Consider the following 576716-nt stretch of genomic DNA (forward strand, 5'->3'; position numbering starts at 1 on the left):
CCTGCCTCGACACAGGCGGCGTCACCAGACAGCTCATAGGTGGCGACGACAACGCCGCCTTGCTACAAGCAAGGCGGCGTTTTACTTGTAGCTTTTGTTGCACCACTTACAAGTTCAAACACATGGGTGGAAGTACATGGTGGCCACTCTGTGTCCTCACAACACTGCCGTCTTCAGAGCCACCAACGGCGTCTGGCACTCTGGTCGATGCAGCGCCTGGAATGTCCGCTGTCAAATCTGCAGATGAAGTAACCTGCGTTGTGTCTGTAGACGCTTCAAGGTCGGTCTGATTTTTGTCTGAGAACCCGACAGGTGGCGCCGGTTACGCTGCAGGACTGTTCCTTGATCCGTCTCCATGATGTAACAGCAAGGTCGTTGGCCCTCACTCAACACAGTTGCTTGAACTCTTTCAGGTCGAACCCAGACTCGTTCTCCCATTTCTAGTGCTGGGAGTGGCCTAACCCGATGACGCTGGTTAAACTTGCACTCACTTTTCTTCCTGTAAGTTGCATTTGTTGTTGCCACGATGTCTCTCGCAGGCCAAGCCGGTTGCAGCAACTGTTTCGTCTTCGGAATGGGAGTCCTGAGTTGTCTGCCCATTAGGAGTTGCAGGGCTGAAGCCATTCGCACTCAGTGTGACCCTATAGCTGAGTAAAGCCAGATGTGGGTCACTCGATTTGCCAAGTAGTTCCTTTACTGTGCAGACCATCCTTTCAGCCTCTCCGTTCGACTGAGGAAAGTGTGGGCTGCTGGTCACGAGGGTAAAACCATAGGTCTTGGCAAAGTTTTGAGTTCGTGAGATGAAAATGGTGGACCATTATCGGACCTCCGACTTCCGGGATACCGTGCCGAGCAAATATGCTCTTTAGTACCTCGATGACCGTAGAAGCTGTTGACAAACGAAGCGTAATAACTTCGGGGAAGCGAGAGTAGTAATCCACAACAAGCAACAATGTTTGTCCTTTGCTGTGGAAGAGGTCTATGCCAGAACTTTCCATGGGCGACCCAGTATAGGTGTGGAAATAAGGGGCTCTGCTGGATTTATGCGAGTATATACACACTACTCGCATCTGGCTACCATGGACTCAATGTCTCTTGAAATTCCCGGCCACCACACCGATTCTCTACCTTCGCTTTACACCGGTTTACACTTTTATTTTATTTATTTATCAATACTGTAGGTCTTCTGCAGACCCATACAGGGAGCGGGCTTACATCATCATAGGCATATAATAAGATACAAGTTCCGAAAAAGACAACACGACAACATGAGGTAATCAGAACATTTTTCAACAGCAAGTGCATGAATATTATATTATCTATGCATGGTTACACATCGCGTACACGAGAAGAAAAAATCTAGCACTATAAATCGTATGCTATACATGAGAAAAGAAATGTACAAACAATACCAATACAATACTACAAGATACTTTTTGCAATTTTTCATCAGGAAAAGCAGTTATACAGGGTCCATTAGCTGCTCCACAAGTGAACAAAACTGATCTAAGTTTGGATTATTTACAGCTTCGCTTGGTAGCGCATTCCAAGCGTTCACAGCGCGAGGGAAATAGGAATACTTAAATGTATTGCAATGCGTATTAAATGGCCGGATGCACTTATCGTGGTTTGTCCTACTAGACCGACGGCCAGGCGGGTGTATATAGTCGTCTTTTCTGATTTTAATGTGTCCGTAAAAGAGGAGATAAAGAAACTTCATAGATGCAACATGACGCCGGCAAGAAAGAGTAGCCAAATGCGCTTGATTGCGCATGTCCGTTGCACTCTCGTGCCAAGAATACTTTGAATAGATAAACCTAAGAGCCCTATTTTGTAATCTTTCAAGTTTATCACGAAGGTACTTTTGATGAGGGTCCCACACTATGCTTCCGTATTCTAGAATAGGTCTGACCAGAGTTTTATAGGCAGTTAGTTTAACGGCTTGAGGTGCTTTGCTCAATCTTCTGCGCAGAAACCCTAGTTGCTTGAATGCCTTGGCGCATGTATCGGTAATGTGCTTATCCCATTTTAAGTCTTGCGAAAATGTGACACCCAAGTATTTTACTTTGTCAACTTGTGTAATATTCAAGCCTTCAAGATTGTACGTAAATGATGAAGGTTGTTTTTTCCTGGTTAGGCTGATGAACGCTGTTTTAGAGACATTTATTTCCATCCCCCACGTATTGCACCATTGGGCAATATTTTCTAAGGAAGAATTAAGCTTTAGGTGGTCATCTGCACTGCGGATTGCAGTATAAATGACACAGTCATCTGCGAAAAGTCGCAATGTTACACCTGGTTCTGCACAAGAAGAGATGTCGTTAACGTATATAAGAAACAATGTTGGCCCTAAAACAGACCCTTGGGGTACGCCGGAGAAAACGCTTAGGCAATTAGAATCTACATTGTTTAAACTTACATACTGGGTACGATTTGTTAGATAAGCCGAAATCCATCCTATTACTTTGCTATTAATGCCAATCGATTCAAGCTTGGCTATTAATTTAGAATGAGGTACGCGATCGAATGCTTTCGCAAAGTCTATGAGGATTGCGTCAGCTTGAAGCTTAGAATCAATTATGCCAGCGAAGTCATGTGTTATTTCCGCAAGCTGTGTTACCGTGGAGAGCCCTCTACGGAAGCCGTGCTGTTTAGGGTAAAGAATATTGTTAGACTCTAGGTAATCTATGATGGCTTTGTTGAGGATATGCTCCATCAATTTGCAAGAACAAGTAGTTAGTGATATGGGTCGATATGTTTCCACAGTATATTTGTTACCACTTTTATGAATAGGGATTATTCTGGCGCATAGCCAGTCTGTCGGTAGTGCACCATTTTTCAGTGAAAGCGTAAATATTTTATACAAAAAAGGGGTAAGTTGTTCTGCATAACGCTTAAGAAACACATTTGGGATTTTATCTGGGCCCGGGGATTTCTTAACATCTAGTTGTAAAAGCAGATTCAAGATACCTCGTTCGGTTATCTCGATTTCCGGCATAGCCGAATCACGTTGAACAAGCGGTACTTGGACTGGGCATGCTTGGGTGAATACAGATTGGAAAAAAGAATTGAATGAGTTAACTATTACGTGCGTATTTTCAGTAACGATGCCGTTGATTTCCATCTTACGGATTGGACTGTCCGGCTTAGCAAGGTAACGCCAAAATTTTTTCGGTTGCGTGGTCATGAAATCTGTTAAGGTGTGTGAAAAAAAGTTATTTCTTGCTTGCCGCAACAGACTTTTAAATTCGTGGTAATATTGATTTATTACTGCTGGATCGGATTTACGCTTCCGAATTCTTTTCAGCCTCCGTTTCATATGAATAAGTTCGCGCGTTATCCAAGGATTTCTTTGTTTTGTCCGCTTACGCTTCGTAGGAATATAAGTTTCTTCACAGTGAAAAATTGCCGCTTTAAATTTTAGCCACAAGTTCTCGACATCATCGGAAGGTTCAGCATAAAAATCGTCTAACTTCATTTCCAGGTAATCAATAATACTTTCATCGTTTGCTCTGCAATAATCTTTAATAAATATATGTGAATTTTCAGTGTTACTTTTTGCCAGGCTAAGATTAGGAAAATTAATTAGAATCAATTTATGGTCAGATATTCCATCTTCCACCTTAACTTCAGTATCTACTGAGCAGGAAATCAAAGCAAGGTCTAAGATATTAGAAACAAGCCCTTGGACGCGTGTCGCTTGCGTTACACGTTGAGATAAAGAAAAACTTAGCATGGTATCAAAAAGTCGTTCGCAGCTGTTTACCTCCCTATGGCCGACGGTTAGGTTATCCCAGTCTATTCCTGCCAAGTTGAAGTCGCCAACTAGTACTAGCTTGGTTCGATCATGCATTTTTTGAGCAGGTAGTTGTGTAATTCCGTAAGGTAACTTTCAGGTGCCCCAGGTCGTCTGTATACTCCACCTATTAGCAGAGGTGTGGCTTGAAATGTGACAGTGCACCAGAGACTCTCGTGGTCAGGTATACCTTGTTCCTCTTGGAACGTTAGACCATTCTTTATAACGATGGCCACTCCGCCTCCACGGCTATCACGATCTTTGCGAATTAAGCTATAATCTTTTGGAATTATTTCTGAATCGTGGATAGAGGGATGAAGCCACGTCTCGGTAATTACTAGAATATCAGGCTCGTAAGCCAATAAAATCTCCTCTAGTTTATCCGTTTTGTTCACTATGCTTCTAGCGTTGAAACATAATAAAGAAAACGACGGCGTGCTTTCTCGGCATCATGCAGTTGAACTATTACCCTCGCGACCAGTCCTCTCAGAACGCGCTTGCTTAAGAAGTATCCTCTTTTCCACTTGCTTATCCCATGCGTAGAGCGTGTCATTTATTTTCAGCTTATCGAAAAGAAGCACAACCCTATCACCGCATGCTCGGTTTGGTTTTGAGGACTCCCATAACTTCCTGCGCGTTTCACGAACTGCGAATGAAAAATCCTCCGACACCGATAGGTCTGTGCCTTTGAGCTTTGAACAGTTGCGCAGAACTGTCATTTTTTCGGCAAAATCAAAAAACCGCAGTATGACGGGTCGATGCCGATTAGCTAATCTTTTTCCAACGCGATGGACGCGCTCCACAGTCTGTACTTTTACTTTCAGCAAATGGTTAAAGATTTCGTTTTCGACGTATTTCTTCAAAGATGCGGGGCCTTCATCGCTACCTTCTGGGATACCATATATCACAATGTTGTTACGGCGGCTTCTGTTCTCTAAGTCGTCCATTTTACTGTATAAATGTGCGACTTGCTTTTGAACCGCATTAACAGTTGTTTCACACTTTTCAACTTTTTCTTTGCAGTCTTTGAGTGTTGCAAGCGTGTTCTCAATGAGAGACAGGCGTGTTTGGACGCCCTGCATTCCGATTTGAAGTTCAGTTTGGGAGGCCTTAATTTCTGTGACGGTATGTAAAATCTGCTGCAGAACATCAGAATCAGGATTAAGATTACCCTTTACATCAGAATCAGGACCTGGGTTTTCCTCTATGTCGCCACACATAATTAACAATAAGTGAACCATACGAGATACATTCATACAACATGACCACAAACAGGCAGGGCTCGGCAACACCACCAGGCATGCACAGCTAGTTCTAAAACACTTCGTAGAACGATATTTTTCACCAACCTGTACACAGTAGAGCACGAAAGTTAGCATCGTGCGCCTTGCGGTGCCACCGAGCCCACTGAAGGGTGGAAGCAGGTGTTGCCCCAATTTATGCTGTTCCTGGGAGGTCGCTGGAGTTGCTAGATTGCCGAAACATTTATCAAGATGGATCACGTTGGGCGTTGCCGAGTCAAACCGCAAGAGCGATATGGTTGCAACAGGGGTCAGGCCAACTTGATACGATGCTGTCGATGTCACAGACGCAGTGTGTCCGAACGGGGCCGGAAACGAGGCATCACCGCGCAAACCGGGTCCCAGGAATACCTGTACACAGTAGAGCACGAAAGTTAGCATCGTGCGCCTTGCGGTGCCACCGAGCCCACTGAAGGGTGGAAGCAGGTGTTGCCCCAATTTATGCTGTTCCTGGGAGGTCGCTGGAGTTGCTAGATTGCCGAAACATTTATCAAGATGGATCACGTTGGGCGTTGCCGAGTCAAACCGCAAGAGCGATATGGTTGCAACAGGGGTCAGGCCAACTTGATACGATGCTGTCGATGTCACAGACGCAGTGTGTCCGAACGGGGCCGGAAACGAGGCATCACCGCGCAAACCGGGTCCCAGGAATACCTGTACACAGTAGAGCACGAAAGTTAGCATCGTGCGCCTTGCGGTGCCACCGAGCCCACTGAAGGGTGGAAGCAGGTGTTGCCCCAATTTATGCTGTTCCTGGGAGGTCGCTGGAGTTGCTAGATTGCCGAAACATTTATCAAGATGGATCACGTTGGGCGTTGCCGAGTCAAACCGCAAGAGCGATATGGTTGCAACAGGGGTCAGGCCAACTTGATACGATGCTGTCGATGTCACAGACGCAGTGTGTCCGAACGGGGCCGGAAACGAGGCATCACCGCGCAAACCGGGTCCCAGGAATACCTGTACACAGTAGAGCACGAAAGTTAGCATCGTGCGCCTTGCGGTGCCACCGAGCCCACTGAAGGCTTTACACACACACACACTTTACAGTGCCAGTACCGATAATCTCCAGTACAATATATATATATATATATATATATATATATATATATACGAAGTGAAGTGGGAAGATATGAAGATTTTGTGCTAACATTTTGACCGGGTCTCCATAAGTTATATTCGCCGATATATTGACAGACCTGAAAACATGGTGGGCTGGGCAAAAAGCTTCGCTTTCACAAGGCATTGTGATTACAATTTCCCGCGCGCTCTGTGACCGCTAATACCCTTGTTACAGGGGCGCCCTACCCGTGGTTAAACTTAACAGCGGTTACTGATTTAACCAAGTTTAACATCAACCGCAGCCTGCCGGAGTCACACGCGTATTCCTATTCGCATTTCATGGTGGCAATGAGACGCAATTTCAAGTTGCATTGGGATTCCAAGACACGGCTGCCCAAATTCTTAAAACTACGTAAAAATGTAAAGCTAGTTTGGCACGAAATGACTACTGCGTGAACAGCAGGTACAATACGCCTGAGGACTCGTCAGATGCTTCGGCGTCTCTTCTATGCGATATCGATGCGGCTGGCGTCTCTGCGCAGAATTGTGACGAAGAAGCAGCGTCAATTAAGCTCTGCATGTTTTTGCACACATAACTGGTCGTTCAATTTTAACAGCGAAGCTGTTTAACCTGGGCGTTTGCCGTCAGGTGTAACGCCGAAATGTGGGCCGATCCTGGTGGTAGTGCCGAAAGGGTGCCAGTACAATGGCAAATACCTCTGCGAACTAGCGAAATCGTTTAAGCTCGAGGATGGTCCATCGAATGTACTCCGCAAAACCTCCGCCTGGAGATGACGTCACCATGCGTCGCTTAGGAACGCTTCGCCCCAGCTAGCGCCGACCGCGCGGAGCCACGCCACAGCTGCGTGAGCCGTGACGTCACTACGCTGAGCCACGGGATATATAGTTCCACGTCGTCGCCGCGGCAACACAAAAGCCCCACCGTCCTCCGCACCGAGCACATCACCGCGAAGATGGGGCGGCCGAAGAAGAGCGTCACTCCCGAAGAAGAGGAAGCGCGGCCCGAAAGCCCCGCGCCGCTACTCGAGAGCGAATGAGACGACTTCGGTCCGATCCCGAAGCGGCGGCGAAACGTCCGTGATTCGCAGAAGATCAGGAGTTACCAGCCCCCAAAACCGAGCAAAAGTGTTTGAGCGTCCAGATACTTTAATGACCGAGTGTTCGTTGTCCTTGGGCTGTCGATGATTCCGGGGTGATCTTGCGCAAAACGTGGCCCAGCCTCGAAGAATAACCTCGCAAAAACTTGGCCGTACCGAGATAAAGCTAGGTGGGGTCGCCAGCATCGCTGTTTGTCCTGTCTTCACACCACTACTTTGAAGCTGCCCCTAATTTTTTCTTAACTGCTCCTCGCACATAATTAATTTAGCGTAGGCAGCCACCGGTGACATCTTCTCACCCCTTAAATATTTCCTCTTCTCCTACCTTACACTGCTCCTGTTACAAGTCTCAGCCCTCCTGGGGGGATCAGAAAGGACGTTGCTCACAGCCGCAACCTCTCATTTTGCACTGTTATATACCTAGCAGTCTTGAGCACGCCTTGCTTCGCACACGTGTTCACGATCTGGAACAGGCCTAAACATTTTTATGTCGGTTCCTCATAGCTCTTTTTGGACAAGCACAGAGTCGTTTCACTTGATATCGGGTATATGTCCATGTTTACGATGTATTTTGTGAAACATATGTTTCATCGCTTCGCGATACCTGCTGCGCTCCTTGACGGTTTTGGGTCGTTCCGTTATCCGAGGTTTGTCTGAAATGCCAAGCTCCTGGTCGGCGGACCGTTTTGGCTCTTCCTCGTGGGCGCCGAATTGCGATATGTGTCATTTTATGGTGTGCAACGGTTGCTTCTAGACAGCACTTACATCCTCCTTGGAACTTTGCATACATTGACATAAACGGCTTTATGTCACGAATAACTCTCTCCTCCATCCATTGGCTTGGAGCTGACATAGAGAGCAGCCCCGCAGCACACTCCCGCGACTCTCTGCCCACTGCTGATGCTTGCTGCTCACGAATGCATGTCCAATGCCATAAACTACGACCTTCAACTTCGAAAATATCGCTTGGTCAAGAAGGGCACTAAGGTGGTATGTGTCTTGTCTTCTAGAACATTTAGCTACCATTCATGTGCATTGGTCGATGGCCACTAGAAATTTACTGTGCTTTAGAGCGCAGCTTTCTTAGGTGCCCGTTCCGGCGGCGATCGTCTGCGTCCTACCTCGTAATCGAGCGAACGACCACAGCGAAAGATGAGAGCGAACGCGGAGCGCGGCGGCGGATGAAAAAAAGGGCGACAGCGAAGAGAGCGCAAGGAGGATGGTGTGGCGGAACCATGAGGCGGAAAGCGGAGAAGGGTATGGCGAAACGCGAGAGGAAAAGCGTGGTGCCGCGCACGACGGTCTTTGCGGCGATGGGTACGAGATGGCGACACAGTCGCGCGCGTCGTCTGTATGGAAACAAAGCGCTGCATGAGCGCAGGTTGTCTGCGGCGGCTGCTGTGAATCGCGCCACGCTTCACCCACGTGCTTCCTCTAGCGATCTCCCGATTAGCGAGGCCGTTGCGCGACATCTCGCTCCGTTTGCAACGTGCCGCACGAGAGGGTGTCTGCGCCAGCGGATATGTCGCGAAACAAAAGCACGTATACAGCTGCGCTCAAATTTCGCATTTGGGACTATTGTAATAGTGGGTGAACTTTTTTTGGCTTACATCATCGCTGGTATTTTTCAACTAGACAAAGTCCACATGCACTACTACGAGAGGTGCGTCCGAGGGAAGCGGTAATACGAGCTCGTCCAGTCATGGGTGGATACTTTGCCGTATTGAACTGGCTCAAGTGGCATGACCAAACATAGTTCTCTACATATATCTTCGTATTCTTCCACGTGAACTTCTCTAGAAGCTTACTCTAGGTTCGCCAGAAACTATCACGACCACCAGAGTCGGGAGTGTCATGGTACATCTGGAGCACTTTTGGAATGAGGATCTCCGGCACAACGAACCTTCCATTCGCAACCTGTAGACCTTCGCATCCTTCGCACAGTTTTGTCAGGTTTAACACTTCCTGTGGAAATTGAACCGCCAGCCTGGATAACGCATGTGCATCCCTCAACCCCGCTGCCTGCACGGTGGATAACTCGAAAATCGTACTGTTGCAGTTCGTTTATCCAGCGTGCCAGCTTTCCTCTTGGCTCCGACAGACTGAGGAGGTAGGTCAGAGCCTGATTGTATATATTTGTAATTTGCTCCCGTCTGCGTACAATCTACATTATCGCACTGCCAGTAGGACGGAAAGGGCCTCTTTCTCCGTCGTAGAGTAGTTGAGCTCAAAAGAGGTAAACGTGTACAAAAAGTACCCTACGATTCGAAGATGTCAATCTAGTGGAGAAGTGAAGTCTCTCTGAAACAACACTGGCCCCATACTATAATGCGATGCATCTATGTTCATCTCGAGCGGCAGGCTAAAGTCGGGTAGAGTTAGTACTGGGTTAGACGAGATGCGGCGCACTATTTCTTGCTAGACCACGATGCCATCGACGGACCAATTGAAAGGAACATCCTTATTTGTCAGCTCGGTCAGGCACCTTGTCGTCTTTGTAAAATCTTTAATAAAAGCCTTGAAGTGGACTGCTAGTCCAAGAAAATCTCGCAGCGAATGAAGGTCATGGTGCTTGGAGATCCGCTGTACAGACTCTTGTTTGGTACTTTTGGTAACACCTTCGAACACTTCATCGAGAAAAATTACCTTCGGCTCAAAGAACTCATTCTTCTTTTTTTGGTTCATCTTCAGATTGGTACTGCAGAACTCTTCTAACACGTTCGCGAGGTGTTCAGTGTGCTCCTGCTCAGACCTAAAATATAGTATTTTGTCATGTATGTGAACATTGGCAATAGTTCCAATAAATAGCTTTAAAACGTTATTCATCGTCATATGAAACCATACGGGTGAGTTCTTCACGCTCAAAGTTAGTCTGTTATATTCGTATATGTCGAACGGTGTGACGATGGCGGTAAACCTTTCGTCTCCTCTGACAGCGGGCACTATCCAGAAGCCTTTGCTCAGGTCCAAGCGAGAAGAGACCTCACAGCGCCTGGTTTCGTTGTTCATTTCGTCGATTAGTGCTATTGAAAATGGGAATAGGTCAGTCTGCTTGTTGACCTGCCTGTAATCAGTGCAGAGGCGAAATGTGCCGCCTCTTTTAGGAGCAATGGTGAACGGAGAAGCGAAGCAGAGGTTGATGGGTGTACTACACCGGCGTCGAGAATATTCTGTATAAAGAGAAGCTTTCTATGTCTCACTGATTCGTCCGTGATCGCCAAAAACGCACTGCAGAAAAGCCAGCTTACACAATAGAACCATCTGCGCATCTACGCACTCAATAGAACAAGGGCTGCGCATCTGCGCGCACAATAGGTACAATGGCGCACGGCATACTGTATCGTAGAACACTACAGCTTACATACGTAGTTGTACCGATAAGAACAATGGGAGCTGCAACGCCCCACTACCTAGACGAACTGTATGTATCTGCATTGCATTATGCCTGTCACGCAACGCATTCCCGGCCGTCACCATGGGTAGGCCGCGGGCGCAGCGCACTGCAGAAAAGGCTGCCTACGCGCGATGCGTGTTTCTGCGTTTATTTAGGAATGGCATCGATCCCTTAGCAGCAGCCACAGTCGTGCCTAGTCACCACCAGCCCAGTGTGTTCTCCGTTCCAACGGCGGCGGCTATAAACATGGTACGCGCGAGCGGCGCATGGTGGCGCCAGCGGTCGAGCACTGGGCTTGGGCGCAAATAGAAATACGCGTACGCGATCGTAGGCGCGAGCGCGATCGTGCCCGTAAGGCCGATTCCGGGAATAGGCAATGGCAGAGCCTCTGACCGTCTACCACAGCGATCACAAGGCAATACTGTGCAAGTGTAGAGTCCTCCATGAAAGTGTGAGTGTGTGCGTGTAATCAACGGCTACATGATCTAAAATAATGGCTATGCAACTTACCGAAATGTGTCTTCATTCAACTTCAATGTTCAAAAAATATAATCCTAAACAACCAATCAAATCACATATGCATAGCATCAAGTCGTTCAGCATTTCTTGGGTTCGTTGTGTGGTCGTTTGCATTGGACTTTCATTTTGATTCAGTTTGCATGGAAGAAATCTTCGCGTTCAACCATCTTTCTTTGAGAAAGGGGCTATGATTGTTTTGTCAACTAATATGTCACTCTCGCGACATATTGTTGGCCTTGCATTTCATTACGTTCTTGTCGCTAAGTTCAAACTGCCATTCAAACTTTGATGCAGCCTTCGCGTAATCCCCGACGCATATTAGATCTCGATACAGCTTGATAGCGTCCACCACTGTAGTTAGCTTTCGTTGAAGTTTAGCAAATGAAACCGAAGACATTTGCTGGTTCTCCCGACTAGTGACTTTTCCATCCCAGCATAATTCAAGCCGTAGTTGTCGTATGACTAAGTCAGACAAGAGCAACTGATATTTTACTCCAACGAGCACGAGATCTTCAGTAAAGGTGTTTTTCGCTTGGCACGTGTTCAACACTACCGCCCACTCATTATACGTTTGTTTCCTGCCGTAGTAACCGTACACCGCCACAGGACAATGGTCCACGAGGGGTAGGTTCGGCATTTCGCTCTTGTTTGCAAAGTTCCAAAGTCTACTAAAGTCTTGACTTCCCGCCCATTTGCTTGCATAGAAATGTACACAAGCTTCACACGATCGGTAAGAAGGATGGTCGTGAAATTATAGAGGGTGATCTCCCGATATCAACTTAATCACGTTTTTGCACTGCCTCTGCTATCTTCTTCACTAGAGGTCCAACTGTCGCAGTTTGAAAGAATCTCGAGATGCTCTGGAGTGCAGATATCTTACATGTTTTTAAGCAAGTCATCAAGACTATGCGGCGTTCTTAGTTGGGCATCTTGCTGCACGCTCTTAGGGCGTCCTAATATATTCAGAGGTACGAGCGACGAGTCCCATAACGTGGAGTCAGCAACATGTAACAGCCTTTTCTTATTAATAAGGTATTCTACCATAGGTCGGGAATTGTATTTGAAGGCTATAGCGCGGTCCTAGCTCTGGAGCGTATTCTTGGAGAGAGGCGTCAAAAAACTGTCGCACCACTCCGCTGATGACCGGCGCGCTTTTGCTGTGATTCTCACGTCCCATTTTCGCTAAGCCTCGCATATTCAGAACAAGCGCACATTCATACCCTGGAGAACTATTTTACTCGTGGAAACTCAGCCCGGCTTGAGCGTTTCCAGATGACAAACCGTCATAGACATCCGGTTGGATCGTGTCTAACAAAAGCCTCCGAGAATGCTGGAGGATGGTTTTCGTCACGAGCTCAAGTACTTCTTATCGGGGCTTGCAGGTTGTTATCTCGAGTCATATGGTTGGCAAGGTCACCATTCTTGTTTACTACACCTTCGATCTCTTCTGCCTTTCCGACATTTCCTCTATTTCTACCGTAAAATATTGGCACAGGAAGATCAGAAACAGAGACCGCATAAATTGCAGAACAGCACGCAACGAACGTCAAAGCACGAAAACACAACCTCGATATAGCGCATTCTAAAAAAAAAAAAAAAAAAACACCGCCCAAGCACTCCGTACAGACGGTTAACCAGCGAAGCTGAAACGTGCGGCCCCGGTGTTTAGCAGTGGGTTAATCTCGACGCTCTATTGAGGTGTTTCTCAATCATTGGTTACATGTTTGTGTGTCTAGTGGAAACCAAGCGCCAATGGCGGGCGGACGCTGCTAACCATAACGCCGATCTAACCCGAGATATCGAACGCATGTGACAACGGCCACCCGAGGAGGCGGCTTTGCGGGCAGAGCAGCGTCAACGTGGCAACGGCGGGAACGCATTCGCTAATGACGTCACTAACGGCGCTGCCAATGGCGCGCGCACTTGGGTGCATGTGAACTCGTATAGAGCTGCGCTCAAATATTGCAGTAGGGAGTATCGTAATCATCGGTGAATTTTTCTCTGTTTGTTGAAAGCCTCTATACATATTCATCTAGAAAGAAATAACAATTCATTCCTCAGCGAGTCGCACGTTTATTATATATATATATATATATATATATATATACATATATATATATATATATATATATATATATATATATATATATATATATATATATAAATATAGCCATGCAGTAAGCATTCACACACTGAAAAACAACTAATAATATTTTACTAACGTTTCGGCCAGTAGCCCGGCCTTCATATATCCAAGCTATCCCAACTAACATGCACCGAGATATAAAAATATGATACGTACCTATACAAAACCAAGATAGTGTTTGCCGTTGCTTCGAGATACTGAAATGTTTTGCATTCCGCCTAATTACATAATTAGTGTTCATAATTTTTTACCTTCTCAAATATTATAAATAGATGAAAAGTGCCAATGTGAAAATTCTACAGCAACATGAAAATACCCGACACAGCTTTCTGTTCCTCCATACGGATAGGATAGGAATAAACTTTATATGTCAAACGGTTATGGCTGTTGGTGCCCGGGGGTAGGCTGTCAGGGGTCCATCGCCGGAGAAAAATCTCTCGAGATCCTCGGCAATAGCCCTGGCCCGCTGGACGGCCCACTCCTGGTCTTCGGGTGCCTCGCTGAGGATGGCGGCTTGCCATATCTCTGTGAGGCGTCCGCCTTCAGAGGGTCCTGATGTTGTCTTCTGCCTTCCTCTTGGTGCTTCTTGCTCATGGCGTTGACATTCCCAAAGCATATTGGCCATATCAGCCCGTTCGTGCTCGCACCAGGGGCAGCCGGGCGATGGGTGCCGCGCGGGCCACAGGCGGTGCAAGTGGTAGGGGTTGATGAAAGTGCCTGTCTGCAACCGCCTCAGGTCGACTGCCTGGGACCTGTCCAGCCGCCCGTGGGGTTGTGGATATTTCTTACCTTCTTTCTTGTAGTGACCAAGAACCTCTCGGTACGAGGCCGGAAACTCCGTGATGTCGCGGTTGGCGTCCCCGTGGCCCCCAGCTACGTCCGCCGCGATTTGGGTTGTGTTGGTAACTCCTCCGTTGGGGCCCCGCACAACAACGGGGGCGGCTGCCCTCTGGGGGATCGCGTCGCGGCGGGTAAGCTGCCTCGCGACGAGATGGGCGCGCTCGTTGTGGTTGGGCGGAATGCCGGTGTGTCTTCGGCCGTTGGTATTGTTGTTGTCGTTGTTGTCGCGGCAGTTGTCTTTGGTGGTGCCAAGCTCCCCGACGTGCGCGGGGAACCATTTGAGGGCCTTGTTCGTAATCGTGCCGGACACGAATACGTCCTACATAAAAAAGCAAGTGTTACACGTTTGTAAAACGTGAAGGCGAGAAAGCCTGACAGCTGTGGAAGAAGACGACGAATGCGCGAGCAGTGGCATGAGCGCGAGGGGCAGTATGGGAAAGCTGGCATGATCAGCGGCATCGGAACCAGTTGTGGAAGAAGACGACGATGAACGCGCGACCGCTCTAGGCACGAGCGCTTCTCTGTGACCACGTGACGTGTGCAATCAGGCACGCTCTAGGCACACCTTTAGTAGGTCACAACCGTCGAGCAGCCGTGGCTTCTGCATGATGCAATAAAAACCATGTAAGAAAAAAAAAAGCAGCCAGTGGCTTCATGGAAGCGTGCTCGTTTCGAACCGAGGAGGCCCGGTTTCGATTCCCACCCAGACCACTTTCTTTTGAAAGCCACTAATTTTGTTTGTTTACAGCAACCTCCCAGAGAAACGTGACGTCAATCCGAGCATTTTGGACGTGTTTTTACTCTCTGCGGCGTCGGCCATTTTTCGTCGAGGCACAGTTTCGCCAAAATCACGGGAAGGGTACGCCAAGGGCACCGCCAACATGGCCACCGAAGGCTTTCGCCTTGAAAGAGTTTTTCCGAGCGTGAAAGAAGCCCGCGATTACGCGCAACATCGCCGCGCGACCGGCCGCTCGAGGCACTTTGCATGAGCGCCTGGGGCATTTTGCACCGGACATGATGAATGCACTGGTCAGGCATAAGATAATAAACTGACGAACGTGCGTACTATGGTATAGATATATACAGATAGTCTGTACATTAAGGATTTTCCCACAGCCAACAGTTCTTTTGCAGCAGCATTAAATGCTGATATGCCATGGTGAAAAAATGTTTGCAGGCACAACATTGAACCATGTGTTGTGGCAGCGTGAACCATTGGCTCCGCCTTCAGCAAGGATAGGTGGGCTGCGCTTTTGGGCAGCCCCGAAATCAACGACGAAACCCTGGCCGTCCAGAGTGCCCGCGATCGGGCTGTCAAGCTCGGCTTGGCGGTCCCTACGTGGGACTAGCCGGGTGACACGGGATCTCCCGTGCGTCTTCTCTGAACCTAAATAAAGGTATTTCACTCACTCACTCACGCACACAAAAAAATTGAAACCGCACTTCGCACACGATACAAACAATTTGCATTTTAAATACAAATAAATTAACATGAAAGCTAACATTACTACGACACGCATTTATTTTTTGTGATAGGGATGTCACTGATTTAAAGCAGCTAAAAGCTCTTCTTGAGTCGCTGAAATGCCGATTTGAAGAAAGAAAAAGAACTGTTTCTGAAAATCAATTCTTTGTCGCTGTGTTCGATATGTGGGAATTTCTAACTCACGAGTCTTAGCATACCGTTCTCGTGCAGGTATAGCGCTTCGCAGCATTTTGGCTCTGGGACGAAACCAAACAATTTTCAGAATAACTAATGCTTTGGTTCAATTAAGTATTACTTTTTCAAATTTATTGTCCTGAATTGCATATCAAGACTGTTTGGAAACGCCTTCTTCATCCATTGTGTTTCTATAAGCTGACTTTAGTAAAAAATATATTAGCACTACATACTAATAAAGTGTACCCCATACAACATATACATTTTTATGTTTCCTTATCTAGTAATATTACGGAAAGCTGGTCAAGTCGGTTATTGGCACTCTGAGAAACGGGAGGGTTTTGTCTTTCTTAACGCCGCAAACATGTCTCACAATTGCATGTGTGACTTTGTGCCTTCCCATCAAGGTAAGACGTTTAAATTCTTGCAGGCTTTCTGGAGCGTTCGCACCAAAGTTATGATGGCACAAACCTACGTTGATTAGTCAGGAACATACCAAACTAAAAACTTCTAAGACGTTCTTGCGTCTTAGCTGCTATTACGTTCAAAGACTTCTGACCAAGCGTGAGCTGCTATTACGTTCAAAGACTTGCTGACCAAGCGTGAATCTGCTGCACAACACCAATCATATTGGGTACAGAATAAAGGCTTTTCACTAAGCCAGGCTAGTTGATGTACCTCTCTCCAGTTGCGTTTCAGTTATAGTGCGCATACGGGATGGTAAACCAAAACTTAGCAAACTCCCGGGCAGTATCGTCCTATAATTTCAACGAAAGCACGCGCGGGTTGCGTTCGCCTCTACATTAGGACATTGAACCAGAAAAGCCGTGCTTACGACGAGAGTTCACCGTAGGCACACTTCCACTCGCTGAGGGTTGCTAATCCCTGTACAAGCTAAGATTGCAAATGATCGGAACCTAAAGCTGAATCGGAAACGAACGAAAAAATTAAGGCATATGGGTGATATAAAATGTTTTCAATGCGTAAAAAACGGCGTTTATGTTTGCGCATTCTACTGCGATAAATTAACATGTTTCCTGCAGTTGTATGCTCTTTATTACTTTTTGTCTTGCGCAGAGAAAGAAAAGTCTGAAAGCAAAAGGTGCGACCAGAATGTGTTTTCTCACTAACAATGATAAATTTAGCGTGGTAGCTTTTTACGACGTATCATACGTCTTAATGCGAACGCCAATAGGAATCCTTTGAGCCCTTTTTACGCGTACTTACAACAACCGCTAATTCTTGCACTTCTCCTGGCGGACTTGTTGAATAAGATAAAAAGAATGCACTAAACGCCGTCTATCAAACTTTTTTTAATCTTGACTGTAACAATGTTCTGCATTATCTCCTGCAGTCACATTTTTTTTCTTTGGGTTGCTACGTGGCATAACACCATAATGGAGTTAAATGTAAGAATGCAGCTAGGCCCGTTTCATGAAGATACTGCAACAGTGAGTTATAAAATGCGTTGTCCATAATCCATCTGTCATAGTGTTCTACTTGATTACTGTTCAATTTCATCCTTAAGAAGTTAGTGTAGGAAAAGGAAAAGCCAGGAAAATGACATAATGCAAGGAGCAACGTTTTTATTACCATCCAAATGTAACCTCATGCTTTGACCACCACCACTCACGCTACTTTATTTTGTACCATTGAAGTAAACTTTTAAGAACATCTCAAGCGGTTGGTCGCTTCACTTCAGTCCTTTTCTCCTTTAAGGTACTCCTATTTTTGGCAGGAGGACAAGAGCTCCACTCCGGTATAAATGCATACTTAGCAATGGTTCTCGAAGCCGCATAAGTGTTATGTTTAGCACACATAACTCCCGGAAGGAAGGGCGCAAGAAGTCTGAAAGGAACGCCCCCCCCCCCCCCTCCGCAAAAAAATTTAGCTTTCGTATTTTGTTTTGTCTCAGCGTATGCAATTTTGCGGTACTTGATAGCCAGCCCCACCCATAGCACTTCAATTTCTTCACATCCTGGTATATTAGAACTCCGTGCAGCGTACACTGCAGCACGCAGAAGACAAAGTATCCTGTGGTAAAAATGCAATAGTCAGATAAATTAACGCAAACCCCTGATGTTTCATAAGGGAGCGCCTGGAATGAATCTGAAACTATGTAGATGCGATAAGATGTACCTTTTAATTAAAGAACGGTTCTGAAAGCGGACGAATACCCGTCACGAACCATTGCTGCAGGCGCCGGAAGCGTCATGTTCTTCGTGCCCCATTCGAACTAGGGATTTGACAATTTCCTCAAGCCTATGCAGGGTTCGTGTCGAAAGCCAAACGTTCTCCTATTTGCTTCATTTATGAAATATGTGCGACGTTTTTGTAGTGTCGCCAATTGAGACCGCCACGACCGAAAGAGTTAACAGCATATATTGCATTCTAACAGCATCTTGCAAATTGGAAGGATAAGAAAGACACTTTACAGCACAAGTGACAGGACGCCGTGGGCTCGTAGGCGGAGTACGCCACTAGCGCTCACTTACAACGTTCAAATATTACGGGCAGTTTAAGGGCAAATTGAGTATAAGCAAGTCTAAGAGCATTGGAAAAAAATTAAGAAAACCTGGACAAACGGCACGATCTGGAATTTCTTGCGACACTCAATTTAAATTCAGGACATTTTGCGATACAATGCTGCCAAAAACCAAGGGCAAGCAGCTTGGTAGGTGCATGCATGTAGCTGACGCGAAATGTTGTGAAAAGTTATGAAAGTGACTCAAGTAGATTAATTCGAATGCTTAAGCTTCTGTTTAACATTGCAAACAACATCATTTAGGACGGTAGCCTATCAGAAAATTTTTGTCATAAAGTCGCATTTAAACCCCCTCAAAATATAATTACATCATGTGATAGTGGTAACAGCCGGCTTTCCCAATGCAAACTATACGGATAATCAAAGGTTTGAATAGAACGACACACTAGGACGGAAAGAAATACATGGACCACACGAGCTCTAGCTTACAAATGAAATCAAACGGAAGCCCTCCACCCCTCGGCGTACCATGGCACACGCGTGAAAAAGGCTAACAATAACTAAAATTTTCACGGTAGATGCTGCACAACGCCGAAGGTAGTAGTTAGCCATCTATGTTGTTAACTGAATCAAGAACTGCTTTGGCTGAGTCGCAGATAGACTTTCTTGGACGTGCGTGAAGTAGAGCACTGCACGGGCTCGGGCTTACCCGAAAGCCCGGGCCCGGCCCGGGCCCGGGCCGGGCCGGGTAGAGCAGTTTCTTCACGGGCTCGGGCCGGGCTCGGGCACGGCGTGTGCTTTTTGACCCGGGCCGGGCTCGGGTTTTTTGACACGGGCCCGGGCCGGGCTCGGCTTTCTGGTGGTGCGCATGTAACGTGCAGCGAGTTATTCTCGGGCCTCTCAAATCTGAAAAACATGTATTTTTCGGTCTCGGGCCGGGTTCGGGCCGGTTTCGAGCCGGGCTCGGGCCTAAGGTAAAGGGGTGGCGGGCCGGGCCGGGCGGGTAACGTAGAATATTTCCGGGCCCGGGCCGGGCCCGGGTCTCGCCATAAAAGTTTTGATCGGGCTCGGGCGGGCCACCCAATGTAAAAACGGGCCCGGGCCGGGCTCGGGCAGCAAAAATCGGCCCGTGCAGTGCTCTAGCGTGAAGCACGGAGTGATCGCAAAACAGTCACCCTTCTGTCATGTTCGCGGTTCTCTCTATTTTGATATTCCCTTTGCTCCTTAATATTTTGATGCCTTTTTAGGCTGATGTTTTATCAGCGCCTAGTGTCAACACATTAGTGTTTGTGGTCGCTTTTCGCGTATACGCGCTACACTACGCCAGAGGAACGCCGGCTTTCCGTAATTTCAGTTGTAAGTTAGCGCTTGTGTTCCCCGTCTCTTTCTTTCCACCTGTTGTCTTTCGCACTTGTTTAACTATTTTAATCATGCACTAACTATCCCAAGCGTCTAATCTTCTGGTATACGTATAGCCGCCATCGTCTGCAGGTCTTGTGTTTACAGGCCCTGCAGCGTCCCCTTGTTGGGCTCCATGGTGGGTGGCTGGCGTTGCTGCCGAAAACCCAGATATTCTTATGGCTAGCCCTTTTCCACCACTCCCTGATCGCCGTCAAAAAGAGGGCGCACCGAAGAAGTGTTCCAGTTCTTTGGACGTCAAAGACCAGATTTCCCACGATTTCATGTCATTCACTCAGAAAAACCAGAAAAACAAGTTCGAACAATCTCCCCTTTTCTTGTTTCTAAATCTCTAACTGAGGCTCTAGGACCAGGTTATAAGGCATCGAGGATGGCAAGCGGTGGTCTCCTCTTGGAGCTCCATGATCGCAAACAGTATGAAAAGCTGCCCAATCTAGTGTCCTTTGGGGACGTTCAAGTAACAGTAACTCAGCACCGTACTATGAACACCACCCGCGGCGTTGTTTCAGACGAAGATTTGATGGAGCTGACTGAGGCTGAACTCTTGGAGGGCTTCAGGTAGCAGAATGTCATTAATGTTAAACGGGTTAAGATGAGACGAGATGGCAAGGAAATTCAGACTAAGCACCTGGTGCTCACTTTCGGATCATGTGATCTGCCCGACTCCATCGAGGCCGGGTACATCAAACTTCGTGTTAGACCATAGGTGCCAAATTCCCTCAGATGTTTCAAATGCCAGCGATTCGGCCACAGTTTGCAGAGCTGCCGAGGCCGCCAAACTTGAGCGAAATGCAGTGCACACGAACACACTTCAGAATCTTGTGAAAACTCTCTCCACTGTGTAAACTGTGATGGGGAGCATGCCGGATACTCGCGGTCCTGCCCATCCTGGAAAAAGAAAAGGCAATTGTTACAATTAAAGTTAAACAAAACATTTCGTTTAAAGAGGCACGAAGGCAGGTGTCCTACCTGCCAAAAAAAGTTGTCGCAGTTTCACCCGAAAGGCGAAGCATCAATTGCGATAGCAAATTTGTAGAGAGCTATACGGAGTAATGATAGTATCTATAGCTTTATCAGCTGTATAAACTTGGACATGCAGCAGCACCGGCAACACGCAGAACTGTTGTCGACGCCGTCGGCGTTATGCCCGCGTTCGCACAAAACGCGTGCGGCGTTGGTGACTGTTGCCGGAGCCTCTGGGGGCGGCTCGGTTTTCGACGACATCAGGACGGGAGACTCGTCAAGCTGCGTCGGAAGTCTTTACCACCTTCTCACCTCACAACGTTTTATTGCGATAGCAATTATATGGACACTCAAAAGCAGATTTCTGCCGTCGGCGTCGCCGTCGCCGTCGGCGTCGCCGTCGCCGTCGCCGTCGCCGTGAGGTTCCGTATGACGTCATTTGGAGATGAAATCGTCGCCGCGCGCCGAACGCTGTATGTGCGAGTGAAAGGGCGCGAGGGGCGCGTCTTTCACGGGGAGTGAACGCACGGCGGAGAACAAACGCGCGTTCTGCGCCGTGCTCGCTTAAGGGCTGCAGAAGTAGGCGTCTCTTTTCTCCTTTACAATCACCATATATGTAGAGCAAACGCGCCTTCTTCGGACGCGCGAGAGGCCGTGGGGGAGGGGGAGGGAAGGGAGGCGACGTTTAGCTGCGGCACCAAGTGCCTATTTATATCAGAGGCTCCAGCAACAGTCACCAACGCCGCACGCATTTTGAGCTAACGCGGGCAAAACGCCGATGGCGTCGACAACAGTTCTGCGTGTTGTTGCTACCAAAGCCGCTCACCTTACTTCGTATGACATTGCTGTGTTGCTATCGCATTCATTGCTTCGCCCTTAGGGCGAAACTGTGACATTTTTTTACATAAATACGCACTTGGTGCCGCAGCTAAACGTCGCCTCCCTTCCCCCCCCCAACCACCTTTCGCGCGTCGGAAGAAGGCGCGTTTGCGCTACATATATGGTGATTGTAGAGGAGGAAAGAGACGCCTACTTCTGCAGCCCTTAAGGGAGCACAGCGCAGAACGCGCGTTTGTTCTCCGCCGTGCGTTCACTCCCCGTGAAAGCGCGCGTCCCTCGCGCCCTTTCACTCGCACATACAGCGTTCGGCGCGCGGCGACTGCCAACCGACCCTCACTACAAGGTGGAGTGCTCCATCTACGCGGATGACATCGCCCTGTGGGTGCGGGGACCGCCGCAGTCAAGCCGCCACGTGTGCCTGGCCCTCCAGAGAGCCCTGGACACCACAGCCGCCTACCTGGGAAGCATCGGACTCTCGGTTTCGACGGGGAAGACGGTGGCCCTCCTCGTCCACCCGAGAGCAGCGGCACGGCGCTCAGCTCCCCGGCTGCAGCTGGAAGGCGTGCGCATCCCATGGAGTACGACTGTGTCGTACCTTGGGCTGCGCATCGACCACCGGCTAACCTGGCGACCGGCAGTCGGGGCCATGCAGACCCAGACCATCAGGGTCCGCAAGGCCGTGTCGCAGCTTCTTGCTCATGGAGAGGGCTGCTCGGTGAAGTGGGCCCTGCGGCTCTACGAGGCGACGGCCACATCACGCCTGCGGTACGCCCTCCCGCTGGTGGCGCTGCCGCCACGCCGCCTCGAAAAGTTGGAGCTGCAGCACCGGGCGGCCATCCGACTCTGCCTGGGCGTCCCCCGGAGCTCCCAGATTGCCGCTACCCTTGCGGAGGCTGGAGCATGGCCCCTGTCGCTCCTCTTCCTGCAGCAGGGGCTGAGGCACGTCGACCGCCTCCACCATGCTCCTGATGGCAGAGGCCTGCTGCGTCGCCTCCAGTCCCGGCCTTCCTCAAGGATGGGTCAGCTGTGCCGCCTCTACGAGGAGGTGGTTAGCAACCCACCGCCGAATGCGGTACAGCTGCCCCCACCGCAGAGGCCTCCTGTCCCCATCGCCACGGAGCTGCCCGGGATTTCGAAGAGGCACTCGCCCGCTTGCGCCCTGCAGCAGACGGCCGCCTGCCTCCTGGACGAGACCCTCGGAGACCACCTCCTGGTGTACGTCGACGGTTCGGTGGTACCGGACACCGGCTCTGCCACGGCGGCCTGCACGGCACCAGCCCTGCAGAAGAGCAGGCAGTGTCGACTGCCCAGACACGCCAGCTCGACTGCAGCGGAGGTGGCAGGCCTCCACCTGGCCGTCGACCTACTCTCCGAGGAGCTTCCTGGGGTACCAGCGGCCATCCTCTGCGACTCCAAGGCAGCCCTGCTCGGCCTGCAGAGGCCAGAAAGCGCCAGCCTAGGAGTCGCACTGCTGTCTACCCGGCTGACAGCGCTGCAGGACGCAGGCCACCCGGTGTCCATGCACTGGATCCCCGCCCACGTAGGGATCCCGGGCAACGAGGCAGCCGACACCCTGGCGAAGGACGCCCACCACACCACTGTGCCCCTCAGTCGGGCCGTGACGGAGGGCGACTTCACTGGACTGAGGCTGCGGCGACACCTGGTGACCCACCACCCAGACAAACGGGTGGCACTGGGATGCCCCCCACGACCACTCCCCCAGCGAGGCCTGGCTCGCAGGGAGACCTCGCTCCTTCTCCGGCTCCGCATCGGCTGCAGCTGGACGGCAGCACGCAGCTACCGACTGGGACGAGCGACGTCCCCGGCCTGCAGCTCCTGCGGGGAGCCGGAGACGATCGAACATCTCCTGCTCGCCTGCCCGGCGTACCTCCAGCAGCGGGGCCCACTCCTGCAGGAGTTCCGCCGCCTGGGCCTCCCCTCTGGCAAGGAGGAAGATCTCCTCTTCCCCGGCCGACACCACCTTTCTGCACTTCGAGGCGTCGTGGAGTTCCTTGACTCGTCAGGGCTCTCCGCACGCCTCTAAGGACATTTCTACAAGCGGGAAGGCCTCACGGCCTCCCACCCCACCCCGGGCCTGACCGGCCTGGCACAACACCCCTGCAGACTCTGCAGCACACCAAGGCCCTCCATCTCGGCCTGATACGTGCCGCCTATGCCTGCCGGTTTTGCTTCGCCCAGCCATGGCGACTCCACTCTATCCCTTCTTTCGCTCCCACTTACCCCTCCCCGTTGGCGCTGAGCCGTGCTCCCTCAAGGGCTGCAGAAGATAGCGCCAACCTTTCCCTTTCCCTCAAGAACCACTTATCGGCGACGATTTCATCTCCATTGACGTCATACGGAACCTCACGGCGACGGTGACGGCGACGCCGACGGCAGAAATCTGCTTTTGAGTGTCCATATAATATATATATATATATTATATAATTGCTACCGCAATAAAAGGGGCCGTCGACCTCTGGGCTGGTGGCCTCAAGGGTCTCGTCCCTCGAGACGAGGCCTTCAACGCGAACAAACCGCTCTCAAGAGCGGTTGTCCAGCGCGCCGCAAGAGCCGATGGGCACATCTCCTAGCCAGACGGCGCAGCCAGCGCCTAAGGAGAGGCGAGAATCTCTTGACCACTCCAAAAAGGAGAAACTCCGCATTACAGAGCCTCTAAAGGGTTCTGTAAGCTAACTTTCTTGTCTTAAACACACAGGACAACACTCTTTTCAATATGGACACTCAAATAGTTCTTTGGAACGTCAAAGGTTTCCTCCAGAATCTTGACGACGTTAAAGAACTCCTCCGCAAGTTTAGTCCCAGGGTGCTGTGTGTTCCAGAAACACACCTCAAACATACACAAGCAAATTTCCTTACACAATATGCTATTTTTCGCAAAGACCGCGATGACACTGTTGTGTCATCCGGTGGTGTGGCTATCATAGTCGACAGAGGTGTTGCCTGTCGAGAAATAAAACTTCGTACGCCCCTGGAGGCAGTTGCTGCCCAAGGGGTGCTGTTTGGCAAGCTAGTCACTATCAGTTCTATATACATCCCTCCGAGTTATCAACTTAATAAAACCGAATTTCAAAACTACATAGATGAACTTCCGGCTCCATGCATAGTTGTCGGAGATTTAAACGCACATAACGCATTGTGGGGAGGCTCTCGTTGCGATGCGAGAGGTCGCCTAATCAAAAATTTTCTCTTTTCCTCAGGAGCATGTATACTTAACAAGAAAGAACCAACGTACTACAGCGTGGTGCATAATACATACTCCTCCATAGATTTAACTATGGTATCGCGCACACTAATGCCGTACCTGGAGTGGTCCGTTCTCAAGAACCCTTTTGGTAGCGACCACTTCCCACTTATATTAAACTTAACAAAACAAGTTATACGCTCACCACACATTCCCCGATGGAAGGTTGACACAGCTAACTGGGAACGTTTCCGAGAACTTACATATTTAAGCACGTATGATATTGCCTCCTTTAATATAGAAGACGCTGTGGCGTATACTACAGGCTTTACAATTGACGCTGCCACGAAATGCATCCGTCAAACTAACGGACTAGCGAATAAATGTCGCATCCCGTGGTAGAATGAAGAATGTAAACAAGCGCGGAAAAACCAAAACAAAGCTTGGGGATGACTTCGCGACTCTCCAACTTCCGAAAGCTTGATTACTCTCAAACAAATAAAGTCCTAGGGTAGAAGAACCCGTCGACGTTCTAAAAGAGACAGTTGGGAGAAGTACATCTCCGGTATAAGTTCATAGACGGATGAGACAAAAGTGTGGAATCGAGTTAATAAATTAAAAGGCCAAAAGGTACACTCATTACCTTTAGTCAGTACCCAAGGTGAAAGCCTGGAAAACCAGGCAGATTGTCTGGGCGAACACTTTGAACAAGTATCCAGTGCGTCCCATTACACACAAACATTTCTCAGGTTCAAAGAACACGCAGAGCAAAAGCCCCTTGATCGAAAATGTTCACGAAGTGAAGATTACAACTGCCAATTCAGCCTAGTTGAACTTAAAGCTTCTCTGACTTGCTGCGACAACTCGACGCCAGGCGGCGATCGTTTCATGTATGAAATGATTAGGCACAGGCATCCTGAAGCGCTGAAAAACACTCCTGTCTCTTTTCAATGCGATGTGGGCGGCTGGGTATATCTCGTCCTCGTGGAAGGAGGCTATAGTCGTCCCCGTGCTTAAACAAGGCAAAGACCCGACCCTAGCCAGGAGCTACAGGCCAATAGCGCTAACAAGCTGTCTGTGCAAACTGTTTGAAAAAATGATCAACAGGCGCTTAATCTGTTTCCTTGAAAATAACAAATTACTAGACCCCTTCCAGTGTGGTTTTCGAGAAGGTATGTCCACAACAGATCACCTTGTCTGCATTGGGGCATATATCAGGGATGCCCTCATACATAAGCAGTTCTGTCTGTCAGTATTTATAGACTTAGAGAAAGCTTATGACACGACATGGCGCTTCGGAATTCTCCGAGATCTTTCGGCGTTGGGTGTCCGTGGCAAAATGCTAAACACAATCGAAAGTTACCTCTCTAATCGCACATTTCGCGTAAGGGTAGGCAAAGTTTTGTCTAGGTCATTCACCCAAGAGACTGGTGTGCCGCAGGGGGGGGGGGGGGGGGCGGGTACTCAGCCGCACACTGTTCATTGTAAAAATGAATTCCCTCCACACAGTCATCCCATGCACTATGTTTTATTCTGTTTATGTCGACGATGTGCAGATAGCCTTCAAGTCATGCAATATTGCCATCTGCGAGCGACAAGTGCAGCTGGGAATAAAGAGATTGTCCAAATGGACAGATGAGAACGGTTTTAAAGTAAACGCCCAGAAGAGCACCTGCAGACTCTTTACAAACAATACAGGCATAACGCCTGTCCCAAGTATACAAATCAAAGTATATGCGCTCTCTGTGAGCAGCGAGCATAAGTTTCTAGGCATTATTTTAGATTGCTAAGCTTACATTTATTCCTCATATTAAGTACCTGAGGGCAAAATGCCTGAAGACAATGAACCTTTTAAAGCTTCTGTCGCGTACGCCTTGGGGTACTGATCGAAAGTGTAGGCTTAACCTGTATAAAAGTCTTGTCCGCTCACCGGTTAACCTCCCTGCCTTTCGTATCTCATTTATCCCTCTCTCTCTTGTCCGCTCACGCCTCGATTAGGGAGCTATAGTTTATAATTCTGCAACGCCAAGTGCATTAAAAATACTAGACCCCGTTCCCCATCTGGGCATCCGCCTCGCGACTGGTGTTTTCCGAACAAGTCCGATCCAGAGCCCCTATGTTGAGTCGAATCAGTGGTCTCTCCATCTGCAGCGTTCATATAGCAGTTTCACATATTTTCTGAGCATACGCGCAAACACTGAACATCCTTCTTATTCAACTATAAATGATATGACCGGCTGCCATACTCTTCCATAATCAACCGGCAGCGAGAAAGCCCTTCTCTTTGCGCGTGAGGAACCTCAGTGAGGAAATGGTGTTCCAGTTCTTGAACATTGTCTTAAGGCTGCAGCGAAACTGTTACCACCGTGGCAGTGGCAACTCATAGATTGCCATACATCGTTTTTAGAGGTCACAAAAACGAAACAGAGGCGCAAATTAAAATGCATTTCCTAGAGCTTCAATCGAAGTACTCGTGCACAGAGTTTTACACAGACGCTTCTAGGTCACATGCCGGCGTGTCGTATGTAGCCGTTGGCCCATCCTTCTCGGAATCCGGTGTACTGCACCCGGAAACGAGTATCTTTACGGCTGAGGCCCATGCACTATTGTTGGCCGTGAATCATATACGGAAATCAAAACTTCAAAAAGCAATTATATTTAGAGACTCCCTAAGCGTCGTGAAAGCCCTGATGTCACTCTGCAAACACAAAAGTCTCGTACTAACTGACCTCTATTCCACCCTATGCAGAGCGTATATACCAAACCAGCATGTCATTATATGCTGGGTGGCGGGTCATAGAGGCATTGAGGGTAATGTGCGAGCAGACGAAATGGCCACATCAGCTATATCGCACGCTACTAATCATACAGTTGATGTTCCTTCAACAGATCTGAAACCTTTTTTGCGAAGGAAACTGCGAGGCCACTGGAAGCGCTTGAGGGATGCTGGAACAGATAATAAGCTTCATTTGATGAAACCACAGTTAGGTTTCTGCCCCTCCCCCCCACCCCGTAAAAAAAACACGATGAACTGATGTCCTGTTCTGTCGTCTCAGAATAGGACATACATATGGCACCCACAATTTGTTGCTTACTTATGATGCACCACCAACCTCTGGTAGATGTGTTGAGAGGCTGACCGTCCTCCATGTCCTCGTGGAGTGTCGGGAAGCTGAAACAGAGAGAAATAAATATTTTCCACAAGCGTACCGATATCATGTTTCATGTACCGATATCATGTTTCATATCATGTAAAAGCGGCTCTTCACGCCATTTTGTTTCTTGGTGAAGAGCCGCTTTTTAATGCCAGAGCAGTCGTCTATTCCTTGAACGATGTGGTTCTGCATGTTATTAGCCCAACTAGTTCGTAGCGCATCTTCTCTCCAGAGGATGCCGCTTTGATAGTAGTTTTTTTTATACACATTGCCTCCAGGCCCTTGTGGTTCAAGGGCTCTGTTTAGGCTGTAGTACTAATTACCAATTACTGCATCTTAAATATTTTAAACATTAGGTCATTCTTTCTCAATCCATTCATTTCATAGTACACCTCATTAGTCATTGCCATGATTTTAGTACATGTATACTTTACGCACTTTACAGAGATTATTTTTAGGCCCCTTTACAGCCACGCCTCATCTACTTCTCAGAATTCAACGCTCCATTGCAAACTCACAAACACTGGCATGGCGCTCTTTGGCCATACTTGGCCCTTTCGCCATTAAACATCATACAACATCATCACATATAGCCGCCAGTGTTCGAGTACTTCATCCACATTTTGTGAAGGCCATCAAACTGTTCCGATTTGCTTCTTTGTTTGCAGTATAGCGGCGATGGTTGTCTTGGTTTCACGCTCTCTGATGTCACGCTCAGTGATGCGTGCACGCTGTTTAATGGAAATGAACGTGGCTAGATAATCAGAGCCTTCTATTCTGAGCGAGGGATAATTGCACCGAAGGTGAGGGAAGACACTCCGTAACATTGGTGTACACTGTGCATGAAACCATAGCCAGAGGGCTCATAAGGTCAATACTTAAGTTGCTTGAAATATTCGGCCGTGGCAACAGCTGCCGGCGCGCCGAAGGCCGAAAAATATTGGAGAATTATGCACCGAATTTCAAAAGCACAAGAAGGAAGACGTTCGTCCACAAGCCACTCCCCCGATCATCTTCGTTCGATCTAGTCAGAACAACGCTGAAATGCATTAGCTCGCGCCGGGCTCGAGTGCGTCTTCGTACTCGATGTCATCACAATTGCAATGTAAAAAAATGACCCTTCAGGTACAAGTTAAACATTTCAATTCGAACATCTCTAGTCAACTCAGGGACATCACCAGGAGAATTAGGTGATCTTCCTGAGCTACAGAGCGACGAACCACAACACAGGGGCAGCGTTATGTGGTTCACCGTAGTTGTGTCGCGTGTGACGTGAAGCCTGATCCCTATATGTAATGCAGTCAAACCCTTGAAACTTATCGCAAGCACACATGTCCAACGGTTATCACCTGTCAGAGCAGGCTGCGGCAGGCAGACGATAACAATCTGAGCAATGCCAACTGCCTGGTCAATTAGGCTCCAGAAATAGCCAGTAGCGCTTTTGAATGCTTATAGGTGTAAGCACATGCCCATAGAAAGCTTTAATAAAGTTTGCAGTGCATGCAATTTCTCGTTACGTCATAGTATTGATGCATCACCGTGGTACGACGTTTACAAAACAATAGAAGCTACTTGAAGAGGCTTAGGAAATATCGATTACGAATCCGTTATTCAAGTGTCGCCATATGCATCTTTCCATTTCTGTTATTCCCGGTTTGGCAGATAAGTTACGTTTGTCGTTCTTATTTAGAATGTCTCGGCAGCCACTGGCGGCCGCAAAACATCCAAATAGTGCCAAATAGACTGTCAATATTGCATCGGAACGATCGTACACAATCCCCTAAAATTAACTACGTACAGTGAAGGTAAAACACAAAAATGAATATTTAGTGTTTCTAGTAGATCTGGACAAACAGAACACTGTACTTACGTTTCTATAGAATATTGTATACGCCGCTCTACTGTACGTTAGGGCAGACAAAGTACCGATAAAAACAAAAGTCTACACGGAAATGAAACTGAGCTGGTCTAGGGCCGAGTTTTTTCGCAGATTGATTACCCGCTCTGCAATAAGCGTACCCATTATCCGGAAACAGTATTCTCTGTCGTAACTGCTCCTCTTACAAGGCCAATAACAAAGGGCATAGTAATAAAGCAGAGATCCTTGGCTGTGATTCTTATAGTGGATAAATTATATATTATTGCTATGTCTGCCTCATACAGTTCTACGCCTGCGTTCGGATAAATTATGCATCCTTCCTATTTCTTTCTCCTCAAGTTCAACGCATGCGTTCGGTTAGACATATCGAAATTTTAAAAGTAATTTTTATTCTACCGTTCTCATAATTTGTACAAGTGTCCCGTCTAGCACATCAAAGCCGAATTGAAGAAAAAGACAGAACACAATAAGGCAAAATTTTCACATCTGCTAGAAGAATAGCAAGCTCGCGACCGTTTCAATTATGTTTTAATCCTGAATCTGCTCAAGTACATTCAATCATACTTGTTTTGGTGGCAAGGACCAAAGAAGTTTTCGACTGAGAATGGACTTCAAAGCAGCCAGGATTGTATTCTCCATTCTGGTTCATTAGGGTTCCTTTGTTCACTCGCCAAAATTACCGTAATCCATGATGCGTCGGACATTTATAAATAATGAGGTTCTAACTCTACCAAACAAAATAATACAGCATAAAGCGTAAAATTCTCATCATCGTTTCCCGTGCATGCGGGGTAATCATTAGTAAGGCAAACGGGAACGTGAAGAATAGTCTTGTTGCAGTTAAAATATTTCTAGTCCCTGAGCTGGATTATTCAGAAAGGCAGTTATTACTTGCACGAGAAATCGAATCGCATCTCTAACGAGTTAAAAATTGCTAATTAACTTCTAAATAATTACTTTACGGCACATATGACAATATACGAATACGGTGAGTTGGCGAAGCGTATACACTTGGAATTATTTGCCATAATCATCCAAGTTTGCAAATATGCGCCATCAAAGTCGCTTTAAAAATACACTGCTATTTCACTTTCTTTTTTATCAGAATGCTCATTTTTGCATTGATGTACACAAAGTAACTGTAACGCCCGTGTATTTCGTCCCACACTTTGGGAAATATCTCCAAACTAGTGTAATCCTGGACATTCAGTTTAAGTAGATACGTCTTGCAACCTCACCGGCCACAATTGATTATTTGCACTATGGGCCGTAAAGTAACTTTAAAGAAACTAATTAGTGATGCGTCATTATTAGTAAAATATGCTTTTATTAATTGCGCCTGAATATCAGAGGGTAGGAGGAACATTGACCTGTGATTTTTTTTCTTTTTTTCATAAGACAATATCATGAAATTTGTTGGTTGCACGCGAACATAAGTCCTTTCGTAAAGCAATGGCGCAAATGGGGTGAATCGAAGACAGCTTCAAGCAGGCACCTAAATTTTCGACTTTTTTGGAATATCGAGCCTTTAATGCATGCGCCAATATTCTATGGTGTAGTGCCTATAACTTTTGTCACGCAAAGCCACCATGCACCTCTCTCCAAAGAGAAGTAACAGCATAGCTGTCGACGTAAGGCTCAGGCCTGAGTTGACATCTCTCGAAACATAAAAAATGAAGTGGCTATCTCTGTCGGCCATCGCAGTTTAGGAAAGGTGGAGTGGGATCTAAAACGCTCGCGACCCGCGTTATCCAGTGAGCCACCAGTATATGAAAACAAAAAGGGAATAAATATTCACTAGACATTTCTCAATATTGCTAGAGCTAATATACGACCATACCTGGTATTTGACTACCCCTATGGCAGAGTACGCAATGGTGATATTGCGCACGTCGCAAATACAGTGCGAATGAGGATGATAGCCGCATTGTAGCATGTGATAACGAGATCGAAACTAAAACCTCATAAAGAAATATAACAGTTATTTTTCACAGGAGCCCTGGAATGTGAACGAATTTGCGACAACGGAGCACTCAATATGTAATCGCTTATACTCGATCTGTGTTTACTGAAAAAACTGCGACGATTATATTCAGTAGCGAAGTATTAAGGACTATAAAAGTGATGGGCTACGCCATTTTTCAGCAGATATATTTAATATCTATGCTACATTATGGTAAGGAAATTGAGGACTCTATTTAGTTGCTGAAAGCAAGGTCTACCTTTATACAAAAGTAAATGTTTTGTGTGCGCTGCCACGCCCCGTGCCCCCTGACCGTTGCGTAATTAGCGAAGAGCCGCTAAAACAATTAATAATCGTTGTCTGAAGAAACGTAGGATGTGATAGCGAAATCATTACCTATACATATGGCTCATATTCTTGCTGCAAGAGCCGAGTAACAGTCAAATTCAAAATGTTCTTCAGACCGCAATGAAAACAAGACAAGTTTTCACAGAGTACTTCGTACGCTGATGTGGTGTTTATTGGCGCATGGCAGATATCGCCAAACTGCTCGAAGACTTTGTAACCGTTTCTAATTTCTATTACGCACGAAGTACGCTACTTGTAGTAGTGTTAACAAACTATAGGCGCTGGTTATTTAGGATTACAATGATACAAAGAGTGAAGGTAGCTGGTCAATTTCGCCAACTTTTTTTTTCAATGAAGGTCTCTACGCATGCGGCCCAAGATCTTGAGGTGCTTGAGAGCGCTAATTAACACGTGTTATCCACTCAAGCTCGTTTTCAGAAGTTGTGAAAACAAAATTATGTTCAGCTACTAAGGCCCCATCATTCTCCATATCCTCAATCTAATTAAGTTCAGAGAATTTAACGGTCTTGTGTGAGAAGCAGGATGAGGTAAGGGTGACCAGGAGGGGAATAACGTTATACACTGCTTTTTGTGATATACCTTCAGAGGCCTTTAGGGATTTCTATTTAGGCTTTTTCACTAAACGACCTTCACCGGTGATTGCCAATGGATTATATTGTAGTGGGAACACTAGAAGTAGATTTAGGAAGAAGGAGAATAACGCCAATGATGATTGCACAGTATGGCAACAATTCATAGAGTTTATGTAGATCACTAAATATAGATGTACCGTCCTAGGCAGCGAGTACGCACTACGGAAAAGTAGACAGGCCGTAACAGCTTCGGGGATGGAGCGAATATAGCTAGGCCAAGAACAAAAAATAATCTCAGCAAATACGAACGAATTGCCGCCTCTTGCTTATCAGAGACAGCTAGTGATTATGAAAAGAAATAAGAACCTGGTTAACTCGTAATATTCCAAGTGCACTTAGAAACGCCACGTACATATCGTTCTACGCTACGAACGTCTCTCTCTCTCTCTCTCTCTATATATATATATATATGTGTGTGTGTGTGTGTGTTTGTGTGTGTGAAGGCCGGATCTCGGCCGAAACGTCAGTACAGTCGTGTTATATATTTCCTGCATGCTTGTATTATTTGACATGTATATATATATATATATATGTATATATATGAGAAGAAAGGGAACCGAGGGGCCCGATTTTTATTAATCATATCATAGAAGCCAACAAACAGTGACGCTAAGGACAACATAGGGGCTGTGCTTTGCTGCGGCACAAATTCCGTATCTTGCAGCTGGGCGCAAGGGGAACTGACCACTCAATCTCCCACGCGAAAGGAGGAAAGCGGGAAGGCAGCGCGGGAGGGAGGGGGAGGCTGCTTCTATTCTGCCAACAACTGCGCTTGTAGTTTGCGCAGGTGCGGGCTGTCGCGCGCACCGTTTCTTGAAAGCGATCTCCACACGGCGCTCACCTTTGTATGCGCTGTGCATTCACTGCTCAGTTTCCGTTGAAGCGATAGACCGCACGAACCTTCGCTCGCTGCGGCGGCTGCGCTTGCTGCCAGCGTTTTGACAGTATTTGTCTGCGGTCATCGAGTGCGTTCTATTCATGTTTGCTTGTGTGAGCTGACACCACGCTTGTTAATTCAGTTAGTAAGCGAATGTGTCCAAGTTTATGCAGGCCGATAAAACTACTATTCCTAGTCCGAATAGCTATCAACTAATTTTCTATCGCAATTGATGCTTCGCCTTTTGGGCGAAACTGCGACATTTTTTTTTGCTCTTGAAATTTTATCTGTAGTAGCATGACGTCATAGAGCAGAGTACACAAGCCTTGTGATATCTAGGTGGCGTCAGCTAGCGCAGTGAAAGTAGACAACCTTCAATTTTTCTTGCTTTGTTCCACAGTCCGCTCGTGTGCCTTCGTTTGTATCGTCTCTTTGTCTTCCTCTTTCTTTCCCTGCGCTTGCCTGTACTGACAATGGCCCCCTATTTTTCGAGTTTTCGCCCCGCGAAAACTTCACTCACTCTTCATCACCTCTTTGGTTCGAACGGGCAATGCACTTCGCTTGACTGCACCACATATCACTTCACTTGACCGTTTCTTCATTCACAACTCACTTCATTTCACCGCACGAACTCGCACATCACGTCAGTTCTCGCCGAGTCTGAACAACACGTCAATTTCAACAGTGGCACCATTCACAATGCATTGTTGTATTCTGCGAGTACTCACGGCGGAAGATTCTTTCTCACAAGAAGTTTCAAGCACTATTTGCATAGGCAGCATGTTATCCAGCAAACATGATAATCTCTCAAGTGTTCTTAGCTAAAACAACCTATTCACTATAGTAAATTGCTCAATGTCCTTCGTGGTATGTTCACTCACGTGGGCTGCAGTCACCTAGCTCTCGCTTCGTGTCTGATGTGGACCAGCGCAAGGCTTCCATTGCTCTGGTCCTGGCTCTCGACGCCGGCGCCTCATCGAGACATGACTTCGGGCGGAACGACTTGGGTGACGCCAGGAGGTCTGGCGGGACTAAGACCTGCACGCCAAGACGTGGTCGAAGACGTGGGACACAGCAATGACACGTTCATTTTTTTTTCAACTTTTGAGCCGACCTAGAAGACGAAGAACGCAAGCGCCAGGGTACCATCTCGGCTCCTGTTCTTTTGAATGATTTCGGCAAGATTGTCGCCTCTAATCTCCAAAATGTTGGTACCAACACACGTCTAAGGGGAAGAGGATCACATCGATGTCGGACTTTCTCTGGTGTGTGGCCTCTTTTTCATTTTATGAACGTTTTGGTGCTCGGACCACGCCACCGCCTTGCTGCCCCTAACGACAAGCCTAGCCCACCGTATCGCCGATCGGCGCCACCAAGTGTTGCTAAAGAAACGATTCCGAGATGTCAGTGACTATGCAGATGATGGTTGAAGGGGAGGACCTTCCTTCTGAAGAATTTTTGGCAGAATTTGGGTTACAGTCGGCAGTTTCCAAGCGTATGTCCGCCAAGGTGGACTCGGCCAACCGCCCTGGCGGCGGCATATGGGAGAATAGGCCCAACGCCGGCGCCTTATTCAGAACACAGGACAATGGCGATAAACTCAAGAGCAAGATCATTAGCACGTCGCGGATGCCTCCCATGCCCAAGGAACATGCCAAAATTATCATACGACTCCGCGGAGGGCTGAATATTGCCAATACAGGACCGACCGTGATTGGTAAGGCGATCGTGGAAGCGGCGGGTCTTACCCCGACGCAGATGAGCTCAGACATCATTTGTCCTAACATACAACAAGGGGACCCTGATCATGAGAAAGAAATTTACAGAAGAATAAAATTAGGTTGGAGTGCATACGGCAGGCATTGCCAAATCCTGACTGGGAGCTTACCACTGTCGTTGAAAAGAAAAGTGTACAATCATTGCATTCTACCGGTGCTAACATACGGGGCAGAAACTTGGAGGTTAACAAAGAAGCTCGAGAGCAAGTTAAGGACCGCACAAAGAGCAATGGAACGAAAAATCTTAGGAGTAACGTTAAGAGACAGGAAGAGAGCGGTGTGGATCAGAGAACAAATGGGGGTAGACGATATTCTAGTTGACATTAAGCGGAAGAAATGGAGCTGGGCAGGCCATGTAATGCGTAGGATGGATAACCGGTGGACCATTAGGGTTACAGAATGGATACCAAGAGAAGGGAAGCGCAGTCGAGGACGGCAGAAAGTCAGGTGGGATGATGAGGTTAGGAAATTCGCAGGCGCAAGTTGGAATACGCTAGCGCAAGACAGGGGTAATTGGAGAACAACATTATGGTGGTCAGCACGCCCAACTGAAACAACGCTTCAAAGTACACGAGAATCAGGGCAGCTCATGTGGATGGAAGAATGTTAGAAGTCAGTGCATACGAGGCCGCCCCCACGCAACGTGTAAAGGGACAGTCAGACACATCGACCTCAACGACTGTCCATCGGACCTGGAACGCAACATCATCAACGAGAGAAACCCGCTGGCCTTGGCGGTCAAGAGAATTAAGAACACAGGCACAATCATCATAGCTTTCGACGGACTCAAGGTTCTGAACTTCGTACGCTATGGCCCAGTCCTTGTGAAGTGCTTTCTTTATCGCAAACAAGTCGATATCTGCTACGCGTGCGGCCGACGTTTGCCGACGTTTGCCCGACTCCCAAAGAGTCCACCTGCAGGGAATGTGGGGCAGTAAACCCGGACGATCAACACCAGTGCACGCCAAAGTGTGGGTTGTGCGGGGGCCCACACCCTACGGCGGACAAAACGTGCAAGGAGAGATTCCAGATCCCGTACATCGTCAGAAGGAGACGATGGAAGAGAGCGACGATGGAAGCTTCGAGAAATGGTGCTTCGCCACCACCGCATAGCAGCGAGATCAAGAATCAGTTGCAGCAACCTCCACCGCAAGAGCATAGGGAGTGCTCCCGATCCAGGGGACGCTCTCGCTCCAGAGGGAGCTCCCGGAGGCGCTCTCGATCCAGAGGAGAGCTTGTTCCAGAACCAGGACCAGATCCCGCATCAGGGATCGCTCCGGATCCCGGCACCGAGGCAGTCAAGTCCGGTTCAAGTCCTGCTCAAGGTCCTGCTCCCGGGATCGCCGACCCAAGTGCCACCCCACCTGGGCTGACCGAGTTCGAGGAACGCCGGAAAAGGTAACACGGGTCCTCACCACCAGAGCATGATAGAGGTAACAACAGACTAGCACAACTTGAGCGCGAAAACGAGATGATGAAGAACACGATAGTTCGACTCATGACAGAAATTGCCGAGATTAAGAGGGGCAGTAATAGGCAACCGGTCATTGCTGACAAGCAGCCGGCCACTCCCCAGCCAATGGAAGTCCCAATGGTTGAGAAGAACGATACGGATAATCAACCGGCAGCTCCCCAGGTAATGTAAATCCCCATGGTTGAGAAGAGCGATACGGAGAGGCCCGCTAAAAAGAGGGCAGTCACTAATGAGCAAGACAGAGCATCAGGTAGGGCCAAATCGGAGATTCGCGAGATGCTCTCCGCTCTCAGTGACAGCATTAAAGAGATAAATGAGAAGTTCTCGCTCTTCGCGCGCACTAATCAGTGCATCAGCAAAATCGAATCCTTCTTGGAAAACGTGGTAGCACCTATGCTGGTACCTAAAGCTAAATGTCGACATTCCCAAAAACCCAAGACAACGCTTCAAAATCCTAATCATCAAGGCCACGCAACTAGTGCGCGACTCCCCTTTGATCGTAGCTGGTGACTTCAACGCCCCCTACCACCCTTGGGGCTACCCATACAACACTAACAAGGAAAAGACCTCTGGCAGCAACCTAAAAACTCTGGCGGCTCTAAACCTAAACTTGATGCTAGTCACGGACCCGGCATTCCCCACCAGATGCGAGACATCGTCGAGCCGTGACACGACACAGGATCTCACCTTTGTTAGCAGCATCGCAGCGGTCAAGTGGACGAACCTCGGGGTAGACTTTGGTAGCGACCATTTATCTTGGTCACGCACCTCCAGGTCGAGCAGAAGCGAAAGCGCATGTTCCAGTACACAGACTGGGACAAATTTCGCAAGATTAGGGAAGGGCGAACGAAGAGTGAGGACAAGCCTAGCCTCGAACAATGGGTGGGGACAGGTTAGAGACGACATCAAAGCTACCACCAAAGAGGTTTGTAACGACCTCCCGGTGGAAAAGATAGACAGTCGTCTGGCTCACCTGTTGGAGGCCAAGCAGTCCATCCTCGCCAGGTGGAAGGGACAAAGGCTCAACCGCAGGCTCAGAAAAAAAAGATCGCAGGAAATCAACAGAACTATAGAGGAACACTGCAGAGCCCTCTTTAAACAGCAATTGGATGAGGTGTGTATCCCGATCGACGGGCAGATGCGCAATGTGGGAACCTGGAACCTCCTAAAGTATCTCCTCGACGAGACGAACACTAAAACCAACCAACACAACACACTGGCGCGCACCCTACACGCAGCCAAGTGCGAATAGTCGAGCGAGGAAATTTTATCCAGACTCGTGAAGTACCTACCTGTCACATTAGGCCCTACACCACCTTCCCCTGACTACGAAGGCTCCGGGAACCCTGAGCTCGACGCAGAATTCGGGATTGAGGAGATCAGGCAGGCGCTCCACGCCCTCAACGGCAGATCGGCTCCGGGTCCGGACAAGGTCACGATCAAAGCTCTACGGAACCTGGACGACAAGTCCATCGAATACCTAAAGGACATCATTAACCAAGCATGGAGCAGTGGTAAAGTCCCGGAAATGTGGAAATCGGCCAACACCATTCTCATCCCCAAGCCAGGCAAGCCGCCCAGCCTCGATAACCTCCGCCCAATTTCGCTCACATCGTGCGTGGCAAAGGTTGCTGAGCACGCAATCCTAAACAGGCTTTCTCGCTACCTGGAGGACCACCACATTTACCCGTACAACATGATCGTCTTCAGGGCCGGACTATCAACGCAGGACGCGATGAAGCTCGTCAAGCATCACATTATTGACTGTGATACGCGGGACACGAGAGCCTACTAGGTCTAGATCGGGAAAAGGCCTTTGACAACATTCTTCACTCGTTCGTTTTAGACACATTCTCGAGCCTTAACCTGGGAAAGCACTTTCATTCCTACACGAGATCTTTCCTGTCACACAGAGAAGCCACCCTTAAGATCGGGGACCTGACTTCAGACATGATCAAGCTGGGGTCTAAGGGGACGCCACAAGGGGCAGTCATATCCCCAACCCTCTTTAACATCGCCATGATTGGTCTATCCTGGAGACTCTCTGCTATCGACGGTATCAGTCATACCATATACACAGACGACGTTACCATCTAGTGTACGGTAGGTAGTGATGGACAGGTAGAGACGGCCCTGCAAGAGGCGATTGATGCTACCGAGAGATACCTCAAGTCCACGGGCCTTCGGCGCTCACCTCATAAGTCGGAACTTCTACTATATCGACCCAAGCGCTGAGGCATTACTATATCGACCCAAGCACAACACAACGTGGGAAGACATCGGGCGCGCGCGAAGGCCCTCCTGGAAAAGGCTCGTGAACGGGCTTCGGAGAATAGTTTCGTAGACGAAGCGTGCTACACCGACGGACAGGCCTTCGCTGCGGTTAGCGTAGACCATGAAAGTCAAGTAACGAACGCAATCTCAATTCGGACGACGTCCTCTGAGATCGCAGAGCTGGCTGCAATAGCGATGGCCTTATTGGATGACAAGAGGACATCAATCTATAGTGACTCGAGACCAGCCGTTCGGGCATTTGCCAAAGGAACCATATCCGAGCTGGCCCTAGGGATACTAGGAAGCAAGCAGATCAAGCCATACACCATGGTATGGTTTCCATCCCACATGGGACAGATCGAGGGTGCCCCGCCCAACCTCAATGAGTTGGCACACAATGCTGCGCGAGGGATTATAAACCGCCTAGCTACGATTACCGGGCAGCGTGACGTTGGGGGTACTGCAATCGGGACTCTCCTTCCTCATACAACGAAATTACTACGCACTTTTACTTGGCTCGGAGGATCTACCCCCTCCCACATTGTAAACTCAATAGACTTCAGGCTTTAACACTAAGGCTTTTACAGACGGGAGCATACCCAAACCCCCTACTTCTTCACAAAATGTACCCCGAAATTCAGACAACAAATGCATGTGCACTATGCAATGACTTAGTGACCTTACCTCACTTGCTATGGCGGTGCCCCGCATTTACGCGGCGATGAAAGCAACACTTCTTCACGTTGGAATGCAGTTCTACGCAGCCCCAACCTCGAAGAGCAGTTATGGGTTGTCCAACGGGCCCGCGACGCGGCGGAGAGGCTCGGCCTCTCCGTCCCGACGTGGGAGTGGCCCGCTGCGCGCTAGCACGCGCCCTAAAGGACCATAATAAAGTTTTTTTTCCATCCATCCATCCATCTCAAGCCCATATGTTCTTACGTGTGCTCCGTTCAGAAGCCGTGCTGGTCATCTTCTGAGGAATCATTTCTGTAGTGGGTAAATCTGCTTCGCAAGGACTTTCAGCATCCGATCCTGCGATGGCCACTGCAACATATTGAAATGGTTGCTCGATGATAGGCATAGCTCCTTGAGGCGTACCTTTGATATGAAATCTTTCGGCTTGGTTCTCTGAAGTGTGTCACAAGATCGCACAAACATTTTAATGTCACTTTGTATGCACGGCCAAAAGAATTCTTCTGATGCTCTGCTGGTCGTCTTCCTTACTCCTTGATGGCCAGCCATAATAGTGTCGTGCGCCAGATCAAGGACTGCCTTTCGTAAACTCAATGGCAACACTATAACTGTCTTGTTTCTCTTCCGTCGTGGGTTGCGATTATTCGATACAATATTCTCCAACCTTCTCAAACGTTTGCTTGCCGGACTCTTCCTACTCTGAACTGATTTTCTAAAACTTCATTACAACGTCGGGAGTATTGTCTGTTTCTTGCCTTTTCCCATTTCCGCCGTGGTTATGTCCATGGTGGTGCCTAAAGTGTTCTTTACAGGGACATCTTTCCTGTCGATGTTCCTCGTGCTTTTCTCAACTGAATGTATGGTAGCTTTCCCGGTATGCGGATCCGAACTTCTTTCATTGTCGTTTCCAACGACTTCAGTGGAATCCTGCTCCATTCTACTTGCGATTTTTGTACTGGGGAACTCCAGAGGGGATCTGGATCATCCATTTTTCTGACCCCTGGCACATTTCCAAGAATGACATCGTAAATTGGTTCTTGGACACACCGGGCTTAAACCCATCCTCAGTAATAAGGCGTCAAAATCAATACACGAGCCACAGGCATTCGCCGTAGCGTCCCATCCGCCAATCGGCCTGGCGTTTCTGTGCCGGTGATGTTAGTTTCCGGCACCATGGATTGCCTGACAAGAACAATGTTGGACCCGCTGTCTCTGACTACAGGAACGTTTCGTCGCTGCAGCATTCCCACTACCACTGGCGTCGAGGTTTCCGTGGCTTCAGACCTCAGAGTCATCAAGACAACGCTTGCTTTGTCGCTGTACTCCTGCTGTTCAATTTGCTTCGTACTATCAAAATCAATAGGACTTTCCCTGGAAACGATGCAAGCCGTCTTATACCCTGACTTAGGTCGGCATGTTTTCATTGTATGTCCATGCCGTCCGCACCCGTCACGCTTTAACGTCGAACTGCGAGTGCGACCAAAGGGACAATTCACAGCCCAATGCCATATCCCGTCACGCAGAAAACATTTGATTGTGCTCCGAGTCTGTTCTCTCTTCTCAGTTATCTTCTTATTTTCCTTCTCCTTTCCCAAGTTCTTTCGACCTTGCGCTTGTAAATAGCGGTAGGCGCGTTCCGACAGCCCAACCACCGTCTTCAAGTTGCTCTCTTTCAGGAAGACTGCCACTCCTTGATTACATGATGCCAGGTACTGCTTGGCAATTATGATGTCCCTCAAATCTTCAAATGTTATATACCTGTGTTAGCCATTTCCAACCAACGATCAAAGTAGTTCGAAATTGGAGCAGGAAATTCATGGCTCATTTCATTTTCTTGTGGCTTGGAACTTCTGAATTTCTCCCTGAGACCTTCGGCAGTTAGTCTGAAGCGTTGTAGGAGAGGCTTCGTCACGTTGTCGTAATCTAGCGCGTCAGTCGCTGACATCTGGCTGAAAACGGCCAACGCTTCCCCCGCAAGCCACATTTTCAACCCAGTCACTCTTCTGTAAGCCTTGTGTAGTTGCGATTCGCTCGAAACGGTGTATGTATGCATCGAGGTAATGTCGCCTTTCATCAAATGGGGCGATTAGCTTCTGAAGACACACTTTCGCTATCCCCTCAAGTACAGCATCTGAGCTATCTCCTGCCTCTTCTGCACTGGTACTGGCGCGCAACCGCAATTTCTTTTCCGTCAACTCCTTTTCTATCATTAGGTTCCTGAACGCATGCTCGTCCGCAGCTTTCGCTCTCTCCTCAGCTGCCTTGGCTCTCTCCTCATCTTCCTTCGCAACCTCTCGCACCTCCGCACGTTCTTCTATTAATCGCTTCTGCTCCTCGCGATGCAGTGCTATTATGGCCTCGGCCGACATGCCCGTGGCACTCCCAGCAGTCATCAAACGTTCAATGTCCATTCCGCTGCTCAAGACACCCCGAATCACGCGACAAAGTTAGAGGAATCCTGGCAGGCTCGCCAATGTTGTCACGCGTACGTCAGAGCATGGTACGTTCGTTTGAGCAGGCAAAATGAACACATGAACACAAGGTGCAGCACAAACACAAAATTAATTCAATATGGAGTTTCAACAGCAGTAACAAACGCTAATATTCAACACTTATTGCACACGCAATGCGTCTTCCCTAGCTATGTTTTACGATCATACTACCGCGTTAACCAACGTCTGTGGGGTGATCGTTTATACGATTGCGTCGGGGTGCTTACGGTACCGGTTATGTACGTAACGTATATCGTCACCACCCGTTCTGTGCACCGTCGTCGCAACCCGATCATCGTCAGTCCGGCGTCAGTCATCGCTGGTGTCCGGCGTCAACGGCGCCCCGGCTGACGTGAAGGCACCGTCGCTGTGAAGCTGTCACGCTCGGGCAGAGCGGTACCCGTGCCGGCTGGCGCTCCTGATGCGCACCGGCCAAGCTTAGTTCCGTAGACGCGATGGTGACTGGCTGCAGCGAGCCTTCACGCGTCCACGTTCAGTGGCGTGAACACTTACTTGTCCTGGCGGGTAGGCCCGCGGCAGCGGTAGTTCCGGAGGCGGTAGGCAGCTGCGCGCCGAGCCTGGTGCTCAGGCGGGCAGTCGCTGGATCGCCAAGGTAGTGACGCAGGAGCCAGAGTGACGTTATTCTCCCAGAACGCTGCTTCCCAGCCAACACGTCCTTGCATGCGCGCGCCCCTTCTCCAAGATGGAGTCTCCAGGCGCTTACTTCACTCCTTATTCCTTTATCCAAAGTCATCTCGTGTGCCTTCGTTTGTATGGGCCTTTTGTCTTCCTCTTTCTTTCCTTGCGCTTGTCACTACTGACATGGCCAGGTCAAGTTTCATAACGTTGATAATGACACCGGGCTGCGTAGAGATGACCAAGTGGCACACTGCTTACTCGCACTCAGACAAATCCCAGAGGAGTTTCAGCGTATTTTTTTTAGATACGGAAGTCCATACTGGGGCATTACTGCTGCTGTAAAAGAGAGAGAAGTCAAAGGATAGAATGGAGGTTAACCAGGAAGGAGGAAAGGAGTTTGAAAGATGAGAAGGAAGAGAGAAGTGCACACCCTGCACAGTTACATTGTCAAGCGTTGAGTCGCAGGCGGTCATAATGGCCAGTGCACCTATCAAAATCGCCGCAGAGCCTTTGTAGCCCTACACATAGCATACGGCAGGCATTGCGAAATCCTGACTGGGAGCTTACCACTGTCGTTGAAAAGTAATATGTACAATCATTGCATTCTACCGGTGCTAATATATGGGGCAGAAATTGGGAGGATAACAAAGAAGCTCAGAAACAAGTTAAGGACCGCATAAGGAGCGATGGAACGGAAAATGTTAGACCTTAACGCTAAGAGACCGGAAGAGAGCGCCGTGGATCCGAGAAGAAACGGGGATAGCCGATATTATCAATGACATTAAGAGAAAGAAATGGAGCTGGGCAGGCCATGCAATGCGTAGAATGGATAACCGGTGGACCATTACAGTTACAGAATGGGTACCAAGAGAATGCAAGAGCAGTCGAGGATGGCAGGAAACTAGCTGCGGCGATGAATTTAGGAAATTTGCAGGCGCAAGTAGGAATCAGCTAGCGCAAGACAGGGGCAATTCGAGATCGCAATAAGAGGCCTTCGTCCTGCAGTGGATATCAAAATAGGCTGATGATGACATAGCAGACGCACGAGGCCCCAAGATTTCCGTAACAGGCCTGTCGTCTTAGTGCCCCGAGCCGTCCGAAGATATGTTTGGTGTTTTCGTCAACACCACATGTACTATATAATTGGCACTCTCCACCATTTCAATTAGGAATAAATACGCGTTTGTAAAAGAAACCCTTATTCGCAGGCGGTACAGTAAAGTTTCTTCCCGTCAGTTTAAACCTGGTAAAAGTTGTAATTCCATCTGTGGGTCCGTGGCATATAGGCGTAGTTTGTAAGCTCCGGTGTATTCCATTTTCATAGAGTTATAGTATGGGAAAGAGCGCTGAAGTGCCGCACTTTCTCCATTCTCGACAATGGTATCGAGATTTTGTCACATTCTTCATGTGCCTCAAGGGCAACTATGTCGGCACATTTATTGCCAGTGATGCTGCAGTGCCCAGGTAGCCACCTAAATACAATGTCATAGCCTCTGTCTACCGCTTGATGGTAGCGTAATCGTATCTCTGCTACCAGTTGTTCATGTGGGCTGCGGCGCAGAGCTGATAAGAATAACTGCAGGGCTACCTTTGAGTCACATAATATAGCCTATTAAACTCAACCTTGCGCGAACCTGCGGGCGCGTTACTCCGGCAGCCCATATGCAGATGTCATCTGCTCAAATTGACAGACTGACAGACTGTGTCAGGGATTCCGCTAGCCAAAGCAGAGCCAGGTTGAACAAAACTGGGATTAAAACGCCACCTTCTGGAACTGCACAGCTGGTGTAGTGGTCGGTAGTTTGACCATCCTACCAGTAGTTAGACCATCATTTGGGTCAAGTAGCTCCGAATCTGCCGAAAAGTGCGGCCTTCTATTTCAACAGCCACGAGTACGTCAAAATGGCTTCATGAGGGACGCTATCATAGGCGCCCCTAACGTCTAAAAATAGCACTACAGAGAGGTTTTTGGGTGATTTCTATTGTTCATTTGAAGACACAATATCACTTAGAGTGTCGACCGATGAACTGCCACGTCGAGAACCTGTCATCGCGTCTGCATAAACCTTGTAATGTTCAAGAAACCACTCGGTGTGCCTGAGGATCATCCTTTCGATCAACTTCCCAACGCAACTGGTAAGAGAAATAGACCGATATGACTTCAGGTGAAGGGGAGACTTTCCTTGCCTTAAGATTAGTACAAGACGGCTACGCTTCAGCTCAGAGGGAACAACACTATCACTCATTGAGACGTTCAGACGGCGTAGCAGGATCTCTCGGGCTTTATGGTCAAGGTGTTGGAGAACCGCATAGGTTATGTTGTCGGGTCCGGGCGAAGAGAAACGCCTTCATATGACTAGAACAGCCTCGAGCTCTTTCACGGAGAAAGTTTCGTCATTTATCGAAACTTGCATGAAGGGAACTTCATAAAATTCAAGCTCCTTTAGTATCACTTTGTCACCTGCAAGTGCCTCACAAAACTCTTCTCCAACATCCACTTCTCGAGAGCCTTGGTGGAGAGCCAGTGCCTTACATGGGGTGGCGTTGGTGAGGAATAGAGCGAAGGCCCTGGACAGTTCGCCATGCGCGAGAGAATACTTTGCGGCGGTCCAATGTTACAAAACCATTGCCATCGTTCGTTGTCTAATTTGCCCATGCGACGACGTATTTTCTTCTGCGTGCGCCTGTCCTCCCTGATCTAGAATCGACTCCCTAAGGTCTAGAATCTTTTCTCGGTGCGTTGACGTACTGCACGAGGCTTTTCTAATTCAATGTCAAAGTCCGTGCGAGTAGCTCACCATGAGAACAGCGCGTTGCAACATGCATCGCCTCCGCAATCAGAAGCTCTACGCAACGTGCAGCGAACACTGAACGCAACGTACCCTTGCGTTCAGTGTTCGCAGAGGCTTGAAATTCGGGCCAATAAATTGTTCGAGAGTCCATAGGGGAAGTCATATTGCTTAGACTTTCGATGGCAACGTAAGTAGGAATATGGTCACTTCCACACGTTTCCAAGTCAGTAAACCAGTAGACGGTCGAAGTAAGGCATCGCGACACCAAAGTCATGTCATATAGGCCGATGCTGTATGACAACTCTTAAAAGAAAGTTGGACTGCCGTCGTTGCTGTAAGGTTTCATAATTACGAAGGGCATGCTATGAGGCCCGCTGGATAGAAAAGTCTTCAACGCTTAAGGCATTCGCTGATGAGCTTTTCATCAAACAACACAGCACTAGATGTAGGAACTGTCGTGTGCTGCGGAATAGCACCTACGTTGACACCTGAAGTTTTATATAAGGATCCCTCTCGCGCTGTTTTGACAGCCACTTATTTCTTCTTTGTACATTTTGTCTCGCGTAATACTTAAGTGCATCAGCAATAAGGCTCCGTAGCTGTTGCGGGGTACTATATTAAAATTTTAATAATAATAATAATAATAATAATAATAATAATAATAATAATAATAATAATAATAATAATAATAATAATAATAATAATATTATTATTATTATTATTATTATTATGTTATTATTATTATTACACGGTTCGGATTGCATAGACTGTGTTTGTGCTCCAGTACAATATGCGGATAGTGTCAAGTACCTTGGAGTATATTTTGAGACTGACTTATCTTGGAATATTCAAATGGCTCGAATTTGTGCGAGATTGCGTAATGTTGCTTGTGTCCTTTACCGTATAAGAAGTTATGCACCTACTAAGATTAAAGAAATGATAGCACATGCTTTAGGTTATTCGCATATAAGGTACGGCATTTGCTGTTTCTTTAATTGCAGCGGATTTTGGAAACATAAAATTGACAGCCTATTAAAAAGTATACTAAAAAGTGTTGCATACAACCTAACCACGGATAACTTATTTCGAGATTTAGAAATGCCTGATTTCGAGTCCTTGTTTCGTTCGACAATTGTGATGCGTTATTTCTGGAGCAATGATTTCCGAGAACCTGTACATAAAAGTGTTGCTTTGCGTAGACATCCCAAATATGTAGTTCCTCAGACACGAACACGTTATGGAAAAGGACAAAGAAGGTACTATATCCCCCACCTGTTCAATAACCTTCCCAGTGCAGTAATGGATCAGACAAATTTGTCGGGACTAAAAAAGGCCCTCAAGGCAATGACAGAATAAGTTTCACATGTATCAGGTCTATTTTGTTGTGTGGTTTTTGCCAACATGAATGTAAGAGTGTTATTCACGCTGCTTTCATGATGTTTTTTTTTCTTTTTCGATAGGTTATAACGTTGTGCACATCGTGTGCCATGTTTACTCTGTTTTAATGGTTGTTATGTGCTACGTGTTTCATTTGAACATTAAGTATTGTTTACTTGGCATGTTTACCTGTGATACGTTTTCTCATTTTTTTTTTAGTTTGACATTTGGTGTGTAATAAGGTTGCATAAAGCTTTGCCCTGACTGCCAGGTTCCTGCCATACAAGCCCACGGAAGGCTTCGGCAGACCTCGCACAATGATATGTACAAATTGATTGATAATAAAGATTATTATTATTATTATTATTATTATTATTATTATTATTATTATTATTATTATTATTATTAGCAGTGCGTTGTAACTTGTGTTACAACGCACTGCTGAACGACGAGATGCTGTTTCCCCACGTGATTTCGCTTCGTCCACTGAAAAAGCACCCGAGACTACACAAAAAAACAAGAATCCTGCTCGGTTGGAGCGCGAAAGACTTCCACATTATCTGTAGCTCAACGGCAGCACCGACCTAAGGCTATTTTTGTGTCTAATTTGAGCTCTGAAACAACCTCTTCCGACCTGACCAACCACTTAAAGGCCTTGAATATTTCTCCCCTCTCCCGCCGGCGACTTAGAACTAAATATCAATCGTATTCTTCTTTTCATGTAGCCGTCGATGAAGAAGCCCTTAAGCGCCTGAACGACCCGTCAATGTGGCCAATGGGTTGCTTGTTCAAGCCGTTCCGTGGTGTGCTACACGATGACATGATTCATGCTACTGAAATAAGAACCCCCAAGGATCAAAGTGGCGTGTAATTTGGACATTTTTTACCAAAACGCTCGTGGACTTCGCACGAAAGCACGCGAATTTTTTTGCAATGTAATCTCATCTTCTTTTCCTATTTTTGTTATTTCTGAAACTTGGCTGTGTGGTGACATTTCGTCTTCAGACTTCTTTCCACCACACTACAACGTTTTCCGCAGTGACCGGGACTTCGGTGGATCTCAACAAAAAGGTGGTGGCGTGCTGATTGCAGTTGACAATTCACTGAGATGTGTACGGCGCATCGATTTAGAAAGTGTACGGGAGTCGATATGGCTAGAAGTCAGCCTAGCCCGATCTGAAAAATTGTTGATTGGATCGTTCTATGTACAGCCGAATATTTCCCCTGTTTTGTATGATGAGGTCATCTCTTCCATTGAAAGTGTAATATCCTCCCATAGTAAGCACAAGTAATTCTTCTTGGTGATTTTAATACACCATGGTATTGATTGGAACACACTTAGATATTCTCATTACAATCATTACACAGAGAAGAAATGCAGCCTGTTGTTGGACTTTCTGTCTTTCTGTTCCCTTCAACAGCATAACTTAATCGCCAATTCCTGTGGCAACGTCTTAGATCTTTGCATCTCGAATGCTCAGGTTTTAGATGTCTCTCGTTCCGAAATTTTCCTTGTGCGTACCGATAAGTTTCATCCGCCACTAAAGATAACTGCCTCTGTGTCAGCACTGAGGCAGAGCTCCTCCAGTGGCCTAAATGAATCCCCACGCTTTGCTTTCAAGCGTGGTGATTATCTTGGTTTATATAATTCCTTGTCCACCACCGACTGGTCACTGATTACCGACAAAAGCAATGTTTATGACCAAGTAGATCAGTTTACAGAGCTTGTTTTGAGCAGTATGCGCAAATACATTCCCCAGTACAGGCCTAGACGCTCTAGATATCCCCACTGGTTTTCGTCTGAACTCATAATTGCCCTAAAGCATAAAAATCGCGCACACCGAAAATCCAGAATTCCGTTGCCTAATGAGTACAGAGAAGAATTCCGCTTTTTTCTGGCTCTCTGCAAACGTCTCTATAAGCGGGATTAAGATTCATATATGGCATTCTTGGAAAAAAGCGCCTCCGACCGGCCGGCGGAATTTTGGAAGTATATCCGTAAGCGCTCCAATAAACATGGAGAGGGTTTTCGCTTACTTGACTCTAGAGGGGCAGAAGTCCAAGCAGTCGCGGATTGTTTTGCAGCCCATTTCTCTTCCTTATATAAAGATGCAGGTTTCAACGCTGGTGTCAGTCAGCAGCACACGACGGTTCCTACATCTAGTGCGGTGTTGTTTGATGAAGAGCTTGTCCACGAATGCCTTAAGCGCTTGAAGCCTTCCCTATCCTGCGGCCCTGACGGCATCCCCTCCGCAATTCTAAAAGCTTACGGCAGTATATTTGCTCCAGTATTGACATCTATATTTAATAACTCTTTGACAACTTCTTTCCCTCACATGTGGAAAACTGCTCGTGTTTTTCCTGTATTTAAGTCAGGATGTAAATCAGATGTGTCGAATTATCGCCCAATTTCTCTTCTCTGTGCTACGTCCAAGATTTTTGAGCTTGCTCTTCACAACATATTGTCTTTTACTGTGAAGAACTTGCTCATTCCAAATCAGCGTGGATTTCTCACCGGCCGCTCCACTATCACAAATCCTGTAAGTTTCATGACACAGATCTCCACGCCGGTACTTCAAAGGGGGCAAGTTGACACCATTTACTGTGATCTCAGCAAGGCTTCTGATGTAGTCAGCCACTCGCTGCTTCTGATCAAGCTTACGCACTTTGATGTTGACTCGTCAGTTGTGAATCTCTTGCGCAGTTATCTTCTTGATAGATCGTGTTATATTAACGTCAATGGCCAAACGTCTTCTTCTTACTTGGCAACTAGCGGCGTCCATCAAGGGTCAGTATTAGGACCACTCCTTTTTTAATTTTTATTAATGACGTTCTTTCTGTTATTCGGAACTCTTCTTTCCTTCTATATGCCGATGACACCAAGATTTTAAAGAAAATTCACACTGTTGATGACTGTCGCGCCCTGCAGTCTGACCTGGTTTCCTTTTCTAAATGGTGCAAGGATAATAACCTTACCTTGAATGCCGCTAAGACCAAAGTCATGACTTTCACACGCAAAACAGCAAGTATTTCTTTTTCTTATTCTATAGATTCTGTGCCGTTGTGTAAGGTCTGCGAGATCAATGATCTTGGTGTACTTTTTGATGCAACCTTACACTTTTCGGCTCACACTAAACGTGTTGCAATGCGGGGTATGCGCCCTCTTGGTTCTGTATGCAGACTATCTAGGGAATTCAAGTCTCCTACACCGCTCCGCAAATTATACACAACCATCTGTCTTCCTCAACTCGAATATGCGTCGGTCGTCTGGAATGGCTCTTCTAGATCCAACAGTGACATTATAGATCGTGTTCAGAAAAAGTTTCTAAGCATATATAATCACCGCTTTGCAAACCTGGACATTGCACCCTGTACTAGCACTGTTGGATTGTTGTCATTACCCTCACTTCGCGACCGACGTAATCGTGCTGACCTTCTGTTTCTCTTTAAACTCCTTCACGGTAACCTCACGTGTCCCGAACTTCTCAGCTGTGTCATGTTCGTATCCCACGCAAGATCACCAGAGAACATAGACCTTTCCATGTTCCTGCCTGTCATCACGAACACTCAACTGTCCACAGAATACAGAATCTTTATAACGCTTACTTTCGTGAACTTTATGTCTTTCATAACTCCTTGTCATCGTTCTTTTCCGAGCTTTGCCTTGTGCTTTAATTTCATGCATTGTTCAAGTGCCCTTCTCCTCCTTTTTCTTTTGTATTTACTTTGCGCTTTGTTGTCGGTACTCTCTTCTTTTCACAATTTTTATTTTTATTCATTTATTTTTAATGATTTTTCCCTGAGTGTCTTGTTTTTGGTTTGTAATGTATGCGTGCGCCAGCACTCAGACCTTGGGGTTGTTCCTGGGCACGTTAAATAAACATGATTGATTGATTGATTGATTGATTCATACCTTTGCAAGGTGGCACCTAGTGTGGACGTTTGTATTCCGTGCTCCCAGCCTTTTTACGGCTAACAGCAGTTTCACTTCTGTATTTCACGCGAAAAGCACGCACACTTGAAGTGTATTGCATGGCCCGAAGAGGAAATCGAGCTTCAGAAATCTGGTGAGAGTTCTTTCACGTGTAGCCTGTGCCAGAACGCCGACATTCCAGCAGCCACGCTTAGCGATACCAACACGCCCGCTGCTTCTCCACCGGCGACTGATTCATAAGGCATTCCTGTCGTCGGGGCCGATTCCGAGGCGGTCGGTGACATGGCTGCCCTCCGAGGCCTTCTTGTTCAGGTGCTCGAGGGAATGTCCTTCTTAAGCGATGAAGTGGTGCGGCTGCGTAGTGTCAACGAGCGTCTGTACAGGGAAAACGCGCTGGCATTCGCACAGCAGGCCGAGGCTAAAGGTGCGCTACGGATCGAGGTGCGTTCGCTGCGTTATGAGCTTGGCACTGAGTGCGAGTCGTCTTCGACCATTTCACATGCTGTGCTGCCGGTCGACCCGCCTAAGAAAACGTATGCTGCGACCATCCGGGCTGCTTCGCGGAGGATTGCCGCCATTGACCATCTTTAATAGGCAACACGGAGTGAACGCGGCCTGCCTTTTCGGGAGCTGGGGAGAGCAAGGAGATATCGGTGGTTAAACGCTCCTCGCGACCGGAAGCCATTTTTGTCGCCAGGATCTCTCATGAAGCCTCATCTGCTGATCTGAATGCGCACCTCTAAAACGTCGGAGCACCACCCATTGCCTGCAAACGCCTCAAGACGAGGCACAATTTTTATTACTCGTCTCACGCCTGCGCTGATGAAGCCATCGATGTTGAAGCCCCTAAGCGCCTGAACAACCCATCAACTTGGCCGACGTGATGCCCGTTCAATTCGTTCCGTGCGGTGCTACACGACGGCATACTTCATGCTTCGTGATGACCCACAAAGATCAGAGGGGTGTGTAACTTGGACATCTACCGAAACGCTCGTGTATATTTCTCCACTCGATGTTATTTTGTCTTCTTTTCCCATTTTTGTTATTTCATAAACCATGCTCTGCAGTGAAATTTCCTCTGCAGGTTTATTTCACGTCTGCCGCAGTGACCGGGACTTCAGTGGACCTAAACAGAAAAGATGGTGGCGTACTGATTACTGTTGACAGTTCACTGAGATGTGTTAGGCGCAACGACACAGAAAGTGTACAAGAGTCAATGTGACTTGAAGTCAGCCTACCGCGCTGTGAAAAATTGTTAATCACAACTCTCTATGTACCAACGAATATTTCCCCTGTCTTGCTTTCATGAGGTCATCTATTCTATTGAAAATGTTTTATCTTCCCATAGAAAGCACAGACTAATCCTTCTTGATAATTTTAATACGCCTGGAATTGACTGGAACACGCTTAGATATTGAAACACGGTTCCATTTAACCTGATTTTTCTGCCCGTTTTATTTTTGGTGAAGGTGCCGGGTATTGCACAAGACGGAACTCCGCAGCGGGCTTGTCCTCGGCCATCCTAGCATACTGACCAAGTCACTCGGTCAAGCACGGCGTCAGCACCCAGCGCACCCGGGCCATCAGCATACACGACGCCACACCGTCAGTCGTCTTGACCCATCCGCGCGACCCTGGCACTTTCTCTGGTAAAGGCACCGACAATGTCGACGTCGAAGAATGGCTTGGCATATACGAACGCGTCGTCTCTTTCGTCTTGTTGGTGATCGTCTTCTTTGTCGCCTTCGTGGCACCGTGACAATATTTTCATTACAATCATTACATAGAGAATAAACGCAGCCTATTCTAGGACTTTCTGTCCTTCTGTCACTCCAGCAACATAACTTGATCGCCAGTTCCTGTGGACGTTAACGTTTTAGACCTTTGCCTCTCGAATGCTCAAGTTATAGATGTCTCTCGTTTTGACATTTCCATTTTGCGTCCTGATAAGTTTCACCCGTCACTTATGACAACTGCCCTGAGGCAGACCTCCAACAGGGGCATTATTGAATCTTCTAGCTTCGCTTTCAAGCGAGATGATTATGCTGGTTTATATGATTTCTTGTCGACTACCGGTTGATCACTGGTCACAGACAAAGCCAATGTTGATGACCAAGCAGATCTGTTTATAGATTTTGTTTGAGCAGCATGCGCAAATACATTTCTCAGTAAAGACCGAAACGTTTTAACTATCCCCACTGGTTCTCGTCTGAACTTATAAATGTCCTGAACATAAAGATCGCGCGCAACGAATACCTAGAATTCGTTTGCCTAATCAGTGGAGAGTAGAATTCCGCTTTTTAGGAACTCTCTCCAAACGTCTCGATAAAAGGGATCACGACTCATATATTGTATTCGCGGAAAAGAGTGCCTCCCACTGGCCGGCGCAATTTCAAAAATATATCCGCAAGCGCTCTAGTAATCGCGCAAAGTGTTTTCGCCTGCTCTACTCTAGAGGAGCAGACGTCCAAGCAGTCGCGGATTGTTTTGCTGCTCATTTCTCAACCATATATAAAGCTTCAGATTTCAACCTGAAGCTTTGAACGCTGGTGTCATTTAGCACCACACAGGCCGGTTCGTACATCTACTGTTGTGTTGTTTGATGAAAAACTCATCAGCAAATGCCTTAAGCGCTTCAAGACTTCCTTATCCTGCGGCCCTGGTGGCATCTCCTCCGCAATTCTAAAAGCTTACGGCAGTAACATTTGACCCAGTATTAAAATCCATATTTAATAACTCTCTGAATACTTCCACTTTCCCTCACACGTGGAAGACTGCTCGTGTTCTTCCTGTAATTAAGTGTAGCTTTGAAAGCGATGTCTCGGAATAATCGCCCGATTTGTCTTCTCTGTGCCCCGTATGGAATTTCTGAGCTTGCTATTCACGCAACATATTCACTTTTAATCTGAAGAACTCAATGATTCCGAATCAGCATGAATTTTCACCAGCCGTTCCACTATCACTAATTTCGCAAGTTTTACGACAAAGATCTCCGCGCCGGCACTTCAAAGGGGGCAAGTTAACACTATTTATTGTGTACTCAGCAATGCTTTTATGTAGTCAACCACTCGCTGCTTCTGATCACGCTTACGCACTTCGGTGCTGAATCGCCAATTGTGAATCTTTTGCGCACTTATCTTCATAGACCATGTTATCTTAATTTCAAAGGCCAAACGTCTTCTTTTTACATGGCAACTAACGCCATCCCTGAAGGATCAGTATTAGTACGCCTCGTTTTTAAAATTTTGTATAATGACGTTTTTTTCCGCGATTCGTAATTCTTCATTCCTTCTATATGCCGATGGCATCAGGATTTTAAAGGGAATTCATACTGTTGATTACTGTCGCATCCTGCAGTCAGACCTGTTGTCTTTTTCTAAATGGTGTAAAGTTAATGACCTCACGTGGAATGCTGCTAAGACCAACGTGATGACTTTCACACGCAGAATAGCAAGCATTTATTTTTTTTCTTACTCTATAGATTCTGTACCACTGCAAGGGCCATGAGATCAAGGATCTCGGTGAACTTTTTGATACACCCTTATTCTTTTCATGACACACTAAACGCGTTGCAATCCGGGCTCTTTTGGCTCTGTTTGCAGACTATCGAGAAAATTAAGTTCTCCTACACAGTTCCAGAAGTTGTACACAACAATCTGTCTTCCTCAACTCGAATACATCTCAGTCGTCTGGAATTTCATTTCTAGAACCAACAGTGACATTACAGATCGGGTACCAGAAAACGTTTCTAAGCATATATCATGACTGCTTTGCTAACACGAACACTGAACCTGGCTCTATCACTGCTGGATTATTGTCATCGCCCTTACTACGCTGCTGATGTAATCGTGATGACCTTCTGTTTCTTTTCAAACTACTTCACGGTATCCTCACCTGCCCCGAACTTACTCAGTTGTATCATGTTTCGTATTCCACCCAAAATCATCAAAGAACATATAACTTTCCATGTTCCTGCTTGTCATCATCAACATTCAACCATTCACTGAATAGACAATCTTTAAAACGCGTATTTTCATGATCTTGACAGTTTTTACAACTGGCTGTCTTTGTCAGCTGTGCGTTGTTGTGTCATAGTTTTACATATTGTTCAACTGCCCTCCTCCTTCTTTTTCTTTTGTATTCATGTTGTACTTTGTTGTATGCACATTCTTTTCAAAATTGTTCTTCTCATAATTTTTTTTACTTATATACCGCATGCAGTTTTTTTCTAGTTTTTTTAGTGCATGCATGCGCCAGCACGTACACCTAATTGCTGTTCGTGGGCACGGTAAATAAAAATAAATTATTATTTCATTGATGTTGGAACATTAATATTACTATTAGTATTATTAAATAATCATGTAAACCAATGTAAACACCAATTTAGGGAAGAGGGCTGTCAATTGCCTCCTAAAGGAGAGAGCACGCCCACCTCCTTGAAGAGGAGATGTTTGGGTGTGCGAAGAATAATGCATTCTGAGTTTTTAAATAAACGAACAGAATTTCGCGATCCCGCGAATCTTTGATTCTGCCTGAAAAATTGCATCAGAAAACATGTAGTGAAATGAAAGCAGAGGATGAATTGGTGCCCTAACGATGATCCAGTAGCGAAATGAATGGAGGGCTAGAAGGACAATCCAAAGACGTTTTAGTGGTTTTTAACTGTTTCTACGAAAAAAAGCTTTCCTTCATGGTAACCCATCGCTTCTTTTTCAAGTTCTACAGATACATTTCAAAAACCTTCGGTCTCTTTAGTCATCTGAGATTCTCTGCACGAGTGTAATTTTTATAATAGGTTTCATTTTTGTCTTCCTCTTTTTGAACTACGATTGTTCTTGACTATGCGGAATTTTTACGGATACAACAAGAGGCTGGAGGGTTACAGCTGCCGCGGGATGAACTAAAAGCACAGCTAAGGCAGAAGCAATATGGCGAAAAGAAAATTGCGACCGTGCTGCAAGGGTCGACAATCGTGGTCACTGTGATAAAAGAGGTCTCGACGCGGCCAGTAATAAATGAAAGGGGTGTACGAGCGTTGACGTGAATGAAGACGAATTGCCGTGATGGTAGAGAAGCCTCCTGCTCCGTGATTTTATTGAGCGTTGCCCTGGGCAGAAGCGGGAATAGATATCAGAGTGAAGAAAAAGAACTACGAGGTTGTTCCCTCCGCATTCAGTTTGGGCTGGCAGATGTTGAAATTAATATGAGCGTAAAGATGATGATGTTTCATTGTGGTAAATAGCGAGCAATCTATAGCAAACAATTACAGTCGACTTGAAGAGCCTTGGAAAATGCTTCTTTTATTGATATTCGCGCCGTATACCAGAGAAAGATATCTGCGGTATGGACCCAGACGGCATATAGAGGACCTGCTCCTCCTCGACGTAACGTCTGTAAATAGGAGCATGGCCTCAGTATACTGCATATAATGCTTCATTCATATAAAGGTTCGGAATAAGGAACCATCGGGCGTACACAACTCAATTTTTTCGGCAACTTAGGATAGCTGATTTTTTGGACGTGTATATTACTATGTAACTCTGTATGTGGGATATTGAGACGGACGACAGTGCATTGCGTGAATAACGGGTATATTGTAATACTGCAACACATATTTTTCAATACGTTTTTGAGATACATTTTTACAATAACAAGCAGCGACGTTTCAATCAGCGGGGCTCGATACTGTCCTTTCATGCAGCTGCTAAAGCACATGCATCCATGGCGGGATAGCTGAAAAATTTTACATTTATTATTTTTAATTGATTTTCTTAGTAATCAGGACTAACGTGATACTCAGGCGGGTAACTTAAACAAATTTGTTGATTTCGGCTACACGTACATCTCGTATTATTCCGTATAATTCGAAATTCAACCCAACGGTGATAACTTGCATGACAACCTGTGAAGGTCAATACTATACAGGGACCTTGAGACAGCAACGTAAATGTACCGCCTCTATTTTGATTTATTCATTCGTTAATGAAAATGTTTGTGGAGTGGAAAATTCAGATAGGTAAAATATCTTCTAACTTTTCTCAGCGCACAGATCTTTTGAGTGAGCGCTTTTAGAGTTTAACCGCTAGGCGAAGGGATTTAACGCGGGGATACGATTCGTTAATCGAACTTCATTGCATAAGGGATCGAGAGAAGCAATAATTAAACTTAGCAATTAACGTTGTATATGACCAGTTTTTTTTTTTTCCTTTCTTTTTCACGTGGGGTTCTCTATAAACGAAAATATAACAGTGACCAGTATAGCAGTCTGGAAAAAGCGCATATTCTTCTTTTCTCTGAACTACAACACTAATGCAACGAGAGTATAATTTCTTATGTCTATTACACCGTGGAAGGTCTAATCCCGCCGAGAGAATCACTTTCCCTTCCCATGTGCAATATTCAATTCATTGGAAAAACCGGACTATTTTAATGGTTGGGCCCATTCTCATTCATTGTCAGTACTGCTGAGATTTTATTGTAGTTGATGGAGTCGCCTCTGGCAGACGAGTCATCTTAGCAGTCCAGCATGATAAAGCAGGTGTCTATAAAAATATAATGCGTTCACATTAATACAACTCCCTTACCGACCTTCAAGCTAAGTGCACATACAATGGGCAGGGTATTAAACACGCATACCACCCTTTTCTACAGTACACATTCAAGAAAATTACACCCTCGCGAGTGGATTGGATTTAAGACGCCCTCTTTGCAGTCTTACTTTCCTGAAAATTTTTAAATGGTTGCATTTGGTAGCAGAACACCCTTACTGCATCCTTTCATTGATTGCGTGGATATAAAAAGGTGGTTCTTCCGAAGTATATAAACTGCAGAACATAAGGGTGCTCGCGCACTTCAACGTTTCAAGCAAGTAAAAAGCCATAAGTGTCTATTTCCGAGCGGTTTGTGCTGACTAATCGTTCAAGCACGTTATATTGCAGTATAAATGTCAACATGCTATTTCAACACGGCTATAAGTGGCAACATGCTATTTCTTGTAAGTGGTGTCCGCAGTGGTGAAGTGGAAATACATACCTTTTTCCTGAAATTCTTACCCTACCTCTCGCTGTTTTTTTTTACCGCTGGCTTCCTTTAGGCTGTTCCAACACGGTGTTGTTTTATAGATCAACTCCCAATCGTCAGCGAATCATAGCTGGCGAGACAACCATTGTTCTTCAGGCGCACGTTCTTTCTCGTGTAGTATCGGGGCCGGCGCCATATTATGTGCAGTAAGTGTTGCGATGCTTTAGGAAATATTGGTGGAATAAATGCTCGCAGGTGCATGTGGCGCAATCTAATACCGATAAGAGCACATCGTTTATTGTGGCCTTGGTGCGCCTCGGTCGTCAAGTGAGACTCAACTGCTTTGTCCTTTTCTTTGCTTCCTGCCTTTCACATCTTACTGCTAGCTTTCATTTTAAAACTGTTTCGCCTTAGTGCTGATTTGAAGATGAACTGAACCACTGGAGAGCGTAACGTGAGCCTATCAATACAGTTAGAAGCGCTACAGCACAACTAAGGTGCTGTGTTATTCTAGGCGTTTGTGTAGGAGGTGCGGTTGAGAGTACGAAGAGAAAATAGAGGAAAGGCAGTCTATTTTCTCTTTGTACTCTCGGCCACTAATTAACAAGTGTATGTCACTGATATTTCTAACGGGTTAAGAGACCAGTTATAAACAATTGAAAACCGGAGTGGTGGAGAGGTAGGAGTTCTGACTGGCAGTTTATGTAAGTGTACGGATCAAATCCAGTCTGCGCGGCTTTCTCTTTTCTGGACTTTAATTTCAATAAATATCTCCTAAAGCACTTGGGTATCACTTCGGAGGACGTCGGAAAGACTAGGGCAGTGATAGAGTAAAGGATGTTGTTGTAAAAATAAAACATAGTGTGAACTTCGGCCAAACATACATTGGAACGAAGGCTGCAATTCCCAGAAATAAATCTAGCGAATGGATGTATTAGTTACATAAACCACGCTCTTCCATCGGTGGAAGCGGGTGAGCTATAGACACGAGAAAACGCCCTTAAAGGTACATTGCATCGTCTTGTGTATCATACATATATCTCTGTCAATATATATATATATATATATATATATATATATATATAATTCTTTGATATTAGCTCACCGCTGACCCCAAAAACTTACAAGTGGTTGGCTCGTTTCATTTCGCTATGAAGTGAATGGCATGGATTTTTACCCAGTTAACTGCTTCACCGCCCACTCATGCAGTGTACACGATGCGATCACCTCTACTGCCCAAGATAAACCTGACTTATCAATGCGAAGATAACACTTACTGAAAGCACAGCAATGAAGCGCCGATGTTCAAGTATACTATTTGCGAATAGTCAGACGAAAGTAGTTACCGTTTATTTTCTTGTATATTTTCATTCATGAGAACCGCAAAAGCGTTTCGCAGCACCTGCGGCTCACTTGCCCAGCCTATCTGAACGGATGAATTGTTCATAAGAACAGGTTCCTCCCATTTCCTGTAATGAAAGGCATGATCGCAGAGGAACCGCAGTCACCATTATCATCACTGCGTTCATGAGAAAGAAGAGTCCTTGCGAAGCAAAAAAAAAAAAAAAGCTGCGTTAGTGCTGCACCCGACCTGAAAAAGACAAGCTATCGTTCATCGTTCGGCACACACCTGCAGCAAATCTAGCCGGACTATAGCGGGCCGTATTGGCGGTGGGCTTGAACATACTCTGGGCGACTGCCATTTAGGGGGAATTCTGGAGCCGGCACCATCAGCGTAGGCACTATCGCAAGAGTGCTGCTTATAGTTCAGACATTATGACCCACCCAGGCCATGATGTGTTGAATAAATCGACACTTGCTGCTAGCTGGCAGTGGAATCACGCTGTGGGCGGCCTGGTTTCACATAGACTGATTGCAGATGAACACGCCTCAAACATTTGCTTTGAAGCAAACAAAAACAAGTGAGAATAATGGCTCTGCCAGTGGGAAACAACTTCTGATTATGCACTCTATTCAACTTGCTTATTACTGGGAAACTGTAAGTGCATCCTGACTATTAGGTGGATCGGATATGGTCTAATTTGCTTCTCTTCAACAAATCGGCTTCCCTCTTTATACCACTACTTACGCCGTCAGTGTCGTAACAGTTTAGGAGTATTCGTAATTCTGGAGAGTCGGGGCAATTATTTGAAAATACTTTTTTTTCTTTCTCGAAATGAGTAGGGTAACATCTGTGGAAGAATGTTGCTCATTGACGTCACAATTTGTGAACGATGTTTTCTCCAAAGCTGCAGAGCCCTTGCATTACCAGGTGATAAGGGGGTGTCTGCCTTGACCGCGTGTTGTTTCCCACAGTCTGGCAGCTACGGTAAACGTGTATGCATGGCGTACGCGTAGGCATCCAACACGCGTTGCGGCTAGTTGTGCTTATTGCGCATTGAAATTGACTGCACAAAACACGATTTATATGCTACTGCCACGGCAATTTGAAGTGAAAATTTCTTGCTGCACTCAGACACCCTAGTCACTGGAACAATTATGTCGGAAGCGTGGATATTGAGGAAACGAACCTTTTTCTAGTTATGTCTAGCGTAAGGTCTAGCTCGTGCGCCCGTTCAAGAATTTACAGCGGCTGTTATAATAGCCACTTTCCAGGGGCGCACAAAACACTACATCAGTCGTGGAAGTGGCAATGTTCCCCAAATACCCTGATGACATTGCATTTATGGAGGAGAAAATGTCAATGATCTAGCTTGCTAGCTACTCTATATTGCAAAAAAGTGGCTAATCAGGGCAAACGGAAAAGGCAAGAAAGCATGATTGTGAAAAAAGACAATGTTATGTCAATTGTTGTCCCTTTTTAAGGTTTTGCTGTCAGCCTTTGTTTTGGCATTTAAATACTCTTGAGAACGTTTGGGCTATCTAGCTTAGTAGGGGAACTACATTTGTTACGCATCCCTACTCATGTGCATCAAGATAAAAGAAAGGAACCCCGGGCACATAAACCCAAGCGCATGTTCTTTCGAGCCATATGCTGGAGCCGGCTGTATTTTCTTCTTGCCTAACTGACCGAGTAATACTTTTCTACAAACTTCTTAATGAATATATTCAAGAGGGTAGTTTAGAATAGACTCCGGGCAACAGTGCAATTCAATCAACACAGGCAACAAGCTGGCTTCAGTAAAGGGTTCTGAATAATAGACCACATAGAGGTCTCAAATTAGGTAATTAACAGGTATCTGCAGATATCAAAGAATTTCTCTGCATGGCTCACATAGATAACGAGAGATGCTCCATTCAGTAGAGATACCAGCAGTCATGCAGGCATTGCGTAGTCAGAGTCTCAGGAAACATATGTGGATACCTTAGCAAGTATTTATTTCTCTTTGGAGATTCTAAAGCTACCCTAACTCTTCACAAGAAAATCATACAAACTACTATTAGGAATAATGTCAGACAAGAAAGCACAATCTCGCCAATGCTATTCACTGCACGCTTAGACGACTCATTCAAGCTATTAGAATGTAAAGGATTAGGTGCGAGGATCTACAAATGAATGGTGAAGTTAGCTGACAAAGTATAAATGTGTAAATCGTAAATGTGTAAAAGTGGGGCGAGGTTATAAATCCGCCTCCAGACGCACGTCATTTTAATAAAGTTGACGAGGAATCCACTCGCTCGCCTAGAACCCGACCGCCCGACCCACCGACAGGCTGACAGACCAGCCGACGCAGGCGAAACGGTACGAAAAAATTGCGCACGAACCACTGATGATATTCAATGCAAGTGAATAGACGCAAGCTTCTATGGCGCTGTTCACTTTAATTAATATATGATGCGCTTGAAGGCGCATATTTGTTGCAGTGATGCTATTTCGGTCGCATTTCTTATTTCATTACGTAACTACGCGGTGAGCAGAGCTGTTAACCAGCACATCTGCACTGGTAGTATAGGTGGCTATACATATAAGCGAATTCGTAATATTGTCAGATGTCTGCAGCGGCGAAAGCGCCGGCGTGGCAGGTGACAGCCATCCTTCTCTTCCCCAACCCCAGCAGGGAAAGATGAAAACTTGTACTCCTGAAACGGCGTTTTAAATAAGGACAGAAACATTGTCCTTCTTGAGTACTGTACCATAGCATCTAAATCCTGAGGTTCATCAAAGCTCCTCGCGACAGCACGCGTGTCTCAGTTGGTCGTAATATATGACGTTTCACAAACGAGCGCGTCCCAGGACATGTCTACGCAAGAGCACGCGCCCTCTGCATCAGCGCCTTTGCATCGGTGACGAAAACGGGCGAGAAAGCCAACCAACGAAAGCTGTTCGCTCTAATATGACAAGTAAACCAATTCACAAACACTGGTCGACTCCCCACAAGACGATCACGTCGTTCCTGGGTGTGTGATTTCAAAATATTGTTACATGCATATTGCGCGTTTCTTTTGGACGAGGCGCGCGGGCGCCCCGACGAAGATGAACTGCTCCTGTCTCTCCAGCTGTCAGTGGAACCGGCCAGCACTGCAGTTGGTTTTATAGACTTGGCTTCTAGATCGCCTTCAGTGTTTAATCCCTCATTAGCGTATAAAAGTACAGGGTAAGGCGGGGCAAAATGCGACAGAATTTTGCAAATAGCGAATATTCCTTTATTTCATTAAATGCCATAGAACAACAAAACAGGAACATTCTATTGAGTACAAGGTAAGTGGTACATAAACATTGCCTTGTTACAGCAGTTCAAAAGTTCAAGAAAAAAATGAGCAATGTCTCAAATGTCTCATTTTGCCTCAACCTGCGGGGCATCATGAGACGCTGGGTGGGGCAAAACGAGATCGTCTAAAAAATTTTAGGTAGTTCTGTTCTTGCAGGAGAAGCACTTGAAATTCACTCTGTGAGCACCCACGCAATATTCTTGAACCCACTCTTTACACGCTCTCAATCCAATGATGCTATGGTGCTCCACAAGTGCTCGCTATTCAAGCACTGCCAGTCTTTCTTTATGCTAGTGCACTTTCTTGGACGCTTGCGCTTTACTGGCTCATTCAACAAATCAAAGCTAGACCTGTATTCACGAGTCTTCTTCACCTGTTGTCCTCTAGATGCAGAGCTGCGCAGCTGATTCACGGTTTTCATCATGCTCAACTTGACTTCGTGAGGCGATGACGTTAGAAGTGTGCTAGCTTCACAGTTCATTGCCTTGGTCCTTCCTATTTCGGCACTGGAGAAGTCTCATGCAATGTAGCGCCTGTCAGAATAATTTTCTCGTTGTTCAGGGCACTACTCAACGAGGCTATCTCAGCGTTCGTGTCTTCATATTTTTCCAAATTCTCTCCTGTCACGCTGGTGGACGGCGGCTCGTAAAAATCGGGGTCATCTAGAATAGCGGCGCGGATTAATAGCGCGGGACTCCGCGCAGTATTATCTTCACTGGTAGCCAGTGAAGATAATGCGCTGCGACAAGGTCTGGTCGACGAAGAATGTAACCCACGTCCTTTCGGGCTGCGCCAAATATTGAGCGTTTCTAGTAAACATAACTAAAGGAAACACAGCATAATGCTGACGGATGGTTTCCGCCATTTCTTTAGATGTAGATGTAGAGCCTTGGTGGTAGTGGCACATACCCACGCTGGGGGCCCTGTTCTGTGTTGCTTCCCGATTATGGCATAGCACTCTCTTCCTTGGCGCTTTTTGTTTTACCGTCAAACACCTTACCAAGGAAAACCACCCTATTGCAGAAAAACTAACTTTTCCTCATGTTACTTTAAAGTCCTGCGGCGCTTAGTGCCTCAAGTGCTTTACACAAATGTTCCTCGTGGTTTTCCCTTGTACTGGAGTAGACGATGATATCGTCCACAAATACATTGCAAAATTTTCAAATGAATTGGCATGGAAGAGTACAAATGTATGAATAACATGACTGATACGTCATGACATCCATAACATCACGTGCTCGTCAGTTACGTCACGATTACCAATAATAAAATCACGTGTGGCCTATGCCCGCATTGGATATGCAGGCATGAGCCAGGGATAAGAAAGAAAAAAAGAAAGAAAGGAAAGAAAGAAAGAAATCATGTGTGACGCATAGCCGCATTGGATATGTGGGTATGAGCCAGGGAGAAGAAAGAAATAAAGAAAAAAAATAAGGAAAGAAAGGAAGAAAGAGAGAAGGACAACAACGAAGTTATGTGTATGTGTCTTTATTCAATCAATACAACAATTAATCATATATAACTCAATATAGTTATCAATAAGTGCAGCTTCACTGGTCTTCGATCTTCACAAGAAGGGCTCTGGATTTTTGAAAAGAAAGAAAGAAACAAAAGTAAAGAAATAATGTGTGGCGCATACCCGCATTGCATATGTGGGTATGAGCCAGGGACAAGAAAGAAAGGACAACAACGAAGTTACGTGCATGTATCTTTATTCAACCAATGTATTGTAATGAAATCAGGGAGATACAGAGACAGCACCCGTTCCTGGGTCGGCTGTTCTATTCTGCTTCGTCGTCCTCTCTCTGTCTGCCCGCATCCGCAGTCCGAGCGAGGGAGCCTCAGTGCGTCATTCTCTTCAATATACTCGGCCACGCTGCCGAAGATAGCTCAGATGATTGTGAGAGCGTGCTGGTGATGGACATCTATTATCGACATGACTTGGCAGTGCGAGTAGTCATCGTTAGGGCCATCCTGTGCGCAAGCAGCATCTCTAAGGGTCGGCACTGAGTGTTGCGGTCGGGGCTTACTTGGCAAAGCACGGCACACTGCACAACGGCTGACCGCACTGATGCGCCATGCATACAGCGAAATCCTGTGCTCAACCATCGTGTGCCTCATCGCAACGTTGCCGGTGACGGATCAAGGCTCACCAATGCACTCGAATTGGCGGAGCTCGACAATATGCCGACTGCTTCCGAGTCGTCTATGTCCGAAGGCAGAGTCAAAAGCGATGCCTGGTCAGAGGCCACAATATTTTCCGCGCTTGAACCAGGGAACAGCTGTTTCGGCGCTTGAGTCTGCGGTATCTTGTCCGTCTGATAGAGAGCTTTGGGCTGCACGATAAGGTCTTCGATAATTATTGTTTCGCCTTGGCTTCCTTTAGCAAGACCTCACTCAGTGCGAAGCGAATTGCCGCACGTTCCGCCAATGGTTGCTGCGAAATCCCGACGTGTGGCTCCGAGGGGTCCAGAATTTTATCGCCTGCGCAATCCATAGACAGATTACGCTTGCGGACCGGTAGCTGCCCATCATCGCAGCTCGACGGACCCGCGATGTTCAGAGGCATAGACGGCCGTCGCTCGTGAACTAGAACTTCACTTCCGCCAACCGTTCTTATCGGATGAACGGCTCTTCTGGAAAGCGTAAGCTCGGAGGCCGCGTGGCGGTGGGTCACAGCAAGAGCAGTGGTTTGCCGGGCTAGTCCCGCCGGCTGCTCGAAGTCGCAGTGCCTCATCTCCGCCAGGCAGCTTGTCCAGCTCCCCGAGTAACCAGGGCTGGTGTCCACGGAGAGTGCGGTCATGGTGGTACACGTGGCAGCCGGTTCTATCACAAAGGAAGCATCGACGGCATACCTTGGTGGCTGAGGACTCCAAGAAGTGCCGGGCATGATATTCTCGCGAAGGGAAGCGTGGACGGCGTTCCCAGGCAGGGCAGGTCCAAGACGGAGGGGCCCAAGCGCTGTCCCACCGTCTTCGGCAGAGCCGATGACGACAGCCGGTGAGCCGGCGCCTATGGCGGGGCAGCCTGCTGCTCTCGCTGTCGGGGCGTTGCTGAGCACACCTGACGCAGGATCGAAGTGGTAGCTCTTCGGAGAGCCGTGCGCCAAACTGTGGGCTGGTTCGGCTGGTCGGACTCAATGCAGGCATAGGGAAGCGGGCCGAAAGCAGCTATTTGTGCGCTCCATGCAGGCCAGGACCGCTGCTTGATGCCTTCGTAGTTTTCCCATGCCTTGACGGCACCGGAGAGTCGTTTTGCTGCAACGAACCATCTTGTGTGGTCAGGCCAGGCATGACAATCACCCAAGGCATTGTTGTTGTGGAGCCAAAGGATGATGTCGTCTTGAAAGCCGCGTTGGTATTTCCACGGATACCGGCGGCAGGGAAGCGTGGACGCGTTCCCAGGCAGGACCTAATCGCCGACGGACGCGAAAGCGGTCGTCATACCCTGGAGCTGTTGTGTCAGCTCCAGGGTATGTCAGCTGTGATGGCATGGACGAGGCATTGGTACATCCCTGTCCGAGAGCCGCCAAGGAGGCTTGGACGCCGTCCCCGTACGGTGCAGTGGGTACCTGCGACGGTAGGGTAGCGGGCTCCATGCCGGAGGAAGCGTGAACGGCGTTCCTGGGAAGGAGGAACCTGGCACGCCGAAGCACCGTGCGAGGTACACTGAAGACTGGAACACCCCAAAGCAGATTCATTGTCGGCTACGCCATTGTAATGAAATCAGGGAGACAAAGAGATAGCACCCGTTCCTGGGCTGGCTGTTCTATTCGGCGTCGTCGTCCTCCCTGTCTGCCCGCGCCCGCAGTCTGAGCGTGGGAGCCTCAGTGTGTCATTATCTTCATTACAGTAACAATAACCTATATATAACTCAATATAATTATCAACAAGTACACCTTCGCTGGTCTTCCATCTTCACATAGAGGAAGGGCTCTGAATTTTTTTTTCTCCAAACGATAAAAAAAGCAACACCCCGTATATGTGACTCGCAAAAACCTGTTTTTGCGATTGTAAACCAGGAACTGTATTTTTGAGCTGACTATTATGCAGCTTTATGGAAATTACATTACAGATTCACCTACCTTTTCGACGAGCGTGAGCGTTTGCTGGTGTCCATTACAATTTGTCGTTTAAGTCTAAATGGCTAACGAGTAATGCGCACTGGGACGATGTCCATCAGATGGTGGTCAACCAATTCGAACGGAACTTCTATCGAGTGATGGCTACCTCAAATCTTGATTCCAAGGAATCACCTATATAGGAGTTTTCAGTATTTCACTGCCGCTATTGGGAGTGCTCTTCGGCAATCTCGTGAGCAAGGTGTTCGTTCGTTACAACACAGCCCTTCTCTTCAGTGCGCATACCGGGCGAGCATTATACACAGTGTCGCTGCAGATGTATTCACAAGAAAACTGGGGAAAGTTATGCAAGAAAATTCGCAAAGCCGTTCTTAGTGAAGGTAAACAACAAGTGAAGGTCTGCAAAGAACGCATTGAAAGAGCCAGGCCACCGCGTCATATTTACTGTACTTGTGCACTTTTAACAAAATAGGAAGGAAAGTAACCCTAAAATGATTGATTACTTTTCAACAGCGGAGCTAATTAAGCCACCAGTAAGTACGTAACGCGTCGGAAAAAACATCGCTGAGCGACGAGTTACCTGGCTTGCCTAGCAACTACCTCGCCGAGCGGCGTGTGCTTCGCCTCCTCCCTGCCGTGCACATGTTGCCTTGACATGGGATGTTAAGGAGTGGGAAGGAAAGCATGCGCGCGGTGCGCGCTATGCTCGGGAGACAGAAAGAGAACATGAGAGCGAGAGAGAGACAGAGACAGAAATTGTACCAGCACCAACGAGGCAACGCGCAGAGCTGGTGCCAGCGCCGTCCGTGTTTCCCCATTTCCGCGCGTTCGCGCCGAACGCGCGCAGTGTCCGTGACTTCAGCAGGCGCCTCTGGCGGCGGCTCGGCAAGGTTCGACCAGCCACGCCTCGGCATGTGTAGAGGCGCAGCTTGGCCGTGACGTCCCTGGAGAGATATAGCTCGGAGCCGCCGCGCCGGGGGCAGAACTCTCGTTGACTCTGTGGCGAGTACATGTACCCTTGATATATGGGACGACCAAAGAAGATCCGGACACCTGAAGTAGAAGCCGCTCATCTTGAAGCGCGTTGCGCCGCCAAGCGAGAAACTGCACGTCGGGCGCGAACCGATTCGGAATACCGGGCCTAGCAGCACTTAGCATTTCCTAGAAAAACTTAGCCAAGCCTAGCAAAACCTGGAAGAAGCTAGGCCGATCACCAGCTCCGCTGTTTACTCCAGCCTTGCACCACTAGTGCAAGCTGCCTATGTTTTTTTTAGTAATTGCTCAGTTATATTCGTGGGGCCGTAACTGGTAACCGTAATCAATAACATTTTGGAAGAAACGATTCTGACAGTTATCGGTTAGTTTTTTTTTTGGAATGTGTACAAATCCGCTTGGGGCGCCTGATAGTGATAATAAGTTTTATTAAAAGCTAAACAATATGCGTAGTACTGAACCACCGGTAATTTGGAGGAAATAGGTAAACCACAGATCTGGCGGGACTATGAAACGGGGATAAAAGGAGCCAACAGGAATAGAAATATTAATCGCATTGAAATAACCACAGACTGAGTCCCCGGCTTTAGCTGCTGTTTCGCACCGGTATTCCTACAAGCATCGGAGTTTACCACGCCAGCGATGGGCTGGCGTGTTAAACTTCTATGTGGTTTTCGAGAATTTTTCACGTTGTGAGTTTTTCAGCCGCCAAGTGTTAAACTTGGTGTCACAAAATGTGTCCTCCATTTGTCAAATGGTGCCGTGGATATGTTCGTTCTGTACAAAGATACGCCTCTCCGTCACTCATGCAGTTCTCGTTATATAAGAAATTATAGAGTAGAAAATTGCTGCGACCGCGTTGTTTGCCACGCAGTCGGCTTCGTTCCCTGTTAAATTCCAGAAGGAATGTCAAGCCAACTGTATACACTCGAATTAACAAATAAATAAGATGTTATAATAAAATAAGGTAGCATAGAAGCATCGCAATATCTTCAAAAGGAATTGAAAAAAGAGCAAATACTGTGGTACAAAGGAGTCGGAAAAGCAGAAAGAAGTTTGAAACTACAAAGCTCTTCCATGAAATCACTTTAAAAGCTAAGTACTTGCAGTATGCAGAAGCTCCGTCATAAAACAGTCCATCTTCGAAGTTAGTACTAATGCAGAATTGTAACCCATGGCAACAAATTTTCTAATCTTTTTTCTGCGAAGTTCACATGTGCAGAAGCACGACTTACCAAGGCATTGAGGGGTCTTGTTTACATATATAGGGTAGACCAGCTTGCCGCAGCAGCCTACTGTCCTATACTCTGTCAAGTACATTGCACGGAGGGAAGAAACTAAATCACCCTGCAAAGCAAACACATTGATTGGGGGCCTTGTTTGCTCGGAGACGGGAGAACATAAATAAATTCTCGTGAAAGTGTTTCCCGGCTTTCACGTGCTGCCGAGCTCGCCTTTCAGCGAGCACGACCTCGACAAGAAGTACAAATGCTTTCATTCAAAAGACGCGAAGGGTACAACATTCTCTCCCCTTGTTTTTCATCGCACCCCCTCGGCTGCCCCATGGCGCCCTTGGACCGCCTTTGCTTGTTTTGACGGGCCTCTCCTTTGCTTTTTGGGGGGCTACGAGCCGTCGTATATAAAAGGCTTTTCTTTCAAAGAAAACAACCTTCGGGTCATTCATGCAATGAACTCCACTCACGGGCACTTCGCGACGAATAGGACGCACCCTTCGCTCCAACGCTCTCCCCCAAGCTGACTGTTGTGGCTGAAGCGCAAGTTATGCCCTCTAGGCAAAAGGAAGGCGAAGTGGCATACTTTGCGGGCCGTTGGCGGTGCTTAACTACGACACGACGTGTTCGTCGGGTTTACTCAGCGGAGGCTGCGTGTTTACTCTGTACTTTGGCGGCGTGGCTGTCGGCTCTATTAGACGTCGTCTCCCGGCATAGTGTATATTATGCGCAAAATACGAGCAGAGTTGACAAGTAGACTTACAGGAGAAGTCTAAATGATGTGGGCTGTGACATATTGCAGTAGTCGGTACATTTTTTAATGTCCACCAAGGTTGTGGGCAAAGATGGCTGTTACTGTCTTTTCGTTGAACTCTTTCTCACTGCTCTTCAATGGCAGTTGCGCGTCTCATGTAAAAGAAACGCGAAGGCAAAATTAATGCTGTGGCACATATACAGTTCGTGAACGCCCCATGACTCTTCCGCTTGGTTGTTTTTTTTTTCGCCATCATCCTTCTGGTTGAGCAATGCTACAGTAATACTGCGCACTCAAATGTACTGGTCAATATGGCAGAATTTTCTAAGCAAACAAATATGTTTTCAAAACAAAATGAGTAGGCCGAAAAAACGCTTTTCAACAGTATTGCTTCAGACAGAAAACTTGAGATGTAAGACATTGAAGGTAACCACCACAGCCATCTCATTCGAGACGCTGCATTGTTAAAAGGGCCGAAAGTAGAAGCAAAGCTATCGACACACTCTCTCTGCACAAACACAATCAATTTTTCTGACAAGAATTACAACAATTTATACATTTTCGGTGCTTCCAAAAAAAGAACATTTCCGTGTTTCGCAGCAATTGCACTGACGATCCAAAGTGCAAGGAATCTGCTATCTTCAAGGCGATATGTAGTTGTGAAGTTTTTCGAGAGGGATGGATTGTGCACTCAAACGAGAACTTTCACACAGAATGCGTATAATAGTCTTGTTTGCACTCACAAACTACCCATTCCGATAAGGAAGGAGTAGGCATTCGTGAGTGCTACTCCAAGCTATAGACGACATGTGAGACTAACACCATGGTGTGGTAACCATTGGAGAAGGCGGAGCTTCTCCAATGGTTACCACACCATGGTGTTTAATTGGTGCTCCATGACACAAAGGCGTGTTTTTTGTAAATTCTGCTCCTTTTTTGCGCTTGTGTTATCGTAACACGCTGAGGGAACAGAACAGACAGCATCGCGGTTTAGCCGAACGCGCTTATTATTACGTGATGCACAAAGAATTCCTACAATCAATTTAGCCCGCCAAACATTATATAAACACTTAGTCGCCTACGCAGGTTTGCTCATAAACCGCGTAAAACAATAGAGAGACACTTTTTTTCTATCGTTCGATGCAGAACACAAACAGTTATCAATTGAGGTACCACTATTAATTACTTGACATCCTGAAACGCCCTTCGCTGCAAAAGCAAGAACGAGTCATTGTGAAACACTATTTCATTAGGCAGATGCAAAGTGCGCTTCGTGAATCTTTTGTATTCAGTTTACCGGTTTTTACATGTATGGTATATTAATAAGCAAAATTATGCACACCCAACGCGCGGTGGAATCGTTTATCGCGACGCTTTATTTGGGCTTTGCCAGGAAGCTTCTATTTGTTTATTGGCATTTTGCGTGTATACTGGATAGAAAATGTTGGAGGCACTATAGCGTAAACGCTGCAAACGCCAAAACGCCTAGCTCAACATAAACTTTTGACGCTCAAACACCGCCTGCAGCACGTCCGACAAAAACCGGAGCGAGCAGCACAAACTACACACCACACCGCACTCATCCTACATGAAGTGATTATAAATGTACACACCGTTTGTGCCCTTAAGCGACATAGTGCCGTTCCACTGTTCACGTATCACTAAGTAACAACGCCACCGGTTCCGCCTTTACGAGCGATTGCATGTGCTCTCGTTTTCCGAGCCATTCCTCGGTTTGTATCACCGCTACATGACTTTGCGTTTTTGGACGACATGTGTACTGCGCTCCTCGGAGCTCGTTTCCAGCTGCTTGACGCCACTCTACTTAACACTTACGAGCCAACGTGTGACTCGTTCTCACAAGCGCACTTCGCTGCGTACCCAAGACGTTCCTCATTTTGACGCTTCTTCCAACCCTCTGTATACCACGCACTCAGTATATGTTTCAGCCTAAATTTTTTAGGGGGGGGGGGGGAGAAGGTAATCTGCAATTGGGGTTTAACATTGAAACCTATCGTCCCCGCTAGTTTTCTAATGCCTCTGATAGCACCTGGGCCGCCTCAGCCTGCAATAATTCAGCAATCAGCAAAATCTACGCGACCGGCTCATCATGTAAGACAGCAGCCTGCAGCCACAAAGTGTGAGGAAGGGGGAAGAACGCTTCACCTAATAGCGGTATTGCGTTGAACCACCATTACCAAACGAGCTATGAGGATAGCTCGGGCCCTCTGTGTTCGTCACCTACTGCGGATAAAAGAAGAAGCTCGCAAACGCAAAGTGGGGAAGAACCAAAGGAAGGTTCCCTTGGAAACAACAATTAACCAACCTTTCCCCTACCGGAAGGTGAGGGCAAGCGAAGCTTGTCCTGGGTGCACATAAACTAACCATGATGCGGTGGCTGCTACGGAGAGAACGACGTTACTCACGGTATGCTCGCAGTTCGCAATTTTCGCTTGCCTTCGATGTTTCGAGCTTGCTAGGCGACGTGGTTAGCAGCATTCGCCCGCCCCATTGCTGCTTGCAATTCTTCAAAATTAAATTGCTTCAATGATAAATGTGTCTGTTACGTAAGACCATTGGATAAGCTCCGCCTTCTCCAATGGTTACCATACCATGGTGCTTAATTGGAGGTCTATGAAACAAAGGCGTGTTTTTTGTAAATTCTGCTCCTCTGTTTGCGCTTGTGTTGGCTCATGCCCATACCCCCTTAAGCAATGGCTCATATCCCTGTAAATTTGGCCTCATCCATTAGGACGACAGAAAAGTGAAATTCTACGCTGGAATGATTAGCGGCAACGGAGCCAGCTGTGTAAGAAGACCACGACGACGAACGCGGGAGCAGTGGCACGAGCGCGTGCCGAGGACGGTTGCGAACCGAGGGGCACCAACAAGCTAGCTGTGGAAGAAGACGACGATGCTCGGAAATGAGAACAGGCATTTTGCGGCCTTCATTACAGCTTATTTGGTGCAAGAGACGACTTAGCAAAAACACTGTAAGCATAAAAGGGTTGTATTGGCGTTTACCTTTATAGGATGGAAGCAGAACGCCTCCGTGAACTGCATTTCAATTCCATGAAAACTAGTTCTGATCAATATGTTTAAAATAGGTAAATAGAATATGATAACTTTTTCTTTCAGGCGTTTTACATGCCAAAACTAGTTATGACTATCAAGCAGGCCGTATTGGAGGGCTCCGGATTAATTTTAACCACCTGGGGTTCTTTAACGTGCACTACACCGGAAGCACACGGGTAAAAACGCCCGGGTGCTTGCGTTGTAGTGCACCTTAAAAAACCCTAGGTGGTCAAAATATGATAATAAAAAGAACACTTTAGAGTGCACAAACCCTCCCACACGTAAATGTGAGAAAAAGAAACAACAGAAAGACGGCGAAAGAAAAACAGCGAAGGCGAGTTACTGCAAGATCATCCATAGTATTTTAGAGCACATCTACATGCGTACAAAAAAGTATTTCACTGATCTGAAAGCCATTTCTTCAAGGCTACAAATTGGCAAGTATTGGCAAGGGACAATATGTGATCGTCCAGAGCCTTAAGCTTGAAGCGCAGTTCTTGCATTTTCTGGCCGTATACACAGGGCCGATCTAGCAACAACGTATGGGCTATGTGTGTGTCCACCATTGTACACGAACGTGGCACGGAAATTCCATGATGCATTTTACAAAGAAAATTCTTTTTGCACGGCACTCAAAGGCGAAAGGAATGAAGCAATATTTCCCCACTTGCGGATATTTTCCCATTTACACTTAATTCAACTTAGAGTCTACGGCATACAAAATTTATCGTTTGGACTATTCATCGAACCATGCCGAAGATGATCTCCTCACTGAGAGTTTTCGTAATGTGTGTCTAACTTAATTGTAAAACAGTGGAATGTGGCGAACTTCTCAATGTTCGTGTGCGCGTCTTGCGAATTCGTCCGGTCATTCATTTCTAATTATCGTCGGTATGAATAGGCTAGCCACTGAAATGCAATTTCGTGACAGCGATTTTCCGCATCGTGAATCAACTCAGCAATTCTCACTATTATTTTGGAACTCGAACTTTTTGCCTGAGCGTTGTAATGCAGCCCAAGTACAGACTGTGAATCTGCACTTACTAGCAATTTATGCGGACGCTGACTTGCCGCAATAAACCTCGTGACTTCCAAAATCTCGTACCGTTCTGTCGTCATTCACGTGGTAACACGACAAAGCTTTAACCTGCGTTGTGCTCTTACTATAGGAAAATCCCACGCGGAACTTGTCTTTGTTGCATGGACCATATGTGCATGCTTGATTTGAACCGGCAGGCTAGTTCCGCATTTGAATTAAATTATGGCGTTTTACGAGCCAAAACCACGATTTTATTATGAGACACGCCGTAGTGGGGGACTCCGGAGCAATTTTGACCACCAGGGGATCTTTACCGCGCCCTCAATGCTTGGAACACGGGCGTTTTGTATGTCGCCCCCATCGAAATGCGGCCGCCACGGCCGGGATTCGATCCCGACACCGCGTGCTTAGCAGCGCAACACCATAGCAAGTTCTACATTTGATACAACAATAATTGTAACTTAACAATTGCTGAAACTTCAGTCATTTTCTTCATTGCCTCGATGTTTACAGAAACTTGCAGCTCTGGATATAGCCATGACTGCAGTGGTTCATCACTGTGATGAAAACCAGGAATAATTTATTCGTATCGGGCCACTCAAATAAACGTAATTAACATGCATTTCTGAGTGGCAACACTTCCGATGGCCTGCGACGCTGGTGCTGAGGATATCTACAAAAAAAAATGCCGTAATGCCTGTCTCTTCTTCAACACAGATATGTGTGGGTGCTCATACAATGGCTTTCATTTACTTTTTCATGTTTATTGAAGAATCCAGAAATGCCAAATATTTTTATAATGACTTACACATCGTTGCAGGTTGTACTGCGCCAACTTTTCTTTAGCGCACAATTTTCTTCGCGCATCGAATGAAAGGCGGCTGGTTAGCCACTTCCCGTGGCGGTGTTATATTTTGGTATATTTTGGCACGTTGTATTGGCTCGCGCTTGCTCTTGTGCATCTCCTCCAGACAAACTTCGACATTTCCATCTTTTGAGGGTCGCAGATGTAAGGCTATCTCGAATTTCGTATTGAGCAAGCCATCGATGGACGTATTTTACAGCCTCTTTCATGCGGCACAACTCCTTTAGATGACGTTTTCCACTTTAGTGTTAGAAAAATGCACGTACTCATCTGCCTTGGCCTCACTGAAAAAAGTGAAACCAGAGGTTAGCTTCTTCTGATTTTCTTGTAAAGCGCATCGCAATCAGGAATTCCTCGTTCTTCTCGATCGAAAAGCTATTCCACGCGCAGCGCACTTTTTATGTACTTCCTGTAGGCGGCAGCAGCGCTTCTCTATTATATATATTTTTTTCCCCGCTTCACGGATTGACACGTGGACAGAAAGAGTTGTGCGGGGCCATTTAGGAAGATAAATAAACGCCCAGCAAGAGGAGCAATGGTTTCCTCGGACCTTCCTTCCACTTCTGTGACCAAAAAGACGGATTGTTTGGGAAAGCATTTACCATTGGTGTAGTTTTTTTCTGTTGTTTTTGGTCAAGGCGACGATGTCACGTCTTTGCAGTAGCCTTTTTTTATTTTTGTCCAACAGACAGGAGAGTGTAGATATTCTTTCATGCTACTGTACTTCAGCGAATATCTCAATTTGGCACTTCCTTTTAAATTAAAACATCATTGAGAAAGCTGAAGGAAAGCATCCCGAAAGCATCATAATGCTCTACAACTGCAAACATAAAAAGATTGAAAAGTGTGTGTCTCCTGTAAAAATTGCTAAAGACAACATATATCGTAAAATTTCGCTTAAGTCAGACCACAAGCCCTCGGACATTTCGCGAAGTCATCTGTAGAAGACGGTGGATGTAGAATTCATTAGAATAATACTAGAAAAGGGCGATGGGTAATATTATTGTCCCTAGCATGCTCGAGCGTCGAGCACGCATATATCTGAAAATTCAGCTCCGTTAGTGACGCCAGGTCAACTCGATGATAATCAATTTGCACTGCTGTATTCACGGGCACGTTATGCCATAGTTTTCTGTGTGGCAGTACTTCTGGCATAGAATTCATGCGGTGGAAAACAAGCTACGCCTTTTTTTTTACCATACTGCTCGTTGTTAACCTACCATGTTGACATTCAAATATTTTGCATTGCTTTTTATCTCTGCTTTGGTTGCCTCAGCAGAGCAGTTTTCTGTTCACTGGGTAGTTAAACGATTTCGTAATTGCTTTTTGAGGACGTCGTAATACTTGAAGCACCAACGCTGTCCCTATGAATGTAGAAGCGCAGACGCCGCCGAAGTGCAGAAGCGCTGATGCATGACAACGCATTGGATGACGTACGATACATTCCATTGGCTCCTACTCCTGTCCAATTCAGTTTGCTGCGCTATGGAGACGTCTGCAGATAAGACACCGAAAGCCTGCCATAGACGAGCGTTCAGCTGCTCCCAGAGCCGTCGTAGAGGACACGTGACCAGAATTCTCTCGAATCATGGTCGCGGTCCAATCTCGAAGGTTAGAGCGCCTCACATCGCACAGAGATGTAGCGCGATGCTCTGAATGTACAACTGGCGATTGTGATAGTCGATCTCCAATAGCTGCATGTAAGGCTCCGCGCCAGAGCGATCGCAAGCGACTAGTCGGGTGCACCATTAAAAAAATGAATTTGAGCGCTCCTACGCATCTGCTGCACGCTTAAGAGCGTCATGGTGCAGCTTGGCGCATTTGATAATGGGTTTACAATATATGTACGAGGGTAATCCAGGTAATAAAGAGCGTTTAGTTAAAGAGATTACGAGACACAACATTTATTGGAAAAAACAATTGTGTTACATAAGTGTAGTTTTCTTCACTTGTCCACATAATCACCTCCTACATTTAAACATTTGTCGTACCTGGTCATGAGCGTCGGAATTCGCATGATTAGAGCATGGCGCTCTTTTGCCGCCAATTCATTAAGCCAGGTCGAGTTTCGGCGTGCACATTTGTTCGTCCACTTTTTAACATTTTACACCATTTTATGACATTTCTGTCGTTTATTACATTATCATGATATACTGCATTCACTTGACGGTAAACTTCTGCCGGTTTTACGTGTTGAGGTGTACACTGCTTACCTCAAAGTTGGTGGAATTTTATATCCCACAGTTCAATTAGACAATTATACCAACTGCACAAGTCCGACTCCTTGCACCCTCCACTGACAGCGCTATGAGCACAGCTGTTGCGGAAGCCAGTTGACCCTCAAAAGAGAAAGTATGTATGTAACACAATTGTTTCCTTTTACAATAACAATGTGTTTTAACAGCGAAGCCGTTCTAGCTAACCGTAAAAAGTTGCGCTTGCTGCCGCAGAGTCTCGCCGAGCTATGACGTCACTGCGTTGCCTAGCAACCACCTAGCGGAGTTGCGTGTGCCTCACCTCCACTCCATGCCGTGCACATGTTGCCTTGAAATCGGACACTAAGGAGAGGGAAGGCGATCATGCGCGCGGCACGTGCAGTGCTCGGGACAGGGAAAGTGAAAATGAGAGCGAGATAGAGAAAGAAATTGTAGCAGCACCAACGAGACAACGTGAAGAGCTGCTGCCGACGCCGCCCGCGTTGCCTAGCCGCGCATGCGCCGAAGCGGTAGTGATGACGTCACCTTTTATTGCCTAGTAACAGCCGGCGCAGGTGCGCACACGCTTCCTCCGACAAAGACACGGCTCCTGTCTGCCTGCCTGCGTTTGTGGCATGCCAGAAACGCTGTCGCTCGTCGCTCGTAGGCGCCGACGCGTCGAGCGCTAGTCACGCGAAATGTCGCGAAAGGGAAGGTACCTCCGAAAATGATCGCTCGGGAATACTTTCCCTACATGCGTAGTTAAGTTAAACCAAGTTAAGACCTAGCAGTAACAAAGGTAATACCTGGCAGTAGCAGCCAGTAAGACTTGAGGATTCACCCTTTCGCTGTGCCTAAGCTTTGCACGACGAAGTGCAAATCTCCTCTCTTTTTTAAAATTTTCTATGAATGAACGGTCTTTATTTTTTGGATGACCCTCGTACACCGCAAACGGAACTTGGAAAAGATTAAATCGCATAGACGGCATGGCGGCGCTTCAAACCCGCAACTTTCCTTCAACTTTGGTGTTTACACTGGCACAGCTTTACAGCCGGATTATAGTTTGATCTGCAATCGAAATTATTTGAAATGCAAATGCAAGTCTCGGACCCTGTTGCACTTTCGTGGATGTGCGCTTCTTACCGGCGAAGAATACCGACTCTGGAACCGCAAATCCAACGAATCCCCGCAGCCGGAGTTAGAGGACGAGAATGAAAGAGCCTGATAAACGGGTTGCAGCGCTATACAGGATATTTCAATGATGGCTGGCTGGGCGGATTGCGCCCGAGCCGTCACAGCTCCTCTGCGAAGCGCGGGAGAGTGTCGAAGCCCGCGGCAGATCGCGGCGCGAGGTGGCGGAGGTAGAGTGCATTTGGTCGGTTTGGCGTGTTACAAGGCAGTAGGCAAAAAAAAGTTGCAGTTTCTCCCGAAAGGCTAAGCATCGATTGCGATAGCAAACTAGTATACAGCTATACGAAGTAAGGATATTAGTTTTATCGACCGTGTAAACTTGCAAATATTGGCTTGCTAACTAGATTATAAAGCACGGTGTCACGCGCGCACACGTAAACATGAACCCATCTGACTCGATGACCACGGAAACTCGCTGTCAAAACGCTAGGGTGAGGAATCGCTGCATGAGCAGCGAGGGAATTTATTTTCGGGCTGCTGCTTCAACGAGAACTAAGTGTCAAAAGCACAGCGCATACGAAGCTACCAGCACTCAGCGCACTTTTTCCACACTACAGATCGCTTTGAAAATGAGGCCCGCGCGATCATACACTTTGTCCACATCGCCGATTGCTTTCAAGATACGGCGCCCGCGTGGCCGCGCCGCACTCAGCAGCCGCCGCATAAGAAAGGGGGTCGTGAGGCTTGAGAGGGTCGGCCGACCCACACAAGCTTCACGACCCCCTTCACGACAGCCGCCAGAGTAGCTTCACGCTTCACGACAGCCGCCACGACAAGCTTCACGACAGCCGCCAGAGTAGAAAGGGGGTCGTGAGGCTTGAGATGGTTGGCCGACCCTCACAAGCTTTCACTCACACATGCACCATTCGGTGCGCGGCGACGATGTTATCGTGCTTGGACATTATACGGAACATCACGGCGATGCGACGGCAGAAATCCGCCTCGAGTGTTCATATAATTGCTATCGTAATAAAAACATTCTTGGGTTTTAAGTGCCCACAAATCAATCTGATTAGGAAGCATGTGGTAGTGATTTTGAGTTAGTTTTGACAACCTGGAATTGTTTAACATGCCAATATATCTAACTACACAAGGTTTTTTTTTATTTCGCACCCTATCAAAGTAAGGCTGGCGCTGCCGAAATTGAACCCGCTACCGCGATCTCAGCAACGAAATGCCATATATTACTGAGCTACCACAGCGCGTAGGTAGGAGGCACATCGCTGTAATATTGAACAGCTTATTTGAACGAGTTGAGTGCCACCACATTTCGGCCTAACTGATGCAAAGTGATAGTAACTCTTCATTCCTAATTAAAATAGGTTCACGTTATTTGTTTAAAGAAAATGTTTGCTTTGTTAAAAGGGATTTCCAAATGCATCGGCTATAACTGGCTTTATGCGTTTTCGTTAAAATGAGGTTGGACTGTATATTACAACGTCGCATTGGATCGGCATGCTTTACCACTCTTCCTGTCTCGCTTATGTTCTGTAATGTAACATTAACTTTACCCCCTTCCCCTGCGCAGGATAGGAAGCCACTATAGAGATTGGCCCACGCCCCTTGTCACCCCTCTCCTTTTCCTTGTCGAGCTCAGTGAATCTGGAACAGAAAGATTCCGGAAAAGTACCACTGTCTGCACAGAGGTCTGATGACTCTGACGCCCTCTGGGCAAAAACCGGCCATTTCCCTCTGTCGCTCGGACGTATTGCCCCGAAAAGCTTGCCAGAGTCACAGTTCGTCCGTAGGACCACGGTCCAGAGCAAGGCCGGTCCAGCCTAATAGTGTTCGAGGTCGTAGTGCACCGATGGAACGCAGCGAATTCTCCTGGAGGGCACCGCATGCCGGGCGTGTGAATCTTTTGGGTCGTTGCTAGCTGGGGCAAGCAGCACGGATATATTTCTCAGTTCTCTTCGCTCTGGCCGTCGGAGGGAGCAGTCGATTTCTCCGTGACCTACGCGCGGAGTCGTGAGAGGCGCAATGGCTAAATAATGTGTCAGCTAAACGCGAAAACGGTGGACAACCGAGGAAGTTGCAGCGCGCGGCATTAGGAAAAAGCTGGACTTCTATGGAGCGGTGCGGAGAACGTCGCCTTAGTACTCAACATGCAATCACATCGCCTAAAAGCTAATGTGTGAAACATACACAATTCAGTTAAGAAAGAAACAGTGCTTTATAATGGAAATACATTAGACGAGGCACTGAAGCTCTTGCGTGAGTCGTATGTTGTGCGGCCTGTTCTGATCGCAGTAATAAAACGTCTCGCGCTGAAGTATTCATCAGCCCACCTAATTTCTCACTCTACTCTCAGATATGGTTGCTTTTCAGCGAAGTTTAATGGACTTCAATGGGCAACCTGAATAGTTGACGTCGTTCTTTAAAGGACACATTCACTACTTACAATTCCAACATATAATTTGTTTTTATTCAGAGGGCACACTCAGTGTTCATGATGTACTTCGTTTTGGCATTACATGGAGCGGCATTTTTCGTACTAACTGTCACGAAGGTGGACGTAAAGTGGTTTAATCGGCCTTTTACATGATAAGAATGTTTCTTTTTTTTGCTTACACATTATGTGAGTGCTTTGACCAGAAAGCTTCTCTGACAGACATTACACATGTCAAGGAGCTTCGTGGTGCTTAGTCTAAGCAGAGCAATAACGGAGCTAGTCCCGGTAGTTGAAGAAGAATGACCGGGAGCCGCAGCGTGATGTAGTTTCGTTTAATGAAAAACGCGGGCGCCCCGTCCCACTGCACGTTGAAAATCACACGTGCGTTTTGGCAGGCCGGGCTAGTACCGCTGCAAAAGCGCCCCATCAAAAGCGTTCCCACGGCCAAGTTTGGCTACAAAGAAAGTCTTCACGTGTTGCTGCCACTGGAAGGTGATGAGTATCGGCGCATTGTTTTTAACAGTGAATCTGTTTAAGCCAGCTCTAGTTTGTGGTACGTAGCAAGACACTACCAAGAAAGAAAATAAAATAAAATTTCTTGCCGAAGCGGGATTCAAACCCACTGTAGTAAGAAACTAGTATATGGCAACCAGGCAGAAGCCAAGGGAAGCCACGAAGAAGAAGTGAATGCGCGAGCTCGTGACGAACGTGCATGGCAGCTCGGGCCCTTCGGAACGAAAACGGCTGAGCTAGCGCTGCCAGGGTAGCCAGGGCGTGTACGGGTTCGACCTGAGGCACAACACGGACCGAGCCGGTGCTACCAGACCAGCCGGAACGAGACTGTCGTGTCCCACGGTGAACCTGTGTTCCGGCCAGAGCTGAGATGCAGACCAGGCTGAACGGGTCGGTGCTGTTCCTGCGGTGAACGAGCGTTCCAGCCAAGCGGTACCAGATGGCCTTGGTCGGGAGTGCGAAGTTCGGGCGAGCCACGTGAAAGGGTCCGGCACAACCGCCTGCTGGGGTCATGGCCACGGTGCCGCGTTGCTGACCGCGTGGGCCTGTCGTGCTGTCGCGCGAGCAGTTCATCTTCTCGTGCGCTGGCCGCCTGTACGAGTTCTTCGTACAGTAGTAGTAAGTGGTTCTTGAGGAAAGGGAAAGGTTGACAGTTCTTCGTACAAACAACGCTGCGTCTGCAAGCGCCGACGCCCCGGCCATCGTCACCAGTATTGTGAGTGACCATTTTACGAAGTGACCGAAGGACACGCACTGTGATAGCTCGCGTGAGTCGTGGACTGCGTGGACCGTTATACAAATAGCCACAGTGTCTTGTTAACTCATCATAAATGTAATTGTTGCCGTCTGTCGTCGATAAATGTTTGTCCTGTCTATGACTTTGCTTGCTGTATCTGAGTCCCTGGGCCCACGAACCACCACAATTGGCGAGCCTGCCACGATGGCTTATTAACATCCAAAGCCATTACTCAGATACGGAGCTGGGTCATGGAAAAGGAAAAACTTTTTGCACTCGGCCGAGAGATAGGGTTAGAGAATGTTGAGCTCAGAGACTGGGTAGAGCGAGAGTGCGTGCAAGCTCGCGACGAGCGCGCTAAGGAACGTGAGGTCGCGAAGGAAAACGCAGAGCGACAACAGAGACTTTTAGAGCAGCAACAGAAAGTTCAAGAACAGGAGCTGAAGATCCTAGAGCTGAAGCTTCGACTTCAGGAAAGTACGAACAGGTCGCAGTCTACTGAGGCTAGATAAACCAGGAGGATCTCGCATTAACACCACAGGTGTATGGGATGGCTGCACTCCTCATAAACTTATACCTCCCTTCTATGAGGCACGGGACGACCTCGACGCGTACCTGCAGCGGTTCGAACGAGTCGTGACGTGTCAAGGCAACGCCTCCTCTAGAAATATGCCTGCGGCGTCGCTCGCTCACCCATTGTAGCCGTCGCGCCTTGAGTTGCGGTCGGTTGTCGAGCGATGGCACCAGCATCTACCCTATCTCCGCAGGGGGTTGGGGTGGTGCGGTGTCACGGCGGTAGCGGCGTCGGCGGCCATGCGGTGGTGTGCGCATGCGCGTATGTGTGTTGCAAGCGATCACCGCTACGATCGCTAGCTTCTACCTCAAGTGGAAAGGAGGAAAAGGGGAAAGGTAAGGGCAGCAGGTTTTTGGCGCACGCGGCAGGCCTCTATCTAGAGGAGGCGTTGGTCAAGGGTGGCCCTGTGAGAAGTGGGCTCTTTCACTGAGCCTATGCATGACCGGAGAGGCACTAACCGTGATAGGCCGGTTAGATCCGACAGCTGCGCTGAATTATGATCAGCTAAGAGCGGCGTTACTGCAGCGGTTCCGGTACACCGCAGAAGGTTATCGGGAGAAATTTCGCCAAGCCAAGCCAGATGACAACGAGTCAGGCCAGCAGTTTGCTGCTGGACTTACCGGCTATTTTGACCATTGGCTAGAAATGGGCAAGACGAAGAAAAGCTATTCTTGCTTGAGAGAATTGATAATAAGCGAGCAGTTTATGAAAAGCTGTTCTCCACCGCTCAGAATATTTATCAAGGAAAGAAACTGCAAGACGCTGAGTTTGCTGTGTGAGACCGCTGACAGCTTTATGGAAGCGCAGGCGCTCTCGAACCTAAGCAAAGAACGTATTCCCAAGCAAACAGGGCCGTCAGCGTCGAAGTCGGAGCCCGCGAGGAAAACAGAGAAGACCACTAGCCGTTGTTTCTTGTGTGACAAGAAAGGTCATAGAGCAGCTGACTGCTGGTCGCGGACCAGAAGAGGTTTTCCAGTGCATGACCGAAATGACACGTGGCCTCAAAGCCGTGATAAGTCTTCCACTGGAAGGGTAGACAAGAAGGAAGCATCATGTATGGTCTCTGTAGACAAAACAGATGCAAGCTCAACGGACAACGAGGGTTACGTAGTTCTACAAGATGAAGAGAAGATTCCCGTTGTGAACACTACGGTGGGGCCGAGGTGTTACAGCTGGTGGAAACGGGAACTTGCCCGTTGCCAAAGGATTTCTGGAAAATAGCCCAGTTAGAGTGCTACGGGACAACGGCTGTAATACGGTTGTCGTGCGACAAGCCTTAGTTCCTAAGGAGAAATTTACTGGGACAACAAGCCCAGTGTATTTACTGGATCATAGTGTGCGGTACCTCCCGGAAGCCAAAGTCTTTTTACGGAGCCCGTTTTTTGTAGGTGAGGCACTTGTGAAATGCATGGAAGACCCAATGTATGACGTGATTTTGGGAAACATCAAAGGCGCGGCATTACCGGATACGTTACCTCTCGATGAGCCACAACTTCACTTCAATGTTCGCATGAAGATCGAGCAAGGACAGAGAATTAACTGCATGAAAGATGATCATGATAACGGGGCGCAGAGAGTATCCGGTGATCATACAGCGACCCAAGCAAAATCCAAGGAGTTGCTACAAGATGACGCGTTAAAAACGATTGCCGAACCAGAGATAAATTACGGAGGGGCAGCGGGCACAAAGGACGTGGAAGACACAACCTTACCTGTGATGTCACTGCCTGCTTTCCTTGTAGGAAGCGAGACGCTTAAAAAGTTGTCGCAGTTTCACCTGAAAGGCGAAGCATCAATCGCGATAGCAAATTTGTAGAGAGCTATACGGAGTAATGATAGTACGTAGCTTTATCAGCTCTATAAACTTGGACATGCAGCAGCACCTGCAACACGCAGAACTGTTGTCGACGCCGTCGGCGTTTTGACCGCGTTCGCACAAAATCCGTGCGGCGTTGGTGACTGTTGCCGCGGAGCCTCTGATATAAATAGGCACTTAGTGCCGCAGCTTAACGTCGCCTCCCTTCCCTCCCCCCAAGGCCTTTAGCGCGTCGGAAGAAGGTGCGTTTGCTCTACATATATGGTGATTGTAAAGGAGGAAAGAGACGCCTACTTCTGCAGCCCTTAAGGGAGCACGGCGCAGAACGCGCGTTTGTTCTCCGCCGTGGGTTCACTCCTAGTGAAAGCGCGCGTCCCTCGCCCCCTTTCACTCGCACATACAGCGTCCGGCGGCGCGCGGCGACGATTTCATCTCCATTGACGTCATACGGAACCTCACGGCAACGGCGACGACGACGGCGACGGCAGAAATTTGCTTTGGAGTGTCCATATAATTGCTATCGCAATAGAAATATCAGGCGGACGATGAAACGCTCCGAAATTGTTTCGAGGCTGTTGGCAAGAAAATCGTGTCGAACCATCGGGAAACGGTGTTCTTCTTTCGTGACGGGATGCTGTTCCGGAAACGCAAATTACCTTGTCAGAAGGAACTGGAGCAACTCGTCGTGCCACAACAACTGCGAGATATAGTGCTGAAATTAGCACATGAAGGCATCCTGGCCGGTCACCAGGGCATCACGAAAACAGTAAGCAGGGTAACCGGAAACTTCTATTGGCCCGGTGTCCAGTCCGACACAAAGCGGTTCGTGAAGTCTTGTGACGTATGCCAACGGACGGTTCCTCGTCACCTGGTGGGACGCGTTCCCTTGGGCACCATGCCTATCATCGACATACCCTTCAAGAGAGTTGGTGTCGACATCATCGGTCCATTATCCCCAACCTCTGACAAAGGGAATAGGTATATACTGACTATGGTAAATTTTGCAACGCGATACCCCGACGCAGTTGCACTACCCACAATTGAATCGAGGCAGGTTTCAGAGGGCCTCCTAGAAATGTTCTCCGCGTTGGCATACCAAGGGAGATCATCAGTGATCGCGGCTCTTCTTTCATATCGACAGTTATGAAAGAATTTAGTCGACTACTGTCGTTGAAGCAACTGCCTACGACGCCCTACCATCCGATGGCTAATGGTCTGGTCGAGTGCTTTAATGGCACATTAAAACGCATGATAGGGCGCATGTGTCAAGAGCGTCCAAAAAGCTGGGATCGCCACCTTGGGCCATTACTGTTCGCCTATAGAGAGCTTCCGCAAAGTAGCACTGGGTTCTCTCCGTTTGAGCTACTATATGGCCGACATGTTCGAGAGCCCATGGCTGTTCACAAGGAGCTATGGACAAACGCTCGCCTGGACGAAGTGACAAAGACGACATATACCCACATGATGGAGCTTCGGCGATGTCTGGAAAGCACATGTGAACTTGCGCACGAAGAACTAGAGAAGGCGGGAAAGCTGCAGAAAGGCTATTATGACAAGAAGGAGAGGAAGCGAGAACTCTTTCCAGGTGACCGGGTGCTAGTATTATTGCCAGCCGATAAGAACAAACTGGTGCTCTCTTGGAAAGGTCCCTTTCTAGTTATAGAGGAATGTAGTAAACTTGATTACCTTGTCAACCTTGGAAATAAGGTCACGCTTTTTCATATAAATATGTTAAAAAAATATGAAGAGCGCAAACCACTAAGCCAACAAATGGTTGCAGGCATTATCACCGCTCGGCCGAGTGATCGTGCGACAAACCAGGATTCTCCCAGTGACGTACCACATGGAACAACAGGAAAGACGCAGCCTGTGCTGAAATCCACAAACTTGCACAAGCCATCTGTTTTACGCACAGATGCGTCTTCACGAAGCTTAGAGGCAGGACTGCTCCAGGAACATGAACATCATCTGGACCGAGTGTCATACAAGCCGGAATGTAAGCCGCTGTGAACAATGTCGGCGCAGACTGTAGTCGCGCGGTATTTACTGAACATATGTGACGTATTGCCGTTGTACACACACTGTTTTATTCTTTTTTAAGTGATCGTGGGTTTTGTGATTCGTTCATTGTAATGTGTTGTTAGTTTATGTTGGTACTTGTGTCTCACGTCCAGGAACTTTTATATATGTGTGTACAACGTACTGAAGTTGGGGGAAGTGTAGTAAGAAACTATTATATGGCAACCTGGGGCACGATCTTGTACGCGTTCCAAAATGGAACGGAGGCGTTCCGTTCCATCGAGCCGCACACGATTGGTCAATTTCAACCGCGACGTTCAAATTGCCCAATCGTGTGCGGCTCGATGGAACGGAACGCCTCCGTTCCATTTTGGAACGCGTACAAGATCGCGCCCCTGGCAGAAGCCAACGGAAGCCACGAAGAAGTGAATGCGCGAGCTCGTGACGAACGTTCATGGGAGCTCGGGCCCTTCGGAACGAAAACGGCTGAGCTAGCGCTGCCAGGGTAGCCAGGGCGTGTACGGGTTCGACCTGAGGCACAACACGGACCGAGCCGGTGCTACCAGACCAGCCGGAACGAGACTGGCGTGTCCCACGGTGAACCTGTGTTCCGGCCAGAGCTCAGATGCAGACCAGGCTGAACGGGTCGGTGCTGTTCCTGCGGTGAACGAGCGTTCGAGCCAAGCGGTACCAGCTGGCCTTGGTCGGGAGTGCGAAGTTCGGGCGAGCCACGTGAGAGGGTCCGGCACAACCGCCTGCTGGGGTCATGGCCACGGTGCCGCGTTGCTGACCGCGTGGGCCTGCCGCGCTGTCGCGCGAGCAGTTCATCTTCTCGTGCGCTGGCCGCCTGTACGAGTTCTTCGTACAAACAACGCTGCGTCTGCAAGCGCCGACGCCCCCGCCATCGTCACCACTATTGTGAGTGACCATTTTACGAAGTGACCGAAGGACACGCACTGTGATAGCTCGCGTGAGTCGTGGACTGCGTGGACCGTTATACAAATAGCCATAGTGTCTTGTTAACTCATCGTAAATGTAATTGTTGCCGTCCGTCGTCGATAAATGTTTGTCGTGTCTATGACTTTGCTTCCTGTATCTGAGTCCCTGGGCCCACGAACCACCACACGCACGTAGCCCCGGTCCCAAAGCGAGCGTCATAACCACTAGGCTAGAGCACTGCACGGGCTCGGGCTTACCCGAAAGCCCGGGCCCGGCCCGGCCCGTGGGCCGGGCCGGGCCGGGTAGAGGAGTTTTTTCACGGGCTCGAGCCGGGCTCGGGCACGGCGTGTGCTTTTGACCCGGGCCCGGGCCGGCTTGGGCTTTCTGCGAGTTATTCTCGGGCTTCTCAACTCTGAAAAGCATGTATTTTTCGGTCTCGGGGCGGGTTCGGGCCGGTTTCGAGTCGGGCTCGGGCCGGGCTCGGGCTTAAGGTAAAGGGGTGGCGGGCCGGGCCGGGCGGGAAACGTAGATTATTTCCGGGCCCGGGCCGGGCCCGGGTGTCGCCATAAAAGTTTTGATCGGGCTCGGGCCGGGCCCGGGCCGCAAAAATCGGCCCGTGCAGTGCTATACACTAGGCTATAGAGCCACTTTTATTTTCTTTATTTCAGGACATTCGGCAAACGCATTATACAAACTACTGCATCAGCTGACAATATTTACTTTCCCACCGCTCATGTTTAACTTGCGGTAGAGATTACATACTTTCATTTTGACAAGAGCATTCATCAAGATGAATAGTTCTATTATTGCGAGAATAGTAAACTCTTACTTTACTGAAAATGTGAGTAAACTTCCTGAAGTGTTTAAGAAATTAGGTTTTGACGATGAACTAGGCTATAGAGCCACGCTTGCAGAACATGCATTTATGCGAACCATATGATTGCGTTCGAGTGTCGTCGTCTTCGCCACACCTGGTGCGTTCGTACGCTCGTGCTCGGCGAGGTAAAGAGGTTTTGCGCGCTATGAGAGCGACACAGAGACGCATTCAGGGAAGGGCTCTCCTGGAACGCGGTGTCGGTGTTGCAAGCTGCGCTGTGCAACGCGCAGTGACGGCCATAAGTCCGAGACGGACGAAAAGAAATTCTCATTATCATGAGTAATAAGATGAAAGTTCGCGCGCACTTCCGGAAAATGCTGGGCTACGATCGCCCAGCTTCGCTGTTTCAAGCGCTGCGCGGCCGAGTGCAAGGTTAAGAAATCAAAATGCCTCATTAAATATTTATCAGATTGACGCTAATAAACTTTTGAGTTATTGGCTTTGCGGCACATGTTTATTTTACGAATTCTCAAGACTGCACCAGTTTCGAGGTAATAATTTTCAAAATGTCCGACAAAATGCATTAGCGTTCCAGTTACTTCATTTAGGAAAACGTTGTTTTATGCATTTAAGCACAAAAGTAACTGGAACAGTGATGCATTCTATCAGGCACTTTGAATATAATATATTGAAACCGGTGCAGTCCAGAGAATTCGTTCTAAGGGGATACGCCTTTTGTCAACCAACCGGATATAATTCGTAGATTTAAATATGTACCATAATAATTAAATAAGAAGTAGGTAAGGTCATTATATAATGACCTATTTAGGCATTTACATTTATCGTAGAAGTATTGGCCGCCTAATTGAGTAATTTATTTCAGGGATTAGAATTGTGCTGTCTGACACAGACCATGTGTAAAGATTTCGGGCCTTATAAAGAAAACAGCTTGTATAGCATTGTCGCGGAAGCAACGCGGACGCTATTGAAAAAGAAAAATAATATAGAAATGGCTGGGGCCCATATAAGGAAGAAAATGTAGGGTCAGCCTTGTACATCTAATGCCAAGTGTCGGAAAAATACGAGACGCCGGGGCAAACTAGCATGCGGCACGTAAACTACTTCAAAGTCCAGTGTCACTGCACGCAGGCTCTCCCACAAACTGTAGTTTCTCTGCCCTGAGCCAACATTCTAGACACGTTCGGGAAATTCGTCGAAAAGCACTGAGCCGAGGATGGAAGCAGTTCTCATCCCAGCGTGCACTTTCAGAACCCCCTGCGCTAATTGTCCCCTCTGCAGAGGCATCAATCCAATCCGTAAGTGTACAATAAACGAGGCACTGCTGGTGCTTCTAATCAAGAGTTTTCGATTCTGGATACTTCAGCAATACAATGACTCATAATTGATTTACTATACGGATGCTTTTTTATTAAGGTAACATTACCTTAATTACCTTACCCTGTACGGTCAGAAATTAAGGTGAACAAGATCTTCTAATTATTCTTGATTTGTTGTCGTGTTTGGGGTATTTACACTCTTGGTCAGGTCCTGCCTAACGTCCTCCGTATTAGCGGTATGTTCTCCATCCAGCATTGACCACCGCATATAAACGTACTTTCAAGCGATTGCATGCGTGACAAATTGTGGGCGACTCGCTGGCCATGACTATATATAGCAGATGAGCCAAACTCTACGTTTATACGAAGGCCTGTCATATTTGCGCCAAAACAGTGCCGCCGAAGCGGTGAGAGAGTGCAACGAAGCAAAAGTTGCAAGGAAGGGAGAGGGAAGTGCTATCTGCGTTGACGTATATGGTCTGAAAGGATAAAGAAAAGCTAAAGACGAAAGGAGCCTGAAAAAGAAGTTGTCACCTCTGGGCACCGCTTTGAGGTATCGTGAGATGGCGGAGAGGACTGAGGAGGGAAAAAAACTGCACCGGCCGTGGGAGGGCGCCAAGAAATGGCGTGAGGCACCGCAACAGTCGACTGTCTTCGGGGGCAATTAACGTCATTTCATGGCACCGGCGACGTTATGCGAATTGTTTCGTGTTGTGAAGGCATCTCTGCGTCTGTGGACGCTCACGTTGATCTCAGTGATGTTCACTTTGACCAAGTTTAACGGGAATTGCAAGAAGCCAGTGGAACTTCCCCCAACTTGGCCGAACCTGACGCGCACACAAGGGCGATAAGCGGAGGTGGACGGCCATTTCCGTGGTATCAGGTGGTGCAAGAGTGCGTGTTGCGCAGGTATGAACCAGCGTCGATTCGGTAACTCGATATTCACTTCCCATACGCTAAGCTTAATTATAATTTTTCGTAAATGCCTAATTTCTGGCATTGCATTATTGTTAGTCAGCAGGTAACGAATATCGGCGATTTAGACATATTTAAGCGCACTAATGCAGATAGGCGCATCGACATTTTAGTGTGTGAACAAGATATAACTGCAGGCGTAGTTCCGTTTCCTCCAAATTTGTAAATGCTAACAATTTTGTTCCAGCGTCGCCAGGTGACGTAATTGCCGAAATTTTCTGTGCGAACTTTCCTTAGTGCATTCATTTTCCAGCGGCGCTCTTAAGCCCGTGTTGCGTTATCACCTTGAAATCTGATATTTATTTTATTGTCTACATGAACTTCTAAAAACGAATTCATTGCATTTGGTTTGTTGGAGTTTGTTGAAGGGTGGTATTGTTTTTGGACAACTTACTGATGTGTTTCACACATTCCTCTCTGTTGTGCGTGGCAGTGTTCTCGGTATTTTGTACAATGCGTCAAGTTTGCTAGAATTCACATCCTGCTCGTCTCAGAGCGCAAATGATCATTTAACGCTGAAAACGGAGTAGCTAGAAGCCGGGCTTAATACATGTACTGGTTTCGACAGTCTGACGCCTCATGTGTAGTGTAGTAGGTGTCAGGTTTTCGCAGCCTGAAAAATTTGCGCTTTTCAGTACTCGTGTCGTGTCTTAGTGTAGTCGAAAAGTACCATGGAATAGCTAAAAAAAGTTAAAAAAGAATTAAAATTGGGAACCAACAGGACGGACGTTTTGCTTTTCTGAAACTATGCAGTGTTGGCTTTTCTGCTATGCGTTATCAACTAGCTCCAACATAGGCGTTAATAAGACATTTTTGAACAGCTTATGTTTCTGAGATTATCAAATTTCTACAAAGTTATTTCATTCTCATTTACCAGACATTTTGTTTCGATACAGGACTTGAGCTGCAGAGGGCAATTCTAATTGAAACGCTGCCAAAGAGAGCAGAACCACGGGCTCTCCAGTGCAATTATGGAGTGAGCCACAACGCCGTTAACCAAACATCATGCCCAGAATGGATGTTCATTGCAGTGTGCAAAGATGGAATGCGTACGAAGAAGGTTGTGAGGAATGTATGCTTGTGATGAAGCCAACGCAATGGTTCACTCTCCCGACGAGGTACAATAAAGCGCAGTGGAGATTGCTTTTCTAGCCAACCCGCCCCCGCGGTGGTTCAGTGGCAAGGCGTTGCGCTGCTGAGCACGAGTTCGCGGGATCGAATCCCGGCCGCGGCAGCCGCATTTCGGTGGAGGCGAAACGCAAAAACGCCCGTGTGCTTGGGTCGCAGTGCACGTTAAAGAGCCCCAGGTGGTCAAAATTATTCCGGAGCCCTCCGCTATGGCGTGCCTCATAATCAGAACTGGTTTTGGCACGTAAAACCCCAGTATTAACGTGCCTTTGTAGCCAAACCACAGTGAGGGCTTTCACATATGAGATCTCTGATCGTTTTTCGCAGCCTCCGAAGTTTCTCATGAACATTGAGGTACGTTTCGTGCAAGATTATTTTTATATTGGCTTGAAACACGCTTGCAGAAAATATAGCTCTAGGGTAGCCGAGATGAAACAGTGTTTGACATTGTCTATGATCAAGGGGAATTACTTTCCCTTACAGGGGTCTAGGGGTCATCAGGACAAAGGATTAGTAAAATCAACAAAGACAATCTGACACTCTAGTCATCAAGAATCCAGTATGCCAGAGTGTAACGAATATTTCAAAAGGATTTCTTTTTTTCCTTTGGGCGATACATGAAAGACTTCATTTACAATGATCTGTCTTGCCCAAAACATTGCAACGTTTATACGAAGTATGTTCCACACAGCCACAATTTTTTGTTGCTTGCCTCACAGGAGAGCTCTAATTTTATACACGTAAATGTCCATGCAGTACTTTCAGTATTTCTTTCTTCATATTAGTTAGGAAGAGCTTTCTTCCCAATAAAGTTACTGACACTTACTGTCTAAATCATCGCCTGATAGCTTTTCTATAGTGCATGTTATGAAAGGCTCCATAAAATACGACCTTATCTTTATTGTTTAGAACGTATGCCTGTTCTGTTCCTGGTGTTGTACACCCTCGCATTTTTTGGTATATCGCGTCAGCGTCCATCACGCGTCATTTTAGCGCCTTTAAGTGGCTATAATGAGCGAGACCGGCATAAGTCCTCTCAAGTGCACTAAGCACCATCGTGTGCAAGAGTCCTCTAATGCGATATTCCCTTCAGGACGAGGTACGGCCAAATTATAGTGTTCTCGCGCGATATAGCTAAAAAAATGCGGGAGGCTGTACTTGTCTGCTACTGTGAAGTAGTTAGCACGGTAAGTAATGAAGGTTAGAAACTAAACCATTTAAAATACTAAGAAGAATAGAAACCTGATTTTTTTGGTCACAACTGCATGAAGTTCAAACAAATTCATGCATTATGCAGGTTTTACATTTTAAAAGCTGAAGCACAAGAACGGTGCAAGCACTAGTATAGTAAGTGCAAGCTTTAGTATTTCCTGTTCCTGTTTGTTAACTACTTTTAGCTTTCAGAACTTGGTATACAAGTTCCCACGATGCGTTGAAAGCGTACAGTGAAATTATGGTGGGCACTTTGGCTTGTATTTCCATTGTAAATAAAATAATTCTCTTTTCAATGTGTCTGTACGATGTGGCGGCGGGTGGTGGCTTGATCTCGTGCGCGCAAGGGAGGAAGGTGGGAAAGGAGCGCGCCATTTTCCATCGCGCGCAAAGCAGCACGGAAGCGTTCTTCTCTGGCTGCTTAAGGCTCGGCCACGGAGAGGGCGAGCTTGGCTAACCAAGACTCAGCCCATGACTCATCTCCCACCAAGACTCAGCTCTCATATTTTTAGCTCTATCGCGCCAGCGTCCATCACGCGTCATATTGAAGCACACTCATCGGGACCTCCGATTGGTCCACAGGTACAGAATCTAGGCGCGCCGATGGCTGGTGGCTTCGTGTGCAATCTGCTCTCGTCGCTTAGTTCACCTTGAAGCGAGAAGCAGCACGAAGGGCGGTTTTCTCGCTGCTACTGCGGCACTTCCTCACGCCAGAGGTTTGACAGCGGGTGTTCGCGGTCATCGAGTGAGATGTGTTCATGTTTGCTCGTGCGCGCGTGACACTATGCTTGCCAATTTAGTTATTAAGCCACCGTATATAAGAACATGCGGACGTTAAAACTACTATCCTTATACTTCGTATAGCTGTCTAATAATTTGCTATCGCAATCGATGCTTCGCTTTTCAGGCTAAGCATGTGGGTGAAACGCAAGAACGTCCGTGTACGGTACAGAAACCAAGGTAGTCAAAATTAACCCGGAGGCCTCCATTACACCGTGTTTTATAATCGTATTTTGGTTTGGGAAGTAAAACCCGCGAATTCGAAGCATGAAATGCTTTTAGCTTGCGTTGTCGGCGACCTTCAAGTGCCCTTGAGCCAAAAGCCTAAGCCGTTATCCGGGCATCGCTGCGATAACAAAATAAGATCATTCGGGCAACCAGTCAGAAGCTATAAAATGCGGTCTCTGGCCTCCAACCATTTCTAAAGGACCGCATTACATACGCTAGTTACTGACCAAACAAGTTACAGAAAATATTACTTCCGAGTTCTTCCTAATCTTTCTTCACAATATCACTCAATCTGTAACTTCTAGTAAGCTGAAGTTTTATTTGTCATTTCTAATAGCGACGTTCAAAAGGGACACACGGGGCACCATACACTTGATTGTCAGCTTTTAGCGCTGAGACAGGGTTGCCTGAGCTCTGTTCAACGCCAGCGCTGCGTGAATTCCCACGGCGCGGGTTTCGGGTCACCACGAGAGATAGCGTAACGCGGCGTGGCGCCTCCTTCAGGCGCCTTTCTTGTTCTAGCTGTGCAGCGCCCCTATCACCAGTGCACAGAATGGCATGCTGCGGTGTGGTGGGGTGGGGCGTGCCGTTGCGAACATGCACTACGCCCATTTAAAGATTGTGGTTAGTATCATCGCCAACCAATATGCTTTGCTGGTAGCCATTTCATGCGATTACGGGAGAGCTAGCAATTTTTTTCTTCAATCTCTGCTTCGAGATAATCAGGAGCGCATGCGTGCTGTCGATTTAAGGTGTGTGCAACTACTTCATAGTCCAAGTTACCTTCCACGTGACTTCTGCAAGGAGAATTCCTTGCATTTCAGATAGCACCAGGTGTTGGTTGCGACGGTTCTGACCACACAAATGTAGCACAAGACACAGTGTACAAATTAGCGCTTTCTTCAGGTGCATTGTATGTCGGAGCTGTTGAATAGCTAGGCGATGAACGGAACTGCATGCTGTACGCTTAGCGCAACAACTGCCACGTGGGTAGACGACATCTTCAAAAAGCCGAAATATTGTTCTTCTGACGACACCTGCCGCAGTAACTCAGTGACTTCGGCGATCTGAGAACGAGGGCGCTGGATGGACTTTCGACCAGGCCTGTCGCACCGACGGGAGCACAATAACGCTCGTGTGTCATTCTTTGGATGCGTGTTCAATAGCCGCATGTGATGAAAATAATTCTGAATCTGCGCATTACAGAGTTCCTCATAATTCACTACGCAATTTAGGGACGCTAACTTCAACAGCATGTTTTTTTTTTAACTTCGCCGCAACTTGCAGCTATGGGCGTGCTAGCTAATTCCCATTTCACACGGGCTTGGCAGGGGAGAAAATTGAAACAAGCTAACGTGTGCAAATTGGTGAAGCTTGCGATATTTGCAATATAGTTCCGGTAAGCCCACGAACGAACATTCCGATGCGCCTTGCTGCTTCAACGGAAACATCGAACTGCATTGAGAAAAAAGCTGGACAGCTTTGCACAGATCATTCGACATATGTCTGGAAAATCGTGGGGTCCATCCCAATCATCTCTTCTGCAGCTCTACCAGGCACTTTTTGTTGGGTACCTCCGCTACAGCGCGCCTGTGCTTTCTCAGATTAGTTCATCTGCCGTCCGCACACTTGAAGGAGCTCAGGCTCGCGCACTAAGAATTTGCCTAGGATTACCACGATGTACTTCCACATGGGGCACTATTGCAGAGGCACGCGCATGCCCAGCTTGAGTTTATCTGCACCATGTGCCAATGCGAGTGCATTTAAGGCTACTAGCTAGGCATAGTAATCATCCACTGACAAATGTCACAAGTATACGGCCTGACGCCGCCTACTCAGAAACCATTTTGTCGCAACGGGATCTACTGCCGTCGGACTTCGCACCGCATGGCATACCGGAAGCTCCACTCTGGATGATGGCAAAGCCGACGGTGAAAATCTCAATCCCCGGAATGACCAAAAAGTCAAAAATCCCGCTTGCGGGTCTCAAACATTTCGCGTTATCCTACATTGCGTCCAAGTACGGATATACCAAACATGTTTTTGCCGATGGTTCTGTTACACAGACCTCTTCCGCGGCAGCTTACACGGTACTTGTAATGAGGTTTACGCAGCGGTTCAAGATAGGAGTTGAGTTGACCGGCGTTCGAGAAGCATTCCGCTGCATACTGCAACAAACCTTCGCTAACTGGACATTGTTCTGCGACTCAAAACCGGCGCTGCAACTCATATTCAATTATATGAATCACAGAAGCGCATATAGTCCTCTAATCTACGGCATCATGGCTCTGCTTACTGAGGCGTCTCAATCCGGACATACCATTGCGCTGTAGTGGATCCCAGCCGCTGTGGAATAGCCGGAAATGAGCAGGTTGACGCGGAAGCAAAAATGCGCACACTGACGGGGAGATTATAAAACTTCCCTTTTGCCGTTATGACATCAAAGCCTTTCTACACAACTCCAAAACGTCTATGGCGCGACAATGGAACAGCCCCGAATATCGGCAAGAGCGCCTCCATAGACTTGACGCCGGTTTGCGATTCCGACTTCCACTTCGGATGCGGAGAGGTCAGGAAACACTGATCCATCGATTACGGCTTGGTGTGGCGTACACTCGCAAATGCCTTTACAAGATTGGACAAGAACGGGACCCTGATTGCAGCGTCTGTCACACTCCCGAGACAAAAGACCACATACTTTGCGTGTGCCCTCAATATACGGCGGAGCGAAGGACACTAAAGCATAGTTTTGACTGTTTGGACTCCCACCCCTTTTCAGAAGCAAAGGTTTTAGGCGCGTGGAGAAGCATTGATCATGCCAGCGCACCATAAGATCACTTTTGAACGTTATGTGTGAGACGGGCCTATACGGTCGTCTCTAGGACCTGTGCAGTGTGCAGTGTGCAATGTGCGAAAAGTGTTTGTGCGATGGCGTTTTGTGTGGACAACACTACTCCTGCGTGTAATGTGTGAAAAGTGCACAACCGCGTATTGGACAACGTGTGCAAATGGTAGCTCATTGTGCGATATCATAATCACCTGCCACCTACAAGTCCAGCAATCTGGGACATCGACTACTGCAGTGAAGCCGACCGTGGGGCGATGAGGTCGGCGTAACTCTATGGGCAGCATTTTTTAAAAATCGATTGCTCAGCAATGGCTCGTTTTTCGTGATTTGCACTTTAGGCACTCAATCCCGACAACCTTCTCAAGCTATATGTCGAGTGTAGTTTAATTCCGCCGGCTGGATTTTTTTCCTGGGGCACTTTTGTAGACCCCTTTAAAATGCATGGGGTGATTTTTTAAACGTCATTTGCAGCACAGTAAAAACAAATCCGCTAATTGCACTCTAGTGGCACATACTGTAGGTCTCTCTATATATGTAGGTCCAGTTTGGTTTTATTCCGCTGGCTGAATTTTTTTCCTGGGGCGCTTTTGTTTGGCTACTATGCAGCAAAGCATCTCTACAGGGGCAAAAGATTCGTCCGCCGTTGAATTGATGGGAAAGAGCTTGTGGACCATGCTAAAAATGGACACGAATGTGCAGCTGTGATGCATATTTGCACCCTGGCGTATAAGGAAAGATGATGGTGTCAGATTTTGCAAGAAGGAGCGGGCCAAATCGCTTTATGGAGTGCCATCGAAGCACTAAGAACGGCTGCGCGTGCCCCTTTTTCTCAAGTTTCGGCGCATGGTAAAGTGTTTCACTTGGTATTTAGAAAGATAAGGTATTTAGAAAGATAAGGTATTTAGAAAAATTTACTATTACGCAAATTTTTGACCCAAAGGACATCGCCAAATAGAGCACTTGTTACTTGTGTTTACTTGACAGTGCAATGTGCCGACAATGCGAAGGCTTGAATATTATCAGTGTAAAAAAAAATTGAAAGGGAAAACTTATGTTCTATAGAACGCGTGACGGAACGAAATAAAGAGGAAGGGACAGTCCCCGAGTTACAGCGAAAATCAGCAGCTTCGCCTCGTTTAATAAACGATGCCATTTTAGTTTTAAATGCACAAGCATTTCTATGCCTACCAAATGAGAAATGTGTCCATCCGTCACGTAACATGAATGCAATGGCTCATAACCTAGTAAGGCAGAGGCTACAAGCGCTCAGCGAAGTGAAGCGAACAGCGCATACATTCATTGAAGTCACCCACACAATACACAGAACAGCACATGTTTCAATAAAGAACAAGTTCAAAACAAGCATCCGAACTATGAATAAAACATTGCATGCCCCCATCAGCAATTGTAGGGGTAGTTTTGCAACAGCTTAGCTGGACATCCAGGTTGATAAGGACCGATAATAGTTGATAAGAGTCGGATCGTGTTCGATAAGGTTGATAACGATCGGTAAGGGTTAATAAGGGTTTATGCTGGTCGAATCAAATTTCACAACATTGATAATGACACCGGGCTGCGTGGCGATTAACAAGCGCCACAATGCTTGTGCATACTTAGGCAACTCCCAGAGGAGTTTCTGCGTGATTTCTTTTTTTCAGTTCGGAAGTATAACTAAAACCATGCGTGCCTGTTAAGTGTACGCAAATCTCGCACGTTATACACGAAGGTAAGGTTGTGACGGTTTGAGAAAGTGGAGCCGCAACCGCTGAACTACACCGGGTCATTTGTCGTAGGGCCTGCTGTGAGCCACACGATTGCTTAGCTGCGCAAATAGGTCATCGCTTCAGAATACTTCTCGGAGCCCCGCTTTGTCGGGAATATTTCCTCTCGTAAGGTCACTCTTACAATGTCCTCGTAGTGCTACAAAACACTGGTCTGACGGTCGATCGGACATGAATAACCTGATTCCGGGCTTTTAAATGCAGTCGCACCAAATCGCTTGGAAATACGAAGAAAACATACAATGCGTTTGTTTCTCCACAAACTCAGTCGTACTGTGGGAAAACAAGCTTCTAGTTTATGGCAGCGGTATTTCCCGTACACATATTTTTTTATTATTGTGAAAGCAGTTATATGTACAGTGCAGGCGCATTTACGCTGACGTCATCCGCGTCGCCTTCGCTGTCGCCGCGATGTTCTGTGTGAAGTCCGAGTGCGATAACATCGCGGCCGGATGCCGTATGTTGCCGGTGCGAGTGGAAGCGTGCCAGATTCATCTGAGATGCCTGGTGGCTCAATCTCGAAGGTTATGAAAAACGGCGCACAACAATGCCTCAAGCAAGCACGTCTCGCTGTGTATTTTGTGTATTACACGGACAAACAGGTGCACGCAGAAGATCAACTCACCACTCTCGCATTGCACTAAATGCATGAAGAAAATAAACGTTCACTGTTAAGATCACCGCGTAGTATCGTCAGTCAAAGCAAACAGCAGAGAAAGCTTGCTTACTCTGCTTCCCACACTGAGTCGGATCCACATAATTTTATTGCGATTGAAAATATATGGACACTCCAGGCACATTTCCGCCGTCGTCGTCGGCGTGATGTTTCGTATATGTCCAAGTGCGATAACATCGTGGCCGCACGCCGTGTGGTGTGGGTAAAGTGAACGTGAGAGGGTGAGCAAAGAATGGTTGCTCAGTCTCGCGTGCGCAAGGGAGGAAGGCGGGGAAAAAGCGCTCCTTCTTCCATCGCGCACAAGGCCGCAGGGAAAGGGGGGGACGTGTTACTCCCGTGGCGGCTACGTATGACGCGGCTGAGCACGGCCGCGCGGCCCCGATCTAGAAAGCGATCTGCGCGGGGTACAAAGTCTAGGCGGGCCGATGACTGGGACCCTATGACGTAAAACTATTCCAATCTGTTTTCCTTCCAATCTCCTCATGTCCAATTTACGTAACCGCCAACGCAAGCATCCGGCGGTGACTCGCAGCGTTGTTTGAGAAGGCTATCGAAACGCTCTCCTATTTTATAGGAGGTCACTGTTGTTTGCTTTCAAAAGGAATAGAATTGCCTAACCTAACATATATTTCTTACCTGATTGGGAACATCCTAACATATATTTCTTACCTGATTGGGAAGACGACGACGAAGTGCCTCTTTGATAGAACGCTTCTATCTCTGTTCCTTGCATTTTGATCAAGTTTTCCACGTTTTTCGGGGACGCTGCTCCCTGCCTCGTGGCAACGGACGCGGAGCCTTCCACAGGCCCGCCCTGCCTGAGGTCTGCTATGGCAAGCTCCCCGGGGAATCAACGCGCCTGGTGCAGCACCAGCGAGGTCATCAGCGAGGCTCGCTGCCTTGTGGCTATGGACGCGGAGTCAACTGCGGTGACACCCGGCCAAAGGTCAACCATGGCGAGCTCGTCGAGGAAACGAGGTTCCTGGTCTACCACCAGAGAGGACACCGAACTGTACTCGGTCACCGGCGACGACTCGTCGGATGACAGCTTTGAGTCTGTGATGAGCAGGAAAGCCAAAAGAAGGTTTCTCAAGGTTTCTTCACCAGCGAGGACATTAAGAATCAAGACAAAAATTGAACGCTGGCCGCACTCAGTCCTCTTCGCACCTGAGGACTCCTCCATCAGCCTCCGAACGCTTAACAGGCAAGCTCTCTCCATGTTCCTCGAGGGGGTGGCGCCGAATGACATAAGGGAAGTTCGAATAAACACGCGAAAGAATATCCTCGCTGTGGACACGACAAATTGTAGCGCGTTGGACAAACTTCGGAATATAACCGATTTGGGAGGCATCAAGGTCCGACCGCGTGTACCATTGGACGAATCCAACATGGCGGGCGTCATTTACGACATTGATTTGGCCATAGCGAACTCGGATCTGCCAATTCTCATCAAACCAGTGACCGAAGGAGTTATCATCACACATGTGCTCCGCCTTGGCAACTCCCACTGCGTGAAATTGATATTCAAGGGCGATTCCATTCCTTCGCATGCCAAGGTTGGCCACTTCCGACATGCTGTTCGCCCATTCGTGCCCAAGCGACTTCAGTGCCATAACTGCATGAAGATCGGCCATGTCAAGGGCGTCTGTACAAAGAGTACGGTTTGTCCACGCTGCGCTGAGTCGCACACTGTGGACGCTTGCCGCGCAACACATTTAAAGTGCAGTTACTCTGACGGATCCCATGATGCCTCATCCAAAGAGTGCCCGCAAATCCGGAGAGAAATTGCCGTGCTTAAACAAATGGTCAGAGACAGCTCATCCCACAGAGAAGCTGCTGAGACTATACGACGCCGGCGTAATCGTCGACGCAAGCGTACAAGACGTGGTGTTGATCATACGCAGAACGCACCCAACCCGCTACCTTCGAGTGCAAGTAAACATACAAGCACGAAGAGGATTGAGACTGAGAAATCTAAAGCCGCGGAAGACTGGCCTGCGCTTCCGCGCACACAGCCTGCCAAGGAGCCTCCCCGCCTGATGTCTACTTCCACGCACACTTCGGTGGATGAAGTACCAAGGGTTGAGCGACAGATCATACCGATGCTGCGGTCCCCAATGAATGTCATTAAAGAGCTACTGACAAGTATTGCAGCCCCAGCCGCTCGAAGTGGCCTGCAAGTGCTGGACGCGCTGAGTCCAGTCCTAGCAGCCCTCGAGTAGAACCATGGATGGCAATCACCAAACGTTCCGCCAAGAGGTCAGAGAGGCATCTATTATCCAGTGGAACGCCAGAGGACTTAGATGTCGGATGCCCGATTTTCGTCAGTTTCCCAATCATCGTAATCTGTGAACCGAAATTATCAAACCCAATCCGTCTATCCGGCTACTAATCAATCATGTCCTCAACTTGCAGCGAAAGCAGCAAGGTCGTTGTGTTTATTCGTCGGGAGCTTACCTACGTCGTTCAGCAAGTGCCACCTCATGATGAGAATCAGTATGTTTGCCTGACTGTTAAGAAGAAAAAGGTAGCCTTTACACTGGTGGGTACCTGCTTATCCCCTTCAACCCGGTTTGATAGCAAGATACTAGAAGACATCTTGACAGCAACCCCTGGTCCATGGATTATCACGGGAGACTTTAACGCCCACCACCCTATCTGGGGAAGCTCTAAAATTAACGCAACCGGCCGACGACTGGCTTCATTCGCATCTGACCATGGACTGTCCCTTCTTAATGATGGGAGCCCTACCTTTTTACGAGGCTCATCATACAGCAGTTGCTTAGACTTGGCTTTTGTGTCACGTCGCTTGGCTACTCGTGTAAAGTGGTTTTTAGACATTGAGACACATGGGAGTGATCATATCCCCAGTTACCTTAAGATCAAGGGTTTGGCCAGCTGCAATTCGCCAAACACAATACGGCGAATGGGCTGGTCTACATTCGAAACCAGCATGGAAGAAGCTTGTCGCAACGGTCTCCCTTCTGGCCTTCAGCAAGCTATCAAGGAGGCAACGCAGAATGCGATGTGCACGCTGACATGCAATCCAAGGTTCTCCAAATCCGACGTGGAGTTAGAGCGACTCCGTGCGATTCGTCGGCGGGCCGAGCGAAGATACCGACGCACAAAGTCCATCCATGATCTCAGAATAGCCAGACGCACGCAAAAGAAAATCCAGCGCCGAATGGCCAAACTGGAATCTCAACGGTGGGCAAAATTTTGTGAATCCCTAGACCCCCGAGAAGCTTTCTCACATATGGAGAACCGTGCGAGGCCTACGTACATTTCCCGAACAACGCGTGCCATTCAAAGCCTTGGCACTCTTCCAACGTCGAGAGGACATCGAGGTAGCGGAAGATTTCTGCAGAAAGATTGCAGGTCAATTAACCTACACAGGCCCCCTTGGTACAGATAGCATTGAGCCGCATACACGGGACTCGCGCATGGACTTGCCTTTCACCACCGAGGAGCTTGATGCGGCTCTTGCTTTGTGTAATCGGTCGTCGTCTCCTGGACCAGATGGCATATCGTACCGCATCTTGTGCCACCTGGGTGAGCGAGCTCGAAATGCCTTGCTGGATATATTCAATGAATCCTCGCAGGATGGAAACGTTCCTCAAGAATGGAAGACAAGCCGCCTGGTGCCACTCCTCAAACCTGGCAAGTCACCACTAGAGCTCGCGTCATACCGCCCAATCGCGCTGGCAAGTTGCGTAGGGAAGGTGATGGAACGCATGATCCTTGCCAGATTGGAATGGTACCTGGAACGCTACCAAGTTTATCCAAATGCTATGGCCGGCTTTCGACGTCTCCGCTGCTCCATCGATAATGTCATCGATCTGGTCACTTACGTCCAGCATCAGAAGAGATGTAAACGATTATCAGTCGCTATGTTTCTGGACGTAAAAGGAGCTTATGACAATGTTGCTCATGATGCCATACTTGATGCTCTGGAATCGGTTGGCCTTGGTGGATGCGTGTACCGGTGGACCCGCAACTACTTACACATGAGGTCATTCTTTGTGCAGACCGAGTACGGTCCGACGTCTCAATACTGCACATACCGTGGTGTTCCCCAAGGTGGCGTCTTGAGTCCCACACTATTCAACCTTGTTCTTGTCGGTCTCGTGGAACGCATACCAAATGCTGTCCATATATCAATGTATGCTGATGACATCTGCGTGTGGACGTCAGGTGTAACACGTCCTCAGGTACGCGCGAGACTTCAAAAATCTGCGACATCAATTTCGGCGTATCTCAGCGAACAAGGCCTCCAGATTTCACCTGAGAAATGTGCGCTGGTCGCGTTTACGCGGAAGTCAATGACGCCTTACGCCATATCCATCAATGGGCAAAACATCTGTTACGCCAGGACGCATAGATTCTTAGGGGTGATCATTGATCGAGACCTCAGCTGGAGTCCCCATGTGACCTACCTGAAGAAACGCCTAATGGCGTTTCACACGTTTTCAAATTTCTTGGAGGGAAAACGTGGGGAGCGTCAGTACACGCAATGTTACAACTATACAGGGCACTGTTTCTCGGATATCTGAGATACAGCTTACCTGTACTCAGCAATACCTGCAGAAGCAACATCCGCACAATCGAAACTGCTCAGGCGCAGGCACTAAGGGTTTGTCTTGGATTGCCACGATGCACATCGACAGCGGAAACAATTGCAATAGCTCAAGATTACCCAGTGACAACTCATATGACATTGGAAGTGCTCAGAGCACACATCATGCACATTGCCCGCTCCCCTTTCCATCACCCCGCCACTCTGCCGAATGACCGACCCAATGCCTCCTTTTGCAAGGCAATATCGGCGTACCGTGACTGCCTCCCTCGAGATTATACGCCTGCCGAGAGACTGCTATCATCTCCTTAGTGTTTGGCTCGTCCACAAGTTCGACTCTCGGTACCAGGGATTCGAACGAAAGCAGGACTCTCGTCCCCAGCTCTCAAGCAGCTATCTCTCCTCATGCTGCACGAGACATACAAGGACCATTTTCACATTTACACTGATGGCTCCATAACTCTTGACGGATCTACAGGGGCTGTGATCTTCCCCGCAAAAGCTGTGACCCTTCAGTTTCAAACTTCTCACCGGACAACGTCGACTGCGGCGGAGCTTGCTGCACTTCGCTGCGCACTTCACATGATTCACGAAGACTTACCACGAAGATGGAGCATATTTACAGATTCGAAGGCCGCCCTGCATTGTCTGCTATCCGCTCTACGTCGTGGACAACAAGACCAACTTGCGCTGGAAATAAGGCACCTTTGTCACCAACTAGCAGAAAAAGGACATGACATCACTTTTCAGTGGCTCCCAGGCCACTGCGGCGTCATGGGCAACGAACAGGCCGATGAAACTGCGAGGAGGGCTCACGAAAATGCTGCGAAGGAACCCATCCCGCTATCAAGATCCGATGCAGTAACAAAGCTTCGCATAATCGCGCGTGATTCCACACGAGCCATGTGGAACACACCTGGTTTCCAACATACTCGACTGCACCGCCTGGACCCATCCCTCCGACTACGCATTCCATCTGGACTTCCTCGAATCGAGACAACTGCTCTCTGCCGACTGTGGCTTGGAGTATCCTTTACGAATGCTTTTGCTTGTCGCATCGAAATGACTGACAGTGCTGCCTGTGATACTTGCGGCAGCGAGGAAACAGTCCAACATATCCTGTGTCATTGTCCCCGCTACAGCTCCCAGAGACAGTCGCTCGTAACGGAGTTGGCACGCCTCGACGACCGGCCGCTTTCTGAGCAGACGATTTTAGAATGCCGACTGATACGGTCTTCACAGCAGAAGGCGACGAGGGCGCTACTGAAGTTCTTCCGGTCAAGCGACCTGTTTGAACGACTGTGACGCTCCCGAGTTCCTTTGTGTGTGTGTGTGAGTGTGTGTGTGTGTGTGTGTTTAATCTCCCTCTCTAAGTGTGTGCATTTTTCTTTCTCTTTCTGTCTCCCCTTACCCCTTCCCCAGTGTAGGGTAGCAAACTGGATAGTTACCTTCCGGTTAACCTCCCTGCCTTTCGCATCTCATTTATCTATCTCTCTCTTTTTACCTGATTGGCTGACCAAGGGCGATGAGCAGGCAGAAATGGAGGCGGTAAGGTGGGGCCGGGCTAGCTCAGTGAAAGTAGATAACCTGTTGAGGAGGGTGTTGCCGGCGTCTGCGTTTGCCCTGCTCCTTCTTACGTAGCTTTCGGTGTCTGCTAGAAAATCACGTCGGCGTGCAACGGAAACGTAACAATGCAGCTAAAACGAATCTTCAGTGAAGAAAATTTGACATAGCGATGTCGTTTACGTGCTGAAAGGACTCGAAAACCATATAATGTCACGCAAAATTTTTAATATAGGCAAATAAATCCATTCTCCACGGCAGCTCCGACTAGCCAGTGCCAGAGCGATCGGCGGGTACCCACCTTCTATTCATGTCGGAACGGGGCAGCGTCCGGCTATTAAAAAGAAAATTGAGTTTTGATCGGCGTAATAATGCATCTTTGACGTACGCGCCATTTTGACGCAGTGACTTTTCACGGTTTTTGGACGTCAGGTGACAGACAGGCGAAGTGGACGCTGCCCGAAAACTTTTGACCAATTGCGGAAGGCTGATGATAAAAAGGCATGGAATCGAAAAATAATATTTTTCTGTTGTTCGGTCTCAAATGCATAATTAGTGTGCACACGTCATATAAGAGTGAGTAGCTCTCGCAGTTTTTTAACAGCGGAGCTGTTTAAGCCGAGCGTTAGTCCATAACCTGCGAACAGAAATTGTGGGCCGATCTTGGCGGTAGTGCAGAAAGGGTCCAAGCGCAATGACACATACCTCTGTGAACTGGCGAAGCTGAGCCTGGTTAAGTCTAGCTAAGCATGGTTGGGACTACTTAAGCTTAGTCTCTCATCGATAGACAATCGATAGTCAACCAGCAGCTAATCGATAATCGATAAATGATCAGTAAATTCCGGAAAATGCTGGGGATAACTTGGTAGTGCTTAGCCTAGCCCAAACGCCATGCCAAGCTAGGTGCCCATCAGCTCCGCTTTCTCTGTAGCATTGCGCCTCCCGTGCAAGCTACGCTAATATTTTTCCTTTACGTTGCGTGAAAGACAAGTGAAGTTGGGCAATCATGGAGGCCTGATTGCAAAAATAGAATAGAAGCAGTTTGGAAAAGGTTTTCGTTAAAGCGCCCCTGATGCCTTCGTGTGCGGTGTATTTTCGGCGCAATTCGCGTTGAAGCTAGAAGTAGCACGATGGACAATTCGCTCGCTGTTGCTGCCACTCTCCCCCACGCCATCGTTTTGACAGCGAGTGTCCGCGCTTATCGAGTGAGATGCGTTCGTGTGTGATTGTGCGTGCGTGACAACGTGCAGGTTAATTTAGTTAGTAAGCGAATGTTTACAGCAGTTTATGCAGCTGATAAAACGACTAACCTTAGTTTGCACAGCTCTCTAATAAATTTCTGTCGCAATCAGTGATTCGCCTGTCGATCGAAATTGACCTTATTGTTAATATTATTGTAGTTAATAATATTATTACCTATTACGCTCAAGCCAGGCGCAATACACATACAAGTTTCGAATACAGGCGCAGTTCTGTATTCTTGCGACTGAGTGCCAATAATTTTGCTCCAAAATGGGGCACGCTGTGCCCCAAAATGGGGCACAGCGTGTCGTTTACAAAAAGCAGCTTGTTGTCTGCCCCTGCCGATACGGTGGCATAGACATGTTGTAAATCCGGTTTTCTATTGGATGGCGCAGATCAGCACACAGAAAGAGAATTTCGGGTGGTGGGTCGATTCCTTGTTGGAAAAATGGATATATTCTCTCGCGCAAGCCGTTGCTTTAAAAGTGAATCCAAAGTACAAGTGCCCAAAACTGGTGGTATTAGGTAGTGTGCGCTCTTTCCCGTGTCTTGTTGTTTTCTTCCTGTTTGTTTTGGGCAGCTTCTCAATACATTAACATAACGTTACTGTCTCGTTCGACGGAAACACCTAAAAGTTTTTGCAGTAGGTAGAGTTATCTGCGTTCGGCGTTCTTGGAAGTAGTCCCCTCCCGAAGTGATCAAAAAGCACAGTGCTACTTCATCTTTCTTTTCCGTTTATTAAACGTGCGACATTTAACGGTAGTGCGCGAAGGCGAGTATTACAAGCTTTTGCGCTGTAGTCATTTTTTGTTGAAAGTTGCACACGTGACTCCACTCTCGAGCGGCCGAGACATGGACTGTCAGGGTATGGTCATTTATCGGACAATGCCAGGGCTACTACTTTTGTGTTCTCGCCAAATAACCGTCCCACCCCCCTAGTCGGTCAAATAACAGTCACAACCTTACCACAAACAAGACAAATTGGCTTTGTGCTTTTGAAAGTGGATATTGACAGTCTATCAGCTCTTTGTCTTTGGATCCTAGCGCTTTCTTTCTTTCTAGCCCATGCTGCGCCAGAAAAAAGTCGGCAGAAAATTTTTTTATGGTTACAATAAGCATTCTCAATATGGAGTTGTTAACATTTTCGACAGTATTCGTCTTCTCCAGCAATGCGACGTGTGTGGCGGCGTTGTGTAGAGATTCGGGAAAAAACGGTCAAATACAATGTTCAGCAGCTGATTGATGCAGTCTCGTTAAATGCTAAACGCTTTTTGAGTGGCATGACACCATTTACACACCCTTACATTGTCATTTTCTTGGCACATGAAAAATTTGTGCTCTTCAAATCAATGTTCAATGGTGTAAGTGCTGCATTGATTTGCTTCTTTTATTTAATGTACTAAGCTTGAAAATGCCGCTAGTCAGATATTATAGAGCACAGAGAAAAGGCCCAACTGCACTCGGCATGGTCTTATCCCTACAATAAATTTGCTAACGAGACAGATCATGAATCAAACTACAAAATGATATCTCGCACCAAAGGAATGAGGGAAAAACCACTAGGACACACTAAGTTCGGCAATGTTATTGTTAACAGGTGATTCAAAGGTGACGCAAGGCGACAATTGTTGCATATGACGGCCTGCATACGACTAGACCATCAATAGAATAACATGACTTTAGTGAACCAAGAACGTTTTTGTGAATCCGGCCCCAGTATGTAGCATACAGTAGTTACAATGAGCCTAAAAGAAACAGATATTGAAATTAAGGGCGTGTAAAATTGTTATGCATTACCAGGAATTTGGATGATGATGATGATGATGATTTATTGGCATACCCTTTGAAACGGGGCGGCGACAAATAGTCACCTAGCCTGCTTGATTTAAACAGGTATACTATACATGTTCTTTATCTAGCATTTCTGTATACGTCTCATTATTTTTCTTTTTCAAAAATTTACCTTGTACCGCTGCCTATGATTTTAAGAGATCAGGTCGTATCCATCTTTTCCCTGTTTTTTTTCCACCAGTACTCTAATCGTCTCTTGCTGATCTCTGCGTCTGTGCAATCGATGCTACAGCTGTACCATGCATTATTTATGGGCTTCCTAAGATACAGCCTGCCCGTGCTGGGAAGCACCAGTAAAACGAACCTTCGAACACTCCAGAGTATGCAAGCCCAAGTTCTACGGACGTGCCTCGGCCTCCCTAAGTGTGCATCCACAGCGGCCACAATCGCCATAGCATGTGACCACCCTGTATCAACATACTTTGCAGTCGACGCTCTAAGAGTGCACATTCGACATGTCGCAAGGACGCCCTTTCACCATCTTGCTTGCCTGCCAACAACTAGGCCGCATACGAGTTTTAGCCGTCTCCTGACTATACACGGAGCATCGCTACCATCGAATTACGTTCCTGCACCATGGCCTCCGTTACCACTGTGGTCTCTGCATTCACCTCGAATATGCTCACCATTCCAGGCGTGAATAAGAAGGCACAAATGCCGTCAGCAGCATTGAAGCAGGCAGCATTATTGCTACTGCATTAAGTCCACAGTGACCGCTTACATGTTTACACAGATGGGTCGGTCATGCACTCCAGTTCAGCAGCTGCAGTATTTGTCCCAGCAAAATCTACAGTAATAAAATTCCGGACATCGCACTTGACATCGACGACGGCTGTCGAACTTACAGCTCTGTGTGCAGCAATGAAATTTATTGAACAGGAACCGCCCCAGAAATGGTCTATCTTCTGCGATTCCAAGGCCGCCCTCCAGAGTTTGCTCTCTGCACTACGCCGTGGACCCCACGAACGACTTGTCGCGGACACACGCGAAATTTACCATCAGGCAGTTGACAAAGGACATGACATTTTCTTTCAATGGCTGCCAAGTCACTGTGGTATCTTTGGAAACGAGCAAGCGGACGCAGCCGCTCGATCTTCACATACCAGTACCGATTGCGTCGCTATCCCTATGTCCAGAACAGACGCAGCAAGAAAGCTCCGTGCGCTTGCTCGCGAGCTTACGTTAGCCCACTGGAATTCAACGGACTTCAAAGACCAGCGCCTCTGTTCCCTGGATCCTGATCTGAAGTTCCGCCTTCCACATGGCTTACCACGACGGGAGGTAACTCTCATTTGCCGCCTAAGACTTGGAGTAGCATTCACCAACGCGTACTCCTACCTGATGGGAATGGCCACAAGTCCAGATTGTGAAACTTGCGGGTGCAAAGAGACGATAGCACATCTTCTGTGTGATTGTCGTCGTTTTAGTGCACAAAGGAAAGTCCTCAGAACCACGCTCGACAAGATAGACAGCCGTCCCCTTACGGAAGCCAGAATTCTTGGTCCATGGTCCCAGCCGACGTCGGAACGAACTGCTTTAAAAGCGCTAGTACGCTTTTTGAAAGAAACAGGACTTCATGAAAAACTATAGAATTGTGCGGACAGATGTGTTGTTTTTTTTGTTCTTTTTTGTTTTTGTTTTCTTCCTTTTTAATCTTCTCTGGTTTTCTAATCTTTTCTGCCCTTACCCCATCCCCCCGTGCAGAGTAGCCAACCGGACACTTAACCTGGTTAACCTCTCTGCCTTTCGCCTCTTATTTTCCTTCCTTCCTTCCTTCTACGGCTGATCTGTTTATGTTTCCTTCCACTTTAAACCCAAGCGCTTCTGGGAGTTGCACGTTACCTACGGTTCTCGCTGGGTGGATCCCGTCGCATTCCATTAGGATGTGCTGAGTGTTCTCTGGATTTTTACTGCAGCATACACATGTCTCATCTAGTTCCGAATATTTGTTCCGATATGTTTTCGTCCTTAGGCAACCGGCTCGAGCCTCAAATAGCAAGGCGTTAACGTTAACGTTACGTAAATGGGACATGGCCGAATAGCGCCTCTAGCGGCCGCCTCTGAAAACATACGCGTTTTCTATGGGAGAGCGTCGTTTTTTTTCCAAATAACTAATCATAGAAGCCATCTTCTAAAATATTCCCGTGGAAATAGGCTCTAGGCGCTTAGCCCGTAATATCATGCAAGTGGTACCATTACTTACGGCAGAAAACCCGTTCCAAATTGCGGGCGAAGTTTCAAGTATGGGAGTCTATTGAAAGCCAAAATTTTGGAGGCTTTTATTGGCCAGTAAAAAGCAATTTGTGATGAACATATTGCATTGACTGACGTATTCCTGCGGATTTATCAACTTCAATGATTTATCAACTTCAATGCAGCAGCTTTCAGCTAGTTGCAGCAGCAGCTCTTGAAATGGCAAAGAAGTCGTTTCAAAATCGCAGTTTTCATAACAAGGTCGCGGAATTTATTGTGGTACATACATAAAGCTAGTTTTCGCTAACAGCAGCGCTTCGAAACGGTAGCCGAGCGTGTTGAGCGACCACAGGTCAAGATCACTGATACCACGATCGTGAGTTCACAGGTTCGAAGCCAGCTGCGCCGCGCTTCTTTTTGTCGCTGCTTAGTTAGGCGGTTTTCTGCCAGATGGCATATTCCGAAATGCAGGTAATTTGGTTACAGTTCTTGTTTGGTTTCTTTCTACTGTACCAACGTCTTCCTAAAAAATAGCTGGCTGGTTTCGAGAACATGCGAACGTGCTTCCAAACATCTTTTGCACTTTAGGTATACTGTATTTTGGAGAATAAACCAGGTAACGTGTTTTGAAAGTTCATTTCTTTCTTAAGGTGATTATTTTTAAAGACATTACTAAGAAATATTTTGCCTTTTCAGCTATGTCTTGGGAAAGGCGTGTTTGTGCGACTCTTGTGCGGCTTGAAATGTACCACAAAAATAAATAGCGTCCAGTGTGTGCAATTAAAAGACACAGAAGTAGAAAAGTTGGCTGGAGCCCCAGACGTAGTATTTTTACAAAGGAATACAGTTGAAGCTATTTGACTGAGTATATTTGCATTATACCAAAGCAGAATTTTTGCGTATACCTGATCGTCGGTGTAAATAAAGGCTGTCCGAATTATTGCACAAGCTTGTTTGCTTAGTACAAATCAGTACCTCGAAACATAAACATTCTACCCTCAATATGCAGCGCACGTGTCTTATCATTTGAACCATTCCCATATACTTTCACAAAATTCCAGAAATACTAAAGGTCTTCATATACTTTTACCCTTTTACCACAACTTACGCAGAGGAGTATTGGAAATTATGCGAAAAGACTATGGGCCGCGTTAATGTAGCCTTTCGTGTAAAAATAGAGAACGACTCCAATCACAGACCACACCCTTTTTGAATTATGCCCACACAGTTGTGCAAGAATACACTGTTTTCGGCTACAATTACTGAAGTTGCCATATAGCATTCTGCTGTTCTGTTCTTGACTAACTCTATTGCTGAATCAGGTCACAGCACCATGATATAATTACTGGTGCAATTCTTTAGTAATTCTGTGAGAATATTCTCCTACCCTAAATTTAACATGCTTGAATAATTGAAGAAGCATGAGAAAGGACCGTGACGGTTTGCAGAAATGTTCCTTTATTAGAATCGTTTATGACCCATATCGGTACGGCCGCTTTGTCATGACCACGCCAGCGTGCACTGAGCATCATTTATCATTTTGTCTACTGCCTATAAATAAAATACAAAAGTGTCGTTACTTGCGTGAGAGTAGCACAATGGCAACTGAACCTTTTATATGGTCCCACTAAGCCAAACCTTCCCTTTTCTGCCATGGTGCCACAGGACATGTCAATTTCACACTTGATTTTCGCCCTTTCAGTTTCCTAGAAAGCATAGGGAGGTACACCAGATGAACAGGCGAAATGTTGAAGTAGTCCTGAGATTTGAGTAAAATTTCATAGGCAATGTTATTATCCTTTATTTGTTTACAAATTTATTACGCCTCATTGGTGATAATAATGACGTACTACATAGTAGTTCAGTTCTTATATTTAATACATGTCTGAGATGGCTGTCCTGAAAATTAACCAGGTGTAAGCATTGCATGACGTTGGCTGGAAGGCCATTCATTAAAAAAATGTGTGCAGAATAAAGAAAATACAAGTGTTCAATGGCACAGTCACCGTCAAAAGTTTACGCGGCCGAGATTCCGCGAATAAGTTCATTTTCAACGCAGCTACGCCCACAGCCAGTAAAAGTATGCAAAACTTTTGTTTACTCTAGACCAGGATACGCTGTAAATCCGAATGCCACGATGCGTGCCTCAGGCGTAGAAATATAATATTTTTTCAGCTTCAGGCATGCGAAAGCTTTGGACGCTGACTATACTTTCTGAAGGGCAGGCTGCTTTTTAGCTTATACGTGATGACAAGCGCCGAGCTCTTGATGATAGAATATTAGAGCGTAGAATAGTAGAACTTGTGCAAGGTCAGGTGACTTCACGACGCAAACCTAGCGATAGAAGCTCAGCATGCTTTTTGTTTATTGACACTGATGATAAATCAATAGTCAGAGTAAATTAATGTTACTGCCCGTTTCTGGACAGACTCGAGTGTAACGCATACGTTCTATATCACTGAAGGTTCCATGCTAATTCCATATAGGGCATTCATATTCGAATTTTGGCCTGTCTTACGCCTATACCGAATCTTTAGCCATGAGAAGAGGTAGGCAATTGCTTCTTGGGATGTAGCCGAGGCCATGGTAAATGTGATTAGTAATGCAGTATATCCTCCTGAGACCCGTACACAAAAACGGGACATAATCGCTCTTCACAGTAGTTTTTATTGCCTACTGTTATGTCATGAACTTGAAAAACAATTTTTAAAATTTCAATAGTGTAGCACCACTGTAGGATGACGTGACAGCGGCCGTACGAGCCGTGCCGTCGTCCCTACTCAAAATGGCGAAGGTGGTGAGCCGAGCGGCGGCTGCGACGACCAGCGTGGCTAGCTTCTAGAACGCCACTGGGTGTGCCGAGCTTGCGCCTCGAGCACGCGCTGTGCTTCTTAATTTTTTCACTTCTTTGACAGCCGGCGCTAAGGCACCGGCTGAGAGCGCCGACCAAAGGGCCCCGCGTTGCGGCGTCGGTGGGCGCTATAATACCACGGATAGATGCCGAAAGCTCCGCCTCCATGTACGTGAAAAAAATGACCATCTCCGTCATCTCCTCTTGTAAGCTGTGGTAAAAACTGCATTTCATTGTTTTAACGCTGAGATGAAGATGGAACTACGTACAGTACATTGCCATATTGCTGCCGCGTCCGGTATTTTCACGAAATCTCGGTGACTTCGACATACGCCTCGAAGTCTTTCGGCCATGTGGGACGACACAGAGGTCTAGACCAATTTATTGTCAAATTTCTCGTAAGCGGATGAAAAGAATATGAGTAAACCACTTTACAGTAGTTACACATGCACCGTTCTTCACACCCAGAGTGAATATTTTGCGTAATCACTTCCGAGTGAATTTCGAAAAAAAAGTGGAAGGCAATGTGCAATGTATTGTACAAGGGGTCTCAGGAGGATATGTGAGTAGGCTGACTGGGATTATTACATGAAGTACGCCAACGTACCTAGGTTAAGTCACGGTGGAAATTACAAAGCTCTTTATTGTATATATGTTGAAGTCATGTGAGAGTGTCTCTGATAAAAAGTTATAACTTTAATAATATCACAACTGAGTAGCCTTCTGTTAAACTGTTGGTAAACATACTGTGTACGAAGTTCTATTGTGGTTTAAACTGCACCGTTATCAGCGCTTCCAAAAGAAAGCCACTACAAGTCCATCTTTCTCGGGCGTTCATTTCACCTAGGTACCACTACCTGACTCGTGACCTTTATATTTTTAAATCTGCCCCGATGACGTAAGTTACGTTGCGGAAAAAATAAATACCCTTTCTAAAGAATGAACTATCACAGCTTCCCGACAAAGCGCGGTACGTTGGCGCAAGTCGTCATGTCTGATCACGATACGAACGACCGCCCGTCGTTAAAAATGACTTGTCACTCCCCGGTTTTTCTTTTTTTTTTGTCAAGGACGCGACTAAACCGTAGAAGGGTCATCCCGACCTTGAAATAAGCTTGCGACTTTTCTGGCTCCGGACGAGCGCGTTCTTTGTGTATATAATTCAGGCGCCTGGCATCGAAAGGCTTATACACCTTTAAACAGCGAAAGGCTTTCACAGTTACTTCGGTAACTCCACGGAAAGCGCGGACAATCAGTCCACTTTCAGCATAAGCGCTCTGACCCAAGACACATATTTGCGAGAAAGGAGCTCCTATATTACCCATGGCGAGAAATGTATCCACAAATTACACCTCATTGTACCGATGTGTTTATGAGCCGCACTTTATTTATTTATTTTATTTATTTATTGTACCTCAAAGGCCCCAGAGATGGGGTATTACATGAGGGATGGGCTTAGTTTAACAAAACAGTGATTGGAGAGCAGCCTTCAAGTGATGTGCGTCGGAGTGGTGCGTGACGTCGGCAGACAGACCGTTCCAGTCCCTTGCGGTTTTCACAAAAAATGATCGTAGATGGGAGGTAGTCTGCGCCGGGGGAGGATACACGGCTTTTCTGTGGTTAATGCGGCTGGACTGACGATGAGCTGGTAGTATGGCTGAAATCTGGAGTGGTGAATGATAGAATTTGTGAAAAAGAGACACAGTCGAGAAATATGACGTCGTGATTGACGGCGTGTATTCCGTATTACGACAAAAAATATAGTTTGTGCAGTGTCAGTAGCCTAAACGTAAAACAGGAAATTGAAGTCATCACAAAGACTGTAATATATCATAAATTGCAAGAAAAAAACTGAAACTGTACTTGATAATACTCGCAATGCAAACTTTGATGCATGTGATTCATTTCAATTTCCTATCTGTTCCGACCCGCCGTGGTTTCTGAGTGGCTATGGTGCTGGGTTGCTGAGCACGAGGTCGCGGGATCGAATCCCGGCCACGGCGGACGCATTTCGATGAGGGCGAAATGTGAAAACACCCGCGTACTGGGAGTTAGGTGCACGGTAACGAACCCCAGGTGGTCCAAATTATTCCGGAGTCCCTAACTACGGCGTGCCTAATAATCAGATTGTGGTTTTGGCATGTAAAAGCCTATGATTGAATTAAATTTTTTAAACCTAGATGTTGCTAATCGTAGTGTTTAAGGGGAAATAAACATGCACTCCTAGCGCGCGCAGAAACTACGCCGGTTTCTAGCGAGGGGAGCTTCGCGCCGTGACGCAGCAGACCCCTTCAAGCATTGACAGTGCAGCATGCTGCCGGCCGAAATATACGGGCGGTGGGATGAAACTCGGATGTGGCGGGGGCTGCCGTTCCAACGCGAGGATAATTGGATCTGACGGACGTTCGCGCCGAAGATTGTAAGGATTGTTGATATTAAAGCGATAGCTGTGCACTATGACGTAGCCAAACATGGCGGGTTTTAATGGTGGATCATGAACGCTATCACAGAGAAGGTTTACTGCAAAGCGTTATATAGCGGGCAGAGGCGCGGTGAGGTTTAAAGCGATAGCCCTGTGGCGGCCCATGCGCAAAAAAAATTGTACCTTAAGTATCCTTACGTGATTTGAATGCGAAAGCATTATGACTTCTCTTAGTCATTACCAATAAAGACTTCTTAAGTATTACAACCTGTTGGCGATCCTTCCTTCGCTTTCTTTTCTCTGCTTTCATTAATCACCAGACCACAACCATTCAGAACTCATCGCCAAGTAGCTACGAGGTAATATGGTGATCCACTTTAATACAATTTAACCAAATTTATTTCATTGTAATTTAGTTTACTTCACCTTAATTCACTTGACTCCACCTTAAGGCACCCTAATCTAACTTGTAACTTTAATTCACTTCACTGTAATTAACCTTAATTCACAATAACTACCCATAATTACTACTAATTGACGTTGTAATACAATTTACTATCTTCTAACTGATTTCATTCAAGACGCTGATGATGTCACATTGACTTTTGATACCACTCATTGTGGACGACGCCGGCTTTTCTGCCTCATGGCTCATGTAATGCTTTGGCATTAATGACTACTGTAGACGACAACGGTCCGTCTGTACGGCACAGAGTAAACAGCTTTCCCACTTTCATTGCGATTTGCGCAGCCCCGGTGCGCGGCGTCCCGTCATGCTCAGAGTTGCTGTAGATAGTTCTTGCGCGGTGACGAGGGCAAGCGTGTATACTGCTCGAGTGCACGCGATAGGAGTCAGACCGCTGCTCCGGCCTAAGCGACCAGATGTTCTTCCTGACGCCGTGGTGGGAACGCGCCTTTGCCCATACGGATGGCACAAGAGCTGAAGCAAGTGGTATACCGGCGTTGTTTCCGCCATGTTCTCTGCTCTGTGCCGGGTAGAACGACTTATATCACTTGCCACGGCGTAACGAAGCTCGGCCAACGGCGGTGCCGGTGGCGCGAGGAAAAGAGCAGCCCCGCGTTTACAGGGGCACTATCCCTCACCAGTACACGGGAGCCCTAGCCCCGAGTCCACTAAAGTTTGTTTAAGTGATTTAATAGTGGAGATGTGGTTTATGGTAAATGAAAAAAAATAATCACGATAATTAAGCCAGAGAATGTTGATTCCACTGTCAATCTGCAGCAAATCGACAAATTTAACACATGAAAACTTTTCTATAATCGCAATGGAACATTCGTATCACTTATACTAAAACACTGCATTGGATCTCATGTGAAGCTTTCATTGTTGTTGTACTTCCTCTATAATAATCATTGAGTAATAATGCAATACTAGTAGCAGTAGGGGTAGTAGTAGCAGTAGTAGCACTGATGGGACTTCAGACCCTCCCGAAATTATTTCGTGCTGGCATGCACCGCCGACCAAAACAACCACCGGCGCCGGGAATCTTTCTGGATTTTGTCTGCAGTGTTTTTTTCACGATCGAAAAGACATTTCGGCACGCACATTGCGAACTCAGGCTGGATTTCGTCGCAGCGCCCTTGGCACCTGGACTCACATAACGCAAGGAGCCCCATCCGAGCACAAACTTTCAAGGGTTTTTCGATAGCGAGCGGGCGCACTGCGGCATCTCGCAGCGGCCGCGGAATCTACGGGGCGCATGGAATTCAATTCCTAAACTTTATGGGTATAAAGTTCTCATAAACTTATGACGCGAAAGGTGAACTGACATTTCCAAAGGCGTGCTTTAGATTTTCAACTCTGGAAATTTATGGGTTTATTGTTCTTATAAACTTGAGCTAACATGCGCGCACTGGAACCCTCGTGTCCAAGCCGTTTCAGAAATAGAAGCCCGCGCTCGCAATCTTCCACACACACGAAAATATTTTATAAATATGACCGTGACTGCCAGCTGGCAGCTGATAATTTTCTCCAAACATTTTCAGGAAGGGCGCCCGATCTGATCAATCAGCTGGACCAGGGCAGGCAAACTAAAATAAGAGAAAACAGAAGAAAGTTAACGGCCTATCTTTGAGGCGGTTCTTTTTTGCGAACGACAAGGTCTGGCTCTCCGTGGCCATAGGGACAGTGGTCCTATGGATTTAAGCAAATCCCCTCTGAAAATATTGGTATTTTCAGAGCACTTCTTAATTTGCGAGCTGATTGTGGAGATACATATCTGAAGAACCATTTGGATATTGCCCCAGTAATACCTCGCATTTGAGTCCAGATGTACAAAACCAAATTATAGGAATTTGTGGTGAAATTATCAAAGACAGCCTAGATGCAAAAGTAAATGGTGCAGGCCGCTTCTCCATATTTGCTGAAGAAACGACGGATATTGCCGGTATTCAACAGTTTACTCTTTGTGTAAGGTACCTAAACAAGGATGCCAACGACATCGAAGGAGTACCTTTAGGTTTTAGCACCGGAATAGATGCCCTCTCTCATTGCGACTGCAGGTTCTATGTAAGGCCGCATTCACAAAGCCGTCAAACGTTCCGTCACGTCACCGTCACGTCAAAAAAACGCACAGCAGGCGCGACGGAGCAGTGTACGAATAGGCGACTTTCGCAATGCCGAGCGGTTTTCTGCTGCTGTTCTTGATTTGCAAGCGGAGACCGCAACAAGGGCGCAACGCTCGGCGACGAACAAGTACGTGGGCGCGAAAAATGTGCAGGAATCGCAAGTTCGGCCATCGGCGTGGTCCATGTCGCACATTTGAGCACCACCGAAACGCACAGCTGAGTTTTTGACGTGCCGCACGTGGAACCAATGCTGGCACGCATGTAAACAAACCAGCCGCCGCTGCTGTTGCCAGCTTCAGCTTTGTAATATGGCTGTATTTAGCGTCGGCTTCTTAATTTCTGATTGGTCGATATTTGAGGGGCGGGGATCCGTCACCATGCTGGCGACGGAAACGTAGAACACCGCTCTGCGTCGCCGGCGAGCCGTTTTTGAGGGGAAAACGACTCGGAAACCCTCTCCCCTGACGAAAACGGATGCCGTGACGGTGACGTGAGGGAGCGTTTGACGGCTGTGTGAATGAGGCCTGAATGTGTAGAAACGGCTTCAGATTCTAGCCACCCTTCCAGTGACCACTTCAAGCGCAGATAGTATATTTTTAACATGAGATTAGAAAAACTACTTGCGCTCTACAATGTCTGAAGAACACCTGGTTAGGCAGGCAAAGTAAAATAACAGAAAACAGAAAAAAGTTAACGACCTATTTTTGAGGCGGTTCTTTTTTGCGGACGACAAGGTCTGGCTCGACAAGAATGCCGACATCCACGGAGACGTCGGCATCAACGTGTCCGAAGTCATTGACCGCTTCACTAAACTTCCCCGCCGAGTGAAGTTTGTCCTTTAGATAGCGAAGCGGCAAAAATCAATGCAAGTAAAAGTTCTGTTCCTTCAGGTCCATAAACTCGTAATTATGAAAACGTATGACTGTTCATTAGCTTCTAAAACCGCAGAAATTTTCGCCGTTTATTCAAACAGTTAGCATCATGATCAAAATTATCGTGTGAAAACGAAAATTACGAGGACATCAATAACCAGTTTTCACCGACCTTGTTTATTGAAAGCGCGGCCCTCGCGGCGTTTCCCAACAAACACACTCGGATATTGGGTACTTTAACTTGCCGCATCATCTGTGGCTTTCGTTTGCTCCTTTCTTTCCTTTTTAGCTACCTGCTTTTACTTCTTTTTTGAGCCGAAGCAATACCCTTCCTTAATTTTGGGTGCAGAAAATTTGTCGCCGCTCTGCAGGCAGTTAAATTACACATTTTCGTACTGATTTTTGCATTATTCCTCTATTATCTACCCATATGGTTCTGTCGCGACCGCCGCATGGCCCAAGTACATATCACGAGTTACTTTCAGACATAGCGCAAAAAAGTACGCACAACACACACGAAGACACGATAGACGCGGACGAGCGCTACTACCAACCGTTTATTTCAGTCAACAAACCTTCCGATTTCTAAGGTGAACCACGTACACCAGTGTCACGCCCCTTTCCCATGCGAGGTGATAAAAAGAAATCTAAAAAAGTTAACAGTACTATCTCCCTCAGGCAACAGAGTTCAAATAGTTCAGTTCGGCACTGTGCAAAAGAATTGACGCTTCGCTTATACAAATATCTGAGTTCTTGTGGATGCAGAATGCTGCTAGAGCCACTCGAGCCGTATAGTTTGTGGATTTGCCTAAGATAGTGGTCTCATAATATCGTGCCTCGCAACCACACGTAATGATGTGGGCAACTAAATGTGCATACTTGTCCTCTTTTTTCTTAACTTTTAGCGCATGCTCCCTGAGCCGGTCGTTTATGCACCGTTCGGTTTGGCCGATGTACACCGTCCCGCACAACAAGGGGACGGAGTATACCACTCCTGTCGCACACCCCACGAAGCGGCTATCGTGGCTGGTTTAGAAACCTCCTTTCCTGTCACCGCAAATTCGAGGGCAGAGCCTGGATAGCTTATTAGGAGCCGTGAAGACCACAGGAATACGATGCCTGTTCGCGACCTTCTTCAGGTTGTGCGAGACCTGATGCATATAAGGCATGGCTACGGGTCTCGCCATCCATCGCTGGGTCTCAGCTCTTTCCGCTCCAGCTCTGTTCTTTACCCTCTGCAGGATCTAGACTCGGCCACCGCAACAACAAGAAACTCAGGGAGTCCCGCTGCCAATAGGCGACCAATCTGATTGTCAAAGCTATGCTGCGTTGAATGCGGGCATGACTTACGGAGCGCAGCATCCAGACATTGTAATGCGATGCCCCTTTTTACTATTTTAGAGTGGGCAGATTCAAAAGGCAGGGGACACTTCTTAACCCGTGGGAGGTACTCTCAGCAAACATGGCCTACACTAAATTTTAGCCTGAGATTCAGGAATTTTAACCCCTCAGTTCCAAGCAATTCATGAATGAAACTCAAACCCTGCCCAGCTTGAATAAAAACACCAAAAATACTCTCAGGGGCAGTGTAACCGTCCTCTTTCTTTAAAAGAATTAAAAAGTCATCGACGTACCGAAACACTTTGAATACCTTCCCCCCCCCCATTAAAAGTCAAATAAAGCGCACTGTCAACACCAGCTAAAAATATGTCGCATAGAATCAGAGCCACGCAAGACCTAATACACACTCCTCTACGTTGCAGAAAAGGCTGCTCGTTAAAAACAGTCAATGTTGTTAAAACAATGTTAAAAACAATCAACGTCAAAAACAATCAATTCTAAAAGCGTTAAATTATGAACCGACAAGCAAGCGGAGTTTTGGAAATCGCATTCGCCGCTCTGTTCAATGCACTTCCTAACGGCAACTAAAAGCTTATCTTGAGGTACTGAATAAAACAAGTCCTCAACGTCGACAGACAAGCCATAATCTATACTCTCGTTGTGTTTCACATATGCAGTGACTTCTTCAGATTCCCTCACGCGGAAAGGATCAACAACCGTGAGTCACTTAAGGCTCTTCAGTAAAAACTGACTAACATTCTTTTGCCAAGCCCCCCCCCCCCCCCCCCCCTTCGCTCACAATGGTTCAGAAAGGGACATCTACCCTATGTGTTTTTGCAGAAAAGAAAACCTTCAGACTGTTCCCCTTACTATTTCTAATAGCACTAGCAAGATCATGCAATTCCAAGTCCTTACAAAATTTGATGAACTTAGTCTTAACCCTCACTGCACTTTTTTAAACAGCCACAAAGTTCTTGTCCACTGCCGCTTGGGCTTTTTCATTGAACATGCCTTTCAGCATCACAACAAATCCACCTTCCTTGTCAGCTTCTAGGAGAACCAAACTGTTCTGCCAAACTGAAAGAAACTAGGTTAGACCCCAAACAGGCGGTCCTTCTGGAACATATCACGATTTCTGCGATCATAGTTTTGTACTTGCCTGGATCGTCTGTCTTTCTATGCGTAAAGCTACTACTATGTGTGACTGCGCAACATGTCTATTTGTCTTGTTTGACGCATTACATACAGTGACGTTTGCTTAAATACTTGGATTTATTGGATACTTATGCATATATTTAAACATCTTGTTGCGAGGCTTTGTGCATACAAACAGTGCATTTTGTTACCAGTGACACTTTTGTACCCTTTATCAACTTGTATCTTCGCACTTGTATATTACATTCTATTTTCGCATTTCTAATGTACATCTTGCAGAACTCCTGCTTCTTATATGTACTCACTGTTGCGACTATATTATCGGTGTAATTACAATACACGACCGGTAACAACTGCTCATTCGCAATCTATTGCAACGAAGGACAGCGCCATTGAGGTTTTTCCCTGGCCGTTGCATATGTACAGTCACGAGCAAAAGTTTGTGGACCAAAGGTATGGTATGATGGTATGATAAAGCTTTATTACAGTCCCTCGGAACGCGCGTCAGCACGTAGCCGGCCGCTCCCACGTCGGTACAGAAAGGCCGAGCCTCTCTGCTGCCCCGATTTTATTTTTTTTTCCTTCGCAGCCTGGGCATTCCGGCTGAAATCAAGAGCGCAAGCCTACGTGCGCGTGATGGACCAATACAACGTATTAAGCTAATTCGGGGCCGTGCAGCTGCGCTTGAATATATTTAAATTTTTTGCTGATGCCATGGTCACCAAACTTCTGCTCGTGACTGTACAAAAAAGTAAACAAGGTTCTTTAGTGACAAAGATTTATCAAAATATGTGTGCTCAACTTGTTCTTTTCATAGCCTTTACGTTTTTCGCACCAGCTGTATGCACTGCTTTGCTGGTTTGGAATTCTATGATATTCGGATGTTCTAAAGTTTGTGTGATATTTTCTTTACTAATTAAATAGACAAAAACGCAGAAGCATTGATATCAGTTATTTCTGCCACAATTTTTGGGACATACGAATAAATTCTTTTATGAAAAAATACATATTTTACTTGACAGTGGGTAGCACTCAGTAGTTCGTTTGCAGCCTCTAATATACAAAGACATTGGCAATGGCAATGCAGTTACTATTGATGTATTTGATCTCTCGACCAATTCTATAAGGAGGAGGCCGCGCTGCAACGTGAGCCCCCGTCTCCGAACAAAATTTCTGGCTATGCCACTGTGCAGTGAAGCAGGTCTTTGAACACTGACCAGTTACAAATAATTTTCTGCATTTACACCCGTCGCTTACCAAGAGCTTAGAAAAGGTGTTCGGTTGAAAAGTAGCAAATTTTCTTTACAAAGCCACTAATTTACTTTGTTCACAGGAACCTCCCTGAGAAAACTGACGTCAATCCGAGCATTTGTTGACGTGATTTTACTCTTTGCGGTGTCGGCCATTTTCGTTATGGCGCGGTTTCGCCAAGGTCACTGCCAATGGCACCGAAAATATAGCCATGCACCTAAGGCTTTCGCCTTCGAAAAACAGAAATTCTGTGGCAGTGAACATAACTCGATCAGGCACCTGCACGCAAATGCGCAAATGGACTCGTAAACTGAGGCCAACCGAGATTAAGGGTGTCAATCATGCGACTGCATATCCTTAAACATGCGCCCATCGCGACCATTTAGCAAGCTTACATTATTACTTTAGAATCAGCTTTCGAGAAATGAAGCGCTAAAAGGGCATTTTTGCTTTTCTGATTCGATCGGACAAAAAGTTGGACGGAAGGGGGGGGGGGGGGGGACGGAGGCCGCTCTTTCAAGATTCTGCACCCGCTTTCTCGAAGCGGGGCTGAGCCTCTAAAAGACTATCAATAGCAGCAAAGCTGCTGATTCACAGTAGACTAGCTGGCTGCTCGTCTTATACGCGCGGCGTTTATCAGATCAGCCATTCCTCATTCGCGCTTGTCCATGCTGGACGGTGAAAGCTGTTGGCGTGGTCCCTTTTTTCTTTCTTTTATTGTTAAAACGTGTATTCTGTTATCCTCCCGTACATTTCGTGCGTCGTCGCGTGAATTTCGAATCTTAAAGGTCCGTACGCCACGTGGTGTAAAAGCTGTGAACTAAAGGCGATGTCCGGAATTGCTGGGGTTGCTTCTCTCTGTATCTCCCACTTCCCCTTACCCCAGTGACGAGTAGCAGGCTAGAGACACACTCTCCAGGCCGACCTCTCCTCCCTTCTCTTCATTAAAATCTACTCCTCCTCCTCGAACCACTTACTACAATTGTGCGAGCACGAAACGCGTATCGGAAGCATTACATTATTAAGTGCTCACGAAAGCTTGATATATCAATTTTACGGAAAGAACTACCCTGAGGCGGCCAGCAGAAGTCCTTCAAAATATTTGTCGGTTGGACACACAAGATCCCGCCTGCTTATGATATCATTGTTATGATATCATTGATATCTACTGTGATATTGAAGAATAGCGGAGCCGTTCCGTCATTACCGTCGAGACAGCGCGACTTCGTAAAATGTGCCGTTACCTATAGTTACAAGCGTGGTTGTTTGTTATGATTCAGTTTTAAATAAACCTTGTGAACACTGTTGAAAATTTTTCAGACAAAACCAACTTCATTGTTAAGCCGTGACTGCGGTGAACAATCCGCAGCATAACAAATTGACGTTGAAGAGTGACATGCACCTGAAGAAGCAACTTTTTGACAGCGAAGTTGTTTAAGCCAGCCGTAATTTGTGGTTCGTATCAAGAGACTATCAAGAAATAAATAGAAATAAACTTTCTTGCCGAGGCGAGATTCGAACCCGCGTACACACGGTCCCTAGGCGAGCGCCGTAACCACTAGGCTAAGCTACATTTTTTTTCTTTATTTCCGGACATTCGGCAAAAACAATAATACAAACTACTGCATCAGCTGACAATATTCACTTTCCCACCGCTGATGTTTCACTTGCGGTTGAGATTACAAAACTTTCATTTTGACAAGAGCATCCATCAAGAACAATAGTTCATCTTCATAACCTAATTTCTTAAACACTTCACGAAGTTTACTCACATTTTTAGTAAAGTAAGAGTTTACTGTTCTCGGATTAATGTCACAATTCCTTACAGCCATGCGGTTTCTCCAGATGCTGTGAAGGCCGAGGAGAAAGAACGTGTCATAAGGTATACTGTCGTGCCCTGTAGTTAAGTATCGTATACCATGGGGTGTTAACGGTAATTCTTTTTTAATAGTTCTTTGCATAATGTCCCAGAAGAAGACTGCACTCCAACAATCTAGAAACACATGTTCTATAGATTCTGGTTTCTTGCAAATTAAACAGTTAGTACCGCATGGTAAATAATGCCCTTTTTCTTCTAGCCATGTTTTTACAGGCAAGGTATTAGTATGTAGTTTAAAAAAGAACGTTTTCACTCCCCCTGGAACCATCATTTGTTTCACACGTTTTAGCACATCTTTTCCTTGGCCTTCACGGTACAATAATCGATACAATGGTTCTGGGAACATATTGTCTATTAAATCAGCGCTTATACGCTTACGTGTTACAGTAGCCAAATATTCAGTAGAAAAGTTGTGGTTTAAAAATCTAAACGCCACGACCACTTCACGTAGAAATTTACTCGTTGCGTAACACCCACCCTCCCTCATCGAGACAACAAAGTTAGGTAAAGCATTGCTCAATCGAACTTGAATAACTGTTCGCAAGAAAGGATTGTGGTGTCTCGCAAGAACAAGAATCTAGAAACCAGTTGCTTTAAGAATAAGTTTGGTAATGACAAGCCTCCCTGACCTAACTTGCGAAACAAGTTATTTCTGCTTGTTCTTTCATATTCTGACTGCCACACAAACACAGCGAATGCTCTATGAAATTTCTTAAAATTGAATCGGGAACAGCTCAGGACTTGCATGAGATACCACAGCTTGCTCACTAAGAAGATTCTGCAAATTGCTGCACGTGCAAATATTGAGAAGTCACGCCCGGCCCATTTGTCAGTTTGAGCTTTCAATTCCTGCACCTTTCCATTCCACAAATCTTTGGTGTCTCGATGAGTGCCTAACGGTACACCCAGGTAAATCCCAGGTGTGAGCGTCCACTGCATACCTTCAAAAACACGTGGCGTTGTCTGCCACTGGCCATGCCACAAACCGACACATTTATTCAGGTTTATATTACTACCTGTCATGTCACAAAACTCACGCATAATTTTCATAGAAGTTCGAACACTCTCCTTATAAGTGCAGAAAACAACGACATCATCAGCGTAAGCTAATAAACGCACTTCACATCCTTCTAGGCTGAAATCACGCACATCCGGACTATCAATAATTTTTTTACATAGAGCCTCTAGGTATAACGCGAACAAAAGAGGTGACAGGGGGCACCCCTGATGCACAGATGAACGCACTTCAATCCTTTCAGTTAGCTCATGGTTGATAATGAGGTTAGTTGTGCAATTGTTATATGCCATTTTAACTCCCTCTGTTATCAATGATCCAACACCTACATAATCAAGAATTAAAAATAGGAGATCGTGACATACTCTGTCAAATGCCTTTTCTAAATCAATTTGTAACATAGCGACTTTCCTAAAATCAGCGTCACACGTTTCCAGTATGCTACGAGCCACATGGATATTAGTAAATATCGACCTCCCTCTTATCCCGCAGGTCTGATTCGGTCCTACTAAATCACCAATAACCCCTTGTAGTCTCCGAGCAAATATCTTCATTAAAATTTTATAATCTACGTTTGTCAGTGTAATTGGTCTGTAGCCAGTGATTTTGTTAAGTTTATTCGCGTCATCGCTTTTTGGTATCAAGAGTGTGTACGCCCTTTTAAAGGACGGTGGCAGACGACCTGCTTGATACGCCTCCTTAAAAACATGCTCTAATACGATGGCTATCTGCGCGCAGAAGGCTTTGTAAAAAACTGCAGTTAAGCCGTCAGGTCCTGGCGATTTTCCAGCGTTAAGGTCTTCTATGGCCATTTCAATTTCTTTTGCTGTGATATCTACTGATAATCTTTCTGTTTCTTCGGCGTCTAATCTAGGAAGGGTAGTTAGAAAATGGCTCTCATACCCAGGCTTGTTCGGTATTCTACAATTGAATAGCTCTATAATGTTCCTGAAATGCATAATTGATTTCTTCTGCATCTCTACATATTTTCCCTTTGTATTCAATCTCAACTATTTCGTTCCTCCTCGCATACTTTTTCTCAGCTCCTAAAGCACGCTTTGTTGGCATTTCATCGGCCAAGATCTTTTCCATTCGTGCGCGAACAAGCGCACCACGGTATTTTTCCGTGTCGATAACCTCAAGTTTACACTTCGTTCTTCTTATTTCTTCCATAAAGGTGCCTGGCGCCGCAGTTTCAGCATCCAGCAATTCCTGTAGAATTTTTTTCAGGTTATTTTCTTCTTGACGCTCTTCAAAACGCATTTCTACTGCTCGCTCTATGGCATTCATTTTTACGGCTTCTTTAAACCTCTCCCATCGCTCACACCATCCTCTTTCATAGCTACTGTTTGCTTTGGCCATTTCTGTTCGTACGCTTTTTAGAAATTGTTCGTCCTTTAAGAGTTTCGCCTTTAATTTCCATGTTTCCCACTTCATTCTAGGTCTTACGGTGATCTTCTTCCCTATCGTGAAGGCTACTAAACAATGGTCGCTAAATGCTATATTCAGCACCTTGTAATCATCACACAGTGTGGCAATTTCTTGCGAAAGGTACGCTCTGTCTAACCTTGCATGGCTATTGCCTTGAAAATGAGTATAATGCCAATTATTACCTCCATTCGCGTAATGTGCAATGTCCTCCAACAGGGCTCTTCCTATGGCCCCCCTTAAGAACTCAACGCTCTTATCAGTCCAGTATCCAGCATGCGAACGATCATCAGAGTTCAAAACGCAATTGAAATCTCCTAACACTATCAAATATCTGTCTGTTTTCATGTACTGCGATATTTCTTGAAAAAAGCTAAGCCGGTCATTTACTTTTGTTGGTGCGTACACACATATTATTCGGAATTCCTTGTTGCAATATACGAAATCACAAAACACGAATCGTCCACTCTGACAACTTATCACTGTTTCTTCCACTATACCCAAACCTTTCTTAATAAACATACAGCATCCGGCCGCTGTGCCAACAGCATGGCTAACGCATACAGTATAGCGGTCACTAAACTGTACAACCATACCGTCAGTCTGACTCTCACTCTCTATTTTAGTCTCCTGAATCGCCAAGATATCTAAATCTTCCTCTAACATTACGCGTCGGAGCTGACGCTGTCTGCGTCTCGCCCTGAGACCTCTAACGTAGAGCGTTCCCACGCGCAATGGAGCTAACGACATAGCCATTTCAAATAGCAGAGTAAAACAACGGCAAGGCGTCCAGCATTTAGCAACTTTCACAAACTGAGCGTCCCTGTCGGCACGACAGCTTGAACGGGCACCCGCGACGCCAGTCGCGTTGGTCACTGCGTCGCCTCCCCTTCTCGGGTGAGCGACGCTGACCTTTGCGCTGGGGCGTACTTTCCTTTCTTGGCCCGGGTCGACCGGACCTCCATCCGCTGCGGCTCCAGGCGTTGAACACCTTCCCCCTGCGTCTCCTCATCTGGAGCATCACGTCGATGCCGTTTGGAAGGTGTAGCAGGCTCCTCAGTGGCCGTCTCATCAGGCGTCTGATATGGTGTGTCTGGCTCCGCGACCATCGCCACGTTCAGCTCGTCACGTCCATGATCCGCGTCTTCGGGTGCAGGAGGTGTCCTCACTTCTTCCTGCATTCTTCTTTGCCTCTGCTTTCTTCCTGCAGTGTCGTCCTCTGTCGACGCGGATGGCGTTGCCGCTATAGCCGCGTCACTAGCCCCCTGTTCAGCCTGCGTTTCTAAGGACGCTGTCAGCTTCTCCGTTACCTCTTCCTCCATCAATTCGAGACCCTCGTCTTCAGGTTGCTTGCTGCCAGTAACTCTTGCATATGTACGCACACAGTCTTGTGCTTCATGGCCGAATTCCCGGCACTGAGCATATCTTGGCACTCTGCAGTCTCGCCTAATGTGTCCTTTGCGTAGACAACGAAGGCAAATTGGAGCTCTGCCGGGAACGACGACGAGCACTGAACCACCAAAGATCTTGAACAAATGGGGCAAAGCAGTCCGGTGTTAAATCCTCTCGGAGCGTCATCCGCACAATACGCGTAGTCGACTCGGCTTGGTCAAAACCTCTCACCTTCCAATCCTCTTGTCGTACTTCTTTCACTTCGCCATAGTGGTCGAAAGTCCTCTTCAGTGCTTCCCCGGTAATGTGAAATGGCACCCAGTGCACTTTGAGTGTGATGTCTTGCTGTACAGGGTCAATGACGGCGCAAAAACGCCCTTTGACCTCCAAGCCACCCGCGTTAACCAGCACTTCCTTTGCCTCTGGCGTTCTTAGCTTGATCAGCCACACATGCGTCATTTGGAAGGGCCCTATACCAGTCACGTCTTTCAGTACACCCAGCTCTTGCAGCGGGTCACGGAAGTCTTCGAGGCGGTATGGTCTCCCGGTCACGTCACAGTGTAAAAACAAACACTCCTTCATAGTTTCTCCTGATGGCAAAGTCGGTAGTACATACCGATAACCCGGTGGGGCGACAGAAGACCTGTTACCACGGCCAGGCGCGGCCGCTGAACCTGCTCTTGCAGAGCTCGACATCTTGCGTCCGAACGTGTCCGTGTCCGTGTCCAGAGGCAGACTCGACTAGGCTAAGCTACATAGCTTATGGAAGACGCGCCTGTAATACCGAAACGCTCAACCTGTTGTTTCGTCAGAATTTCACTACGCACAAATGATTGGTCACTTGAAGGACATGTATCACTTGACAAAGTTTCAACCGGACCGGTACCACCTCTTGTTACGTTGCTCATCGTTGCCACCCTTTTAAGATCAAAGCTACTTGTAGTTTTTGTGTGTGCAGGGTGTGCTTAACGAGATCCTATAGGTCCTGTCTAGGCCATGAATATGAGATGTGTTGGCTGCTGCTTGCACGTTCTTCGCCGGTAGTATTTTTCTCGCATATTCATGATGCAATAAATACTATGTAAGAACAAAAATCAGCCACGCTTGCAGAAGGTGCATTTATGCGAACCATATGATTGCGTTCAAGCGTTGTCTTCGTCCATAGCTGGCGCATTCGCACACTCGTGCTTCGCGAGGTGAACCTACACCACCTAGATTAGGTGGTGTTGGGTGAACAGGTTTTGCGCGCTATGAGAGCGAGAGAGAGAGAGAGACGCATTCACGGAGCGGGTCAACTGGCAGGCGTTGTCAGCATTCCAACGCGGTGTCGGTGTTGCAAGCTGCGCTATGCAACGCGCAGTGACGACCGTAAAGGCCCAACCACAGGCACGCTTCACCACGCGCCGGCACGCGCAAATGCGTCAAATGCGTCAAAAGCGTCAGTCGCGAACGGGGTGGCGCGTGCCGGCGCGCGGAGATTTTGCCAGCTGCCGATGCTAGAAAACCAGCGGCGCGAGCCGACGCGACGCCGGCGTCCACCAATCAGAGCCTGCAAACCGTCGCCGGCGTCCACCAATCAGAGTCCGCGAAGCCTCTGGCTGCTACGCCTGATGATGGCCGCCGATGCGAAGGCGCCGACACCAACGATCGTCCGAGTGCTTCGGACGCTCGACGCGCGCGACAGTGTTTCTGAAAGACAGTGTTGTGATACTAGGCCGACACGACCCACGACCGTGGGTGGTGGAAGTGCGACGAGAATTCGTGCCGCGTTCGAACGACGCCGCCGAACCCAACCTGCCGGCCCGCTGGATTCCGCCGATCTCAGTGCGATCGTCTGCTAAAACATCCAACCTAATCACGATTGCAGACGATTGCGGCAACGCCTGTGCTTGTTGTACGTATATTTTCTTGTGCTCGAAACGAATGGAAACTTGCTTTCGAAGTGCGAAGTCTGGATAATCAGCACTCGTCTACCGCCGATGTTGTTTACATTACGCGTAGGCCTAGCGCGTCCGTCGAGTTCGACCGGCGGTGAACGAGCCCAGCTGAGAAACTCTGCCGAAGGAAATGAACTTTCAGTTACGTTTTGCGCTGCTGTGATTTGAAATATGGCTCTCCTGACTTCGTGCTGTGTGTGGTGTGGTGTAAATGAACCGTGTGGAACTTCAGGTGGTGAACCGCGGCGTGTTTCGTGTGTGAATTATGTGGTCTCGGGACTCGGGTTTAACGGGCGAGCTCTGCGCTGTTTCCAGCGGCAAAGATAACTTGCGAAAGCGAAAGACACTAGTAGCCGAACAATGGCAAATACGCGTACATCTTCAGCCATGCCATCCGTTTAGTTGAAAGTGCACTCTTCGATTCGGCGTGTGAAATCTAGTTCAGTACAAGTTCACACTACTCCTTCACTCACTTCTTTCAAGTGCAGGTGTCTTATGGGCTAGTTGGCGATAAATCGCTCGTGCAGCGCTCAAGAACGCTGACACACTGAAGGAAACGTGATACAACACTGTCATGTGTTCTTGTAGTTGAGCACTTGGAAAAAAAATCTGTTTGCACTATGTGCACCGTGTGCAATGCATAGGAGGACCTTATGCATGCTACTGCGTATAGCAGGATTGCTTCGATGCCTGCTTGACAAGCAGCACGTACTGAGTCAGTGAAACTGCAATTGGCTTTTGATATATTTTTTTGTTTTGTTTATGGAAAGAGCAGGTGGTGTGAGTGCATGCATTGCAGGGAAGGGGTAAAGGTGTCATCAGTGCATTTCGCAGTCTGTATGCTTAAGCAGCCCAAACCTCTTCAGCTTGCACTAATATGCATCTCGCTGTGATACTATAAACTGTAGTCGGGAAAAAGATTAACTCAAAACCAAGTTCCTAATGCATCTTCGCAGAATGTGTTTAATTCACTAGTTAACACTTGCACTGCAACATTATGCCAATATGCAGTGCAGCATATGCGCATGAAATGAATACATTTTGTAAAGGTGGACGACTCGGCCTACAATAACAAACTTTGTGTTAGCACTGAAATAAGTGCTGCCATGCATATCAGCCACACCACAACCTCTGTGCACCCAACCTACTTCCTCAGTGGCACCCCCATGAAGACCGTTCGGAGCCTTCCCACCCTGGGTGTAATATTCAGCCCTTCTCTCGACTTTTCCACACAAGTCACTAGGCTCGTCGCATTCTGGGATTTGTGACCTGTCTCTCCCTTCCCTGGGGACCTGAGGTTTTCAGAGCACTCTACACTTCTCTCGTACCACCACAGCTTGAGTACTGCTCATCATTTTTTAATTTTTCATCAGTTTAGTCGCCTTACCAAACTCATCTCGCTGACAAACTTGAGCTTGTTCAGCGCCGGGCAATGCACAACCTCGCTCATGCCAGCCTACAAGGATCACCTCAAAGCCCTTAAGTGGCGCACCCCGCAATACCAGTGCAAAATTGCACTTGTCCGTCTATTCTGCAGCGCGCTGTGTGGCTCTCTGGAAACACTTATATTTCTTGTTCTGTCCGTCTGAACAAGCCATCAGGACAGCCTGAGCCCCATCACACCTGTACAGTCCAACGCCGCAACTCCATTCTTATACAGAGCTTTCTCTCCATTAGGACTCCCATTCCTTGCGACCGTAGTGAAACGGCACTCCTGTGCATTGTGCACCGTCGACTTCCCAGTTATTGGCTTGTATGTGCGTGTGATGTGTTCTGCAAGTGAGCAAGCGTGTTTGTGTGTGTGTGTGTGTGTGAGCGAGCGAGCGCGTCATCTAGAGCAAATTCCTGCTCTAGATGGCTGACTATCAGACGCTCTAGCATGCAGGCATGAGCCTTACTTTAAAAAAAAGCCTTGTGAGCTGTCTAGAGTGCCATGGTACTGCTAAGGTTATTATTATTATTATTGTTATTATTATAGTTATAATGATCCCTACAACCACATTGATGGTGTTGAAGCCAGCATGACACATAATTCAAAATATTTTTGGAGCTTCGTGCGCTGTCATTCTTCCAAAGAGAGCACCAAAAAGGTGTCTTCTTGATGAAAATGGTGATGATGTCTTGGAACACTGGTGATGCCTTTGCAGAACATTTCTGTTGTGTCTATTGTGTAAAGGATGCTTCAAGTAACCTTCCTTCTCAGCCTTGCACAGTGTTTATGCTATCAGTCAATGAAGACCTTGTTTTCAAGTGTATGAAGTGCCTCAAACCTTCCCTTTCTTGTGGTGTTGATGGTATTCCTCCCACATTGCTTAAGACGTATAGAAGCGTCCCTGTTGTCCCAAGCATCTTCCATAGTTCCCTAAAGTCTAGCATATTTTTTAGCACTTGGGTAGGTAGCATGGATATTGCCCGTGCACAAATCGGGTGCTGCGAGTGCACTTACTAACTACCAGCCTATATCCATCTGCTGCATTAAGTCAAAAGTGTTTGAATCGGTATTGCATTCCCTGCTTTCTGTTAGTGCTAAGAACATTTTAATAGATGGACAGCATGGCTGTGTATGCAGACGACTTAAGGATATTTAAAACTGTCAACAGTGTTCACGACTACATTGACCTCTAAAAAGACATTTTCTCACTCTCAAGCTGGTGCAGAAACAATAATGGTATGTACGCTTAAAAGCTTCCAAAACTATGGCATTAAGTTACACGCGCAAAGCATACCATGTACAATTTTCATACGCCCTTCGGGATGCTCCACTGTCCAGTGTCGATGAAATCAGAGATCTTGGTGTGTACTTCGACAAAACACTAAGCTTCTGTTCACACATTAAATATGCTCAAAGTGCCCTTCACGCTCTTGGAATTGTATGTCGTATATTGCATGATGACCACTCACCTGTTCTGTTTCTGAAATCGTATGCTGCTGTGTGCCTTCCACTACTAGAGTATGTCTCTGTAGATTGAGGTACAACATACAAATCTAATTCTGACATCACTGCATGCATCCAGAATAAATTGATATCTGTCTTCCAACACCACTTTTGCCATTCTGGCGACCATAGTCCAGCACTCTCAAATGTACCTCAACTCACACCTCTAGACTCCCTTACACCTTACCCCTTCGATTAATGAAGTTGTTAGTCACTCATCCAAGACTTATTAAATCATGCCTTTTCGTTCCTAAAACTGCGCAATTTGTTGTGCTGCAACAGTATACCAGGTAACATTCCGCATTCTCTGCCTGGCCTTGTTCCAATAAATACTGTCCTATATATGGCTCGACGCCAAAAAACATAATAAGAATTGTGCCTGCATTGACATATTTCAGAGTTCATTTCCTATGTATTGTATATATGTAGATAATCATGTTGTATGATTAACTGCAGTTTACGCTTCCTTGTTTTCTTTTCCCTTATATGTTTCTCTATCTCGCATTGTTTTGTCTTCCACATTTGTGTTCTCTGTACATTTTGTCTCGCATATTGCTTTTTAAGTGCACCAGTCAGAGGCCCTCTAGCTGTTTCAGGGCCCTATAATAAACATTCGATTGATTGGTTATTGTTACTGTAATATGAAATTGATCTTTAAATATGTACTAGTAATTAGTTTAGTTCAGTAGCTTTTGTGCAATATTATTATAGTGTGACAGTTTTTTAAAGCATCCATTAAGTGTAATAAAACGCTGTTTGCTTGATCATATGCATTGTGCCATTAATTTCTTCTGGGGTTTAATAATGGTTGGCTGCAGTCCAGTGTTGTGCAATATATGGCACAGCAATTGTTACATGCCTCACATAACAAATTGAATGTCTTTCTCATTCGAAACATCATTGTAGGCTGAAAACAATAAACAAACTGGTATTTCTTTCCGTTTTTTTTTGTGGGGACTTGAAGTGTATAAATTTTAAAAATAACCTGTTTACATATTTTTTTTCATATTATGCAAATGAGCTGCCCATACATTTGAATAAGTGCTTCAAGAGTACGAATAAGTGCTTCAAGGCCTCCCGATGCGGTGTTGATGCTTCAAAACATCCTAGAAAAATTAAAGGTTCCATGGGAAAGATTACACAAACAAGAATCAGGAGACAAGCTACGAAACTGGTAAATTTTGGCTGTTCGAAATGTCTCTTTGTGAGCGCCACAAGTGTTTAAATTATTTTTTTGCTGATTTTTTCAGAACCCACTTACGCATATCATTCATGCACCAACAAGCGTAATTATATTTATAATACAGATTTTTCACTGATACTTTGCGTAGTTCCTACGTAGTTCTTAGGTAATTCTTACATAGTTGGCTGTGCAACGAACTACAAAAAAAGAGAGATCGTACGAGAGCTATTGATGTGACATGCCATGCTCGTGCAGGTGTTTGCAAAGTGATCTTGCAGACGACAACGCGAACGCAATCGCTGATGTCGATAGCTTGTGCAGTTATGTTCAAGGAAACTGTTGCGGCAGGCGTACATTCATTAATCAAACGTGTTTTTTTATATCTAAAATAGCATACAGATCACTGACTTATTGTTTCAAGCTCAGTTTACAGAAGGCTGTTTTAGGCCGCACTTGGACAGTTGAAGACAAAATGGTCAAGCAACAGTGCACCGCAGCCGAGGAGCGAGCGCCGGCACGCGTCAGAGCTAGTATCCTGTGGTTGCGCGCCCTTTTCCTCCAGCCGACGCGAAGCGGCGCGTTCGCTTGTCGGCGCGCGCGGAAGCGTGCCGACGCATGCCTGTGGTTGGGGCTTAAGTCCGAGACACGTGAAAAGAAATTGTCATAATCATGAGTAATAATTTTAAAAGTTCGCGCCCGCTTCCGGGAAATGCTGGGCTACGATCGCCCAGCTTCGCTGTGTCAAGCGTTGCGCGGCCGTGTGCAAGGTTAAGCGTTTTTTTTTCGCGCTGCGACTATGCTCCGTAATCTTACCTTCTTTTATCCCTTCCGTCCTACTTGACTGGTGTCGTGAGCATTCGTCTTTCTTCTTCTTTCTGCGATTTTACCTGCCAAAACCAGTTCTGATTATGAGGCACGCCGTAGTGGAGGGCTCCGGATTAATTTTGACCACCTGGGGTTCTTTAACGTGCACTACAACGCAAGCCCACGGGCGTTTCTGCATTTCGCCTCTATCGAAATGCGGCCGCCGCGGCCGGGATTCGATCCCGCGATCTCGTGCTCAGCAGCACAACGCCTTAGCTGACAAAGCCACCCCGGCGGGTGGGTGTCGTGAGCAGCAGTCGCATCCTGCTACTCATATAAATACATATTTACTACCTCCAACAACCTACTCCTCGGCAACAGTTACACGAATGGCGAATTGAGGCACACGATCAGCCAGAGTGAACAATTGATATAAACTGACTCAGCCTCACACGCACAAACACAAGTACAATTAGTTGGCCAATCCCGTGTGCTAATGTGGAGATGTGGTCTAGTCGTTAAAGTGTTGGATTGTCACGCGATGCACAAGGCTTCATTCCCAGTGTTTTCATCTTCGTAGCATCAATTTTACAGCGAAGCTCTTAAGGGTTCACCTTTCCATCGTCGCGTCCGGCAATAGAAAAAAAAATGTGGTTGATCCCTCTTATATAGGAATCGGTATAGAACACGAAAGTGAAACGTGTCTTCATAGAAGTAGTGTAATGTTTATTGCACATTGATATATAATGTCTATTGGTGTTTTGTGGCTAAAGCGCCCTTAGGCGTTGATGCACCCACGCTGACGCCTGGTGGCACGTCTCCTCCATCACGACTACCAACGTCGATGACCATGAGCAACCGTCGTGCATATGGAAGCTGCACTACGCTGCACACGCTAGCACAACGCGAAAGACGAAGCACGTAACTGACACACTAATACAACGCGCAAGACAAAGCACGTAACTGAATCGTCACCGAGTCAAATCAGCGCGTACAGCGCGTCGTAATTGCAGCCTCCGCGATCAACTTCAGAAACATTTTCAGAGCTAATTGCGGAGGCCACGCTCCGCTGTGCTGAGTACGGTGAACGCCACCTAAGTGGCGTTGGTAGTGCTTCTTGATGCCAGCGTCCCTTCGAATGCTGGCATCGAGGCGTCGTAGTGCTGAGACCACCGAAGCGTTCACTGTCGGTGCGCGTTAGTGTCATAATGCAGTACTTCTCTTTTCTGCTCGTAGGCGGCGGCACCACCCCGAGCAAGAGCGCGGGTACACGGAGGAGTGTTAGATATATAAGGCGCGTCTGTGTAGCTCTCTGCAAATGCGTTTGTGGCGCAATGGGTTAAACGCTCGGCGATCTATCGTCGCGAACCGAGAGGTCGTGGGTTCGATTTCCAAATTTTGCATGTTTGTGGAACTTTTTCTTCTGGTTTCTTTCTTTGTATTATGTTCTGTGACGTATTTCCGTGACGGAAATACGTCAGTGAAGTCTTGGTGGACCCCGGCATAAAACACTTTCGTGTTAAAAACTCTCATTGGCCGTATGCTGTATGTGCGAGTGAAAGCGCGCAAGGGCTAGGGACGCGTGCTTTCAAGGGGAGCGCCCGCACGGCGGAGAGGAAACACGACTTCCCTGTGGATGGGGAGTGGTGGGCGAGTAGGGCATCGAGGCACTCTAGACTGTGCGTGTGCGTGCCCGTTCTCTCACTTCGCCGCATGCGCGCAGCCCTGCCGGCCTCTGCCGCCATTTCTCTCTGGGCTCTCGCCCGCCCCTCCCCTACCAGTGTCGACATAGGCGTTTAGCCGTTCGTCATGTAGCCAGCGTTTTGACAGCCCCCGATTGTGTTCGGTCATACAAACAACGGGCACAGCTGTTGTAGACGGCGGTGGCGTTTTGCCCGCGTTCGCACCGAACGCGCGCGGCGTTGGTGACGTGTTTATGAAGAACGTACCAACCTTTGCCATACACCCTATGGCTGTGTAGCGTAGCGACCATAGGGCCATGGTCCCTGTGGTTCCTAAATAAGTGAAAACCACCAGATCATATATAGTTCTCATTCTTTAATAGTTCATATAACCAATTACACCATCAAATCTTAATAGTCATAATTGGAAATGCATAATTCCCACCATAGTACAGCATCGCTGGCCTTCCGTCTCCAACCTAGTGGAAGGGCTGACAGTTTTTTATAATGCGGTTGAAGACTGTGAGAGAAACTGCGCTTAATTGTTTTTCGATGCACATATATATGCATAGCAAATGAATTTTTGTTTTATGCTGAATGTCAAATTTAGCCGCATATTCTCGAGCCGCTCATTAACCAGGACTGCGTCGAGGTGAAATAATGCACAAACATGGGCTGCATCGGGCTTTTTATTTAAGCCGTCCTACTTTTCAGCGCATGAGACCACTTATCATGCGGGCCGAATATGCGAAAGCTTTATATAAATAGGCCGCACATTATTGGGCTGCATACGGAGTAGACCACAGGATCTGTAATTTACTCATAGGCATAAAATGTTTGAACTACTTTCCGTCATGGGCGGAGCCACCAACTTGATTTGGGTGCCTTCGGCTCCTCCAATCTTTTTCCTCAGGACCTTTCCATAAAGTCCTTGTCAAGTGCCAACTTTCCAGATTATATGCGTTTTATTAAGCCGGTATTTATTGAAAGTGTGGGGTTAAATTTTTCCCCGTATTGACCCTTTTCGCGGAGCAGTCTGCTCTAGAGGAACGAGATGGCGCTTTCGGTGGTGCACCATACGTTGCCTCAGCGAATGCGGATGAAAACAAAACCATTACTGCTTCTGCCCTGCTACTGTGCAATCAGCAGTCGGCAATGCAAGCTAGGTGTTCGCGAATGCACTGTGCCCAATTCATGTTTCAAAATGTGTAACGATAAAGGGAAGACGTGTACGGTAGTTCGCTGCAAAAATAGTGATTCACATATTAAGAAATGAAATCAACCTGTGTCGCCGCTGCTGCATAAGGACTGCCTGTGTTGCCGGCCCGTCACGATGCACGTCTTCCATCGCGGATCAAAAAAGTTGATTCATCCGCCAGCGCTAACCTCCAAAGAAACGACTTCAACTCCGGAACGTCGGTACTTAAGATGGAGTACCGCTCGTTACAAATAGAAGTAGCGCCACCTTACTGGCATAGTAAGCTTCTCGCACGTTGTCTACACACATTCACGCCTACTCGCGCGCAAACTTTCGCCCACCCTATCGCCAACGTGTCAATAATAAGTGAATGGATGCACACTCAAGTTCAAGTTCAAGTTCAAGTTTATTCTTCTTCTAGTACAGACTAGAAACGTCCTCCGGGGCTAAAAGCTGCTGTCAGCAGCTTGACTGGACCCAGGAGGCGTTGCACCTGGCAGAGCGATAACAGTAACATTTTTTGGTATAAAACTAAAGCAAAAATTTACTAAACAAAGACATAAACTAAACAATTACAACTCAGATGCATGCTTATGACAGGATATGTAAAATTCAACAACAGACATTTTTTACAAATAAAACAAAACAAAAAAAAGACAAAAACATGGTCATGTTATATACATTGCTATACATGATATATATGTTTACAGGTTAACGAAATACATCTTCAACTGTTTACGAGAGTAATTAGTAGCATGAACATGATTATTTAGAATTTTCGGCAAATTGTGTTTAATAGATTGCAACTTATATTCGGTACGAAAGCGCGGTACGAGCCAAGGTTCAGGGTTTCTGAGATGCACAGGTATGTCATGGTGTTGCAAGGTCGCTAGCGATGAAAGAAAATCTCTACATTCTTTTCCTGCAAAATAGAACATTTGTAAAAGACGATATTCATAGTATCGATCTACCCATACGATTTGATATGTATGTGACAATGCTTTTGTTGTTGATCGGGGTTCGATATTAGCAATGTGTCGAAGAAGCGTCTTTTGTAATGTAACTATTTTATTTATGTTAGTTTGCGTTGTGGTTGCCCATACTAAACTACAATAATTAAATTGCGAGGTGACAATGCATGATAAATTTGTAGCTTGGCTTTTGTCGGCATGTAAGCTCTACAGCGAGATAGTACACCGGCAACTGCAGAAAACTGTTTCGAAGGTTATTAAAATGAGCATCCAACTCAAATGACATGAAAATATTACTCCAAGGATTTTGTGTTCATTAACTAGTTCTATATGTTTGCCTAAATAAGAGATTGAATGTTCCAACTGAAAAGGTTTGTTTCTGGCTCTAAAAAGAATAGCTTTCGTTTTAGTGGGGTTAATTCTAATCACATTTGAAAGTGACCAATCAGATAGTTTCATTAGCAATGCATTACACCTGATAACTAGTTCCTTTGCGTCCTTTCCCCTGAAGAGTATAGTGCTATCATCCGCATATATAAAGAAATCAACTGTAGGATCTATATTTACTAAGTCATTAATATATAAGTTAAATAATAGTGGGCCCAAAACACTCCCTTGCGGTACTCCATTTGTAAGTGTTAAAAAAGAAGATAGGACGTTGTTAATACATACACACTGAGTTCTATTTCTGAGATACGATTCTATTAAAGTGAGTGGATGTCCGCGTACTCCATAGATTGATAGTTTATATTTAAGAATGTCATGACTGAGGCAATCAAATGCCTTGCTAAAATCAATGAAGAGCCCGAGGGGCGAATTCTCCGTTGTCTATGCTTTGCACAATACTTTCTTTCAAGGATAAAAGGGCTGCCTCAGTCGATCTACCTTTTCTAAAGCCAAACTGCGAGTTTGTTAATACGTCATGTCTGTCTAAAAACTTTGTTAGGCGCGTAGCAATAATTTTTTCTAGCACTTTGGAAAAAATGGGTAGGACAGATATTGGCCTATAATTAGAAACATTATTTATATCGCCATGTTTGTATAACACAGATACTTTAGCTCGTTTCATGCCATCTGGGAAAGTCGCCGATTCTATTGCTAGATTGAATATATGGACCAACGAGCGGATGAATGGCAAGTGATGTAAGACGTATTTTATGGGCTTAATTTGTAAATTGTCAATATCTAATGCTTTGCTGTTATTAAGATTTTTTATTATTGTGAACACCTCGCGTTCATCAGTTGGCTCCATAAATATAGTTTCTGAAACACAATTATCTCGTGAATACACGACTTGGGAGTCATGGGTGTGCGTAACGCTTGCATTCACAAAATGAGTATTGAAATGGTCTGCCAGTGCTTTACCGATCAATTCGCAATTTGCATAGCTTATTGACTTGGGTACACTACTTTTAGTTTGACGACCTAAGACGCTATTTATTACTTTCCAAACCGCATCCGGACGTTTCTTGTTGATTTCAGAAAACAGGCGTTGATAGTAATCTATTTTTGCTTGCCTTAGTATTTTATTTAGTTTATTTCTTTCGGTCTTGAATTCCTTAAGTTTAATTTCTGATCTGGAGTGCAAAAACGCATGATAAAGTCGGTTCTTATTTTTATCATTTTGATGTGCTCACTCATAATCCACGGTTTTCGTATCTTTTTTGATTTCCTAACTTGCTTGAATGGAAAGTGCGCAGTGTAGATGCGCACAAAGACTTCGAGAAACTCGTTATATGCTTCGTTAACATTTTTTTTTCTTAACACAGAATCCCAGTTTTGCGTACCTACAGCTACACTGAATAAATCCAGCGCTTCATTAGAAATGTGTTGGTAAGTAATTAATTCAGTATTTGTTTGATACTATTATCTAGTGAGTACACCATAAAGACTGGACAGTGATCACTAATATCATTAGAAATTGTACCCGCGGTACACACTGACGTTTCTATATTTGTAATGAGAAGGTCGAGGGCAGATGAGGTCGATTGAGTAACCCTCGTTGGTGTAGTGATCAGATTGGTAAAGCCAAATGATAGTAGTAGATTGTTTAAATCCTGTACATGCTTGTTGTTATCTAAAATATTTATGTTGAAGTCGCCTCCACAGACAAAATGAACATTATTAAATGAACAGAATTCCAGTAGCTTACCAAAACAACTACTAAAAGTCTCAATACTTCCGCTCGGAGGGCGGTATATTACTGATAAGACCCCTTTCTTGTCCTTGACCGTTAACATCTCGCAGTCAAGGCTTATGAATGTAATTCTGGCATCAGTTCGTAATGGTAAGTATCTTTAGTATAGAGGGCAACGCCACCCCCTCGCCTATTCTGACGGTTAATGTAAAATGAAGTATATCCATCCAGTCCGACGACATCGTAGCTATTTTGAAACCAAGTTTCAGAAATCATGATGACGTCGAACTGGAAAGAAAATCGGTTGAGAAGACAAGAGATACTGTCACTTTTGTGAATAGCGGAACGGGAATTAAAATGCAAAACAGAAATAACCTTGCTATCTCGTAGATGAACATTTTGTGGTAGAGCAAAATCAAAATATTCCATTTTGAACAGAAAGTACACTACTTAGCATATCTTCGAAAGGTCTTCGTGATGCTGTATTCTTACAATGGGTGCGTCGTCAGACTGCTTAGCGAAAATCGTGCCATTATACGACCAGACGGACTTCCATCCATGGTCACGTTTTCTACCGATAGCAGTTCCAAGCAGTTGCTTTAGGGTAGGGCATAGGTGCTCGTTCACGTAAATTTTGTGTGTGTTATCATTTCCAATGTCCTTGTTAGAAAGACGTGCTTTCTTTGCTTTGTTAAGCACAGCATCGCGCTTGGTCCGGGATTTAAACTGCACAATGATGTTCGATTTTTCTGGGTCTCGCGTGGGTACACGGTGACATATTTCAATGTCAGTTTCGACAATCTCTTCTTTGATAACTTTCCCAATCATTTGAACAGTGTCCAGCACATTCTCATTATCTTTCTTTACGACGCCTTGTATTTCGAGATTTTTGTTTCTAGAGTACTGCTCCGAGCGCACGAGGCGTTTTTCAAGTTCTCGCGCCCTGCATTCGAGGGCGTGACATCTTTCAAGCGCTATGTTTTCATTTTCTAGTTTTCGTCTTGCAGTTTCTTCAGCACTCAGTTTTGCCTTCAGTTCTTCAACTGAGGCGTGACCGAACTCAATGCTCTGAATTCGATTTTTGTGCTCTATTTTCATTTCTCGGATCTCATTGCGCATGTCCCTTTCCAATGCTTCACGATACTGCTTTAGTTGCTCTTTAAATTCCTGTTTCAGTTGAGCAAGTTCAGCTTTCATTTCCTCTTTTAGTTTAGCTATTTCTTTGGCCATACCTTATCAACACAAATATTCACTTCACAAAAAAGGGAAAAAAAAAGCAGAAGCGCAGAAACCCGGCAGCAGCGACGGTAATTGTATGCAATACTATTCGTACAATAGTATTTTAAAGCACCAACCTGCGGCAAGAAAATGCAGACAGGCGTTCAGCGTTGAAGTAGATGCGTCGTCGCTGCTGCCAAGTGAATCGAACTCCCGCGAAGTACTCGTTATGAAGCTTTGACGCTGTGACGTCGCTGCCAATGCCGCAGTTGATTGGCTCAGCTGACAGTCGTGCTTGCAGTTACCAGGAAAATCGCTGCCGTGTCCGCCACGTCACGGACGCGCTTGTCACGGACACGCTTGCAGAACTAACTGGTGGGGGGGGGCACAACTTGCAGCTTCTCCGACAGGAAATCTGCGGCAAGAAAATGCAGACAGGCGTTCAGCGTTGAAGTAGATGCGTCGTCGCTGCTGCCAAGTGAATCGAACTCCCGCGAAGTACTCGTTTATGAAGCTTTGACGCTGTGACGTCGCTGCCAATGCCGCAGTTGATTGGCTCAGCTGACAGTCGTGCTTGCAGTTACCAGGAAAATCGCTGCCGTGTCCGCCACGTCACGGACGCGCTTGTCACGGACACGCTTGCAGAACTAACTGGTGGGGGGGGGCACAACTTGCAGCTTCTCCGACAGGAAATCTGCGGCAAGAAAATGCAGACAGGCGTTCAGCGTTGAAGTAGATGCGTCGTCGCTGCTGCCAAGTGAATCGAACTCCCGCGAAGTACTCGTTTATGAAGCTTTGACGCTGTGACGTCGCTGCCAATGCCGCAGTTGATTGGCTCGTGTGCCGAAGCATGAGTGAATTGAACTAGTGTGCCGAAGCATGAGTGACAGCGACTAAACCGAGAAGACACGAATGTTGGAAGCTGAAGGTTTCGTGACGGTCCAGAGAGTAAGCGAGGGACTAGCGATAATACGACTTTGATACAAGCTACCGCAAAGTACAGACCCAGTGAACCATTAATGTACCATAGATGTCCATAGAACATCATGTTTGAGACATTGCACACATCCTATAGATATCTATATTTCTCCAAACAACGTTACAAATACGTACCATGGATAATCTAAGACCCATCCAGATCACGTTGATCTAACGTTGAAAGGATGTCGCAGCTGGACATAAGTAATCTCTAATAGATGTTCTTTTTGGGGACGCAGGAGGTCCATAGAACATCTAGTGGATCTCTCCTGCTGACGTTATAATGAGCTGTATACCTGCGAGTGCCACAGTAGATGTACTATTGAATACAAATGAAATGCGAACAGCAGAGTGTGTGGCCAAAACGTAACTAAAAGCACAGTTTGTGGCGTCGGCCAGCGATGATTGTACACATGCATGTGGTTTCGATGTGGAGTGCAGGGCTGCTTGTCCTAGTGCGTATTACGTCACCTGTATTTTGTTGGAAGCTTGTATTCTCAGCCAGCCATTGCAGTGCCATTCCTATCTGTGATTACTTTAAGGTGGCTAGCACTGTTGTTGCGCATCCAATGCAATACATTTTTCGTGCTATTAAAATTACGATTAGACACTGGCAGCTTTGATGGTGGTAACAAAAGCAAAGCAATGCACGTTAGCAAGCTGGGTGCATGCCAGCTATATCACGCTACAGATGTAACGATGGTGCTAGTCACCGTAACACTGTACTGCCAGGTTGGTATGGCACTGCCCGAGGAGAGATGAAAAAACACCTTTCGGACAAAATGCGGGTGACGTTTATCGCAATAGGTCGAGCAGCGCTGCACTCTTCCTCGAGAACTACATCCCCCACGAACATGCACAACGACTGGCCGACGACATGCACAGTACACCTTTAGTCACGCTTCGGCCACACACCGCTGTTCACATTTAATTTGTCCTCGATAGTACATCTGCTGAGGCACACTAATGGCACGGACCGCACGCTTACCCCCATTGTCGGCATGTAGCTGGTGATTTTGCTTGAAATGTTTTGTTAACGTGTAAACGTGTGAATGTGAAAATATAAACTGCAACACTTAAGGTGAAATCCTTAGATGACTCAATGGTCGAAAAATCCTATGTCCAGCATCCCAGCACCAAAATTCAGTGGCACCAAAATTGGGGATTGAACCTTCGACCTTTGGTGTTAATTAGGTCGAAGCGAATTAAGGCACAGTTCATTAAGATAGAGTTAATTGAGGCACTCTAACCCACGACCTTTGTTGGGAGTCGAAACCACTTGGAGATATGGGCGAACCAGCCACATCTCCAAATTATCTCCAAGTTGGATTCCAATTGACATGGTGAAGGTAGAGTCGAACCCACTACCTTAGGTGTTCATTAGATCGAAGTTACTTAAGGCAAGTTAATTACGGCAGAGTTAATTAAGGCACTCAAGCTCTCGAACTTTGGTGGAAGTTGAACCCACGACTTTTGGTGTTAATTAAGACACAGTTAATTAAGATACAATTAAGGCACTCAAACCCTCGACCTTTGGTGGAAGTAGAGCCCGCAACCATTGGTGTTAATTATGACGAAGTTAATTAAGGCACAGATAATTAAGGCACTCAAGACCACAACTTTGGTAGGAGAAAACAATAGAAGTAACAACGCATGCGAATGACAAATAATTTAATTAATGCTTCGTGAGTGCGCAGGCTTCTGCCTTCATCCTCTTCAGTGTTCGCTAAAGTGACTGTCAACTTTTATATATAGTTCTAGCGCTCATCAAAATGCGAAAACTGTGCTAAGAAAACCGTAAATCCGCATTTTGATCATTATGCATCATTACAAATCCTGCAATGGATAAATGAAAAATAGTGAGTTCAGTAAGCACTAGGTAAAGCACACCAGTGAAACTCAATGTCATACCAATGTTACTTTTTTATTTATACAACTGATAAAGCTTTATTACAAAAATGATTGGCCCCCAGCCACGCACATGTATGAAATTATTCATTACATGTTCTCACTGTATACAAACAGGTTAAACGCGGATCTAAAAAAAACGCGTAATCAAAAACAGATTCTTGAAAATTAAACTTTATTAAAACACAAGTAACGAGTAGGCACAAAATGACTAACGACTAGGCACAAAATGACTAGTAGGCACAGTGCCACAATTATAATTAAAAAGAATAAAACTGATTAGTAAGAGGTAGTATCACATACTAATTAATGACCAAAAGTGCATGGCCTGCTTGCCAGCACCTGCTTCTGGGGCCACCGGATTCAAGATAGAAAGCCAGTACTTTCTAGCTGCATTGAAAAATATATGGTAAAATAAATTCCGCGCAAGCAGAATCCAGAGATGGAATGTTCATCTTGATAGGCAACTTGGTCAGGCAGCTTCTCAGATCACAAAAGTGCCAATAACATAATGCTGCCAGAGACTTAGGGATAGGCATTGCAAATGAGAAATATCCCTGACACTTGAAGAGGAACGCTGAAAACCAAGCGATACAAACGTGTGCGAAAATTAACCATCAAAACATTGCCTCCAGAACATTCCCGTAAGCGCTCCGCAAGGCGAACAAACGTACCACAGATAGCAGTCAGAAGCACAGCTCTAAATTTCAGCACGCAACTGTACAGTTATGCCTAGTATATACGTACTTGGGCCATGGTCAACCGCACAAAAGTCGAAAAGACACAAATAAAGCACACGCTGCTCGCGCCCGGAACATTGCTGCGCACTTGCATCGAGGCGCGTGTTGCTGAATTGATATCAGTGGCGATGCGAAGTCAAAGCTATTGCGAGTTCAAGCTTCTTTTTTTCTTTATAAACTGTCGTAATACATCAGCAAGTTAAAGGTTACGTATTTTCAACAATGTACTAATAGATATAACTGAAAAATAAAGCATCTTTGTATGAGAAAGAAAATGACGTAATCGAGACCGAAAGCATAGCGAAAAAAATGGCGAAAGTATTGGCTTTTGCGCGCGGTGTCCGGCAGCAACGTTACTAGACATCCAGCAGTGCATGGAAAGGTCGTGCAAAATTGCAAAATAATTAATTTAATGCTTTTGCTCTCCTAGCTTCCCATTGTTAGGCATTAGAGACAATTTGCTTGTATTTCTGCGGCATAGTGCGTGCACGACTCATAACGCACAATGTACGATCAATGCACGAGAGCTTTGAATGTGCAAGAGATGTCCAAATCATAAGGACATTCGACGTCCTCTGGATGACCCTTGACTGCCACGTACTAGTCGAACATACTATAGATGTAAACTGGACGTTGTTAAATGTCTTGGATATTTGGTCTTTTGTGGTACATCCAATGGATATTTGTGGTTCACTGGGGAAGATTTACATACCAAGCTTTGTGCGCAGCAAGAACAAATCTATCGCAGCAGAGTACACCCGCGAGCGATTAGGCTGAAAATAAACAATCAGATAGTGGCCGCACCGAGGAACTTTACTGAGTCAGAAACATGACAAGCCTCTGCTTCAAAGAACGAAACGCACACTGATCCCGATTTACTTCATAAGCGGAAAGTTTGGACAGCTTGGAATATATTTCTAGCCCCGCTTTTAGTACAAGCACCGTATAGTACGCTGCTCGCGCCGTTTGGACAAGGCGTAATGAGCTCTGAAAGCACTTACAAGTCCTCTAAAGCTGTGGTCAAAGCTTCATGTCGTCCACACGGTCACGGTCTACGATAAGCGTCGAAATGGACGTTTGTTGCGCCGCACAGGCGTCACGCTGCTCGCATCGCAAACGCGGAGGCAACGGAGGCAGCTGAGGCAAGCAATGGACGCGTCACCACGTGATCAAACATGGCAGCGCCCACAGGAGCGCCGCGAAAAGTGTCAATAAGAAAATTTCGCGACATCATTAGCACACGTGTACACTACAGTACATTTGTAATGTGAGAGCGCCAGCTTTGTAAAATTCACTTACCTGGATGTGCCATAGGCACATGGCCAAGGGTAGAGCATCAGGGGACATCCCATTGGATGCACACTAACTTGTACAGGCATTATCCCTCGCACAATGATGTCGAAATAAGGGTGGATGTCATGCTTGTTTTTGTACACGATTTCTTGAAGCCCTGACTCTTGCACTTCGCTAGCAGTTACACGGAGATAGAGCTGGAGCAACAGTGAATGTCGACAGCTACGTGTATATATAGTAAGAATTTTTATGGCTCAACTCTTCCAAGTTTGCAGTACACTGAAGGATGGAGTTCCTCCTAGTGGTTTCCTCCTCGTTGTTTGCACTTCACAACTGCTTATCTATTTCATTTTGCTCCCTGTACAGCAGGCCATTCCTGCAATCTCATGCCACATTCCTCAGACTGTGGCTAGTACTGTACTTTGGCTGGCTTGCTCTACATGCACAGCTAACTACAGCGCCGGCTGCTGACTCTCAGTGCTTATTGAATGTGGACAGTTTTCTGAACGCCGCTTCGTCTTCGTCTTTACAGCAGTCACCTATCCTCACACAGGCTCCTTACAGGCCTAACAGAGCCAGTGTATACACATATATAGTCTAGGCCTTTTCATGCCCTTGTCAGAGGGACACTGAACAAGTTAGACTGATCACACACAGATTTTTATCCCGATGTATTGTTCCATTATCGCTACTAATCTTCCTCTGTTTTACTTAAGTATAGTCTAGGCCTTGTCGTGCACTTGTCCGAGGGACACTGACCAAGTTAGACTGATCACACAGAAGGTGCTTATCCCATGGTACTGTTCCATCATCACTACTCATCCTCCTCTACATTGCTGTTTTTTCTTTGTCTTTAACGCTAGCATGCAGTGCGGCCAATCTCCTCAATTTTTCGTTCGGTAAACCACCCTCTCACTTTCTGTGTTGACTACCAAGGCTTCCATATGCCTCCGTCTTGTTTGCTATTGTATGCTGTGCTAAGCGCTAAGGTGTGTGTGTGAGCGTTAGTGTGCGACGGTGGTTATTGTTGCATGGCCTCTGAAGTGTGAGAAAGCACTCTGAGATGCGGACAAATAGGGGGCCGGCGAAGCACTTCTGCTTTCTTCCTATGTGTCCTCGTCTTGCGGCGCTATCTCGCACTTCAGAAGCTGGAGATGTTTCCTGGGTGGCAGGCCTACGATGCTACTACTTGTGAATGCTAAGATAAATGAAATTATAGGCAGGCGTCATATCTCGGACTTAGGAAGCACGCAAAACACAAGGCAAGTGTCTCGCACAAAAGAAAAAGCATTTGTGCCTTAGGGCGTCTAGGCGCCACAAGTCTATTGACTAAGCATATGTTATAGCTTGAGATTCCATGTCTGAAATACGGGTGCAAACAAAAGTATTCGGAACAAGGGAGCTGTGGCCGAACTGCAGCCCAGTGCCCTCTAGCAGCCTCGGAGGGAAGCTAAGAAATGGGTAACCCATCCACGCATACCGTAGCTTTGCAAATCAAAGCACTGCAGTATAAAGTACTTGCGGTGAAATGGCAGATACTTAATCGCACAAGCACGCCAACATTCCTTTCAGACCCTTGGATTTGTCAAGGCCTGCCACGTTTTCATTCGCCAGGCAACACAGCATTCCGATCACCCACTTCTTCAAGCAATCTGTTATAGAGACAGTGCTCATGTGCAAGCGACAATGCAACGCTGCAGATGTATTGTCCTAGAGAATAAGCCTTTGGGAGCAGAAGCACAGTTTTCAACCAAAGTGCAGGGCTTCTCTCACAAAAGTGACCTACCAGAAATAGCTGTAAAAACATCAACAGAGCGTCATATCTACTATATCTACAAGGATCACTTTAAGACTGACACAGATGGTTCGTCTTAAAATGAAGCTGCAACGCACGTATGCTACATACCCTCTACGAGAGAACAGAGAATTCAAATTATTAGACGTCACTTCTTCTACTACAGCACACCTACATGCCATGTTATCTGCCTTATGCTTATATGTTCAAAAATATGCTCACATTTACTAAAATTCCACATAATTTATTATTCGTCATAATCTCTCGCTACGAAACCAAACATGGTTTGCATAACGTAGACGTCAACCGGAGTTGAGTCTGCTTTGATATTTCTGAAGCGTTCATATATATACACTAGCGAACGCAATAGCCGATCAGGCTCCCGAGTATCCAGCTAGCCGATGCTAAACCAAACCGAGAACACTCTGGCCAAAAACTCAAAGTAAAACCAAAAAGCGCAAACAACGAGAGCGCACCACTATCTTACCATTCAAGGCTTGACAACTGTTTTAGAGCGCAGCTCTTAATGGCCGTTCCTGCAGCGAACGTCGGCGGCGTAAGCGAGCGAACGAGCACAACAGCGAAAGATGAAAGACGCGAGCCGCGAACGGCGGAGACCAATGAGAGCGGTCCCTTCAGTGACGTGCGCACGGGGAACTGGTTCCGTGCGGACCTGCCCGACTGCTCGATGCGTAGTCGTATGTGGTCTTAGCCGCACCGCTCATTTCGTACTATCGTCTGCTCGCGTCAGCTGTCGCTCGCGCTTGTTTGGTTTGCTTGTTTTGGTCTCGCTCGCGTTTCTTTCGGTTGTCATGGTTAGCGATTGTTTTGTAATATAATTGTACGCGCGACGCGAATTTTGTTGTACTTTCTGGAATCCAAGCGTCACCAGCGATTGCACTTGAACCTTAGACGAGTCATGTATAAAAGTCGACGCGCTTGACCCGCACATGAGATTTCCGACGATTGCCGACTCTCCTACATGTCTGTCTCAATTTCTTTGTATTGTAAGGAAGAAGTGCGTCGTGTAGAGCTCCGCAGCCGAATCGCCAGCGCTACTGTAGTGGGGCTCGTGCTCGACGCTGTTCCTGGTGCGCCTGGCGAAACCTACGCTGTTGTGTCTTCCTGTCGGCATCCTTCGTGCCGTCCACAGCCGTGCTAGACTTCCTTGTCATAATTGGTGGAGGTTTGATGGGTCTCCTGTAATCCTGGAATTGTGCAGCCGGATCCTCCCTGCCATCATGACCTCCGAAAGCGTCACGAGCGTACCACCACCTCCTCCCCAGTCCTCCGTATGCCCCGGCACACTCCGTCAGCGGGACCCTCCCATCTTTAGCGGTGCTGATGACCATGACGTTGATGACTGGCTATCATCATACGAACGTGTCAGTGTTAACAACAAATGGGATGACACCACGAAATTGACCACCGTCCCTTTTTACCTTACGGGAATTGCCCACTTGTGGTTTCGCAACCACGAAAGCGAAGTCCCAAGCTGGACTGTGTTCAAGACAAAGTTCAGCAAGGTCTTCGGCGGCCCTGCTGTTCAAAAGCTTCGTGCCGAACAGCGTCTGCAGTCGCGCTCTCAGCAGTCTGGTGAGACCTTTACGAGCTACATCGAAGATGTCATCGCTCTCTGCAAACGCGTCGATGCATCCATGACTGAGGGCAATAAAGTCAAGCATATTCTGAAGGGCATCGCCGAGGATGCGTTTCAGATACAGATTTCAAAGAACCCCTCGACTGTTGGCCAAGTTGCTGAACTCTGCCAAAGCTATGACGAGCTCCACCGTCAATGCCTCCTCACCCGCCGTCCTGTTCCCCATCAGGCATCGTTGTCCGGCTTGACCTCTCCTCTTCACGATTCCAACCTCCTCTCGCAGATCAAGGCTTTCGTCCGGGAAGAAGTTGCTCGCCAGCTCTCCCTTAGCCGGAGTCCAGTTCGTCCCTTAGTCCGACCCTACGACACGTCATAGAAGAACAAGTGTCCGAGGTCCTTCCTCTGGAGCGGGCGCCTCAACTCACCGCCCCCCTGACTTACGCCGACGCCATCGCACGACCACGTCCACCGACGTTCCGGGCTCCGCCTCCGATGCCTAGCCCTGTTTTTACTTCCCCGTCACCACGACCTCCGGTCCATCGAGCAATTAATCCCTGGCGCACAGCGGACAATCGGCCCATCTGCTATTTGTGTGGTATTCCCGGACACGTTGCACGCCTGTGCCGCCGCCGTCCACTTCATCCAGGTGACGACCCACGCACAGCAGCGTACGACTATCCGTTGTCTTGCGCTCCAGACCGCGATTTACCTCTTCCCCGCCCTAGCCTTCGCCCAGTTTCTGACTTCCGTTCTCTTTCTCCTCGTCGTCACTCGCTCTCCCCGATGCGTCGACGTCCCTCTACCGCTGACACGGAAAACTAAGTGGCGCAGTTCCCGAGGCAACAACTGCGTCATCGTTGCAACGCTCAAGCCCTCTTCTTTCGCCGCCCAACGTTATTGCTGTCGCTGTTGAAGGTGTCTCTGCGCTTGCCCTCATTGACACAGGTGCCGCCATATCTGTGATTGCCGAAAAACAATACCGCTCAATACGAAAATTTACGGCGCCTTTCTTCGGTTCATTACTCCGCACGGCCACAGCACAGCAAGTCCAGCCGGTGGCTGCGTGCACCGCCAGACTTGAAATTCAAGGCGTGCTCTACATCGTCGAGTTCGTCGTTTTTCCCCACTGTTCCCAGGATATTCTTTTGGGTTGGGATTTTCTCTCTCGTCACCACGCTGTTATTGATTGCTCCCGTGCAGAAGTCGCCTTCTCTTCGCTTGGCAATGCCATATCTGACGACGTTTCGCTTTCCTGCACCAAGTTATCCCTCACTGACGACATCCAGATACCTCCACACGCATCCGTTCTGGCACCTGTATCCTGTTTCATTGCCTCCGACTCTGTCGTACTCTTCACACCTTCGACTGCTTTCGTTCGTCGCCACATCTCACCACTCCCAACCGCGCTGCTTGGCCTTCAAGCAGGTGCGACTCACCTTCCTGTCTACAACCACTTCCCATTCCCGATTACGTTGCTTCGCGATGAATCTCTCGGCACTGTGGAGCCTTACGACACCATTACCGCGTTGGAACTTCCTAATGGATCGTCCGAGGTCAACACCCTCTCTGGTTGTCCCGTACCTGCCACATCGCCTGAAGACGTTTTCAGTCACGTCATCGACAACGCCTTAAACCCCAAGCAGCGCCATGACCTCCTCCGTCTCCTCGACAAATTTCGCCCTGCTTTTGACAGCCATAGCACTTCTCTGGGTCGAACGACGACTGTATGCCACCGGATTGACACCGGTGCTCACTCACCGCTACGGCAGCGACCATACCGCGTATCTTCGCCAGAACGACGCGTCATTGATGAGCAAGTAGGTGAAATGCTCAAGCGTGGCGTCATTGAACCATCCGACAGTCCATGGGCATCGCCAGTTGTTTTAGTTAAAAAGAAGGATGGCTCGATCCGCTTTTGCGTGGACTACCGTCGCCTAAACAAAATAACCCGAAAGGATGTTTATCCATTGCCACGGATTGATGACGCCTTAGACTGCTTACAAGGTGCAGAGTTCTTTTCCTCCCTCGATCTGCGCTCTGGTTATTGGCAGGTGCCTATGACTGCAGACGATAAGCCTAAAACAGCTTTCATCACACCAGATGGCTTATACGAATTTCGTGTGATGCCATTCGGCCTTTGCAACGCGCCCGCGACTTTTGAGCGGATGATGGATACTATTCTTCGAGACCTCAAATGGAACACGTGCTTGTGTTATTTAGACGATGTAGTAGTGTTTGCACAAGATTTTCCTACTCACCTTGATCGCTTGGAGCAGGTTTTACGCTGTCTCAGTGACGCTGGCCTCCAACTCAACCTGAAAAAATGTCACTTTGGGGCACGGAAGCTAACAATTCTCGGACATGTCGTGTCGAAGGACGGCGTTCTCCCCGATGCCGCAAAGCTCCGTGCTGTTAAAGAATTTCCAAGGCCAACGTCTCTAAAAGACTTGCGTAGTTTCATTGGCCTCTGCTCGTACTTCCGCCGCTTCATTCGAAATTTCGCTTTGATTATGGCACCGCTGACAGAGCTACTTAAGGGAGATACCAATCTTTCCGCGTGATCCCCGGACGTCGCCTGCTTACAACACCACCGATACTGCGCCATTTTGATCCAACTGCTCCCCCGGAAATCCATACGGATGCTAGCGGCGTTGGTCTTGGCGCTGTGGTGGCCCAGCGAAAGCCCGGCTACCAAGAATATGTTGTTGCTTACGCGAGCCGCACTCTTACGAAAGCCGAAGCAAATTATTGAGTCACGGAGAAAGAATGTCTAGCGATCATCTGGGCCATTACAAAATTTCGTCCATACCTGTACGGCCGGTCCTTCGATGTTGTCACCGATCACCACGCACTTTGCTGGTTGTCGTCCCTCAAGGATCCCTGCGGCCGCCTAGCCCGATGGGCGCTGAGGCTCCAAGAGTACGACATCCGGGTTGTCTACCGCTCAGGCAAGAAGCACGCCGATGCCGATGCTCTTTCGCGCTCGCCTGTCCACACAGACATTGTCAGTGTCTCCGTCCTAGACGACCCACTTCCCCCATTCGCTTCTGTCGACATGGCTTTGGAGCAGCGCAAGGACTCCTGGATTTCATCTTTGATAGATCACATCTCTGATTCACCTGAACGCCCACCATCCCGAGCACTACGCCGGCAAGCTTCGCACTTCGCCATCCGCGACGGCATCGTCTATCGCCGTAACTAGAGTCTCGACGGACGCAAATGGCTGCTTGTAATACCCCGGCAGCTCCGCACCGATGTATGCGCCGCTTTCCACGCCGAGCCTCAGTGTGCACACGCTGGTCTCTTCAAGACCTACACCAGACTACGTCATAGGTTTTATTCGCGCGTTATGTATACACTTGTGCAAAATTACATTCGCTCTTGCACAGAATGTCAACGCCGCAAGCCTGATCCTTGCCGCTCTTCTGGACCAATGCAGCCTTTGCCGTGCCCGTCACGACCCTTTGACCGGGTTGGAATAGACCTATACGGGCCTCTTCCATACACAGCTGCTGGCAATCGCTGGGTCATTGTAGCTATAGACCACCTCACGAGGTATGCCGAAACGGCCGCTCTACCAGCCGCGACGGCTCGTGACGTTGCCTCCTTCTTGCTTCAACGCTTCGTTCTACGTCACGGCGCTCCCCGCGAACTACTGAGCGACCGCAGCCGCATCTTTCTCGCCGATGTCCTTCAAGAACTTCTCACTGAGTGCCGCATTATTCATCGCTGTACCACCGCATATCACCCGCAAACAAATGGATTGACAGAACGCTTTAACCGAACTCTTGGCGACATGCTTTCGATGTATGTCGCCTCCAACCACACCAACTGAGACATCATCCTTCCCTATGTCACGTACTCCTTCAATACGGCACCCCAGGCAACGACGGGCTTTTCTCCCTTCTTTCTTCTGTATGGCCGAGAACCGTCATTTCCCATTGACACTATTTTTACTTACCGTCCCCACTTATCAGAGAGTACACCGGTTTCAGAAGCCGCCCGTTATGCAGAAGAATGTCGGCAACTAGCTTGCTCCCTTACAACGCAAGAACAAGCGCTACAGAAATTTCGTCATGACGACGGGAGCCCCCACACCCAGTTTTCGCCTGACGCTCTCATTTGGTTGTGGGTGCCTCCTACTTCGACATCAGGTGTCTCCTCCAAGTTTGTATCCCGATACCATGGACCCTACCGGGTTCTGCAGCAAACTTCTCCGGTGAACTACGTCATCGAACCTCTGACGCCCCCTACGGACCTGCGTCGCCGAGGCCGCGAAACTGTCCACGTCGATCGGCTCAAGCCGTATCACGAGCCCTTCGTCCTCACGACGCCTTAGGCCTCCTGTGCGGCTGCGTCTTCAGCGAGGGGGGAAGATGTAAGGAAGAAGAAGTGCGTCGTGTAGAGCTCCGCAGACGAATCGCCAGCGCTACTGTAGTGGGGCTCGTGCTCGACGCTGTTCCTGGTGCGCCTGGCGAAACATACGCTGTTGTGTCTTCCTGTCGGCGTCCTTCGTGCCGTCCACAGCCGTGCTAGACTTCCTTGTCATAGTATCAATATATCGCAAAATGAAAACACACATATAGCTGCGCTCAAATTTCGAATTAGGGAGTATCGTAATCATCGGGGAATTTTTTCGCACACAGTGTCTGAAGGCACACTGATACAGTCACCCGCGGCTACAACTGCAGCTTTAACAATCAGTATGATGTGGTATGTGGTAAATTCCGCGTTCAGCAATGAGTATACCGTTGTTTCAAACAGCGGACTATTACCACACCGATTATAATTGAAGCCAAGAAAGCCCGCTCTACTCTTCAGCACTTTATGACGCTCGTCTGCCTGTTTGTCCCCATTATCTCACATCTATCACCCTCCATAGATTCTTCCGCTGGTGTGCTGTTTATCATAGTGAATTTTCAATTACCCCGCTCACGCATCTTACTCCTGTTGAATCAGCTTTTTCCTCCTATCTATCTCGTACGGGGCAAATGGGCTGAGTCTTGGTTAGCCATTCTGGCTTTCTCTTTCTCAGTCGCACATTCGTGCTCTACAACAGGTACAGTTGCGAGGTTTCTAAGAAAAATTATAGCCCAAAGCCTTTGACACAAGAACGTATTCTTTCCAGATCTGGTTCGGTCAAGGAAAACTCTGAGCTGTTTACCGCACCATGTGAGCGTCAGCTTCTCCAAAGTGGAAGGTCACTGTGTTGCACCGAGGCGTCGCAAAGCCTGTAGGCTTCACAGATGCCATCATCATTGTTTTGTTTTTTTACGCTGCAAATGCATTGCACGCCGATAAATGATTTCAAGAACAAGACTGGATGTGCTTCAAAACAGAACAACAAAACTTTATTGGCACGACGCCAAACAGAGTACAGATGATTTCTCGAACGGTGATACACTTCAATAGAGATGTGGTACATGTATTTTCCTCGACACTTCAGAGACAGGCGTAATGTGAGCAAATTTCAGACATAAATATATGCGTAATCTCTCATGTTGCAGCGTGCTATTTACAGGAGTGCCCAGTTGTGAAACAGGGATCATAAATATTTTAGATTTCGGTTTCGCGTAACTAGGTTTAAACTATATATTTGGCTCATTGTGCATTTTAAGGATGCCGTAGAGCCCTAGTCTCGACTTTGTCGACTACACTAACAAAATAAGAAATATAAACAGAAAATTCATGCGTTTTTAGACCGCATGATAGTAATACATTTACAATTTTAGACGCTTCCTTGAAACACCAAAGTGATTTCAGCACTGTACATTTTTAGGCAACAAAGACGAAAGGATGAAAAGATGTGATAGTACAGTAAGATAAGAAATGTGGTTGATAATCCTTCCCGCTGCCGGAATTGCACTTAGATCGTCTACAGAAACGCAAATGCCTGAAATGCCATGCGTTCGGTGAGTGTATCGTTTCTGGCATCAATTTCTTTTTTGACCACAATACACATATAAACACGTGTCCCAATGGGACTTCTTGAAACGTGCTCTGTTTATATACCGGAATAAGGCCTTTTTCTTTTTTCAAAACGCGTGTCTCATCGTCAAGCGAATCAAGGCTTGTATATGACCTGTTTTCATGAGCGACGGCAGATTATTTTCGAACAAGAAAATCACAGGACAGTAATACTGATTTCACTATGTCGGCCTTCAAATGCTGCATCCGAAATAGTAGCTGTAATCGCAATATATTGTGTCGTCGCTTCCTTCGTAAACCATGTTGTGTCACAATATGTCTCACAACATGGTTAGAACGGCAAGGACTATCTTCCGAATCATCTTGATAAAGCAATATATTGAGTCCCGCTTGAACATTTCCTGGGGCTCGGTCGCTTAAAATCCAGAGACATGCAGGGAAGCATAAAATTCTCAGTCCAACATCAATGACGCTTAGGGCTGAATGATCAAGCCTGTACAATAACTTTTATAATGGGGTTCGCTTTGTGATGAAATGCTGAAGTTTCTAAACTGCACGGACAACGCACGCGCGACAATTTTTAGTGCGTTCGCGAACAACCAGTTTATGAAATATGATCATACTATGGGCCCGTGTTTACAAAGTTTTCCCTTCGCAAGTTCTCTGACATTAGCCGGTCACATTCGCTAATTGGTCGGTTGGTTGGTTTCCCTCTACGAGTGACTCCTACAACTATGGAGGGATTGGTAATTATATGTCCACCATCCGGATTGGTTAGAATCTGCTCTTACAAATAATTTTAACGTACAAACTTTTTTGTGAATACGGGCCCAGATTTTCAACGAGTTTTTTAATTCACTCATTCACTAGGCTGAAAAATAGTCTAGTTTACCACAGCACACGAAGGGGTTTTTGTCAGTATGCTCTATCTGCATATGCTCAAGAGGAAGCGTTAGCTCGAGCCCTCCTAATGCTATCTAAGCAAATGGCAACTGAGAAATCAATTTTCTCTGTAACCAATGCAACGATTTTGATAAGGTTTGATGTTTTTAAATAAAAAGGTTAAAGTACAAGGACTGCAAGCAGCATCTTTATTTAGGTGGTCAGTTTTGGTACAAAGATCGTTAAAACCTGCTGAACTAAAGAAAAAAAACACTTAGGCATCATGTTTACAAACACTCTGTAAAACAAGAGTAGCAAAAGATATGACGATTTCGTAAACTTCACCAATTATTAAGACAGTAAGGCGGCCAAAATTTTATGTACAATGCGTGACTCTCAAATATACAATTAATTTGTGAGTGGCGCTTTTGAAAAACTGTTGTAAGCATTAGAAAAAAATTCAAGTAAACTATAAACTTATACATCTAACTTGTCCATTTCACCTGTTCTAACCGATAAAAGTTTACAACACTGCGATACCAGTTTTCGATGCACAGTTGCGGATTTGTAATCTCATGCTTCTATTTTTTTAAAAGCACCAATTTTCGGCAATACTTGTCACAAATATAAAGTTCTAAATCAAAATATTGCTCCATAAAGTCGATAGAATATAAAGTTCTCTCTAAAATACCACAAATTTCATTCGAGTCGGTCAAGAGGTTGTTTTATTAAAGTATCTTTTGCGTGTATTTAATAGAGAATTTGCTGATGGCTCTGAGCTCGAGCTTCCCTTGAAAGCATTACGCATGACCATAGAGCACCAGGATGAGGAGCAACATTCACGCCGTTGTACCTTATATGAGCGCTCTTCATTGCTGCTATGAAACTACTGGCTGCTGTGAAATTTGGCAGCAACACACACTTCAACGTACAATTTACACTACCGACACTTAACAGAGCGTAAGTAGGTCAATGACGACGGAGAACAACGTCACGCCTCGGGCGGCAAAAGGTCAACTCGTGGGCGGCATCCAGACAAATTTCTCCTTGCCGCCGTCAACGTGTCTTCATGCCTTTGTACAGTAAATGCTCTTGAAAATGAGAAAAGCATCGCCACATGACACTGCGTATCTAAATCATCTACAGTACCCTGTTTCTATGTAGCTGTCTGTTTTTTTCTTGGCGATCGAATGAAAATACTGATGTGCTCAGCTATAGATGTATAAATGATGACGAAAATTTGTTTTCCCAATGTATGCCCACGTCCCCCCGAACGACATCTCAAGAAATGTGCCCAGTGTATTTACTTAGTCAGTACACTTTCTTTTCAGTGTCTACTCGTAATAATGAGGAATTTCAGGGCACGGTATAACTTTCATCGTTCCACTCGAGCATAGACGCATTAATACTAACACTGGCTTTTGCAAGAAGTCAGTGCGGTCTCTTGGATGCCAATCTTCAATGAGAAGACTAGTTCAACTCGGCGACTAGGTAAAGAAGACTGCTTAGCCGGTTGACCTAATATAGCGTTCTGAGAGTAACGTCCTGAAGTTGCAGCTGTTGGGTAAATTTGTTTTCAGCACTGATATATGCTGAGATACCAAGCGAATGTTGCTAAGACCGTCATCATCGCATGAAGCAAAGTTTGCACTCTTTTTATTTCTGGTATATGCTTTACACCAAGGCCTGGTCAAACGCAACAGAGCATAATAGCTCGTTTGCGTGATCTGTGATATGTTTTTAAAATGTAGCGCAAGAGTACATTTGCTTTATTCTGCCGGTGAAGGTGTAGCCAAGAGTTTGCGCAAGCGTCCCAATAGAAAAAAGTGATCTTCAGCCTAGGCCGGGGAGATAAATCACTACTCGGCCTTCGTCATGTCTAATATTTTTATTTTAGCAGCGTTTTCCTCTAAGTGCGCATAATAGATTTCATGTTCCAAACATTTACTTCATATGAGTTTCCGTAAAAAAATCTAAAGATGTCTTCTAGGGAAAGCAGGGTTTTTTAGTTCATTCACGTGGAGAAAATAACTTTTTTTAGCTGCCTCCCAATGCGAACCCTATGCAAGGCTAGTTGGTAAATGTCCATGTATAATAAACTATTCTTCACGCAGGACATTGTACGAGCTTGCGAACGTAACTGTTTAGTGACTCTTTTGTTCAATAAATATGGTAAATGTTATTCACTGACTACATCCATGACAGAGTGCTTGCGCGCTGTTTGCAATATGTTCGTTCGTAGGTGGGCCAACATGTTAACCTGCAACGACGCTTCCGTCTGAAGAAAGGAGATTATTTTCAAAAGCGTGTGATTTCGTACCGCTTGTGCCGACACCACCGGCTTTTAACAATAAACCGAATCGCTGAACTTGCAAATCAGCAAAATTCAAAGTTGCACATACAAATTTATATCACAAGAAAAACAATCACTCTCCATTATTGTCGTATCGTACTTTCATCATCCCTGTGTCGGTTCCATATGGCCTAGCGGCCTTATGAGTTGAATCATGAACCACAAACCCGTTGTTTTGCTTCTTACCTGCCAAAATACTGAAAGTATTTGGCGTATTATTCTAATTTAGGCCTCTCAGGCTATGCAGGAACGATACATCAGGTAATACCAATAGCAGCTTCACAGACATGCATTCAAAGATCTGGCGTTACAGCAATGTGTTCGGGTCTCCACTATTGTCTATAACTGTAGTTTCCACATATAGAATAAATTGTGAGGGGGAAATCAACGTTAAGCATCAAAAAAGAGGTTTGCTTATTGTAGAGCCACTTGGATACCGCGTAATGCTGGTTGCCTTAACATTAAAGTGCTCCAGAGGAACGGAACTGCGGAACTTTTCGGCGAAGAAGAAAAAAAAAACGTTACCGGACAGAATAGAAAAGGCGGGTACGCGCACACATTGTACGGCAAGTGTGCGAGAAACTTGTGGCACCTTCCACGTAAATGAGCGAGTAAAATATAGCCTGAGTTGACAATTTAAACGTCAGAACTCTGTCAGAACAGCAAATTCACATTTCGTACCTTCAACGGAGCGCTAAAATGATGGGCAGCTCCTCTTTCTGAAGGACTAATTTTGTTTTAAAATGTACTTTTTGGAGAATTACGTGCGTGCCTAAAGCAAACAGAGGGCTGCAGATTTCCAAGAGCGACGGCTGATGGCTGTCTGTTCTTACCAACGTTTATGCGAAAAAGAGAAAAATAAGCTTAGCCATTTATAGGCAAAGAACTTTTTTTGCCGTGTCATCGAAGGACTCACGTGAACCCTGCAAAAGAAAAGCGCCAGCCCTCGTCCGAGCCTACAGCTGATAACGAATCTGCCAGTCTTTCATCCCGTTTAAACAGGATTGTCGGTGAAGGGGAGCTGCGCGTACGAGCCGTTGCTAGGCCGCTTGCTTTGTTGCGACGTGAAGCGGCTGCCCGTCGACGGCAGGCACGTAGTGGTCGTGGTGGTGGTGAAACTGACGCAGCTTCCGCGCTGCATAGCCAGCGGCTTCTGCGAGCGGCCATAGCCGAATGCCTGGCGGCACCGGTCACTCCCGTGGCGTAGGGCGCGCATTGTCTTCCACCGCTCCAGGTGGTGACGCACAGAGTTTCGGACCTGCGCGCGAGAGAATCGGCGTCGGAGTCACAGACTGAAGCCGGTAATTAATGGGCGTCGACTTCGTTAGCGCCGTGGTTACGAAGTGGGACGCATAAATCGCGGCACGTCCATAGCCATTTTTACGAGCTGCTTCAGATCTGGCAACAGCATGCTCTTCGGTCAATACAAAGCCGCCAGACCTTGATAGTCGACACACTTGCGACGGAACATTTCCTGATCAGTGTCAAATAAGCCCATAGATCTATGAGACAGCCAGAAAATTGTAAACTTTTTTAATAAGTCAGCGGAAGTATTCACAGCGACGAGAACATTTTATAGTAACCTATGAAACACGGTATTACGGCGCAAATTTAAGGCTGACCACAACGAGATACGCAGGACACTCGGCGAAATTCAAATAATCTTTACTGCAGTGAACACGGACTGGGGCTTGTTTTAAATAAAGTTGTTCTCTCGCTATCTACTGCACAACAATACAGAAGCAGCTGTTACTGCGCGGAGGTGATTGAGACACATTGCCACTGCGCACATTCTATAACACGTTCACACATTTCGCCCATGCAAACTAAGCATCATTTTGTGCAGATAAAGCTCTGCTTTTTTGGCATGATAACAGACGCATTGGTGACGCAAAATTTGCCTTCTAACTTTATGAAGTGAGCGTCGTACAATTCCCTTCGATTCTACGTCCCCAAGGTGCCAAGAAAATGTGTTTCAGTGAGCGCTGGAGTACACAGACACCTCTTACAGTGATCAGCTAGGTGCTCTAACCCCCTGAACCCACACCGCTACAAAAGCTTTCACCGATATGCTCCCTCAGACGGTGATTGCGCGGCTTCGCCAATGAAGCACCTGCGACAGGGAAGTGCGGTACACCACTCCTCCTGTGCAGCTATTGTGTACCACGGGAGGAATGCCAAGCAGGTGGCATTCCTCTTTCTGCACGTTTGGGAAGTGTGTGCGCCATTCACAGCTCGCCAGACCCGTGCGCGGAATTGTACTGTATATAACCCGCTGCCTAATCTGCATGTAGTTACATAAAGTACTGCTACAATAATTGCAGCCTTCCCTGTGATCTACTTACCTCGCCATTCAGGAAGCAGTACAGCACGGCCACCGTGAAACCCTGTCGAACGTAAAGGAAGAGTGTGAGCCGTAGTATCCTTTGTAAGCTTATGCATAACGCGAAATTGATGGCGAAATTTGATGAGTTTTATTGGTACATTCAAAAGTCGGTGGTTGTGTGTTACATGTGATGGCATGAGGTGAAACTGTAAATTATAATAAAATATACCAAAACATTTAATTACCTGTCTGAAAACTAGCGTCACATGAGTTGTTGCCAACAAATGATTTCGCAGAATACATCATTCAGTTGACGCCTTATTAAGGTAAAAGGAACATTTCAGTGCTGCAAAGTGCCTTCGCTCAGTGCAGTTCAACGGTAACATTTGTTGGTGACTGAAGAGCAGACGTATTTTTTTCACATTGCTTGCGAAAGAATTCCAAGCAGCTATGAGCTCTCTTTATGTAACATTATTGCCCTATAACGTTCCACATGCCATGAGTGTAGGGCTGCACAGAAATGAAAACGAGCAGATCAATCCGTTAGTGGAGTTTGAATTCTTTGGATTGTTTTACACAAGATTGCCACGCACTGTTACTGCACCAGAGTTTATAGTAACAAATAAAACCAAAGTTCAGCAGCGGAAAATAGATCCTGAACACAACAATAACTGGTGCACCCAAAAGTCTGAAATCAGCCAGTGGCGTTGAAATTTATTAGCATTAGGCCATTTTGTCGATAATACATTCAACATTTTGGGAACCGTATGCATGTGGGTAAGACAGAAATGTTCCGCACGCCGGTTTTTCAACATTAAAAAAACATATCTACATACTGTCCCAACCGCGCTTTTCATGAGAAGTCGCTGACCGCCGATGTCACTGTTGTGCCAATTCGGACATGTTACAAGGGTTCAGTTATGGCCGCTGCTGCACTTGTCTGCGCCAAAGAGCAACAGTTTGATGTAACTTGTGCTTCCTTCTCTCTTTTCTTTTTGTGTCAAGGCGTGTGTAGTTCCGTGCACCATGCTGGGCGTTGTTTCAATAATTGGTAGCTCCAATGAATTAACTGGCCCAAGCTTGTCTGCATTTCAGGAAGTGACCTAGCTAAAACGCGATTAAAGTGGCTGCGAAATGTGGGAGATGATAACAGACAAATTGGTGATCGCTCAGACAATTTTCAGTCCATGTTCTGCCATGTTTCAAGCAATTGTCGCCAATATCAATGAGTCGTCCGGTGCAGCTCCTTACGTCACTGCTGCCGCATAAGGCCAGGTAATCTCTAGATGTGCGGTTGAGTCTACTACATATAGTTGTCAGACTGCACTTTTACCACTCTAGGCTCGCCATCACATTACTGGAAACAAGTCACTAGACGCTGTTCTACTTTGGTGCAAATATTAGGTGGATCAGACATTATTTATTATGCTGCAGTCAAAACTGAAGATAGGTAGCGTTTGTAATCATAGACGATAGTGCCTGGATAGACTTGAAAAACACTTATAATACTAGCATGATCTTGCATAGCACGGTGATCAGAATATATTTACAGATTAGCAGCGTGGTCCATTTTTGTCTAAACCTAGTATATGTACAACTGAAAGCAGCAAATACAGCGAATCTTTATTATGTTACTTTTTCTTCATCATCTTATCAGGCATATTGAGCTTTCCGCTCTAGTTTTCTGGAATATTTTCCATCACTTCAGAAGTAAACATGTCCTAATAGTGTTTCTCGAATTAAATTTTATATTTTTGAAATGCAAGCGGTACCACGGACATCTGAAGGCAATCCCCGGGAGGGCAATCGATCATATCCATTGTTTTCTGTTCAAATGCCTTTACTAAGCGAAAGTCAATGCTCGACGACGATAAAAAATTTACCATTCGACAAACATTTTTTTAGGTCATACAAACGTGTCACCCCGATTTTAAGAATTGTCTGCCATGTCAAACACGGCTACACCATTTTCCCATCACGTACGTGTCGTTACGTTTTCGAGAATAAATGGGATCCTGTCGTATCAATGCGTTCGACGGCATTACCTTTTTTTCGCGTCTTATGAATGTTTCTTTCCGCTGTAATCTAACATGGGATTTCGCGCATCACGATGACTGCAGGCGTGGCAGTCAAAGTGCCATAAGCGGGAGACGGAACGTGTACGTGAATGCCCGTTTAGAAACATTACATTTAAATACCAATAACTGTGGGTAACTATGTCCTTCAACGCATTGTGACAGTAACCAATTCCCTCGTCGTCCTAGATTTCGTGACGTGGTAACTGCTCGTAGGAAAAATAAATATAAAGATGGTGTTTGTGCAATACTTAGCATTGCCGTTATACAGGGTGTCCCAGCTATCACGCAGCACGATTTAAAAAAAGAGGAACGGCGCTACGCGAAGCGACCCTAGTGCGTATTGTTACCAGTAGACTGGAGTAGCCGCCAGGATTTTTTTCGTTACAGAGAATTAATTATTTAAGTGTAATTATTAATTTAACTCGAGAAATACTGCCCTAATTATCAAAGTGTCAATGAGAAAGTTGTAGAGCAACATGAAAAACTCCCGATACAGCTTTCCGTTGCTCAGTACGTGCTACCTAAAAGTGTTTTCCTGAGCATGAAAGAAGCCCGCGATACACGCAAAGTGCCTCGAGTGGCCAGTCGTGCGGCAATTCTGCGTGTATTCGCGGGCTTCTTTCACACTCGGAAAAACACATTTATGTCGCACGTATTGAGGAACTGAAAGCTGGATCGGGAGTTTTTCATGTTGCTCTACAACTTTATCATTGACACTTTGATAATTAGAACAGTACTTCTCGAGTTAGATAATTAATTACAAATAAATAATTGAATCTCAGTAACAAAAAATTACTGGCGGCTACTCCACAGTACTGGAAACAATACGCACTAGGTTGGCTTCACGTAACGCCGTTCCTCTTTTTTAAACTCGTGCAGCGTGATAGCTGGGACACCCTGTATATTACGCAGATGGAAGAAACTTCCATGTGATCTTGTCAGGCGGAAAACACCTGCAAGCGAAATGTAATCGGGGCAGGGGCTTACTTCGTAGCTTCTACGCCAACTGCGTGTCAAAGTTTATGACGCATGCCTCGCCCTGAGGATTCCAGGTCCCTAGGTATGGCCAGGCCAGGCACACCCGTTACACTGAGGTGCAGTTTTTTCGTGTTAAAATAAAGACACGCGAAATTTACAATTTAGGTGTAGCAGACAAAGCTACTTCGCGATTTTTTGCAAGTTGCGGTTTCCGCGTGAAAACAAAAGCAGTAGTTCCTTAGCCCCTCAAAGGAATGTGGTGCAAGCATATAATACAGTAAGCATTAGTTCAACTACCTTTTAGCTTTAGTATTATTATTATTATTATTATTATTATTATTATTATTATTATTATTATTATTATTATTATTATTATTATTATTATTATTACCACTACTACCTTGCGGGCGTTTTGTAGCGCACAAAATAGCCCAGTGGCAATCTACCGCGGCTTTCCGTTAAATGTAAATGTTACCGCCTAATTTCGAATGCTAGTGCTACCAAGTACTGCTGTTATTTGCGAATGGACGAACTTTTTTTATTTGTCCCTTTGATTTTAGAACAACTTTTCTTCCTTCCCCTTATGGCTGATGAAAACAATTCTTACCAAAGCCTAAATAATGCGGTTGTATTGTCACTGTCTTCGCCGTACACAGATGGTCTCTCAGTTCGGCAGAAACTGGCGTGTTATTAGATTGGGAGCAAAATGCCACTTGATAAACTAAGCGTCCTTTTGTGGATTCCAAGCGGCTTTTACTTGATCATCCATTATTCAAGCAATCCTGTCCACACGTAGCTGAACAAACACTTCCCAATCAACATGCTTTACCTCCGTAGTCAACTATGATTTCTTTTAATTGCAACACTATTGCTGTAGCTTCTGAAACTAGAAAATATGAAAACTGCTGCTATTCTTTCTTGCAGCGGGATAGCTAGCACCTACGCATAGAAATGCGCAGTGTGCGTCGCAGAACAACTACGAAAAAAATAAAAAGCTAGGCCACCGTTCTCATCGCGTGACTCGAAGTATACAACCCAAGTAGAAGCTTAAAGATATGCAGAAACAGCGAACAAAACGTATACTTTAACCAGTTCACGCGTACCGCACAGCTCACCTGAGTGGAGAGCAGTGTAATTTGCAGATAGGTAAAGATGACCCTGGCCGTCTTGTGCTGAGGCGTCCAGATAACCAGAATGTAGCTGACGCCCAGTAGAGGGATCAACACGAGCAGTGCCTTAGCCGCTTTCCTGCATACGACAAGGTCAATGAACCTCGCCGGGTGATCTACAACAGTATGCAACAAGGGGCCGTATTCTGAAACGTTCGCCTAGGCGAAATTTCTTTTTTCGCTTTCAGGCGTGCGCCGATTGGCTGTTTTAGCAAAATTGGATGAGCTGATTGGGTGATTGAGCCCGACGTCATTAAATTTTGCTTAACCAGCCAATCAGTGCGCACGCTGATTTCGCCTAGGCGAACGTTTCAGAATATGGCCCAAGGATATGTATACATAACCAGAAGAGAGACGTAGAGAAAAAGCAATGAGATGAAAGGTAGAAAGGTCAGCCAGACGGCTGTTTACTTTGCAGCGGGAGTAAGACAAAGGCATAATGAATGTACAAAGTTCTTGGCAGGCTGGTAGCTAGCACGCACGGATTCGGCACACGTGATGTACTTACCCCAAAAATGTCATAGTAATATGGCATTTATCTTTAATGTTTCTTTAGAATAGCCCAACTGTATTGAACTACCGACTTTCAGGTGGCTGCTAGCCGTATAACGGTAAATTCATCCGCATTGAATGCTTTAATTTTCTTTTAAACCTTAGTGCATGCTACAACTGGGAGAACGTCCATTATTAAAAGGGTGATTTTGCAAAGCTTCAACCCGGCCTCACGTTTTGTGCTCATGCAATCGACGCGGGTACTTTTACACTTTTCTTTTTCTATTTAGGCTTTTATTTAAAAGCGTAAAATGGGATTCTAGCAGCATTGACGTGTTCGTTGTAATATCTGCCTACTGCGTGCATCGACAAGCGTTCTGGTAAACCAACGCTACCGACTAACGCACTGTGAGCACGTGCACGCCTGTTGTGACACTACGCACTCACCGGTACTGCTGTGATTCCACCGATGTTGCTGCACGCAGCTTGGTGATCAGCACCCACATGATGTGGCTGAGGAAGAATATGTTTGTCTGGAATTAGAAAAATAAAAAGAAAAAAATAATTTGGCTTTGTGTCAGCGGCAGGTTTGTGCAGCACAGCTTCTCACACACCATGAGGCCATAAGGGCACCAACGCAAAAAAAAAAAAAAAAAACTAGAAAAGCGGCAACTTCACACGCCACAGTACCAATGTGCATAAAAACTGACTTTATTTAAAGTTTTATTTAACGTATTCTAACGCGTCCCTCTCAATGGGAGTTGCAACTTTAATAAACATAACCTATATTTACTTTTTCACTGTAGTTTCCTGCACAATATAAACGAATGCGCTTTGCGAAAAGCCGGATGCGTGCCGTTGTAGCAACTGAATTATGCTTCTTGAACGTGGTTCACACATTCGACGCGATGAGAGTGGTGGTTCGCGGATAGCATATAACCTGGCAGCTAGCTAACGTAGGCGCGGTAGCTGCTCTATGACCAAACACCCTATCTTACAGATGTATTTCAGTCACAAAACCACCTCAAATACTAGTACATACGCGGTAAATTATTGAAATCAGGCTTACTTCAAAGCAATAAGAAGTACGTTTCCAGAGATTATTTCTTTCTCGACTTCTTTTTTGCATGAGCACAGAATTTTTGTGAATTTTATTTAACAACTTGACTACATGCCTCTCAAAGCGAAAAGAAGAAAAAAGACTGTGAAGAGTAGTTTTTACAATGCCGTGCACAGGATCGCATTTGGCGATCTTGAATATGCTTCCTTGCAGCTATAGTATGTTGTGAATTGTGGCGTTCAACGTGAAAGGTGCCAAAATAGGTACCCTTTATGTAATACGCACTCGAGGGTTTTTATGACAATACGAATGAATGAATAGCATCAGAGTGAAGAACGCGGAGGCCCTGGCAATTTACCCCTTTATACAGCTAAACTACCTCTGAAGTCTTCCAAACAATCGTCATCACATCATCAATTATCTTCCCGCAGATGTTAAAGCGAAACAATAATTTGCATTCCAATTGAATGTCACCGATTTAAACCCCCGGCAAAGGGACTGGTGTGCGCTCTATTGCACAGCGTGCCTCTTACTTGCCCACTTTTCGCATGAGAAGTAACTTATAGTGGCACACGCAATGTCGCAGCTATGCGCGCGCTCGTATTTGCCGTGACGTCGCGTGATGCAGCCGTTCTAGGTTCATAGCATGTGGCTCATGTTATTACGCGGCAAGCACAGGAGCAAATTTAACGACGTATCAAGCGCGCACCACTGGGAGCACTGCTTAAGTAGAAGTCGGGACTTCTATATCTGCAACTAAGGCACAGGTGAACTAAATTGAAATTGTGAAATAGTGAAAAAAATCTTATCTACGAAAAGTGCAGCAGTTTCAGTTGTTCTTTCGAATACACAGACGCAAGCGTTTCTATCACGAGCCAATAAGCGACTCACACTTGAGTGTGTTCTTACACTCTGTCCTATTTCATTATTGCCTACCGCAAACAATATTGTCTGTCCATGCATCAATTCATTATTTCTCCACAGAGAGGTCATGTTTGTTAACGTCATGACGTTGCTTGCTTTCTTTTTCAGTTTTCATCCCGCTTTTCGGACTTACAGAATCTTGAATTTCTATTTAACTAAAAGATAAAATGTGTAAAATGTGGAGGTTACGACGCTTATGCCCACTTTTGCAATGCAACCACGAATTATTTCAGTACCCATCCTAGGCCAACCGTGTTGTCCTCGCAGTTTTACATATGCCCCACGAAGCTGCCCCATTTTAGTCAGGATTGGATGTAAAGGCAGATAGTTGTTGCTAAGTAGTAGCTTTAAACATAAATTTCTGCTCACCAGTAGGACCAGAATCACTGGTCCAATGAATATGCAGTCGTAGATGTCCTTCAGCTGCCATATGCACCTGCACCGATGACATGCGGTTTCGAAAACATTAGAGTGGCACATGTTTCACAAAAGCTGAAGCACAGCACACGTGCTTTATTCTTACAAACACCTTGGTGATTATAATCCTGTTTATAGTGCATATAAAGAAAAAGCAGTATTTCCTAGATCGAGATGTATCTGTTGAGGAAACATTGAGTTCAGAACGTCTACATCCGACCAACGGTCCATGGTAAAAGACTGAGGAATGGTATGGTATGGTATGATACACATTTTATCCAGTTCCTGAAGATAAACCCTTGGGTTGACGCAGACGGCTCCCACGTCGGAAAAGTAAGGTTTAACCTTACCGCCGTGACGTGGGCCTTCTGGACGGCCTGTACTTATCGTATCGTTTAAATTCCATCGAGATGGATCGACAGACCCCATGTGTGCAGGAAACCAGCGGATTTGATTTAGATGAATCAACTTAACAGAAATGCGTCCGAGTGGTTCATCAGTTAGTGAGCTGAGTGCGAGAGAGATGGTAGTGATGATGTAGGGTGACAAAATGAATGAATTGGTCGGCTGTGAAAGTTACGTCAGAGCCACCCAAAAAAGCGTGGCGACAACTTTGCGGGTAAAGACATAGGCATATATTTAAAGCAACATCACTTAAACGCCTCAGGATCGCTGCCCCTGTAGAGATATATGAGCCACTTGAAGGATAGATAATCTTATCTCGTTGTGAGGTCGGTCGTTGTGCGCGTTCCGTCTGCGACCTAGCTTTAGTTATCGACGCTGATTGGACAAGTATGGTAAGGTAGTCTGCATGTGTTTACGTTGCTGACTGTACAGGAAACACAGCGTTCTGTCTGATTCACGTGATGGGAAAAGTTGCGTTGGTCCTAGATATGTCTACATCAACTGTTATTAGGTGCAGTCAGCAATGTGCATTTCTCTTTATTTTAAGAAAATATATTTCTGATCAGCTCAACACGGCCAGTATCAGGATTACCAGCCTTTCTCTTCATAATTGTTGTCACTCCAAGACAATGGAGCTTTCTTCACTGCACCTTGCTCTGAAGTAGAAAGCAGTGCATAAGGTTGCTGGTTAGCTCTGTCTCTTTGATAAACCAGAACGACGTGGCCAAGTGTCGAAAAACACAGTATACGGACTGAAGTCTTCCGTAGAAGAACGCGTTCTGTATGAATTATTGTGCAGGAAATGGGAAAAAAAGCAGGCAATAATATAGCAGATCAAAGCTTACGAGCAGTGGGAAACTCGAGCTCAAATGCTGCGCCCTGACATTTAGGTCCTAGCTGTTTTATGATAATGGGGATCACAGAGATATGTCAAAGCCATGAAATACACAAAAAAACAAATACAATGAATACGGCAATAAAATATGAAGAATAAAGGCTCTCAGTGAGGACGAAACCGTGGAAGGCCACCTAAATATCAGAATTGTAACAGTTATTTAGCCATACTTCAACAAAAATTTTATGCGTTATCGCCATCCTACTTGTACCTTTCCCATACATTTACAGGTATGTTAACTTGACAGCAAACATCCCTGATGATTACCCTGAAAAATGACCTGAACAGTTGTTTCAAAATTTCAGCATAATCAACTAAGAGTGCCGACGCGATAGTGAAGTTTTATGCGGCTAATATATTTTACCTAGGTTTGATTTGCATTTTTCGCTAGCGACGAACGCAGCGGCGTTCATGCCAGGAGAATTAGTAACGATGGCTACATATGCAATAATCACGTGAACTGACACGTTCATTGACATAATCGAAGTCACACATTTTTAGATCGACAGCGATTAAAATACCGCTAAGAACAGTAGGGAAACATATTTTTCATTTGCTGCATGATAAATCAATAACATTGCTGAGTAGTACATTACGATGATTACGATGTGGCATGACTAAAATGATCGTGATTTTTTAGGGTCTTATAAAATATTTAGACGCATGATTTTATTTAGTGAGTAACACCAGGGTGCTCTTGAGTACTAGCCACTGGCCAGTTATGGCAGGATTATGTCAATACTCACATGCCTCCAGACAGGTTCGGATCATTGTGGTTGGGGCTCAGGTATGCCTTCGTGACAGCCCATACTGACACGACGACTAGAGGTATTCCTGCAACAGGGTAGCGGGATAGCGTGAAAGTTGAAGCACTAGTCACATGACGTGCGAAAAAATTTTGTGCATCTACCATATGTTGTTCATACCGGAATCGTTTGCGGGAGATTGCACAGTTACGAAAATTTAACCGGGTTGCTTGATAAATTGGAAGTTATTTCTTTGAGAAATGATACGATATACGTGTCATGGAAAAACAGTTTCTAGTGTTACTTTTAACATACTGAACGTCGAAAAGTCTCACGCAACCATGGTTGATCCAACCACGCAAAATAATTTCCAATAAGTAAACTTTTTTTATTTTATTGTCCGCATGGGGCAATTCTGCAAAAGCGAGGAAATATAAATATGCATTCCTGACAGTTTTTATAGGAACAGAGCTATGATAAAGGCTTTACAGCAGTGGTAAGAAAATTATTTATAACTTAAGGGCAATATTCCCTTGAAACTCAAACCAAGGACTTAATCAGCAGTATATACAAATATTTCAATAGTTTTACCTCTTTTGAGCCCCACGATTTGTAAAACGTGTGTATCTCACTTAATTGAGGCCCGAATTATCTGTTTGGCCATGCAATAGGTAGTAATTGCTATATTCTTCACTCTGCAATAAAATTGGTAAGCAACAGCACTTGCTGTCATTTCAAGACAGTCTTCAAGTTTAGCTAAATCGCTGCGCCTGAGTGCCTTCATATAATTTTGAAGCGCAGAATCGAGTTTGCGGATATCCACTAATGGTGATAATATGGCTAGAGCTAAAGTTCATCTCGCCAGGTCTGCTACAAAAATTTGACCGATGCAAATGTTTTCATTGAATTTTGCTAAACTTAGCAGGTTGTGTAAGGATAAACCACGCCTTTTGTTTGGCGTAGTGTCCCTATCACGCGGTAATAGAAATTTTTCAGAACCGACATTGGGAACATACGATGTAAAGCGCTGTACTAGTACTTAAAAAGAAAAAAAATCAGATGAAGTAGCTTTTAGCGTAGTACGCTTTCTGCAAGTCTGCTATGCTACGGTAATAACGAAAGAGTCATGTGAAATGAACTTATTTTCACAAGCCTTTGAAAGGGCGCAAGCGTTAGTGACTGTCAATTCACTGGTCGTGCGTTCTGATTTGACATTTTTTTACACTGGTGCTCATGATTCCTAGAATTCGCTAAGGCCCTTAAGTAACTGTGAGTGCTTATTTGAACTTGATCTTATGCACCCAACTTTATCCACCCATGCTTGCCAACAGCAATCGGCGCTTCAGCACTTTGGTCGAGCAATTTCAATCTTTTACGTAAAGCTAATAGAAATGCGGCGGTCGCTTTGCAAGAGAGGCGCTGCATGAAGGAACCCTATTTAACGCGAGTGAAAGGGGCTCCTTCATCTCACATACAAACAGCCCATTCATGCGGAAGAGTGTGCATTACAAAACTTTGCACCGCCTACATCTGCGTCAAAAAATTTAGTAGTGGTGTTTGTTTTCTTTTGTGAGAACAAAACAGTATCGGCTGTCGAATTTAGAGGGTTCGAAATAAGAAAAGTCACGTCGCTGGTGTGCATTCTTCCTGCCTCTTTCTAAACCATAAACGCCGTACTGAGACCGTACACTTGTTAATAAAACGTGTCCAATCTGAACGCTTTCTTTTCTTATGTTTATTTAATTGCCGGTTCAAGCAAGTGAGCTGCGCGTAGGAGAAAAAAGAGTGCGCTTCACTTTTTAGAAAGTTTTCCAATTTTCCTCCGTTGAGAAAGTTGATCCATCCAGGCGCACCAGTGCGGGTGAACAACACTATAACAGTCACATCACACGGGAATGTACAGCTTCGTAGCAAGCAGAAAAGAATACTGTCATTTTTTGCTTGCTAGCTCAAACTTTTAAGCTCAAGGCTGAGTAGCGCGGGACGTTACTTCGCCGCATTTGCTTCAGCCTTAAATCATGTCTTTCTTTTTCCAAGTCGCAGCAGCAGGATGCTCTCAGGGAGCCGGAAGCTGTCTGTGCGCCTATTAGGCGTCATGCCAGTAAAAGCGAAGGCCGGGAATTCAGGTATAACAAACACCTCTAAAGAAGATCGTGGAAAATAATGAGGAGGAAACATGGCAAAACAGGAACTCTCAAGACGCTAGAGAGCCACGAAGCCAGCCTCCTTGCGTGTATTTTCTCAAGCAACGCTTACCATTCCTAAGGGCCGGCCGCAAAGCGACCCAACAGGACACATAGCTTATCAGGTCAATCACTTTCTTTGCGAGCCTTTCACGGAAGTTGCAGCTTCCGTTTCCTGTACTGCTTATCGCGACACTATTACTGAGAAAAGCGCCTGTGGGAGCTCCACGGGTGCTTGTACGAACCAAGTATGATGCGAATGAATAATGAAGCGACCGCAAAGCGCTCTTTGGTATACATCAGAGAGTCTATGTAGAACGCATGGCTCTGAACAAAGAATGTTCCTCGAACTGTGCGTAAACCAGTAGATCCGCCCTCATATATATGTTCGGTCATTCAAATGCGACACCATCTTACGAAAGAAAGGAAACGGAAAATCTACATCTCTGCAATCTACCAAGCACCTACAATGACCCGTGCTCCATTGGTTTCGTATCGGGTGTGGTCTTTCGCTGACAATCAACGCCTACATACAAAGGTCATTGAAGTTTTCACAATCGTGACAAAGCTGTACGACAGAAGCGCTTCCGGTTATTCCGTTCACGCGAAAAACTATTCAATGTTGACTCTTCAAACGTGGTTCTCTCCGGAGTAACTGTGGCTGCAAAAGTGTCTTTGCGGTCGGTAGTACCCATGGAATATATCTAGTGAGTTAAACGCTTCACCCACTCTGACCCCCAAATGCGATCATTCGTAAAGAAAATATGCTACGTATAATTAGGTATAAACATTCTACGGTCTTCGTCATATATGAAGAAGAATCATATATGATGATGGGAATGAAAATCAGACGCCCTTTGTTGCAATCCACCACTCAAGACTAACCTCGATCTAATTTGAAAACATTGGCGGGTGCATTTTCGGGGGTTCGTAAATCTTGGTAAATAGCTTAATTACAGAAAACCAACGCGAAACACAGTACAACAAAGAGACACCAGTACTAGGCACTCACTATACTAACAAGTGTGTTTGCTTCGCAACCGCAATATATATGCTCAAGAATTACAAAGAAAGCGCTCAAAAACTAACCGAAAAGTGCACACGATCTTCAAGAGAAAACGAAACAATAGCGTCCAGTCATTTAACCACGCAGACAGCTAATCTCTTTGTCAGCCAAGGAAACCGTGGGCGAACATTGACACGAAGGCCCCATGATTAACTATTTCCGTGACTGAGCATTTGGACGCTCTTTTTTTTTCTTGCCCTTAAGAATACAGTCTCTGTTTTCAGTGAACTGTTGATTGCTTTCTTTTTTTTTTCCTTTTTTTCAGCGTATGTCTTGTGCCTACGAAATCAAAGACACTTGTTGGTAGTCAGCGCCTAGTACTGTCCGTTCTTTCTTCTCCCGTTTTCCGAGCTCTTTTTCCGACATGATGCCATACGAACAAGCTCAACGTCAAACCGCCCCCCCCCTTTTTTTTAAGCACCAATTATTCAACAGCGTGCCTAAGGACACACACAAAAAAAGGAACCACAGGCTGCGCTATGTCCCGCGGTTCCTAATTTTGTGTATCCCGTGCCGTGCAACTGTTAAAAAATATGCGTTCTAAATAATCAAAGCGCCTCTTTTTTAAGACGTACAGTAATGTGATGAATCCTACACTGTGAGCCTCCCCGATGCTTTTTGTGATTGAAAAGTGATGTCTAAAAAAAGAGTTTCTACCTTGCATACAAAATATTTCAGCAGACACAAATAGCAAAACAGACGTTCCACTCACCCCAGCCGATGGCTGCGTAGACATGAACACGAACCATTTCCACGGAGAATGTCTTCACTACCAATATGAACAGGTACAGGCCTTCGACGAACATCCAGAAGAAGTTGGTGCCCATCAGGTAAGTGAGCACGACGTACATGAAGCAGGCACTCTGCATGTTAAAAGAGAGATACTACAATAATATCGCGAACGCCGCGGCACGACATTAAAGCGTGCCACATCAAGGCAACTTACTAGGCGAGTGCGAATATTAGAAAGTTTTGAATATTGAATCGAATTTTGCCCTGTGTTGTCGTATCCTCGAATCTATTGGGTTTTTTTTTATTAGGCCATCGAATCGAATAGTGTCAAGTCCAAAATTCAAACGTCTTTTTACTACTTTCTGAAATCTTTTGACCGTCATGAACTGTGCATGGTCACGCATGAAATTCAAGCAAAAATGCCATAACTTCCATGTCATCTACAGTGGACATACCTTACTAAAGCGGCGTCGCTCTGACAGCCTAACCTTTCAAACATGATCACTCGCAATAAAATGTCGTTTAGACATGGCGTTTGGCAATTGGTATTGCTTGGTGTTATTTATAAATACAACACCGGTGTCCGACTTGTCGGTTGAAATCAGAATATATTTCATTGTAACGAGATTTTAACATAAGCGGCAGCATCTGCTGCGAACCATTTTACCTTAAGAAATATTTTTTTTTATTTGATCGGCCACCGGCCGCAGACTACAGGCATATGTCTGGTTTGGTCGTGTAGGCGCACATAGATATTAATTGACCCACAACATACCTTACTAAATTTTATATACTATTGCATGACCGCATATACTCTGAAGAGCTCCGAGTTTTAGAACTATCAGATTATAGTTGTTCCTAATGTACTATGATGCTTTATAGTGTGCAGTGTAATGACAGAAACTTCGTGCTATTTTTAATACCAGGCTGTGAAAATTGTTTGTGAGAACACTCTACATTATTTGCAAACCATTTAAAAATATCGAATATTCGATACAATTCGATTCACTTGTGTCATTATTCAATTCGTATTCGATTCACTTAGCGCTATTCGACCTGAATTCGACTTGATCTCCAAAATTGCTGATCGCACATCCCTACAACTTACTAATTCAAAGCTGCAAGGAGTGACCACGCCTACTTTCCGTAAATAGAAGCCCCGAGATTACTATTACGTCACCTATATAATGACGCCATTTCCGCATTCTGATTTAGAGTATTGGTGTGTAACTGCCTCACAACGTAGTCTTTTTTTATCGAAATTCATGTTTATATAATTTTCATTTCTGTTAATTCCATCACAAAGATTACTATGCACTTTGAAAACATTTCAGGACCCATTTGGTTGGACCCTATAGCAATCGCGGCTCATGTCGAGTCCGTGGAACGAAATTCACTCTTGTCGCGTGCGCTTTCGCCAATGGAAGCACCTTCTGACGCGTCTCTCGCTTCTCTCGCTGGGGTCGGCGCAAACGGCTCGAAACTGAGCAACCAGCTAAAAAAACATATCGCTTTGAAATAATCACGGATGACGCGCACTGCAGGCGTGATGGATCATATGGATTTCTTAACGCGACAGGATATATACTGTATCGCAGATGAGCTAAACTGGCACTGGGAGATTTCGAGAAAATTCTGACGTGGACTGTGCGGAATGCTTCTCGGGTTTCCAGAAAAACTGAAAATACAAACCTAGTCTGGAAATAAAAGTGGAACAGGGCTTACGTAAACACGACGTTGCAATCTTTCAGTGAAATTCGGGGCGAAACCGCTCTTTCGCCAGAGCGCGTCCAGTGCACGCGTAAGCTTGTACTGTCCAGCAACGTTACAACATAACTTGTCAGACGAGGTCTGAATTTCCGTGAATCGCGAGATAAATAGAATGCGTGCACAAACTGCAGAAACGTCCTGTAAATTTCTTTTTGTTTTCTTTTTTTATGTTCTTTATGTTCTATTTCGCGGTGGGCTTTTATTTTAGGCATTGGCTACAACTGCAAACTTTGCAAACGACAAATATTTTATGTACGCACCCAAATATAACTTGGAGCCGTAGCGCGTCCGTTAGTACATTTCTCTAAGTTAGGGACGGTATGCATATTTCCTATAAGCGCGTTTCCTTACGCAAACTCTTCACTGACCAAGATGCCACGTTCCCGCTAGTAGCGCTGGATGGATGTATTGATGGAAGGATGCTGTGAGCGTCCCCTTTGAAACGGGGCGGTGGGTTGTGCCACCAGGCTCTTGTTATTATTTTACCTAATGCCCTACCTATATTTAAAACAAGTTAAAAAAACAGAATTCCCAGCATTAAACTTTCTTAACGGATAAAATAAACTGTTAAGTCTGTGGGGCGCCCCTCACCGGCTGCAGGCAGAACTATACTGACCATGGCATGGGGCGACCCTAACTCTGGTGCAATTGCTCGAAAGGTCCAGCTTTGGCAGCTGCTTTCCTTGCAGAAAGAATTAACATTGGTCGCTTGTAATCTCGGTGTCTTTCTTGGGGGCCACGGCTGAGTACGAGAACCCACGTCACCACAAATATTAAGAGGATATTAGAGCTCGTGGACTCCTATCTAAACATATGGAAACGCAGAAATCGTTTTTTTACGCAAACACTGCACCAAATTTGATGCGATTTGATGCATTTAAAAGAAAAAGCCGAATTCTAGTGAAGTATGCAAGCAAATGTTGAATGATCTGTCGATATTTTGATAAAAACAATTGAAAACTGTGACATTACAAAGACTATCAAAGACTATATAACTTTTTAACTCACCAATGAAGAACGCTATCATATTGCGGTCAATTGCTTCTAATTTTACATCTAAAAACGACAAAATTGGGGTGTTATACATGTATGTTATATACGCCAATTCTGTGTGGGAAGAACTTTTGCAAAGCTCTCGTAGGCTTTGTAACAATTTCACGTAGGCTGTACATTCAGATATCAACTTAGTCCACTTTATATGCGCTTATGGATGCAGCTTACAAAACTGCGATATCTGTTTTTGGTACAGAGCTAGGTTCTTCTAAGTTTTTCATTCTTGCCAATTTTAGACAATATTTATTAAAAAATTCCGACTTTTAAATGGCATTTCTTTTCCAATTGGCACTAGAATGTAACAGTATTTCTGAAATAAAGCAAAAATTATTATATTCAGTCCAGGGGTTACCTCACGAAAGCATTTCTCTGGGAAAATCGATTTGAATAAGTCGCATCAGATTTGGGGCCGAGAGAAAGCTACATCTTAAACCAGCGATATCAAAGCATGGATGCATATGTCGGCACTCTAGGCTGATACACACTCATGCTCACGCACCGATAGTGGGCTGGTATCTTTTTTTTTACTACCTAACTTGTTCTCACATAAAGTTCAATTTCACTGCGTTGTCTTAATTTATTATTTCTTTTAGCCGTTTTTTCTCTCCCTGAGCATTCAACATAACGTACATACTTTTCTTTCAGTTCTCATTTGCGCTGCTTACTGAATGTGCCTTGTTTCAACTAAATTTCGGTTACTCTTTTATTTCGAGTTTGTCCTTCTTGGTTTTGTAATGTGCATGTGTACCTGTTTTTAGCTCCTGTTTTGCAATGGAAACTCGGCCCACCGTATTTAACACACCTGCTTTTCAAGCAGGTCTTTTTCTGCTTTTGAGTAAATGACCTACACCTGTAGGCCGAATACATCTTGGAAGAACTCGCCCCAGCTACCATACAGTAATTTAAAAGTGTGTGCTAATGAAATAAAGATTTAATTAGTCAAGAGTTTGAATCCCAGGTGTGCTGCTAATTTACCATTGCATCTGCTCATGTGTGAAGGGCGGCGTTTTACAGTTTACTTGTGTGCCTTTCAATAGGGAGAACTAGTTGTAAGTAGTCAATCGCCTTGTAGTCTTTTTTTACTTTCGTTGAAATTTTGCGCTCATAATATTTTGAATTCATGATCATTTATCAATGGACCTAGAAACTTAATTTGCCTAACAGTTCAGTCGCATTCGTTAACCACCAATTTATTCTATGTCGCCAAAAAGGCGCCGCTCCTCAAAACATGCTTCGATGGTTCGCATCTTCACAAATCAAGACGAGTCCAAAACAGAATATTCTATTTAAATTATTCTACAGAGCTATGCCCAAATATGTGCGGAGTTGTGTTGGTTTATCGCTGATATTTAGTTTTTTTTCTAAATGGGACACCTAGAATTAGGCTTTTCCATATTGAAAGAGGTGAACGGCTAGTATACTGAAACGGTTTATGTCTCCAGGTGCGAAACACGTGGCATTATTATAACTGTCCACATTTTCTACGTTACGTTAATTGAAATGCACCACCGCGAATATTCTGGAGCAAAGCGCATTAAGTGAAATCTCAAAAAATCAACAGACGCTCCAGAGAGCTTAATGTTGGCGTCTCCTTGGAACATAAGCTAAAAGCAATGGCTAAGCAATACCAAAGTACCCCGGTTGTAACGAGATGTTGGATGTGTTAGCGCGTCTACCAGCTTAACATGCTCGATTCAGCATAGCAGAGTGCTTCCGGTGGAATATAATAAAGCGTATGGGATACTTAAGAATATGAAGGCCAGGTTTAAGAGCGAGTATTTCTGCTATACCTTACTGTCAAATGGGTGGCCTCAGGCCAAGTGTGCTTTTAGGCAATTACTGCCGCTTTGTGGTTTATTATTATATCTGTCATTTTATAACTGTATTTATGTTCTAAAACGCGTCCTACACAAAGACTCAATGGATTAAGTTAAGCAGTAAGCGAGAATGACATGTAATGCGCAGGAGAACGAGAGGAGTTTTTCATAATGACGGCAACTCAATAAGGACGGCGACATAGAGAACAGAAATTCCACAGAAAAAGAAAGTTTTAACCAACAACTAAGCGTAAGTGAAGTTCAGAAAAAAAGAAATGTCACCAGTAATCTTGCTCGCGCCATGAATATCTTTTATTTCACTTCTGAGTTTTCTGCACTGTCTATTCCGAGACCTCGCGCCTCTGAATCTACTTCTAGCGAGACTGAACAAAAGATGTGAAAGAGCGAAATGTATTATTACGGTCAGCTTAAAGTGCAGTTTTGTAGGTGCCACACCGCCTGCGGCTTAATCCTTTTGTCTCGGTGTCCGAGACAATAAGCTAAGACCAGCCGCAATCCCGCTATCAGCGGCAGTCCAAGACCGCCCGAGGCCCGCCGCCTGCCTGCATGGACAACAAAGACTGTGCAGGCAGGCAGCGGCACGCAAAGGAGAACATCTCGTCGCGGTACAAAATGAAGGTGAGGAGGTGCAAGCTTTTTTAGTGGGCCGGCTAGCTGCTGCCAGCAAATTTTCTCGGGAGCATAGACCGTAAAGCCCGGCATAATAACATCGGGTTCCGCAACCAAGAGCCCGGCGCCCAGCCTGTCGCTCAGGCAAAGCTGCAGAAGCCTTGTGAAGCAAAGGCGAAGAAGGCTTAAGGAACATCACAAATGGAAAAAAGCATGGAGACAGCCGCAAGCAAAGTGTGGTTCGCCGTGAAAGATCCAACATGAACGTATTACTTTCTTCTCTCCCAGTGGAATCGAACGTGCAAGAGTCAGAAAACGCAAACATGGCGTTATGCAATCCGCTGTCTGCCCTTTTCTTTTTGGTCGCAGTATTTTCATCTCAGGAAGCAATGCAGACGTGTTTGCGGCGCCCTTCTTCCGGATTGTCTGGCGACAGAGAAATGAAGGTGAGTCGCAACCGTGCTCGAAACTACGACTTTATTTTCTGCAACTGCAGCGCTTACACTTGAGCGCGCATGACGTCAACGTACTTGACAGATACAAGGGACCTGCAAAATATATTAACAGCAACAAGCTTCCTTTTGCAACTAAGACAATTTTTCATATGATGTTTTATGTGAAACGTATTATCCAGATGTAATATAAAAGACTGCGAGGACATTCCTTTCGCTGCGTGTTATTATTTGCGCCATGAAAGACAGAATAAAAGACTGACGGGACAAATAAATGTGCACACGTCGCTAGTCCTATGTTAAAGGAAATACACTTAGGCACACACACGCACAAATGAACATACACCTCCACGCATGCACGCAAAACGAAGTCGCAAAAGCTAAATACATTTGTGGAAGGCTGCAGACCTACGACAGGCAATGGAAAAATAAAACTTAAGGAACGAAACAAAGTATACGATTCATGTTGGCCAGAATTTTGTACTACCGTGGGCGCAAGCGTCGTTATGGTGTTTTATACGAAACACGTCAGCTGATCCACGAGAACAAGCCGTTTGTAAATAAAGTTGATGTTTGTCTCTTATGACGATATGTTACCACATTTTTTTTAATTGCTGGTATCCATGGCGGCACTAGCTTGTGCGATTGTGACTAATGGAAGTTCATACAGGTGGCTGTTGTCATTTTCTTCTGTTTTCTTTATTTTCTTTTTTAATGAACGTATTCGTCATTTTTAATAATAGGCTCTAAGAAAGCCTACCTTCATAATTTATTCCATTTAATTCGAAAAAAAAAGCACGACAAAACGTTCGAGTTAGGCTTTCTCAATATTGAAGAGACGGTTGCAAGCGATCTCGCTGCTCTAATTGGTTCTTGCTCTTTAATTATCCTCGAAACGAAGCGCGAAGTAGGAATCTGGGCAAATATATCCCTGTAGTTTTAGAAACAGGAATACAAGAAGTAACATTCACTGTTTATGCTTGAAGTCACGTTTGCTCATAGTTTCCTCGCAACACAAACACTTTTGACGCCTTTTACAGAGTTCTATTATCCTGTACTCTCCGCGGACCCATTCTTCTACTGGACAAGAATAGACTACGACTTCAATATTATATTTTATTGCAAAAAATACTGTGAAAATAACTGACGCAAACAAATAAGAGCTGTATGTAATTAAAATCTGTTTTATTGAAGGTTTTTATACTCGAAGTCTTCGTTCTGAGAAACCAAATGTCACATTCTACACCTGCTCTCAGGATCTGAAATATATATTTCGGTCCAACTAGCAACATTTTCATGACAGGTTGCTAACTGCAAATTTTTCTCCATAGCGCTGATCTTGGCTTTCTTGAAAGAAAACACACGCTTTACTAAGCGCTCTGATAGTTCTCAAAGACAGTTCTCTCTTGAAGGCAATCAGACAGAAAAAAAAATTAACACGAGTACTGTCAAGACAGCGTGAGCGAAGTATAAACTTTGAGAATTGGCGGCAGACACATGGCCTCTCCGCATACTCTGCAATGCTCGCAACAAAGGTATTTGCTATATACCCAAGCAGGAGCCAGTCATACGCCTGAAACAAGCCACCATCGATGCATGCATGGAAAACGTGCTCTATCGTGTGGCACACGGTGCTTAGAATAGACGGATGATACCGTTTTGTTAACGCTGTTTAATTATAATTTCTGGACTTTTAGGTGCCAAAACCACGAGGGGAACAGTAATCTACTTTGCCTATGCCTCCGCCAACTTGTCAGACTAAACGCCGCACTCAACAGCCGCGTCATATCAGGGAGGAACTTTGCGCCGATCCTCACTCTCTTGCACGCGTGATCATGCGAATGACAATTACAATTTGGACTCGGATATCTCGGAGCACAGTCATGCTAGAAGAATTGTTCCAAGAGAAACTGTGTATAAACACGACTGCCTCTAACTTTTGAATACAAACATGCAGAGTTACTGTAGTGAATAAATCGTTAAGTATTCAATTTTAGGTAATTCTGCTGCTGACAGCGATAATTGTCATCTCACTTTGTGCAGCCCTGGCCACATAAATGATTGGCACAGGTGATCTCCGCGTGCCTGCAAGTGCCTAATTTTAAGAAAACCGTAAAGCTTAATCGTGACACCCCGGTATATATATATATATATATATATATATATATATATGTAAAGCTGCATTATATTTAGTAAGGATACCAGCAGTCATGAAGGCATTGCGTCATCAAGTAGTACAGGAGGCATACGTGAATATCTTGGGCAATATCTACAATTTCACAGCTACATTTTTCTCCGCAAGCAAAGTAGAAAATTTCCTGTCAAGGAAGTGGTCAGGCAACGACACACAGTCTCTCCAATGCTATTCACTGCATGCTTAGAAGAAGTATTCCAGTTAGATTGGGAAGGCTTTGGAATCAGGGTCAAGAGCGAATATCTCAACAACCTTCAGTTTGCAGATGACATTGTCCTATTCAGGAACAATGGGGGTGAATTACAACAATTGATTGAGCACCTTAACCAAGAAAGTGTAAGAGTGGGGTTGAAGATTAATATCCTGAAGAAAAAGATAACGGTCAATAGCCTGGCAAGGGGCCACGAATTCATAATTGCCAGTCAGCTTCTATAGAGTCTGTGCGGGAATACGTTTATCTAGGTCAATTACTCACAGGAAACCCTGATCATAATAAGGGAACTTACAGAATAATAAAAATTTGTTGGAGTGCATACGGCAGGCATTACCAATTCTTGACTGGGAGCTTACCACTGTAGTTGAAAAGAAACGTGTACAATTATTGCATTCTACCAGTGCTGACATATGGGGCAGAGACTTCGAGGTTAACAAAGTAGCTTGAGAACAAGTCAAAGACCGCACTAAGAGCGATGTAACGAAACATGTTAGGCGTGATGTTAAGCAACAGGGAGAGAATGGTATGGATCAGAGAGGAAACGTAGGCAACCGATACTCTAGTGGACATTAAGAGAAAAAAATAGGGCTGGGCAGGTCATGTAATGTCTAGGGCAGGTAACCGGAGGAACACTCGGTTACCGGAGGTAACCGAGTTCCACACTGGGTGCCAATTGAAGGGAAGCGCAATCGAAGATGGCAGAGAATTAAGTGGGGTGATGAAATCAGGAAATTTGCAGGAGTTAGTGCGTATCACCTAGTAAAGGGCAGGGGTAATTGGAGATTGCTGGGCGAGGCATTCGTCCTGCAGTGGACATAAACATAGGCTGATGATAATGATGATGATGACGATGCGCAAGAGCTAAAGATGCCACTCTTGTGCCTCATCTTAAAAAGTACCAGCCCAAGCCACCTCACTTTGCTTGTCGACTTCAGACGATTAACCATCAGGCATTGTAGCAACAAGCAATATTCGCACGGTCATATACTAGTGGAACACACCATGCACACACACACAGACAGACAAACAGAGAGAGAGAGACAGACAGACAGACAGACAGACAGACAGACAGACAGACAGACAGACAGACAGACAGACAGACAGACAGACAGACAGACAGACAGACAGACAGACAGACAGACAGACAGACAGACAGACAGACAGACAGACAGACAGACAGACAGACAGACAGACAGACAGACAGACAGACAGACAGACAGACAGACAGACAGACTCGTATGTCTGAAGACACTTTTATTGGCAATCTGTGTGGAGGAAGTATAGGCCGTAAGAACCCAAGAATAATAAACAAGCGCCGCCCACTGAAGCGCAGTGCACTTGCTTTTCATTTCTGAAAGAGAGCCTACAGTCAGAACGAATCCGCTCACAGCTTAACGACATTGCTCTCCTAATCAAAATGCTAGGCCAATTGGAAAATACGAGCTCGTTGTTTAAAGCTAAAATGTTACCTTCAGGTAAACACTGATAGCTGCATGATGCACCGAAAAACTTGGCGAGACAGTCAGGTTTTCACCGAAAACCAGTGAAAAAGACATAGCGGTGCGGAGGAGACGGCAGTTTTAGAGGCGTAAAACGTCTTGAAGCCACGGAAATAAGCGCACCTAATTGGCTGTCGCGCATATGCAAGAAACGCGTTTGAGTTTGAGAGCGCGCATGTAACTTTCGTATTGTGTCCCCGACGATAGGCTGAGCAAGCTACTCGTATTAATGTACCCGCTTGCTACAACGCCACCGCATACCTTCAACGTCAGCGCCGTCAAACGCCACACAGAAACCTTCACTAAACGCGGCTGCCCAATAGCAGCCAGTTTTCTCCCGCTTGCACATTCAAGATATTTGACTGGGAATGAACTGCGGCGCGCTTACATAGGCGTGTTTTTCAGGCATAAAAACTAAATTATTAAGTTATAGCTACAAGAGCACGTACTTTACCAGTCGGACATGTACGTGTTTTCTTTTTCTCTCTCTCTTTTGCGAGGGACAGTGACAATCAGGCACTGCTGTACGGAAGGGCGTTCCAAGGAACGGCGTTCTTGGAACTAGTTCCTTTTGGGACGAACGGGAGAACGCCACCGTTCCGTTAAGGATCGGTGGAACTGTAACGGTAACTCGTTATATTTACGAAGGAATGGCGGAGGGAACGCCGTTCCTTCTGTAAATGTTCAACAGCATTGAACATACGCACGCACGTACGCAGCACATCATACAGGGCAGATGGGCGACCGCGTGAGGCGCCAATAACTACCGCTTGCCGGTCACGTGACTATGGTACAATTTGTTTCGTGAGTTCTCCGTTATATTTTGTTCATGACGACACTACAAGATTGTCACGTGACGAGCTCTCTCCCGTAGTTTCTTTCCTCCATGCCGGCCTGTCGGACAACAACATCAAGATGTAGCACTTTCTGAGTTCCAACAAGGGTCTTTATTAAATTGCGAATATATATTCTGGACATTTTTCTTTTTCACTCATACTGCATTATTGAATCAGCATTCATTAAATGCCTATGTATTGTTCCTTTCGATGTGGTTTCTTGCGAAAGAAACTTAATTATATCCTCCTAAGGCAATACACTACACATAGCCTTCAACTTTTTTCGAAAGGCACTCGGAAGTAATTACGCAAAATATTCACTCTGGGTAAGAAATATGGTGCATGTGTAATTGAGAAGAAGCGGTTTACTCATATGCTTGTCATCCGCTTTCGATAAATTTAACAATAAATTGGTGTAGGCCTCTGTGTCGTCCCAAACGGCCGAAAGCAACCTCATGGCGTGTTTCGAAGTCACCGAGATTGCGTAAAAATACCGTACAGGGCAGCAACATGGCAATGTACTACATGTAGTTCCATCTTCATCTCAGTGTTTAAACAATTAAATGCAGTTTTTACCACAGCTAAAATGCAGTTTTTACCACAGCTCCATTTACGTGAAAAATTTTTTCACGTAAATGGAGACGGAGCTTTTGGCTTCTACACGTGGCATTCAAATTTTTTTAATTGTTTTTCAAGTTGATGACATAACCGTATACACAATACAAACCACATTGAAGAGCGTTTATGTCCCGCTGTTGTGTTCAGGTCTTAGGAGGATATTGGTGCATGTGAGTAACTTTCTATTTGCACATCTGAAGCGCAGCATTCTGACTGTATATTTGGAGACCAAAGTGGAAAGTGCCATATGTTTTGCACTTGTAATAAATGAGCACCAAAGTGGCAGTTAGACATGTCTGGAGTATTTCCGGTGCTCCCTGAAAAAAATCGTCTAGGAGGGTTTCTTTGGATTCTTTTTAATCTCCCGACAATCTGCCACCGGCGATGTCCAAATTCGTATAATATACGTAGTTCAATGTGAGCTTTAAATTACTCACTATATTTTTTCCCAGGATTATCCGACAGTACATTTTAATGAAAAAAAATGAAATGTAACTTTAATGCAACGACACGTTCCAATGTTCGAAGTGTAACTGGAACGCGTTCCTTTCGCAATAAAGTAACCAGTAGCGGGAACTCGTTCCAAGACTGGGAAGGACCGACGAACGAGCTTTCGTTCCTGCTTTAGAGGAACGTGTACAACACTGCATTCAGGGGCCAGATAGCAGACGACAGCAGCTCACCGAAGTGGCATAAGTATATCGGCTACGAACGCTAATCACAGTAAACAAGCAAAGCAATATATCATTACATAGTAAAACGGAGCTGAAGGCCTCTACCCACAAGCTCAAATGAATGATCAGTTCAAGTAGTCCTACTCTGCCTCAAGCAGATCGATCGAATTACGAGAAAAATGAAGACAAATTTTAGGGGCATAGAGGGATTTACTTGAGATGTCCGACGTGGTGAGTGCGCCTTCGAGTATACTGCTTAGGAAGGAGCTGGACTACTTAGACAATTCTGTCGTTTGAGCACATGGCTAGTTTGCTTCATGCAGCTTCGTATCGCCATGAAATATTGCCTAGCTTTGTTTGTCTTTAGTGACGCAAGTGCAACATTTATAGCGTTGTAGGATATATATATATATATATATACCCTGTGTGGTTCTTTCCAAACAATCATGTTGGTAGCGTCTGCACTTATGTCTGTCCGCTGTATTCCCATTCCTTACGCAGTGCCCAAGAACTTGGCTTAATCCTCATCATGTGGGGAACAAAAATTCTACGTTGCCAGCCAGATGCGGCCGATGCAACGGTTCACCAGCCTCTCCTATCGCCCTTTCCTACTCTCCCCCGTTGGCTAGCGTTCGCGCCGGCTTTACGGCCGTGGGGGAGAGTACCCTCTGGGTGGCGCCTCACGACGGGAGTCGGATAAGGTAATCCTGACAGACGCGTGAAGCGTCTACCGTATCCCCTCCGGAACGGCAGCGGCGCGCGCTCAGTGGCTCAGACGCACGCGTGACGCGAGCAGTTCTACCTAGAGTTACTCTATATGCCCCTACTACAGTGCCTAGAATATAGTTACATATTATAGGCACTGTACCCCTACTACCTGCGGGAGCCATATACAGTAACTGTAGTCGTACCCTCTGGGTAGCGTCACATCGCGGCAACTCACTGAACTAAGGCACACCATCGGCTCCCAGTGCGGAGCGAGCGATTGCACTGGCACGGCCGCTGGATAAAAAAAAAAGGCTCTTTTATTGCGATAGCAATTATATGGACACTCTAAAGCAGATTTCTCCCGTCGGCGTCGCCGTCGCCGTGAGGTTCCGTATGACGTCAATGGAGATGAAATCGCCGCCGCCGAACGCTGTCTGTGCGAGTGAAAGGGCGCGAGGGGCGCGCGCGCTTTCACGGGGAGTGAACGCACGGCAGAGAACAAACGCGCGTTCTGCGCCGCGCTCCCTTAAGGGCTGCAGAAGTAGGCGTCTCTTTCCTCCTGTACAATCACCATATATGTAGAGCAAACGCGCCTTCTTCCGATGCGCGAGAGGCCGTGGGGGAGGGGGGGGGGGGGAGGGAAGGGAGGCGACGTTTAGCTGCGGCACCAAGTGCCGCCTATTTATATCAGAGGCTCCGGCAACAGTCACCAACGCCGCACGCATTTTGAGCGAACGCGGGCAAAACGCCGACGGCGTCGACAACAATTCTGCGTGTTGCCGGTGCTGCTGCATGTCCAAGTTTATACAGCTGATAAAGCTAATATCATTACTGCGTATAGCTCTCTACCAATTTGCTATCGCAATTGATGCTTCGCCTTTCAGGTGAAACTGCAACAATCTTTTTTTTTTTTATCCAGCGGCCGTGGCACTGGCATTGAATAAGTAGAGGAGGTGCTTGCCAAACACCGCCACATGCGGTCACTTTCTTGCGCTTGCGGAAACATGCGGCTGATAGCTGTACTGACTTATCGCGCAACGTCAGCGTTTTTGATCGGGGAATTCGTGCGCCACCCCAACTCTGGGAGTGATATCAAGGTAAATACACCTAGTAGCGAAGATTCCATAGAAGGTCATACGCTCAAAACATGGCGTATAATCGGCGGTTCATGGGGCTTAGCGCCATCTGTGTGACGAGGGAACACTTCCCGTGGAAGAAAAAAAATTGGTGTGGTCTAGCTTTCGTTAACCCTGGTTGATAGCGAAAGCTTCACTGCCCTGGCTAGGCCCATTGTCGATCTGTGGCCCAGGTGTGGTTTCGCAATGATATACAGACATGTTTGCAATGAATACAGTGTTTATTCATCATTTTTGTTATGCCTATGAAGACACTGTGGTGATCAGTAAAGTAGTGAGACTTGGTTGCAACTCGCAGCCGGGCGCAACTCTACTCGGGCAACGGCAGCAATGTCTCCTTTCAGAGCTCTGTAAAGGCCTAAATATAATCCGACGTAGCCTGAACGCGCGCAGACATTATGTCATGTTGGCGAGAACAACGGCAACTACCGTTCGACCGATGGTTTGACGTACTGCCACCACCAACGTAAACGGGCGCGCAGCCAATGCGCTCCGACGCGCCCCGCGTCTGATGAGGCTCGCCCGCGTGCCGATAACGACGGGCTATAAACGCATAAACGATATAAACGATAACGTCGGGCTAAATCACACCGCTGCACAGCACATATTGTCACGACCTCGCAGGATACGTGGAAGCCGGTGTACAGCACGTATACAAGCACTTTATATGAGCAGCAAACGCAACGTCGTTGTCGTCTCTGTTTTTCTACCCGCGCGCTACTTCAGCGTCGTTTCCATGGCCGGGCACATACCCGCGGCGACGATATAGCATGTGGCATTTGCCCCTCCTTTGAAAGAAGCATCGTCCCGATGCGCCAAGCGCCCAAGAAAGTGCAGCGATGGTGCAAAAGTGAGGTCATGATGCAAAATATGGCTTCATACGAAGCACGTGCACAACCTCGGGCAGATGCTGCCGGCGTTTGGAGCAGTAAGGACTGTCGGGCAAAACTGCATAATTCACGTCACTGATGCGGCGTTGAACTGTGTACGACTCGAAGTATCTTCGCAGGAGCTTCTCAGATAGCCCCGCCGACGAATAGGAGTGAAAACCCACACCTGGTCGCCGACGTTGTACGTGACGGGTCTGTGTCGAAGATTGTAGTGTCTGGCATCGTAGTTCTGTTGCTCTTGGATGCGCAAGCGTGCAAGCTGCCTTGCTTCCTCGGCGCGTTGCGTAAACTCCTCGGCACCAGTCTCGTGATCACCACACTCGTGTGGCAGCATCGCGTCCAACAGTGTTGTTACTTCCCGGCCATAGACGAGGCTGAAAGGTGTCACGCGTGTTGTCTCCTGGCGAGCCGTGTTGTACGCAAATGTAACATATGGTAAAACCTCGTCCCAGTTCTTGTGGTCGACGTTGATGTACATACTCATCATGTCTGCCAGAGTCTTATTCAAACGTTCTGTCAGCCCATTGGTTTGGGGGTGATAAGCGGTTCTCTTACGGTGAGTTGTACCACTTAATCGCAACACGGTATCCAGAAGCGTGGCCGTGAAAGCAGGGCCTCTGTCGGTAATGACCACTGCGGGAGCGCCATGCCTTGGGACGACGGCTTCGATGAAACATCGTGCTGCTTCGGCTGCTGTTCCCCGCTGGAGAGCACCTGTTTCGGCGTATCGGGTAAGATAATCTGTGACGACCATTATCCATCTATTGCCGGCAGAAGACACTGAAAATGGAGCTAAAAGGTCCATGCCAACTTGTGCGAACGGCGCTTGTGGTATCTGAATAGAATGCAGCAGTCCAGCAGGCTTGACGGGTGGGGTTTTGCGGCGCTGGTAATCCAGGCATGTCTGGACATAACGTTTCACGACCGGCGCAAGTCTCGGCCAGTAATACTTTAGCCTAATTCTGGATAATGTGCGGGAGTAGCCCAAGTGACCAGCGGTCGGCTCGTTGTGACAAGCGTGCAAAACTTCGTTCCGTAGAGATGCGGGAACGACAAGTAGGTAGCTGCTGACACTGGGAGAAAAGTTCTTTTTGTTGAGAACGTCGTGACGCAAGCAAAATGAAGGCAGCGCTCTGGCGAATAACCTCGGCAGGCAGCTTGTTTTTCCCTCTAAGTAATCAATAAGAGGAACCAGTTCTGCGTCCTCGCGTTGCAGGCGTGAAACGGCGACAGCGTCTACCATGCCTAGAAAAGTCGCGTCGTCATCGTCGTGCAATGCAGGCTCAACAGGCGACCGAGACAGGCAGTCGGCGTCGGCGTGCCGCTTCCCCGATTTGTAGACAATAGTGAAGTCGAACTACTGGAGGCGAAGGCTCCAGAGTGCTAGCCGACCAGCTGGATCTTTTAAATTAGTCAGCCAGCAAAGTGCATGGTGATCACTGACGACGGTGAAACAGCGACGGTATAGATATGGGCGAAATTTCAGGATGGCCCAGACTACCGCGAGGCACTCTTTTTCTGTAGTGGAGTAGTTAGTCTCCGTCCTGGGTAGGGTCCTGCTGGCGTAAGCAAGCACTCTTTCGGTGCCGTCGTGCCGCTGAAGAAGCACTGCGCCAAGGCCGACATTGCTAGCATCGGTATGAAGAATCGTCGGGGCGTCTTCGTCAAAGTGTGCGAGCACAGGAGGCGTCTGCAGCCGCTGCCGTAGCTCGTCAAATGCCCGTTGCTGCTCTTCGCCCCACACGAAGGGGACATCTTCGCGGGTGAGATGTGTTAATGGACGCGCGATGCGCGAAAAGTCCGCAATAAACCGCCGGTAGTAAGCGCAAAGGCCCAGAAAACGTTGTACGGCCTTTTTATCAGATGGCGTCGGGAAATTAGCGACGGCAGCGATTTTATCAGGGTCAGGTCGAACACCTTCATGACTAACCACGTGACCGAGGAATTGAAGTTCCTCAAAACCAAAATGGCACTTTTCCGGTTTCAAATCTAGGCCTGCTGAGCCTATTGCCTCAAAGACCGTCTTCAGTCTCCGTAAGTGTTCGTCGAACGTGGCGGAGAGAACAATCACGTCGTCGAGGTACACTAGGCAGGTTTGCCATTTGAGGCCTGAGAGTACCGTGTCCATGAGTCGTTGAAACGTTGCTAGCGCAGAACACAAACCGAAGGGAAGCACCTGGAATTCATAAAGTCCATCGGGTGTCACAAAAGCGGTCTTTTCACGGTCTCTCTCATCAACTTCGATTTGCCAGTAGCCGCTTTTCAAGTCCATCGACGAAAAGTAACGTGCGTTTCGTAGCCGGTCCAGTGAATCATCGATACGCGGTAGCGGATAAACGTCTTTCTTTGTGATATGGTTGAGTTTTCGATAGTCGACGCAGAAGCGCAGACTACCATCCTTCTTTTTCACCAATACAACAGGCGATGCCCACGGACTCTTAGAAGGCCGAATAACTCCGTCCTCAAGCATCGTCTTCACTTGTTTTTGGATTGCCTCCCGCTCTTTCGGTGCTACACGATAAGAATTCTGCCGGATCGGTCTTGCGTCATCTTCGGTGATAATACGGTGCTTGGTGAGCGGCCTCTGGCTAACTCTTGACGTAGATGAGAAGCAGCTCTTAAACTCATTGATGAGCTCAAGAAGGCTGTTGCGTTCGATGGGCGGTAAAGTTTGACTGACATCAACCACAGGTGCAGGCATAGGCGTGGTGGACACCGCGTGCTGCACTGAGAGGCAGTCTTGTATTGGGGCAATTTCGTTGAAGTAAGCAACAGCAGTGCCTTTAACAATCTGTCGACGTTCCCTGCTAAAATTCGTCAGCAGGAGTTCAGCATGTCCGTCGAGTACATTAATTACAGCCCTGGCGACGGAAACGCCCTGGCTAAGTATACTAGTGCGTTGATGTGTTCAGCGACGCCAGGCCCGGTGTGCAAGTTATCGCAGATGACAGGCACGAGGGAACAACTTCGCGGCGGAAGCGTGACGTCGTCGTCGGCGATACGTAAACGCGGTCGCTGGTCACCCGTGGGGTCGACGTCTTCGGAGCTCGTAGCAAATGCCACCATGCGGTCGCGGACATTAATAACTGCACCGTACTCCCTCAAGAAAACCATTCCCAAAATAAGTTCTTTACAGCACTCAAAAAGGATGACGAGGGTGGCAACGAAGGCTGAACCGGCGATTATGATTCTGGCTGTGCATTTTCCAATCGGCGTCATCAACTGGCCCCCGGCAGTTCTGATGTTGGGCCCGGTCCAGGGCGTCTTCAATTTTCTTAGTCTGTCGGCTAGCTTTAGACTCATTATCGAAAAATGCGAACCAGTGTCAACGAGAGCGGCCACTTGGTGGCCGTCAATGCTAACGACAAGATCGGCGCTGACGGCGTCTGTTACATGTGGTGTGGTTGGAATCGTCGGAGTCGTAGAATCGTCGATCGTCGGTGATAGCGGTTCTTGGGAAGCTGGACGGTTTGCAACCTCACACCCGGAAGTCGCTGCCTCTAGTTTCCCCGGCGCGGGCTAGGAGACCTTCCCCTAGAGGCGTCAGGAAAATCGCGACGGGTTGGTTGGGTGTAACGAGCCTGTGATGGGGAACGCGATCGAGGCGTCGTTGAACCTTCCGGTCGAAAGTTGGAAGGATTGTCGTCGCATGTACGTGGATAGTCAGACCGAGGGTAACTATAGTTGGTGAGAAATCTGGGAAACCCAGCTGCGCGGTAGTGGCAAGCTCGATAGACATGTCCTGCTTCACCGCAATGAAAGCATAGCGGCCGGCGGTCAGCGGTGCGCCACAAATCGGTTTTTCGTAGCGGATAGCCGGCAGGGAATTCTGCGTAAGACCGCGGCGCAGCGATCGGCTGTCGGCGATACGGCATTGCTGGCGGCGGCTGTGACTGTCGAAGATAGGGCATCGGGGATGGCGGCGGTGGCTGCGTCGGAGTGGTCGACGGTGTCAGCAGCATCGAAGTGGCGGGAGGTGGACGACAAAGAGCTTCCGCGTATGTGCATCGTCGCGGCGCCGCTTGCCAGTCGGGCGAAGAAAAGGCCTGTCGAACTTCCTCCCGGACGACACCAGCAACAGAAGCCACCGCTGGTGCCATGGGAGCAATTCCGAGCTGTTGGATCTCCTCTCGCACAATCTCTCGGATAACTTCCCGCAGAGATGTGCCGCCGCCCTCAGGTAGCAGTGAAGCATTTGTTGGCGAGTTCGCGCGATCGTATTGGCGGTACCGCTGCTGTAGTGCCCGTTCGATAGCGGTAGCCTCCTTGGTAAATTCGGCCACTGTCGTCGGTGGATTCCTCACGAGTCCGGCAAACAGCTGTTCCTTCACTCCCCGCAAGAGATAGCGCAACTTCTTTTCTTCGGCCATCTCATGATCTGCTCTGTGGAAAAGGCGGGCCATATCTTCTGCAAACATGGCAACGCTCTCATTTGGCTTCTGAACACGAGATTCGAGAAGTCGCTGCGCATTGTCTTTTCTGTCGCTGCTAGTGAATGTGTCTAGCAGCTGGGTGCGGAAGGCATCCGATGTGGTCAGGCTCCTCTCCCGGTTCACAAACCATGTCCGCGCACTGTCTCGAAGAGCAAAATAGACATAAGACAGCTTTTGCCGGGAGCTCCATTCATTATGACTGGCGACACGCTCGAACTGGTCCAGCCAATCTTGGACATCTTGAATGGCGTCACCATGGAAACTTTCTGGGACCATAGGATGCTGTAGCGTCACCTGCGATGGAGTTGCAGTGGCCATGGCGGTAGTATACTTAGACGCGGTCCGGCAGGATCCTGCAAGGGGTTGAACTCAGGCGTCAGGCCAAGCAGTAGGCGGCTGTACCGATGAACAGGAGTTTCGACGAGTGAAGGCGATTCCGCGGTCGACGGATGGCTCCACGAAGGGGTGCTAAGCATGAGGCAATCCTATACCCCGCACCTCCACCAGTTTCACGACCTCGCAGGAGACGTGGAAGCCGGCGTACAGCACGTATACAAGCACTTTATATGAGCAGCAAACGCAACGTCGTTGTCGTCTCTGTTTTTCTACCCGCGCGCTACTTCAGCGTCGTTTCCATGGCCGGGCACATAACCGCGGTGACGATATAGCATGTGGCAATATTTTCTCTGAGGGCCGATGAAATCTTTAGTGCTGGTCCATCGTCGGACGCCAAGCCTGTAGGCCAGCACAGCCGCACAAAATCAGCTAAAGTAATTTATTATCTGGCGCTCGTAACTCACTACTTTTGACTGAACAGGTTAAGAAACGATGAAACTACCCGCGCCACAAAATTAAGACAAAGGTCGACAAGCAAAACAATAGAGCGTGGGAGGAGGGCGTATTGTAACAGGTGAGCTTTACGAGCGCGCCTTTGTTCACACTTCAATAGCTGCATAGCATTGCATGAGATAGCGGTGTCAACGGCCCTCTTTTTGTGGGCGCTGCAAAACGGTATTTATTGATAACGAAAAAGTAAAATAGAGGTGTCTTTTCTTTGCTCGCCACGTGTATATAAAATTGAATAGGAATTTTCTTTTCGTTGAATGAATCAATCTGTGTCTCGTTTTATTTAAAAATACGTTTTTCTTTCCCAGTGTGTGTTCCCTCCTACCATAGTCGCGCTTCAATCGCTGCTCCGGTGACAATTGCTGATGTCAGTGACAATTTGTTCTGAACCGCTTTTCGCTCTAAACTTCGCGACCTATTTGGATTCACCTTGGTGACAGCCTCTGTGCATTAATATCGGAGGGCACAGCAAGCAACACTGCAGCAGACGAAGGTGTTGTAATTGCCTCTCGGAGACGTTATTTGTGAGCAGATGGCGCCAGTCTTTAAAAAAAAACAAGTGAGCCAACAGTGCGGCCTAAGAACACCCAGCTGTCGCCGTAAGTGATAATAAAACGAGGAGGCTCTGGAGCCATAGGTTTATCACGGAACGTTCGCTTACGCGTCGCTCTTCATTGAAAAGGTTGCGCATTGATTCCTTATATTTGTGGCTTATCGCACAGATTGAAGGAGGCCTGCGGGCTCGAGAACGTTGTGGCTACCAAGACTATTCCCGTGAAGCTAGCACCGCTATGCAGGAAAACTTGCCTACTCAAAGAATGCTCTGCAACTCGAACCCCCGCTTATCGCAAACGATACGTTCAATGTGCACGCGGCTTGGTTTACAAGATCCACTCTCACATTGACGAAGTTACGTATGCAGGCCAAACGGGCAGATGCCTAAACCACTGCCTAAGAATGCGAGTTAATCTAGGCAGCAAGGGTGGCGATAGCAACCTGTCACTACGCCCTGGAAGATATGGCTACTCGCCGAGTTTTGATAACGGGACAAGGGTAGCGACGGGGGCTTGTTGGTGACTCGTGAGGAAACATTTTGATGGATGATTGTTGTTGCTAGTAGCGCTGTGTGTTGTCTTTTTACTTGTGCCTTCTTGTGTCCATGTTGCGTTTCGCGCTGCATCAAAAGGTTGATAACGGGGACAAGTTCACGCGTGAGATTATAGAAGCAGCGGCAACTGATGCTCAAGAAGATTGCGTCACCGCTCTATCCTTCTTATCGAACAAAGAGCTTTTGAATTTTGCACACGTGGCGTTAATCACGTTGACATTATCTGTTGCGTCTGCATATTATCTTGTTGTTTTTCGCTATATACTATGTTGCACGTTCAAAAATTAGAGGATGCTTAAGCTTCGCCTTTAAGAGTGGAACGCGATAGCGTTATCGGGTCTCGTTCACATCGTACTGCAACACCGAACGTGGGAAAGCCAGCTTGCAAAGACCAAGCTTACATCGATTCCCTTAAAGTCGGCTTCACTTTTGAACAGAAATGCATTACTGGGAGGAAGTTTTTCCAGGGGCAATATAAGTCATGTTATATTAAAATGCGAAGGCCATAGGACCTTTACTATTATTTTATGAATTGTTGGCTATCGCCCCGACGCGCGCACATGTCCAAAACGCATTAGGCAGGCTAAGTCACAATTTGACCTGCCGAGGATGCGAGCTCCGTCTGGACAGGATTTTCGCAAGTAACCTACCCGAGCGCGCCGCTGTTGGTATGGTATAAGTGCTGGAAAACAGGTCCGTGAGTTTCCTCGTAACAGAATTACATGTATGTTGTCTCGTACATTCAAATTACAATCGGATGCCACCATGTCTGTAGGGTGTGGTTAAGTAGTACTTTACCATTTTCTGACGATTTTATTGTGATAAATTTAATTTTTGTTCACTAACACCTTGCGCCACGCGAAAAGCCTGCGCAGTCGGGGTGGTTCGGGATGATTTTCTCCGCCACGGACTAAGGCGCTTACACCGACAGCGACACCAACGCCGGATTTTCTCGACACGGGGCCCTTAACGCTTTCGCGTTAATAAAGGTCACATGAATGAAGCGCCGTGTTTCTTGTATACTGATGCCTTTGCCTTTCGCCTCTTTCTAAAGCGCTTTTACTATAAACTTCAAGTACTTAGCAAGACAACCAAATGGCTTGTATCTGCCATATGTCTGCCACGCTGCGCAACAGTGATGAAATGTTTCTAGAAAGCCTGCTGCAATTTGGCAGCATTGTTGGATTACAAAATAGATGAAAAAGTCTTACCGCTAAAGTACCGTGCCGTTAGCGCAATTGCCTTGCCTAGTTATATAAGGCACCCCACATAACTTGATACAAACATGAAAAATATGGAAATTAATTAGTCCTAAATAATTAACTCACTTCTCAAATATTGTAATTAGATTAAAAGTGTGGATCAGAAAATCGTAGAACAACATAAAAAACTCCCGATACAGCATTCTGGTGCTGAATACGTGCTACATACATGTGTTTATCCAACGTGAAAGAAGCGCGCGAATACACGTTAAGTGGCTCGAGCGGCCAGTCGCGCGGCAATTTTGCGTGTATTCGTGGGCTTCTCTCATAGTTGGAAAAGCACTTTGATGTAGCACGTACTAAGCAACAGAACATTCTATTGGAAGGTTTTCATGCTGCTCTGCAATTTTCTCATTGAGACTTTTCATCTAATTAAAATAGTTGAGAAGTTGAATAATTAACACGAATTTGTAATTCGGCGGAATGCAAAAAAATTATCCGAATACCTCCAAGCGACAGCAAACAGCATTACCTTGGTTCTGTCGAGCTAGGTGTTGTTTGCATATTTTTAAAGTTCGGCTCAACTTACGTGGGACGCCTGGTATATACAAGGGGCGTTCAATAAAGATTGCCCCGAACTCACTTCCTGTGGACTAAGAGCAACAGAACTTGACACAGTTATTAGTCATTTTCTAGATAGGTGCTACCTATGTACAAACACTTCTCCAATCTATACAACTTTCAATATCTCGCATGTTATACTCCAGATATTCCTCCAAAATTCACGTTGTGACTTCGTAAATCAGAGTCGCATCAACCGGATGCTTGCCCTTCAAAAATTAATTGATTGTTGGAATGCGGTGGAAGTCCCATGGGTGCGAGGTCACGTGAGTAAGGGGGATGCGGCAGAACTTGGAGCCTACAGCAGCGTGCTTCCATCTGCGCAAAATGTGAGTTGTGAACTGGGGCACGGTCTTGCAGAAGGCAGACAACTTTGGTGAGTATGCCAGGCCACTTAGTTTTGATGGTCTCCAGCAATTTCTGTAGCATTGAAGGGTAGTAAGCCCCACTTGTTGCGGCATTCTTTTCTAGGCAATTGATCAAGACTACACTGCACTGGTCCCAAAAGACTGAGCATGACCTTGCCTGCCGAGGGTTGGGCACATGCCTTCTTCGGTGTCGGCGAGCCCAGATGCTTTCATTGCTTCGATTGGACTTTAGTCTCCCGATCACAATGACATTTCCACCTTTCTTCCTGTGTGATCAGTCTGTTGATGAAGTCCTCCTGCTTTCCATGGCACAGTGTCGAAAGAGCCTGAGAGAATTCGACTCGTTCCTGCTTCTGGAAAGGTATGAGCAGCCGGGAAACCCAACGAGCGGCTGCCTTACGCATATGAAGATGGTCTTGAATTATTTTTAACCCATTATGACCCATCATAAAACTGCCGGTGTGATTTGCATCAAAATTTGTCAATGCTGAAGGACTAACAAAAATATTAGGTCTACAAGAAAATATCAAGATATATCTATTGATTTCGAAGTTGCAATGATGTACATCTAGTACACTGGGCGCATGTGGTTTCAATTGCCAAGGCTGATGGTCATAGTGTTCCTCCCTACTAGTGTGAACGTTTTGGAAGCACCCTTTTACGAGGCACAAAGTGGCCGAACAAGTCTCACATCTCAATAATGCTTGGGCGTGATAAGGTCGGCATCCCAGCTGCTTTGCAATTTTTTCGGGGTATCGACCGTGACCGTCCTCCATGAGAGTCTTAACACACATATAGTGACAACCAGCAAGCACGGCAACGACCACGCCGAGATTGCGAGTGCTGCCAAGGTGTCCTCATTAATGTCATTACAATGAAACCATTTTGGGGGAATATTGTTGCAGACATTGCTAACCTTGAATAACTGCAGACGTCGTTCATGGCGAAAGCATCAATGTTGTCGTCGTCGTCTTCCTGTTCCACCGTATCTCCAGCAGGTTCTAGTGATACAATTACAATATCAATGTCTTCTATGTTTTTTGAACTCAACTGCATCCAGAGCATCTCGAAAATGACAAAATGGATTTCTTCCGAAGGGAAATTCTGTATTCATGATGAAACACAACTGAAAAAGAAAGCGCCGATTTGTAACTGCTAACGCCCAGTGTACTTTATCTAGTACACCAAACTCTTAACGCGTGCTGCGTTCTTTGAAATAATGCCACGGATTCGACCGTCTGTTTCTTGTACTCTTAGCCTATGTAGCAAACACTGTTAAAAGCTAAACGCAAACATATAACGCAGGCGAGCAAAAATTTATGAAAAGCGAGTACTATCGTCAATTCATCGTGAGTGCGCAGTTTTTCAGGAATTGATGCGAAATTATTACGTACGGATGAAACAGTAGATACTAACCTGTGTTAGGGTATGTGAGCGTATCCTCGGGGTACAAGAAATGGAAATAACCAAAAGCAAATATACAGCTCTTCAAAAGGTATAGATGTGAAACCGAGTGTACTAATCATAGTACATTGGGCGCTAATGTGTTAACAGGGACCCCAGTCTCATTTTGCCATTTTCGGCTAGGTGTAGAATGTTTACGCGGCGAATTTCCAAAATGACAGCTTCCGCTTACTGGACGGTGTGTAGATCGATAGTGGAGTAGGGTCGCCCTGAAATTGTAGCCGTTTTGACCGAAGTCGACCCACGTGTCAATTCACGATGCAAGTACTTGACTGCACCATCTGATAGAAAATCCTCCTTCTTCTTTCTGGGATTTTACGTGCCAAAACCAGTTCTGATTATGAGGCACGCCGTAGTCGAGGGCTCTGGATGAATTTTGAGCACCTGGTGTTCTTTGACATGCACTACAACGCAAGCACACGGGCGTTTTTGCATTTCGCCTCCATCGAATGCGGCCACCACGGCCGGCATTCGATCCCGTGATCTCGTGCTCAGTAGCGCAACGCCTTAGCTGACAGGGCCACCGCGGCGGGTAGAGAGTTCTCCTCATAAACTTGCAACATTCAGTTTAATCAGACATCATTTATCTGGCCGCCACTTGTACCTCTTCTCTTGTCTTGATCTCCCATGTGCGCTTCTTCCTTCTCTTGCACGAGCGTTACACGGGCCTGCCCTCTGTCGTCAACCCTCCTGGGTTGATATGGTACCACGTTGTTCACAGATGATGTTTCAATAACACCTTGTGGTCCACTGTAGCACAGAGTCTTTAAAATGCCTTGCTGATGGGCGGTCTTCACAACCTTGTAGGGTCCTGTAAAAGGAGTCTTTGATCCTTGCAGACCCCTCCGAACAAGCACGTAATCTCCCACTTGTATGTCCGGAGATTGGATTGAATGTCGGCGGTCGTAATTTCTTTTCATTGCGGTCTTGTATAGAGCACGTTGATCGTCAGACTTCTTTCGGTCTTGCAGCACCAAAAGATTCGTGATTCCCAACAGGTGGTCTGCGGGATGCCATTCTGATTTGCCATGGTACGCGAAGTACGGTGTACACCGCAAGCCAGCCGTGTGTGAGTGATTGTGGTGGTTCACAGCAGCTTCAAGAGCACATTTCCAACCACCTGGAAATCCCGGGTAGAGCGCGATGAACTGTTTGACGTCCCGTATCGCTCTCTCGGCGAGTCCATTTGCTTCTGGGTGGTATGGTGCAGCGAAACGAAGCTCTATGTTCTTCTCGTCAGCCCAACGTTTTAAGCGATCACTTCTAAAAGCTGGACCATTGTCAGTGATTATTACTTTGGCGTGTTTGAACATATCTCGATTAAGCAGTGAGATAACGCTCTTGGAATCTTCTGTTCCGGGCTTGCATGTCACCATGCGTGTGCACTCATCAATGGCCAGTAGAAAAGATTGCGTAGTTCGTACTCCCTCCCCCTTTTTTCTGAGCTCCGCGAAGTCAAGGTGTATAGTCTCGAATGGCTTTTCTGAATGTTTTTGGATAATTATTGCGCTTCCACGGGGCCTGAACTTCGCTTTGCAGAGCTGGCATTGATGGCACGTCTTCACATATTCCGAAATATCTTGTTTCGTCGTGTTCCAGTAAAATCTTTGTTTAATTTTCCAGTAGGTCCTCCAAAAACCGTCATGGCCACCGGATTCCGGAGAATCATGATACAGGCTTAAGATTTTTCCTACACTCGTTGCAGGCACGTGTAGCCTACCATTTTGAGAGTCATCTCTTCCGTGCCGTCCCACAACATAAGGGTGACATACTTGTCGCCATCTTCGTTCCTAATTAGCAGTCTTGTCAAGGCGTCTGCATCTGGTAATTTTTCTCCTGGCCTGTGAGCGACATCGAAGGCAAACTGTTGTATTTCGCTCACCCACCTGGCCAACCTTCCTTTAGGTTGCGAGAGATTAAGAATGTATGTCAGTGCTTGATTGTCCGTGAATAGGCTGAAGTGTTTGCCTTCCAGGTACGTCCTGAGAAAACCAAAGGCCATTACGACTGTCAATGCTTCTTTTTCCGTCGTTGGGTAGTTAACTTCTGCCTTGTTGAATGTGTATGAATAATAGCCGATCACTTTGAGCTGTCGCTTCGGATGCTCACTCTCATCCCGCCGGTATAGTACAGCGCCAGTACCATAATGGGAAGCGTCGGTGTTTAGCTCGAACGGCTTCGAGAAATCCGGTATTGTCAGCACGGGGTCAGATGATATAATTTTTACAAGCTGCTGATATTTCTCTTCGCATTCATTAGTCCACACGAATGGAGTATCTTTTTGTGTCAGCAACGTTAGGCATTTGGTCTTTAGGGCGTAGTCTCTTATAAAAGCCCTAAAATGTCCAGCGAGACCCAGGAACATTCGAAGAGAGTGAAAATCGTACGGTTTTGTCAGCTGGGAGATGCGCTTGACGGATTCTTCTTTCATGGTTTTTGTTTGTCCGTCAAATATTCTCCCTAGGAAGACAACGGTGTTCTTAAAGAATTCGCTCTTCTTCAAATTAATCTTTAGCCCAGCTTTGCTAAGTGCTTCTAGTACCCGGGATAGATGCGAGCAGTGGTCATCACGAGTCTTCGAATAAATGATGATGTCATCCACATACACGTTGCAGAAAATTCCGGTGAATTGGCTAAGCACGCTGTTCATGATCTTCTGAAACCATGCACCAGAGTTTTTACAACCGAAAGGCAGTCGGTTGTATTCAAAAATGTTGAAAGGAGTAACAAATGCCGTGTATGGTTTGTAGTCTTCGTGCAGCGGAATCTGCCAATATCCTTTACAAAGATCGATGCGGGAAAACTATGTACATCCGCCTGTCTCGTCAATAATATCGTCGATCCTTGGCATCGATTATGGGAATAAATCAGTCTGACAGTTTACAAGTCTGTAATCAGTGCACATCCTGAATGTGCCATCATCCTTGGGCACAATTGTAATCGGAGATGGAAAGGTAGATGTTGATGGCCGAATAATTTCAGCATCTAGCAAGCCTTGTAACTCTTCTTTTAGCCATTTCTTTTTTTCATAGGACATCCCATAGGGCTTTCTTTTAACAGGTGTGTCGCTGAGCTTGAATGGAACTTCAGTTACTTTTGCTGCCGGAGGGTAAACTCCGATGCAGATCAGCTCCGGGAACTGTGTCGGTACATCCGAACTCTCTCTGACCAATTTGAGACGTGTTTCAGAGTCTGCACACACATTCAACTGGGATGTCTCAACCGGAATGTCAACAACGACTTCACCACGCCATGAGATGTTTATCTTTAATTTCTTCATGTCAGGGCGTGCCAGTATAAAATTAAATGCGGCGTCATGAACAAGCAGTGCTTCTACAGTTGTTTTGCTTGTTTCAAACTCCACACACACGCGTGCCCACTTGTCTAGCACTCGAGAACTTCCATCGTAACTGTGTACTTTGACAACCTTTCCATTGAATATTTGATCTTGCGGAATCAATAGCGAATTAACTATGCTAACTGATGCTCCAGTGCCAATTAATACTTCAATCATGTTTCCATTGATGCTCATCTGTGCGTACAGTAGGCCTGCCACAGACTTCGCCAAGTAGACGCTTTCTTTGGGTGTCTCCAAAAGAGAAGGAAAAATCCGGGCTTACCAGTTCTTTTACTTGTTTCGGGTATGGAGTTCTCACTTTGGCTGAGTCAATTTCAGCAGAATTCACTATAGTGTCTTGGCCATAGGACGCCTGGTCTTCCGGGGATCCGATGGTTGAGCTTCGGCTACTGATGTTGCTCTCTTGGTCATTGGCTAGTAAAAGGTCGTCGGCGACGTCTTTCAGTGACTGTAAGAGTTCATCCAATGTGGCAGGTTGTCTCATCATGGTTAGACACTGGTAATCCTTTGTCATGCCCAGAATAACCAGTGGCAAGATTGATGATTCCCGCAGGTCGGGGTCGGCGCGTTGCAGAAGCAAACGTTTCTCGTAAAAGTAGTCGATAACCGATCCTTTACGCTGCTTGTATGCAATGGCCTTTCCCCAGCATTCTTTTGGATTCAAAGCGAAGTCTCGCAGAAAGCTAGCTCGCCATTCAGCCCATGGTACATCTGTGTTGATGGGTACGCGCAATTCGAACCACTTCTTCGCATTTCCCAAAAAGGAACTGGCGCATATCATAGATGCGGTCACAGTCCATGGTCCAATTGTTCTGCGAACATGCATATTCATAAAAGTGAAGCCATGTTGACGGGCTTAACGATGTACCATCAAAAGGTTCTGGCTTGATAAGTGCTTTCACCGCCTGCTTTGTTGATAGGAGTGTTGATGACAATATGGTCAGAAGCTCTCGCTGTCGCTGCGCTTGCTGTTCCTGATTTTTTAAAAGGTGTTGTATGAGATGGTCGGCAGCTTGAGTTTCGCTTTTAACTACCGTTGGTCTACTCGAACTGTCAACCCAGCGTTGGAAGTCAGCCACACGCATATGCACTCTGACTGAGCCAATGGATTCGAGATTCTCAAGCGATGAATTGGCTCTATCGGCTAAGAAGGCCAAGAAGTCCAGTGTGCTGACACTTTCAGGTAACTCGACGGCATTGTCTCCATCTTCCTGGTAGTTCCTCACCAGTAGACGACCATCTTCATGTCGGGCGATGGTGAATGACACACACATGGTTCAAAACTGCGACTGCGCCAAAATGTAACATTCCGTTTAATCAGACATCATTAATCTGGCCGCCACTTCTACCTCTTCTCTTCTCTTGATCTCCCATGTGCGCTTCTTCCTTGTTTCACGAGCGTTACAAAACTATCAAGTAATAAACTTAATGACTGCTCTGTATTCCACAGGGTCCGTATTCCACCAAGCACCCGTTAAGCGCCCATAAAATAAATACCCTTATCAGTTAATTTAGAGTTGCAAATATGCACCTAACCTACAGACACTTATATATTTACTCCGGCGCGATTTCAGCATCCTGCAATAAATAGAAATTGGTCACGGGAAATCTTCAATGAACACCCCTCGTAGATCCTCTATACGTTGTCGCCATCGAAAAAACGTTATTTGCCAGTTAGCGCGGTTAGCGCCTGTACGGCGTCGACTTTTATTTCCTGTTCGTCTAAAAGTGTGCGCTTTTTAAAACCTGTTCGTACTGAGCATGTACGACGTGCAGACATAACATTATTCACCCTCCGCGCAAGAAGTTACTAGTGATTTCGAGACATTTGTTCAGATTCGCGCAGACGAGCCAGTTTTTGCTCAAGCAACCACTAATCATGTCCAAAGATGCCTCTGACGCGTGCAGCTTGTAGATTACCGAAGCATTCGAAGCAACGGTCCGATGGGATTTCCGGAAGGAGGCATGCCGGCTGCATGTTGTCTCCGTTACTGTTTTTTTGCATAGTGGACGCTGTGCGAAAACTTTCGCTTCAGCTGTCGCCGCTACCCATCTTTTTCGGGCGTGCGCGAAATCCGCAGCCCGTCAGCACTGCTCGCTGTTGCTTCGGATGCACCGAGCCATGGAAAAAAGGCGCGCGCGCCGATATTAGATGCAGGAAACGGGAAAACGGATTCACGGGCACCCGGATTCATAAGCATGCAAAACTCTCAGCTCGTATATACGGGGAAGAGTGGCGCTCTTGCAAGTAGTGGCAAAATTGTCCCCGCAAAAAAAAAAGGTGGGTAAAGGAAATGGCCTTGAATACAAAATAGGCCTGACTCGGAAGTGTTTCAACTAGAAGAAAGATCCGCCAATGGAGTTCTACGTTACTCAAAACGTGTAATCGAAAGTTCGAGTTGGCAGTCGTTCAGCATCTTCGCCGCAAATGCGCTTACCCAATCCTCCTCGGCATTTATGTCTCACGGCCTTCTTAAATTACGGTATAGGCACTGCGCAATTAATATGAAATCAATTCGAAAATGTTGTTAACTTAAGGAACTATTAAATACTGCTTGGCTCGATAACACAGGAAGCCGTCTAAACCAAGTAGAATCCTAAATAAATAATGTTCTAGACTTCACCAGGTAAAGCAAGTTCACCAAATAAGGCTGCTGCAGTAATCGAGTGGTTCATGGGACCGGTGACTGATCCATAAGGCCACTGTTGCGTGGATGTTGCTGAGCTACTGACGTTTCTAGCTGCCAATTTAAATATAAACAAATTCTGGGAACTTAATTTTCCCGGGAAAGGAACGCTGTAATGGCGGACTCTGAATTAATTTTAGCCATCTGGTGCTCTTTAACTGTAGCTAAGTAAAAGTGCATCAACGGCTTTATGTTTCAACTTAATCAAAACTCGGCCGCCATCACCGGGACCGAACCCGTGACCTCGAGCTCAGCAGCGCGACGCCACAGCCGTTGCGCTGCCACGGTGGTTACTCGTTCGCTGCTAATAATTGCTGGTATAGATCCGCATAAAATAGAACTTATTCATCATAAAGACAGGGGTGTTGAGTATGCGTTTGCAGCAACCAACCAAATAACGAGAATCGTTGTGACAGTCGTCCTTCCCAACATATGCAAACTACTTTAGCTCCCATACGGTTCTCAGCGACGAGATCGCCACGATAATCTCCACAAGTGCACCTCCAGCGGGTGTGGCGCCGATAACGATTCCGCGCACGTAGCAATTTATTTTATTATTTGTGGCGCGCTTCTGGCAACGTTTCGAGGTGTGAAGCTGCACAATTGTGACAAAGGAGCGGCGACAAGGATAACTAAAATACGTTAAACAGACAGCAGAGAGAAAATTATTGTGAGCGGTATTACTAATTTATCCTTGATCAATATCAATAATGTCACTATTACCGTTAGAAGAGGCTTTGTAAGCCAGTGAAGGCATAAAAATGAAAGGTTTTAGTACTACCTGGAAATTCCCGCACCGCCTCGGCTGGACGTCATGGGCTTGGACGCCATCTGATCTGTTACAGCTATCTTTTTATGCGCAAAGATTGACTACACTGTACCCAAATATGCTAAAGACTCAACTTGGAATGTTTTTAGAAGAGCTGACGCCGGGGGAGTAGCATTGGCTTAAATACGAGGGTATACTCTTAAATCTGTGACATTGCATTGAAGTTGACCTTCACTTTTTTAGTATTCAACCTCTTTTCGCGAAAGCAAAAAAAAAAAAACTAAACTTTTGAACGCATTCTTTATCAGTATATAATAATTCAGTGGTAATCTTTCAGTTTCCGTTCAACTGCCGCTTCACTACAGGCCGCGAAGTTCTTGCACAATTGTACGATTGCACTTGTACAATTCCAGGGCTTTCCTTCCACAATCTGAAGAAGGCAGCACTACAATGAGCACTTGGCTTAGCTGGCATCCCATATTGCTCTTGGTCAAACAATCTGAACCAATTCGTCGAAAATGCTTGTCGTTCAATTGCGCCAGTGCGATGCGACCGCTTAAGAGCTGCGTACACCTGCCGCCGACGGCGTTCATCGGCCCTGCCGCATCTGGGCCCTTTACCAGCACAGGAAGCCTGCGGGATTGCCCTTGACCCATTACATTATGGAGCTGCCACAGGCCGCCCATTGAAGCGGTGAAACAGCCCATTTGTTTTCCTTGACTCGTTTGGTATTATTACAGCCATTTTGGACATCTTGGGAGAATCCCACGTTCAAGAGCCGAATTGGCTGCCAAAGTAAGGCCGCTATTGTCAGCAGGCTCATGGGAATCCAGCAACCAAGCTGCGGAACTCTAATGCAATTTAGCATTTGGCCGGTCTCACAAAGCTTGCGTTTCTTTAGAACAATGGGGGGTGCTGCGGTATCACAATTCTCGCCTCAGCGAAGGCGACATTCTACGTGCGCCCGGTGACGTGCTGTTTCTTTGTTTCACTAGTCTCGTTCTTGTTGTCCATCATGTAATCCAAAACAGTGTAGTTGACCGTACGTCCCATTGCCAAAGGCATTCGATGCATGTTTGAAATGTCGTAAGCAGAGATTTTCTTTTTTTAATCAAATTAGGCGGTTTTACGTACCAAAATTACGATCTCATTATGAGGCACGCCGTAGTGGGGGACTCCGGAATATCAGTAGGGTTTTTACATGAGCTTGTTGGTTTTCTATTAAGGACGCGTAGCATTGCGGGTAAAAAACCGTGTTCTTTCTTTTGTCCATGTTTGTTTAAGCGCAATGCTACACGTACGCGGGAATGTTTGGACCGCCTGGGGTTCTTTAACGTTCACCTAAATCTAAGTACTCGGATGTTCGTATTTCGCCCGCATCGACATGCTGCCGCCGGGGCCGAGATTTGTCCCTTGACCTCGTGCTTAGCAGCCCAACAGAATAGCCACTGAGAAACCGCAGCGGGTAATTTTTTTTCTTTACTGGGCACACTTCGCGCGAATTTTACATTTTTATTGTGTTTAAAAATAAAGAATACTCGATTTCATAATTGAAGGACGTGTTTTTCTAATGTGTCTAGACGTCCGCCTACCATTCGTGGTAGGCCTCCGCTACCTCCTTAGACGTACATGATACAACTACATGGTAAAACGCGATTAAAAATTTCCCCGTTTGAACACACATTATTTATGAACCGCAGACGAAAATGAGCGGAAATGTAATAAATTTTTCATCACACTTGCATACCTTGAATCTGCTGTCCTCCCCAGCATTTGTTGCAAGGTTATGCACTGTGAGATCGCCGGCTACAATTCGTAAATTGCAATGTGTGCCGCAATTTAATATAGACTCTTAAGTAGTCAAACTGTGAACATGAGTCAATATGGTAGTTCGACTTCTAATGCAAGTCATGCCCGATCTTTAAGCTAGTTCAGCTTCACGGGTAGATCTGTACTAGCCGCCACAGGCAATTTCTTAAAATTTCCTTCACTCAAAGAACACCCACTCTACACATCTTTTACTTGAAAAACACAACTGAAATTTTTTAGAGAAACTTGTATATGCCCTTTTGCGCAACACAACTACATGGTAAGGTAGTCAAACCCTCGAGGAGAAGGTATGGCAAGAGTCATGCATTTCCATCAAAGGGAGAACATTATTGAACTCCGTTGCTGTAAATGGCGACGAAAGACGTGCAAACCTGCAGGCCGCAAAAGCCTCCAGCTCGGTATGCGCGGCACGTTCCTGTACACTTGGTTTTGAGAAAACGAACTTCGATGATCGAGACAAAGGCTCAGAGGCACCGTCCATCATCCGACACTTCCGTAAGGAGAGGTGCGACCAAACGGGAACGGAGAGTCTTTGATCATCTTTTTCAGGTGTCACCGACTGGAGCACTAACCAAAACTTGCACACTAAGAACACCACAGGGCAGCTCACGCTGCAGCAGCAAGCAACGCGCGTGATGCATGCGTATAGTTAGAATTACAAGAAGTGACAGGGCAGGCAGCTCGACGGCCTTTGTACCGGGGGCATTTTTGAATACGAGTCTAGATTATAAAGTAGGCTGCTGGGTCGATAGAATCCCTCTTGCAAGCTGCAATGCTTCTTCCGAAGTGGAGAGATATGGAAAGGAACAAACCCTGATAAATTTTTTGAGGCAGGCCGACGTAGTTGCCGATCTCTTATTACTTGTGCGTTTTCTCTGGAAGTATATTGCTGGCGAAACGCGATCGCTCCATTCGCAGCTGTTTCTAAAGAAAGTGCATTGAGTAAACTTCATTTACCTATAATTTGTGATTTGGACATGTGTTGCTAAAATTTTTCACCGCGCAGTTCTTTATACGGTGCCTGATGTTTAAGTGTCTTTCGTTGTGCGCACTTCATTTTTGTGCCGCTCCACTCAGGGATAGCATTTATTAAATAAATAAATAAGTAAATTATAACGTACTCAGGATGTTAGCTATAAAAATATCAGTCACAAAATAATAAATAGGAATGCCTCAAAAAAGCACTTTTTTCTGGTCAAATTTTCCCGTAAACAATGCAGCAACTATATAGGAATCCGGAAAAGTACTTAAGTTTAAGAATATACGCTTGAAGATTATTGCAGAGAAAAGTTCGTGTTCAATAACCCGGCGAGCATACAAGAGAGAACGATTCGTAGTCTCCATTGGTAGCCAACGATATAAAAGAAGCAATGTAAAAATAGCACGCGCTCACTTTAAAGGAAAAATACAGGCACAACTTTAAGGCACATAGAAAGAGATCCGGAGGCACTATTAATTAAACTCACACAGGTGGCATTCCAGTTGGGACTAGAGGAAGAAGCCGAGCAGGACTGGTCATTCAAAGCGCAGAACAAATAGGTCGCAGGGAAACGCAGTCAATGAGTTCTCATGATTGAGCAAGTGCTGCTTACAACATGGTCCTCAAGAAATATCGTCAACTTGATATCTTTCGGGCTAAGGGGAGTGGAGATGTTTACGTGCTCCAGTGCAGTTGAATGGGCCACTTACTGCTGCTGATGCCGACAGCAAACAATTCCGAAAAGGTCGCAGGCATTTTCACTGGGTCCTTCAGCGTTTTTTATTCGAAGCCGACAGAACTTCTCCAACTAATAGAATAGCAGAGAAGATGGCAAGAGCCAGCGGAGCCCTGGACTAGGGGCCCCGACCATTAGCGATGCCCCATTGGGGCAAGACAAAACTATCTTTGAATTAAAGTTTATCTATCTATCTATCCAACTAATATTCGTCAAAACCTATGAATTCGGTCGCTCGGACATTTTGGGTGGAACGTGACATGACACGTTTTTAATTAAGTAGCAGCATTACCGCGTTGTATAGCATAGATGCAAGCCTCACGTGCTGCTGCATGCTGCCTCAAGTCGTGTGAGCGTACCTCCCATTGGCAAGTTCTGTTCGCCTAGTCTCAAGCGACTGCCGACTTGTCACCCGTTACAGTTGCGGAAATTTCCAGCTTACGCAGTAATCACCCACCTTATGGTACGCAGGTGAAGGTACAGACTGCAGCGTTGCCGTGGTCATCCAGGTGATGGATATAAGGAAGTAGGTGACCATGAGGTTGACGTGGATAGTGTTCCGTAGACAGCGCAGCTCCCTGTGTATTCCAAAGAAAAGTAGCAAGGAGAAAACGGATACTATAACATTTATTGCAGTCACGTTCAATGAGCCCCGTCATTATTTAATGTAAAGCTTTGCCAAGGGCAGGTGTAATGTCAGCCCATGGAAAATAGAAGTACAACCTGCGGATCATATAAAAGTTAGTAAGAGTGCTGCGTTTTAAATGAGCTGAAAAATGACAAATGGCTACAAAACGTGCCGAAGTCTAGACATGTAAAATCTTGTTTCGTTGATAACACACACCGTAGCTACTATACGTATACAGGATAAATGGCGTCACTATCAAACCAGTGTCATGGCATAAATATACGGGATTCATTTGTGTTATTTTGAATTCTAATCTAAACTGGACCCCCCATATAGAGCACATAACTTCTAAGGTTTCTAAAATGCTTAGACTTCTGAAATTTCGGGTACACATTGCTAGTAAGAACACAAGGCTCCACTCATACATTTGGTTGAGTTTGCCTCTTTGGAATTTGCTTCCGTTATATCGGTATCCCCAGAAAGTTCAGCTTATAAGTTTGCTGCAATCAGTGCAGAATAAAGCAGCCGGTTTCATTCTATGATCATAATCACGAAATGAAAGCTTATCCGCTTTGAAGGAATCCCTTAATATCACCCCGCTTACCATGGCGAAGGTAGTTGTCCCGGCGGTCATTTTTTTCATTCACTATTCTATATTAACATTCATTTTGCTCTAGCGTATTTTTACTAGCACTTGGTACATCTCACGCATCGACCATTGCTACGAAGTTAGCCTGAGAGTAAAAAAAATATCAAAACTCACAGCTAGTTTTATCAGTTACACATTGGAACTTATTGCCATCCAGCACTGCCACAATAAAAGAACCTGTTTCTTCAATCAGTCCAAGCCAACTAAAAAACTGTATACGTCCACACATCCTGCTATATGCTCGATAATTACTTTCTGTATAGCCGATTGTTTAGCGTAGTGCGTCATTGTAGGTAAATTATACGGTACATTCTACGTTGCCGCGGCATTCTCTTTACTATTTTTGCACCCAAGTTCAATATTCCTGAGCAAAGGCCCACTGCTTTGTTGTTACTGTGCAATGTGTTTTACAAAAAAATAGCGTAGCTTGCACTGGAGGCGCAATGCTAAAAAGAGAGCGGAGCTGAATGGCACCTAGCTAGTCTTGGCTTTTGGGCTAGGCTAAGCACGACCAGGTCATCCCCAGCATTTCCCGGAATTTATTGATTAGTGATCGATTAGCTATTTATTGGCTCTCGATTCGCTATCGCAAGTTATTTGCCATGTATTTGGGCTAGGCTATAAGCACGACCAAGTCACCGCAACATTTTCCGGAATTTATTGATTATTCATCGATTATCGATTAGCTATTGAATGGCTATCGATTGACTATCGATGACTTACTAAGCTTAAGTAGTCCCAACCATGCTTAGCTAGACTTAGCCAGGCTCAATTTCGCTTGTTCACATGGATATGTTGTGCCACTGCGCTCGAAACCATTCTGCTCTAACACCAGGATCGACCTACATTTTCTGTTCCGGTTGACATATAAGGCCCGGCTTAAACAGCTCCGCTGTTAAATTTTTTTCTATATATTCAAATAATTGTGCCATATGTGTAGAGAATACAATGGCACATTTAGCAGTGCGCAGCTGACGTAGCATGCAGGAACATGCGTCGAGTATAGTCGTGAATGTATAAAAAAGCGTATAAGAATACCTAGTCTATAGCGAACTACTTGCATGAGTTATCGTGAAGGGTTTTCAAACACAAGGGTATATTTAGGACCTTCGTTCCCAAGTTTTCTGCTTCTTTTAATTCGGGATGGTAAATTTAGATTTATTTTACAAGGGGGAAACCGGCAAGAAATCAGTGGAGTTTTCTGTCTGGCAACACAAAATCCGGAATTTTCTGGCAACTTTCACAAACAATTACCACACGCAACATGGCGTCTTTTTCGATACGAACGCATAGAAAAAAAAACAAAAAAAAACAAGCACTATTGCTCAGGGGTAGTTGTACTGACAAAAGACAGCCGCTCGCAAGACAGGTGACGAACTCGTTTACACAAACTGCGACTCTTCTGAGGACGTAACGTAGTTCAGTAAATGCCATCTCAACGTCACAGCTACCGTTGGCTATGCAGAGCAACGTCATCACTGCCTTCGTTTCTTGGCGCATTACCGCCGTTAAGATGTATGCTACGTGCTGAAAATGCAATACGATTGGCCGTTGTCGTATTCACTTAAACGCGTCTGCCAAAAAGGTACGGCGTTTCAAACATAGTCGACGGGAACGGAGACAATGTCGATGTACATGGTGTATGTACTTATTTGCGCTGAAATTGTGGCATTGCACATATACAATGTTGTATAATTGCATGATATTTTTTTTTACTATTTCCATTAGACCTCCATTCTACGCAGTGTGAGACCTTAAATTTCTTTTCGGACCCTCTATTTCTATTGATGTCGTGTTCTTTCATTCGCTTTTTTACGCGTTTGAACGTCGACGATGTCTTATTTCGTGTAACCTTTGTCTCACACTTTATTTTAGCAAGAGGACAGGTGGGCTGATCGTGGGAACAGTGCAGTCCATGGTGCAATGTGGTTCATTTTGGACTGTATTGGCCGTACCGGTAATTTTACATACTCTATGACCACTTCTCATTTGAGACTACGTATAGACTACATCTTACGTACTCTACGACTTGTGTCGTTGAGACCTACAATTTGATACCTTTTGCGACTCGCTACAACGCTCTTGAGGTGCGAATGGCTGTCTTTAAACCAAGAGTAGGCCACATAGATAACCCAGATCCCACGTACCCAAACCTGTGTGAAATCACCAAAGAAGGCCTTGTCTTCAAAAGCAAGAAGCTTTCGTTCAGCAAAAGCCGTCAAGCCCTGGGTATATTATCCTGACGTTTCTTTTTTTTTTCTAGAAGGTGCGAAATCTTCCAAAAATTCTAACCCTTAATCTGAATGACTCGATGAGGCGGCCATTAGTCTACGACAAATCAAAATGCTTCATTAAATAGCATAAGTGCGCGAATAACTTTATTATTATTTACCTCATGGCCCATTTTTAAAACTTGGAGTTATAGCCGGTGAGTTCCCAAGGCGTATCCACTTGCAACGAATTCTCAGGACTGCGCCAGTTTCGAGACAATAATTTTCGGCGTCTGACGAAATGCATTAGCGTTGCAGCTACTTCGTTTAAGAAAACGCTGTTTTATGCATTAAAGCACAAAAGTAACTGGAACACCAATGTATTTTGTCGGACACTTTGAAAGTTAATATCTAGAAACTGGTGCAGTCCAGAGAATGTGCTTCAAGTGGATACGCCTTGCGAACTCATTAGCTACAACTTGTAGATGAAAATATGTGCCGTAAAATTATTAAATAAAACGTTAGTTATGGTAAGTGTGTTATTTATTTAATTAGGAATTTTCATTTCTTGTAGAACTAATGGCCGCTTCATCGAGTAATTTAGATGTAAGATTGGAATTGTGCTATCTGACACAGGCGATTTTTGAAAATTTTGGACCCTTTTCAAAAATAAACACCTGGTATATGCCGGTTTTCAGTTCAGTGTTTAAGGAAAGGAAGTATATATTATATTCATATATAATTACAAAATATTATATCTTGACAACTTGTTCACACAAAGTGGGCAGCGTTCTTTAGTTTTATAACAGCTGCATTTATCATTGCTCTTTGAAGAAGAGCAAGTTTTGCGGACGAATCGGGTTTAACCAATTTTCATAAAGCTTATTCGGGGTGCAACATCGAGAATTATGGGGTTTTACCCACAAGCGAAGGATACAAAGTATATTTCCCGCAGTCCTTTGAAGGGGCGCGAGTATATATATATAATCATATCATCAGAAGCCAACAAACATTGACACCAAGGACAACATAGGGGACATTACTTATACTTACTAATTGAATTAAAGAAATTATGCATTGACGAAACTGAAAATGGATGAAAAAACAACTCGCCGCAGGTGGGAAACGATTCCACGTCTTCGCATTACGCGTGCGATGCTCTCACCATTGAGCTACCGCGGCGCCGTTTTGCCATACACTTTCTGGAGTATTTATGTATTACAACTAGACTTAACCCTGGGAGTGTTATATATATATATATATATATATATATATATATATATATAATGAAAGAAACGCTCACACGTTGCACAACAACAAAAATACTATTATTGTACTGACGTTTCGGCCGGTGGTCCGGGGTTCATCGGAATGCACGAGCCTTCATCGGTGGGTGGGAACCCATATCTAAATATACATATATACATATATGGGTTCCCACCTACCGCCACTGGGTATGAGGGTCTGTAGAAATCTTAGGGCGCAGCGACCGCAATGGCCGTCTATAGAGCGTTCTATACTGGCGCACAACTGTCTGTGTCTATGAAGGGAAAGCTATGGGCGCGTCGCTGCTGCACCTATGTGACCGCGCGAAGTACGACAGCGTGTGACAGTGCTTTTGGTTGCTCGTAACAGACGCCGAATCGACGCAGCTTCCGCGTGCAACAGCTTCGAGTTTGCCCAGACGCGGAAGGAAAAAGCCGCAAAATTCGTGTGCTCATTGGTGTGTCCCCAGCCTAAGCTAATGTAGATTAAAAGGCGGCACACTTTTCAGAATCGCTCTTACTTGTTTCGCGCTTTGGCTCCGTAGCTTTCCCGTCGTAGCCACACAAAGTTGTCCGCGAGTATATTAGTAACCCGAGCAGAGAGGGACCGCACTCGAGCGAATTCTCGCAGTATAACTTAGTTTAGCTGTTGCTTCTGGCATAAGTGATTCATAATGTAGGCTGAAATGAAGACAGGTATTTCAGCTGACCGACTAAGGCGAATCATGCGTATGTGTCCCTAATTAAACTTTTTCCAAAGTTAGCTTTTCAATGCAAATCAACGCGAACGATCTACACGTATGTATTGGCCTAACATTTTTAGACTGCGCTATCTTTGGGATCAGCCTAAGAAAACGCCCAGATAATCATTAGAGAAAGCTAGTTTAAGATGGCGAAGAATGCTTCGCATTAAAATATCTGGTTAAGAAGCAAACGGAAAGAATGCGAGCACAACAAGACAGCAAAAAAAGCCCCTTTCTTAAAGAAATATGGTTGAACGCGAAGCTTTCTCCCATGCAAACTCAATCAAAGACAAAGTCCAAAGCCAACGACCGCGCAACGAACACAACAAATGCTGAGCGACCCGATGCGATGCATATGAGATTTGATTGCTTGTTTAGGACGGTATTTTTTGAACGTTGAAGTTTCATGAAGACACATTTCGTTCAGCTGCATAGCCTTTATATTAGATCATGTTGCCGTTGATTATACGCACACACCCATGCTTTCACGGAAGACTCTACAATTGCACGGTATCGCCTTGTGATCACTGTGGTAGACGGTCAGAGGCTCTGCCGTTGCCGATACACGAGATCGGCCTTACGGGCACGAGCGCTCGCGCTTACGTTCGCGTACGACAGCCTCTTCTGCCATGCGCTGCACCCGCGGCCTACCCATGTTGATGGCCGGGAATGCATTGCGTGACGCGTGTAATACCAATGCAGATATATACAGCTCGTCTGGGTAGCGTGACGTTGCAGTTCCCATTGTTCTTATCTGAAAACTGCGACTGAAAACTGTAGTGTTCTACGATACGTTTGTCGTGCGCCGTTGTTCTATTGTGTTCGCAGTTGCACAGGTAGTTTCATTATGTAAATTGGCTTTCCTACAGTGCGTTTTCGGCACTCACAGCCGAATCAGTGAGACATAGAAGGCTTCGCTTTATTAATTTTCAGGAGGATTGCAGGCCTAAAACTTATGGCTGAGTTATGGTTGACACCAGCTTATGATTCCTTCCAACTGCATGTTTTTTTTATTCAGTACACATATTGGAAATTTCTTGGTTGTTGCAAGTATTTTGGCACGCCATGTTTTAAATGAAGCCCACGCGTTATGCAGCACCATATGTACTTACTTGTAGTAGATGAAGATCCACAAGGCGATGCTCAGGGCGCATAGAGACATTCCATATCCTATGTAGTACAAGGTAGTTCCATCTATCTGGAATAAAGAGGGCAAGGGATCTGTCGGTCGATGTCGTCATTGGGCCAGAACCAGGCGCGGAGCCAGGAGGGGGGGGGGGGGAGGCTGATGGGGCTTCATGCCCCCCCCCCCCCCCGAAATTTTTTCGTGCTGGCATGCACCGCCGACCAAAACTACCACTGACGGCGGCCATCATTCTGGATTTTGTCTACAATGTCTTTTTCACGCTCGAAAAGACATTTCGGCACGAACATTGCGAACTCGGGCTGGATTTTGTGACAACGCCCTTGCACCTGGAGTCACGTAACGCAAGGAGCCCCATCCGAGCACAAACTTTCAACGGCTTTTCGATAGCGAGCGGGCGCTTTGCGGCATCTCGCAGCGGCCGCGGAATCTACGGAGAGCATGGATTTCAATTACGAAACTATGCGTATAAAGTTCTCATAAACTTTTGACGCGAAAGGTGCGCTGACATTTCCAAAGGCATGCTTTAAAATATTTTCTATTCTAGAACTTTATGGAGTTAATGTTCTTATAAACTTGGGCCAACATGCGCGCACTGGAGCCCTCCCGTCCAAGCCGTTCCAGAAATGGAAGCACGCGCTTGCAATCTTCCACACACACGAAAACACTAAATATCACCGGGACTGTCAGCTAGCAGCTGATACTTTTCCCCAAACATTTTCAGGAAGCGTGCCCAATGTGATTGATCAGCTGGACCAGGGCAGGCAAAGTAAAATATGAGAAAACAGAAGAAAGTAAAAGGCTTATTATTGAGAATTTTTTTTTTCCGGGAGACAAGGTCTGCCTCTCCGTGGCCACAGGGGCAGGGGCCCTATGGATTTAAGCAATGCCCCTGCTGAAAATACAGGCATTTTCAGAGTGCTTCTTCGCATGCAAGCTAATTGTGGAGATAGATATCTGAAGAACCATTTGGAAAGTAGCCCCAGTAAGGCCTCGTATTTAAGCCCAGACGCACAAAACCAAATTATAGAAATTTGTGGTGACATTATCAAAGAAAGCCTAGATTCAAAAGCAGGCTGCTTCTCCATGCTTCCTGGCGAAACGACGGACATCGATGGAATCGAACAGCCTACTGTTTCTGCAAGGTACCTAAACAAGTATGCCAACGACATCAAGGGAGTGTTTTAGGTTTTAGCACCGGAATAGATGCCCATCTCTCATTGCAACAGCAGGTTCTATGTAAATGTGTAAGTACTGCTGCAGCTTCTATTCACCCTTCCAGTGATCACTGCCAGCGCAGAGAGAATATTTTTTTTAGCAAGAGTTTACTAAAAACTACTTGCGCTCTACAATGTCTGTGGAACGCATGGTTAGGCTGGCGCTTCTATACACCCTCAGAGACGTCGGCATCAACGTGTCCGAAGTCATTGACCACTTCGCTCAACTTTCCCGCCGAGAGAAGTTTGTTCTTTAGATAGCGAAGCAGCAAAAATCAATGCAAGTAAAAAGCACTGTTCCTTCAAGTTCATAAGTTCTTAAATATGAAAACGTATGACCGTTCATTAGCTTTTAAACCGCAGAAAATTTCGCCGTTTATTCTAGCATTTAGCATCATGATCACAATTATCACGCGAATACAAAAATTACGAGAATACCAATAACCAATTTTGACCGACCTTGCTCATTGAAAGCCCCGCCCACGCGGCGTTCGCCAAAAACACACTCGGATATTGGGTAGTTCAACTTACCGCATCATCTGTGGCCTTCGTTTGTCCTTTTCTTTCATTTTCAGCTACCTGCTTTTATTTCTTTTTTGAAACGGAGGAATACGCTCCTTTAATTTTGGGTGCAGAATAATTGTTGGCGTTGTGCAGGCAGTTAAATTACATATTTTCTTACTGATATATGCATTATTCCTCTATTATTCTACCCACATGGCGCTGTCGCGACCGCTGCATGGCCCAAGTACATAACATGATTTCTGCGATCATAGTTATGTTCTTGCCTAGATCATCTGTATTTCTGTGCGCAAAGTTACTATCTGTGTCTGAGCAACATGTTTATTTGTCTTATTTGACGCATTATATACACTGACGTTTGCTTAAATACGTAGATTTATTGGAGACTCATACGTATTTTTAAATATCTTATTGCGAGGTTTTGTGTATACAAGCAGTGAACTTTGTTTCCAGCGACTCTTTTTTTTTGCCCTTTAGTGAGTTGTATCTTGGCATTTGCATATTCCATTCTATCTTCGCATTTCTAATATATATTTTGCAGAACTCCCACTTTTTATTTGTACTCACTGCTGCGAGTGTTATCTCGGTGTAATTACAATACACGACGAGTTACAGCTGCTCCTGCGCAATCGATTGCAACGAGGGATAGCGTCATTGAGGATTCTTCCTGGCCGTTGCATATGTACAAAAATGTAAACAAGGTTATTGAACGACAAAGATTCATCAAAATATTTGTCCTTAACTTATTCATTTCATGGCCTTTACGTTTTTCATATAAGCTGCATGCACTGCTTTGCTGGTTTCGAACTGATATTGACCTTTTTAGCGGCGATCCCGTGGGCGCTGCCATATTTGATCACGTGGTGACGCGTACATTGCTTGCCTCAACTGCCTCCGTTGCCTCCTTGTTTACAATGGAAGTGTATGACGCTGGCGCGGCTTAGAAAACCTCTGTTTTCGGAGATATCGTAGGCGGTGACTAGGTGGACGACACGAAGCTTTCATCACAGCTTCAGAGAACATGGAAAAGCGCTTTCGGAGCTGATTAAGCTATGTCCAAACGGCTTAAGCAGTGTATATGGTGCTTCTTCTAAAAGCGGGGCTAAATATGCATGCCAAGCTTTCCGATTATGAATTAAGCCAGGATTAGTGTGTTTTGCTCTGTGTTCTTTATTCGGCAAATATTTTGAAGCAGTGGCTTGTCAGTTTCTGACTCAGTGAAGTTCCTCGGTGCGGCCACTATCTGATTATTTTCTGCCTAATCACTCGTGGGTGTGCTCCATTCCGAATCCGATAGAATTGTTCTTGCTGCGCACAAGGTTTGAAACGTAGCTGTTTTGTACATTGTAATACCTTGTAGCAAATATATATTACAGCTAGTAACTTGCTTACTCTTGTGAACCGTCATGAAACATTCAGCTTCGACCATTGGTGCGCCATAGGTGTAGTCCGTCATTTATTGTGTGTATACAGTGCGCATATATTCAACTGTGCGTCCATTCGCTTATTCTTGATACGTCGGCGATAGAGTGGGCGTAAGCTTTCCTGCCATTTGGACAGATGTGTATAGATAACGTGCGTGAAACTCACTATGACAGGAAGCGGCGGTACTGCCTTTGTCATTGTTTAACGAGTGGTACTCACTCTTGCCGACGTTCTGGGGATGAAGCCCTTTCTTTGAAGGTTAGCGATACAAGGCTGGCGGATGAGCAAATTTATGCATCCTCGAGGAAAGCCGTACATCACGAAGTGCCGGTAACACGTTCGTACAGTTGCAGCAGCGGTCCGCGAACTTGGCCGCACAGATTCATTCTATTCCTTAACATGCCAGTCACTATTTTTGCAGCCAACTACTGCACACGTCTTCAATCCACATTATTCAATCTAGCATGATTGGAGCACAGTGTGTTAGCGAAAACTCAGTTGCATTTCCGACAGCTGATAGCACAGAAGCAAGGTAGAAGCGGTAATGGTTTCGTATTCGTGCGCGGTCGCTCAGGAGAGGTATGGCGCGCCGCCGTGAGCGCCGTCTCGTTTCTCTAAAGCAAACTGCTCCGCGAAAAGGGTCAATAGTTCGAAAGTTCATGTGATGTTTTCTTTACATATTAATTAGACAAAAAAAAACGTGGAAGCATTGATATTAGTTACTTCTGCCACAATTTTTGGGGCATACGAATACATTCTTTTATGAAAACATACATATTTTAATGGACAGTGCATAGCGTTGAATAATTCGTTTGCAGCATCTAATATACAATGTAATTGGCAATGCAGTTATTATTCATGCATTTGATCCCTCGACAAATTCTATAAGGAGGAGGCCGCGCTGCAACCTGAGCCCCCCCCCCCCCCCCCCCCCCTCCCGAACAAAATTTCTGGCTACGCCACTGGCCAGGACCTAGATCTGAAGAAACTTATCAGTCTTCGAAAGCTGAAGCCCACAAAAGACGTATTTTGTACAGACATTTAGAAAGCATCAAGGCTTTCTACTTTTTATTTTAGATATTTTCTGATTGTTAGGCATTTTTTTTACACAGGCAAGGCTAATGGCAGATAATATTCTGCCTTGCGTAGGCTCTGTCACCCGTACATTGCTCAGCAGTCAAGTAAGGTACACCCGTGAGAAAAAGTATGGGGACCACAGGGTTGCCGAAAAAAAACTGAGTTTCTTCGTAATTACCAAGCATAAACTGGAATTAATGGGTACACTGAAAAGCAATGCCAAATTTGGACTGCAGTCCTTAATTTCAAGTTGCGTTCACAGGCAGAGGAAAAAATCAGCTTTTTCGCGCAACCGCTGCTTCGTATACTTTCGCTCACGGGTGTACATTGTATTCATACATCATTATACATTTTTAACAGCGGAGTTGTTAAAAATATATTGCAGAAGGCTATTCGAAAGGCAGGTCTCGTTACCGGTGAGCGCGAGCTAGAGCGTCAACAACCGCCACTCATCGTCGTCTTCTTTTCCGAGACATCGAAGCGCGGTCATTCACCTTCAGTAGAATATAATCATTATACGTGCATATTATACATGAACATTACTTGTATATATATATATATATATATATATATATATATTTCGGTCGGTGGACCGACCGAAACTGTTGGGCAAATAATAAACCTAAGATAACCGCGAAGTTGTGCTTCTGATTTTCCTATATATATATATATATATATATATATATATATATATATATATATATATATATATATATACATGTACAGTCAACCACAAAAGTTTGCGGACCACGCGAGCGCGTGGCCAAGAGCCTCTTCGCGACACTTCCGCTACGTCACCAGCGATCGACAGCAGCGCTACGTTGAAGACGCATCCCTCCTTAAATCTATGGCCTGTCTATTTTCGCACTGTGCGCAAATATTTTCTACCTATCTCTTTCAACGTGACGCGCTCTTTGTTAGCGAGGGCTACTTGCTTATATTTTGAGAGCAGAATATCAGTACAAGTAATCAGACAGCGTATTCTTCGGCTGTTATCACTTCTATTTTCGCGTAGCCACGCTGTTTTTTTTTTTCGTGAGTGCGTGAGTGAGCGGTGAGGCAGCCATGGGACACAGATGCTTAGTCAGTAGGCAGAATTTTTCCGTTCCTCTCCCATCGCTAAGTGACAGTAGCGGCCGGGATTTGATCGCCTGCGCCCAGGTTTTGCTGCGCAAAGCCCGAACCACCGCGCTGCTATAGTGGTTACATTTAGAATAATAAGAAATAATCGGGTGCGATGACTCTTTTTATAACCCTTTGCGACACGGCGTCCTCGTTTGGGGACTCGAACTTCGGAGGCGCGTCCCACGCCACGTGTTTCTTCAAATGACCTAAAACTCAGTGTGCACATTCGTGTCCGCTTCCTGATGGGACAACTAGCGGTCAGTTAACTTCATTGTCCTGCGTATTGCTGCAGATGATCACTTTGCTGGAGACACTACCATGTTAGACAATCGTTCGACGTGCCGCGTTCCAAGACCAACGTCAAGAGTATTTTTTTTCTCCGGTCGACACGAATACAACCGAAAAAGCAAGTGTGCATGCGTTTCGGGCCTAATAGTTCATTCTTTTTATGTAAACATTGAAGCTGACGGATTTCAGAATAATTAGATAATGAGTTATACGCTAATTAATTTTTTTACTGAAACTCGCACAAAACAGCACATTGCTTCGTCTTCTTTCTTGGAATGTAATAGTGAGCGTCTTGAAATGATGCCATGCGCATTTGACGCATTTGCAGACAGTGCATCATAATTCGTGTCTGAAGGGGATGAATTTATTCACAAGACATTTACAGAAGTGTCATGAAACATAGGTCTCTCAATGATCTAGTAGGAAGTGAAATGTCCGCCGTTTTCTAGCACCTTATTGATGCGTGTGGGCATCGACTCGTACAAAGATTCAGTAATCTCCGGTCGACCGCGCAGGCTTTCCCATTCTTGTGCGATCGCTTGCCACAGCGTATCGGCCGTGCGGCCGCGGTTGGCTCGTGTGGACAGCCGTTTCTTTAACACGCCCCATACATTTTCTATTGGATTCAAGTCGGCGCCACATGGAGGCCACTCAAGCTGGCAAACAGCATGTTCTTCTAGCAATGACTGGACGATACGTGCTTTATGGATCGGGCTGCGGATGTGTTGAAAAAAATAGCAGCCGTCGCTGAAGGGACCGTCCAGCGCATACGGAACGAGGTGTCTAGTGATGACGTCGCAGTACCGTGACGCATTGAAGGGCCCTTCCAGACGCACAAGGGGACCAAGGCCATCTTTGCTGATTGCTCCCCACACGCTCACGGAACACCGTCTACTGGATAGAACACTCTGTGTGTAATTAGGCAGATATCTGCAAGAAATAGCATACAATTGGGTTCCAGCGGCGCGTCTAAAAATGTTGTGATTCCTCTTGCGTATGAACTTTATAATGCTGTTATAGAGTTGCAATAGAAAACGTGCAAACATCATTAGATAGTACTGAAAGACCCACTGGCAGCTTTTAATTAGCTTCAGAGGAAGTAGTACTATGAAACAATCGTTAATGTTTTCAACATAATACCACTACAGAAAAATCTCGTAATGTCCAAAAGCTCATTTTACGTGAAACATGTTGTGATGCAGAATTAGCTTCGTGAATTAACTGCCAATACACTGTAAACACACCTGCAGTTTAGTGGACGCCAAAGCCGCTTCCGTTGGTCCCAGCGCGTGGAAAAAGTTGACTCGTCGCTAAAGATGACATCGCCCCATTTCTCTGTTGTCCAATCTTTCATTGCTGTAGCGAACATGAGTCGTTCTTGTAGCTGGCTGTCTGAGAGGCAGGGCTTCTGTGCTGCTACGAAAGACTGCAGGCCAAGCTCACTCAGCCTTCTTCTTACAGTCTCAGACGATACCGTGAGCGAGAGCGCTTCTCGGATATCCTCTGCACTTTGAAAAGGATCAGCCACGATGGCGGCCGTAATCAGGCGGTCCTCTTCCTCAGTCGTGGCCCTTGGACGCCCACTGCGCTCCATATCTGTGAATCTGTCATCGTCGCGGAAAGCTTGAATAATCCTATTCACGGCAGTCCGGCTCCTGTTGGTTCGGCGGCAGATTTCGCGCTGAGGTATTCCCTCTATAAATAAACGCACAATGTGCCTTCTTTCGTCAAGTGGAACACGCAGCGGCATCTTTCCAAATAGGCAATCACCACGTGGCCTGAAGCAAGTCTACTACGTTTTCAGCGACTGATGCGAAGATGCGCCTATGTGTGAAAGAAAATTTTCTATGCATCCGCTTTTTCTTTATTTTTGATGACAGTGAAACACCTCCCTACCCTTTCTCTCAAGACGCAGAAGCAGCAACGCTCATTGGACCAAGATGCTGCCAACCAAAGTGCGCCAGTAAACGTCGCGTAAAAAAATCGTCGCAGCGCTTCGTGAAACTTATCTACCCACTGCCACACCAGTCGACAAAGGTTGCAGTGATTGCTCCGATACTGCTATCAAGCCAGATATGTGGCGGTCTTATCGCAGACAGCGCTCTGCGTCAACACAACGAACTAACAATGTCATGCACGGGAATAAAAAATTAACAGGCAGGCGAGTACCAAGAGGGCTCATATCCGGGAGAGCGCCCCTGTCGCCGCTAGGTGGCGTACCGCTAGGTGGCGCGGATAGGCAGTCTGGCACGCGCTCGCGTGGTCCGCAAACTTTTGTGGTTGACTGTACATTATAGATGTAGATCATTGCAGATCTTTCACAGCCGACCTGTTAAACACTTCGTTTCGCCGCGTCGTGCGAAGAAAAACTGCTCCTGGCGATGACGTCACCTCGCGTTGCCTAGCAATCACCTTGCGGAGCGGCGTCTGCTTCGGATCTTCTCCGTGCCATGCACATGTTGCCTTGACATGAGCAACACATCATCTAGGTGGTATTGACATGAGACGTTAAATAGAGGGAAGGAGAGCATGCGCGCGGAGCGCGCTATGCTCGGGAAAGAGAAAATGAGAGAGAGAGAGAGAGAAACTGTAGCAGCAACAACGAGGCAACGCGCATATAGCTGCTGCCGACGCCGTCCGGGTTTTCCCGTTTCCCCGCGTTCGCGCCCAACGCGCGCGGTGTCCGTGACTGCATCAGGCGCCTCTGGCGGCGGCTCGGCAGGTTTCGACGAGCCACGCCCCAGCAAGTGTAGAGGCGCACCTAGGCCGTGACGTCATCGCGAAGAGAAAAAGAAGTTGTCGCAGTTTCACCTGAAAGGCGAAGCATCAATTGCGATAGCAAATTTGTAGAGAGCTATACGTAGTAATGATATTAGCTTTATCAGCTGTATAAACTTGGACATGCAGCAGCACCGGCGACACGGAGAACTGTTGTCGACGCCGTCGGCGTTTTGCCCGCGTTCGCTCAAAATGCGTGCGGCGTTGGTGACTGTTGCCAGAGCCTCTGATATAAATAGGCACTTGGTGCCGCAATTAAACGTCACCTCCCTTCCCTGCCCCTCTCCCCTCCCCCACAGCCTTTCGCGCGTCGGAAGATGATGATGATAAGTGGTTCTTGAGGGAAAGGGAAAGGTTGGCGCTATCTTCTGCAGCCCTTGAGGGAGCACGGCTCAGCGCCATCGAAGGTACGTTTACTCTACATATATGGTGATTGTAGAGGAGGAAAGAGACGCCTACTTCTGCAGCCCTTAAGGGAGCACAGCGCAGAACGCGCGTTTGTTCTCCGCCGTGCGTTCACTCCCCGTGAAAGCGCGCGTCACTCGCACCCTTTCACTCGCACATACAGCGTTCGGCGCTCGGCGACGATTTCATCTCCATTGACGTCATACGGAACCTCACGGCGACGGCGACGCCGACGGCAGAAATCTGCTTTTGAGTGTCCATATAATTGCTATCGCAATAATAGGCACTTGGTGCCGCAGCTAAACGTCGCCTCCCTTCCCTCCCCCTCTCCCACGGCCTCTCGCGCGTCGGAAGAAGGCGCGTTTGCTCTACATATATGGTGATTGTAAAGGAGGAAAGAGACGCCTACTTCTGCAGCCCTTAAGCGAGTAGGCGCAGAACGCGCGTTTGTTCTCCGCCGTGCGTTCAGTCCTCATGAAAGCGCGCGCCCCTCGCGCCCTTTCACTCGCACATACAGCGTTCGGCGCTCGGCGACGATTTCATCTCCATTGACGTCATACGGAACCTCACGGCGACGGCGACGCCGACGGCAGAAATCTGCTTTTGAGTGCCCATTAAATTGCTATCGCAATAAATGTTGTCGCAGTTTCACCTGAAAGGCGAAGCATCAATCGCGATAGCAAATTTGTAGAGAGCTATACGGAGTAATAATAGTAGCTTTATCAGCTGTATAAACTTGGACATGCAGCAGCACCGGCAACACGCACAAATGTTGTCGACGCCGTCGGCGTTTTGTTCGCGTTCACACAAAATTCGTGCGGCGTTGGTGACTGTTGCCGGAGCCTCCTATATCAATAGGCACTTGGTGCCGCAGCTAAACGTCGCCTCCCTCCCCACGGCGTTTAGCGCGTCGGAAGAAGGCGCGTTTGCTCTACATATATGGTGATTGTAAAGGAGGAAAGAGACGCCTACTTCTGCAGCCCTTAAGGAAGCACGGCGCAGAACACGCGTTTGTTCTGCGCCATGGGTTCACTCCCCGTGAAAGCGCGCGTCCCTCGCCCCCTTTCACTCGCACATACAGCGTTCGGTGGCGCGCGGCGACGATTTCATCTCCATTGACGTCATACGGAACCTCACGGCGACGGCGACGGCAGAAATCTGCTTTGGAGTGTCCATATAATTGCTATCGCAATAAAATCGGAGCCGCCGTGACGGTGGCATAACCCTCGTTGACTCTGTGGCGAGTACATGTAGCCTTGACATGGGACGATGAAAGAAGAGCCGGACACCCGAAGAAGAAGCCTTTGATCTTGAAGCACATCGCGCGGCTAAGCGAGAATCTGCGCGTCGGCGGCGAGCCGATTCGGAATACCGTGCCTAGCAGCACTTAGCATTTCCTAGCAAAGCTTAGCCAATCCTAATAAAACCTGGAAGAAGCTAAGTCGATCACCAGCTCCACTGTTTACTCCAGCGTTGCACCACTATAGTGCAAGCTGCCCACATTTTGTTTTTAAACCAGACAGTGTAGGTCCAGCATAGGAAAATATGTAAGAAATATGGAGAAATATATACAAGCACAACATAAATCTGACTAAACAAGAAATAATTATAATAATTATAATAAAGCATACAAATGGCTGCAGAAGTGAGTTTACCGGCATAATGGCACTCTGAGAAAGAAAGCACGTAAGCTCTCATAACATTTTTTAAGCAATTCAATGAACTGCTGTATTACGCAGTAGGGATTGCGTTCTGATGTTAATTTAGGAAACTTGGAAATGAATTATAAGTACATTATATGTTTTGCAGCATAGCTAGTCCTGCAAAAAGGAATTCTGAAAAGAGGGTACTACTACAATCAAGTCAACAAAAAAATTACACCAACTTCCCGAGGGGAACTATGGGCTGATGCGGAGCATCGCGGTCGTTAGAACGGCGTTAGTTACGTTGTTATTACGGTGGTATTAACGTTGTTAACTTGGTGTGTTCCGCCGCTCGCTTCGTACGTTTACGTTGAACTTCACGGTCCCGAACCTCAGGTTCTCCTGCTCGACGTTCACGAACCCACGCGGCTTCCCGTTCTCGAAGGTCGGGTTCCGCCACTCGCTTCGTACGTTTACGTTCAACTTCACGGTCCCAAATCTCAGGTTCTGCTGCTCGACGTTCACGAACCAACGCGGCTTCGCGTTCTCGAAGCTCAGGATCCGCTGCTCGACGTTGACGTTTCGAAGTGGCTTCGCGTTCTCGAAGTGTGGAATCCGCTGCTCGACGCTGACGTTTCGAAGCGGCTTCGCGTTGGCGAACTGAATCTGGATCCGCTGCGCGTCGCCGACGTTTACGTTCTGCGTCGCGAGCTCTTCTCTGCGCAGCCTTGTCTTCAGAGGTGCTCGCGGTTGTGTTAATGAACTGGCTGCTGCTGTTTGAAGATGTGCCACAGTTCGTTCACAGATTCGTTGGCGTCCATTCAGCGCATCGGACGGCGCAGCGTGACTAAACCGAAGCAGCAACTGAGGCAGCGGCGCATGCACCGGGTTTATATAAGCAGCTGGCGCGGAGAGGAGGATGAGAGAGAGAGGCGCGCATGCACGCGCTATCGCACAGGTGGCGGATGAAGACACGGAGGGAGAAGCGCGTTATCGAACAGATGGCGTGGAGGGAATGAGGAGAGGTGTGGACGGACGCCGACGCCAACGACGCCGCGGGACAGGCCGCCGCTATAAGATGCTCCGCATCTAAAAAGCGGTGCAGGAAACAAATCTGCCAGGGTGCTGCATGCGCACTACACCATGGTATATTCCCTCTAAAGCAAGGTCGCAGAAAAAAAAACAAGGGCGTTAAAATATGGTAAGTGCCATCCGACCAATTACCACCATGCCTTGCGAATCATTAAGCCATCTTTGGCTCTCTCAGGGCAGCGAGGAATATCAGTAAGCATTTCGTAACACACCTCTAATCAGCCTTGAACGAGTGTTTAACAACTATTTTTCTCCTTCTAGCATGTCCCCAAGTTTCATTCAAATGTAATCTCGGTGAATGGTCAAGTTCTGGCGGGACCCTCAAAACATCCGAGAGTTTTTGAAGTCACAATAAGTGTCTCGCTGAAAAATTTTGGCAGTTACGCCTTCAGGGCGAAGTTTCGAAATACGTGGGGGCGACATGACGAGACGCAGCACGTGATGAGAGTGCTGTTGCGGTGCATGAACAGCGCCCTAGCAGCTACAGCAACTGCAGTCGGTGACAACCTACGAAGGAAAGGTTTTCTGTACGCTGTCGAAATCAAACAAACTTTGAATAGCTGCGTCAGCCAGGATGTCAAACGATTCCTGACGTTTAAAACATCTGATTTCTCCATAGGCATCTGTCCTTGTGTCACTGGTTTTACGATGGAACTTGAACGTCACGGCCAATTTTGTGGCTGATCGTGATATCAGGGCTCAGACAAAGGTTATATATTCGCTTGAAACAACGAGCTCCTACTTTTCATTTCGCCTAGCCTTTACATTAGCAGAGCAATGTCATTAGGATGTGAACGGAATCCTGTTAGCTCGGCTTGGTTTCAGAATCAAAAGGCAGGTGCACTGCGTTTTTATCGGTTGAGCTTGTACTTATTTCTTGGTTAGTCGGCGACTATAGGGCCGCAATCTTGTAGTGACGCCTCTTCCGTTGCTAATGCCGTTCGGGGCTATTCGCGGTTTTTAGTGGTCAAAGCCACGCTCCGCAATCGCGACCTACGTGTTTCACCATATCGATGGTAAATCAAAAAATGAGACCGAAAAAAAAAAAGCCATCGATGTTTGTAGCTTGATGTACACATCAAGCTACAAACAACCATGTTTTCTTTTCTGGCCGTTCGATTACCCGTTCAGTGAGAACGCTAGTGCTTGTGGAACCGGCACCTCGCACCGCTGCAGAATCAGTCGATTGATGAAAGCATGAAGGTAGGTCAACTTGCCTTGCATGTTTTATATCCAAATGCTCAGTGTGACTTTTGCTGCTCTGGTGGCCTTCTAACCCACCACGTGCAGGCCGCACATACGCCGTGATGCCAGCATGACTGCGGGGCGAAGAATGCTCTTGTTTCCGTTTAATCGTTATCGCACTAAAAGGTTTTCTGCAAGGCGCCAGTAGAGAGCGCCATAAATTATCATAAACATGAGAAGTACATCTAATTAGAGTTTAAATTCAGCGACTCAGAAAACCTGAGTCAATGACTGCGCTAAGCATCTTCATTGCGATGCATCCTTTAACTATATGTTTCCCTTTCCAGTGACCTTTAGCGTAATATTTGACCCGTGACTCCTAAGTCCGTTGTCGTTTGCTTTTTTCACCCGCAACAAATAAAGCAAGGTATAATGCAAGTTACGCAGAGCAGTGTGTTCTGCAATATCATTAATAAAATTTTATTTCAACATAGGGACTGTATATAGCACAGAAAAGACGAATAAAATACAAATTACTACAAGGGGACAGTAGATACAAAATGAAATGGTGTGATACGAACACGCTCAATAACATAAAGGACAAAAATTCTGCAGAAACTATCAAAGCTCACTATCTAAATTAGGCAACAGCGTCCTTGTCCGCATAATTAACCTTGCAACTTTGTATATATGAAATGCCTAGAAAAAACTCACTAAAGTAAGAATAGGACATGCTTAATGTTCTGGTGGTGTTTTGATGAATAAAGGGCAATGTAGTATTTTGCACTGCTTATGCATTTACAGGAAACCTTTCTAGTGGATCCATGAAACATTTAGTTTTACCTGTGTCATTTGTGCTGCGATTGTCATGAGGGATCCATGGCGTGCTGCTGTGAAACATCGCTGTTCATAAACGAGAAGAGCAGCCTGGTGCCCCCCGGGGGCGTACAAATGGGAAATTGAAACTGAAGCTGTAAAATTTCTCTAGCACCCAGGTGAGCGAGGCCAATCTCCAAGTTGGCGTGTAGGAAACGATATATGTGTATAAAATCTTTCTGACACGTCTGTTCGTTTTCGAAAGTGAATGGACGATCTAAATGTTCCCAAAGCCAGCTGACGCAAAACAAAGGAAACCAAAAAGGTCAGAATTGCTCATGCGTTTTATGTCTGCATCTTAAAGCGTGTTGCGACAGTGTTGATGTTTCGGCTAGCTAATGCATGTCTATACAGTAAACAATGGAGCGTAGCGATTTCACACCATTGTGTTTATTAAAACTGCGCATTTTCACGCTTTTCTCCGTGTTTGTAGGTCAGTGGGTGCTTCAATTGTTTCAAGGGACGAGCTACCCCGAATGAAAAGACGAGCGAAATGCTGCCTGAGTCATCTAATTTCAAACCAACGACACGGCAAGCCACCTGTGTGTTAGCATAAGTCATAATCTTCATGCCCACATATTGAAAACCGTTCCCAAAACGTACCTCCGAGACATAATGTCCGACCTTTGCTGCTGAGGTGAGGTGAAAGGTAGCGAAAGTATCAAACACCGTTCACTTGCAATGCACCGGACGAATGCGTCAGATATAACTACACGTTTGGCCCAGGCTCTGGGCCTCCACGCCGGGGCGATGGCGTAGCGGGCGGGGCGAACGGAATTTTGGGAGCAACCTCGAAAAAAGTCGCTTCTCCAATAAAAACAACTATTTAACAATAACAACTACGTAGATACTGTATTAAAACACACGGATTTAACTGAAGAGAAGAACCACAATTCTTATTATATATTGTCAGATTACAGGTCTGAGAATTGATAAATACGCAGAGTAACTGACGAAGCATTAGTTTAACAAGGAAGATGTCTTAAATGAATGTCTGCGTCCGATTAGGTCTAGAATTTCATTTGGCTAGTGAGGTAGAAGAAGTTATTCGCCGTTCTTTTTTCCTCATGATGTATAGCAGTCATGAGCATAGATAAACATAATATTGTAGATACTCTACAGGCTGACAGCCTATCATGAATTTTTGTTCTCTTTCCAGGTTATTGAACATTTCCTTTGTCTTCTGCAAATCAGTCTTCAACCCTACTATTACACTTTCTCGGTTAAGGCACTCAACATTTGTTGCCTAAGTCCGATGTAACTCCATAACTCCATAGTGTTGATGAACAGCACAATGTAATCTGCAAACCAACGGTTGCCGAGATATTCGGCATTGATCCTTACCCCTAAGCCTTCGCAGTCGTCACTTCATTTAAGCATGCAGGGAATACTTTTACAAAAATTGTGCCTGACAGCATTCTGTGCAGGAGAACGAATGTCCAAGTAAATTACTCAAAGGGAATCCTCATCATGAGAAGGAAATTTACGAAGAATAAAAATGGGTAGGAGTGCACACGGTTGGCACTACCAAATCCTGACTGGGAGCTTACCCCTGTGGCCGAAAAAAAAAGTGCACAATTATTGCATTTCTACCGGTCCCACCATATCGGGCATATATTTGGAGTATAACAAAGAAGCTCGAGTTCAAGTTAAAAAACGCGCAAAGAGCACTGGAACGAAAATGTTAGGCCTAGCGTTAGGAGACACAAAGAGAAGGTTGTGGATCAGAGAACAAACGGTGATAGCCGGTATTCTAGTTCACAATAAATGAAAAACAGTGGACCTGGACCGACCATGCAACCTGGTCTGTTCTTTTCGGCGGCACTAAGTAAAGTTGATGGCAGCGCCGTCAGTGGAAAGAAATGCTCACTGCGCTTCCTTGACACTCCCGGCAATTCTTTAAAAAGCACAGTGTCTTCTTCAGTCGAGGGGTGGCGCTGCGCCCAACTCGGTAAAACGGAGGTAAAGCTGCGAGTGGAGGGTCGTTTGAGAATACGAGAGCAAGTGATTCAAATGGAAATTTGAGCTTAAAGATATCGAACCATTTTCGCCGAATGGGCGTAGTAGGGCCGCAGACTTGGCCGCATCATTGGTGACATAAGTACTGGTGAAGCCGCGCTGTTTGATTCGATTTTCATCTGAAAACGGGCTAAGCTAACCAATGTTTAGCAGAGAGCAAACGCGCAGCAAGATTAATGAATGACTCACAGTGCTACGAGTGTGAGCAGCAATAGGTAATTTAGAGTGGCGTTACCTCTGCATAAGCATCACCTCAACCAAACTAGACGTCTGAGGTGGTCCCACGAATGTAAGCTACAGTAAAGAAAGACGGGCGGGTAAGGCTAAACGAAAAAAACAAAAACAAGAGGGGGCACACTATGCCCAAGTATGAGATAGACAGCACTCTGTTTACGCACATCTTCAATACGAAACAAAAATTCTCGCTTTTTCCTACTTTCTTTAATTGGCAGTCACCTGCTGATCATTGATGTTTCGCTGCAACAAACCGTATTCTTTAATTTGCTCGCTCCACGAATATCTGGTATTGCTCACCACATTCCACATTTTTTCTGCTCTTTGATTTTAATGTGATAAAAATTAAAAAAGGTGTGGGCAGCTTTCACTAGTGGTGGAAGGCTGGAGTAGACAGCGGAGCTCGTGATCGACCTAGCTTCTTCAAAGTTTTACAAGGCTTGGCTAAGCTTTGCTGGGTAATGCTAAGTGCTGCTAGGCCGGTTTTGCGAATCGGCTCACCGCCGACGCGCAGATTCTCGCTTGGCCACGCGACGCGCTTCAAGGTGAGCGGCTTCTTCTTCGGGTGCCCGGATCTTCTTCGGTCGTCCCATGTCAAGATTACAAGTGCTCGCCACAAAGTCAATGAGAGTTCTCCCGCCGTTACGGCGGCTCCGAGCTTGGACTCCCCGGTGACGTCACGGCCAAGCTGCGCCTCCACACTTGCCGGGGAGTGGCAGGTGGAAACCTGACGAGCCACCGCCAGGGGCGCCGGCTGCAGTCACGGACAACACCTCGCGCGTTCGGCACGAACGCGGGGAAACGCGGACGGCGTCGGCAGCAGCGCTGCGCGTTGCCTCGTTGGTGCTGCTACAATTTCGTTCTCTCTCTCTCTCGCTCTCATCTTATTTTCTGTCTCCCGAGCATAGTGCGCACCACGCGTATTCTCTACTTCCCTCTCCTTAACGTCCCATGTCAATACAACACGTGCACGGCACACAGAGGAGGCGAAGCGCATGCCGCTCCGCGACGCGGCTGCCAGGCAACGCGCGGTGACATCATCGCCAGGCGCAGTTTATCGTTCGCACTAAGCGGCCTAACCAAGAGCCTACACAGCACTGCTGTTAAAAAGCCTAACCTAATAACTGCACTTTGGTGCGCTTCTATTTAATCACTATCGTATGACTCTCCTTAAATGAAAATATGACCAATGGTTGGATTCGAACCTAGATCCATCAGCACAGCAGCCTGATGATCTACCAATTAGACCATGGACACACACCTGAAAACCCCACACAAGACCCTAAACGGTTTCAATCGTGTAAGAGCGCTTTGAGACGCTTAAGCACATGAGTCGTGTCGCATAGCAGCAATTTACAGGTAAAAGTGAGATAGCGCGCATTTTTGGCTCTCAAGAAAAATTGAAGTTTTACGTGTAAAAAAGAAGCCCGCCTATGCAATCATGCCACAGTTCAAATGAAGTCAGGTATGCTGAATCGCACTGGAGGCATCAGATAGACACCCTCCTCTGTACCGCAATAAAGGCAGCGTTGGGACTAACGTAACATGCGTCCAGGCACGTCCTACTACGACTGGGGGTACACAACACCATCAGAGAACTAGTGGAAGCCCACTTTCCAGTTACAATGCCTCCAACGAACAAGGCAGGGGTGCCTTCTTGTATCCCGGCTGGCATACCAAACACCAAGAAAGCCACAATAGGAAGACTGCACATTTCCTGCGCTTAGCATTCGAAACAAAATTCATGTGGCCCCAGTTCCCCGGAATGTGCAGGCTGACCGTTATAAAGGCTGGAGACAGGCAAGCTAGAGCACAAGCCCTGGCTCGACTTCTTGGCGATGACTCATCGAACACACCGGTCTTTTACACCGACGCGGCTCGGTACCCACAAAGATGTGCCCTGTTTCTAGTCGTACTAGACGACACAGACACTTTGAGCGCTTCGGCGGCTTCTTATTCTTTCTGGGGTTTTTGCCAAAACCAGTTCTGATTATGTGGCACGCCGTAGTGGAGGGCTCCGGGTTAATTTTGACCACCTGGGGTTCGCTAACGTGCACTACAACGCAAACACACGGGCATTTTTGCATTTCGCCTCCATCGAAATGCGGCTGCCCCGGCCGGGATTTGATCCTGCGACCTCATGCTCAGAAGCGCAAAGCCTTAGCTAACTGAGCCACCACGGCTGGTAGAGCTTCGGCCACGCTGAACACTGTGGACAGTGGCACGGCAGAAGAGGCTGCTATCGCCCTAGCCATCGTATACGCTTCAACCATACTGGCACCAGATGGACCCATCACAGTGGTCTCTGATTCACAAACCGAGTGCAGGTATTTGGCACAAGGCATGGTAACACCCTACACACACCGCATGCTTACATCATTACACCCAACAACGTCACACAGGGTGCGTATCGTCTGGACACCTGGACACGCCTCTCTCCAGCATAATGAACGCGCTAATGCGGTAGACCGAGAGCTCGCTAGCCGGGCACCATTGGAAGAGCTTTTAAACCCAGACGACGAACCGACAGAACCACTAAGCAGGAGACACTCCACCCCCCCCCCCCCCCCACCATTCCCTTAACCAAGAAGATGCCGTCGCGTGGTGACAGCTACAAACCAATTCATTCCGCTGTTTCTTTTACCTTCACCTCTTCCACCCCATACAAGATATCTCATACTGAACCTAATGCGGAGCTAAGCCCTCTGTTCTATCACTGCACCTGAGAATGCTCACACCCACCAGGCTAAGGCTAATCCCTATTCCTTCACGTTCACCTTCCCCCGGGTAGACTGCGATGGCCAGCTTCAACCCGCAAGAGCAGCGACGGCTGATCCAGCGGGCACGGTGGATGGCGCGAGACAATGGAACCCGGAACTATGTGCTCCACCTTACGAGGAAGTCTCTCCACCGCATTAAAAATAAATATTTTCTCTCTCTCTCTATCTCTCTCTAGTGGTCGAAGAGAGGAAAAAAGGTAATGCCGAGGCAGCTCGCCATCCATACACCCTTCTACAAGGGCATGCGTGGAAGAGTCGGAAGGTGGAGCGCCAACGCGTCGCTGTAAACTGTGATGCCATTCTTCAGCCCCAAAGGGAAACAGAGCATCAAGACGTCGCACCAAACCGTTAGGCAAGACACGGGCCACCGACAAAAGAAGTTTTCGTTTGTTCTACTTGCAAGACAAACCTCGCATAGGAGAAAGTTCCCCCAATGTTCAAATCTGGCGCTTTCAAGCACCCTACAAAGCGTATCTTTCAACGAGATATGTGAACATCTCGAGTCACTCCGCATGCCCTTCCGGTGGACAAGAGGCCTGATGCACAGTGGGAAATTTGGCATAGTAGGCGAAATCGCAAACATGCCTGTGGAGGTAGACCACATGATAAAAATTTACCACCACCCAAAGTGTCCGAAGACATGGGCATTGACGTACACCAACCTCAACAAGAAGAAGGCACTAAACTCCGTCTTCACATCAGGCACTGTTCGTAAGAGCACCTTCACCATGTGGCTTCATGCCGGGGGCTATAGCAGGAGACATCAATGAGGATTTAGCACATCCTAAAAGCGCGTTGTTCGCAGAGTTCATGATGGAGGCACGTATCATGTAGTTAGCTTTCCAAGAGCGGCAGGTGGCTGAAGTGGACCGGACTAGCAGCGAAAAGTAAATATGCCCAACGCAATGTCATTTTGTCAGAGCTAACTCGGTGAATGTTCCCGGCGTGATAATCACAGATTGGTATGTAAGAAATTTATGCACTGCGACTTCCAAAATTCTTCTCTGTGCCTGCTAGCAATCCCCAAGGAGCCACTAACAGTATCCACTGGCCTTTCCACCACGTGAACTGTAAACAGCTACACAGTCAACTTGACTTACAATGTATATTAGTCTCGTTTCCTGGCACACGCTACTTCTATGTCTTGACGCTGTTTACAGGCTGCTTCTAGCAGTTTATTTTTATTGAAAGGCATCCTCATATAAATCGATAATATTTCGAGGTTTTCTATACCAAAATATTTTTTGTGCTCGCAGCCTATATGCAACACAAGATTAAGGAATGAGTTTTCACGCACCACTGCAACACATGGGCGACCCCACGGGGTTCCTTAGTGTGCCCCAAAAGCTTTATACGTGAGGAATCTTGTGGTTCGTCCCAATCGAAATACGGAAGGAGCCATTGACATAACCCAGCGCATAAAAATCAGATGCAATGTTACAATCACGCTAGTTTGATCTCTGATTCATTTGACTCCAACAGATTTACAAAGTGATAAAGCGGAAGGGTGTGATCTGTTACCGCACAATATGCCAAGAGAGGCATAATTGTTCTGTAGGTGTCTACGATATATACATGACGAAGGGACTAATAACAGCGCGAAGGACAAGGCGAAAGCAGAGACGACGTACACAGCGCTGACTAACAACCACTCTTTATCGGATTTTCATCTGTGTTTAATCAGGAGCCCAGCAAACATCACGAAGTACTTCCATACTCAGTTCCCAGAGTGAGTAAGCGCCTTTTCAAGAGACATTAAGCACCTATTTTAATCTTTGACACATGTGTTTGTTAGCGAAAAGTTAGCGAGTTAACTCAGCGGTTTGGGTTGATACAATTTCAGAACACGTGTGGCATTCATGCACATATGTTTTACAGCGAAGCTGTATATGGCTAAGGTTGAATGCAGTTTTCGTGTGCTTCAACAGATCTGCGTGTGCAAAAACTCAGCTCCCTAATTTAATGCAAGATTGCTTCATTCTACGCAAAAGCGTATACGTCTTATCACTTGGATATGCATTTTCAGTAGTTAAGTTATCAATAAGCAACGTTTTCAAGATCCACATCATTTTCAAGATAATAAGGGTTTCTCAAAGATTTGCCCCTATGCGACCCGTGTCGACCATGTGTACGCTCGCGCCGCCCTCCCTTTGTCGTCGTTCCGAGCGGTTCCGTGACTAGTTACCTTCCGCTCTCCCGGCGTGGCGGTCCCGTCGCGCGTGTCCAGTTTCCTCCGGCTCCCCGAGGAGGCGGTAGTCTTCCACGGGAATGTTTGCCGCCGATCAAGACCAACGATCAAAGTAAAAGTATGTGTGCGTGTGTCATTCTTCGGTATTACCACCGTCCCCGCTCAAGAAAAATAAAATTTGCTCATACCTTTCATCTAAAATATGTCACCTCTATGTCGTGTGCTAAACTGCTCAGCTGGTAATCTACTTAAACACAGTGGAACGGCGCGTGATCTTTTTTTATAATTGCTTAGTTTTTACTTTTAAGTTCCTTTCTTCAGCCGTAGGTATACTTTTTACATTCAACGCGAAGGCGTTTCCATGGGATCATGCATAGCACCGGTACTGAGCGATCCTTCATTAGTGCGACATAACAGGTGCCTTGAGGCTAGCCTCCAAAAGGCAAGTGCAAACTGTTCCGCTTTTTTGATGACTTCCTAGTTTTTCACCGGACTAACTAAGCTGAGCAATAGTTACCTGTAGATGAGATTTTGAGGTATTACGGTCTGAAATGACGCGTTTAGTACTGACATGTGAGCTACGATCTGAAAACAAGTTGCAGTTCGTGGACATGGAATTGAACTCTAGGTTAGACCACGTGTGCTGGCATTATGAACGCCGCCCATGCCAAAGCCTTTTACCTTATCCTGCCATCCATTCAAAACTCGTTTACCGAAGCATCGCTCAATACTCTCTCAAGGCAGCACTAAAGCGGCTTTGTCATCATCAAAAGAGCAGCAGCTTTCTACGCCAAGTGCAGCGGCTATAGCATGCTGGCTATCCGACACGTTTGTTAACCTCCATAGCGGAACGTCTATTAGACACTGAGACGGCAAAAAGATTGTGAGGCTAAGAACGATCCAATCAATGAATATTCTAGTTTGGTTGTATTCCATACATGCAAGACGTTCCCTACAGGCTAAAGAAGATTGCAGAAACAATTGGAATAAAAGCTGCATTCACTGCATGCACTAAACTTTCCGCTCTCTGCCATAGAGTGAACAGAGAGGGATGAAAAATGCGCGAATGTGATAAGAAACATGCACGATATTTTAAAAACTGCACATGTAAAGTCGCGTCATCAGGATAATCGTCAACATCATCATCATCAGCCTGTTCTATGCCCATTGCAGTACGAAGGCCTCTCCCGCTGATCTCCAATTATCCCTGTCTTGCGCTAGATGATTCAAATTTCCACCTGCAAATTTTACCCACCCAGTTTTCGGCCATCCTCGACTACGTTTCGCTTCTCTTTGCATCCATTCTGTGGCTCTAATGGTCCACCAGTTATAGATCCTACGCATTACATGGCCTGCCCAGCTTCATTTTCTCTCTTAATATCCGTTAGAATATCGGCTATCCCCGTTAACCCTCTGATCCACACCGCTCGCTTCCTGTCTCTTAACGTTAGGCCTAACATGTTTCGTTCTATCGCTCTTTGCGCTGTCCTTAAATTGTTATCGAGCTTCTTTGTAAACCTCCAAGTTTCTGCCCAATATGTCAGCACCGCTAGAATGCGATGATTGTACACTTTTCTTTTCAACTACAATGATAAGCTCCCAGTCAGGATTTGGCAATCACTGCCGTGTGCACTCCAACCCAATTTTATTCTTCTGTAATTTTCCTTCTTATGATCAGGGTCCCCTGTGAGTCAGTTACCTAGATAAACGTACTACTGTACAGACTATAGAGGATGCTGGCGATCCTGAATTATTATTCCCTTGACAGACCATAGAACACATCTTTGCCTTCTGCGTATTAATCTTCAAGCCCACTCTTGCACTTTCTTTGTTAAGGTCCTCAGTCATTTGTTGAAGTTCGTCCCCATTGTTGCTGAATTGTTCTTGTATGTGAGCTCACTATTCACGTAGCACGCTTGAGGTAGAGCAGCGATGTTCATTTAGAGCCCCAACGTCCTTAACTGAGACAGAATAATGACGTAATGACGCGCGTCATTGTCTACATCGCAAACTGCGCGAAAAACACACACACACACACCATTCACACGGGAGACCGGCCATGTCAAATCTAACGCTACTGTTTTATACTCACCGGCCTTTCCACCTCGAAGAGTGGAACACAATGGGAGTAGTCCGATTTGTTGGCCCAGACGCCGGCGGCCGAGCAGAGCCGTGACGCGTTTTCTGCGTGAGCAAATCAGAGGGAAGGATGAGAGCACAAAAAAAAGACTTTCACCAGAATTGCTCGTCCGATCAGAAACTAGCCAATCCTGGTGCTAAACAAATTATCAGCGAAGGTGGCTGGCAAATGGCTAAGGGTACTTACGTATGGAAACCTTTGTTAAATCCCCCATCTCCAAATTTCCTGTTTTCAGTCTAGCTGTAGCACAAACCATAAAAATGATGACGTCGCTGCGTGTCAGCGGAATTTTGAAGACTTGCCGCGGACACGTACAAGAACAAGGGCGCGTGTCAAGGTATAAAAAAACTTAGGAAAATTGTGCTGCTGACCTAGTCAAAAGAAAAATAAGCATTTGGTGTATTTCAAATGGTAAGTACAATTACTGCGATGTTCTAGCAGGCTGAACTGCGAGCGCCACTTTGCGCTGCCCATGACACAAAATACCCCTTGTGTTCGCATTCAATATATTCACAACAGCGACAACGACTATTGCCTTGGGCGAAATTAAAATTTATGTTTTCCTCAAGATTATTAAACATGCCGCAGAAGAACAGCGCCCGCTAAGCATACAACAAACGCAGTTTGCAAACCTAAGAAGTGATTTTAGTCTACGTGTGCAAGAGATACCTCTCTATCTTATTCAGAGCTCATTATTTCTGACAACCGAGTTGTTTGAGTGAAAGATAAAGCGCGCGTTTGCTTTTATTGTAGTTGTGGGTGCTCTATAATGTTTCGTTACAAAGAAATGGCAGTTCTTGTATAACACTACACAGAGGTGTAACTATAGTTGTTAACTGAAGTGAAGCTATCTCCCAATTTCCCGCTTATACCAGCCACAGTATGTGAAGGCGGCAGGTGTGCTAGTGGCGTTATGATTGTCGCCATAAATGTTGAAAACAAGGGATGTCAGTTGTCATCGTGTGGAATAATACTCAACTCTATCATGTTTGTATGCCTACAAAGGCTATTTTTCGTGTTTTCGAATGGAAAATGTGGGACTGGTCACCGTATAGGCCGCATGTACTTGCCTCCATCAGGCGTTCAATTCAGTTGTGTGACATTCTGGATCGCGATGGCACCACTTAGACATGAAGGAGGACAAACGCTCTGGGGAACTGTACTATTCTGCAAGTGCCACTACTCTTATCGAAGGTATGTCATATGCCAGAGTCAGGGCACACACACTGACACCGCCGATTGACGAATGTCGTACGACAGACCCCAACCGACTACCAAGTAGTGGCTAGCGCTCGCCGATGTTCACACTGGCTAGTGCGACTTGCCTGTTATCGAGTTAAAATGTACCGCGATCGGTGCGGCGCACGCATTCGCGTCTGCTATCACCGCCACGTTAACTGTAAGCGTCTGCGTATACAGACGTGGTGCTTGGTGGTGGTGGTAAATTCTTTATTTCGCCCAAAAAGAGGGGACCAGTCCAAGGACCGCTTGCGCTGCCGTTCTGCTGCTGTACCGCTAGCCGCATTTCGGCTGCGACTTGAGTCGCAGGGCTACACAATTGCGCAGAAACCATCGATGATGATTGCCAATACAAGCGAATAGCCGGACGCTCCTAGCCGAACTTCCATAAAGGAACAATGCGCTTGAAGGCGTATATTTGTTCAATTGATGTTACTTGCGCAGCGTTTGTTGTTTCACTGCGTAGTTCCCTAGAGAACAGAGCCGCTAGCCGGTACATCTGTAGCGGGAGTGCAGATGGCTTTACCTATAAGCCAATTCCTCCCGTGCGTGCTGGCTTGAGCCGCGTTTGCGACGACGTGGAAGGAGATTGTCATCTTCCTCTCCCGCAACTGCGACAGCAGGAGGCGTGGCGGGAAAGGAGGGGGTTATCCTTCCCGAGCACTCCACCGCAGCGTGCAAACCTTCAGACGAAACGAAGCGCTCGCGCGACAGATAGTGTGTCCCAAAGAATTATAAAAGTTTGCGTTCGGCGACAGACGCGCCCTTGGTATCGTTTCCTATAGTGCAAGGTCGGGTTCTGACCACTATACAGGTGGGCGAAACAAAGAAAGCTACTGACTTTAATGTCGGTGTACGAGCGACTTTACAAAAAAAAAACACCGCATATCCAACAAGTGAATGATGATGAGTGGGCGAAGCACCGGGGGATCATTCGGGAAAAACGCCGGAAGCGTTCTCTGGAAGCTGGAGCTTGGCGGACATATACTATGCCTATATATATATATATATATATATATATATATATATGACGCGAGCAGGAGGTTGCGGACGTAGAACAACATGATCGCCCGACCACTGCCTTTATTCGTTATCTTCTTCTCCTTTCACCACTAATGCACCACACCGTCCTTGTGTGGTTCGTCACACACTTTCCCCTCCCCCCGAGAGAGTCGTAGATACAGGGGCAGATGATACCGTCTCAATCTCACATGAACGATGTCAGTATGGCAGTCCGGTGACACCCAAAAGAGCTCAGGTGGCCGAGGCTGGCTGTTGCACTCCGGACGACATATGCATGCCCCGATGAAGGAAGGTTTTGACACATTGCAGCAGTGGCAACTCGGATATAGTGGGTGTCGGCTAATTCGTCGCGACCTGTAGACACGCCGTTTCTCGTGCTCGAGCGTGTGGTGGACTGGGTCGTTGCGGCGAAGTCTCTGTTGGTGCGGTATGCCGGGAAAGTGCCCGTGTTTTTTCCGTCGTTGTGCACAGCGTTGTCGCAGGAATCCTTGGGGTGGGGGCAGTCCTGATAGGTGGTGCTGAATGTGTACTCGTTGACATTTCTTTCTTGCAAAACGACTTACTAGTTGAGTTTGTTTGGGTTTAGTTGCCTTGCACACTGACATTTTCCTTATTGCAACTGCGCTTTCGGCGACGGTCTCCGTCGTCGTCTGTGTCGAAGTCGTCGTCGAGACAGTCGATGTTGATCTTGGGGTGACTGATTTAGATCTTTCAGAGGTGGCTGCGACAGCTGATGATGTAGCACTGATTCAGGAATAAGCCTGGTATATGTTTGGCAAATTCGTGTCGCCAGCGGCGGGTGACTGACACGCTGCTTGCTTTTGTGTCGCTTGGCTGATGGCGAGTGGTCCATGCGTGAGGTTCTTCAGAAGCCACTTCTAAGGCTGCCATCCATGTGCCGTCGTGCTGAGCGGAACATTCTGTTGGTTGGTAATTTGTGATATCAGGTGCCAACGATACCTCTGCAATGTTATCAGTTTGCTGGGGTTCAGTGTGCATGGAAGGGCCTGAAGTATGCAAAGCAGCTTGAACTTCAGATGTATGTGACTCCAAATTGTCTTCGTCTTGAAAACGATGTGCGTTGGTGCTGGCCCTGGTATTGTGATTTCATCTTGGCAGAAAGCACGTTGGTTTCGTTTCATCAGAAGAACTGATTGTTGCGGTATTTCCCAGATTTTTGCTGCTGTTACCAAAGTTTGTCTTCATGCAGTTTGGAATTCCTGGTGGCTGATTTCTGGGTGGTCTCGCAGCGGGTGTGGCTTTGCCATGTTCTTCCAAAGAAAGGTCGTCTGTCTGAGATGTCGTGACATCATGCTCAATCGTGTAAGGCAGGCGCTGCTGAGAAGAGTCGTGTGACTTGATAGTGCGCAGTGGCTCGCGCATTCGATATGAGTGATAGAATACGTCAGAATCTTCAATGGCGACATGAGCACTGCAGCGTGCTGAAGGCGTACGTATGGTTGAAGGATGTGCCGTTATCAAACCTAGTTCAGAGTTGGGTTTCGAAGCAACGAATTCGCGTGCATTTCGCTTAGTACGCAATGGCTTTTCGTTTACTGGGAATGTCAAGTTGATGCTATGCGTGCGATTGCATGTCCTCTTCGCGGGAGAATCACGACAAGAAAAACTCGCCGACGATCTTCTCATATGAGCCTGTTCATTAGTGCAACGCTGCGACTGTGCGTAACTGCATTCAAATTCCTGTTGCTGGTGAATGATGCAGGGCTCTTCATCATATTCTTTGAAGCGACTGATCATGTCATCTTTGATTTCTTTCCATGATTCTTTATATTCAAATACGTGGGTCAGGCAGAACCGAAATGCCTCACCGGTCAGGTATTCATCGAAGCTGGCGACCATCTCCCGTTCCGACCATGATGCAGTGGTTGCGTGGACCTCGTAGAAGCGGAACAGTCTTCCACGGGCCCATCGTCCGCTGATCCAGCGTACTTGGGGACGTCCAAGGCTTCCAATGGTGTGGTCATGATGCTGGTTGGTGTCGGTGGTAGATCTCTGCGCTTCGGGTTCACGGCGTGGTGTTTAATACTTGCATGATGATGTGAGCGCGATGCGGTGGCTGCAAGGTATTTATCCTGTCGACTAGTGTGACGCGAGCAGGAGGTTGCGGACGTAAAACAACATGGTCGCCCGAACACTGCGTTTATTCGTCATCTTCTTCTCCTTTCACCATATATAATGCACCACACCGTCCTTGTGTGGTTCGTTACACACACACACACACATATACATATATATATATATATATATATATATATATATATATATACATTGTACATGTGTACAGTATATACAGCGCTTATATAACCCTTGTGCACCGCAGCGCCCCTAGCGGTCGCCATGCAAACCAGATCTACGGACAGACAAGGCTCGGCCCTAAGGTGCTTCGCCCCTAACACAATTGGCAGTTTCACCCGAAGGGCGAAGCAGTGACAGCGATAGCAAGGCGTAGCGTTGCGCTTCAACTTCTAGGCGGTGTTCTAACTATAAAGAGTTCCAACTAATGCTGACGTCACATACGCGGGTGGGCCAACATTTCTGTCACCCTTATTAGCTTTAACACGCCGTGTAGAGCCTCTAATGGCATGGCACAGGTGCGACTATATAAGCCGCATGTAAAGCGCTGCGTCAGTAAAATTACATCTCTTTCAGGTTTGATCACTGATTAATGGTTTGCACTGTTAGTAGTTCTTAGCCCGTTAAGATTTATTTGAATTGTATTATGTTGTCTTGCGGGCCAAAACCACGATTTGATTATGAAGCTCGGCGTAGTGGAGGAGCTCCGGTTTAAATTGTGTCCCCCAGGGAATCTTTAACCTGTCCGCGCCCAATGCCGGGGACACAGGGGTTTTCGCATTTTGCGGCCATCGAAATGCGGCCGCCGAAGCCAGGATTTGATCCCGAGATCTCGTGCTTAGCAGCGCCACTCCATAGCTGGTGAGCTACTGCCGACGCATTGATAATACTTAAGATAAAAGTGATGAATGTCATGTTTCATGACATTTGTTTGTCGGCTGCATTCTAAAAATTCTGAGGAATAATTTACCGGGGAATATAAGACCTGGTATAATCAACTTTAGTGATTAACTAGTGTAACTTGTGTAACACAGTAGCTACATATCCAGCATATACGGCATGGATAAGCATATAGTATACATATATTTAAATATATGCGGAGCCTCACGGCAATGCTGACAGCGACGACAACGGCAAAAAATTTGCCTGAATGGTTCATATAATTGCTATCGAAAGAAGATTGGTTGCTTTTCGACTGAACGGACTGCAGTATCATCTTCTTTGCCGAAGCGTAATCTTCATCGCCGACAGTGCGGAAGCTCTCGACGCACCGATGGCACCTGTACCAGGTAGTTTTATGCCGCACCGTGCACTCGTGCTTTTGCGCGTCAACCCATCCCACCGCTTGCTTTTATTGCGATATCAATTATATGGACACTCGAGGCACATTTTCGTCGTTGTCATCGGCGTCGCCATAATGTTACGTATAAAGTCCAAGTGCGATAACATCGTTGCAGTGCGCCGTATACTGAGCATGCGAGTGAAAGCTTGCGAGGGCTGATCACGCGCGCGCAAGGAAGGCGGGGAGGGAGCGTGCGGTCTTCCATCGCGCACAAGGGACCGGGGCAGAGGGGCGGGGGTTTTACTTCGGCTGCGTTTGGCGCCACTGAGCAGGGCAGTGTGGGCCCTATCTGGAAAACTATCTGCTTGGGTACAGAGTCTACGTGAGCATGGCAGTGCGGGCCCTATCTTGAAAATTGTTTGCGATGGGTACAGAGTCTACGTGCGCCGATAGTTTATAGCTTCATGTGCGCTGTGTTCTCGCCACTTAGTTCGCGTTGAAGCGAAATGCCAATCGAGAGTCAACCGCTCACTTCTGCTGCCGCTCTTACTCAATCCAGCGTTTTGACAGTGAGTGTCCGCGGTCACCGAGTGAGATGTGTTTATATTTGCCTGTCAGCGCGTGACACCATGCTTGTTAATTGAGTTAGTAATTGGACGTCCCCAAGTTTATACCTCCGATAAGACTACTATCCTTACTTCGCATACTTGTCTTATAATTGGCTATCGCAATCGTTGTATCGCCTTTCGGGCGAAACTGCGGTACGTGCAGGATGACGCTCCCAAAACCCCGTCACTTTGCCGCACCGGGTTCGTGAAGTGACTGCTACCCTCGCCAGCTGCCCCCGTAACTGTGCGAAACGTCATCCCGAACGCATTTTTACCTGCATTGCCCGTGGCGTCGTCGTGCACGATCGTCGAAGTCTGATCAGCGGCGAAACTCGTCGGCTTTTATACACGAGTCATCGAAGGTTCCAGAGTAATCCCTGGTCCCGCGTGTCTTCCAGAGAGTGCTACACAAATCACGTCGCTCATACAATCAGATTACATAAGGGCCGATGACAACAGACAACAGACAGAAGCATCGATAACGTTCGAGAAACTTCCGATACGTGCAGGTACGTACTGCGCCGAGCAATAACGTTTAACATTTGTGAGCCGGTAAATAATGGCCACCGGTGAAATATAAAGTACTTAAGTGTCAATAACGCCGCGATGACCGGTGTGTGCAGACGTGTCGCACGTATCTGCTGCCGCCAGTGTACAAGCGCCTCGTTGTGCCGGCGTGTTTCTGCTGGCCCATGCCCCTTTGCACAAGTCCCACCCGCGAGGTTTTGTTGTAAGGTGACACCACTACCCACGGCGTCTCGACGTCACATCTTTCCACCGCTACGCGGCACATAGAGCCGCCCGCCTGAGCTCTTCTAGCGGTCCGCTAGGTACTTTGTGTTTCCGACATAGATAACCCAAGGACGCTTTTCTTTCTCCAACTGTGTAAGTACGCCAACCAATCATCATCACTGTAGCAGCATCTCTGGAGTGAAAGCGGGTGGGGAGGGGCCTCTGCAGAGTCATTTTCATTCATTGCGGCGCGGCCTCATGGTGTGTGGGCACCACCGCGGCGCTTCTCGCCTGGCTCGAGCATTAGAACGGTCTTAGTTCTAAGCTGTGCTAGACCGCACAGCCTAGTTCATCTCCGCTCCAGTTCATCTTCCTCAATATATGTAAAGACAACGGCATGGCTTGTCAGCTACCGTCACGTCAGTCCTTACACCGACCACTTGCGATGAAGGTGGCTGCGCGACCTCTGCGACTCTGCGGCGTTATCACAAATATATAGGACTGAGGATTTCGGGAGTAAAATAACCAATCGCCTCGTATGTTCACTTAGTGTCTGGTGGAGGCATTACATGCGTAGGGTGAGAGGCTTTAAAATTTGCATAGGGTAACGACGAGTCTTTCCATCGCGCTATCGCGCACCATCATGGGTCATTGGCGGTGGAAAGAAAGCTATGTAGGTACTCTAAACGCAGTTGTGTTCGTGTGTAGAGGTAGCATACGTAGCATCAGATTTACTTTTGAAAAGGAACCATAAACAAAAAAATTGATATCTAGTTCGACGCAACCACTATTTGATTGATGTACACGCTTTTGTTCTCTTTCTTTTTCTTTATTTCTTTTTTGTCCACAGCTAGCACCAAAAATGTAAAAAGTGCGCCCGAGACAACCCTACGTAACGGGTGCCGCCGCCACAGTTCCAACGACGGCCACGTCTCACTTGTTCGCCATTCATCTCGCAGCCGCAATATATACAAGAAGCTATGTACCGAAGAATATACCTTGGTGCTATCGGTGATATCGGTGAGCCAACTTCAGGTGCTATTTAAAGCCAATCAGTGTAGCCTAGTTGTAACTTAGCAGGGGATTTATAAAGGCGAGAGCTTTATATGTCTCATATTGAGGTCTTTCAATACAGAGCAGTCATTAAGTTTATTACTTGATAGTTTATGAGGAGAATTCTCGACGCGCCGCGGTGGCCCAGTCAGCTAAGGCGTTGCGCTGCTGAGCACAAGGTCGCGGGATCGAATCCCAGCCGCGGTGGCCGCATTTAGATGGAGGCGAAATGCAAAAACGCCCGTGTGCTTGCGTTGTAGTGCACGTTAAAGAACCCCAGGTGGTCAAAATTAATCCGGAGCCCTCCACTACGGCGTGCCTCATAATCAGAACTGGTTTTGGCACCTAAAACCCCAGAAACAAGAAGAAATTGTGGTCGTTGAGTTAGCGGCTCTCATGCTTTCGCCTTCAAATCGTCTTAGTTGTAGCATAAGGGATCCCTAGTAATTTTAAATGTGCAAATCTGCCAGGGAAGACGTCGCTTTGCTCTGCCTTCAGATCATCATCATCATCATGAGCCTATATTTTATGTCCACTGCTGGACGAAGGCCTCTCCCTGCGATCTCCAACTACCCCTGTCTTGCGCTAGCCTGTTCCAACTTGCGCCAGCCAATTTTCTAACTTCATCATCCCATTTGGTTTTCGGCCGACCTCCACTGCGCTTCCCTTCTCTTGGTATCCATTCTGTAACCATAATGGTCCACCGGTTATGCATCCTACGCATTACATGGCCTGCCCAGCTCCATGTCTTCCGCTTAATGTCAACTACAATATCGGCTATCCCCGTTTGTTCTCTGATCCACACCGCTCTCTTCCTGTCTCTTAACGTTAGTCCTAAGATTTTTTTGTTCCATCGCTCTTTGTTCGGTCCTTAACTTGTTCTATAGCTTCTTTGTTAACCTCCAAGTTTCTGCCACATATGTTAGTACCGGTAGAATGCAATGATTGTACACTTTTCTTTTCAACGACAGTGGTAAGCTCCCAGTCAGGACTTGGCAATGCCTGCCGTATGCATTCCAACCCAATTTTATTCTTCTGTAAATTTATTTCTCGTCTGAAGGAGGTCTGAAATTTGCTATCAAGTTTGGTCGATTCTATAATTATTTATTGAAATGAAAAAAAGAAAGCGTTTCGGCGGCTGAATGCACTGTCACCTTAACAATTGATGAACTACTCACATGAAGCTTTCACAGGTGTGATTTCAGTCGCTCGTCAATTTAACCAATTTTTATGCACTATCCTTAGGTGATGCTTTGCACGCATGCGGCGAAATCGACGGATCAAATGCCTCTAAAAAGCGAATCAGTAACTGTGGGCTACCAGGCAGAGTTTTGGGAAATAGGCGTATTTATTTCAGTGGTCCCGAGACGCCAAACGACAGACAGACCAATCCACTCTCCGCTGGCCCAAGTTTGTGCAACCAACATGTGGAGGAGAAAAAAAAAAATGAAAAGGAACGCGGAGCGCCCTCATGCTGTTAACCGTAGTTCTTTTTTATTATATTACACACTGTCCAAATAAAAACAATTTTTTGTCGAGCAATACAGCCGGTTACTTCGCAGCAGGACTTATATTTAAGTTTGATGGAATTCTTAAGACATGCATATATATGTTTTATGCAATTTTACATCCGCGTAAAAGTACAGGAAAAAGAAATTTCAACGGAATTATTTCATATTCCTTCTGTGTGTTCATTTTGACGAAATTGCAATGTTTTATAACGTAAAGATATGCCATGAACATGAATAAATTAGTGAAAGATACTCAGGCAGGTGCGATTCGATACGTGCGCGTCTTCTTGCATGAAGCCGTGCATACCGGAGAGAGTATGAACTTTAACAAAATATATTTTATTGAAAGTTTGGTACCAGCACTGTGAGATGCTTAAACGCTAATTAGTGCTTTGAAATACCTGCCAGTAAGGTCGTCGTCTGTCTTTTCCATTAGAGGCCCTTTAACAGTTTAGACGGAGACATCAGATAGCATTTGAACTGTTTATACTTGCGCATTGAAGTTTTCCTTCATATGGCAGACTACAGGGTTCCCCAGATGACATATTCAGTACATTTGCAAGTGATTTTCGCACCGTTCCAGCTGTCACCACACATCCCCTGCTCTTTGCAAAAAAAAAAAACGGCGCCAGTTTCGCCCGAAAGGCGAAGCGCCGATTGCGACGGCAAATTAGTGGACTTAGTAAGGATTTTAGGTTTATCGGCAGCATAAACTTCTAAAAATAGGCATATAAACTGAATCAACAAGCTTTGTGTCACGCGCGCACTAGCAAGCATGAACACATCTCACTTGATGACCTCGGAAACTGGTTGTCAGAACGCTGGAGTGAGGAATCGCTGCAGGTGCAGCGAGCGAATTCGACCTTCCTGCTGCCGATCGCTTCAACGCTAACTAAGCTGCTAAAACACAGCGCAGCGCAAACTCTGTCCCCGTCGCAGATGGCTTTCAAGATAGAGTGGCCCGGGTGGGCGTGTGCGCCCGCCCGTGCTGCCGGCAGTAGAATAGCGCCCCACATCCCTACCATGCCACCGAATCCTTGCGCGCGATGGAAGACGGTGCGCTTCCTCCGCGCTTCCTTCTCTTGCGTGCGCGAGATTGAGCCGCGATCGCCCGCTCGCCTTCGCAGGCTTTCACTCGCACACACAGCATACGGCGCGCGGCGACGATGTTATCGCCCTTGGACTTCATACGGAACCTGACGGCGACGGCGATTCCGACGGCAGAAATGCTCCTGGCGTGTATATAATTGCGCAATAAAAGAGCTGTGCTTGCATAGCCGCACTCACGGGTTGTGTCGTAGTGGACGCCGTTGAGGTTGGCAAAGCACGGAATCGAAGAAGTGAGCGCCGCTGGTGTGCGAGGCCAGCACGACAGGCCGTCCCAGGTCGGCAGGCAGCTCAGCACAGTATCCAGTCTCGTATCTGGGACAACGAAAAAAAGGAAACAGTTGGGGATAAATGCGGAAAAGGTCATGTAGACTAGCCACTGAACAATTCAATATAAAATAAAGTCTGCAAACAGACCTTTCAATAGGAAACCTCGACCCAACCATATACGAAGGCTTTCTTTACAAGAATTGACATGAAGATGGACACGTTCACATGAAGATAGAGACTTGATGTGGTCAACACTGGCCGAATAAGGAATATGTCTGGAGCCAACGTTTGGAAAAGAAGACTTGCTTTTTTCGTCTTTCTTGGCCAGGCAACGAAGACAAGTTAATGACAAGCAGGCAAGCTTAGAAACGCCCTCTTGCCCAAACTTCGACTGCAGAGATATCTCTTGTTCGACCACTGATGACCGTACATACAGATAGTATATGAATACAAATTTAGATCCATCAGTTTGTATCTATCAAATACGTAAGCACTCGCTGGTACTCACTGTACTCTGAAAGGTATGGCTGCAAACATGCATGAGACTGCTGCTAAATACTTCTTACATATTGCCCTGTGCGTTGTAGTGTGCGATTTGTTGTAATTTATTGTTTGGTGCTGTCTCGGCAGTAAAGTTACCTACAGTTAATTATTTAAAACGCGCAAGCATTTCTAAGCCTACACAACGAGGAAATCCGTCTGTCTGTCTCTCCTGTAAAAATCGTAGGAAAAATAATAACAAATTCGTTATGAAGAAAAATAATGTATAAGCTGTATAAACTTCGACATGCAGCAGCACCGGCAACACGCAGAACTATTGTCGACGCCTTCGGCGTTTTGCCCGCGTTCGCTCAAAATGCGTGCGGCGTTGGTGACTGTTGCCGGAGCCTCTGATATAAATAGGCACTTGGTGCCGCAGCTAAACGTCGTCTCCCTTCCCTCCCCCTCCCCCCCTCCCACACGGCCTCTCGCGCGTCGGAAGAAGGCGCGTTTGCTCTACATATATGGTGATTGTAAAGGAGGAAAGAGACGCTTACTTCTGCAGCCCTTAAGCGAGCACGGCGCAGAACGCGCGTTTGTTCTCCGCCGTGCGTTCACTCCCCGTGAAAGCGCGCGTCCCTCGCGCCCTTTCACTCGCACATACAGCGTTCAGCGGCGCGTGGCGACGATTTCATCTCCATTGACGTCATACGGAACCTCACGGCGACGGCGACGGCGACGCCGACGGCTGAAATCTGCTTTGGAGTGTCCATATAATTGCTATCGCAATAATATATCTTAAACATATGACGTGTTGGACCAGCAGCACAAAACAGATGTCAAAGGAGAACAGTTTCTATGAAGGCTTTGTTGGAAGAGTTGCTGATGTTAGAATAAAAGCCATCTGTAGTACCACATGTAGAGGTGGCTTGGAGCGTTGTAGACATCAGGAAAATTCCGACTTTGCGAAAATTTAATGCCGTACGCACCACATCCCCGATGAGTTTCGGTGGTCGAGGCATGCGCGTTCTGTTGGAGATGTACCTTCACCAAACGAAATACCGCCGATCTCTGAGGGTTCGTGCACTTCGCGTCGCGCAACACTGACAGATAAGCAGCCAATGAGTTGATACGAATTATAAGCAGGGATGAGGGGTTATATGGGTCTCCTCACGGTTGATAATGTGTGGGAAAAGTCCGGCTGCAGCCTTTATTGGCGCCTAATGCGATACCGTCCCAATATGGCGTACCTCCGACAAGCTGTAGAAATAGTTGAAATGGCGTCTGTCACTATACCTAGACTAAATACTCGCCTAATAAAATACAATAAAAGCAAACCGGAAGATTCGCACAAGAAAAGTGCCCCCCCCCCCCCCCACCCCCCAACAAATACTTCTACTGTTGCCGTACTTGCATTTCTCAATGCCATTACTAGGAAACAGCATTTTATATCACAAGAACTTCAATGCAGTGATTGCGCAATCTAGTACTGCAAATAATTCAACTTACTATACAGATTTTGTCATGCGTTTTCCATTTTCAGGGTCACCTTCGTTATTTTAATTTGAGCAGCAGCATTTACACGAGGTGCTGTTTTCATGCGTTTACTCATATTGCACTTCTATGTGGGTGACTGTGTACTGTACGCAGTGCTCAAGAGTGTATCAGCTTGTACGGTTTCCTGTCAACCATGCATTGTTATGGCCACTTGTATGTAGGGTGGCCATGTCCTCCTAAGGCGCGTGTTCGGCATTTTTTTCCTGTCGTGCAACACCGAGGAAAAATTATTTCAATTCAACTGACGAGCCTATATATGAATAATGACAGCTTTCAGTTGTCCAATGCACCATAGCAGTACAATAATGCAACAAGGAAACAACTACTCAGCAGATACAAGTAGAGTGCTCTGTTGGTTGAAGGAGAATGTTATAACATATTCTGCACCCCACATTGTCTAAATGCAAATAAGGTGAGGCTGGAAAATAATTATTTCCTTTATATAAATTTAAAAAAATTAAAATGTACCTAACTCACGCGCTTTCTCTTCGTGGTAGAGCCTTCTCCGAGCCCAAGCTACAATGATGTGCTTAATGGCGGATACAGATATGAGCGTCGCAGCATTGAGTAACCGCAATCTTGTGAGCAATTTGTTCCTGTTTTACAACGCCGTCCTTCTCTTCAGTGGACCCGTCAAGCGAGTTTTCAGTGCCGTGATTTGTGTCTTCTCAAGAAAAGGCGGCGAGATGCGCATGCAACAACAATTTTGAAAATAAGTTGTTAGTGAAGACAGCGCGTGAATGGCGGCACAGGAATCACTGTAAGAGGCAGGCAAACTTGCTCATTCTCTTTACTGCACTTGTGCAATGTTAATAAAGGACGGCACGTACGAAAGTTAATTTCTGAGGTTGTAAATTCCAAAACCACGACCTGATTACCCGGCACACAGTAATGGGGTACTCCGGATTGATTCTGTCCACCTGGGGTTCTTTAACATGCCCCTTAAACTAAATTTATGGGTGATTTTGCATTTCGCCCGCTATAAAGTACGGCCGCAGCTAGCGGGGTGGAACTCGATAAGTCGAGCTCAGCACTGCAATGCCACATTCGCTGGTCTACTTGGGTGGGTTATAAAAGAAATCGGTTACTATTTAGTAATTGCTCAGTTTTCCTTCTGTCTCGGGTTTTACGTGCGAAAACCAGTTATGATTATGGGGCACGCTGTAGCGAAGGGCTCCGGATTAATTTTGACCACCAGGGGTTCTTTAACGCACGCTACAACGCAAAGCACACGGATATTTTTGCATTTCGCCTTCATCGAAATGCGCCCGCCACGACCGGGATTCCTTCCCGTGACCTCGTGCTTAGGAGCGCAACGCATTAGCTGACTGAGCCACCGCGGCGAGTGGTAATTGCTCAGCTATTTTTATTTAATAACGGTGTCCAATTACTGCCCGAGTTATTTTCATGAGGCAGTAAGTGGTCACCGTTATTAATTGAATTTTTGTCTAAAGTAAGTGTAATTCTAACGAGTAACTTTTTTTCTGTAACGTGTATAAGTGTGAATTATTGTCTCCATCTTTTAGTGCGGTTAAGCGGAGTGCCTATTCCCATTGAACCTTAGGAAACCGGGGAAAGGCAGTTAAAAGTATACTCCCCATTTATGATACATACAGGGTGTTTCAGTGAACACTTTCAAAATTTATTAAAGGTTGCCTGCGGCAGATAGCCGGATTCTAGTTAATTACCTGGTGTACTCGAAGATGCGGACATTACTTGCACAAAAATTGAAATGCATAATCGAATAATTAACAAACATTCCCTAATTAGGTTTTTAACTAATTCCTTCAAGGCCCCTATTGTAATTTACAAATTGAAGCCTTAAAGTTCGCAAGACAGATCCACATGGAATTAATCCTCATGATGACACCAGTTTCGAGATATTAATTCCTGAATTTTACGGAGAAATGCATTGGTGTTCCAGTTAATTTTGTATTTCAGTGCACAAAGCGACGTTTTCTTAAGAAAATAACTGGAACGCCTATGCATTTCTCCGCAAAGTTCGCGAATTAATATCTCGAAACTGGTGCCATCCCGAGAATTCGTTCCAAGTGGATCGGCCTTGGGTCCACGGCTACAATTTGTAAATTGCAGTGTGGGCCATCAGGTAAGTAGTTAAAAACTTAATTAGTGCATTTTTGTTAATGCTTCGATTATGCAGTTCAATGTCTTCTGCAAGTAATGTCCACCTGTTCGGGAAGACCAGTTCATGAACTAGAATTGCGCTATCTGCCACAGGCAACCTTTAAGAATTTTGAAAGTGTTCGCTGAAACACCCTGTATAGCGAGCCGAATGAAGCTTTCTAAGGAGCTTACTTGCTGGTGACTGACTGTACGACCCTATGAATTACGGATCAGAGATGTCACCTCCAGGAACTCGCCGACTGCTGTGCGAATGAATCACCGCAAAAAAAAAAAATTATATATATATGTGTGTGTGTGTGTGTGTGTGTAGACGACGTTCATATTCGAGAGGGTGGCCACCACAAAACATTCTGGCTGCAAACTGGCGCTGCCCCGGTGTTGCTTGTGTTCTGCTACGTATAACCTGCGGCATTTTGTGCGCTCACGTGGCTTTGACCCTAAGTATAACGGGTAGGAGTGCGACGGTGGATGGACTGAGCGGGTGGCCACCACTCTTCCTATTCTAAACCCACAGTCACGACAACCAGGCGCCACTCGGTGAGACAGGCGATAACAAACGGTATCCCCTTCAGGGGCGGCGCTCGCCCTACAATGGGAAGGCTGCTTTCGATAAACGTATGCACAGCGCACGAGCGAACAAGGCATTGTGCCAAGTTTTGCGCAGGCCGTCAGTTACGCCGTTCTCCTCCTGGTCTGCCTGGCGCGCTCGAATTTCTAACGCAGTGCAGCAATTCAAAGCGATTGACATGTTTAACTGTTCCTCAAAGCTAAGCTAACGTAAGAGATTACTTCGGCTACTGGCTCATTTACGCTATCAGCAGCTTGCTCGCCCAGTATAGTTCGCCACCTTGCTTGCTTGTTTGTTCCTAAAATTATGGCGTTCGCGCATTACGGAGCATTGACTAAGTACTCATCGGGTATAGAGGTTTTTTTTTTTATTTCTGGAGGGAGGGGGGGGGGGGGGCTGAGAGAGTTCGGTTGATGTGTAATGTAGTTTTTGGAAGGAGGTATGCCTGGCGTGCACGCTAAGCCCATATACTTCAAGGTGTTGCTGCGTTTAACGAAATTCATATTTTCAGCTTCGGTGAGTCGCTGCGAAGGTCGCCAGAGACATATCGACCTCGGAGCACAAATTATAGCAAACGCTGTTACTGCGCGTTAGCGCAGTGATTAGTGATCCCGGCTCGTAATTCCGCACTTGCTACGGCGACGGATTATTGCACCCTGGTGGTATGGAAATGCTCGTCCTAAGCACTAATCTTGCTACGCTGCAGGTGTTCTGCCGTGTTTGCACTCAGCGCCTCATGCGTTGCAACAACTTAGGTGTTCCACCGCCGTTATGAAATTGGTAAGTATAATAGGTCGTATAATAAGCAGTCTGTCTGTCCCAACTCTAACCGCTATCCGGTCAGCCTGAGTCACTGTGAAGCCAATGATCGAATGCCTCGAGGCTGCTGTGCAGAGGCAACCGGGTTCGAGACCAACCGCCGTAACATCTTCGGTCACCGGGTATGCGACACTGGCTAAGTGCCGCTCATCTGTTAAGCCGCTTCACACCAACTTGTGTTGCTGGGTGTGTGCCACTGCTTATGCGCCGCTCTTCAGTGAACCTCTTCGATGCGAAACTGCGTCGCTCGATAGCTGCCACTGGGTATCTGGTGCCTCATGAATGGCATATAAAAAAAATCGCTTAAGGTTTATCTGACGCTTGGCCCCATTGAAGCTCGCGTCATATACAGGGTGTCCTAACTTTCACGCACCAAGATTTTAAAAAAAAATATGCGTGTGACACGTAGCTGGACGTGGCAGATGCATATTTTTTCAGCTTTAGTCTGAATATCTGGATATCTTATGTGACGTTTATCTGAATGAGAACAACTTGAGTTTGGCCTAGTGGGTGTTTACTCCCACTAGGCCATACTAGGCCAAGTAGGGTTTACTCTGTGTCGTCGTTTTGTGTTTCTCTTTCTCTGTCTTTTTCCATGTTTAGCGTTCAATACGTCATGCAGTTTATCTGAATATATGCGACGCGAGTTTTATTGCATCGAAATGTGATAAAAATCATCAGTTATTTTTTTGCCATTGATAAGCGGCACATACCCAGAGACGCAAGTTCGCATCCAAGATTGTCATCGAATTGACATCGATGACAATCTAAGACGATCTGAAACGATGAGATTTACGTCAGCAGTGGCACATACAAAGTCGCACGAGTTGGCGTGAAACGGTTTAGCTGATGAGCGGCACATAGCCGCCGTCACAAACCCAGTGACCCAAGATGTTCCGGCGATTGGTTTCTAACACTGTTCCCACAGTAAAGCAGTTTGGTGCTCTAGCCATTCGACCATTCGCGCTCGTATGGCTACACGAGCGCGTATCATATACAGACAAAATGCTAAGACAGATAGATAGATAGATAGATAGATAGATAGATAGATAGATAGATAGATAGATAGATAGATAGATAGATAGATAGATAGATAGATAGATAGATAGCCCCCGGATTGTCGCGGTAGTACCCGAACAATGCCAACCGCAATAAACGCTCTCACAGGCTGGGTGGTTCAGGTTTTAGTAGAATAAGAAATGGATAATCCACCGCTCCCAAGGCGCACCCACTACGGAAAGTGCAGATGCGCTCATGCGGTGACGTGACGATTATAGGCGAGAGCTGCCGCACAGCAAACACTCGCGCACGATCATATACACAAGAGAAAATTTACTTTTTTGATTAGAGTAGAGGATTTGAAATATATCACGTATATTGGAAAAGACGACGCCAGAGCGTTTCAATCTTTAGTTCAAGATTTCGTCGTCAAAAGTTGAAAACTTACCGTATCAGAGCGGAGAAAAAAGTCGCCGTCGGAGCTTTTGAAACGACTAATTGACTATGAAAAGGCAGAAGCTCGGAAAGTAGCAGCGCAACAACGGGTGCGTTCACTTGGCCAACGCCAGACGGAATATGAGGACACTGCGGAAACGTGCCGACCCGAAATTTGTATAGCAAACTATCAAAAAGCAGTGGCCGCAGACGACACATCGTTAGGTCTAATGGCAGCAAAGTTTAATAACGCGCCAAAAGCGGAAGGAAAGCATGTCACTCGAAAGTTTTCTAAAAACCATGTGGTGTGAAGGCGCGAATTGAACAAGACCTGAAAGAGAGTGAAGAAATTTTCGAAGACTGATAAACAGAGGAGTGGTTGAAGAAAAACTCGTGCTTCTTGCGTGTCCTCGCTTTTGCTGTTTGCGTGTTTTTCTGTGCTTTCTTTTGCGATTGGATGGCGTTACTTACTGAGCTGAATACAAAGATAAAACATGAGCGTGACGACGACGACGACAACGTTACGACGACGGCCGCATGACGACCGCACGATGATAGTCGGATGATAAAACTGAAATGTCGACGATGCAATCACGACCCCACAGACGCACCTTGCGACCTAAGCGATTTGAATCCCTGGGTCGGAGTAGAAGGCGTGCCGAAAACCGCATGACGAGAGTCAGGTCATGAACTTGGAATGACGACGATATAATGACCAACGTGGCATTAGTATGGCTGTGTGGCAACGAATGCATGACGTCTGTATCACGACCATGCCGTGACGACCACGGCATGACCAGTGTCGGATGACAAAGCTGAAATTACAGCTATTGAAACACCAGGACGGTATCACGACAAGAGCCCATGTCTACTGGCCAAAGGTATCAGACAACTTCGGCGACTGGGCCGGCCTAAGAGGCTGGGTATATATATAGAGAGAGAGAGAGAGAGAGAGAAAGAAAGAGAGGGAGAGAGATAGATAGATAGGCAGGCAGGCTCCAAACAGCTTAAGTAAGCAAAGAATGCTGTTCGCATTAAAAAAAGTGACTCATGTAATATGTGACAAGCTACAGAACATCTATTCAATAATGTGACAACAGCCGCAGCGCAGACAGTGAGCCTATACCGGATGAGTTCGTTTCAGATTCGCACAGGGTATACAGGTTTTGAATTCTAGCGGTATATACCAAGCGTTGAAACTGGTTTACCACCGTAGTTAGATTTTTTGTAAAATAGATTGCATTTCAGCATGCCAAAAATGATTTGTGCTTTGAAACGCTGCTGTGAAGCATGGCGTCGTTTGAAATCGAACAAGTGAACGCCAAATTATACTTTCAGAAAGACATTGCATTTATTTTACGTTTGGAAATTAGAATATTACAATGCTTGTCGAGTCGGTTCTCTGTTTACAGATTAACAAAAAAGTAAATATATTTATTCTGTGTGTGGAAGGTGCTAACTAAATATTTTTATTGGTAACTCGAAAGCATTCCGCACATCTTCTTTTGCCATCCGCTGGCCTCCACATGTGTTTAAGGTTCATAATGCTTTACGGGAAGTTTAAACTGCGCAAAGAGCAATTCAATGTTAAACCGACGACGCTATGAGGCTGTAACTGAATTGACACGCATACATCAGAAAACTTTAAACCTATATAACTTGATTCCCTTTACACAACTGATACACCTTTTAGGTTAGCCGTTCGTACTGAGACGATGTTTGGGAAGCAACTGCGGTAGGGTAAATTTAAATTTTAAAACAGACCTCTCTTCGTTTGTTAGCCCCACGTTGATCGGAGAGAGAGAAAAGCCATAAGGGAAAGGCAGTGAGATTAACCAATCTGATCCCGATAGGCTACCCTGCACTGGGGAAGGGGGAGAAGGGATTGAAAGAGGAGAAGGAAGAGAGAAGTTCTTCCGAAGAAAGGCAGTAGCCTATACAGGGTGTCCCAACTATCATGCACCAATATATAAAAATATGCAAATGCCACGTAGCACGACAGAACGAAGGTAATGATGCTTGCCGTCGCTTGGAGAAACTCAGATTATGTTTGCAATCTGCGTAAGTATATAAATATACTTAATTATTATTCAACTTCTGAAATAATATAATTAGATGAAAAGTGTGAATAGAAAATTGTAGAGCAACATGAAAAACTCCCGATACAGCTTTCTGTTGCTTAATACGTGCTACATAGCAGTGTTCTTCCGAGCGTGAAAGAAGCCCAGGAACACACGCAAAATTCCCGTGCCACCGGCCACTTGAGGCACATGATAGTTGGCTACTGTCCCCTTACCCCATCCCCCTGTGCAGAGTAGCCAACCGGACACTTAACCTGGTTAACCTCTCTGCCTTTCACCTCTCATTTTCCTTCCTTCCTCCTTTCCTTCCTCCCTCCCACCCTTCCTTCCTTCATAAACGTACAGCGAAATGAGACTAGTACATACAGTCAGTGGCAATGCTTTATGAACCGCGTTATCTCATAAAATATGCGGTCGAAAAAATGTTGTCATCAACTGTGCATACATCACTGAGCGGAAATAGAGCGCTTTGTGTGAGTCCTCTAACGTTTTCTAAAATAAATAATGCGGTTTTCTTGTCACCCAGCGTAAGGTTGCGCAAAAATATTCTATTTTCTTTCCAGAGTGGGTGGTGCTGGGTTGTAGTAAAAGGCAGGTTTAGCCAGGCGATCAAGGCCACCAATTGCTCCGCCCGAGCGTCTCTTACAACATATATCGCTGCAGTATTTCACCATATGTCCATTAAACCAGTCTCTCTTACGAATGCGATAAGGAGGCGTGAAGTTTCTTTGCGGGCTATAACTGATCCCTCGAGGAATACAAGGTGTTGCAGGAACGCATGCGCAAGGTCCCTTTTTCTTTGTTTTCGTTTTTTTTTTCAGATTCTCCAGGGAGGGGCCCTTTCATCTTGGAATTTAGGACATGACCACAAAAAGTGTTCAATGTCTCCTGTCTCATCACATGTGAGAATTGATTTGACCCGTGATAAATAACCATACTGGTGTACTAGCAGATCCTGTGCTTAGTCGATATAGAAGTGAGGTTTCCTTTCGGTGAAATCTCCTGGTTACGCAGTGCATATGTGGTGGAAAGCAAAGTGACCCGAAGTGATTTAGAATGTCTGATGCTTTAACTTGATTGCTCTTTGGGACTTTGATTTTGGGAGGATGATATAGCGCTGCGTATGCAAGAGGATCAGCCTTTTCGTTGGCGAAAATACCAATGTGGGTGGCAGACGCTACCATCTTTACATCGTGCAACTTCGGAACCTTCTAGTATATCCCTGGTTAGCACGTCCGGATACTCGTGCAACACTTGATATATTCTTGAATGTATAGGCAGGCAATCACGAATTCACGACAGCTGTACTGAAGGTTATTATAAATAGCACTTTTACATATGTCATCGCCCGGATTGTACAAGGTATTTGTTTCAGCAGGACAACAGGAGCAAGTTGAGAATGTATTTCACGCACGGCCGCGAACTGACTTCGGTGCTTCATGCTACATCAGACGATGTTCTTGCGTGTCTGAATTTGACTTTGAGCTGGCACCAAAGCATTTACGTGGTGCATAAAAAAATACAATACATGGGAACGAAGTTTTGGACACATTGTGGCACATTATTTGCAAATAAGACACAGTGGGCGCTTATTCTTTAACGCCTCGTGCGTTTCTGTGGGATTCCACGACAAATTTTTATTCTATAGGCGACGGGCAGCCAGAAATAGGCCAACCTGCTTTCTCGTTATCAGTAAACAACCTTGCATTGGCCGGTTAGAGCCATGGCACTTCTTTCACGCAAGCCCTTTTCTTACTTCTCTACCGCTAATGAAAGACACCTGCCTGTGCAGGATTACTAAACTCATTTTTTTTGTTTGCTTATTCAGAGCGCTTTGTCGCGCACCCGTAAAACAACTTCAGGTAAGTCGATGTTAGCTGAAGTGCAGTGGTACTTCATAGATTATAGCATTATTGTTTCGATCTTGTTAACTACAAGAGCAATGTCTTCTGATCAGATAGCCATGACCTATAGGCAAGCATGTTTATTAATATGACAAGCTGGCGTCATCAAAATTATGTAAACAAGTCACTTGATGAAAATAATTTCAGAGTACACCGGCATCAGTTCAAGTTACCTAGCAAGAACGTGAAAATAAGTAAAACGAAAAGTATTTAGCGTACCTTCCTGGTTGTCAATGAGCAATCGTTTATTTGTTGACATAATATTCCTAGCAAGCGCGCCTTTATTGGTAAGTTATTCCAATATGGGGGACAAGAAAATAACAGCCAGGCACATTGGATGTGCCTCTAAAGCTAAGCGCAGGAAGAGAGTACAAAGAAAAACTAGTGAAAAGTAAGAATTTATACTGCTGTTATGCTCATTTAGGCTTTATAGTTTTGTAAAATTTTGCTAAGCATTTTAGGCTGCTCCTGAACAAGAATAATACAATTACGATTCAGAAGTTCACAACATACTCCTCTCAGAGCGTATGTTGTGCCTTCTGTTAAGAAATAAGGTAACTCATGCGTCTCAGACCCTAATTTAAGACCGTATCAGCTGCTAACAAAATTAACAGAAACACCGAAAAATAGTTGATAATATGCCCAACCACCCTTATAGAGAACGACTCTGCTTCCTGAGCAAGAAATATGTTGCCATGTGCTCGGCCATGCGACGGCTTTGATAAAGCGTGGTTCGCTGTCACGGAAAGTCAACTCGGTATCTTGATGGAAAAGATACAGGGACGCCAGAGTAGGTAGATAATGACTTCATAATGCCGCAACCATATGGGGCTAATAGAAGACTTATTGCAGATGACTCGCGCACGGCAACCGGCGAGTGTTTATGCTCCGGTATGTACCATTTTGTTACCTGTGTTATTTAAGTACATGTAAAGCTTTTATAGCGTTGAAGGGGCTACAAAACGTGACCACTTGGAATGCGGTAGACGCTTTTTTCAGTGTATGCCAGAAATTAAGCACGGTTTTCTTAAATTCGGAACAACTTATTTCAGTTTATTTAATGCAAGCGCTTAGAACTTGGCGCACGTATTCTTATGTTGCGATACCTTGTACTGCACTTGATGTTACCCGTCGTATGTTCTTGCGTTGGCTATTCATCGATGGTGGTTGGTTATCCAGGTCGATGCTTATACAACCTGTGCCGAAAAGTCCCGCGTGAATTTGGAACTAAAAGAAGAAATGCTGGTTCCGTTTATTTTAATTCGCTTTTTTTATTTTCACGTCACCGTCTTCGAGAAAGAAGTGTGGCCCAATTTTACGGATGAATATTCAAGATATATAGAAATAAAATGTACTTCATTTCCAGAATCTGTATGGAGGAGAGAGATATGTTATTATTAACAATGTTTATGTCAAATTAACCCCAGACGACAGAAATATTTCATCCCTGCTTGTCTCGCCCCTGCAACCGCAGTTCGAGCGTTGCACAGGCTAACGAGGATGAGCTGAAGAACTGGGGTTTCCTTAATGTACGCCGCAAGATTAATGGATAAAACCCGGCGCGTGAAAAGGACACTGGGCCCGACGCATCTCAGGGACATTTTTGATTAACCACTTTCGCCGCAGAAATTGTCTCATACCGTATTTATTACCGGAAGCCGCTACGGGTTCGGGCTGAATAAGTAGCGCCTTCCGGGTATGTTTGATTTCCACGAAATATATACAAAATAACATATTGCGCTATGAGTGAAAAATGGTGCTTGGCACGGCGCACTTGATACGCCGCGTGGAATAGCGGGAATGGTAATATTACCATCAATTATAAGAGCTCCGTATACGATGTGCCCTCCTAGCGTGGGTTCCGTTATACTAGACATACATACATACATACATACATACATACATACATACATACATACATACATACATACATACATACATACATACATACATACATACATACATACATACATACATACATACATACATTACCTTTGGGACCTGCGTCTCAAATAACATAGTCCGTGGGTAGCATACATTGTTGGGAACATCTCAGCCGAGTTTTGCTGTCGTACGCGGTGCGTGGAGCTCGTTAGCGGAGCGCGAGCTCGAACGCTGTCTCTTCACATAGAAGCCTGCTCCTCACCCTATTCTGGACGCGTCATGTCGTAACAAAGCGGATTCGCATACGTGGCTGCTATTGTTATAGCTGCGCTGGGCTACACAGCGTTGATAGCGCGGCCGCCGCTGGAGTCCGCCACGAGTTCACCGGCTAAGCGCAGTGCGCCTCGCTGAGGACTACCGCGTTTGGCTAACGTTTAGCGCGTCGTAGGCACCAAAATCGGAAGTTGTGCCGTCTACGTTAACATCCAAAATGAAATTTGAACTGCGCGCCACGGCGACATCAGGAAGGCGGAGTGTTGTGGCCATGCCTCACTCCGCCGTAGCCTTCGCAGTGCAAGGCATTGAAGAAGGAACGGGAGCACAGCGGACGCCGTGTTTGATTGCCAATAACTCCGCTTCTGCCGAACGAATTGAAGTACTTTCTGCGGAAAAGTAATTATAAAATAGCCTATTTTCACCTCCAATGCCTTTATCCACTTCGGTAAAAAGTAGCCCAGGGCTCCTTTAACGTGCATCCAATGCATGGTACACAGGCGTTTTTGCATTTTGATCCATCGAAATGCGGCCGTCGCAGCCGGTATTTCATCCGGAGCCCACAGGCTTAGCAGCCCAACGCCAAAGCCACAACTCCCCCACGATGGGTATCGTTATACTCTGATTAAACAGTCTCCAAAGTAACTGCATCTTAGTGGTTATTAGCAGTGCTTATAATGGGGTATCCGTTTCACGCCTGCCGATTCCGGTAGGTGCCTGTGCCTGAAACTTTGCGAACAAACTGCTTGCCACTCTTTTATATGTGGGCCCAACGGTTACAGTTCTGCAAGCTCGCTAACTCTGGATTAAGTACGCTTACTCTCCTTGGATCCCATTCATGTGAGCATACCTCGAATAAACGTAAATGAACTCTCTAAAATGTTCCTAAGTTTAATTCGATATCTTCTATGCAAACCTGGATACTACATTATTTTTTTACTTAATCTGCGATACCCGACGCACCATGTGCACACCACTCATGCTTTGAACAAGTAACGACTAAAGGTACCAAACACTCTTGCAAAGGAAGTTACATCCACTAACTACGGGACAAATCCAAAATATGCTACGGAGTGAATACATTTTAAGGTTTGTCCTTGGTTAAAATTTTCTTTATTTGAGAAACAAACTTGCAGCGCTGTGCATGGACGCCACCGTAACGCCGCAGGACTAAGGAGGAAGGAGGAATAGACGGAAAGACAGGGAGCTAGATGCTAGCCCCGCACGACTGAGTTGCTGTATTTGGAAAGCGGGGCCATTGCCAATGGACCAGGAACGTGCGATCGTTCATTGAAGTTTAGCGGGCCCTCTCTAACACAAGCTGTCGGAAAAGCCTCAGCATTTGCAACGCTAGATGCAATCGCGAAATCGCTTTCGATAAGACCAGTCACATGACGACCTCGTGTGATAACGTTCATACAATATACTGAGCATTGTTTTCTTTAAGGCAATTATTTTTCACGCTAAAACCCCGATCTTACTAGGAGGCACGTGTAGTGGGGGATTCTAGAATAATGAGACCCCCTGGGGTTATCAACGTGTAATTTCGGAAAGCCAACAAAGGAAAAACAAACGGTGCAATTAATAAATAAAGCGATTTCAGTTTAAATTCTCGAACATATCAATGGATATAACCACTTAGATATCAGTGGATAAGGACCACCAAAACGATTTGAAAGTTTAAAAAAATGTCACAGTTTCGCCCTAAGGGCGAAGCAATGAATGCGATAGCAACAGAGCAATGTCATACGAAGTAAGGTGAGCGGCTTTGGTAGAAATATGAATTGTAGTAAACATGAGCTGATTAAGTAAGCAGGTGTGCTGCGGCGTAAGTATACCGACATGAAGAGAGACTCGATGACCACGAGAAGGTGCGTGTGAAACGGTGGTGTTGACGAGAAGCGCTTCTCGTGGGCAGCGCGTGCGAAGGGACACACCTGTAACGCTGCACTGCCGATCCGGGCAGCATTGCATGTGTAGCGTGCGTTGGAAAATGTGGCCCGACTATTACTAACTGAATGAACCAGCGTGGTGTGAGCGCACACAAACAAACATGAACAGATCACAGTGAATGACTGCAGACAACGACTGTCAAAACGCTGGCAGCAAGCGCGTACGCCGCAGCGGCGAAGGTACGTGCGGTCTATCGCTTCAACGGAAACTGAGCGGCGAATGCACGGCGCATAAAGGTCAGAGCCGTGTGGAGGTAAGAGACGGTGCGGGCGAGCGACGAGCGCGGTTGTTGGCAGAGTAGAAGTGCGCCCCCCCCCCCCCTCAGTTCCGGCACTGGCTTCCCGCTTCCTTGCTTGCGCGTGAAAGATTGAGTGCGTTCGCTCTCCGTGATAGCGCGCGTCCCCGCACGCTTCCGCTCGGGCATACGGCGCGCGGCGAAGATTTTATCTATAGGGAACCTCACGGCGACGACGACGGCGACGGCGACGGCAGAAATCCGGTTGAAGTGTCCATGTAACTGCTATCGCAATAAAACACATTGTTTGCATACAGTATGAAAGTAGCGCTAAAAGTTAGGAAGGATTACTGGAATAAGCACTCGAGATTAATGGCAATGCAAGCGAATAGCTCATGCGCGCAGTACTTCCCATGTATATTGCTGACGTGGGTAACGGTGCTTGATGATAGATGTGTAATATATCATTGACATGTTTCTGTAGATGGCATGACGGCGGGAAGGTGACGGTGCAGGCGTACCGACGTCGGAATAACGACAGCCTTAAAGCAACCAGCCCTGCCCAGGCGGCGCACGTAAGAAAGGGCTATTGGAGCCATGTGTAACAAAGCGCCGTAACCTTTAGTAGCACAAACAAATGCGAGGCAGCAAGCAGCACGTTGTTTTTACGTTTTACGGAGCGGTAATGTTAGCGAGGTTGCCGTGTTCTTATTTTATCTTTATTTTTACTCAATAAAGTGTGAGCACGCGTGAATATTGTAAAATCTGAAGAGGTTACGACATTATTTTGCCTGCAATGGAAGCTGCAGCCGATGCTTGTTTCACCGGCGACGACACCCTGGTGTTGCTTATGCGCTGTTTATGCAGTAACGCGATGTGTTCACTACGAGACTGTACGATTAGCAATGCCATTTGCCTCTGTTACTTTTTGTCTCAAGGCACTGACAACAGAGACCAGACATGACTGGAAAAACCGTGGACATATACTCCGGGTGGCACCAATATTAGCATCCTTAGCAGTCCCGACAAAATGGAGGCTGGATATATTATTCGACTAGAAACAACTTCCTAGGCATGCCCATTTTGACTTTCAATAAAATGAAATGCTCATGCCCAATTCATTTGAGAAGCTGTGCTTTTGAAACAGTTGAAACGTCGAACGAATGCACTCACCATGTCGCCTCCTGCCATCTGTCATTCTCCTAGTACTGGCGCAAAATAATAAAATGGTATACAGTCTATAATAAGGTTTCCTGGATTGACGACGCAGCAATAACGACGGCCTTCAAGTTTTCATTCACAGCTTTCGCGCGTCCGCCACCGCACGGCCGCGGACCAATTTCTTGTTTGTATGAGTTAAGAATGCGCGCGATTTACTCAAGCGGGCGCTTCATGTCTTTTAAAAACTGCAGCACTGGCTCTCCACCACGATGATGGCATGACATCTGCTACACACCTGCACTTCCTCTTGCGCTCGTTTACTCTGTGGCGGCGTAATACCCCCTTCCCCCCACCCGCAACCTTTGAGTTTAGTACCATGTAGTTGCACGACGCCCTGTCGGAGTCAGTCTATGCGAAGCTGTAGTGGTCAATAAAACACGTTGCTGGCATAGTTTGCACATGAATAATTACCAGAAGGGTGAAGCATTAAGAAGCGAGAGAAGATAAAAGCTGTTTATATAGGTGCCTGCCTACGTCGCTTCTATCGTCCCTCGTCTTCTGTGGCGCCACGATTCTGGGGCGCTATAACGTAAAATGATTCCAAACTGTTTTCATTCCAATTTCTGCAATCACCCCCCCCCCCCCCCCCCCACGATTAGTCAAAACATGTTCGGGCCACTCCCAACTTCGCCTATCACGCGACGTCACGAAAGCCACGATAGCTCCCCATCTGATGTAACGTGTACACGATTATTATGCATGATTAAACCGCACAAAAGAAAAATAATCATTCCTGATTCGACGCCTTTTCACCATTAGCCCTCTGCTATTGGTCCAATGTTTTCTGGCTACGCCCACTTCGCCTGTCTGCCGCGCGACCTCACAAAACCGCGAAAACTCACCACGTCAAAGTGACGTGTACGCGAAAAAATGCATTAATATGCCGAACAAAACTGAAAAATTTTCTGAGTAGCCACAGACTACTGCCCCGTTCCGAAAGGAATAGAAGATGGCTGGCTGCCCGCCGATCGCTCAGGCCCTCGCTACTCGCATCTGCCACTGGCCATGTGGCCAGCGGCCATGTGCCACTGCCACCACATCTGCCACTGGCCATGTGCACATGATAAACCTATTTGCGTGGCAGTAAAACGTTATCGAGCCCTTTCGGCATACATATATATATATATTGTCACAGTGCAACAGAAGGCCTTCAGAGCAAGAAGTCCTGCACCGGCAGAGACGAGTACTAGCCAGGAAGATGGCTGACCCCAAAAACGAAAAACCTCTTCTTCTTCTTCTCCCCTTGCCTGAATACTGGCTCGCGCTCGCCGCAGCTCGAGACCTCGTGGCATTTTCCCCCTGTGAAAAAAACGGGCATCGTCCCGATGCTAGCGCTGGTCGACGTAGGTAGAGGGAAAGAAAAAAAGGGAAGGAACATAAAGTAAGCACAAGTGGGGGGTGAGGGAGAGAAAAATAAAGTACATCATAAAGTTGAGACGCTGTCGCACTATCGCGCGAAATAAGGTTTGAGTCGTACAACGTGCACAATCTCCGAGTGCTGCCTTCGACGCTGGGGTGACATGGCACTATCCGGGAGAACCTCGTAGTTCACGTCACTAACGCGACGCAGCACTTTGTAGGGTCCAAAGTAGCGACTGAGCAGTTTCTCTGACAACCCCTGGCGGCGCACCGGCGTCCACACCCAAACTTGATCGCCCGGGTGGTATTCCACTTGGCGATGGCGAAGATTGTAGCGACGTGCATCTACACTCTGCTGTTGCGTGATGTGTAGGCGTGCCAATTGGCGAGCTTCTTCGGCGTACTGCGTAAATTGCTCAGCGTCAGGCGTGAGCAGCGCGTCATAATCGTGTGGAAGCATCGCATCCAGCATGGTCTGAACCTCACGTCCATAGACAAGACGAAACGGCGTGAATCGCGTCGTCTCCTGGATGGCAGAGTTGTACGCAAATGTTACGTACGGTAGAACCTGATCCCACGTCTTGTCTTGTACATCGGCGTACAATATATATATATATATATATATATATATATATATATACGACATCGCTCTGCCAACTCTTCCTTGCTGAAGATCCGTTTTAGTGGCATTCTTATGCTTCCGTTGCACGCCGCCGCGGTTTTCGACCAGCCACCGCAAGCTAAGTAAGGCGAAGCGGACCAATCGGAGAAGCCGGCACTACCCTCTTCATACGGTTATCTATTTTCACTGTGCTTGCTCGGCCCCATCGATACCCTCTCCACTAGACCGTGCTACTCGCCTCTTGTCAGCTAATTAGATAAGAAAAACCGCTGAGTGTAGACAACGTTATTGGTTTTGAAAGCGAACAAAGGTAACTTCCTATAAACGAGGAGAGTGTTTGGTTGGGTTGTTCAGACAACGCTGCGGGTCACCGCCCGATGCTTGCGTCGGTGGTTACGTAAATTTGACGTCAGGAGTTTCGAATCAAAACAGTTTGGAATCATTTTACGTTATAGCGCCCCTGGTAATTGTAGTGATCAATCCTGCTAGACTAAACAGCGCATTTCGACAAGTGACATGCTGTAGACGTCAATGACGAACGGGCCCTGCCACTAATCAATCCTGGCGGCAGAGAAGCGAGACACAGTACTATTACCTACCAAAACATGGAAACTTTCAGAGGCCTCCAAGCTCTCAATGAACCTGTTGGCGTTCGGCGATAAACACGCCTCGCAACTATTCCCGTGCGTAAGCATATTGCCTGTGTGCTCTTCGTACCTTCTGCAATGCTTGAAGTTATTTGTGAGACAAAGTATACGTTTCCCAAAAGCATGTACCGTTTGCATCGGCTAAGAAAGTGCGGCCACCATCGACCTCAAAAAAAAAAAAAAAAAAAACGAAAAGAAAAACGAGCGATATCGACAACAGCAGCTGTTCACTTTAAAAGGGACACTGCTCTGTCGCCAACCGTTTCTTTCAACCTTTCCCGCTATTTCCGTCAGGTCTGTTCCTCATTAGGCAAGCAAGTAATAGGGCCAAAGGTACGTTTCTTTGCCATAGTTTCTGTATGTTGCAATCCAAGATTGCACCTCGTGGGCAACCGAGTGCCGTTAGGAAAGACAAAAAAAAAAATAATTCCACTGTAATGATGGCTAAAGTAACCAGGTAGTAATAAACTTTCAGAAAGAATATAGTAATGCCTTTCATATCTACTTTTGGAAGTCCTAATACTTTTAGCTAAGAAAAATATTTGGCGGGGGGGGGGGGGTATAGCTGAGAGGGCAAGTGAAGAGCCGAACTGCTAAGACTGGGCAAGGCTTGAAGGCTGCAAGAATTTCGCCGGGATGTAGTACAGTAGTTTAGGTTACTCTGTGTGAATGCAAGAACGCAGAACGAAACTGAAAAGCAATCAGTAAGAGATGTTGGTGGTGGAGTACAGTGCAGCTATAGGCGTCGGCTCCGGCAGCACACCAGTGTTCCGCGCAGTTCAAGGCGACAACGTGCACAGCGTGGCTCCATCTGCGTTAGCATCAGTTAGTTTTCCACCGTTAACTTTTTCCTGATGCATAAGCAAGTCAATGCGTTTAGGAAAGTGTATCCGCAGAAGAGTCGCGTGTTTCGGAAATCACGGTCGGCTGGCGTGAGCAGCGTTTACTGAAACATGTTATGCAGTTCGTATTCAAGTCAAGCGTTGCGTGTCTGCTTCCAGCATTCCACTCACTGCTGTGCTGCCTTCTGTGCTTTCCTTCATCTGCACGCTAAGCTTTGTAATCAGAAATGTATACATTGTAAGGATGAGAGACGCGACGGCAGCCAACTGGATGTGCCGTCGTCCCTACTGTTATCAGGGAAAGACGCGGGAGGTCGAAGAGACGAGCGGTGTGGCGCCTGCGGCGACCAGCCCGTTCGAGAGCGAGAGCCCGTGTAACCTCGTGGCCGGAGCCGCATGCGCAGGTACGCGCGGCGCTAATGGTTATGGCGGACGAGGACTGACGGTGATGAAGATGGCGGTGCAACACATTATGTTGGTACCATTTGCTTTGAACAAAGAATATGGCTAATTGTAGAGTGTGACATAAAAATAACGTCCATTTATTCTGACAGCGTGTATTTGGCAACCATTAATGCTTCGGCGTTGCACTGCTAAACGCGAGGTCGCGGGATAAAATCCCCGCCTTGGCAGCCGCATTTCCATGGGGGCGAAATGCAGTATCGCCCGTGTACCGTGCTTTGGGTGCACGTTAAAGAACACAATGTGGTCAGACTTAATCCGGACTCCTCCCATTGCGGCGTGTCGCATAAGCAGATCGTAATTGTGGCACATAAAACACAGAAGTAAATTAATCATTACTGATATGGTTGCTGGAAGAATACCGCTTCCATTCACCGTAAAATATTTTTTCCTTTTTAAGTGGCTTCGACGACCAATACCCCTATCTTACTTCGATAAAGGCTGGTAGAAAAGACTATATATGAGTTGACCTTCACCTAAAATTAAGTAAACTTGGTATACAGACAAAGCAAGCCTTGCGCAAACTATAACTCAGCGTTAATATACGAGTAGCACTCAAGAGAACACAGTGTCAAATCGACATGGAAGTCATGATAGGGGCATTTTCAAAGCTCTGCGACCTTAGCTTTACGCAACATACGTATCCACATTTCAAGCTTGTTCAATAGTTTTGGAGAGAAAAAAAAGCGTATGCCGGAATTTTATATGTACCAGTCGTTTTCATAATGAGCACGTCTAAAAACGCGCGAGCTGGACACAGACAAAGAAGGCACAGACACACACACACAAAAAGGTTACTTGGAACCGGAGGGGTTGTCGTTTTGATTGGCTAACACTGCTATCGAGGATTAAGTGAGAACATGTTAATAGTAACGCGTTAGGCGCATATCATCGTGCATCGACGTATGCGCACTAAAACAACCGCCATACCCATTTATATAAAAGTGTGAAACAGAGTCATATAAGCAGCCGAACAAGAATGTGAACCTTAAGAATTTCGATAAGGGCCGATGATAGGTAATGCCGTGCATCAAGTACTTCTGACTCGACAAATGCTCCGCTACGGAGTTACGCCGCAGGCACTCCTGACAGACGGGCATCGGATGTTGAAAGGGATTGAGGTAATAAGAGCCTCAGTGAGATTTTTTAAATGCGAAGCATTTCTTGGCGAACATTTGCCACTTTGGGAGTATATATCTAGCCGCCTGCGACTTCGCGCACTCATGGTCGTTTCGTTAACTTGGTATGTACCAAAATTGCTATAGTGTGACAGGAGTGTATGACGAACATAGGTGATAGGTCATGACATCAATGTCATGACATGCGTGTCATCGAGGTCATGACAGTGACCGAGCGAAAGAGATCCGCAGAAGCCAGAACGATACACAGGCGGCAGGTCTGTTAATCGAGCGTGAGGAGCCGAGCAGGCGAGCTCTTGCATCGAACGGAACTGGAGAGGTGTAGGAGTGTGCAGGTTGGTCAGCTCGGGGAAGCCATAAGCGTCGTCTGCAGAAGCTGGCCACATGACAAGGGTTGTCGCAATAAAAGCATGTCGGCTGATTGTCGGGCGTGCGCCATGGTCCAGTGTTACTGGTAAACTGGTGGGAAACGCAGGGAGCAAGTGGACGTCATGCTACAGCGGGCAGTGGTGGTGAGAACGACGGTGGTAGGGTCCGCGCTACAACTTCGGCGTATACCCTATAGGTGCAGCCACTAGCCGTGGTGCATGCGGGAACGGAATAGCCTCATGTACTTGCTCCTGCATCATTTGCCGCAGGTTTGGATTCGAAGATGGTGTAGGGCTTGGAACGGTAGTGAGTATAGATAGCTAACGAGCGACTTCGGTACGAATGATTCCTTGATCTCGCAGAGGAGGGGGCCGTGGTCGGGGACTGCAGTTATGCTAGAAACCCAGGTATGCTGTGTGGAAGAACGCTGGGTCAGGAGACGTTCTCTGCGGAGTTCATCATAACTCTGACAAAGGCCAGCGACTTCGATGACGTTTTGTTGGTTTTTCGATAGGAGCATTTGAAAGGAGTCATCTTCGATGCCCTCGAAGATATGACTCATCTCATCGGATTCGGGTATTGATGCGTTGGCGCGCTAGCAAAGGTCGACGGCGTCTGCTATGTTGTTGGTGAGGCTCTCATAGGGTTATTGGGAACGGTTGCGTAAGCGCTCATCGGCACGAAGCGTTTGCACCGCGGAGCGACAGATAGCTTGCGTGAAGCTCAACTTGAAGTCGGACCCGCTGCGAATATCAGATTCATGGTTGCGTAACCACACGTTCGCAACGCCCTTGACGTAGAAGACCGCGTTGTTCAACTTACGAGCATCGTCCCTGTTGTTGTGAGCACTCACGCGTTCGTAGTATGAGATCCAATCTTCACCGTCGTTTTCGTCGGAGCCGCTGAAATTTGCTGGATCTCGTTGACACCGCGAACCTGAACAAAGAAGGGTGGGGGCGATCGATGCCGGCGGTGGTGTTTGGCTTTCGTCGTCAGGCGTGATGGGCGGGAACTTTGGACTACGGAGTTCCAGAATTGCAGAGAGCCTAGCAACTTCCAGCGAATATGTAACGTGGTTTAATTACCAACCCAGAACGATATACAGGAAGGTCTGTTGATCGAGCGTCAGGCACCGAGCGCGTGAACTCAATCCTCGAGCGAGGCGCTAAAGATGCGCCCGTAGCACGCACCTGTCTTCTTCGCTACTCATGAAAATTTATTGGAGACCAGCACCAACCGAGTGGAACGTAACCAGTACTCCAAGTCGGCGTCAGAAGGTTCGTTGAAAAGCGGCACGTATGTACAATATGCCACATACTCAGCGACCCTGGTTGGTGCGATTCTTTCTATCGACCACTTACCGCAGCGCAGCACTCCGATACGTTGCCCAATCGACCACGAATTGCCAAGCAACCCAGATAGGCGAGAAAACGTCTGTACACACACAAACACACACACACACACACACACACACACACACACACACACACACACACACACACACACACACACATACATACATAGCCTCGAGGAAGATCACGAAGTACCCTCAGAATGTCAACACAGTAATAACGTAAATGAATATTTAAGTGAACGAAACGATAATTTTCAGCAGTTGGGGCCCGAACCCATATCCCCCCGTTACGTGTGCGGTGCTCTATCAATTCATCGTCAGCTACAGGCGCGCCATCCATCGGGCCACTTTTGTGGGTGTTTGTGTGCAAGATTAGCCCTGGGAGTAGAAGGCAGTGCCGCTCACGGCCAAAGCGGTGGGCGTGGAACGGCACTTCTTTTTTTTAACTGTAGGTGTCACACAGTCCGTGAGTATAGCTGCAGGCGGCTGGCCAATAAGCCCTCGTAATACTACCAGGTGGCAACAAGACTGACAAATTGGAGGCCCTCGCTTTGGAATGAGCGAAAAGAATGAACGGTAGCTAGCACTCCCAGGGCTAATTCTGCACACACACTCAAGAAAGTTGCCGGAAGGATGGCGCCTGGGGAACCTCACGATCAATTAATGGAGCACCGCACTCGTTATGTGAAGATGTGGGTTCCATCACCAACTGCGACAAGTTATCTTTTCGTTCACTTTCATTTTTCTTTATTTTATTATTTCTGTATTTCAATAAACGTAACAATTAATTTCTCTTATGCTTTTATTGGCTTCATCGTCTGCCATTTCTTATGAATATGGCTACAAAAATTGAGGCCCTCCCTTCCCCTTATTGTTATCGCTCACTGAATATTCAGTGAAAGATATGCGACCGTAAGATGGAAAGAAAGACCGGAGAAATACTTTTATTTGTATCTCTTCTTCCATTATCGAAGCCATTACCTTGAGCGGAAGAAAATTACAGCCCACCTGTCCAAAGCAAAACTCTCCAAAAAGCGTCCGTTTTAGCATATCCATGGAGGCCGCAATGACTATAGGCATCCATTGAAAAAGTATCTCGTGTCCTTTGTCAACTGCGTGTTGGTCGACCTGTCGGATCTCTGGGACAAGCTGCTCATATGATCCGTGCCGGAGTGCAGAGAGTGAACTCTGGCGAGCTACCCTGGAATAAAAAAAATATGGACCATGAAGGGGGTGGTGGCTCCTCATTATTGAAATGAAAAGGCGCCCGGAGGGTGGCACGTTCGGGAGCTGTCGTTCATATTATATGCGATGTTATTGCTTTCATTTGGACAGGTTTCGCTAGAATAACCATCGCGGTAGCTGGACTTGTAGGCGTGACTGAGCCAGCGCTGTAAATATTGAGGAGGTCATTCTCACTCTTATGTTAAAGTAGTATTGTGGCCTGTTTGAGAGCAACCGACGACAGCGTAGCTTTATTCGTGATTCCCGGTATGGTGAGGCATACTTCAGGTCGGCGCAGGAACTATAAAGGCGAGGGACGGTCGTGCTGCAGGCATATATTTCGATCGCATCGAGGTACGATTGGCTACAAATATACAACTCAGCGTTGTGCGTGGAGTTACTGCAGGCGAGGAGACAAGCGTGTTGAGATCCCACTTTTTATAGGTATACTGGACTGTGGCGCGAAAAACTTTTCGTGAAAAAGGGACAGAAGAAATGAGACAGCGAAGCGCCCACAGTGATTGACGCTTCACTGTCTCCTTTCTTCTGTCCCCTTTTCACGAAATGTTTTTCGCGCTACAGTCCAATATACCTAGGAAATCTCAGCACCAACTTGCCGAAGAAGTTCTTTTGGAATGCTGTCCCACTTTCTAGAGCCAAAGCATGCAAAAAAAGATCGCGCGTTTACCACGTCACCTTACACTGGATGAGCGGAATTCATCCAAAATTTAGAAACGAATACCTGTATATCTTAGATCCCAATTTAAAGCTTAGCCTTTCGGCGACCCCTCAGGAAGCGACGGAATCATTCTAGTCCGTCTCAATCTTGCGGTAACACTTTTGAAATGAGTAATTCTTAGTCCTCGGAGTAGTCAGCGGCCAGTTTGTGACTTTTGCGACCGCAGAAAGGTGATTGCGCACTTTCTTTGCATGTGCACTTGTTTCAAGCAGCAATGACCAGCGCTCTAAGCGACACTAGACCACCCGCAGAAGCGTCCGCTCACATGAGGCAAAATTCTTGGCCACCCGTGTACACGGGTATCAACGCGAGCCGGTAGCCAACCCGAGGTATTATCTGGTTTTCCCTTTGCTTTTGTTTTCCCTTTGCTTTTATCTCTTTCTCTCTCTATGTCTGCAAGCACACAGTGTATAGTATATTATAAGCAGTCGCGCGTCTTGGCGCAGGTTTACGCAATCGATAAGTGTATTTCCGTGTTTCTCATGTGAAAGACATTCAGAACGGTGTTCTCTAGCATTTCCATCATTCGTCGCCCAAGTTTTGCCATGTCTCGCTATACTGCACTGCCAAGTCGTCTGGCTATACTGCAAAGTCAACGTACATTGACGTGATGTGGTTGAAGCGATGTCGAAGGGGACGTGCGTATAGGGCATTGTAACTGCTCTACTCCGTGTCTAATTGTAAAAAAAAAATCCACACGGCTAAGGCGATTTAAAAAGGCCAGTCGCGCTTTTTGGCCAAACGGGGAGAAACCATAGAAAGAACGTGATCATGGGCCGAATTCACAAAGCTTTTCGTTCTTAAGCTCTGTTTTCATTGGCTGATCGCCTTCGATAATACCATGTCCCACATCGCTATTGGCTGGAACGAACGTTTTTAGCGTAAGAACGTTTTTGTGAATAAGGGCCCACGAGACTTGGTGTGCTTTAACCTGCAAACCTAGTCGAAGAATCAGTGCTCTGCTTTGTACAATGTTAGACTCCTTACAACGCTGTGTTTGATGAAGTTGTTCATTTTTTTTCACATTTTTATATATGAGTGGTTTGCGTATTCGCTCATATTATCGTGTCCCTGTGGTTCTTCTGTGTGTGTTTGCGCTGTGCTTTCCGCCAACGAGGACTGCCGTGTGTAGGCCAACTAGGACATTCGAACGCTTGTGAACTGCGCAGAAACAATCGTTTTTTGTAGTGTATGTATGAACTTGAGAATTACTGTTACTGTATTCATTTCGCTATACGACGTTTTATTTTGTTCTTGTTTTGAGCTCATCTCTGAATTAAGAGAAGAGGAGTAACAGGCGCCGTCTAACGGGCGCCAACATGCGCTTGCATAGAGTTAATTAAAACATAATTTTTTTTCAGAACCGAACTAAGGCGGCACTCAATTTTCATAACGCTTCCTAAATGAAGCGATAAGACACACCCTTGACTAAACTTCCTTCTCGACATTTCTTTAAATCTGCTCGATGCTTGCTTTATAGATTCACTAGAAAGGGAGAGAATCTACGCCTAAAGACTCCGGGACTAGTCGCTGGCCATGCTCCCACTTATCCGGTCGGCTGCCGGTGGAAACTGCGCACTAATTATCTCTAAAGTTGTGCCAGCGCCTGAGAGTACGGCAGAACCCCTTGCGCCGTACCCTGAAATTGGGGAAACGCGCGGGGGCGACCAGGTGTTCTATGTGGATTGAGCACGGCACAAAGCCGGGTTTAATTGTGTTGAGAAGTTCTTTCCCCACCTCTGAGAACCCGAATAAAACACCGCGATTCACTGATGTCTGCTAAACTTTAACGGAGTGAACTATTTACAAGATTATCAAACATCTCAGCAATGAATATTGTTCTACAGACATGAAACTTTTCCAATAGTCATCTGTGAATGTGAGTTACTGTTGTTCTTATCCTCACTCGCCTTTAATGGAACCTAAGGCATCATGCAGATATTTTGGGGGCACCGGAGGTCCCGCAGGTTGCTGACGCTGACGCTCGATGATGATAATTTTTGCCAAGGAAAATTGCTTCGAGAGGAATGTCAGCTTTGTCAGTGCCCTAACTTGCACCAAAAAGTTTCTTTGGCTACCTTCATTCATTTTACAGGAAATAAAATTCGCACGCAGTAAACTACTTTTCTTCCTTAAAACTGGTTTTCGTTTGAGTTTGTAGACAGAATTAGGCAAACTAAGCTTCAGAGTGAGCTTAAGAAACTTAGGCTCGTATTCACAAACCAATTCCCCGTCGGTTTGTATAAGCAAAGGTGGCTGCGCATAGCCATAAGCTCATAATATTATGGATCCCATCAATTCTCACGCAGTGGCCACTAAACGTGTGTGTGTGTGTGTGTGTGTGTGTGTGTGTGTGTGTGTGTGTGTGTGTGTGTGTGTGTGTGTCTGTCTGTCTGTGTGTGTGTGTGTGTGTGTGTTGCAATTAAACGTTGCAATTAAACACACACACACACACACACACACGCACACACACACAGACACACACAGACAGACACACACACATGGAGAAGTCCCCGAAAACTGAGAGGGTTCGGGCATCTCGGAGTCGCCATATTCGACATCCTTCTTCTGCCTTTTTCTTCTCCTCCTTGGCAGACTTGGCATCCCGCTTCATCCTGCTTCGGCTCCTGACCATGGCATATTATACCCTCCCTGCCTTCTGTCTTCATCCTTCCGCGGAAGGCACGGAGTAACTTTTTGAATTGAAGCTTCTTCCTTCTTGCCTCTCAGTCCTTCATAATAAACTGTTTATTATTTAGGATATTGACAGGATACCTTGTTGCCTTGCAGTTTTAGTAACAAGATACGGGCCCGACAGTGGCGTCCTTTTTCACCAAAATCATGTCTCCAGGAATTATACTAAGTATCTTGGGCCAATGCCGTTCATAAAAGCTTCTCCGTAAATTATGCCGGTACCTCCGTCGTTGCACAGCAGACAATGCTTTTTCTGGGAGAGAATCTTTGTCCGTAATCCCTAGTTCTTTATCAAGCCAGACAGATCTTCCGAAAGCGGCAAAATGAGGGCTTCAACCTAAACCCCAGTGCAGGAATGGTTGTAATGTTAAACAGCCGCTTCTAACGCACACTTCCAGCCGCCCTTTAATTACAGGTAGAGAGCCAAGAACGTTTTCAATTCTCGTATGACTCTCTCTGCAAGGGCATTGGCTTCTGGATGGTAGGGGGCGGGAAAACGTAGTTCAACGCCGCGTTGATGTGCCTAAGCATGAAGCTTGTCGCTACGAATAGCGGGACCATTGTCAGATACCACGACTTCTGACGTTCTTGAATATATATATTTCAATGAGTAAGATCACGCAGTTCGCGTCTTCCTTGCCGGGCTTTGTAGCCGCAGAGCTGTTGCATTCGTCTATTGCCACCAAAAATGCTTGGGTACTTCGTATTCCTTTCCTCTTCATTCTAAGTTCAGCGAAGTCAAAGTGGGCTACCTCGAATGGAATGTCTGAGTAGGTCGATCGGCAAGACCATCAGGTCCCCTCTAGGTCTCAATTTTGCCTTGCATAGTTAGCACTCATGACAAGTGTTGATGTAGCTAGCCACATCGGTTTTCGTGTTTCTCCGTGTAAATCTTGGGTAAATGTTCGGTGTGTTCTCCAAAGCAGTCCTGCTCACCTAACTCTGAACTATTACGATAGATATGTTTGGAACACAGGTACATGCACCCGGGCATTCTTCACTTCTAAGAATTGTGCTCCCTGGGCAATAGCTACGGTTTCGGTGCGTGTCGCGAACATCGCGAAATCTTTTCAGCCTTATTTCACCGATTTCACGACTTGGCTCTGGGTGTGTCAACACGCCATCTGTTCGCTTGTCAGATAAGGAGTTAACCTTCCTAATGCTGTAAATGGCGTGTGTGCAACGTGATGAGTGGCGGGTATAAACCCGGGTAGCCCAAAATAAAACTTTTGTTGGAGGTTAACGCTCGTTTGTCATCTCCTTTCTTCTGCCCTTGTGTATATCTGCGCTGCAATTCACCAATGTGTTTTACCAACAAGCACAAACAGCCACATTACCGAAAAATCATGGCGCGCATTAAAAACTACCGTGGAGTCACACAGGGTGCAACCATTGGAGACGTCGTCCTTGGCCTCCGTCCTTTTGTCATAAGTCCCACGCATTCTTGTTTAACTGTACATTTTTTGGATGAAGATATTGCTCTTTTAAGGCCGCATCCTTGTTTCATATACTTTCACAGCAGCGCGAATTGCCCACGTGTTATGTGTATAGGGCAGATGTCCACTCCCTTACCCATCCTGCCAGCAACAGCTTGGGCTTCATTTCTGTTTATGAGAGGATGGAAGGCCCGCATGGTGTTGGGTGACCATTTACGGTGAGCGCCGTGGGGGCGCGGTACGAGTGTGCAGAACGGATTCGGACAACCCGGCCTTGTAAGCAATGAGTTCGTATTCCGCCGACGGTCATAATTTGTCCACCCAGACAAAGCTTGAGTGGGACTGCTGCACGCGGTGTTGCGGCACCGGCTCTGGAGTTCTTTGTTGGTAAGAGACGCCATCGAGGTTTAAAATAGCCTAGCAATATTTACTACGTGTTATGTGCACGGCGCAGGGGCACACTCCCTTGCGCATCCGGACGGCAACCACTTAAATTTTCTGTTTGTTTTTGAGTGCTTAAAAAAGCACGCGTCGTGTCGAGTGTCGAGTCACAGTGCGCGCCGCAGAGGCGCGGTTCGGATGCGAAGGACGTATTCTAAGAACGTGGTCCTGTAAACGCCGAGTTAGGATTCCGCCGATGGTCATAATTTGTCCCGGCAAGCAGAACTCTAGCGCAAATGGTGGACGCGGTGTTCCGGGGCCGTCTCCCGAACTCTTGTAGTCTAGCGACACCGCCGAGGTTTGAAATGGACTGGAAATAAATTGCGCGTGTCTAGAGTTTCTCGCTGAAGCCGTGACTGACCACGTGGAAATGGTTAATGTAGGTGAGCAAAGAAAGAAAATAGTTTTGTTTTCCAATATCTTTACTTATAAGAGTAAACCCATCCCTGTAGGATGTGGCCTACCAAAAATTTGATTCTCATCGGCAACTACTACTGTGGGACGGGCTAACGGTCCTACCACACTTTTTCTTTGTCTGTTTGAGCTTTAATATTCCAGACGATATCCTGTCCCTCAGTCTGGGCTGAAAGCCGGGTCACTAATAGATCAGTGAGGCTCTGTACAATGTGCGTTAAAGGAGTGTGGGCTGTAATCGGATTTGCTGATTGATCATCGAGGCACCGTAGAGTATTCGGGGCTCTAACAGTCATTGAGGCAGCCGAAGAGTGAGGCACTTCTTTCTCTATTGTTCAATTAGCAATTCATTTGCTTTCCTGTCATGTATCTGCATTGAAACGTTTACCTATAATCATTTGTTGGCTATCTGGTCTACATCGCTTCCTGTTTGCGTTTGATCATCACTAACAATCATAATCCGAAAAACTTCACCTTCCAGCGAAGAACGGAGAAGCAAGAACAACAATCGACATTAGAACACACTGCTCTCTTTAAAATAACTTTAACCTTATAACAGAGTAAGGTTCCTGTGTCTTCATTATTATTATTATTTGATTTGAAAACATATATGCTTTTCCTTTCTTGTCCGTGTCTTCAATGTGTAAGATATGCGCCCAGAATATGGTGTTTATAATTACCGTGGCAGAAGTAATCGCCTATAGGTGAATACAGAAAAAAAACCGATAAGAGAAATACAATGTGTTGGTCAAATCTAGTTTCGTCTAAATTGGAAATTTACTGGTTTTGCTGATTTGTAATGGTCGCCTGAAATCGACGTTAAGTGCTCCAGGACTACAAAAAATAAATTATGGGGTTTTACGCACCAAAACCACGATCTCATTGTGAGGCACGCCGTAGTGGGGGACTCCGGAATAACTTGGTGTTCTTTAACGTGCACCTAAATCTAAGCACACGGGTGTTTTCGCCCCCATCGAAATGCGGCCGCCGTGGCCGCGATTCAGTCCCGAGACCTCATGCTTAGCAGCCCATCACCATATAGCCACTAGCTACCACGGCGGGTTTCCAGGGCTAGATAGAAATTCCCTTCCTAATCCAATTCCAGAATCTTGGGCTCGCATTCTGTTACCATCGCATGTGTCTCAATGTTGTCATCATTCCATCTACATTCCATTCCGGGGGTTTGAAAATATGGAATGCCTCCGGAACCATTCTGGTACCTACCTACTACACAGCTTCCGAGCCCAGACCTTATTTGACGCCGGACGGCGCTTGCGCCACCAGGGTTGGTGCTACGGGCCAGTTTTTATGATTACGAAGAGGCCAGTGGTGTGAAGAAGATGACGACAATTGAAGCTAGCGCGGGCTGTTGCCTTTTATCCAATAAGCGTAGCGTACCCGTTCGTAAATATAGGCTGATTCATCTCAGTCGGACTAAGCTATAAAAAATCCACGTGTGAGTTACAAAAACGCAACCAATTTACTCTTACCCGCTCTCTTCTAGAGCAACTCGAAGTATTCGTTACTATGAGCTCAGGTAATTATTAACAAGGAATAATTAACCAACTTCTAAATCAATAATTGAACCGCAATATCTTCAGTGTAAACGTTGTAGAGCCTATTGAAAATGCCCAAATAATTTCTTTCCATGCTGATAGCTCTTTAGGTTTTAATTTCTTCCGGACTACAAAGAAAGCACGCGATATTTGAAAAAAAAAAAAAACTCGTGAGCCGCGCGCATGCCCGCAGCTGCAGTACTGCCCTCAAACATTCTACCAACGAAGGATCGATGCTGAACGCAGACCGAAGGCATAGATAGGCCGCAAAAAATAAATATGGGCGATGATCACACCCGTCACCTCCGATACATGGCCATCCGTGGCTAAATCCTTCTCCCCCGGCCTTTACGCTGGCTATTTACTCTGGCAGAGCTCCACGAATTATCATGTGTTATTTATAGTATATTCCTTCTCTGCAACCGACAAGACATCTCAGCGAAAGGGGAAGCCAAGACCACTGCATTCGATCCATCTCAGTTGCTCAAGGCCTGTACGCTCCTTCGGTCTGCGTAGAGCACAATCGCCAATTCACGCGATACTTTTTCCAATCTCGCGTGCCAAGTACCAAGCGCACTAAATGTTGACTTGTACCACAGAGCTACATTCAAATGGGGCACCCATGTACATGATTGTGGGAGCAAACCTGCTTACAGGCAAGATTTCTTCTTAAAAGTCATCCATCCTACCTAAACCATAAGCTAAAAAAAGAACAGGGGGGATGTCATAACTGGCCAATTCGGTGGTCTGTAGAGGCCGCAAATCTGCGATCCGGAGGAGGAAACAGTCCACACAAAGCACACAAGCCGGCGCTGAGATTCTCGTTCAATGGGGAATTCGGGTACCCCAGACACATTCTGTCAGCTTTGAAGCAGGAAAGGCCAACGACACAAGCTCAAATGAAGGAAAGCTATTTCACAAAGTGCTCAACCACTCCTTGACTGCATGGTATGATCGGTTGGCATGACGCACAACACTTCGCATCGACAATTAGCAGACTCTTGGCAGCGGTAGGTCTGGTCATTTTGAAAAATACGCACGCACCCCTTTTACCAATCCTTGTGGTTGAATAGCTTTCGTGGGAGTTCTGAAAAACCTCCCGTTGTCTCATTCTCATAACGAACGTCCCCCAATCAACCCGCGCCTGAATGACACGCTGGCTTTGGAATATGAACTTCACAATGACGTCGAGGGCGAGTCGCTTAATTTGAATGGAGATGAGCGCTTTTGTAGGATTGCCTAACTCCTCAGTATATTGGTGCCCACCCCGTCTAAGAGCTTCTGTGGAATGCATTCATGTCACAATCATAATGACGGTGGCATTCGCTCTCCGGCTAATGCGTCAATCGTAACCGTACTAAAAGATGGCGGCCACGTTGATGGCCTCGATGACGTCAAGGCAAACCATATATTATTTCGGCACCGCATTTTCTCTTACTGTCCCTTCTAACCTAAAAATGATATTTGTAATATTTGTAATACTCGGTGAGTGTTCTAACACCATAACACCTAATTCTAATCTATAGCACACATAGTTTATGCAAGCTAACCCCAACTAGACCTTGTAAATATAGTGACTCAATTCGCAAAGGTAAAGTATTTCTGTTGTTTACAGTTGTCGTTAGAACAGGCTTAAATGGTACGGTCCCGAAAGGGCTCTTTTTCTGAAGCATAACTATTCGTATTACTTTGCTTTTATGTTTTTAATAAGATTACAGATCATAATTTAAAAAAATAAAACATATTGCAGCGTTCACTATGCGGTTATCTGTTACCATAATTGTAAGATATCTCGCAACTTCTAAATGTGCCATGCCACAGCCCTGTGCCCGGACCTCTGCCTGTCAACTAAAATGTACAATCTGCGTTGCTTACTATGTGAATGTAAGCACATACTCCCTGTGCAAGAAACTAAACGAGTATGCAGTCATTACCATACCCGGAATGAGAGTGCTTTTACTTTTAACGCCATGCTGAAAACTGAAAAAAGAAAACGTCATGCCGCTGTTGTAACAGCCACCCAACATAATAGTTGCTGTCTCCCGGGGATTGTACTAGGGCGGCATACCCACGTTATGAGTCATTCACGACACACTTGTATGCGCTGCGTTTACGGCGCACAAGGAAGCCGTCAAACGAGAAATGTTTGCGTCGAAGCGCAAAGTCCACGACACCGCAATACACATTAAGGTCGCCTGAGGAAGATTATACATTAAGCTTTTTCTGTCCTTCACATTTTAGTCAACGCGAAAAACTCCCGTAACATCGGGTCAAGTACGAGCGTATACAATTCCATTCCATATGTAACACTGAATTCAATCATTATCACGTTTTCTTGGCACAAAACGAAAAAGAAATATATTTTGCAGATGTTTGGTTAGTATAATCTTAGCAAATGAATTGTTTAGGCACAACAGAAAGATAAGCTTAGTTTACGAAGAGAACAGAGAATATAGCATGTAGCTTTGGCCACGTCGAACACAACTGAACACATACATGGATGGACAAGGAAGCAAACACGACAAAGGTGCTTATATACTAGACTGAAGTTTGCTCAAATGTCGTTTCAAAGATACATGTGATGGTACGATGCCGTTTAAATACAAAACCGTATTGAATAAAGAGCAACTAAAGACGATATAAAGTGGTTTCATGTAACGGTACCTCCGGCGTTCATACCATGACGCAAAATTGTATAACTTTAAGCCAACAAATCTGTGGTTGCCCCATTTAATATAGCACTGCAGCGGCAAAAGCACTATCTAATTATATTTGGCAGCCATGGTTCGATGTGAGTGACCAGGATCCAACAAGACAAGCAATAAATCCCACAGAAGACTGCAACGCGCGACGACGCGATGTAGACACCGGAAACTTGAAAGGCTTCGCTGCCATCCGGCTGGAGATTCACTCTCAGGGTGTCATCGCGGTCGGGCTACAGCCAATACAAGTTCCAGTAATTGAGGTGGAACAAGGGGAAGCTGAGGCAAGCTCTCGGCAAGCAGTGTCGCCACTAGACGTACCATTGTGGACACGCGGGCAGCTCAGCCTATTTATCTCGACATGGAGCCGCGACTCGGAGCTTTCTTTGTCGTGGCATGATTACTGAAGCCGGAAATTTCATCGGCGAAAGCTTTTGGAGTGCCGCTGGAGTAACTCGAATATGCGCGGGGCTCGGTCGTTACTCTGCCTGAAGTAGGCGCCTTTCTCGTGGGTTCAGCTGCTCCATTGTCGGGGATGGTCAATGCCGTCTTTTACCAACGGGTTTTGCCCACTACTATATAGCTGCTAAAAAACGTATGCATATATATACAGGGTGGCCCAGCTATCACGCAGCACGAATTAAAAGAAGAGGAACGGCGCTACGCGAAGCCAACCTAGTGCGTATTGTTTCCAGTACAGTGAAGTAGCCGCCAGTAATTTTTTTCGTTACTGAGATTTATTAAGGTAATAAATTATCTAACTCGATAAGTACTGTCCTAATTATCAAAGCGTCAATGAGAAAGTTGTAGAGGAACATGAAGAACTCCCGATACAGCTTTCTGCTGCTGAATACGCGCTACATAAATGTGTTTTTCCGAATGTGAAAGAAGCCCGCGAATACACGCAGAATTGCCGCACGACTGGCCGCTCAAGGCACTTTGCGTGTATTCGCGGGCTTATTTCATGCTCGGAAATAAAAAAAAAACTTTTATGTAGCACTTATTGAACAACAGATCGAAAGCTGTATCGGAAGTTTTTCATGTTGCTCTACAACTTTCTCATTGACACTTTGATAATTGGGACAGTACTTATCGAGTTAGATAATTAATTACAATTACCTAACAAATCTCAGTAACGAAAAAATTACTGGCGACTACTCCACTGTACTGGAAGCAATACGCACTAGGTTTGCTTCGCGTAACGCCATTCCTCTTTTTTTAAATCACGCTGCGTAATAGCTGGGATACCCTGTATATACCCGAAGCACTTATATACTCTCGGGAATGATGTATGCACATAAACAAATTGTAGAATGTTACGAGTTGGGTGCAAGCAGTTTTCTTCATTTCCTCACTTCAAGCAGCCGTTGCACATTTTGCAATATGTACTGTAAGTTACGAACTCATGCACATATGCCTACAGAATTTGGATATGGCGTTGATTTCAAAAAAATCTTGTAATAAAAATCAAGTGAGCAGGCGTCTAGTGCCTATTTATGCAGCCTCGTGCTGCATAAAAACAAGAAAACTGTCTCAATAGCAAATCCTAATGAGTACAACGGTGAAGTATATGTTTCAAAGCAAAAATGCCTTCACCCGAGCTGAAGCCAATGGGCATTTCGCCCACTGAGGCAAGATGGCATGTAACTGTATGTAGCTGTATAACGAGTAATATTGAAGTTCATTTTGAAGGCAAAGGTGTCGGGCCGAGGCTGTGTGAACTCATGTGTTGCGTGTGAACACTTCTGTTATGTGAGTATTTATGCTATGGGAACTCTTCTATTGCACGAACATTTATTTGTATTGCAGTACAAAGACCTAGTACGTGAATCTTCGTCCATGTATATATTAGTCCAGTTTTGTGATTCTTGCTGGAGTATCCGAAAGCATAGTCAATCGTAAAGTGAACAATTATTGTTTTCCAGAAGCGTATATGTTAGGCGATATTTACTTAAGCGTATACAAAACAGGATCAAAGACAATAATTACTTATATCCTCACCGAAAAATTTAATTGATTGCCGCTTAGGCTGCTGAATGCCCAAAAGAATCAAACGGGCATGGATCAGAGGTTCTTGCGTTTTTTTTAATGAGTAGGCAAGGGATCCAATCACCGATACACAGACGATGAGAAACAGAGAGAAGGCTGTCCCATTTCTACTAAGTAATGAAGCAGCGTTTGCTTTAGGCACTGGCGAGATCATGTGTCTTTCTGGCTGACATAACCCTAATGCCGGAATTGCCTGATGGCTGCGAATTAAATCTTACATATTTAGGGATACGGCAGTGACTAGCAGCTAGGCAGGCATTGTCTCTGTACTTCACGTTAGTGATCGGTGCCGCTCAAGCTGCCGAAAACGACTGGCTCCGGTGCTTAACGATAACAATAAGCAGCTCAAAGAACCCGAAATTTTCACTGCTCTGTCAATTTCGCAGTGACAGCGCCATCGGTAAAAGGCGTTATTTATTCCTGCTCAAAACGTTCGAGAGCAGTGCGAACGCATCATGTAAGCGTGTATCCGCGTGCCTTAATTGGGGGGCTTTGTTTATATTACATTTATTATTTGCGATAGCAATTACTCATTATTTATAAGCCACTATAAGTATAATCGAATATATAGCGACTATGATTATAGCATGACGTGCTCCATAGAATGGCCAGCACCGCGAGGTTAACGACGTCCAGCTATATCCTACCGGCATATATTTAATGGTGTGGCTAAACTTAGATTTGACACACTGCATATATTAGGTATATATCATATACTCCACAGTTTTACGAATTGGGAATCGTCAGTCAGTATGATGTTAAAGAAGGCACAATCACTTATGTAGTATTCAGAATTTACGCGTCACTCCATGGAACGTTAAACGGTTGGTGAAGCTGCGTGTGAGTCCTCTATTCTATATGTAACCACAACTCAAGTTGAGTAACCGGCAATGTCTCGACGGTAGACATTTCTGAACCTCTCTTCATTTTTCTTGTTGATTCCTTGTTACAGTTCAGTGATAACATAAATGATGGACCGCGCAACTGTCTTGTTTGCCGCGAAACATATTCCTACTCGCATTCAAGGAATATATTGTCCATTCACCTGATCAATAAGAACGATAATTTGCTAAGGTGCTGTTTTACTTAAATTTGTGTTGCTAGAGTAAAACTTTTATTTCCAATGTTCTTAAACTTTTTGTTAGTACAAAGGAAACGAAGCCAAAGTCTAAAGGGAACAATGATGACCTAATAATTGTATCAGGTTGATAAGCCGAAGTGATGCGTGCCTGCGTGTAGCATCTTCGGCGCATGCTCGCCACTAGTGTGCCCTTTCCTGCAGTGGGTATAAAACGAGTACGAATAAACGCTGGGACGTCTTCATTTGCTGAGAACTGGTCCATGCTGTTACTCTGTCGACACTACCAACGATACATGGTGTCAGAAGTCACGACCATAGTGCTCGTGCACGGTAAAGAAGCATGGAACTTGTGAAACCACCGGAGCCGCTACACTTCACCGGCGAAATCAGTAAGCAATGGAAGCTTTTCAAACAAAAGTTTGAACTTTTCTTGGTTGCCTCCGAGCCCGACAAGAAGCCTCGACCAGATGCCTCAAAGATTGCTTTACTGCTAACTGTGGCAGGCGACGACGCACTGGAAATTTACAACAACTTCTCCATCGGGGACGAGGAGAGCCAGGGAAGTTACGCAACTGTCATCTCCAAGTTCCACACCTACTGCGCAGAACAGCTGAATGAAGTGCACGAGCGCTACCTGTTTAGGCAACGCGTCCAAGCTCAAGGTGAGCCAGTCGAACAATTTGTCAGAGAGCTCAGGAAGATGTCTCGTTCCTGCAATTTTGGCACCGTGGCAGAGTCGTTCATACGTGACGAAAGAGTCTTTGGCACAAATGATGACAAAGTAAAGCAAAAGCTGCTGCAGGATAAGAAGTTGACCTTGGCTAAAGCGGAAGAAATCTGCAACGCTGCGGAAATGACTGCCGTCCAAAACGAAATCTGGTCTCGAGAACAGAGACAGATTGCCGCTGTCAAACTACGGGAGCATACGAAGCCGCAGTAGTGCGATGAACAGCCTGCAATGGTTCAAGTGCCGCAGGTGTGGACGCACGCACGTTCGGCGAAGCTGCCCCGCATTTGGCAAAGTGTGCAAAAATTGCCAAGGGCCGTATCATTTTGCTGTCCGTTGCAAGGTGAATAGACAAGTTTGGGAAGTGAGGAGCACCGAAGATAGCGAAGCGGAATTTGACATCCTTCAGGTATCTGTCAACAGCGTTGGGAGATCGTGCGACCGTGACTGGGTGGTCAGAGCGCAAGTTGCGGACACGACACTAGACTTCAAAGTTGACACAGGATCGCAAGCCAACGTCGTGCCTAAGCTGCAGCCGTGGGTACCCTTGGCGAGAAGCAACTGTATCCTACGATCTTACAACGGAGGAGTCATCAAGCATCTCGGAGTCATGACTACCACGGTGGCCGTCGAAAGCAAGAAGGTTAAGATTAATTTCTTCGTCGTGAAGAAGAACCGACTTGCCATACTTGGACTGCGAGCCAGCGAACTGCTTGGGCTGTTCTCGCGCACCGTAAACGACGTCGAAGTAAGCAGCAGCGAGGAAGTTGTCCAACAGTTTCCACGACTTTTTTCTGGGACTGGATGTATCAAACAACCATACCGCATGGTTCTTCGAGAAGATGCGGTGCCAGTCGCCCAGACAGCCCGCCATGTGCCTCTTTCCCTGAAGGAGCCTCTGCGCGAAGAACTTGCCCGCATGGTCAAAGCCGGCATTATAGCCAAGCAAGACCAGCCGACGGACTGGGTGAGCCCTCTAGTTATTGTCAGAAAAAAGGACGGGAAACTACGGTTATGCATGGACCCGAGGAAAATTAATGACAGCCTCAAACGCGAGCACTACGAGATGCCGCGTCGAGAAGATATTGAATCGGAACTAGCTGGCGCACGTTTTCTTACGCGCCTCGACGCCAACTCGGGGTTTGACCAGATACCGCTGCATGACGAAACGTCAACAATTTGTACGTTCTCGACTCCCTTCGGTCGTTACCGCTTTTTGAGGCTGTTCGGTGTAGCCTCCGCCCCAGAAGTGTTTCAAAAGGCTCTGAACGAAATATTCGAGACACTGCCGGGAGTGCGAGTGTACGTTGATGATGTCATCGTGTGGGGTGCCACAAGACAAGAGCACGAAGAGAGGTTACGAACGGTACTGGAAGCCGCACAGAAAGCTGGTCTAACACTCAATGCAGACAAGTGCAGCATGGGCGTGCGCAAGATTTTTTTTTTCTTGGCGACGTTATTGCGGAAGACGGCATACGCCCAAATACGCTACCCTGGTTAGCTAGCTCTCTGCTAAGTATGCCGCCGCGACTGACAAGCAAGCAGTGCAGCGCATGCTCGGTGTCGTAAACTATTTGTCGAAGTTCCTGCCATCAATTACAGACTGAACGAAACTTCTTCGCGACATGATAAAGAAAGACCGTATCTTTGAATGAACGGAAAACCACGCTAAAGAATGGAAAATCATTTCTGACAGTGTGAACAAAGATCCTGTGCTGGCAATTTTCGATCATAAACGGATTACGAAGATAACATCCGATGCTTCGCAAAATGGAACAGGCTCGGCTCTCTGGCAGCGTTATGAGCATTCTTGGAAGCCCATCGCTTGTGCCTCACGCGTGTTAACCGAAGCACAACGTAGATATTCTCAGATAGAAAAAGAGGCTATGGCTGTTGTCCTGAGGTGCGAAAAGTTTCACCATTTTATGTACGGACGTAACGTTGTCCTTGAGACAGACCATCGACCCCTAATAGCAATCTCGGAGAAGCCGATTGGAGAAATGCCGCCCAGACTGCAGCGATTTTTTTCTTCGTTTGCTTAGATACCACTACAAGCTCCAATTTGTTCCCGAAAAATGCTTGGTGGCCGCCGACATGCTGTCTCGAGCGTCCATCGAAAATCTAGAACAAAACACCGACGATGACGTGGAAGTTCACGTGGTAAGTGTTTTGTCATCACTTGTCAGCGAGGAAACTTTGAAGCGGTTGGCAGAAGAAACTAGTAAGGACGACTACCTGAGTCAAGTCATTCATTGCTTGGAAAGCAGTCGTCCAGTTCCTGGGACACTAAAATCCTTCGAAAGCGAATTGGTTGTCTTGAGTGGTGTGTTGCTTAAGGGATGCAAAGTGGTGATACCGTCAAGCATGCGCCCTGAGCTACTTCGAAGAATTCACGAAGGCCATTGGGAATAAATAAATTCAAATCTCGAGCGCGCAAGTTGCTGTTTTGGCCTGGTCGTAATGCTGACATTGAAGCACACATCAAGAGGTGCGCAGTCTGTCTGAACTGTGCATATCGGCGGCAAAGTGAACCACTCATGGACCGCCCAGTGCCTGAACATGCATGGTACCGAGCGGGTGTCGATATTTTTCAGTGGGATAGAAAATCGTACCTGTGTCTTTTTGACGCGTTATCCAACTTTCCGGAGGTGGAACTGCTAAGTAACACAACGATGGCCACATTTGTGAGAAAGCTCAGCGCAGTATTTGCACGGTATGGAATAAATACCTATTGAAGTGTGCACAGACAATGGTCCGCAGTTTGCGAGTCACGAGTTTGCACTGTTTGCCAAGAAGTACGATTTTAAACACATTACGTCCAGCCCGCGGTTTCCTCACTCCAATGGCCTCGCGTAAAAAGGTGTTCAAATACTAAAGCGAATTTTAAAGAAGACATCCGAGATCAACGATGATTTGTGGCTTGGATTGCTCGCTTACAGGAGCAGTCCGCTATAAGACGGTCAGTCACCTGGAGAGTTACTTCAGGGCAGATGACTTCGGACAACTTCACCAGACTTGCACGAAGCTCACAAACAGTCGGTAAAGAAACATGAACAGTACCGACCCCCGTGCCTACGTGTAGCATCTTCGGCTTATCTACCTGATACAATAATTACTGATCTTTCCTAGAGAGAGAGAGAGAGACAAAACTTTATTTTGATGGGGCACGGAGAAGCGTCAATCTCCGTGGTGGGTCGAGCCTTCAGTCCAGGGCCCCAGCGGCGGTGGCAGCACTTTCGGCTCTGGCGATAAGCTTTCGCTGATCCTCCAGTGCCGAGCTGGTCAGCACCATCTCCCACTGTTCGTGCGTTGCGTTTCGATGTGGGGAGTTATTGGGGATATTTTGGCATGCCCATGTGGTGTGATAGAGGGTAGGTCGCTCTGTACAAAAAGGACAAAGGGGCTGATAAAGGGTGGGGTACATCGCGTGAAGGAGCGTGAGGTGAGGATAGGTGTTGGTCTGGAGTTGCCTCCAGGTCGTGGCTTCAGCTCTGGTGAGGGATGGGTGCGGTGGCGGCATCGTTCTTCTCGAAAGGCGGTAGTGCTGCAGTATATCGTAGTAGGTTTGTAGTGTGTCTGGACTTGGGTCTTCTGGCGTCTCTTGCAGTGCCCGGTTGCAGTGACCTCGGGCTATCGTGCCTAAGACGGCTTTCATACCACGTACGTTCGCTAAATAGGGCGAGCTTATGGTGTTTTGAATACCAATAATGCGTCCTTGACTGTATATTGTGTAATCGCGGTGATTTTGCAATTTAGTGGAAAGTAAAAAAAATAATTACCACTGTATACGAAGAGTTTCACGACACCCGTCCGAAAGAACATAGCACCGTATATTCTTCGTTCATATTCCCCATTGTCCAGCAATTACATAGCACAATTTTGGTTACGCCGCGTCTGCAGCCCGGTATACAAAGCAGCGAGAGCTGATCACACACACCCACACACACACACACACACACACACACACACACACACACACACACACACACACATATATATATATATATATATATATATATATATATATATCAGTGAAGTATAGAATAACAGGAGCTGGCACAGAAGTAGTTCAAAAAATAGAAGCACGTAGGAGAAACATAAGAGGACTTTACTGACGTTTCGGCCGGGGTCTGGCCTTGATTAAGAGTCGCAGTTTGCGAGTCTGCGAGTTGAGAGTACAGCCTCTGGATGAAGGCCGGACCCCGGCCGAAACGTCAGTAAAGTCCTGTTAAGTTTTTCCTACGTGCTTCTATTTTTTGAACTATATATATATATATATATATATATATATATATATATATAGGAAGATCAGAAGCACAACTTCTCGTTTATCTTAGGTTTATTATTTTCCCAACAGTCTCGGTCGGTCCACCGACCGAAACTGTTGGGAAAATAATAAACCTAGGATATCCGCGAAGTTGTGCTTCTGATTTTCCTAAATACGCTTGGCCCATTGAAAAATCCAGTTACTAATATATATATATATATATATATATATATATGTACAAGATTACGTTACACGTGTTCACGTTACAGCCGTGAACATGCAGTGACGTTGTGTTTTGCAACCATGACTTACTAAATGTACTCGTATATATATATATATATATATATATATATATATATATATATATAATCCGTGTTTCGTAGCTGTGCCTCAGCTATTCGCCATGCCACAGGTGCCAACGGAGTAACTTCACTCGCCCGCGGTGGTTTATTGTGCAGCTGGACCTCAGTACTGGCGCACTGCTGTGTTTAGGATTTGTCGGTTTGTGGCGAACATTGCCAGGAATGAAAAATGGTGCAACATGGCCAATTATTGCTTAATACTGATAAACACTCAGAACTGTCCCAGAACCATCAGGTTGGCGGCTCTAGGATCCAACGGTAAGAAAGGAAACTCACCTGCACTTCGATTGGCGTCGGACAGGTAGCACTGAATCTCCGCCGCCGAAGCCGTCGGAACGGAAATGGTAGTGTCATTGGACGCCGGTAGGAGATGCCACGGTAAAGAAGATGTGTTCACGCTGTACGAATCCTCCCCGGAAGCTGGTGAGAGCCCAGCAAGTTCTGGTTGTGGAGGCGCCATGGGCTCGGAGCTGGCGCTCCCGTTGACCACCGAAGGAGCAGAGACATTTCCGACCGGCTGCTGATCATAACCGGCCATTCTTACTTCTTCAGCCATTTTCTGCGCCACAGTAAGAAAAGAACGAGAAACGCCCGCAGGTAAGTAACCAAGTAATCTTCGTAGATAATAATTGCTGACCCTGTCAGTGTATGTGTAAATTATTGTACACGCGGTATATAGAGCCTCCTGCATTATAGGCTAAGTCGTTGATAGTAGACATTTTGTACGCGTAACTTCATTTGCGGCGAAAAATTTGCCTTGCCTGTGTGCCGCTGTCAACATAAGCAGCAGGCGTCCGTTTGCATTATTGGGTACAAACTATTAGCCCCGATATATTTGAGTGGCACCCTCTCGCCTGTGATGTCAGAGGGGAGACTCCGCTGCCTCGCCGCGCGTGCGCTCGCTGTCAGGGCAAGTTGGCGCTTTTGGCCGACATGCTTTGCTCTAGGTTTTGAAATGCGAGCATGCAGATTTGTATAACAGTATATACGAATTGTTCCAGGACACTATTTCCTGCAAACTCCAGCGGAATCACCATCGTCAGCACTCTTAGTGTCGCTTGCTTCTAGCGTCGTCTGCTGTAGTCATAAGTCTGTACAGGTGCGTGCACGGCTTTGGCTACTCGTCATTGCTCTTCCGTTGTTGCTGTGCACTCAGCGAGTTGTCGGCCCTATTTCGACGATTAAGTGCATAATTTCGCCATCACCTACTGTGTATGCGCTGTATTGCTGGGTTTGTCTGTCTAGCGGGTGCTGCGATTTCGCTCGCACGCACCGTTATCCGCAGAGATTACAATTTTTTTGCTGCCCAGTGCGTTGAGCATATCACGAAACACATTTGGTGCCATTATCAGGAAACTACATGGGCGATGCGGTGCGTTAATGCATGCAATGATTTAGCAGCATTGACCCGAAATGCGGTTTGATAGGAGAGCGGACAAAGATAGTGGGAAAAACAAAGTTACGAAGTCTCGTGTTGCTGTGCTTACCTGCGCAAGATTGTTTTAATTAAACTGAAGCACTTTCATCGTGACACAGCTCGCCACTTCATGGTATGCGGCTCAGCGAACCCTTTCTTTGCTCGTGCCATGGATAGCGAGCACGTTTCGCGGACGAGGTTCGCCCAGCAATGACATTTTGTGCTATAAAGGATAGACGTGCAAAAGCGCAATAAAATGATCACAGGGGTTCCTACGTTTTCTTTTTCTAGAACAATTTTTTTTATTTCTACGCTGAGAGTGCGGTGTGTCCCAAATGGTCCCGGTAGTCTGAAAGTCCATTGAACAGAAACACTTCTATGCTAACCGAAAGACACAATAGTTTCGCATTAGAAAGTGGTAATTACAATTACTTGTAAGAAAGAATTGTAAAGCATGTTTGACAATTGTGAAACATATTAGAGCGTGGTGCAACTAATGTTTGAGATAAACCGCTTGTCACTTTAAAAAATTAGATTTTTCTGGCCATAAAGAGTTTTCTAAATGGAACACCAAACGACAGGAATTGTGAGCCAAATTAAAAATTTGTGTTCAACTACAATGCCGCTTAGCCGACGCGAAATTTGGTGAATGAGTCGTGCGATCGTGCTTGATTTCAAAAGCTGCGTAGACTCTAATTTACTCGCTAGGCGTTATGTTTTATGACTGAGTCACGAGATCCTGTCCCTGCCAGTGAGCGCTGAGGTTATACAAAATTTTTTTGTTAAAAAATGAAATTCTGGGAGTGTACCTTCCAAACCACCATATGATTGTGAGGCACAGTGTAATGGAGGACCCCGGATTCATTTTGACCACTTGCGGTCCTTTAATGTGCACTTAAACTTAAGTATACGCGAGTGTTCTCACGTTTCGCCCCCATATAGAGGCGGCCGTCGCGGCCGGGATCGAATCAGCGAACTCCAACTGAGCAGCGAAGCACCGTAGACTACCCCATCGGGTGGTGGTATAGCAGATACATTAAATATGCAACGTTTGCTATCTTCCTAATGCTGTCATTTATAGGACTAAAACTATTAAAGAAAATATAGACGGTACTTGGAGAACGCCGTGCTACGCGAGACGCTGTCAGAGCTCGAGAAAACGCATGAAAAGGAAGCTATTCTATGGCCGAAGCGTAGCAGACGACAGAGGAGGTCCCCCGACTGACGTCACAGGAGCGCCGTTCGCAGAGCCGTTATCGGTCGCGCACGAGGCGAATAAGAAGTAGAGTTTGCCCCTTTTTATAATGTTAATTTTACTGGGTAGCTGTTCTTACGACAAGTTGCGCAGTTCCGGCTTTCTCAAATGACCTGTCGAAAATTGCATACTGTTGAGAGCAGAGAGCAACGGCTATCTCGTGTGCATAACTGATATCCACAGCTCTGTGTCTCTATGATTTTTGGGGAAGTCCCGCCAGCGAATCCACAGCTAGTTGGCCCCGGCCATTTCTGCGCTCTACTTGCACCTGTACCTTGTTGTCGATGTCCCTGATTCTGTTAAAGGCGTGGGTTGATGCAGCGCCAATTGCCAAACATTTTACAATGGTGTTTTACGGTCACAACAGCAAAATTAATGACAAAGGGCAACCTAGAGTTCTTTATATTTTCTTAAAATGGGTTCTGTTTATGAATCGAAACAAATGGAACTAGATTTAGAGGAAACACTTTACAGAACTTTGTTCTTGCATGTTAAGTTTGGAATTACTGAGCTAGATTTATACAAGATAAAGAGCACACTTTATGCAAGGAAACAAAAATATCACCGAGTGGGAATGAAAATGTTGCGTATAATAAAATAAGGCGGTAACAAAACTTAGCTTAAGTTACGGGAGGCATTAAACGTGCCCAAGAAAGCAGGAAAAAAAGTTATTCAACCTTCTTGAGGTCGTTGCTGAATTTTAATTTTTCGTAAACGTATGAGGTGCTCTGTTTCGTCGTGCTGGAATTTTAAAATTATTTATCCACCATTTGACACTTCGTCCACAATGTGCAGAAAAAAGAACGTACACACACGCACAAGGTCATGCACGTTATCCACTATTGTGCGTGATCGTATGTTCTATTCTACCACATTCATAGCCAGCAGGGGAAATAGTCTGGATTAGCTAGAAAGCTCAAAAAAGGTCTATAGTATCAAGATCACCGATGACGCTTTTGTTATTATATCACAATTACTGTTGTGATGTGATTTTGCATCAGTAGCACAGTTTAAAATGCTTCAAGATCAAGTTTCGAATGGATGAAGTCAGCGGATGAATTGTTAACACAGAAAAGTTTCATTTTATTCTGTCAAAAGCAGACTGTACGTTAGAAAAAGACGAGAGAGCAACTACACATGTCCATAGGCTTATACGCGATAGATAGCGCTTAAACGTGACCTAGGAGAGCAGTTATTATTGCTGTTGTGTATTGAATCAAACGTCAGTGCCAAAGCTTTCCTAAGACAAGAAAACAAAAAAGAACAAACAAAAAAACTGTTCTTTCCTTTTAAATGCGAAGCACTTCTTGGCCAACATTTACCACTTTGAGGGAATCTGTCTATATATATATATATATATATATATATATATATATATCCAACGTAGCCGCCTACGTCTTGATGCTCTCATGCTAGTTTCGTTAACTTGGTAGGCACCAAAATTGGCATAGCATGATAAGAATGTATGACGAACGTAAATGATAGGTCATGACATGAATATCATGACATGTGTGTCATGTAGGTCATGAAACAGCCGTCGACGTCTTGGTGCTCTCATGGTGGTTTTGTTAACTTGGTAGGCGCCCCTCAGACTGCGTCGCATATCATCGATTCCCACAGGGCGTGGGATCTGCCGGCTTCTTGTTCTGATTTTTTTTTGCTTTCTAGCACGGCCACTATTTAACATCCTAAGGAATATTTCTTTGAATTCCAGCGTTCATTTTCAAAACTATCCGTGGCGATAAGTCATGGCAACTCTTCTCAACGGAAGGTTTGCTCATTTCCACGACGAACGACGAATCGTGCTAAATGCGGTACCAATTACTGCACATTAACAAACACTAAAGCAAAAACGGCTGCCATATTCTGACGGTACAAATACGAGCATCCTACGCATTCCCATTTCGGACACTCGTATTGCCCAAAAAGCACTAGGCGACATGACCATTTAACCACGATGCTGCCGTACTCCATCGTCTGACGCGCCTAAGCAGTTAACGTCTATGCCTTCGCCGCGTACGTAGGAGTGTGACGCAATCGCCATTACAGAACACCGCCTACGCAACGAAACTCTTCCATGCCAAAGAGATCATACGTGTCAAAAGCCCGCATTGAGCAGGACACGCCATCAGGGTGTCATTCAGTTCAAGATGAAATGGTGATTCTGTTTTTCTTCACGCTATGAATGACTTGCGGAGGAGCCCACGAACGCGCGACATAAATGATGGCCGACTGCCCACAATGAGTTGGAACTTAGCGGATGCAGCCAATTGTAAGGCGAACGCTTACTTTGTTAACCATATATCACTTCATTCCATACACCTCGACCGCTTGCAAAAATAAAAAAAAAACAATGATCGATACATGTTTATGCAAAGGCTGCTACAAAATGAAGCCACGTTGCTTTGAGTCGGTGGTGTTTTGAGACAAGTTGCATGCCATTTGAAGCCAATTCAAATGCGGAAATACAATAGCAACCAAACTGTTTCCAATCCCTAAACCTTCCAAAGGTTGAAATAGTAGCTTTTTTTAAACAGGCACTATTGAACAAAATCGTGATAGCCCTAAGTAACGAATTACACCTTGTTTGTGGCCAGAGTTGCAATAAATTATTTACTCGGTTTATTTCTTTTTGTTTTTGTCGTCGAATCTCATCTCAGACGTGTAGAGATAGTGAATAAATATGGTGGACGAGTTCCTTCTTTAAGCATTTTCCTCCACCTGATTTTACATTCTCGCAACACCTCTTCGAGTGTACAATAGGATTATCAGAACGGAAGGAAGCCGAAGTGTGCCTTGGCGTTGAAAACAGGGTTACAGAACAGATCGGGGCAGAAGCCAGTCAGAAGACGAATCAACATGAACGCGTGAGCCACACCACCTGTTAGAGGTTCTGCTCACTAGACTGACCCAATGAACTTTCCAGTTTTTGTATGGTGTCACCGGACTCTTTACACAAACGACACGAAGATACTTCCTTTTTCGGGGCGGCCTTTCTGTTGAAACCTGCGAAGGTCAACACAGGAAGAGTGGTGGATTGACGAGCATGGCGATTTAATGGAAAAACAAAGTGATGATGATGATATCGAGCAAGCGAAGAAAAAAATTCGCCTGAAGCATCATACAACTGCCCAACTTATAGCTCATTTACTGCAATGGATCGACAAATTTTGTAAATCCTTTGAACTTAACGACCAGAAATGACAGTAAGTTCGGCGCCATTACCTAGGAACTGAAGGTGCCAGGCACAAGAACATTTCCGCATGCTTTATATCCGATCACATGAAATGAACCTGTGAGCTCAGGCAAGGAAATGTCATGCGTGTTTGAAGGGGCTCTCATGTCGTTAGGCGCAGATGGTGAATGATGTCACTGCTAGAAATATACCCTTTTCATCCGTCAGTTTATATGATCGAAATCAACTACAGAGGACTATAAGATCAACGTGAGATTATGTCTAATGTTAGTGCACATGTGTAAGCAACACGGTTTATAGCTACACGTGTACAGAGGACTGCGTCTAAAGTTAATGTATGGGCTGCCATGATACATGCATGTAACCTCAAATTCTATTCAAGCAACCGTGTGAATTAAAGCAGGGAAGATATGCAAAACTTGTTAAGCCTGGGGATGTGTGCTGAGGAGTGCCGTGGCACATCTATCTGTCTCTTTCTCTTAGTGTGGGTGTGTTTGCTTTGTTGCGCAGAAGTACAGCTACATTGATATAGCCGGGCAGGCCGACCTATGAGCCTAATGACAATAAAGGCGCATGAAAACGTTTGCAATTTATCTGTCTGTCACAAGTGAATCTAAGGAAAGGTACTATGGGATATCTTCTGAATTCAATAATACACCGAGGTAATCACACCACGGCAGCTTGCAATATAACAGTAGCACGCTGTCTATGCTGCGTGGTGGTTTAAGGTGACGCAGCTGTCCCAGAATTCTTTTTTTTTAATTTTCGCTACCTACCTCACTCCCTCCGCGCAGAGGTTGGTGGGTGGGAGAGGGTTGGATGTAAGTACGTAAGTATCTCACGGAACAGATATTTTATTTTCATTGAAAGTTGATACCAGTGAGCAGGCCTGTGTCCTGCGCAATTAAAGAATAAATCATGACACTAAACGTATACTAATGTCGGCTAATAGGTATCTATCTTGAAATCACTCAGATCTCTTGATGCAGTACCTATCATACTGACCGGCTTCTTTGATTTTGTCGTATATACACTACTCGGTATTTGGACATCTGGGTACGTGCTTCATCTTACACAGGACGAAATTTATATATAACGCGCAGAGCGGGTTAATCGTCAGGGTGATGGCATTGTTCTAAACTGTAGTCCTATACCCACTGAACTTAAAACTCGATTTCAAATGACTTTCTTCTCAGTCGGCATTGCAGCCCTTTCTCTACACTCTCGCTCCGTTCGTGTTTGTTCTTGAGCAACATCAGCCACATAAGGAGCTCGAAATATCTTACGGTGCTTTAACGTTGCAGTAGGCAACCATATCATAGGGTAATCAAGCCTTTAATAAGACAGATATTTAGACACCAAGCTCTACGCTATACTACAAGCCAGCCTGCCCATGCATGCAGTATATTAACGTACACACAGCGGCCAACAAACAATAGGTCTTTTAGGGAACTGCGGGCCTGGGAAGGACTAATTAGTTTCACCGCAAGCGACCTCTCATTGTTCCCCCCTTTAACTCGTGTTGCATGCCAAACTTATACCCCCCTCCCCCTCTTACGCAACGAGCCGACTCAGTGCGAAATGCACTCTCTTAATTTAGGCTCATTACAGCAACCACAATGCATAGATGAACTTTTGTCCTTCCTCGACTTGTGTGTCATCTGGTACGCGTATAGCGCGTGGTTTTTGTTATACTTAGCGACATTACTGAATAGATTGCGTGGCTTGCTTATATGGCAGGCCGTGTGTAAGGAAAACTGTTGTAACTTCCTATGCATACATTAATGAACTATATAGAACTCGTGCAGGGTAAATAATATTTTTTGTTGTTTTTAAGACTACGTAATAGGCAACTTACAAAATGATAAATACCCAGTGCCAGTGAACAATAGTTCTGCGCGTTGCTGGTGCTGCTATATGTCCAAGTTTATATAGCTGATAAAACTACTATCCTTACTCCGTATAGCTCTCTACTAATTTGCTATCGCAATTGGTGCTTCGCCTTTCGGGTGAAACTGCGACAAATTTTTTATCAACCGGACACACGCTATAGATTTCTCTTCTTAAATGGGCCACCTTGACGTATCTTTAGATTGTTTTGTGAAATGTCTTTTTCTACCAAAAAAAAAGTTCGTTCAAAGAATTCCCTAAAAAATGTGAGCAAGATGCAGTTGCTATTATCGATGGGAGAAACATGATTAATTGTTGGAATTTGAGATGCCGATGCAACCCCTTTCCTTTCAAAAATATCATGGTGGGCGCTGTGAAATCAGTTTGCCCTATAAGTGCGGTCGATCAACATGGACCTTTATTCATGGTGAACATGTGTTGCCTTCAGGCAAAACACAGCATTTCTTTTCTTGATGCGTTTCTGTCATTGGTACAGTTTTTAGATAAATTTGTACGGCTAGCACCGAATGACAGGCATCAAGCGTCGTTTGTAGGAATATAGCAGCAACAAATGAGAAGGAATAAGGTAATTTGCGGGCGAGTCTTTTTCATTTGAAAGCTGGGTAAAGGAGACAGACCACTCAGCATGTAGGTAATGTAGAGCAAATGTCATTACAAGTCTGCCGTAGCACCGACGAGAACGGTCGGTTCAAGTTCCACACGAAGCTATGGGTGTCTTCGGGTGAAGCTCGTACACGGTGGTTTGCCTGCTGCTGCGCACCTATTGATGAATAAGGTCCCGCCTATATATATATATATATATATATATATATATATATATAATTTTCACATGCCGATAAAAAGCAAAACAATTGCTCTGGCCGTGTTGTGTGCAGTTTTAAGGGTTTCATTATAAAACACAGGCAACAGACCTTTTCCCGGCACGCAAGCGCAACCAACGGCCGCGCATGCGTTTATTAGAAATGTATGTACGTCGCACAGATGGGCGTTGCACTTTTTCTTTCCTCCTTCACCGTACGAGCGCCCGTAAGCAGTATTAAGTGCAGCAAATTTGGCAAGGTGGCTCACCGCGTTGCTTAAATCAAGCAAAAACGCGGGATTTATGGTTTAGCTGCGAGGGCCTCTCACCTCTGCGATGCCAACAACCGCCTCTGTTCCCATGCGCCACTGTCCCCCCCCCCCCCTTTTTTTTTAACAGAAAAGCTCAGACACCTACCCACCTATTTAGTGCGCACACTCTTCGACTCTTAGTAATAGCCAAAATTGAAAATTAAGCCTATTAAGCAATGTGCAGATTGAATACTAAATCCAGAAGCATGTTCTACAGTTGCAGAGGAACAGTCAAGTAGACTTAGTTTACGGTGCGCCTTTAGAATTCCGCTTTTTACAAGTGAACATTTTTTTTACTTCTGCATGCGAGGTGGATGAAGAAGAGTTAGGATCAGAGTTTCTCGTGCTATTGTATTTAAAACTTATTGAAAACAATTTATTTGGTTCTGTGTTTTTTGTGCGACGATGCAAGGTGTACCATTTCACCAATATCTAGCTCCACGTCTGAGACTGCAACTGTAAAAGCTTTATACGCTCCGCGACGTTGCGCAATTGCTCTGACGAATCATATCACTTAGCTGCGATTAGCGATTTATTGTCTGAGCCGTGCTGTGTATAGGAAGTGCCAAAGAACGCAAGGAAAACACCCTCCATTTTTTATGTACTGCAGCTTTATAGACTGACTTCCAAAGAGACTGCCACCTCGAAACTGCAACCTTACACTTTTTCGACGAATGCGCTCAAATGAAATTGGCATTGCGAGCTACTACCTAGTTGCGGTAGATTGCGGCACACTAACGCAATATTGGTTGTGCCCGAACCATAAATTCGATCCTTGCAGAAAGCTTTCTCGTGAAAATGATGGGGAGGTACAGGCGAAATATTGTTTCCTGCCTTTTTTTTCAGTTCGTTTTTAAAATTAGAATACATGAGCGCCCAACCTACGAGCAAGCAACCGGCGAGCACCCTGGCCCTTTCTAAAACCTTACAACCTACATGCACTCCTCTTATAAGACCACTATGGCAGCAGCAGAGGCACGGACACCTTTCCTTTTACAAAGTCAAGGTCTCTTTATTTACGCGTCCAACAACGTGGCATTCTGTAAACCTTTTTTTTTTCTTTTTTTGATCGATGGAGGCAACATGTATACGGCAAAGCTTATAGCTCTCCGTGAAAAGGCGGCAGCTGGGTAATAACCGCATAGTCCGCGTTATTTCTTTCTCTTTTCTTGCGGAGAGATACGAATCTATTTGTGCGCATGTGTACTTATGTCGTGGGGAGCGCAAAGAAAGCGGTTGCTGCCGCGGTGGCTTAGCGGCTATGGTGTTGCGATGCTACACACGAGGTCTCGTGTTCAAGTGGCGGCCGCGGCGGCCGCATTTCGATGGGGGCGAAATGCAAAAAACGCCTGTGTCCCGTGCATTGGGGCCCGTTAAAGATCCCCTGGTGGTCAAAATTTATCCAGAGTCCCCCCACTACGGCGTGCTTTATAATTAAGTTCCGGTTTTGGCACTGTAAAACCCCACCATTCATTCATTCAAAAACGTGTCGCCTTTTTCTCTCTCCTTTTAAATGCGTAAATATTTCTGTGCCTACACAACGAGGAAACCCATCTGTCAGGTAAGACGAATCGCTATAAATAAATTATTCTATAAAAAAGAAAATCAGAATAAATTGAAAGGAAAATCGTTGGTGGTGGCGAGTTTCGAAATTACGACCGCATGGTCAGAAGCCGAGTGTCTTAGCTATTGCACTACGCAAAGACGTTTTTTTTTTCTGACGTAGAATTTATCACAATGAATCAAACAACAAATGATGTGCGTACAGGAAAAATTCACAATATTATGAGCACCAGGTGGTCATCATCAATGACAAGTCAACGAGGAGTACATTCACAGAAAACATCACACAAACAACAGCTTCCATCAGAACAAAAACGAAAAAGAAGAAGTTAAACACCTAATCAAAAGTGCATACCAATCTGGCTGACATTCTTTTTGATCGTAAATTTCCTTTAGGGCGTAGTCATTTTAGTGAAATGCGATCGCGAGGAAATTGTCCTTTCTGCATTTCGATCTTGCATACCAGTTTTCCATAGGCTATGCAGGCCTACCAGTAAAAAACATATCGAATGGTACGTCATCGCACGGAACAACAAGATATCGGATGTTGTAAGAATTTTGTCAGAAGCTATTTCTTCAAATTTCTATGGAGGACATCCAAGAATAAAATGGCATCCCATTCAGTCAATAAATTTGCGTTCAATAGTTTCATGCACGTAACAAAGGCGACAGTTAATAGACGAAATGAAAATGTTCCTTTTCCGAAGCCTTGTTCGGCCTGACAAGGTTCCAGTATGCTTTTGTAAAAAATAAAAATAAGAAAATAAAAAATAAGATTTTGTAGAAGGGGAAACTAGCATTTTGCGCACTCTTGCAAGTACATGATATCCTGGTAATGTCATGTATATTGATTTATAAAACGGCGGCGGCAAAAACTTCGATACTAAATCTTCGTAAAGATATTTTCGTGACACAGTGAACAAATAATCTTGAGAAAACCGAACAGTCAGAAAAGCCATAGAAAAAAAAATGTGGTTGATCCCTCTTATATAGGAATCGGTATAGAACACGAAAGTGAAACGTGTCTTCACAGAAGTAGTGTAATGTTTATTGCACATTGATATATAATGTCTATTGGTGTTTTGTGGCTAAAGCGCCCTTAGGCGTTGATGCACCCACGCTGACGCCTGGTGGCACGTCTCCTCCATCACGACTACCAACGTCGATGACCATGAGCAACCGTCGTGCATATGAAAGCTGCACTACGCTGCACACGCTAGCACAACGCGAAAGACGAAGCACGTAACTGACACACTAATACAACGCGCAAGACAAAGCACGTAACTGAATCGTCACCGAGTCAAATCAGCGCGTACAGCGCGTCGTAATTGCAGCCTCCGCGATCAACTTCAGAAACATTTTCAGAGCTAATTGCGGAGGCCACGCTCCGCTGTGCTGAGTACGGTGAACGCCACCTAGGTGGCGTTGGTAGTGCTTCTTGATGCCAGCGTCCCTTCGAATGCTGGCATCGAGGCGTCGTAGTGCTGAGACCACCGAAGCGTTCACTGTCGGTGCGCGTTAGTGTCATAATGCAGTACTTCTCTTTTCTGCTCGTAGGCGGCGGCACCGCCCCGAGCAAGAGCGCGGGTACACGGAGGAGTGTTAGATATATAAGGCGCGTCTGTGTAGCTCTCTGCAAATGCGTTTGTGGCGCAATGGGTTAAACGCTCGGCGATCTATCGTCGCGGACCGAGAGGTCGTGGGTTTCGATTTCCAAATTTTGCATGTTTGTGGAACTTTTTCTTCTGGTTTCTTTCTTTGTATTATGTTCTATGACGTATTTCCGTGACGGAAATACGTCAGTGAAGTCTTGGTGGACCCCGGCATAAAACACTTTCGTGTTAAAAAAATGTCACAGTTTCGCCCTAAGGGCGAAGCAATGAATGCGATAGCAACACAACAATGTGACACGAAGTAAGGTGAGCGGCTTTGGTAGCAATATGAATGGTAGTAAACATGAGCTGATTAAGTAAGCAGGTGTGCTGCGGAGTAAGTAGACCGACATGAAGAGAGACTCGATGACCACCAGAAGGCGCGTGTGAAACGGTGGTGTTGATGAGAAGCGCTTCCCGTGGGCAGCGCGTGCGAAGGGACACACCTGTAGCGCTGCACTGCCGATCCGGGCAGCATTGCATGTGTAGCGTGCGTTGGAAAATGTGGCCCGACTATTACTAACTGAATGAACAAGCGTGGTGTGAGCGCGCACAAGCAAACATAAATAGATCACACTGAATGACCGCAGACAACGACTGTCAAAACGCTGGCAGCAAGCGCATATACGTCGCAGCGGGCGAAGGTATGTGCGGTCTATCGCTTCAACGGAAACTGAGCGGCGAATGCACAGCGCATAGAAAAGGTCAGAGCCGTGTGGAGATAAGAGACAGTGCGGCCGGCGAGTGACGAGCGCGGTTGTTGGCAGAGTAGAAGTGCGCCCTCCCCCCCCCCCCCCCCGCTCCCTCCGGCGCTGCCGTCCCGCTTCCTTGCTTGCGCGTGGGAGATTGAGTGGGACGTTCCCCTTGCGCCCGGTTGCAAGATAGGCCTTTGGTGCCAGAGCGCAGCGTCGCCCCGCCTCCCTCCCTTCCTCCCATACCCCCAACGCACGGCGCGAACGCCGTGCGTTCGCTCTCCGTGATAGCGCGCGTCCCCCGCACGCTACCGCTCGGGCATACGGCGCCGGCGATGATGTTATCTATGCGGAACCTCACGGCGACGGCGACGGCCGACGGCAGAAATCCAGTTTAAGTGTCCATATAATTGCTATCGCAATAAAATAAACGTCACGCATTATTCCACATAAACATTGTCTTGAAAGGAAATTCGAAATCACTACCAATTCTGGCAGGGCATTAACTAGGCTAACCTACAAGAAGACTCGTAATACCTGATGAGGGCTATCCTGAAAAAGAGAAACGGTGAGGCTAACTGTTGGTGATAGAAATGCGCCAACCCTACTCCTACAGCACTCCTTAGTCGAAAAATGTTGTCGCGTCTCATAGGTTCAAAACTGGAAGGCCATATAAATGTTGAAAAGATCATGTCAAAACGTTGAAACGCAGTGAACAACCTGAAAGACAGCCAATCTTGGTTACCAAGAACATGTTGCAGGCTTCTGCAAGACGGTGCGGGACCACGTATCTGTGTAGCGCCATAGGGCGGGAACGCGCTCTCTCCAGTAGTCTGCACTTAACTTGTAGGCATGCAGTTGAGAGAGTGAGTGAGTGAAATCTTTATTAAAAATAGATAAATAAAAGAATGTACACTGGTTGGGGCCCCTATCCTGGGCTCCACTGGCATGAGCGGCTCGCTGGGCTTGGTCCAGAAGAGCCAATTGGCTCTCCCGGCCCTCGTCCGCAAGCCATGCCTCCCACTGCCTATTCCTGACGAGTGGATGTTTCAGTACTATTGGGCTGTCTATGTGCGGAGGCACTTGAACTCCTAGAAATTTAGGTGGCACACAAGGCCATTCAATTCCAGCATGATGTGATGGTGTAATGGCCCAAGATCTAAAACCATAGCCCGGAGCTGTTAGAGTTATTAGATAGTTTTAGAATAGGGGCCCCAAATGTTTTGGGGCCCCAAAGTAATAGCGTCGACACAACTACTCATGCGCGAGACGCTAACTGCGTTCGGGTTTTGCGTTGGGCACGCTATTTCACCGATTTAGCAGGAGCCCCAAAAGCAGCCCCAAAAGCTTTGCGTCAACAAACATGGCGGCACCCATCGAAGCGACGGCTCTCCGAGTACCAAACTCGGCTTGATTCGTGGTAACGCGTGAAGTTCGTAAGCTAGGAGAAGTGACTGCGGTTATCGCTTTCTCTCAACTAAAGTGTGTAATGAAGATTGATTCATTAGACGCCGCTGATTCTGAATTCGATTGTCGATTTTATGACTCGTAGGCCTAACGTGGATTAGCTTGGCTGGTGAAGGCACGTCAAGTTGGTTACTCAAAATTAGGCGCAACAAATCGCTTGCTGCTAATAGAATAACCTCTCAATTGTGATTAAACGCAAAACGAAGAAAGTCAAAATTACTTTTCCTATCATAAAATGGTATAGTTTATTTTAATATTTATAATAGTTTTTTGACACTGTAGTGGCGCTGCAAGCGCAAGACGCTATTCGCAAACGCAAAGCCCTATTCTAAAACTCTTCATTCTTGCATGCCCCAACGCTAACACCCGCAAAGCTCTTTGGGGCCCCAAACATTTGGGGCCCCTATTCTAAAACTCTCCATTCATTTGCGAACCGGAGAGAGTACGAAACTCCTCTGTTATAGAAATAGTTTTAACGACGCTGGGCTTGTCCTTGCCGAAGAATGCGATATTATCAGCGTATGCTAGCACTTTTATCTCCCTACCCGGAATATTACAACTACGAACATTTCAGCAGCTCAAAACGCTCAAACATAGTGGTTATTAGTAAAGGGCGAAGAGGAGCGGGGATATAGGGCATCCTTGTGTCTCGAAAGAACAGATGTGGACGGGTTTTGAGGGGCTACCTTTGAGAACGAAGCGAGTTGTAATGACCTTAACAAAGTCATTTTTAACTTTAAGCACTGTGGAACCAACATTGGTATGTCCTAGAACATAAAAAGGATTGCCGGACCCGATCAAATGCGTTTGCGAGATCAATCTGAAGCATCGCAAGTAGCTCATAAGAAGTGAAACAGTACTCATGAAGCGTGCGAGCGAGGTGTACGTTAGTTATTATGGAACGGCCTTTTATACCACATGTTTGATGACGAACAATAAGAATTGAAATTGCTAACTGAAAACGATTTGCCAAAATTCTTACAAATTTACGTAATCAACGTTTCACCATGTAATCGGTCTATAACCCTCAGAGCATAGTTTATCTCTGTCTGTATTTGTAGGTGCTAGCCCTCTGTGGCTTTTTTGGGAGAGACTGCGGCAAATCGTCTTATTCAACACTCATAACTATATGTTCAGTAGGTGAGGCGTAAGAATGCACTTAAAGTTTTATAAAATTCACCTGAAATGTCATCAGGGCCGGGAGTTCTTGACATGGTAACTGATCAATGGCAACCTCTGCTTCCTGCTCAGTAAAGGCACCGCTGATGACTGAACAGTCTACGTCACTTGGAGGCGTTATTAAAACGCAAAGTACTGCAGAAGCTTGGTATTCTGGTCCCTAGAAACACCACTGAAGAGCACCGAACAGAAGTCTTCAAATTGTGACCAGTATCACTAGTGCCAGTTACTAACGTTCCATTCGAATAGATTTCGGTAATACCTTTCGCAGAAACGCGGCGTGTTAATCAATAAAAGCCTGATGGGACAGAAAGCAAAACGCGGTTATTAGGCGACCGATCACAGACGCCTCTATAGCGCTCTGCGTAAAACGTTTGCAAGTGGCATTTACCGTTTGCGGTGTCCTCACCATACGCTCAAGGAACTTCATATTCAAGGTCAGAAAGGCTATAAAGACTTGTCAGCAATTCCTTCTATTATTATTTTTTGTAAAATGACTTATTCGAACCAATATCAATGGCAATTCATCAGCTAGCTCATATAAGAACATTCATGGAAGTTCACATTCTCGACTTGATCGTATATATGCTTCGTCATCGTTGATTTCTAGAGGTGTCCTACGTAATGCTCAACCTATATTGTTCTCCGTCCACTGCATGGTAGTTGAGCGACTAGGAGCAGTCACTCGTGCTATATAGTAGTTTCCGACCTCAGTGGGCACTCTGGAAGTAAAATTAATTTAATTTTGGTGATAGAAAGGTTACTGATTGGGTCTTCTTAGCTTTGAAAAATTGCTTCTCTCTTGATTTGCCTCGATTATCTGCATGGGAGCTTTGGGCTGAACACCTACGCTTGCAGAAGGTGACTATATCTGAACCATGCGAATGTGTTGCATCGCGTTGTGTGTGTTACCGCGCCATACAGTCAGATAAATAGTCGATGAGTTGATAAGGACGATCAGGAGTGACGAATGGTTATATGGGTATTATCACGGTTGATAATTGTTTGACGCAGATAGATAGGTGCGAAAGAGCGATAACGGCGTTTAATGGTAGGAGCAATTGTTATATGGTGTATGAGAACGGATGAGTCTTGATAACGGTCGGATCAAGTTTGACAAGGACAGATAAGAGTTGGTAAGGGCCGGATCGTGTCTGACAAGGTTGATAAAAATAGATCAGGGTTGATAAAGATCGGATTGATTGCGATAAGGTTGATAACACCCAATAAGGGTCAATAATGATCGATCTAGTCTGATAAGGTTAATAACGACCGATAAGAGTTCATTTTATACTGGCCGGATGAAGTTTTACAGGTGGATAATCACATCGGGCTGCGTAGAGATGAGCAAATCGCACAATGCTTAGGTGTACTTAGACAGTTCCAGTGGAGCTTCTGCCGTAATTTTTTTCCATACTCCGACTGCGCCAAAGCGCGTACATCGAGCGAGCGAGCCAGCTCGCGCGATGTACGATCTTTTCCCATAGTACACCGCGCGCCCTCCGGGCACGGTGGGATTGCCTGAGAAAGGTGTATATTGTAATCCGTGCCACACAGCTACGGCTGCCCCAGTCGGGAATATAAGTCACCAAGTTAGGTAAAAAAAAAGCGTGAGAGGACGTTGTAAATTAATTTTGACATTGATCCCTGCATGATATATTGCAATGAGAAGGTCAGTGGAATGTCTTAGCAACATTTCGGACTGAACTCTTTACAAAATATCATCAGAATGTGAGAACGAACGTTCACTTTCATTTTATCATGAAAGTTGTAACTTAGTAAAGGGCGCACTAGCGATTGAAGAAACGTCTTTTTGTCAGAAAGCACCTACGCCAACTACACGGCTGTCGCGGCTTCTCTGTCGCTTTGGGTAAAACTTTATTTGCGAAACCGTGCTCATATACTCAAAGGCTCCAACCAAGACGAGAGACAGCCGTGCGTACAGAAACTGCGACTGCCTACAATAAACTTCAGTTAACAAAATATACAGCGGACTCAACTTCAGTAGGATTACGTCGCCAGGTCCCGGTAAGATATGCCAGAATGTCGTCGCCAGCTGTTCCACTTGCTGTGTCAGTTACAAATTAAAAACTTGCGAGCGAGTGAGGGCTACGCCACTGCGGCACCATATTTTGCATGCGTCTTGAAACTGGCTCCATTCAAAACGATTTTGGCGAGGCCTCAACCTCACTCGATGCATTGAACGTGCGCGTTCGTCTAGAAAAAAATAAAAATGTCAGAGACTTTTTTCTCACATTATTATCTTTTTTTTTTTTGAAGCTATGCCTTTCCCGCGCATCACCTGCTGCTTTGATGCCTCGTGAAGTTTCCTGGCCTGCGCTTTTGGTGTGTCTTGAGGCATCTGCTTGAGAATGTGGAACCAATTTCTTTTGGAGTGACCTAGAGGGTATTACAAGTGCCGTGATGCCTGCGGTTAGATTTTGAAGGGTGCTTTCTTATTTAGCGTTTCTATGCAGCAACCACTCCAGTGTTAGTGTTTACGTTCTGTGAGATGGTGTGCCCGAATATTTGGAGAAAAGAATTAAAGCTGCCGTTTCTTTCTCGTTTTTTTTTAAATTCCCAATCCCAGTGGCAGTTTGCATTGATAAAATACTTGAAAGAACGCAGACTCCACGGGTTAACATTGAGAAATTTGAGAAAATTAAATTTTGTCGCTCAAGAAGGAACCAACAACACAGTGGGTGAACGCTCAAACTGCTACTACCAGGTAACGCATTCTCAATGAGCACAAGGTGAATGCAACGGTTCGATTACAAAAGATTCTTGTCCAAGGCAGATTAATCTCGTTTTGAAAGCCGTTTTCTTCTTCTAACGTTGCAATTACCGCGGGTCATGCGAGTGTGCATCCAAGATATTTAAGGTGCAAGGGTACACTCGATAGATGTTTCACTGTACACGTGGCCATAAAGTGAACATTGACCGAAGCAGAGCTTCCACAAAATTGCGTTGAAGCCGTGATGGTACATTCAGGCGATGTAATAAATCGCTGCTGCATATTAAATACGACAAAATGGGAAAAACAACAAATATTTGCGCACCTTCAACATAGTCCTCCCTATTACAGGGAAAGTGACACCCCATCGACCGCTTCATCAGAGCGTCGCTCAAGTGCGTGCCGTATATAATACGATCAATGTCTGGCGATGCAGCCATCATGACAAGTAATACGGCAAATGAGATGCGAAACAACACCAAAATGTAGAAATGCATGCGAATCGAAAGGCGTGGCTATTAACACCAGTAAACAGAATTACAGCACATCCAACGCACTTCTTGGAATCTACTTTAAGAGAATCTTCCTTGAATCCTTCAAATTAAATGCAAAGCAAGGAGACCTATAAAGCGTGCATATGTATTTTATTTACAAATTATGAAATTATCTACTCCGGCCACAGCAATGTGGGAGGCCCTCCGGTACGTCTATAGTGGCGTAACACCAACGCCAAATTCTTAAGACGGCGCAAATGCGCTAGGTGCGCTCGCTGCACGTGAGCAATTTCAGTGCTGTAACATTATGAGGATTATCAGACTGGAAGTGCCTCAAGGATCGGATCCTGTTACGAACTACACAACGACCCTTGCGATGACGCATGTTGTGCTTTGGCGCATAGATTGGATCACCGAGCCGCCATTTTTGACAATGCAGTCTCGCCAGCATCGGTCAAGTTTTAATTACCTAATCTCAAAAATGGGCCTGGTTTCTTTGCCGAGAAAACGAACACCGACTAGCCATGTCAAACGCCACGGAATTAGCCAAACAAAGCTTCGCTTTCAAGATCTGGAGAAACAGTCTGTGCCAGCATCGACAAATGGATCAACGTATAATATATTTAGGACAGGAATAGAACAAAACATTAAGAGCGTACCTCAGTGAAAAGTTTAGTAAAGCTGTTATAAGTGGGCGGTGACGGGGGAGCGTAAGGTTACAACAGCGAGCAACTGTCTGCCAGGCAGCAATCCGGTAAACCAAGCGCACGTGTTCAGGTACGTCTCCTCACAAAGCTGCCAGACACGCTATGCTCGGTTGCGTAGTTGTCGGTTCAGCATAACACTTATTTCTTTACTTCTTTCCTCTAGACACATGAACGATAATGAGCGGGTATTCTTTAGAGCTAATAGAGTGTCGGAGGCCCAATGCTGCATGGCCACAATCTCAAAACAAACAGTTTACTTTGTGAGCTATATGACAGTGGGTATCATGGCGAGTACGCGAATACGTTTTCGGAGCCAGGAGGCCCTCTGAAACGAATAGTGCCTATCTTAGGTTATTATTATTGAATTTAGGTTCGATAGTCCATTCAGCGGAAGCTTGAAAAGTGAGAGCGGCAGAAACGTAAGGGTTCATTTTTATCGAATGCGAAAATATGCAAACCTTTAATCTATGTGGTTCATATCGCACTGATCGAATATATAATTTATTTCATCAAATTCAGCCTCGACAGGCTGACATATCCATGTCGTTTAGTTGCCAGCCATTTTCACTTGTGAAGGCCAATTGAACACGTATTCCTGCACTTCGTGTAGTATTTTTGCTTCATGACAATTCCAGTGTGCTAAACTTGTTAATTGTTTGAGCAAAGAAAAATAATATGGTAGATATCAAAACAACTGACCGTATTACTTCGCGTACCGCACAAAATAACGTATAGCCTAATAACACAAGATATCCTTTTCACCGATCAGTCTAAATGCTTTTTCATGTGCTTTTCCTGTCGTTACGACAGAGCCCATGAGCTCAGCCGATGACGACAGCACGTATAGTGCGGTATAAGAATACTGATCAAAAATGATCGCTCTGCATATGAAAGCTAACTTTAGAAGAATGCAGGGGCGGGCTCACATTATCTCCTCGGCTAGGCGACACCTCTAGTATCAAGGGTGGAATACTATGCAAAAAAGCAAGTTTGCTAAAGCGCCACAATCATGTCCCTGGCGAAAATGCTCTCATTCTACTCCGCAGTGGCCAACAGCTTCTTCTGTCAAGTAAGACGAAACGCGATACGTACGCAGCTTCCACTTCAGTGATGGTGTTCATAGGTTGCGGACGCCGAGAAGCCAATATCTGTAGTCTGGTGTTCATTCCTGGGGGAACGTGGTGGCCACGTCATCAGCGTCCTCCCGCATCTTAAACGCGTACTTTATCGCGACTTATATGAGCAGCCAAAAAAAAAAAGAAAAATCGCACTACAGAAAGCCGAGCGCGCTCCAAAGCTGTTGGCTGCTCTCCCGGTTTATCAGTGCTACGCGACTCCGAAACGCGATCGATGCGCATTAGCGATGCTGCCGCGTTGAATTTATTCGCGTTTTTTTCCGAGACGTCTTTGTGCCATCACACCAAATTTATTTCCGTTATACCGGTAGTTTTCCAGATACCAAAAGCATTGTTCTGCTCAATATTTATGCCCAGAGAGTCCATGCTGCTTTAGGTCATCTCCGCAATGCACATAGATGTTCCTTGCCTAATTAGAAAAATCTAGAAAATATAAATGAGAGAGCACAGAAGAAGTTTGTAGCCCTTGGCTACAGTCCAAGAAAACGAGATAGCTTCAACTACATACGCGATAAAGGAGAGAAGGTCTCGCCGTGCAGTGCCTGCGCAGTTCTCATTGGCGACTTTTTTTTTGCCACTGCGGGCTCGTCCGCCAGCTACTCCAATATAGAGTGCGCATGCATGCAGTGTCCGTGATTTAAAAAAAAGGCAATATTGGAATGCCAACTCATTTAAATGGTAGCTCTCTTAAATGCCTACAAGGTAGTATGAATTAGGGAAATATATTCTGGAAACTGTCAAGCAAAATATGGCTTACAAACGCACTATGTGTTGCTGATGCTTACGAAGCTTGCACGGAACGTATTTATTGTGATTTATATTTGTTTCCAAAACCTCCTTATTGCCAAATTTGGAAGGTTAAACTCACATGAAACGGCTGGGTAGAGCGCCTGTAAACAAATTTATTTGATCATCAACACATTAAAGGTCTATAGGCTGTGTCCCTAATATCTAAGTCATCCTCGCTTTCTACACTTACATAAGGAAATAGGTAGTATTTCTTACTTATGTTGTGCAGTCGTACCTAAAAAGAGCAAAGAAAGAAGGAAAATAATCTAAGGTGAAGAAACATTGGCTTTAAAACATGTCTACATGTCCTTTCTTTTTTTTCATTTTTCAAATAAGTTTCCCAATTGAAAGCGTGTTGAGGAAATTACTCCGAAGTGAGGTTAAATGTACATGCTATTCTAAACAAAGGACTGCGGAGTTGACCGAATACTTCAGTATACGCAAGCAGCCATGCTCGATTCTACCGCCTGCTTTCTCTGTCCATAAAATTGGGTATCGGGCGGAACCTTATAATAGATGCCAAGAAAAGCGCCTGCCTAGCTGGCTCCGCCGTGAGAGAATCCGAATACCGAAGTAGAAAGCCCATAGGGGATCCGAGTACACGTGGAACACGAACAAGCAGAAAATAATGTAGCTCGTTGGCGGCAAAAGAATGAACTGCATGACGTGGTTGAGGTCGCCATGCATCGTCATCGTCGAAGGGTGGCGTCCCTTAATCACGTTGGAAAGATGAACTATTCCGCCTCTGAATGGGACGGAAAGGGCACCGCCGGGCAGCTGTTCCCACGCGGATAGTAGAAGTATAGGGCTGCACTCTAGGGGGTGTCATCTGCGTAAGCGTGGGAATAGGTATAGTTTCCCTAACAATGGAAACCTGTGCTTTCCGAAAGCGGATATAGAGTTGTTGGAGGAGGCAGGTGAGGAAATGTCTCTCCAGTGCGGCTGACGAAGTCGACACACACGTGGAGTATAGAAAAAAAAATAGGTATTAGGATAGAAATTGCGGAGATAGATTATGAAGAATACTCTTTTTTGCCAAGCTAGGATGACGCTGAAACGTATTCATCTGAAGCTGCGTCTTATGGATAGGAGACTGCCCTCTCCTTGTAGTCTTTCACTTCGAGACAGCGACGGTTTTCGTATGACCAATGTTATAAGAGATGCTGTCTCTATTTTGATAACACCGTCTCTGCACGTGGGTAAAATGCACTTCATAGACTAGCCTCCAAGTTGTCTACCGCCCCTCATAGAGATACAACCAAGCAGTCGTTAAAGTCAGTGTGAATCACACTGGCGGTTAATACTTTTCCTTCGTGAGAGATGACACTCCCGCTTGGACGTCCACGACGGGCTGTCAGAGGTGGTGGTGGTGGTAGCGCTGCTGCAGCAGGCAGGGTTAGCCTAGCAGGCTCAGCTGGCAATTGTGCAGTCTGAACATCTCATATATTGTTAGCAAGGATGTGTGAACAGGCTTTGCCCAACTCAGTGCCTCGAAAAAAAAAGGCAAGCAACAGACATACCACACTTACACTGATGAGTGATTACTGTGTGCCCTTCATGGGACACTACATCTTTAGAGTTCGCGTGTGTAAAACCCTCCTTTTGCAGACTGTGAAGCAACGGCTTTGTCTACTCGTCAAACTGCGGGCCTAACCAGATGAAGCTTTCCGCATGATCGATCTCACCACATAAAGCACAAAGCGGGAAAGCAGATCGTCCAGTCCAAGTTAATGTGTTTGCTGTTGGGGATCGAAAGTGGCTTCAGTTGGAAGCGAGCAGACTGTAATGCTCAGTTGACGAATAAAATTTGGAAGAAATTTTAAATAATTTATTTAGATATTTACAAAATGGACCCAGTTAACACGAGGCTATCGAGCGCCCTATCTCGGCCGGGCCCTAGCCACCTAGCACCAGAAGTTTGTATGAAACAAGTGGTAGGGAGACTGGAGCCACATTTCATAGCGGCAACGACTCACATTCAATGTTACCAATCCAATTTCTAATGATTTATTAGGTAAAGGAACCGTGTAAAATAAACTAACCAACTGTTGACCTGTCCATATCTACGCTATTTTTATAATTAGATGTATGAAATCTTCACCAAAATGGAGCATAAATTGCAACATTTGAGAGGATTACGAACACATATTTGTAGTACGTATCGACAAAGAACGTGCAAACGCAGGTGGGATAATAAAATCCTCACAAGCACACTGCACTTTAAAAATGTGGGCGCTGGGGAATACCAAAATTGTTTCACGTATTCTCGAAACCGTGGTCAAGACACTCCTATTCCAAGAAGAAAAACATTGCTCACATTAATAAACACTGAGCAGCGGTAACCAAACGTATCAGCGAGACGACTCAGTACAAGCGCTCTCTGCATAAACATCACTCATGCCCCCTTCTCAACTGCAAGGCAAGCAAGCCCTCCCTGGCTCGCCTCGGCTTCCCCCCGAAGCAATCTGCCCATCGCGCACTTCAAACGATTCATGTGCTGGTCTTGCCTGTGATGGTGCAAATGGGGAGCGTCGGTCAAGATGTGCTACGGCAATTCCAGTTGTTTGAATGCGAATCAAATTTGCTGTCGCCTTGCGGTAGGTAGGCCGGAAAGCCACAGATATGGCTATGACATTTTGAGAGATGCAGACACGCGTCATTATCAACGTTACATATCTGGTGCGACACTTTGTATGAAAACAGACGTGCGCCAGTGTCAACGTTTGACTTAGCCCGATACGTGTAGCCAAGCTCTTTCCGCGGTCATGCACAAGGCGAAAAGCGCATGCGCTCCAACGTTCTATCACGCCGCAACCATTCATGTCAGAAACTGAACCCATGTGCCTAAATATATATATAAACGGTATATTTGCTGGCACCAAATCGCACGTGTGCTACAGAAAACTGTTTCCTCCGCTTTCTAGGATCTGTGTTATGGCGCCGCTGTTGGCACGGGAAGTCACAGCACTGGTTCTCCATATAGAGTAATGATCATGCAATATACGTTAGCACAATAAAAAAAGCACAGGGCAAGGTACTCGCGTCGAGAGAATATTCATGCATAACTTCCTTATATTTCCGTGTCCAAGCACCAGTACAAAAGTCGGACGCAGCGCTCGGCCAGTCGTAACGTGTTAAATGTTGGGGAAGCTCGTCTAACTAATCGTCGCAGCCTTCCGACGTAAATGTTGGCGCCTCAGCGCGCGCCGCGCCTTCGGATAAAACGGGCGCATCGAGTTAGCTGAAGTTGTGTTCGCGCGCCGGCATTCCACGAAAGCGCAACGCGGGTGAACGTTCGCGACACTTCGTAACAGTCAAGTTCGGCCGTTACTGAAGCACCATTGGCATGCTCTGCTCTCCGAGCTCTCTTGCGTGTAGTGCAAGTTGTAGTTGTAAGCTGCCTGTTTAGCGTCTTTCCGTGTTCAATCCCATTATGTGCACGGTCGTCGAAAGCCGTTACTTGAGTGGTTTCTGCACGTAATGCGCTTCTCATCATCATCAGCCAACATGTATGTCCACTGAAGGACGAAAGTCTCTCCCAGCGAGCTCCAATGACCCCTTTCTTGCGATACTTTATTTGAACTTGCGCCTGAAATTTCATCACCTCACCTAGTCTTCTGACGTCCTCGACTGCGCTTCCCCTCCCTTGGCAAACATTCTGGAATTCTAATGACCCACCGGTTATCTGCCGTTGGGTCATTACATGAACTGCCCAGCTACATTTTTTTCTCTAATATCAACTAAAATATCGGCTATCCCCACTTGCTCTCTGATCCACACCACTCTCTTCCTTCTCTTAACTTTACGCCTAACATTTTTTGTTCCATTGCTCTTTGCGCAGTTAAGTTGTTCTCGAGCTTCTTTGTTAGCTTCCAAGTTTCTGTCCAATATGTTAGCACACGTAGAATGCAATGACTGTACTTTTCTTTTCAACGACAGTGGTAACCTCCCAGTAAGGACTTGGCAATATCCGCCGCAGTGGCTCAGTCAGCTAAGGCGTTGCGCTGCTGAGCACGAGATCGCGGGATCGAATCCCAGCTGCGGCAGCCGCACTTCGATGGAGGCGAAACGCAAAAACGCCCGTGTGCTTCCGTTGTAGTGCACGGTAACGAACCCCAGGTGGTCAAAATTAATCCGGAGCCTTCCACTACCGCGTGCCTCTTAATCAGAACTGGTTTTGGGACGTAAAACCCCAGAAAGAGGAAAGGATTTGGCAATGCCTACCGTATTCAGTCCAACCCAATTCTATTCTGTATGTTTTCTTCTCGTGATCAGGGTCCCCTGTGAGTAATTCACCAAGATAAACGTACTCGTCTGCAGACTCTAGAGCCAGACTGGCCACCCTGAAATTTTGTTCCCTTGCCAGGCTTTGAACGATATCTTTGTATTCTGTATATTGATCTTCAACCCCACTCTTACACTTTCTCGGTTAAGGTCCTCAATAGTTTGTTTTAATTCATCCCCATTCTTGCTGAACAGGACAATGTCATCTGCAAACGGAAGGTTGCTTAGATATTCGCCGTTTATCCTCACTGCGAAGTCTTCCCAGTCTATTAGCTTGAATACTTCTTATCATGCAGTGAATAGTATTGGAGAGATTATGTCTCCTTGCATCATTCTTTCTTGATAGGTAACTGTACTTTTCTTGTGGAGAACCCAGGGAGCTGTGGAATATTTGTAGATATTTCCCAAAGTATTAACGTAGGCCTTCTGTATACCTGGATTACGCAATGCCTCTATGACTACCGGTATCTACTGAATCCAATGCATTTTCATAATCTATGAAAGGCTTGTAGAGAGGGTGATTGTACTCCAATAATATATCGATTGATGTCATGAATGCGATAAATTTTAGAATATCCCTTCTCGAAGCCAGTGTATTCTCTTGGTTGAATAAAGTCAAATGTTGCCCTGGTTCTTTACTGGCAATTATCTCGGCGAATATCTTACGCAATACAGAAAGCAAGTTAATGGGCATATATTTCTCCAGTTCTTTAACGTATCCCTTTATATGGATTAGTATATTGTTGGTATTCTTCTAGCTCTCTGGTACACTTGAAGTCGTGATGAATTGCGTGTAAAGGGCCGCAAGCTTTTCAGGCACACCTCCTCCATCTTTGATTAAATCTGCCGTTATTTTAGCTTCTCCTGCTTTCTCCTGGTTTATGTGCAAGGTACTGTTTTCTGCGAAATATTCTAGTATTTCAAAAAAGAAAGATAGATTGGGGGGAGGGGGGGTCTTGAGAGAAAGGTGGCGAGGTTGGCCTGCGTGATGTGACTCTAGCCTGATACTTTACGCTGGGGATGGGGTTTGCAGGAACGGCAGAGATAGGGTATGGGAAACTTAAGGTGCTCTGGCAACGATGATGACGACGATCGCTGCTGCACTGCCAGTTGTTCCTGTGCAACCCGCATGTGCGCATGCTTCACGACACATCCGACTTTGCCGAGAGGGGTCCAGGCTACTAGACCTTAGCCAGGTCCACGTGATGCATGATTTGCACATATGTCCTCGCAACAGGCGCCTTCGAACACGATAACAGCTGTTGCAAGGTGTACATTTATCGCAGCACCGCTTTGAATACCAAGTTCGATAGGGACGTCTCTCTGCGGTCTCGTTTTTCTGGTCGATGTTCAGAGCTTCGAACCCGCGGTGTTAAGCGTGGCCATGTATTCGTGTCCGGGCTTGTGTTGTTCATTTCATGGACCGTCTCTGGGAAGTCATCGGATGTGGCTTTTACGACCTCCTCCTCTACCGCCGTAACTGGGGCCACGCGGCTCTTGTTTTAATCTTGAGTTTTCGGACGACGAGAACGCTTCCACGACTTGCCCATTGACGCTGCCGCCTATTTGTGTCACACCGCTTACACTCATTCTTGGTAATAGTGCAATCTGCTGTTTCATTTTCTAACAATGTTTCGAGTTTGCTTCCTCGTAGCCATCGCATTTCGAACATTTTCTTGCTAGATCTTGCATAAACAATGGTTATGACTGCCTGCCCACAGCGCAGGTATACCGATGGCGAGTGCAGACAGCGCAAACATGGGCCAACTTTAAACCCTTTCAACATGAAAATAGTTGGGGCACCTAAGCGCGCACCGGATGCCTCGCATAGCCTAACGTGAGCAGGTAGATGAATCCCTCGAAAAGCAGCTTAACGGTGGTTGAGTGGCCGAAACGATTCAAATAAATTACCTTGATGGGTGAATACAACAGCTCTTGCAACACTTTGACGCTAATAACAATGACGATATCAGAGATGAATTCGGTCCTAGTGCGACTACCATGCACACCAAACCAGGGGACCCCCACATGCCCGAGCATGCGCAAGGTTTTCAGTTTTAAAGGGAAGATTTCTTAGCCTGCCATTCCATAGTGTCGCCTAGGTCGGTCAGTTCATCGGTCGGTCAGTCAAGTTCTCACCGAGTAGATTCGCATTCACTTAAAATAAAATAAGCCCGTATGGCGGTTGGATTTTATACTATGACACGTACCCACAACGAAACATCAGCCAAGAAGCATGTTGGCGTCTTGATTATGATGATGATTTGCATACTGTAGCACACGCACCCGCATTTCGGCAAAGAACCAGGAGGTGCATATTGTGCCAATGCCGACTAGGTTTTTGAGATATTTGCCTCGTGTTTATGATGATCACGATTTCCCTACTATGGGACATGCCTACAGCGGGGTACCGATCAAGAAGCGACCTGTAAATTTAAAACACGTAGGATGAAATACAAGAACACAAGCCTATATATATGATTTGTCACGTCAATTGGCACGTGTGCGTCAGAGCACATATACAACCCCTTCCTTTACGCCGACGACGAAGGAATGAGGAATGAGATGAGCAAATCTATAGTATTTCATTCACCCGATCAAGAAAGCTTCGCTTTACATAGATTCCAACATGCGTTTTCGATTTGCATAATTTATTCTAAGGCGGTTTGCGTCGTTAGCAGATTGGTTCCGATGTTCTTTCTTGTATTGCACTGGACTTTACTTATCCCTCCAGCGGCCACTTCCTTAAGGTAGGCATTCAGGTTCTTTTGGTGTGTCGAATGCAAATTCTTCGAGCGGCCGTGAGGCACGCAGCGATTCATGTAAATCACAGGAAGTGACCCTGCAGGTAGTCGCTCACTCCCGTCTTCAGTGGGCTCGTCGTGCTTCCTATTCAATGCTTTGCCTTCCGCGACGATGAAGTCACTGTCAGTGTCTGTGGCATCGCAGTGGGTGAAACAAGAGGACGAAGAGACTTCCAGAATCGACGCCAGGTGTGGCGTGACCTACTGCGTCACGTCAGACGGCTCCCGGTCGGCAAACCGTAATTAGGCTACGCCTACGTGGGAAATTATCGAAAATTATTGCCGCAAGGTTACAAGTAGCGTTGTTGTCTCTTCTGCACACTATCCGCACTTACCCACCGTCGTGGATCGCCCAATTCATGGAAGGTTTGCCACAAAATGAGTAGGAACAGTTTTACAAATAAGAACGCCTGCTTCTTGAACTTCGTTTTAGTCTTCTATAGCATGCCCAGAATATCGACCAATATAAATTATAGTGTCTTTAGTGGAGAATAAAGGAGACTGACAGATGGCCAAATAGGAGTGATGTCTTTTTACAGGATAAAGCTGTCTATTTACTGGTTATAAAAGACGTTATCTTACTCTCTAATTTTTTTACCGTGGCAGGCGGGAAGAAAAATATAATTTTCAGAGAATGCCACACGTATTCCTGGTAATAATTCTATTGGTATTTCGCTAGCATCGCAATTCACTCTCGCGGGCAGAAACTCGCTTAACGGCTGAGCTGCCCTCCTTGTGCACCGTAGGAATGCCGTCATCGTGATTTGACTGCATCTCGCATATTGACGTAGATTGGTCGCAACGTGTCCCCACCCCCCCCCCCCCTCAAAAAAAAAGAAAAAAAGAAAACGCGCCATAAGCAAAAGAAATTGACACTGCTTACAGTGATACGTTCGTACATTTGGTCTCTCAGCGGCTAGAGCAAAAGTTTACCTCCGTCATCAGCAATGCTTGGCCCTTATTTCCTCCCAGTCGGCACCCTGCCCAGGCGACCTGAATAAAGCTCTAACCTCATTATTTAAATTGCTCCCGGACTGCCAGTTCTGCGCGAATTCAGGCGCTGGAACGCCGACAGCATTATCGCTCGGACTTCTCAAATTAGAATTTAAATAGACGACCATTTCCGGGCAAATACTCAATAGAGGCATTTCGTATTCCGCGGTCGTGAAAGCCAGACAGACAAACGTCACTTCAATCAAATATATATAGATATATCTTGATCTATACATTTGAAACAGCGCTACGCCTATTCTATTCTTTGGCTCGAACTTCGAAGCACGTGTCCAAGTTAGGACAGAAAACACGGAATGAGGTCATTCTCGCCTCTTCGCGAGTGGAAATGATCACTTAAATGTATTGGTCATTTTTTTACAGTGTAAGCTATTATGGGCTCAGTTCCAATAGCCGTTTCGGGTCGCGATGATGCCGCCGCCGACGCCGTACGCCCCCGTAACCGCTTTGCCGCAAAAGCGACAAAAAGTACCCGATTCCCGCCGGGATCGAACCCGCGCCCGCTGAGTGGGAGCCAGATACTCTATCACTGCGCCATTCAAGCACTTCCTATCGGGCAGTGGAAAATGCCCTATAAGGCAAGCGCGCAGGGCAGACGACCCGAGCCTCCGCCAGTATGGTGGCGCAATCTAGTTAAGGTGCCTGCAAACACAGCGTGCCCGACATGTAAGTTGCCGTTTTTAGGCTTGATCGGGCTCAGTAGACTGCTGTGCAGAGAGCATTACAAGCCTCAGCTCGCTGTCGACACCCGGCAACAGTTCAGATCGTTCTCGTCAAAACGAGGCAAACAGGCTGCCGCGAAGACCCTGTTGTGCGTGGTGCCCAAATTGGAGCTACTCTTGACCCGCTTCACCACCTTACGCTGTGACTGTGCTGCGTGTGCCGCGCAGGTCTGTGACTTTTTTCATACTCAGTCGAGTTGACCATTACAAAATATTAATGAATCTACACCGAGACGCATTGTGTGGAGAGGCATCTTAAAGGCTCATTCACACCGGCGACTGACAGTGGTCGCGCGACCAAGTTGGTCGCAAAGCAACCAGTCGCAAATGGTCGCTTTTCTCGAAAAGCGACCATTTTGGACCAGTCGCTCGCTGCTCGATCTTTCAGTCGCGCGACCATGGTCGCAAAGCTGCTCAACCAATCAGCGCCGCACCGAAAGTGATATGTGTTTTTATCCGGCGTTCTCCACGCCAAATGCAATGTCCACGCCACCATATGCAGACTACAGGCCGTAATTGGTGTCTTGTCTTGTGATGCTGGGACGTAGCAGTTGCAGCTACGTGTCGAATGTACGCGGTCGCATTCGCGGGAAGTTAAACAGTGGGAAAAGGAAGCTCAACACAAACCCATTTTTCAGCTGCCGTTCGCTGGATGAGCACGCCACCCAAAGGTGAACAGCTTCGCTTTAATATTATGCACCGAATCCCACGCAATGCAAACTAGAAATTACAACTTGCCCTCGATAATACTCGTTGGCGCACAAAGTTTGGGCTTGAGGCGGCATGCGTGGCCGGCCACTTCACGCGAGCGAAGGCACGGACGCACATACCAGCGTCGCCTTTTCTTCGGAGACTTGCGCGCTGCCACAGCTGACACCACGGCAGAGCACATCAGCACATCGACGACGTCTTCCTGTTCGCTCGAATCAAAATCCATGGCAGTTGCGAACGCACAACCAATTTACACACTGCCAGCGAAGTGCGCGCGAACTGCGTAGATACCTAGAGTTCTCGCCGAGAACGATAATCTCCGAGATTGCGACTTGCAGGTCGCGCTCAGCCGGGCTTGCCGGTGTGAACATCGGTCGCCTTCGGTCGCTTTTTGGTCGGGAGTCGCAAATGGTCGCGCGACCTCCTCAAGTCGCCGGTGTGAATGAGCCTTAACTGATAGCAGGTTCGCAACGCGTTCATATAATATCAATATATTGTTTATTTTGATTACTTCACGTCATGGCGCGCGAAACGTGAGGACTCGTGTCGCTAGCTCTATATGAAAGTTTGAAGACTTACAAGTTGTCAACAGGTTTCCTGAGAACGACGCACATTAGCGTTCTTTGTGTTGCCGTTGCACATTTATGAGAAATTCAATATGTTGGTAATATAGTTTAGTTTTTTTTCTACTCACTTAAGAAAAGAAATACAACAAAAAAATCACATCATCTCACCCTACGGGCAACCATGTTTGCATGCGAAAGCATCGCGGGGGGTGGGCATCGAGTTTTCGTTTCGTTTCGCTTGGCAACATAACCCAATGAAAGTTAGAGTGAGAGAATGTATTGAGAAGACAGGAGACGTTTGTACGGGGTTTCCTGCCGACGTTGACGTTTACGTTCGGCTTCCCTGGCTCGAAGTTCGGGGTCCGCTTGCCGATGCTGACGTTTACGTTCGGCTTCCCGAGCCTTCCTCTGCTCCGCGGCGGTGGCGCTGACGCTGCAACTGGCGCCGACGTTGACATTGTTCATGTCGTTTCGCACATCGTTGCACAGAGAGAGAATGACGGAAGCACAGCGAACGTACCCTTAGAGAGAGAGGGAGAAAGAGAGTTATATGCAATGATTTGCTGCGCCGCACCTGTGGCGGAGAGGGGGAGAGGGGAGGATGAGAGCGCGCACCTGCGTAGGAGAGGAGAATGAGAGAGAGGTGCGCATGGGCAGTATGGGTGCGGACGCCGCAGAACGGACACTGCCCCGAGCATAAGATGCTCTCGCATCTAAAACAGGTTGCACCAATATACTGCTATTCGTTATAACGATCGTTCAGTAGGCTTTATTGTAAAGTTTCTGTAAAGTAAGGAAGTTTTGAGGAGACCCGCAAGTTAGAAGAACGTTTATGAATGAGAGAATATTCTCATTCACCTGCCGGTTTACAGTGGAAACCTATGTGGGTCTCTTAGAGGGGAAGCTTTGCAGTTGAAAAAAAAAATACCTCTGCTCCGGGGACTCAACCCAGGACCAACACCTTTCCAGGAAGGCCGCTGTACTATATGGACTAATCAGGAGGCTAGCATAACATAGAGTGAGGTCGTATTATTAGACGACTCGAAGCACAGGGACTGATCTCATAATTTAAATTAGTGTTGGAGCTTCCCTTGTAGCTTCGTATTAACCTCAGCTGGATGGCAATTTCCCTTTCATCACCCCATACTTGCCCAAAGGGCGGTGAAGATGTCAGGAATATTACGCAGCCTTAATAAGAAAAAAGGAATTACCAGCGGCGGGAGCGTACACTCTTAAAAAAAAGGTAGTCTCAACCGACTCTTTTTGAGGTGTATCTGCTCGTCACACATATGACCACTTTTTGGGTGGTAACAGAGACTCCCTTGGAATTACAGTACCGGCGACTCTCTTGCAGTACCGGTGACTCTCTCCCTCAAGGAGCACTGAGGAGTATGTATTACTCCCAAAGCAGGAGTTGATGCGACTACCTCAGTGGTCCACGCGAGTACCTCTTGGTAGTCAGCCGAACCCCTTTGCAATGGCAACAATGACCCTTCCTAGGGTAGTCATTTGACAACTGACAAACAATGGTGGTGTACATGACAATCATGGTAAGAATTGGTGAAACTAGCTCCTGGTACTCAACCAGACCCTTCACAGCAGCTGCTGTGACCTCTGCCTGGGGAGTCAAATGACTATCTCTAAGCTAATATGGAAGCTCGCTACATAGAGATTTTAATTTGTGTAAGCAACAAACGCGTAGCTATTCAGCAGCTCTCAGCCACTATTAGATGTTATAATAAACTGCAAAACTATAAACAACTAAAAGAACACTGAGCAAAATGAGAACAAGATGAAAGCAGGAGCCAACGTTTCAACAAGTGGACTTGTCTTTTTTAAGGCGACAACGAAAAAAACAGTTAGCACATAACATCACAATGAGTTAAACACCAAGAGCCAAAATTTCACTATCATATGTAATAACCTCAAATGCATCAGGATCATACCTGGTAAAAATAGAAGACAGCAATCTGATTTGCTAAATTGGAATCAATGGCCAACCTTGAGAAATACTATGCGTCAGTTGCAACATCCAGCATGTTTTTTTGTGGAGGGGGATGTGGTGTACAAGGCAAACTGAACAGCACTAATATGTCCAATGTTATGTAATATAGCATTTCAGGTATTTGAGAAAAAAATTTATTTCTTGAACAAGAACGTTATTTCTTTGCCATGACAAAGGGCTTGTTTATTTCAATATGCCATGGAGGCATACATGGGCAGAATAATTAAATTTCAATATTGATAACGACAAATTTAAAATTTCACCATATCAAAGCAATGATACAACATCGATGCCAGTAGAAGAAAATAAATATGACTAAAGACCAGATAAATGTAAAACAGGGCATGACGAATAATACCACTTCAAAATCCATGTGCAGCTTGTATAGTAAGTACATCAAATTATGTTTCAAAAGTGCTACTTCTTGGCCATCCTATCATCCAATTTGTCAAAAAAAGACTGCTGTCTCACCTCTAAATGTTTCCATTAGCACTGCCTCCCTGTTTGCATCAAATTTCGATCTGCTTCGGTTCAGATCTGAAAGAACAACACAACAGTTAAAACATGTACAAATTTTATTCAATAAAATATGCGCACATCACAGTGACCTTTAGTGAGAGTACATATAGCAATCAGAAAAAGCACTCAACTTTGTAAGGAAAGCATCCGTTTACAGCACACGAAGAGCCTAAGAGGTACATTGCATCCATTGATGTTCTCAAGGAACGAATCACCAATGGCCTTGCCTCGAGGGTTCATCGCAAACTCACACATGTTCAAAATACCTAGATGTTCTTTCTGTACACCACAAGGGCCACAAAGGTTGGCCGCCTCATCACTAGTAACCTCGCTTTTCGGTCTTTGCTCAAGTCATACAAGGCAAAAAACAGAGTTGATCTTGATGCTAAATGACACGCAATGTAATGGCCACCCGCTAAAACTGCCAAGTGAGCAAGAACATCGTGCCTCAGCGCCCATCCGCTAAGTGGTAAGCAAGAAAAGCAAGCGTGCTACCATCCTGTATGCATGTGGCATGAGCGAGACTTTTGCCAGAGTGTTGAATGACTGCAATGGTTGGGTGGCACATGTCCCTTCCAGCAAGCTATGTGATGAACTGGTGTACATGAAGGACTCCTTTGGAAGATTGAACTAACTTGGCTCCATGAACATATTCACATGCAAAAAATGTAATTCACTGTCAATCTGGCAATGTTAAGAAGCACCCAAAGCAGGATAAGCACTAGCTCTTTAAAAGCAACCTTATTTCCGACGCATTATCCAAACACCAAGAGAAAACAGGGCCTTCTATACACTAGCACTAGGCATCCATAATTGCCACTGCAATATTACCAATGCAATTACTACTAAAATCACTGCATATTCAGATGACGTGCTAAGCGATAGGAAGGTCACACGATAATCTGCCTGTCATCTATGCATGCACTCTCCGCCATCTCACCTGTACAGAACCAAACCACTGCCTCTGCTGTCATTTGGGAACAAAGGACCCATACTGGCTCCAAAATACAATTTCTTGTAATTTCACTATTTTTTTAAATATTATTGGTGAGTGTTTGCTTTATGTCCCATAATACAAAAACTATGAATAACATTTAAACACAATAAAGTTTTCGAGGTTTGACTAGCTATTGGCAGTATTACTCAGCTGCATAATCCAAGGCTATGGACACCAAAATAGCCTGAGCGTAAAAAAAAAATGTGGTTGATCCCTCTTATATAGGAATCGGTATAGAACACGAAAGTGAAACGTGTCTTCACAGAAGTAGTGTAATGTTTATTGCACATTGATATATAATGTCTATTGGTGTTTTGTGGCTAAAGCGCCCTTAGGCGTTGATGCACCCACGCTGACGCCTGGTGGCACGTCTCCTCCATCACGACTACCAACGTCGATGACCATGAGCAACCGTCGTGCATATGGAAGCTGCACTACGCTGCACACGCTAGCACAAGGCGAAAGACGAAGCACGTAACTGACACACTAATACAACGCGCAAGACAAAGCACGTAACTGAATCGTCACCGAGTCAAATCAGCGCGTACAGCGCGTCGTAATTGCAGCCTCCGCGATCAACTTCAGAAACATTTTCAGAGCTAATTGCGGAGGCCACGCTCCGCTGTGCTGAGTACGGTGAACGCCACTACCAACGCCACCTAGGTGGCGTTGGTAGTGCTTCTTGATGCCAGCGTCCCTTCGAATGCTGGCATCGAGGCGTCGTAGTGCTGAGACGACCGAAGCGTTCACTGTCGGTGCGCGTTAGTGTCATAATGCAGTACTTCTCTTTTCTGCTCGTAGGCGGCGGCACCGCCCCGAGCAAGAGCGCGGGTACACGGAGGAGTGTTAGATATATAAGGCGCGTCTGTGTAGCGCTCTGCAAATGCGTTTGTGGCGCAATGGGTTAAACGCTCGGCGATCTATCGTCGCGGACCGAGAGGTCGTGGGTTCGATTCCCAAATTTTGCATGTTTGTGGAACTTTTTCTTCTGGTTTCTTTCTTTGTATTATGTTCTATGACGTATTTCCGTGACGGAAATACGTCAGTGAAGTCTTGGTGGACCCCGGCATAAAACACTTTCGTGTTAAAAGAAACAAAAAAGGCTAAGTGCATACAGGAAGGTGCATTTCAAGACGACTTTAGCAGCTTAGTCAGATTTCTCAGCCTGCTCAGTACTGGCTGTGATTTTGTTAGTTGTAGCAGTTAACCGTGCTATTAAAGCTGTTGGGACTTGGCGCCTAGTTTTGTCGTTTTCGTTTTCATTTCAATCATGTGTTGCAGCAATGAGAGTGTCTGCTCCGCAGAGCTGATGTATTCGATGTTGAAAGCCCCAGTACATAGAAAATAAAAATACCTCCGTTACACCGGAAGTGAAGTCCAATACATCTACACATACATATCCACACTTCACACACAGGGCCTTGGAAGAGATGCGGTTGTCGCCAGTGTACAGCAATGTGGGGTGGGCAAACTCCTGTTCTGGCGTCTGCAAAGCAAACACATAAATACATAAATTTTTGGTGCACAAAAACAATACGGGTTGCTCTGCGACAAGGTTTTAAAGAACTGACTTTTATTTTAGGTAAGTGTTGCCGAAATGAAAAATCACGCAGAGAAAAAGACCAAAATTGCTAATTTCTGTTTGAAGTAGGCAAAAATGGTTTGTTATATTACCAGAAAATTAGAACAGTTCTAAGCTTTTACTTCAAAAGCAGTAAGTACCCATTTTATTGTGCTACAAAAAAAAAGATTACCATAAGCTGCAGTTCAATTTTCATAACTTGGTTTTGCAAGATCATATGGGCAGCCATGGATGGTTGCACAAGATTTGCTCTGTCATGTGATCTGATCTGCCACTTTGACATATTTAATTGCTTTGATAATGTCCATTAGGTAGAGAGCATAAATGGTTTTTCTGGTTACTTTCATTGCTTTCAAAGCCCAACAAAAAGTACCACTAATAATTTGAGTAAATAGAATGCCACACATAAAGCGCCTGCACACACTGATTAATTGCTTGACACTTCTTAAGCCTTAATAATCAAGTTTAACAAAATTATCTCATTTTAACTTAAGGATATACTCCAATTGTGTATCTTGGTGGTTTTCTAGCTCTGAAATTTCCCCACAGTTATACAGGGTCTTGAATATTATGCTGCGCATGTTCAAAAGAAGGTTTTGCGTTCACCGCTACACTGTTCTTGTTCACATTTTGCAGAACAATCCCATTTTGGGGTCGGCTTCGTTTAGTATAACGCTTACCAAAGTTAACTGCCTGGTTTTTTAAAAAAATGTGCAAATTTTTCTTCACTTACGGGGATGCGAGCTGCTGCGGCGACAGCGCTGGCATAAACCTATGTCGCCGCCTGCCGGCAGCTGCAAAAAGCAGCCGGTCAAGGATGTTTACCACTGGGTTTACCGTGTGTTGCCCGCTCATGAACACACTGCAAACGTCCCTGATCGCCTGCATTCTGCAGCTGCCGGCAGGCGGCGACACATGTTTATGGTAGCGCCATCGCTGCAGCAGCTCGCATCCCAACAAGCGAAGGCAAATTTGCACTTTTTTCTTAATACCAGGCAATTAACTGTAGTAAATGTCATACTAAACGAAGCAGCCCCCAAAATGCAATCATTTCACAAAACTTGAGCAAGAACGGTGTAGCGGTGGGTGCAAAACCTTTCTTTGAACAGGTGCAGCGAAATATTCCGGGCCCTGTACATATTCACAATTGCCTCATACTGACACTGTGTACTTGGTCGTGTAAGCAGCTCAAAGTTCTAACCATTTTTGTGAACATGTCGTCCCCTCGCTGATTGACAAGAAATGGTAGAACCATGATGGCGCTCACGCCTTTTGCATCTGAAGAGAAAAATTACAGCAGTGAAAGGGCTGCAGCTGCTGACCAATTTCGCTGCTTGTAATTATTAAGTAAACTAGCAAGTATAAAACTGCCAGCAGCAGCAGCTTATAAGATCCGTACAATCATACAGCAGTCCACTCAGGGAATTTCGGTGGCACAATTCAATGCTAAATGGGTAGTGAATAAATAGTAACTGCATATCATCATCATCAGTCTATATAAATTTCCCCCCAATGCAGGACGAAGGCCTCTCCCTCCGATCTCCAATTACCCCTGTCTTGCGCTAGCTGATTCCAACCTTCGCCTGCATATTTCCAAACTTTATCACCCCACCTAGTTTTCTGCCATCCTCGACTGCGCTTCCTTTCTCTTGGTATGCATTCTGTAACTCTAATGGTCCACCGGTTATCCATCCTACGCATTACATGGCCTGCCCAGCTCCATTTCTTCCTCTTAATGTCAACTAGAATATCGGCTATCCCCGTTTGCTCTCTGATACGTTAGGCCTAACATTTTTCGTTCCATCGCTCTTTGTGTGGTCCTTAACTTGTTCTCGAGCTTTGTTAACCTCCAAGTTTCTAGCCCATATGTTAGCACTGGTAGAATGCAATGATTGTACACTTTTCAACGGCAGTGGTAAGCTCCCAGTCAGCATTTGACAATGCCTGCCATATGCACTCCAACCCAATTTTTTCTTCTGTAAATTTCTTCTCATGATCAGGGTCCCCTGTGTAGGTATATACAGCTATAAGCAGCTAACTGCATATAGCTATCTACTTAGCTGCTTATAGCTATCTACAAAAAAGGATATTCGCAAGATGTGTTCGGCTATTTAATGGGTGATGCTTATGGAAGTGTACTGCAAGTTGGTCAAACATGAATAGGTGGAACAAATGGGCCAGATTTTTGTTAATCAAGACTGTATGCAGCCAACAGATAATTAGGCCACGGAAAGTACAGGTTAAATTAAATGTGATTTTATTGAAATGTAAAATAATTAAACATTGGAAAAGAAAGTAGGCAAAAAACAACTTGCCACCAGTGGGGGCAAACCCACGTCATATGCATTACACATGTGAGCCTGTATCAGTTAAGCACGATGGATATTATTCTCCCATTCACCTCATTCCGCATTTGTTATGTTTATTAGATATGGCCTTGGAACTGTTAGCACCACTCAAGGCCATGGCTGACGCTGCAGCATGTTCGTTGAACTGTAGGCGTCATGTGGTACAGACATTTAAGAGCAGGCAGATGGCACTGTATGCTACCTGAAGGCACCAATGCTGTTATGAATGCAAATACTTATAGGCCTGCTGCCTGCTCCTAAGGGTCATCCCCTTTGTGATGGTTGCAGGTAAAAGTATGTGCCACATCTTCTGCCATGATTATGAGTTTGGTGCTGGGCCACATTTAGTACACATACACAAATCCCCAAGAATGTGAATGAGAGGACAGCTACTACCACAGCTCAATGAGTAGACTATTGCATGCTATATTTGCAAGATGTGGGTTTTGCTCCCACCAGTGGCAAGTTATCTTTTTTATATTTTTTATGACTTCTAAAGTTCAATAAAACCACATTTAATTTCCGCTGTGGTTCACTTGGCCTTTCAATGGTTGGACCAAACATGAAAACCTTGCTCATTATATTACATTGTACTTTTTTGTTTGTTTAAGAAAAACTAGCAATAACTACGTATTTGAAAAACATACTATACAGGCACTGATTCAAGTTATAGTTTCCTTAGAATTATGTAATGCTAACTTTAGAAAGCTTAAGGATGGGCCAAGCTAATGTGAACATATCTGCTAGTTTGTTACTCCTATTCAGGTGGACACACTTGGATTATGTGAGGACGCATAGAAAAAATACTCAGTGCAACGTTTAATTTCCTCAATGTGCTTTCACTTTGTATCCTTAGCGCTGTTTCCACCTGAATTTGGGGCTAGTTCATTATACATGTCGAAGTGAAATGCATGAACGAGCTACAATAAAAAAATGGTATCATCTGTTTCCTTTCTGCTGTGCTTTCTCGTGACTCAGTAGCACGTTTCAATTCAACGCCATGTAAACAATCAATTGTGAGCAGATCTTACATTGCTACCATACTGCTGCTGTACTAAATTCAACCTGTAGCATGAACATTTAAGTGAGATCAGGCTAGTCATCATAGTTACAGAAATAACTGATTGTGAAATTTATTATTTTAGATGCATTATTTCACGACAAGAAATAAAAATTGTTACAGAAGTAGATGCACTGTTATTAATCTAAAGGTGTTCTAATGCAAAAAAGAACACCAATTAACAGCAATGATACATAGCAACACTTTCTGACTACTTGTGAAACATGGTGGTATGCTTTTTCAGATACTGTTGTTTTCCATTATTCGTCTTATTTATTATGATGTGTTTACCAATAGCTGAAGCTAACATTGGTACAGCAATTATCAGTTTCAGGATACCTAGTACACACGATTTTGCAAGAGCAGCTCTGATGCAGTTGACAGTTATGTAGCAGCAAGTGGGAACAACAGTGCAATTTAGATAAATTAGGAGATTTAAGCTTTAAGATTTTGTACTTGTTTTTCAGGTGCATGTGCCAGGAGAACTAGAATGAAGTGAAAGCAACTGACTTTACATAAATACCAGTTCAGTGGCTTCCGGTTTTCAGGTTGTGTAATAAATTGAAAACAGTACACAGTAAAAACAGAGTTGCCCTAATCTTAACTTGTTTTTTGCACTGTTTCCTTCATGTTCTAAAATGTACCAGTCGAGCTATCTTAGCACACCTTTCAACACAGCAGTTGAGTAATTTCTTTCTGTATTAGTTTGCTCAAAATTTTTATGCATAAATGACTACAGGTACAAAATATATTGTTCAACCAATTGTATATTTAGCTGAGCATGCAATTAATTTTACAGAAGTTGGCCGTATTGCACCTCAGATGCAGAGCTGCTGTTGGCATCTTCAAATTTAGTCAAGCTGCAAAGCTTATAGATCACAACATGTCTACTCAATGACAAGCACACAGACGAGAACAGTTGCGAGAAACAATGGCCATAAACATTACGAAGTGCTAAGAAAGACTTTGACAGCATATTTCAACCTTTAAATGTGCCAAAGAAATCAAAATGAAGGAAATTTACAAGGAAATGCTCTTACATAGCCAGAGTCCAATCTGTTCCTCAGGGCTGGGTACTGGTTTACCAAGGCACCTTGCAGCAATGTTGTACAGCTTATTCGGGTACCTGATGTTTACAAAAGTGTGCATAAACCTTCTACATAAAACAATATACAAAAAAAACAATATGCAACAGCACTGTAGTGCAACCATTTCCATGAAATATCCAGCAGGTGAACTGTGATTCATCAGATGGGAGAATTTGTTCGGTTAACTGCACTATGAAAGCATTAGGTGCATGACGAGACAGAGGTTATAAAATTTATCGGATGGGTTTGACACAGGAGAGGGGTAACAGTATATCCTTTGGACCTGCAATAGCCAAGATAAACTGATGATGATGACCAGAGTTCACACTCTAACAATACTTTCACCAAAACAGATTATAAAAGAATTTAATTATTACTTCAAATGAGTTTACTACTAAGAAATGCACACAAGGGAAAATTAGCCATGAATACCAATTTGAAGAAGCATCTTCTATAAGAAATTAGGAGGGCGGCTGATTAAGCTAGTTGTTGATCAATTATCGTGAGTGTACAGCATGTCACTAATTGCCACTATATGACATGCATTTTATTTGTTTTCTAAATTTCCATGAGCATGCAGATATTCCTTCCAGTTGCAAAGTTGTACGAGGCACTAGCTGACATGTACACAAAATTTAGTTCACGTACGCCCAGCTGTTTTTTTAGAAAAAGGGACTAAGTCGAAACATCGCATTCTGAGAAATGTGCGAATAGATGTGTCAAATTGCTTGCTTAATCAATACATCCCACGATTAGTCATCTTCATACTAAACGTTACAGTATTTCCCTCTCTTTCTGCAGTCCTTTCAGTGCTGTTATGCTTCAGCTTTAGCTTTAAATTGCTTTTTTACCTGCCATGAGTCTGTTGATAGCATCCACAAGGAAAAACAAAAATGTATAGGAGTGACCTCCAGATGCTTTAGTACGCTTTCACGGCAGCGGTTGCAATAAAACTTTCAATTTCGTATCAATGTATGTGTTTTCCTCATCAGCAACACTAAAAGGCATGAAATAGGTCCTTCACAGATGTGACGTGCCCTCCGAAAAGCACACACCAACATAAACAAAAGCAAGAGGAATGCATGAGAGCTACAAAGATCTCCCTAAGGGCTGTAAAATGCATTACAAAAAGAAAAAAGTCACAAACCAAAACCAAAAATACTGTCTAATGCAAGACGTTTTTATACGATGGAAACTTCATATCATCTTAAGTCTCGACGACAGATCATGCCCACGTTACAGTCGACGCTACAAATATAATGAATTAAATAAGTGGTTTAGAAGTCGCATATAGCCAAGTGTTTTATATTTTTTGAAAGCTATAAACATGTGCTATAAGTACAACGCGAAATCAGAAATTTACGGTTTGGGCCTAACAACGTCTAGCCCCCTTAACAGCTGTACCCACAATTTTCAAAATACGCGAACGCTCTAGACACTGGTTGAGAGCATTCCCAGCCCAGAAGGCATTGAGCACATTGCACTTTTCGAGCCCAAGTGCAGCCAGTCTACACTGGCTAACCTCATTGTCTTTCTATCTAAACCTATCAATGCCTTTTCATTAGTAACAAAGCTTTAATTCGGCCCTGAAACACTTTGTGCATAGTAAGAAAGCATTGCCACTCTGTTAACGAGGCTCCTGTGGGAGTGTGAACAAAATATTACACGACATGCAGCAGAGAATTCACAATCTCGTGCAAAAGCAGTTAAAAATTGCTTGCTCTCACTTAAGCATACTTGTTATGCAGTGTCATCGCAAGCAGCTAGACCCACAACAGCTATTGGCTGATTTCGTGATCGCAAGAACATTCTCATTAATACCATTATTGCTCATTTGAGTTAAATAAACAAAAAATATATATATATATATATGTATTTGACCTCAAAAATACAAAACAGCCATTTCACCTTTGCACTGCTTTTCTGAACATGACGACTGCACGCTGCTGCGCATGGCTTCAGAGATGAAAAGCGCAGCGTAGAAATTGCAGCCGCCACGAGCCGCCTTGCGTTCACCCTACGGACAGCAACGGGGCATTGCTTCCTTGTGCCCCCTTGCCAACTCCCCTGTACAGCTTCCAGCATGCTAGTGGAAATGAAAGGAGACAAAAAAACACTTATCGGTGCGATAATTATGTCTAACTTCACTTGTCCTTGAAGGATTCGAAAACTTTTGTGGGAGGAAATTTTTGAGGTGACGTAATTTAATAGTGATGATATTCTATGATTACTTAGAAAAGTGTTTCAAGACCCCTTTAAAGTATTGCTCAAATACCGTTATTTTATTCTTCCAGCATATGACAGACTTTAGTCATACAGAGTTAACTAACGAGTACAGATTGGATAAGACATACGGATAAGCATACAGCTGTTTTGGTGCCTCTGATGCTTCAGAGTGGCTTTGGGAGACGAATAAGTTAATGAACGCCCCATCATGCACTGCTGTGCTTTCATTCATGTTGACATAGCACGGGAACCGATCTTTGACCTGAAAGCATACACCAGTGGTTTATCAATAGGTTTAAACCAGTGGACACTGAACAGGCATTGATTAATTCTTAGCCTTTTTCTATGGTTGCTGTAGTGTCCCAAATAGGTTTGTTATTTAAAGCCATAACAGCACAGCACAACACTAATCCTGCGGCCCATATGTGAGCTAAGTGCAGGACACATTGAGCAAACAAGTTTGAGCTTATTTAGCAATGCCAGCAACAATCAGTATATAGGAATAGATGATTTCCCAAAGATAGAACCATATAGTTGATTGCACAACGTTTTCATAGTCCTGTTGCTGAAAATGTCAATGTTTTTCCTGGGTTGGTTGAATTTAACGTTATTACTGCAGGATTACTGCAGCAAACAAATAACAAGGCAGACAACACTCCTGTTTTCCTCGTCTTGTCTGTTTATTGGTTAAATGCTACAGAAATTTGCAGATTATGGCATACTACGACCGGTTACACAAACTAAAGCACCATTACATTGTTTGAAGCTGTTAGTACTTCACCTTTCCCATGTAATAGGGTAGCGATTGCACACCTGAGCTCAAATCAGTAGTAAACCAACCGCAAAAGTTTTCAGAAGACGGAAGTCCCGAAAACGTTTAGTTTCCTTTCCAGTTCTCCCCTAGGCAAAAACTTAAGTTGAGCAACGATGCGTTCCTAAGGGCAAGTATGCGCTTCACGTGTCAATGTCAGCGACGAGCCGAAAATATTTGTAATTGGCAGCACAGTGAAGTGACATAGGGCAATTTCGTAACACTCGGACTGTCACGTAAACATGAAACAACTCAACAGTTACTACTCGTGCTCGACATTTCCGCTACGCATACTGTTGCTATTTTGCCCATACGAACCAAACAGTGACCAAATCATCTTTACACTCCATAACACGCTAAACCTTCATGCTCACCTGTATTAGGAGATCGTTGCATGTCATCAGGTGCGCGAACCCACCCATCCGCACACTTTCGTGAAGGTCGGCGAGCTTCCGGGCGCCTGTGAACTTCACAATTTTCTTTGGTGGCCCGTGCGAAACGAGGTAAACTGCTTCCGCATCAGTCGGCGAGCCTTCAGTTGAAGTTGGATCAGATGACATGCTGCTACAGTTGTCGGGTATCACAGGCGCAACGGACGCAAGAGAAAAATCCCACTCGCGTTTCGACGGTCGCAGGCTTGCCGCCGTCATGGAATAAAGAACCGCCGGCGTGGTTTCAGATTCTGAGGAGTAACCGCTGCTACCGCTGCCGCGCTTTTCACAGTTGCGTATCCAAAGTCGAAGAAAATGCGAAAGCCATAAGCCAACCACTGTACTACGAGCATCAAAACCGCTAACGACCGTGAAAGTAATTGTGAGTCTCGAAGGTTGTGCTTTTTTTCTGTACTGCAAGCCCATTTTACTTACGCCGTCACCGCTGCGTTTGAAACAGTTCTCAGAGGCTATGCTTTAGCAGGCTAGAAAGGGTCCTAAGACCCATGACTGGTTTTTTATATATTATTTTGTTTTATTTACAACATTGTGGTAAACATAAATAAAGATGTGTTGCAACGATAATTAGAGAAACAACCTTGAATTGCTAATTATTATTTTTGCTCACTGGTACACGACCCGAATTAATCGTGTTTACTAGGAGGCGACACAAATAGCTGTGCACCTCTACTCGGTACGCTCCATCAGCTTCAGTGAATGATGAGTTCCGCGTGCAACTTGGTGGACTTCATAGTTTGTTTTTCATTGACATTGAGTGCATATTCATGTTATATTTTCATTTCTTTTTTTATTCTATGCATGTTAAATCAATATTTATGTACTTCCGCCCCTTATTGCTTCCCTTGAGGAATCTTTAAATACAAAACAGATATGTATGTAAACCGCGTTGTATATAAATACCATCCAGTGTTTTCACTATGAAGTTGGCGTTTTGCCATCCTGCTTCTGTGATTTCTTGCTGAATATTAAAAAAAAACAATTTGCATTTCTTGCTATGTTGATAATTCAGTAATGAAGCACTGCATGAAATGCGTTTTACTTTTTGCGCCTATAGTTAACCTGCATTGTTTTGTTTTCTTTGGTATAGTCAAACAACTATGTCATTGAGTGATCCAATGAATCCACATTGGTTGATTGGATAAGGTGCTTATCACTGACTCCCTTCCTGGGAGTCCTCCATTTCATGCGCGAGTCCCGACTTCGCTTCGTGACTACCTTTGGAAGAAAAGGTAGTCAGCGTCTGAAAAAAGAGAGTCGAGGTAGTCGTGACTCTCTTTTGACTCTCTTTTTTTTAAGAGTGTATGCATTTGGGCTAGTTTGTTCAGGACGCCCAAGAATGCTTGAGGATAACTGCGAACGCAAAATGTTGCCTGGAATGTTCATCCGACGTAGTGGAACGTACCCGGTGGTAGAATCTTGGTATTGACGGGGCATCGCGTTGAGCGAAGTACATCTTGAGCGCCATATTTATGGTGTAAGCTTGTGATACTTACGTAGTGGTCAGAAATTTGTATTCATAAAGCGAAGCTTTATATGGCTAGACGATACGAAAAAACGTCTGTTAGTCGCCTGCCCACAGAAAACTATCATTACCTGCAGTGGTTCAAGCGTCGTCGTCTTCTCCCGCAGCTGACTCGCTGGCGCCCCCCCCCCCCCCCCCCCCCCCCCCCCGGGCTGCGCTCATGCTCGGCACGCGCTCATGTCATTGCTCCCGCATTCGTCGTCTTCTTCCACAGCTGGCTGCGTTGCCGCTCGCTATTCCATCGTAGAATTTCACTTTTTTAAATTTCAATTTTTTTTAAATAAGAAACAAAAAACACTTCTCTTGTGTCGTCGTAATGGGGAGGCCGCGTTTACGGGGGTATGAGCCATTGCTTAAGGGGGTGTGAGCCATTTATTGTCTTACGTAACGGATAGTTTTAGTTTTGAAGCAATTTTATTTCAGAGATTCGCAAACGGCAATGGCGAGCTAATGCTGCTAAGCTCATTGAAACACAAAACCGTAACCAATATTTGAGAAATGCTTTACTGAACCCTGGCGATAAACGTAGTGATAAATACCGGGGCCGCACGTTTCAGCTTCACTGGTTAATCATCTGCACAGAGTGCTTGGGTGGTGATTTTTCATATATTTGCCTGCATAACACGCTTGAAAGTCACAACTAAAACACATATTTTGAATGACTGAGCTGCTAACCTAAAAAAAAAACATTCTCTTGACCGGGATGTGCTAGAAAACGGCCCCACATATGAGAATGCTTACGTACCGTTAGCCAGCCTCTTTCAAACACTTTACGCTGATTCAACCTTCTCAAAACCTCATGCTTAGCTTCGCAGGACGTTCTGATGACAGTCCTGCTTATAACTTTTGCTGATGTTGTTTAAACAGTTACGCATTATTTATTATTTACACAGAGCTACTTCAAACTAATTAACTCTCAGAGGTCCCTATTGTAGGTGAAAAAATATGGAAGAAACCCAAGGAAGGGTGTCAATTTTTAAGAAAATCTCCTTACAAGTGTTCCTTCCAAAACACTGGAAGATATTGTATGAACACCAGCGTGACAAGTATACTTTACTCAAACACAGAGCGGTTTTGAAACTGGTGTTGGGTGCCAGCCACACTTTGCAAAAGTGTTGCGGATATTTTTGGTGTTTTCATGAATGTGTAAAGGTTGGTGTTAACTCTCCTCACAATGGAGAGTTTTAGCGTGTCCCGTGTTCCCTACACGCCAGCGGATCGAGCAGGCTGCCGGCTGAGCGGGAGCGTATACGTGAGCGGCCAGAGCAGTGGCGCCACATCACTAAAAATTACGCCGCTGCTTAAAATTTACATCCGCAGAAAACTAGAATGTACTTGGTTACTGGAATATCGCCTGCGTGTTCGTCTGGCTAAGCTCCGCGCCCCCAGGTAGCGTCACCATTCCGTCCGCTCACGTTTACTACCCCCCCCCCCCGTACCCGTAAATCCGATCGATCCGCCTGCATGTTACGGGAATACCAGAGAGAGAAAGAAAATGGATGCATAGAAAGGCAGGGAGGGTAACCAGAGGTAATTCTGGTTGGCTACCCTGCTCGGGAGGAAGAACTATAGAGATAAAAAGAGAAAGAGAATGCAAGAGAGCGAGAGACGAGCACAAACAAAACGCGTACACTATAGGGCGGTAGGGGGCTGCGTTCTTAAAGTCTATCGTGAAGGCCCATAGATTGCAGGAACCTTACTAGCGCGAATAAGCCTTCTGCCCGAAAGTTCTTTGGGAGCACTGGGAGTTCTCATAGTGGATAATTTTCCAATTGGGCCAGCACTTAGCACTTAGCACTTCACCTGTCTCTCGGCACTATAGCGCGGGAACACTCAGATAACGTGTGTGTCTATGTTGGGCTTTCAGTCTGGGCTCTCTACTAAGGACGTTATGCTGAAAATCAAGCAGCAAGTACTAGACGGCGAAACGAGGTCCACTAGAGCTATATAAGGGTTGGATCTCAAGAGAGCATTTGGCAAAGCAGCACATTCGGCCATACTCAGTCAGGTCAGCAACTTCAACCTAGAAGAAAGGGCGTATAATTAGATCCGAAACTTCCAAACGAATTGGAAGGCTATCCTCACCATGGGGAAGTCAAGTCTGAGGTTAGGGACTTGGGCAGTTCGGGAACCCATTACGGCTCCATGATATCGCCCATGCTCTTTAACCTAATTATGATAGGATTGCCGGAAAAGATCAAAGACATTGAAGGAATCAATCATTCTTTATACGCGGATGACATGACGGTGTGTATCTTGCAAGAAAGTGATTGAGAGATAGAACAGGAAAAACAGGAAACGGTAGGTAAAGTGGAGGAGTACCTTATTGGCACGGGGCTTAAATGCTTCCCAGAGAAATCATAGCTTCTCGTTTACAGACCCACCCTCAAGGGCAGGCCGCCCAAGGGGTACATCAAGGAGAGTAAGTACGAGGAGATACATATTCGCACGACGAATGGCGAAGCCATCCCAATCGTTGAACAATTGGGGTCCTAGGACTCAACATTGAGTCGAAAGGAACTAACGGCGAACTCTTAAAAGAGCTCGTGACCAAGATCAGTAACGCCTACAGGGTGATCAGGCTGATCAGGAGAGTCACGAACAAGTGTCAGGGAATGAAGGAGGTTAGCAATATTAGGCTCATTCACTCTTTTGCCATCATCATCGTAATCATCAGCCTATATTTATGTCCACTGCAGGACGACGGCCTCTCCCTGCGATCTCCAATTACCCCTGCGTCGCGTTGGCTGATTACAAATTGCGCTTGGAAATTTCCGAACTTCATCACCTCACCTAGTTTTCTGCCGTCCACGACTGCACGTCCCTTCTCTTGGTATCCATTCTGTAACTGTAATGGCCCACCGCTTATACATTTTACGCATTACGTGGCCTGCCCAGCTCCATTGTTTTCTCTTAATGTCAATTACAGTATCGGCTATCCGCGTTTGCTGTCTGATCCACACCGCTCTCTTCCCGCCTCTTATCATTAGGCCTAATATTTTTCGTTCCGTCGCTCTCTGTACGGTTCTTAAGTTGTTCTTGAGCTTCGGTGTTAACGTCCAAGTTTCTGCCTCATATGTTAGCACCGGTAGAATGCAATGATTGTATTTTCTTTCAATGGTAAGCTTCCAGTCAGGATTTGGCAACGCCAGCCGTATGCACTCCAACCTAATCTTATTCTTCCGTAAATTTCCTTCTCATGATAAGAGATGTGGGTAATCATGTGGGTAATCTCATGTGGGTAATCGACCTAGATAAACGTACTCCTTTTCAGACTCTAGAGGCTGACTGGCGATCCTGAATTCTTGTTACCTTGCCTGGCTATTAACATTATCTTTGTATTCTGCATAACAATATTCAACACCACTATTACACTTTCTCGGTTAAGGTCCTCAATCGTTTGCTATAAGTCACATCATTTACATAGCTGCGTACTTCAACTGGTACAAGGCAGAAAAGGACAAATTCAATACTACGCTCATAAGGAAAGCCTTTAAGCAGAGCCTAGGCTTGCCCGACAGCACCAGTACAGAGATATTAATGCAGCTGGGCATGCATAACACCTTAGAAGTATTCATTGAAGCTCAGCAGATAGCTCAGTTTTAAAGACTCGCCAGCACCCGATATGCAGAAGTATACTCAATCAATTACGAATAAATTACCGTACACAGCAAAGACCCAAGGTTACGTTGGGCAGAGAGATCAAGAGCAGGATTCAAATCCTCAATTTACCCAAAAATATGCACTCGGAATTCAATCAGGGCAGGAGAACGAGCAGAGCTAAAGCTCTATTCAATGCCTATGGCAATGACGAGGAGGCGCTATTCATGGACGAAGCGAATATTCAAATCACCAAGCGTTTACGGCAGTAGCAATGATTAAAATGCAAGAAAGCGTACGCACGTGCTCAATCAAATACAGTGTCTCTGAGGTTGCGGAGGAGGTTGCCATCACACTGGCTATCGCTTCTCCCAAATATAGATACATTATTAGCGAATCTCAATCGGCTATGCGAAATTAGGCCAGAGGACGGATACCAGTGAAAGCTGCAAGAATTCTGAACTGTAAAACGTAACTCATATCATCTGAGTAATTTTACGACAAGGAAATCATCTGGTTTCCAGTCCATACAGAGCGCGGATCCACTCCCACCCGTAACCTTAACGAGTCTGCCCATAGTGTTGCGCGAGGACTCATTAAACGCGGCTGATTAGAAGGGGGAGGGGACATCTGGCTGAGGAGGAGATGGAACGGAAGAATAGGGCTAGACTTTTCTCATTCAGTGACATCAACCAATGATATGGGCAGTCGAGTTATATATGTCCACCACAAAATTAGACAGGTCTCAGGTTGTTGACTGGAGGCGCCCTCTAACCAGAACTTACACGCACCCGGTACATCTTAACCGCATCTTTCCGGAGTTATGCCGTGAGGCCAAATGTAAATTATGTGGTGGTAGAGGAGCCACCCTAGAGCATATACTCTGGAATTGCGAAATAGTTCAGAGGAGAATTGCAGTCCCCCCGGACGAACTAAGGTCTCACTAGCTCAGACCACCAGGACCAACTTTGGGCCATATCCAACAAGCCCTGGACCCAGAGACAAGGTCTGTCAGCTGCCCCCAGCGCGGCCTATACATAGACCATCAATTTGCAGGATATTCAATAAAGTTGTCTCACTCACTCTCATCGCTATTGCACATGGCCCACATGGGGCTGTTGGCCATTCCAATATAGAACGAATTTGAGATGCTAAAAGTCTCTATTACTCAATGTTTAGACACTTTCTACCAATCTTTGTTACGGAAAATTTATTGTGGCCTACTTGAGTGTACCTGAGCTATTGCATAAATTTATTATTTGAAGAATGGTTGTAGGTCTCAGGCGGTGAAGTTTTTTTAGGTGTTTGTTATGCTTAATTACCGCAAATAAGTCCAAAGTTCGGATTGTAAAGTTCGTCTCTATGAATACGATTCTATGATAGATCAAGCCTGATGTTTTAGCTTCAGGTGAATCTAGCATGCATACAATAGTTCGACAGATGGAACATATATGCTGAAACATAGGAAAACTTTTACACATTTTATTTTCAAGCAAACGCTCTCCGGCTCCCTTTATTTACACTTTCGCTAACTGCATTTACAATAAACATACAACGTTACAAGTAGTCTGCTTAAGTTTGCTCAAATTTAAGCCAAATACGTCCACCAAATGGTTACGCCATGCCTAACTGCGTAGATTGAACGATGTTTTAGCATCTACCACCCAGTTTTAAAGTGCAAATGCGCAGCGTCTAACTCGTTGGCTATTAGGTTATCACATACACCAGACCGTGCGCTCAATCTCACCTCTTGCCCTGTGAGTATCGACTAGACGTTTCATAACGGTGTGCCATATATAAGCTTATACTAGACTGGGAAAGCTTTCAGACGTGTCAGCGTCGCACGATTGCTGATGTTTTGTGCCGTACACAGGTAACTGGAGATTCCTGAAGATGCCTTGATGCTGCCGTGCATCTGAACAGGCTTAACATTGTTGTAGTAGAACTATAATAAGATCTTGTTCAAGCTCGTACCTTGCACATCGCTGACTGTAATCAAAATTACTGCAGCGCAAACAAGGAAGTCGAAGGGGAGGCACGAAATGACAAGACCATGCGCTGACTAATAACTCACGACAGTTTACACTTGATAGCGCATGGTCCTGTCGTTGCGCGTCTCGCATTCCTTGGTTAGGCTTTAGTAATCATGAATCAAGAACAATTAGCCAACTCACCATTCTTCTAAATATCTATCTATCTATATATATATATATATATCAGTTAGCCTTGTAAACGTCAGAAATGCCAGGTGTTCTCACGGAGGTAGGAAAAAGATACATTAGAGCTGCTTGATTGACCCCACCTTCCAAAAACAAAGTACCACTGACGGTAGGTGCCTTGCATATATAAACCGAAGAAATGCCGTAGAAATGCATTAAAAAGTCTCAAACCATTAAGTCTGCATTAAATGCATTAAGTCTCAAACCATCTGGTAGCAGCATCGCTGCTACCAGATGGTTTGAGTCTTAGGTATACAGAACATACATCCGAAGGCAAGACTGGCTGAAAAAATGTTGTGTTTGCGTTTGGAGCAATGTGCACATAATGCGGCATGGGATGATTGAGGTCAACGGCTCTGTGTACAAAATAATCATTGAAGGCGTTTGCCGAATCCTCCTTTACCAACAATCTACCGTTTAAACTAATTTGTTCAAATAGATCAATCATCTAATTTCAATTCATGAAAGCGTTTAGCCTATTCCATAGTTTCTTTGAGTCATTCATAAAAGACGAAAACATCTGCAGAAAATAATCATCACGTGCTTTCCGTAATTCAATGGTTAAATTGTTACGAAAAATTTTAAATGTTTTTAAATCCAGATGCTCTCGATTTTTGATAAATTTTGCATATAGTTTGTCACGCTTCTTAAATTTTTTACAAAGAGCATTCGTTAACCATGGATTTTTTAGGCATTCTTTCTGCTGTTGTTTTTGTAAACAAAATGTTTTTGATACACGGCAACAAACCTGCTAAGAAATATACTGTAAGCTGATTCAGCATCTTGTTCCTGTATACCATGATCCCAGTTTGTTTCAACTCTGTTTGAAAAGACGTTAGGGTATCCTCAGTTACTTAATGGAAGGTTTCGTTTATGTCTCTGTGCAAGGTGCTAGCTCTTCTAGATTTGACAAACATGCAAGTTGGCATATGGTCACTTATAGCAATACTCAAAACAGCACTTGGTATACACAGAGGAGAGTAATTCGTTATAAAGAAATCAAGCGTAGCTTCCGTATTTTCTGTTATTGTAGTGCTGGAGTGAATTGTATTTATACAACCATTTACAATGAATACCCTTTCAAAATCAGACCAGCGTACTGTACCCGCGGCAACATTTACATTAAAATCTCCTCCACTAATGAAGTTCAGGTGGTTTTCATTAGCGAATGATAACAGATCATCAAAGAATTCAAGAAAATGGACAGGAACACCATCGGGAGGGCGGTAGCATACAGCAAATTCTCTGAATGTACACATAGCACTTCGTAATCGTTTGTTGTACGCGAAAAATTAGGAAGTATATCACAAGGTATATAGTCAGCAATTAATAAGGACCCCTCCCCCCCAACTTCTTCTTAACCTATCAAGGTAAAATGTTTTCTTGCGAGGAAGCTGAAAAATCTGACTGTCATTCGTATGCCAGGTTTCGTTTATTATGACGTCACACACCTTATCTCTCCCAACAAAAAAGCTTTCGAGTTCTTCTATTCTGCTAAAAACGGATTAAGCGTTAATATGAGCACAACTCATTCCTTTTTGTTCAGGTTCTATGTGGGCAAACTATTCTTGTTTAGAAAGCGACGCAAAGTGATTCATGCTGCGGAAGAAAAATAAAATGAACAGCAAGGAACATTAGCAAGGAATACTAAGTAAGATTCTTCAGCTCATCCTCGGGCTTAATGACTACAGCCTGGGCACCATTTTCTTTGCGTACAAGCACATGCACATTCGCGTGCCATGCACACTTGCATCCGAAATGTTTCGGCCATTCCTTAGTGGGAGCCAGAAGCTTTCTGGATCGAGTTGTGATGTTCTCGGCAATGAAAACTTTCATCGAACCATCTCTGAGGGATCGTTTCTTAGCAAGCCAGGCATTCCGCAGCTCCTGACGCGCGAAGCGCACAATAATGCTGCGCGTCCTTCCCGCCCTAGCTGGCAGCCTGTGCATAGCCAAAACGTCCTGCTCCGATAAACATTCAATCTTAAGTGGCTGTGCTGTTTCGTTCACCTGAGATAGCAAGTTCTCGCCCTCAGTGTCAGGAACTTCATATATTTCTAGGTTCAGGTGCCTGCTGTGCCATTCAAGGGCCTCAATGCCATCCTGTAGCTCACTACGATCCCGAGGGGCGGGATCTTCGTGTGTGTTGAGGGGGGGGGGGGGGGCAATCACATTGCATACTCTGCAATTTCCTTGCTTTCGCCACAGGATTAAACAGCAAATAAAATGCCTAATAATCATAATAGTGAAACCAAGAATGATGACGATGTGTATTTCTTCAGCGTTTTACTCAAAGTAATTCAAGAGTGAATGAATAAATACAAGACAATGATGGAGTGTTTTTGTTAATCAGGAACATTCTACCTCAAGCCACCTCCTGCATTGTAATGACAATGTGCACAAAGCACTGAAGGTACACGTTGGACTGGTGGGGATGGCCGCCTCGGAGGAGGGGGGGGGGGGGGAGTTAGAATCGCCGAAACCCCCCCGTCGGTGCGCCATTGTGCCCTGCTGTGATGCGGTTTCCGGCTTATTGTAAAGCAAAGTTACTCCTTCTGTTGCTTTATCTTGTTCATGACACTGATGATCATTATTATTATTGTTATTATTTATTGGCTTCCCCTTTGAAACAGGGCGGTAAAGATTTTTTGTTCTTTTTGCGAGCCACCCATTTGTAGTTAGTACGATCTATTACACATTTGTACTTGAAGTATTAGTATTACTTATTTAAACGAATGTTGCCACTGCGCCATGTATACGCACTGCAGTGACCATAAGTTCAAGGAAATGCGATAAAGCGTCTATTTAGACTAGAGCACTGTACGGGCTTGGGCTTACCCGAAAGCCCGGTCCCGGCCCGGCCCGTGGGCCGGGCCGGGCCGGGTAGAGCAGTTTTTTCACGGGCTCGGGCCGGGCTCGGGGACGGCGTGTGCTTTTTGACCCGGGCCCGGGCCGGGCTCGGGTTTTTTGACACGGGCCCGGGCTGTGCTCGGGCTTTCTGGTGGTGTGCATGTAACGTGAAGCGAGTTATTCTCGGGAGTCTCAACTCTGAAAAACATGCATTTTTCGGTCTCGGGCCGGGTTCGGGCCGGTTTCGAGCCGGGCTCGGGCCTAAGGTAAAGGGGTGACGGGCCGGGCCGGGCGGGTAACGTAGATTATTTCCGGGCCCAGGCCGGGCCCGGGTCTCGCCATAAAAGTTTTTATCGGGCTCGGGCGGGCAGCCCAACGTAAAAACGGGCCCAGGCCGGGCCCGGGTCTCGCCATAAAAGTTTTTATCGGGCTCGGGCGGGCAGCCCAACGTAAAAACGGGCCCGGGCCGGGCCCGGGCTGCGAAAATCGGCAAGTGCTGCGCTCTAATTTAGACAATCACATACAAAGATCTGTTCGTTCATAGAGAAAAGAAAAAAAAAACAGAAAAACACATTGAAACGAAAAGAACTTCTGGTGATTCTTCAATTACCTTTATATTCTTCTGACCAGATGTGATATTGTCATCGGATTTCGCTACACGCGCCGGCAAGCACAACATGGCTATTTCGCAACCCAACCCGTAGATTTTGCGCGATGATCCACTCGAAACGCGGTCGCCGCAAAGTTTGTGGCTCACAAGAGTTATTTCAATAAGTGCAAATGTCCTGTAGGAGAACCAATTATGGGCGCAATCATCTTACATTGTTGCAATAAACGGTGCAAGCTTTACGTTCATTTATGTTATCCTCACTTCGCTTTCCACGCTAATATCTGTAAGGCGCTTTCTCGCTAGTTGTTTTGCTGCTGTTATTGTTTTCCATAAGCGCCTGCTTCACTGCGACACCGTCATTCCCATGGAGATTCGTTAGCCGCTCTGGGTGGAAGTATAAGAGTAGGGCCAACACGCTTTTCCTGAGGACCAAGTCGTAAAACCGTTATTTCCCTATTATTGTCGTAACAAAAAAAAAAAGCGAGCGAGCAAGTTAAACCACACATGCTAAGCTTGAATGTGTGGCTTCGTGGTCCGCACACACTCGGGCGTTTGAATCCGCGCAGATTTCTCATTTTCTTAAACTAACGTACAATGCTAAAATACAAACTAACGTACACCAGGGTAAGTAGCACAATTCTTCGCGTTGCCTTCGGCGTTCTTTAACACACGGTATAGAGTCGTGGTATAAAGGGAAGTTGCTCAAATAGAATTTCCCCGCGATAGCGAGGCGGCATCACGAAAGCTGGAGCTTCTTTTGAGGTGAGCAAAAGTGCCTAGAGGTTGGGACAACTCCAGACATAAAGGGGACTGAGAACTGAGCTTTGAGCGAAGCGCTCGGCACAATCGCGGCGCTGTACAGTGTTTGTAATTTCCTTTCATTTTGTTGTTTCTTCGCATCCTGTGCTGGAAGAGGCTGACCCAGGGGTTTTATTATTAAGTTTGAACATAGTCTAGCTGAAACTTGCGATGGCGGGTGAGCAGCTCGGCGCTGTTGGATCTCTTAATGATTAGAAAGCCAGTGCCTGATCGAAACGGCCATCGCAGCGGGTTAGGTTGCCGAGAAGAGCTACTTTCCGGGAATGCTTCACTTAAAAGAGCGAGAAAAAAAGGCAAATAGAACGTAGCATCCAGATATAAAGAGAAAAAAGGAACTAGAAGAGTTTGGTGAATATCTGCAGCTGGTCCCCAGGTGTAACGTATTGTTGAAGAGTTAATTGAAGAGTTCAGACAGCCTAGTTATTATTGAAGAGTTAAGACAGCTTAGCAAAGTTAATAACAAAATCTTGCAGTGCGCAAGAAAATACAAATATGAAACGGGCGGTTAGGTGATATAACGTTAATATATGACATAACAAGGCACTACTATATTTTCACGTGTGAGTAGAATTATCCTCATTTGAGCACGAGTACTGGCTGGCTTATCGGTGAACATAATGAGAACGTAGCAAGCAGTACTGCTTTCGTGGTACTGATGTCTCGTCGTAAAAGCCAATATATCGGCTTATTCACTGACGATGGTCGCGTGAAAATTGTGTAAACTGCCAACACGAAATATACAAAGCACGTGCGCCTTTGGAAGTTGCGAGAAATATTTTTTGTCGCATTTTGTTTTGGGCGCTACCAGGACAGTCGGGTAGGTGCTCGCATCGTCCACATAGAATGCCTTCTAAGATTTTTACATTTAGGACGCATAGCTTGCAATATACTTGGTATAATAGTTGGTTTCAAGTGCATTGGACAAGAAAGAAGTAGTTCGTGCCGTTGTAGAGTGAGCATGCGTATTACCCAAACCAGCAAAGTTAGTGAACGCCTTGAAGGTGCCGCGAACGCAATGCAGTTGGCTGAAGGCCATTCCGTTACGAAAACCATTAGGCAAGCACAGAACTAAATTTTCAAAGATAGAATTTTGTTTCAGCATCGCAAACCACGCTCTCCCATTTATGCTGGCACTATGGAACCAACCTTCGCTAGAAAAAAGAGCTTTGTTAGACTGCAAAATGCTGCAGTTTCCTAGCGCCCTGCTTGTATATTGATGCGTTAGAGGTAATCATATTGAAGTGAACAAACAAAAAGTTTAGCTGAAAGTAATTGCCACACGTGCTTGCGCCGAGTTCAAAGCTATTTCCTCAAGGCACGTTCAACATGCAGCGCGTGGTGCCATTCGAGGAGGGGCAGCAAATTGAATCCACGAGGGAGCAAGATGTGTCGCTGGATATTTACATGCTGTCAGTCGACGTTACGTGAGAGTTCGTTGAGAAAAGAAAGGGCGTGTGCTCGTTTCCTTCCGGCGTTTATTTTTTTCCAGCGGAAGAAAAATTGCACGTCCCTATGCGTAATGCTTCGAGTGAAAAACGCGGGACTTCCAACACCTCGCAAAGAAAATTAAATTTCACTCGCCTTTCTTTATGTACTCTGTCTGGAACCGTTTGCGTGGGCTAAGGTGGCAGTACGAGCTCAGTGAAGTCTGCTTGTGCTTGAATGGCGTGTCAGAAAAACATGAGTCCATGTGTTTCTCAAATGTTCTTGCTGATTATTTGGCCTCCTCGCTGGGAGATCTTTAGGAACAAACGCGGGAAGTGCCTAGTGCAACTGGAAGCAATCTTCAGATTTTTTAATGGAGACCGTTCTACGATTTATTTATTTATTTATTTATTTGAAGCAGCTCTAGAATCTAATGTAGAGGAAAAAGAACAATGTAAGATATTTCCAAAGGTTTATACGAAGGTGTTTGCGCGGGACACATAACAGAAAACTGACTACAGAAGCTAAATGATGGGTGATATTGCTTTCATTAAGATTATTTTTTCTAGATGTGGTGCAGTTCTCGTTAGGAGCGCTGCAGTGTGAAGCAATGCCAACAAAAACATATTATATTTACAGCTTCGTCATCATCAGCCTATTTTCATGTCCAGTGCAGGATGAATACCTCATCACCGATTAGACCTGTCTTACGCTAGCTGATTCCAAGTTCTGCCACCAAATTTCCTAATTTCATCTTACCACCTAACTTTCTGCCTTACTCCACTGCACTTCCCCTGCCCTTGGACTCATTCTGTAACTGTAATTGACCACCGGTTATTTGCCCTACTCATTACACAGCCTGCCCAGCTCCATTTTTCCCTCCTACTGTCAACTAGGTCAACAAGGACATCGGCTACCTCCGTTTGACCCCTAATGCGTTCACAGCGCGGTCTTCCGGTCTAATAATACTGCGCCTTACATTTATTGTTCCATCGCTCATAAGACTATCCTTAAGTTATTTTTAAGTTTCTTTGTTAACCTCCAAGTTTCTGACCCATATTTAGGTACCGGTAGAATCCAACGATTGCAAACCTTGCTTTTCAACAATGGCGTTAAGCTCCCGGTCATGATTTGCTAATGCCTGCAGTATGCACTCCACCCCACTTTTATTGTTCACTAAATTTCCTTCTGATGATGAGGGCGCCGTTTGTACTTAGACTATATTAACGTGCTTTTGCACAGATTCTAGAGGCTGACTGCCAATCACGAATTCTTTGTTATTTCGCAAGGCTGTTTAACATCACCTTTGTCATCTGCATTTTAATTTCAACCCTAATTTCACACTTTCTCGGCTAAGGTTTTCCATCTTTTGTTGCAGATAATCCCCCGCGTTTCTGAACAGAACAATATCATCTGCAAACCATAATTTGCTGAGATATTCGCCGTTGATCGTAACTCCTAATACGTCCCGGTCTGTTAGCTTCGATACTTCTAAGCATGCACATAAATAAGCATTAGAGATAGTGCCTCTTTGGCTAGCCCATTCTTGATGGGTGTTTTACCGGATTTCTTATGGAGAATTAAGGGAGTGTGTAGTATTTAATCTCCTCCTTAGCAATATCAAAAAAGCAAGAAAAAAACTAGAGAATAAATAACATGAAAATGCTAATCAACTGCGTGCCCTGCCGACCATACTCGTGCCTTACTAACATATTGAGCGGAAACTTAGAGGTTAAACAACAATCTTCAGAACTAGTTAAGAGCCACGAGCGACGAAACAAAAAATCTTAGAAGTAACCTTAAGAGCCAGAAAAAGAGCGGTGCAGATCAGTGAGCAAATGGGGATATCCGATATTCTTATTAACATTAGGAGGAAACAATGGAGCTGGGCTGGCCGTGTAATGCATAAGGCAGATAACCAGTATTCATTAGAGTTACAGAATGTTTGCCAAGGGAAGGGAAGCGTAGTCGAGGACGGCTAAGAATCAGGTGGTGTGATCAAATTAGGAAATTTGCTGGTACTGCATGGAATCAGCTAGCACAAGACAGGGATGATTAGAGATCGCTGGGAGACGCCTTCGTCCTATACAGTGGACATAAAAATAAGCTGATGATGATGTCTACGGTCTCATTGCGGGCTGGCAGCCATAAAGACAAAAGTAAACGCAAAAAGGTGAAGCCAAGCGTTTGACGAAAACTCGTCTGGGCTTGATATTTCGTAGCGGAATGTAACACGGACGCCGACCAAGAAGACGGAAATTTACTAGGCTTTCCGGCACCCCAAATGAAAGCAGTATTCACACTGAAACGAAAGGAAGTAGATGGCGCAGGCAGCGGTCATAAACTGAAGGAAGGCTGCCGTCATTGCTGTTCAGCGTGGAATCAGTATTTTAGATTAGTAAGAATTCGAGTGGAAGACGTGAGCTCAGATTTCATTCAGTGGCTATCACCTGCGCACTACTCCAGTCAATTTCATGTCCTTTTTTACACAAAATGTTCGCAAATAGCGTTAGCAGAGACTGTTTGCTTTTTTTGCATAGTGTCAATGTTCCCTCGCGTTTAAATATTTACAGTCTCACCGATGTACACTGGATTGCAGTCTACACAGGCATTATTGTATACAACGCCCTGATACTTTTTTCCTTCGACAGCTTCTCATTAGCGCCTGGCGTAGATTTCTTGCCGGAACATGTGGTACCTGCACATCGAAAGGCCGAAGGATGTGGGCTGAGGCCGCGCTCGCGCTTGAAACATCAGGTATCACCGCATGTTTCGGGGCAACAAATATGGTGGCGGGAGTAATTGGCGGTCGGGATAACTTAACGTTCCAGGTGAATGGCTTGCAACTTCTTTTCCAAGTCTCGAGGAGAGTTTCAGGTCGTCTGGGAGGGATGCACGAGTGTTGAAATGGCATCGATTCACGTGGAACTAGTCATCCTCTGAATTTTTCCCTTTACTTTGTGAACAAAGGTACCGCAGGTGTGATGAAACAAAAGTGTTTTTTTTTTTGGAGTTGCTATACAGGTATTTTGACACAGTATAATTTCGTTACGTAGTAATTTAGTTATTTATTCACATATCTACGGGAAGTCAACACGCATGCATTAAGATAGAAGCCAGACCGAAAGCTTAACAGCTAACATTCCTGACGAATATTTTTTGCCGCATTTGACGCATCTTTACTCGGAAGACGTCACAGTTCGTAGCAAGGTCACTATATTTGAACACGTATTGTGCGCTAAGAGAGCCGAAACGTCTGGATAAATTCTCGTTGGCTTGTTGTCTACTTCACGATGGCGAAACCTCTCGCCATTATTACAGTTACATGTACTGTCCCGTCGCCTCTCTGTTTATATATATATATATATTGCTACTACCGACTCGGCCACATGCCGCTCTGTGCGCAATCGGTGCCTTCACCTCGCGAGCCTACCGCTACCAATTGCTAGCACGCGTTGAATTCTGGGGTTTTATGTGCCAGAACCACAATTTCAGTGTAACGCACGCCGTAGTGGGGGACTCCGGAATAAATTTGAACACTAGGGAATTATTAACGTGCCCCCATGCACGGGACACGGGCGTTTTTGCATTTCGTCCCGCTCGAAATACAGCTGCCGCGGCCGGGATTTGATCCCACGACCTCGTGCTTAGCAGCGCAACACCATAGCTGTTAAGCCACCACGGCGGGTTCCTAGCACGCGTAAATGCCCACATGTATGAGCGGAGAAGAAACAGTAACGCTACACAGTAGCGCTAGTGCACAAAACTCTGTTCGTACGCAAAATTACCATGAATGTCTGCACTCAGTCACATGAAGTTTCGTTTCCTCAACTATAACTGCGGTGTGCGCGCAACCAGAGGCATATCTAAAAGGCATATCCAAGTAATGGTATAAGCTATTGCACCGAATGAAGCGATTTTGCATCAAATTCGGGATCTGAGTTTTTGCACACGCAGATCTGTCGACGGACACGAAAAATGCATAGAACCCTAGCCATAGACAGCTTAACTGAAAAAAGAAATCACAGAAAAAACAAAAAAAAATAATTTAAGGAGGTGTACACAGTAATGCTACAATGAAAACATGTACAACATACCGGAATAAATCGAGCAGTCAAGGTGACCATTCGTCAGCGCCTTGATTTCAAAAGGAATGCCAATAAATCATTGTCATCATCATCGTGGTGGAAGCATTGGAAATGCTATAGGTCTGCATGTTACTAGCAACACTGCTCCGCGTCCTAAATATCTCATATGCTTGAGAAGAAAAATAACTTTATCGTGTATTTTACCTGCGTATTTCGGGACGTCACGAATAATTGAATTCTGTGGTTTTAAAGCGAAGCTTTGTACCTCTACCAGCCAAGGGTTCTGTCGTGTCCGTCGTTGTAATCAAAAAACGATCCCGACGAACCGCTAACAATTGCAGGTATAGCAGTGTAGCTTACTTGAATTCAGGCATTCAGCGTACAACTAAGCACTCGTTTTCGCAAGAACAACCACAAAAACAAGCTTCAAAGTGATGAGCCAACATGATGGATGATAAGGGCTGCGGGCAAACAATGGAAACAGGCTCGGCGCGGTCCGTAAGGCCTCATTCACACAGCCGTCAAACGCTCCGTCACGTCACCGTCACGGCATCCGTTTTCGTCAGGGGAGAGGGTTTCCGAGTCGTTTTCCCCTCAAAAACGGCTCGCCGGCGACGCAGAGCGGTGCTCTACGTTTCCGTCGCCAGCACGGTGACGGAAACCCTCTCGGAAACCCTCTCCCCTGACGAAAACGGATGCCATGACGGTGACGTGACGGAGCGTTTGACGGCTGTGTGAATGAGGCCTAAGATTAGATTGCAGCTGTTGCAAAGGTTATGCAGCTGCTTGAAAGAGGGTTGACGTCATTCGAACCCTTCCAGCCTAGTAACTGCTTCGGTTCATTTTCTAGATTACCCCACTATGGGGTAGTCTAGTAGTGTATATGACACCGATCATAAAGCAGTAGTGAACATTGTTGTGAAGTAAATAATAATAAAGGCCGTGGCTAAAGTTACGTTGTAGTGTGTGAAATATCAAGTGCACCGCAGTCACTGTGAGGGTGGCGTAAAAAGCTTCGCTTTCCAACCACTTTCACAGGGTGGATTGGCGGGCAATTTTTTTATGTTCCAAATTGCGATTATGAGGCATATGCCATAGTGAAGGACTACAGAACAACTTTGACCACCCGAGGTTCTTTAAAGAGCAAGTAAATCTAAGTACATCAGCGTTGTTCACTTTACTGCCATGAAAATCCGGCCACCGCGGCCGAGGTCTAATCCGCGACCTCGAGCAAACCTGTAGATGCGAATAATAAAAGAAAAAAACCTGTGACGTGATGGCAGGCGCCTGTCGATAGGGGCACCACCCTAACAAAGATATATGGGGAAGCGCTCCCCACCATAGGGAGAGATGACCGTTCCTAGAACATTAAATCCGTCTGCTCCCCAAGCGCACTCCTGGGGCGTGTTTCCGCCTGTTGATGTTTACAGGTTTCGTGGGTTCAATGATCGCAGTTCTGAATTCCATTTAGGGCAGTCTCACTTTTGCCGAGGCGCGACACGTAATTGCCCCCTCTGTCTCACGGGAGAAAAGGCTTCCTAGAAAAGTGATACAAAAGCTGAAAGCTTGAATCGCAGTGGACGAGAGGCCACACTGTAATAGTAAAGGCGTTAACGAAGAAGCGACGTCAGCACGTGACTCGCCAGCAAAGTAGATGCGCGCCCAAGTGGACGGTGTGTGTGCAACAGCCGGACAGCTGCTAATTAAGACTCATGCGGGCAGCTTGTCTAGCACGTGCTTTGCATGTGCCAAGGCGAACCAGATCGCCATCAGCCATATTCAGTGGGATGGGCAAGGCGCTGCATGGCTGATCTGTCTACATGCAGGAGTGTGCCGTTGGTGTCGCTTTGAAAGTCAGAAAAGTAAACAGTGCAGACGAGGCAACGACGTTGGTGTACGCTACTTCGAACAATGGAGGGTGTCCAGATGAAATCCGTTCAGAAAACAGGAAAGAAAAAACTCATCCGCCTCTTTGCCTCAGCGCCAATGACGTTGGGTTGCTGAGCAGGACGTCGCGGTTTTGACTCCCGTACATGCTGCATCTTGCCGATGTTGCTTGAATACCAATGTGTTCGAGTGCCGAGCATTCGGTGCACGTTGAGGGACGGCGGGTGGTCAAACTTAATGTGGAGTACGCTGGCTCCATAACCGCGCGGCAATTGTATCGGGAGGCCCAAAGCGGAGCCTTCCGCTACGACCTCTCTATAGTTTATGTTTGCCCCCCATCCGCTGCCACCCTCTCCCCCCCCCCCCCCCTGCCCCACCTGCTTTGTAATGCCACACGTCATAACCTATTATTCGGATTAGGACGGCCGCTATAAGCCCAAATAAATGGTGCAGATTCCCTTTGAATGACTGTAAACGATCCGTTGTTTTTATTCCACTCAAGGTATATTCAAAAATTAACCACATTTTAAATGTTCTTTTTGTCTACGTTGCATTGTTGTAGACATCTTATGACATTCTGAATGTGTCAGAACACCAACAAAACAATCCTTCGCAGATGCATGTTAATACGACCCACTAATATAACGTGCAAAGGAAGCTGAACAAACAAGTTTTTCCACCCCTCATAGAAAGTACTAGGAGTCCGCTGGCTGTTCTTAGTGAAGATTCGTACGGCTACATCGGGGCTTTCACCCGGACTCTTTGCTGGCTGCTGTTTGCCAGCACTGTCGTGCAGGTACTTAGCTGATATCCAACGTAGGGCCGGTAAAACACGACGTGGGAGACAAAAATATGGAACACAGGCTAAACAAGAAAAGGAAAACACGCAAAGCTGTTGTCGAGTTGTATTAGGTGTACGCAAGGTAACCTTTATTTTTGAGTCATAAGATAATTACGTTTCGAAGGAACAATTTGCGAATCCGAGGCAGGTTGCGTTGTTGATTGAGACTGAGCACGCCGCCGCACAGCTGGCATTCACCAGACAAAATCGCACGCTTTGATCGAAAAATGCATCGAATTACGGCTTTATTTTCAGTAGATATGTTTTCTGTAGTAAGCTTCGGACGAGCAAGAGACAGGAGTGCGTGTATTCTTTCGACGGATCGCGTGCGCTTCGTTGATTATCGCAAATTCGTGGCCACTGTCACCGGGCCTTGTTATCGACGACGATGTAAATGCGCCTAAAACACACGGACCGTAGGTAAAGACGAGACACACCCAACTAGGTGTATATATTACCCAATTTTCAGGTTTAGCGACCCTCCTGGAAGAACGATTTTTTTGCAGATAAAAGTTTTAATGAGATCTTGACACCATCAGTTACACGAGGGATATTTCAAAAGCAACATATGCAAATGTCCCACACGTAGTGAACGATAACACAGAAAATAATACAAGAACGCGCAAGCAATACGCAGTTTAATTATAATATGAAGGCATACTGCTGCCACTGTATGCTCCGTGTGTACTTCGTAATTCGCAAGGCGCAGCTTTTGTTTGTTTGTTTCTTTATGAAGGATGCGAGCCTACACATGACCAAGGCTTACTTTTCAATAGGCGAAGTTCTATTGCGGAAGATGGTAGAAAGGCGTAATTGTGAAGTTTGAAGTTCATGGACTCATTAGCCACTGTGTATAAGATATAATTTTATATTTCAGCCCTTACATTGCCCCAAGTTACTGCCTGGTCATTATTATAGTTTTTGGCGCAATATACCAAGGAATGCACAGTTTATTATTATATCCACGACCACTGTTTTCCTGGCGGCGGGGGACAATTTCTTATTTTATCGTGCTTTTATGCATTTTCTAAGGCAAATTGTGTCGTTCCGATGACGCACTTTTGCGGAATACAACTGCCTATTCAGTGCTTTGTAATTCTTTACTTTAACGCATCCTTCAAAATACAGATTCAGTTGTTTCAGCACCTGTTCCATGCGGTCTCGCTTTCGTGGTTGTCTATTTTTTTCGGACTGAAGAAGAAGAAGTAGTTTAATGATTGGAAAATGTAGAAAGGTCGGCCGGAAAATGGAGCATCTGGCCTGCTACTCTACGTAAGGAAAGGGGAAGAGGGGAAGAAAGAGGGTCACATTGGGGGATATAATGGGAGGAATGAGGTGAAAGGACACATTGCATAAATCTTTTCACAAGCGTGAGTCCAGGCCCGTGTCGCCTAAGAAACATGAAAGAGCACGCATTGCCTCTATCGTTTGCCAACTCTGTTGCCATGCGCCTAGCAAGAGGTCCTCCGACAGTGGTCTATTGTATTCTATTTTCGGGCTGTAACTTCAACGTAACTCCGTAGCAACTCGCCCAATTTACCACTTTAAATCTGGCGTCAATATGCTTGAATTCATGACAGACACATACAATGTGCCTACAGATGTGCACCCGGGGAAACAGCGGAAGAAGATGACCGGCGTAACAAAAGCAATCACAAATCAAAGGAAGCGTTGAGATACTTGCATCAACGACGACAAACATGAACAAAAAACATAGCCTATTCATACAGGAAATCACACATAATAACAAGGATAAAGTATAAAATTGACAAGGGCATGAAGGTCAGCTAGAATTGCAAGAAACTGAGAGCGTAAAAAAAAGGGGGGGGGGGGGGTAGCTGTCGATACTTAGGCAAAATGTGATTGTCCCTAATAAAATAATTTAATGCTCTTGCAGCTCTGCTACGTATTCATTGTTCATCCCAACAAACCAATCGTGTTTTTTTTCAACAGTAGAAGGACGCTCATGCATACTGTTTACCATAGAATTAAATGGAACACTTGCTTATGTAAAGCTGCAGCCAAGACGCGAACCTTTAGTTTCTTCGTGCAACCGCAGTCACTTGCAGAAATTCATGGCTTGAGTTCTGGCGGAGTACAGGGGCCGAATTCACAAAGCTTTAAGTTCGCCAGGGCCCTTCGCCATTGGCCGACCGCCTCCACTAATAATATTTCCATCGGCAGCATTGGCTGCAATTGAACGATTCTGACATCAGAATTTTTTGTGCATGCTGGTACAGGATTTGTGAGTTTCGCTTCTTCCGAGAAAATGGTAAATAGTGACTTTTTTTTCTTTTAGGAAAGCTGCAGGAGATGAGAAATACTAAAAAGAGACTTTCGTTGCCTCTTCTGCCAACTTTTCGGGTCCTGGCTGCTGCTGCTTTGCCAATTATACAACGTGTGCCACGGGGTATTCACCGAAATGAGCTACTTGTTCCCTGGGTGTATATATGTACAACTTGGCATGCACCACTGTATTTATATCCGAATGGATAACTTCGGTCGCTGCGTATGTGCAACCAGGCATGCAGCACCGGATATGTGGACATTATTGGCCAATCCAGCAGATTGGGTGGGTGCAACTGGTACATAGATAGACAAAGGGAACGAGAAGCAGGAAGTCGGAAACAAAAGCAGCAAACAAAACGGAAGTCATTAAAGGTTTAATTTGTAGGGATTGGGCTGCGTTTTATGAAAGAAGGCTTCTTGTTCAAACCAGATTGTTACCCTATCAACACACAGCAATGGTTATGTGCGATGTGCGGAAGAAGCTGTGGACGGGAGCTTATAATCTTTTATGAAGGCGGAACAGGTCACTCGTGAATAAAGCGCGGTAAATAACGGAGATATAATTCATAACTGCATTTCCTTTATTTCTCGTTACTGCCTTGTCTAGCATTCTATTATCTTTAATTCTTTTCACACCACCGTACCCAAACACAGGACAGCCAGCCGGCCTTCGTACTTGTTTAACGTTCAAGCCTTTCCCTCTCCTTTACCTCTACCTGAGACCTGTGATTCATAGCGAGGCTCCTTTGCGTTCTTTCTGCAGATGGTGTAAAAATATTTGAGGGAAGGACAACGCACACGGTGGAAGGTTCAGTTCGTGTTTGGCAAACCGCAATGTAAGATAGGCAGGAACAGTGCATGCCGGATAAAAGCGCAATTGAAAAGAAGCTAGGTAAGGAACTATATGGATCAGCAATGAAACAAATCGAGAAAGCTTCTTAATCATATTTCAGAGGATGGTTTCCTAAAAATATTTGAAAAATTTGATTAAATGTGGGTCTCACGCCAACAGTCATAACTCTAATTTAACTCGATAAAAAAACACAATTTTTGGCAGCGATATAGGAGAGGCTTTGATCTGTGCAATGAACCAAAATGATTGAGATCAGATCAATTATCGAAGCATAGTGATGAAATAACCAAAAACATGCGTGCTTCCAATGGGTGCGCCTTGGTGTAAACAGCCTCCATACCAAAACTTGGGGCACGATTTTACTTGCTGAGGTTCATTGCACACCCAATAACGTGAGAAAGAATTGTGCCAAGTTTCACAAAAAAATCTTTATTAGGGAAAAAGTTATGAATGTTTGCATTTGAAGAAATCGTAAAAAGATGAGTTCTGAGAAAATCAACAAAAAGATTTCAAAGCATAGCGCTTACATAAGCTGATCAGGAGAGTTAAAATCCCCTATATTTGTAGCCAGTTTTGTCTTGGGTCTTGCCCTTGTCTGATTTTGCTCGTGTTGCACCTCGGCTTCCTTTTTTTTCTAGCCTGCTTTTCAGTATTACAGGTATTTGCTGTACGTCTCCAGGTCCGTCGCCTTGTACTGATTGCCAACAAACTTTAATTTTGTGCGTCTTTGCGCTCTAACCTTCCCCATTCTGTGGCTGCCAGTAAGAAAAAGTAAGCGCCAGAGAGTAAACACATCCATCACACGATCCGGTTCTCCTTTAGCGCGCGTGCAGCCTCCATAACGTAAACAACACATGCAAAAGATTGCACGTCCACCTGGTGAGGTGTTTATTATTTTAATTGATAAATAAAATGTTGAAAATGCTATTATGGCTTTGCTACACATTTTACGTGATACGATTCTTAAATAACCAGCGAATAACTGCAAACCAGGGCATTTTTTCTGTTCCACAGAAAACTGGCACTTTCAGTTTCGGTTTCGTAGACGCCGGGTGGGTTTACATTTTTTTCAGTATCTTTTGAAAGAAACTGCGTAGGAAGATACTTTTTTCAGCAAAATGATGTAGAATAAATTCCTCATCTAACAAAGCAGAAAACAAAAAATTGACATTTTGAAAAAAAAATTACAATTTTCACTTGGCCTCACACCTTAATCATATTTCAGAGGATGGTGTCCTAAAAAATTCGATCCATTTAGAATGTAACAGTGTGATCTGAGACAAAGACGGCGCTGGAACCATACGCTCTTCGTTTCATGTCATCGTCCAAAGTCCCATCTGTTAGGTTTCGAATTATCCCAACCATCATACATAATGGCTGACAATAATTCTATATACTGTTCCAAGTGTGATCAGTCTGCCTGAATACGTAGAGTTGTGGGGCAAAAGTTGTTGCTTGCCGAAATGCATGCGTAACACATACAAATATATTTTACTCGTGTAAGGTAGAAGAAGAAGGCGGGGGGAAGAGGAGAAAGAAGTTAGAATAAGGATGGCTGCCTTGTCATACTGATTATCTCAGCTTTATTACAAATTTGGCGCAGTCAACGACAGGATAGGAACCTGTGTTGTGCACCTCATCCGCGTCGTTTTACCGAGGACCATGTGCTTGGACGTCACCGAAATCTGCGCGGACGACGACAGGTGTGCGAGCGTGGCAAGCTTTTTCCACGGACTGTGGTTCGCTGTCACGGGTGAGCACTGATCCCTTCTTCAGAACGCTCACAAACACGACGTTTTGCTAGTGGTGGTAGTACGTAACTGTGTACGACCAGCATGAGTGAACAAGACCTGAAATATGAGAGTGCGAAATACATTTTTCATCATATAATGGAATTCGAGCAGAGAAACCGTGAACACCAGCAACAAATACTAGAGCTCCTGACGAAAAGCGTCCTCCGGCATTCTCGGAGGCCGTCGTTGGAAACGGTAAAACCGGATGTTTATGACGGTTCATCATCTGCAAACGCTCAAGCCTGGCTGAGTTTCTATGAGTACGCGTGCGGCCAAAATGGTTGGCGACAAGACCTTGACAAGGTTATGAATATGCGCTTGTACCTACGAGGCATAGCGAAAACCTGGCATGACTTGAGAATCACGGAAAGACGGAACCGGCCGTGGGCTGAGTGGAGAGACAGTTTTTTGACGTCTTTCTCCGAGAGTAAGCTCCAGAGTTGGGATAGAGCTATAGCCTTCAAATATAGTTCCGGTCCTCTGGTAGAATATTTTTTTGAGAAGAGAAGGCTGCTACATGTTACTGACTCCACGTTATTGGACTCGTCGCTCATACCTCTGATTATATTAGGACTTCCTAAGAACATGCAACAAGATGTCCAACTACGAACTCCGCATACTGTGGATGACTTGCTTAAGACTATGAAAGATTTATGCACTCTGCAGCATCAAGAGCGTGCTTATAACGGCTACAGTACTTCATCTACTGAAGATCACAGATTTCGGTGTAAAACCGTGACCAAGTTGACATCGGGAGGTCACCCGTTCTCATTTCAAGAGACCATCTTCCTTACCGATCGTGCCAAGCTTGTGTACATTTCTGTGCAAGCAAATGGGAAGGACGTCGAGGCTTTAGTAGATAGTGGAGCTTCGATAACAGTTGTAAACAAGAGCGAAATTCTGGACCTAAGCATCGTGGACGATTGTCCTGTGACGGTGTATGGTTACGACGGCAGGAAACAGTCGTATAATGAGTGGGCGGAAGTATTAATCACATGCAAAGGAAAAAGCACATTAACTAAGGCTCTCGTACTCGACGGAGTAAAACAACAAACATCAGTTGCTCTTGTCTCGCCCAGTCATGCAACAGCTGCGACTAAACCTCTACTGGGATGGGGAAGTCACCACTCGAGATGACCGCCAAAAGTCTTCGGTTTCACTTGCTGAACTTCAACGGAAGCCTACCACAGAAACGGACGTTATGAAGTTGTATCCAGAGCTAACATGCGTCGGGGGCTATCCAAAGGCCACATCAAAGTTTGAAGTACCGTTTGAACTTCGCGACAAGACGGTAGTGAAACGCAAGGCCTACAATATGTCACGAGAGAAGAAACATTGGTTGAAGGAAGAACTACAGAAGATGCTCGACGCCGGTGTCATCCGCCCATCAACCTCTGCCTTCGCTTCTCCGATCACCATTGCTCCTAAAGGAGATGGCACATTTCGTCTCTGCACTGATTACAGACAGGTCAACAAACAGACTGACTTATTTCCGTTTCCAATGCCACTTATCGACGAAATTATCAACGAAACCGGGGGCTGCAAGATTTTTTCTCGCTTGGATCTGTGCAAAGGCTTCTGGCAAGTGCCACTGTCTGAGGAGACAGAAAGATTTTCCGCCTTTGTGACACCATTCGACATATACGAATATAATGCACTACCTTTTGGCTGGAAAAACTCACCTGCATGGTTTCAAAAGATTATCAACAGCGTTCTTGAGCCATATCTCGGAATTTTTTGCAATGTTTACATTGATGACATCATCGTGTATTCGAGATCTAAGCAGGAGCACACCGAACATTTGGCGAAGGTCTTACAAGCACTCAGCAATGCCGATCTGAAGATAAATGAAAAGAAGAGTGATTTCTTTCAGCCGAAGGTCGTTTTTCTCGGTAGAGTGTACGACGGTGCTACCAAAAGTACCAAGCAAGAGTCTGTGCATCGAATTTCCACACTTACGAAGCCGCATGACCTTCATTCGCTGCGAGTTTTTCTTGGACTATCAGGCCACTTCAGGGCTTTCATTAAGGATTTTGCTAAGATGACAAAGTGCCTGACCGAGCTGACAAAAAAGGATGTTCTATTTATTTGGTCTGATGAGTGCGAAGAGGTATATCAGGAACTAGTGCGCCGCATCTCTTCTGACCCAGTACTAACTTTACCGGACTTCAGCTTGCCGTTCGAGATGAACACTGATGCATCACACTATGGTACAGGGGCAGTGCTGTATCAGGGGGACTGTAGTTCTCCCCTAAACCGACAGCTCCGAGTCGTTCGGTACTATTCCTACACGTTTAACGCTACTCAGCTAAACTACTCTACTACGGAGAAAGAGGCTCTTGCCGTCCTCATGGCCGTGCGATACTTTAGATCATACATAGACGGGAGAAAATTCAAACTGTATACAGACCATCAGGCTCTGACCTATCTCCTCAGTCATTCGGAGTCAAGAGGAAAGCTGGCGCGCTGGATAAACGAACTGCAGCAGTACAATTTTGAGGTTATCCACCGTGCAGGCAGCGGGTTGACGGATGCAGATGCGTTATCAAGACTGGCTGTCGAAGTTCCACCTGAAGTGTTAAACGTGACGAATCTATGGGAAGGATGCGAAGGTCTACAGTTTGCCAATGGAAGATTCGTCGTGCCGGAGACTGTAGTTCCAAAAGTGCTCCACATGTATCATGAGACTCCCGACTCTGGTGGTCATGATGGTTTCTGGAGAACATATAAAAGCTTCTGCAGAGGTTCACGTGGAACAATATGAAGAGAGATGTAGATAACTATGTTCGATCATGTCACTTGTGCCAGGTAAACAAGGCAAAGTACCGCCCACGACCAGACGCACTCGTATTACCGCTTCACTCAGACACACCTTTCAAAGTAGTGCGGAGAGGCGCTGCGGTCACCGAGGTGAGCGGACGCGTCTCGCATCGGCTCCGTCGATTATGATTGACAGTGCCGGTTATTCACCCAATATCGAAGAACCAACAGTACCAGAGTGTGCAGCAAGTTGCAAGGAACTCGCCAACACCAAATTTGGTGAGAAATTTCCAATTTTTCGCCGTTTTTTGGGACCGGAAAGTTCTGAAGCGGAGCTCCAGAGCAAAGCCTAATGAGGCCTAGCTCGACTTCTGGCCGGCGCGCCACGTAGGCCGCCCGCCGCCGCCCGCCCGCCGCCGCCGCCGCCCGCCCGCCGCCGCTGACGCCGCTGCGTCGCCCGCCGCCGCGTCGGCGCAGCCGCTACCGGTGATATTGCCTCGGCGATGGAAACGGAGTTCGAGCCCGACGTTCGTCAAGAACAAGAAGCGCAAGATCTACAACCACGGCTCGTCCACATCGACGGGCGCACAGCGATGGCAGTCCAAGGCGCAATTCTACCGGACGACGACATCGCGGGTTGGGAGACCGGCGCGCGACAGCCACGTCAGCACAAGCCAACATCGCACGCCTGCTTCAACGGTGAGTCTACCCCCGCCGGCAAGAAGCATGAATCGCGCTACACTCAAGCGCAGTACGTCAAGAAGGTTACCGCAAATTTAACACGCATGGCGCGCATGCCAACGAACATCCCGAGAGAAGAGTGCAAAGTTATCATCAGACCTAGAGGAGGCCTAAACACGGGGCACACCAAAGCCCCAACCCTAACGGCAGCCATTTGGACGGCCGCGGGTATCACCAAAGCGGAATCAATGCAGGACACAGTGTGTGCCAATGTGGCGCAAAACATTATCGTTGTGAGTACCCCGGACGAGCAGAGACCGAGGCGCTACGCCACGATACGTTCACTAATCATCGGGGAACAAGCCCACGAAACCTACGCCTACTTAGCGGCCCCGCACGATACTTCGAAAGGAGTCATCCACGGGATACCGAAGACGGAAACTACCGCAGACATCAGAGAAAACATTATACATCCAGGGAACCCCGAAGCCATCGAGGCACACCGCATTGGAGAAACGACAGCGGTATTGGTCCTGTTTCAGGGACAGAAAGTACCTTCTACCGTAAAGTACGGCGTAAGTATCGTCAGATGCAGCCTCTATTGTCAACACCACCAAGTATGCCGGACGTGCGGCAAAATCGGCCACCGGCAAGACGTATGCCCGCAACCAAACACGAAGGTTTGCTTCGCTTGCGGTAAGCCTAACCCAAGAGACACGCACGCCGAAGAACGCAAGCCACGTTGCAAGCTTTGTAACGGCCCCCACCCAACCGGGGCGCCGGGCTGCAGCAACCGTTTCAGGTTGCCATATCTGGTAAAGAAACAGAGATGGGAGAACGCACGACACACGTCATCGACACACGTCAGCATAGCTGTGAACGACAACCCCGCAGAATTCCCACCCCTGAAAGCCGACCGTCCACTGGAGGAGCGCAAGCGCAGCACGAGTCGCAGCTGCTTGCGCGGTGTGCAAGGCGGCGACTCCGGCCGCGCCACGTCGCACGGGCGGGAAAGCAGGAGCAGGAGCAAACGGCGCACCGCTCAGTCCGCGCGCCGTGAGTCTCGCTCTCGAGAACGCGCCACGTGGTCCGAAAAGGTAGCTAACCATCACAGAAGCAAAAGCCGAACACCGCAAATCGAAGACACGATGCGAGCTCTACAGCAAGACAACGCAAACCTACGAGCCGAGAACCAAAACCTCAAGGCCCAGGTCAGGGAACTGAAACAAGGACAAGCAGAAATCCTACGACTACTGCGTGCAGGACAACAGCCTGCAGGAACCACAAGAATGGGCATCGCACAGGCAGCGCAGAGATCACTCACCCCTACGCCGCCACCACAACAGGTACCCGATCAACGATCAGCTACACCACTAATAGCAGAGAGGACACCCACAACGGCCCCACAACACGAGACGGTAGAAGACATGGAAGAGTATACGGCGGAAATATCCCGCCCCTCTTTCAAAGAACACAGAACAATGAACAGGGAACGTGAGAGCACCAATACACCTGAACATACATGAAAAACGCATCGAACTACTAGAGAAGTGCCTAACCGCACTCGAGCTCCGGGTAACCACGGGCTTCGCAGAGACGAAGGCACTACTGAACCAAATTCTTAACAAGAACAACACCACCAATGAAGAGAACAACACCTGCAGCATCCCACAAACATGGACCGAAACCCCACTACCCGCACAAGACTAAGAATCTGGCACTGGACCGCCAACGGGTTGCGGTGTCGGAAGGCGGTACTGCAGCAGCACGTGGCAAGCGTCGGGCAACCACCGGACGTTATAATGATACAAGAAACCCACATGGAAGACACACCGACTCTGCCGGGGTACCGAGCCTACTCGAACCCGCCCAGCACGCGAGAGCACGGCAAGGGAGCCGCACAGGGGGTGTGCACTTTCGTGCGAAAGGAACTCACCTCTATACACCACGAGAACTTCCTGGGACGCAGCTCCATTGAGCACTGCGTCACCGAAATCGGGCTGGGTAGAAGAAAGCAAGATCCCATATTAATGGCGAATATCTACAGCAATCCCACACACGGGCAGCAGAAATTCAAGGCACTACTACACAAGACTACAAAGACAAGCCCCAACGGCACGGTGGTGGTGTGCGGCGACTTCAACGCGCCACACAAAGAGCTGGGATACAACCGCACCTCGGCCAAAGGACGAGACCTGCTGGAAGAAGCCTCAAACGCCGGCTTTGTGCTTTACACAGATCCGGGCAACCCTACAAGAATTGGAACGTCGACTGCGAGGGACACAAACCCGGACCTCACTTTCGCTCGACTCTCCGGCAAAGCAAGAGGAACGGCGACCTGGCGCAACACTGGCCACAACCTGGGCAGTGACCACTACATTATAGAACTGAACATACACACAACGGTACACAACGACCAAAAGAAATTCAAGCACAAGCTCACAGACTGGACGCGTTTCCGCGCAAGCCCTCGATGAAGCCGACAACGACATCGAAGACATCGAGAAGTGGACGGAACGCGTAACCAAAGCAGCCGACTCGGATACCGCCGAGCTGGACGTAGAAGAGGAAGTACCGCAAATCGACTGCAAGCTGGCTCACATGATCGAGGCTCGCCAATCCCTGCAAAGAAGATGGAAAAAGCAATGGTACAATCGACGGCTACGGAAACGAGTCGCCGAGCTGGGTCGCGCCATTGAAAAAATACAGCAGAGAACTATGCACGCAGCAATGGCACGCAACGTGCCGCACTGCGGACGGACAACTACATAAAGGACAGACTTGGAAGCTGTTGCGACACCTCCTGGACGATAAATCCACGAAAGGCCACCAGCAGCACAGGCTTGCCCAAACGATCTACACTGCCGTCAAGACACTAGGCGAAGAGGAAGCCAGCAAGCGCATCAATGCCAAGTACCTCCCCACAGCGGCCACCGAGATCCACCCCGACCACAATGGACCGCACAACCCAGAACTGGATCGAGAGATCGAAGAATGGGAAGTCCGAGCGGTACTACAAGAGCTCAACTGCAAGTCGGCGGCAGGACCAGACCGGCTTCACAACCGGGCGCTGCGTAACCTCAACGATGGGGCGATCGCAGCACTCACAAGATACTTCAACCAATGCTGGAGAGAAGGCAAACTACCGAAACAATGGAAGAAGGCTCGCACGGTCCTCATACCGAAGCCCGGCAAGCCACCCAACATTGAAAATCTACGGCCCATCTCCCTGACGTCCTGCGTCGGAAAAGTGATAGAACACATCATGCGTAACAGGTGGAACCGCTACCTCGAAGACAAGGGCCTCTACCCGGACGAAATGATCGGCATTCGAGAGAAGCTTAGTACCCAAGACGCCATGTACAACTCCAGCATGAAATCCTGGAAGTATCAGCTCCCACTCACGACAATAGAGCAGTTCTCGGCCTAGACCTGCAGAGTGCTTTCGACAAGGTACGCCACTCGGCAATCCTGTCGCAGGCCTCGCGGCTAGGACTTGGACGAAGATCCTACAACTACATAAGGGACTTTCTGTCCAACCGAACGGTAAAAATACAAGCGAGTAACCTACAACTAGAAGAAAAGACCCTCGGAAGCGTCGGCACACCGCAGGGCTCCGTGATATCGCCGCTGCTCTTCAACCTGGTCATGATCGGAGTTGCGGAGCGACTAAACGCGCGAGTCCCGCCCGTCCGTTACACGATCTACGCGGACGACATCACGCTATGGGTTGCCGGCGGCAGCGACGGGTACATCGAAGAAACGCTACAAGAAGCAGTGAATACAATAGAAGATCAGCTGGATGGCACCGGTCTCCGATGCTCGCCACAAAAGTCCGAACTCCTGATTGTCCCACCACCCGGGCGATATAGGAAGAAAGCCACTGAAGACTCGGAGAAGATCGTGCTCCGAACCAGAGACGGCATCGTCATTCCGAAAGTCTTTAAGCTCCGTGTCCTAGGCATGGTGCTCGAAGCCAGTAGGAGCAACGGCGTCACCGTCGACAAGATCATCACTAAGATGGGTATCGCCACGCGACTGATCAAGCGAGTTGCGACCCGGCACAGAGGGATGAAGGAGGCCAGCCTACTACGTCTGGTGCAGTCCTTCGCCATCAGCCACGCTGCCTACGTAAGCGCCTTCCACTACTGGAAAGTACAGGAGCGCGACCGGATAAATGCGGCCATCAGAAGGACATACAAGGCTGTGCTCGGCTTATTCAACTGCACGAGCACAGCCAAGCTGCTCGAGCTGGGGGTGCACAACACCCTCGAAGAAATCGCAGAAGCGCAAAGAACATCTCAGCGCGAGACTCCAAACCACACGAACGGGACGAAGCATCCTGGCCAGACTAGGCCAAGGAACGAACACTACTGACAACGAAGCGAAGAGACATCACGCCCTCCCGAAAAGGGCCCTCCGCCGACTGGTGGTGGCGCCCATACCAAAGAACATGCACCCGGAGTACAGCCAAAGCCGACGAGACGCACGAGCCAAGGCCCTCACTGAAGCACATGCCAACGATAACGGCGCCTTATACGTGGACGCCGCTAAATACAAAGACAAAGAAGACACACGTGGCCGTAGCAATACGCGCCACAACGGGCGAAATCTACAGTGCTTGCAGCGTCTGTGCGAAGCAAGCGCATCAGGCGGAAGAAGCCGCCATTGCGCAGGCCCTCGCCGACAACAAGTGTACAACGATCCTGAGCGACTCGCGCACAGCGGTTCGGAACTACGGCAGAAATAATGTGTGCGCCAGTGCGGTGCGCGTTGTGAAGTGCAGTGACAGACAGTGCACCGACGGACTGCGGACTCGTCTCCGATGGTTCCCGGCGCATCAAGGCTGCTACTTCGGGAGCACCTTCCCAAACCGCAATGAGACGGCGAACGCCGCTGCGCGAGGTCTTACTCGCCGCATGGTGGCACCAGCGTCCCTCGTCTTAGCGGAGGGAGTAGCCACCAACGATGAAGACGACGAAGAAGAAGCCGAACTGGTAATGGTACCGGAGCGCACGTCGCTCCATGCCGGACCCACACCCGCAGCTCACCAGAGAACAGGCGGTACTCTAGAGACAGCTGCAAACGAACTCGGTGCTCGCGCCTGCGCTCGCGCGCTTCATATGCCCCGACGTCTACGAGAGCGCAAAGTGTAGTGTGTGTAACAGTGCGACCGCCACGCTAACTCACGTGTTGTGGGATTGTAAACTGAATCCAGAAGAGGCAGCGGCCTACCCAGGCAGAGTGCCAACGGACATTGCCCGTGCCGTAACAGCTCAGGACTCAGAGCAACAACTACAGGCGGTCCAGCGGATCGAGGCAGCTCTCGCTCGCCAAACGCGCAGGGACGCACCCGACGGGACCCAGGGGCGACAGCCTCGTGGAGAACGCTGGGTCCCCCGGCGTAAGCGTTGAGACGCAACTTGATGACTGCACCTATATAGTCGGGTAGCAAGAGGGCCCTGCGTGGCACCCTGCTACCTCCGCCGGTGCTTTAATAAAGTTCATTTCTCTCTCTCTCTCTCAAAGTAGTGCATATGGACTTTGCCGAGTTGAAAAAGAAGAGCGAAGGAGTGCGCCAAACACAGTCATTTGTAGTGGAAATCGACCAATGCACAAGAATGGTAGCTGCACGCCCTGGAAAAGAAGATACAAATAGTGTCATTGCCCTTCTTGACCGAGCGATGTTTTCGGAGTTGAAGGTCGTAGTCTCTGACAATGGACGTGCATTCATGAGCAACAAGTTTCAGCAGTGGGCAGACAGTCGCGGGGTTGTGCTGCGGCGCTGCTCTCCATATCACCCCCAAGCCAATGAATTGGCAAAGAGAGAGCTATCCGTGACATAAAACAGTTTATGTCAATGTACCCAAACTTCCGAGGAGGTTGGAAGTGCTGCCTAGAAGCAGCCGTTGCACACTATAACAGGACACATACCACAAGCCTCAGATGTAGCCCACATTTCGCCGTGTATGGTGAAGTGCCGAAACTGTCCGCCGACCAGGAGCTTGGAATTTCGGACAAACTCCAGCTAACGGAACGACCAAAAACCATCGAGGAGCGCAGCAGGTATCGCGCAGCGATGAAACGCCAGTTCGACAACAGGCATCATGGACATATACCGCATATCAAGCTAAACGACTTTGTACTTGTCAGAAAGGGACTACCAGGAACTGATGTAAAAATCCTTGGTCCATTCCAGGTCGTCAAAACGTGTGTGCAGCAAGGCCTTCTCAAGACTGTTGGGTATATGAACAGTGGACAATTAGAGATTGCAGCTGTCAGCAACATCATTCCTTATCACCCCAGGAGGGGTGAGACTTAAAAGAGGGGGAGTGTAAGGTAGAAGAAGAAGGCGGGGGGAAGAGGAGAAAGAAGTTAGAATAAACAAGGATGGCTGCCTTGTCATACTGATTATCTCAGTCTTATTACAACTCGTAAACCTGTGAGCAACCTCAGCTGTAGCCAAACGGTAATGTTGTGGCGGGGCTAAGTACGCCATCTTTTGTTCACTCCCGGTCGCATTTCGATGGGGGCGGAGTCAGAAAACTGCGTGTACCGCACATTAGGCGCACGTTAAAGAGCCGCAGGTTGTTAAAATAATCCGACGTTGTAAGCCCGCTGCGTTGTAAGCTCACTGCGTTGTAAGCCCTATCATCAGATTGCGGTTTTGGCACGCAAAAGTCTAGAACATAAATTGTGAAACAAGTGAGCGTGTCTTGTGAGCACGTTTGCTAGCCCAATTAACCACGCAGATATCAGCGAGGACATATTCATACTGCCATAAACCTGCAGTTCTTAGCATTTAGCGGACAGTGTGAATGAATCTGCAGGTGAACCTGCTATAGTATGGCTTAAATATTGTAGCAGGAACGTAAGGAAAATACATAAATGCAGAAACACAACTTTAGAGCACCAAACGCTTGAAGATTCGCTAGTTGGCTATCGACAATTCCGGATCTTAAGGGCTAAGAGTAAACGCAACATGAAGCTAAAACAAACCTTGGTTAAAACACGCCAGCATTATGTTTCACAGACAGTGCTATTGAGAATCATCAACACATATACATCACGTTTTTGGTCCAAATGCCCATATTAGAGCACCACGGGAGATTCAGCAGCACTCAAAAGCAATGCGCGGGAGTGAAAGCGCATAATTATTTGAGTAGCCACATTCCTCGTGTGATGGTGGTGGTGGTAAAACATTATTTCCCAAAGAAGGGGTCCTGAAGGACACTCGGCTCGTGTGATGATCGGAACCATTCACTTAGGTACAGATATGAGCTAGTACAAATACAGCGACGGCAACAAAAATGTGTCTAGCGGCGATAACATAAGGATACCTATGCTGCGCTTATCATCGCGTTACTGCATTCCCTCTGACGGTTCCCACCCTTCATGTAATGTCCCTCACGGGGCCCTAGAGGAATATTTATTGAATTAATAAATAAATGGCAGGCGAACATTGTTCGAAATTATTATTTTGTCCGCAATGTGTGACCGTACAGTAGCATCAATAGCTACAAGGGCTGCTCTGGACTACCTGAAGATTACCGGAACAGAAGCAAAACTTTAAGGAAACCACTGTGTTATTGCATAAATGCATCCCGCCCGCAGGGGTGGCTCAGTCAGCCCAGGCGTTGCGCTGCTGAGCACGAGATCGCGGGATCGAATCCGGCCGCGGCGGCCGCATTTCGATGGAGGCGAAATGCAAAAACCCCCTTGTGGTTGCGTTGTAGTGCACGTTAAGGAACCCCAGGTGGTCAAAATTAATCCGGAGCCCTCCACTACGGCGTGCCTCATAATCAGAACTAGTTATGGTACGTAAAACCCAAGAAAAAAGAAGAAAGAAAAGTATATGAATCCCTTCTTCCTGTACTCAACATCATCTGTAATCAATCGTTTTTGTCCCTTTTACTTTTTCCCCTGTGCAGAGTAGCAGGCCAGAGAATCGTCGCTCAGGCCCACCTGTCTTCCTTTTTAATAAATATTCTCTGTCTTAATAAATAAATAATTAAATAAATAAATTTTGAGGTAGCAGGCGCAAAATGTGGGATAGTCGAGTACCTATAGTGACACACAGCGTGTGCGTGCGTGTCGTTGTCACTCACCTGTCTTGTCTTTTGGTCTGTTCACCACAATTCTGTATAAATCATTGTCGGAGATAATGCTAGTGATTGAGCAGTTCAACACATCATATTGCATCATTTAAATGTAAACGGCACAAACACATTGCGCTTGTGTTATCAAATTTGTCGAAAGAAACCTGAGTTACCCTTTCGGTCATTACGTTTATTTCTCGTTCGATCTCAAAAGTGAAGTCTTGTTATTTTTCACGAAATATTATTTCGTCACACTGTGTTCGTGCCGGGTTTCCCACTGAGTGGCCGATTACTCCGGAACCACTAGACGACGGCCTGAGTTAGCCAGTTGCAAGTGGCAAAAGAATGTGCAGTCCGAAAAAATTATTAGGAGAACATCAGATCAAAGCAAGGCTCTCTTTGGAGCCTGAAGGGGAATGCTGTCCTCGTATTCGGCATGGCAAAAAAAAATGCTGTAGAGTCTTCCAAGTCCGAGCCACTTTCGAGACCACCCTGCGCGGCTCGTCGCCGCTTCTTTGGTTGATCGGTCTCAGTTAAGGAAGAGGGTCACTCCATTCTCCTGCATCCGAATCGACATTTATATATTGTCCGATTAGGTGGGCGATTAAAAAAAGGTAAACTACCTACGCGAATGTCTACGGGAGCTGATTGCGTAAACTCCAACAGGGAGAGTGGCGTCTCTGTGCTCGTTCCAGACAGTGGCCTGTTTTTGAAGAGAGCGAATTCGAAGATTAAAGAACTCATGCCTTTGATCTCGCGTGCCGCTGCACACTCAGCGGAAACGCTGAATGGTTGGGCTGACGCCAGCGATTCGTGAAGTAGAAGCAACTTGAGCTGTTGCGATGTTTTGTCCCTCTCTTTCACTTCCGTATTGTTCTTATGTCTGTGCCAAGTCAGTGAAGTAGGCGAAAGAGAAAGGCCTTCCCTAAAGATGGCGACAGTATAAGTGCAAGTAAGGAAATAGTAGAAGCAGCCCCTACTGCCCTACGCTGATATTTACCAACACTTTACTTGCTTTTTAAAAATGCAGCAATAACCACAGTTCGGTGGAGCTATAGTAAAGTAGGTTACAATCCTTTTCGCCACGTTCATTATGCTGCGTTTTGGTAGTTTTGTGCAAGACATACATGAAAAGAAGTTTCTTGGAGTATGTTAAACCAACATGTGTGTGCGAACAGCTCACGCACATGTACGCAGATGTGGTGGTGGTGGTGGTGGTGGTGAATTGTAGCAACAGGCGGGTTTAGCCTGGCGATCAAGGCCGGCAATTGCTCCGCCTGAGCGTCTCTTACAATATCGCTGAATGGTTTCACCATATGTCCATCAAACCAGTCTGTCTTAAGAATTCCACAAGGAGACGTGAAGTTTCTGTGCGGGCTATAACTGATCCCTCGGGAAATACAAGGTGTTGCAGGCACGCATGCGGAAGGTCCTTTTTTTGTAGATTCTCCAGGAGAGCGTCCCTTTCAACTTGGAATTGCTGGCATGACCACAGAAAGTGTTCAATATCTCCTGTCTCGTCACATGCCGTACAGTTCGGAGAATTGATTCGTCCCGTCTTAAATAACCAGGCCGGTGTACTAGCAGATCCTGTCCTGATTCGATATAAAAGCGATGCTTCCTCTCGATGAAATCTCTTGGTTACGCAGAGCATATGTGGTGGAACCCAAAGCGACCCAAAGTGATTTCGAATGTCCGATTTTTTCACTTGATTACTCTTTGGAGCCTTGATTTTGGGAGGATGATAGAGCGCTGCGTATGCAAGCGCATCAGCTTTTTCGTTGCCAGTAATACCAATGTGGGAGGGAATCCACTGAAACTTTACCGTGAAGCCTTTGTTCTTGAGTTCTTTCACAAGGGCTAGTGATTTGCGTGGGAACTTGGTGGATGGCAGACCGCGGTATAGTTGTTGTAACGCAGCCTTTGAGTCCGTAAGGACAACCACCTTCTGCGAAGGCAGAGACTTTAGTTTGCGCAGCGCAGAAGCTATTGCTACGCCTTCTACAACTGTCGACGAGGCCATACAGTCTAGACGGCCAGACCATGTATATCTCAGAGAGGGAATACAGAATGCAGCTGCACAGCGGTCTTCGTCTACTTTGACAGAGCCATCTGTGTATACTTGTAGGTGGTTCGGGTAAGTCGTGTGCAAATGTTGTAGGACTAATGACTTGGCTTCTGCTGATGGAATGCAGCTCTTTGACTGCAATCGTGGTATACTTAAGTCGCATGTGATGTCCTCGAATGTCCAGGGCGGTTCTATCTTTTCCCTCTGTCTCGAGCAGCGCAATCCTAAGACGCGAAGTGTGTTCAGTGCTGCATAAAAATGTGACCGTGGCCTGTTACTTATACGTCTTAACAGGGCTTTCCCGGGCGTAGACTCACTCAATCGTAGTAACTGGATCATGAGACTCTGGGAAGCCTGAAGTCGCAGAGGGCGTGACTCAGCTTCGTAGAGCACTTTCTTGTTCGACGCTGGCTGAGGGACTCCAAGGCAAAGTCGAATACCTTTTCTGTGGATGGCTTCTAAGCGCTCGTATTGGCTATCTGAGGGTGACATCAGGGGTAGCTGGTACAGGATTCGACTGGTAACCAACGCTGTATGTAGCCGTAGCATCGATGTCGGGCGGTTGCCCCAGCGTATGCCAGCGACTCGTTTGAGCACATGTAGCCTTTGTGACGATGACGCCACAACGTGGTCAACAGCGCGGCGCCAGATTAGCCTGTGGTCCAAGGTAACGCCAAGAAATCGGACGTTGGTGACTTGTCGAATGTGGTATCCGTCCATATTCAGCTTCAAGCGTGTAGATTCTCTTTTAACTCCAGGAAATAGTATGAATGATGATTTCTCTGCTGATAGTGATAGTCCAAGCGTTGCCAAGTGGCCTTGAATGGCATTTACTGCTCCCTGGGCTATTCGTGCGAGGCGCCGATGCTGGTAGCCAGAGACCCATATGCAGATATCATCGGCATATATAGATATCTTCACTGGTGTTCGATGGTTTAGTACTCTTGGGAGGCTAGCCATGGCGATGTTAAACAATAAGGGAGATAAAACACTTCCCTGTGGCACGCCGCGAAATATACCTATCTCATCGCTTAAAATGTTACCAAGACGGACTCTGATACGGCGATCATTGAGAAACGTATGTATGAAGTGCAAGAGATGACCCGTGACGCCTATAACTTGTAACTGGCTGATGATGGCTGTTGGAGACACGTAGTCGTAAGCCTTGGAAATATCCATAAAAACAGCAAGTGTCGACAGGCCATCCGCACTGTAATGTTCTATGTGGCTTAGCAGGTCTAGCACATTGTCTTGAGCACTTAGACGCTGGCGAAACCCAGTCATGCACGGCGGTTGTTTTCGACCCTGCTCGACAGACCAAGTGAGTCTTGTGCAGACCATCTTCTCCATTAGCTTCGCTGCACAGGAGGTCAGCGATACCGGTCTGTATGAGTCCAGAGCTGCAGGATTCTTTCCAGGCTTCAGAACCGGTACCACCCATGCTACCTTCCATAAATGTGGGATATCCCCTCTAGCCCACACTTTGTTAAAAAATGCCAGCAAGTCACGTCGTTGCTCAATAGGTAGGTTCGTCAGCATCTGATTACTTATGCGGTCAGGTCCCACCGCACAGCGACGTCGGAGGCTGCTCATAGCTAGCTCCATCTCTCTCAGTGTAAAAGGAGCATCCATCGGAGACGACGATAGCGGCGGAGGCGGGTTGGTTGTGCCGGCTGACCTTCCAGAAGAGTATACTTGAGCAAAGGCATTCGCAAGACAATCGAGCGTCTTGCCTAACTTCAATGCTAGGGCTTCAAATGGCTTGTTTGGTCGAAAGTTTCCAGCAAGGTTATTAACGACCCACCATATCCTTGGAACTGGCGTGAAGACCGATAGGCTTGCACAAAATGCTGCCCATTGATCTCTTCTTAGTTTCTTCGTGTAACGTCGAATCACCGCGTTAATTCTGTTGTATATTGTCTTCATTGGTGGGTCGCCCTTCGTCCTCATCAGCCTCCGTTCCGCTCTTCTACGAGCAGCGCATAGATTTTTTAGCTTTAGATCCGGAGCGGGAAAGTGGTCGGGTAGTTTCAGCTCAGCGGTAGCTAATCTCTTGCTACGTAGCATGTCTGCGAACAGGTCTCCAGATGATTCACTTAGGCCGTCCCTGTATGTATCCCAATGCGTCACAGGACAGGATTTTCGGCCGTTGGTTCTATATCCAGCAATGTTGACGAAGACAGGAAAATGGTCACTACCCATTCTATCTTTACTCGTCGTTGACGATGCGAGGATGTCTGCTGAGTATAATGTCAAGTCAATGACACTGTAAGAGGCCGGCGGTCGAAAAAACGTTGGTTGTTTGTCATTCGCCACGCAGAGTCCCTCAGTGTCTAAGGCACTCACAATTTGCTTCCCACGTGCATCAGTCACCTTGTCGCCCCAAAGAGTATGGTGTGCGTTAAAGTCCCCACATATAATCCTCGGAGCCGGGCAGCGGCTGCAGAGGTCTCTTATGATCTCTCCCATCGAGACCTTCTGGCGAGAGCTCACATACACGGATGCCACGCTGAGGCTTCGGTTTCCCAGCCGCACTTGTACAGCAGTAACCTCCAAAGCACTGCTGCAAAGGTCTTGAACTGGGAGAACGTAATGCGGTATTTCACGTCTCACATATAGCGTGGCGCTTCCATTCGGAAATGTCGGAATACTTTGGTTTCCATGTGCGACGTAACCAGCAATTGATCTGGAACTTGGAAGACCAGCCTCGGACAGGGCCAATATTGGCACAGGCATGTTGCGTAAGAAAATCGATAGTTCAGGTAAATGGCACGCAAGACCCGCACAGTTCCATTGCATAATAAGTGGCACCTTTGGGCGAGACGGTGAACATTGTGTCCTGACCACATCCATATTGTTTGGTGCTTTAAGAAGAGGCAGAGCTTAGAATCACTGACTCGAGAGCCAGGACTACTTCGAGCATGTCCTTCATCGAGCTCGCTGGCATCTTCTCTATGTGTGATCGCAGGGCCTTGAAGAGAGCACGTAGCACCTGTTGGCAGTCCTCCTGTGGTGTTTTTTCAACGCAACGCGATTGGGGTCGCTGCAGTGCAGACACATAGCTTCGCTGTTCCGGTTGTTCAGCAGTCTTCTCTTCTATGTGGTCTCTGTTCACTGATTTGACTGCTTTAGCCGGTCTGCTGCGCAATGGCACCACTGTGTTCTGGGTTCCTGAAGGAGGCTTCAGGCTTGGGAAATCAGTTTCACTCCATTTGATGTCATCTGACTCTCTGCGACTCTCCGTCTTTTTCTTCGTCTTATTCTTCTCATCCTTTGCTGTTGGCCCCAAGATAAACGTTTTCTTTCGCTTTATTGCCGCTGCCCGCGTAGGACACTTGCTATAACTAGCTGGATGACCACCACTACAGTTTGCACAAAGAACGTTCTCCCTGCACGTGCATGTTTTGAAATCATGCGGTCCTCCACATCTCTTACACCGCTGATCACCACGGCAGTACTTGGCCACATGTCCATAGCGCTGACACTTGAAGCACCGCGGTGGTGTCTCAACGTAGTCAATGGTCTCGTGTCTTGTGAAGCCCAAGTTGATCTTCTCTGGGCGGTCTGTGTTCGGAGCGAACGTTAGAACCACGGTGCTGGTTCGCCTGGACTCCCATTCGGATTCGAAAGTTTGGACGCGTCGCGTGACTCTCCTTGCATGATAAACACCTTGTGGTTTTAGGTAGTTCAACAGTTCCTCGTCAGTGTACCACTTAGGCACTCCTCTAATAATACAAGTGTTTTGTAGGTACGAATTTGGTACTCGTACTGAGATTGTAGTCCCTGAGATTGACTTGCAACTGAGAAGGGCGTTCACATGTTCTTCTGTCTGTACATCTAGGAGTAGCGCCCCTTGAGCAGTAAATCGGCTTCTAACTGGCGATGCGCCAAGAATTTCTTCAATTTCCGTAGACAGAGCAATGGGATTCACCTTTTTCAGGTCGGCTCCTTCTGTGACAGGTGTAATAATCACTGGGATTCCGACGGTCCTCTCCTTGCGGTGACGCACAAGCCTGAAGCCTTCATCGTCCAGATCTGTGATGTCAGCTATGTCACAGTCATCAATAAGCGTAGACTCGTTCTGTTTCTGTAGCTTTATATCTTTTACATTCACGGTTGCTCTCAGGGTCACTTGATTGCCTCTGTCCCGGTGTCAGGTCAGGCGTAGTCATGGCGGAGCTCCCGTTGCTACCAGATCGGGCTCTTCTGCAGGGTCCTATCGAAGCGGCGGGAGGCGAAGGCGCCCCCGGCCTCCGGTAGGGAAGGTATCTTGCCGAGTCGTCCGACGTCTTCGACAATTCTGGTTGACGAAACGTCGAAAAAATCAAAAACACTCGAGAGCGAGACAGCAGTGCAACTGTGTCGAACCAAACTTCTTCCACACCCAAGCAAGATATACAACTATCCACTTTAAGATCAACTTTTAAGATCGAACGAGAAATATAAACGAGATAAAGGAAGACGGTTGCTTCAAGAGAGAGATAAATGAGATAGGAAAGACAGAGAGGTTAACCGGAAGGTATATATACTGTATGCTACCCTGCACTGGGGAAGGGGTAAGGGGAGATCAAAAGATGAAGAAAAAAATGCAGAGAGAGAGAGAGAGAGAGAGAGAAAGCGAAGAGAGGAAAGGCAGGGAAGTCAACCAGACGAACGTCCGGTGATGTGCGTTGAAGACATCTGACATGAACCAAGGGCCAGTGGTCGTTGCGTGAATACGAGGCGGTGGGTGAGCCATGGGGCTTACTCAAGACTTGCAAGGACTGGATTAACAATATCCAGTACTTGCACTGCACTTCGTGCTGACGGAGTATGCAGATTGCTTAAGAGTATACGAAGGGTATTTACAAGGGACCGAAGCATCACAACCACTTGCCGGTCTTCTTCGGGGCAATTTATCGGGAGTCGGCATTCTGGACTCTACCGCAGTGCACTGTATACTTCCATGTGACTGTGGTGCCGGCTGTGGCATCGGTTGTGGCTCCGGCTGTGGCCTCAGCTGTGGCGTCGGCTATGGCGTCGGCTGTGGCTTCAACTGTGGTGTTGGCTGTGGCGTCGGCTGTGGCATCGGCTGTGGCGGCGGCTGTGGCATCGGATGTGGCCATGACTGTGGCTTTGACTGGGGTTTCAGCTGGGGTATTCGCTGTGGCTTCGGTTGTGGCTTCTGCTGTAGCGGCGGCTGTAACTTTGGTAGCGCGAGCCAGGCTTCAGTATTGGTGTTCTACGGCACGACCTTGTCTGTATTATTTATTTATTTATTTTAGCACCCTAAAGACCCGTTAGGGCATTACACAGGGGGGGATGGAAAAGGTCAAATGGACGTCCACTGTGTAGAATATAAATAATATGGCAAGCTACGAGGTACAGTAAAATTATCAAAACGTGGAACAGATACAAAGAAACGAAAACAACACCGAAAACGATGTTTATATAATATCTGGTAGCGTAAAAAAACGCAAGAGAACTGAAAACGCGAAGAGGACTACAGATACAGATAAGATGTTTCGCAAGTACATATCAGCTGAAACGGAAAAAAATTATACAATACTAAGCACATAAAAACATATTGAAGTAAATATTCAAGCGTAATACGTGGGTTATGACAGGTTGACACACTCTAAGAAGGTTAGTAGTGCTGCGTGAAATGATGATGATTCCGTAAGCGAGACAATGTTTGAAGGGAGTGAGTTTCATTCGGCAATAGATAAAACTAGAGGCAAATTTTGATAAAGATTAGTCCTGGCAAATATAGGTTTTACTTTATGAATATGGTCTGTGCGCGTCGATATGTGAGCAGCGGGAAGAATATGAGCTCGGGCAAATGGGATGTTGTTGTGGAAAAGGCTATGGAAGAACGACAACCGTGTTAATTTCCTGCGCATGTCAAGAGAAGAAAGATTTAGTGATTTCTTTAAGGCTGACACACTTTGATAGCGAGAGTATGAAGACGAGATGAACCGCGCAGCTTTATTTTGAACTGATTCAAGTAGGTTCGTGAGATTTGAATGATGGGGGTCCCAAATTATGGACGCATGTTCTAAAGAGGGCCTGATAAGAGAACCGTATGCGCGAAGCATGGTATCTGTGTTCGCAAGGTGTAAGTGCCGTTTAAGGTAACCAAGTTTTTTGCATGCTTTTGTGGTAATGTGTTCAACGTGGGTATTCCAGCTTAGATTGGAAGTAAGCGAGACACCCAAGTATTTGATTGAAGATGCTGTGTCAATAGTAATACCACGTATTTTATACTGGACAGAGGTAACTCGAGTAAAAGGAGCAAATTTTACGTGCTTAGTTTTGGCTATGTTGATTCCCATCTGCCATATGTCACACCATTCCGTAAGTTTTGTTAAATCAGACTGCAGCACAGTCATGTCGGCCGGGCAGTTTATTTCATTATACAAGACGCAGTCATCTGCAAAGAGACGTATTTGTGAAGTAACATTAGTTGCGATGTCATTTATGTAAATTAAAAATAGTAGCGGACCAAGAACAGATCCTTGGGGAACTCCCGAAGTCACGTGAGGGCGGTTAGAAAAACAGTTGTTCAAAGAGATTACTTGAAATCGATTGGTTAGGAATTCTTCAATCCATCGCCTCGTGTAGAGTCAAGCTGTAGGTTTCGAACTTTCAGTTTTAGACTCGACTCCTCCAGGCCTAGGGGGCAGAGGAGGAGGTTTTGTCTGATGTGCCGCGCTCTTCATAGAGGAATCTTCGTTCTTTGAAGTCCGACGGCGTAGGGAGCGTCGCTTTCTAATGGCTGCAACAGCTTCCCGACGAGACGAACGGTCTCTTGCCATCTGCTTCAAGACCGCCCTTTCTTTCCTCATTTTAGGGCAGTCTTTGAGGTAGCGCCATGGGACCCAATGCAATTGGGGCATTTGAGCATCGTGGCGTGAGGTTGTGCGCAGCGCGAGCAAACTCTCGTATTCTCGCACACAGCGCTCACGTAACCCAGCCTCAGGTAGTTGCGGTATTGGAGTGGTCTTTGGATAAATGGACGTACGGGGTGTCTAAAGTGGCCCACCTTGACGTGTGAGGGAAGAGAATCGCCCTTGAAAACCACCTTCACACAGCGGGATGTGCCGCGTCGAGACACATGAATGATAGCGCAGCCATCAACGGCTGGCTTAATTAAAATCGGGAAGTCGGCGCTGGAGATGGAGACGTCCACGTCGCTGATGACACCAGTAGTGGTATCACTGTCCAGAGGAATGCACGAGTTGACCTTCATGCCACCAAGTTCCGTAAGTTTGCTCAAAGTGATCCGTGCAGTCTCGTGTACGACGTGAATAGACAAGACATTTTTGCGTGCTGTTGACTCTGACATCCGTGACTTGGTTTGGCGCCACCGCTTCGAGAACCACCGAGACAGACTGTCTGTTGAGTCGCCTCAGGTTGTCGGTAGCGAGTTCTGGTATAAATATAATTTTACTGACAGCGCTATTCCGAGCTGGTCCTGCAGTCGACGTGCTGAAGACAAGTAAGACGTGGTGTTTCTTCGTTTCGCCTTGCGGCTCCTCACAAGCTGAAAGTCGTCGTCGGAGAAGTCCGCACTTCTGAGCGAGTAGACATTGGTATCGTCGCTGTCGGTGTCGCTCTGGAGGCCGGTCCGCTTCCTAGACGCAGCCACCGCTGAAGTCGCCATCCCCAGCAGAGGCGCGGGGACGTCAGCTTGCATCCGTGCAGCAATCCATGACGGCTACCCGGAGATTTACAGAGAAATCAGGCAAAAATAGCAGAGCTACAGAAGTAGCGTGCTGGCTCGCAGAAACTTCGTCTTCGTCATCACACACGTAGAAAGATAGTCAGATGAAAAAAATAAAAAAATATATCTAAGGTGATTGCGCAAGTATTCGGTTTCAATGTTCCTACAAGAGGTCGTGCTTTGGTCCGGCAGCGAAGACAAGTTGAAGAAGGCAAACCTCCTTGTCGAAACATTGACTCCAAAAAGAGCTCTCAGGCTTTAGTTTTTAACGTCGAACACTTTTTTAAAAGCCTACGACAGTTATTGACATAACACCAGCACAGCGGAATTATCTGCCCAGGCGGATGCCATTAAAAAAAGTAAACCAAAGCAATCCATGCACTTGTCGCACTATTTGTGTTAAACAACTTTTCATTACAAAATTTACCGTACATGTTTATATTAGAACGTTTCCGGGAATCGTTATAAAAGTATATCTCCACGTTTCCACATTCCAAAATGGCCATCTAGATCAAAAGGACGGCCACCAAGTTATTCCTTGAATCAACCTGATTACTCATGCGGCACCGCGACGCGGGGCCGCATGAGGCAGCTCCAAAATGAAGCTGCCGTCGCCATTCCCTCTTCCCCGGAGGTGATGCCGATTGGCCCTTTGTGCAGCTGCCCATTAAACGCGTAGTCACTTAAGCAACAAGGGCAATACGACCCACTTTTTCGCGTGGCATGGAGAAGATTAAATGTACGCAGCACTCTGCGTCACATCGGCCTACCGAGCTCCGCTCTTGTGACTTAGGCATGCCTAATTAAGCAGATTTAACGAGTAATTTGACGGCAGTTATTTTGGCCTAGAGGGTCATTTTGGAATACAAAAAAGGGAACTATACTTTGATGATGATTTCCGTGAATATTCTAATATAAATATAGGTGCAAAGGTTTGTAACCAAGAAGTTAATTGTGTAATTACTATAATGAGCGAATGGATTGGTGTGGTGTTTTTAAAAAATATGCGTCCTTTTTCATTGATATGATATTAGGAGATGTTGACGCACAAGTAAGGCGCCGGCTACTCCTTAACTCTTGGATATGTCTAACGTACAACATACAGGGTTTAAAATAGCCTTCTCATATAAGCAACGTTTGCACAGCAACACGGTGAGGAAAAAAAAGTGGTACATACAATGTGGAAGTTCAATGACTCCACTGCACTGGAGAAGAAAGTCTCAAGAATATAAACAATAATTGTAAGTCTCTAATCAGCGGGTGGTGCACACATCGTGTACATGCATTTTCACATATAGTCCGCACATAATATAAACATAAATCACAAATCCACAAATCATAATCACAACAGATACAATCAATCATACATACAACACAATCATAATCCACAAACACATACACAGCTACATTGAAATAAAAGAAACATTATAAGCGTTAATAATGGCCAGGAATGCCGCTCTCTTCGAGAAATGTTGTTAACGCTTTTAGAGCGCTCTTTTGCAAGGCCGTTGTTGACCAAGGGCCCAAAAGTTTCCTTAAACTGAAAGGTCTGCGGTCTAATGCAAATAAAGTTAATTTAAGTCGGCGTCTTGGTGTGTCGTGATGTGGACAATCTAAAAGGAGGTGATGTACATCTTCATCTACAAATCCACAATCGCATTCGGGGGTTTCCGCACGGGCAATTCTATGTAAGAAATGTTTTGTGTAGGCAGTGCCTAGTCGTAATCGATGAATAAGGGTTTCCATATTTCTGTCTAATGCCAACGGAAATTTGAATTCAATAAGCGGATCAATATGGTATAAATCAGAGCTCTTCGAATTCTGGTCAAACCACGTATTTCTACACATTTTAAAAGATGTTGCCCTTATAATACAGCGTAATTCATTTTTTTGGTATTGGGAGCAAATTGCATCATCTTTGAGGTGTGCTTGACGTGCTGCTTCATCGGCTGCTGTGTTGCCAGCAATGTTACAATGTCCAAGTATCCACTGGAATCTTATTTCATGCTTCTCTTGGCTTGCCTTCGTGAGGTCTCTAAGTGTTTCATATATTATACTATCACTGATTGTTTTTGATTTTGTGCTGCAGAGCGATATGAGTGCCGCCTGTGAATTGCTGAAAATTACCCATTTTTGCGCATCTCGTACAGAAGTTTTAAATTTTAACGCACATAGGATTGCGAACAGTTCAGCCGTTGTGGACGAAGTCGCACGAGATAATTTAAACGATTCGTGTTTATTGAGGCGCGGTATATAGAATGCTGAAGTTGACGAGGTTGCTGTACTGGAGCCATCTGTATAGACGTGTACGTATCCGGAATACCGCATATAAATCTGGTAAAGTGCTAGTTGTTGAGCAGCTTGAATGCACATGTCTCTTTTTCTGAATATGCCATCTACTGACAATTCGATTTTTGGACGAGTAAGCAGCCATGGAGGATATTCGACATCTGAGTTCCAAAATTCATTTCTTGGCAATACATGAAGATTTTCCTGAATTTCTTTATTAACATAACATCTATCTCGTTTCATTATGTCTAGAGCCAATGGGTCCTTAATATGCGTCCTCCTGGGCAGATAGTTCATTTGTAGCGAGAAAATTCGTGTGTACGTCGCTGGTTCAAAAAAAAAAGTCTTCAAAGTAAACAGCAAAAAATTAAATAAAGAATAAAAAAAACACAAAAACAAACTCCGTACACGCAGACGTTGGGGAGTACACATTTATGTCACTTGCTATCGATCTATCCAAATACGGAAGCGTTCACTTGTACATGCCGGTCGTTTAAATCTGCAGACACAAACACGCCTCCTTTATTCGAAAGTTTGCCCTATGGCATAAAACCTATGCAGTTCGATTTCTACAAGAAGACTGGCAGGGATGTATGGTGTGGACCGTACATCCGCCTCTTGCCAGCCAATTAGACAAACAAAACCGCTTAGTGTAGCCATTATTATTGGTTTTGAAAGCGAACAAAGGTGACACCCTGTAAACGAGGAGAGTGTTTGATTGGGTTGTTCAGAGAACGCTGCGGGTCACCGCCCGGTGCTTGTGTCGGTGGTTACGTAAATTTGACGTCAGGAGTTTGGAATCAAAACAGTTTGGAATAATGTTACGTTATAGCGCCCCAACTTTGAGAGCTCTCGGCGGCACTCGTGATTTCCTGCTGCCTCGTCTAGATTGCCCTCCAAAACACTGGAAAGGAAGTATATATATATATATATATATATATATATATATATATGCCCGACAGGCTGGCATGACTTGGCACATATACTCGACAGCATGGCAACAGCAGACGTAAAAACCGATACTGAGCGTTCCGAAGGGCTAACTGAAAAAAAAAAACGGCTACGGAAAACATATCTCGGTCGAAACAACACTTCAAATCATATAACAAGCCACTTTCGAGGCCACCCCGCGCGGCTCGTCGCCGCTTCTTTGGTTGATCGGTCTCAGTTAAGGAAGAGGGTCACTCCATTCTCCTGCATCCGAATCGACATTTCTATATTGTCCGATTAGGTGGGCGATAAAAAAAAGGTAAACTACCTACGCGAATGTCTACAGGAGCTGATTGCTGAAACTCCAACAGGGAGAGTGGCGTCTCTGTGCTCGTTCCAGAGAGTGGCCTGTTTTTGAAGAAAGCGAATTCGAAGATTAAAGAACTCATGCCTTTGATCTCGCGTGCCGCTGCACACTCAGCGGAAACGCTGAATGGTTGGGCTGACGCCAGCGATTCGTGAAGTAGAAGCAACTTGAGCTGTTGCGATGTTTTGTCTCTTTCTTTCCCTTCCGCATTGTTCTTATGTCTGTGCCAAGTCAGTGAAGTAGGCGAACGATGATGACCTTGCCTAAAGATGGCGACAGTATAACTGCAAGTAAGGAAATAGTAGAAGCAGCCCCTACTGCCCTACGCTGATATTTACCAACAGTTTACTTGCTTTTTAACAATGCAGCAATAACCACAGTTCGGTGGAGCTATAGTAAAGTAGGTTACAATCCTTTTCGCCGCGTTCATTATGCTGCGTTGTGGTAGTTTTGTGCAAGATATACATGAAAAGAAGTTTCTTGGAGTATGTTAAACCAGCATGTGTGTGCGAACACAGATATATGACAGCTGACACACATGTACGCAGACACTCAAGCAAAATATACAACTATCCACTTTAAGATCAACTTTTAAGATCGAACGAGAAATATAAACGAAATAAAGAAGACGGTTGCTTCAAGAGAGAGATAAATGAGATGGGAAAGGCAGAGAGATTAACCGGAAGGTATATATACTGTTTGCTACCCTGCACTGGGGAAGGGGTAAGGGGAGATCAAAAGATGAAGAAAAAAATGCACACACGTAGAAAGACAGTGAAATGAAAAAAAAAGAAAAAAAAATATCTAAGGTGATTGCGCAAGTATTCGGTTTCAATGTTCCTACAAGGGGTCGTGTTTTGGTCCGGCAGCGAAGACAAGTTGACGAAGTCAAGGCTCCTTGTCGAAACATTGACTCCAAAGAGAGCTCTCATGCTTTAGTTTTTAACGTCGAACACTTTTTAAAAGCCTACGACAGTCATTGACATAACGCCAGCGCAGCTGAATTATCTGCCCAGGCGGATGCCATTAAAAAAGTTTAACCAAAGCAATCCATGCACTTATCGCACTATTTGTGTTAAACAACCTTTCATTACAAAATTTACCGTACATGTTTATATTAGAACGTTTCCGGGAATCGTTATAAAAGTGGGAATCTCCACGTTTCCACATTCCAAAATGGCCATCTAGATCAAAAGTACGACCACCAAGTTATTACTTGAATCAACCTGATTACTCATGCGGCACCGCGACGCCGGGCCCTCCCTCCGGCCCCTCTTTGACGTAGATGGGTGGTGTTAAAATGAAGCTGCCGTCGCCATTCCCTCTTCCCCGGAGGTGATGCCGATTGGCCATTTGTGCAGCTGCCCATTAAACACGTAGTCACTTAAGCAACAAGGGCAATACGACCCACTTTATCGCGTGGCACGGAGAAGATTAAATTTACGCAGCCACCCTGCGTCACATCGGCCTACCGAGCGCCGCTCTTCTGACTTAGGCATGCCTAATTAAGCATATTTAACGAGTAATTTGACGGCAGTTATTTTGACCTAGAGGGTCATTTTGGAATATAAAAACACGGAACTAGACTTTGATGATGATTTCCGTGAATCTTCTAATATAAATATAGGTGCTAAGGTTTGTAACCAATGAGTTAATTATGTAATTACTATAATGAGCGAATGAATTGGTTTGGTGTTTTTAAAAATATGCGTCCTCCTGGGCAGATAGTTCATTTGTAGCGAGAAAATTCGTGTGTACGTCGCTGGTTCAAAAAAAAAAGTCTTCAAAGTAAATAGCAAAAAATAAAAGAAAGAATAAAAAAATACAAAGACAAACTCCGTACACGCAGACGTTGGGGAGTACAAATTATGTCACTTGCTATCGATCTATCCAAATACGGAAGAGTTCACTTCACTTCAATCTGCAAACACAAACATGCCTCCTTTATTCGAAAGTTTGCCCTATGGCATAAAACCTATGCATTTCGATTTCTACAAGAAGACGGGCAGGGATGTATGGTGTGGACCGTACATGTACACATGTTAGTCAGGTGAGCGCTTTCGATCTAACCTCACTATCGACAGGGAGTGGCCCTTTTATGAGCGCAGTCGAGGTCAACTCTAGAAATGTTGCGGGCTATAGTATCAGAAATTAATGTCCCATTTGAACGTTAGAAATCGTTTGGATGCGTAACTTCTCGTGTTTTTAAAAATTTATTATGGCTGTCGGAATTAATTTTATCGCACTTGTTTGCCAATGTTACGCTTCATCGGACACAGTTGCCGACACAAGAAATATTGGGACTTAACTTCCCTACCCTGAAAATTTGTTATGAGGGACAATGCTGTGAAACTCTCGAATTCTTTTCTTGCACATAAGTGCTTGTGTATGACTTTTTTGTGTTGTTCTTTTGAGTTTCGCCGGCATCAAAATGTAGCCATCGTGCCCTGAAATATTGAAAAACTATGCAAGAAACATTCGCATTTCGATAGCGACTTCAATTCTAGAACCGAATTGAGTAGGACAATATTGGATCCCTTATTCGAAAGCTTCGCTATTTTGAACACCACTGTCTGGTCTTCTATGCGGGATATATTCTGCAATGTACTGGTCCAGTCGTGTGTGCGCGCTTACGAGTATGTTTTGAGATCCGTTGACAGCTGGTCTGTGGAACAGGTGTGTGAGCTTGCCGCCACGGGATGCACCGATTGCGTGACGCGGGGAAATAATCCAACTTTGAGAGCTCTCGGCGGCACTCGTGATTTCCTGCTGCCTCGTCTAGATTGCCCTCCAAAACACAGAAAAGGAAGTGTATATATATATATATATATATATATATATATATATATACCTGACAGGATGGCATGACATGGCACATATACTCGACAGCATGGCAACAGCAGACGTGGTAAGTGGCGAAGTTGCTGTAAAAACCAATATTGAGCGTTCCGAAGGGCTAACTGAAACAAAAAAAAACGGCTAAGGAAAACATATCTAGGTCGAAACAACGCTTAATATAATATAACAAGCGAACTGCAACGCCTATAAACACGTTCTACGAAAGCAATTGATATCGTATATGAACTAACGCCACCTCAGTACACAACGCTATAGAGCGCTTGTACCCTTGTCTCCCTCCGTTGGTAGGAGCCACATGCGTGATAGGCTACAACAACAACAACAACAACAACTACCCTTGTCTCGTTTTGTCTCTCTGCAAAATCTGGGAGCTGCCGCTCCCTTGTTGCGGCAATGGATGAAGAAGCCCTCGAGGACCTTCCTGGCGCCCTACCATCACGTCGAGTCGCGTCCAGGAAACGTGGAAACGCGTCAAGTGACACGGACAGCGAGGCAACCGAGTTGTACTCGTACTCGGACAGCGTCGACTCGTCGGACGACGATTTCACGCTTGTCATGAGTCGAACTACGAAAAGAAGACTGCTACGGAGGTCATCATCGGCAAGTGTCTCCACCGTGAAGACAACACCACAGCGCTGGCCGTACACTATGCTCTTCATGCCCGTGGACCCTGTGTCCAATCTGCGACTCCTAAACAGGCAAGTCCTTTTTGCGTTTCTTGATGGAATCGCACCAAATGAGATCAAAGACGTGAGAATAAACGCACGGAAGAATGTACTCGCAGTAGACGTTCTACACCGTAGTGCGCTGCAAAGCCTGAGGCCTGTCTTTGTCGACAAACTGAAAGTGCGATCCATGATTCCTACAGGCTGCAATAGCACTGTCGGCGTCATTTATGATGTCGATATTTCTATAACAACGGACGACTTAATAAAGCCAACTACAGAAGGCACTCTTATCACGCACATCGCAAGACTCGGCAATACACGTTGCCTGAAGCTTGAGTTTGAGGGAGACAGCCTTCCCTCACACGTCAAAGTTGGCCATGTCCGCCATCCAGTCCGGCCCTACGTACCGAAGCCCCTGCAATGCTACAAATGCTGCAAGATGTGACACGTAAAAGGTGCCTGTAGGAACAATCTCGTGTGCCCACGGTGCGCTGAATCTCATTCGGAAGAAGCCTGCCGCGCAACTGTGTTAAAGTGCCCTAACTATCATGGTAGCCATGAGGCCTCATCCAAGGATTGCCCACGGGTGAGGAACGAGCGAGCGGTACTCAAACGTATGGTACGGGACCATTCTACACACAGAGAGGCTGCCGCTACTCTCAGGCGGCGACGACGACATCGCCACCGAAGAGCATCACGAAGAGTTGCATCTACCGATAGAGATACACCATCTTCCGGCAAAGCGGCTACCATACCAACGCCGACTTCCACAAAGACGGACACTGCGACAACGAAGAAAGGGGCAACACTCGCTCCTCCTGAAGAGTGGCCTACACTTCCACGAGCACAACCCGCCTCGAAGTCACATCAAATCGCGCCGCCCTCGATGACCTCACAAACCGCTGATGCGACTACAACTGAGGATCGCCAAGTCATAGCGATGTTGAAGTCACTTATGGACGCCATGCGCATTCTACTGAGCAGCATGAAAACGCCGTCGGCGCAGAGCGCACTGCAGGTGCTGGACACCTTGAGTCCGGTACTTGCGGCTCTAGGGTAAAACCACAGCCCGAGAGATGGCGTCGTTTCCAGAGGAGGTCAAGAATGCATCTGTCTTTGAGTGGAACGCAAGAGGGCTTAAGTCACGCTTGGCCGACTTTAGACAGTTTGTCTTTAGGGACCAATTCCCCATTATCGTGATATGCGAGCCAAACTTGTCAGTCCCCACCAGACTGTTCGGGTATGAGTGCTTTATGTCCTCTACCCACGGAGAGTGCAGCAAGATTGTTGTGTTTATACGCCGTGACTTGACTTATGTGCATCCCCCAGTGCCTCCTGACGAAGTGAATCAATATGTTTGCTTGACAGTGAAGAAGAAAAAGCTAACGTTTACAATTCTTGGTGCCTACTTATCTCCAACAAGTCGCCTGGATTGCGAGCGCTTACAGGGAATTTTGACATCGACTCCACAGCCATGGGTTATCACTGGCGACTTTAATACCCACCATTACCTATTGGGAAGCTCCAAAGTGAACTCTAGAGGCAGAACATTGGTGTCCTTTGCCTCTGAACGCGAACTTTACCTGCAAATGATGGAAGCACCACTTATCTGCGTGGATCAGTGTATAGTAGCTGCTTGGACCTTACCTTCGTTTCGCGTTCGTTTTCGAGAAGAGTGCACTGGCTTTCGGATTTAGAAACGCGAGGTAGTGACCACATCCCAACTTATTTGAAGATTGAAGGTCTGACTAGCTCCAGGTCGCCCAGCGCCGTCCTGTGCACCGATTGGCCTCAATACAAAACAATCATGGAAGACTACTGTAGTGACGGTACCTCCTGCAACCTAGAGGGCGCGATAAAGGATGCCATACAAACAACCACGCATTCGCCTTTGAAGAGTTCTGCCCGCACCAATTTCGACATCGAACTCGAGAAACTTCGAGCAATTCGCCGTCGTGCGGAACGAAGATATAGACGCACGAAGTCCACTCATGACTTGAGATTGGCTAGACGAACACAAAAGAAAATACAGCGTCACATGAACAAGCTGGCTTCCCGGCAATGGGTATCCTTTTGCGAGTCCCTGGATCCGCGAAAACCTTTATCGCTCATATGGAGGACTGTTCGTGGCCTTCGCACAACCTTTGGTCAGCGCCACCCGTTTAAAGCTCTGGCACTACATCTACAATGTAGGGAGATTGACGTCGCTGAATCTTTCTGCAGAAAGATTGCTGGCGAGGCAAATTCCGATGGAACGGGAACGGGGACGCTAGACCACCCACTGTTCTTACGCGATCCTCGCATGGATTGCCCGTTTTCTATGGAAAAACTAGAAGCTGCGCTGGCTTTGTGCAGGCGTTCTTCAGCGCCAGGACCTGACGGCATTACGTACCGTGCCCTGTGTAACCTAGGAGACCAGGCTCGGAAGGCACTCTTGCTCCTATACAACGACTCCTGGCAGACGGGTACGGTTCCGCAGGAATGGAAGTCAAGTCGCCTCATTCCACTTCTCAAAGCTGGCAAGTCGCCTTTGGACATTTCCTCATACCGTCCTATCGCACTTGCAAGTTGCGTTGGAAAAACAATGGAAAGAATGATTTTAATACGTCCGGAATGGTACTTAGAGTACTATGAAATCTACCCAGACGCTATGACCGGATTCAGGCGTGGCCGTTCGTCAACAGACGACGTTGTTGACTTGGTAACATTTGCGCAACACCAGAAGGCCTGTAAACGACTATCTGCTGCTCTGTTTCTAGACGTTAAAGGGGCTTATGATAATGTCACCCATGAAGCCATCCTCGGCGCGTTAGAAGCAGTAGGACTTGGTGGTACGATATATATGTGGGTCTGCAGCTACTTACAGAGAAGATCATTCTACGTGCACACTGAAAATGGCCCGACATCCGAGCATTACGGTAGCCGAGGAGTGCCTCAAGGCGGAGTGCTTAGCCCGACGCTTTTCAATCTAACCCTCATTGGATTAGTTGACAACCTGCCAAGCACCGTACGACTTTCCATCTATGCGGACGACATCTGCATTTGGGCATCAGGTGTAACACGACTTCAGCTTCGCGCTCGGCTTCAGAAGGCAGCCACAATGACATCTTGCTACCTTCGTCAACAAGGACTGGAAATTTCATGTGGAAAGTGCGCAATGGTGGCATTCACCAGGAAGCCAATGTCTGCTTACGGAATATCAATTAACAGACAACTTATACCATACAGCAGAAGTCACAGGTTCCTGGGAGTCGTAATTGACAGAGACCTGTCTTGGACTCCCCACGTGAAAAAGCGGCTGTCTGCTATCTGTCACCTGTTCATGTTCCTTGCAGGAAAAAGTTGGGGCGTATCCATACACGGTATGTTACAGCTGTACATGGTGTAGTTCGTTGGATTCCTGCGGTACAGCCTGCCTGCAATATCCAACACCTACAAGACTAACCTCCGTACGATTCAAACATTCAATCCCAAGCCCTTAAGATATGTTTTGGCCTACCACGCAGTGCGTCAACGGCTGAAACCATTGCCATTGCCCAGGATTACCCAATCACAACGCACACTATCGTTGAGACAATGCGTACGCATCTCAGACACTATGCAAGGACCCCTTCCCACCACCTGGCGAGCCTCACTGCTGAAAGGACCTGCTCGACATTTAGCGCTACTGTCAGTACACATCGTGCATGGTTTACTTCAGGGTACGCACCTGCGGCCAAGCCAGTGCTTCCTCCGTGGTGTTTGAGCCGTCCACAAGTACGTATACCGATTCCAGGACTACAGAAGAAGTCAGATGTACGGGCCCCTGCTCTAAAACAACTCAGCTTACTCCGCTTGCATGAAAAGCACAGCAACCACGTGCACATCTATACCGATGGATCGACTACGTCGTCCAGTTCTGCTGGTGCGGTGGTTATACCAACGCGAGGAATAACACTGCGGTTCAAGACATCGCATGTCACGACCTCAACGGCGGCAAAACTAACGGCTCTGCGTCGTGCACTAGAATTCATTGATTCTAAAAGACCTACAAAATGGGCTGTGTTTTCAGACTCAAAACCGGCATTACAGTGCATGCAGTCAGTTCTCCGACGCGGCTGTCATGAACAGTTGACATACGAAACCGTGAAACTTCACCATCACGTCCAACAAAAAGGCCACAAGGTTGTATTTCAATGGGTACCTGGTCATTGTGGAATCAGTGGCAATGATTCCGCAGACAACGCTGCTCGCACATCACACCAAGAAGAGCTCAATGTTCCAATTCCACTTTCGAGGACAGACGCTGCAAGGCAGCTTCGACACCTGGCACGCAGTCTCTCACTGACCGAGTGGAACTCGCCAAACCTACGACTTACACGAATTTATCAATTCGGGCTTCCTCGACGTGAAGCTTCGCTTCTCTGTCACCTTTGGTTAGGAGTTGCCTTCACAAAGGCATACTCTACAATAATTGGAGTGACCGACAGTGCAGCATGCGAGGTCTGCGGCACCGACGAAACTATTGACAACCTGCTGTGCCACTGTCCACGATATGCCCAAGAAAGACAACTTGCTAACGCGTTAAAAAAACTGGATAATCGGACTATTTCCGTACAGGTGCTGCTGGAACACCACCCCCATCGCTCGTCGGCCCATAAAGCGGTGAAGGCACTTTTGTGCTTTTTGAGGACGACGGGCTTGTGTCAACGTCTGTGACTATTAGTGCACTAACACACGCGTCAGCGAACTAACCGCCCATTTCCCTCCTTTCCTTCCCTCCTCTCTTTCCCTGTCATCTTTGTGTTCCCTCTTCCCTTTCCCCCGGTGTAGGGTAGCCAACCGGACGTTATCCTGGTTAACCTCCCTGCCTTCTGCCTTTCTCTTGCTTCCTCCTCCTCCCTTCAGTACACAACAACAAATTACGGCGTTTTCAGGCACGAACAGTCAGAAGGGAGTCCCAACTATTTTTCAAGCGAAGCTTCTTTTTTGCCTCTTACTTCGACTAATCCGCTGCTGCTGTGCCGCCGAATAGCTCCTTCCGAACCCGCGGTTCCCACTCAAGTGATGTCGCCATCACGCTGGCCACGTCGTACTGTTTTCATCCCTGCGAGCTCCTTGCTACAGTCTTGCACGATTCACCGACACCGAGCATTGTGCAAGAAAACACCGGACACAGTGCGAGTCGAGACGGCTCTTGCCGAATTGGTTGTCCTAACATTGTCGTCCCTGCTGACTTCTCGCTGCAACCATGGAAGATTACTTGGTACCAGGCATAGTGCAGACACCAAATACAGGGTGTTTCAGCGAACACTTTCAAAAATTCTTAAAGGATGCTTTCGCAGAAAGCACAATTCTAGTTCATGAGCTGGTCTACTCGAAGAGGCGGACATTACTTGCACAAGAAATTGAACTGCATAGTCGAATAATAAACAAAAATCAACTAATTAGGTTTTTAATTAATTGCCTGATGGCCCATATTGCAATTTACAACTTGCAGCCGTGGAGTTCACAAGGCGGATCCACTTGGAACGAATTCTCGGGATGACGCCAGTTTCGAGATATTAATTCCCGAACTTTGCAGAGAAGTGCATTTGCGTTCCGGTTAGTTTCCTAACAAAACGTCACTATTATGCATTGAAGCACAAAATTAATGATAATATTAACGCTTACCATATTAAAATGATTGCACAACATATTGCTAACGTTCTCTCTGCTATCATTAACCTCATATTTAAAACCGGTGTCTTCCCACGTGAACTTAAACGCGGTCGAGTCATTCCTGTTTTCAAAAAAGGTGATCGCATGCTCATGCAGAATTATAGACCTATATGTGTTCTTCCATTTTTTAATAAGGTTATTAAAAAAATTATCGAAAAGCGTCTAACAAAGTATTTAAATAAATTTAGTATTCTTTCCCCCCATCAATTTGGCTTTCGTTCTGGTTTTTCAACTAATCTAGCACTTATAGCTCTTACTGATTACCTTAAAAAAGCATTGATGAAGCTAAATTTGCAGCCTCCATATCTGTTGACCTATCTAAGGCCTTCGACACTATTGATCACACAATCCTTTGCGCTAAGCTCGAAGCCATTGGAATAACAGGTACGCCACTACTTCCAATCCGCAGTTACTTACAAGATAGAAAACAAGTCGTTAACATTTCTCGGTACTACTCTAAAGAAGATACTACTAATATAGGTGTACCGCAAGGGTCCATATTAGGTCCCCTACTATTTCTAATTTTTATTATTGATCTGCCTAGTTGCCTCTCCTAATCGAAGTCCATTCTGTGCGCTGATGACACTACTATGTTTAATTCCAAGAATTGTGTAAAAACACTAACAAGTAAACGAAACCAAAATCTTCTGTCAATCTCCGCGTGATGTGAACATAATAGGCTGCAGATTAACCATAATAAGATCACTTTTGTCGTCCTTACCTCGCATCAGGGATCACCTGAGCACCTTCAATCCATTTCCATAAACAATAACCTAATCACTGTAGTTCAGCATTGCTCCTATTTAGGTGTGGAATTTGATGGCCACCTTAAATTTCACCTTCACCCAGCTAACGTAAAAAAGAAAATGGCATATGGAATACGCGTTCTAATTAAAGCACGGCCATATTTCTCATTTTCTACTCTAATGTCGCTGTATTATGCTTTTGTTCATTCTCATATCAATTATAACATTGAATCATGGGGAAACACTTATAGCAGTCACGTAACGTCATTGCAAGTCGTTCAAAATCGAGCTATTCGTCTAATAATATTTTCATCTCGTAGCATTAATGCTAGTGAGTTATTACATGCTCATAATATTTTGAATGTGACTGATCTTGTTAAAAACAACTTCGCCATTTTTACTTTTAGGGCAATAAACAATAATATTCCAGTAACCATCATACCAACGACGTCTCTTATTAATATAAGTACTACTAGATTTGCAGAGAATATGAACTTTATTTTACTCAGCGTTCGCACCAACTACATCGAGCAGTCATTACACTTTTCAGCTTTATCTCTCTGGAACACATTACCTTTTCCTTTAAAATTGTTGAAATCTCACAGGTTTCACATAGAACATAAGCGCTTTCTTTTAACTTTATCCGACTCTCATTTATCAGTATAGTATGTTTCTTTTATTTGTTTTATTTTTTTTACTATAACTGTGTTTATTTATTTCCTGCATTCTTTTCATCTTCTTGGAAAAGGACCCTTTGTAGTTTTCCATATTACTGACTATTCTGCAGCCTTGTTCTTGTGCATTAAACTGCTGCATTTTTTTTTCATTTATGCCTTGACTTTTAACAACATTATCGGGTATTATCGTAAACTTTACATGTTACCATTTTTTCTATTTATAATTTTTGTCCTCATGCATAGGAGGTACCATTTCGGTTTTTAACTACGGGACCTCCTTCTGTATATACTTACCATGTAATTAACCCCGTTTTTGTATTGAATAAACTGATTCTGATTCCGATCGATATGCCACAACAACGTCCTTCACAAACACCGATGAAAGCTTCGCTTAAGCGATTCGTACAGCTCGTGGGATCTACAGATATTTTTAATGCAATTTATCTTCATCGTAACTTAATGGTGCTTCTCAAAGTATAGCACCATATAAATCGTTTTTTTTGGCCTACACATAAACGCCTGTGTGACTTGTCCATCGAATGATGTTAAAGGAGGAATTCACTGACTAACACTGAGTGATTCAATGGGTCTCAGTGACAATGAAACACAGTAACCGTTACCGAAGCAGCTGCATTGATGAGCAGAATACTGGGGCTTATTCGATGCAATTTCTCTCTGCTGTAAATATTGATTCTTCTCAAATCATGTCATTCATACATTTATTTCGCGGTCTACTAATATACACCCTTATTTCTTAGCTCGGAATCGCCTTATTACAGGTAATATACTTCGAGAAAGCGTTTTTACAACTTTGTTATGAAAAAATAGTACATTTCACGATGAAGGTATCCTCCAAATGGCATGCCAAAAGAACTGGAGGTGCTTCAATAGTATTGCCAAAGTTATCTCCCGCCTAAAAAAATTGGCTTGGTTTTATAGCAATTCTACACAACGTTTTCTTTCAAAAAACTAGAAACTTTTAAGAAGTTGTTAGTTGTTATTTGTTGATTTTCATAAACAAAATTAGCTTTTCGAAGTTTTGAATATTTAGCAATAATAGCACTGCTGACCGTTTGCGCCAGCGCGCTTGTCTGTACATCAGCAATTTCTTTCATCGTGCAGTTAAATTCTCAAAATTGTTCAATACAACGGAATTGTAATGTTCACATGCTACACTCATAAGACAACAAATGCCCTGTTGTTTATCAAACTCGAAGACTAAGAGCAGATCTGGAGCAAATCGGCGCGCCACCCTGCGTAAACAACGCATTTAATGTGCGCTCATAGTGCGAGTGCCATGAGGATTGCCGCTCTCGCTGCTTAGCTACTCATAATGAGAAAAGAAGATTTTTAAACATTTTCTAAAGAAAGGTTTATATACATAATTATAAATGCGATAACTAACCACATGCGAACGTTTTAAGGAATCGTGTATTCCCAAAATGCACGCTCATATATAGTGCGAGTGCCATTAAGACTGCCAGTCTCGCTGCTTAAGTACTGCAAAATCAAAAGAGAAGATTTTTTACATTTTTTAAAATAACGGTAAATATACATCATATTAAATGCGAGAACTAACCACCTGCAAACTTTTTTGTGCAGCGTTTATTCCAAAGAATTTAAGAAATTCACAAAAATATCTGACGAACCATCCCCCCTTCAACGGGGTACTCAGTAACTAACACTGCGAGTACTTCAATGAAGCAGATTCAATACTTCCAAAATTTACTAACCATCACTTACAAAGTTGCATTGGTGAGTAATCTAGTGGGGCTTAGTCGGCGTCATTTCGTTCCATCGTAAGTAATGATGCTTCTCGAAGTATAATATCGTCACATTGCTCGCATTCTCTAGTTTGCAACTGTTTGTAAATATATTTACAAACTAGTCACAGCGAGCTGCACTAATGCAAAGATGGCGGAGAGACAATAGTTTACAAACGTCGTTTTCTCCAGTGACCAACGTCGTCTACGTCACATTTCTCGCAGTCTCGTGACAACATATATGTACCTTTCTTGCTGGTCTAATAACGCGACTCATTTATAGGTGCACTTCTCTGGTTTTCTTCGTGCGTCCAGCGTCTGCACTGGTAGCTTCAATTCAATTGCACAGTAATTAAATATTGTGTTTCCGATGGTGGGACTTGAACCAGGTCCCCCTAGCGAAGCAGCTTGATGCTGTATACCATTACGCCGCATAGGCCATGCGTAGCGCGAACAAAAAACAACAATTCAGTATGTTTCTCACAAAAAATAGCGCGTTAAGACGCTTGAAATGTGCGTCGCATCACATAGGAATAATTTACTTATAAAGTGAGAGCGCACCAGTTTTCCCCATTATTCTCAGCGAGGCGGAGAGCGCTCTCAGACGCTATGTGACGTTGTATCGGGTAACGGTATCACCGCAGATCGACAGCAGAAAGAAAGCGCATGACGTAGATGCTTTTCTATAAAACTATTTTACACGACAAAAGGGAAACACACGTTTACTCGATCGTGACGAAGTTCCACACGCACCTGCCCCTCTCGGTGCCTGCAGCTCATGCGAGCGCTGGAGTGCCAAGTGAAGCTATGCAACCGTCCTACACCACTACACGGCAAACACATACAGGTAAGATATGGGCAACAAGGTTCATACGAACGCATCATGTCACGCTTTTCTCTGGTAACTCGAGTAGATGGGGGCGGTGGCTACAGCGTAGTGGCGTTGAATGAGGACGGCCGGTCAAAGACCCTCACTTGCGATCGTGTTTCTGATACGTCGCAGCGTGTACGCGTGAAGGGCGACGCGTATTGTAGCCGCTTAACGAAGCCTGCATTGCGGAATTTTCTGGAGGCGTATATTGGCGCATATCCGGTTGCCACAGTCCAACCCTTCCCCACCCCCCAAAGAAGAGCAATAGAAAACAGCATTAATTAGAAAGGGTGAGAACGAAAGCAGGCTACGATGAAATTAACAATTAACATCCACTAGCATCCGTAAAGTGAAACAAAGCAGTCATTAGCTCGAACTGATGTTAGTCCAGATTGGCAGTTGGAGCATGGTACGTGTACCTTGCGTTTCATGCCTTGCGCAACTTTCTGAAGCGTGGAAGTTCACAAAGCACATATATTCGGTAGCACGAAAGACACGGTTTTGTGAGGGGGAAATTCATGTCTAGCCCTGGTTGCACATGACAGTAAATATGCATGACGCGTTCACTGGAAACCTAAGCGCGAATAAATTACGCAGTGACCCATGGAACACACGAGGTCCTCGCCTGTTCTATGTGTCTTTCTGTAATTTATGCGCGCTTGGTATGCTAGTCAACATGTCAGACCAACTAGTCCCACAGTAAGTCCTTCTGCGCACTATGGTTAAAAGATTAGGATAAACGTTAAGTTAGGGTGGTTGTGTAGCTATATTAGCTACTTCATGTTGTACGCACAATAGGAACATTTTGGAGAACTTCTACGCTGTAATCTAACATGGGTAGATAGGTTCTGATGTGCCTAAACATTACAGGTACCGTCATCAAACAAAACTGATGTGCCATTTACCTGCTCAGGGTTTCTATGACTTAGTCTACTTTACCATCACGTAAATTCAGGCCAATATTCGTGGATACTCTACAGCACACCATGCCGGTACTGTGTGATCCGGTTAAGCAGATGTCCTATTTTATTTTATTTCTAAAATTCCCAGGTTCACAAGATTCTCAGGAACAAGATCATCTCTACGCTCACCATAACGTGGTTTCCGGCGCACCTCGGCCCCCAGCTGAACTCCTTGCCCAATCTCAATGACATCGCCCACTCCCAAGCGCGCGCACTAACCCACCGCGCGGGAGCAAGGGCGAGCTCAGAGGCCGGGGTTCTCCAGTCTCACTACTTTCAACACTCTCACTACTTTCAACGAAATCACTAAGCCCTATCACCTGGGTAGGAGGATTTATCCTCCCCTCATAGCAAACTGGCTAAACCTCTGTCGTCCACTTTACGCATGCTTCAGACTAAGTCATATCCCAACTAGGCCCTCTTTCATTCGATCACTCCAGAGGCTTTTAGTTCTACTTGCCCCGGCTGTGCGGTTGTTAGCAATCTAGAACACATGCTCTGGCGATGCCCCTCGTTACAGGGACCCAATCACATCACGGAAGAATAGAGCTCCGCCATCCAGAGCTCAGAATTTTCACGACAAACTTGGGCAGTCCAGAGAGCCCACAATGCGGCGGTTAGGCTCGGCCTACCCGTCCCCACGTGGGAGCGGCCCGCAGCTCTGCCCTAAGGCAGGGCTTCTCAGGACCTAGTGAATAAAGTTCTTTGTCTGTCTGTCTGTCGAAAATTCCCCTAAAGGCCCTTAGAAAGGGCAATACATAGATGGTGGGGGCAATGCAATGCATGAGTATAACAATATCGTTTTGAAAACAGAAATGTCGTTTTGTAAATGGTGACATAACAAACAAACAATGACTTTTGGCATAATGAAGAACATCAAACTTAAACTGGATGCAACAATATACGGGGTGTCTTATTTTATTTTGAACAGAATTTGTAAAAACGACCCCATAAATGTAGCACAATTCTGCTTCTTCAGGTAGATTTCTCTTAGAGGCAGACAATATTTTCCCAGTAAATGAAAGGGAATATTTGATTAACGGCTTATTGCTAATAAAGTTTTAAGCTAATTACTTTACGCCACGCATTGCAATGTACGAAATATAGCCAGTTACTTTTAAAGTAACATCCATTTGGAACGAATTCTGAGATTCACACTAGTTTAAAAATATGCGTTCCCAATGTTGGCGACAAAATTCATTGATGTTCCAGTAACCTTTGAGGCTCAATGCATAAACAGATGTTTTAATAAAAAAAGTAATTTAACTACAGTCCATTTTTACGGCAGGTTTCGCTGTGCTCTTATCCAAAGTGGCGTTCGTTTCAAAATTCGCTCCAAGCAGATTTGCCTTGTGACTTCACTGGCATCAATTATTCATTAGTAAAACATTGTTAATTATTCACATGTTAATGTTAATGTTAACCTAACGCATGTTAATGCATATTGATTTTCAGTGCAAGTAATGTGTACCTCTCCGGGTATTCTAGATCAAAAAGTATATTTGTGCTGAATGCAACAGGTAATTTAAACAACATTGTTTTTTAATGGCAAAATAAAACAAGCGCTATATTTATTTTATGTTGGTTACAGTTTTCTAATTTCTTTGTGTGTGTGACAAACAAATCATCCAGTACGCTTAAATGTACAGCTAGTTGTTCTTCGGCAGGTTTTTTCGTACACACCTTACAATGCCAAAACAATCACGTAGCCTGTGCTATTGGATTCAAGAAAAAAACTTGAGAATGTTGATAACGTTGGCTTACACACCACAGCATTTCAACTGTTCACACATGTCATAGCACCGCTGCAGAATCCTTTACTTTATTTTATATGTAGAGAACTGCCTGTGAGTGTCAGTTCACAGTAGAATGTGAGCTTTGTGATTGTGAACGAAACGAATTATTTGTCCTTAGTAGTTTGAGTGATGTCTAAGGCATTGTTTCACGCAGTTGCTACAGCTGATGCAGCCCTGTTCATAGCAAAGCGTGCCCGAACAACCGCATACCGTTGGGGATATTTATCACTGTTCATTGCACCAAAGCAAAAATTCTCCAGAGAGTTACTCCTTAAGACATCGGTGTTGTCGGGCGCAAACTTCTTACTGAGCTTGAATGATGCTAGCTTGAACCAGCACATAAAACCCCAGACATAATCTTTCATAATCTTACCACTCCTGTTTTAAAGCAAACGAATAAAATACAGAATTATTTTTTGTTTCAACGTTTCTATGCTGTTGCACTCATTTTAGGACAATCGAGAAACGTGCATCAAACTGCCAAACAAAAGGAAGGAAGGTTTTGTGTTCTTGAGCATTGCGCGCATTAACCTTGTTACCAGCTATCCTGACGCCGTCGGACTGAAAATCATTCTGGTTGAGAAGATAACATAGTTAGAAATTAGGCAGGCAGATGATGCGCTATCGTGCACCGTGCATATTAAAGACCACTAGCTTAGGGAATCCCCGCGGGAACGTTCTTCCGCAACTTGTTTGGTTAACGTTTTATTTGTGCATAGAAATTGCAGCAGAGATCCCGAGTATGACTAGCATAATGAGGTGTCTTTCAGAGCAACTATTTTTACGCGCTTGGAAAAAAAAGATTAGACACGCGTACGAGCACACGCCGCGTATTTCATTTAGCGGCCTCCTACCCCTGAATCTCCATATCTTTTAATGCTGACAAGCATGCTGCCCTTAACTGCACAGTCAACACGCGCCGTCGCAGAGAAGCAGAACAACACATTCAATGCATCATTGGCAGGCATATGGACACAAAAACGAATGTAAACGAAAAAAAAAGGATTGCAAGGCGTGTGACAGTTGCTAGGGTGTGTGGCACTATTACGTCGCTTGATGGTTGGCTACTTGTGATTACCTCCTGTGATCAAACATGTGATTACCTCCGATTATTTTGTATACTTGTCCTTGACCGTAGTCTTCCGTTGTAGCGCGTACTTTTCATACAAAGGCAGCGCTCAGCGCTTGGTAAGCTGCTATATCACACATAGGCTAGTAACGCCCATGCATATCACAGAACAGCAAATACTATTTTGCATCTTGTCCGAGTGAGCGTTCCTTGAGCAGGCGTAGTGGTCATAAATTTATAGTACTAAATTCTGTAGTCCTTGTGTACATGCTCGTGCCTGTACCAGCTTGAGCCCTCAACTACAATAATAGGAAACACCTGCTAGGCCAGCAGACTATACATAAATTCGCGACGACACCTCGTTCTTCACTGTATACTGTATGCAGCGTGTCTGTACAATGATGCATCAATATTTTAGAAAAACCAACATTTTACGCAAGCGATGCGAACGCCACATCGTTCACAGCTGAAGTTCCACAGCGGCCAGTGAGTGCTTTTGTTGATGAGATTCGGTTATTGTTCTAATGGCCATGGTGCCAGTTGAAAGGGTGTTGAATTCGACAGGCAGCAGAGACTTGGGATGTTTCAAGCGCGGTACTTTTTGTGAACTCACTTTTTCTGGCTGACGTATAAACTCCATGAAGTATGAAAAATACCACACAATTAAGCACTCACTCGCACTCAAAGGCAGCGCCCTCAAAATGTTTCGCTTGTTGGTTTTATTGGCAGAAGATGATACATAAAAAAGTCACAGCCCTGCGCGGTACACGCAGCACAGTACAGCGCAAGCTGATAGAGCGGCTCAAGAGTAGCTCTAATTTCGGCACCACGCACAACAGGGTGTACAGGGCAGTCTCTTCGCCTCGTTTTGACGAGAACGATCTGAACTGTCCGCGCGGCGTCGACGACGGCGAGCTGCGGCTTGTAATGCTCTCTGCACAGCAGTCTACTGAGCCCGATGATGCCTGGCTGCAGCCGCGCACGTAGCTGTACGATTCGCTTCTTCAGCAGCGGTTCGTACCTTGCGAGGAGACGCCATAATGTGTACCGAAGAGGTATCCAGAATACGTGGCGCACATCTCACATCCCTTGACCCGTGGCACGGCACGTTGTTGTTATTGATGATGATGACGATGAAGAATGCTTATTGTAATCTTCAAAACTGGCTGTAGACAAATGGTTATCTAGCCTGCTTCAGTTAACCAGGTCCAGTTACATGCAGCATGCAACTGTGCTTCGTCGACACTTTGGGAAATAATATCTCGGAACTGGTGTAATCCTGGAAATTCATTTCATGTGGGTGCATCTTGCAAGCTCACCGGGTACAATTCGTAAATGGAAATACGTGTCGTCAAGTAATAACTAAGAAGTTCATTAGTCAGTTATTGTTAATTTGTTGATTGTGCGTTTCAATTTCTCGTGTTACTAATGTCCTCCTCTTCGAATAACCCAGCTCAACAATAAGAGTTATGCTACCTGCCACAGGCGATTTTTTGTAGCGTTAGCTACACTGGCCTAGCCAAGCCCGTTTCGCGCGGCACATCAAGAGCCGTGCTGGGCATGCGCAAGGATCAGTGATGTCACACGGCTTGCGCACCGGAGCCACCGGATCCGGCACCTCTCGCGCACTCCGCCGCCGCCGCGCGCGAGAGGTGCCGCCGCGGTCTGCGCATTCAAGAGGAGTGACGTCGTAGCCGTGGTAGACGCACTGGCGCCGGCGCGCGCTCGCTGTGCAGTCGCCGTCTGACACTGCGCTAGAGCCGCTGCGCTTCTGACTGGCGTTTGCCAGTGTGGTATAGCCATGGAGAAGGAGAGCGCAAATGCTGCTCAACAGCGCAGAAGAACGGAGAAGCTTGACTCATAAGAATAATCTTATCTTAAGAATAATCTTAAGAATAAGCTAAGAATAATCAGCTGAACCTTTGCTAACGCTACGTATATCCTGGCATAGCCGAGCTAAGCCACTGCAACTTTTTTTAATTCGTAAAGCTTAATTTTGAACCCCCGGAATAGTGTAAGCAGTTTGTATATGGAGATTTCATTTACCATTTCCTGAGCAATTATACAAAGCGCGCCAACGCGCTGTGTTTAATCGACAATTCAGTCGTCTATGGACACAAATTTCATCGTCAGTTAAGAAATTTCATTGTTTGGTTTATGCATTATTGATGCGCTCGTGGCAGTGTTGGAAAGGTGTAAAATAATCTCACTACAATATCACGCACTTGTCCTTCGAAACATTCTGTACTCACATTCGTGTATCAAGAAAATTTGTTGTTTTTGCACAATCCTTTTTTTTCTGGGCACTGGGCATGTTGCGACTTTAACAACCACGGACATCAAAGTGCATTACAATTACGGCTAATTAAAGTCCTTATTTTGCGACACTGAGTGATTTGTGAGGCAGCGCACCTGGGGCGACACGTGACAGCTTTCAGCCGTTCAAAAAGACTGCAGGCCGATGCAAAAAAAAAGCCGTTGTCAAATATTTCACTTTTGGAATACGCAAAAAAGTACAACTGATCGAGAAATACCACCCGTGCGGAATTCAGCTGGCGTTGATTGTTGCCCATACATCCAAGTACGCGTAAAAGATGGCGCCGGAATTCGAAGAATTTCGGGTCGTTTCATTTTACGTCGCCAATATAAAGAGAAATTTGAAATTCCTAGGAAGTAACGCACGTTCCTGGCATGACTCTACAGTGTTGATTTTATTCGCGGGGAATAACATGGTCATATTATTGAGGCGGGTGAAAAAGATCGAAGATAAGTGGACGTAAATACTTCGCTGGCTTGACGTGCATGCTTTCTTGTGATCGTTCTCTAAGGGCACTGTTATAAGAAGTGCCTCCTGCACACCTTCCGTTGACGAACATGAGAGATACCCGCGATTTATTTTGTTCAGAGATGCGAGATAAGTTTGTTGACGAAGGAAGACTGCGATCAGATTAAAATACTTTCTGCAGTCGACGCAGCCTAGCATGATGATGTCCAGGATCATAATTAATTAAACTTTCCGCTTCTATATTTGTCACCAAATTTTAATTGACGGCTAAGAAACAGGCAGCTTGGAAAGAGTTTTGTAACTCATGTGAAGCTTATCATTGTTGGCGCCTTTTTATCTCCATACGAACATACGGGGATAAAAGGCTAGGATAAGTTGCATCACACTATGTTCCAACATATACGTTCACCATCGGAACATATAGATGCCTTATTTTAATGAACTGACTATTTATGAGGGAATACGTAATTCCATATGGACACTCCAGGCGAATTTCCTCCATCGTCGTTGCCGTGTCGGCGTTACCATGAGGCTCCGCAAACATTTAGGTATATGTATGCTATATTCCATGCCATGCTATATGCCATGCTGTATATGCGGGTTATATTGTTACACTATTCTATCCCTAAAGTTGCTCACAGCATGTCTTAGATTGTTGACTAAATTATTGCTCGTACTTTTGAAATCGGCAGCCCACAAACAAATGTCATGGGACATAACATTCCGAGGCACCCGCCTTCTATCTCAATTCTTCTCGGACTAACAAATAACAAGTGTAAAATAATATCAGTGCTCAAACCTTAAGATGATGTAACTTTAGTGGCCCGGCTTTTTATTAGCAGCGAATTTAAGCCTGTGCGATGTAATTACAGGCAATAGACCGCGTGTTTAAGCTTACAAGCGTGCCAGAAATTTGATGCAACCGCGTATATCTCGCTTCCGTGTTAGAAGGCCTTACGTATGTAGCTAGAACACCGTACGAGAAATTCAAGCGCTACGCTTAACCTTGCGATGAGAGACAGTGCGTCGCTCTTTGAACGACAGTGTCATTTTTTTAATTAGAAAAACAAATGTGATCACCTATGAATGGTGACGGTGAGTGCTTTTCTCCTAACTGTAACAATAATAAAGAAGTGTGAGAACAAACAACGTCATATGTTCTAAAATGTAAAGCATACAATCATATTTACACACGCGAACATCCGGAGATAAAAGGCAAGGACAAGTTGCATCAGACAGAGTCCCAACATATACGTTCATCATCGAAACATACACCTGCCTTATTTTAATTAAATAGCTATTTATGTAGCAATACTGCGTACGTAATCCCCACAAGTGGGAGTGGCTTCGAAGAAGTAAGACACATGACAAGGAAAAGCAAAGTGAATTGTAAAAAAGTACTCCCCAGAGAGCCGCTTTTGCAAGGAATATTAATACATGCTAACAGTGGAAGTTAAATTCGTTCGTGTTCACTTAAAACATGTACTTCAATATGATCTTGTGACAGGTTGCCACATCTTGAAAGCTTCCAAAATATGAAAGTACTGCCTTTATACGCACTTGTCCTGAGAGAGAAAGGGTCTGACGACCATTTGGACATTATGGCACCAGAGTGGCGGCGAAGTGGCTTCGGCGTTGCATTGCTAAGCCAGAGGTGGCGGGGTCAAATCCCGGCAACGGCGGCCACTTTGAATGGAGGCGAAATGCAAAAACCCCGTGTGCCGTGCATTCAGTGAACGTTAAAGAATCCCAGGAGGTGAAAATGAAACCAGAGTCCCCCTTACGGTGCTCCTCATTATCATATCGTGGTTTTGGCACGTAAAACACAAGTTTTTTTTAATGAAACTAACGACCATACTAGCCACTGCAGAAGCTACGAAGCTTCATTCAGGATTTTAAGTTTTGTCTAAGCATAACCCTGAGAGGAATTATGCAAAACACGAGGCAATGTTTTAATGCGCGGGCAGTATAGGCGTGTCATAGAAGAAAAATTATGTATATATATATATATATATATATATATATATATATATATATATAAATGATGTCACTGATAGGGGTGGCCTAGTCCGGACAACAGTCAGTTGCACTTAGCTCGTCGAAAACCAGCGCGTGTGTTGAGTGAGCTCGTCAATAACAATTTGCACTGTGGCGAACATGGTTTAAATCTGGATTGCGAACATAAAAAAGTGCTATGCAATGCTAACGCATTTCTTTCGCATTTTCTGCTTAATCGCCGCTGAATTTTACAGTGAAGCTTTTAACGGTTAGTTCCCCCAGAATCGTGGCCGCGTGTAGAAAAAAAACTATCAGCGTTCCGGCTCCATGTGCGTGGTGGATTGGTTCCATGTGCGTGGCGGTTTCCCGCTAGTTGTGCCTTAGCGCAGGTGTCAAAACGGATGACTAACATGACTGGCAGGTCATGACATCAATAACATCACATGCTCGTCAGTTACGTCAGGATTAACGATAGTACAATCACGTGTGGCGCATACCGGCGTTGGATATGCGGGTATGAGCCAGGGACAAGAAAGAAATAGAGAAGGAAGGAAGTTAGGAAGGAAGGTAATAAATAAAAGAGAAAGAAAAAGACAAAGAAAGGACGAAGGAAGAAAGAAATCACGTGTGGCTCACACCCACGTTGGATATGTGGGTATGAGCCGCCGAGAACAGGGTCGGGAGAGATCTCCCAGGATCCTGACGCTGCCAAGCAGTGTGCGACGGCTATGAACGCTGCGGCTCATACGCTAGTCTATGACGATGAGGCGGACGTGGCGCAGCTAACGCACTACTTGGCCATCGCGCCGGGCGAAAGCTAGACGCGGGTGTCCTTGCTTTTTGACGAACATGCCGAACACGCTCAATATAATCAATAATGATACTATATAAATTCACTATAGCAATATTCACTACTGCAGACTCACCATAAGTCACACCTTCGCTGACTTCTATCTTCACAGCAGTGGAAGGGCTCTGAATTTTTCTTTTTTTTTCACATTTCGTCTTGCCTCTCACTTAAACATCAAAATACTTATGCGGGTTTTTTTTTTTACAGAGAACTGCTAATGAGCTTTCTCGGAAAAATTACCAGAACACTGGGTCTGATTAGCTCTTTTAGAAGGTCACGAGATAAAGCTCGCTAAGCAGCTTGAAATATGACAGAAATTTGAGTATTAAACTGCCGCATGTCTCCCTACCCTTGTTTTTTTTTAATTTCACCATAAGAGAGCGCTCCTCTCGAAATATGGGGGCAAAACGCCTCTGTGTAAGCACAGGATCACGACGCGAATTCAAAATGCTTTTATTTCGGAAGCGCTCTTTGTCATTTACCGGTCAGATTCGCTAATTATATGTCGAGCCCTAGGACTGGCAAGAATTTGCTTTCACGAATAAATTTAGTGGAAGAGCCTTTTAGGAATACGAGAACCGAAGTATAAAAGCTGCAGCGGCGTATTGAGTTGCATTGGGCTTTCTTACTTAAATGGGTAGGGATGAAACAGATACAAACCGCCGCATATGAGAATACAGAAGTGCTTTTTATTTGAACCCCGCAGGTCGCAGAACCATCGTTCAATTTTGGTTTGACTGTCCTCCACAAGTGTAGGGTAGCCAACCAGGCACTTGCTTGGTTAACCTCCCTACCGTTCCCTCTCTGTTTCTCTCTATCTCTATCTTGGTTTCTCGCATATTTCCTTCCTGTTCCTTGCGGATTTAAATATGCCGCAGTTATTTATGATGACCGAGTAGAGTTTTTTTAGTTGCAGTAGTTCCAGGTCTAGAAGTGTACTATAAGAAACACTTGAAGAAATTAAACTTATTAGATTGGCTGAGCTCAAATCTTACTATGCGATCGCAACGTAAATGTTTACGCATTTATGCTGCCCTGACTCTCAAAAGTTGAAACATCACACTTTTGTAAGTTACCTGCACATGTATAGATCCTGAGTAAAAGGAGAAAAAAATGAGGTGCAATTACAAAATTTAAATGCATGAGATAAAGACATTCGGATAATATATGTGGATAACAGACACTTAATAATGCCGAGCAATAATCAAATGTTTTCGCGAACGTTCGCACATTTGCATTGTCCACAACAATACAGTGGTAATTTATTCTGTAAGAAGAATTCATTTTCCATATTTCAGGCCGCTATTACGCGCCACTACGCAAGAATATTGTCAGTTTTGAGGGGCGTGACGTCAAATAACCTGGTGATGAAACCCCGAAAACATCAGCGCAAACTCTTTCGTGCATATAGAAATATTGTAGTGTCATTAATTTGTTTGTTACATATAAAAACAGCAGTGTTAACAGTCCAAAAAGACGGTGCTCTAACGATTCCTTAAAACGGTGCATAGCAGTAGCAAGAAACGAATATTTGTATGTATTGTTAAAAGCAAGCAGTTCTTATAGCATTCTTCTATTGTTATGGACAGTGTTAGCACGCGATAAACTGATTAAAAAGATCGATTTGATTTTGTGGCTGCCTATCGTGCACAGTAGCTTCAGCTTCTGTTTTACGTGTCTCGAATAAAGCGGTTGGAAATTAAGGAAGCTCAGCACTTCTTAAATACTATCAGCCCACTTACAGCGGTTGTGCGCAAAGCTGACTGCCACTTCCTGTACCCGCTATATTTAACTATATTCTCTTTAGTCTGCGGATCTGAGATGAGACCTGAGACGATGTCTTACTGAAGTAATGTGAGCTATAAGCTTCCCGTGCATCCGAGCTCCTGAGAGCTTACAACTTTGTAGTGACATTCAAAATAACCAGAGCTTAGCTGTGCAGTATAGCCATAAGAATTTCTTCAAAAGCCTGAGTAAATTATTCTTTATGCCCTGTTACCTTTTCCCAAGACGTTTCTGCGTGCAGGTGAAGGTGGCTATAATATTTCTTTATGGGATAAATTATTTATAAATGATTATTGAATCTTCCAAGGCGCGAGGATATTTGTGACCACATGTGTTCGCTTTCCAACGCTGGAGTAGCTGTGCTTCACGAAGTGACGACGCGCATCGCACCCTGCGTACTTTACAAAAAAAAAAAAAATAAGTAGCCTTGGCTTCTTGTTGGGACATCGCGAGGGAGGAAACATTTGTGATCATTGTGGTGTTGCATTTTTTGTATTCTTTAATAATTAGTTTGACATGCGTGTTTTGTTTCTGCGTGCCTGGTTTGTTCCTTCTTGCGCCCTCTATCTTTTGTCGTTGGTTTACTTTAAGTTTTGATGGCTGATGACCTTGCTTCTTTCTTTCCTCTATATTTCCCGTCTTCGTTTCTTCTACTTCTGTTGCTGTCCCCTCCTTGCTAAACCATAGCCAGGCACTGTGCCCCTTTCAGTGGTAGTTGCCGGTCTGCTCCGGCCTTATATCACTACCTATCATTGTATGTGCCTTTTAATATCGAGTAATACTAATATCCGAAATAGCAGGGTGATACTGAACGGATTAAAGCTGTGACGATTGAGAAATTATTGTTACGCTGCACTTTAAAAGCAAAGTTTACCATTTAATTTCAGATTTATTTTCAGTTTTTCATATAAAGTCTCGGTTTATCTGCATAGGTTTTTCCCGCTGGAGGGCAAGCTTGTTTATGCACCTCGGAGAGCACTCCGCGCCAGCCTTGAAGCGAGAGTGACACACTGCTGCACTGATCTCCTCCGGTGTCGCGTACCGTTGACCTCGCATTCCATCGCTTTTCAGGTGGGCGCGGGAGCTTTCCATTCTGTGAATTGCTTTTAGAGTTAGGCGAGAAGTGTAAGGGTGCGCACTGTCATGCTGAAGATCCTTTATCTTGCCGTCACTTATCGGACAATGAACGACAGACTTTCTGTAGAGTTTGAACGTATAAAGCAGCAGTTGTTTTTCTGTTATCTCAGCTTTAAATATTCTCTTGAACTGAACTGTGCCCTAATTCATGCATTCTAGCTATTTGGGTCCTTGTTACTCGCTTCTTTTCTTTGATGAGTTCATCCTAGTGGGCTTCCGTTACGGTAGTCAGAAGACAAGCAGCTTACGGTAGTCAGAAGACTAGCAGATCTTCAGTGCTTGTCTGGTAAATTTTTAAATGCCCTCATTCGTCTTGGCACAACACTTAAGCTCATTCACGTGTCGCCGTAAGCAAGCTAAATCCTCTTATGAATTTCTGAGGCTGAAATTTCATCTTCCACCAGACATTATATCACCACGCAATGACGAAAGGAGATGTCATAGGCGGCCATTTGGTTTGGAGTACAGGTGGCCAGAATATGCAGCCTGGTGATGCCAGATGGCTATTGCACTATTGCAATAAAAACTCCGCCACATACCACCAACCCCCACTCTTATTAGTTTTGCGACTTGCGTAGAAAAAAATTGTTCATAAGTACTTTCAATAAAAGCTTGCACATTTGCCTAGAATTGAAATATTAACGCAATAAAAATCTGGGGCTACGTCGCACAAACCTCTACGTGCCTCAACTTGAAATGAATAAGACGGAAATATTCGGGACAAATTTGCATTTCAGCAGGTGATTGTGGAGGGCGGAATATGAGTATGCCGACGACAACGGATCATGGTAGTTGGTAAAAAAAATTCAAAGAAAACAACGAGGGAAGTAAACAAGCTGCCGTTGATGTAGGCCGCGTTTTCATAGAATGAACCAAGGAGCTGCAATCTTATTACGTCAATGGGTAATGATTATTTTTCTTTTATAGGATGGTCACAGCGTTGTTTTCTCTAAATAGAGCTATGTTAAATCATACACATATTCATATGACATCTATACTTATTGCAATAAAATAATTCATATGCCATCTATACTTATTGCAATAAAATAATGCAGAGAATTAACGGAGAGAAGGTTGACGAGGTCACCAAATCTTATTGCCGCATTTACTTGTTACCGTCACTGATGGTGACGATTACAGCTCATTTTTAAGGTGGTCTTACACAGAATTTTATCGCCTTCCATTTTCATGCCACCACCTTGTGCAGCTTATCAATGAATGACTCTTCCCTATAGATGTGGTAACAAAACAATTACCTGTCTGTTTCATGAAACCCTATGTTAAAAAACAAACAAAAATAAACAGGGAAGAACATGTACTGAGGCATTTCTTGCTCCACGGAAAGCTGAGAAGTCTAAACTAATTAACAACAGCTCGAACTTACCTGCGATGACGTCACAGGACGGGACGCGCACAACAGGAGCAGCAGGTGGAAACTTTGTAGCAGAAAACGGGGACTTGTTCCGAGGCCTTGGCCGGGTGACACCGTATCGCACATGTGCCGCAAACACAGGCGCAGTTTTCAGCTGTAGTCCTTGTTGCCAGAGTTGGTTCCACACAAATTCAGAAAGGATCAGCGAGTGTGACGTTTTCATTAATATGAGCAAAAATACAGCGGAATGTACGAGGCAGAGTCAGAAAGCATGTGATCGCAAACTAAAACCTCCTGCAAACAACGCGCCTCTTGATCCAACAAAGTCAGGTCTGGCAGCAGGGTCCGCACGCCGTGACTAATGCAACATCGTAGCGAGCTGAAACATATCACTCAATAAAAAAGAAAAACACTTATGCCGCAGACAGACAGCACGTCCAAGCTGGTAGTAAGTCTCATTCAATTAGGTATGTGGCGTGGATCTGGTTATGACACTCTCGTTTCCAACAGTGAACGACAACATAACGTGTTTCGCCAACGATCGGTGACCAGACTCGCAATTTCGCACATTCGGTACGATATTCACGTACATATGGAAAGTGATATGTCACTTGCAAATCAACTTTCTTTTCATAATTTGCGCTCAGCTTTCAGTAGCGTCCTGCTTCCGACAATACTTTGCTTTTCGAAATGGCGCTACCTGAGCACATGACCAGGTGAAAGTATTTCGATTCACTCAATAGAGCCTCGGCGAAAGTATACCTGATCTAATGTCGTCCAAACACGAATAACTCTTCCGAGGGATGTTAGACACTTCAGCGTTATATTTTTCGTCAGGCTTAAATATATATCTCACTTGATAAACGGCACTTCCGGCGCTGCATGATTACGGAGGACCACCGCCACGATAATCATCACAGCCGTGTTCACGCGAAGCGAACATGAGGAGTGAAAGGTTTAAAACGATCGAGAGCGTTCTTTCGTCCAAGCATGGAGTAGAAGTAGACGCATCAGCACACCACAGTCTCGGAGTTGCAGACACTCTTGTTCTGCCTGGAGAATTCGAAAAAAGACGAAAGTTCACAAGCACATATACCCAGAGTCGACACTTAGACTTCACAGTCTCGAAGACGCGCGAGCGTTTTTGAAAGCGCGCAGATGGAGAAGCTCACGCCGTCCTCCTATTGGCGTCAATCGGAAGAGCGCGGACGAGACGGAGGGGTTCCCACCGAACCAGATGACCGGAGCTTCAACACTGACCCGCGCCGCGAGCGCGCGCCGACTATTGTGCCCGATCCGGGATCTCGAGAGGAACTCCCCCTCCCTCCCAACGGCCTTCGCGCACAACAACGAACAACTGCGCGCACGTAGTTGGCGTTCGCGCCGGCGTCGTGGTCCCGAGCCGCGCGCACCTCGCGCGGTGGCGTGGGAGGACAACACTTTTAGGGAGAGAGAGAGAGAGAGCAGGACGGGGAGTGGTTCCCACACACTTGCGCCAGAGGCGTGGCGCCATCTATCTGGCGCTGGCGCGGCGGCGAGAAGATGCTCTGCATTTTCGTGAGTCTGTCGCGCCGAAACTCAGAAAAAAAAAGAAAGTGATGCTTGAAATGAGGTGCTCAAAAATAAAACGAAAGTATCGACAATGGAACTTTTTATCGAGTCGAGGAGAGCGTTTGCCGCAGTCGTGACAATAATGGGACTCCCAATTTCGTATGCATTACACTGATTTTAAGAGAAGGAATTGATATTAAAGGGAACCAGCACATGCCACTGACACTTGGCGTGCGCGTACATCTACTAGGTGGGTATACGACTTCGATCTTGAACAGGGAGTGTGCTCGTGTTCCCCAAAGTTTATCGGCTGATGGCAACTGGAGCTTTAACAAAGCGCGCAATGTTGAGAATTTTTAAGATAAAGAGTGGTAGATTCAAAGATTTCTTTTTGCATCTCTAGTCCAGTACGCAATTTAGAGGCTGACAGTAAAGGTTTACCGTCGTCTTCAAACGCGGCAACACTTATGGTTCTCCTACAATCATAGAAAAGAGGGTTTGTCGGTAACTAACCGAAGGAGTTTAACGGCTTGTCACGAACTTCACTACGATCTGAGTAACCCGAGGAATTAACTGGCGCCTGTAGTTGCATTTACTGCCCCATAAAGTTAGCACGTAATAACGCAGGAATAAGGGTTTCACAGAATTCACCGCGCAGTGTTGCGAAAGTAGTAATCTGGGGTAGTAATTAGTGACGGCACCCGCAGATGCATTTATACCGTTTACTCACGTGATTTATTCACCGTGAATGTTCATTACTTTTCACATTGCCTATGTTTCCCAGGTTTGTTGCACCTAAAAGGCATTCATGCACATTTAGGCTGTAGAGTGCATTAAGTGCTGTCAATGTCAGGATCTTGGCTTGCTGTAGCCGGTACTTAAACGTTTGTGCCGGTCTAGAGCTCTGGCCGCCTACATTGACTTGCAAGGAATGGAATTTCCTTGGACAGGGCTGACGCAGTCATTGGGCGTGGAAAAATAGTTGACTATAGCCGAAGGTAGTGTTACACGGATGTAGAAGGAAAGCTAGACGGAGCGACGTTAGCAGTGACATATTGCTAACGCCATACTCGTTATGGTTGTACCGCTCGGTTACGTAATCTAAGTGCATGAGGAAGATATTCCGTGCGACGGTCTTTATCGTGTCTTCCTTATACAGCCTATTCCCGCAGTGGTATTCTCACCACATCGTGCGAACATGTCCGAGAAACGACATCTCTTTATTTCCAGCTATTGAGCACGACGAAATTATTGAAGCATAGAAGCTAAAGTTCCCTTGACAGCACAGCTCCGCTCAGGCTTGAAGCTGAATAGTCTAGCATAGTATATGATCGAAAAATACTCTTGCTGTCGTTTTTCTTTCACAAAAAGGTTGTACAGTCGTCGAAAGAAACACAAATTGAGCAGATAATTACTTGGAAACTTCTACATGGCAGGCTAGGAAAATTCTACGCCGGATGTATATTTTTTTGGATACGTCAAAGTTTTGACTGTTGTAGCAATGTAAATCATGGTGACAGTATTCTTGCCATTCGAGTGTCCAGAATGGTGGCTTCTTTGTGCAGTTACGTGTGTAATTCATAAAGTTACAGAAATGAACTTTTTGAATTGTTGATCTCTGTTGGCTAAGCCCGTTGAGCAGGTCAGAGCCCTTCCTTGAATTTAGATAGTTGAGTGAAAAAATTGCGAATAAAGAAGGTTCTACACTACCTTCGCGAACAAATATTTCACATTCGGAGGCTCCGGACACGCAAGACCAACACGTAAAATGAGTGCCTATGACGTCAGTATCGCCGCCCCCATTTCTTCATGCTGGTACCGTCAGCACCGGCATGGCCCTGTGAGGTGCTGCCTTGTAGATCGCCATCGTTATGTTCTTTTCTTTGGCGGCAGCACTAAATCTGGACCATCACTCCGTTGTGAATCTCTTCCTGCCGCGCAGCCAGAATTCGTCGGCTGGCATTCACTGCTATGCCAGCAATTGAAGCTATAAGCTCTTCGTAACGTCAGAAAAATAATAAATAGGATATGGCGCTTTCTGTCCTCGCTGGCTCATCACTGGGGTGATGAGCCATTTAGGACTAATTCATTTTGGAACCATTCTAGGTTATCGAAGAAAGGGCCATCGCTGTGGGCCATAGGAAAACTGAACGAGTCACATATAGGTTTGTACTGATGGGGGTATCAAAATTTGTATTATCCACGAGTACCTTTTGGCTCGTCTCGACAAATGATGTGCAGAGTACCTCGGCGACAAGCGTCGCAAGAAACCGTCAGCCCAGGCGGCGGAAAAACACGACGCTATCGAAGAGTCCTTGCTATTCGATTCGTATCGGGATGCAAATATTTAAATTGTCAAATGTTTGTTTTTATTCGAATATTCTAGACTAAGAACAATAATTCGGACTCTCCAGGAAGAGTCCGACGAAATTGGCGACGTTTTCGAATGATTTTACTGAATGAGAGCCGTGTTTGTTGCGCAGGGACAACAACCAGTCCATGAGGCCACGTACAGAGCAGAAAAACTGCACGGCACATTTTTCTGTCCCTCAGAAAGAATCGGTGCTTACAGGCATCCTGTATGTCCATTCGCGGTCTCAGTTTAGGCAAGACACTTTATTATTTTGCTAGTTTCGCCGTGTTTTGCATACATTTTAAAGAATACATGAGGTGCTGCTGTATGAAAATACTCTTGTTCAACAAACGCAGCCATCTACGAGCATCTGCTGACGGAATGTTATCTTGTTTCAATAATGTCATCTTCATGATGCTTCGGATAGCTCAAGGTAGTATTTACAATCTCCTCAGTTGACTAGTCGTCCAGTTGCGAGCGAACGGTATTACATGTGTATATCAAATAAATAATATGTATGTTAACCGATATCCTACAATACTATAGACTAGAGTGAAGAATGCAGACCCCGCCATACGCCAAGCTAAGCAGGGAGGAGGCACTAACACTCAGAAGTCTACGGACCAACTCCTATGTCCATGGGATTTTACTGCACAGAATGGCACCCACCAAGTTTTCGTACTTCTGCAAATTCTGTGACGTCCCAAAACCTTACACAACATGGTGTGGGAGTGTGAAGGAGCAACACGAACCAAGCCAAAGCACGTAACCGCCGAAAAGCATGCGGAGGCCCAGCTGTCAAGCCCGGAGTCTGAGGACCATGCAGCTAGCACTGGCAAACCAAGCCCGGCAGATGACCAGGGCCCGCGGTTTCCTGGAATGAGGAAACTACCCACCAAGAGCGAGGAACACTTCACTTTCTCAATAATGAAAGTATACTCGCTGTCTCGTTTTTCTCTATTTTTGGTTTTCGTGCAAAATGAACTCCACGGAAAGCTTCCCTTGCTTACAATTGAAAAATATATTCGACATTTCATTCAATTCGGAAGTTTCACTTTTCGCACTACCTTCTTATGAAGTTCTCTAGATAGGAAGGCACTATTCCCCACTTTCAGCAATCCCACGTATGACTTTGACAACATCCACCCTGTCACATGTTTTTCAGCCCTCGCCACGTTTGACTTCGCGGGACACATATGCCACGCATTCTCAATAAAGCCTTCCTTCTACCGAGGAAACGCGATGATGTGTGCACGTTACTATAAACCACTATCAATTCAAGCGGAGGGTATAGGCGATATCCTGTGAGGCCGATTTTCCTTAATGCTGTGCGCCGCAATAGAGACACGTAGGTGTCGTTTAACAGTGTCAGCTCTTCCGATATATTGCTGAGCGACGAGCGAGGATGAGAGGGAGTCGATCGTTACATAGCACGAAGCGTGTAAGATTAGCGGATCCGCACTCACAGAGTCTCCAGCGCTTCCTTTTTATTATTATTTTTTTCCGGCAAATGTTCGTGTCTTTACTCTTCTGTCCTATGATTAAGCGAATTCTTTTTATATTGAGTGTGCTAAGCAAAAAAGAAAAGCCGCTTGAAACTAGATTCACAGGACGAAGCGAATCGCGATTGCAGTTTGTGGATTGTGGATCACGGCACCAGACGCTACCCGTTCCAGCTGCGATCCTACGCGTTCACGATTGACAGTAGGTCTGAAAGGATCCAAATCACAGTTTCGCGTTTCCGTAATAAACACCAAGACGTTGATGGTGCACCATCTCGCAGCAGCTATCTTCTATCATAAAGGTTCCTTCAAGAAGTATTTGACGAAACCCGGGCGCTGGCAGCCTTTCACCCAACAGTTGGAAATATGGTTTGTTCAAGGATTGCTTTAGTCTTCGTGCTTGTGGCTGTAAACATATTTATGAAATTGTTTTTTGAACTTTATTGTTATAAATGTGCAAGCACTCACGTTTTTTAACAAATAAAGGCTGGTAGTCGCTGTGAAGACGCATAATAATTGCGAATCGTTGGATGCATGCAGCAACATTTTGTTGAACGTTAGTAATGTTCAAAGACATAACTGTTTGAAGCCAGAATTACAAAGCTTCGCAAATTAATGTGCTGCCAATTATTTCCATACTTGCCGAACCACCGTAGTGGAAGCGCCCGCAGACACTAGCAGCAGAGTTCCTGTACTGCCTTTGGTAGGAAAATGTGGGCGTCAATCCTATCCAAACCACTCATTAAATCGAAACACGCACAGGAAACGCGTGGCTCATGCGGGTGAACGCTAACAAGCGCAATACACCGACGAGTGCGCGCGGTCGCACATGCTTTGCATAATGTGGCTCTGGTTCGGTGGTGTGCCTGTTGTCATCCGCTTTTGTCTGCTGTCATGGGAATGCTAGTTGCGAAGTGATCCGATGTGGATCACATGATATCCGACTGTTTCATCCGTGATCAAGCCCGTCTTGTGAAACCAACTTTACTATGTAGAATCAGAAAGTCACTGGCTCTCATCCTACGAAACGAACAATGAGTTGATCATACGTTCATATATGTGATAAGCACGGTACTTCGCCCTCTCAAATAATTACAGGGTTTATTGTTGAAACGTGCTAGCCCCCATGAAGAGATCACGTGAACGCGTCTCGCGTATGGCTTCGAAAACCACGTCAAACGCGTTCGTGAATTTGGTTGATTTTATTTTTTACTTAAGCAATCCTGTTTGATAAGTTGACTCTGATTCTGATGGTAGCAAATAAATTCTTCATCAGGATGCGTCACTGAAGGAAACTATCAAATGTCAGGGAAATTCCTCCAGATATGTGCAGTCTGTTAGCAACACATTACAAATACTCTGTCGGCAATGAAGGTTGGGCGCAATAGCCCCCGCTGCTGGCCTTTCGTTGCTTGTTGTTTTGAGAAATATGTATATTCTGAAAGAGTCGCGTGTAAAATATTTTCATTCACGTCTGGCGTTTTACAGTTTTCCAATGGCCGCTCTCGCACAACGTCCGTCGCCTGCTTCCCTTCATCGTTTTGAGGGCGACGAGCTTTTGACGACTGTGTACTTGTAGTCCACCGCTAAAAGAAACACTCTGATGTGCGGTTCTGACTTTGCTTGAGCTATTGCTAACAGTAAGTACTAAAGCTGTGCCAATGAACTGCACAGGTGCTGAGAAAGGTGCCAATACCAACAACCTGAACTCATCTGCTGCGTAGGTGGACAACTATACGCTTGCATTACGGAAAAAAAGATTGCAGCTGCTCTGTTGCCATGTGTTCTCATTATTAACACTGTATCGCACTCTACATCAGACCCTCCGCTCCGAGGTGTGCTGTGTTTTTAACGGAGCCATCGAGGTCACAAAACAGGCAACCACAATTCGCCATCGCTAGAGCAAGTCTGCGCCGTTCTGACAGCTGCTGACAAATTCTCCACCGGTGACTAGTTCTCCACATGTTCTCCACTGCGAGGCAAGCTAGCACCTGTGTCGACATGGTTCTTACTCTTACTAGTGCAACTTTATTTAAATATGACTTTATAAAAAATATGAGAATACGAAGGAGTTCGACCGGGTGTGAGTAAAGTTCTATATAGCCCATCACATTTGTTTCTTCGCTTAACGCGATTGTTTAGATATTGAAAACACACTTTTGTACGTCTGTAGCCATTTAAGACAATCTTAAACATTTGGAGGAGATGTTACAATAATTCATCGCCTCCTTAGAGATATTTGAAGTACACAGCTGATTTGTACATTGCACCTTTTACTGGACCGAAAATTAGCCAATTGCTGCTATCGGTCCAGGTATACTACATCCTCTTTTTCTTTGTTTGAAAACGAAATGCTTTGATTGATTGATTCATTCATTTGTTCATTGATTTAGTTCCTCCACATTGTACACTACATCAGCTACATGCCCAAATCTTCTATCTATATCAATGGCTTGAATACGTTATCCAAGCGTAATCTACACGGCTGCGACGCACATGGCGCAAAACTGATATATTTACTGATGACACAGTAAAGCATGTTGTTGAGAACGTCACCACCTACAGAACTGTCATAGCGACGCATGAAGAAGGAACCGCCGCGGTGGCTTAGTGGCTATGGGGATGCACTGCTAAGCACGAGGTCGCGGGATAAAATCGCGTCGAAATGCAAAAATGACCTTGTTCCGTGTCCAGTGCTACGTTAAAGACCACCTCCTAGTCGGAATTAGTCCGCAGTCCCCCACTGCGGCATGCTTCATAATCAAATCCTGGGTTTGCCACGTGAAACCGCAGAATTCATTATTTCACAGCCATGCATGAAGAAGGATGTACCAAACGAAGTCCTCAAGGACATAGGTTTGTGCCAGAATTGCCACAGTTAAGACATTTCAACCGTTCAGCGATTATGGGTATCATGGATAGCACAAAGACTTTTCTACGATTTGGTATGGGTTCCTTCAAACGGATAGTACAGCACCCATTATTTTTATCGATGCTCTCAGCGTTTCGGTATTTCAGATAACTGTTTTACAATTACAACGAATTTTATTGATCGTGTGAATTTCGGCGCAAAAATAATTCCCAACACCTGCTTGCCTCTAAGATGTGGCAAGAAAAAACTCACTGTGCATAAATATTTTGATATTTTGTGAGCCGCACAAAATTGTGCAAGAAGATAACAGAAATAAGATTTCTGAAATAATTCATACTCACAGTCGACGTCAGAGGGCTCGTGTAATGTGTATTACATTGAGGTTAGCTAAATGAGGGTGGAGTGTTGCCTTCTTATATTTCAATATACTATGACAAATATGACAATATGCCATTACAAGTATGACTGTATCAACTCAGAATCGGCTAACAAACGTGGTGAATTCGTACAAAAACCCCTGGAAGCCAGCGCAGAAATGAAGTACTCAAACAAACAAAATACACAATTCTGCTTGCATCTATGTGTGCCGCAAACAATCTTGCTTGGCAGAATTACGTAGCAGTAGTCGATGACGAAACACGTGGCATTTTTTTATAAAGAACACGCAAAAACTAAGTTACACCAGTGGTGTAGATAACAGTAGGTACAGACAAGGCATATCCTGATCTCCTCTTCACTTGAGTGAATTGTTCAAAAGGAGCTTCGTTTTCCAAATGCTAACTGAAATATTTTAGAATTATAGGGTGCTTAGTTAAAAACAAGCAGCGACACATCATTGACGAAGCATATGAAAGTTTACCTTTGTAACTTGTTTACCTTGTGCAAATGATGTCTAATTTTTCTTTGCTACATCTTTGTGGAAGTTTACCGTATAACTGCTTCGAAGCCTGTAGTGAATAAAAAAAATCGGCAAGGACGTTTACGTGAAGGAATGCTGGAACATTATAGTCCCTTTGTTGCAATATCTCTTTCCGCGCGTTCCTTGTCCACGCGAGCTCTAGCCTTCGTTCTAAGGGTGCCTTAGTAAGGACCAATCAAAACACGCCAGGCACTCCGGAGACCCGGGTTCGATTCCAAGCGAGACCGAAATTTACCAAATTTTATTTTCAAAGGCATCAATTTACTTGGTTTACAGGAACTTCCCTGAGAAATCTGACGTCAATTCGAGCGTTTCTTACGTATATTTACTCTTTGCGCCATCGGCCATTTTTGCTACCATCATTCGGTCCCGTTGCCGACTACGACACCGGCATTTCGCTTTTTCTTTTGCTGTCAGCGGAATCCCAAAAATAGGAATGGACGATTTGAGCTAGTGAACACTCGATGAAGAAGTCGCATATTACTAAATACAAAACCTGCCCCAGTTTCACTAAGTATACTTTCCGTTGGACATGCCTGAATTGCGGAAAAAAGCCGGTTGAAACTTGATGCATGCCCACATCAGAGCGATGCTCAGACTATAGGCAATTTAAATGCATCGATATCCAAATTTCGTCAGCGTATTCACTACATATATTAATAAATTGTTATACTAATAGACTATGGTTCGATGTGTGACCGGCCTAAATACCGCAGTTGATGGGATACCGCTAAAATAATTAAATAATAATTAGCGTAATCTTATTCCTAAAATTTGATCATTGGTAATGGTCGCGCCATTATTGTTTGCAATTTCTTCCTACTCAGCCGAAGCAGTGACGTTGCACTGCTATCATTACCAAGTCAAATTCTCCTATCATATCAACAAAGTAAAATCTTACATTCTTTTTCAATATTTTATTTATGCTAGGACGAAAGAAGTTCTTGCGACAGGAAGCAAGAAACTGTGCATATAACCAAATTTCATTTTACTGCACTGTACATTCGATTCCCTGGTTTGCGCCGGATGGTGCTGCCTGAATAAACTGCAAACACAGACTCTCACGGTTCATGTTTAAAAGACAAGAATGGCCTTGCTGCTCAACGCGATCTGAAAATAGACAGCTAATAAAATCTTGGTACAAAAAAGGGACTTCATTTCCTTTATCTGCGTTTTCTTTATAATGCGCGGATTACCCTTTAAACAACATAAGATGGAAACCGAGATCGCACATGTGAAGTAGACACGCTCAGCGGAGAGCAATGAACTTGTTTAAGCTAGACGGCGTTATCTGTTTGCGAAAAGCGTTCTCGGCCTTTCTGAATGTTGCCTCAGTCGTTGACACTATATCCCCCGGGTGCGCTTTAGATGGTAAATCGCGATATGCCGAGACGAGAGCATCAAAGAGAAAGGGCCGTCCCATGAGCTTTATGCTCATAGCTTTGCTATTTCGTGCTTTTTATGTGGCATTATCCACTTATATGCAGCTAGATGATGGCAACAGTTTTTAATCTCATGTGGGTATGTTGAGAAATGGTCCCGTCGTGCTATTAAAACAGCCATAACGCAATAATTTTTCGAAATATGAATGACCTGTGATGGAAAGCAGATACGTCATGTTGGAGTAAAAATTATATGACGTTCTTACGGCTTTTTTAAACGTTCATATCTAATCCTTGTAATATAATGATTGTTTCATCAATTTTAAGTGGCTTTCATTATCTATCGTTAGTTGTAATTTTGCCTTCCGGTTAAAGCAATGAACTAAGGCTCCTGGATATTGATTTTTCGAGAGGTAGAGGCGAGCTTTATCCCTATGGAATAAGGAAGATATTAGCACCTGCGACCGAAAAAGCATTCGCGTATTGTCTATAAGAAAGAACTAGGCAAGAACTTGGCACTGCTAACTGTAAAAGTATGTGAGGCATTCTCATAATGTGATGACTGTCACGTTTCGACAGCTGCGCTTACCTGCGCCATGGGTGACCCAATTAACCAAAGTCACGTTTCTATACCTCGTATTCTTTAGAAACTTGTAAGTTCACGCTCACTGCGACGAGTTCGTGTGCGATGAGCTCACCTCGAGTTTTCCGTTACATTCCTCCAAAATGGGTGAAGACCGCCAAGAATGGCATAGACAAGCACGCGATCGATGGTTCGATGAAACATGTGTTCCAGCACAGTACCGCAACCCTCTAACTACATGGGCTACAAAGTTGCACTTTAGGCCAAAGTTTCACTTTGAAACGTCTAGCACGTGTGTCACGTGCCAGTTTCTCGGATATTTTCCTCAGGACAGCTAGCGCGTGAAACACTGTGTTAGACTGCGCTGTTATCGGGATGGACCTGCATTTTCTGTTGGATACATCCACAGTGGATGAACACCGGGTCCAGATTAAAGACTGTGAACGGGCCATGTGGACAAGAACGTGCGCACTCGCAGTATCGCACCCTGCAACCTATCCTCCTCCTCACTCCTCATGCCCTTCTCTTTCTCACTTTCTCCTCCCTTCTGAGCAAAGTAACATCTTTTAGGGGAATTACCTCAGGCCAACTTATCTGCGTTTCCTCAAGAAATTATCCTATGTCACCCCAAAGTGGATGAAGTCTGCTTATAATGCTCTCGCGTTATTTGCTGTCGTGATAAGAAAAACTACCGTTTATGCTTTCGCATATTTCACGCATTGTTGCGAGGACGTCAATAATTAGTGTTTCGCGTATTGTTATAATCAAGGATACCAAAGGAGACTAAGGCAACTCTTCAAGGGAAGTGAAATGCAGCTGTAACCCCAAGAAACATTGTGAAAGAACTGTAACTGATACAGAACCTTGAGACCTTCTGTTTCTGCTGTGTTCGGTACATTTTTGGACTCTGAGTTACTGTAGATAACTTCAGATTATTTGTAAGTTGTTTGTATAAGCGCGCAGCAGATGCTGGTTGTCTTGATGGGCGTATGTAAAAGGCAAGTATTGTGGAAATTCAGCCTTAATAGAACATACCACCACTGTTGCTTTATTATACGTTAAGGTTAACTCAATATTTTAGGTAACTGCTGAACGTTTGCTAAACAATATAACCGAATCAATGCCGCTATCTGCACCAGAAAATCTACAATGTTTTCATGAAGAGACGCAATCCGGAATTCTCCAATAAGAACTGGCTATTACCATGGTATTACATTTCCCGTAATACCAGCGGGTAAATTGCTTACACATCCAAAGTAAACTGTACAATGAGCAAATACCTGCAGAGAGCGCGTTTCATGTGTCTGACCCATGACATAAATACAAGCCTGGAGCATGAGTGAAATTACCGAGCATTTCGCTTGGTTATAATGACTCGAAATACTGAAGATTTCCGTCGACATCTATTGTTAGAAGCGAGCGCTTTGTTTTAAACAATTATTTGTCTTTAAAAACTATTCTGGTACGTGCGTTTGTATTAAACATGTCTAGAAAATATAAATGTTGTTTTTCATACTTTTACTTTGAAACTTACATACCTACATCTCCATCGTATCTTGAATTCCAACTTTGGTGTAATATAAAGGGCACGAGCAGTAAGATTGGGGAATATTAGCTATTACTAAGCAGCATAGTTAGTGAATTCTACAGAACTATGAAAATCTACAGTTCGACCAAGTAATGCTTTCGGCAGTGAGAGATTACGCAGCTGATTTATTTATCCAGACGCACCTCAAGCTTTCACGACAGTCCTGCAAAAGAAAAGGGAAATTTGATTACTGAACCAAACTAGGCTACTGAAGCAAAAATATTCACAAAAATAGCTTGCAAGTAAACGACATTTAACTGTGTATCACCCGTAAAAAAAAGACTAAGTTTCGGCACACCTTGGTAAGAGACACGCCAAGAATTTCGGCGGCAAACGAGGCCCGAAGCCCTCACTCCAAGCGGCCAAAAACGCAGAATGTTCGCCGATACCCATGGAGGAAGAAAAGCGCAGGAGAGGCCCCGGCCAGCCCGGGTGTGTTGGAGAGAGTGTGGCGGAAGTCAGGTGCTATTTTTCGTAAAAGTACTCGGGGACTAGTGTGGCAAACATCCTCGTTGCCATAGCAACCATGCTCGTGAAGCTCTCGCTGCTGCTCTTGGCCTCCAAGCATGTTAGAATATTCGGCCCGGGTGTTTCGTGAAGGGCATATACCATTCGTGAGACAAGCTGAGTTTCGAGCTTGGTGTGTAAGCTTGAAAGCTGTGCTTAGCCTCCATGAGTGTGAGTTTGAGCCAGCAATCGAGGCACTCAGGTAATCACGTCGCGGGTCTTCGTCGTCTTCTTCAACGTGCCACAGACGTGTACAGGGCGCGTCTGTGTTACTAAAATCTAAACAGAAGTTTCGTGGCTTTTGTTCTAACGCGTGTTAGCAGAGCACATTTCCGGAAGCTCGTAGCAATGTAAGCTGAAAGCTCGCCCCGTCTGCTCCGGCAAGCTGACTGGAGACGCAAAGGAAGATGGCACACCAACATGGGTGCACCTACGGGTCCAAAAATTCGGAGGACGCTTAGCTTCGCGTTTAAGAGTGGAACGCGATAACATTGAAAGATCCCTGACTGCATGTGGCGCTTCCCACCAACTGTAGCTTCCTTTTTTCTGCACTTTCGCCTCCGCGTGCCACTGCCGAGGAGGCGAGCGCCGTCTGGATGGTGTTTCTGCGAGCAACCGATCTGGGCGCGCCGCTATATGAATGACAGAAATGCTGGAAAAGGTGTTTGTGTTTGACTTTCCACGTAACATAATTATGTTTTCTCGTATATTCAAATCACATTCCGACGCTATCATGTCTAGATTGTAGTTAAGTCGTACTTTCCAATTTTTCTGACGCATTTTACTATGAGAAATTCAATTAGTTCACTAACGCCTGTCCGCCACGCGGAGGGCCTGCGTAGTCGGAGTTGTTCGGGATGATTTCGTTCGGCAGCGGACGCTAGCGCCAACGCCGACGCCGGATTTTCTGCAACAAGGGGCCCTTAACGCTGTCGCGGTATCTGTGCAGCACAACGCAGAAACATTGCCGAAGCTGCTGCGTGTGCCTTTGTACTCCCAATGTCCCTTTCCAGATAGAAGGTTCTCGCTCTCTCGATGAAACCGCCTATGCCCTATATTATAATTAGCGTGCAAACGCTGTCGAAGCTACTCAAGAAGTTCGGCCACCAAAATTTATCACTCCGTATGTTCCGTTTATGCATCACTGAGCGCCAAGGGCGTTTGTTCGCACGAGCATGCACTTGAGGCGGTCCCGATGGGCTACGAATAAAAGTTCTCGCAGTTTCACCTGAAAGGCGAAGCATCAATTGCGATAGCAAATTTGTTGAGAGCTATACGGAGTAATGATAGTAGCTTTATCAGCTGTATAAACTTGGACATGCAGCAGCACCGGCAGCACGCAGAACTGTTGTCGACGCCGTCGGCGTTTTGCCCACGTTCGCACAAAATGCGTGCGGCGTTGGTGACTGCTGCCGGAGCCTCTGATATAAATAGGCACTTGGTGCCGCAGCTAAACGTCGCCTCCCTTCCCTCCCCCTCCCCCCCCACGGGCTTTCGTGCGTCGGAAGAAGGCGCGTTTGATCTACATATATGGTGATTGTAAAGGAGGAAAGAGACGCCTACTTCTGCAGCCCTTAAAGGAGCACGGCACAGAACGCGCGTTTGTTCGCCGCCGTGCGTTCACTCCCCGTGAAAGCGCGCATCCCTCGGGCCCTTTCACTCGCACATACAGCGTTCGGCGGCGCGCGGCGACGATTTCATCTCCATTGACGTCATACGGAACCTCACGGCGACGGCGACGGCTACGGCGACGGCAGAAATCTGCTTTGGAGTGTCCATATAATTGCTATCGCAATAAAAGCACAAGACGAGAAACAACTCAAGAAAACTGTTCTAAAACAATGTACTAGCAGCCATCAAATACACGGTTGGTTCCTTTTGATTGAATAGTTCTTCCTTTTCCCTTAGTAGTCGATCTGAATAAACATAAGTGTTGGCAAGAAGAGCGAAATGTATGCGAGTGCGAGCGCAGCTACTACAGGAAGTTGGTCTAGCCTCCACATTGTTCCACACTAGATATGCATGAAACGGAGTCAACCTCTAGTTGTTACGCTACAGCACATGCGTCTCAATAAGCCAGTTAGCATTAGGCGACGAATGCACCCCGCTATTCGGATGCGCAGCGAACGCATGTGTAGTTACCGATTACAAAAATTGAGGAAAGAGCCGAAGTATTATTTTTAAATCAGCAGAAAGTAAGTCAAACGAATCACCGATTTTGCTTATAAAGCTTGATGTTCTTGATGGAGCATACTTGTTCCAGTGAGGATATTTAAATGAGTGTAGACATTTCTCTGGTGACTATTATTTACTATTGGGTAATATAGAGCACCTAGGCGAACTTTAGAACGACCGGCATATGCACAATCCTGTCCCCAGTAATGTAATATTGAGCAATGTCTGCCGCACAGTTTCTCGTTTGAGTATTCCCGCCAGTAAGGGTGAATAACCTTTGAGTGACGTAAGTCTTGAGTATCTGACGTCATGGAGGTCACGTGACAACCTCAGAGTTCACGACAGCCAACTCGTACGTCGCCTGCTCAATTTCACATGTGCGCCAACGTTTGTCGATGCCAGAGCTGTGCACATGCACAGCTCTGACGACAGACGCGCACAAGCGTCTCCCGGCCATGTTTTGGCAGACACACGTGTAGCCGTCCTGCAAAGCTTTGCAACCTGCGTTTTAACGTCACACTATTTTGCTCTTAACAAGGACATTTTCATGACGGCTATCGCCACGAGTGCGAAAAGGAGAGCCACGTTTCATTTCTACACTTTAAGATTGCAATAAGTTGCTTCATAGCCATGTGTTGCCAGTCATGCTTCGTGAAAGCGTTCCTGGTAAGCATGCGAAGCTTATGCTTTGCCTTAGTTGTTTCATAGCGTCTTGCCGTAGAGACTAGATGCGGTGATCAGCGCATCTGTTGCGTTAAAGCTAATTTACACCGGCGATTTGAGAAAGTCGCTCGACCATTTTCGGCTGGCGACCGAAAAGCCACTGAAGGCAACCGATACTCACAGTGGCAAGTGCAACCAGCCAGTCACCATCTGCTCACAATTGCATCGCCACGTAAAATAAGTGCAGTATCACCATATGCAGGAGTTCTGTTTCTGCGCATCTGATTGGTGCAGTGGTTTTGTGACTGCGGTCGTGCGACCGAAAAATCAAGCAGCGAGCGATTGGCCCGAGATGGCCAACTCCGTCGCGCGACCGCTGTCAGTCACCGGTGTGAATGAGCCTTTAGTATACGTATCACAATGAGTACACACCGAGCGGTGATACGTTTCTTAATCTGTGTTGAGCCCTCTCGGGCAATGACGTAGTTTCTGTGAAACGGAAGTCTGCTGGAGACCTGGAGAGATACAGCTTTTCGAAGAGGCGCATTTCAAGCGATCTTTTTCCCTGTTTCGGGATGTCGGCAGTCTCAGAATGACCAAAGGGCACCAATTGTTCCTGCACACAAATAAGGCGTTCTTGCTGCCCCATTCCTACTGCCGCGGGCTTATCTGGCACTAACAGCTAGTAGACAAATAAAGGCGAGAGATCAGGTTTAAAAGCCGCAAAAGAGAGAAGAGGTGTGTGTCCAACAATAGAGGACTGCAGAATCAGTGCAATCTAAAAAGCTGGGCGCGGCTGCGGGTGATTAGTTGGTGGCATAAAATGCAGTATTAAAGGGGCATTCCGGCGCTGTCTTAGTCTTTTTCCCATAAGTGCGAAACATCGGAAAGATCTACTAGGCCTGCTCAGACCTAAAGGTGAACGAATGATCACTCATTTTGGTGGGAATGGGCCGACGAATGTTCTTGTCCTCTGCTTTCATTAACATAAGTCCTGTTGTTAGATCTTTGCAGGGAACTCAGCTTACATTCTGATTCCAATATGTGCAGTGCGGTTCAGTTTGAGCTGCAACACCGGTGCCCATGTCTAGATATGCATGAAACGGAGTCAACCTCTAGTTGGTAAGCTACAGCACATGCGTCTCAATAAGCCAGTTGGCATTAGGCGACGAACGCATGTGTAGTTATCGATTACAAAAATTGGTGAAAGAGCCGATGTATTCTCTTTAAATCAGCAGAAAGTAAGTCAAACGAATCACCGATTTTGTTTATACATGGCATATCCATATCATGCATGTCTGATGGCCAAATTCTAGAAAAGTGCAGAACGCAGTTCGAATTACTGGTAAATTTATTAAACCAATTTTTCCCATGTCACAACTGCAGTGCAGTATTGGAGCGCCTTCTACCATGGGCAACAGTATTGCAGCTCATATTGAACGCGTGTGTATATTAACTACATTTCGAGTATTTCGATTTGACTTGTGCCTAGGTTGGTCAGGTGACGCCAAAGAGACAAGAAGTCGATATTCTGCACTGAGAAATAGACCCAAAAGAAAGAACTGCGCAGAAAACATGATGTTTTACAGTCCTTGCTGATTGTCACAACCTGCTGGCCACATTGATAATGTTTGTTTTCGCGCAACCGCAATTTAGAGCGATTACTCTATTGAATAAAAAAAGGGTTGCTTTCTACGAAGTACGAGCATGTGAGAAAAATTCATGGCGAAATTCAAAGCATTTATTATTTTTTGACATACACAGCACAATTTCAGAGATGTTTATTTGAGATGTGACTATGCGTCAGCTGACTTCTGCTGCGAGAAAGTAGTGCAAGTTGCGTAGCACTTCGTGCGACAGTTCAAGCCGTTCTTGGAGTGTGTAACGAAAGCAAACTAAAGCATTATCAACATCAGTGCATGTCACACAGATATCACATTTTGGGAGAAGAATTTGAGAAATATCCCCCCCCCCCCCAACAGCGTAGAGGAATAAAAACATTAAATCTTGCTTTTCAGATAACCCGCGAATCAAACTCGCTAGCAGCCACTGTGAAGCGGCTGCGCTTTCAGAAGTATTTCACGACCCTCAGCTTTTTCGTATCCAGGCTGGCAATCGAGTTCTGTACAGTGAGCTTCGCTCACACTCGATACAATACGGACAGTGCATGAGGGCAGATTGCTATACGCTCTCGCTTTCGTGGAAAGAAAGTGCAAATGTGAAATTGCACTGTGCTGCCGAGAACCCTTTGATAAAAAGAAGGTTTATGCCTGTCTGAAACAATTCAGTTTTCAGTGGGCGTTTGCGTTCTGTTATAACTCACTCTGGCTGATTGTGTGACGATAAGCATGCTGCTTCATCCACTGTTATTTGGCTCCAACGAAGGAGATGAAAGAGCGATCCAGTCACAGAGTATTGTAACGACGTGGTAGCAAAAAACAGAGAGGCTAATCCCGCTTTTTCAAAGTATTCATCTTGGCATTGCCGCTCATGCGTACGCAAAATAAGAATGCATTTTTCTCCGCTTCACTGCAGCTTACGTAACCATGGCTCTTCTAGAAAATACCAGTCCTCTGAGCTTTATACCAAACGAGAAGCGCTTTTATTCTGCAGCGGTTACTCTACTGCAACCCGAAAACAAGTTGCATTCGATCTACAGGCAGGCGTCCGGCTTTTGAAAGATGCACGGAACTGCTTCGAGAATTGAAGCGTCTCGCAATCTGAGGCGAGCAGCCGTATTATTACGAGGCCGGGTCGATCATGACTATCTACATCAATGCCGTCATCAAGGGCAAATTCCAGTAGTTGCTGGAGAAAGTACGCCTATACAAGATTGCCATTGCGTTCGTAGACACAAAATGGGTATAGATATACGCCATCTCAGGATAATCAATGATTGCTTCGGCCAGCCTTCAAAGAATCTAGGTCGCTCCTGGTCCGCTCGATAAAAGTAGGGAAGAGGAAGTTTCTCCGCGCGTTACCTGATAGCAGGAAACTTAAGGAATCATTCTTTGGATCCTTGCCCATCATACAGAGTAAACATTTCTGCTCATCGTTTTTATCCTTGCGTCTGTACGCCCAAATTTCGCTGCGGCTTTACCTCACAGAAGGCTTGGACTTCCAGTCCTGCGGCGCCTGTCGTTGCCCTTTGGGCTTAGAATTGCGTAGTTACGCACGCAGCTACCCACAAGGTTGCGGAGTGGACAGATCACACTAGTAGCATCGCTCGATTCCCGCGAAACTGCTCATTTCCTGGTGTCACAAACTGATGCCGTCCTTCTGTGACGGTACGTATAAACCAGAATATAGGTCGAGTGGGAATATAGGTTGACCCCCTAAGTTTAAGAGAAAAAAGAGAAAAAAAAACAAAAATCGCCGAAAGGCATTTATTTTGGAAACGGCACCACTCTACCACCCCCGGAGTCGTAGTCTCATTCGTCGGACGTAGCAGCACTGTCGTCGGAAGCCCTCCGTTTGTCGCAGGCCGCTTCGAGTCCAGCTTCTCACGCGACCTCCTCGGACTTGCAGCGCATTGTATGCACGGTTCCCGACAGCGAGCGCGCACGAAGTTCTCGCACAAAGTCCGCGAGTATGTCCTCAAGCTGAGGATGAACCGCACTACGCCCACGAAATGATGTCTTGCACGGGTTGCACTTCAGCAACATTCCTTTATGCACTTTTCAACACCGCACGCTTTTTTCTGAAGCCCCAAACTGGCGCTGAGAGGCCATGTTGCCCTTCGCCTCAGCAAGGTTGCCACAGGTCGCCAGAAGACTGACATTCGGCTAAAGACCGCTATATACGACGAGGGCTGACTTGAGCTTGTTTTATTTCATGAAAAAATGTCGACTGAAATTCCGTTTTATACGGTAGTGCTCCTTTACTATCGCAGTTGTTGACATGCACGAAGTGTGCGTGAATTTGAAATGTAAGGCTTAGTGCTGATTGAATATGAAGCTGAACGCATTGAGGTCAGCAATAATAACCGCGATTGTCCGTAATTTGACGGCTGCAGTACTAATAAATCCCCGAGCGATGTCGTATCATCCCTGTCTTGTGTCAAGGCTCTCCCTCCTGCGCCTGAAATTTTTTTTAAAAGCGAAGCGTTTACTTGGTGTGTACCAAAACTGGCATAGTATGACAAGAGTGTCTGACGAACATAAATGTTATGACATGGATATCACGACATGCGTGTCATGTAGGTCAAGAAACAAAGGCCCACGTCTTGGTGCTCTCATGGTAGTTTCGTTAACTTGGTAGGTACCAAAATTGACATGGTATGACAAGGGTGTATGACAAACATAAATGATAGGTCTTGGCATGAATGTCATGACATGCATGCCATGTAGGTGATGAAACAGCCGCCTAAAATGACAATGACCGAGAGAAAAAAGCCTAACACTCAAAAACCACTGGAATGGGCTCGGACGCGGGCACTAAGTGAGGAAAACACTAAATGACGATGGTAGACGTCACAGTCATGAGCATGACTCAGCAAAAATGACAATTACTCACCAATAAGAGGTTAACACTCAAAAGCCAATGGAATGGGTTCGGATGTCGTACTAAGAGAAGGAAAAGGCTAAACTTTGATGGCCGAAGTCATAGTTATGACCAAGACTCAGCAAAAATGACAATGGCTCAGCGAAAAAAGATCACCAGCCCTTCCCCTGTCGAGAAAATGGGGATAAGCGAAGCTTTTTGTCGTGTGTGTATCTGACCTTCGTGGTGATTTTCTTTCTTTTTCTCTCTCTCTATTACTCTCTCCCTCTTTCTCTTTATTTCTTTCTCTCTTTATCTTTTTCTATACCTCCTTCTTACTTTCTCTCTCTTTCTCTCTTTCTTTGTTTCTCTGGATTTCGTGGTGATTTTCTCTCACTCTCTCTATCTCTTCTTCTCTCTCGCTCTCTATGTTTCTTTCTCTCTATATTACTTCCTTTTTTTTCTCTGTCGCTTTCTTTATCTTTCTCTCCTTCTCTCTCTTTCTGGCTCAGCTCACTGAAATGAACTGGTTCATTTAAACGGCTCACCGGTTCACTTAAATGTGCAACTTGTGTTATGCATATTCTATAGTTATTTTACATTTTAAAAAACGATATATGCATAATTGAACAACCGTGTTATTGGTATTTTCGCTATGTTTAAAGAATGCCTTTACAGATATTAAAAGCGTGAATTTTAGTTGTAATGAAACTTTCTTTTCTGATATTGAGGATAAAATGTTTATGATACTGTAAGAGACAGAATGCGACGTACATTTAAAAAATATATATGTAACTTCATCGTCATAACAGGCACTTTCCTGTTTTTGTGGGACTTTAAAATCAACATTGATCAAAATTAGAACACAAAATTATTGTACATTATCTTTCAACTTTATTCATTTATTCACATACGCACGCTCACTAAAATAAGGTGAGCTGTAACGACATGGAAAATGAATGTCGGAATCATTTCTTTAAGTACAATACAAAAATCATACGAAAGATCCACAAAACTGCCGCACGTGCCTCTCGTTTTTTATTTTTTTTTTGTTTTTTGTTTTCATATTCTCCTGAGCGCACTTGTGATACCGGCGATCATGCCATCATGCACTAGGGAAAATAAACAAAAAAAATAAATAAATCAACTTCGAGTACAACACAACAGATCACTGGCCTCGTTTTAATGACGTGCTAATGATACACGCTCAGAAAACGCACTGAAGTGGATGTCATGGGCGACATTTTCATGACTACACTAATTAGCACAACTGAAGACCAGGACGTAAACTGTACGTTCACCTGTTGTGTTTAAAGACATGGAAGACCATCTTTGGAGTGTTATTGCACTAGCGCACTATGTGCGATCGGCGGGAGTCGTGAGACATCGTTCGAAGAGCAGCAGGCAACGAACGGTACCATCTTTTGCCAATTAAGGCTTCTTTACTTCTCCCTTCGGTGGCATCGGGTGCCACACCATTGGACGCACAAAAAATCAAAGGGACTGCTGCGCACACCACACAATGCGAGCGAGTACCAGTAGCGCGAGTCTGCCCATGCCGGTCACCGTTCGTCGGTCAGAAATCGAAACCTCGAAACCCAGCAGAAGACCCGGCTCTGACGAAACGGTTTGGCACAGCTCACTGAACGAGAGAGAACCGGCTTCCTCTCTCCGAAAGAACCGCCGCTCACTTACTGAACCACGGCTCACTCGCTCTTTAAAAGAGCGGCTCAAAAGATCCGGCTCGCTCCTGAGCGACCCATCTCTAGGCGGAACGGTTCGTCAAGGCTCACTGAACGAGAGAGAATGGGCTTCCTTTCCGAAAGAACCACCGTTCACTTGAACCACGACTCACTCGTTCTTCAAAAAGAGCGGCTCAAAAGACAGCCGCAGGCGAGGGGGTGGAGGCGACTCTTACGAGAAAGGGCGGGAGGGCAGTTGTTTTCTCGCACCGCTAATAGATGGCGCGGAAGTCACACCCAGCAGAAGACCCGGCTCTGCGCAACGGTTTAGCACAGCTCACTGAACGAGAGCAAACCGGCTCCCTTTCTCCAAAAGAACCGCCGCTCACTTTTACTGAATCACGGCTCACTCGCTCTTTAAGAAGAGCCGCTCACAAGATCCGGCTCGCTCCTGAGCGGCCCATCTCTAAACCACAGGGCATGAGATCTGCCGGCTTTTAAAATGCGAAGCATTTCTTGGCGAACATTTGCTACATTGACAGTATCTGTCTAGCCGCTTATGTCTTCGTGCTCTCATAGTCGTTTCGTTAACTTGGTATGTACCAAAATTGGCATACTGTGACAAAAGTATATGACGAACATAAATTATATGTCATGACATGCGTGTCATGTAGGTCATGAAACAGCCGCCTACGTCTTGGTGCTCCCATTTTCGTTTCGTTAATTTGGTAGGTACCGAAATTGGCATAGTATGAGAGGAGTCTATGGCGAACATAAATGATAGGTCATGCATGACATGCGTGTCATGTAGGTCATGACAATGACCCAGCGAAAAAGATTAACACTCAAAAACCACTGAAATGGCTTCGGACGTGGCTACTTAGTGAAGGAAGCACTAAAGGATGCTTGTAGAAGTCATAGTCATGAGCGTGACTCAGCAAAAATGACATTGACTCAGCCAAAAATGATGAACACTCAAAAGTCACTGGAATGGGTTTGGACGTGGGCACTAAGTGAACGAAACACTAAAGGATGATGGTAGAATCATAGTAGTGAGCATGACTCAGCATAAATGACAATGACTCACCGAAAAAACATTGACACTCAAAAGCCACTGAAATGGGTTCTGACGTGGGTGCTAAGTGAAGGAAACACTAAATGATGATGGTAGAAATCATAGTCATGAGCATGAGTAAGGCTTTCGCCTTGAGGTCTCTTAGGTGTAGCTAAAGGGACTCCTGAGGACTCATGACATGAATTTCATGGCATGCGTGTCATGTAGGTCATGAAAGAGCCGCCTACGTCTTGGTGCTCTCATGGTCGTTTGGTTAACTTAGAAGGCTCCCAGCACACTGCTTCGCATAACATCGATTCCCACAGGGCGTGGGATCTGCCGGCTTTTTTTTATAACAACCTAATCGCAGCCGCAGTCTATGGCGTTTCTCTTTCAATGTCATTATTTATCTTACAATATTGGGTCCCTGGTTTTCTGCTCAACGTGTTACATACCTTGCTGAACTTAATTTCTTTCTGCTTGCTTTCAATGCGTAAGGATTCGTAGACGACTCAACCAAAAAATAGGTCCGTTGGCAACACGTTACACGATGCGCTTCATAAAGATAACATTTCGAAGAAAAACGTTGGCGGTGGAGAGTTTCGAGCCAATGACCCCACGCTGAGAAGCCGAGTGCCTTAGCCACTGGGCCAACACACACTCTTTCAGAAGGCGAATATATGTGAACAATATGAATGTGCCATACCGTGTTGTGTGCGTTGTCATGCCACACAGATCGGTAAGCAGTTCATGAGTTGATAAGGGTGATAAGGAGTGATGGTTGGTAATATGGGTCTGATCGCGGTTGATAATGGTTCGACGTGTATGGATAACGTGCTAAAGAGCGATCAGGGCTTATAATGGCCACAGCAATTCTGATAAGGCTGATAAGAACTGATAGGGGCTGATAAGAGTCGGATCAAGTCTGATAAGGTTGGTACGGACCGATAAGTGTTGATAGCGGTCGGATCATGCCCTATAAAATTGATAAGAACAGATAAAGGTTGATCAGAATTGGATCGAGTCAAATAAGGTTGATAACGACCGATGAGGGCTGATACGGGTTTATACTGGTCCGATAAGGAGACAAAGCAGATTGCAAGGCCAATAAAGCATGCATTTATTTAACCGTCTATTGCTTCGTCAATCGCGGTAAACAACATACGTCGTGTCGTATGCTTGGAGATGAGCAGATGGCACAATGCTTACGCATACTATTCAGTGGGCTTTGCTCCACAGTAGGGGCAGTATGAGGGATATTGTGGCAGGGAATGAATGGGATTATAGCTGTCGCCACGCGACGGCATCTTCTCAGTTAAGAGACTGCTGCGGTGGGGGGAAGTGTCTCCTGCTATCTCTGTAATGTTGTAGATATTGAGTGTAGTGCAATGAATCAAGGTTGACAGTCAACACTAAACAGTGATTAACGTATATTTCGTTTCGACAACGAATAAATACTTCATTCACGAGGAAGACGTAAAAACTTGGCAGAAAACGTACATCGCCGTGCATTTAGTGCATTCTTAAACTTTATTTCGTTCTTCGCAGTTAATATTTGGCATATAACGAAAGAACTCATTAATAAGAAACCAGAGTGATATCTTTCACTAGGTTACTTTTCGCATGCGACAAATGGCCATATTGCCGGGTCCCGGGCTATACCGGGACCAAGTCCCGGTATAGCGCTAAATGATCTCTTCCGAGTGACAAATACATTACATTCTTTAAACCTTTTATGTACTTCTATACCTCGGGTCATACATTAAAAAATAATAAACTTATGCGCATGAGTAGTGTGAAAAAGAAAATGTTGTTTCTCGTAAAGAAGAGGCTAACAATTGGCAGAATAGTGCAAAGTACAATGTCTCTTTAAGCTGCGCTGGCTTCTTCTAATGCGCATGGGAGAGATTCAAGAGTATTTCAGGATGGTATTTTACAGTACTCATGTATTTTTTCCAGCTATAGCTTCGATTCGATGCAATTTTTCCTCTAAAATCCAGAAGCATGCCGCTTGAGAAGACGACAGATAAGTGGTCGGAGAATTTTTCGAAGTCACAGATATCGAACTATTTTAGAGCTGCCCATCAGTTAGAATGTCAAAATGCCGTCATCAGCTTTGCCAGCACGGAGTTCCGATTCACGTCATTAGCGCAGCAGACAAGGAATTTGCTGTCACAGACACTGGTGCGCCAAATAAAAATACAACGGCGTACCAAAGCGCTCATTACTGTGGGCACGCATTAGCGTATAGGCGTTGCACTAAACACTCAGAGCCGATGAACGAGGACCTATAAGACCTACAAGTCGAAAATGCTCTAATATTTCATTAGTGGAGCCATTTTAGCAGAATATCTCCGCCAAAATATGCGCAATAAATTCCACTCATGTAATCTAACCTAAATACCACTATAAAGTGTCGTTATCATGAAAACCAACCTTGAGGTTTATCACCAGGTAAAGTCCAAAAGAAGCAACATAAATCAGATAATTATTCTTTCTAGTGTATTTCGGCTTGGGTTGCATTGGTATTGCGCACATCGCAGGAAAATGTTGCTTCGCACAAAATATTGCTTACGTGTGAGCGCGGATGTCTTCAAGCCGCTTCTATAGCCTCATTCACCCGCCGGGGTGGCTCAGTCAGCTAAGGCGTTGTGCTGCTGAGCACGAGATCACGGGATCGAATCCCGGCCACGGCGGCCGCATTTCGATGCAGGCGAAATGCAAAAACGCCCGTGTGCGTGCGTTGCAGTGCACGTTAAAGAACCCGAGGGGGTCAAAATTAATCCGGAGCCCTTCCACTACGGCGTGCCTCATAATCAGAACTGGTTTTGGCACGTAAAACCGCAGAAAGAAGAAGTATAGCCTCATTCCTCAGTCATTAGCAAGACTTGCATGGATGAAATGTTCCTCAGGCGCCATTTTAACATATCAGTGATGTTAAGGACAAGGTGTATGGTATGATAAACTTTATTCAGTCCTGAAGATCAACCCTTAGGATGACGCAGGTGGCTTCCTGCAAGTGGGGGCAGTAAGGTTTAACCTTACCACCATGTCGTGGGCTTTCTGGACGGCCTGTACTTGATCTAAAGGAACTCCACTGTGAAGCACTCGCCGCCACCAATCTCTTTCCTTGTCGCAGTCTGTGAAAGCCACAGGACATTGCCAAAGCATATTATCCAGAGCAATGATGCCATTACAGTTCTACTTTACATGTTAAGGACATGCTTTTCATTTAATAGAAGGAGCACAAAAGTTACGATAATTTCACCTTATGGGACAATATTTCTTAAGCAGCATAAAGACCTTTGTGACATATTGTTACGCGACAGGCGTTGACTTCAAAGATACAAGGCAAATGACTCGGCATGGTTGGCGTTTTCCGGGATTAATGCAAAGGCACGAAGTGTGACGAAGCCGGACCTCGTCTTCCTTCTCTACCTTCGGCCATCATAATAATTCGTGCCTTTTCTGCACTCTGCGGCGAGAGCTTGTGACAATATTCTGCCTGCAATATGGCGTGAAAGCTGCAGCCGCCTCTGCTCGTGGTCCCTGCTACACATGAACAATTAGGCGATACAAAATAGTGGCGATACGTGCACGTAACAAAGCTTGCCATCATCTTTAGCTGCCTTTTTTGGCTACATTGAGGCTTTTTTGTTTTTGTTTTTCACAGTGGCATGGCCATAATATTGGCGCAATATTTGATTGCATGGGTTTTGGTAGCGGCTAATAACGAGCTGCTAGCTTATTTTAGAATTGCCAGGGCAAATATGCCTTGTACCTGCGTTGACTGGGGCCCTTATACTGAATTCTTCCTCTTTATTACTATCTTATCATTCCGTCTTGTTGTCTATTCTTCCCCCCTTTCCCCTTCCCCAAGTGTAGGCTAGGCGACTGGTCAAGTCCTTTGTTAACCGCCATACCGTACCTCTGCGTTTACTCTCTCTCAATACGAATATAGTCTTTCATGAATTCAGAGAGGCTGTGCCGTTCATACACATACATATTCAACATTTTTTGAAATTTGTACTCCAATTCACAGTTCTTGATCACAATTTTTGTAGAGAATCAGCACGAACATGCCCGGGCAGGAGTAATAAAGCTGGTACGCTAACTGCTTGATGGTTGCTCAATCCTTCCCCGTTCGTTTTGCACGAAAAACAGCAGAGTACCCATATGCAATGCTTCGTTCATGCAGATTGTTTTTATGCGTCATTTATACACAAGTCCTTCATATCATTTACAAATGTTTAGCACTATAAACCAAGCTACAAGCTCAGGGTTATATAAAGAACAAAAAGATCGTTATCCATGTATAAATCCACGCATTGCTGAAACGGTGAGAATTATTCACTACAAGAAATAATATTTTAAATATATTCAACATAAAATACCTAAACAGTCAAAAGCTGGGAGAGATAAAAATTAAAACAAAGCAAAAACGGAAAATGGTAAACATGACTAAAGGTTCTGTTTAATTTCTATTACCAAGCAGGCTGTCTACAGAAAAACAAAACGCATGAAGACGTGGATGCCATACGTGGTCAAGAATATGTGATATACTGGGTGTTTCAGAGAACACCTTGAAAAATTTTAAAGGTTGCCTGCGGCAGATAGTACAATTCTAGTTCATGAGCTGGTCTACTCGAAGAGGCGGACATTACGCGCACAAGAAATTGAAATGCATAATTGACTGATTACCGAACATTTACTAATTAAGTTTTTAAATAATTACTTTATGACCCATATTGCAATTTACAATTTCTAGCCGTGGAGTTCGCAAGGCGAACACATTTGAAACAAATTTTCAGGATGACACCAGTTTCGAGATTATAATTTCCGAGGTTTGCGGAGAAATGCATTGGTGGTCTAGTTACTTTTCTAACAAAACATCGTTTTATGCATTGAAGTACAAAAGGAACTTTGCCTCACTGAAGTTTGCAGGGTATATCTCGTGCTAATGCAGCATTTTTCATTGCTGACTCGCGATTGCTACAGTGTGTGGGGACCGCATAATGGATGGATGGTAATAACTTCATTGAGTTGGGACCGCTTAAAGTTTTTTGTTTTACAAGAAAAAAAGTTGGACCCGCCGACCCCGAGTTGCAAGAGCGCGGTGTTGAGGCCAAACGTCAGCGCCATCTTGCCCTCTAGGAAACCGACAACAGTGGCGCATGCCTCGGCAACGCTAGCGCCAACTTCCCCGGTGCGACGGCCAGGTTTCAACGCGAGTTTCTCAGCCGGAACATCGGAGCTAGCTGCAGTGCGTGGGACCGGTTGTGGTTCGAGCACAACATGGTACTCGTCATTGCAATTCGTTCCGAAGAACACCGAAGAAACACACGAAAAGCTTCCTTACCCCCATTTCTTCGACAGGGGAGGGGCTACTAATTTTTTGACAAGCATGACCCAGTGTGGTTGACGGGCGATACTAAGAGAGTTATGTTGTTTAAATTATGAGAAACCCATTTTGTTAAACGGCAAGAGAGAGCCTGCGATAGCAAGGCCTCAATTTTGGTATGGCAATGTCAAGTGCAACTTCACAGTACATCGCTGATTTTATATTATTACAAACGACAGCAAATAAGACGACACTGTTCTATACTTATTTCTTGGTATAGCAAAGCCAGCGCCTCCTCTATTTTTTTTCAATTCCAGTGCAATTGCCGACTGCTTGCGTCACGACTGCGTCTGAGCCACTGAGCGCGCGCCGCTGCAGTTCCGGAAGATATGCGGTAGACGCTTCACGCGTCTGTCAGGATTACTTCCTCCGACTTCCATCATGAGGCGCCACCCAGAGGGTACTCTCCCCCACGACCATAAAGCAGGTGCCAGCGCTAGCCGACGGGAGAGAGTAGAAACGTGTAATCAGAGAGGATGGTGAACCGCTGGATCGGCCGCGTCTAGCTGGTATTGGAAAAATAGAGGAGGCGCTAGAAAAACACTAGAAGCAAAAACGAAAAGGACGCTTCATGTTTTCTTTTTTTCCGCGGGTAATGTAAGTGCACCGCATGCGTGCAGTGAAAACTGTATTCACTGCTCGTTCAGTGAGTGTCTGAATATTTGTTTTGTGATTTCTAGTTTCACGCTAAATGTCCCCTTAAGCTTGCACCTGCAAGTTCAATTATTAGCACTACTCCAAAATTGAAGTACAACGTGAAAGAAGAGCAAAGATCAGCTACATCATCAGTTTCTTTTGATGTCGTTGAAATAAACCCAATTTTTTTTTTGAAATCCAGAAAGCAGAAAATTACCGTCTCGTACAACGCAGCCCTCAAGATCACTGGTTAATTGGAAGTCCAGGTTTGCTCTGAGCTGCCAAAGCTGCTCCTTTGCCTACTTCACAAAATACCACCTATCTATAAAAAATTAGCAAAGCAGGTTGCTGCGGTGAAAGGTCGATGGTGACGTAACGAAATTAAATACTTAACTTAGACACTTCTATTAAGTCTTCGAATTCACATAATTTGAAGTTTATCAGATGGCCCTTCCAGAAGGAGCCAACTTATTCATAATTAAACGCCATGAATGAAGTATAACAACTTAACTGACCCTGAAGTTCTGATATTGGTGCTTTACGCACAGCGGTGGTTCAGCTGAGCCAGCTATTCGTCCATTCAATTCAGCTTTATTTTGTTGGTTCGAGGAGACAAGGAAAAAAGCTGTGAACACAGTTTGACGAAGGTCCTACCCCCGATGGCAATAGGTCAGGCGCCCAACTACAGTGATTGTATACAGTACACGAAGGCACAATAGAAATGGTCATACAAATGAATGCATTTATACATAAACTCGTAAATGCACAAGAGATGTGCACTTATGATGTTCATTTTCACAAAATTTTGAGGTACAATTTTATCAGTCTATTTTTACAGTATCTCAACCCATAAAAAGTTTGGAAGGAAATACTAAAAATAAATAACAACAAAACGTAAGGTACAGGCATATTCCTATACGCAAGAAAAGTTCTGTTGACAGTACATTTCGATAAAGTTCCTCGCATGGCAAGTAATATCAAAGTTGTCTTCGTTTAACATATTCTGCAAGGATGGTAAGGTGTAGCGTATGGGTTGCTTATCGTAATTCGTTCGCGATATTGGAACAATAAATTTTTCTTTGTGCCATGTTGGTCTTGCGCCCGCATTTTTCTGCAATCCAGTCAGTGAAAAAGTTGCATTGTAATTATTCTGCAGGACGTCTTTGTAACTTAAGAGCAATTTATAGTTGTATAATTAAAACAAGGGCAAAATATCGGCCTTTATAAAAAGGCTCGCACTGTGGGAGAAATTTCGCACATTCGCGATGCAATGAACAGCCTCTTTTTGGAGTAAGTGCACTTTCGACAGATTGTAGCCGCAAATCGCACACCAGACGGCGCTATACAAGCCTGTAAAATTGAGAGCACCACCGAGTTATAATGAAGTATTTTAAGTCTAACCGGAAGCATGTGCCTCGTTGCGAGACGATACCAACCGAAGAAGACATTTTCGAACTAATGTAGCCTACATGCCCAATCCATGTCAAATGTTTCGAAAAGACAACGCCTAATGTTGTAACGCTATTTACACTTGATATAACGTTATTACCCAAATTGAAATCATCATCAATATCCGCCTATTTTTATGTCCACTGCAGGACGAAGGCCTCTGCCTACGATCTCCAGTTACCCCTTTCTTGCGCTAGCTGATTCCAGTTTCTACGTGCAAATTTCCTAATTTCATCAGCCCAGCGAGTTTTTCTGACATTCTCGACTGCGCTTCCCTTCTCTTGGCGCCCATTCTGTAAGTCAAATAGTCCACCGGTCCTATACCCGACGCATTAAACGGCCTGCCCTGCTCCATTTCTTTCTCTTAATGTCAATTAGAATATCGGTTATCCCCGTTTGCTCTCTGATCCACACCACTCTCTTCCTGTCTCTTAACGTTACGCCTAACATTTTTCGTTCCATTGCTCTTTGTGCTGTCCTCGAATTGCTTTTGACTTTATTTCTTAACTTCCAAGTTTCTGTCTCATATGCTAGCGCCAGTAGAATGCAATATTTGTACGCGCTTTATTCAAACGACAGTGGTAAGCTCGCAGTCTGTATTTCGCCATGCCTGCCCTATGCACTCCAACCCAATTTTATTCTTCAGTAAATTTCCGTCTCATGGTCAGGGTCCCCTGCGAGTATTTGACGTATATAAACGTACTGCTTTACAGACTCTAGAGGCTGACTGGCGATTCTGAATTTTCTCGCTTCTCGTTTCTCTCTCTCTCTCTCTCTCTCTGAATTCTTGTACCCTTACCAGGCGATTGAACATTATATTTTCTTCTGGACATTAATTTCAACCCAACTCATATACTTACTCGGTTAAGGTCCTCAATCATTTGTTGTAATCAGTGCCATTGTTGCTGCACATGACAACTTCATCTGCAAACTGAAGGTTGCTGAGGTATTCGCCGTTGATCCGCACTCCTAAGCCTCCCCAGTCTGATAGCTTGAATGCTTCTTTTAAGCATGCACTGAATGGCATTGAAGAGATTGTGTCTCCTTGCCTGACCCCTTTCTTGATAGGTAACTTTACACTTTTTTTGTGGAGAACCAAAGTAAATGTAGAATCTTTGTAGATATTTGCCCAGATATTCACGTATGCTTCCCGTATTCCTTGATTACGCAATGCCTCTATGACTGCTGGTATCTCTTCTGAATCAAGTGCCTTTTCATGTTCTATGAAAGCCACATAAAGAGTTTGATTGTACTCCGCAGATTTCAGGATGACATGGATGACATGGATGTGATCCATCGTAGGATATCCCCTCCTGAAGCCAGCCTGTTCTCTTGGTTGGCTGAAGTCAAGTGTTGCCCTGATTCTATTGGTAAATATGTTCTTGAATATTTTATACACTACTGAAAGCAAGCTAGTGGGTCTATAATTATTCAATTCTTTAGCGTCTCCCTTCTTATGGATGAGTATAATGTTGGCGTTCTACCAGCTTTCTGGTACACTTGAAGTTGTGAGACATTGCGTATAAAGCGCCGCAAGCTTTTGAAGCACGATGTCTCCTCCATCTTTAAATTGGAATGAATACCCCTTAATCTTTTACCTTTCGGGCAAACAGAACCATTTTAGTTTTAGAGGCATTTATTTTTAAACGGTTTACATCTACCGATTGTTTTAAGCTGCTAAGTGTCAGGTGTACTTTCCGTTCTAGTTCTGCTTGAGATGTACCCGTAACGAAAACTGTCCTCTCATCTGCGTACGAGATCATTGTGAGATCGCGAGCACTGTCGCCTATATCATTTACATATAGCAGTAACTGAAACGGTCCTAGTAAACTGCCCTGTATAGCGCCAGTACGTATTTGCGATAAAGAAGATGAACCATTGTGAATCTTTACAAGATGCTTTCTGTTTGTGAGTTAAGATTTCAGAAGCTTACGCAGAATCCACCAGGCACCGTATTTTTCTAGTTTATGAAGCAACATCTCATGATTATAAGGTCAAACGCCTTTGAAAAATCAACCTAAATGCCAGCAATTACCTCGTTGTTACTGAACGCTGTTAAAATAACTGATTTAACGCGTCAACAGTGCTATTTCTGTTGATCAGTGTTTTCGGAAGCCATGGTGGAAATCCTGTTGTAAGTTATGCTTGAAGTATAAGAGTCTGTCGTGGAGAACGCTTTCTATATCCTTGAAAAAGACGGGTAATGTTTAAATTGGGCGATAATGGCTTAACGCGTTTCTTGCCGCCGTGCTTAAATATAGGAATAACTTAAATATAGGATAAACTTATTTTAAATATTTAAGGAATTTAAGGTGGCGGGTTCGATCCCGGCCCTGGCGGTGAGATGGGTGTGAAATGAAAAAAAAAAAAACATTCGTGTGGTCAGCATTAGGTGCACGGTAAAGGAGTCCAGCTGGCCAAATTACATCCTGAACCCTCCTCTACGGCGTGCTCTTTCGGGGCGTTATACTACACAGTCAATAATACTGTTGTTCAAGATACCACGAACTACCGGTAAATAGGGAAGGTTATCGCTATTACTGCTCAAATGAAGTTAGCAGTTAACTCAATAAATTGAAGCAAGTTTTACATACTAACACACGTGGCGAGTACATGAAATAACTGTTTGTATAAACGTCATACTTTCTTAATTGTAATGTATTGAGGTTTAAGTAAAGGTCATGGTATAGCTGCTCAGGAGACATATACAGCCAGTGCCAGATGTTATCACTTTCACTTACTGTACACAATATAGCACAAAAGAGGGCAAAAATAATGCTGTTCGAGCCAAGCTGTCCGTCTTGTTGCCGGCACTGCTCCTTCTCTTTCACAAATCAGGGGAGGGGAAATGGGCCACCATGCTCTGAATAATAAAGGGAAACTTGTGCTTTTTTTCTCTCTCTCTGAGCACAAGAAACTGCATTCCAAGCAAAGACGCAACCAGCCGCTGTATATTTTTGTTGTCCTGCTTGCGCTCAATATCACTTCTCGACAACACATCGTCAGAAAGCCGCACTATATCGACCAGAAACCTTGCCCCAACGAAGGCGGAACACTACTCTCTGCTCAAGATCCGCACAAGATTTTGCTGTCGCGTGACGTTCGAAAATTTCTTGTTTTGGTTTTATTATAAGATAGTTTCTTTTCCCGGCCCTTTGCTTGATTTGGTGCGCATTCTTTTCGGAGGGGTAGACGAAGACATAAAGCTAAGTCGCCCAACAGAAGTGCCAAATGCTGTCAAGATCAGATTTCCCGGCCCGGGGAAGTCGGGGTCTATATCATTCGTCCAGGCAGCTTTCGCGTGGTGCTTAGAATAATGCTTGCCTCATGCGCTAGTGACATCGACAGAGTAGTGTTACTGGGGCGAAGTTTCTGAAGTTTCCGCTATTTTATTGTTTTACATTAGGATAAGCGTAGGAACGACTGGGGTATGGTTCACTGGAAACCCAGGCGTCGGGAAGTGCTCGCTATGTTAAAATATGCAAACACGAGTGCATCACGGTCCCACTCCAGGAACTCATCAGGCATCTGCAGCAAGTCGTGGGTCACAAGAGTAATTATAAAGTATCTAATAAGATCAAAATGAGGGATTTTTCGCCTGTACGTAGACAAAGCTTACAAAACAATTCCCGGTGACCTCATCTAAAGAGCGTGTCTAAAAATGAACAAGTGCTTACCTGGCACGGAAAAAATGATCTAGAAACACTAATTTGCCTACCCCCTCTTACGTGAGAAGGCGCTAGTCAAAACCTCTATAATCCAGGCATTAAACTGTTTCAAGTAACAAGATTGAGGACATCAGATAGCATGGCAAGTATATCGGTACTAGGTTGCAAGTGTCTGGTGTCACTGCAGAATTTTTTCAATATATACATCCTGAACTGTGGCCTATTTACCGGAACATACCACATATGACAAGAACGGACTGAAATTACCCGTCATGCTAAAGTAAAAGAACGCGTATAGTTCACGTAATGCACTCTACGATGAGAGAAAGTGTGGGCCTTCTGGCTCTAATAGATTGCTCCCCAACCATAACTTGTTTCGCATTCCTTTTTATGCATGCCCTTCACCAATACTGCTTTCAGAACCATCAAAATTATCTAAAACACTGAATGTACTATTAAATGCATGGTTTCCAGTGCTGATTATCTGTCACACTGAGCCCGGCTAAACTACAGAGCTTCTTTCCGAAACTACTTCCTGAGTATGCTTCAGACGATGGTGTTCTCACGCGTTGAATACTAGCCTTCGTAGGCGTATGTCGAAGGGCACAAAACGCAAGAATGATCGTGTACTTGTATTTAGGTTTACCGTAAAGGACTCCAGGTGGTCAAAATTGTTCCGGAGTCCCTATGGCGTGTCTAATCAGATTCTGGATTAGACACGTAAACTCCCACAATATAATTTCATTTTTTTGCTTTAAAGCGGTTAAGTTAAGCGATATATCTCTCACAATATAATTTCATTTTTTTTTGCTTTAAACGGTTAAGTTAAGCGATATATCTCTCAATAGTTTCCTTGCTCAAGCAACTCAGCTTTCCTTTTACAGGCTCAGCCGAATATAGTCGATGAAAATCGGTCAATGGTCAAATTTGTTTTCTTAAATGAGTTCCGGCAGAAATAACTAATTGTGCGCACGTGGCAAGAACAATTGGTTACAAAACAATGCATGATTATAACGAAAAACAGAGCAGTTGAGTCACTAATCTTACACTCCGCAAAACTTTAAAATCTTCTGAATACATGATTATAAATAAGTGCCCCCATGAAAGAGGTATTTCACTCAGTCCATAAAATGAAATAGAGTGAAACGTATAAACATATTTAATATTCCTCGCCAGAGAAAGTCACACGCAGTGCGAACAAGGCAATTCAAACAGTTCTTCCTCAAGAAAGCGGCTTTGTGGCGTTGGCCAAAGCACTGCTGGCGACTTCTGTTTAACATTCTAACGAAAAAAAACATCGCCTTTGTTTTAACGAAGCTTTTGTCGTATCTCATCTTCATTTAGGCGCATTTTGAGTTCGTATTGAACATGCTAGGCGCAAAACTCGAGCCAATGCTTTGCTGTTAGTGGCAAGCGAATTGGAAATGAAATGTGTATTCTTCATAAACACGTAGCGCAAGGGGAAACTTATGAGATGAGTTTTCGGGATATAAGTAATTTAATTTCAGATTTTCTGGGAAACGTCAAGTGCCGTTCAGTCTTAGTCGCACAGCCTTCTTGCATACCCCAGAACACCACCTTCCCTTTAATATTGTTTTCGATTGTTTAAGCTACTCTTATTGGATATCGCTCAAAACACTCTCAGAGAGGCTGATATTGAAGTAGATCCAAAGTATTATACCTACCGAGAATCTATCACAGCATAGCAATACACCGAGTGTCTGAAGGTAGCACAGAGCGAAAGAAATGTGCGAAATGAAATGTGCTTCAATTTCCTGCTTGTAACAGCTGGAGTGAAAAATTATCGCTGCTTGCAGGACCTGTAATTGAAGCTGTAGCAGCGCTCGAGGTTCCTGCGTCGTATTTCTCGACGGAGAGCGATAGAAATTTAGTTCGTCTTCCTATTTTTTTCTCAATGGCTGATGTTTTCACGAAAGGCCGGCTGCGGGTAATCACTGAAGTAACCAGTACTTTATTTTTTATGTGAAGTGCACGTCAAGAGATGCAATACGCGCAGTATTTAGAACAACGCTTTTCATAGCTTGTTTCCTTTTTTATTATTGCGTTGGTTTGCCCTACGGCTTTTGACGGGGGAGCACTAATGTATCACTCATATTCACTGAAAGCGCTCCATATATTCTCGGTTTTTGCCCAAAAGAAAATATGAAAGTCCATGTGGGGTTCGAACTTCACTTATTTCTTCTAAAGCTTCAGTATACACAAAATGATTTTTTTTGTAATTGTGCTTCAGGTAGAGAACGCATGAACACATATGGCAAATCAGAAACCAAGAGCAAAATGGCACATTGTCATGGCTAGGCAAACAAAGGAATGCTATTTCTGGTTTTATATATTCCCAATAAAACAAGGAGTTATTTGAAATAGTTCATGTTGACTTCCAAATAATAATTTCGCGCATGTGAAAACTTAAACGGTGCAATTGTCACTGGTATATGCTGTTCTACTTAAGCAAAAAACGCTCCCTGTTTAAAGCCTCACCGTCAGCATCATAATTACTGAACCTTTTATTTGTAAGTCATGGGAACAAGTGACAGAGCATGTTGCATAACTACAGTTTGCCGTTATAGTGCAGTTTTTTCTAAAAAAACGAATTTTCGAAGCCTAATATGCCTTTCCGTCTTGGGCCGAACAGTTTACTTAATTTTGTTAAGTTTTGTAAAAATTCCCCGGAGGAACCAACCATTTGAGTGTTAAGGCCACAGGGCGCAGAATTGCCTGCGATAGAAAGGATTAGCGTTGTGCTGGAGCTCCTAGGATGCTGTTCTAAATATACATGGGCTCCACGTGTTGGTGGGACCAGTTACCGGGTAAAGGCCCAGGCGTCTCAGAACGTTGGTCTGGTGAGGAGCGCCGCCAGTGGCATTGCCGGCGGCGCAGTTCAATGATGCGCGAGATGAGACCGACGGGATACTATCGGCGTTAGTCAACGCCGAGTGACATATACTAGATAACGTTAGCTTGACATTTGCTGTACGTACAGCTTAGACAGTGCATATCCACGGCACCTCAGCAGGCACGCTGGTGTTTTCACATTGTGCGAGCGCGGAACGCTCGTGAACGCAGCGGGGTGTCTTTGGAGCACAAGACAAGCACAGCGCTCGTCTTGTGCTCCAAAGCGCCCCTCTAGTGTCCCGTGTTTTCTTTGTCCCTGTCTTGATTGCTCTGCACTGCCCAACTAGCTGTGAGACAACTCTCCCAAAGCAAACTCTTCGGAGACCCTACGCAAGTGGGCTTTCGATGCGCCAACGACAGCGAGACACCTGACAGATGGCGGCTGCTGCGGGGTGCCGACGGTGCGAATGCGCCTCGACCGCCGTATTATTGCCATCGTAATAGCGATATTGCAATATTGCGATATATTGCGGTATACTGCGATATCGATATTGCAATGTCGCAATAATACGGCTCATAATGCGGTTTTTATTACTATCGAACTAATACGCCCGAACTTATTATAGCACAAATGGTTTCCAGCAGAACGTACTGACACCGACAGAAGGGGACGACGACACACGCTGTCGACGATGCAGCGTGTTCTGTCCGTGTTAATACATTCTGTTGGAAACCATTTGTGCTATTCGCAACCAACGAGCTCAGGCAAACACTATCCTGAACCTATTATTGCGACACATCAAAAGTATTAGTGCTAGCTCAAGTACACCTTCTGTTCTACTCTTGGTTATTGTTGGACGTTATTGGCATCCAGAACTTCCTATTTGCAGTATACGAAAAGAAACGAGTAAAATGAGTAAAAGTAACAACTGCAAAGCGAGCACAGATTAGTGTCCTTGCCGACACCTACACGCGACACCCCATTGCTCACCCTCCATGTTCCATCTCTGACGTCACGGCATTTGCTTCTGTGAAATAGCAGAGGTCTGTCCCCAGAAAAGTCTCCAGGACAAAATGACGGCGCTTTCTAATTAAGCGAGCACTGTCATAATACCTGTTTCTCGTTACTCAGTTTGCGCCACCAGGAACAACCTTTACTACAGTGAAAGGAGCTTTAAAAAGTGTACATTTTCATAAGTAAGAGAACGAAGGGTTTATGAAGGAATACATTTTCCGTGACACAATTCCTGTACTCTATAATTGAAAACAGCGAACCTGCCATCTACAATAAAGTCAGTAATGATCTTTCAGCAAGTTAGGCATGTCTCTGTCCGTTGTAGTGCAAGATGTTTCTCTCGCCACCATACCACTGCTTTTGAAATGACCCCAACCCTGAATATTATCTGCAAGGACCAGTCGTTAAGTTACCGGAGCATTCTACCCGTAAAAGAAAATTATGTATTTTCAAATATGAATCAGAACACATACGCCGTGCTTTAGGACACCCAGTTCAAGAGCCTGTTTTTAAGTTCTCGGAATTGCTGAAAATGAACAGGCTCTTCTTCGTAGGAAACGTTCAATCTTGTATGAAACAAACCGGGCTGCTGCCAACGACCGACATGAAAGAACGTACTTGTTTACGCTGTGGAAACACTACTTGGTACAAAACCTATTTGAGGTCGAGCCCTAAGTTTGACAAGGTGGAGAACAAACTGGCAGATACCAATGAAAATTACTCAGCGTAAGGTGAGGAAAACACGGGGAATGAGGGAGTTGTAAATTCAAGACGATGAGCAAAACGAGAACAAGGTGAGAGCAGGAGCCAACGTTACGACAAACTGGACTTGTCTTCTTCAAGGGAAATTAAAGCGTAAAGTGTTACTTCGAACGATTTGTTCTTAAACACACCATCAAGGCATCCTAGGAATCCTTAGCAAAATGATTTTATAAGATGAAACTAGAGAAAGGGAACCGGCTATCACTATCACGTTTTCTGCAAGTCAATGTTTGAACATGGCACTATTTTATTGAACCTAATAACCTTCTCTAGCGAACCTGAGTTTCTACAGCGTCTGTGCATCGTCTTCATTAAGATACTATGTAACTTCGCAAGAGGTAAGAACAACATTAAGATCGGCTACCAACGCCGCACGACAGCAGCATTCTTCTTTACCTTTACATTCTTTGCATGAAATATTTACGCAAGAACGCACACACATATGCATACATACACGATGTTTTTATTCCTATGTAAGTGAAAAATGTCTGCTAGAAACCATCGGTTAAAATATCTTGGATAAAGCTGGACTAGGTCTATAGCCAATCTATGGCATACATGATGATTTAAGAAAAAAGTTGAATAATAAATTTTCTGAACGATCTGCCACGTGTCGATTACTGTGCATTGCCTTCCACGGTCGTGCCACCATCGTCGTGCTCTAGTTTTCTCCTTGTTGCCATCGCTGTGTAGCTGCCCTCGCCGCCATGGTGCTCTCATCGTCGTTGCCTCCGTCAACTTTGTGTGTCCTCATTCAGTCGTAGTCTTGCGTATTGTGGCTGCGTTTTACGTACTCTAGCACCGCTTCCTCCGGCGTATAGGGTCAGAGACTCGTACGAGTGCCGTAGCAGGGACAAGAGCTACAAACATAAGTACTTCTGTTTTAGGTATATACGAGACCCACCTGACTTCTTATCTATATTTATGTCAATACTTTACATTCCATTTCATTATCCCTACGGGGAAATGGTATTTTCTGAGATGCTAACCTTATAATGTATCCAAACCCCAGGGATAAATATGACCTCTACTAATAAGTTACCTTTTAGCACTGGTATGTTAACAGCAGCCGGACAAATGTAGTAATTGGTGAAAATATATTATAGAAAACAAAAGATATTATTTGTTTATTAACACTGACTATTAAAACCTAAAGGAACCAAATTTTAGCTAAATGTACAGGCGACCACAAATATTTAAAAACCCCCGGACAGGAGAAAAAGCTGGAAATCTCCGTAGCCTCAAAACGCAACCTGGTATTCGCATTTCCAGCTTCTACTAGTATATGCGAATAAGAAGGTGATGTACGGTGTTAATGGCAATTGCTACAAGGTGCTTGAAAACTCAGCGTTCTCTGAAATCCCGTTGTCTATAAACTTTTGCAGTCGACTGTGCAATTCAGAATTAAGGACCAGGTTCATATATTCACAAGTTTTTGGCAATCGCACTGCTTCTCTTCTTAACTATCAAAACTAAGGAGTTCAGCTTGACGCCCGTAATTTGTGTCATTGTTTTCACAAAGGTAAAGGAATGTTTAACTCCGTGCTAACAGTTAGGGGTGATTTATTTGTTTTCACAGTTTAATTAGCAAAGATGGCAACATACTTTTCAGGTCACCTTGTATAGAAGTTTTCTTTTGTTGAGACGATGAGTCCAAATGTGCGCCTTTTTCTTTTCTTCTTTATTACCTATACAGCTGAACAGTCTGTATTGTATACAGTCTGTATTGTATACAGTCTGTATTGGAAAACGAGATAACAAACCATTTAGGGGCCAGAAACCGGTACATTAGAAGGAATGTCTCTCCGCAGACTTCAAAAAGGTAACAAAAAGTGTTAATATTTGTGTTCGGAGGCTAAAATATTCCGCCTATATTCAAGAGGTTCAATTACCCCTGAACTATACGGCACTACTTGGCTGCACGCACAGAATGCAATACCACACGTGTATTGCATTTGTATAAATTTCCGTTCTCGTTACACCTTAAAGAACAAAGATAGCCGCGACCATCCCATGTTGTTCTCTAAGGCGTCTCTTAGCGTGACTTGCTGCTTTAAAACATTGCTTGAGGGGAAATTATTAGCAATGCATGGAAAATAAAGTTTATGGGGGCCAAGACCCTTCAACCATGCACGTTAGTTTTACTGTAGAATGTCACTGCCGGAACACTCTGTGGTGGTGCGGGAAGAAGGCACTTTAAGGCCTCCCTCACTTAATGTCCGAACAGCTGCTTGTTGGCGTTTCAGCAATCATGAATCCTATTATTTCCTAGGAGTGCAATGAACCTTATAAGCTAGCCTATCACTCTCAATTGTTTATATAATGTTTTTATTATTGAAGTGCGCATGGTTTTTGCCGAAAATAAGCACCAGTCAAGCAATGGAAGTACGAATAACCTAATAAATGCTTGATAGCAACGTAGCCCCTGAAAAGCGAAATTTGGCCTGACTTGAACGATGGGTTGGCTTAAATTACGAAAGACTCCTAGGCAGCGCTATGAATTCGCTTCACGAGGTTTCTACACAAGTATTTATATTTTAAGCCAAAAGACATTCCTAGAGGCGAAGCAATTACCGCCGCGTGCCTGGAGCCGAGTGCGCTTTCAGAAAAGCAATTTACTTATCTAAACGGCGTATTTATAGAGTTCAATTATAAGAAGCTACGAGCGTGACTTGTCCAACGAGATTAAACTGCTCATGGTGCATTGCCTACGAATTTATATAAGTCTGTACGTACTGAATACTTGATTGAAAAGTGCTCATCTGTGGAGCACCAGCTCTCCAAACTTTTCAATTGATCCGGCTTCAGATGCGGTGCCTCTGCGTGAAGTGTTGTCCATGCGCGCTAATATAAACTCTTCCAGATCGAAGCTTACCCCGTCAGGAGAAATCCATCGACGCATTCACCGTCTGAAGGTGAGACGTACCAGGCTTACTGCAATGGGAGAATGAATGCATCCTCAAGTTATTGCCTCATCGCGGACGAACAAGTTTCGCAGTTTGCTGGTAGAAGGATTCACCGATCAATTAGAACAAAATTCTCTCGAATAAATGGCAATTGCTTTGTCGAAAAAAGTGCTGCGGCAATTACAAAAAAGTATTCTTCAAGCCTTTTATCGATGAACGTATTTATTCTAACTAAAACCTTCAGCTTGTTTACAGGCGCTGAAGACTACAAAAGCAAGCTACTATTGGTGAACTATCCCAAATCATTTCATGTCATTGTCAGGGCACGTGACGTCTCGTTTTTACATTTTATCACCCGGAATGTATGATTTTCAGCCCGCGCTGTATTCGTAATCTTGCGACTACAATACTTTTTAATGCAAAGCACAATAGCTGAGCTTCTAGAATATTACGTAACCACTTTCACTACACCATGAACATGCGCAATACCTCTTCTTATGACAGCACGAGGTGATATTGGAAAAGCTCGAGCATATGTTTCTATAAACACAGATGAAGCACTGAAAGTTCTCGTGTTTATTACAGAGTTCCGAACCTGCACTCTCCGGAAAAAACAACGGGATGCTTAGTGCGGAGGCAAGCATCACCAACGGAATGTGGAACACCACTTTTGGCGGTATTTGGGTATACCGCGGAAACTTTGGCGCCTGAATAAGCGAGGATAGATTTTCCTTGTACATACTCTCCCAACCCAGGGCTTGAGAAACCATCTTGTCGAACAACTAGTAGGTTATGTAAACAAGATGATCCTAATGAGATACGCCTTTCGATGCCATTGATAAAGAAAATAAAAGAATATTACAATATGGGTCATGATAGTTAGGTTTTTTGTAATGAGTGAGAGGCGCATTTAATGCTACCATCCTTTCTCAACGCGTTATCTACATTATTCGTACGCGCAATGTACTCTGTGTTATTGTTATTTATAGACAATGTAAAAGAAATGGAGATCCTTGGACCGTGGCCGTATGCGTCGATGTACCAGAAAGACACGAGAGCCTTGTTACAATACCTCAAGTCGACATGTCTTGGCGACCATGTGTGGACTTGGTGCGAAGCTTGAAATGTGCGCGAAACTGTGCTCTTCTTTCTCTCTCTTTTCATCCCTATACCCCCTTCCCGCAGTGCAGATTAGCAAACCGGACGTGCGTCTGGTTAACCTCCCTGCCTTTCTTTGTTTCTTTCTATCTCTGTCTCTATACACAATGTGCATCTTGATAAACGTTCGCAGTTGCTTGAGCATTAGCATGTGTAGGTTGATCATTGAGGGAAGACAACAAATTACTGCGACTCTTACGTGCATTTTGTGGGCGCCACTTCAGGTTATTCTATGGCATGCCGTGGCCAGGTCAGTGTCGGCCGCCATGCATTTGCAAGTGCCAGGGGTGGCGAAACGGCACAGGTAGGGTCAAATGCTCGCGTCGATTTCAAATCTTCGATTAATCGCGTGTAACTCACACTGGGCAGTCGGCAGGCGCTTAATTTGCTGACACTGCAGTGCCAATTTCGTGTTTGATTTGCGCAATAAGATATGCCTGCATTATTCATGCTCTCCAGTTTGCCAACAGAATCTGGAACGTTCCACTCATGTTTGACAGTCTCGTATATTTCACACCAGCTATGAGTAGTCCCCGTTTTACGCAAACAATTCCATACCCACGTGTGTTCATTGAAGGTTGTCAGGGCACGGGATGTCCAGTTTTTACGTTTTATCACCCGGAATGAATGTTTTCTCAGCATGCTCACACAGAGGCAAATATTACACTTCAGCAAATAGCCATGACACGCAGCGCACACTGATCCCTCGACATTTTCATCAAAACATTTTTTGTTAAAGACGGAGGCCTTGGTCAAATCTTTGCAGAAGCCGAGCATGAGCCACTCATCACAAAGGGTGGCAAATTTATTAGTCCGGGAACGCCGCACCCATTTTGTTTATGATTTTTATAATTGGAAACAAAGGCCTTAGCTATTTTTATCAGGTCTTCAGCAAGGCTACATTTTGCTCCAGAGTTGCTGGCAACTCAAACGAAGCCTCCAAACTACTCATAACTAAAGCTTTTCATTCTCGTTCAAATGATTCTCAGGTTGCTGCTTGAAGTGAAGTTTCACTACGTGTTGCCACGTGTGCATTTTTCTTGCTTCTGACCGAGGCGAAGCTCACTTCAGTGTTCGGTACACATTTGGGTCCGCAACTACTACTGCAAAAAGTATCAAGAAAGACATTTTACGACAACACTCTTCTGTATGTTCCTTATTACATCTGATACTTCGGCACCATGTTCATGTGTTTCGATATTTCACAGAAGGCAAAGTGGTTACCAATTGTTGCTGAAAAATATGCTGCACGTTCTACAGTCGAATGCAGTAATTCGTTTACTACATGCGCGGTGACGTATCTAGTGCGCTCTGCAGCGCCCACTCGATCCTTGTGCTTTAATAGCTCATATTCATGTGAACTTGCCAGCTTGCTCTTGTGTGCTAGCCCGTGTTATTAAATAGTTCACCGAGTATCTTCAAGAATTGCAAGGCGCTTGCACGATGAAGAGAGAGAGGTAAATATTTTACTGAATGAAATGCAGAGATCGGCCTGATCTACTCTGCACACGGGGAACAGGAGAAAGGGAAGAAAAGACGGTATGAATGATGATGGCGACCGACTAGAGGGATGTTATATAAATGATCTTGCCTCCCTGCTGCATAGCCCACATCGATGTTGTTGAAATGATCAGTAGATAAAGTTAATTAGATTTTACATCATGCTTTGAATCGCCTCTTCGGCGTTGGTTTGAGTCTCTTTCTGGCTGAGCGTTCGGCAGCAAGGTTCGTCAACTAGGTTCGTTTAAATCACCCGACATTTTTGTGTAATATTTTTTTTCTCTTTTCCTCCTTCTGGAAATATTCGGTGTGGTATTAGGCAAAGCGGTGTTTAGCAGTAAGCGAGTTGGCAAATATCCCTATTATTAATGGATCCCAGTAAAGCTATACCAAACTGCTTCTGTTGCATTTCTGCAATCAGCTCTGCACGATTGCTCGAAAATATTTCGGGCCACCCTCACTTCGCCTGCATGACACACGACGTCTCCAAGAACGCCAAAACTCCCCAAACGATATGACGTGCACACATTAATTATGCAGGATTGGACTGAACGAAAGAAATTGCATATGCTAAACATTTCGGGCTTCGCCTACTTCTCCTGTATATCATGCAACGTCACGAAATTTCAAAAATTTACCCCGTCAAACTCACTTGTACGCAATAAAGATGCATTAATACTCTGAACGAAACTGATATTTTTTTCGGAATAGCCAGAGACGGCCCCGTTCTGAAATGAGTACAAGACGTCTGCCTACCGATTACTCGGACATTGGCTACTCGCGTCTGTCGGGGAGCATATAATTATTTGCGTATAGTAAACATTGTTTGCGTGCCAGTATAACCTTGTCGAGCCCTTCCGACATGTTTACGTCGTCGCTCTACCAACTCGTCTTTGGTCAGGATCCGTTCTAGTAGCATTTTAACCTTCCGTTGCACGCCACCGCGATTTTCTACCAGACACTACAAGTTAAGCAATAAAACCCGGGCGCATCGCCGACTCCGGCGCCACCCTCCTTATCCGGTTATCTGCTTTAACTGCGCTAGCTCGGCCCCACCGGAACTTTCTCCACTGCTGCGTGCTCCTAGCCTCTTCTCACTCAACTAGATTTTAAAAAGCTGTCAATATAGGAAATGTTATTCGTTTTGAAAGCAAACAAAAGTGAGCTCGTATAAACGAGGACAGCGTTTGATTGGCAGGTTGAAAGAACGCTGCGGGTCACAGCCCGATGATTGCGTAGGCGGTTACGTAAGTTCCACGTCAAGCTATGATAATAATAGCACATTAGAATAGGTCTGCGTTATCGGGACCCAAAGATAAAACACAATTATCCGAGACCCTTACTCTGAAGTTCGTTAGCAGGATGAGCAGATCTGACAGGTTGAATTTTAGGTAACTCACAAAAGATCAAGCCGTCACTATAGACTAGAAATACATAAACAGGACTAGAGAGTTTCATTGCAAACGCTGGTATATTATCGTTATGTTTTGTTCTAATAAAGAAAGGATGAAAAGCAAAACAGAAAGCGCTAGAAAAAATTATTCACTGAGGTTGGGAGCTGAACACGTAATAGCACTGCATGGAGCTCTATTTGATATATGCTGTATCGAAGAAGCCGCCCCTCTCATCCATTTCCTAAGTATACTTATGAGCATTACGTTAGAAGCACTGAAATCAGTGCGAGTCTCAGTGGAAAATAGCAAGGTTAGTATGGTCTACGTTCTGCTCTGAAGCAAAGCACAATATAGTCACTGCGAATTTACTGCAAGCAAAAGGCTACTGGAGCCAGGTTTACCCTTAGGAAGACCGACGTCAATTCGGCGCAGAACATTGAATGAGATGCTTTCTTTGTCTCCTACCGAGCACTTTTAGGTCGGTTGGCAAGTTCCGGCCCCGTCCTGTTTCCGTCTAGTGAAAAAGTATGCAGTTTAACACAAATGTTGCGATCCATGTGAAGAGATGATTTAGTGAAGCGATGTTAATGATTAACTCCTATACAATCAACGGCGGTGCGTAGAATTGTGTTTTCTTGAAACCCGATGAAAATGTTTAATGTCACAATTGTTATGCTTATGCACCACAACACTTACAAGCTATACTTAAGCGCAAAAATTAATTCAGGCGGATACACATTGCGAGACGTCTAGCTAGGCAGTGATATCACCAGTGCAAAGACTATGTATTATATTTGTCAAGGTAAAAATGGTGATAAGAGATGTGTGCACAGAAAAGTAGCAAACAGGTGGAGCTACATTTAAGGATTATATATATATATATTTTTTTTGTTTCACGCTGCTACATACCAAAACACTAAATGAAAGATATTTAGGTAAATTCGGAAATACATTGAGAATATAGTGGTACTCAACATGGAGGTCCGTGTGCTTTTGAAATACCGCGGAGTTGACGTTTTATGTTGCGAATTTATGCTGGATCTTTTTCTTTATCACTAAGAACAGAGAGGCGGACACTCGCACAGCATTGACAGTCAGCATAAAAGTTATTTTGCTGGTACTAGCATTCGGCGTGCAGAGAAACTTTGTATATACCGGGTGTTCAATATTAAACTTTAGGTAATTTTGAAAAATCGCCGGTGGCAGGTAGCATACTTCCTATCGTTGAGCTAGATTATTCGAAGAGGCGAACATTAGTAGCACGAGAAATCGAAACACATATTCAACTAGGTAACAAAATTCCACTAATTACCTTTTTGGTTAATTACTTTACAAGAAATATTGTAATTTACGAATTGTAGCCGGTGAGCTTGTCAGGCATCTCAACTTAGAGGTAATTTCCAGAAAAACACTAGTTTGGAAGATATGCGCCATGAAACTCGTAAAAATGTACTGTTGTTCCACTTACTTTTTTACCAAAATGCTGGTTTTTACATTGAAGTACAAAAGTAATTGGAACGCCCATGCATTTTGTCCCACACCTTGGGAAATAATATCTCGAAACTGGTGTCATCCTGGAAATTCATTTTAAATGGCTGCCTCTTACAATCTCACCGGCTACAATTCGTAAATTCTAACATGGGTCGTAAAGTAATTACTAAGAAGTTCATTAACTAATTTGTGTTAATTAGTTGAATATGTGTTTCGCTTTCTCGTGCTACTGATGTCCGCCCTTTCGAATAACCGAGATCAACGATAAGAATTATGCTTTATGTCGCAGGCGATTTGTACAAATGCCGTAAGGCTTCATTTTGAACACCCGGAATATCCACAAAATATCCGCCTACATATCCGCCTACATATCGGCTCAATTAGCAGCAAACAGCAAAAAAATACAGCAATGTAGGCAAAACAATCTGCATTTTAAAAATAAGTTATTTCACTGATGGCGGCATCAAACAGCGTTCCTATACAGCACAAGAGTCACATGTTCTGCCCACCCAGGCAGAGACGCGTGCATATGCACTTCGCGTTTGCCAACGCTAACTAGTACTTTGAAATATTGGCGTGTGCACCACGCTAGCATATGATGCACTACCTAGCTGACATGGTAACGTTCACTTTCCATATTATTTCCTGACGATGTTTTACAGGAGATGCATGAAGTCAAGATGCGCACAATATCAGTAGGATAGAAGTTCACGTGGCGTACCATCTAAGATGACCTTTCACTTGCTCGCATCTTTCCACATTTTAAGGCCCTACCCCTTCACACAGGCCTAGCCGGAACATTTGCTGGTGGTCCCAAAATTATGTTGACCATTACCTGCAAGATGTGCTGCAGGAAAACGTGAATACCTCATTTAACATATGATCGTGCAGAAAAATTCACAATTCTGACTGTCTTGTGTCTGCAGGCCACTTTCACCTTTTTGTCCTCGTTTCTCGTGTGCGCGCTGCAGTTACAAGATCAATAATACTACACCATTCTGTTTTATTACACAGAAATAAAAAGATGAGTCACCTTTTACGGTTCAGCTTGGCAGAGTATGGCAAATCACTTCAGCGGAAACCCGTAAGTTGGAGGTGGGTTTGTGAACGGAAAAAAATTGGCCTCCACCAGAATGTAGCACAAAGGTACAGGGGAAACACATACGTATTAATCAAAACCAAATCCTCACAGTTAACGCTGTCTCAAGTTTTCGATTATTTCGCCTTCCGTGATCTGTTAGCCTCATGGCTAGCTCACGTGGTAGAGTGGCTACTTCGGAAAGGTGCTTGCTCCGCTTTGATCCCTGGAGCAGGACGAATTTTTCTTCTGTGCGAGGCTTTATTTCGGAGGGACTCTATGTGGTTTCCTCTTTAGCTTCATGCTACAGTCGGGTGCCTGGCAATTTGAAATTTCTTGAGGTATATGCTGTTGCACTCACCCGCCATTTTTTGTTAAATATGATTGTCTGTTTTTTTTTCGTCAAGAATTTGAATGCGCACAAATCAGTGACGCGGCATCGAAAGTTCATATTCTGAAAACTTGAATGAGCTACCAACTTCGGCCTCTCTCAGCTCACTTTGGGTCAATGGGCATTGCAACGCAACGCAGCTTCATTTTTGTGCACAGTAAAGAACTCCTGGTCATTTATATCTCTGCATCATCTTCATCGTGTAGAAGACCTCCATTGACGCTCCCAACAAACTAGGGGTGCTATAACGTAGAATGATTCCAAACTGCTTTGATTCCCAACTCCTGACGTCAAATTTACGTAACCACCGACGCAAGCACCGGGCGGTGACCCGCAGCGTTGTCTGAACAACCCAATCAAACACTCTCCTCGTTTATAGGAGATAACCTTTGTTCGCTTTGAAAACCAATAACATTGTCTACACTCAGCGGTTTTTCTTATCTAATTGGCTGACAAGAGGCGAGGAGCACGCTCTAGTGGAGAGGGTTTCGATGGGGCCGAGCCAGCACAGTGAAAATGGATAACCGCGTGAAGATGGTGGTGCCGGCTTCTCCGATTGGTTCGCTTCGCCTTACTTAGCTTGCGGTCGCTGGTCGAAAATTGAGGCGGCATGCAACGGAAGGATAAGAATGTCGCTAAAACGGATCCTCAGCAAGGAAACGTTGGCAGAGCGCTGTCGTATGCACACTGAAAGGGCTCGATAGCGTTTTACTGCCACGCAAATAGGTTCATCATGCGGAAATAGATACATGCTCACCGGAACGTGCGAGTAGCGAGGGCCTGGGCCGGTATTTTGTTAGCGATGCATTTTATGTAATAATGCCTTTTCGAACATATCGCGCTTTGTCAGTGGTCGGAGTGATCCGCTCGCGTTATCAACGGGATCTGCCGGCCGTGAGCGATGGATGATAAGACTAGAGTGGAATAAGTCAACCTGCCTCGCTACAAAATCGCGGCCCTGAGCGATCTGCGGGCAGCCATCTTCTATTCATTTCGGAACGGAGCTATTCAGAAAATGTTTCAGTTTTTTTCTGCATAGTAATGCACATTTTTTGCGTACACGTCCGTTTGACGTCCTGAGTTTTCGTGGTTTTGTGAGGTCACATAACAGACAGGCGAAGTGGGCGTAGCCAGAAAACATTGGACCAGTAGCAGAGGGCTAATGGTGAAAAGGCGTCGAATCAGGAATGACTATTTTTCTTTTGTGCGGCTAAATCATGCATAGTCAGTGTGTACACGTTATATCAGATGGGGAGCTATCGCGGGTTTCGTGACGTCGCGTGATAAACAGGCGACGTTGGGAGTGGACCGAAAATGTTTTGACCAATCGTGGTGGCTGATTGCAGAAATTGTAATCCAAACAGTTTGGAATCATTTTACGATATAGCGCCCCTGAACTTACTTGATGTCCCTTTGACGGCGTTAATAGATACTGGCGCCTAGGTGTTCATAATGAGTTATAACTTCCGTCGTCGACTGAAGAAGGTTCTCACGCCTGCCGTACGCATTCGAGCCGTACGCATCGCCGATGGCAGCAATGTTGCCGTCACGGGAATGTGTACTTCCCGTATAAGTATCGCCGACCGCCACGTTCCAGTTCTTTGTACAGTGCTGACCAATTGTCCCCATGACCTAATCCTCGGACTAGAGTTTATTACAGCGCATTACAGTTCTGGGTCACCTCGTTGACACTTCCAGTGTTCAACCAGACGCGGAGAAATTTCGAGGTGTCACGTCTTTTCCTGTACCTCAGTCTGTCAAAGACATCCGAAGTTTTCTGAGACACTGCTTCTACTTCCGACGTTTCGTTAAAGGCTTCGCAGCGATTGACCAACCACTCACTGCTCTTCTGAAGAAGGACGTTTCGTTTACGTGGGGTACCGCTCAAGCTGCCGCGTTTGCGCCCCTGACCAACACTCTCAACACGCCACCTATATTTGCGCACTTTGACCCGTCCTCTCCTGCAGAGGTCCGTACCGATTCCAGGGGTCACGGTATCGGAGCCGTCTTAGCCCAACACCAACAGCGACAAGATCGTGTTATCGCCTACGCCAGCCGCCTCCTCACTAGAGTTACTGTATAGGCTCCTTTTAGGGAGCCTATACAGTAACTCTACTCCTCACAGCAGCGGCGCGCCACTATTCGGGTACAGATCGTGAATGCCTGGCTCTCGTCTGGGCGGTTTCCAAATTTCGCCCGTACATATATGGCACGCACTTCTCTGCAATCAGGCACCACCACGCGCTCTGCTGGCGTTCCTCACTCAAGGATCCTACCGGCCGGCTTGTCTGGGCCCTGTGGCTACAGGAATTTTCCTATGCAGTAGTGCAAAGGTCGGGCCACCTACATCAAGATGCAGACTAGCTATCACGCTATCCAGTGGACGAACCACCCGCCTACCGATGCCGACGCTAACGTTTTCTCCGTTTCTCAGCTACTCCACGTCGCCAACGAGCAACACCGCGATGCCACCTTGCGCGCCATCATTCATCGCTTGGAATCTTCGCTTTCTCATTCGCCCCTGCAGTTGTTTATTCTCCGGGATGGTGTATAATGCTGCTACAGCGTACGCTCTGGCGTACGCTGTAGCAGCAGTGTACGTCATTGTAGCTACAGCGTACGTCATTGCTAAGCACCTCCTGTCAGCTGTTCTCCAAGAACTTCACGAGTTACCAACCATAGGTCACCTCGGCATCTCCGGCACCTACGTCCGGATTCACTGACGCTTCTTTTGGCCAGAACTTGTTCCCTTCGTCCGGAAATATGTTGCGGCTTGTGAGAAATGCCAGCGCTGAAAAACACCATCGCCGTCCCTGTCGGGTGCCTTCAACTGCTCAACATTCCGTCGGAGCCGTTCTTTCACGTTGGCTTGGACTCTATCAACGTCTTCCAACAAGTGGGTCGCTGTGGCGACAGATTACCGCCGCGCGCTACGCCATCACCAGAACACTTCCAGTAAGCTGCGCCACAGATGTTGCCGATTTTCTTTTATGCGACGTGAGTATGCAGCGCGGAGCTCCACACCAACTGCTCACTGACCGTGGTCGGACATTCCTTTTTAAAGTCGTCGCCGACATCCTGCAGTCCTGCTCATCCAGGCACAAGCTGACTACGTGTCACTATCCAAAGACTAACGGCCTCACGGAGCGTCTGAATCGAACCCTGACAGACATGCTTGCAAAGTATGTCTCATCCGACCATACTGATTGGGACCTTGCACTACCCTATGTCACATTTGCATACAATTCTTCGTGTCACGACACTGACGGTTAATCCCCCTTCTTTCTCTTGTTCGGCCGAGAACCCAAATTGCCACTGGACACGCCCTTTTCATCTGCCGCAGCAGAGACCAGCGAATATGGGCTTGACGCCATCACCAGGGCAGCCTAAGCAGACGAAATTGCCCGCGCTCGCCTCCTGGCCTCCCAGAGAACCAACGGTGTTTGTACAGTCGACAACACAGAGGCATCCACTTTCGGCTTTATCTCTGGTGCTCCTTGGTCCTCGACTCGTCACGTTGGCCTGCCTGAAAAAGTACTGTCTCAGTAAATAGGCCCATACTGAGTACAGCCTGCCGTAACTCTAGTTACTTATGAAATCGCCCCAGTCAGTACCAGTGCCTCATCTGCCCCGAATTCTGCTGACGTTGTGCATGTCGCATTCCTAAAACCATGTTACTCTCCTATTACCACCGACATTTAGACGCACCACGACGGTGCTTCTGCGCCGGGGATAATGATACATGCATTTTGCGCGTTTCTTGTGGACGATGCGCGCAGGCGCCCCGACGAAGAAGACGAACTGCTCGTGGCTCTTTAGTCATTAAAAATTTTTCAAAAGTGATCCTTATTAGATGCTGATAATTGCTTTCCTTCAATCACCCGATTCTTGGCCAATCCCCGTAGTGGGTACGAGCCACTCCCGAAGGCAAGCAAGCAAGCAACCAAGCAAGCAACCAAGCAAGCAAGCAAGCAAGCAAGCATGCTCTCGAGCTGTCGGCTGAACTGGCCGGTGCTGTAGTGGTTTTTTGTAAATATACATTGTAAATAGTCGCCAGTGCTCAATTATTCGTTCGCGTGACAATATTAATCCGGAATCCCCTAATACGGCGTGCCTAATTATGAGGGTTTGTTTCGGGACCTAAAACGCTGCTATTTTTTATCACTTTTTTAATAATGGCTGATTCACCGAAATTCTTGCCTCACGCAGCGCGTGTGCTGTGCAAGGTTTAACGCTGATAAACTGATGCGACGCCGTAAGGAAGAATAATGAAAAAACGTGTTGTTGTTTACTCGCTTTCCGTTATGGTGGCTAACCGCAAGCTTAGCAGGAGTGTGGCGCACACGAAAATTCCATGCTAATCCAGCCCTCGCGTGATGAGAATACGGCCTCGCGGATTATAAGCTTTGAAATTGTGCCACGTGTTGCACGCGCGTTGGAAGCCGTACGCAATATTGCACGCACTCTTCGTAAACCGACAATACAGCCACATATTAACATTGCCAGAATGCATTTAGAGATGGTGGTGCAGTACTAAAGTGAATTTAAAAAAAAACACTAGAAACCAGCAGAATCGTATTGCAGCCACACTTATCGAGAGCCCTGAACGCGGACCATTGCCAATGTTTTAAGTCAGCCTTTCACACCAATCTATGTGCTACTGTATCCGATCGTTCAACGAAGTCAGCGATCGCTCAACGAATGAGCAATGCACAATGATTGCAAATGAGCACTCATGAACTTACCCTGTTTTAACGTTGTGCGAGAAACTGGGATTGTTTTTTTATTTTGCTTTACTAGAGCGGATGATAAGAAAGTTTTTAGCACGGACCATAGCTTTCTATATATTTTCATGCCCGTCGATCGGTGCGAAAAGTCCAGGGCGCCGGCCATCGCATCTATAGTTCCTGCGCTCACGGGCAGTCGATGGTGCTAATCCAGAATAAACCAGAGGATGCTGTAGCGCGGTGCAAGCTACATTTGGCCCTTTTGCTGTGGAACTTCTATCAGTCTACTGAAACTAAAGGCCAGTAACCGCAAAACTGGCACGAACTGTCTGCCGCAAATTTCGTCGTCCACAAATTAAAAAAAAATGTGTGCAGACGAGAAACTAAAGAGCATAATAATACATTGTTCTCTTTTATCCTTACAATCTTCCTTGCACTTTAAATATTGAGGCTATAGTACGGGTTATCCTCGTTAAAAAGCAATCAGATGCTTGAAAAGTGCAACATGAACAGAAACATTGCGGTCATTTGAGCTACAGCTTCTAGACCAACCGTAACAGCAGCTGCTGTGCAAACATTCAGGCGATGTCGTTCATGTTCACCACCTTCAGGGCACATTTAGTTCGTAGAGGGCAGACAAACGTAGTCAGAATTATATAGAAGAATTTCTCGTAGTTATTTGGCTGTGAATGCTTGAAGATTTCATGCTGTCGCAGTACTTGAACCCAGTTTTTAGTAACGTTACAAAAATGTTGTTCTTGCATTCATGAATAAATGTAATGAAACTGGTTGAACGCCAAGAATCATTAGCAATCTGTGCTTTCACCTTGTGGTACATAGCCGACAATGTTTCCACTACATGTTGAGCCACGTCCCCAGTAATCTAGGGACTGTCGGTGACGATACGCAAAATGAGAAAGCCGACAGATTCAATTTCTGTTAGCACGCAGTGCATGACGGTATAAACACTGCACTAACACAGTTCTTTTTATTCAATAAGGTACAGAAATTTTGAAGTGGGCAAAGAGTTCGTTTTGCCTTGGCGATGCTTGATGACAGCAGCGACGTCTTCTACAGTGACTCACGGTTGGCCATTAGGGCATTTCAGTATGGAGTAATTTCAGGACAAGCTTTTGGGCTGTTTCGTAAGGCAATTCCGGATAGAATCAAGCATTACTTGCTTACTTGGTTTCCAGCCCACGTTGGGCACATGGTGGGTGTCCCCACGAACCTCAATGAGGCGGCCCACGCTGCCGCGCGCGCAATCACTGACCGCGCTGGCGCTGTAACGGCCGAAGAGAGAGTTACGGATGCTAGGGACTCGCCTGCCATTTATAATGATCTAATTAAACGCTTCTATCTCTCGCGGCGACAATACCCCCCTCCTCACCCCAAGCTCACGAGGCCTCAGGCACTGCCATTCAGACTTTTGCAGATAGAGACCTACCCCAAACTGTTCACGTTACATGCGATATATCCGGAGATTCACACTGATATTGTGTGCCCTGCTTGCGGGGATAGATCAACACTTTCGCACATGCTCTGTGGATGTATTTTCATAGCAAGCCTGATCTCAGCTCAGCTAGGTGGGAGGCGGCACTCCGCAACCCACTCCTGGCTAAGCAACGTTGGGCTGTCCAGCAGGCCCACGATAGAGTGTATTAGATTGGGGGAGTGGGTCCAACGAGGGCTCTGCGCTAAGGCATTTTTATGGAAAATCCAGGTGGCGCCACCGTCACTTTCTTCCAAATGAACGGCCCCGCTCGCCGGCCAGACGCTTGTCGCGTCGGAGACCCTACAGCCGCTGCATGGAGCTTTGACAGGCCGATAGTCGGTGGCGGTAACACTGAGGTTCCTCCCCACCGATCTATTGTAAATAAAATAGAAAAAGCGCGGCTGAAAGAACGCAAACGACGCAACAATGACAGTGCGTCGAGCAGACGACAGCTACTCAGCCCGCGAGCTCGCCTCAGCCAATGAGCGCTGCCGAAACAGCCGGAGCCAACGTTTATTGGCTGTAGATTCAGAAAAAGGCAATGGCAACGCCGCCACATTTCCCGTGCTTTTTTGCTTCACCCTCGCTGCTTGCTAAGGCGTCCGCTGGACCCACTCCCCCATTCTTGTACACTCTACCCACGATGCGGCTGGCAGGCTAGGCCTGTCGGTCCCGACCTGGGAGCGGCTCGTGACCTGCTAATACACGTTCTGCAGGACTGAAAAATAAAACTTATTCAGTCAATCAATTCTTTAGGTACCTCACGCACTTTCCGAGGGATATTAATTTATGTTTGTTTATTTGTATCTACGTATCTGCGTATCTTATTAAGTAACAGTTTTGTGGCAGCCTACATGAGTAACTAGGCAGTCCATGGTCGAATTCGTTTCGCGTGGAAGAGATCGTCAAGATGCGAGTGGCGTTTTGCGTCGTAATTTTAATTGTTTGCTCTAACCCAGATGGTAGGCCCTCGCGACAAGCATCTTCCATATCAGATTTGAAGGTGGCCCATTGAATCGTCCGAATGGTCTTCCTTGAACCAGATCTAGACGACAAGCCTTTGATGTTAAGATGAAGAGCGCCTGCAGAATGCTAGTGCCATGCGTCTCAGTAACCGGAAATCACTTCACACATCTGGCGAGAGAGTTGGAGACGAAAGAAAGGCCGAGGCAGCTTCCGTATGTCACGCTTCGAAGAAAGGTGGGGCTACCATCGTTCAGGAGAGTAAGGTCATAGTTGTAAGCGATGCTTGCTAATCTTCCTCCTTTCGCATTTGTTCTTGTACTTCCCCATGCCGGATGGTTTGCATTGAAATCTCCTATGATGACCCATGGGGCAGGACACAAACTCAAGATATCCGCTAATCTTTTCGTATCAAAATTGCTTGAAGGCGATATATACACGCCTATGAGAGTAAACAAGAGTTTGTTCTTTTTAACTGTGATGCATACATATTGATTGTCGTCGTGGGGCGCAATTGGTTGCAAAACATAGGTAAGTTCACGACGAACAAAAACGATGATTTTGCTGTATGCACCATTTGTTGAAGACATGATATCTTCGTACCCTGACAGTCTGATTGGTTTCAACAAGTTGGGCTCACAAATGACGATGAGTGGAAGCACATTGGTGTACACAAACTGATGAAAATCTAAAAGGCGTGATTTCATCCCTCTGGCGTTCCACTGGATGACGGACGCTCTGGCGTAGTGTGCAGAGCCATCGGCTGGGGAGAAATGGAGCAAAGCATTTCCGTCTTACTAATTCCTAGGCGCAGACCGCAGATTTTTCTCTCACAACTCGCACATCCTTGACTTCTTTTTGGTAGGATGGGGTATGGGTAGCCATCTTTCTAGTTGAGGGATTCAAGCACTGGGCTTAAGGCGTCCAGCACTTTAAGTGCGCTTCGAGCCGATGTACTCCCCATGTTCACTAAAAGAGCTCGGATGGCTTCCATGAGGTAACGCAGAACCGAAATGACCTGACGATCAGTTTTAGGTGCATCATCCATGGCTGGAGAAGGCTCCGGTGGGACGACGACCATCTGAGGTTCCTTGGCAAGGGAGCGGCTCGGTAGCGTAGGCCATTCCTCTAAAGAAAGTCTTATCCACTTCTTCGTGGAAGTGGTGGGCCCTTTCGCGGCGCGACTGAGTGGTGCCGCAGTGGAGTGGGCACTATCACTTCGAGCATGCGCCTTCTTTGAAGACGTACGATGGTGCCGACGTCGACGCCGGACTACTTCGGCTGCCTCCCTCAAGAGACGATTCGGGGGGAAAACTGTTATTTGTACCTACGTGCTGGAACGATTGATTATTGTTTTGTACATTTTAGGGATTCAGTGTTCTCGTACATTCACCAAAGAACACTAAGAAAAGATTTACATGTTACAGCATACACACTTCGTTTCCTGGATTGAAAAAGTTCCTGTGATCCACCGTATGACACGTTCATATAGCCGCTTTAGCTCCCACAGATCATTAAATAGTAATCAGTGAATTCTGATAAGTTGTTAGTGCGAATTTGTCGTATTGTATGCTTCACCATTACGGACCTGGTATCAGTCGCTGTGATTCAATTCGGATGGAACTTAGGCGGCGGCTCTGGCGTAGTGTGCAGAGCCATCGGCTGGGGAGAAATGGAGCAAAGCATTTCCGTCTTACTAATTCCTAGGCGCAGACCGCAGATTTTTCTCTCACAACTCGCACATCCACGCAAGCATCAGACAAAGCTGGCCTAACTTTCGCGTATCTGTGCCCTTGGTAAAACGGAAATAAGCAGGTTGCCTATATCACACATCAAATGACAGTACTTGAGTGAGAGATGTTGACCAGGAACAGGATACCTGAATTTTTGAAAATACGAAGGTCAAAAATTTAATGACGATTACGATACTCCCTAATGCGAAATTTGAGAGCAGCTCCATCCGAGTTTTTATTTCGCGATTCATTGGCTGGCGCGGACGATGTGTCTCGTGCGGCACGTTGCAGAAGGAGCGAAGGGTTGCAAAACAACTAACACTCAAGCACAATGATAGCGGCGAACAGATTCGGCGATCGTCAAAAATCTGATCTGCGGGTCAAGCAAGTAGTCTTTTATACATGACTCGCCGGAGGTTCCAGAGTAATCGCTGCTGCCCGAGTGGCTTCCAGAAAAGCACTACACAATTCGCGTCGCGCATACAATCAGATTACAAAAAGCTTTTGTGACAACAATCAAAGCATAGAACTGTCGACAACATTCGAGAAACGTCTGATACATGCAGGTGCGTCGTGCGTCGAGGAATACCATTTAACATTTGTTACCCGATGAAACACAGTGACCGATTAAAGATAAAGAAGTGAACAGACGACGCGCGGTACTCGGGCGCCGTCGTTTGGTAGCGATCATCGGCACTACGCTTTTCTCTTTCATTGTTCGCTGTTGCGCTCGTTCGCTTGGTTACGTCGCCGATGTTCGCCACAGGAACGGGCCATTAAGAGCTGCGCTCTAAAAAAATGCTGCCTTTGACCTTCCGGTTCGATCCTGAGGAGTAAGCTGTTCGAACAAGTCCTAATTTATTTACGTATAAATTGATTGATTGTTATTTCTGGGTACTCAGAACCTGCCTGCCCCTGTTAATAAAAGCAGCCAACATTAATAATTGACATTATTAATTACAGGCCAATTTCAGTTCTGACAGTGTTTTCAAAGGTATTTCAATACGTCATCAATCACAGGCTAAACCGTTTTTTTTTAAGAAGCACCGAGTAATATCAGAACCTCAATACGGCTTTCAAGCAAACAAATCAGCGGAGATTGTTCTCGTTTCTCATCTCTGGGTACTCAGAACCTGCGTGCCCCTGTAAATAAAAGCAGCCAACATTAATAATTGCCATTATTAATTACAGGCCAATTTCAGTTCTGACAGTGTTTTCAAAGGTATTTGAATACGTCATTAATCACAGGCGAAACGGTTTTTTAAGAAGCACCGACAATATAGAAAAAAAAACTGCTCACTCTTGGCTTATTTATAGATTTTAGCAAAGTCTTCGACACTGTTCAACATAATATTTTGTCAAGAAAATTAGAAAAATATGGCATTAGAGGGGTGGCGCTAAAACTGATTCAGAGTTATCTAGAGAAACGTTATCAATATGTGCGCGTTAACAATTGGTCCTCCAGCAAACTCGACGTACAACAGGGTTCTATTCTGGGACTCCTACTCTTTCTTATCTATATAAATGATATTATAGCTATACATGGATCCCCGCAATCAATAATGTATGCCGACGATACAAATGTATTTTTCTTCAACGGAGAAACCTTGCATTGTTTAGAGACCTCTGTCAATGACTACTTATTACACTTATCAGCATGGCTTCATAGAAATTGTTTGAGTCTAAATATCAATAAAACAAACTACGTCATTTTTAAGCCAATCAATAAATGTGACTACTACCTGGTTAGCATTAGTTTTGAGGACGCTTGCTGGAACAGATTACTGAAACCAAGTTTTAGGTGTCTGGTTTAGACACAACCTCTCATGAAATACTCACGGTATTCAACTAAAATCAAGCCTGTCTCGCACCATTGGGTGCACTTACAAAGTACAACATATAATACCCAAAGTTTAAAACAGGTACTATACTATTCACTGGTTTACTCTAGAATGAGCTATGGAATCTTAACTTGGGGAATAACAACAGCTACTAACTACCACAAACTTAATGTATTACAAAAGCAAATATTGCGCATACTAGAATGATATGAAAGGCAACAAGCAGTTATTGAGAACACAGCCGTTATTTAAGAAATATATCATGTTAAAGGATGAACAGGTGTACTAATTTAAGCTATTGCAATGGATCCATAAATACAATTTACATATTTACACAGTGCCCAGCTCAAGTTCATACAGTACCCGAAACCCAAAACTGAAAAATTGCCGCAAGTTAGAACCAACTACAGAAGACAAGAATTATCTTTTCAAATAACCAATTCTCTAAATAGAAAAGATATGCAGGTAGACATTACTGAAGATGTACATACATTTAAGAAATACTGTAGGAAGTTACTTTTGAACGGTGACATTATGTTTGCATTACTGTTAATTACCTCAAAAAGTGCGCTTTCCTCTCCCTTGCCATGCTACTCTGAGCTACTGCAATTTTGATACACGGCTGTGAAATTGTGCTTGGTTCTTGTGTCTTGGCTTTTGTGATCAGTGCCATGGCTATGAATGATGGTGTTGAACGTGCCGAATTGCTGTGCTCTGTATTTATGTTGCAGACATCTTGCACATGTAAATATTTCGTACTAATTATTTGCTGCGATAACTTCACATTCCGGAAGTGACCAGTCCCCTTTTAATATTGCCCACTGTCTGAACCTATGATGTCTGTCTGACTGAACTTTGCTATTGTATCTTGTCTGTGTATATTGTGCAAGGGGGCCGGGGCCCTTGTCAGGTGCTCTGTCGCCTTTAGCCTCGGCCCCGTCGTAGACTGTGTCTGAGGAAACAATAAAGAAGAAAAAAAAAGTTGGGATTCTAACTAGATACTGCACAATCCAACGCATTGCCTGCTTTTATTAAACTTGCCAGGCCCTATAGTGCTGATACGTACACTGAAATTTCCGCGTCTTTACAGTTTAAGACCCTGAAAATATTTAACAAACCGGCACCGCCTGAGTTTGTCGCGTCTGTGTTTCCTCTCATGTCCTGTTTCTATCCTGTTTCTATGACATTGATAACATGAATCACAAATCTTGCAACCAGCTAGCCACTTTAATAGCACTACTTACAGATCAGTCATGGAGCTGGTGAAAAGCAAGACTATATTGGAGCAGCGACAATATGAAACACATAATTATACGCAACACCGTACAAAGAAGAAACGAAAGAAATATATTTTGTTCCTGTTCTGTTGCGCGTATGCATTGTGTATAGCTCCTCGTACTCTATGTGCATACAATAATGATGGTTAACTATACTAAGTCGCTGAAGTTGCACCGACATTTATTCGTTTGTTATTTACTAACGCATGCTTACCTATTTAAATAACTATTTGCTTCATTGTGGGCTATTGGTTACACAATATTAGTTACACGATGAATATGCGCGAAGATACAACTGCATATAAATTAATAGAATCGTAACCAAAGTTCAAAGGCATACTGTAATGGAATGTGATGTAATACAATGCAATGCAATAGCAACTTGTGACGAAATCGTGCCGCAAAATTTCCCAAGAATTAGTGGTGACCTCATCATGATACAGTCAAAAATTGTCGCCCAAAGAAGTTGTTGAGGCTATTCACTCCATCCTCAGATGATTCCCGGAAAGAACGATTATGCCTATGCATCGATTCCTGAAGGGGTACCTTTAATTTTGTCTCCCTTTTAAGCTTTCATTGGTCCTAAGAAAAACCAAATTGACATCCACCCAATTGTAGCAATTACAGCAATAGCAATTGCCGAATGTTTTTCTTTCGAGGAACCCAAACGGGTTCCTCGAAATAAAAGTCTTGCAGTTGAAGAAAAATTCGTCCAGGTCCGGGACTCGAATCCGGGATCACCGAATTTCCGGGTCAGCCACTCTACCATCTGAGCTAACAAGGCGGCTAGCGGATGGCAGGGCGAAGTCGAATTTATCAACAACTCGAAGCAAAGGCAAGTGTTACGTAATAATTCAGCGGAAACCCCCTAGGTGGAGAGAAGTCTTATAGGGAGAATGATACATCCACCCAATCGTACCAATTGCTACAAAGAACCGAATTGCGCCTCATCTTGAAAAGGTTTCTCAAAAGTACAACAAAACGTTGCATGATTAAATTTGTTGGCGGTTGACTGGTGTTCCTATGTGAAAGCTGCGAAACATATCTAAATGTCAGTACCACGCTAATAACTTAAATGCAATAAAATTATAATGTTTCCGCTTTACTTGTAGTGCTGTCTTCATTAAAAATTCTTCTCGCGTTGTCTCCTTGATTCGTAAGATGGACTGCATATGATGTTTTACAAAGTAATAGAACGAAATTTTGTTTTAAGAAAGGGAACCCTTTCTTCACCTGTTCAGCCTGTTCGGAGTTATAAGTACATGTAATCACACATACACGCAAACGAGAAAGGCGGCTGTTGAAAAAGGAGATATATTGATAATAAATCTGTGACGTAAATGCATTAGGAAACCCGCCTCAGTTGACTCGAGCGAAGTAAACGTGTTCTTGACATGAGAGCATTACCTTATTAAGATGCTTTGTTACTGCAAGTGCCGAAGGGATCAATGAGCTGGTGAGGGCTCAGCAATGTCAACGTTGGCCATGCCTTTGGAGTGGGATGGGGCAGTTGCTTGAGGAGCACGTAGTTATAAGTTTTGCAGTGCAGGTTTGAGACACACGCCACGTTTATTTAAATAAATAAAGAAATCAGTGTACACTATATTCAACAGTCTCTTGTAGGCACCTCACTCTCAGTGATCGAGGCATTGTTCGTTGATGCAAGTAAACATAAAGTGGGGATGCCATCGGATGTAAATAAGAGTGAACAAAAACATTTTTTATAATTATTTCGCACTACCTACCGAGACTATGCCGCTTGGGGCATCGATAGTTGGACGACGTACCCACGCCAAGAGAACAATTCTCCGTTCATAGCATTGCACTTTGTATACGGCTCCCACATACTAAAACATAAAGCTTACTAGGGGCGGTATTCTGTAGGAGTCCACCTAGTGGACTGTCCACTTCGGCTGTCGCAATTGGGTGGCGCTTCACAAGCGCAAAGGTGCCAGCCAGTCTGTGCACTGGCTGTACACTTCTTCGCGCTCGTGAAGCGGCAGCCAATGGCGACAGCTGAAGTGGACAGGCCACTAGGTGGACTCTTACAGAATACTGCCCCTGTACTGAGGGGGACCGGTAAGACAAACCTCCGTGCCCTCCAGTCTGTGCAAGCTCAAGCTCTGCGAATATGTCTTGGCCTTCCCAGGTGTGCATCCATGGCAGCAACAATAGCCATCGCGCATGACCACCCGATCAATACGTATATTCAAGTCGTCGCTTTAAGGGTGCACATCAGGCACTTATACCGACTTCTATCCCATCATCTCGCCTCCCTTCCTGCTGCTCGACCTCGTTCAGCGTTTAGCAGGATTGTCGCCGCCAACCATGGAACTTTACCGTCGGACTTCACGCCTGCAGCACGAGCATCTCTACCACTGTGGTGCCTGCATCGAATTCAAGCTCTTCTTGTATTTCCTGGTATCAAAAAGAAAACAGAGATGTCATCATTCGCCCTCAAACAAACCGTGCTTTATTCATGCATGAGAAGCACAGAGAATGCACCCATATTTACACGGACGGTTCTGTCTCCTCAAAAAGTTCTGCTGGAGCAGTGCTAATTCCCGTGAAATCTGTCACCATCCAATTCAAGACGTCTCACATTACATCATGGACGGCTGCAGAACTAGGAACTATCCGTGCTGCTCGGGAATTTATTGGTCCCAAATCATCGCAGTGATGGTCCATTTTTTGTGACTCGAAGGCAGCTCTCCCGTCCCTGCTGTCCACTTTTAACCACGGACCTAACGTACAATTAGTCGTAGACATCCGACTACTTCACCATCATGCAAACAAGGGGCACAACATCATCTACCACTGGATACCGGGTCACTACAAAATTTCGGGAAATCACAGTGCGGATGACGCTGCCCGATCGGCCGCCGATAGTGCCCCTACTATATCAATACCACTGTCAAGAACAGACGCAGCCACAAAGCCTCGCTCCCTCTCACGCGAGCTTACGCAGACTCTGTGGAACACCAGTGAATTCAGCAACGCACGCCTCCACAGATTGGATCCACGTCTGCAACTCCGTCTTCCACCAGGGTTACCACGATCGGGAGCAACACTTCTGTGCCGCCTGTGGCTCGGCGTGACATTCAGGAACGCCTATTCCTTCCGCATTGGAATGGGCGACAGCCCTACTTGCGACAACTGTGGCTGCGAGGTGACGATCAAGCACGTCCTCTGTGACTGTCCCCGCTACATTGTGGCAAGAAAAGTGGTCGCGACTGCGCTTTAAAAACTGGACGATCGCCCCTTCACCGAGGGAAACGCTTTGGGACACTGGTCCAGACGGGTTTCGGCACTTCAGAAGGGCATTCAGAAGGGCTTCTGAAGTGTGCGACCGACTGTCAAGGTTGTAGCGCGTAGGGTCGCGTTGTTGTGCAAATTTTTCTTACTTCAGTTGTTTCTTTGTTTCTACTATAACCTTTTATTCCCTTTACCCCTATCCCCAGCACAGGGTAGCCAGCCGGTACGTACATTGGCTAACCTCCTTGTCTTTACTTCCCTTTCTTTCTCTCGCTCTCTCTCCCACAGACTAGTCACTTTTATCATTACTCTATGCATATTTCTCGTAATTACTTGGTAAGGAGAAGGTTAAATTTTAATGGGAGAACTTATCAGGATAACCTGAAGTACAATTACGGAAGGATATTTGCGGAGTTTTAAGTGTCACTTGAGAGTTGGAGAAAAAAGCGGATGAAGGACAGACTACACAACTTTAATACGAGGCCTGCGCGGCAAATAGATCATGCGGTGTCTATCCTTATAGCATAGAATATAAGAGTTTCGTGCGATTTACGAGTGGATTGCGATCTTTCCCTTGATGAAACTTTGGCCACCTTACATGCTCCGCCAAAGTCATTTGTGTGCTTGATTTGTTGAATAATCTGCTCCCACTGAGTATCAGCAAGTCTCGTGTTTAACTCAAGGACAAAATTTCAGTTAGCGCGTGTCCTATTATGTGGTGTCTAAACCTCGACGTCTATGACGAGCTTCCGGCTCCCAAAATTGAGTTCGCCGCATTCAACCAACAAGAGCATAGCCTTTGGGAACCGCATTTTAAATCCTGAGGTTGCCGCCTTATGGGGAGTGGATTTGGACACCAACTATATATAAGGAAGGAGGAACTTGTACTTTTTGTTTGTATCCGCGTACTGTACTTTCAGCTGATAGCTACTTTCCATTTCCGCAGATGTATTACAACAACAGAAAGAAAAAAATTACTCCATTTCCCGCTAAAGGGAACCATGTGTGGATGCGAAGCAGCGGGGAGATGGTTAGCTTGAGCGGGAGATCGTTTCGCGGCAGCGGCCCGAGCGCTCTCGCGGCGCTGCAGAGGAGAGGGAATGAGGCGCGCGTGCCCCGTCATTTCCATACCGCGGAACTACCGTGGCGGTGAGATGGTTAGCTTGAGCGTACAGTGTACTAGTTCTAGTACACTGTACTTGAGCGGGAGATGGTTTCGCGGCAGCGGCCCGAGCGCTCATCGTGGCGCTGCACAGGAGAGAGAATGAGGCGCGCGCGCTCCGTCATTTTCATACCGCGGAACTACGGTGACGTCCCCAGCGGAGTATGCAGCTGTCGCACCACCTGTCGTGCGCGCCGCTCCGGATTCCTAGATGAGAGAGAGGGGGAGGGGACGCGCATGCGCTGTGGGGGTGTGGGACGCGGGCGCCGCTCCGTAAAGAATTCCTAGATGAGAGAGAGGGGGAGCGTAGGAGAGGAGAGACAGAGGGAGGGGACGCGCAGGCGCTGTGGGGGTGTGGCATGCACGCGCCGCTCCGTAAATAATTCCTAAAGGAGAGAGAGAGGGGGCAGTAGGAAAGGAGAGAGAGGGGGAGGGGACGCTCATGCGCTGTGGGGGTGTGGGACGCGGGCGCCGCTCCGTAAAGAATTCCTAGATGAGAGAGGGGGGAGCGTAGGAGAGGAGAGACAGAGGGAGGGGACGCGCAGGCGCTGTGGGGGTGTGGCATGCACGCGCCGCTCCGTAAATAATTCCTAAAGGAGAGAGAGGGGGACAGTAGGAAAGGAGAGAGAGGGGGAGGGGACGCTCATGCGTTGTGGGGGTGTGGGACGCGGGCGCCGCTCCGTACAGGATTCCTAAAGGAGAGAAAGGGGGGAGCGTAGGAGAGGATACAGACAGGGAGGGGACGCGCATGCGCTGTGGGGGTGTGGCACGCGGGAGGGACGGACAGAGCCGCCGGCTAGAAATCTTTCGCATTTAAAGAAACGACAACAAGGTAAAATCGCAAAGTGTCGTAAAAGATATTCAAAAGAAGAGTAAGAAATAGTAAAAGAGGAAGACATTGAGACTTATGTCTGAAAATAAAAACTGTCAAAGATTTGGCCCGCATAATCAACACTTTTGCAGCGCTACGTTATGGCTTCCGGCATAAATAGCACAAATAAATTAACAGCAACTAGGGATAACTCTAGCATTTCTAATATTGTATAAGGAATCTATAAGTCTGATTTCACTGAAAAAAAAGTATACACTATGAGGGCAACATTAAAGTAAGCGGGACGTGGTACAGCGACGTTGGCACGCTTTACCCAGCGCGATGAGGTAGCTGCAGTGGAAGCTTAAGGGCATTACATTTGATTATTTGTAAAACCAGCCAGGTGTCGTAATAAAAATTGGTCCGCGGCTTGCATTCATAAAGAACATGAGCAGGAAACGACGAAGATATATAACAGAGGTGCAGAGAGAAGCATGTTTATTGTATGTATTTTTGTCTTGTTTAAGCCGCGATGCCAGAATGAGATTTAGATGGTAATAGAAACGAGTGTCGAAGCGCCTAGCAAAAATATAGCTAAATTACTCTGCGTAACAGTCAAAGTCAAAGTAATACCAAGTGTTTAAGGACTGGAGTGAAAGGGTCTGTCCATGCGTCGAATAAATTTTACTCTTGACGAACGAGACGGCAAAGGATAAAACATGTTTACTTGGCTGCTCACATTCAAATTAGCTATTGAGCGAGTGAATGAAACTTCAAGGAAGTTTTCACGCTGCAGTTTATGCCAGTATTTTCCTTTAAAAAATAATTCGACGTGCCCCTGGGAGTTATGCGTCAGTGTATATACAGTATTCTAAACTCTGACTCCATTGTCAGAAACTTTCCAATCTCCATCCCATTGGCTTGTTTTTGAACTAGCTTCTTCGATGGTGGAGCAGCCGGTGGTAGATGACGGTTTACAGAGTACGCGCGTGCTTATTTACATGCGTTTTAGAATGGCATAAAAGAACATGGAGTCCATGATGTTGCAGGTTTGTATAGTAGCTGGCTTGTCGCCATGAGGAATAAAATTGACGAACTTGTGGATGTGGTGATATGTAGTTTTTGATGAGAGCGGCTTACATTCTTTCTGCTACTAAACGGGCTTGTGAACTAACCATTCGATAGTTCTCTCAGCGCTGACTCTGCGACCCAACGATCTCTGTCCACGTGCAACCAGCATACATGTCCGATAAAGAAGCTGATAGTAAATCCGTCTGCGAAAGTAAGCAGTGAAAAAAAAAGTTTCGCAGCATTAACGCTTATACTTGTATTTGCATTTACCCAATAATGTAGAGGTTGACGCAATCCAGGTTAAAAAGAAATTGCACAGCTCGGTCATCAAGCTACTCACCTTTTCACGCATGTTACATGAAAATGAAGAGGCAGGCATACACCCTTGAGAAACCTTTCAGTTATCAGAGCAAATAATTAGGCCGTTTCGCTATACCTCATTTGATTCAGAACATATCAGTTCTGCAGATGCGCCGCGAACTCCTGCCGCTATTTGTCCACGCAGCACATAAGCAGCGGTCGGGATGAGGCGGAAGTGCGCAAACTTAAAGTGTTCGAGAAAAGACACGTGGTTATGTCATCTACCTAAAAGTTAATAATATGGTGTGATGTTTTATACACATGCGAGAAATTATGTGACTTTTAGGAGCACTTCTTAATTCTTGCCTTATGTTGCTTTGTTTAAAAATAAAAAGCAAAACTGACTCTTTCTAGGAGGCAAGAGTGAACAGTAAATTTAGATTTCTCAGTGGGGAACTTATCGTGGAGACGTGCGTCCTAAGCTAAAGCGATAGTCGAAAACACTTCGCCATAAAGAACAGCATTCAGTCTGCTCTCATAGCGCAACGGTCGATAAACTAGACTCACCAACTCTTGTCCCATTTTCCTGAGCGGAAACGATGACACAATCAAAAGCGTTGCAATCCTGCGGCGGGCTTTAGAGAGTTTGTAGGATTTATTTATATTTATGTTCTTGCCTTCTGATTTCGGACATCATTTGGCTTGTACAGAAAAGTGCTTTAGGGCTAAGACCGTTTCGGGTCTGCCCGAAATGGTCGCCAATCCGATTGAAACGTGCCAGCAGGTGTTATGCTTGAGAGGATAAAGTGCAGATATATTTATTTTCGCCCCATTTCTGTTGAGGAATTTTCCTACTGGGCCAACAAAAAGTTGTGCTCAACTGAAAGCGACTCTCAGAACGTACTGTCACAGCGATTTCTATAAATTCCGTGACGTAAGCATTTATTGCAGAGCATGAAACTTGATATGGATGTGTAATTCCACGTTGTTGACGCGGACACCTATTATGTACATGTAATATCAATGTATTTTCTGAAGCGAAAAATTATTTTTTGGTAGCAGCACTGCGACTGTTTAACCACGCCTATTGAGAGCACAAAGTTGAAACTAGAGACTTAGGTAGCATCGAAGTACAAAAATGAGTACTTCATTTCCTATTATGAGAGTATCTAACAAGAAAGGAGGGATTGGTTTGGACAACATGCTTAGGGCGCATCACGCATTCCTCATGAACCATGTCAATTATGTTGTTTAAACCTTACATTTGACAAAAACGGAGAGGGACAAACTTGACACCCTGATGCGGAAAAGCATCAAGAAAGTGTTGGGCATCCCGATTACAGTAAGCACGGAGAAACTCTTGCAGCTGGGTGTGCACAACACTACCCTCGAGCTGAGTGAGGCACAAAGGTCGGCACAGGTTACGTGGCTTTCGGGCTCTCGGGCAGGCCGACGTCTTCTGGAGGCAGCGGGTCTTCGACCTAGCTTCAGCCTGAGGGAGATGGTACAACTTGATGTTAAGGTCAGAGGTACCTACGCCGTTGATCCATTTCCTAGCAACGTACATCCGTAGAACAATAAGGGAAGGCAAGTAGCGCGAGCTAAGGTGTTTTTAAAGTACACTGCAGGCATTGAATTATTTGTATATGCCTCCCAGTATGGTTGCCCGAATAAATTCACAGTCTCTGCGGTTAACGACAGGGGTGAACTTCTTTCCGCGGCTTCGGTATACGGACAAACATAGTCGATGTGGCTGAGCAGGCTGCCATCGCAATCGCGATGCTTGATCCCAAACGATCGATTATTTACACAGCCTCCCGCCTGGCGGTCAGGGCCTTCGCCTCGGGCCTCGTAGCAAAAGAAGCGGCAGCGCTTCTAAAAAAGAAATCAGATACAGACCCTGTCCACCACATTACTTGGTTTCTAGCCCACATAGGAGACGACGTGCTGCTGGGTCGCCTGAACCCCAATGAGATTGCTCACCGCCCTGCGCGAGAAGTCACGCAGAAGGACCTCTGCGGGTTCAGAGACTATTCGCCATAGTGACCCTCTATTTACGTTCCATGAAATTACGGCACATTACAGAGGGGAGCGGTGACGTTTTCCACCTCCGCATCCCAAATTGAGTAGAGCACAGTCCCGTACGCTGAGGATGCTTCAGACGGGTTCGTACCCATAGAGTGGCTTCCCGGGTAGACTCCACACAGAGATAGATCCTAATTGTCCGGATTGCGTGAAGAATTCTCTACTTTAGCCCACATGCTCGGGCAGTGCCCTCTGTTACATGAATTCAACAAAAGCGAGGACTAGGAGAAGGCCATCATGAGCACTAAACACGGAGACCTGTCGAAGGCTGTCCAGAGGGACCGTGAGAGAGCAGAGTCGCATGACCTCCCGGATCCAACATGAGATTGGTCAACAGCTAGCCAGGGGCCTCTCAGGGGCTCCAATGGCTGGCTCCTCAAGACCTTAATAAAGGTCCTTGTCTGTCTGTATGTCTTTCCTATCAGTTATACCCATGAATTGGATGAAAAAGCACAAACTATAAAAAATATTTTTGGGTAGCTCAGCACAACCTTTGTCCATACATTTTATTATAATATTATTTGTTCGAGCGTGTATGCGATCGGTACGACTCAGGCTGCGCTATGCAACGCAAGCCAACTGAGATTTGACACTTTGAACAATGACAATTTATTCTCGCAGACGCGTTATTGTTGTTATCTCTTGGAAATTATACAGACTTCTCCTCATTATTGTCATTTCCTTGTATAATTAGGTGCATGGCCTTTCGATACACGTTCTCCTTGAATATGTCGTTTCATGCAGCCAAATGCAGCCAAATTTCAACGCGAACACCGATGTGAGAAAGCATGTGCATAAAGTAGCATGATCGAAAATCTCACTTATCTGTGATTCGCGCTTTTGGTTTCAAGTTCAGATCAATCTGACCGTTACACAATTACACAATTCGCAAAAAAGAAAAAAAAAACACTCGCCGCACTCGCATGCTATATCTTTATAGAGCGAGACGGTTAATAGAGGTAGAGTATTCACTTCATTGTTAAGAGAGGACATCGCAAACAAGACTTCTCCAACGTGCTTCTGCTTAAATAATTCTTGGGGGGAATTATTATTAAAATAACAAGCGACCTAGTGCACGCCCCTATATTGACTCTGACAGGCAGCTCGGAGAACGTAGACTGGTACACGTCACTTCAGTGTACTGTCACGTTGTAGTGATGTTGAACAACCTGCAGAGTGACACAACGGAAGTCACAATCCTAACTCCTTATAGGGCGAACTGTGGCGCATATATTATGATCACACAAGCAAGGTTCGAAAAGAACATACACAGCAAGTAGAATCAGGTATAACATTCGACTAGTTTTCAAATCATGCAGACGCGTCTTGCGCTGAGCGATATTTTTCTGTTGCTAGCGGGTGACATGCAGTGCCCGGAAAAATTACAAGTAAGCATTACTGGGGTAGCTTCCGGAACCAAAGTAATTAATATACCAAAAAAGTATTAGAGGAGTTTGTTTTATTTAGGTTTTGCTTAGTTCTGAACTCCATCGTTTCCAATGCTGCACGCCTGGGTACACAAAAGGCTATAAAAAGTTCTCCCGGAAGTTCTGTGATGACAAAACTGCACGAAGAAGAAAAGGCAGCCAAACTCAAGTTAAAAAATGCAAGTGCCACGAAATACGTACACTTGAATAATCATTGAGTTCGTGATGCGTGTTACTGAGAGCAGCCAAGTACGCGTTTCCTGGCTTCAGTGATTAAATATCCGGTGACTAATCTTTCGTTGCGTTGCTCCGCAAATAGACAGCTCTGAGCACGTGGAATGAGTGAAAGGAGCACGTGAAAATAACGTGGAATGTATTCGAGAGAAAACAGGTTCACATGAGGTTCTAGGTGACGTTAACAGAAATGACGAGCCTTCGACGACAGGTCAAGTAATGGGTAGCAGATATTCAGATATTTGGTTGTTTTTTTGATATTATCAGCGTGTAGTGTTGTGTAGTTTACATCGTTTACATCAAGAATTCGCCAGCATTCTCTGGGTCTGCGTCGTACTTCACTTTATTAACGCAAAGTTAACTCAAGGAAAAAGAGTTAACGCAAGCAATAAGGAAGGATACACCAGCTCCGAGGTGCTAATGCCACTAGCAGACACCTAAGTCAATAATTAGGGTTGTTTCTATCATTTTAATCTTGAATAGCCTTTCGAATTACTTATCATTTTACATCCATGACACTAGGCTCTATAAGAATAAGAGAACACTGAACAGAGCTTATCACTTGTCATCACTAATTACTCTTCACTATCAGGTAGCAATGGTAGCAGGAAAAAAAGGCGGCTGATCCCACGCCCTGTGGGAATCGATGTTATGTGAAGCAGAGCGCGCGAAGCCAACCGAGTTATCGGAACGACCATGAGAGCACAAAGACGAGGCGGCTGTTTCATGACCTACATGACATTCATGCCGTGACGTTCATGTCACATGCCCTGTCATTTATATCCGAGCCCATTTCAGTGGCTTTCGGGTGTTAATCAGTTTTCGCTGAGTTGTCATTACTGCTGAGTAGTGCTCATGACTGACTTCTATCATCATCTTTAATGTTTACATCACTTAGTATCCATGTACGAACCCTTTCCAGCGACATACCAAGTGCACGAAACGACCATGACAGCACCAAGACGAAGGCGCCTGTTTCGTGACCTACGTGACCTACAGGTCATGATATCCCTGTCATGACAAATCATTTATGTTTGTTATACACTCTTGTCATACTATGCACTTTGGTACAGAAGTTAACCAAACGACCATGAGAGCACCAAGACGAAGGCGCCTGTTTCATGACCTACATGGCACACATGCCATGATATTCATGCAATGATCTATCATTTATCTTCGTCATACAGAGAGTCATTCATGACATACTCTGTATATGTCAATTTTGTACCTACCATTTTAACGAAGCCACCATGAGAGCACCAAGACGTAGGCGGATATATATATATATATATATATATATATATATATTGTGACGTCTCGGTTGGAACGACGTTTATTAGGCCCAGGAGCTCGTCAGCGAACCAGCGCAGCACACAGGCGATGATGATGAACACATATACAGGCGAAGAGGAGGATAGGTAAAGGGGCGAGGATGATGACGATAACGTACAGATGAAGATGTGCGTAATAAACGCTCACACTAATTCCCCCCCCCCCCCCCGACGTGAAAGCGGCCATCCTGGCCGGCCGTCAAGGTGTCGAGGCACGCCGCGTGAAGGGCTTCATGCGGGAGACGTGGACAACCTCGGTATTGCGGCAACGGCGGTCTGTGGGGGCGTCAAGAGGAGTAACGCGATAGTTGACAGGCGAAGTCTGTCCAAGGACTATGTACGGCCCGATAAACCGTGGCTGGAATTTTTCGCATAAACCAGGGGTGCGAACAGGAGTCAGGAGCAGGACCTCGTCACCAGGTTGAAAAGATACAACGCGATGGCATTCGTCGTAAATATTTTTCCGGTCTTGTTGTCTGGCCTCTGTGTTCAGGCGAGCAAGCTGGCGACAGTGGTCGAGTCGGGAAATGTACTCTTCGCACGATGATAGAGATGTATTAGCCTTGGAGTTGAAGAATGAAACGTCCAGAAAGAAAGTAGGGGAGCGTCCATAAACGAGGTAAAATGGCGAGTAGCCAGTTGTGCGCTGCACGGCCGTGTTATAGGCGAAAGTGACGAATGGTAAAATAACATCCCAGTTTTTGTGGTCTGGTTGAATATAAGCGGCGATCATGTCGGCAAGGGTGCGATGAAACCACTCGGTCACGCCGTTAGTCTGGGGGTGATAGCTAGGAGCTGTCTTGTGGGCTGTGCCGGAGGCTCGAAGAACTTCGTTTAGCAGTTGGGAAAGGAGCGCCTTTCCACGGTCACTGAGCATTACACGAGCACCATGGCGTAGAATAATGGCTTCAAGAACGAAGTGAGCAACTTCCGAAGCAGAGCCAGTAAGCACAGAAGCTGTCTCAGCGTAGCGCGTCAGATGGTCGACGGCAGTCACTATCCATCGATTGCCAGCAGTAGCGACCGGAAGGGGCCCGTAAAGGTCAATCCCAACAACCTCGAACAGGGCTGCAGGGCACGGAAGCGGCTGTAATTGGCCGACAGGAGCAGATGTTGGGAGCTTGCGACGCTGGCAGGGAGAGCAGGAACCGACGTATCTGGCGACGCTAGCAGAAAGGCCAGGCCAATAGAAACGACTTCGAATGCGGTCATAGGTTTTATGGAACCCAAGGTGGCCAGCTGTCAAATCATCGTGAAAGGCGTTGAGGACACGAAGTCGGAGAGAGCGTGGTAGAACTGGCACCCAGCGTTGCTCGTCAGGATGGTAAATACGGCGATACAGCATGCCATCGTCCAGCGCCTCATCGAGGCGCTGACAAGTGATTACGACGTCAGCGACGGTAGCCGGAGTCTTAGTGGCGAGTGCACTGAAGGCAAGAGTTCCAATGCCTTTGAGAATGTGGCGTACCCTGTCCGTCTCCGACATTGAAGAATTCACACGTCGGCAGAGTGCAAGGACGTCCTCGATGTAGGAGGTGTACGACTCGCCCAGGTGTTGTTTGCGAGCATCGAGGCTTTTCTTGGCGAGAGTGGACCGAACAGCCGGTGTGCCGAACACTTCACGAAGCTGGTGCTTGAAGAGAGTCCAGTCGGTCAATTCGGGCTCGTGGTTAAAGAACCACGCCTTCGCCACGCCAGACAGATAGAAGGAGACATGGCGTAGTTTATTAACATCATCCCAGTGATGTCATCCCAGTGGGCGCAAGCGGCGACCTGAACGAAGCTCCAGGAGGCAGACCGGACGGCCAGAGGACGTAGGACCGAAGAGCACCTCCACCACTTGTGACGTCTCGGTTGGAACGACGTTTATTAGGCCCAGGAGCACGTCATCGAACCAGCGCAGCACACAGGCGATGATGATGAACACATATACAGGCGAAGAGGAGAATAGGTAAAAGTGCGAGGATGATGATGATAACATACAGATGAGGAAGATGTGCGTAATAAACGCCCACAATCATCATATTATCATATCATGATATATATCAGTTTTATGAAGATGTTGAACTAGCAATGAGAAAGGTGCAAACTCAGTATACTTTAGTCATGGGCGACTTCAATGCAAAAGCGGGGAACAAGCAGGTTGATGAGCAAGCAATTGGCAACTACGGCATCGATTCTAGGAATGCAAGAGGAGAGATGTTAGTACAATTCGCGGAAAGGAATAGGCTCCGAAGAATGAATACTTTCTTCAGGAAGCGCAGCAACAGGAAGTGGACCTGGAAAAGCCCTAATGGAGAAACAAGGAATGAAATAGATTTCATACTCTCTGCTGATCCAAGCATAGTGCAGGATGTAGAAGTGTTAGGTAAGGTTAAGTGCAGTGACCATAGGTTAGTGAGGTCTAGGATTTCTCTCAATTTGAAGAGAGAGAGAGTGAAATTAGTCAAGAGGAAACCGGCCAACTTAGACGCAGTAAGGGTAAAAGCAGACCAATTCAGGCTGATGCTTGCAAACAAATATGCAGCTTTAGAAAAGGAAGATAAAGACAACATAGAGGTAATGAATGAAACGGTAACTAGGTTGACCTCAGAAGCAGCAATTGAAGTGGGAGGTAGGGCACCAAGGCAACCAGTAGGTAAGCTCTCCCAAGAAACAAAGGACCTAATAAAGAAACGACAGAAGATGAAAATGTCCAACTCAAGAGATCAGATAAAATTCGCTGAACTGTCAAAACTAATCAACAAGAAAAAAGTAAGGGATATTCGAAATTATAACGTGGGAAAGATTGAGGAAGCCGTAAAATATGGACGCAGCATTAAATCAGTAAGAAGACAGCTTGGCATAGGACAAGGCAAGATGTATGCACTGAAAGATAAGCATGGTAATATCATCAGCAATTTCGATGACGTAGTAAAAGCAGCGGAAGAATTCTATACTGACCTGTACAGTGCCAAAACAGCCAAGCTAATTTTATTCAAAATTGTGATGAACCGGATAGACAGGCTCCTTCTATAACTAGCGCTGAAGTTAGAAGGGCCTTGAAAGACATGACCAGGGGAAAAGCTGCTGGGGAAGATGGAATAACAGTAGATTTAATCAAAGATGGAGGAGATAGCATGCTTGAAAGGCTTGCGGCCCTTTATATGCAATGCCTCACAACTTCATGTGTACCAGAGAGCTGGAAGAACGCCAACATTATACTGATCCATAAGAAGGGGGACGTTAAAGAACTGAAGAATTATAGACCCATTAGCTTGCTTTCAGTACTGTATAAAATATTCACCAATATTATTTCCAATAGAATCAGGGCAACACGACTTCAGCCTACCAAGAGAACAGGCTGGCTTCAGGAAGGGATATTCTACGATGGATCATGTCCATGTCATAAATCATGTAATCGAGAAATCTGCGGAGTACAATCAACCTCTCTGCATGGCTTTCATAGATTATGAAAAGGCATTTGATTCAGCAGAGATACCAGCAGTCATAGAGGCATTGTGTAATCAAGGAGTACAGGAGGCATACGTGAATATCTTAGCAAACATCTACAAGGATTCCACAGCTACCTTGGTTCTCCACAAGAAAAGTAGAAAGTTACCTATCAAGAAAGGGGTCAGAAAAGGAGACACAATCTCTCCAATGCTATTCACTGCATGCTTAGATGTATCCAAACTCCTAGACTGGGAAGTCTTAGGAGTGAGGATCAACGGCTAATATCTCAGCAACCTTCGGTTTGCAGATGACATTGACCTATTCAGGAACAATGGAGCCGAATTACAGCAAATGATTGAGGACCTTAATCGAGAAAGTGTAAGAATTGGGTTGAAAATGAATAGGCAGAAGACAAATATAATGTTCAATAGTCTGGCAAGGGAACAAGAATTCAGGATCGCCATTCAGACTCTAGAGTCTGTAAAGGAGTACGTTTATCTAGGTCAATTACTCACAGGGAACCCTTATCAGGAGAAAGAAATTTAGAGAAGAATAACATTGGGTTGGAGTGCATACGGCAGGCATTACCAAATCCTGACTGGTAGCTTACCACTGTCGTTGAAAAGAAAAGTGTACAATCATTGCATTCTACCGGTGCTAACGTATGAGGCAGAAACTTGGAGGTTAACAAAGAAGCTCGAGAACAAGTTAAGGACCGCACAAAGAGCGATGGAACGAAAAATCTTAGGACTAACGTTAAGAGACAGGAAGAGAGTGGCGTGGATTGGAGAACAAACGGGGATAGCCGATATCATAGTTGACATTAAGCGGAAGAAATGGAGCTGGGCAGGCCATGTAATGCGTAGGATGGATAACCGGTGGACCATTAGGGTTACAGAATGGATACCAAGAGAAGGGAAGCGCAGTCGAGGTCGGCAGAAAACCAGATGGGATGATGAAGTTAGGAAATTTGCAGGCACAAGTTGGAATACGCTAGCGCAAGACAGGGGTAATTGGAGATCGCAGGGAGAGGCCTTCGTCCTGCAGTGGACATAAAATATAGGCTGATGATATATATATATATATATATATATATATATATATATATATATAGAGAGAGAGAGAGAGATATTCTAATAGTGACAATTGTTCGCCAAGAACTGCTTCTCATTTACAAAACCTTGTTCAATAGCATTTGCATGGATATCAATGACTACGTGCACGATTGATGGCTATCGCTGCCGTATAAAACAAAGTGATTCGTGATCACTCGTGACAAATTCCTAGCATCTCCTGGTTATTACACTTGAATTGCCATTTGACTCCCTTTTAATTGGATACCCATGACTGTATGCCCTATGAACTTACAAAAACATCGAACTGAAATTCCCTTCCTATGATTCACCAAACTCGAGTCGTGACTCAGATCTTTATTTTGCTGAGTCACTGTCACTTGGAAAATGAGATCTCACATAATTTTTGCAAGTCACTCCTCCACTCCATACCTCCTTAATTCACTCTTGCTTCGCCGTATCACTGCTTCGTTCACATTCATTCACTCTATCATCTTGGTTTTACTTTCATCACACTTGGTTTGCTCTACTACTCCAAATTTCCAATTTTCATCACTCTTCATTCACCCTTTCACTACTTAATTCACTCTTAATTCACTCATTTACTTTTCATTATCTTAGCTCACTCTGTCTCATCATTCATTACCTTTCATTTGACTCCAATCACCCAACCGAACCCCTTTTGTTGACCATCAATTCACCCTTAATTCACCTTAATTCACTCTTAATTCACTCTCATTTACTTTTGATTATCTTAGCTCTCTCTATCTCATCATTACCTTTCGTTTGACTCCAATCACTCAACTGAACCCCTTTTGTCGACCATTCATTCACTCTTAATTCACATTCATTCACTCTTAATTCACTCTTATTTACTTTTCATTATCTTAGCTCTCTCGCATCATTACCTTTCATTTGACCCCAATCCCCAAACCGAACCCCTTATATTGACCATCAATTCACTACTTGATTCACCTTCATTCACTCTTAATTCACTCTTGTTTACTTTTCAATATCTTAGATCACTCTGTCTCATCATTTCCTTTCGTTTGACTCCAAAAACCCAACTGAACCCCTTTAATTGGCCATCGATTCACTCTAAATTCACCTTCATTCACTCTTAATTCACTCTAATTTACTTTTCATTATCTTAGCTCACTCTGTCTTACCCATACCTTTTATTTGACTCCAATCGCCCAACTGAACCCCTTTTGTCGACCATAAATTCACTCTTAATTCACCTTCATTCACTCATAAGTCACTCTCATTTACTTTTCATTATCTAAGCTCTCTCTGTCTCATCATTACCTTTAGTTTGACTCCAATCACCCAACTGAACCCCTTTTGTCGACCATCAATTCACTCACAATTCACCTTCATTCACTCTCATTTACTTTTCATTATATTAGCTCTCTCTGTCTCACATTGCCTTTCGTTCGACTGCAAGCATTCAATGGCACCCCCCCCCCCCTTAATTGACCATCAATTCACTCTTAGTTCACCATCAATTCACTCTTCATTCACCTCATTCACCTCGCTGAATACCCATTTTTTATCGTTATCATTACCATGATTACCCATTAGCATAATTAATTTTCGGTTATTAGCCACTTTTTGGTTTTTTTTACCCATTTTACCGCTTTGGCAAGCTGATTATTAGAATTAATTTAATGAACATTACAGTAATTTATGAATATTTATATTTATCATGTAATTACCAATCGATTGATATATAAGGTTATGTAGTTTGTAATTACCTTATTCAGTTATCGATTTTTGTGTACATAAGTTTTACCGATGTTCGGCCTGGTTTTGGCTCCGCTTCTTCAAGGTTGCCTCAGAACGAGACATATAAGTATTTGGCAAGAAACCCTCCAAAGGTTGCCGTTAGCCACGTGGCAGTAAAGCTATTGATCTCTCATGTGGTACTTTTATTTTCGAGGTATTAACCCTTAATCTTATCACAAAATTTCAGTTGCCCTAAAGTTCAAAGGTTCTTGAATTGCGTTATGCTTGGATGAAATTCACTGTCGTATGTATTATTTCGGCTGGCGTTTGGATTAAATTCTGTGGTGCTTGGAATAAATTGACAGGCGCTCGGTTTAAAATGACTGGCACGTGGATTAATTTCAATGGCGCTCGGATTAATTTGACTGGCGCTCGGATTAAATTGGCTAGCACTTGGATTAAATTGAGCGGGAAAGCTGTAGCATTCGAAGCGCATATGTGGAATACGCATCCAAGTAGCGGACGTGCTCGCCAATGAATATTGAATTACATTTGGTTATTATTATTTATTATTGTCATTATAAATTGAATGATCCTGGCTGTGCCTTGCATGGACTGGGTAGGCGACTACAGCGGCCACCACGTTTGTTTTATTCGGGCGTACTTACTTTCTTCGCTGGCGCACTGTTTGTTTATCACCGGCGGTGGCGAAAAACACAACAGACAGACAAATTCAAAAACAAAAGCGAAAAGACAAGAGCATAGCCTTTGTCAGAGCAAATCAATCATTGGTCATAAAGTAAAGCTGAACCCAGGCTTTCTATTCGCCTTATAGATCCTTACGCGCTGTTAGGAAGCTCGGCATGATATGTACCCTTAACTTTGCGGTCTGCCTGTAACACTTTCTTGCGTCGGAAGAGGTAGCCACCGCTATGCAAAAACGTGAATAATTTTTCGATTACTTTTCTAATCCTGCCCGCAGCTGCCGCATTTAGATGATGGCGTAATGGAAGAACGCCAGTATCCCCTATGTAGGGAGCACGTTAAAGATCCCCAGGTGGTTGAAGTTTCCGGAGTCCCTCACTAAGGCGTGCCTCTTAATCAAATTGTGGTTTTGGCACGTAAAACGCCAGAATTTAGCTAATTTAATTCATTACTGTCCTATTTCACTGCAAGAGCTTTCAACGCTTTACAGAGAGAGAGAGAGAGAGAGAGAGAAAGGGTTACTGAGAGAAAGATATGTTCTTTTCTGCAACTCAGCAGTGATCTGCGGAAAATAGCTCCTCTTCCTCTCCCAAATCATCATTTCTCTTGCTAGTGAGTGGAAAGCAATTGCAGATATATACGAAGGTAATAATAGAATCGTTGGCCCTTCCACTCTGAAGATGAATGATAAGCGAAGCTTGTCTCTTTGCAAACCTAACCGTCCCTTTTCTCACCAACTTTGTTTACTGAAACATGCCCTTGAGATTAACGAGATGTGCATTGTGTGGATACTGGTGACATGAATGAAGACATGTCGGCAGTGAAACACATGTTTAATGAACATCGGAAACTTCACTGGTAACTTTTTTGCTGTCGTTTGCGTTCAGCATCACGAACACGTTCTTCTGCTCGGGCGGTTGAATCGGCACGGCGGAGACGAGCTCTTTCCCGAGCCTGTTCTCTGCGCCACTCCTCGTATGGCACCTGTTCCTCGAGACAGATCAAGACTCGTGCCCATCCCACCTCGATGGTGGCGCAGCTGTGATGCACGCGACCAGCTGCGGAGACACCACCCATGCTGACTTTGTCCCTCCCCTACACATAGTGCGCGCTGATTGGCTCCACTGTGTCGCGCGATCCGATGAGAAGAGTACGATGCGCGCTGATTTGCTGCGCCATACACACTCTCATATTGTTTCCTTTGTAAGGCAGCAGCACAGCTGTTGTCTCGACGCCTTTATTTGGCTGAGCCACGCGCTGAACGAAGACGACGCGCACAGTGATGATTATTATGTACAGGTGAAAAAGATGAAGGATTAATATTGTGCTCACACTAATTACCCCCTCGCGCAGAAGCGGCCAACCTGGCCGCTGGTTATAGCGGTGCGGCACGCCGTTGGAATGGCTTTAGGCACGAAACGTGGACAATTTCTGTGCCACGGTGGCGGCCATCGGAAGGCGTGACAGTGGGAGTGATGCGGTAGTTCACTGGGGAAGATTGTTCTACAACAGTGTGGGGCCCTATAAACCGTGACTGAAACTTTTCACACAGGCCAGGAACTCAAATGGGTGTCCACAATAACACTTCATCGCCAGGACTTAACAGAACGACGCGGTGAAATGCATCGCAGCGAGTCTTCCTATCCTGTTGACTTGCTTCGGTGTTGAGGCGGGCGAGATGGCGGCACGCGGCAAGGCCAGATATTAACTGCTCACTGATTGACGCCTACGAGTTCACGGGGACATCAAACAAAGAGACGTCGAGGAGAGAGGCCGGTTGACGCCCGTAAACTAGAAAGAATGGTGAGTAGGTAGTAGTGCGCTATGCAGGGGTATTGTAGGCAAAAATCACGAATGGCAGGATGGTATCCCAGTTGGTGTGGTCAGCGTTGATGTACATGGATATCATGTCAGAGAGAGTTCGATGAAAGCGCTCTGTGAGGCCATTAGTCTGAGGATGGTAGCTGGTAGTCGTCTGATGGATGGTGTTACATGTGCGGAGGACGTTCTCGAGTAGCTTCGACAGAAACGCCTTGCCACTGTAACTCAAAAGGACGCGTGGCGCTCCATGTCGTAGAACGATGGCTTACAAGAAGAAAGTCGCAATCTCCTCCGCGGATCCTGAAGGTAGCGCAGCTGTTTCGGCGTACCTGGTCAAGTGGTCAACTGCAGTGACGACCCATCACTTGCCGCTAGCTGATAATGGCAGCGGTCCGCAGAGGTCAATCCCAATGACTGCGAATTGAGCGTCAGGACCGGAAAGAGGTTGCAGCAGTCCAGCTGGAGGTGAAGTGGGCCGTTTGCGGCGCTGGCAGAGCGAGCAAGAAGCGACGTATTTCGCTACGCAGGTGGCAAGTCCAGGCCAGGAAAAACGACTGCGGATGCGTTCATAGGTCTTGTGAAAGTCGAGATGTCCAGCGGTGGGACCATCGTGAAATGTCATCAATATCTGTTCCCTGAGTGATCGAGGAGCGACAGGAACCCAACGCTGTCCTTCGGGGTGGAAGACATACCGGTAAGAGGATTGAGTTTGCACACTTGTTCTGTAACTGGCGACGGGCTCGCGCGTTAGGAGCACGAGATGAGCTGTGAACGCGCTCCATAATTGTGTGGCAGTAAGCGTCGTCGCGTTGGTGGGACGCAAACATCTCAGGGTGGAAAGAAAGAAGACCGTTGTGAGCGGCGAGTGAAAGAACTGCAGAGTACGCGCTCACAGGCTCGTTGACGGATGGAGGCAGGCCGGGAACGTCGGACTGCAGTGGTAACGGACAGCGGCTGAGAGCATCTGCACCATTGTGTTTCTTGCCGGATTTGGAGGCGACGTCAAAGTCATATTCTGGCAGACTAAGTATCCAGCGACCTAGACATCCAGATAAATTATTTAACGTCGACAACCAGCTTAAGGCGTGGTGGTTGGTCACGACCGTAATGTGGCGGCCGTATAAGTACGGTCGGAATTTTGGATGACCCAAACAACGGCGAGACTCTCCTGCTCAGTGATTGTATAACTTTTTTCGGTCGATCCATCCTATGCGGACGACATCTGCATTTGGGCATCAGGTGTAACACGACTTCAGCTTCGCGCTCGGCTTCAAAGGCAACCACAATGACATCTTGCTACCTTCGTCAACAAGGTCTTGAAATTTCATGTGGCAAGTGCGCAATGGTGGCATTCACCAGGAAGCCAATGTCTGATTACGGCATATCAATTCCCGACAATTTATACCATACAGCAGAAGTCACAGGTTACTGGGAGTCGTAATTGACAGAGACCTGTCTTGGACTCCGCAAGTGAATTACGTAAAAAAAGCGGCTGACTGCTATCTGTCACCTGTTCAGGTTCCTTGCAGGAAAAAGTTGGGGAGTATCCATACACGCTATGTTACAGCTGTACGTGGTGTTGTTCGTTGGATTCCTGTGGTACAGCCTGCCTGCAATATCCAACACCTGCAAGACTAACCTGCGTACGATTTAGAGAATTCAAGCCCAAGCCCTTAAGATATGTCTTGGCTTACCACGCAGTAGGTCAACGGCTGAAACCATTGCCATTGCCCAGGATTACATAATCACGACGCACATTACCGTTGAGACAAAGCGTACGCATCTCAGACAATGTGCTAGGAAGCCTTCCCACCACCTGGCGAGCCTCACTGCTGAAAGGACCTACTCGACATTTAGCGCTACTGTCAGTGCACATCGTGCATCGTTTACTTCAGGGTACGTACCTGCGGCCATGCCAGTGTTTCCTCCGTGGTGTGTGAGCCGTCCACAAGTACATATAACGATTCCAGGACTACAGAAGAAGTCAGATCTACCAACCCCTGATCTAAAACAACTGAGCTTACTCCTCTTGCATGAAAAGTACAGCAACCACGTGCACATCTATACCGATGGATCGACTACGTCGTCCAGTTCTGGTGGTGAGGTGGTTATACCAACGCGAGGAATAATACTGCGGTTCAAGACATCGCATATCACGACCTCAATGGTGGCACAACTAACGGCTCTGCGTCGTGCACTGGAATTCATTGATTCTGAAAGACCTAGAAAATGGGCTGTTTTTTCAGACTCAAAACCGCCATTACAGTGCATGCAGTCAGTTCTCCGACGCGGATGAACAGTTGACACACGAAATCGTGAAACTTCACCATCACGTGCAACAAAAAGGCCACGAGGTTGTCTTTCAATGGTACCTGGTGTAACATTCGCGGTGCTGGTCGCACTCTACGTTGGGGCCTGCAGATAAGATTGCCCCGCTTGCAGCGATATCTTTTCTTTTTATTTTTGTCACACCCTGATTGGCTACGTAGCGCACAAAAAGCGCGTCGCTGAAAGAATAAACTGGATTGTCTTCCTGGCACTGCGTGGGTCGTCTGTTCCTTGGGCCGGTCGTCCTGCAGCCCTCGGCGTCGAGCCGCCGAATACGTAACACTGGTCATTGTGGAATCAGTGCCAATGATTCCGCAGATAACGATGCTCGCACATCACACCAAGAAGAGCTCAGCGTTCCAATTCCACTTTCGAGGAGAGATGCCGCAAGGCTGCTTCGACACCTGGCACGCAGTCTCTCACTGACAGAGTGGAACTCGCCAAACTTACGACTTACACGACTGCATCAATTAAACCCTTCACTGCAACTCCGACCTCCATTCGGACTTCCTCAGCGTGAATCTTCGCTTCTCTGTCGCTTTTGATGAGGAGTTGCCTTCACAAAGGCATACTCTACATTAATTGGAGTACCCGACAGTAGCATGCGAGGTCTGCGGCACCGACGAAACTATCGACTACCTGCTGTGCCACTGTCCACGATATGCCCCAGAAAGACAAGAACTTGCTAACGCGCTAAAAAAAACTGGACAATCGGACAACGCTTTCCGTGCAGGTTCTGCTGGAACACCGCCCCCATCTCTCGTCGGCCCATAAAGCGGTGAGGCTCTCCCTGTCATCTTTGTGTTCCTCTTTTCCATTCCCCCGGTGTAGGGTTGCCAACCGGACGTTATTCTGGTTAACCTCCCTGCCTTCTGCCTTTTTCTTTTCTCCCCGTTCTCGGCCGATGTTAGCGTCCGACTTGCGTATGCGACCACGCGTTCCTCGAAACGTTGTCCTTGCAAAGTAAGAGCGCTGATTCCATGGCCGCTGGCGTCAGTATGGAGTAGAGTGGGTGCGGAGTCATCGAAATGACAAAGCACTGGCTCAGACGTGAGGGCGCGCTTTACAGTGTTAAAAGCCGCTTGGCACTCTTCTGACCATACATATGGAGTTCCCGAAGGAAGTAGTCTGTGAAGCGGAGCCTCGATGGTCGCAAAATCACGTATGAAGCGCCGGAAGTAAGAAGCCAGCCCAAGAAAGCTACGAAGTTCTTTGGAGCGTGGGGGCCACGGAAAGCGGAGGACGGCGGTAATCTTTTCGGGGTTAGGCCGAATGCCGTTTTTTGCTAACGAGGCGGCCCAGTACTTTAATACTCTTGCTGGTAAAGCGGCACGTTTTGGAATTCAGCCGAAGGCCAGCAGGAGAGAGAGACGTCAGAACTTCGTCTAGGCGCTGCAAGTGGAATTGGAAGGCAGAAGAAAATATGACTATGTCGTCAAGGTAGCACAAACAAGACAAACGTTCGAAGATTGCTGGTGCAGTGCAGAGGCCAAAAGGCATGACGTGAAATTCGTACAGTCCACCAGGTTTTGCAAAGGCAGTTTTTATCCTGTCTGCCTCGTGCATCGGAATTTGCCAATAACCCGAGCGTAAGTCAAGACGGGAAAAGTATTCCGCGCCTTGCAATGAATCTAAGGCGTCGTCAATGCGAGGCAAAGGATATACGTCTTTTCGGGTCACGTCAGGGCCTCTTCTCTTTTCTTTCCTTCCTCCATGGCAGCGGGCTGATGGGGCAACTAGAACATCGCCGTTGTCAACTACGTCGGCAGCAATCCCAAGAAATTGCTCGTGGCCAGGTGGCACCACACAATCGGCTACGGTTCGCAGACGGTGGCGGGACTGAGGCCCCTCGTCGGTGTCATCGGTCTCGCGCATGGGGACAAGGCGTTGTCGGCAAGAGATTTTCGAAAGCGGCAGCGGCAGAAAGAAAGTCCCAACCAAGAATGAGCATATAAGCGCAGGAAGTCAGCACTGCGAACGGAATATGGTGGCGGATACCATCAATAAAAACTCGAACGGAACACTGTACCGATGGCCGTGTCGTAAGGTTATTGGCGCTACGTAAAGGAGTACCATGGTAAGGTGTAGTGACCTTGCGTAGACGAGAGCACAAATAAGCATGAATAATAGAAATACCGGCCTCCGTATCATCTAATGCTCGAACAGGCACACCTTCAGCATACACCAATAACAAATTGGCCGGGCTCTCAGGTGGTGTTGTTTGTCCGAGCGATGCAACTTTCCCTCCAAAAACTGCAACATCTAGTTTTCCGAGTGCTAGTCGTTGTGGGTGACTGGCTGGAGTGGCAATGTCAGCGTCGGAGAGGGGAAGGAGAGCGGCGGCGTCCAGGACGGTAGTTTTGAGGAACGTCGGGTGGAGCGGGTGGGGAGAAGGAACGTGTTGACGGGCGTCGCTGGTATTGGCTCGGAAAGGACACCAGACACCTCTCCTAAGCATCGTAGCCGCGGCGTTCGTCCTGCTGACACTTTCGACAAAACCGCGAGATCTGGCCTCGAATGCCACAATAATAACAGATTGGGCGGGAGGAGCGCCAGGGGGCGTAAAGATGCACGGGGCGTAAAGGCTGCTACGTCGTTCTGAGGAACCGGAAGGGCACGCTGAGCGACGGAAGGTTGCATGGCAGCAACTTGGGCGTACGTGAGTGGCGGATTTGGCGGTGTCAGAGGGTCAGGACGCACAGCGTAAACCAAGGAAGACAGCTCGTCTTTGATGATGCCCCGTAGACCAGTGGACGTAGAGTGAGCTTGAGGAATAGCAGAGCACGACAGGCCTTGTGCTTGAAGCTCTTCGCGGATCAGAGCCCCAATCAATGTGCGCAAATCAGCATCCGAAGAAGGTCGCGTGTCACTGACGTCTGGCTGTAACCGGATGGCTTGTAGTGTATCCTGATACTGGCAGGTCGCGATGACATCGTCCACGGTGGTAGGGTTTTTAACTGCCAGTGCATTAAACGCAACGTGTCCAATGCCTTTTAAAATGTGTCGAACGTCATCGGGCTCGCTCATTGCCGCGTCGACGCGGTGGCAAAGAGAAAGGACGTCTTCAATGTATGTCTCCCCTGGTTGTTGCATGCGCGCATCGAGCTGCCGCTTTGAAACTTCAGAACGGATGCATGGTGTTCCGAAAACCTGCCGAACGTGGTGCTGGATGGTGGTCCAATCGGGCAAGGCGCTCTCGTGGTTAAAGAACCACGTCTTCGCGACATCGGGCCGGTGGAAGGCGACGTGGCGAAGTTTTTGAGTGTCGTCTCAGTAGTTGTACCAACTCACTCGGTCATAGTTCTCCAGCCAGTCCTCGACGTCGTCGCGCGGGAGACCAGAGGGGTCACGCTGCGGGGCGGTAGCCATCCATGCCGAGGCGGCTGGTTGGGGGGCAGAGGGGGTGATGCCGGAGACTCCGGGTTGCGGTACTTGGGTCATGGCAGTGGACAGGCGGAGCAAACGGCGACCCGAACGAAGCTCCAGTCGAACTCGACGTCGTAGAGGTCTCGGAGATCGAAAGCAGCCTCCACCACTTTGTAAGGCAGCCGCACAGCAGTTGTCTCGACACCTTTATTCGGCTGAGCCACACGTTGAACGAAGACGACGCGCACAGTGATGATGATTATGTACAGGTGAAGAAGATGAAGGATCAATTTTGTTGTGCTCACACCCTTCACGGTTTTTTCGGTTCACAATGCTGAACGCAAACAGTTTTTCCTTGTTTAAAGATTGTTTGCACATACCACAAACTCTAAATTCACCAAGTTCATCTCCACTAGTAGCGTAATGTTCATTCAACACTTCCAAGGCATTGTGTCGCTGTTCGTCGTAGCGGATCACACTGATGAGGGACAAGTTGTTGTCGAACCACAAATGCTTGCGTTCGAAGTTTCGAGGTGGCTCGGCAGCGTGGTTAGCAGCATCCGACCGCCATTGTCGCTTGCGATTTTTAAAAATAAAACTGCTTCAAAATTAAATCTATCTGTGACGTAAGGGAATGAATGAATCATACCCCCTTGAGCAATGGCTCATACCCCCGTAAACACGGCCTCCTCATTAAGACGACACAAGAGAAGTGAAATTGTACGCTGTAATGATGAGTGGCAACGGAGCCAGCTGTGGATGAAGGGGGCGATGATGAACGCGGGAGCAGTGGCACGAACGCGTTCGCGTGTCTGAGCTGAGGGGCGCCCACGAGCCAGCTGTGGAACTATGACGAAGACAGTCGAGCCATTGCTGATGATGATAGTTTATGCCTACAGGCGACAGAGGGACGAATTGGCTAGCCAAATACAGCTTCGCTGTAAAAATTGACAGTGACTTTAGCATACCCCAAAGAGCACGCTCAAGCGACATTCATTAAATTACTTGACATTCTCATTTGAATGCTTTGTTTCTTATTACTTAATTTTTTCCTACCACAGGTCGCGGATTCCGGTGCCCTAATTGACGCTACCTTAATCAACTGTGCCTTAATTATCCTAGCCCTAATTAACACCAAAGGTCGGGGGTTGCACTCCAACCAAAGGTTTAGGGTGCGACTCCTCCAAAGGTCGTGGGTTCAAGTGCCTTAATTACATCATAATAATTAGGTGTGCCTTAAAAAACCTCGCCCCAATTAACGCCAAAGGTTGAGGGTTTGAGTGCCTCAATTAACTCGATAATATTTTGCCTTAACGTCAAAGGTGGTGGATTCGACTCCTACATAAACTCGAGGGTTCGACTCCCACCGAAGTTCATGGGTTCGAGTGTCTGAATTAACTCTATCTTAACAAACACGACGACGACGGTGACACCATCAGGTGTCACCATAAGAATTGTGCACCATCAGAATTGTTTCGCGAGCGTTGCTTGCTTACTCATGGAAGACGATGACAACGGTGACCTGTACATCATCACAATTATAGCGTGATCGTTTGCATATAATTAAGACACGATGCCGGATTGGTGCAGTAAGTGTGTTACTACGCCGAATCGTCACAGTGTACGATTTCGCTTCAACGACACGGTTTTCGCTCAAGGACGTTAAAGGTCGACTGAACGATGAGACATATGAGGCTATCGCCTTAAACAATTCATCAGCCCTATGCATAACTGGGCATACCTGTGCCGACGCAGTCAACTACGCATTTGAGGCAGAACTTCTCTAAAGTTATCACACTTGAAATGTCAAATCAATCAGTATTTCAGATACACATTTCTAAACTAAAGATAACAAAAAAGAAGAAAATACATGTGGAAAAACCTCAATTTCGCCTGAACCGCTAAATAATAATATGGTTTAGCGTATTTCATTCATTAAATATACGCTTAAAGCTTATCACAGAGAAACATCGATCTTTAGTACCTGCGCGAATCAAATCTGTGGCTGAATATCATGAAAACTACGGCAGTAGAGAGGTTTACCTTGCCCGGTAATCGGGTAAACGCGGGTGGACCGGGCGTTGGGGCATTGTGGCGATACCGTAAATGTGAGCGGCCTGTATGCTGCTGCCAACTGGTGGCGCAGAGCTCAGACAAAAACAGCTAATGTTGCACTAACCAAGTGCATTCTACATCGCCGCTGGTCTAAATGTTCGGCAGCAACACGATTATTCCACTGCCGAAAATTTACACCAGCAGCGAAGTAGAATGCACTTGGTTACTGCAATATTAGCTGTTTTTGTCTGTTTGAGCTCTGCGCCACCAGTTGGCAGCCCCATACAGGCCGTTCAATTTTACGGTACCGCCACAACGCCCCAACGCCCGGTCAGCCCGCGTTTACCTGATTACCGGGCAAGCTAAACCTCTCTAGTATCGCTTTTTCTCAATTACAATAATAAAAGGCCGTACTTTTTATAGACTGAAAATAACATTGGGTTTCCGTGATAATAACTAGGTTTTAGTTGACTGATTTAATGAGTAGGTGCGTGTAAATGCTGCCTGGAAGAAGGCGAAATTATTCGAAAAAGAGTAAAACGAGGCTGACACCTGCATATAGCCGAATGATTTACCTCGCATGCTCGTGAGTGACGGGTATTTTTGAGAGCATTGATTAGGGAAGTCCTTCTGGAAGGAGTTCCGACATGTCCCTCATTATTTCTTCAACAATGCCACGGGCTACTATGACTAGTCTGACTATAAGTATGAATAGGAAACTAACTAAGCGAATTCAAAGCAAATGCAGAAAAAGGGTTCGTAGATTCTTGAGATGAAGGCGAAAGTAGTGCAATGATATTGAGGAAGTAAGTTTTTTGAAACAGTCAAGCCTGTCGCGGCTCGGAAATAAAAGCACTTCATGTGTGTTTTATTTCGCTTATGGCAGCTCGAACCAAATTGGTGCGTGCAGTAATTTAAGCTGACGCAGCCCACCGCAACGCCTTCATCATCCGCAATTATGTTGTTGTTGTTGTTGCCTCAAAACATGGCTCAATGATCCAAACAAGACCGAAGTTCACTTCTTTTCTTCTTCTTCTTCTTTGTGGGGTTATACGTGCCAAAACCAGTTCTGATTATGAGGCATGCCGTAGTGGAGGGCTCCGGAATAATTTTGACCACCTGGGGTTCTTTAAAGTGCTCTACAACGCAAGCACACGGGCGTTTTTGCATTTCGCCTCCATTGAAATGCGGCCGCCGGAATCCCACGACCTCGTGCTCAGCAGCGCAATGACTTAGCTAACTGAGGCACCATGGCGGGTGCTGTAAACTTCGAATCACAAGCAAAAATGTGCGTAATGCATGCTGAGTTTACGTATGACGGCGAGCTGTATGCACATAGTAAATGGCTTAACTAGTCTTAACTTATTCTTACCTTGACTAGTACTTGACGAAGGCTAGAAATTTATCTTTAAGGCATCCCACGTCATCATTTGAAAATTTATATTTGGAGCTCCTTGAGTGTCGGTGCCATCGTTCTGTTTTACATGAGTACGTAACAGGTTCATGTGAGCGCCACTATACCCTTTGCACAATTTCTAATGTTAAAGTATATTCCCGACGTACAAGTCGGGGAAGCGCCATGCGGATGCTGACTGCCTGTCTCGATCACCGATAGAGTCGGCTTGTTCACTCGAAGAAGATTAAACAGCATTTCTTTGTGTTCTGGACACCTCCGCCGTCGCTCAACAACAACGGGACGACCCTGAGTTGCTTGGTCTAATCAATTACTTAGAAGGAAGATCTGCGAAAGCACCTAGAGTTTTCGCAAGAGGATTGTCATCGTTTTGTTTACGGGCCAACGTCCTTTACAAAAGAAACTTTTCTTCGACCGGATCCCCCTATCTGCTCGTCATTCCTGCAGCTCTTCGTATGGAAGTACTTCAAGCCTGTCACAACAAGGTGACTTCTGGTCACTTAGGCTGCACGCGAACATTGGGCAGAGTGCGGCAAAGCTACTACTGGCCGAGACTTACCACCGCCGTGAAACATCACGTTCGCACTTGTCTCGACTGCCAGAGGCGCAAGTCGCCCCCGACGAAACCAGCCGGCCTCCTACAACCTGTTCAGGTTCCACGAACACCATTTTATCAAATCGGAATGGATATTTTGGGTCCACTTCCTACTTCTACTGCAGGGAATCGCTTTGTTCTCGTCGCAACCGACTACCTGACACGTTACGCTGAAACAAAGGCCATCCAGAGAGGCACAGCAGCCGAGGTGGCGCGATTTTTCATCGAGAATGTTGTGTTGCGACACGGTGCACCGCGCGTCGTGATAACCGACCGAGGCACCGCTTTCACAGCTGCGCTTTTAGATCACGTCTTGCTGCTAAGTGGAACGACTCATCGGAAGTCAACTGCCTACCATCGACAAACCAACGGATTGACAGAGCGCCTCAACAAAACAATTGAAGACATGCTTTCAATGTACGTGGATGTCGAACATAAAAATTTGGATGACATCCTCCCTTATATCACGTTTGCGTACGACACCGCGAAACAAGATACGACGCGCATGACTCCGTTCAGCCTTGTTCATGGCCGGGATGTACGAACGATGTTGGATGCTATGCTTCCACAAGAATTTGACGACACTGACACGGACGCCGATGTGTTTACCCAACGCGCCGAAGAGGCTCGGCAGCTCGCGCGCTTGCGGATCTGCCAGCAGCAAGACTACGGCGCAGGCCGCTATGATGTTCACCGTAGAACCATAACCTATGAAGTCGGCGACCTAGCGTGGGTTTGGACACCCATACGGAAACGAGGCCTCTCCGAGAAGCTGCTAAGGCGATACTTCGGCCCATATCGAGTATTGCGGCGACTCAGTGATGTCACCTACGAGGTCGTCCCTGATAGTCCCAACTGTACGCGGAGCCGCCCGCACCCCCCTGAACTTGTGCATGTTGTGCGCATGAAGCCGTATGTGAGCGAATGACTATGCGAGGGACCCTCACTTCCGCAAGTGAAATTTCCGGTCTAGCATCGGGGCGATGCTCTTTCAGGGAGGGACAAGTGACACGCGTGCTCTATAGGCAGACGACGACGACGATGGGGGCATTAACGGACTCCGTCTAGTGGGTCAGTTGGATTCTTAGAGGAAAAAGAGGTGTCTCTGTTCTGTTTTGTTGGAACAGGTCGTCCTGTGCTGTTCTTGAAGAACGTCTCCCTGTCTCCTGTTCGCGTTGTACCGCGACAATATTTATTAAATAATTTTAATTGATATTATTTAGAGGTTTCAACTGAAAGACAGCATTCTTGTACGGCTTTGCTCAATCAAAGTCAAACTGCCAGCGAAGTTCCTACACTAAAACTTTGATTTGGCTGTAGGTGAACCACACACGGTAAAATATTTTCGCCTTACAAAGCTTTCGAGCACTGGGTTCAGAATTATTTACAGAAGGCTGTGATTCACCCACGCAGCTGTAACTTCGCGTGAACGCCACCCCCATAATGATAGCCACTTTAAAGAAATTCCCCTTTGTAGCCTCTATTTTCCTTGGCACCCAGCCATAGCTGGACACTGTTTCTTGACGCTCAGGAGAACTCGCATTGCTGATTTATTTCCCAAGCCGTATTTAACAAACTTCAAACTCCATGCACGGCATCTCTAACATGGCTTTGACATCCACAAAATATAAACACGGTGAATCGTTTTCTTCACCCACAGCATCACAGGTTTCTGGTTTAACGCATGACGTTAGGAGGAAAACAAAGTTTCGGTGAATATTTTCAATGCTGCGTTGAGCCATAAGTGCCTCACTTGCCTTAAATGTCGCCCATTACATGGCCCTCTTCTCGTGAATGAGAACTTAGATTCGTCTACAGCTATCTCAAAAAACTCCGAAAAAATAGCCAATAACGGCCGTGTAACGCTTTAGAGCACTTGTTGAAAAACATTTCTTTACGTAGTCTGTTTTTGATTCACACATATTGAACTTCGCACGCACATCGGTCAATGTGTCCCCCTTCACCCCATTTTCATTGAATTTGGTTGCAGTGGCAACTATGGTTCCCCCTGGAATGTGGATAAATTCTTTGCCATTCGTAAAACACATTCATAACATTCCGGGCGCTTCAATACACAATGTAGAGAAGTGGTGGTAATAAACCCACTCAATTCCAAGTTTTTATACGCACCACCAATGTGAACCCCCTTACTTTCACGAAAAATGAGGAAGGAAGATCGCCTGAACATCGTATAACAACTGAAAATTGGTAAAGAACGAGTGTTCTGTAATTGTTCGCGAAATCCATAATAAAATTTTCTCTATCCGTCCGTCTTAACATTGTCGCTATTTCAACACAAATTGAACTTGGTGTCACGTAAAAATATGGAGGATAGCAGCAGCAATGCAATTTTGAGCATCTCCTTAAAGAATCTTTTGCAACACCTGTGTTTAACTGACGCTTTGGGAACTTCGCCCACACATGATCAATAAAATGTAAACTATTCCCTTCAAATCTCAGCTTAGTTACAAATTCAGTTTTTTCAACACATTCAAAATACTTTCTGCGCTGTTCGTCAACTACGTTTGTAAACCGCCTAAGGCTTGTACAAGTTTTCTACAAAGGCAGTGACTGACGCACTCAGTTGAAGCTTTTTTTTTTCTTGTATTACCAGTAGCGTGCTTCCTATTCCAAGAGGCACGGGGATCGATACCCCGCACCTCCACCAAAGATGTTACGGGGAGAATATATATACAATGGATATATTTACAAGGTAAGGCACACAACGCTACCGCAATCGTTCAGGAGAGCGCGTGCACACCAGAAAGCGACGCCGTTGTCGTCGTCATCGTCCAAGCACCGACCACAGGATCACCGCTCGTGACAATATAAAGAGTGCGGGTCCTTTATTTCACCGACGAGACATATATACGACCAACTACGCCAATCGTATGACGCTTACAGATAGGGAGAAAAATAGTACTAATAAAACATTTTCAGAGCACAGACCTAACCTACATACTTCAATTTTTCAGTAAACGTGACTGATAACGGGACAAGCGTCCATTTTAAATATAAAGTTGCTGTCTGCTTTTTGTTTTCGCTGGGCAGCGCGGGAACTTATGACTACGTCTCATCACACGGCTGTTAAAGCATCATTGTGCTTTTTGCGATCTACTGGGCTTCATGAAAACATGTAGTACTTCTTGTCTTCTTGTTTTCCTAGCTTGTTATCTCTGTCTCTCTCCTCCGCCTTCTCCTTCTCCCTGCGTGCTAAGCACCTTTTCCCAAACCACGTGCAGGGTAGCTAACAGGAGGCTTGCACTTGGGTAACTTCCCTGCATTTCCGCTATCTCTTTCTCTGAAAGCGTTTTATATAACGCCTCTAAACGGGCCCTAACTGAAAGTTGAGTGACTTGAGGAGCACAAGGACCGGAGGACTGAAGCTAGCGAGGGACCATAGGATATAAGTCGTGTATAGGTCCTTGTCAACACTAGTGCGAGTACCGGTCCGCGCTAGCGTGCGCAACTGTGATTGGCTTGGGCCCTCTGACTGCATAACACGACTGAGGAGATTGCCCATAACACTGTCACTACAAACGCACACTCTTCAACGTTCGCCTGCCCATCAACCTCTACCGCGCCCCACAATTCAGTTAAATATGAATGACGTCAATGATGCAGTTCTCTCGGGACTCCATTACAACGCATATATAACGCTTTTGAGAACTTGTACTCGCACTCACTGATTTACTGTAAAATTTTCGACACCGAATTTTTTCTAGTGCTGCACGGCTATAATAAAAACTATGATTTTATGTGTTAATTTTTATAACATATAAAAGGATGGCATAGGCTTCATAGCTGTTTTAAAGAGATATCCATTTATTTTTATTAAGAAAGTTCGCAGAGCTGAATTAAAAAACGAATTTATACACCGAATTCTATATTAACGAAAGGTTCGGTCATTTCGAGAGTACGTTCAAGCGATGCAGGGTGCATATAGGGCCTTTTTTTTTGCTCTATTAACGGCTATATTAACAGTGTGTTATAAAAACGATGGTATACCAAAGAAACGTCTCCGCCAGAACGCTTTTGGCCATCGCTTCTTGCCTACATTTGGATGCAGCATGTGCCAATTCGAGAGATCAATTAACGTTATCCTCCCATCTCTTGCTCAAATCTTATTTGCACAAGAAATTATGGCACGCCATAGCAGGCTAAGCTAATGGGGAGAGACAATCGGATATACGGATAGAGAGATTCAATAAGGCCACTAGTATAGTTTTGTTTGGCTTAGCATCAATGCGTTTACAAGAGCAATAAAAAATGAACATATATATGGAGTGAAAGCCAAATCTAATTTGTTCACCAGGAAAGAATGGAAGGTGGAGGAAAAACTCTTATGTGGGTGTCTTTATTTTCTCACCCGCCTGCATATAACCGGCAAAGTGCCATTTATTTATGGTATAATTGATCGCCGTTCGAAGAACACTGACGTGAGTGCAACCAAACCACAATTGTGGATGACATGCCACTAGCCTTTGTGTGAACGCGAAAGATAAACCGCTCTGTCAATAATACATTCGTGCTAAGAGAGTACAGTATTTATGCAAGAAGGCACAGGCGCGATATTTAGTTTATACTTTTAAGGACACTCAATAAATTTAGATATTTCCGCATTCACGACAGATGGCTGTAAACGATGTATTCATTTTTGTTAGTTCTTTACTTAGTTGAATGACTCCGACTGACACCAGTTTAGCAATTAGAAGAGTGAAAGAATATGTAGAGGGCAACACGTCCGATGAAATGAAATGAATGAAACTTTACAAACTATATCGAAATCACTTTCACTCGTAGTCTCCTTTTCTAAATAAGATCAACTTGTTTGGTGTGCGAGCCCTCTCCGACCATGAGCACGCGACTCGATTGCTTGGCTGGGTGAGAGGCGAACGGCGAATAATTTATTTCAAAGTTGTGAATAATAAAGAGAAACTAGAAATGCACCAGCACGTTGGTCGTCGTGGTATACGGTGTACGAATATCAAGAAATAAAAGTACATGGACGTAAATTATACCCGAGCGATGAAGCCTTCCTTCAGAGCGTTGTTCGCCAACGTTCCCACAATAGAAGTGTTTCAGTAGACTCCACTGCAGGCAGCAATGACCACTGCGTCCACTCGTGGGGGCATCCGTGTGTAATTTGTATCATCTCTGATCTTTTTTGATGCATGACGGCATTACTACTTACGAGTTTCGTAAACCTTAATCGAGACAACGAACATAAAAGCAGAGGCAAAGGATACTGTTGTGCACACGAAATAAATCCAGGTAAGATCGTTGGCTATGTGGTTGTCAAAGAAATATTTCTTGTTTAAATTTTTCATTACGGAGAAGAAGCGCTTTCTCAATTTAGTAATTAGTTAGGTGTATAATGACCACAAATTGTATGTGCAAGAAATAACTAAAAGAAACAAATTTGTATCGGCGTACACACAGGCGAAGTAAAGCGCTTTCATGCAAACCACTTTCTTTTATGCCAAAGACCCGTTATCGAAGGAGTTTCACCGCTGACAGAATGTACAGCATGATCTCCTTCACATGTTTTCAGTAAGTGACGCAGAAATACATACTACCCTGCTTCTGTGGACTGAAAAACGTTGTAATAATAACCTGGTCCAGGCAATCTAAAAAAAAGGGGGAACTGATTTGGGCCTTTGAGGAGCATTAGACAGCTTTAAGGCAAGCGTTGTATACGGTTCAGAAGAATAAGGGGAACAGTTGGCTTGATGTTTTCTTTATTACACCCAAATCAAGGCGGCAAACAATAAAGCTATCGGGAAATTATCATTTCACATTATACTAGTCGCCATTTACATTCACGTGATTAATTTATCTTGGGTTCGTGTGCAAATACACTGCCGAATGCTTCTTAATGTAAGTGAATAGCAGAACGCTTCTACAAAGATATTAGCTTTACTAAAGGAATGATGCGCCGGAAGGTGTATGTTTGTTGCAGTGGGGATGTTTGGGGAGCGTTTCATGCTTCATTGCGTAATTTGGTGTAGAGAAAAGAGCCGTTAATCATCATGTAGTAGGTGCCGGTTAACGGCTAGAAACCAACGAATTGCTTCGGTACATTGGAAACGCTCGGGGGTCGTTATTATTGGTTGCCATGCGCCAATGACATTCTTATCAACGACATCCACTATTTGTATACCAAAGCATGCGTGATGGTGCATAGCGTTGAGTTACAGTGGCTGCGTTTAACCTGCAGAGTTGTTGGCATTGTACTTGGAGCTAGTTCAGCCCACAACAGCTTTACTAAGCAACTATAAATACGTTTCTCGGAGTGACGGATCAGCTCTTGTCTCCTTCTGCGTGGCACCCAGAGTGTTCCCTCTGTACCGGCCGACTCAGAGTAGCACTCAGAGAAGACTGCTTAACGCGAAAATTCCGCGTGGCGTGAGACCTTGACAGGTCCGATGGGCGTGTCCATATTGAAATAGGCTAAATATCTATACAAAATACTCCCTGTTTAAAAGTAAACAATAATTTTGCTATTATGCCCTGAGTGCAATGAAGGAAAAGGCATAGCCCACGTAATGTGCTCCTGTAGCCTTTTTCATATTTGAAAAGCAAGTGTTACACGTTTGTAAAACGTGAAGGCGAAAGCCTGCCAGCTGTGGAAGAAGACGTTGACGTACGCGCGAGCAGTCCCACGAGCACGAGGGGCAGTATGGCAACGCTGGCATGATCAGTGGCATCGGAGCCAGCTGTGGAACAAAGGGACGACGAACACGCGAGCAGTGGCACAAGCGCGTCTCCGTGGCCACGTAACGTGCGCGATCAGGCACGCACTAGGCCCACCTTTACTAAGCCACAACGGTGGAGCAGCTGTGCATTCAGGGAAGCGTGCTCGTGTCGCACCGCCGAGGCCAGGGTTCGATTCCCACCCACACCGAAATGTACCAATTTGCTTTTCAAAGCCACTAATTCACTTTGTGCACAGGAACCTTCCTGGGAAATGTGAGGTCAATCCGAGCAATCAGGCGCGTTTTTACTCTTTGTGGTGTCAGCCATTTTTCGTCACGCCGCAGTTTCGTCATTGGAAAGCTTCAGTATATCAGCAGCAAACGCAAAGAGATAGCGTTATCGCTGCGTGCAGCAGACTGCGCGTGTGCTAGTCTGGTGCACGGGGCTATTTTCGGGATTTAGCGTTCAACGCTAACGCACGGAAAGTACGGACGATAAGAAATAGCGTTGTCAAACATGGCGGCATCTATGGCTCCCGCTTCACCGTGAATTCCCGTGATGGCTACGCTCTTACTCACGTTGATTGTCAGAAACTATTGAAATGAGCTTTGGGTTCCTCTAAGCTCATCTGAAAGGCTAGTTATGAGCGCATAGCGCGTCCAACTTCTGAGATCATTCGGCGATTCCGGCGTCCCTAATCCTGACCAGACACGTCCGCATAGTAACAGAATGGTCGCTAATAAATTGTCTTGGCTTGGACACGTCTGTCATGAAGCACTAGACGGCCCCGTGTCTTTGAACATCTTCCTTACGTTTGTGTTCCCGTAGGTTAAACTAAATGTCTTGAAGCTACACACACCATAGCTTCCCGCAAAGATCCGCACGCTATTGTTAACGGAAGCATTTTACACTATACTAAAACTGTCTAATGGCGCCGTCAAGCGCATCGCCAACTTAGACATCGAAGGCTTTCGCCTTAATAAAAAAATATCCACAGTGAACTTACATTAGGCAACGTGCACCCTGCACTAAAGCTTTGCAGAGTAGACAGCAGCGCCAGAACACACAGCCTAGCGAGTGGGCGAAGAAAAACTGGAGAGACGCTGTATACATTGGCCGTAACACTTTCGATTGCTTATCACGAGGAAAGACTGTCCGAGTAGTGAAGACGTCTAAAGTGCGCATGTGCAAGGCATAACACTCAGACGAGCGACGAAAAGTGACCGCTATCGTTTGGAATGGCGTATCATTTTCATCACCTCTCTAGCGGCCGGTGTCGGCGACACTGGGGTGAAAAATGCAAACGTCGTAGAGCCTTCTGAACAGTGCAGGGTGCACATAATAGCTTGAGTTACGACATGCATTAGGCCCACGAAGTAGCGCTGCCTGTCCATCGCGGTCTGCGACGGCAGTCATAAAGTTCTGAGAGAAAAGTGAGTTACTTACCTACCCGTTTGTGTGTTCTTTGTTTTACGAATGCTGCCCGTTACGTGCCGTGAGTATCGTGTCATTGCTTGTCGTTCCCATCCGAAATAGGATGTTGGGGGTGCCGCATGACAAACCTCTTTAGGATTCATTAAACTACCTCTCGCCCATTCAGCGCGAACGGAAACTCAAGAAAACAACCCAATTACGCCACTGTTACAGCTATTCGAATCGGCACGTTATTTAATGCGCTTATTCATAAAGGCGCATAATTCGTTCATATAGCCCTCCAACAGTCACCCCGAAGGCAGAGAGAGTTAGAGAAGAACTTTATTGATTTTTTCCTGATTGCTGGGCTGAGCTTCCTCGGCAGCTTCTTCGGCCTGCTGGATCGCCCAGAGTTGCTGTCCAGGCCTAAACTGAGCAGCGCAGTCCACCAACGCGCCCGAAGGCCCTAATTGGAGGCCAGGACCCACGTATTCCTGAATAATGCAGGCCATGCCCATATGATGTCATCCAGTGTGGCTATGGTGTTACAATACTGGTATATGTTGGTTGTATATAATTCAGGGTATATGTGGTTCATGATGACGGGGTTCCCGTATGTTCCTGCTTGTAGCTGCCGCCATTGAACGCACTGGACCCGATTGAGCTTGGCGTGAGGGGGTGGATAATCCCACCTTTGATTCGATAATGTTGAGCAATGTCACAGAATTGTGCCGCTATAGTCATCACGATTACTCATCATTTGGCTCTGCTGTGCGACTACGTTCGAGTGCATGTACTTTGTTCTGTCAGAAGTACTGATGGTTACGCTACTTCGTGTGGGTTAATTCCTAGTGTAATGTTTTCACAGAAAGAACAAAAACGATCACCGGAAAAGTGACCACTTACTACTTTTTCCAATTTCGTTTACTTTCTCTGGTGCCATCACAACCTAAAGGGATTTTGCTTTTAAGCGTAGCCCATGATCTTTGTTGCGGCCTCTGCAGTAATTTTCATTAATATCTCAACTTTCTCGTCGCCTTATTAGCAAATGAAAGTGGCGCACTCGTTCTCGAGCAGTTTCTCCTCATACTAGTTTGAACCTTACAGAACTGATCCTGGCTCTGACTCCCTCACCAGTTACTGCTGCTTGCCCATTTTAGCAGCACGCCGATAGAACATTCATTTACGTTTTCCTTTCGTGCGCGTTCAGTACAAGCAAACAAATTTCATGCGAAGGCACACCTTCGTATCATATACATCTTGATCCAGTGCATTTACAAGCAAAGCACTGACAATGATAAGTGTAGAAACGTGCAGGCATTCGTTGCCTTTTTATCCACGACCATGCTTTCAGTGTCAATAGAGCGCGATGCGCTAGCAGTGTTAAAGGAAGCTATAGCCGTTCACTGGGTGCATCACCCCATAGCAATAGTTGGTGACGTTTCCTTGGCAATAAACGATACGCAAAATCCACAACTGCGCTCATCCGCACACAACTCGCTTTAATTACCTACGAGAGCGGAGCTCAGACTGGAATCGTAATTACGCCGGCACTGTGCAAACAAATGTCGTTATCATGTTGCTGCTCACACGGCTGATTTCTAAAAAAGCGCCTCTCAACTTCAAAATTTCGACTATAGGCGACCATGTTAGGGTAAGTTAGGCGCTCCGGAAAGCCTGCGTATTGTCAATTGGTAAGACGTGTTTAGGGTGTGTTTTTTATTGGTACAGCTCACTTTCTTGTGGTTATAAGCTTGAATCTCAAACGTAAATAAAGATTAGCTGTAAGTGGCGCTTGCGTGCGTCAGCACGCAAATTGCTTGCGCACGCAACATGCGTGCGTGCGTGAGCACGCAAGTATGTTGCGTCAAAAAGTCGACAAAAGAGCACCTATTTATACCTTTTTTGGTCTTCACCCTAGTTCTTTCAGTATATGTCAACATTACAGCAACACTTCTTGCGCAAAAATCAGTGCATAAATGGGTATAAAATCGCTTGTATATAATTATCTCTATGAAATTATTCCCGGGAAAGGCGAGAATAGCGTGCCGGTGTTGCGCAACGCAAGTGCTAAGTGAGCCGGAGTGCCATGACGAAAGCGGCGCCTACTGATTTTCATAAAAATATAAAGAAATATCTAGAAAGTTCCTTTCAGAGCACACGTGTCAGAAGCAGCTGCATGGATTCTTTACGTTAGCAGCAAACGAGGTTAAGGCTTTAAGCATTTGCCGACCGCCAGAATCAGCTGTTCGTAGAACGTGCCCAGGGCTTGTTGTTCTAGACAAGCATTTCTTTATCGCTCACATGAGGCAGCAACATGCACACTTTTTTTTAAACCTTTGTTAACACCACTTCTGGCGAGTGTGCTTTGAAGTTGCGCAGGAGACTGGCTGTGCTCTTTTCTCCTAACAGTGCAAGAGATTAAGGGGTTCAGGACGTCGCAGTGTTTTACTTATTGCATTTCACTATAGTTACAGTATGCACAATTGTAGGATCTAACAAGAAAGAACACCAGCGTAAACGTCATCAGTGGTCATTTAAGCGAACTAGAGCCCGTTCTATAAGTGAGCAGCCATAGGCACTTCCTGGCTTCGGGAAACAACATTATTGTAAGCGAAATAGTTCTTCAAAATGGAACGAACACGATAATCACGTGCCTTCCTAGTGCTAGAAGTGTTCTGATAGAGATCGCAGATAACACACTCGAGCTCTCGATACAAGCCTTACGTAATTATGCACGGCCTCTGTGACACTGAATTACTTTCATTGTTAAACATCTCTGGAAACCACGTTGGTGACCTGCACGATTATGTCATTTTTTAGCATTAAAACGAAATGATACAGGCAGGATAATCGCAAAAAAAAGCTTCACTTGAGTTACATGAAGCAGGTGATACAAACTATGGAAGTCAATGCAATGCGAAGCGTTTATGTGCAGCTGGGTGGCCGGGTTTTAGGTAGCGCGGAATGCTACCAGATGGCACAGCTTAACCAGTACAGCTGCTCGAATCAGCAGTGCTGATTCGAGCACGTGTGTGATGACAACGACAAGATGGCGGCACAATTACGACGGCGACGACCTTTGTATGACGACGATGGCGACATGAGAACGGCTTGAAGAGGACAGTGAGGACTATTGATGAACACGAATGCCGCGATAATGACTTGACGATGAGTACGATGGTGTGAAGACAGCGGCCACGACCTGACGATGGCAGCGATGATAATGGCATGGCACTTAACCGGCGTGCCATTACTTCAAGGCCTGCTTTAGGGCAGCGCTTAGTTCTCGTCTGGGAGCTGTTGAAAGAAGTGGCTTATATTCACTTGCTTTTGCAAGCAAGTTGTTGCTATGCGGCACGATGCACGCATCAGTCATCTAAAGAAGCTAATTGGCTCGAGCGACGCATGTGCGGAATGCGTAGAGCATTTTACAGCGCTCCAAATTCCTGGTTCAGATAGGAGCACCAAAAAAATATGAAATTGTTTATTTATGGAATTATGAGAATTATGAATAGACAAAACACACGGGATACCTATCAAGGTAACCGAAGTGCGGTCGTTAGATAAAAATAAGATTCTGAAAATTGGCTCCCGTTTCTTCACACAGTTTCTGGCCAGCCGATTGCCCGGATTCCAGCAGCATGGTTACCGGCTCCTGTGAAAAGCCCACTCGCCAAATTTTGTCGAAAGTAAAAGTAATCTAGCTTGTGGCACTGGCCCCGCCTATTTCAACGTCCCGTGCAACTGCTTTTGAGCACGCTCTGCCTGAAAGAAACTCGCATTGCGGGCCAAGAAGTCAGCTCATCCTCCTTTATTCATTTGATACCGTTTTGAACTTATTTCCTGTGTATATGTCACAAAAAATTCTACTTGCAGGTTTTCGCTTGGAGATCAAAGCAGCACATTTTTCAATCTCAACGCCAGGTATTGTAATCATCCGCTGCGATTTAATAAACAGGCAACAGAATGAAGCCGCACTTGGTGGAAGCCCTCTGGAAAGTTACGCTAAGCGAGATTTAAACCCTCGTGTAGTCTCATCGTGGCCGGCATCATGGCCTCTTAGCCCTCCTGTTTCATTGTAATTTCGGACCGGTAGATTGCCTTGTGCTCTCGATTGCACAATTTGGTGTCCTCATGTAAGGTCCTTGGCGACCTTCTGTTTCACTGCCCCTTTCAGTTTTTCATTTTCCGGGGCATTCTAACATTTGCAGAAGAAACACAAGAACACGACAGATTTTTCGCAGTATTCGTTGCTAAACGTGATGCTCCGGACAGAAAGTATCTAATCTCGCTATGAGCGACCACAACGGCCAGTACTTCAAGCTTCAATAAAGCAAGTTATGAGGTCTGGTAAAATGTAGGAGCACACTAGACGTTTCTGTGATCCGCTGAAATGATGAAGGCGAGGTGGAGAGAATAGCGAAAATTTTCTTATTTCAAACGAAGAGTTTTCTGAAGAACAAGAGCCTCGCGACGTCAAAATTTATTTTAAGGTAAGTCCCAGAGATTGTTCACTGTTACGACGCCGCTCAATGTCTCAGCCCATAAAGAAAAAACCACTTTGGGAGGTCCTGCTTTCCACGCAGCAGTGTGTCTCAGCGAAAAGAAAACTGACGCACGTTTGCTTAAAATGTGATCTGAATGGTTTAGCACCACCGTTCAATGAAAGTACCACTTTACAGGCAGCGTAGTTTTCTTGTATTTTTGCAAACTTTCACGTCCTGCAGAGTTTGAAGGTGCCACAAACACTGAAGGTATGTGTTCCTGGATTGCAGTGAAATGTCAGTGCCCTGCCATATCATTTTCAAGTAAGCAATAGGGCGTTAGTTTCGGGAGACAGCAAATGAAAGAGATGAATTCGCTGCTTAAAAGTTGCGGTGCGTTGCGCCTAGAGTCTGCAAGTTTATGGTTGTCCCGAGCACTGCCTTCTAAGTTAGCAGCTACCGCGAGCATAGAGAAATTGTCAAAGCACCTGACTAAAGATTATTTACCCATTGTGACGTTAGCTGCGTTATAGCCTCACATTCGCGCAAATCTATAACAAACGAGATGACGGAGTAGGTCAAGACAGCGATGACTGTTCGCCACAGCGCAGGGGTGCAAATACATAAGCAAGTTTAGCGTTCTTATTTTGTTCTTTTTCAAACAAACATATTTAGGAAATCAAGTCCAGCGCGAAGTAATATTGCGCTGCCTTGGCGAAATTCCTTTAACAGGCATGCGTTCCTACAATAAACGACAATGTGCACATGCTTAATAGGTTGGGCGGACGAAAAAAAAAAAGACACTGCTTTTTGGGGTTTTTGTGTTTCCGACTCAACTGATACTGGAACTATACAGTCTACCTCGATTGAAATTTTGCCAGGACTGAACAGAGATTCGAACAGATGTTCATGAAACGTGCCTGAATACAAACCTAACTTATGCACACACGCAATAACAGAAATCGATAACGGTTTCCATATCCAAACGCAACGATCCAGCCATATTTTACGGCCAACAGTCAATAAATGTGTAGCGGTTACAAAGAAGGCTTAACAAAAAAAATAAAGAAAGGGGGCGGGGGGGTAGGGTGCGATTTTTAAAGCTTTTTACTCAAATTACATTATTTCATCATCTTTATTGCGATCGAGTGGCTGCCCCGAGAATGACGGTGGTGTTACGTCTTGCAGGCCAATGCCGAAAGGCAAGAAATGTTACAACAAAATATAATCTTGAATTTTAAGTTACAGCCGTGGCCTACAATATTAGCAGCCATTTTTGACTGGCAAGGCAAACAGGCATGTTAGAACAGACACTGTCTTTAAACCGCAAACAAGTGGCTCTTATAGGGAAATATACGCTTCCAGTTCGACCTTGCATCTCGAATATAGGTGCAATCTTCGAACTATGCTGATATAAATGAAATAACCATTTTCTAAAAGCCATTTTAGCTGCAAATCTTTGTCTTGCAGCGCGTGTAGTGTAATGGCCAATTCACCAAGGCATGCACGTTGGGTGGCACAGGGAAGTTGTACACCGGCCTCTAGAACGGCGCTAAAATATTCGTACGCAGTAGACATGAAACGCCAACAAGAGCGTTTGATAAATAGCGGCTTAACAAGGAATTTCCAAGATAAATATATCTGGTAGCGAAGCTTCCACAGAAGCCCATACGTTCATAACATGGCGGTTCTTCGGCGCTTAATGGGGCTTAGCCACATCTTTGCGAGGAGGGAACACTACCGGCGGAAGGAAAAATATTTTGACGTCATATTCGTGAAAACAGAAGTGACATAATTTTGTTCTCAAAGGTGCGAAACTTGTCGGTGGCCTGCCAATAGAGCTGTATATTTAAATGTCCCGCCATTCGACTTGACGGGCGTTTAAAGCTTTCAGCGTGGAAAGTGATGCGGGAAAAGTTCAGCCGTACGGGTGTAGAAATCGCATCGCTGCACAGAGCATAATTTCTTGTGAAACCGACGAACGCTTTGGGCGTAGAGTGCTCGTCGTTCCGTCGGACTCCCAGCCCGTCGGCCAGCGCTGTCCCACGAAAACAACTGAAGTAAACAATCATCTGGCGGTCGCAACTTACGAATTTTGACTGAACAGGTTAAGAAACAATGAAACTACCCGCGTCATCAAATTCAGACAAACGTCGATGAGCAGAGACACACAACATGTGAGGGGCGCGTGTTGTAACAGGGGAACTTTACGAGCGCGCATTTCTGCCTGCTTCAAGAGCCACATGCATTGCATTGAAGTGATAGCGGCGTCAGCGCCCGTCGCTATCGGTGGCCACTCTTACAGTGGGAGCTGAAAAAAGGCATTTATTGATAATGATCAGGTAAAATAGAGTTGCTGTTTTCTCGCCATGTGTATATAAAATTGATTAGGAATATTATTTCCGTTGAATGACTCTAACTGTGTCTCGCTTTAAATAAACAACGCTTTTTTATTTCCCAATGTTTGCTCCCTCCAAACATAGTCGCGCCTAAATCATTTCTCCTATAACCGCCCTTGCTGGTGTCAGTGACAATTCGTTCTTAATCGCTTTTCGCCCGAAGCTTCGCGACCTAATTGGAACGACATTGGAATGTCGCTGAAGCGGATGCTGAAGCCAGAAGAAGAGAAATCGCCTTGTGGAAGCATGAGCTTCAGCGGTATTTCTTATTCAACCACAGTTCGTTGCTTCAAGCTTTCATCCTGATCCCGTCTCTACCACGCCGTACATCCTGCGCTCTATTCCTATAAATTTCCACACAGCGATCAATGCGCAACGCTTTACCACATGGTATGAGCTTGCGCAAACACACCACAGCTCACAGCCATAACATACCCCACCACACGGCAATGGGCGGCAGCGATGTCCAGCTCCGACTCGTCGGACCAGGTCAACCTGGTCACCCGAGTGAGAGGGGTAGCTAAGGCCGCTGTACTCCTGGACTGAGGGAACCACCCACTGCAGAGCGGAGGAGCTCCCTACGCTCGTGTGCTCTTTTTGCATAAAGTTTATTCTCTCTTTCTACTGTGAACTTCTTTTCAAGTGCTTGAACGTGTTTTCGTTTATGTGTACTGCACCACATTTCCTAAGCAACTAGACCGTATTCAAATAACGTCTCTTACTGAACAGTCTCGTAGTCATGCTATCATTTGCTATCAGGGTTCCAATTGCTATCAATGGGAGGGAAGGGGAAGAGGGGAGGAGTGACTGAAATACTGACCTAAAAGAAGTTTTGTTACTACAGGCGCGAAGTTCGAAGCATAATTACATTATCATCATCATCATCAGCCTATATTTACGTCCACTGCAGGACGTAAATATAGGCTAATATAGGCCCCTGTCTTGCGCTAGCTGATTCCAACCTGCGCCTGCGAATTTCCTTACTTCATCACTCCACATAGCTTTCTGCTGCCCTCGATTGCGCCTACCTTCTCTTGGTATCCATTCTGTACCACCGGTTATCCGTCGTACGCGTTACATGGCCTGCCCAGCTCTACATTTTCCACTTAATGTCAACTAGAATATCGGCTTACCCGTTTGTTCTCTGATACACACCGCTTTCTTCCTTTCTCTTAACGTCAGACTTAAGATTTTTCGTTCCATCACCCTTTGTGCAGTCCTTAACTTTTTCTCGAGCTTCAATGTTAACCTCCAAGTTTCTTCCCCATACGTTAGCACCGGTAGAACGCAATGATTGTACACTATTCTTTCAACGACAGTGGTAATCTCCCAGTAAGGATTTAGTAATGCCTGCCGTATGCACTCCATCCCAATTTTATTTTTCTAGGAATTGCTTTCTCATGATCAGTCTCCTGTGAGTAATTGTCACAGATCCCGTGATCGGCAAACGCCGGACCAAATTCGAAAGCTGACTTATCAGCTTCCGAAAATAATGCCACGAAAGCAAGGACAATTAAGAATGGGCCCTCTGGTGCGCCAGAGAACGCCGCTTGCTGTCCAAAGACCGAGTCAGAGCCGAGAGTTGTCAAAACACGACAAAATATCTTGGAAGGAAAGAAAGCGCCCTACAAGAAGCCGTAAACACCATCGAAAGCTATCTCCAAAACTGTGGCCTCCGCTGCGCCCCCGAGAACTCTGGGCATCTCGTCCTGAAAGCAAGAACGAGACGCAGGCCACCCAGCTACGAAGAGCCCGACCCCTGCGTCACCCTCAATGGGACGCCAATCACGAAAGCCGATACGTTACGAATAGTTGGACTCCTTATTCACAAGGACGGATTCGGAGCGGCCAGCCTACCAAGACTACAACGCACACTTTCGCAACTCACGCACCTCGTCAAGAGGATCTCAAGCCAAAGAAGCGGCCTCAAGGAGCAACACACGCTCAGAATAATACAAGCACTGCTCACCAGCCGCATCACATACGGCATGCCGTACCTGGCTTTAAAGAACGCAGACATCGAAAAGATCAACATCATGATAAGGAAAGCAATCACAGTCGCCCTGGGACTCCCCCCCCCCCCCCCCCCCATGGCGTCTACTACACGTCTCCTTAAGATGGGCATCCACAACACGTGGCAAGAGCTCGCTGAAGCGCACAAGAAGAGCCAAATGGAACAACTCAAGCTTACACCCACCGGGAGATCAGTACTCCGACACCTGAACTACAGTGAGACGTACGTCGCAGACACGGAGAAGAAAGAACGAATCCCATCGGACGTTCGAGAGTCCCTCTGCATTGCACCCATCCCGCGCAACATGCATCCCATATACCCCAAGAGTAGAAGGCAAGCTAGAGCCAACGCGATCAAACCAAGATTCAAGTAAGACCCAGACGCCCGCTACACCGACGCGGCCAAGTATCCGCATCGAAACGCGTACGCTCTCAGCGTCGTAGACTCCCGAGGCCGCGAGTTAGCATCGGCAACCGTCAAGGCACGCAACTCGCAAACGGCGGAAGAAGCAGCAATCGCTCTCGCCACCACCACATGCACAGACGCAGCAGTCATTTTCACAGACTCGCAGGCCGCCTGTAGAAATTTCTCGAGGGGCCGCAATCTCGGCTGATGCACTCAAGTTACTACAACGACGTAGCACTCCGCTCCCGTACATCTGCGTAGCGTGGATACCCGGACACGAGGGACGAGAGGGGAACGAAGCGGCCCACGCCGCTGCCCGCGAGCACATCAGCCGGGCTCCCCTCACCCCACACGCCCTCCAACCCGCGGCAGAAGAGGCTTACCCAACAACTATTCGTCGATATTCCAACAATACAGGCTTGAGCGCCGCGTGTACCCTCCACGGCACCCAAACCTCGGCAAAGAAGAAAGCGTGGTCCTCAGACGTCTACAAAGTAATACTTACACTCACGGAACTATAATGCACCGCCTCTACCCGACGCTCCACAGCTACATCTGCCCACTTTGCAACGTTCCCGACACCCTGGCACACTTGCTCTTGGAATGCCCGTGGCATGAAGATAGCGAAATGCAGCCGGAAATGGACGCTAACCGAGCACCACAAGCAAACGAAGACCACCTATTCGAAACATGGGAGGCCAAGCTCGCCCTCGGGGACCTGGAAGACCAACGACAACTCGTCGCCAGGGCCAAGAGGGCAGCCGAAGCCAGAGGGTTCCTGGACTAAGGAACCTTCCCACCTCAGGGTGATACCGGGCCTCGCTCGGGACACTGTTTCAAGAATAAATGTTTCTCTCTCTCTCTCTCTCCCCACAAGGTAGTTACACACACACTTGTACATTTAGGCTAGACACAACACAGTAGAAATCAGATGGGTATTAACAAACACAAGAAAGTAATTCACGACAACCACTAAGAGTCCAACACGTAAAGCACAAAATGAATATGACCACTAAGTGTCCTATCGTATTCACCGTGCTGGTCCTGTCAGACGATCTCGTCGTAGCTCGGGGCAAATCTCGAAGGAACTTCCACCGGAAATGCAGACGCTCGATGAACTCGTCGACTAGCTTGTCGGGGAATCCCCTTCTTCCGCAGACGGTCAGTCTTCACGTTACATCTCTTTACCGCAGCGGTCTGAACTGAACTCTTGATTCTCGCATGGCGGTTATATAACTTCCACAGGCATTCTAGAACTTTCCTATTGGAGTCGCGATCTCGTAGTATGACCAAAGCCTGGGAATCTTCTAGTCTTTTCTCGTACCTTCAACCGCTGCCGTCGGAGCATTGTCGAGGGGGGGGGGGGATGACGACTCATCCCATTGGCACACGCTCACGCTGTAGCAATCTCTCTCGACTCACCGGGTGAGAAGGTGTCTCGGCGCGCACGTGTGCTCTCTCTCTCTCTCCAGTTAACGTCGCTTCGTCGATGCTCTTCTAGACGTCTAGATGCCGTGGTTCGCGTTGCTGTTTGAGGCATATTCACTCTCCCCCTCTGTTGAAACTGTCGCGGCGCGGGCGTGCTTCCTTCGCAGGCTTGGGTGACACGCTGCGCGTGCATTGATTACGCGCTCTCTTGAGACATTGTCCCCCCTCCTTTAAGAATATTATGCAATACTATTCCAGAAAACACAAAAGAAGCGCGCACAAACGTCTACTACGCACGAGTCCTTAAGTCCATAAATCAGTCCAACACAATTCACAAGTCACTTCACTCGCGGTACAATGAGACAAATAAAAATATCGTAGGTACACTTGGACTACACAATAACACATCCCCTCGCGTAACAAGTACACTTCTACTATACAATAATATATATCTCGCGTAACAAGGCAAACATATGAAATATAACATGTGCAACAAGTATAAAAAACTGTGACAGGGTAGTTTACAGAACACAAACACTATGTCCATGATGCATAAATAAACACTCGGTGCACTCATTCAAAACGCTTTGCACGACAGATTATCGTCAACGGTTTTTTAAATTTGAATTTCCTGTCCTTGGTTTTTCGATCGTAGGGTTTCAGATTGTGGTTATGAGTATCAGTCAATTTATTTTCGGAATCGGGCTTGGACGGGAGCTGGAAAGGCCTCGCCGGAGTCTTAGCTCGAGCTCGGCTGACAGCTGCCGCGGTGTTCTCGTCAGCTGCTGATGGTTTTGCGCGTGTCTCTTCAATCGTCGATGGTTCGATCGTCGGTGATTCCTTCAAAGGTTTCGGGCCGTCTGGGCCTCGAACTCCCTCGATGTTTCATTAAGTCATACAGTGGTTGTCCATACAAAGAGCAGTGACATTCCCACTGTAGTAGGGGGTCTCGACCTCAATCCTGGCTTCGGGAAGCTTCCTAGTAGTACCATCGACCAGGTAAACTAAACTGGTTTCGCCCGTCAGCTCACTGTCTTTGACCAAGTCCCTCCGTACGATCAATGTGCTTGTGCTGGTATCTCGTAACACCGTGATTGGTTTGTCTTACATTATTCCGACAAGCACAGGCATCTCCCTAACGGGAAATTCCTTGGCGTTGTGTCATCACCGCATTAACGACTGGAATTATTTTCCCGTCTCGGAGTTCTACAAAGTCGTCGTTTATGTCTTCTTTATGTTTTGGCGGGGAATATACACAGGATGTTTGAGGAATTTTCTTCACTCCGTTGCGGCATGTATCGGCCTTGTGCCCCGTTCGCCCACATTTAAAACATTTGACATCATTGGGGCGCGTAAAATTACTCCGACAGTTGCTAGCATGGTGGCCTAGTCGATTACAAATGTAACATCTCGGGACAGGTTTCTGAGGGTTTCTCCTTTCATCGGGTGCCGGTTTCTTTGCGTCCTCTGGCACCTCTTTTTTGATCTTGAAGAGATTGGTGCCTCCATGTGCTTCCAAAAATTGATCTGCCAATTCCAAGATATCTTGAAGCGATTTAGCTTTCTTTTCTTTCAGATAGAGTGACAGGCCAGGGTGGCAACTTATGAGGAATTTCTCCTTGATCAGAAGCTCTCTAAGCGCACCGTACTCTTGTGCAGTCTCTGAAAGTTCGGTCCACGTATCAAAATAGTAACAGAGCGGCGCGGCGAACTGCGTGGCAGTCTCGCCATCGGCGGGCTTTCCAGTCTTAAACTTATCTCGGAAGCTTTCTACGGTGAACCTAAATCTATTTAGTAGAGCAGCTTTCACATTTCCATAATAAGAGGCATCGGTTGGCGTCAGCCTAGCCTACACACTAAGTGCTTTGCCACTCAAACACGTGCGCAACGCAGTGGCCCATTGATCTTCTGGCCAATTCTGACTTTTAGCAACTGTCTAAAATCTGCGCAAATAAGCATCCAAGTCATCTTTTGTTTCACCGAATACCACAAGCACCTTACATGGGTATAGACGGAAGCTAGTATCTTCCCTTTCAGTGCTATCGACTCTTGCCTGAGCGGGAGCGTCTGTGCGCGGCTGCGAACGAAGTCATTCGAGTTCTAACTCGCGCTGTTTTTGTCTTTTTCTCTTATTAGCTATTTCAGCTTCTCATTGTTGTTTTATGTGTCGCTCCTTTGCTTCTCTTTCTTCTTTTTACTCCTTTGCTTCTCTTTCTTCTTTTCGCTCCTTTGCTTCTCTTTCTTCTTTTCGCTCCATTGCTTCTCTTTCGTCTTTTCGCTCCTTCGTCTCTGTTTCTTCTTTGGCCCGTTCGGCCGCTAGCTTCTCTCTATCTACAGCTTTTTTTTCCTTCTGACTAACCCATTTGCGTAGTTCAGCTCCGGAAAGACCCATCTTCTCAGCAAGGGCAACTAACTTCTCGTCATCCATGATGCCCTTCAAAAATGTAGCTGCGTGCAAAAAGTACATGCCTAGATTTCAACTATCGAACTGCTCTCTGCACACAAGTAAGCAAGACGTGGTGCAACACTCAAAATCGTTTACAATGGCAATGTAAATGACCCTATGCTCATTCTCCCTACTATGGACACACAATTTGCACCACAAAGGTCCTGTTTCGGACGCCAGAATTATTGTCACAGACCCCGTGAACGAGGTGCACACGCCGGACCAAATTCCAAGGCCGACTTATCAGCTTTTGAAAATAATCCCACGAAAGCAAGGACAATTAGGAATGGGCACGCTGGTGCGCCAGCGAACGCCGGTTACTGTCCAAAGACCGAGTCAGAGCCGAGAGTTGTCAAAACACAACAAAATATATTCTCCACACGAGGCACTGACACACACATTTGTACACTTAGGCTAGACACAACACAATACAAATCAGATGGGTATTAACAAACGCAAGAAAATAATTCACGACAAGCACTAAGAGTCCAACACGTAAAGAAAAAAATGAATAGGAACACTAAGTGTCCAATCGTATTCACCGTGCTGGTCCTGTCAGAAAAAGGACGCGCGTGCGCAGTACGAGCTCTCGAACTTAGGCGCGCGCCGTCAGAAGGCGCAGCGATGCTGTTTAGTCTAAAACCCCTATATATGAAAAGTAGCGCCATCCACTTCCTCCTCCTCCGTTCCACTATCGCGCCCGGCGCGACCAGCGCGATCGAGGCGCGATATCGACAGTGGCGCCGCCTACGTCGGGCCTGCCGTGGCAGACGACAGCTAACGCGATACCAGAGGAAATTCCAGGAAAACTTCGATCGCGCCCTGCGGAGAAGTTTTTGAGGCGCGATTTTGCTTCGTCAGTCAGTAACTGGTCTTAATAATGCCGTTTTGGAAGTAGCAAAGCGACGATGCGAGACGGCGCAAATATCAAGTGTGCAGCAAGCGTTTGCGCACGCCGGATGGTAAACAAAAAAGCCTATCGCCCTCGCCTTGTCGGTTGCGGCAACTTAAGGCGCAGCAGCATGCCATCACAACGAAGTTCTTCTCCCTAACACGTTTGATCCGTTTGTGCGTACAGCACTTTCGTCGTACAGGCCCGAGAATGGCAGTCGGAGGGCGCTGGAAATAAAAAAAAGTACAAAAGCGCAACGCGTGCTTCCACGTGACACGGATTGGCCAATGGGGGAGCGGAGGAGGCTGGGGCGACAGGAGGCGGCAAGGAGGAAACGCCGGGGTGAGCGCGGTGGCGGCAAGATCTAATAATGGCGCTACTTTTTATATATAGGGGCTTTAGTCTAAAGCCCCTATATAAGAAAAGTACCGCCATCCTTTGATAAACGCCGCTTCTCTCTTTCCTGTATCTCCGATTGGACGATGATAGCGCGCGCTTTTCACTTCCTAATATTTTCTTTTGTTCCACCTCGGAGCCATGTTGAAAGTCCTCTGTGCAGCCGCAGTCGCCGGCGGCGGCGGCGGCGGCGGCGCGCGCACTGCCTGAAAGCTTCAACGTGGACTTTCTAGGTGCGCCACCGTCGACTTGGCTTTCGAAAGCAAAAAGTAAAGAAAAAAGCAAGCGCTTTAGGAGAGGAGGCGGCGGAGGAAAGAGTAGATGACGGTACTTTTCTTATATAGGGGTTTTAGTTTAGTCTAAAATCCTCATATAAGAAGAGTACCGCCATCTACTCTTTCCTCCGTCGTCTCCTGTACTAAAGCGCGTGCTTTTTCTTTATTGTTTGCTTGCGAAAGAAAGTCGACGGTGGCGGCCCTAGAAAGACCGGCGCCGCCGGCAACTGCGGCAGCGCAGAGGACTTTCAACATGGTTCTGAGGCGAAATATATATATATATATATATATATATATATATATATATATATATATATATAAGGAAGTCAAAGCGCGCGCTATCATCGTCCTATCGGAGATACAGGAGAGAGCGAAGCGGCGTTGATCAAACGATGGCGGTACTTTTGTTGTATAGGGACTTTAGTTTAGTCGCCGCTCCCGTTGTCTCTAAAATTTTGCACTCGACTAGATACATGTTTATCTTTCACCGGTGGCCGCTTTCCCCGGCTAACAAATGTTGTTTAAACGTTATCGCTAGGCGCAGGCTGCGCCTGCATTGGAAGCTTCTCGAACGTTATCGATGCGTCTATCCGTCGTCTGTGGCCACCGACACTCATGTAATCTGGTTGTACAAGCGACGCGAATCGTCTAGAACCTTCTGGAAGACACGCGGGCACCAGGGATTAATCTGGAACATTCGATGACTCACGTATAAAAGCCGACGTGTTTCGCCGCTGATCATATTTTCGACGATCGCCGACTGTGTTCGCCGCTTTCGTTGTGCTTCGAGTGTAGCTTGCTTGTCTGTGCAAAGGTTCGCCCAATAAAAAATTAGTTTCGTCATACACAGTTTTACGACTGTTTATTTTAAGGTAACTACTACGTGGCAATAGTGCCACTAAGAGCCTCGCGGACTTCCCGGTAGTGCTGTCAGACTCGCTTTCACTTTGCGGTCAAAACTCTTGCGTGCGGCCCACAAAAAAATAAAAAAAACGCTTTCAAGCCTACAGGCAGATTCGAGCTTAATTATCAGTGCTTCCACGCATTAAATGAACCTGAAATGCTGCCGTCTCCTAAATACTCGTGTGAGATACGCACAGCCTTAGACATACCCTTACATAAGGCATCGAAGAGAAATTAAATCTGTAGAGTATACCATTTCTAAAAGCGATCCTCGCAGCCCGTTTATAAGGCGCGGTACTCTCCATGTGCGTGTTGCAACAACCATCCGGTGATTTCTAAAAATAGACTGCAGTAGACTGCGGAATAGGCAGTTTCTAACCTGATACAGCGTCATTTTTTTATAACTCGCGAAATCCGAAAATAAAGGCCGAGTTCAACGGAAACTCCCGCGAACTATCCACATATCTCTATGATGAAGAACCACTGACGTTATCCTTTCTCGAGCGTTCATCTGTCGCGTTTTCCTGAAAGTCAACATCAAATTAACTCGAAATGCATCGTTTACAGAACGTTCCTAAATTTACAGAACGTCCTAAAACTCAAAGTTGTTCCAATGTATCCTCAGAGAAATGAATAATAATGAATGCGACTTACCAAACGTGCATCGAATGAAATGCACAACTGTCAAACAGAACACGATTTGTCCCGGACTCGAGCAGAAGCGTCACTCCTCCCAAAAGTCTTGGCCCTGCCCCTTTCAATCAGGGGCGAGGAAACGGTAGATTCCCCTCTCTGCCCAAGGTCGTGCCCCCGCAATGCACCACACGGATGCACACGCACACACTTGGGTCCGTTAATCGGCGTGTAGCTATCTCGAAACTATGCCGCACCGTGGGATCACGACGTTTTTGACGCCCGTTATATACCAGTGCAAATGATTTCATTGCGTGTGCATGGACTTGACCCTATTTTCCAAGTTTGACGAATCACGCAAGATGTATTTTAATTACGTTGCATGTAACGTAAAATATGAATAAGTTAGTAAATCGTTGCAGCTAGGAAGTTCTTGGGAATAAATTACACTTATGGTAAAAAAATATGGACTCGCCATCCCGGCTTTGCGAAAGTGGATGTGTAGCGTAACTGTTGCAATACCACTGCACCAGCTGATGGCTTTATGAAATGTTTTATTACTTCAGAGTAAGTGTGGTGGTAATCGCTTTGCGGCCGCTGTTGTTCCTCGGGAGCCGCAACTCTGCGTGGCCAACTCATAGCAGTACTGCAATGAGAGTGTCTATGGGAGCTGCGGTCGGGGCGGTTCAGCCAACGTGGAAATTATGGGAAGCGCATTGATGTGTCTAAACTGCGTCTCCTGCTGGCTTCAAACGGCTTCGTGACTTCGTAAACTCGTCATTTTCAACAAAGTACTACTGTGGCTAGATAGGTAGGTGTGCCGACCGAGCTTAGTTCACCACTTCTCCGCATCATGACGCAGAAGTGGCGCTGGGGACAGTATATCGGCTCAGCTGCGCGCAACGCCGGTTGCGCTATGTAGAAAAGCAGCGTGTTTGATAGTAACGCTGGATCTGCTCTAGCTTTGATTTACACGTTATATGATGCCGTTTTGAGCAGTGCAGGCAAAGCCAGAATGGGTAATTCGTTAATGTCGTCTAGTCAGAAAACACGATATGTTGAAGTCAATTTGCTAGCTTGGCAATTGGTCACATTTATTGGTATAAACGCGGCGCTCCAGCCCATTGCATTGAAGACGTAAATGTTTTTTACATGCATAAAACAATACTACAATGGCTTTATAAGGTATATGGACATGTGTTTACGCGATATTTAGTGAGTTCTAATGCTTCAATTCCGAGGAATCCAGCTATTGTGTTTATTGTTGCCTAAGTTACGGGATTTAAATTGTTACGAGACGAATTTTGTTGGTAAGTGCATATGGTTCACTGGTTTGTTGCAATAAAATAAAGCAATACGTCTTGGGCTAGATTCATGAATATATTTAAAACACAAGAAAAGCTCACGTAACTTGAGTCAGCAGACGCACTAACATAAATAGCCTAGCGCCAGCAAGGTCGCAGCGTTGGTCCACCACATCATAACATTATTCACAGCACATGCCTCAGCTTCTGGGACTTCCTCTTCTCCCTGTTGCTTTCGCGCACCGTGTTCTTCCCCTCGACAAAGAAGTAAAGGCATGTAATTGAATAGAACTTCACAACATCGTTTGAGAGCTTCTTCTTGTGCCGCTCAAAGCCGATAAAATTCGGAGGATTCACCTGCAGAAAGGATGCAAAGTCGGCGATACTGTTCCTTCGTAACTAATTTAAACTGAAGCAGAGCGTGTTTATTTAGTGCTTCAGATGGGAGCAAGTGTCCTGACCTACTCATTCTGTTGAATTCAGAATGAGCAGGTACTTCATTCAGTACAATGAGTAGGTATTCAGTACTACCCCTGAGCCATCGGAGCACTTGGTTCTTTGCAGTAACTTGTTTGCTACATAGCCTGCTATATAGAACTTAAGCCTAGAGTCACTTTTCCTTTCCCTGTAGCAGCGCAGCGGTGCTCGATGTCGCAGGCGCTGAGCACCTGATGGGTGGCTTGCAAATTTTCAACGTCGAGGAGCTCATCGGCGTACGCTTTTCGGTGTACCGCTTGCTAAATAACGTCGCCGGTACTGAGCAAGCTACTGAGCCGCCCGGGGCGAACATTTCCGCTGTCAGGAGACCTTGCCAGATTCGTAAATTTCAGTGCCCTTTCTCACAAATTTAGAGCCCGACTTGCAGTTCGGAGCGAAGCACTAACCCCCGTATTCAGAAATGCAACTTCGCTTCAAGTCCGTGCTTGGCTTGAGTTACGGGACGCCTGTTGTGAACTCGCCGAAGCAAACGCAATGAGTGTCCAGGGCATGTTCACGCCAGGCGTCCTTTAAATCAAGTCAAGCATGGGCTTGAAGCTAAGTTGCATTTCTGAATACGGCGGTAAGTTTGCTTGGTGGAGCAATGCCGCTGCTAATCCCGTCGGTCATTTTTCCGACCTGTAACATTCCACATCGCTTAGGAACTGGAAAACAGTACGAGAGACCCGGAGCTCTTCACCTTTGAAACTGACATGAACAGACGACATACAAATATTCCAATGCGGGCTTTGTTTTGTTTATCTTTTTTTTTTGCTCGCCGCCTGCCACCTGTAGCAGACGATGTGCGCTGCGAAACCGTTCTACTGACCGCAGCGCAAATTTTGCGTCATGACGCGGAGAGGCGGTGAACTACGATCCAAGCGCGCCGGTCGGCACACCTTCCCATCTATCCACCGTAAAGGTACTGGGCAATGACTAAATAAACAATATTAAGGTGTTCGACTGCAGGATTCGAACACAGGACCTCTGTATCACAGAAACGCGATGTTGAAACCATTACACCACGGACACATGCATCCAGAAGCTGCATAGAACGCCCTTATGAATTTCTCGCGGGCTAGTCAACAAATATGTTGCTCGGATGCTTGTTTCGTGCATGTTTTTTTATTGAAACTAGTATTGTATGGAACAGCGTTCGAAGGAAAGGCGTTCCTGGAACTAGTTTCCTTTTTGGAGGAACGAAGCAACGCCACCATTTCGTTAAGGGTCCGTGGAACTGTAACGGTAACTGGTTAGCTTTACGAAGGAACGGCCGAAGGCACGGCGTTCCTTCCGTAAATGTTTAACGGCATTGAGCAAACGCGCGCACTTACGCAGCACATCACGCAGGGTGGATGGGCGACCACGTGTGGCACAAGGAACTACCCGCTTGCCTGTCACGTGACTGTGTGGCATTTGTTTTCGTGAGTTCTTCGTGGTATTTTTTTTATTACCAGGGTTCAAGATTGCCACGTGACGCTCCCTCTTGTAGTTTCTTTCCTCCATGCCAGCATACCAGCCTGTCGCAGAGGAACCATGACGTCAGGATCTCAGCGCCACTCGAAGGACTTGGGTGCGGAAGGAAAATTTCCACTTCTCACATCCTCACGGGCCCCAGACCCTTTCAGCCGATGCACAGGATGAGCTGTGGCGATACTTGCCGGTACCATTTCACTACCCGCTGTCGCAGATGAAGAACTTCGAGAGACTGAACCAACTTTTCCTCAAGTACAACACGACAGTACGCTCAAGCGCTTCGGTGGAACGGCTCTTGAACATTGCCAACGATCTGCAGCCGAAAAAAATGGGTTCGTCTGTCGTACACCAACATCAGGATGCAACTCTTTCTGGGTTCAAACAAGGAACTTTACTAAGTTGCGGATATGTTTTCTGGATTTTTCCCACTCTTACTGCAATATTGAATCAGCATTCATTAAACGCATATGTATTATTCCTTTCGATGGGGTTTCTTGTGCAAGAAAGTTTATTATATTTTTGCATGTGATAACTTTCTATTTGCACATCTGCAAGCATCCTGACTGCGCATTTGAAGACCGAAGTGGAAAGTTACATATGTGTTGCACTTGTAACAGACGAGCACGAAAGTTGCAGTGAGTCATGTCAGGAGTATGTCGGGTGCTCCACAAAAAAAAATCGTCTCGGAGCGTTTATTTGGAGTTTTTTATCTCCAGATTTTCTGCTGCTGGCGACGTGCAAATTCATATAGTATACATAGTTCGATATGAGTTCTTATTGCTCATTTCAGACAGACAGACAGACAGACAGACAGACAGACAGACAGACAGACAGACAGACAGACAGACAGACAGACAGACAGACAGACAGACAGACAGACAGACAGACAGACAGACAGACAGACAGACAGACAGACAGACAGACAGACAGACAGACAGACAGACAGACAGACAGACAGACAGACAGACAGACAGACAGACAGACAGACAGACAGACAGACAGACAGACAGACAGACAGACAGACAGACAGACAGACAGACAGACAGACAGACAGACAGACAGACAGACAGACAGACAGACAGACAGACAGACAGACAGACAGACAGACAGACAGACAGACAGACAGACAGACAGACAGACAGACAGACAGACAGACAGACAGACAGACAGACAGACAGACAGACAGACAGACAGACAGACAGACAGACAGACAGACAGACAGACAGACAGACAGACAGACAGACAGACAGAACAGACAGACAGACAGACGGACGGACGGACGGACGGACGGACGGACGGACGGACGGACGGACGGACGGACGGACGGACGGACGGACGGACGGACGGATGATAGACAGACAGACAGACACAGAGAGGCAAATGTTCAAGAAATGCTTCGCATTTAAAAGAACACTGAATACTGACCAATGTGGCGTGGTCGAAGTTGTTATACGGCTTAGCTTTCAACGTGACCATGCGAAACCTCCCCATTACTGGAAAGGATCCCGCATATGAGGTACTCCATCTACGCTGATGTATCACCATCTGGACCAACAGCTGTTCGGATGATGAAATCATGGCCGCACTACAAGCGGCCGCGCACACCATACAAAATTTTGTGCGACAAACGGTCTTGCGTGCTCCACGACAAAATCCGAGCTTCTCGTAATCCGGGATAAATCTACGAAAGCAGCCACTGAAAGAGACGCCACTTCACTCTTCATAACTCCGAGCAGCTTTTTCAGCTCTCCAACGTAATACCTGTCCGGGTGAGGACAAAGTCTCCAATCATCACCTTCACAATCTCGCCGACTGGGATTACGACTTCCTACTCTCCTTTATGAATAATGCCTGGAATACTGGGGACCTTTCTTCTGCATGGAAGCATGCTAAAATCATTTTCATACCAACACCAGGGAAACCACCGGAACTTGCTTCCCTTCGACCTATCTCCCACACCTCCTGCATCGGTAAGCTCATGGAGCCCTTAGCAATTTGCCGTCTTCAGCGTTTCTTAGAGAATACATCTTACTTACCTCCTACTCTCATTGGCTAGCGCGGACACATCTATACGCAAGATGCGTTTTTAAAAATCCAACATGACATTCTCTATGACTCTAGCCCCTTGCAACCGCATGCTATACTAGCTCTGGATCTTTCAAAAGCCTTCGACAACGTAACACAAGATTTAATGTTGCAGGAACTTGCTCGTACGTGCTGTGACGCTGGCATGTACAATTACGCTGGCTTGTTCAATATAGGCGGTCGCTCCTACTCCCTACGATTCCCCGATGCCCCGACATCATCCGTATATTTCCACCCTCAGCGCGGTATACCTCAAGGCTCAGTTCTTTCACCTCTGCTCTTCAACCTCGCCATGTGCGTCGTTCACCGCGCCCTCGAACCATTAAGCTCGATCCGCTATACTATCTATGCAGATAACATAACTATCTGGTCTTATCTAGGTTCGCCGGGATGACTGCCTACAGAACGCCCTTGCTACCGCTTCGGCTGCCGCCAAAACAATCGGTCTTTCTTGCTCACCCGATAAATCTGCTCCCCTCCTTGTCCACCATCCGCGATGGCAACCCCCTTCCCTAGCACTACTACTGGATTGTCATCCCATTCCTCTAGTATAATTCATAAAATTATCCAAGCCGATGGCGGAGCCCCTTCCGCGATCCGGCACATTCTCCAGCAAAGGAAACAAATTCTACACCTAATGCGTCGCGTCACTAACTGCGTTAGGGGCATACGCAAATCTGAACTTCTTCGTCTTCGTGATGCACTCGTTATGTTTCGCTAACGCTACCAGCTCCCTTATTAACTATTCGCCAACAGGACTTTAATCGCCTATACGCACTCATACGCAAAGCAAGAAAAATTCCTTTGGGCCGCCCAGTCAGTGCCAGCAACGACCGCCTAGCTCAGCTGGGCATCCACAACACTGCAGAACAGATTGTCTTGGCTCACCGTCGCAACCAGGAACTTCGGCTGAGCACCACCACTAAGGGACGCTACATCCTGGTCCATGTCGGCTTCGCTGTCTCTACGTCCCCATCCACCACCTCAACGGCGATTTCGTCATCCTGCGCGGCACTTCTATGCATCGCACCATTACCTCGCAACATGAATCCCTGTATACGCGCACAACGCCGCGCGGCTAGAATCCGCTATTTTCAGCATTTCATCCGCACTCATCCAAACCGTCATTTCTTCTACACGGACGCTAGCGTCTCCTCACTCGGCTCTGCCATAGTGGTTCTTTCGGGCAGCTACGCTATTCTCCACAGAGAAGTCCTCTCGACTACAGATCCCACACTTGCTGAACTACATGCGATAGTAGCGGCTTGCCGCTGTCTTCCCCCCAACACCCCGCACCTGCCTATCATTTTCACAGACTGCATGGCCACCTGTCGCTCCTTATTACGCGGGGAACTTCCTACCCCTCTGGCACACATTCTCCAAAAAAGTCTGAAATCGTGTAGGTACCTGGCCACGCGGGATGGTCCGGGAATGAACGGACTAACCGGCAGGCCTGTGACACTGTTCGCCAGGCTCCCGACTTCTCCGGGCCAAGCTCACTGATTCCCGACCTGCTCCCATTTCTCTCCAGCCCTATCGACTCGCCCGCCGCGCGTTTCCGCCTTCACAACTCTATATCTCGCACACACAGCGTCCTCATCCGACAACCCCAGACGGGCTCTCTTCTTTCTCCCACTCGTATACATCTCCTTCGTGCATTCGCGGAAGAGCCACATCCGCGATCGCACAGGTGCGGCGGTCATCCCAATGGCTCTCACATACTGTGGTCCTGCCATCCTCCCCACCCTCCTCCCCCCCCCTACGCCCCCCAACCTATCCCCTACCCCTTCAGCTGCTTGGTTGACTCGCGCAGCATCATTGCTGGCTCAGTGCTACTTGGAAACCTTCATCGCTGCAGCGATGAAAGGCGTGCCCGGTGGGACCCTGGACTGAGGGACCCTCTCCGCAACGGCTACTCGTACTCTTTATTTAATAAAGTGTATCATCATCATCATCATCTTCCCCTATCCGAGTCAATATGGAAGACAGCCCAGTTCCGTCCCTAGTGACAATAAGAGTGCTGGGTAAGACTAGGGGTATACAATACGCTTGACGAACTCATGGAAGCCCATAAAAAGGCCCAACGTGAACGATTATCATCACCATCAGCCTGTATTTTATGTCCACTGCAGGACGAAGGCCTCTCCCTGCAATCTCCAATTACCCCTGTCTTTTGCTAGCGTATTCCAACTTCCGCCTGCAAATTTACTAACTTCATCATTACATCTGGTCTTCTGCCGACTTCTACTGCGCTTCCCTTCTCTTGGTATCCATTAGGTAACCCTAATGGTCCACTGGTTATCCATCCTACGCATTACATGGCCTGCCCAGCTCCATTTCTTACGCTTAATGTCAAATAGAATATCGGCTATCCCTGTTTGTTCTCTGAACCACACCGCTCTCTTCCTGTCTCTTAACGTTAGTCCTAAGATTTTTCGTTCCATCGCTCTTTGTGCGGTCCTTAACTTGTTCTCGAGCTTCTTTGTTAACCTCCAAGTTTCTGCCCCATATGTTAGCACCGGTAGAATGCAATGATTGTACACTTTTCTTTTCAACGACAGTGGTAAGCTCCCAGTCAGGATTTGGCAACGCCTGCCATGTGCACTCCAACGCAATTTTATTCCTCTGTAAATTTCTTTCTCGTGATCAGGGTCCCCTGTGAGTAATTTACCTAGATAAACGTACTCCTTTACAGACACTAGAGGCTGACTGGCGATCCTGAATCCTTGTTCCCTTGCCAGCGTATTAAACATTATCTTTGTCTTCTACGTATTCATTTTCAACCCACTTCTTACACTTTCTCAATGAAGTTCCTCAATCATTTCCTATAATTCGGCTCCATTGTTGCTGAATAGGACAATGTCATCTGCAAGCCGAAGGTGGCGGAGATATTCGCCTTTGATCCTGACTCCTAAGCCTTCCCAGTCTAGGAGTTTGAATACTTCTTCTAAGCATGCAGTAAATAGCATTGGAGGGATTGTGTCTCCTTGCCTGACCCCTTTCTTGATAGGTAACTTTCTACTTTTCATGTGGAGAACCAATGTAGCTGTGCAATCCTTGTAGACGTTTGCTAAGATATTCACGTATGCCTCCTGTACCCCTTGATTACGGAATGCCTCTATGACTACTAGTCTCTCGACTGAATCAAATGCCTTTTCATAATGTATGAAAGCCATATAGATAGGTGGACTGTACTCCGCAGATTTCTCGATTACATGACTGATGAGATGGATGTGATCCATCGTAGAATTACCCTTCCTGAAGCCAGCCGGTTCTCTTGGTTGGCTGAAGTCAAGTGTTGCCCTGATTCTATTGGAATTATCTTGGTGAATATTTTATACAATACTGAAAGCAACTAATGGGTCTATAAATCTTCAATTCTTTAACGTATCCCTTCTTATGGATTAGTATAATGTTGGCGTTCTTCCAGCTCTCTGGTACACTTGAAGTTGTGAGGCATTGCGTATAAAGGGCCGCAAGCTTTTCAAGCATGATATCACCGCCATCTTTGATTAAATCTACTGTTATTCCATCTTCTCCAGCAGCTTTTCCACTGGTCATGTCTTTAGGGCCCTTTTAACTTCATCGCTAGATATATAAGGAGCCTCTGTATCCGGTTCATCACAATTTCGAATGAAAGTAGCTTGGCTGTTTTGGGCACTGTACAGGTCACTATAAAATTCTTCCGCTGCTTTTACTGTGTCATCGAAATTGCTGATGATATTACCATGCTTATCTTTCTGTGCATACATCTTGCCTTGTCCTATGCCAAGCTTCCTTCTTACTTATTTAATGCTGCATCCGTATTTTACGGCTTCCTCAATCTTTCCCACGTTATCATTTCGAATATTCCTTACTTTCTTCTTGTTTATTAGTTTTCACAGTTCAGCGAATTCTATCTGATCTCTTGAGTTTGACATTTTCATGTTTTGTCGTTTCTTTATTAGGTCCTTTGTTTCTTGGGAGAGCTTACCTACTGTTTGCCTTGGTGCGTTACCTCGCACTTCTATTGCTGCTTGCGAGATCAACCTAGTTACGGTTTCATTCATTACCTCTATGTTGTCTTTATCTTTTCTAAAGCTGCATATTTGTTTGCGAGCACCAGCCTGAATTGGTGTGCTTTTACCCTTGCTGCCTCTAGGTTGGCCTGTTTCCTCTTGACTAATTTCACTCTTTCTTCAAATTGAGAGAAATCCTAGACCTCACTAACACATGGTCACTGCACTTTACCTTACCTAACATACTTCTACATCCTGCACTTTCCTTGGATCGGCAGAGAGTATGAAATCTATTTCATTCCTTGTTTCTTCATTAGGGCTTTTCCAGGTCCACTTCCTGTGGTATTCATTATTCAGAAGGTATTCATTATTCATAAGGTATTCATTGTTCGGAGCCTATTACTTTCCGCGAATTGTACTAACGTCTCTCCTCTTGCATTCCTAGAATCGATGCCGTAGTTGCCAATTGCTTGCTCTACAACCAGTTTTTTCCCCACTTTTGCATTGAAGTCGCCCATGACTACAGTATACTGAGTTTGCACCTTTCTCATTGCTAATTCAACGTCTTCATTAAACTGTTCTATTTCGTCAGCATCGTGACTAGAGGTTGGGGCGTAGGATTGTACTACCTTCATTTTGTACCTCCTATTCAGCTTTATTACGACAATTGCTACCCTCTCATTAATGCTGTAGAATTCATCAATGTTGCCCGATATGTTGTTATGGACTAAAATCATACCCCGGATTCTCTCTTATCTGGAAGAACTCTGTAGCAGAGGACGTGGCCATTAGTCAGCACTGTGTAAGCCTCACCAGTTCTTCTAACCTTACTAAGGCCAATAATATCCCAGACAATGCCTGATAATTCTTCAAATATTCCTGCTAAGCTAGCCTCACTCGAGAGGGTGCGCGTGTTGAGCGTTGCCAGGTTCAGTTTCTACTGGCGGCCTGTCCGGACCCAGAGATTCTTAGCACCCTCTGCCGCGTAGCAGGTCTGACAGCCGCCTTGGTCAGGTGCTCCCCAGCCACTGGGGACTGAGGGCGATGGGTTAATTGTCGGAGTCATGAGGAAGGTAGTGGCCGAATACTGCACCAGGGAGGCCAATTCCTGTTCTGGTGAAGGAGTGACATTGATGAAGCTTAGTGGGCCTCACTAGTTTGGTTGCACCTGAACTAGTACAGCCCCAATAGCTCTCGGCAATACATTTTCTTTCTTGCCGGTGTACCACTCCATGCCTGAAAATGTAGTGGACTGGAGCAGGATTCGAACTTACGACCTTCAGATTTGAAGCCGGGTATTCGACCTCAGTATACAGCACCGCAACTGACAGGCTCATTCAGGGTAAACTCAGGCTGGATCCCGTTATGAATTCAGCAGGACGAACCACACTACCCAGTGCGGTCAAACGCCAGTTCGTTATCACACCGTTACCCAAAAACATGCTTCCTGGGAGACACGACAAGAGGCGGTTTGATAGAGCCAAGGCCCTTCATGAAAATTACCAAAACAACCAGCACACTGCGTATGTCGATGCGGCAAAGCAAAACCACCGAACTTACGTAGTGAGCGTCGCGACCGCAGAGGGACGTATCCTGAACGCCGCGACCATAACACCGTCGCTGTCATATGCGACTCCAACAGGGCAATCGCTAACTTTTCGAGAGGCAGCATAGGCGTCTGCGTGACGCGAGACTTGCGGGACTTCACAAGCGAAAAGGCTATTGAGCTCGTATGGGTCGCTGCCTATTTGGGGAATCCTCGGAATGAGCAGGCGCACTGGGTAGCCCGAGGTCTAATCAACCGGGAGGTGTGCCCCTCAGACTAGGATCCCCTGGATTGGGCATCGACGATATACCACGAAATAATGAACTACTACAGGGAGAACAGGCGAATCTATCCACCTCCAAACGCAAGCCTCATGCGAGCACAAGCCTTGATCCTGCGTCGAATACAAACTAATTCTTTCCCAAACCCACATTGGCTGGCCATAATTACCAGTGGGCAATGGAACCCAATATGTCAAAACTGCCTAATTCAAACATTGCCTACCCAAAATCACATTCTTTGGGTGTACGAGGGTTTTCCCCTCCCAAATCGCTCCGGCCAGCTCCCTCATAACAGACGTGGGAGGAGCTGCTGAGAACACCAGATGAAAGACGACAGTATGCCCTCATCACCTAGCTGGGCCGAAAGGGTTGCTCCACGAGAGCGACCATCCTATGGCTCGGGCCTGCCAGACCTTACCTCAGAAGAGTTAAAAAAAGTTCATACCACCCACGGCTTGGCGTCCACACGGTAGTGTTGGTGACGCAAAACCACTTTAACCGCACCACTTTGGTTGGCGTTCTGTGTTTTAGAGCGCACCACTTAGGAGCCCATTCCTGGGTTGAGCGTCCGCGTCGCTCGTGGCCCTGCTCGCGCGTTCCTCGTCGTCTTCTTCCACTGCTGGCTCGTCGGCGTCCCTCGGCGTAACCGCGCAAACGCGCTCGTGCCACTTTTAGCGCGTTCGTCGTTCTTCCACAGCTGGCTCCGATGCCGCTCATCATCCCAGCGTTCCCAAACTGCCCTCCCTCTTCGAAGGCGCTGACGGTGCTGGCCCACTGCCAGTAGGTACGGTGATTTCGGTCTCAAATTATTTGCCTCAGTATACCACGATATGAAAACAAGCATAGAGCTGTGCTAAAATTGGCATTAGGGGATATCGTAATCGTCGGACATTTTTTTCTTCCTTGTACATTATTGCACTTGGACATCGGACGAGTCACCCTCCAATCATCCATGTCAACACATCGCTAAAACCAAGCTAAAATAGCCTCAGAATAAAGCGCTTTTTATTAATCAACATGTACCTACTGAACAGCTTCTTGGTCGCCTAGAAGTGAGATGCAATGTCACAAGATGAGCCCAAGTAAAAAGTACGCGCTATGAATGACGAAGGCCAGTGTCGAAATTTACAGAGAGAGATTACTCTCCATCCCAGGAACTGTTAAATTGTAAACTATATATGCATGGTTTCGGCTCCCTTACCAGTATATTTTAGTTAGTAGTGGTTAGCACTTCATGATTATCGATATATTTAAGAGGAGATTTTTCCGGAAAAAAGCAATAACAGCGATGCTTCAGACCTCCTGCACTCTTATCTCTATAGTTTAGAACATCAAAGCTTGCTATTTCGAAGAAGGGAACAGAAAACGGTGCCTTCGACTTAGTTGCAATAGTCACCCTAGGCGGCTAAATGGGCGGCGATATTGGGATGGAGCTATTAGAAAACAAAATTTTATCAGCGACACCATTGAAGCTACAAGAATAACGGCAATCATATTCAATTTACCAAGATATTTTAGATGTTCTAGAATGATACGTAAATTTGATTTTCCGCACTAATCTGGGGTATAGCATTAACACTAAAGCACCACGCTGTCCTCTATGTTACATTACGTCATGTATATATTAGATTTCAATCAGTATGACTCGCTGAAACTTGCATCGCGCAAAACATTTCTACTAAGAGATGTTATACCATGCATTGAATGAGTGTACAGATGGTCTGCACTTTCGTGTGCGCACCTGAAACCGTTGCATATCCTCAACTCAGGGCCACCACACCTACGTGCAATTATTGACGGTGTAGGCATCAGTCGCCTGCTAGAGCGGAGCATCCTTTGCCTACCACTGCGTTAAGGGTCACGGTCGTCCGTCTCGCCAAGTAGAATCTCTGGCGCTGCATTGTGCTAAACTGGCTTTCCTCACCCAACCCACCATGGTAGCCCAGTGGCTATGGCGTTACGCTGGTACGCTCGTGATCAGGGCTTCGATCTCGGCAGCTGCGACGGCCGCATTCCGACGGCGACGAAATGCAAAGGCGCTCGTGTACTGCGCATTTTGGGCACGTTAGAGAACCCCAGGAGGTTAAAATGGCTCAGAAGCCCGGTACTACGGTGTGTCTCATGCTCTGCATGAGAGTAGATTTGGCACGTAAAATCCAAGAATGCAAATAATATTATTTTTTTATGTTCGTAAAGTGCGAGGAACGCTGTAGGCCGTCTATTTGACGCATCCGATGTCCAGCATCGCGAAATCACACGAAGGGGATAATACTAGCGCCAGTGACAGCACGCTAATATCATTTGCGAATAAAGCTTACCTTAGCTCTACTTTCCGCGGTGGCTTAGCGGCTATGGTGTTGACCCTGCTAAGAAACGAGGTCGCGGAATGGAATACCGGCTGCGGCGGCCGCATATAGATGGGCGCGACATGCAAAAACGCCTTTATCCCGTGCTTTGGGGGCACGTTAAATATCCCCTGGTGGTCGAATTTAATCCGGAGTGCCCCGACTGCGGTGCGCCTCCTAATCAAATCATTGTGTAGGCATGTAAAACCTCAGAATTCATTCATTCATACCTTAGTACTTTAGCTCTGTTAGGTACGCCACCTTGTTTAGACCTTGACGCCGCCTCTATGACCGCTATTGGTACGTTATGGGGCACATTCGCCGCTGAAATATACTGCGCATTTCTTATAGGGATGAACAGTTTTGTCTTCCCCGCTCACCATTCCTTTTTCGATCCTTGTGTTTGTAATTCTGCAATGGGAATTTGATCCGTGAAGAGTTGTTTGCCTAGCGACGTTCGCATAATGCAAATGCCACTGCCCCCCCCCCCTTTCCCCATTCTTCTTTTTTAGTGACTTTAGTGTAGAAATTACTTTTTGTACAAGCTATAACACGCCCTGGCAGTGACCCTAGTAATGCATTTTGAGAGCACGCGAGTAATAGTTTTTCCAAAATTGAGGCATGAGCCAGTTCGGCCCACCGCATAGCCCAATTTTACTCATCTGTGATGTATACAAACATAATATCCACCACCGTTCTGTTCAGAGTGAATTCATGCGCGACTGCTTTGGCGCTACTTCCAGTTTGTGAGTGGCACGAGCCTGGTCTGCCTCCAAACATGGAAGGCACTGCTGTAGAGTAGTTATTTCGAAAAGCTTGCGCGCGCCTTTAGTTTCCAGTAGTCTTCTAATTTTTTTGTGTGTGTGGCAAGTAATCACGTGAATCTCTGCCGTTTAGTCCGAAGCACAAGCATTGTGTATGAAGCGGGTATCTGGAAACACATAAATCGTCTTCTCTATATTTACTCTGCTCCTTAGCTCTGAAAAAAATCGTCAGAACAACGCCTGTTTCGGCCTATCCTAATTTGAATACGCACTGTGTCCTACGAACACGGCAGGAAGCTTCTGCTTTCAGGAAGCAGTGTTGACGCAGTAAAGCTTCACACACATCACAGTTTGCTATGTCATCATTATCATTGTCATCGCCATCTCATCGACGATGGCAATGACGGCGATACCCACAACAAAGATAATCTCATGAAGCTAACGTAGGAAAAGTGCAGAATATATCAAAATGCACCTAGTCCTCTTAGCACATTGTCCCAAATGCTTGCTTCGAGACCTGTGGAGTGAAATGGCACGGAATAATTTCTACTTCCTGCTTAAGCCCTAGACAATTGGCGTGGAGGCTGATGTTCTGACGTGGTTGGTGTATTTTCTTACGACAAAGCTGCAAAAAAGTTATCAGCAAAGTTTCTGGTAATACATACGTATAGGTGTTTTTTTTTTCCTTTTTAGTGGCACCCACCACTGTAAAAAGGAAAGCAGTTTTCCGTTCGCTCTGTGCTAGCTGCATAAAAATCGCCATGGTGTTAGATATGGCAAATTCTAGCCAAGCAAACTTGCCTCAAAAATCCCACCGCGTCATCCTACGTATGCCTTGATGCCTAGTTTTCAGCAATATGTATCCCTTCTAAGAATCAAGACATCTATAGCAGGGTAGTGCGATGGCCCCGACCATCACTAAGAGCGTCTATATAGATTTAATACTGATTTGCGCTTGCGGCTTTTACATCAGTCTGTCGCACTCGTCACAGTGCTCGGCATGTCACGCTCCAGAGATAACCCAGATACCTTGCGCGTGCCCTTAATGTGGAGGTGAGCGAACGACAATAAAATACAGTATACCGCCGTGTCCCCCATTTCTTCTCGGAGGAAAAAGTTTTGGGCTTGTAGATGCAGGTTGTTAACGCATATTGCAGCATAGAATCCTTGTTGGTCTTTGTGTGTGACAATTAGGCGGATATGTGCATAATGGTTTTGCGCAAGAATGACTTATATGAACACCTCACTTCTGAATGTACAGCTTCTATATGCACATCCGCGCATTGGACAAGGTGTTTACAGCTCACTATACTGACACGTGTTCTTATTTACCCCTTTTTGCGGGGGGTGCATTTCGCTCATTAATAACTTAGCGTTACAGCTTAGCGAAAGACGCGCCTCCATGATTTGGACTTTACTCAAATGGTATGGTTGTTTCTACATGTCGTCTATGTTCTCGCTGAACCTTGTGTAATCAGACTGTATACGCGACGCGAATAGTGTTGTATTTTCTGGAAGGAATGCGAGCCCTAGCGATTACGCTGGGACCTTCGACGAGCCATGTATGAAGACCGATGCATCTGACCAACACCACCTAGATAGCACCAAGGCCTGTTCACTCCAATCGATGACGTCATGCTACCTGGCACGACTGCCATATAGTCTAAAGAGGATGCTGCTGAGTAAGCAGCGGCGATTTGGACGTTACCGCGTTCGTCACCATAGGCTTGGTAATGGAAATTTCGGGACAGGTAGTATTGTGTCATGGATCGGAGTGAGCAGGCCTTGTGCCATCAAGGTGGCATTGGTTTGACCCGCATATCACATTTTAGACGATCGCCGACTTTTCTCGCCGCTATCGTTGTACTTGAGTGTTACTTCTTTTGCTGGGCACAAACTCGTCCAATAGATCAATTAAATTTGGGACTCACAATTTTAACACTGCCATTCCTCACCATCACTAAAACACTGAAATACTGTAGCATCCTGAATTATATTGTGGGGCTTTACGTGCGAAAACCATGATTTGATTATAAGGCATGTCGTAGTGGGGGACTCCGGATTAATCTTGACCACCACAAGTTCTTTAACGTGCACGCTGGGCACGGGACAGGGGTGTTTTTGCATTTCGGGCCCATGAAAATGCGGCCACGCAGCCGAGATTTGATCCCGTGACCTCGTGCTTAGCAGCGCCACATCATAGCCGCTAAGCCACCGTGGTGGGTATGTAGCCATCCTCACCTTCTATCTACCTCTCCCTTTTCCTGCCTGTCCCGTTTCCCATTTACCCGACGAGGTGCAGCAAGCTCTTGCAGCCAACCTCTAGCTCCTCTTAGTTTTTCATTGAAACCCCTACCATCCTCCTCCTGTTAGTTTCCAGTCTGTATTCCTCCTGTATTCATGCCCCTTATTTCTTGCGGCACTTTCTCCTCCATAAGATATGCATTAGAGACCTGACCAGGATGTCTTAGGAGGGTCGCAGAAGCATCGAATAATCAGTGGAACGCCATAGGTCTAAGTTCTCGCATTGCTAATTTTCGCCAGTTTGTACATGTTAACCGATTTCCAATCATCGTTACTGCGAACCAAAATTAATACACCCTATCAGACTATCCGGCTACAAGTCAATTACGTCCTCAAGTAAAAACGGAAATAGCAAGGTAGTCAATTGCCGTGAGCTTGCTTACGTCGTCCAGCCTGTTCAAACTCATGACGACACTCAGCATGTCTGCTCAACCTTCAAAAATAGAAAGATCGCCTTTAGACTTGTAGGTGCGTACCTATCTCCATCAAGCCCGTTTGACATCAAGAGACTAGAAGACATAATAAAAGCGTATCCTGGTTCTTGGATTATAACCGGACACTATAACGACCATCACACCATTTGCGGATGCTCATAAGGCAACACAACCGGAGGAAGACTCGCTTCATTTTTCTTCAATCATTACCTCTTGCTGCTCAATGACGCTAGTCCTACGTTTTTACGGGGCACAGAGTGCAGCAGCTGCCTGGACTTGACCTTTGTATCACGCCGCTTTGCCACGCGTAGTAAGTGGTTTTTGGACATTGAGACAAATGGCAGCGCTCAAATCCCCACTTACCTCAAGATCGACGGCATGTCTAACACTCACGCGCCTAACACACTACGAAGAACTGTTTGGACTGTGTTTAAAAACCTACGGGAGGACGCTTGTCAGAAAGGTCTCTCCTCTGGACTGAAGTAAGCTATTAAAGAAGCGGCGCAGACCGCTATGTGGACGCTCATGTGCTGATTGAAGTACTTGCAGTTCGACCTGGAGTTGAAGCGATTTTGTGATTCGTCGTCGCGCCGAACGAAGATAGCGACGCAGGAAGTCCATTCTTGATCTAAGGACAGCCCGGCGCACTCAAAAGAAGATACAACGTGCATAGATAAACTGGAATCCGAGCGATGTGCAAAGTATTGTGAGTCCCTTGATCACCGCAAACCACTATCTCAAATATGGAGAACTGCGAGAAGCCTGCGTTCTGTTCCAGAATAACGCTTTCCATTCAAGGCCCTGGAACTTTTCCACACCGACAAGACCTCGACGTAGCGGAAGATTTCTGTGCTATGATTGCAGGGCAGTCAACGGGCTCAAGTTTTATTACTTTTAATTACGTTCTGGACACGCACATGGATCTGCCGTTCACCACTCAAGAGCTCAACGCTGCACTTGCTCGGTCGTCGTCACCTGGCCCAGATGGTATTGTTTACCGTATATTGTGCCACCTCGGTGAACAAGCGTGAAGTGCACTGCTGCACATCTTCATTGAGTTCTGGGAGGATGGAAGCGTTCCTCAAGAATGGAAGACAAGCCACATGGTACCGCTCCTCAAACCTGGCAAGTCTCCCCTAGAGATTACTTCATACCGCCCAAGCGCGCTGGCATTGGGAAGGTGACAAAACGAATGATGCACGCCAGGCTTGAATGGTACCTGGAACGCTGCGAAGTTTACCCAGACGCAATGGCTGGCTTTCGACGTCACCGATGCTCCATTGGCAACCTCATCAATTTGGTTATTTACATTCAACATTAAAAGGCGTGTAAGTGATTATCTGTCGCCATGTTACTCGACATCAAAGCAGCATATGACAATGTTCTTCGTGATGCTATATTAGAGGCTCTGGAAATGGTTGGCCTCGGCGGTCAACTTTATCGTTGGACACGCAGTTATTTACATATGCGGTCTCTATTTGTGAATACCGAAGACGGCCCAACTTCTCAACACTACACACTGTGGAGTACCTTAGGGTGGTGTGTTGAGCACAACACTCTTCAACATTGTGCTCATGGCTCTCGTAAAATGCCTACCAAATATGGTGAAGTTATCATTCTATGCCGATGACAAATGCATCTGGGTATTTGGTGTGACGCGTCATCAAGTGCCTGCAAGGCTCCAAAAATCTGCGACGTTGATAACGACGTACCTTAGCGAACAAGGCCTCAAGATTTCCCAGAAAAATGTACGTTGGTCGCGTTTAGCTGGATACCAATGGCTTCATATGCCATATCCATCGATGGACAAAATATCTCTTACGTCAGGACGCACAGGTTCTTACGGGTAATCATCGACGGTGACGTCTGTTCGAGTGTCCATGTCACCTACCTACACAAGCGCTTGACAGCCATCATTCATCTTTTCCAATTTCTTGGAGGAAAATCCTGGGGTACTTCCGTACACGCGATGATGCAACTCTGCAGGACGCTGTTTCCCGGGTGTCTGAGGTACAGCTTGGCAGTGCTGACCCATAACTGCAGAACTAACACCCGTACAGTCGAAAGTGCTCAGGCACAGGCGCTTAATGTCTGTCTAGCGTTGCCATGATGTACATCAGCATCAGAAACAATTGCAATTTCGCATGACTACCCAGCCAAGGTTCACATTAATATGGAAGCAGTCAGAGCACACGTCAGTCACCTTGCTCGCCCAAGTCTCACAGCCAGAAGACCGAGCACGTGCCTCTTTTTTTCAGACGATATGGTCTTATTGTGTACATATTCTAGAGCACTGCACGGGCTCGGGCTTACCCGAAAGCCCGGGCCGGGTAGAGCAATTTTTTGACGGGCTCGGGCCGGGCTCGGGCACGGCGTTTGCTTTTTGACCCGGGCCCGGGCCGGGCTCGGGTTTTTTGACGCGGGCCCGGGCCGGGCTCGGGCTTTCTGCGAGTTATTTTCGGGCTTCTCAACTCTGAAAAACATATATTTTTCAGTCTCGGGCCGGGTTCGGGTCGGTTTCGAGCCGGGCTCGGGCCGGGCTCGGGCTTAAGTTAAAGGGGTGCCGGGCCGGGCCAGGCGGGTAACGTAGATTATTTCCGGGCCCGGGCCGGGCCCGGGTCTCGCCATAAAAGTTTTGATCGGGCTCGGGCGGGCCGCTCAATGTAAAAACGGGCCCGGGCCGGGCCCGGGCAGCAAAAATCGGCCCGTGCAGTGCTCTAATATATTCCATCAGGTTACACAGCTAGAGCGATAGTTTTGTTTCCCCCTTGGTGCTTGGCTCAGCCCCAAGTTTGACTTACAGCGTCAGGAATTCGAACGAAGGCACAACTCTCATCACCAGCTCTCAACCTACTTACGCAGATCTTGTTGTACGAAAAATACAGTGATCATACCCAACTGTGCATTGACGGTTCAACCATCGTGTACGGCTCTGCAGGATAAGTTTTTTCTCCGAAATTCTCCACCTTGAAGTTCAAGACATCACACCAGACGACATCGACAGCCGCGGAGCTTGCTGCTCTGCGTAGCAGCACTTCGCATAATTCGTGAGGAACTCAAAAATTGAGTGTTTTCAGTGGCTTCAAGGCAGCTCTACATTGCTTGTTTTCCACCTTACGACTTGAACCCTACGAACAACTAGTCCTAGAAACCCGAGAGCTCCTTCATCGCCTCATCGAGCGAGGACACGACGTCATCTTTCTGTGGATCCCTAGCCACTGTGGCCTAATCAGCAACGAACTTGCCAATGAAGCTGCTTGATTTGCTCATGAAGACGGCGTGCCGCCTCACTTGCCAATGTCGATGGCAGGAGAACTCGCTGCACTTCGAGTCACACTGCAGATTATTATTGACGAACCAGCAAGCAAATGCTTGACTCGAAGACGGCACTGTAATGTTTACTGTAAACCTTACGGCGCGGTCATCATGAACAGTTGGTGTTCGAGAGAGAGAAGTTACAGAAGCCATAAACGACCTGACTGAGAAAAAACATTAAAAAAGTTTGGCAGGTGTTACACTCTTGTAACACAAGAAGGCGAAAACCTGCTGCACATTTGGTAATACAGGAAGTTATACAATCGGAGTTAGACTTCTTGTAAGACGTACTGGTAATGCATTAAGTTATGCAATCGCGGCTAGACTTCTTGCAAGACATAACTAGCGGCAATGGGAAGTACACGTGCGGCACTTAGGCGACCTCCTGATCACCACACATGAACAACTTAAGTAGTACGTAAAGTGCAGCATGTTAGTGTATGCACTAGGCCACACATTTAGTCAGGGAGATGGCTGCTACGTGACGTGTGCAATCACGCATGCACTCGGCACACTTTTAGTAAGCCACTTCCTGTGGGTCTTCCCAAATCGGGGCAGGTGCTGCTGCATAGGCTCAATTCCAGCTTCGTCCTCATACCGGACGTGCTGGAGCGGTGGCGGCAGTATCGGCCACGCCGGGAGAAACACCCTCCTTTCCCTTGTCCTACTCCCTTCCGTCGCAGGAACCTGGCCCCTCGACAGCCTCTGAGGACGACGAAGCATCCCAGGAGCCGCACAGGTGTCCTGACTGCGGCGTGGCTATACGCGAACATCCGCAGCCAATTTGTGTTGGGTGTGCCAGTGCTACGCTAAGCAGCGGGACCACCACCTGAGGGCGGTGCAAGTTTCGTCCTACGAGGAGTGGATTAGGCCGGCAACTGAATTAGCGGATTCCGACAGGGCCATTCTGGACTCGCTCTTGGGTTTCGCCACGGACACGCAGCTTCTAGGACGGCTCCAATTTCTCCTGCCCTCTCCCCTTCCTATTCCACATAATAGGCCTTGGAGCCATCTTACAATAAATACATTTTTATCATCATCATGAGTAAGCCAGAACAGTAGGGAAGCCGTGGCTTCCAATAAATAAAAAAAGCAGTCACTTTAGAGAAGCGCGCTCGTTTCGTACTTCCCACCCAGATGGAAATGTACCAAATTTTAGTTTCAAAGCCACTAATTTACTTTGTTCACAGGAACCTGCCTGAGTATTGTGACGTCAATCTGAGCATTTTTGTGCATCGGCTATTTTTGCTCACGGCGTAGTTTTGCCATGGTAACCACCAAGGGCACGCTAAGGGCACCGCCAACATAGATAGCTAACGCTCAGCTTAATAATTATGCAGTGGCTATCAAGTCACTTGCTGAATATTCGCCAAGATAATTTCCAATAGAATCAGGGCAACACTTGACTTCAGCCAACAAAGAGAACAGGCTGGCTTCAGGAAGGGATATTCTACGATGGATCACATCCATCTCATCAATCAGGTAATCTAGAAATCTGCGGAATACAATCAATCTCTCTATATGGCTTTTATAGATTATGAGAAGGCATTTAATTCAGTAGAGATACCAGAAGTCATAGAGGCATTGCGTAATCAAGGAGTATAGGAGGCATAGGTGAATATCTTAGCAAACATCGACAAGGATTCCACAGCTGCCTTGGTTCTCCACAAGAAAAGTAGAAAGTAACCTATCAAGAAAGGGCTCAGGCAAGGAGGCACAATCTCTCCAATGCTATTCACTGCATGCTTAGAAGTATTCAAGCTCTTAGACTGGGACGGCTTAGGAGTGAGGATCAACGGCGAATATCTCAGCGACCTTCGATTTGCAGATGACATTGTCCTATTCAGCAACAATGGAGACGAATTACAGCAAATGATTAAGGACCTTAATTGAGAAAGTGTAAGAATTGGGTTGAAGATGAATATGCACAAGACAAACATAATGTTTGTCGGGTTAATCACCTGTCAGCCTTTAGAGTCTGTAAATGAGTACGATTATCTAGGTCAATTGCTCACAGGGGACCCTGATCACGAGAAATAAATATGCAGAAGAATAAAATTGGGTTGGAGTGCAGACAGCAGGCATTGCCAAATCCTGACTGGGAGCTTACCACGGTCGTTGAAAAGAAAAGTGTACAATCTTTGCATTCTACCGGTGCTAACATATGGGGCAGAAACTTGGGGGTTAACAAAGAAGCTCGAAAACAAGTTAATGACTGCACAAAGAGCGATGGAACGAAAAATCATAGGACTAACGTTACGAGACAGGAAGAGAGCGGTGTGGATCGGAGAACAAACGGGGATAGCCGATATTCTAGTTGACATTAAGCGGAAGAAATGGAGCTGGGCATGCTATGTAATGCGTAGGATGGATAACCGGTGGACCATTAGGGTTACAGAAGGATACCAAGAGAAGGGAAGCGCAGTCGAGGTCGGCAGAAAACCAGATGGGATGATGACGTTAGGAAATTTGCAGGCGCAAGTTGGAATACGCTAACGAAAGACAGGAGTAATTGGAGATCGCAGGGAGAGGCCATCGTCCTGCAGTGGACATAAAATATAGGCTGATGATGATGATGATGATGATCAAGTCGCTCTGATATTATCGGCAATCAATGCGCCGATCGAGCTGCTCGTTGAGCTTATGTAGAAGACAACTCTCTATCTATCCGGCCGACTTGGACAGATGCTGGAAGGATTCTCCGCTTACTTGCACGTCAATGCATTACATAGGAGAGGGATGAGCCACATTTTATGCAGGCCCGTTTATACACCGTGGCTTGACTTTTGAATTTTGACTTTCACGAAGATTTCCCTGAAGAGACGCGACCCTTTTTTGTAGGCTATGGTTGGGCGTCGCGTTTATCAGTGCCTTTGCGTTCCACATAGGGATGACTGATACCGCAGTATCTAACAATTGCGGCGACGAGGAAATATTTCGGCATGTTCTATGCCAGTGCCCGCAGTACAGTGGGGAAAAACAGTCGCTTACCGTCGTGCTGAACCAGTTGGATGACCAGCCTTTGTCGGAAGAAAGAATTTGGAAATGTCGTCGCGACTTAACATCGCATCAGAAGGCCGTGCAACATCGCATCCGATGCCTGCACTTAACATCGCATCAGAAGGCCGTGCAAGCGATACTCCGCTTGAAATCGACCGGCCAGTGTGAACGCTTGTGATTAGAACGCCTTTTTTGTTACCTGTTCCGTTTTTTTGTCCTCTATCTCTCTTTCTCTCTTTGCCACCTTTCTAAAACCTATATCCCCCACCCCAGTGCAGGGTAGCAAACCGCAAACTCGCTTGCCTTTTTTCGCTCGCTCTCTCATTCAGAACTTAGCAGCGCCAGTCGTCTACCGAGGATTCCATAAGCATTTATGAACTGCAGATGCTCTAAAAATGTGTGCACTAGCTCCCCTGAGTGCACCTACCGAGGCCTCGTACTCAGCACTTGAGCGACATTACCATTCAGCTGCCACTTCGGGTCGGTCGTTGAGGCCCTTGTGCACAATCAAAGTTATGTAGTGTTGGGCAAGTTTCTGCGACACTGTTTATAGTTGAGCGCTAAATTCAGCAGCAGCAATTAGATGAGACAAGACAGGGTGCTTACTGTCATAGTAGTAGAATCTCAGCAAACGGTAAATGCCTAAACAGGATTGCCAATTAAATAGAAGAAAAACTTTATTGTCGGTTAATTTGGCATAAAGCAATAAGAAAGCTGGCTAGACGGAACCACAGTTTTTGCAACTCCGAATAACGCAACTAAATATTTTCGGACGAAAGGAACCGGGCAGCCTATCACAGCGGCCTTGTTAGCGCATTTCCTGTCTTTCCCTTTCGGGTTTTTTTCGCTAGTTCTCCACGTTTTCCCCAAGGTAAGGCGGCTTTTGTTCGTGCCGTGGGAGCATGGTTGCTTGGCTCTCCCGTGGTCGTGGCTCGCTGTGGTTTATTTATGTCGGCGGTGGCTGTGAGCTGCGATATAGAGTACGCCTTACAATGTGGCTGAGAGTTTGCTTAGTGTTTCCGATGCCTGCACAGACCCGTCTGCACGATTCGCTTACGCTGGAGACAAAGGTCTAGCTGATCGATTCCTTTGAGAGTGTTTGGTTGAATAAAACAGTGCTTGCAACGAACGACATACCTAAAGGGATGCTTACAAAGATTCTCAAGTGCAGGAAGATTGTACTGCTAGTTTTGCTGTTCAAATGAAGAGACTGGATCTACTTACATCAGAAATCTAGAGAAATGCTTGATCGTGTTGCTAAGGAGGGCCCTCAGTGAGAATTTCCCTATCATCATTCGTGTGAATGCGGCAGAATTCGGTTTTAGTTTCGGTCTCAAGGGTATCGCCTGCAGCGAAGAATGTGCTATGAGATTCGAAGAATTAAACGGCATTGTCTTTACCACTGTTTCCCGAGAAAGTGCTACTGCCGACGCGATTGCATACAAAAGCTGGAAGAAGAACGGTTCCCGTAGATACTACGCCAATCCATTCCGAAGGACATCACCAATGCAATTGAAGGTGCGCATTACATTACACTTCTCCCATCGAAATCTCTCACCTGCAATGTTGCGAAGTGCACCGGCAGAAAGCCGAGTAAATAGAGGGTGACTGTTTGAATGGCGGCCATTATGACTGGAATGAGCATTATCTAGTCACTGGAAATTCGAAAGTCAAAACCGCCGTGCTATTTGAAGAAGGTCGCTACATTGCATGCTTCGTGTGAATCTAACAGCAAAGCAAGGATGACAAAAGCAATCTTGGTTCAGTGGATTCGCTGCAAAGACGGCGCTTCTCGAAAAAAAAAAATCTGGCAAGTTTGCACTCGGTTGCGCAAAGCTTAGGCACAGCGAAGTTTACTGGATGCTATACTACTAGGCATCAACTTGGATGCTGCTAAGTATTAACTTGGCTTAACTTAACTACGCATGTAGGAAGGTATTCTCGAGCGATCATTTTCGGAGGTACCTTCCCTTTCGCGACAATTCGCGTGACTAGCGCTGGACGCGTAGGTGCCTATAAGCGACAGCGCTCCTGGCATGCCACAAACGCAGGCAGGCTGGCCAAGCGTCGTACAGTGTCAAGAACGCTGTCGCTTGTCGACGCCGAACGCGTTGGCGACATTTCGCGTGACTAGCGCTGGACGCGTCGGCGCCTACGAGCAACAACGTTCCTGGCATGCTACAAACGCAGGTAGGCTAACCTACGTTGGCACAGCGCCAAGAACGCTGCTGCTTGCGACGCTGAACGCGTTGGAGGCTAGCCGCTCAATATCAATCTGCTAGCTTCGCTCTGTCTTGAGCTTTGCACGGCCTTGTGCAAGCTTTCGTCTCTTTTATTGCGATACAATTATATGGACACTCAAAAGCAGATTTCTGCCGTCGGCGTCGCCGTCGCCGTGAGGTTCCGTATGACGTCAATGGAGATGAAATCGTCGCCGCGCGCCGAACGCTGTATGTGCGAGTGAAAGGGCGCGAGGGACGCGCGCTTTCACGGAGAGTGAACGCACGGCGGAGAACAAACGCGCGTTCTGCTCTGTGCTCCCTTAAGGGCTGCAAAAGTAGGCGTCTTGTTCCTCCTCTACAATCACCATATATGTAGAGCAAACGTGCCTTCTTCCGACGCACGAAAGGCCGTGGGGGGGAGGGGGAGGGAAGGGAGGCGACGTTTAGCTGCGGCACCAAGTGCCTATTTATATCAGAGGCTCCGGCAGCAGTCACCAACGCCGCACGCATTTTGAGCGAACGCGGGCAAAACGCCGACGGCGTCGACAACAGTTCTGCGTGTTGCCGGTGCTGCTGCATGTCCAAGTTTATACAGCTGATAAAGCTGCTATCATTACTCCGTATAGCTCTCTTCAAATTTGCTATCGCAATTGATGCTTCACCTTTCAGGTGAAACTGCGACAACTTTTTTTAATCCTGGCTCAGCGCGCCGCGGAGAGAAGAGAGGCAGGGGTCGGGAAGGCACGGAGCTGGCGAGAAGTAGACTGCGTGTACATGCACGCGGTTTCCTCCTCCATCTCCTCCAGGTTGCCATGGCTACCAGGCTCCACACCACAAATTACGGCTGGCTTGAACAGTTTTGCTGTTAAAAGAAACGTAGTGTTTTATGGCTTTCTCCTGGGACTAAAATCTGTACGACAGGAATTTCTGCCACCCACCACCACTGCACTCCTTCAGCTTATGAATCAAGAAAAAATATATTTGAAAGAATTAATTCTGTGGTTTCACGTGCCAAACGACGATTTGATTATGAGGCACGCTGTAGTGGGGGACTCCGGAATAATTCTGACCACGGGGGGAACTTATCGTGCCCCCAAAAGCACCGGAGACAGGCGCTTTTGCATTTTGCCCCCGTCGATATGTGGCCGAGGTTGCGCTGCTAAGCACTATAGCCACTAAGTCACCATGGCGGGTGGGTAATAGAATTAATTAGGCCACGCTTCTGCGAGTGTCTATTCAAGGGGTCGTTGCTTCGCATAAAGCAAGGGAAGGAATACAGAGTCGTCCTACTTCGTGCGGTATAGCTTCTTGACGACATGTGGAGGAAAGTCAGTCCTGACATAATTGCTTGTTGCATCAGGCACGCAGGATTCGGTCTGATTACAGATAATCTATGCACGTAGGACAAACCTGATACAAAACTTGATGCAACAAACGACCTGGTCAAATCACCGCTACATAAGGCATCTCATTTTGCTTTAAATAATAGGTTTATATCGACAATGATGTCACTATCTGTACAGATAACGCCACAGGGAGCATCATGGCTGACTTCTTGCAAGATGACATCGTAACAGAAGCAGAAAAAAGTCGCAGTTTTGTTTGAAAGGCGAATCATTGATTGCCATAGTAAATTATTCGACAGCTATACGAAGTAAAGATTGTAGTTTTATTGGCCGTATAAGATTGGAAGTATTCACTTGCTAACTTAATTAACAAGCCTGGTGTCACGAACACACAGGCAAACTTGGAACACATCTCACCTCGATGACCGCGAACGCTCGTTGTCAAAGCTCTGGCGTGAGGAAGCGCGGCAGCAGCAGGGAGCAAAGTAAGCTGCCTCTAGCTTCAGCGCGAACTAGCCGGAGAGAACACAACGCACAAGAAGCTACCAGCCCTCAGCTGACCTGGAATCAGTCCCCCCATCGCAAATCGCTTTCAAGATGGGGGCCATGCGGCCGCGTTCAGCCACTCCATGCGCAGCGGCCGCCGGAGTAGAACGTGCCGCTGGTGGCTTGCTTCTGTTGGAAGCCGGCACGCGACCTCCCAGCCTTCGTCCCTTGGTCGTGGGAGGTGGAGCCACCTTTCTCGCCTCACCCTCGCGCGCTTTTTCTCGCACACACAGCATACGGCGCGCGGCCACGATGTTATCGCACTTGGACTTTATACAGAACATCCCGGCGACGCCGATGGCTAAAATTTGCCTGGAGTGTTCATATAATTGCTATCGCAATAATATCTTTCTTTCTGGGATTTTATGCGCCAAAACCAGTTCCGATTATGAGGAACGCCGTAGTGGAGGGCTCCGGATTACTTTTGACCACCTGGGGTTCTTTAACGAGCACTACAACGCAAGCACACGGCCGTTTTTGCATTTCGCCTCCATCGAAATGCGGCCGCCGCGGCCGGGATTTGATCCCGCGACCTCGTGCTCAGCAGCCTCAGCTAACTGAGGCACCACGGCGGGTATCGCTATAATATCTGAGCATGAAACTGTTTATTTAACAAGTGTCGTGACCCCTCAGCAAGCGGAGTTGGAACTTCAAACCCCTAAACTTCTTTAAATAGGAGCAAGGATCAGAATATCACATGCAGTGCCTTTCGCGGTGGAGCATTGTGATACGAAAGAAGCGGCTGCGGCAGCTGACATAACGATGAATTTATTTTTTGCGGTTGGACATGTAGCTAAGAATTCACGGTGCCAGTTCTTTCCTAAGTCTGCACCAGTTTTCTTTTAATGTGGTTTTTAAATAATATTTATTTACTGATGGCCTAGAAAAGACCTATAAATCACGATGTACACACCATGGACCATAGAAAAAATACAAACAGTTTTGATCTTTACAAGTGACATTCACGGGCAACTTATCAAGAGATGATACAAGTCCAGTTGAAATTCTGTTTGGACCCACATGTCTTTCAAGTAACCAATCACTGTAGCCGCGTCGAACGTGGTTGTATTGCACATTTTGACCATCTCAACAGTAAGAATCGCTGTCTATGTTGGTTTTTACATTTGTATGTTGCAAGTGAATGTGCACTTGCACTCCACGACATGAACTGGCGCCTCTATAGAAGATCAATAGTGTTGTTTCTATTGAAAAGTACTCCGTGAACTGCTGGAACATTGATTTTGCTTTAGGATATTTATTTCAGCTAAGAAATTTATAAATAAACAACAACGACTGCGGTGGCCTGTAAGGGATCTTACTGCTAATTTTACAGCTATCTCTCGGTCTTTACACTTTGAGCACGCATATAGTTCGTGTGTTCAGTGAAGCATAGCTACATGAACTTTGGTGGATAAGTACTCCTTTAGACAGATACCGATTTCTCGTGCTAGCGCCGATGCAAGAATACTGGCACCCAAGCGAGACAGAGTTTCAAACAGCTTTATGGAGCGCCCGAAAACTTCTCCGCTTGGCAAAAGCGCATGCTGTATTTCTTGGAAGTTAACTAATGTGTCTCAGTGTCACAATACATGGAAGTCTGCAGCTCTGCGAGTCACATCTTACAAAACAAAAGAAAATGTATAAGCAGCCGTGGCCGCACTTCCGATGATTTAGATCAGAGGCCGATTTTGAGGAGCCCAGCAGGGCGATTGTTAAATCTAACTCATTCCCAAAATTGACGTCAATACTGGTATCGGTGCTATCAGCATTGCCGGATTCGGAGAACGCGCCTTTTATTAGCGCGCACGAGATAAGTAGAGTGTGCACCACCGATCAGAAACTGACATAACGTTTTTAGGAGGTAACGAGCGTCGCGACGTCCTAACATATTTCGTTATGAGAGAAAGTGTAGCATTTCTAACGCCGCGGAAGAAAGCTTCTGTCGCGATGTGGCCATCGCCACAGAGAGTTGCTGTTGCGACGCCAGAATTAATGTCTGGAAAGAAAGCTTCTGTTGTGACTATAGAAGTCTTGTTGTTCCTAAGTAAGTGTCTGTTGCGACTTTTAGTCGTTGTGAAAAAACGTTTCTGTTGCGACATCAGAGCTTCAGTTTTTACGTTAGAAATGTCTGGTGCAACGGCATGAACTGATGTTCTACATCAGGAACTTCCGTCGTACGACACAATTTTTTTTTGTCTTCTTCAGCTGAGCTATGTTAACAATTACACAAATTGAAACAAAAAAAAAGGTTTTGACAAGTCCAGCTATACATATTACTACCAAGATACGACGCAAGAAATCCGTATTTTTTCTTGAAAATTAGACATCTCCAAGAATGGAGTAGTTGTTACCAAGCAAAATCGCTTTCTTCCCTCCATAAGCTACCGCGCTAGCCTGTCACGAATGCAGTCCAGCGCTATCGTTTCACAGAACCTGGGGTGTGCATTGGCTATCCCTACCATGAAGTGCAACACAAAAGCGCCAAATGAAGGAACACAATTGAAGGTCACCGGCTTCTTTTTCTTTCTTTTTTTTATTCTGGGAGTGTATAGGAGTACAATATGAAGAATATGGCGTGGGGAAGCCAAATGCATAAATACCTACAGCGTTCAGAGAGAATGAAGCAGTGCATCTTTAAGTACATCCTAAATACATCTTTAAGAAATGTTACCGGCTATTTTAAAGAAATTGTAGTAGTAGTAGTAGTAATAGTGCTTTATGTTGGCAGAAAAGGGTATAGATACTCAAATGTATCCATACACATAATTAATGCTAGGAAATAGAAATATATTATGCCGGGGGCTAAGAGCGCCTCTATTTATAGATACACACACAGCCATGTTATATGGATGGTTTCCCAGCTAGCATTAAACCTATAAGGGTGCGCTTTAGGAGTACGCTAATAAAACATTGTTGTCTTTCACTTTATCCAGTAAATCACACAATGCATGCAACCTGTTGCAACAGTGGGCGTGGAGGCAGTACAACTGTGGCAATGGCTTACGAGCACCGCTTTCATGTTATACAGGTCTTCTTGGTCTGGTTGCCCTTTGTCGCCTGTCCCTACAAGGCAGTGGACCCCATCGCCACGCAGCTACAGCCCTCATGAGGCCACGGCCATTCTGCGGATCCGACTGCCTTCTTCAGCACATCGGTACCCCTAAAGCCATTCGAAACATCGCCATCGTCTGGGACATCAACCTTATCAAGCTATATAAACGGTCACAGCAAGTACAACTGTGGCAATGGCTTACGAGCGACGCTTTCATGTTATACAGGTTGGTCAAACCTTTTCCATTTATACTAAGAAGATAAGTAATCGTTTTTGCTGCTGCTTTCACGCCCGCAAGTGTTGTATGATTTGTCTCGCGAGTGCACTGACGTCTTTTATTCGTTACTTTTATGTTGTGGTGACGTTGAAGCGAATCCGAGACCCCCTATGAAAGTCCCTGGGCCAGCAGATGACGCTGAGCGTAGTACCGTTTCTGATGACTTGCGCCATAAAGAAGTTGCGTCAATGCTTTCTAATATTAGTGCACGCTGCAATTCATCTGCTGCAATGCAGTCAAACTTAGTGAAGGCAATTGATGAGGTCGAAGCTAACCAAAAACCTGTGTCGGTTGAGACTATAGGACTAAGGCGGTTGAAGACCTCGAAAGGGAATAGCAGATTACGAATGAGGCAATTGACACCATCACTCAAACAAATGACGTGTTGGTGTCGTGTTTGAATGAACTTGAGGACAAAGCACGAAGAAACAACTGGGTGTTTTTAGTATGCCCGATAAAAATGAGACCGGGCAAGCGACCGAAGAGGCAGTCATTAATTTACTATCGAGTACTGTTGACTCAGAGCTTGACGCGAACGTGATAGAAAGAGCCCATCGTTTAGGTGGTCCATATGTAAATAAAAGAGGTCGCTCTCTCACAGTTAAATTTTCAACATTTAAAATAAAAGAACTTGTTGTGGTGGGGTGATCGAGGTTGGGAAGCCATAACGTCTCGGTATTAGAGGACGACTGTCAGGCGACAAGAACTGCACGCAAGATGCTACTTAATTATGCCAAATCGTTGCCCGGTAGACCTTCTTTTCAGCTCCGTTACGACAAGCTTATTGTTAACCACAAAAAAAATTGCCTATGACGCTAGCACGGATGTGGTTTGCGAAACTACTGCTCATGTTCGCACCGATGGCAGCAGAGCTCGAAACGAAGTTGGACGCACTTTTCCTCTAGTGACAACTGCGACCGTCATACATGTTCATCTTCTAATTCTGCCCATCTGTCACATGCGCAGGCATCTAATGCTACTACTTAACAATCAGTGAAGGGAAGTGGCAGCGGAAAAGCATCGCGTCCTACCTCTGTGCTGTATACCAACATTTGTAGCATCATGAAGAAGGGTGACGCTTTCGAGGGTCTTGTCGATTCATGTGAAGCCGACGTTATCGCTGTAACCGAGACATGGTTGAATTCTATTATTGGTTCGCGACAGTGACATTTTCACTATTTCCAAGTCGTTGCAAATTTATCGCTGCGATCAAGATGGAAGACAGGGCGGTGGCACTTCGCTTGCAATTTCAAAACGTTTCAAGTCTTTCCTCATTAACCTGACGTCTACGTTGGAAGTGATATGGTGTGGGGTGGTTGCTAACAATAAGACGCATGTCTGTGGCGTCTGTGACCGTCCTGCGGATACGGACATTAGCTTTGTTCATGAGTTTCACGATAACATTATTTCAATTAAAATGCAGTACCCATCAGCGTCAGCAACCATTCTAGGCGATATTATTATCCTTCTATAGCGTAGACGTCATAATTACCACAAGTTGTGCCATTTTATTCTATCAGCCAAAGCTTCCTTCATACCTGCAACCTTTTTAATCGAACGCAGATGGTGGCTATTCTAACTCGTGTTACCAGTACTTCATCGCACGCTCTCGACTTGGTCCTGACATCAATGCCCGAAACTATTCATTCACTATCTTCCTTTCCTGGTCTTAGCGATCACTGCAGGTCACACTTTTACATAAACAGCAGCACGCCTGCTGCTACTAAGGAACGCAAGGTAATCTAACACTACAATGCCGCAAACTTCGAAGCAATTATTCAAGAACTGTCTCTATTTTTTGACACTTACTTATATGATTTTAATCACAGAGCCGTACAGGAAAACTGGAATTTGTTTGTTAACAAAATTTATTAACTTACTCGTATTTTTATTCCTCCAAAGTTTATACCTGTAAGCTGTTCCGCATCCTCGTATTATACATACTTGAAGCGTATTTCTAACAAAAAGAAACGCTTGTTTCATGGGGCGAAATTGCAGGGTACTGACGAACGCTGGCGTGCCTACGAATCTGCTACACAAGCTTATTCTTTGGCAGTGTCAGACGCTAAAGCAAACTTTCTATCAAAAAACCCTACTTTCAAGCTTGTCAATAACCCGAGGAAGTTTTGGAAAACTGTAACAAAAACCAATAACAATGAAATTGTACTTGTTGACACTAATGGCCTTCCCGTACCTGCCGGGAAGTGTGCAACACTCTTGAATAAAAATTTTGCTCGCAATTTTTCAAATTCGTCTACTAGCACGTCTGTTCCTTTGTCAATGCGCAATTATTGACCTGTGTCTCCAATAGAGCTTGAAGCGCCTGGCATTGTGAAAGTGATTGAATCCCTCTGAATGTCTTCTACTTGCGGTGTTGACAATGAGTGAGTGAGTACGAACTTTATTTAGGTCCTGAGGAGAAAGAATTAAAGCGGGGCCGGAGGCCCCGCCAATCTATCCGGTGGCTCCACCCAGGCCGGGGCCGGTAGACATAGTCCTTCGGCGACGGCCCGGGCCCTCTGGACAGCCTTGAGCTGAGCGATGAGCTCTGTACTTCTGAGCGCTGAGTCCCAGGAGGACTGGTCAGGAAAGTCCGTGCCCGCGTTGGCAGGGCACAGCCAGAGCATGTGTTCGAAGTTGTTGTATTCGTGGCCGCAGTGTGGGCATGCAGTAGGAAAATCTGGATTGATCCTGCTTAGTGTTGTTGGTGTGATGTACGTCCTAGTCTGCAACTGTCTGTAAGTGACGGCCTGTGCTTTCTTGAGGTTTTGGTGAGGAGGAGGAAAAATTCTTCGTGCTAACCTATGATTTGAAGTGATTTCGTGGTATGATACAAGCGGGTCTTTGTTGTCTAAATCCCTCCAGGCTGGGTTGAAGCGAGGGGGCGGACCGCAGACGCGGAATGTGAGTTCTCGCGCCAGTTGGTGTGCCCGCTCGTTCGGATTACAGTCAGGAGGTCCGGAAATGTTGCCCATGTGGGCCGGGAACCATGTGATGTGTGGGGACGTGAGGTTATCTCCTCCCGTTTCTTGGAAGATTTTGTTGACCACCGTAGCTGCTTTCCTAGAGACGAGGGCCGCCGAGAAGGTTCTGATGGCTGTTCTTGAGTCCGAGTAAATGACGGAGGCTTCTTTGCAGCTTCGAAGGGCCACCGCGATGGCCATTTCTTCTGCTTCGTGAGTGAAGTTGGTAACCACCGTGGCTGCGTTGACGAGTGATCCATGGGCGTCCACCACAGAGACTGCGTATGCGCCTCGATTCCAATATCTGGCCGCGTCAACGAAGAGGACTTGCGTTTCGTTACGATTAATGTTGCCAAGGATTGCCTTCGCTCTCGCTTTTCTCCGCCCTTCGTTGTGGGTCGGGTGTATGTTTCTTGGGATTGCATCAACGGTTATTGACCTCTTGGCATTTATGCATAGTTGCGACTACTCTGGTGGCATGAAGAGGGGCTGTATGTCTGCTTCTAGTAATATCTCGATGCCCGCCTTTGTGAGTGAGAGCCGACTAATTTGGGCGTTTCGCTGTGCTTCAAAGAGTTCTGTTGCCGTGTTGTGTAGCCCCAATTGAAGGAGTCGTTCCGTACTAGTGTTTCTAGGGAGGCTTAGGACCTTTTTCAATCCTGTTCTGATTAGTGTGTCGATTTTGTTCAGCTCCGTCTTCATCCAGTTGAGGAAGGGAGCGGCGTAAGTTACGTGGCTGATGAGGAAAGCGTGAAATGCTTTCATGAGGTTGTCCTCTTTCAGTCCGTCCCTTTTGCTAGCGACCCGTGATATGACCCTGGTGAAATTGTGGGTGCTTTTTGTGATGCGTTTTAGTGCCTCCGCGTTGTCATTGGTGTAAGCCCCAATGACCATGCCCAGGACCTTAATTGTGTTACACCTGGGGATGTTGCCTCCGTCCCTGGTGTGTAGGTGAACGGGGAGGAAGCTAAGGGGCTGTCTCTGCCTGGGGCCTTGTTTGCACAGGAGGAGCTCTGATTTGCTGGGGGAGAGCTTCAGTCCCGTGTTTGTAAGGAAAGCTTCCGTGGTGTCCAGCGCTTGCTGTAGGTTCTGCTCCAGAGTGCCTAGCGGGCCGCTCGTGGACCAAATGGTGATGTCGTCCGCGTAAATCGCGTGCCCTACCCCCGGGACTTTCGAGAGTTTGTTTGCGAGATCGTGCATTGCGATGTTGAAAAGAAGCGGCGAAAGCACTGACCCTTGCGGGGTGCCGATGTTACCTAGCATGTGCTTTCTGCTTCTGATTTGTCCGACGTTTATGGTGGCCGTTCGGTTATCCAAAAACGATCTTACAAAATTGTGGAAATTTACTCCGAGATCTAAATTGGAGATTTCGTTGAGGATGTGTTCGTGCCTGACCGTATCGAAGGCCTTTGTTAGGTCGAGCGCCAGGATGCCTTTTACATCCCTGGATTTGTTGTCTATGACGGCGCTCCTGATGAGTAGCATGGCGTCTAGCGTGGATAGGGATTTTCTGAAGCCTATAAGATTGTGGCGGAATAGACCGTTTTCTTCAATATGCTCGCCAATTCTATTGTGGATGGCATGTTCCGCGACCTTCCCGAGGCACGACGTAAGGGAGATGGGCCTCAGATTCTCTACATGGAGTGGTTTTCCGGGTTTGGGGATGAGGACTACATTGGCAGTTCGCCATTCGTCCGGCACCCGGCCTTCAGCCCATACCTCGTTAATTTTGCTCGTAATAATTTGTATGGCTTTGTCATCTAGATTTCTGAGTAGTTTGTTTGTTAGTCCGTCTGGGCCGGGGGCCGAGCGACCGTTTAGGTCGTGAAGGGCGTGCACAATCTCCGAAATTTCGAAAGGACGATCCAGCGAGAGTTGAGGTTTCCCCTTATACACGCGTGTCGGGTCGTCCCACGGTACAGATTTGTGCTCTACCGGCAGGTAGATGTCTGCCAGGGTGTCAGCAAAGTCCCGCGGATTCGTGCCTTCTTTCGTATGAAGATGAATGAGCCTTTCGATCGTTAGTCGGGCATTACTCTTGGTCGGTTTGTTGCTGTCGGTGAAGAGGTTCTTGAGAAGGCTCCACTTGCTGCCCCTTCTCATTTTACCGTCCGCCTCATTACAAACCTCGTCCCATTGCTGCGCATTCAACTTTCTAGAGTGTTCTTCGATCTCTTTGTTGATTTTCGTTAATTTAGACCTCAGCCTCCTGTTTAGCTTCTGCTGTTTCCATCTTTGTCTTAGCGCGTTCTTGGCCTCCAGGAGGTGTGCGAGTCTGGAGTCCATGGCTGGTACCTCTAGGTCTACGCTTATTTCTTTAGTGGCGTTGGCCACTGTAATTTTCAAATTTTCTAGTAGGTCCTCGAAGGTTTCTATTTGTCTGTCCTCATTAGCCCTCATTCTTCTGAATAGATCCCAGTCGACGTAGGTGTACGTCTTGGGAGGAGTGGGTGTGATGCGGACGTTGATTTCCAGGATGTAATGGTCACTTCCAAGGTCCTCTTGCAGGTTGTCCCACGACCCGTCAGCGTTTACGAGGAACGTCAGGTCCGGGGTGGTGTCCCTCTGAACCGAGTTGCCTCTGCGCGACGGGAACCTTGAGTCCGTGATGAGTTGCATGCTTAGGGTGTCCGCGCACTCGGCAAGGTTAATCCCCTTCCTGTCATTGGTGGCGTAGCCCCAGACGGTGTTGTGCGCGTTGAAGTCTCCGGCAACGATCAGCGGCCTGTCCTTTGCTTGCGACGCGGCTGATGTGAGAAGTTTGTTAAAGTTCCTGTGTCTGTCAGTCGGGGAACTGTAGACGTTTAGTATGTAAAGGTTGGTCTTTAGGGCCCGACTGGGAATTATTTCTGTGAGCATGAATTCCAGGCCTTTCTTGTATGTCGGGGTGCCCCTTTCCACAAAGCTGACGTCTTTGCGGATGAGAGTGGCAATGCCCCTGGCTTGGAACGCTTGGAACGCGAGCTACGCATTAGTCCCCCCCCCCCCCCACTTAAGCTTAGTTCATGTAGCATGAGTACCAGGTCACCATCCTGATGAAATAGCTTATTCTTTAGCACGAGCTTCTTTAAATGGTCCGGTGGTAACTGCGTTGCCGTCAACTGCGCACATCGCAACGGCTACACAGTTCTGCTTGACCGAAGACAAAAAAAAGCCTCTCATAAGACAAATCTACGGACTTTATGCATTTAAAATATTCTTGTAACTGACCAGGGTGCCCTAAATGACAGAGAGCGAGAGAGAGAGAGAAATAAACTTTTATTTTCTGAAACGGTAATCCGAGTCAGGACCGGTTCACCCTAGGTGGGAGGATTCCTTATTCCAGGAACCCTCTGGCTTGCACTGCCTCCTTGGCCCGGGCGACAAGACAGCGTTGGTCATCAGGCCGTGAGAGGAAAGCTTGGACAGTTCGAAGAATAATTTACAAGACTGCGTTGCCATATTCTACCACTTAATTTTCGCTTACACAGGTGCGGTCTGGCGGTATCACCTTTATGCTACCTCTGCAATGAGCCGGAATCCGTCTATTACGTTTTACTACCTTGTCGGCAGTTTTCTACTCAAGCAAAGGTTGTTTGTAAGTTTTTCTTCGTAATCTAGTACTGCCTTTGTGGAGTACTGTTGTACTCCCTTGCAGTAACTATATTAGGATATAGCCACAGGAACATTTCCGAGCCATTTCTGGCCCTTTTCGCGGAGCAGTTTGTTCTAGAGAAACTTTCGGCGCTTTCGGCGGCGCGCCTTACGTGTCTCAGCGAAAGCCCAGGAATACGAAATCATTACCACTTCTGCCCTGTTTCTTGCGATCAGCTGTCGGAAATGCAACTGAGTTTTCGCTCACGCACTGTGCTCCATTAATGCTGAAATGTGCATCGGTATATTGAAGACATGTGCAGAATAGTTGGCTGCAAAAATGACTGGTCTTTTAAGGAATAGAATGAACATGTGTGACCAAGTTCACGGACCGTTACTACATACGGATAGACTGTGCTGCCGGCACCTTCTCGACTTCAACCCCGTAATGTCGGCAAGATTGAGTACCGCTCGTTAACAATGACAAAGGGATAGCGCCGCTTCCTTGCATAGTAAGTTTCGCGCACGTTATCTACACGCAATCTACCTCAACTCGCACACAAGCTCACGCACACTCTGTCGCCAATGTATTAAGAAAATGCGAATAGGCGCAAACTTGAATCAATGCGCCAAAGTATGGGGGACAGCAACTACACCGACAGCATACGAATAAATGGTCGAAGCTGAATGTTTCGCGACTGTCCAGAGGAGTAAGCCAGTTGCCAGCGATAATACATCTCTGCTACAGCATATTAAAAGCACAGAGCAGCTACGTTCAAAGACATGTGTGCAGACAGAACAAATCTATTGCAACTGAGCACACCCGCCAGCAATTAGGTAGAACATAATCAGATAATGACCACACCGACGACCTTCACTGAGTCAGAAACGTGAGAAGCCGCTGCTTTAAAGTATTTGCCAAATAAAGAACGAAGAGGAAAGCGCATTGATCCTGATTCAGTCAACAAGCGGAATGTTCAAAAAGCTTGGAATACATTTATATTCTCGCTTTTAGAGCAAGCACCATGTACCCTGCTCGCATCATTTGGGCAAAGCCTAATAACCTCCTAAAGCGCTTTTGCGCGCCCTCTGAAGCTGTGGCCAAAGCTTCGTGTCGTCCACCCAGTCACCATCTGCGATATCTCCCGAAACCTAGGTTTCCTGAGTCGCACCGGGCGTCACGTACATCCACTGTAAACACGAAGGCTACTGAGGCAGCTGAAGCAAGCAATAAACGCGTCACCCTGCGATCAAACATGGCAGCGCCCCGGGGTCGCCGCGAAAAGGGTCAATAAACCTCTATTACACAAGAAGGTTGCCTTATTAATATTTCTCATTTCTTGTAACTCATTTATTTCTCCTTCATTCAATTATCAATTTCAAAAATTCAAACAGCAAGAAAAACTCACAGTACTTAATATTATTAAAACTATTATTAAAATTTTACCTTACTCAATCTTTGCGTCTACCCTTTACTTTAGGTATCTTTAATGTTAGGATCATGGTACTAATCCTGTATCTGCAAGAATGAGTACCTTATTATACACTACTATATATTATCAGTTTCTTTCTTATCTTCGTTATTCATTTGTTTTCCCAAGCTTGTTTTCAAGCGAAGTTTTAAAGGCTCACTTGTGTCGGGGTCGTTGTACTCGGTGTACGCGGTATCATCATCGGCACTGGCTCGAGCTTCGTCGTCTACTTCCGCAGCTGGCTCGTTGGCGCCCCTCGGGTTGCGCTCATGCGCGTGTTCGGCACGCCCTCCCGCCTCTGCTCCCACATCCGTAGTCGTCGTCTCATGCCACAACTGGCGCCGTTGCCGCTCATCGTTCCAGCGTTCACTTCTCTGTTGTTGTCATAATGGTGACGCCACGTTTACGGGGGTATGAGCAATTGCTTAAGGGGGTATGGGCCATGCATTGTCTTACGTGATGGACAGATTTAATTTCGAAGAATCGCAAGCGGCAATGGTGGTCGAACGCTGCTGACCACGCCGCTGAGCAAACTCGAGACATCGAACGCAAGCGACAACAGTGACGAGCAGAGAATCGTACAACGCAACGGAATGGAAAGTTGCCCGAAAGTGAAGGAAACGAAGGAAGAAAGGGAAGGACAAGTAGTACGAAAGTGAAGAAAAAGTAGAAGGAAAGGGGAGGAAAAGTAGTAGGTCAGGTACATACACGACAAGCTTCTCTTACCCCGATTTTCTCGACAGAAGGGCTCGCGAATTTTTAAAAATATTTTTACCCTGTTACCATCCTGTTGGTGTCCTATTCCCACCATGAGTTGCTGCCTTTGAACAAGGCATCATCATCATCGCCATTTGCCGCCGCAGTGGGTGTGTACCCTTTTTCGAGGAAATTAACAGTCGTCATCCTTGCACGCGCACCACGCGCCCGGTCGCATTCGGGGTTCCCGAGCTCGTACAAGGAGAAAGGCTCTTCGATCGGCCAAGGTTCCTCGTTTGAGCTGAGTACTGCTAAATTTCTTCTCGTTTGTTTTTTTAGTCCTTGCCTCCTTGAGTCCTTTTTGCGCAGTGCCTGAGGTAGCCAGGCTAGCTTGTGTCGCCTTTTCAGTCTTACACGCGGACGTAATCGCTCGGCACGGCTTGCGTTCCCCTTACTTGGGAATAGGCCTTCCAGCTTTGTACTATTTTATCTAAATATTTATATTATTGGCATACTGATCTCAACTGTGTACCCGTGACTCTGGTGCGCGCTAATTGAAGAATTATACAGATACAGAACCCGAAGACGCAAGAGGTGAACTTCCAAGGGCGGCCACTACCTCCTCTGGCTGAACGTCGCTGAGCCTCAGCCATTCTGAGGACGGAGACCTGCGCTCTCTGCTCCAGTCTACGCCTGTACTAAAGGATCCTGAAGGTCCTTGTTTGAAAGCGGTGAGCCACTTTGCACCATCAGTCTTGGTTCATGGGAAAGCCCAGTTCGATGGTTTACGAAACTATGCGATACATATAAACATGTAATAACAGCATTACTACTGTTACTATTAGTAATAATAATTGAGACAGTTCCATTCAACTAGTACTTGTTTTATGGGGTCATTAACGACGAATTTGGACAAATTCTACCGAGCCGGAATTATTGTTTTGACCGAGTGAAATAATAAAATGGGACGTATTAGGTTATATCTATTTTATCCGAACTTTACGAGAGTTTTGAGATTGTAGGATCTTAGTAGTGAGTATATTTGAGTGAGTAGTTTGCGGATACTTTCTAAATCGATTATGTTCGATGGAAGAATGCTTACAAACTGAGCAAATGCAGCACCAGTGCATGTGCTCACTGCAGCGTGCGCGAAATGTATAGGGAGGCACGTAAACTTGCTATCGAAGGGTTGGTTAGAGAATTTTCGGCACTTACCATCCCTGTGATGATTGAAAATGAGCCGTTTGTACAATTTGCGACCAACGTGACGGCAGACCGAGGGCATGAGCACGTTTCCTGAAGAGGCATGAGCATACTATAGGCGACACTTCACTCAATGCCTTTTTCTTATTTTTTGTAAGCTAGCATAAACCCCTCATGGCAACGTGTGAGTGAATAAAAAAAGACCACAGTCAATATACTGTAGCCGAACGCCAGAAAAAGTATTTCGCACAGAGTAAAAGCAAGATAAACTTATAATTGGTGCAGAATAACTGTATATATGTGCAGTAGTTAAAGAGTGTAGCAAGGTGTAACATGTTATATTTATAACATATAAATAAACTCGACGGCTGCTCATTCAGGTTTCGTGTTACATACAAGGTGTTTGAGCTAACTTGGGCCAGCTACTAAAAAACAAAGGCACTACGCGTGTCGTATTGGCGCAGTATTGTTCCGAGCCATACGGGGCACGTCATGATATTTTTTCTAATCCGCCGAGCTGAGCAATTAACAAAAATTATTAAATTAACTTTTTAATGATTAACTCTAGCGAAAGACCCTTAATACAAGAGGTGTAGCGCTTGTTCACAAACAGGATTATTTCATCTGTACTAAGATTACAGCCCTGGTTAATGTTTTTCCAGCCTCTCTTTAGAGTGTGCGAAATTGAAAACTACCACGTGACTGCCAGATAACGCGTCGCACTTTTGGTGCCCTCAAATGTATCTTGAACGACTTAGCAAAGGATGCTCCCGGCGCGCAGAGGTCAATTCGAACAGGCTGTCGGGGACTGCGGTGTACGTTAAGGGACAAAATAGGGCTTACCATTTCAATCAAAAAAACTTTTTGGTTGGACAAGCAGCCGCCACGTGCTAATGCGATACAGGACCTGAGCATTTCACGCATCGCAGGCATTTTTTTTATTTTCTTTTCGGCCCAATGAAGAACACGATAGAGGGAGAGAGGGTGACAGTTTGATGAAGGACGGAGATGAAGAAAAAAATGTGGTTGATCCCTCTAATAGAGGAATCGGTATAGAACACGAAAGTGAAACGTGTCTTCACAGAAGTAGTGTAATGTTTATTGCACATTGATGTATAATGTCTATTGGTGTTTTGTGGCTAAAGCGCCCTTACGCGTTGATGCACCCACGCTGACGCCTGGTGGCACGTCTCCTCCTCACGACTACCAACGTCGATGACCATGAGCAACCGTCGTGCATATGGAAGCTGCACTACGCTGCACACGCTAGCACAACGCGAAAGACGAAGCACGTAACTGACACACTAATACAACCGCAAGACAAAGCACGTAACTGAATCGTCACCGAGTCAAATCAGCGCGTACAGCGCGTCGTAATTGCAGCCTCCGCGATCAACTTCAGAAACAATTTCAGAGCTAATTTCGGAGGCCACGCTCCGCTGTGCTGAGTACGGTGAACGCCACCTAGGTGGCGTTGGTAGTGCTTCTTGATGCCAGCGTCCCTTCGAATGCTGGCATCGAGGCGTCGTAGTGCTGAGACCACCGAAGCGTTCACTGTCGGTGCGCGTTAGTGTCATAATGCAGTACTTCTCTTTTCTGCGGCGGCCCGCCCCGAGCAAGAGCGCGGGTACACGGAGGAGTGTTAGATATATAAGGCGCGTCTGTGTAGCTCTCTGCAAATGCGTTTGTGGCGCAATGGGTTAAACGCTCGGCGATCTATCGTCGCCGACCGAGAGGTCGTGGGTTCGATTTCCAAATTTTGCATGTTTGTGGAACTTTTTCTTCTGGTTTCTTTCTTGTATTATGTTCGTGTACATTGTAAGCTGACGTATTTCCGTGACGGAAATACGTCAGTGAAGTCCTGGTGGACCCCGGCATAAAACACTTTCGTGTTAAAAACATGACCGCAGTTACCGCACCCTGTTCAATCGACCTCTCTGCGCGGAGCAGCCTTTGCTAATTCGCTCAAAACACATTTGAGAGCACTAAAACGCGCGCGTTAGCCTGCAGTCACGTGGCACTTTTATATTCCGCGCACTGGAAAACATTAACCCATGCAGTTATATTAGCACAGGTGAAATAATTCGATGTTTCTGAACACACTACAACTTTTGTTTTGTAGATTTCACCCTAAGTAATAACTAAAAAGTTAATCAAGTAAGATTGTTAATTACCCTGATTGATAGATTGGAAAAAATATTATGCGCAAAAATATCCGACACATACTGCGCGAATACGTCACACGTAGTGCCTTGGACCAAGTTAGGTGAAACACCCCGTACAGCAAGCATATGTGGTTTACTGTATGTGTTTTATATGCAACTTGTATTTGTATTATCGTATTTTTTGACCATAGGGAGTCCTGGTGAGGTTGTGTGATATCCATTGCTGAGCTCCGTGTCTGTAAGCCCCACCCACATCAATATGTTGCGATGTACAATGTTTTTCATGAACGCAGGCGGCACGAACATCGCCGAAGCTTTACTCTGACACCTTAGGAATGAGCACCGACAACCACTAGGTGCGATCGCACAACTTCAGCATCATCCTCTCGAGTTCACTAGTTTTGGTTTTGCTCATGGCGACAAATGTCTGACATGAAACAGCCATTCATAATGCAAGTTCACAGTCGTTTACCTTACCTCAAACGCTCATAGAGCAGCACAAATGCATGCTAGGCGCGAGAGCTGCGCGCTATTTTGTCCTCGCATATGCGTCAAAATTGTATTTCGTTCAAGAAATATCAATCCAAGTAGTAGTGAAAAACTCACGTTCTTAAATGTTCACCTTCAAGTGGAGTCAGAGCGATGCTTCAAAAGCGCTATCGCGACATCGCCCCCTTTCGTGCTACCATTCATGTGTCCTGACCCTCGCAGTCCATTTGCACATCGAAAACTTGGCCGATTCACCCCTTTGCCTATATTGTCTCTTGAAGAGCTCTTTATCCTACTCATAGCGAAATCCAGCTTCAGTGAGACTGCCGATGACAGGGAACTCTGTTTAACGAGGGCGAATACATGTACGCGGTGTGCTACGAAAGGCTGCAAAACGGGCCACACGTGTGCGTCCGATGGTGGCGCGGGCATCGCGCATCGTCGCACCTACTTGAGGTATTGCACAATTCCTATCGAACAGAGTCGCCGCTTGGCGGGAACTCACCGTTCCACGGTTAGTATGGCATACGCCGCACGTTGTCTGAACAACGTTGTCAACGTTGTCAGAACAACGTTTTGCATGCGAGTGTTACGTGCACATAGTATTAAAGAAGCTTGCTTTTCGTGTTTGGTGCCCAGTTGAACATGTTAGTCAGAATACTTTGACGTTGTACAGGAGCGTTTAGCCTTGCATTTCATCCTTGTGCTGTAGTACGATCGGTGGCTGCACGTGCCGAAGGTGTGATGCACGCTTCAATAGACACAATCAAGCCTATTTTTGTTGTCACTTCGTGTTTCAAGTGCATCACAAAGCATTTTATCTCGTTTTAAGCAAATTAAGTGGTCGCAGTGAGTCGTGAATGCCGTGGTTTAACGATTTCTAACGATGCGTTGATGATCGAAACATGATCGAGGGCCGTGAACATCGCTGAGTAGCAGAAAGAATTTATAAACATACACTCTATAATATGATAACTGCATTATGATAATTGCGACATTTGCATAACTCTCAGTGGCTACCCGAGGAGATTTAATTAGCTTTGCCTGAGATTTTCTTAAATGTGTGGTTCTGAAGCCACTACCGCAAATTCATTTTGTCTCGCAAGTCAGAGGTGGGCTTTCGTGCTTCGAATCGCTGGTACAATAAAGAAACTAATATAGAATAATATATGAGAATCACGTGTGACAGCGCAGTATCTCGACGCAGGATGTTATAACACGGAGTTCAACGGCGGCCAAAATAGTTTCCTCTTGCTATTCTGTGCGGCGTTTCAGCTTCATGGAAGACAGATGCCATTGTTATCTGAGATCTCAGAATAGGGCACACTTATGGTGCACATAGTTTTTGATGACTGGCGGTGAACCTCCAAAGTGTAGTAGATGTGGGGACACCCTCAGTTTCAGCATGTGTTCCTGGAATGTTGCGAAGCACAAGCCAAAGAAAAGACACTTCCCTTTAGCATATAGGCAGTGTATACCACTTCACTTGGCACTGTTCTAGGCAGAGAACCGCTATTCGACATGAAATCCGTTTTAGCATTCTTAAATGACGTCCGTACGCTCAATGTATTCTGCCCAAAAAACTCGTAGCACGGCCTCCTGCGAGAGGCCGCTGTTGCGATGTCAACCTTCGTTTATAACACATGCCTCGGGCCCCTTGTACTCAAGGTACCTGGTGAGGCTGTTGTGACACTCGTTGTCAACCATCATTTTTTCATTCTTAAATACATGTTAAGTTATCACAACCTTCTTCCACCATTCAACTCATAGCATACACTAGAGCACTTCACGGGCTCGGGCTTACCCGAAAGCCCGGGCCCGGCCCGGCCCGTGGGCCGGGCCGGGCGGGGTAGAGGAGTTTTTCACGGGCTCGGGCCGGGCTCGGGCACGACGTGTCTTTTGTGACCCGGGCCCGGGCCGGGCTCGGGTTTTTTGACGCGGCCCGGGCCGGGCTCGGGCTTTCTGCGACTTATTCTCGGGCTTCTCAACTCTGAAAAACATGTATTTTTCGGTCTCGGGCGGGTTCGGGCCGGTTTCGAGTCGGGCTCGAGCCGGGCTCGGGCTTAAGGTAAAGGGGTGGCGGGCCAGGCCGGGCGGGTAACGTAGAATATTTCCGGGCCCGGGCGGGCCCCGGTCTCGCCATAAATGTTTTGATCGAGCTCGGCGGGCGCCCAATGTAAAACGGGCCCGGCGGGCCCGGGCCGCAAAAATCGGCCCGTGCAGTGCTCTAGCATACACCACTTCAGTCACTATCATTATTTTATTACCTATATGCCTTACGCCATTTACAGCGACAGTTTTAGGCCCTTTACAGCCATGTTACATCTACCATGAGAAACTCATTGCCCGCGTCATAGCAGCTCATTGATTACATTAGCACTTGTCATGGCGCTGTTTGGCCATACCTGGCCCTTGCGCCATAAAACACCACATCTATCATTGTTATCTGAG

The 576716-nt window shown here is 46.0% G+C and overlaps 2 protein-coding genes across 4 annotated transcripts; both read right to left on the minus strand.

Annotated features, from left to right (window-relative positions):
- Positions 1–156290: 156290 nt before the first annotated feature.
- Positions 156291–416634, minus strand: LOC119441573 (diuretic hormone receptor-like). Its single transcript, XM_037706181.2, has 13 exons — positions 415308–416634; positions 294351–294633; positions 250945–251079; positions 240068–240159; positions 217090–217175; positions 210940–211060; positions 175571–175721; positions 171610–171697; positions 169516–169582; positions 167610–167695; positions 166617–166749; positions 162465–162506; positions 156291–161377 (listed from the first exon to the last, which is right to left on the minus strand). Exons 1-13 carry the CDS (start codon positions 415419–415421, stop codon positions 161114–161116), a joined length of 1662 nt encoding a protein of 553 aa, XP_037562109.2. The 5' UTR covers positions 415422–416634; the 3' UTR covers positions 156291–161113.
- Positions 327949–338754, minus strand: LOC119441574 (uncharacterized). Of its 3 annotated transcripts, XM_049661419.1 has the most exons (6): positions 338485–338754; positions 336982–337159; positions 335026–335111; positions 331779–331855; positions 330392–330481; positions 327949–328016 (listed from the first exon to the last, which is right to left on the minus strand). In XM_049661419.1, exons 2-6 carry the CDS (start codon positions 337002–337004, stop codon positions 328011–328013), a joined length of 282 nt encoding a protein of 93 aa, XP_049517376.1. In that variant the 5' UTR covers positions 337005–337159; positions 338485–338754; the 3' UTR covers positions 327949–328010. The 3 variants fall into 3 exon arrangements, with proteins under 3 accessions (XP_049517376.1, XP_049517377.1, XP_037562110.1); XM_049661420.1 differs by lacking the exon at positions 331779–331855; XM_037706182.2 differs by lacking the exon at positions 327949–328016 and having other exon boundaries at positions 329898–330481.
- Positions 416635–576716: the final 160082 nt, after the last annotated feature.

This window comes from Dermacentor silvarum, chromosome 2 (genome assembly GCF_013339745.2).
Source record: "Dermacentor silvarum isolate Dsil-2018 chromosome 2, BIME_Dsil_1.4, whole genome shotgun sequence".
Classification (NCBI taxonomy): Eukaryota; Metazoa; Arthropoda; class Arachnida; order Ixodida; family Ixodidae; genus Dermacentor; species Dermacentor silvarum.

Excerpts from the sequence above, each read along its gene's own strand:
- LOC119441574 (XM_037706182.2), bottom strand. The coding sequence starts at position 337,004 with ATGTTCAGAAAAGCAGTGCAAAG. Across the intron at positions 335,112-336,981 it reads TTCAGAAAAGCAGTGCAAAG|GTACCCGAATAAGCTGTACA; the intron begins GTGAAATGGCTG and ends TGTAAACATCAG. Across the intron at positions 330,482-331,778 it reads ACGACATGTTCACAAAAATG|ACGCCAGAACAGGAGTTTGC; the intron begins GTTAGAACTTTG and ends TTTGCTTTGCAG.
- LOC119441573 (XM_037706181.2), bottom strand. The coding sequence starts at position 415,421 with ATGTGCGATACGGTGTCACCCGGCCAAGGCCTCGGAACAAGTCCCCGT. Across the intron at positions 169,583-171,609 it reads CCGAACCTGTCTGGAGGCAT|GTGCATATGGCAGCTGAAGG; the intron begins GTGAGTATTGAC and ends TCATCGGTGCAG. Across the intron at positions 161,378-162,464 it reads ACTGCTTCCTGAATGGCGAG|GTCCGAAACTCTGTGCGTCA; the intron begins GTAAGTAGATCA and ends TCTCGCGCGCAG.